Here is a 550,350-nt window from a genome sequence, read left to right on the forward strand (position 1 = left end):
TACAAGGTGAACTTGTCCTACTCAATGTCAGCTCCACAAAGACAGGGACTTGATCCGTATTCTTCACATTCTTCATTGCTTTATCACCAGTGCCTAGACCAGGGTCTGTCATAGAGTAGGCTGGTGATATGTATTTGCTGAAGTGAACTGAGTCTGCATACAGCTGGTATAACCCCACAACCAGATCCCATAGAGACAGTGTCCATACTGATGTAAACGCCATATACAGTGTGACTCTCACATGGACAGTGTAAACCCCCAATAGACAGTGTAATGCTTAAAAACAGTGTGAACCCAAATATAGGCAGCATGACCCTCATAAACCTTGTCCAGATAGGCTAGCTCTCATAAATGATCTGGGCCTCATCCAAAAGTACTTCATAAACTGTGTGGACCCATATGACAGGGCAACCCACATAAACGGTGTAAACCCCACATAGGCAGTGTAACCCTCAAAAACAGTGTGAGCCTCATATAGATGGTGAGAAAGCAAATGAACAACGTGCACCCCCCCATACAAATGGCTTGTCTCCTCTTTTTTTTTTTTTTTTTTTTTTTTTTGCGGTGCGCGGGCCTCTCACTGCTATGGTCTCTCCCGTTGCGGAGCACAGGCTCCGGACGCGCAGGCTCAGCGGCCATGGCTCACGGGCCCAGCCACTCCGCGGTATGTGGGATCTTCCCGGACCGGGACACGAACCAGTCCCCTGCATCGGCAGGAGGACTCTCAACCATTGTGCCACCAGGGAAGCACCCCCCCTCCTTTTTTTAAAATAAATTTTTTTATTTTTGGCTGCATTGGGTCTTCGTTGCTGCACGCAGTCTTTCTCTAGTCGTGGCAAGCAGGGGCTACTCTTCGTTTCCGTGCATGGGTTTCTCATTGCGGTGGCTTCTCTTGTTGCGGAGCACGGGCTCTAGGCGCGCAGGCTTCAGTAGTTGTGGCTCGCGGGCTCAGTAGTTGTGGCTCACGGGCTCTAGAGCACAGGCTCAGTAGTTGGTGGTGCACGGGCTTAGTTGCTCCGCAGCATGTGGGATCTTCCCAGACCAGGGCTCTGTGTCCCCTGCATTGGCAGGCGGATTCTTAACCACTGCACCACCAGGGAAGCCCTTGTCCCCTCCTTAGTGTGCGCTACCACAGAGGCGGCATAAGTTGTTTAACGTTGTGTTGTGTGAATTCCTCTAGCAGTAGGGTCAATTCCCACAACCGGGTAAACCTCACATGCATAGTGTAGTGCATGTGAACAGGATTACATATAGTGCATATAAACAGGATTACCTCAGTAAGCAGTGTGAGCCTTCATGGGAATAATGTAGCCCCGTAGTCAGCATGACCTCATGCAGGACATTGTGCCCCCGCGTGGACAGTGCCACCTGCCCGGGTGGACCACTCTGTGAATAGTGTAGACTCAACCAATGGGTGTAATAAACCCCAATGTCACTGTCAGTTTTATTAAGTCATGGATAATGTAGCCCTTTCCCGTAGACAGGAAGAAATTCCCTGTTCCAGTTAAACACTCTGGGCTCAAACAGAGGTGGCCAAATAACACACCTGGCAAATAAGATTTAAGAAGTACGGATTGAGTGGGGCTTCCACAGAAGCTTCCAAAAGGTAAAAGATTCAAAGTGTCAAACCCTTATGTCCCATATCGCTGCTTGGAACTTGGAGTGGGTGGCAAGAGCTCCAGCAGCCACTGAGGCAGAGGAGCTAAGTATGACTGAAAAGACCAGAAGGTGATTCAATCTCTTCAGAGGTAAGAGAAAAATACATCTCTATTTTATTTAAGCCACTGTTGTTTGGATTTCTGTTACTTTTGTCTGAAGTGAAATCTAACTGATAATAGTTATAAAAAAATTCACTAAAGTTGAAAGACTGTTAACATTAAAAAAAAAAACAAAACCCTCTGGGCTTTTGTAATTTTCATACAATTATACTAATCCCCCCCAACCCGGAAAGTCTTAACTCTCCAATAAAAAGTTACCCAACTCCCCTTCAACACACACACGTATTAGGATAGTATGACTCCCTGAAGGGTGGTGTAACCCATCATCGACACTAGGCCCCAAATAAAGGCCAAGAAATGGTGACTTCTTGAATGGCAGGGATTTCCCAGAGTCCAGTGCAGGATAGGGCATATAAAAATCACCGCTCCCATTTATTGAGCACTTACTATACGCAAGGCCCTAGATTCAGCATCTCATTTCATCCTCACCTCAACTTTATGAGATAGATATTCTAATGATCCCCATTTTTCAGATGAGGAGAGTGAGAATGAGAGAGGGTACAGGCCCAAGGCTACACAGCTAAAAACTGTTACAGCTGGGACATCAAGCAGTAGACCATAATGCCTCCTGATGGATTGATAAATGCCCCACAGATATGCTGAACCCTGGAATCCTTTCAAAAAGCACCACCACCAGCACCACTACAACACATACAAACTATACGGACAGGTTACCAGTAAGGTTGTGACAGCATAGACTCTTCAGGCAGTGATAAGCTCCTTCTGAATAATAATAATCACAGCAATAGTTAACATTTTTGAGGATTTACCCTGCTAGAGACACAGACCTAAATGCTTTGCACATCTTAACTCATTACATCTTCATAACAACCCTATTCCATAGGATTAAAAAAAAATTATCCATTACAGATGTAGAAATTGAGGCATAGAGGGATTAAGTGATTTGCCCAAGGTCACACAACTGGGAAGAAGCCCAGCTCAGTTTGACCCTGAGCAACCTGGCTAAGCCTGTGTTATTCTTCCTCCTGCAACATCACCCCCACCCCACATGAAAGTTTAATTTCAATGAACTGTGTAAGTTAACTACATTTTATGTAATTGTTCCAGGGACAGGTGAAATAGGCCTTGGACTGTGTGGACTCCCACAGATGGGTCTCCTTTATGCATGGTGTAACTCGAATAAGCAGTGGACATTAAAAACACACCACGGCCAGAGACAATCCTGAACAGACAGTAGAGACCCTCTTTTACCGCCTGTACTTCCTAGGCAGGGTGAATTCCTTCATGGAGAGTACAGATCTCCCCATTGAGTCTAATTCGCCCTCACACACGACGTGAACTGACTGTGGAACATGAAACACCATCCCAATCAATGGAAATCCTCCCCCCCCCCAACACAATGTAAGTTGTCACGGGCAATGTGAACTTTCACGCAGTATGAGCCTCCCCATGGCCAGTATAATTAATCTCTTTCATATCTGTGACAATGTTAACATGGACGGTGAACATGTCCATGCATGGGGAACTTTCTGTGGCTGCTGTGAACCCCTTGTGGGACAGCACAAACCATTCTCCAAGGGCCTACCTAAGTAGGCTGTGGGAACTCTCTGACGAACATAAACTTTGCTCACACCCAACCCCTACCCAATGAGCACAGTGTAAACAGCCCTGTAAAATTTCCCTCAACTCAGGGCCCACTCAACGTGGAAGTGCAAACTCTCTTTTAGAATGATATTAAAATAGTAGTTATAATATGACAGTATAAGATAGTATGTCATAACATAATAGCATAAGTAACAGTGTAAGATTCCTCTCCAGTGTGAACTTGTAGACAGTGAAATTTCCCCCCCTCTCAAGGCAAACCTTCTGTGGACAGTACATAATGTGAATCTCATGGATAACATGAATCTCCTTCATACTCAGCGAATCCCATTGGACAACTGATACTTCCCTTTAGCCCAGAGTGAACTGGCCACGTCACAGTATACTCTCTCACCGGTAGTGCGAATGTTACAGGCATTAAGAACCTGCAGTAGGCTGGTGGCATTTTCCTCACACCTGGTGTGAATCCCTTGTGGATACTGCGAACCCATCAGACGCAGTAGGTGAGTACGGCCCATTACCGGCTAGCCAGGGCAAATGCAACGTGCAGAGTACGGATGGAGGCACTGCCAACAGGTTCACAGCTGGTGTGAATCCCGTATCTGGGCAGGAGGAATCTACTACTGACAGGACATATTCCTCTCCTCCCAACCCCCAGTGTGATCACCCCACCTTAAAAAAAAAGAAAAAAATCTTGCTCCCGCCAGGTGTGAACACCTACAAAGTGTAGCTCTTCACGGAATGCAGTGTGACGCCCCATGAAGCACTGTACTTCCCCATCTCGTGCCTCCCCCCACCCCATGTCTAGGGGGGCTGTCAGAAAACTGCGCCGCCCTAAATGTCAAAGTCTTGGAGGAGGTGGCCTGTCCCCAAGGCCACCAAGCCCCAGGCCACGCGCGTAGACTACTCTGCAGCGCGCGCCACCCCTCAAGTGCTCGTTCTCTCCCCTCCCGGTGGCAACAGGGCTTTCCGCGGGGCCGCGCCAGACTTTCCGAGACTGTTGATTGGTTGTAGTCCCCGCCACCCGGCAGCCAATCAAGCGGGGGAAAGGTGACATCACTTATTCTGCTCCCCTCCCCCCCAACTTCCCTACTCCCGGCTACCGGCAGCAACAACCACGTGGGGGAGGGGTAAGAGAGTAGAACCCGGTGAGGTCATTGCGCCGCCCCGGCCGCTGCTGATTGGCTGCGGGCCTCGCGGGTGGCGGTTGGCTGCTCCTCGCACCTCCCCCTTGTGCCGCTACCGCCGCCACTGAGAGGAGCCAGCAGCGACGCCAGAGCCGGGAATCCGGGTGAGTCGGGGCCCTGGGTCTAAGATGCTCCTGGCGCCCAGTGAGACTCACGAGGAACTGCCCTTTCGACTTTTTCTCCTAGCACGGGTTCTTCGGAGCGCCAGGCACTCTGTCACATGGGAGTTGTAGTCTGCCATGTACTGTCGACTATGGGCCGGAGACGTAAGAAGACTACCATTCCCAGCAGGAATTGCGACTAGCCGGTCAACAAACGCTGAGGCCACGCCTTCTGAGCTTGCTCATTGGAGAGCCTGTCCCTTAGCCCCTCCTTCTTGCATTTCATTGGCTACTGTCCCTCGCAGAGGCTGGGTTCCGGCCTAGAGTGCAAGACGACAGGGTACTGTATTCGTCATGCTGCACTAAAACGGTCTGCGATTGGTCAATGCTGGTGTCCATTACTTATTGTAAGGCAGGACCCTAGGCTGATCAGGCGGTCGTAGGCTCAGGTTGGTGTCGGTCCCAGAGGGAGGCCGATCTTGGACTTTGGCCCCTCCCCCTAGCGCTGCCGGGTGGGCGCGATTGGTTGTGGCAAGCGTCGCTCGTCGTTGAGAGGCGGAGCCGACTAGGCTCCGAAAACCTATTGGTCTAGGACGGCGCCGGTCAGCGGGGTTGTGGCCGCTGATTGGCTGGCTGCTCCAGCTGTTGCAGGTCCATTCACCATTTTGTGTGTTGGAGTAAAAAAAAAGGGAGAAACGAGAGGGAGAGCCGGAGGGGGGCGGGGAGGGACCGGACCGGACCGAGCCGGGGCCACGGCCCCCCGCCCCGTAACCCCGCTGAGCCCGAGGTGAGGGGCGGGGCCAGGGTTGACACGGGCAGGGGGGATTTGGGGTGCTGGGGGCCGAGAGGGGACAGGTGGCAGGGACGGGGAGGGGGTACAGGGGAAAAGGGGTGAGCGGGGTGGTGGGAAGGGGGGACAGAGTGGAGGAAGTGGTGGGGAGGAGGAGTGACAGAAAAAGGGTGACAAGGAGGGGGTGGTGGGCAGAGAATGGGTAACAGGAATGGAGGGGTGACAGGACTAGATCAGGGTGACAGGGAGAGGGAGGGGACAGAGTTGGAGGGGGTGACAAGGAGAGGTGATGGGGAGAGAAGGTGACAGGTCCAGAGATGGCTGACATGAGAGTGACTGGGAGGAGGAGGTGACAGAGATAGATGAGGGTGACAAGGAGGGGGTGACTGAGGAGGGGGCCTAGGGCCTGTGAAGAGAGAGCTAGAGATAGAGATGGTGACAGGGTGGGAGAGAGAGTGGCAGAGAAGCTGGTGCCAGGAGGCCTGTTGGGAACAGAGGACATGAGACCCTGAAAAGCCTGGGCCAGCCTGGGCTTCAGGAGTTACTGCTCAGATCCTGAGGGAGGTGAGGGCCCACAGGGCCTTGGGTGGGAGTTATCCAAAGAGGTGTGGACAGGAAGAGAGTAGGCCCCAGGGGAAAGAAAGAGGCTTGGCTTCTGGTGTGAAGAGGCTGGGCCAGGCAGCAGGGTCCAGGGGTGCCAGGCAGTGTGGTTGTAGGCCCTGGGTGGGGTATGCCCAGGATGGTGGCCCAGCAGGTCAGTGGGGAGAAGGTGGTGGCGGCTGCCCAGCTCCCGGGTACTTGGGTGACTGCCCCAGTGTGAGAAGCCCCGGGCCCTCCAGCCTTTGCCTGTGAGGACCCCAGGATTGGCCCAGAGAAGGGGCATCCTGGGACTGCAGGATCCTGAGGAGCAGCAGGCCCCGAGTGGGAGAGGTCACTCTCCCATGAGGTCAGCGGTACCATGGGAGCCCGAAGACGGCGTCGGGGTGCCTCTGATGGTGTTTGGCTATGGTCCTGGATCCCCCAACCCTCCCAGAGGCCCATTTTTGTCCTCTCAGGTTCTCTTAGTCACTTCAGAGTAAAGTTTTTTCCCTTCTCTTAGGGCAGCTTGAAAGGGGGCGGGCAGTAATGACTGTTCAGGAAGTGGGTGAGGTTGGCCCGCTGGGCTTGTCCTGCTTTCTTTGACCTTCTCCCACTTACCCCACCTGGAGTCTGAGGGCATATTTGGGGGCCAGGGGGGCCCAGTCGGCTCAGCCACCCTGTTAGAGCCAGCCCAGTCAGGGCGGGGATGCAAGCAGACCAGAAGGGGGGTGGCTGGGCTTTTGGGTATCATGCTGGGTGCTGTGGGGGGAGGGGCAGGCTCCCATCCAGTGGGACAGTGAAACCCTGCGGTGTAGCTCTGTGTCCCACTGTGTGATGACGTGTGTGTGCCGTGTGTGTGTGCGCGCGCGCGTGTGCATGTGTGCTTATGCACGGCCCTGTCATAGCACTGGGTATGAGCTATTGCCCCAGACGTGCCCCTGCCTGTTCCCTGCCAGGATCTGGGGAGATGGCTATACCTGGCAGGCCTGGGGTGCAGAGCAGAGTGGGCAGCTGTCCCTTGGGACTCTTAGCTGCCCACTCCTTCCCACAATGCCTGGCCATGCCAGGCTGCCCGGGCAGGGGTGGGGGGTGCTAGAGAGAGGCTCACATCACAGCCCAGTCATCTCCCTTTCTGTGACTGTGTGCCTGTGCATGTGTGTGTGTGTTCTCTGGACAGTGACAGCACAAGGATCATGTGACAGGCAGCACACTGAAATGGTTAGGAGCACAGACTCTGGAGCCAGATTGCCTGGGTTCAGATCTTAGCTCTGCCATTTCCTAGCTGGATGAATTTGGACAAGTTGCTTGATCTCTCCGTGCCCCAGTTTCCTCGAGTGTAAATGGGACTGATAGTAGCATCTGCCTCTTAGGGCTGTTGTGAGGATGACATGGGTTAATAAAGGCAAGTTTAGCCCAGGGCTCGGCTCCAAGTGAGTGCTCCATAGACGTGAACCGTTAGTGCTTCTCACGTCCCCTTGGGGCAGTCAGAGTGTGTGCATGCACCTACTGTCCTCTGCAGAGGAAGCAGATCATGTGAGGGTCCCCAAGGAACCAGAGTGTATAGCTCAGGGGACACGAGTGCCAGTCTGTGTCTGGGTGCTGGCCAGAGGCCTACGTGAGTTGAAGACAGCCAGGAAGGAGAGCTTGGGGACCGTGGCGCTGAGGCAGTGACCTCAGCAAGTAGGAAGTCTTGGGGGCAGTGGGTGTGGAGGTGTTCCCGAGTCGCTCCCAGTGACCCGTGTCTGGCCTCTCACCCTGCAGGTGGACGAAAGATGAAACCAATGAAGAAGGCGTGCGCCGGCCTCCCAGGTTCTGGCAGCGGTGGCAAGTCCCCCCCAGCCACCAGGGCCAAGGCCCTGAGGCGGCGAGGGGCTGGGGAGGGTGACAAGCCAGAGGAGGAAGATGATGAGGCTCAGCAGCAGCAGCCGGGGCCAGAAGAGGCTGAGGAGGGTGAGGAGGAGACCGAGCGGGGCACAGGGGCTGAAGGGCTGCCCCCAGAGCTGCACCCCGACGACCCGGCCCCAGGCCCAGCCGAGGAACCCAAGGGGGAGGGGGAGGCAGGCCGCTGGGAGCCCTCACTCAGCCGAAAGACGGCCACGTTCAAGTCACGAGCGCCCAAGAAGAAGTATGTGGAGGAGCATGGGGCCGGCAGTGGCAGCAGTGGGGCGGCTGGTGCCCCTGAAGAGCGGGCACGGACCCCCGAGGAGGCGGGCACCCCGGGGGTGCCTCCGCAGCCACCCACCTCTGCCCGCTCCTCCTCCACCGACACAGCCAGCGAGCACTCGGCCGACCTGGAAGATGAGCCGGCCGAAGCTGGTGGTTTAGGTCCCTGGCCCCCTGGCAGCACCAGCGGTGGCTATGACCTGCGGCAGCTGCGGTCCCAGCGGGTGCTGGCTCGGCGTGGGGACGGTCTCTTCCTGCCGGCTGTGGTGCGCCAGGTGCGCCGAAGCCAGGACCTGGGTGTGCAGTTCCCTGGGGACCGGGCCCTGACTTTCTACGAGGGGGCACCTGGGAGTGGTGTGGATGTGGTTTTGGATGCCACGCCACCGCCGGCTGCGCTGGTGGTGGGCACAGCGGTCTGTACCTGTGTGGAGCCCGGTGTGGCTGCCTACCGTGCCGGGGTGGTGGTGGAGGTGGCCGCCAAGCCAGCTGCCTACAAGGTCCGCTTCAGCCCTGGCCCCAGCTCCCAGCCGGGCCCGGCGGCCACCCCGCCGCAGCCGCCACAGCGTGAGCCCGAGGACGCGGTGTGGGTGGCCCGCTCTAGCCTGCGCCTGCTGCGGCCCCCGTGGGAGCCCGAAGCCCTGCCGAGGAAGCCCCCGGCGGGTCCTGAGGAGGGACAGGCCGAGCCGGGGGCTGCCTTTCCCCCCTGCCCTGCTGCCCTGGACCTCAAGCAGCCCGAGGATGCCGAGGTCTCCAAGATCAGCTTTGGTGGCCACCTGGGGGCTTGCGAGGAGGGTGAGGAGAAGCACCCGCCAGCCCTGGGCACCCCGGCCCTGCTCCCACTGCCCCCGCCCCAGCTCCTGTCACCGCCACCCAAGTCCCCAGCCTTCGCCGGCCCAGGCCGCCCTGGCGAGCAGCCCTCGCCCTGCCAGGAGGGGAGCCAGGGTGGCAGCCGCAGCAGCAGCGTGGCCTCCCTGGAGAAGGGGGCTGCACCGGCCGCCCGGGCCCGCACGCCACTGACAGCAGCCCAGCAGAAATACAAGAAGGGAGACGTGGTCTGCACACCCAATGGAATTCGAAAGAAATTCAATGGCAAGCAGTGGCGACGGCTGTGCTCGAGAGATGGCTGCATGAAGGAGTCCCAGCGGCGGGGCTACTGCTCCCGCCACCTGTCCATGCGAACCAAGGAGATGGAGGGCCTGGCGGACAGTGGCCCAGGTGGGGCTGGGCGGCCAGCTGGTGTGGCGGCCCGTGAGGGCAGCACCGAGTTCGACTGGGGTGATGAGACGTCTCGGGACAGTGAGGCCAGCAGCGTGGCAGCCCGGGGAGACTCACGCCCACGCCTGGTGGCCCCTGCTGACCTGTCACGCTTTGAGTTCGATGAGTGTGAAGCGGCTGTGATGCTGGTGTCACTGGGCAGCTCTCGCTCGGGCACACCCTCCTTCTCCCCCGTCTCTACGCAGTCACCTTTCTCGCCGGCCCCGTCACCCTCACCCTCACCACTCTTCGGCTTCCGCCCTGCCAACTTCAGCCCCATCAACGCCTCGCCAGTCATCCAACGCACTGCTGTTCGCAGTCGCCACCTGAGCGCCAGCACCCCTAAGGCAGGCGTGCTGACGCCGCCAGACCTGGGCCCTCACCCACCCCCACCTGCCCCCCGAGAGCGCCATTCCTCTGGCATCCTACCTACCTTCCAGACCAACCTGACCTTTACTGTGCCCATCAGCCCTGGGCGACGGAAGACAGAGCTGCTGCCCCACCCAGGGGCGTTGGGGGCCCCTGGTGCAGCAGGCGGAGGAGCCGCCCCAGACTTCCCCAAGAGTGACAGCTTAGACTCTGGTGTGGATTCGGTGTCCCACACACCTACACCCTCCACACCGGCTGGCTTCCGTGCTGTGTCGCCCGCCGTGCCCTTCTCCCGCTCCCGCCAGCCCTCGCCGTTGCTGCTGTTGCCCCCACCTGCCGGCCTCACCTCGGATCCTGGGCCTTCCGTGCGCAGGGTGCCTGCCGTGCAGCGGGACTCACCCGTCATCGTCCGCAACCCCGACGTGCCGCTGCCCTCCAAATTCCCTGGGGAGGTGGGCGCTGGCAGTGAGGCACGGGCCGGGGGACCTGGGCGGGGCTGCCGAGAGACTCCGGTGCCGCCCGGGATGGCCAGTGGGAAGCCTGGCCTGCCTCCACCTCTGCCGGCCCCCGTGCCCATCACTGTGCCTCCAGCTGCGCCGACGGCCGTGGCCCAGCCGATGCCCACCTTTGGCCTGGCTTCCTCGCCCTTCCAGCCGGTGGCCTTCCACCCCTCACCTGCTGCCCTGTTGCCCGTCCTGGTGCCCAGCAGCTACACCAGCCATCCTGCCCCCAAAAAGGAAGTCATCATGGGCCGGCCTGGGACAGGTAAGAGGTTCAGGTGGATGGGCTGGGCGAGGGCTCATTTTGCACAGGGCCCCTTGCAAACTGGCTCTCAAGAGAGGTGAGCTCCCCACCTTGGGTGGGATTCAAGGGGAGGCTGGCCTCCTCTCTGCACAGATGTTCCGGTGGGAATTCACGTGTTAGGCAAGGGCGTGGAGTTTTTCTTTTTTTTTTTTTCCGGCCGCACCGTGCGGCAAGCAGGATCTTAGTTCCCCGACCAGGGATCGAACCCGTGTCCTCTGCAGTGGAAGCGCGGATTCTTAACCACTGGACTGCCAGGGAGGTCCCCGGGCGTGGACTTTGAAGGCTCAGTGCAGTGTTTCCAGAAGCCTCCTGTTGGGAATGTACTCTGAAGGGGTCCATCAGTCAGCACACCTTTCCTGAGTGCAGGCTCAAAGCCAGGCCGCCACAGAGCTGATGGGGTAACAGAGATGATAATCATGTTGACAGCTCCCACGCCTGGAGGACTGGCAGGGGTATCACTGTGATAAGCACTGCAAGTGGGTTATCGCACCTAACCCTCACACCCACCCCTTAACGTAGCACTCACAACATACTGAACCCTGCTATGATTATGCTCATTTAGAGGAAACTGGGAATTTCCTGGTGGTCCAGTGGTTGGGACTCCGTACTTCCACTGCAGGGATCCGGGTTCGATCCCCGGTTGGGGAACTAAGATCCCACAAGCCGTGCAGTGCGGCCAAAAAAAAAAAAAAAAATTAGAGGAAACTGAGGCCAGGTTAGTAACTTGCCCAGAGTCACATGGCTAGTAAATCCTGGAGCCAGCCTTCAAACCCAGGCAGGTTGGCTCGTGACCAACCTGCCTGGGTTACTGATGGGAAGACTGAGGCTCCAACAGGTCCTTCTGCCAGGTGGTGGCAGGACCAGGACTGGGGCCCTCATCTTCACCACTGCACCTGGTAAATAGCACAGGTGTGGTTAGTGCCATGGCGGGGAGCTGGGCGTGAGCTGGGCATGCTTCCAGATGTGAACCTAGTCTGGCTGCTCTCAGGAAAGGGCGTGTAAGCTGAGAGTTGAAAGATGAGTTGGAACTAGCAACCGTGGGACAGGAGAACCTCCTAGGAGGCCGTTGGGAAGGCTCCGAGGCCAGAAGGAGCACTGCTGAGCACAGCCAGAGTGGCTAGAGGGCTGAGGCCAGGGGTGGGGGGAGAGGCATTTCTGAGATGGTGCTGGAAAGCCAGCTGGCCTGGACCTTGTCAGAGCAACTTTCATGGAGGGTGACAGACCCGTCACCAGCCCCTTCCCTAGCATCTTTTTCTTATTTACTTATTAATTCACTGTTGACTGAGGCCCCCTCTCTGTGCCTGGCCCTATGCTGGCTGATGCTAAGGACACAGCTTTGTCCTCAAAGGGCTCATGGTCCCTGGAGTAAGACAGACCTGTCCCCAGATAGTAGCTGTCCAGAGTGGTCAGGGCTGGGGTGGAGGAAGCCCAGGAGGCCATGTGAAGTCAGGGAGGGCTTCTTGGAGAAGGGGCCAGTGAGACCTGCAGGGTCTAAAGTGAGACCTGCGGAGTCTAAAGTGAGACCTGAAGGGTGTGCAGAGGGGAGCCTGGCAAGGCCGGCAGGAGGACCTTCAGGCAGAGGGAAGAGTGTGCAAAGGCCTTGAGGCGAAAGCAAGAATTTGAAGGAAGTTGAATCTGCTAAGTCAGGGGCTCTAGACAGTGGGTGAGCGTTGGGATGTGTGGCTGTGTTGGTGAGCAATACATCAAGGGTCAGATCATAGAGGGTCCTTCTAAGACTTGGGAACTTTATCCTGAGAGCCATGGAAGGTTTTGAGCCGACCCAACCACGGCTGTACCATGAAGGGTGAGTTCCAGCCCCTGAGACCAGAGGCAGGGAGACCAGGGGAGAAAGAGTCTGGGCTGTGGATCTGGGTAGGAGCTGCTGTGTCTTAGGCTGGTGCAAAGACCAATGTAGGAAGGGGCCCAGACCCTGCCCTCACTGAGATCCAGCCCAGACCCGGGCAGAGGGACACAAAGACTACGCTTGCCCCTCATGCTCATATACTGAGGTTGTGAGCTGTGTTTTTTGCCCCACCCCCAACATTTTTTACATTTGTTATCGTTGTTGATATGAGCAAAATTCCACAAAGTGGGCACAGCGGGGATTCCTATCCTTAGGCAGATGAAGAAACTGAAGCAGACGGACTCCTACCATCCCCCTCAGCCCCCACCCCCGCATGCCTACAGCCCCCGACATTGCCCTCATACATAGCATCGGTCAGTCATGCCCCTCACTGCTGCCCTGTGGGGAGGGATGGCACGATGCAGGTGACCTGAGACCTACCAGGGTGGTCGGGGGTGGGGGGTGGGGTTCCTGCCACCATTTTCCAGATGAGGAAAATGAGGCCCTGACAGAAAAAGAGTCCTGATTAAGGTCACCCAGCTAGGGAGGGGCAGGACTGGGCCTTGAACCAGGTCTCTCGATCTCTAGATCACAGGACTCTTCCTACTAGAAGTAACAGTAATAATAATTTATTGAGTACCACCCATGCATGTGCTTGGCACACTGCTCAGTGAGCGCTGACTGAGCCTTTACTCACTGAATCCTCACAACAACCCAGGAGATCAGCACGATTATTAGTTCCAGTAGACAGAGGAGGAAACTGTAGCCCGAGAGGCAAAGTGACTTGCCCAAGGTCACCCAGCTAGGAAGAGGGAGAACCAGAGTGTGAATCCAGGCTGTCAGGCTCCAGAGCCCAGGCTCTTAAGCACTCTCAATTAGAATAATGAAAACAATAATAGTAGCCCACTTTATTGAGCATTTACCATGCGCCCAGCCTCATCGCAACGTCCTGATGCTATGAAACAGGGATTACCAGCCCTGTTGTCAGGGGGAGGGGGGGAACTGAGGTTCAGGGAGGGGAGGCCCCTTGCTGGAAGCCACCTGGTCGTCAGAACTTGTCCAGTGCCTGTCCTGGCGGTTCTGAGCAGCGCCTCCCTGACTACACCCATGCTGAGGTATCCAGGCTGCCCTCAGGTTCCCAGCCAGCAGGCCCTTTTGTTCTTCTCTCAGAGGCCTCCCTAAACCCTTGGGAGGTAGGCACCTTGGGGCCTTCTCCCTCTGAGGCCCAGATAGGGCAGACTGTGCCCAGTGGAAGAGTGAGGCTATAGTCCTGACCCCTTCTGCCCGCCCATGCCAGGGCCTGACCCTCAGTCAGGGCAGCAGGTGTGAGGGGGTGGCCCGGGGCAGCCTGCCTGCTTCTGCCCCCCCGCCAGGCATTTGCTTCCGCTGGGGGACTTGCCGGAGCAGGCGGGCCGGCATTCTCTACATTCTGTGCATGGCCGGGCCAGCCAGCTGCCATTGCCACCTCCCTCTGACTCTTCCCGCCTGCTCCCCAGGAGAGGAAGCCGCCCCAGGGCCTGCAGCCCTGGCCCAGGAGGCCAGATGTCTCAGCCCTGTTTCTGGCATGGCCTCCCTTCCAGCTCCCAGCTTCCGCCTGGTTTCCCCATATTGACAGGCAGTGCCCCTTCTCCTGGGCCTGTCTGCCCATCTGCCTGTTTGAGCCACTGTATGTTTATCTGTCTCTCTCTTGGGTTCCTATGTCTGTCTCTGTCTAGGGCTCTGTTTCTGGCCCCGAGTCTCTCTCTCTCTGGACTTCTGTCTGACTTTCTCTGAGTCTGGCTCTCTATGCCTTTCCAGGTTTGTACCTCCTTAGACATCAGTTCTGGTCTGAGGCTTCATTCCACCTTCTTTCTGTTGTGATTCCCCCATCTTGGAATCCTGTCTCTGGTCCAGCCTTGGCCTCTCCTCTGGCCCTCCTTCTCCCATTCTTTAGATGGACATGTTTCCCCCATCCTAGCCCCCACCCCCACTCTGTGCACATCAGGTACTCTGTTCCTTTAAGTCAGTGGATAGTTGCTAAGCACCAGGTCTCCTGCTCCTTGGGGAACAGGTGGGAGAATGGGGAGTGTTGGGAGAATGTCTAGGCCTGGGAACCCCCGCATGTCCCTTGACAAATTAAATGCCCACTAATGTCCCTGAAACCTGCTGAGAGGTGTTGGGGGCCATCCTGCAGACCCATCAACACCCAAGCACCTGTTCCCAAGACAGGCAGGAAGGCGGGGGCTTTTTGGGCCAAGCTAGGAGATCCGGCTGTGGGGGAGAAGCAGGAAAACAGCTCCTGTGCCCACCCACCTGCTCGAGGGCATGACCCAGATCACCCCTACCACCACCACCCCCATTGCCTTTCAGGAGACACTTCGGTGCCAGCCCCATTTAATTGAGTCCCACGTGCAGTCCACCCCAACCAGTAGGACCTCAGAGACCAGGCGGCATCCACCAGCTATGCTTGGGTGCGTCGGGAAGATGAGGCCCAGAGAGGAGCCAAGGGTGTCCTGACTCCCCAGATCCAGATCCAGATTCTGCCCACCAGAATTTGTTTTGTCTCAAACAGTGAACCCCTTCTCTCCCACCAGAAGTCACTCCTCATCCCTCTACGAGGTCCAGGCTGAGCAGCCCTGGGATAAGTGGGTGGGGAAGGCAGATGTGGATGCAGGCACCGGCAAGGATGAGCAGAGGGAGATACAGAGCCTGGGGAGGCCCGAGGAGAGAGAAAACTCTGTGGCTTAATGCGAGGCGGTGAGGAAGGTTCAGGTAGGCTTCTCACTGGAGGTGACATTTGACCTGAAGCAGAAATGAGTGGATTTCAGGGTAGTGAAAGAAAGGGAAGGGCCATCCAGGCTTAGCCACAGGAGCAAAGGCCAGGAGGGATGAAAGTGCATGACCTCTGAGTGGCCAGTTAAGGCTGGAGCTGACATGAGCCTAGTCTTGGCAGAAGGGTGCCAAGGAGGACAGGTCCAGCCAGGCCATGCTTGAATGTCAGCCTGTGAAGAGCCGAGAAAGGGTTTAGAGCAGAGGGCAAGGGTTGGATCAGGGTGTCAAAGATCCCTGGAAAGGAAGGAGACCCAGGCTGGGAAGAAGAGGATGATTTGCGGGAGAGAGAAGAGGCTTTTTTGAGGTAGCAGGAGTGAAGTGAGTCTTGGAAGAGCCCCCAGCGCCAGGCACTGCAAGGGGTCAGGCTGCCTCCTGCTGGCGGCGGGTGGCGGGGCTGCTGGCGCGCGCATGCGCAGCGGCAGGGTGGTGTGTGTGGCCCTCAGCCCCCGGCGCCCGGTATTAATGGCTCCATTAGTGGCCGAGAGGGAGGCGCATTAGCGGCGACGACGGCGTCTGGCTCCCATTACCACCGGCGGCAGCGGCTGCACCGCAGGCGGCTGGACCCTAGCCTGCCGCGCCGCCGCCTCCGCCCGCACCCCGTCCCCTGCCTGTTCCCGCTCCGCTTGGGGGCCTGGGACTGGGAACCCCCGTCTCCCCATTTCGGTGGAAAAGCTGATTTCTGAAGCCAGGCAGACCTGGGCTCGAATCTTGACCGTGCCACCTCCTGACTGCGAGATCCTACGCCCTTCTGAGCCTTTTTTTTTTTTGCGAAGCAGCCCGGGAAACAGGGTGTACCGGGGGCTTTGTGGATCCAGACGGGCACCTAGTCAGCGCCGCGCCCATTCTCGCGCCCCAGGGGGTAGGCCCGGGGCGTCGGGCCTCCGGCCTTCCCATTGGCCGCTGTCGCGCCCGCCGACGGCGATTGGCTGAGACTTGCTACCCTGGCCCCTGCGTCATTAACCCTTGCGCGGCCGCGTCCTTGGGCAGGGTGGGGGTACCCCCACCCCCCGCAGCAGACAGTTCGGATGCCAGCTGACCCGCGCACCGCCGCTGCCCGCGTGGGTGTCAGGCCGGCCGGGTGCCCGCCCGCTCTCCCAGCACAAAGCGGCTTTGTGGGGCCCGACGGGAGCTGGCTGGGGGCCAGGCGGCGAGTGGAAAATCTCGTGAGCTCGGGGCTGGGGAGGAGAACGCAGGGCGGCGCCCCCTCCTCCGCCCAGGCAGTGGCCCCTCCCTCAGCCCGCGGGGACCAGCCCTCGCAGCCCCGGCGCCTGTACACTCCCCCTCAACCCCCTCTTCTACCCCCAAATCCATATCCCGCCCTCCATCCTATCCCGCCCATCTTCCAATCCCTGGGGAGGCTCCCCCGCACCTCTCGCTTGCCTCTCTTTCCCTTCTGGTCCCCCTGCCTACCCCAGCCCCACTCACTGACTCACCCTGGCGCTATTTTTAGGCCCCCATCCCTCCCGAGCAGCACCAGTCCAATCCTGGGCTCGTTCCCCAGGCAACCCTGGCCGTCTCCGACGCCGCCCCGGGTGGGTGGGTGGGTGTGTATGTGGAGAGCGGGTGAGGGGAGCTGGGGACACTGGGGTGGTGAGCCGAGGCGGGGGACCCGGGCCTGGAGAGCAGGGTGGAGAGCCGCAGGCGGCGGGGCACGGTGCCTCTCGTGCTCAGTAAACGGGGGCCCGTGAGTTCAGAGCATGTCTGCCTGTCCCTCAGCTTGTCGGCATCCCTGGCTGTGCGCCCCAGGCCTTTGGGCAGGGCCTCAGCCTGTGCCACCCTGGGTGGCACTTGCTGTCTCCATCTGGGCTCCCTGTCCCCAGGCTGGGGTGGGGTGGTGCTGTGCGGGCTGTTTGGGGCCAAGCCTTTTGTGGAGTTGGCTATGGGGTCATGCAGGGGGTGGCTGCACCGTAGTTCTGCCTAGTACCTGCTCTGAGTGAAGGATGGTGATGCACCCCCTCTCTGATGGGGCTGGGGCCCTGGTTTGGGGAACCCCCCTCAGACTTTTCCAACTAGGGAGGCCCCAGTTAGGGTTGGGGGTGGCTAGAGATATGGAGCTGTCTGGGGACAGGACCTGCTCCCTCTTCTCCACTCCTAATCACCCCCACTCAGGGTTCCTCCATTCCAAACAATGGAAGCTAAGTATAGGGCTGGCCCAGTGCCCAGGGCAGGGGGGCCCTTCCCGCCCAGATTCCGGCCCCTCCCTGCTAGGCTGGGCCCCCACTTGGCTGTACCCTGCCCTGTAAGGGGCCTCTTCCCATCCCTCCTATGTGGGCACTGTCTTCTACCAGATGTGCAACCCTCCCAGATGTCTGGGGCCCTCTTTCCCTACTGTGCCAGGCTTAGCTCTTTTTCTCACCCAACAGAAGTGGGGGAGCTGGCGGCAGGGCTCCTCTGAGCTCAGTCCCTGGGCTTCATTGCAGTGGGGAAGGGGTTAACTTGCCAGTAGGTGACTCACCGGTGGGGAGAGGAGGGGGCAGCGGTAGGGAGATAGAGCAGGCCACATTGATTTCAGCCTTGATTTCTGCTTCACATTGCAGTCCCTGGGGCAGTGAGGTAATGGAGGGTCTGAGTCTGGGGCTGCATAGGGAGGAGGGGGCAGTCACCTAATAGTCCCTCTGTTGGTCTCTCCAGGCTCACAGCCAAGTGTCTGGACCTGTAGTCTCTGGAGGTCAGAGGGCTACAGACCTTACCCTTCCCTCTGGGCCCAGGTTACCCGGGTTTTGCCCCCTCTCCATGCCTTCATCTCTGTCTGTAGCTGCAGAAGGCTGGGAAAAGGGTTTGTCTGTGCCTATCACTGATCCCACCGGTGAAGGACCCTAGTCTTGGTGCATCTGAGCCTGTGCAATCTTTACCTGCCCAGGTGTGACCCCAGGCCTCTGCCTTTACTGGATGTGGCCTCAGGGCCCTTCTTGGGTGATCCAAGGCCTCTGCGTCTCTGCCTGGTGGGCCCCAGACCTTGCCCGTGTCTCCGTGTGTACCCTCTGACCTTTCTATAGTTCACCAGTCCCTCTGATATCATTGTCTGAACATATTCCCAGACCTCTGTTGGGAGTCTCTCTGCCTGTGTCCACCCTGAGGTGAAATTTTCAGTAGTGGAAAGAGCACTTGAGTTGGAGTGCTGGGCTGCTATGTCCTGGCTGCATGATCTTGCACAATTTATTCAATTTCTCTGAGCCTCGTTTTCTCATCTGAACAACAGGCATAATAAAGTGTACTTCCCTAGTGGCTGTGAGGATTCAATGCACAGGGTTATACATACAAGCGCCCAGCATGTAGCAGCCCCAGTGTTAGTTTCCTTTCTTCCTCTTTTGGAAAGGGTGGCTCCCAGCCCAGAGTGGTGGCCCCCTGCCTTACACTGTGAGGTAGAGGGTCCCAGGTGGCTGCTAAGTGTCAGGCAGGGTAGCTGAATCAATGGGAATGGCCATGGCACTTTGTTTACCTCCTGAGCCAGGGTACTGAAGTAGTTAGTGCTCACCAGGGCAAGTTTACATAGTGTTTGGGGTCAGTATGATGGCATTTGTGAGAGTTACCTGTGTTGGGGTTGGGGGTTGCCAGGAAGGCCATATGAGTGTGTGGTTGTGTTGGAGGGATGTAGGGTGTGTGCTGTGGACAAGCAGTGGCTGTGATGAGGTGTATGAGATAATTCTGCCTGTTTGATATGCTGTGTGTTTGTATGAGTCACATGGGCTGGTGGATATGTATGAGGATATGCTTGATGAAGCACATATGACAGGGCATGTATGAAATGGGTGATGTGAAAAAGATGGGTGAGAACAAGTGTGTGTGATGGTGAGTGGGGAGTGATGGACGTTTAGTGTGGGAGGTAGTACATTTGTGTGAGGTGTTCCGGGTGTGTGACTTCTGACTTCGTGTGTAAGACCGAGGGTACATGTGACCCTGGATTGTGTATGAGATAATGGGTGTGGTAGGAAAGTCTATGAGGAGTGTGTGTGTGTGCGCGTGTGTTTGTGACTGCTGTTGTGAGAGTTGGTGAGGGCTCAGGGGGTGGCTCGCCCAACCCTACACGCAGTTTGTCTGCCCTGCGGGGCCGCGCGTGCCCAGGTGGGCGTGAGGGAGGTGGGCCGAGCCGCGCGTGAGCGTGTTCCTCGCGCGGACTGGACACACAAGCACCACCCACAGCCCCGGGCCTCTGCAGCGCGGCGCCCCGAACCGCCCCCCTGGCTCAGTGCCTTTACTGCAGTGCGCCCTCCCTGCCGCCCTCCTCCCACGGTCCCGCCCCGGGCCGGCTTGGGTCCAACCGGAGCCCGCCCCGCCCTGCCCTTATTTGCATATGACTGACGTTCCCCCGGGGCGGCCAATGGGGGCGGGCGCGGCGGGGCCTGACCCGCGCGCGGCGGCGGCAGCCAATGGGCTCGCGCGCGGTGGGCCGGGCTTGCGCGGAAGGCCGCGGGGGAAGCGGGGAAGGGGCGGGGGGAGGTGCGGCGGGGGGAGGGGAGCGCGTAGTAGTGGCGGGGCGGGGAGGCGGCGGCGGTTCGGCGCGGGGCTCGCTCGGAGCGCACGGACGCACGCACGCTCGTCCGTCTGCCCGCCTGGGGCCGGAGGCCGACCCGGCGCTGAGCCGCGGGCCCCAGGCCCGGAAAGGCGGGGCGCGGCGCCGGCAACCGGGGCGCTCGGGGCCAGAGCCGTTACCCGCCAGAGCTGCGAGGGAGGGAGGGAGCGAGCCAGCGAACGGGGAAAGGGAGGGGGCCGCCCCCGCGCACGCGCGCCGCGCCCCGCCCCACCTGCCCCGCCCGCCCGGCTCCGCACGGGAGGAGGGAGAAGGAGGGGGCGGCGCCGATGGCCTGGGTGCCGCGCGCCCCGTGACGGCCCCCGCGCGCGCCGGGGGGCGGGGCGGGGCCGGCGCGCTCTGACCTCCCCCCGCCCCCCGGGCGGCGGGAGGCAGGCGGCGTTGTGCGCAGGCGCGCCCGGCTGAGACCCCCCGCGTGGGGCGGCCGGAGTGGGGGGGCGGTGGGGGGGGCATGCGGCGACGGCCTCCAGCTCCCCCCGGGCCCGAGCGGTGGCGGCCGAGGAGCCGGCGGCGGGCGGAACGGCGGCGGCCGCTGAGGAGGCGCGAGCCCCGGCCGGGCCACCCCGTGCCGGACCATGTACTCAGCCCACAGGCCCCTGGTGCCCGCGTCCGGCGCGGCCTCCCGTGGCCTCGGCATGTTCGGTCAGTAGCGCCTGGGCCCTGGGACTGCAGGGGTCAAGGTGTCGGGGTGCTGAGTGCGAAGTAATGGTGATGGGGTTATAGTAAGAGAACGGTGGAGGCAGAGTAGAGGGGAAAGTTATAGAGCTCGGCTGGTCTGAGTGGTTAGTGACGGCAGGTGGGAGTGTAGTGGAGGGATGGGAGTGCAGAGTGGGGAGTAGCTGAGGACAGCTGTGGTGTTTAGGTGTGGGGTGGGAAAGGTATGTTGTCATGGGAGGTGAGGAGGGGTGCCAGAGTTCCTGGCATGGATTAGAATAGGGGCAGCGTGAGACCTGCTGGTGCCAGGTGTGGAATAGAGGGAGAAGGGACTAGGGGCTGTGATTGAGTAGTGGGGCTAAGGACAGGTCTTGGGAAGGGAGTGAGGCACTGTTTGCTCAGAACAGAGTGACGTGTTGGTGGTTTGCTTTTCAGAGAGAGGAAGAGACCCGGGAACCTGGAGGGTAGTGCACTAGGGAGGAGTTCAGGAGGGACAGGACCAAAAGACTGTTCTCCCATTGTATACTGGGCCCCTTTTTTCCCACCCAGCAGAAGATGAGGGGGCCTGATGGGAAAGATCCTTGTGAAGAGAGGGACAGGTCCGGGTCTCTGAAGGCTGTCATGGGTTTGGAGGGCCCAGCAGGCTTTTGGGGCTCCAGTGCCTCCGTGGTAGTGGATGGGATCTTCATAGTGTTTTGAGTCCTTTTTCCAGTGTGGGCTTCTTTGTTCCTCTCCTGTTGCCTTGATATCTACTTTTTTGTTTTGTCAGCACCTCACAGAATCAGGTCTTGAGGCCAGTGCCTCACATAGGGGCTCCGCTAGGCCAGCCTTCGGAAGGCATTGGCGGGGGGAATCAGCCTAGGTCAGATTGATCCAGATCAGGGGGAGCCTGGAATGATGGGGACCAGGGCTAGGGCGTTTCCCTCTTCTCTTCTTGGTCTTCCCCTAGCAGGGGCCTCCTCTGCTGCTTCCACTTCCCCCAGGGAGCTGGCAGTGAGTAGGAAGCCCACTCCCAGCCTGGGCCAGCCCCAGGAGTCCAGCCAGGGGTGGGACTCAGCCGTAAGGGGTGGGCTGGCTCCCTTACCACCCAGCTCCTGGAGCAGAAGGTTGGACCTCTAGGACCAGCGCCCTGGTGAGGGAAGTACCTTCCTGTGCGTAGCCTTAAGGAAACACCTGGCCCCTTTGCCTTGCCTGGGCAGAGTCTTGTAATAATTCTCTCGTCTGTCCCATTGTCTGTGCCTTTTTGTTTGAAGAGTTTACCACATACTCCCATCTTTTTGGGCAAGGGGGCTGGACACTACACTGGAGATAAGCTCAGGGGTATAGAGTGAGGGAGGCTGGGAGGTCTCTTCATGGGCAGTAGGTTGTCTTTGAGGAGGAAAGAGATGCTGGAGCCACCTGTGCCCAGCCTGGGAAAGGCAGGTCTGGCTCCTTGGGGTCTGTGGTAGGGGGAGGGAGGCAAGGAGAAGGGCCTGAGACCCCATGCCCTGTGAGTAGTGGGGAGGGAGGAGAGGGTAGGGAGACTGGGCCGTCTGCCTCAGGAAAAGAGAAAGGGAGTATGAGGCCAAGGTGAGGGGCACTGTCAGACGGCAACACGGTGATGGGAATTGACTGAGGGAGGGTCTGCAGCCTTGCTAAGGTCTAGGGGCCTTGAGAGAGTGAGTTGGCAAGCAAACATGGCCTGGTTGGCGACAGGAGCCAGTCGTTTCTCTGGCCTGGTCCCTGGTGGCAAGGCTGGTAGAGGTGGGGGTGGAGGTGGGGGAGGGAGTAGGGTGTGAGGACCGTTTCCCTGCTTCTGTTTTCTTTCTTAAAAATCTAGAACTCTTTCAGGGAGGAGTTTTTCCTGAGTGATGTCGCATGCACGAGCCCAGGGGGCTCTGGGATTGAGGAAGGGGGTGTAAAGAAGGGGTGGAGCCACCTTGTCCAGGGTGGAGAAGAGTTTGAGTTGGGGGTCAAGGCCAAGCTCTCCTGCCGCACAGCTCAGCTGACTCCTTCCCACAGTGTGGACGAACGTGGAACCTCGCTCTGTGGCCGTGTTCCCCTGGCATTCCTTAGTCCCCTTCCTGGCCCCCAGCCAGCCTGACCCCTCCGTGCAGCCAAGTGAGGCCCAGCAACCTGCTAGCCACCTAGTGGCCTCCAACCAGAGCAAAGGTGAGGGCTGGGAGGCTCTGGGAAGGCATGGGGATGGGGTCGAGATGGCCCGGGAGCCCTCTGACCTGCCTGCCGCTCTGCCCCCAGAGCCTGCTGAGTCGGCAGCTGTTGCTCACGAGCAGCCACCAGGCGGGACGGGGAATGCTGACCCCGGGCGGCCCCCTGGAGCTACATGCCCTGAGAGCCCAGGGCCCGGACCCCCCCACACTTTGGGGGTGGTGGAACCTGGAAAGGGCCCCCTTCCCACGACGGAGGAGGAGGCCCCTGGTCCTCCAGGAGAGCCCCGGCTGGACAGTGAGACAGAGAGTGACCACGACGATGCGTGAGTGCCCTGAGGCTTGGGACTGGGGAGGAGGGTGGAGTGGCCAGAGACATGGCTCTCACTGCCCTGCCGCTCCCGCCACAGCTTCCTCTCCATCATGTCTCCTGAGATCCAGTTGCCTCTGCCGCCTGGGAAACGCCGGACGCAGTCCCTCAGCGCCCTGCCCAAGGAACGAGACTCATCTTCAGAGAAGGATGGACGCAGCCCCAACAAGGTGCCTCATCTCCACCTGTCCCCAGCCCACCCTGTGGCCGCCCAAGCCCGTCTCCCCAGTCCTAACCTTCCTGCTCGGGCCTGTGTCTACTGCAGAGGGAGAAGGACCATATCCGGCGGCCCATGAATGCCTTCATGATCTTCAGCAAGCGGCACCGGGCCCTGGTCCACCAGCGTCACCCCAACCAGGACAACCGGACCGTCAGTAAGATCCTGGGCGAGTGGTGGTACGCTCTGGGGCCCAAGGAGAAGCAGAAGTACCACGACCTGGCCTTCCAGGTAACTCCGCCTCCTCTCAGCTGCTCGGCTTCCTCTGGCAGGGTGGGTGAGTGAAGGGTCTCCCTGCCCTCTCCTGCCAGGTGAAAGAGGCCCACTTTAAGGCCCACCCAGACTGGAAGTGGTGCAACAAGGACCGGAAGAAGTCCAGCTCAGAGGCCAAGCCTACAAGCCTGGGGCTGGCAGGGGGGCACAAGGAGCCAAGGGAGCGGAGCATGTCGGAGACAGGCACCGCCGCTGCCCCTGGAGGTTAGTGAGCCCTTTGGCTCTTCTGCCCTGACACCGACCTCCCCTTTGCTTGCTCACCCCCTTCCCCAGAAGCTCTTCTCAGCTTTACCTCTTTTATCTGAGGACCCTTACTCACAAAGGAACTGGTACTTACCACTTGTGAAGGGGTCAGGGAGGTCCAAATAGATAAGGTTTCTGAGCAGAAGTCTTATTGTCAAGTGTCATTTGCTGAGCATTTACTATGACAGGCGGCAAGAGGGGCATAATCTTCAGTATTCAGAAGCGTGCCTAACCTTGCAGGTGTGAGGAAACGGGTTAGAGAGAAAAGAGCACTGGCGTGAAGTCGCTAAGAAACTAGAAAGTAGCAAAGGTTGAATTTAAACCCCAGCTCATCTGGCTCTCAAGACCACAGTTGGAAGCCCCTCGTTGGCTGCTTCTACTGACTGAGGGTGTTCAGTGTGCCCGGCACCATTCTGAGGCGCTTCTCTGGAGTGATCCTGTGGGTTTGGGCCCACGACTCTGTGAGGGAGGAGACGTTCCTTTTTCTCTGAGACGAGGGAGTAGAGGCTCAGATAGTCCAGCAGTTATTAGTTAGGCAACGCCACACATACCTGTCTCCAGGCTTTCACGCTCTCAGAAAGGCTGCCTCCCAGGGAGCAGTGGGCTTGCTCCTCGCAACCCAAGAGGGCAGGAACCAGGGGAAATGCTGGCCTGGTGGGTGGTATCTCTTTTCTGCCAGGTGGCCCAGGAAGTCCAACCTGCTTCTGCCTGGTATCTAGAAATATCTGTGGATGGCTTGGCCAGCCTGGGCACTGGGAGGAGGCTTCCTGACTGCGACACTTTTTTCTTTCCATCCTACAGTGTCCTCGGAGCTCCTGTCCGTCACAGCCCAGACGCTCTTGAGCTCGGACACCAAGGCTCCGGGGAGCAGCTCCTGTGGGGCAGAACGTCTGCACACAGTCGGCGGACCTGGCTCAGCCCGGCCCCGAGCCTTCTCCCACAGCGGGGTCCACAGCCTGGATGGCGGGGAAGTAGACAGCCAGGCACTACAGGAACTGACTCAGGTCTGGAGTGCAGGCCATGGGGGTAGGGGCGATGTGCAGGGAGGGCTGACCACGGTGACAGCACTGGCTGAACTCTCCCTGCACTTCTCCTGCAGATGGTGTCTGGCCCTGCATCCTACTCTGGCCCAAAGCCTTCCACCCAGTATGGGGCTCCAGGCCCCTTTGCGGCCCCCGGTGAGGGAGGCACTCTGGCAGCCAGTGGGCGGCCCCCACTGCTGCCCACCCGGGCCTCCCGTTCCCAGCGTGCAGCCAGTGAGGACATGACCAGTGACGAGGAACGCATGGTCATCTGTGAGGAGGAAGGGGATGATGATGTCATTGGTAAGCAGTTGCAGGGCCCGGAATCCTATGCAGGGAAGCAGCTGGCTAAGGTTTGGAGGGTGGGCGGAGATTTGGTCCAGGCCCTTAGGCCCCTTCCTTTTCTTCCCTTCCATGTTTGTGTGTGATTGCGGGCATGTTCAGTTCAGGCCCTACTGAGTAAGCCCAGCCCTGCCCGCAAGAAGCCCCAAGCCAGACAGGAAGCCGGGAGGACACGGGCATGGCCGGGCCATTGGACACAGTATTAGGTGCTGTTACCAGTGTGCTCTTAGGGTCTGCTGGCGGGCAGATGGGCAGAGCATTCCTGGACAACACTTGGAACAACACTTGTTCCTGGGGAGGAACAGCATTCCTGGACAGCACTTAACTGCTGACTCGGGGCAGAGCCGAGGCCAGAGCCAGGCTCCACACTGTTCCTCCTGGGCAGCCCTGCACCCAGCCCTTTACCAGCACTGTTCCCTCTGCTCTCTCAGCTGACGATGGCTTCAGCACCACTGACATTGATCTCAAGTGCAAGGAGCGGGTGACCGACAGCGAGAGCGGAGACAGCTCTGGGGAGGACCCAGAGGGCAGCAAGGTGAGAGCTTGGGACTCGCTGCTGTCTGGTCTCACGTATCCTGGGAAGTGGGGGGAATGTTAACTTCTCTGTACGTTGACAGAGGGGGAGATTAAGGCGCAGAGAGGGTGAGCTACTTGCTTCGTGGGGAACTGGGTCTCAGCCTGGATGAGTGGAGGCCTTCGGCTGGCCTGGTTGCCAGGCGGGACGGGGAGGTTGGGATGGGCAGGATGGGCAGGGTGTGGGTATCCAGGCTCCCTTGACATACTTGTGTCTCCCTTCTCCTGCCACTCAGGGATTTGGTCGGAAGGTGTTCTCGCCTGTGATCCGTTCCTCCTTTACTCACTGCCGTCCATCGCTGGACCCTGAGCCCCCAGGGCCCCCAGATCCACCTGCCGGCTTCGGCAAAGGCTACGGGCCCACCCCATCCTCCTCATCCTCGCCTGCCTCCTCCTCGGCCTCAGCAGCCACCTCCTTCCCGCTGGGCTCAGGGACCTTCAAGGCCCAGGAGTCAGGTCAGGGCAGCACAACAGGTCCCTTACGGCCCCCACCCCCTGGAACTGGGGGCCCAGCAACGCCTAAGGCCACCCGGTTTCTCCCCACGGATCCTGCCACCTTCCGGCGCAAGAGACCTGAAAGCGTGGGGGGCCTGGAGCCGCCAGGCCCCTCAGTCATTGCGGCACCTCCCAGCGGGGGAGGAAGTGTTCTGCAGACACTGGTCCTGCCCTCAAACAAGGAGGAACGGGAGGGCAGCGGAGCTCGCATGCCCTCGGCCCCAGCCCCGTCGCTGGCCTATGGGGCCCCAGCAGCCCCCCTGTCCCGCCCGGCCGCCACCATGGTCACCAATGTGGTGCGGCCTGTCAGCAGCACTCCTGTGCCCATCGCCTCTAAGCCTTTCCCCACTTCTGGCCGGGCAGAAGCGTCTCCAAATGACACGGCCGGTGCCAGGACTGAGACAGTCGCTGGGTCCCGGGCGCCTGGGGGCTCCCCACTGGGCGTCAGCTTAGTGTATTCAGACAAGAAGTCGGGAGCAGCCACCTCAACAGCCTCACATCTGGTGGCTGGACCCCTACTGGGCACTGTGGGGAAGGCGCCTGCCACTGTCACCAACCTGCTGGTGGGCGCCCCGGGCTATGGGGCCCCAGCGCCCCCAGCTGTCCAGTTCATTGCCCAGGGGGGCCCTGGCAGCGGGACGGCTGCGGGCTCAGGAGCAGGTGCTGGGAGTGGGCCCAATGGGCCAATGCCCCTGGGCATCCTGCAGCCAGGTCCCCTGGGCAAGGCTGGGGGAATCACCCAGGTGCAGTATATTCTGCCCACGCTGCCCCAGCAACTTCAAGTGGCGCCTGCCCCAGCACCAGCCCCTGGGACCAAGGCAGCGGCTCCCAGCGGCCCTGCACCCACCACCAGCATCCGTTTCACCCTCCCGCCGGGCACCTCCACCAACGGCAAAGTCCTGGCTGCCACCGCACCCACTCCTGGCATCCCCATCCTGCAGTCCGTACCCTCCGCCCCGCCCCCGAAAGGTGAGGCCTGGGCTGGGCAGCATACAGAGAGGGTCCACAGGCTTATTCAACTTCTTTGTAACCACCTGCTCCCTTGTCTCTCAACTTGCAGCCCAGTCAGTTTCTCCTGTGCAGGCCCCGCCCCCGGGTGGCTCAGCCCAGCTGCTACCTGGGAAGGTACTAGTGCCCTTGGCCACCCCTAGCATGTCAGTGCGGGGAGGAGGGGCCGGCCAGCCGCTGCCCCTGGTGAGCCCACCCTTCTCAGTACCTGTGCAGAACGGTGCTCAGCCACCCAGCAAGGTAAGGGCACCTTGGTGGTGGCCCGCCTGTTTCTTATTCTTCTCTTCCTGGGTGTTAGCCTCTATGTCCCGTGGTTTCTGCGTCTGTCGTTCAGTCTTCTCCTTTTCTCCCTTTTTGTCTCTTGGTCTCTGTCTTGCTCGACATCTGTGCATATCTTGATTCTGCCCTCCGTGTTTGTACCTTGTCCCTTCTCTGTGTTTCCTATCTGTCGCTGTCTTCTTTGCTTTCGTTTCTCCCTTCCCGTCCCCATCCCAATTTCTCTGTCCCGTGTCTCTGCTGAGGTCCAGCCTCCGAGGTCTTGGTCCTCCCCTGCCTCACTCTGGGTCCCCAGCTCACCTCAGCCTGTGGTGCCCTTGCCCACAGATCATCCAGCTAACTCCGGTGCCTGTGAGCACACCCAGCGGCCTGGTGCCGCCCCTCAGCCCGGCCACGCTCCCCGGACCCGCCTCTCAGCCTCAGAAGGTTCTGCTGCCCTCCTCCACCAGGTAATGGCAGTTGAGCCCTCATCTGGAGGTGAGTGCAGGGAAGGGGTTAGGTGGGGCCAGCTCACCTACACCTTCCTCTTTCCTCTCCCTGCGGCAGGATCACCTACGTGCAGTCAGCAGGCGGGCATGCGCTGCCCCTGGGTACCAGTCCTGCCTCCAGTCAGGCTGGAACAGTCACCTCGTACGGACCCACGAGCTCAGTAGCCCTAGGCTTCACCTCGCTGGGGCCCAGCGGCCCCGCCTTCGTGCAGCCCCTGCTTTCAGGTGAGGGGTGGCCTGGCAGGCAGCTGGGGACCAAGGGTGGGGCTGAGGCAGCTCCGGCCCTAACTCGGTCCCCTGCCTCTCCTCTGTCTTTCTCTCTGCAGGCCAAGCCCCATTGCTGGCTCCTGGCCAGGTGGGCGTGTCACCCGTGCCCAGCCCCCAGCTGCCTCCCACCTGCGCAGCCCCCAGTGGTCCCGTCATCACAGCGTTTTACCCTGGCAGCCCCGTACCCACCTCCTCAGCACCCCTGGCCCAGCCATCCCAGGCTCCCCCAGGCCTGGTCTACACCGTGGCCACCAACACCACCCCACCTGCTGCCACCATCCTGCCCAAGGGCCCACCGGCCCCCGCCACTGCCACCCCGGCCCCTACCAGCCCTTTTCCTAGTGCCACAGGTGGGTGCCGGGCCAACCGAGGGTGGGGTGAGTGGGGAGACCCAGGGGATGGGCTCTAGTCAGGCCTGGCTCAGCAAATACTCTCTTTACCAGCAGGCTCCATGACCTACAGTTTAGTGGCCCCCAAGGCCCAGCGGCCCACCCCCAAGGCCCCCCAGAAAGTGAAGGCGGCCATCGCCAGCATTCCTGTGGGCTCCTTTGAGGCAGGTGCCCCTGGGCGGCCAGGCCCTGCGTCCCGGCAGCCGTTGGAGCCCGGCCCAGCTCGTGAGCCCCCTGCATCTGAGTCAGAGCTTGAGGGGCGGCCAACAACACCAGCCCCTCCGCTGCCCCCAGAGACCTGGGCTCCCCCGACCCGGAGCAGTCCCCCGCCGCCCCCACCTGCTGAGGAGCGGACCAGTGCCAAGGGCCCTGAGACCATGGTGAGTGTCCAGCAGGCCTGGGGGTTCCCTGCTGCTGGGCTTGGCCCCTCAGTCCCCTGCCTGCCCTTCTGTTCCACCCCTCTTCCGTCCCTGTCCAAACTGTGCCCTTGTGGGTCCTCCTCTGTCCTCCTGCCTATCTGTCTGCATGACTGGGTCTTCCCCATGGCTCTGTGTCTTGGCCGTCAGCATTCATCTTTTGTATTTCTGGGTCTTGCCCAGGTGAGTCTGAACCCAGTGTCCTCCATCTCCCTGCCATCCTCACCCCAGGCCAGCAAATTCCCCAGCTCATCTTCAGACTGGCGTGTCCCCGGGCTGGGCCTGGAGAGCCGAGGGGAGCCTCCCACCCCTCCCAGCCCGGCCCCGGCTCCAGCCCCAGCCCCTGGTAGCAGCGGCAGCAGCAGTGAGGGCAGCAGTGGGAGGGCAGCTGGGGACACCCCCGAGCGCAAGGAGGCGGCTAGTGTCGGCAAGAAGGTCAAGGTGCGGCCCCCGCCCCTGAAGAAGACCTTTGACTCTGTGGACAAGTGAGCATGGGCTGGGGGACTTGGAGTGTGTGGGTTGGTGGCAGAGGGGGCAGCTGCAGGCTGGGGCAGAGGAGGTGACCCTGCCCGCTCTCCAGCAGGGTCCTGTCGGAGGTGGACTTCGAAGAGCGCTTTGCTGAGCTGCCCGAGTTTCGGCCTGAGGAGGTGTTGCCCTCGCCCACCCTGCAGTCTCTGGCCACCTCACCCCGGGCCATCCTGGGCTCCTACCGCAAGAAGAGGAAGAACTCCACTGGTAGGCGAGCGCAAGGCACCCAGGGTAGGTGGGACAGACTGGGGCCATCTCCACTGAGCCTGCTTCTGTTTGATCAGACCTGGACTCAGCCCCCGAGGACCCCACCTCGCCCAAGCGTAAGATGAGGAGACGCTCCAGTTGCAGCTCGGAGCCCAACACCCCCAAGAGTGCCAAGTGCGAGGGGGACATCTTCACTTTTGACCGTACAGGTGCCGGTGTGGTGGCAGGCAGAGCTACGGGGGTCCTAGGGCCTCCAAGGGGGGTGGGGGTCCCAGGAACGGGGTTAAAGATGGGAGAGGTGGGGTGGGTGTTGCTGAGAGGAAGGACAGCAGGTCAAGGGTGGGTTCTGATATTCAACAGGTCCCTAAGTTGGTACGTGACCTTGGGTGGGTTCCATCTCTAAACCCCACTGTGAAATAGAATTCAGTGAGGGCGGAGTGGCCCCTCGGACAGTGGTGGAGGGCCAGGCTGCTGCGGAGGCTCGACTGTGCTCCCTGCGCTGCTCCCAGGTACAGAAGCTGAGGATGTGCTCGGGGAGCTGGAATACGAGAAGGTGCCCTACTCGTCGCTGCGGCGCACCCTGGACCAGCGCCGGGCCCTCGTCATGCAGCTCTTCCAGGACCATGGCTTCTTCCCATCAGGTAAGCAGGTGCGGAGTCTTGGGGGGCACTTGGAGGGGGCCTACCCACTCATCTCACCCTGCCCTCCGCACCACCCTTCTGTCCACAGCCCAGGCCACGGCAGCCTTCCAGGCCCGCTATGCAGACATCTTCCCCTCTAAGGTCTGTCTGCAGCTGAAGATCCGTGAGGTGCGCCAGAAGATCATGCAGGCGGCCACTCCCACGGAGCAGCCCCCGGGAGCCGAGGCCCCCCTCCCTGGACCGCCCCCCACTGTCACTGCTGCTGCCCCTGTCCCCACTCCCAGCCCTGCTGGGGGCCCTGACCCCACCTCACCTGGCTCGGACTCTGGCACGGCCCCGGCTGCCCCGCCATTGCCTCCGCCCCCAGAGCCGGGGCCCGGACAGCCTGGCTGGGAGGGGCCCCCCCAACCCTCACCACCCCCCTCTGGTTCCTCCACAGCTGCCACAGGCAGGTGAGGGGCTCCTGAGAAGACCCCAGACCCACAGTACTCCCCTCAGGACACGGACAGTATGTAGGTGGCAGGAATGGGGGGGCAGGATGGTTACCTCCTCCCCAGCAAAGCCATTGCGTCCTTTCCAGTTTGGGACGGAATGAGGCCTGCTCCTCTTGTCTATCCCCCTCCCCCCACAGCTCCCTCCCTGTGATGGGGGGCAGCTGAGGGGAAGCAGGGGGCACAGTCTCCCTTCACCGAGCCCCTGTACATAACCTGGAGTGTGTTACCTTCAGACCTTTTCACTTGTACTTTATGCAAAATGGCTCGTGTGAGGGCTGCAAGCTGGAGGGTAGTGTGGGCCTAGGGCCACAGCAAGGCGCCTGTGGAGTAGGGGGAGTTCATGTACCCCTTTTTTCCCCAGAGGGGCTGGACTCAGGTTAGTTTGGGGGTGGGGGCTCCTGCACTTTGCCACAGGCACGGGGAGGGTTCTCTCTCCCCACCCCCTCTGCCCTCCCAGCTTGGGTTGTACTTTCTAAGAAGGTGATTCCCCCACCCTGTCCCCATCCCCAGAACAAAACATGTTGATCATGTGCAATATTTCTTACTGTGCTGAGAAGCCGCAATGGCCGAGATTAAAGCTGTTTAACACACCTGTGTGGCTGCCTGCTCGGAAGGGAGAAGGGATGTTGGCCGTACCAGTCCGCCCCCCAGCTGGCAGTGGAGCTGGACTTCTCCCCCTAACCACCGTGAGGTGGGGGGTGCGATTCCAGGACTGTCCCTTCCCTACATCAGGGGGACGTGGTGGGCAGAGTCAAGATGCCTGTTAAGCCGTCTAACACGCACAAGCTCGGGAAGGCCCGTGATGTGGTACTACAAGAAGAGCAGTTCACCTCTGACGTTCCAGCTGAACGAGAGAGGTCTGAGCCAGGGGTGGCACTGGGTGGGGAGGCCAGTCAGCCCAGAGTACCACGCTGTCCCCAGTGACCCCTGCTGCCCTTGTGTGGACTGAACCAGCACTGCAGCCAGGCCAGAAGGAACCTCTCCTGGTTTACGCCTCTGTCACAGCCTGTGGACAGTGCTTCTCTGGAGAGAAAAATACCCATACGCTGTGTGGAGGGATGACTGCTAGGGGTGGGAAGGTCAGGAAGCTTCCACAGGAAGTCACATTTAAGCTAGAACCAGAGCACCAGAAGTTCCAGTCAGGGGGAAGAGCATGTGCAGATTGGAGGGCAGCTCTGAGTGGGCTTTGACCGTTGGGTCACCCAGAATTCTTGCTTGACCATGATCCTATAGGGCCATGTTAGAAAAGCAGTTTCACTTCGTGTTGTACTGATTGGTCGTGCCTGCCTGGAGCACCACTGTGATGACAGAAATCTGCCTGACTCTACAAGAGCCAGAGCATCTTGATGGATTGGTGCGGCCTGCCTTGGGCAGAGATGCAGGGTCACAGACATTGGAGTTGAGATTCAGGTACCCACACGGGATTGGCCATAAAGCAGAGAATGGGAGACTGAAGAATGAAAATTTAATGTTGCAGGAAGGCAGATGCTTAGGGTGTGGGTTCTGGCAGGGGAGCACTACCCTGTCCCTGGTCTTGGGCGAGCAGACGCAGAAGCAGGGAGTGCAGGGTCCGGCAAACAGGTGTGTACCCCAGCCGGCTGAGATGCAGGTAATCATACATGTCATGGTGACTTATGGTACCATCTGAATGCACAAAGCCAGGGTCTGCATCCAGGAAGTGCGCCCGTGGGTGGCCAGCCAGTGCTGCCCGTACCAGCTCATTCACCTGTCGGTTTTTCTCGCGAAGTGGGTTGGGGTGCTGGCCCCGAGGAAGCAGGCCCTGAGGAAGGCAAGAAGAGTTGTGAGGAGGCATCCTACCAGCCTCTGGGTATCCTGTTCCCTGTGCCAAACTGTCCCCCACCCCCCATCAGTAAGTCCCCAGCTGCAGAATACACTAGGGATGGGAAGGTGATGGTCTGAGACCTTATTCTAGAAGTGAGACCTTCTAGAAGTGATGGAGGCAAGATTAACCCTGGGAATGCCTGACAACTTTTGGCTATTTAAGTGTCTTGAATTTCTCAACACCCTGAGAATCTCTAGCAGTCTCTTGGGCAAAAGGGGTTAACTGGTCCCTGAACATGTCCTTAACCACAGCCCCTCTGATGGGTGTAGCAAGCTTCAACATGAGATTCTGCCTTCAACCACTGCTCTGTGCTAAGCTGCCCAGAACCGTGCAGCTGTGGCTACACGTGAAGGGGTCCCAGAACACTGCCATTCTTCTTTCCCCACCCTCTCACTCTCTCACCAGCACCACGACCCGGGCCTGGGGCTGCCGCTGGTTCACCAGTTGCACGATGGCCTTGATGCCTCCAGCCACCTGCTCTGCGGTGTGCCCGTGGTTATTGGTACCCACCCAGACCACCACAATCTGTGGAAAGAGAGGCATGAAGCAGTGGTGAGGGGGCAGGCTAAGGGTGCTCTAGCTGCCCACCCAAGCCCTGCTCACCTTGGGCCGGATGTGTTCCAGCTCCCCGTTCTCCAGACGCCACAGCACGTGCTGCGTGCTGTCACCGCCAATGCCAAAGTTAAGTGCATGAAGAGGGGAAAAGAGCTCCCGCCAGATCTGTGGGCAAGAAGTGGTGTGGGCACAGGGGCACTGTCAGCATGGACCACCACTCTCTATCCAAAGGTTAACCAAATGTCATCATGGAAGAGCCTTGCTTTACGGAAGCAGTCTGGTTAAATCTCACCTTGAGCAAACCCCAATATGGTCAAACCTCACTTTACGCAAACCCATTATAGTCTCACTTCCACAAAACTCCATGGAAGCAGGACTCCCTTCACGGAAGCCTATTCTACTTGAGCCAGGCATCGAACCAACAGCATTCCAGTTGAACCTCACTTTGAGGAAAGCCATGGTTTAACGTCGCTTAATGGAAAGATATCATAATTGAGCCCCCTTAGTAGAGACCTATTACCGTTGACCTTCACTTTGTGGAAATAACTATAGCTCTGTGGAAATCCATTAGGGCTGGGCACTAGTTTAAGCAAACAAAGAGCCTCATCCTAGGCAGTCTCGCACGAAGCCTCATTTTAAGTCTCACTATACACAGACCCAGTACGACAAAGCCAGGACACACACTTCCTTCTCAGTAGAATGTGGCACATTATACTGAGATTCTGGGTGCCCGGCATTACCTGAGGCTATTTCGGGTACCCCATACACCGCCTGGTCTGGGCTCTGGTCCAGGTCTGTCATTGAGGGCACAGGCCTGGGTGGGGCAGGAAGAGAGGGACGGGCCTCACCTCGCACTGGTGCATTAGCTGGACTAAGGAGTCCCCGATGAAGACGACTTCGGGTTCTTTATCTTTGCTGTCGGCTACGAACCGATGGTGCTTTGGGGACGTAAAGGGGGAGTCAATGGCACGCGCGCTGCTGGGCCCGCCCCGCCCCGCTTCCTTAGGCGGCACCACGCCAACTGCCCTCAGTTTCCCAATCTCGTAATGAGAGCGGCGCAAACCAGCTACTCTCACAGAGCCTTCCCCCCCATCCCCCGCCCCCAGCCCCGGACTCCAGAGTATCGCGGGCGGGGTCGCTCACCAGGGACATCCAGCGCCCGTCGCCCTGCACGTCCTGCACCGGCGTGGGCTTGCTGGCTGGGTTCTCTTCTCCACTCATCTTGGCGCCGCGGCTCCAGCAGGACGAGCGAGCGCGGTCAGCCGGGGAGTGTTCCTGAAGGAGGCGGCGCCGCCACGCCCACCCCTACCCCTCAGGCAACAATGGACTGTCCCGAAGCCCGCACTCTAGCGGAGGGCGCGGCCGATCCCGGGCGCCGCCTCCTCTCCGGGGCGGAAACCTTCACTTAGAGGAATTGGCCTTGCTTCCCCCACGGCGGCCGCGCAGTGGGCTCGTCCGGCGCTTCCTGCCCGGGCCGCTCACTCTCCGGCAGCGGCGGCGGCACGGGGCGTGGGGGGAGGCGAGACCATCCGGCACCCGTGGAGGGGAGGAGGGAGAAACCACCCTACCGTGAAAGCAGAGTGGGGAAAATCTAGCGCCCTTCCTCGTGGGAAGAAACCATTTGCTGTAGGGCGAGAAATGTGGGGAAGGAACCACCTACTGTGTGTGGGGGTGTGTGTCTGTGTGTCTCATTCACGTGGTGGTAGGGGAGTGAGTGGACGAGTCCATGCTTGGATCTTTGAGGGGGTGGCTCAAACGCACCTGGCAAGGAAGGGACGCTCCCATTTTCTTCTGACGTGGGGGAGAGAAAAGGAGGATGGAAATGTGAAAATTAGAGGCTCAGCTGTAAGGAGACACTCACGCCAAGGCAGTGCCAGGACTTTAGTGAGCCTATCTGCTCATGAGCCTCCCCTGCTCAAATTATGCCAGTTTTTGTGGCATAATTTCTAAACTATATGTCTTTGCATTACAGACATTACCCTGCAAAGAGGGTAGTAGAAGATGCAGAAAGATAAAGGAAATTAGAGATGCTGCAAGGCCCAAGTCCAGCCTGGAGCCCCTCCCGCGCAGCTCATCTTACAGATCTGTGGCCTCTGCTCCCCTCCCTAAACCTATGGCTGACCAACAACTTCAGTTGGGTGTGTCTGAGCTCCAAAACCTACATCCACAGCCAAGGCCACCTAAGGTCGCTGCCCCCCACCTCCTGCCCCAAATTAATCTCAGTCCTCAAGTCTTCCCAATCTCCCTGTTCTGGGGGACCAGGTGGGGGTCCCACACCACCCTCAAAGTCCTGCTCATATTCCTGTAGCTCCACTCCCAGATGGGATCTTCCTATCTATTCATTCCTTCTAGGTAGGTTGATACTGAGATACAGAGATGAATCTTATTTATTGTGTTTGTGTTTTGCCTCAATCCACTTGCCTGGAACAGGGCCTGACTCACAGTATTAATACCAAGTACTATCGATGGCTGTTCACAAGTACTTGCTGAATGAGTATTAAAGGAATGGGTCAGATCCTGGCCTTGTCCCCGCGTGTTGGGGGAGGTAGATCCAGACACAAAGCTGAGGGAGCGATCAAGGTTGTGATTAAGGAATGCACGGGGGACCTCTGTGGGAGAAGAAAGAGAAGGACTCAGGGTGAGGGATTTCCTAGAAGGAGTAGTATCTAAGGAGTTCGGCTTTGAAAGATAGTGAAGGTTGGGCAAGCAACATTACCAGGTAATACAGAATATAGCTTATTAGGGTATAGGGAATACCCTGGCATACCTTGATTTTGGTGGCCTAGTGGTTAGGATTCTGGGCTTTCACTGCTGTGGGCCGGGGTCCAATCCCTGGTCAGGAAACTGAGATCCTGCAAGCCACGCGGCCAAAAAAAAAAAAAAAAAAGTCTGAGGGGACAAGTGTAGTGAGAAACAAAATTTACAGGCATCCATTCACCAAGCGCTGTTTTCAAATTGTATGTTGGCTCATTTCATACTTACAGCAGTTATAAGAAGGAGAAGATACCAACTCCATTTTACAGATTAGGAAACTGAAGCTCTGAGCAGTTACATACTTTTCCGAGGTCACAGAGCTCAAATGTGCCTGGGCATTTGAACCTAGGTAGTGTAGGTCTGGAGCCTAGCTCTAAATGACGACACTATACTGACTCTCTAGGGATAAAGCCTGTGACTGCTTGGAGCCTGGCTGTGTGTAGGGCTACCGTATCCCTTCTCCCTCTTGGCTTCGCCTATATCTCCAAGCTCCAGAGAGAAAGTCCGCGATAGATGTCTAAACCAATCAGCATTGAGGAAGGGGGCGGGCCTAGTGGACCTCACAGCCAATTGGTGGATAGGAGGTGCCTAAGGACAAATGAAAGAGGTTTCCGAATGTGAGGTCGGGAGGGGCGGGGCTATAACCTGCGCTCTGGGCAGCTGGCACGTGCCCCTGGGCCTGTGCCTCTTGGGGTGGGGGTGGGGAGCCAAAGGGCGTGGGAGGGGCACGCGCATGCGTGCTTGCACGAGGCCCTGTGTGAGACCCGGAAGAGTATCAGGCACGTTGAGAGCTAGGGTCACCGCGGAAAATAAGCCATTGTACCCCACAGCCACGTGGAGTGGGCGGGTGGGGGGGGGCGGGGTTCGTTGGGGACAGGAGAAGGTGAGGGGCCCTTCCCCTTCCCTGACCCCACCAACTGTACTCCCTTCCCTACCTCATCTGCCCCACGCAGCCTTGTTTCCTACCCCGTTCTATGACCAGGCCCCAGTCCCTGATAGCTCCTCTGTTGCCCTTTCTGTCCTCCCGAGTTATTCTCTGTTTCTCCAACTTCCATTTTCTTTCCTGCCTTTCTCTCTCTACCATCTCTCTCCACTTTCTACATTCTCCAGTACCTCCTTTACCCCTGGATTTCTCGTCTGTCCAAAGTCCCTTTCTGGTTCACCAGATCCCGCCAATATCATGATCCCTTTCCCATCCCCCATTTTTTAGCTATTTCTTCATATCCCTGTTCTCTCTAACCCTTTCTCTATCCCCTGATAAATCTTCCCGTTCAGCATGACTCCCTTGACCTCATCCTACTCCTATGACCCTGCTTTTTTTTCTGACCTTACCCTGACCAAGCCTTTTCCAGTTGCTCTCTACCAATCCCTTTGTCTCATCTTGTGTCTCTAAATAGTACTCCCAGCGCACCCCAAACCATCTCTTCTCACTACTCACTTCTAGGTCTTTGAGTTATCTGCATGCTGATGACCACCCTGTCTTTTTTTTTTTTTTTTAATTTTATTTATTTATTTATTTTTGTCTGCGTTGGGTCTTCTTTGCTACGTGCGGGCTTTCTCTAGTTGTGGCAAGCGGGGGCTACTCTTGGTTACGGTGCACAGGCTTCTCATTGCAGTGGCTTCTCTCCTTGCGGAGCACGGGCTCTAGGTGCGCGGGCTTCAGTAGTTGTGGCACACGGGCTTAGTTGCTCCACGGCATGTGGGATCTTCCCGCACCAGGGCTCGAACCCGTGTCCCCTGCATTGGCAGGCGGATTCTTAACCACTGCGCCACCAGCGAAGCCCAACCACCCTGTCTTTTATCTTCCAGGGCACCATGGACCCCAGGGGGCCAGCCCTCAAGCCTTTCCAGCAGCCTGAGAAACCTGGTCGTGTCCGCCGTCGGAAGACCAGGCGGGAGCGTAACGAGGCCCTGGTGGGCAGTCGCCGGTCATTGGCCCATCAGGATCCTGCCGTGGCCAGTCGGGATCCACATGTGGTTCTCCGGAATTCTGTGGCGCCTGCTGCCCCCAAGCTCGTGGTCATAACCCAGGGGCGCCTGAGCCGGGAGCACCGGGGTCTCTTCAGCCACGAGGTGAAATCTCTGGACGTGGCACGGCTGCTTAGCAGTGGGTCCCTAGAGTCAGGCACCCCTGTACTCCCCACCAAGTCCTCCCCAAGCCCAGGCAGGGCCCAAGAACCAGCCCCACCGTCAAGGGGCAAGGAAAACCAAGTGCCTGGAGCCTCGGGCCCAGGCCCACCCAGTCCCCCCCAGCTCCCTGGCTTGGGGCAGCTGCTGGGGGAGCTGCAATGCCAGCTGATTCTGCCACAGGCCTTCCCCAGGAGGAACCTAGTACAAGAGGCCAGGGATGCCATCGTGGGCACCTTACAGGCCTGCCATGGCTGTGTGCCTGACCTTAGTCTGGTGCTCCGGGGCTGCCAGCCACACTTGCCAGGTGAGCTCACCTCCTGCCCCCTGAGCTTCCTTTTCTTTTGTCTGCTCTATCTCAGCTGTGCCCCATGCTTCTTTCCTCTGTGCCAGGGACCAAGCCTAGGGGCCCTGAGAGACAAAGGATGACATCCTCCTGGATCAACAGCCCTGAGGAGGCCCCAGGGGAGGGGAGGCAGAGGAGGCGAGAGGGGACAAAGGAGCTCACCTTTGCCGTGCCTCACACCTCCGGCACTCCTACTGTGTACCCGGTGAACCTGGCACCACCTAAAGGTCCCTGGCCACCCGCATTGTCCTCGTTGCCTTCGCCATCTGGGGCGGCCTGCGGCCCCCCAACAGCCTTTGATCTGCTGAAAAGCATCTGGCTGGTAGACACACCTCCCCCTCCCCGGCCCTGGGGGATTGGCCCACCACAACCCCTGCCTCAGCCACCATCACCCTTGTTGTCCCGAACCTCTGCCCTGGACTGGAGCCCCAGCCCCCCTGCCCCACTGCCCAGCCTCTCCTGGGTGGTGGCCCGGAGCAGCCCAGAGGCCTGGTGCTTTCCACCCATGAGGCTGTACTGAGCAGGCTGAGGCTGGGTTGGGGGAAGGAATCCCATACTCTGATCACTTCAATAAAGTACCTTCCTCATGATCCTCTTGGTTTTTAGTGAGTGGCTGGCCCAGGAGAGCAGCTTTTCCTAGCTCTGAGTTCTGGGTCCAGGGTGGAGGGGAAGGTACTGTCACTTGTCGCCTTCCTAAGGCCCAGGGGCCTTCAGTCAGTCTAACACATCCACCCACTGAGGCCAACTATGTGTTCAACTCTGAGCTCTGATAATGCTGGGGCTCCAGAGTGAATGAGACTGAGGCTGTGTCCCCAGGGGACTCCCAGTACAGTGGTGAACACAGACAGTTTCAGCCCTAGTGGTTGCATCTGGGAGAGAGAGAGGTGCAGGGGCTGAGGGAGTCCAAGGAGGGAGTCATGACTGCCCTGCTGATGAGGGAGTTGATATAAGACCCTTGTATTTTTTAAGTTTGGTAGAAACTTGCTAGTAGAGAAGGAAAAGAATATTTCAGGCAATCTAGAAATGCTCTTCTGTGGAACAGCATGTGCAAGCCCTGGTGGAGGGCAAATAGGGGATGTGGGACCATTTTCATTCACCCTATATCCCTAGGCCATGCTGGGATCTAGAGTGAGTCATGTCTGGGCTCTGCCTATGAGAGGCTTCTGGTCTGGTGGGCACAGGAACAGTGTGTGTGCAGGATCCGGGCAGGAATGGCACATGAGGCCTGGATATGGCGACAGACTTTTTTCTTTGGGCTACAGTATATTTAACATTTTAGAATCAGTTATGTACTGTTACAAACCAGTGTGCTTGATTTGAAGAAAAAAAATTCTGGCTTCTCTCTCAAAATAAAAAAAGAAAGGAAAGAGAGAAAGAAAGGAAGGAGAAAGGAAGGAGAGAAGGAAGGAAGGAGGGAAGGAGGGAGGGAGGGAGAGAGGCGAGGAGAGGGAGGGAAGGAGGAAGGAAAGAAACCTGGCAGCAGACCTACTATCCCTCCTGTTAACAACTGGCTGAAGCCAAGTAGCAGAGGCTCCTTTTTTGTGGGGTCCACACTCTCCTTTGAAAGCATTTCACACATTTACGTTTCCTGCTTGGCCTCCTGACTTAGAAAGTTTTTTAAAATGATATTTTGAGGAGCAGCAGATTTTCTGCAGTGGAGGGGGAGGGATGAAGCTGGAAATGTGTTGGAATCTGATCAGGAAAATGAAGCTGAGGGGCTTGGACTGTACTCTGTAAAGCTTTTCCAGGGCTCCCCATTGCCCACAGGGAAACCATAAAGTCAGTACCAGGGTGTAGGGGACTGGACTGGGAGGTCACACAGCTGTGACTTGGCTGAGGTTTTATGGGAAGGAAGTGGCAATGCTGGGATTTGAGCCCAAGCAATTGATTTCAGAGTTTGCTTGTGGGTTTCTCACAATACCACCTCTTCTGCCTCACAGCAGCTGGTTTCAGACCCTGGTAAGCAGTGACAGGGCAGGGTCAGGCAGCAGGATGTAGTGGTTGTGGCTGAAGGCTCTCTGCCACCTCGGAGCTGTGTGACCCAGAACAAGTGGTTTGCCTACTCTGTGCCTCTGTGTCTCTGTAGGCACTTCACAGAGTGCATGGAATTTGTGGTGGTCACAGATGGTGATGGCTGTTATGGGGGCGGGGCTGGGCAGTCAAAGAGCAGTTTGGGGACTAAACTGGGGGGAGGTCAGGACAGAGCTGGGGCCTGGGGGTTGTGGGCCATCCTGAGATGGCAGTCTGGAGGAGGATACTTGGCTTGGGGGAATGTGAGTTCACTTTAGGACACGGGGAGCTGGAGGTACCAAGGAGATTCCCAGAGGGGAGGACTGAGGCTGCGGAGGCGTGGAGAGGACGGGAAAGGGGCGTCCCCTCCCACGGAGATTGGGAAGGGTCCAGGCCGGGTCATCCTGGAGGAGGGGGCAGGGAACGCGGTTCCCGGCGGCCCCTTTAATCGGGGGCGCGCGCCAGCCGGCCCGCGCGCTCTCGCCGCCGTCGCCGGGCCGGAGTGGGAGCCGGAGCGGAGCCCGAGCTGGGGCCGGAGCGGGTGGAATGGAGCCCCCGCGCGCGCCCGCTCTGCGCCGCCTGCTGCTGCCGCCGCTGCTACTTCTGCTGCTGCCACTGCCCCCCCGCGCCCGGGCCAAGTATGTGAGGGGCAACCTCAGCTCCAAGGAGGTGAGCGCGCCGGGCCCTCCCCTGCCACCCGCCGGGCCCCCAAGGGACGAGAGGGAAGGGAGGGGGCAGGTCCCGCCCCGCCCCCTGCCGCCTCTCCCGGGCGGTCTCTGAGTGCTGCGCGGGGGGTGGGGTGGGAGGTGGGCAGGCACAGTGCGGGACTGGGTCTAGGTTGAGGCTGAGGCGGGGGCCATTGGGTCGAGAGGAGACTCGGGGACATTGAGGTCAGAGTTGGGCGAGGAGGGGGGCCGGGTTGGGAGAGTCGGAGTTTGGGGTGGGGGTGGGGGACGCCGAGGTGGTGCTGAAGGGACAGCACTTTCACTGCGCATTGAGCCTGAGTTCACACTCCTGTTCAGGACCAGGAGAGGGCCGTTTGGAATACTCCCCAGCACCTGATGGTCTCTGGGACCACCGTGAGGGCGTGTGTGGATAATTAGAGGAAAGCCAGTGGGACGGTATCCCTGATGCAAGGTGTCCAGGATGGGGATCTGGCCCTCCAGGGTCTTTCTCAGGCACCTGGCAAATGGGAGAAGTGTTTGAAAGGAGGCGAAGAAACTTGGGGGTGGGGGCATCTGAAGGAGGAATCCTGGAACCAAGGTGAAAGGATCACAGAAGAATTTTGGAGGTGACTTGGTCCCCTTATGCTTCTTGGGAAACCAGGTGTTCCAGGGTAGGGAAGAAAAGTTGGGGGGGTGTCTGTGGAGTCGAGAGTTCTCAAGGGACTCAGAAGAGGGTCTGAGTGGGCCCCTTTTCCAGGACTGGGTGTTCCTGACGAGATTTTGCTTCCTCTCGGATTACGGCCGACTGGACTTCCGTTTCCGATACCCTGAGGTGAGCCTTCCCCAAGTACTCACCATGCTAAGGCTGGATGCTCCCTTGGCTTCCCAAGGCAAGGGTTACCCCAGCTCCCTATGCTCCCCCAACCCCCCCAATCTTTGGGTCTGCAGGCCAAGTGCTGTCAGAACATCCTCCTCTATTTCGACGACCCATCCCAGTGGCCAGCCGTGTACAAGGCAGGGGACAAGGTGAAGTCTGTGAGGAGGGTGTAGGGGAGGAGGGATAAGGTCGAAGCTAGCCAAGGAGTGACCATGGCCCTGCCTCCCCTAGGACTGCCTGGCCAAGGAGTCAGTGATCAGGCCAGAGAACAACCAGGTCATCAACCTCACCACCCAGTATGCCTGGTCAGGCTGTCAGGTATGGGCCCAGTCTGGGGGAATGGGCAGGTGCTGGAGGTCAAGGGCCAGGGGGAGGCACAGGCAGGCTTCAGCCTTCTTGCTCCTCCCCAGGTGGTGTCAGAGGAGGGAATACGCTACCTGAGCTGCTCTAGCGGCCGCAGCTTCCGCTCAGTGCGTGAAAGGTGGTGGTACATTGCACTCAGCAAGTGTGGGGTAAGGGGCTGGGCCGGCCACCGGGGCCTGCCTTCTCCTCCTTGCCTTCCTGCCGACCCCCTCCCTGCCCAGGGCCCCCCTTAGGCCTCCACACTCCCCACAGGGAGATGGGCTGCAGCTGGAGTATGAGATGGTCCTCACCAATGGCAAGTCTTTCTGGACACGGCATTTCTCTGCTGATGAGTTTGGTGAGCATATGGGGATCCAGGACCTTTTGTGGGAGCCCAGAGCTGGGAGCCTGTTGAGGGACACCCATCATGACTGCATGGTTTCCTCCTTCCACCAAATTGGCAGGGATCCTGGAGACAGATATGACTTTCCTTCTCGTCTTCATCCTCATCTTCTTCCTCTCCTGTTACTTTGGATGTGAGTCCAGCACATGGGGTGTGGGGGAGAGATGGGGGAGAGGAAACCAGGTTGGAGGAGATGAGCTGCTCTCCCTTCCTGCTGTGTACAGCCTTCCCCTACTCTCCTTCCAGATTTGCTGAAAGGTCGTCAGTTGCTCCACACGACTTATAAAATGTTCATGGCTGCAGCAGGAGTGGAGGGTGAGGTTTAGAGTATTGCAACGTTTGAGTTCTGTGGGAGGAGGGCCTTAGGGCTCACATACCTGGGCCTAAGCAAGGAGGGGCTGGGGACCTGGACTCCTGGGCCCTGGGAGAGGAGGGGCTGGGGGCCTGGACTCCTGGGTCAGAGGGAGGAGGGGTCTGGGGCCTGGACTCCAGAGTTTCCTAGGAGGTCAGTGAGAATAAAGGGTCTAGAATCCTGATGGGGGTGAAGAAAGGGTTTTGGTCATCTGGATCACAGTGTTAGGGAACAGTGATGCCCTAAAGCTGCTTTCTGTCCTTTCCTCTCTCTGCCCATCCTCCCCTCAGTCCTGAGCCTCCTGTTCTTCTGCATCTACTGGGGCCAATATGCCACTGATGGCATTAGCAATGAGAGTCTGAAGATCTTGGGTGAGAATGAAGTGGACCCGGGAGGGTGCCGGGGCTGCTCTGCAATTTGAGCCCTGTGTCTGAGCTGCCCTCTCCTCCCTCCTACCAGCCAAGCTGCTCTTCTCCTCCAGCTTCCTCATCTTCCTGCTGATGCTCATCCTTCTGGGGAAGGGATTCACGGTGACACGGTGCCCAGGCTGGGGCGGGAGGGACCACTGTCGGGGGGTGGTGGCTGGGCTAGGGAGCAGGGCAGAGATTGGGCTGGGGGGGTGGCTGCCCCCTCCTCTCTTGACGGCCCCCACCCCTGCTGTCCCCCCTCACGGCCTGCCGCCAGGGGCCGCATCAGCCACTCGGGCTCGGTGAAGTTGTCTGTCTACATGACCCTGTACACCCTCACCCACGTGGTGCTGCTCATCTATGAGGCCAAGGTGAGTCCTGCCTGCCACTGCTCAGGCTCTGCCCCATCCTCCTCGCCCTTCAAAGCTTTTGGTGGCCTCTTCCACCTGTCTGCTAGCCCTTCCCCACATCGCGCTCTTCCTGGCTCTCTCTCTCCCACTCTGTGGTTTTCCGCCTTCCCATCTGTCTAAGTGCATTCCTCCCCTCTTCACCATCTCTGAGTAGCTCTCTTCCTCCTCCCTCTGTCTCTCACTGTCTGTCACATTTAATGCTCAGTGTCGTGATTAAGTTCGGGAGTCACACAGACCTGGATTCCGCTCTGGTTCTCCCACTTCCCAGCTGGCTAACCTTGGCTGATGGCCCCCCTCTCTGGGCCTGTTTCCTCTTCTGTAAAATTAGGAGGATCTTAGCTACCCCAGGGGACTTCTCTAAGGCTTTATATCACCTTGACTTTGGCCGAAAGTCTTCCTGCTTAGCTTCAGTTTCCCCTTCAGTGAAGTGGGGTGAAAATAAGACCTATTTCATCAAGTTGATGCAAATGGAAAAGCTTACACGTGGTGCTGTTTAGCCCCCTGTGTTGGGCCCATGGTAGCAGATATATTCTCTATCTTTTCACCCTCTCTCTCTACTTCTATATGCTTTCATCTCTCTCTTTCATTCTCCTGCTGCTTCTCTCCCGACCAAGTACCTCTGCCCCTTGGGTACCTGAGGGTGGGGTCTGGGGTCCCTGTGTGGAGGGTTGGAGGCCAGGGCTATGACCAGCCTTCTCCCTTGGGTCCAGTTCTTTGACCCGGGCCAGGTACTGTACACGTATGAGTCGCCAGCGGGCTACGGGCTCATCGGGCTACAGGTGGCAGCTTACGTGTGGTTCTGCTATGCCGTGCTCATCTCCTTGCGCCACTTCCCAGAGAAGCAGCCCTTTTATGTGCCCTTCTTTGCTGCCTACACCCTCTGGTGAGACGTGCTGGGGCCCCAACCTGTCCCTGCCTTCCCTGGCTTCTCAGAAATGGCTCTTCCCAACTCAAACCCTCCTCTTGGAGGCAGACGGGCTTTCAAGTTAGGCAGCTGTCACCAGAGTCTGCCACTTACTCACTTTGTAACCTGGAAATAATTACTTTCCCATAGTGAAAAAAAGAGTGCCTCAGGTTACTTGCCCATAAAGAAAGGTTGTCAGGGGTATCTCCTGCAAAGGGTTATCTTGAGTCTGCATAGGGCAACAGATGAGGGCTTCGAGTCCGGCACATAGTAAATGTCCAATAAAAGCTAGTTGTGATATTTTTTATTCAACATAACACAGCAGTAAAGCAGATGGATTCTAAGCCAGATTGCCTGGGTTTAGACCCAGTTCTAAAGCTTGTAAACTGTGTGACCTTATACAAGTCAATTAAATTCTCTCTGCCTCGGTTTCCTCACCTGTTTAATGGGGATGGAAGTTGTACCTGCCTTATAGAGTCACTGTGAGAGTTAGATGAGCGTATATATGTGAAATGCTTAGAAACAGGTCTGGCATGCAGTAAGTCTTTAATTGTTTTTATCATATGTTAATTCATTCATCAAACATCTATAGATTTCCTATCAGGTGCCAGGATTGGGGTGGGATAGAACTGAGTTAAATTCAACCTACTCCTTGCCCCCCCCCCCAAATTTCCCATGCCAGTGGGATTCCTGTCTCCTTTTAACCTCTGGCTTCTGAAGGTCACACTGGCTTCCCTCCAGTGTGGGACCCACTTGGGACCTATGTGTGTGCATAGCAGGGTATTTGGGGCCATGGGGTGGGGTGGAAGGCAGGGCCAGTGACTCTACAGACCCAATACCTCCCCTTCAGGTTCTTTGCAGTTCCGGTCATGGCCCTGATCGCCAACTTTGGGATCCCCAAGTGGGCCCGGGAGAAGATTGTCAATGGCATCCAGCTGGGGATCCATTTGTATGCCCACGGCGTGTTCCTGGTGAGGCTGGGCATCCAGTTGGGGATGGGAAACCCATGGGTGGAGGATGCATGAGGCTCTCCACGCCTGAGCTGCCTGAACCTTCTGTTCTGAGCTCTTGATCCATTTCCTTCACTTCATCCCTTTAGTCATTCAATAGACACTTACTGAGAGCCTGCTGGGTCTGGCAGGCTATTCCACTGTATCCCCCAGAGTCCACCCTCTTCTATTCCTCTCTCCCACTTTTGTGTCCTGGCCTCTTCCCCCAACCCCACCCTCTTTCTTTGCCCCCCTCCCCATTTCCATCCTGACCCTGTGTCCCTAGACTCTCACTCTTCCCTTCTGTATCCCCACTGCCTTCCCTAAGCCCCTTGGTCTCTCCCCCCCCCATTCTTCCATCTCTGCTGCTCTATCACAGGAAGAAGCAACTGGGGTGGGTCAGGCTGGGGCTTCAGGGGGCCTAAATCTGAATGGCAGCAGAGGGTTTGAGCACCAAACCCCTTCTTTGCCTTGGTTTACATCCTATCTGGCCTTCTGGCTGACAGTTCTTCTATCCATCTATCCATCCATCCATCCATCCATCCATCCATCCATCCATCCACCATTCAACGGACACCTGTCTCAAACCAGCCTCTGTTTCATGTTGGGAACACTCACGTGCATTTATTTCGTCCTCTTGTTTAAATGGCAGAGCAACCCCAGACAGGATGGATAACCAACACTGAACCCACTATAGAGAGAGGGGAAGCTAAAGCCCAGAGAAGGGAGGTGACCTGCCAGACTCCATGGCCTTTGGTGGTGGAGGGCAGGGGGACTTTGAACCCAATCCTTCTCCAGCAGACCACAAGATCTGGCATAAGAAGGAACCACCCAGGGAAATAGGCATTGCTGAAGGCCCCGGCTCCTGACTCAAGGGGTCCACCATGTATTCTTTGCAGGGAATATACTGGGCCACTGACGGAGGGGGCCAGGTCCCGCATGTTCTACCCTAGAACCTTAGGTACAGACTCACTTTCCCAGGACAGTCCCTCTTGAGGCTCTGTTCCAGGAAGTCACAAAGAGACAGATAGAGGAGAAATGCTGAGAACCCACCATGTGCCAGGCTCTGCACCAGTGGTTTTCATTTCCACCCTCTCTTCATCTTTCCAAGTAGGCACTGTAACCCCTTTTCTGCAGTGAGGCTCTGGGAGTTTAATCAATGTGTCCCAGATCCCACACTCAGTGAGCTGTGGGGCTGGGAGGTGGGGTGCCCTTTCTGTTATACTTAACCTTCAACCAGTTTCCTTCCTAAAAATGCTCGTGTTAGCTCAGCACAGCTCCACCTCTGGCACTCTGCTGTTCTTCGGTTTCAGCTCCTTGTTCACTTATTCAGCAACTACCTTAGAGGGACTGTACTGGGCTCCCGTGTTGCAGTGCTAGGGTCACACCCGGTCCCTGCCCTCATGGCCTGCCAGCTAATTCAGGAGACATCTCCGCATTCAACCAGTATTTCTTGAGAGCTTGTATGTGTCAGGCACTGTTCTAAAGGTATTGGGGATTCAGCAGGGAAGAGAACAGTCAAGTACCTGCCCTCATGGAGCTAACGTTCTGGAGTCTGTCAGTTGCTGTCCAGTTGAACTCCCTGTGTTTATGAAAATATTCTACAATCTGTGCTGTCCCACACAATAGCTACTAACTACATGTGGCTATTGAGCGCTTAAATGTGGCTAGTGTGACTGAGAAATGAAAGTTTCAGTTTAATTTTGATTAATTTAAATTTAAATAGCCACATATAACTAGTAGCTATCATACTAGACAGAGTAGGATGCTGACGCTTAAAGTGATAACTGGCTGATCAGGGCTCTGATGGAGGAAGCATCGGCAGAGTAGCAAGAGTTGTGATGGACGGGAAAGGTTAGAGGCCAGGGTACTGCGAGAGCTCAGAGGAGGCGCCTAAGCCAGTTGAAGGGTTTCGGGGAAGCGGGGATGTCAGGTGAAGGGGAATCCTCAGGGCCTCATGTTTATGGAGGCAGCCTGAGGCCTGGACAGTCCTCCTCCAACCTGCGCCTGCCCTTCGCCCCAGATCATGACACGCCCTTCGGCGGCCAACAAGAACTTCCCGTACCACGTGCGCACGTCGCAGATCGCCTCGGCCGGAGCCCCAGGCCCCGGAGGAAGCCAATCCGCAGACAAGGCCTTCCCGGAACACGTCTACGGGAACGTGACGTTCATCAGCGACTCGGTGCCCAACTTCACGGAGCTCTTCTCCATCCCCCCGCCCACCTCCTGCGTAAGCCCCGCGGCCCCGGCGCCGGAGGAGCTGCTGGCGCCGCCCCTGGAGTACTTGACCCCGCTCCCGGCCCCTCCACCGCCCTCCACGTCCAGGCGCCTGAGCCCACCCCCTGCCTTTCGCACCCCCAGCGCCCCAACGCCGCGCCGCGACCATCCCCCGGCGCCCGCGCCCACCTTGCCAGACTGGGTCCTGGCGCTGTTGCGTACGCCCCCTCGGACACCCCGCGCGGTGCCCCCGCCGCCGGCGGCCTTCCGCGGTTCTCCCCCGCCTCCCCGGCCGCCGCCGGAGTTCGACCGGCGCACCCCGACGCCGCCCCTTGAGTACCTGGCCCCACTGTCCAGGCGCCCCTGACTGACACCTGCGCCCACACCTCGGGAGGGGGGATCATCGGGGGAAGAGGGACGGGCCTTCGGGGCCGCATCTGCCCCCCGTGGGTCCTGGACGGCCTCTGACCCTGACCCCCCTCCCAGGCCGGGAAGCAGGTGGAGGAGACAGCGGTGGCGGCGGCGGTGGCCCCGAGGGGCCGCGTGGTGACCATGGCCGAGCGGGGCACGGCTTCCCCGCCCCCTTCCTCTCGGTTCCCCAAGGCGGCCGACCCGAGCTGGGATGGCCCGACGCCACCCTACCAGCCGCTCGTGCCCCAGACAGCGGCGCCGCACACCGGCTTCACCGAATACTTCAGCATGCACACGGCCGGGGGCACCGCACCCCCGGTCTGAGTACCCCTGCCCGCGCCTGCCCCATGGGCCGCGCGCCGGGCCCCGGCCGGGCTCCGGATCCCCGCTCTATCCCGGCCCCAGGGCTCTGCCAACCCCGGCCTTCCCAAACCTCCCCACCCCGCGCGCCCAGGTAGGGGTGCATAGTGTCCCGCTCCCGACCCCTTCCCCCGACTCTTGTGCCAAACGGTCCCGCGGGAGCCGCTCTCCCCGTCCCCTCCCTCAGCCCCTGCCCCGAGCGGCACCGGATTCTGGGCTCCCGCTGTTCCGTGACCTCCGGCCCCCTGGCCCCCTCCGAGACCTCTGACCCCGCCGGACCCCGGAAAACCAGTGACGATCGCCGGGACCCTGCCTGTGACTCTCCAGGACTCCGCGACCCCGAGCCACCGCTCCCGGGACGGATGTTGTGAAGCTAGTCTCGACTCATACCTTCCCTTGGGATCTCTGTGACCTAGCACCCGTACTCTGTTCACCCTATCTCCATCCCGAAGGCCCTCCCTCAGGTCCTTGGCAGAAAGACTTTTTTCCCCTTCTTGCCAAAATAAAGAGGATTCGTTGAGTTTTTATCTTTAAGATGGGCTCTTCTACATCTTGACAGTGCTCAGAGACGGGGCTGAGCAAGAACCGTTCCAGGCTCGGGACCACAGTGCGCCCAACTGTGAAATGGTATCTTGGGAGGGGCCTGCATAACCTGACCTTTTGTTGACCCAGAATCTGGGAGCCCTGAAAATATGAATCATCATCTAGCAGAGTCCTCTTATTGTACGGCTTCTTTATTTTTACCTTCTCTTCCCCAGTTAGAGGTAGAGGCGCCCTCCAGTGGCCGACGGTTCGCTCAGCCACCTGCGCCGGGAGTTCGGGTTACGATTTTAGCACTGCGCATGTGTGATCCTCACTTCACTAGCCAAGGAGGTCACTGCTGCGCATGCGTTTAGGAACAAATGGGCGGGGAAGTTTCCGGAAGTCTCCCTCTGTGGAGGGGTGGGATTGGGTGCTTCGCAGTCCTCCCAGGGCCGCTCTGACCTGCGTCTCCGCGACTCTCGCCTCCTTTCCGTAGTCCCTCCCATCGCGGCCACTCGGCCCCCACCCTCTCGCCCTCCAAGCGGGTCTTCCCGGGGCCGCTCTGGCCCGAGCGTCCCTTCATCTTTCTCATCTGGCTCTTCCGGCTCGGAAGGGAGGCGCGGGTGGGTGAGCAAGGGAGTTCGTCTGTGGTGTCCAGGCCTGAGCCCCTGAAGACTGACTCTGCCCTGGGCACCCGCTCGCGCCCCGCCCCTGGCTGGAGGGGCGTCTCTCCCGGAGGACCTTCCGGGCCAGGCCAGGCCCGCACTCTATGTAGGCCCCCGCCGAGCTGTAGAGCCCTTCGCCCACTGGGGACCCAGTGGTCTGTAAGGTCCATTTCGGCCTGCAGCGGTCCGTTTATGGGGTCAGCCAGCGTATGGGGGCCCATGTCTATAAGGGACTCCCGTGGCCCCTAGGGGTCTGCCCCGTACGTAACGACCCCATTTACAGGTTTTTCCATGGGTCTATAAGGGCCCACCCCTCGGTTTCCAGAGCCCACCAACAGCGGCGGTTCCCTTTGCGGGGACAGCGACTCCTGGACCTCCCTGCTCTACAAGGCCATGTCCCATCTATAGAGGTCGCATTTGCAGGACTTCAAACCGGGTGGAGGGGCTTCTCCGGGTCTTTAGGACCCGTCCCTCTGTAAGGGTCAGTGCTGGAGGCAGCGATGGCCCTGGGCCGGGCTCTGGCTGCGGCGCTGGCTCTATCTTTTTCCGTGCTGTGGCCACTGTCCCCTGGGGCCCGGGCAGGGGACTGCAAGGGACAGCGGCAAGTGCTGCGGGAGGCGCCAGGCTTCGTGACAGATGGTGCGGGCAACTACAGCGTCAATGGCAATTGCGAGTGGCTCATCGAGGGTGAGTGGGGCCGTGTGGGTCACACACTGGCTGGTGCGCTAATTCATTCATTTGTGCAGTCTTGCATCCACTCACCATGTTCCCAGAACCGGTTCTGGTGCAGGCCCTTTGCTCTAAAATGCAGCCAGCCTAGGCCTTGCCTTGGAAGGCCTTGAAGTCTGATGGGGGAGTTGCACCCGGACGCAGATGGACAATTACAAGCCAGAAGCATCAGTGAGGGGTGTTCTGAGTAACTGTTAGAAACTCAGGCTCTGAGCCCAACCACCTGGCTTCACATTTGGGTTCCACTTCTTACCAGCTTTGTGAATTTGGGCAGGTGGCTTCCTTCCTCTGAGGTTCGGCTTTCCCTCCCCTCAGGCTGTGATAGTGATAGCACTCCCCTCATAGGGCTGTTGGACTTAAGTGAGAACAGGTATTTACTGTGCCTGGCACATAATAAATGCCCAGTAAATGGTCTTAGGGTTATTAGTGTTGTCCTTTTTAAAGTACTTCAACAAAAGCATTTTTTTCAGTCATTCATGTGCCAGACATTGTCTTTGCCTCTGGGACATAGCAGAGACCTCCACAGCCCCAGCAATCCTCGATGACTTGGGGCTTGGAATCCAGTGGGGGAGGCAAACATGTTAACAGACAGTCCAGTCCAGAGTGGTAGGGGCTGTGATAGAGGAACCCCACGGGCCTGGGGAGCCCAGAGGAGGTGCCTGACCTGTTGGGTGGGAGACAGCAGAGAAGGCTTCCTGGAGGAGATGTCTGAGCTGAGACCTAAAGGACCAATAGGAATCAGCCAGGAGGAGGAGAAAGTCATTCCAGGAAGCGGGAACAGCCTGTGCAAAGGCCCCATCTCTACCCTCCTGGGATCCCAGTCTAGTGGGGGAAACAAACCCACCCCCAGGGAGTGGGAATCCCAGAGATGACATCTGACTTAGCCTGGGCTATACCTGAGACCAGAGGCATGTGCAGGAGAGAGCAAAAGGGCATTCCAGGTAAGGAGAATAGCCTGTGCAAAGGCCTGGAAACAGGAGGATACGATGCTTTTGAGGAACTAGAAATCCGTATGCTAGGACACAGAATCCAAGAAGACAAACAATGAGCCAGAGGCTGGAGGGTTGGGAGGAAGCAGGTGGTATAGGACCTTGTGATTTTTTTTTTTTTCTCTTTTCTTGGTACGTGGGCCTCTCACTGTCGTGGCCTCTCCCGTTGCGGAGCACAGGCTCCGGACGCGCAGGCCCAGCGGCCATGGCTCACGGGCCCAGCCGCTCCGAGGCATGTGGGATATTCCCGGACCGGGGCACGAACCCGTGTCTCCTGCATCGGCAGGCGGACTCTCAACCACTGAGTCACCAGGGAAGCCCTGACCTTGTGGTTTTTGAGCTGTGTCCTGAGGGCAATAGGGAGGTGGAAGAGAAATCCAAGGCAGTGGCTGGAGAAGTCCAGGAAGGCTCCCATGGCAGTGGATGAGGAGCTGGCCTCCAGGGAGAGGTGGGAGTCCCCCAGAGGAGGTCCTGGGCAAAGACCAGAGGTGTGACAGGGTCTGAATCGTGCAGGGCCTCCTTTTGCAGCCTTTGGAGATTGGTCTTTGTCTGGGGACACTGGGCATCTATGGAAGGTTTTGAGCAGGGGAAAGACATGATTTAATTTACGTTTTAGAAGATCTCTATGGCTGTTGTGTGGGGTATGGATGAAGCATGTTTTTTGGGGATGAGTGTGTTTGTCCCCATCTTGGGGGCCATTCCTGTCTAGGGGGTGAGAAGAGGATGGGAAGTGTGTGTATGTGTTAAAGGTATAAATCATTCTCTGGCCTTTAAGAGCTCCAGCCTGGTTGGGGATAGACACAGACATTCTGCCCCCGGTGTGCTCAGGGCTGAGACGGAAGGAGGTGCAGCGTTGGGTAGTCGGGCCTAGGGGAGTGAGAAGACTCTGCTGGGGGTCACAGAGGAGGAGCCACCAGAGCAGTGTTCTGAAACATGCATAGGAGTTTACCGGGTGAGAAAAGGGAACAGCCTCTAGGAAGACAAAAGAGGGGCTGGTGGGTCTCCGAGCCATGTCTAGGCTTGTCTGGTCTGGCTAAACTTGTTGGCTGGGAGGAGCGGAGGGCATCAGAAGGAGGGGAAGAAGGGCCTTGAATGTCGTGCCGAGCATCTTGACTTTTCTCTTGGGATTGATGGGGAGCCAAAGGGGGATTTTGAGCAGGAGTGGGCCGTTGCTCTCAGGCTGGATGGGGGGTAGACTGGAGACTTGGTGTGCTAGTCTTGTGGGAGAGGATGAGTTCTGAACTGGGGCAGGAGCTAAGCGGGTAGAGAGGCACGGAGAACACTGAGAGATTTGTGAAGTTTCACCAGTGAGACTTGGGGGACCGATTGGCTGGATGTTGGGGAAAGAAGGAGTCCAGGAGACTACTGGACGCCTCTTGAGCTCCCATCCTTCCCAATGTCCATCACCTCTAAGAACCAACATGCTCCCCCATCTATTAAAAAATAAGCAACTGACCCACTTACTTCTGTACCGTGTTCGCACTTCATTGTGCCCAGTCCTCATAACATCCTCGTGAATAAGAGGCATCTGTCTTTGAAAAGCAGGGGCATTTAGGATCAGATCTCTGTCCAGGATGGCTTGGGGGTTAGGCCCACGTTGGGCAGAAACAGGACGACTTGAACTTAAGGTGGAACTTGGGGAAGGCAGATGGTGAGCCGGCCCCTGGTGGGCACTTGGCAAAGATGTGCTTGTTGTGATTCTAGGAACAGAGCTTTATAGTTTGGTTGAGGCTGTTAAGAGTCGGGGAGGTCTGGTTGCCTGGCCTGGCTGAATTGTTCTGCGTTCTCCAGACCACAGCTCGGGGTCTATGTGTGATGTTCTTGGGGGCTCTGGCCAGAGCCTGAGGGAGAGCTGCCAACTTCAGTATTCTGTCTTGTGCATCTCTTCCTTCCTTCATCCAGTATTTCCTGAGCCCTTGCTCAATACCAGGCCCCGTGCTGGGCAATGTCGGGGAGGGATCCCCAAGATGAGTAGGCCCAGGCCCTGTCCTGTGGGCCTCCTAGGCTGCAGGGGAGACACACCTGGACACAGGTGGTCCTGACCCAGAGGAATGAAGGTCGTATTGGAAAGTGAGAACCTAGAGGGGCACCTAACCCAGCCCGGGGGCATCAGGGAAGGCTTCTTGGAGAAGGTGGGGAAGTTTGCTGGCAGGAAGGGAGAATGTGCTCTAGACAGAGAGAGGAACTTCTGCACAGGCCCAGCTCCTGATAGAGCTGTAAGCCGTGGGGTGATGTGAGACAAGTTGAGACTCCAAACGCCAGGTTAGGGAGCTGGACTTTCTCCTGGAGATGGTAGGGAGCCATGGAGGGCTTTTGAGCAGGGGAGGGTAAGGGCCAGATGTCGAGCTGGGGAGATCCCTCAGGGACCCATGTCAGCACAGGCCACGAAAGAGGCTGGATCAGTGGTCCTGGTGAGGGAGGACAAGGCCTGGGCTGGCATGTTAGAGTCACCATCTGGGATCTTCACACCAGCCTTGACGGCTGAGGAGAATTATCCCCATTTTACATCAAGGAAACTGAGGCCCAGAGAGCCCATGGAACTGGCGCAAGATCCCACAGCTCGTGAATAGTGGACGAGCATCTCCGGTATGCAGATGGGTGTACTGAGGAGCATGGGTAGAGGGGCTGGCCTAGGGTCAGGAGCAGAGCTGGAACCCAGGTCTCCTAGTCTCCCTAGCCCACAAGCCTTCCCTGAGCCCCTAGTGGGAGATGTGGGATGAGAGAACCTTCTGCAACCAGGACCTGGCAGAGAGCAGGAAGAGCGACAGTGCTAGGAGTAGTAGTGTTATGAAGTGCTAGGCCTACCGTAAGCACTTCAGGTGCATTATCCATTACGGCCTCCCATGCGGTCGCAGTCAGACCAGTGGGGACTGCAGTCATCTGAACACTCACCTGGGCCGGGCGTCCAAGAAGGCTCCCTCACAGGGAGACGGTTGATGCCGGCTGTCAGCTGGAAGCTCAGCTGGGGATGACAGCTGGGACGCCTACGCATGGCCCCTCCATGTGACTTTTCATAGCATGACAGCTGGGTTCTGAGAAGGAGTATTCTACGAGGCCCAGGTAAAAATTGCAGGCTTCCTCTGATCTAGCCTCGGAAGTCCCAGAGCATCACTTCTGGTTTGTATTGGCCAAGCTAGTCTCTGAGGCTCTTCCAGATACAAGGGGCTGGGAGTCAGCCATCATCTCCTGATGGGATTAGGGGCCAAGAAGTATGAATCGACCATAGTGATTATATCCCTATTTTACGGATGAAGAAACAGATCCAGAGAGGTTAGCTGACTTGACAGCTAGTGGCTAGTAAGTGGCAGAGCCAAGATTGGAGCCCAGGCAGTCTGGCTCCAGAGTCTGTGGCCTTAGCTACTTACTATTCAATACAATAAACAGAGAGAAGAGACCCTGGGTGGGGGCAGAGAGGAGCTGTGGTGCTCCAAGTTTCAGTCTTTGGCCAGGGGGAAGAAAGGGACCTCTTCCCCTAGAGTTCTGTTGAGCCTGGAACAGAGGACCCTCACAGAGGCCCTTTTCCATCTGGGAGTATGCCTCTCTGCTCACGCCTGGACTGACCCTCAGGCTTGGGCATGTCTGAGGCTCAAGAATAAATGGGAAGTTCTGTGTGACCACTGGGATGGGGTTCCTCTCTCTGCACTTCAGTTTCCCCATCTGAATAGTAGGCGGTGTTCAGCCTGATCTCAGGGGTCCTTTCCAGGGATGACACTGTAATTTCTTCTTTGAGCTTCTGTCCCTCTTGCTGTCGCAGCTCTGACCTCCCTGGGCTGGGAGCCTGGGAGCCCCTTGAAGGCAAGGCCCAGGTCTGACTCATCTTTGGGCTCCCATCCCAGCGTTACGAGGAGCAGGGCTTGGTGTTTGTGGGGGGGCTGCGTGGAGGCATGGGGAGAGGGTCCGCACCTGAGCCTGGCCCACCTGTTCTCACTGCTCAGCCCCGAGCTCCCAGTACCGGATCCTGCTGGACTTCCTTTTCCTGGACACGGAATGCACGTATGACTACCTGTTCGTGTATGATGGTGACTCCCCCCGCGGGCCCCTGCTTGCCAGTCTGAGTGGGAGCACCCGGCCTCCGCCCATTGAGGCTTCTTCAGGCAAGGTTGGTGGGGCCTGGCTGCGGGGCTGTGGCTGGAGGATCTGAGTGGAGTGTGCAGGACGGGGGGTAGATACACAGAGGGAAACAAAGGGCGGGGGGACTTGACATCAGTCAGAAGGATAGAGGGACAGAGAGAGGTGGAGAGAGACAAAGAAAGGAGATGGGGACCCCAGGGTGGGGTGGGGGCAGGAGTGGACCCTCTCCCAGTCCAGCCCCAGAGCCCCACCCACCTTGTGCCTGCAGATGCTGCTGCACCTCTTCAGCGATGCCAACTACAACCTGCTGGGCTTCAATGCCTCATTCCGCTTCTCCCTGTGCCCGGGGGGCTGCTACAGCCATGGGCAGTGCCAGCCCCCAGGGGTGTGTGTCTGTGAGCCGGGCTGGGGGGGCCCTGACTGCGGCCTGCAGGAGTGCCCAGCCTACTGTGGCAGCCACGGCACCTGCGCCTCGGTGAGCCTGCCCCCAGCTGTGTTCCCCTGGGGCCCTGCCCTGTGGTCACAGCCACCACTCGCATGTCCTAGACCTGACTCTGCCCCTGCCTGAAACAACCCCTGCCATCCCATCCTCTCCCATGATGCTGACCCTGCCAGGGACCCTGCTCCCTCCTACAGTTCTCTCTCTCCTTCCAGATCCCACTCCCCCAACCTGTTACTCCACTTCCACTCCACCTTCACTGGGGGCCCCTCCTCTGCCTGAGCTCACTCCCAACCTCACCTGTAGCCCACTTCTCACCTGTGAAGCTGCATGCCTTCCTCGTGCCAGGGCTGACTCCACCCTCACACCCAGCCGCTCTGTCTGGCCTTGGGCCCCCAGCCATGACTTCTGACTTTTGACCACTGACCTTGGGCCTAAACCATGCATATCCAGCTTTGGGCCTGGGTCATGCCTTGAGCCCTCCCTGCCTTGACCTCCCCGGATCTGAGCTCTTCCAGCCCAGGCCGACGTTGACTTCATCAGTTTTTTTTCTCCAACCTGTCTTTCTGTCTTGTCCTCATTTTCCTTTCTGGATCTTTTTCTTTTTCCTTTCCCTTTTTCTGTTGGTCTGTCTTCGTTTCTCCTCTTCTCTGCCTCCCTCTGATTGTGTCTCTGTGTCCATCTCTTCCTCTGTCTGTTGGCCTGTCTCCTTCCTGTCTCTTTCTTTGCCTCTCTGTCTTTATTTTTCCATCCTCTCCTTTCCTGTCCATCTCTCTCCTCCGTTTTGCTCCATCTGTCTCACTCTGGCTCTCTCTCTGCTCCCTGTCTGTTTCTTTCTCTCTCTCTGTCCCTGCCTTTGTGCCCCCTTCCCCCCAGCCCCTGGGACCATGCCTCTGTGAGCCTGGTTTCCTGGGACGCGCCTGTGACCTGCACCTTCGGGAGAACCAGGGGGCTGGCTGGTGGCACAACGTGAGTGCCGGGGACCCTGCCTTCTCCGCCCGTATCGGGGCGGCTGGTGCCTTCCTGTCCCCACCGGGGCTGCTGGCTGTTTTCGGAGGTAAGCAGATGGGATATGAGTCTGGGGTCTAGAGGCCTGGCAGCCTGTGGCCAGGGCCTGAGACTGTCCACCTCTCCACAGGCCAGGACCTCAACAGGGCCCTGGGTGACCTCGTCCTGTACAACTTCTCTGCCAACACCTGGGAGCGCTGGGACCTGAGTCCTGCCCCGGTATGGACCCCACCTCTGTCCTGCCTGGAGGTGCCTGTCCACTCTGTCAGACCCAGCCAGGGCACCCCAGAGCGACCCCATCACCCTGCACACCCCTAACTCCCGCAGTGTGATACATGACCACCTACACCTCCCGCTTCTGCTGTTCTGTCTTTGATTTTCTTTCTTCTTCGTTTATCTGCCTTTCTGCATCTTACCTTTCTGTGTGTCTCCTGTCTCTCTTGGTCCATCTTTCGGTTTTTGTTTCTGACTCTTGGTCGTCTGGTCTCTCTCGGTCTCTGTGTCTCCTTCTCTCTGGGTTATACCTCTTACTCTCTACTGGTCTCTGTCATTTCTCCCTGACTCCGCCTTCTCTTATTGTGTTTCTCTGTCACACCTCTCTTTTTATTTGCATGTGTCTGTCTTTCTGGGTCCGTCTCTCTTCTTTTCTCTGTTTGCATGTCTCTGTCTTTATCTCTGTCCCTCTCTCACTTTCTCTTTCTCTGTATCTCTGTCTCTCCATCTTGCCCTGTCTCTGCATCTCTCTCTGCCTTTCTCTTTCTCTGTGTCACCATCTGTTTCCCTCTCCATCTCCGTCTCCTGGTCTCTTCCTCACAGGCTGCCCGTCACTCCCACGTGGCTGTGGCTTGGGCCGGCTCCCTCGTGCTGATGGGTGGTGAGTTGGCTGACGGCTCCCTCACCAGTGACGTTTGGGCCTTTAGCCCGCTGGGTGGTGGCCACTGGGAGCTTCTGGCACCAGCTGCTTCCAGTTCCTCAGGGCCGCCAGGCCTGGCAGGTCACGCAGCAGCCCTAGTGGACAGCATCTGGCTCTATGTGTCTGGTGGCCGCACCCAGCACGACCTCTTCTCCTCTGGCCTCTTCCGTTTCCGCCTCGACAGCACCAGTGGGGGCTATTGGGAGCAGGTGATTCCGGCAGGTGGGCGGCCCCCTGCCGCCACTGGCCATTCCATGGTGTTCCATGCCCCGTCGCGTGCCCTGCTGGTTCACGGTGGACACCGGCCCTCCACTGCCCGGTGAGTCACCTGCCCCACACCCCATGCCTTGCAGGGCCAGGCCTGGCCTAACACCCTGGGCCTTTATGCTTTAACGGTCTTTGCCCACTGATAGACCCCTGCAGTCATTCAGTCACCGCGTCTGTCATTCATTCACTCATTTGTTTATTCACTCATTTACTCCCCGACTCACGCATTCTCTAGTCTGTCATTCAATCTCTTGGTCACTTGCTTCCCTACGCACTCCCACTCATGCAGTCATTTAACCAACCCCTGCTTGGTGTCTAGCCCTGGCTAGATTATGCAGGGAACCCAGAGATCAATCAAACCTGGGTCCTGCCCACAAGGAGCTTCTAGTTCTGAGGGGATATAAATCCAGTAAAGCCAGTCTCAACTGTGGGCCCAGAGGAGGGAGAGAGGCCCTTCCTGCCTCAAGCTCCTCCTCTTCCCCTCCCCTACAGGTTCTCTGTGCGGGTGAACTCCACCGAGCTCTTCCACGTGGATCGGCGCGTGTGGACCAGCCTGAAGGGCCGGGATGGGCTTCAGGGCCCACGGGAGCGGGCCTTTCACACGGCCAGTGTCCTGGGCAACTACATGGTGGTCTACGGTGAGGAGGCGCCCCGATCCCACCTACCTGCCTGCCTGCCAGGGGCCCAAGGCTGAGCTGAGGCTCCCTGCAGGGGTGTCCTCACCTCCCCCAGGCTTGCCAGCTGTGCCCCTTTGCTCCTTTCCCAGGGGGCAACGTGCACACCCATTACCAGGAGGAAAAGTGCTATGAAGATGGCATCTTCTTCTACCACCTTGGCTGCCATCAGTGGGTGTCGGGGGCCGAGCTTGCCCCTCCAGGAACTCCTGAGGGTGAGTGGCCCCTCTGTTTCCATGAGGGGCTCCTGAGCGTCACGCTTGCTCCCACAGTGATCCTGGGCTTTGGGAAGGAGCCACCCCGGTCCTTGTTGGGGTGAGCCCAATATCCTATCAGAGCTGGCCTCAGGAGGCACACCTGCACTAGAGATAGGACCAGGGCATTGTTGCTATGGAAATGGGAGACATTTTCAGAAGCATCAGATCTAGGTTCCAATCCAGGTTTTGCCAATTATCAGCTGTCCCAGGGGACTGCCTACAAAGAAGCAACTTTTTCAAGGTCACACAGTGGGCAAGTGGCAGAACCAGGATGGCCATTCCTAAACAACCTTTTGTACAAAAACCATCATTTAATCTCTCTGCACCTCAACTTCCCCTCTGTAAAATGTAATAACACTTAAACCACTGGGCTGTTGTGAGAATAAATTGAGTAAAATGAAGTGAAGAAAGAAGACAGTCCAGTGAAGGGCCCAACACATTGTCCCAATAGCGCAAGGCCAGAGGGCTCACCTGGAGGGAGTGTGGAGAAGCCTTTCAAGCTCATTAGATCAGAGACTGCTTTGTGAATGGGAAGAAAGTCACAGGCCCTCTCCTCAGAAAGACACTTGTGTGCACAAACTGGGCATATCCTTTCATGGGACTGTGGACTTCCCAGAGGCCTGTCTGTTCTCCCCACCCTTCTGAACAGAAGAGTGAGGACAAAGGACAAACATAAAAGAAGGAACAGTAACATTTAAGGGGTGGGCAAGAGGAAGGGTCCCCAAGGAATCCTGTTTGACCATCAGGAATGGGGCTTCCCTGGTGGCCCAGTGGTTAAGACTCCACGCTCCCAATGCAGGGGGCCCGGGTTCGATCCCTGGTCAGAGAACTAGGTCCCACATGCATGCTGCAACTAGGAGTTTGCATGCCACAGCTAAGGAGCCGGCGAGCTGCAACTAAGGAACCGGTGAGCCGCAACTAAGGAGCCTGCTGCAGCTGAGACCCAGCACAACCAAATAAATAAATAAATAAATATTAAAAAAAAAAAAAGGAATAAAGCCTCAGCCTAGCATTGGAGGCCTCCAATCCAGGGCTCCACTGCTGCTCCTGTCCCTCCTTCAGACCCCTTCACTGGGTAGGCCAGAGTGTGAGGTTTCTGGAGGCCTCCTCCTTCTTTGTAGATTTTGATGCCCTGGGCCAAGTCCCATACACTTCCAGAGCATACGGGTCAGTAAAAGTGTGAGGGAGTCACCAATCACTGACCGCTTACCCGTCAGTCAGGACTCTTGGTTGTAAGTGACAGAAACCCCACCCGACCAGCTTAAGCAAAAGGAAGAATTTCTTGACTCACTTGAGTGAAAACTGGCTGCAGGCTGGCCTGGATCCAGGTGCTCACATAATGGCATGAGCCATTTCTCTCCCCAGTTCTCAGCTGGATTTCCTTCAGTCTGTAGCAGGTTTGCCTTTTGTAGATGGTCACCAGCAGCTCTGGGATTATATCCTACCCCTTTAAAATGCCCAGAGGGAAGACAGTACCTTTTTCCCAAGAATTGTAGCAATTGGGTCCCCTCCCTGAACTAGCCACTGACTCTGATAGGCCTGGGCTCAAGCCCTGCTGCTGCTAGAGGCAGGGACAGCTCGACTTGAGCCTTGTGGACTGGGGGTGGGAGGGGTGGTTTTCCAGAGGACAGTCAGAGGCTGTCACCAGCAGGGAGGCTGGTGTCAGACAGACAACAACAGGTGACAGCCGGGCGGCCTGCCTCACCGCTCCCCGAGGGCAAGGTTCCATGCACGGAGGAGGAAACCAAGATTCAGAGAAGTCAGGTCTCCTGCCCAAGGCCACACAGCTAGTCAGTAGTTGATCCGTTATTTGAAAGCAAGGAAATGGTAGATCCAGGATTTGACCCCAAAGGTCATGCTCTGTCTGGAAGGTGACTTGGGCAGCAGTGTGGGAGCTCCAGGAAGTGAGAGAGCTAGGACTAGAGCAGGGCCAGGCAGGCGGGGAGGGTTTCCTTGGGCAAGTGGGGTTGAGGCGTAGGAGAGTCAGGGGTGGTCCTCAAGGTGGGAGCCACGAAGGGGGGATGGGGGGTCACATGTCCTCGGGGCGTCTGTATTCTCCTAGGCCGAGCAGCACCTCCCAGTGGTCGGTACTCACATGTGGCGGCTGTGCTTGGTGGCAGCGTCCTGTTGGTGGCAGGGGGGTACAGTGGCCGGCCCCGTGGGGACTTGATGGCCTACAAGGTGCCTCCCTTTGTGTTCCAGGCGCCTGCTCCAGACGTGAGCACTGGGGTGATAGGGAGAGGGTGGCTGGGAGGAGGTAGCATGTTTCCCATGGTTAAGGGAGGAAGTTGGGGGGCGTCCCTGGGAGAAGGAGGGGAGGTCCCTAGGGCCGTGAGAGGAGGGAGGTCAGTCCCCAGGTCCAAGGGAGGAGGAATGGTGGTCCCTGGAGCTGAGGGCAGAGGGGCAGTGGTCCCTGGGGCTGGGGGAGAAGTGGACAGGGGTCCTCAAGGTTCTGAGCAGTTGGGGTTCCCTGGGCTCATCAAAGTGAGCGAGGACGTGGGAGCAGGCCCCAGGTGTGAGGCGCCCCCTCCTCCCTGCCCATCTCTCTACAGTACCACCTGGACTATTGCTCCATGTACACGGACCACAGCGTATGTTCCCGAGACCCTGAATGCAGTTGGTGTCAGGGAGCCTGCCAAGCTGCCCCACCTCCTGGGACTCCCTCGGGGGCCGTGAGTGACTGTCCTAGTACTCTGCCCCTTAGCACGGAGACCTGGTCCTCCGTGTCTTCTTCTGCCCAGACCTGCGCTTGGGAGACTCGTTTTCACACCTAAGATCGGCATTCCTGACTACTGACCCTTGAACCTTTGACCCTCTTCCCGGTCCTTTTGAACTTATGTCTCTGTCCCTGGATCCCCCACCCCTGTCCTCTTGATCTTTCTCATTCCAACCCAGCTTTCAATTCCCTTCTCCAGTCCCCTGACCTTTCCACCCCAAGCCTCCTGAATCCACAGCTTTTCCCAGGTCCCTTAAGCCCCAGTGGATAGTGACACCTGTCTTTCCCCTCTCTGCAGTGTCCGGCTGCCAGCTGCCTGGGCCTGGGCCGCCTCCTGGGTGACTGCCAGGCCTGTCTGGCGTTCAGCAGCACCGCCGCTCCTCCCCGGGGGCCCGGCGCCCTGGGCTGGTGCGTACACAACGAGAGCTGCCTCCCTCGGCCTGGTGAGTGTCCAGTGGCATTTTGGGAGGGGGCAGCATAGCACCCCACACCAACCCCCATCTCCCGACCCTCCTGTCCTCACAGAGCAGGCCCGCTGCCGAGGGGAGCAGATCTCAGGCACCGTGGGCTGGTGGGGGCCCGTACCTGTCTTCGTTACCTCCCTGGAGGCCTGTGTCACCCAGAGCTTCCTGCCTGGCCTGCACCTGCTCACCTTCCAACAGCCGCCCAATGCCTCCCAGCCTGACAAGGTGGGGAGCCAGGGGATGGGGCCCAGTGTGGAGTGCTGAAGGGCTTGGTCTTAGAGTTTTCATTTTTCAAATGGATGTTTATCACTCTTGCGTTTACCCCTTAAGTCTTTACATGCAAGGGTCTGATTTTCCTTATTGGCCTAAGAAAAGTTTTAACTGTGGTGAAATGCCCATAACATAAAACTTACCATTAGTGACATTCATTTATCACCTTCACAATACTGTGCAACTATCACCACTCTCTAGTTCAAGAACATTTTTTTTTTTTTTTGGCTGCACCGTGCAGCATTCAGGATCCTAGTTCCCCAACCAGGGATGGAACCCGCGCCCCTGTGGTGGAAGCGCGGAGCCCTAACCACTGGGCCACCAGGGAAGTCCCCAGAACTTTTTTTTTTTTTTTCTTAAGCTGCTCCGGGTCTTAATTGCGACCCACAGGATCTTCGTTGAGGCATGTTTTTTGTTTGTTTGTTTTACATTTATTTATTTTATTTTTATTTTTAAAAAGTTTTTTGGCTGCGTTGGGTCTTTGTTGCTGCACGTGGGCTTTCTCTAGTTGCGGCGAGCAGGGCTACTCTTTGTTGTGGTGCTCAGGCTTCTCACTGCGGCGGCTTCTGTTGTTGCGGAGCACGGGCTCTAGGCGCGCAGGCTTCAGTAGTTGTGGCATGCAGGCTCAGTAGTTGTGGCTCACGGGCTCTAGAGCACAGGCTCAGTAGTTGTGGCGCACGGGCTTATTTGCTCTGTGGCATGTGGGACCTTCCCGAACCAGGGCTTGAACCCATGTCCCCTGCATTGGCAGGCGGATTCTTAACCACTGCACCACCAGGGAAGCCCTGTTTTTTTGTTTTTAGTTGCGGAATGTGAACTCTTAGTTGCAGCGTTCATGTGGGATCTAGTTCCCCGACCAGGGATTGAACCCGGGCCCCCTGCACTGGGACCATGGAGTCTTACTCACCAGACCACTGGGGATGTGCCCCCCCAGAACATTTTTATAACCCCAAAAGGAGACCCCATATCCATTAAGTAATCACTCTCCATTCCCCTCTACCCTTGGCCCCTGGCAACCACTAACCTTTTTCCTTTTCTGTATCTGGATTTGTTAACACTGGATAGGTCATATAAATGGAATCATATAATATGTGGCCTTTTGTGTGTGACTCCATTCACTCAGCATAATATTTTCAAGGCTCATCTGTGTTGTGGCATGTGTCAGAACTTTGTTCATTTTTTTAAAAAAATTTTATTTATTTATTTATTTAGCTGTGTCAGGTCTTAGTTGTGGCACATGGGATCTTTAGTTGCAGCATGAGGGATCTTTAGTTGCAGCATGCAAACTCTTAGTTGCAACCTGTGGGATCTAGTTCCCTGACCAGGAGTCGAACCCGGGCTCCCTCCATTGGGAGCACAGAGCCTTAGCTACTGGACCACCAGGGAAGTCCGAGAACTTTGTTCCTTTTTATGGCTGAATGACATTCCATTGTATGGCCATGCCATGTCCATTCATCAGCTGATAACATTTGGGTTGTTTACACCTGTTGGCAAGTTTTTCCTTTTTTAAAAAATATTTTATTTATTTACTTATTTATTTATTTATTTATTGGCTCTGTCGGGTCTTAGTTGTGGCACGTGGAATCTTTCGTAGTGGCGCGGGGGCTCTTCGTTGCGGTGTGCGGGCTTCTCTCTAGTTGTGGTGTACAGGCTTCATAGCACATGGGCTCTATAGCCCACGGCACGTGGCATGAGGGCTCTCTAGTTGTGGCGCATGGGATTAGTTGCCCTGAGGCATGTGGGATCTTAGTTCCCCAGCCAGGGATTGAACTGGTGTCCCCTGCATTGCAAGACGGATTCGTAACCACTGGACCACCAGGGAAGTCCCTGTTTTTTTTTTTTTTTTTTAATTGAGGTATAATTGACAAACAACCTTATATTAGTTTTAAGTGTACAACATAATGAATTGATATTTGCAAATATTGCAATGAAAACCTATTTTCAGTATGAGTGGAATTGCTGGGGTAATCCTATGGTTAACTTATTGAGGAATCATCAAAGTGTTTTTCCACAGTGGTTCCTTATTAATTTAAAAAATAGGTATTATAGTTACATGGTTCAAAAACCATAACAATGGGGACTTCCCTGGCATCCAGTGGTTAAGACTCTGAGCTTCCAATTCAGGGGACAAGGGTTCGACCCCTGGTCGGGGAGCTAAGATCCCACGTGCCGTGCAGTGTGGCTAAAAAAAATAAAATAAAATAGAATAAATGAATCCTATATAGTTAAAAACAAAAACAACAACACAAAAAAAACCGCACAACAGTGTAAAAAGTTGTTGAGTGAAAAGTCTCTTCCATCTACCCAGTCCTCACCCCTCAGTGTGGGAAGCTGGCCTCAGCATCCCCCTAACTCAAGACCATCCTAACTCTCCCCAGAAGGTCTATTTAGATTTCTTACATATCCTTCCGCTGTTTACCTATTCAAATACAAGTAAATGTGACATTTAATTATTTTTCTTTCTTGCACCAAAAGTAATATATTATCTACACTGTACTACCACTTCCCTTTTTTTCTTTTTTCTTTTTGTCTTTTTGGTGGTGGTGTTTTCTCATTCTCCTTTTTTTTTCTTAACGTATCCCGGCAAGCTTCCCATAACAGAACTTAGGAAACACCCTCTTTTTTTTTTTTTTTTTTTTAACAGCTTCATAGTGTTCCATTTACATTCTGATGCCGTAGTGTTACAGTTTATTTAAACAGTCTCCCATGATGAACCCTTGGGTTGCTCCACTCTTTTACAATTACAAGAACACATGCTAGCAGTAAATCACGAAGTATGTGCGTCGCTTCAAACGTTGGATTTGGATCTGGGCTCTTTTTTTTTTTTTTTAACATATATACTGGTTCATTATATAACAAAGAACATGGTACATAGGATGAGGTCCAGAAGGGGCCTGAGCTTCTGTCCCTGTGGAGTTGGGGTGTGACACCCTCCTGGAACATGAATGTGTTTACTAACCTGGAAGGTCTCCAAGCCCCCTAGTTAAGGGATCTGGACTCTTAAGGGCTTAGGTGGAAAGATGGGGTGTTGAGGAAGAAGATGCTGAAAGGTCCAGGGTCTTGGAGTTTAATGAGAGGTGGAGATGAGCAGGGGCTGGGACCCTGTTGTCTGCTGTCTGAGTCGGAGTCCAACTCTTCTCCCAGAGTAACCGTGGGCGAGCGATCCCCCCTGCTTCTGGCCTCAGTCTCCCATTTAGTAAACTAGGGAAGGAGATTGGGTTGCCTGGTCTTTTCTAGCTCTGATGTGGCTGGAGAGGTGTGAGGACCATGGGGCGATGCAGAGAGGTCCTCATGCACGCCTCCCTCCTTGGCTGGCACAGGTCTTGATTGTCCGCAGTACGACCATCACCCTGACACCTAGCTCAGAGACCGACGTGTCCGTGGTCTACCGTGGCTTCATCCACCCACTGCTGCCAGGAGGGCCTGGAGGGCCAGGGGCTGAGGACGTGGCCGTGTGGGCCCGGGCCCAGCGCCTGCACGTACTGGCCCGGATGGCCCGTGGCCCTGACGCAGAAAACATGGTGAGGGTGCCTGGGACATGCAGGGGGCTGTTTATGGTAAATATGGGGGCTTGGATGTGTGGTGGGGAGGAGGAATGGGGAGAAATCAGAGGCGTGGGATCTATCCTTAGTGATGGGAGGGCCCTGGGGTTTTCAGTTGTGAACAGAACTGGGTGGGGGGCGGATTTTGAAGAAAGGGGAAGGTCTGAGTTACCAAGTCAGACTCCCCTGAGGAGGATGTGGGTTGCTGGGAGGTTTAGGGGTGCTTGGAGGTTTTGGGGGTCTAAGAAACTCTGAGGCCCTTCTGGGAAGAGGAGCGGTGGGCGCTAGGTGGGTTTGGGGCTCTTGGGGGTTTCAGGGGTCAGTGTGGGTGGAAAGTTCTGAGGCCCCTGTCTTGCCCTCACCCCTACTTCAGGAGGAGGTAGGGCGCTGGGTGGCTCAGCAGGAGAAGGAGACGAGGCGCCTGCAACGTCCAGGGTCCGCTCGCCTCTTCCCACTGCCTGGCCGGGGCCACAAGTACGCGGTAGAGATCCGGGGCCAGCTCAACGGCTCAGCGGGCCCTGGACACAGCGAGCTCACCCTGCTGTGGGACCGGACTGGCGTGCCAGGTGGCAGCGTGAGTACCCAGGTCCCCAGCTCTGACCCTGCCCCAGCCCCTGGCCTCAGATGCCCTGGGCCACAAACTAATTCCCTTGACCCTGACTTCTTACTCCTTGACTCTTGAACTCTGGGCCTCACCTTGAACCCCCCCTGGACCCCAACATCTGACCCCCAGAGTCTGACCTGATCTCGTATTCTGACCCCTGCCCGCGTCTCTGACTCCTCCTGCCCTGATCTTGCTGACCCTGACCTCTGCCCTCCATACTTTGACCTCTCATCTCTGGATTTTCTCAAACCCTGATCCCCTTTTGTCTGCTGATGTCCTAAATCCTGACTTTCTGCGGGCCTGAGTTCTCAAACTTGTCTCCAGACGCTTAAGTCTTTAGCTCCAAACTCTAATCCCTATCCCAAACCTTGACGTGGAGCGTGGAGCCCCGACCCTCATGTGACCCCCGCCCCCAGGAGATCTCCTTCTTCTTCCTGGAGCCCTACCGCTCGTCGGCCTGCGCCTCCTACCCCTCCTGCCTGGGCTGCTTGGCAGACCAGGGCTGCGGCTGGTGCCTGGCCAGCGCGACCTGCCACCTGCGCCAGAGTGGGGCCCACTGCGGGGACCGCGGGGCCGGCGGCTCCCTGCTGGTGCTGGTGCCTGCCCTCTGCCCACTCTGTGAGGAGCATCGAGACTGCCACGCCTGCACCCAGGTGCCCACCAGGCCACAGCGGGGAGGGCTCGGCACGGAGTCAGCCAAAGCAGGCGACTGAGCGAGGGGGTGGGCCCCCCAGAGCTGGCACGGGTAGCCGAGGGGCCCTGTGGGCGGCGTTGGGGTAGACAGTCGGGGCCCTTGTCGTTTGTGAGCAGTGGAGAGGGGCTGGAGAGTCAGCTCCTGGCAGGCGTGACTCTGCATGCTGCAGGGATGAGAAAACCCAGCTCAGCACCTCTGCACCAGAGGAGCATTTATCCCTTTAGACAGCAGAGTCCAGGAGTAGGTCTTTCGGCCTGCTCGCCCCAGAGGTTCAAACCGTGTAGTCAGCTGTTCACCTCCCTCCATTCCACGTTCTCGTTTTCCCTGGAGGTTCATTCCTTGGGAGTGGCAAGGGAGCCTCAGGGGCTCCAGACTTTTATCCCCCCACCCAGCCACTGGAGCCCCAAGGGGAAGGAGAGCACCTTTCTGTCCCCACCTCACTCACCCGTCAGTTCAACAGAAGTCTCAGAAGTGCCTTTCATTTGCTCTAATTGGGGCTTGTGCCAGCTCCTGGACCGATCAGTGAGGCTGGGAGGAAGGAGAGTGTCCCGCTGCCCACCTCTGGACCCCAGGGATTGAATCAGCGCCACCTGGACCACATACAGTGGTGCTACTGCCCAAAAAGGGAGTGGGTGCTGGTCAGGCAGAACCCATGGATGTCAGTGGCTGTAGGAAGGAGCTGGGCTTGGAACAGGGGTCTGTGGGCCCTGGCAGGCAAGGGAGGCAGCTGCCTGTTGAACTGGTGCTGGGAGACTGGCGCTGGGAGCCCCAGGGAGAAGGCTAAGCTGGGCTCTTATTCCTCCAACCTCCCAGGACCCCTTCTGCGAGTGGCATCAGAGCACCAGCCGCAAGGGGGACGCAGCGTGCAGCCGGCGGGGCCGGGGTCGGGGTGCCCTGAAGAGCCTGCAGGAGTGTCCCCCACTCTGCAGCCAGTGAGCCCAGCTGGGCCCAGGGAGAGGGTGTGTGAGGGTGTGTGGGGGCCAGGCTGTGGGGTGACCCTGTCCCTGCTCCCTGCCCCCAGGCGCCTGACCTGTGACGACTGCCTGGCCAACTCAAGCCAGTGTGCCTGGTGCCAGTCCACCCACACCTGCTTCATGTTCGCCGCCTACCTGGCCCGGTACCCGCACGGGGGCTGCCGAGGCTGGGACGACAGGTGCGGTCCGGGTGGCAGGGTTCCAGGAGGGGAGGGCAGAGACCAGGGTAGGGGTGGCTCTGACAGCCCCACACCCATCACCCTGCAGCGTGCACTCAGAGCCGCGGTGCCGGAGCTGTGACCGCTTCCTGACCTGCCACGAGTGTCTGCAGAGCCACGAGTGTGGCTGGTGTGGCAATGAGGACAACCCCACGCTGGGACGGTGAGGCGGGGCGGGGGCCTGGGGGCGGGGCCGGGTGGAGGCTCTCCGCCCACCCTAATTCTAACGGCCTCTGTTTCTCTGCCCCTTTGCCTTTTTCTTACCATCATCTCTGTTTTTCTCCCCCCCTTCTCCTTCTCTCTGTTTCGCGCTCTTTTCTCCCTGCCAACTCTTCCCCTGTCTCTGTGACTTGTTTTCTCTCATCTTTCCTTCTGTTTTCTTTCTTCTTGTCTGTTTCTGTTTCTCTTCTGTCTCCCTTTCACTGTATCCCTCTCTCTCTCCTGTCTTTTAAAATCCTTTTTTGTCTGGCTTCTCTGGGTTTTTCTCTGCCTCTCTTCCATCCCTCTTTCTGTCTTTCTCCGTATTCATATTTCTTTCTCTGTCTCTGATTGATCTCCCCTCTCCCTGTTACTGTTTTCCTGTCTCTGTCTCTTGTTTCTTTATCATCCCCCCGCGCCCCCCCACCCCGACCCAACCACCTTCTTCAACCTCGCCTCCCTCCCCAGTTGCCTCCAGGGGGACTTCTCCGGGCCTCTGGGTGGGGGTAACTGCTCCCTGTGGGTCGGGGAGGGCCTGGGGCTGTCTGTGGCCCTCCCTGCCCGCTGGGCATATGCCCGCTGTCCGGATGTGGATGAGTGTCGCTTGGGCCTGGCGCGGTGCCACCTGCGGGCGACCTGCCTGAACACACCCCTCAGCTATGAGTGTCACTGCCAGAGGGGCTACCAGGGTGATGGCATCACATACTGCAACCGCACGTGAGTAGGGCATGGGTTTCCATGGAGATGTCGCCCCAGGGCTGGTGCATGCGGAGATGTTGGGAGGAAGTGATCACAGTGCTGGGCTGCCTCCCATGGTGCCAGCCTCTCCAGTGAGCCTTGGGTTTTTACCTTGCAGAGCAGGCCCTCATTAGAGTGATAGGGTCCTCAACGTAACACTAGTTAACTGTGGAGACAGGTCGCCCGTGGACTGCAGGCCACAGGCTTCAGCGTTGCCGTAGAAATGGAGGAGGATCAAGTTGAAAGGGGTTTTCACAGGGAACAGATCACCAGTGGTGATATTTGGTTACTATAGAGACAGGAGTTACTACATGTGATGGGGTTGCCTTGGAGACACGGCCACCCATGGAGTCCAGGATCTGTGGAACAGGCAGTAGCTTATGATGGTGTTGCCATGGAGATAATGGGGTGGAGTGGGATGAGGGGGGATGCCTTGGGGGCTCCAGGCCTACCCAGTCCTTCCCCCACCCCTGCCACGCCCCCTCAGGTGCCTGGAGGACTGTGGCCATGGCGTGTGCAGTGGCCCCCCAGACTTCACCTGCGTGTGTGACCTGGGCTGGACATCGGACCTGCCCCCTCCCACGCCTGCCCCAGGACCCCCCGCCCCCCGCTGTTCCCGGGACTGTGGCTGCAACTTCCACAGCCACTGCCACAAGCGGGGGCCTGGCTTCTGCGATGAGTGCCAGGGTGAGCAGCCCTCATCCTGAGCTCCTCGGGGCTGCCTCAAGGGAGCCTCCTCGGGGCTTCTGTTTTCTTTTGTCTGTGTGGGGTTCTGCGTCCCCTCCCCAGCTCTGAGTCCCTCTGTCCCATTGCCTGCTCCTCACCCCAGACAGGTTTCAGTGCCACCCACCCCTCTGGCGGGCCTCAGTACTCCCTCTTGGGATTTGCAGTTGCTCCCCAGTCGGGGTTCCAGTTACCCTCCTTTGAGCCAGGTGGGGTTGGGGAGGGTCGGGCTCCTTCTCGCTCTTGCCGCTGACTCTGCATCCTGGCTGCTGGGGCCTCCACAGACTGGACGTGGGGGGAACACTGCGAACGGTGCCGGCCGGGCAGCTTTGGTAACGCCACAGGCTCAGGCGGCTGCCGGCCCTGCCAGTGCAACGGGCATGGGGACCCACGCCGAGGCCACTGCGACAACCTCAGCGGGCTCTGCTTCTGCCAGGACCACACTGAGGGCGCCCACTGTCAGCTCTGCTCTCCTGGCTACTATGGGGACCCCCGGTGAGCCAGGGGCCACCCAGGCGGGGCAGGGTGGGGTTAGGGACATGGTGGGATAGGGCAGGACTGGTCTGACACTGGCTCTCCTCCATCTCCCCAGGGCTGGTGGCTCCTGCTTCCGGGAGTGTGGGGGTCGTGCCCTCCTCACCAACGTGTCCTCCGTGGCACTGGGCTCACGCCGGGTTGGGGGGCTACTGCCTCCAGGTGGTGGGGCAGCGAAAGCTGGGCCAGGCCTGTCCTATTGTGTGTGGGTTGTCTCAGCCACCGAGGTGCTACAGCCCTGTGCCCCTGGGACCCTCTGTCCCCCACTTACCCTCACCTTCTCCCCCGACAGCAGCACCCCCTGCACGGTGAGCACCAAGGGCACTGATTACAGGCCCACGTCTCCCCCACCCAGTCTGAATCTTCAGACGAACCCTGGCCCCCACGTCCGTGTTTTTTCATCCATCAAACTCCCAGATCTGTTCCTCAGACTCCTACCCATTTGTTCCTAAGCCCACAGACCCTCCCATTTCCCAGATTGCCTCCTGTTTCCTGGACTCCAGTTTCCCATTCCCCAGTCCAGGTATGGTAAATATTGGTACCTTGTGTGCCAACTCTGATCGATTGGTGGTGGCTGCCAGGATCTGTGTGTTGAGAAAGAGCCTCCATGCAAGAGTGCCTGATTGATTAACCATGTCTGTTATGAACACAGGAGTGGGAATGGTGGCCTCCATGCCACAGTTTGACAATCTGCCCAGGTGGTTCAAGCAGCCTTTTCCCCAGTCTCAGATTGCCCTCTCTGCTTGAGCTGCACCTCCTCCCAGACCCCAAGCATTCCTCTTTCTCATCCTCATCATCCCCTGATCCTACTCTACACCTCTCCAGCTGAGCTATGTCCTGGCCTTTGATGGATTCCCACGCTTCCTGGACACTGGTGTCGTCCAGTCGGACCGTAGCCTCATTGCTGCCTTCTGCGGCCAGCGGCGGGACAGGCCTCTCACTGTGCAGGCCCTGTCTGGTATGGGGACTGGGGGAAGTGGGACCTCTGTCCTGGGCTGTCCCTTGTCCCTATACCTTGCTACCTGAGGTGGGCTCAAAACCCAGCCTGACTCTGCCAGAGACTTGCTGGCAGTCCCTTGCCACCTCTGGGTCTCAGTTTCTTCAGCTGAGAGGCGAATAGAGAGGATTGTACTGGCTGGGTTGTGTCTCTGGAAAGAAGGGCCACGTGGGACATGTTTTTGGGACACACAGAATGTAGCTGGTGCGAGGGCCCCTGAGCATCTATCTCCTCAGCCCGCTGGTTCTCAGCCAGGAGTGACTTTGCCCCTTGGGTCATTTGGCTGTGTCTGGAGACATTCTGATTGTCGTGATCGGGGCTGCTACTGGCATCTCGTGGGTGGAGGCCAGAGATGCTACTCTGCATCCTGCAGTGCATAGGCTATAGCCCCCACAACCAAGAATTCCCAGGCCCCATTACGTCAGCTGTGCTTAGCTGATGGAGATGCACTAGAAATAATTTGTTACCCATGGCAGTTAAAGGGCCTAGGTTTGGAGATGCTTCTCTTCATATTGTAAATCAGAGTGGCTCCAAGGCTGTGAGAGAGAGGGCAGAGTTGTAGTTGGCCTGACGGCGATTGCACACGAGCCCAGACCCTTCACAGTGAGCAACTAGAGCTGAGGGGCCCTCGATTTCATTTCACTCAGCAAATGTCTACCTGCAGTAAGCTGGGCCTGAGCTAAATTCTGGGCATGTGGCAGTGAACAAGGGACACAGGCACTGCCTTCACGGGCTCACAGCAGAGGTGGCGAGTGACAAACAGCAGGGAGCAAATTGTAGGCAGAATAGTGACACTTTTGGTAAGGGACAGGAGGAAATGGAAAGGAGTGGGGAGCCTGGCTTGTCTGGGGAGTTGGGGAGGGAGTCTTTGCAGCAGGGAGATTTCACGGTGTGGGGAAGGGGCAACTAGTTCAGGTGGAGGAATAGCAGATGCCCAGGCTCTGAGAACAGGAAGCGGGTTGGTGGTGCTGGAGCAGGGAGGGCTGGGAGAGAGGGAGGTGATGAGGTCAGAGGGCCTGCAGGCCACCCCTCTCTTTTTTTTTAAAATAAATTTATTTATTTTTATTTATTTTTGTCTGCGCTGGGTCTTTGTTGCTGCATGCGGGCTTTCCCTAGTTGCGGCGAGCGGGGGCTATTCTTCGTTGCGGTGCACAGGCTTCTCACTGCGGTGGCTTCTCTTGTTGCGGAGCCTGGGCTCTAGGCGCGTGGGCTTCGGTAGTTGTGGCCCGCGGGCTCCGTAGTTGTGGCCCGCGGGCTCTAGAGCGCAGGCTCAGTAGTTGTGGCGCATGGGCTTGTTTGCTCTGCGGCATGTGGGACCTTCCTGGACCAGGGCTCGAACCCGTGTTCCCTGCATTGGCAGGTGGATCCTTAACCACTGTGCCACCGGGGAAGCCCCACCACCACCCCCTTTTTAAATATCACTTTACTGAGGTCTTGTGACAAGCCTCTGGACTCTCTCCAACAGGGCTGCTGGTGCTGCACTGGGAGGCCAACGGCTCCTCGTCCTGGGGCTTCAATGCCTCTGTGGGCTCTGCCCGCTGTGGGTCAGGGGGCCCCGGGAGTTGCCCTGTCCCCCAGGAGTGTGTGCCCCAGGACGGGGCCGCAGATGCTGGACTCTGCCGATGTCCCCAGGGCTGGGCAGGCCCACACTGCCGCATGGCTCTGTGTCCTGAGAACTGTAATGCCCACAACGGGGCAGGGACCTGTAACCAGGTACAGGTGAAAGAGGGCAAGTTGGACGGGACAGGGAGCCGGGTGGGGGTAATCAGGGCTCCTCCCAAGCTTCCTTCTGCTGTTCCCCAGAGCCTGGGCGTGTGCATCTGTGCTGAGGGCTTCGGGGGACCTGACTGTGCCACAAAGCTGGACGGTGGGCAGCTGGTCTGGGAGACCCTCATGGACAGCCGCCTCTCAGCCGTGAGTTGTGGATGCCCCTTGGCGGGGAGGTGCCATGCAGCCCGCCTCCTGGATCGTTCTCCCCATTCCACTCCCGAGACTACCCACTAGGCCCAGCCTGCCACTCTGTAATGCCCTTACCTGAGCCCTCACGTCTGCACCCCACCCACAGGACACAGCTAGCCGCTTCCTGCACCGCCTGGGGCACACTATGGTGGAGGGACCTGAGGCCACCTTGTGGATGTTTGGGGGCCTGGGTCTGCCCCAGGGGCTGCTGGGAAACCTGTACAGGTGAGGACTGCCCTGGGGAGGTAGGATGCCTGAATGAGAAAAGGTTACCTCAGGGGACACTGAGACATCTCTGACATAAGAGTCCCCTCGGGGGGGTGCAGGACAACGTCTACAGGTGAAGGATACCCCAAAGGATGCTGGGACACTTGTCGCAGGAGGCTGACCTCAGGGACTGGGACACTTATTTGGGTGGTGCTACCCCAGGGGATGGTAAGGTGATTGTCATAGGAGGGTCACCTTAGGGGTTTTGGGATACCTGCCAAGTGGGGGGGGTGATCCCAGGGGTTGCTGGGATACCAGTGTGTAGGGGGGTCACCCAAAGGCATGCTGGTATGACTGTATAGTGAGGCTGCCTTTTTGCATCTTGGCCCCAGGTACTCAGTGAGCGAAAGGCGGTGGACACAGATGTTGGCAGGAGCTGAGGACGGGGGCCCAGGCCCCTCACCCCGCTCCTTCCATGCAGCTGCCTATGTGCCTGCTGGCCGTGGCGCCATGTACCTGTTGGGGGGGCTCACGGCTGGGGGCGTCGCCCGGGATTTCTGGGTCCTCAACCTCACCACCCTGCAGTGGCGGCAGGAGAAGGTGAGCATCTCTCCCCTCCCCTAGTCCCCACAACCAGGCTCTAGCAAAGGTGACCAGAGCAGCTCCTGCCAGCTTTGCCCCCAGAGGAAGAGGATTCCTCCCAGGGCTTCAGCACAAGCCCCAGAACTGAATTTCATTGGCCATTGTGGGTCACATTTCATTCCTGAGTCAGTCCCTAGCCAAGGGGACGTGAGGCTCTGGTCTCCAGGCTGGGGCACAGCCCGCTGTGGAGCCGGTACAGTCAGCCCCATGCAGCCAGAGAGCAGAGGAGCAAGGGCTTCGCAAAGGGTCCCCAGGCTACTCCTACCTGAAGAAGTGACACTGAGCAGGCAGAGACAGCAAGAGGTCTGCTGCTCACCTGCCGGGACCACGGCTGGCGGGGAGGCCTGGGGTCTGACCCGCCCCAGGCAGCTCACGACCTCCTTAGTGGTTCAAGGGGAGTTCGGGGAGCTCTGAGCCTTGCTTCTACCCACAAGATGACCCTGACCTCTGCCCCCCACCCCCATGACCTCCACCCTTCATCCCCAAGGCCCCGCAGACCGTGGAGCTGCCAGCAGTTGCTGGTCACACCCTTACTGCCCGCCGAGGCCTGTCTCTGCTCCTGGTGGGTGGTTACTCCCCTGAAAATGGCTTCAACCAGCAGCTGCTTGAGTACCAGCTGGCAACCGGCACCTGGGTGTCCGGAGCCCAGAGCGGGACACCTCCCACAGGTGGGCCTGGGGACAGGGCATGGCGGGGAGGGGGCACTATGCTTTTGACTCCCAGCCATCCTCTCTGTCCACTCCTGTAGGCTGTGGTCACTGCCCCCCCTACCTGTTGTCTCCCTGTCTACCCCCATCACCCGCCCACATTCTCAGGATGCTGCCTTTTGAGAAGTTCAGTTTCTATACCCTTCCCAGACTTCATGAGAAGCTGCCTACCTCCTGCCCAGTAGCAGTGGGTCACTGTTTCCCTCTTCTAGGTCCTAGATCAGTGCCCCTCAGGTATTTTCCTTTCTCTCTCTCTCCTTCTACATTCTTTAATCACCATCCGCAAGGTCATTCTGGTCACCCTGTCTCCCTCTCTTGTCTTTCCCAGGGTCTCTTTAATGGTTGTCCTTTAGAACCGAAGGGAGAAGGAGGGGTTGAGAAAGGCTTCCAGGTCTCTGGCATCAGGGCCTGGTAGGGTGGTAGTGTGGTCATGAGAGGGGGAGCCCAGGAAGACGGGGAGTGTTCCTGATCACCAGCCCTTCCCCCAGCCTCTGTGCTCACTAATCCTTCACCCCCAGGTCTATATGGTCATTCCGCTGTGTATCACGAGGCCACTGACTCCCTCTACGTGTTTGGGGGCTTCCGCTTCCACGTGGAGCTGGCGGCCCCATCCCCTGAGCTCTACTCCCTGCACTGTCCTGACCGCACCTGGAGCCTGCTGGCCCCTTCTCAGGGGGCAAAGGTCAGGAAAAAAGGTCCAGACAGATGAGTGTAGGGGGTAGGAGGGAGGGGGGCCCCCCCTTTCCCAGTGCCCCAGGGACTGGCTCAACCTTGGATTCCTACTCTGCCTCCTTTCTGGTACCCCAAGTCTCCCCTTTTTCTCTCTGTGACTTGGAGGTAAGAATCCTAGACCAGGAGGTCAGAGGCCTGGGTTCTGTCCCAGCTCTGCCACACTCTGGGCGTGGCCGTGACAGGTCCCTCCCCTTCCTGGCCTCTCCAGCTGTGAAACGGGACACTGAGGCTCCTTGTGCTTCTGCCTTCAAGGCCAAAGGAGACAGTGGGAGAGCAGGAAACCCCGGGTATGCTGTTTAGAGACAATTGCATTTGCCATCCACACACATATTCCCAAGCCCTTCTTGGGGCTGGACCACAAGGGAGATGGAAGTAAGAGCCCCAGCAGGATACACCCCGGTCCAGCTGGCGAGGTCACCCAAGAAATGTGGGGCTCATCTCAAGCATCTGAGGCTGGGTTCCTGAGGAACAGCATGGGGTTTGGGGGTTCTGGGAGTTCAGGGAAAGGAGATGGCTGTGGAGACAGCTCTGAGGAATGAGGGAGGCTTCCCGGAGGAAGGAGGTGAGATTTGAGGAAGGTTAGGATTGGGTGGGCTGGTAGGGGCTGGGGCATGGGGAGGTTTGGAGTGGCGGGTGGGCTGAGAGGGAGCACGAAGAGCGGGTGACCGTGGGCTCTGACAGCCCGTCCTGCCGTGTGTCTCCCCATCAGCCCCGCCCCCGACTTTTCCACGCCTCAGCCTTGCTAGGAGACACCATGGTGGTCCTTGGGGGGCGCTCGGACCCTGACGAGTTCAGCAGCGATGTCCTGCTCTACCAGGTCAACTGCAACACCTGGCTCCTGCCTGACCTCATCCGTAAGTCCACCACTCTCCCTGGGAGGCCGCGGGACAACCAGGGGGAGCGCTGGCCCTGTCCTGCGACTCTCACTCATTAGGGGTCATTTGGGTCCCTTCAGGCCCACAGGCAAAGCTCCTGTCCTCTCCACATTATCTAAGCACCCACGGAGACACCCTCCTTCTTTTTCTGTCTTAGAAAAATTTTTAATTCTGTTTATGAAGTAATGATGGTCATTGTAGATAATTTGTAAAATAGGAAGGAAAAAATCCCCCATAATCCCATTCTCTAGAGGCAACGACTGTCATATGTGAGGGTGCTTCCTTCCAGTTCATAGGCTGGAAAGGGATTGTATCTTGCCGTTTTATTTCATTTGACAGTCATTGTAAATGACTGACTGTGTGTGTGTGTCTCCGGGCCTGTCTCCTTTGCTTTTTGTTGCTTTCTCTGAGCCTCTGTCTCTAACTCTCTTTCGCTTTTAATCTATTTTTTCCACTGACTTTTTTTTTTTTGAGGATTTAAAAAAATTTAGGTGAAATTCACATAACACAATTAGTCATCATAAAACGAACAATTTAGCGACATTTAGTACCTTCACAGTGTGGTTCAGCCACCACCTTAGTCTTGTTCCACAACATTTTTTTTTTTTGGCCGCGCCACGTGGCATGTAGGATCTTAGTTCCCCGACCAGGGATTGAACCCGCGCCCCCTGCAGTGGAAGCGCAGAGTCTTAACCACTGGACTGCCAGCGAAGTCCCCGGGTTCCACAACATTTGTCTCTGTTCTTTTTTTTTTTTTTTTTTTTGCGGTACATGGGCCTCTCCCGCCGCGGAGCACAGGCTCCAGACGCACAGACTCAGCGGCCGTGGCTCATGGGCCCAGCCGCTCTGCGGCATATGGGATCCTCCCATACCGGGGCACAAACCCGCGTCCCCTGCATCAGCAGGCAGACTCCCAACCACTGCGCCACCAGGGAAGCCCATGTCTCTGTTCTTATTCCACTCTTTTCTGTTCCTTTTTTCTGTTTATGTGTCTCTCTCCCTCTCTTTTGTCTTGCTGTGTCTGATGCTCTTGTCCTATTTGGCCTTTTCTGTCTTCTCTCTGTCTTTCGTTGTCTGTCTCTGCTCTCCTTAGACTGTCTCTTCTCTCAGCATCCCTCTCTGACTGGTACCTTTGTGTGAATCTCTTCCTCGAGTCTCCTGCTCTCTCTCTCTGAACTTTCTGTCTTTCCCCAGGCCCAGCCTCTGTGGGACCACCAATGGAGGAGTCTGTGGCCCACGCTGTGGCAGCGGTAGGGGGTCGCCTGTATATCTCAGGAGGCTTTGGGGGAGTGGCCCTGGGCCGCCTGCTGGCCCTGACCCTGCCCCCTGACCCCTGCCACCTGCTGCCCTCGCCCGAAGCTTGTAACCAGTCTGGGGCCTGTACCTGGTGCCATGGGGCCTGCCTGTCCGGGGACCAGGCCCATAGGTAACCATGGAGACTGACAGCATGTGGGTGGGTGGGTGGTACTGGTGCCCTCCAAAGTGGGTTCTGTGCTAGGCCAGGCTTGTGGGGGAGGCCTCAGCAGGGTGTGGTCTGGTTAGGAGACCAGCTCACACGGGAAAATGGGCAGCTTATCACAGGCAGGGGCAGGCTAGGGGACCTCACCGAGTGGGGAGCCCTGTTTGTGGGCTGGAGTTAGCTGAGTCTGAACTGGGCCGTAAATGACCGGTCAAGTTTAGACCATGAGGGTTCAGAAGCGGGGCTGTATCTGGTGTATTTTAGAAACCATCTGAGCTGGGGAAGAATGAGATTGGAGAGGTGGGTGGGTCAGCTCAGAAAGGGCTTCCGGTGCCTGGCTGAACTGCGCTCCGTCCAGCTCCAAGACTCCTTGTCTGGAGTTTGGGAATCCAAACATATCAGGAGGCTGAAGGCGCTGTCCTAGGTTTAGCACAAACTAACTTGACTGCGCAGTTATCCTGCACTGGTATGAGGCTACTAACGTGGTATGAGGGTACTAACGGGCTTTATTTTGTCCCATTAGATGTGTCACCATGTTTACTACAGAATATTAAAGGGTTTGATTTTTAGGGTGCTCCCCCAGACTCTGCTAGGGGTATTATGTAACAGCGGGTACACCCACTGCTTTTCTGAAACCTGGAAAGTTCTGAAACAGTTGTGCCTTCAAGGATTTTGAGTGAGGGATTATGGCCCTCCACTGTGGGTGATGGGGAGCCACAGAAGGTTTAAGCAGGAGAGGGCAGGGGCAGGCTTGTGAAGGAGGGGGTGGCGAGGGGAGGCTGCAGGTGGAGGCCTGGAAGGGGGAGGCTTGAACTGGGCGGGGGCTGCAGGGCTGGAGGAGGAGGGGATGGTCAGAGAAGAATTCATGAGGCAGAGGCCTCGGTGGCTAGAGGGCCAAGAGGCCATGGGATATCGTCCAGTGTCTCTGGCCTGGGTGATAGGTGGACGTGGGACCATCACCAAGTGAGTTGGGGAGGAGCAGGTTTGGGAGGCCTGTGCTGAGAGCACTTGGGAGTGCATATGTGGGACCTGCAGGACGGTGTCCACGAGGCACCAGGAAGAGGCGAGGGTGAGGAGGAAGAGTGGGGCCTGGCTGAATGTGATGAGCCAGACCTCATGTCTCCCCAGGCTGGGCTGTGGTGGTCCCCCCTGCTCTCCAATGCCCCACTCCCCCGAGGAATGTCGACGTCTGCGGACCTGCAGTGAGTGCCTGGCCCGCCATCCCCGGACCCTGCAGCCTGGAGATGGAGAGGTGAATGATGGCGGTGGGGGTAGGAAGGGGGTGTGGCTCAGGCACCACTGAGCTCTTCAGCTGGGATTGGGTGGCAAGACCTGAGGCTGGAGGGATGCTGGGGGCCCTGACAACCCCGCTGAGCCCGTATCCCCCCGCCAGGCATCTGCCCCCCGCTGTAAGTGGTGTACCAACTGCCCTGAGGGTGCCTGCATCGGGCGCAATGGGTCCTGCACCTCGGAGAATGACTGTCGCATCAACCAGCGAGAGGTCTTCTGGGCTGGGAACTGCTCGGAGGCCGTGTGTGGGGCGGCCGACTGCAAGCAGTGCACAAGGGAGGGCAAGTGCATGTGGACGCGGCAGTTCAAGAGGACTGGTGAGCCCTGAGGCTTGCTCCCCGAGAGGAGAGTTTGGGGGCCTGGATTCCTGCTGCAAGGACGCAAGGGGCTCAGGGGCCTGGTTTGAGGGAGGAGGAGGGGAGGGGGCTGGGGGCCCGGACCTGCTTCTAATCCGTGTGCCCCCAACCCCAGGGGAGACCCGCCGCATCCTCTCGGTGCAGCCCACCTATGACTGGACGTGCTTCAGCCACTCTCTGCTGAACGTGTCCCCGATGCCGGTGGAATCATCGCCCCCCCTGCCCTGCCCCACGCCCTGTCACCTCCTGCCCAACTGCACCTCCTGCCTGGACTCCAAGGGTGCAGACGGGGGCTGGCAGCACTGCGTCTGGAGCAGCAGCCTCCAACAGGTACTGACTGCCCCCAGCGGGGTGTGCTGTGGCCCTCCTCCCTGCTGCACACTGACCTTTCTCCAACCCCGCCGCCGCTGTCCTACGTCCGCCTCCATTTCCTTAGGGCTGGTCCCACCATCACACTTTCTCTTTCTTCCCACTTTCTCTTCTCTCGCCTCTTCCAACATCTCTTTCTTCCCTCTTTGCCTTGTTCTTGTTGTTGTTTTTTTTTTGGTTTTTTTTTTTGGCTACATCGCACGGCTTGGGGGATCTTAGTTCCCTGATCAGAGATCGAACCCGCGCCCTCAGTGGAAGCGTGGAGTCTTAACCACTGGACCACCAGGGAAGTCCCTCTCCTTGCCTTGTGAGTCTCCCCGTCATGTCCCAGCACCCCCTTCCTGACTCCTCAGCCCTGGTGTCTCTCCAACTCTCAATTAAGCTCTCCTCGCCCCATCCTTCCCATGACTCAATACCATCTCCCTTCTCCCTCTCACACCTTTCCACTTTCCTCCTCCATCTCTTTCTCTCTCTACTTTTAGAAGTTTTGGTTGTAAGAAACAGAAACCCACTCGAGCTGGTGTTATTATAAGGAACCGGGGGTATTTGATGTTGTCTGAAAGGTAGGAAGTACTGTTGCTTCATCCTTCTTGGGCCGCCTGGTCTCTGATCTCAGCTGTTTTCTGCGCGTCTCCATCCTCTGGTTTCTCTCGGCTTGATCATCAGCACACACCACCTCAACTGGCAGACCTTGACCCTCAGTCTGTGTGACTTCCTTTTTTTTTTTAAATATTTATTTATTTACTTGGCTGCGTTGGGTCTTAGTTGCGGCCTGTGGGCTCTTCGTTGCGGCGTGCAGGCTTCTCTGTAGTTGTGGCACACGGGCTCAGTAATTGCGGCACGCAGGCTTAGTTGCCCCACGGCACGTGGGATCTTAGTTCCCCGACCAGGGGTCGAACCCGCGTCCCCTGCATTGGAAGGCGGATTCTTAACCACTGGACCACCAGGGGAGTCACTATGTGACTTTCTAATTCCAGAGACCACAGTCATCTCTGTGTTCTTCTGTTAGTTCACATTCTCAGGGAAGACTTCAGCTCAGCTCACGAGTTAGATGTCCAGCCGTGGTCCAGTGAGGTGTGGCCAGGGAAGGGAAGGAGCACTGCTTCTGACACAGCCATTCAGACCCACCCTTCATCTATGGCTATGGTCTAGAGAGATGATTCTTGAACATGGGCATGGTCTGGGGAGGTACAGTCCACCCCTTGGCTGCCCAGTGCGTGCTGTCTCATAAGGTCCATTCCAAAGACGCCTCTGGGGGGAATTCCCTGGTGGTCCAGTGGTTAGGACTCCGCACTTTCACTGCCGAGGGCCCGGCTTCAATTCCTGGTCAGGGAACTAAGATCCCACAAGCCGTGCGGTACGGCTGAAAAACAAAACAAAACAAAAAAACCACAGATGCCTCTGCCTGGCATGATTTAGCTGTCCCAGTGGCAGACACAGGCAGTCAGCCCCAGCCCCACCCCAGCAGGAGATAAGAAAGCTTCAGCTACTGCTGTCATATCCAGAAACAGTGTCACTGGGCCAGAGTTGTGAGTCTGTCTACTCCTCATTCATCTTTTTTTTTTTTGGCGGTATGCGGGCCTCTCACTGTTGTGGCCTCTCCCGTTGCGGAGCACAGGCTCCGGACGCGCAGGCTCAGCGGCCATGGCTCACGGGCCCAGCCGCTCCGCGGCATGTGGGATCTTCCCGGACCGGGGCACGAACCCGTGTCCCCTGCATCGGCAGGCGGACTCTCAACCACTGCGCCACCAGGGAAGCCCTACTCCTCATTCATCTTTATTGTGCAAGATTGTGCAAGACCCAACTGAGGTGTGATTACTCACCATCTCACAACCCAAGAGCCTACACGAGTCTTTGGTAAAATAGGAGTGCTGTCAACAGACCCTGTCTGGGGTGTTTTCCAACACCAACAACCAATTCTCCAGTTCTCTGCATGCCAACTATGTGTTCAACAATTCAGTTAATTTCTGACACTATCTACGTGAAATCAGAGTCACATCCCACAGGTTAAAGTGTTCAGTTCCACAAGACTGCTCCCTCTTCAGATGGCAGTCACAAATCCAGGCTAACTGGCTGTACATTGGGGGTTCCCACCATCCCCTCTGCAGGGCTGATAATGTGCTAGAATGACTCACAGAGCTCAGAGAAACGTTTACTTACTCACACTGGTTTATTATAAAGGATACAGCTCAGGAAGAGCCAAATAGAAGAGGTGAATCGGCAAGGCATGCAGTTTCCATGCCTTCACTGGACATGCCGCCCTCCCAGAGGATGCACTCATCAACCTGGAAGCTCTCTGAATCGCATTGTTGTTGTTGTTGTTGTTTTTTGGCCGTGCCGTGCGGCTTACGGGATCTTAGTCCCCCGACCAGGGATTGAACCCCAGCCCACAGCAGTGAAAGCACAGAGTCCTAACCACCGGACTGCCAGGGAAGTCCCCTGAATCTCATGGTTCACGTGTTTTTATAGAGCTCAATCTCTCCCCTGACCCCCCGGTGGGTGGGTGGGGCTCTAATCACTTGGTGTTTCGGCTGACTCCCCTAAGTCACCCCGTAAGCATAAACTCAGGTGTAAAAGGGGTCCCTTATGAACAGCAAAAGACGTCCCCACCGCTCAGGAACCCCTATGTGTTTTAGTAGCTCAGTACCAGGAACTGGGGACAAAGGCCAGATACATTTTTGTTTTATACCACACCGTCCCATAGGAAGGTCGTCCAAGTTAGATGGGAGAATGTATGTAGAGCGTGGAGCCCGGCCTGCTATTCAGTAAAAACTCAGTAACATCCCCATGTTCCACCCACTGGGAGGATTCCCAGTCTCCGCTGTCTGGGTCACACCAAGAGGGTCAGTGCAGCGGCTGGGAGTGGGGGGTGCTCCCCGTAGGGCTCTCGGCGTGGCTGCAAGGGCAGAGGTCCCCTGCGGTGGCACCTCTAACAAGCAGAGGCCTCTCGTCCTCAAGCCTGGGGTCCTTCCGGTGATACACGTCCTCCCTAAATATTATTGAGATTTCCATTATTTGTTTTTATTGGGATCCCAGGGACTGGAAGGCAACACCAGAGAGCCTGCAGGCAGCTCAGGAGGTGTGAGGCGGGAGGGGGTGGTGGGGCGGCTGAATGGAGAGCGCGGAGCTGATGCTGCGTGGGAATGTCAGAGGGCGGCTGCCAGATCTTCTGATTTCTGAGAAAATCAGTTAAAACTGTTGGCTCGGGTGTTTTAAAAACACAGATCAATCATAACAGGTGCGCAGACCAGACCTATTGTGATTTCGCTCAAGGGCAGCCTTATTTTAACAGTCAGGCATTGTTCTTCTAAACGCCTTTGGCCTCAGAGCCTGGGGCAGACAACAAGGTGCTCCCTTCCCTGGCTGGCTGGCTGGCTGGCTTCTTCCCTCCTTCCCTTTGTCCTTTTACCAAATTCTTCATAGAGCACCTTCCTTGCGCCGGGCACTTTGCTAGGCTGTGGGCATATGTCAGCAGATGAGCTAGGATCCTGCATCTCTTCCAGGAACACCGGAAATGCAGTTTATGGTATTGGGCAGCATCACGTTTGGCCACTGGGGGGGGTCCCAGCAGAAAGTGCTGAGCAGACTGGAGCCTCGGCTTCTCTTGGCCCCCTTCCAGATTGCCCCTCTTGTTTGTCAAGGGGTGCGCTAAATTCAGATCTGGAAGCCTAACCTGGAGGAGAATTTGGCTGTGGCAGTTCAGCCAGGCTCGGCTCATCACCGGCGTAACCCATAGGGACTCAGAGCTCCGGCCACAGCTATCAGGGTGTTCTATTTCAGGACTGCATGGTTGCTTTGTTTCTTCCTAAGTGCTTCCAGACAGCCAGCCTAGACTAATCTCTTTCCTCTTGTACTTTACTTAAGGCCCAAGCCGTAAATAAAATGCTCTCATACACTGAGGTAAGTTTCCAGGAGTGTGAACCTCGTTGAGCACTGTGTCTGGGTCCCAGGACACAATAAGTGATGGTGTGTGAGCTGCTGAGTCCTGACCACGGACTCCTCAACTTCCCAGCCAAGGGCGGGCGGATCCTGTTGCCCCAGCAGCTGGGTCCATGTTCTAAGAGGCTGTGGCTGGCAACCCCCCTCCTGATGCTTGTTTCTTTTTCCACCTGGGATCATTGCCTTTCTTTGATTGTAAGAAACAGCTGCATCCCAAGCCAGGTTGGTAAAGGGGCTCATTATACCAACACAGTGGTGCCTCTTGTGACCCAGGTAGAAAGTGCAGCCAGGCCCTACCAGGGACTGGAGGTGGAGCCTGGAAAGCTGCCTGTCTCCCTGTCTTTGGGGTGTGTGATTCTCATCTCTGCTTCCTTCTGTCTCTGCTCTTTTCTTGCCTCTCTCTGTTCTCTTCATTTGCTGTCATTTGTTCATCCAAACGGCCCAGCCAGCCCTAGTCTACACAATCTAGTTTCAAGGATGTCCCTAGCCTGACTTCTGGTCTGAACTTCTAGTTACAAATGCCGAGGAGGGAGAATGTGATGACCCCAGCTGATGTCCATTTTGGTCCACCCGGTTGTGGCCAGCAGGGGTGAGATCTCTGAGAAGAGGGTGCAATCCAGGAAGACACCCAGGAGGTGTTTGCTTGATCTTCTTTCTCTGCCCTTTCCCCTCCCCTGTAGTGTCTGAGCCCCTCCTACCTGCCCCTGCGATGTATGGCTGGAGGCTGTGGGCGGCTGCTCCGAGGACCCGAGAGCTGCTCCCTGGGCTGTGCTCAGGCGACACAGTGCGCCCTGTGCCTGCGGCGGCCCCACTGTGGCTGGTGTGCCTGGGGGGGCCAGGATGGGGGTGGCCGCTGCCTGGAGGGTGGACTCAGCGGCCCCCGCGATGGTGAGACGGGTTTTCGGATGGGGTGAGTGGGGCTGGCTCCTGTCTGCGTTCTGACGTGGGGTTGGTTCAGGGAACGTGGAGGGCCGCCGGGGGCTCTCACAGGTGGCGCTCAGGGGAAGGGGGAGCAAGGGCCTGGGTGGCTAGGCGAGTGGTTCAGAGGCCTCCACAGTGAAGCCCTGTATCCTCGTGCCAGGGCTGACATGTGGGCGACCTGGGGCCTCCTGGGCCTTCCTGTCCTGCCCCCCTGAGGACGAGTGTGCAAACGGGCACCACGACTGCAATGAAACACAGAACTGCCATGACCGGCCCCACGGTTACGAGTGCAGCTGCAAGACGGGCTACACCATGGACAAGTGAGGCTACAGGCCAGACGTGGGGGCTTGGGTGGGGTTGAGGGGAGCAGGGCCAGGCAGACCGTGAGGTGGGAGAGTCTGTGGGGAGCGGTAGACGACGGGGCATGGATCAAAGTGGGACGCAAGAAAACATAGTCCAAGGTGTGGAGGAGGGTGTGAGGGCGGGGGCTAGGTCGTGGAGGGCAAGGTTGGTCAGTTAGTTTAACAGGATACCCTGGGAAGGGGGTCATCGCCCCTGGAGGAGGTGCTGGGCTGGACCCGGGGCAGGGGAGTGATGCAGCGGACTGGGGGGTGGACTAGTTGCGAAGAGGGTGGGCTGGCCGGTGGTGGCCTCAGAGGCACGGTGAGGACCGTGCTGACGGCTGGGTGTGCCTTTGGGAGGGAGTGGCCTGCTACCCTGCGCTGACTCCTGCCCCACCCCTGCAGCGTGACGGGGCTGTGCCGCCCCGTGTGCGCCCAGGGCTGCGTGAACGGCTCATGCGTGGAGCCCGACCACTGCCGCTGCCACTTCGGCTTTGTCGGCCACAACTGCTCCACGGAGTGTCGCTGCAACCGCCACAGCGAGTGCGCCGGTGTGGGGGCCCGCGACCACTGCCTGCTCTGCCACAATCACACCAAGGTGTCCGTCCGGGACCTCAGGCCCTCGCCCCGGGCCTCTGTGCCTTCAGCCTACACTCAGGCATCTTGAGCCTCCTTCCAAGCCCCAGTGAGCTAGGCACAGGGAGGAGGGGGCCTAGCCCTATCCCAAGGAAGTACGAGAGGACCCTGGGGACACCATCTGGGTCTGTACCACAGAGGGCCGCCCTGGATAGCGGGACAGAATTACTACTGGACCAGGGAGGGGGATCCCGTGGAGGAGCATCTGGGATCCTGTGGGGAAGGGCTTTCTGAGCGCAACACTGGGGCTGAAGGGGAGTGAAACCCCATCACTGGAGGTGTGCAAGTGAAGGCACAGGGCTCAATGGCAGATGGGCTGGGACTGCCCAAGGCAAATGCCTGAGCTGTTGCTGCCCTCCCCTGGTGCTCTCAGAACCTTCCCCCAGCTCTCACACCCACTGTGACTCTTCACCCCCTCTGACCGCCCTGTCCCTGGTTTCCAGGGCAGCCACTGTGAGCAGTGCCTCCCCCTGTTCGTGGGTTCAGCCGTGGGGGGTGGGACCTGCCGGCCCTGCCACGCCTTTTGTCGAGGCAACAGCCAGGTCTGCGTCTCCAGGAAGGAGCTTGAAATGGCCAGGAGGGAGCCGGAGAAGTACTCGCTGGATCCAGATGAGGTGCAAGAGGCTGGAGTCCCGAGCTCCTGGGTCTGAAGGAGGAGGGGGCTGGGGGCTCCTAGTCTGAGGGAGGAGGAGGCTGCCGGGCTCTGGACTCCTGGCTCTGAGGGGGGAGGGGCTGGTCCGTGCATTTCTGTGATCACCCTGTCCTTCCTTGGCCAGATCGAAAACTGGGTGACAGAGGGGCCTAGTGAAGACGAGGCTGTGTGTGTGAACTGCCACAATAATAGCTATGGGGACAAATGTGAGAGCTGCCTCCATGGCTACTTCCTCCTCGACGGGAAGTGCACCAAGTACGTGGAAGGGGGGCCGGGAACCCTTGTCCCGCTCAGTAGGAACAGCTCTGGGAGCCAGGCTCCTCTCCCCAGTCCTCTGCCCTCAGTCAGGAAAGGCTGAGATCCCCTGAGGCACGGGTTGGGGGCAAAGGACTAGACTCAGGTGGGAGACCCTCTCCCTCAGGCCAGTGCTGAAACGCAGGCTACCGAGCAGCCCTGGTGGAGACTCTTGGGCAAAGAGAGAGCGAGGGCCCTGAGGGAGAGGCCTCAGGACAGCCTCCCCGTTCCACCCCCTTCCTTTTGCATGGTCAGTAAGCCCTGGAGTTCGTCCATCCTGGGTTCTAATCCTGACTCTGCCACTTACCAACACTGTGGCCTTGGGGTAAACGGCTTGACCTCTGTGAGCCTCAGTTTCCTCTTCTGGCCTCATGGGTTGGAGCTCACGTTTACAGCATCCAGCCTGGGCCCCTGTAGGTCGTGGGGGCTCTATAACCCCCGTCTTCTTCCCTCTCTTCAGATGTCAGTGTAATGGCCATGCAGACACATGTAACGAGCAGGACGGGACAGGCTGCCCGTGTCAGAACAACACAGAGACGGGCACGTGCCAGGGCAGCTCCCCCAGTGACCGCCGAGACTGCTACAAATACCAGGTGCGGCTGGAGAAGCAAGTTATGGGCCAAGGGCCCCGTGCCCAGAAGAGGTCGGGGCTGGGATGAGGTAGCTTGGCCCGGGCAGGACTGACAACGTGGTTCCGATATCAGTGGTCATGGGGATCAAGGTCGACTTGATAGACTGTTCCTGAGCCCTAGTCAGTTTCAGGCCCCAGGCGGTGTTGCTGGGATCCCAGAAGTGAGCCTCTTGTGGGCGGTGGAGGTGAGGAGACGGACTCCAGTACGGATAGTCACAACTTAGAGACTGCAGATGCCAGAAAACTCATCTCGTAGTAGCTTAAGCAAAAAAGAAAATGTGTTGGCTCTTAGAACTGAGGTCTGGAGTCCACTTGAGGAATGGGCAGATCCGGGTGCTCACACAGTGCAGTCAGGAGCCCTTCTTTCCCTGGGTCTTGACTCTGCTCTCCTCTGGGTTGGCTTCATTCTCAGGCAAGTTTTCGCTCAAGTGGTGGCCCTCACCTGATCACTTGGGGCCAGTAGGGGATCTCATATTATTATTAATACCCATCTGCAAACTCCCCTTGAGTCCATATCCCCTTTCTTCAGCTGGGGGGCTCCTGGAGCCCCTGTACTGACTGCCTGGTTGGTTACTGTGTTGCAGGCTCACCTCCCACAGAGGGGATAGTCCATGTTCCTTCCTTAGAGTACAGCTCCTACCACCCCTCCCACCTACCTTCTCTCTAGTTCCAGAAGGAAGAGAGAACCCCTTGCTCGCCTCAGTCTCCCTACCCGTCTACTGGCAAAGATGCGACCACGCCCAAAATGGCGACAGAGCTTCACAAGCCTTACCCCTAACATTTCCATCCAAGACCAGAATTTTGGCTTTCTTTCTTTCTTTTTTTTTTTCAGCCTTGCCGTGCGGCATGCGTTATCTTAGTTCCCCAACCAGGGATCGAATCCGTGCCCCTTGCATTGGGAGCTCAGAGTCTTAACCACTGGGCCGCCAGGGAAGTCCCCAGAATTTTTGCTTGCTTGATGCATAATCAAAAGGCCCATTGGTCTTTGTCAAAACAGACAGCTTCAGAGCTTAATTCAGACCTCCTCCTCCAGCAGCTCTGTTGGTAGCTCTGAAACAGCAGTTTCTTTACCTTCTAATGATAGCAGTAGTGGTTAGTATGTAAGGAGTGCCTGCCATAGATACAGTGGAGACAGCACAGACACGGAAGGCTCATGAAGGCTGTGCTAGGGCCTCGGTGAGCTGTGGGCATAAGAGCAAAAGGAGGCTCAGAGACTTGTCCCAGGTCAGACAGCTGGCTGGGTTTGGAGCTTGGACTGACCCTGGTCAATCCCAGAGGTTGAGTGGTTTCCACTGGACTACAGGAATCAGAATAGCTGTTATCCGGCCAACTCATTCACTCGACACCTCTTTACTGAGCACCTAATATATGCCAGGCACTGTGCAAGGCATTGGGACACAGTAGGGAACAAAACAGGCAAAATGTTCTGTCCTCAGGGAATTCATGGAGGAGTCCAGCAACCAACAAATGAATATGTCAGACATGTAGTGTGTTAGTGATGAGCAGTAAGGAGGAAAATTAAGCAGAAAGGAGGGCTAGGAAATGTTGGGAGCGGAAATGGTAGATACAGTGGCCAAGGAAGGCCTCAGTGAGAATGTGACACTTGAGTAAAGACATTCAGACATGGGGCGGGTGGTGCGGGGCAGGCAGGAGAGCGATCCAAGCAGAGGCTCAACCAGTGCAAAGGCACTGAGGCAGGACCTACCCAATACAGTCCAGAAACAGCAAGGCTAGCAGGCAAGGCTGGCTCACCTGTGCTGGGCCTGTGATTTCAGTAGTGTTTACTCTCTGTGTACCGAGGAAGAATCTCCAGTTCAGCAAGGTTAAGTCACTACTCCAAGGCCACACAGCTAGTGAGGAGGTAGAGCCAGGATTCAACAGAGCTCTTCATTGCTGTGCCTCAGAGTTCCAGAGGCCTTGCCACTAGGGCGCTCTGGTCACTGGGGTGACACCAGGAACAGCAGTGCTGGAGTGTAGGATGCTGTCAGTGTCCACACTGTGTCAGGGAAACCCAGGGGGCCACAAGGAAGCTGCTGGGACACTGTGGAAGCCAGGGCAGGGGCTGCTTAGCAGTAGGCACAAAATGCCGGCCCTCCTTGGAGGGGGGCCGGGCCCTGAGCTCAGCTCTGACGGCCGCTCCCGCCCCCACCCTGCCCGCAGTGTGCCAAGTGCCGGGAGTCATTCCACGGGAGCCCGCTGGGTGGCCAGCAGTGCTACCGCCTCATCTCCGTGGAGCAGGAGTACTGCCTGGACCCCGCGTCCCAGACCAACTGTTTCCACGAGCCGAAGCGCCGCGCTCTGGGCCCCGGCCGCACTGTCCTCTTTGGCGTGCAGCCCAAGTTCACCAATGTGGACATCCGCCTGACGCTGGATGTGACCTTTGGCGCCGTGGACCTCTACGTCTCCACCTCCTATGACACCTTCGTGGTCCGTGTGGCCCCCGACACTGGCGTCCACACCGTACACATCCAGCCGCCACCGCCTCCCCCAGCCCCTCCACCCCCTGCTGACGGTGGGCCCCGGGGGGCTGGGGATCTGGGGGGACCTGGGACCGGAGGTGGGCCGGCCACCCCAGCGGAGCCACGAGTGCGAGAGGTGTGGCCACGGGGCCTGATCACCTACGTGACGGTGACAGAGCCATCCGTGGTGCTGGTGGTCCGTGGCGTGCGGGACCGGCTGGTCATCACCTACCCGCACGAGCACCACACCCTCAAGTCCAGCCGTTTCTACCTGCTCCTGCTGGGCGTGGGAGACCCAAGTGGGCCCAGTGCTAATGGCTCGGCCGACTCGCAGGGCCTGCTCTTCTTCCGGCAGGACCAGGCCCACATCGACCTGTTTGTCTTCTTCTCCGTCTTCTTCTCCTGCTTCTTTCTCTTCCTCTCACTCTGCGTGCTGCTCTGGAAGGCCAAGCAGGCCCTGGATCAGCGGCAGGAGCAGCGCCGGCACCTGCAAGAAATGACCAAGATGGCCAGCCGCCCCTTCGCCAAGGTCACCGTCTGCTTCCCACCCGACCCTGCTGCCCCGGCCCCCGCCTGGAAGCCGGCCGGGCTCCCACCACCCGCCTTCCGCCGCTCTGAGCCCTTCTTGGCACCCTTGCTGCTGACGGGGGCTGGCGGGCCCTGGGGACCCGTGGGAGGGAGCTGCTGCCCACCAACCATCCCTGCCACCACTGCTGGCCTGCGAGCCGGGCCTATCACCCTCGAGCCCACTGAAGATGGCATGGCCGGCGTGGCCACCCTGTTGCTCCAGCTGCCTGGCGGGCCCCATGCACCCAACGGCGCCTGCCTGGGGTCAGCCCTTGTCACTCTGCGGCACAGGCTGCATGAGTACTGTGGGGGGAGCGGGGGTGCTGGGGGCGGTGGGCACGGGGCTGGTGCAGGCCGGAAGGGACTGCTGAGCCAGGACAACCTCACCAGCATGTCTCTCTGACCCGTGGTGGGACCCTCAGCCACAGCAGTCGAGTCCCCTGAGGGGGCCGCCCTGGACTTGGGGCCCCTCCACCTGGGACACTGTGTCCTCAGAGACCTCTGGTTTCCTTCCCCTGGGTGGGGTGGGGTGGGGTGGGGGGGTCCCCAGACAGGCCTTCTTTGTTCTGCATTCAACAATTATTTATTGAATACCTACTATGTGCCAGGCACTGTTGAAGGCACTGCGCAGAGCGGGAACCAAGACAGCCAAGGTTCCCTGATCTCGTGGGATTTAGGTTCTAGTGAAGGGATCCCGTCGGCATGCGCGCACATGCGCACGCACACACGGACAGATGAGTCAGGCCATTGCGAATGGGACGAGTGCCATGAGGTAGCAACGGAACGTGGCTGTGAGGAACCTTGGGGTAGTCAGTTGGTCCCTGTGCGAAGCTAGACTTTAAGAAGGAAACTGGCTGTGGGAAGAGCTGTGGGAAGCGGGATCCAGGCAGAGGGAACTGTTAGGACAAAGGACCTGAGGCGGGAACCAGCTTCTGTTATTGGAAGGATCGGAAAGCTGGCCAGTGTGACCCAGACCACGTGTGAAGAGGAGATGAGGTCAGGGTCAGGCAGGGGTGGATCACCCAGGGCCTGTGGGCCACACATAGGGTTTGGGGTTTTATTCTCAGGGCATTGGGCAGCCATCGGACAGTTTTAGGAGGGAGAATGACAGGATCCGATGTATTTAAGAGGTCACTCCGCTCTGTGGAGAGTGGACTGGGGACGGTGGAAGAGAGGCAGCAGGGGGACAAGAGATGGGCCAGATCAGGGAAGTGGCCGTGAGAAGAGGAGTCGGGAACAGATGCAGGCTGTGGGTGGAAGGATGTGATGATGGTGTGGACGTCGGAGTGAGGGAGGGAAGGAGTCCAGGCTGACCCCAACTTTGTGGCCCAAACTGTGGGTGGAAGGTGGGTTTATAAAGACGGGGCAGACTGGAGCTGTGGGGGGAAACCAGGAGTCCAGCTTTAGACCTAAGATCCCCTTTAGAGACATCTCTTCGGGTAGGTCCAAGCAGGGAAACACAGTCACCCGGAGTCTTCTCAGCAAAGGGAGCTGAGTGCGGGGATTGGCTCTACTGGTGAGGGACGCTGCCGAGAAGAGATGGGACAGTGAGGCAGCCCAGGGGCGAGCCAGAGCAGGACGCTGCTGCTGCCACCGCTAGGCTGGAGGGACGAGGCTCAGGTGGTGGTACCTGACCCCAGGATCAGGGTCACTGTGCTCAGAGGGGGCATAAGGAGACAAAGCCCCTGCCTGAGATGCCGCCCCGGGAAGGGCAGGGTTGGGTGGGGGACACCAGGGTTCGAATAGAAATGGCAGAGTTTTCAACATACAGCTCTCTTCCCAGACAATGCTGCCTTGAAGCAGCATCTGGCTTTTCCCCAGGGCCTACCCTCACCCCAGCGACCACCTTGCTGAGCCCTTCTGCCCCTTGAGGACCGCCTCTGCCCCCCATCCCCACCCCATCCTAACCATCTTGAACTTGGGACTCCTTTCCCAAGACTCCATCCCTCAGCTGTTGTTTTGGACCTTGGAGAGCTGGGCCCCGTGTCTTCCTCTCCGTCTGAGGCCATGTGTGCCCTCAGAGGCCGTCTGAAAGAGGGGGAGCGATTAAAGCAACAAATAGTGTGGGGAAGATCCAGTGTCCAAGTGCTGTCTGTGTGCAGCGGATGGGCCGTCTTGGCTTTCTGACCCAGCACCTGAGAGCTGGTTAAGTCAGATAAATGTCCTTATCTTGGTGCCCCCTCCAAGCCGCGTGGCCTGAGCCTGGCTCTTCACTGTGTCTCCTGGCGGGGGTGGTGCCACTACAGAAGCTCTTGTTCCCCAGGAGGGATGACCTGAGGGGACATGAGGGCAGTGAGGCCTTTGACCCTTGCCCAGATCCCTGTCACAAGGAGACCCCTGCTCGTCTCAGGAAGGAAAACAGACTGCCTTGCTCCCAGGTTTGGGTTTTATTCTGGCCCCTGACGTAAGAGAATTCAGGCAGCGCAAAGACTGAGGTGAGGCCCTAGCACGGTGAGCTTTCTCTAATTCAAGTAGATTCTCACAGCCCAAACCAAAAGCATCATGGGAACCTTTATCCACCAGTCCCCTGGCCAAGCAAGAGTGCTTTTGCGAGGGAAGGTGGGAGTGGGAGATCTCCATCCCGTCGGTGGGCCTCGCTCAGCGTGGGAGTCTTGCTGGGAGTGTTCCGCAGTGTACTTACAACCCAGCCCCTAGGCACAGGCCGGCTGCTTCATCTGCTTCTGAGCCAAGGACATGACGATGTGTTGGATTTAGGGGCCTGTGAATATCATGGTATTTTCAGACTTCATGAGCAACTTAAGGAGTTTTCAGGGATTGCCCTGCCCACACGTTCTGCCTTTATGAGCTGATGGTCGTACCTAACCTCCAAGACGTGACTGTGAGCTTACATTTTACTGAACACCAATGCTAGATGCTCGCTATTATGATCTTTCCAACAGTCAAATCTATGAGGTGCGGACCACGTAATCCCCATCTTGCAGATGAGAAGACAGAAGTTCATAGACACTGTTTAGCTGTTGAGCGACAGCTGCCATTTGAACCCAGACCTGACTCTCACATCCATGTTCCTGACCACCAGGCTCTTCCACTTCCCAAGGAAGAACTGCTTTATTTAGCATAAGTTGACCTAGCTGTCTCAGCACAGAGTGGACACTAGGAGTAGGTGTTCAAAATGGTCAATATCTGCTCAGGATAAGGCAGAATTTCCCAACTGGGGAGCCAACTAGCAGTGGGACACGCTGCCTCAAGGAGTCCTGAGGCCAGTGGGGTCATCCCGCATAACCAGAAAGGAGTTAAGGTGGTTATTCAGGACTCCTCCATGGGGGCTTCCCTGGTGGCGCAGTGGTTAAGAACCCGCCTGCCAATGCAGGAGACACGGGTTCGAGCCCTGGTTCGGGAGGATCCCACATGCCACAGAGCAACCAAGCCCGTGCGCCACAACTACTGAGCCTGCGCTCTAGAGCACGTGGGCCACAACTACTGAAGCCCGCGCGTCTAGAGCCCGTGCTCCACAACAAGAGAAGCCACCGCAATGAGAAGCCCGCGCACCACAACGAGGAACAGCCCACGCTCGCCATAACTAGAGGAAGCCCGCGTGCAGCAGCGAAGACCCAACACATCCAAAAATAAATTAATTAATTGTTGGCCCTCTGCCAGGTCCTGCTAAATGCTTAGGGGAAAGAAAAAAAAAACGACTCCTCCATGTTGTGTTTGGACCCTTTGGTAAGGTCTCTTATTAGCAGTCACCCTGTGACTTTGCCTTCCTGAGCAGCGCGTTTGCACTGACTGGACTTTTCCTCTGGGGCACAGAGCCACCTTCCCTTCAGCTCCTGTCACTGCTATGCAGATGCCTCTGTACCAGTGCCCCACAGCATGTGTTCCTCGTTTTCCACGTCAAACCCTCAGCAGTTGCCTCTCCCTGATACCCACACACCCGAATGCAAGGGGCTTGTGGTGAAGTGAGAGAAAGCCTGGACACGGGATGCTAGGGACCTGGATTCTAGCCCATGTGTGGCCACTGATGGCCTAGGGACTTCAGGAGAAGGGGAGAAATTTTACCAAGGGCCTACAGCACTCCAGCGCTGTGCTGGGTGCTTGGCATGAGTCTTTTAATCTTCCCAACGTCACAGCTGGGAGGTATGGACTTGTCCCCCCATTCTGCAGATTCGGAAATTAAGTCCCTTGCCCAAAACTCAGGGCAGATTAGTAGACGAGTCCAGATTCCGACACAAGCCTGTCTGACTTTCCATTGCCCCCCTGTATTACCTCTAAAATCTCTTTCCTTTTCTAAGCCAACGTCTCCCACCTGTGATCACACATTGTCTCCACCTCCACTGGGCTCCACACTGTTCTGGACATATAGCCGTCAACAAGGTCCCTGCTCTCATGGAGCTGACAAGCCAGTGGGGAGCCAAATAATAAAAGATTCGGTATGTTGGAAAATGACTGGAAAAACAAGGCAGTGAAGGAGGGGGATGGGGAGGTAGGTACTTGCTCTTTAATGTAAGGTGGGAGTGGGGGGGCTCACTTTTTTTTTAAATTTATTTTTGGCTGCATTGGGTCTTCATCAGTGCGTGCAGGCTTTCTCTAGTTGCAGCGAGCTGGGGTTACTCTTCGTTGCGGTGCAGGGGCTTCTCATTCCAGTGGCTTCTCTTGTTGCGGAGCCCTGGCTCTAGGAGCGTGGTTTTCAGTAGTTGTGGCTCACGGGCTCTAGAGTGCAGGCTCAGTAGTTGTGGCGCACGGGCTTAGTTTCCCTGCAGCATGTGGGATCTTCCCGGACCAGGGATGGAACCCATGTCCCCTGCATTGGCAGGCGGATTCTTAACCATCTGCGCCACCAGGGAAGTCCTGGGCCTCACTCTTAAGATGACATGTGAGCAGAAGTGAAAGAGTGAGCCATAGGGACATCTGAGGAGAGAGAGTTCCGAGTTGAGGGAACAACCAGTGCAAGGATCCTGACGTGGGAGCGTGCCTAACATCTTAGAGAAACAACCAAGAGACTCGTGGAGTAGAGAGAATAAAGAGGAGGTAAGGTCACAGAGGGAATAAGAGGAAGATTGTGCGGGTCCTTGAGCCACCGTGAGGACTCTGGCTTTTACTACGAGCAGGAGGAGCCAGCAGAGGGTTCTGAGCACAGGAGGCATGTGATCTATTTCAGATGTCCACAGGGCTTCTCCGTGGGGAAGAGACTAAAAGGGTGGAGTTAGGGCAGGAAGCCCAGTGAGGAGCCACTGCATTTGTTTAGGCCGAAGAGGAGGGTGGTTGGAACAAGGAGGCGCAGTAGAATGGGAAGAAGGGAGATTCTGGATCTGTTCTGAAAGTAGAACCAACAGAATTTGTTGACAGTTTGGATACTGGGTGAGAGAGAAAGTGGGCAACAGAAGGGATGGCGTTCGCTATTTCCTGAGATGAGGAAGACTGTGGGAAGAGCAGACTTGGGGCGGTGGGGAATCAGGGGTCAGGTCTTAGACACGTTAAAACTTAAGATGCCTATTAGACATTCCAAGTGAAGAATGTCACTCGATGGTTGAATACACACAGAGAGAGAAGAATAGCAAATAATATATGAATATTAGAATAGTTATACATTATTACATAATAATAATATTAACAACAGTTTGTTAAATTGACTCTGGTCTTTCCATCTGTTCCATCTCTTGCTCTCACAGTAGCCATATGACATATTAGGGATTATCCTCAGAGGGAGAAACAGACTCAGGTGTATTAATTTACTAAGAGAACACAGCTGGTAAGTGGCAAGAGTCAAGATTGAATCCCAGGTCTGTCCAACTTTGAGACCCAAACATTTCTAATCTGCTAGTCGCTTTTCAATAAAGGGGGTGGATTGAATTGTATGATCCTTGAGTATGCCTTTCAGCTCTAGAGAGTTTTAAACCTGACAGTTCTGTGCTTTGAAGACAAAGAGCCTCCGCATCTGTTAGGATTGTGTGCAGGCCAAGAGTCCACAGGTATTGAGTGAGCAGGGGGGCTCTCCTAATTTTTTCTTTGAATGGTTGGTACCCGGACAGTCCTCAGACAGCCTTTCTGGTTTGGCTAATTTTCAGGCTCTGGGCGGAGCTTCAGGTAGGCAGCTAGGGAGTTGGTGGTTTTCCTTTGTTAGTGAGGACTCCCTGGCTTAGTGAGGGAAGAGACTTGCCAGTGTCGCACACAGCAGATCCGGGTCAAGCATCTGACTCGACTCTGGAACTCCTTCCACACCTAGGCATGTTCCCTGTGTCCCCGCCTCCCTCACCAAACCTCCTTCTCCACCCAGATTCCTTCCCTGGGACAAAAAAGGATGTAGGCGGAGTTGGTTTTTAGGTTTTTTTTTTTATTGTGGGTGCATTTCTGGTAGCGGGATAGGGCGGAGGGTCAGGACCTCCCAGGAGAAGGCAGAGGAGGGCAGGCGTGACGGGTGGAAAAGGAAAAAGGTGAGGGGAACGTCTTTACTCTCGGATCTTCAGCTCCCGCGCCATCTGACAGAGGGCGCAGGGCAAACAAAAGGTGAGGGCCGCCCAGTCTTTCGCGATAGAGCCCTGGAGGGTGGGAGAAAGAGGTTAGCAGTCCTAACTTGCATCCCAGGAGGCCCGTCCCCAGCCCTCGGCTCCTGCGGTCCCGGGCCTGGCGCGTACCTGGATGTGGTAGCGCTCGCGCATGCCGGTGCGCAGGGAGTTCAGGGTTCCGGGCAGGCAGGGAGTGCCGCAGCACTCGCCGAAGTCGTCGGAGATGCGGCAGGCGAGGCACAGAGGGACGAAAGTGCCGCACAGACCTGCAGGGGACGCGGGGCAATAAGGGCGGGGCCCACCGGGTGCCACCGGCCGGCTCTGCCTCGGGGAGGGGCTAGGCGGGGTCCGCGGCGCGCGGTTGCGGGGCCCAGAGGCAGCTGAGTGTTGGTGGAAGTGAGGGTCCCAGAGGGAATTAGGGGTCCGAAGAGTGGGGTTTCAAGATTGGGAAATAAGGTTTGAAGGGGGAGTTGGGGACCCAAGGAAGACAAGTGAGGGTGCAAGGGGGACGTTGAGGGTCCCAGTGGAAGTTGGAAGGTGTGAGGCCGGGATCCTAGGGAGTGTCGGGCGTCCCAGGAAGGCATGTGGGTTAGAGACTGGGAATTCAGGGTCCAAGGAAGGAGACGGGGAGTGGGGCTAGTAGGGCGAGGAAGGGGCTGGGGGTGACCTTCGCTCCCCTCCCGCTCTTTCCCCGGGCCTGGAGAGGGAGCGGCGGGCACTCACAGATGGGCATGTCACTGCAGCAGTCCATGAGAGTGGTGTTCCAGTCACTGAGCTGGCACTGGTAGCTGCTGGCACCCTGGGGCTGGCTGGTCACTGGGTAGGACATGGCTGCGGAGGGGAGAGGCGGGGGTCAGCGGGCAGCTTCGCAGCACCTCCTGGGCCCTTGCACCTATGCAGCCCCTCCCTCTGCCGGGCAGTCCGGGCGAGGCCACCAGGCCGCCCACTGAGGGGACACCACTGTGCCTCCCGCGTTCTTTATGCCACATCTGGGCATCGACACCCCAGTCTGTCCCTGTTGTTGGTGTCTCCTGCACAACTGGTTCGGCTGGAGGTGGGGTGGGTGGGGAGCCTGCAAGTCTAGGGAAGGTTGGCACTACACGTGGGCGGGGCGGGGACCTGCCGCCGGTTCCTCCACGCCTGGGCCTGGGGACCTGGGTCCCTGCACGTCGGGGCATCTGGGGTGCAGGCAGGTGCCGTCTGTCTTCGAAGCCAGGGTGCCCAGGGGAAGGAAGTGGCCATGTTCCGGGGACTGGAAGGTTTGGGGTTCCATCCAGCGATCCCACCTTTGCCTTTCACGTTGTCATGCATCTCAAATTGCATCTTGCTGGCCCTGAGGAGGTGGCCGTTGGGGACAGCAGATGTGGCAGTGGTGACAACGTCAGAATCTGTCCAAGGGATGCTGGATACTGGGGGAGGTCAGGGCAAGGGGCAGGGGCACTGGGGGCTGGGTTCTCAGGGGTAAGGATGCTGGGGAGAAAGAGCCATATCAGCTTGCCAGCTAGGAGAGACGTGGGATAGGGTTGTATGGGGTTGGGGGCGAGAAACTCGCCCATCTCTGTACAGCTGCCCTCCTCATACCAGAGGCAGAGCTGGAGAGAAAGACCAAAAGACAGAGACAGGCAGAGTCAGAGACAAGGGGAGAAAGAGATCAGAGGTAGGTGCCTATAGAGATGCCACCAGTAACACTCACACCTGCCCAGTACTGTTTTTCTGTAAGCCCATTTCACAGACAGCACACTGAGGCTCAGTGAGCTGAAGAGAAACGCCTCACATCTGATGGCCCAGCCAAGAGGGTTAGTAAAGGGGGTACTGGCCCCCAGAACTTCCAACTTCAACTCAGTGCCATCAGGTTGAGAAAGGGGGGTGGGTCACAGGGGGCATTGAGAAAGACAGGGATGTCCAGAGAGGTAAACAGTCAGAGACATGTAAGGGGGCAGAGAGACATGAGTGGAGTTGGGTGGGGGGAGAAGAGAGCAGAGGCACCAACCTTTGAGTAGAAGGCTGTGGGCAGATGCTCCTACCTGCAGGACTGCTACAGCGACGATGGAGACAGAGTTGTGGGTGACACCTGGGAACTGAGTTGCTTATATCTGGGCGGGCCACGTGGCCCTGGGTGGGGCTCTGACAGAGATGCCCAGGGAGCCAAGCCGGTCTGGCTGACCCTCTTCCCCACATTGGGACTTCCCCTTCCTCCTTCTCCATCCCTCATTCCCCTCTCCCGCCTCCTGCCTGGCCTCAGAGGACCAAGGAAATCGTGGGGGAGGGGGTCCAAGGATGAGGAGCTGGGAGTAGAGATCTAAAGGGAAGTGGGCAGAGAGACCAAGAGAGGGAGAGAGAAGGCTGAGGGGAGGTGCAAGGGGCACAGCTGTACAGACACCAAAAGAGAGGAAGAGACAAGAGAGATAGGGAGGGAATGGGAGACAGAGACAGAAGGAGAGGCCCAGAGGGGAGAGAGAGACAAGGAGATTCAGAGAGATGGAGAGAGATAAGATGAGAAGACATGGAGAGAGAGAGAAAGAGATGCCGAGACAGAGAGGCACAAAGATCTGGGGAGAAATAAAAAGAAAGGGGGAGAAGAGATTCAGAAAAAAGACACAAAGATAGAAAGGTGGAGTGTCAGGTGAGTGGAGGTACCAGCCACTGGCCACGCCAAGGCTCAGAGGGAAGGGAAACAGGGAGAGGAGAGAGGCTGGTGGTGCAGGAGAGTGCAGAGTGGGCTCCCACTGGGCTCTCTCCCACCATCCTTAGTGAGGCCCCGACTTCCCGGGCAGAAGGGGCTTTGTGCCCCCATTCAGGGCCACTGGGCACATGGGGGGCAGTGTGTTTTGGGGGTGACCCATGCTGGAACCAAAGTAAAAAAACACACCTCACCCAAATCCAAATTGGGAAGGGAGGAGGCTGGGGACTGAGAAACTTCTGGTTCCTGAGGGAGGTGGATGTGGTCTAGGACACTTGAGTCCTAACAGAGCAGAGGACTGGGGCCCTGGACTCCTGGGTCTGAGGGAGGAGGGGGCTGGGCATCCAGACTCTTGGGGTTAAGCTAGGCTGCATCCCTGAGTGGGGTAGGGGTCCTGGGATACCCAGACTGCTGTCTTCCTGGGAGATGAAAGAGCTGGGGGCCTGGAGGCCTGAGTCACCAAAGTCTCCCCTCAACAGGTCTGGCGGGGTTGGAGGTGACTCAGTGAAGGAAGCAGAATTAGAGCTGGGTGGGGTTCCCACCACGGGTGTCACTCCAAAATTGTACGAGGCACCGGAAAACTGGGGTGTCAGCTGCAGAGAAGGTGATGCTGTCACCACACTGGGTATGAGTATGGGGTGATGAGGTGGACCACCCTGCTGGTCTGGGATCCCAGCTTTCCCCCCACAATCCTTAATTTCCTGACACCACCCAGATGGCTTGCTGTCCTTGTCCCCAGACCTAAGGGCAGCACGCAACATCTTGTCTGTCAGTGTCCATCACTTGGTCCGGGATCCTGAATGTCTGGGAAACATCTTCTCCCCGCTTCTGTTCTAGGGTCCCTGTCCCCCACCCCGCCCCCACCCCCATCTCCGCATCTTTGTCTCTCTGGCTCTGAATTGCTCCTTTCCTTCTTTCCTCATCTCTGCAGATCTGTTTCCAAATTTCTCCTGGTTCTCTGTCTCCTCATCTCTGAGTCTCTCTTCCCAAGCTCTGTGTCTCAGTGTCCTTATCCTGGAGCCTCTGCGTCCTTTCTCAGCATCTCTCCCCATCCTGAGGCTTACCCCATGGAGGCAGCCACAGAGCCCCATCCCCCAGCTGTCCAGACCATGGGCTGCAGGTGACTCAGGGTCAGACCCTAGGTCTTCCAAGACAACAACCTGAGTTGTCCTCAAGTTTCCTCTCCCAACTCTGACACAGCCTGGGGGCCCCAATTAGATAGATACAGAAACTCATGTACGTGAGGAAATCAGGACTGGGAAAGCTGTGAGGTGGCCTGCTTGGGGGTGAGGAGGAGGGAAGTGGCAGGAAGAGGAGAGCTGGGGGCTGAGGAGTGAGCATGGCAGCGTCTCCAGGCTTCTGGCCTGCATCCCCCTCAAACAGGGTTGCCAGATAAAATGCAGGATGTTGGGATTCCCTGGTGGCGCAGTGGTTGAGAGTCCGCCTGCCAATGTAGGGGACATGGGTTCGTGCCCCGGTCCGGGAAGATCCCATGTGCCGCGGAGCGGCTGGGCCTGTGAGCCATGGCCGCTGAGCCTGCGCGTCTGGAGCCTGTGCTCCGCAATGGGAGAGGCCACAACAGTGAGAGGCCCACGTACCGCAATAAATAAATAAATAAATAAAAATTTAAAAATGCAGGATGTCCAGTTCAATTAGAATTTCAGATAAACAGCAAATACTTTTTTAGTATAAGTATGTCCCAAGTATTGTACGGAACATACTTATACTTAAAAAGTATTTGCTGTTTGTCTGAAATTCCATTTTAACTTGGTGTCCAGTATTTTTATTTGCTCAATCTGGAAACTTACCTTCAAAGAGGGGAATCCAAGTCCCTGGGTCTTTTCCCAGAACCCAGGAATCCCTCCTCAGAGTCCAGGTCCCACTCCCACTCCTCTCCTCCCCTAGAATCCATGAATGAGGTACCCAGCCCCTACTCCCTCAGAACCCAGGAGTCCAGGCCTCCAGGCTCTTTCTCCCCAGAATTCAGGTGTCCAGGCCAGGTCAGGATACAGTTGCCCAACGTGGGTTTCACAAGGCGGGTGTTGCCATCTATGGCACTGGCGGAACCGGTCTGGCTGAGCAGGCAAGTGAAGGGGCCCCCTTCCCATTGTAAGCCTGCTGCGTCCTCCAGGGCCAGCCCAACGGGGCTGGGAGCGGAAGAGTAGGGACTCAGAGCTCTGGATGCGTCACCGTGTCTGGGTTTGGGTGTGTTGTATAGAGACATATCTATCTCTTTGGTGTGTGCTTCTCTAGGTGCTGTGCATCTGTGTGGGGTTTGTCACGATGTGCCTCTCTTTGCGTGTTCCTGTGTCCTGGGGTGTGACACGTGAGGACGTCTTTTCTATGTGCGCGTCTGTATTGCCCTCCTGTGATTCTCCCTACTGTGCATCTGTGTTTGGGTGTGGTCTCAGTTGTGAAAATTCCCTAATTCTGACTAGATTAAGGCAGGAATTAGTTTTTGAGTGGTTGCTTTGTATGCTGGACTCCAGAGCCAGAAAAACTTAGTTCAAATCTTGATGGCCTCTGAATGGCTATGAAACCCTGGGCAAACCACTAAACTTCTGTGGACTTCAATTTTTCCATCTACAAGATGGGTTGCTGGGAATAGAGTTGCTGAGAGGATTAAACGAGTTAATCCATGTAAAGAATTGCACCTGGACCATAGGAAACATTTTTCTGTTTATGGGGATGATGATGATGTTCTAGTTGCTGGAGATACAATAGTGAATAAAACCAAGTCTTTGCTCATGGACCTAGTAGGGATTAGATGAATGGCCTCTCTATGGCTGGGCATATAACTGCATAACTGGGGTGTCTGTTTTGCATGAGGAATGGGATATTTCTGTGTGTTGTCAGTGCGAGTGATTCCACGATTGTGTGCCTATGTGTGTCTTTGTAGGTAATTGCACATGCCGTGTGTGGATTCTCTGCTTGTGTGGGTGTAAATGCAAGATCACACCAAGCAGGTGTTGTGAGGACACATGGGGACAGAGGAAGAGCTGCACAGAGAGATGTGGATGTTTGTCCGTCCATTCCATAAGCATTTGCTGAGCCCCTGCGATGTGCCAGGACCTCTGGCAGGCATTGGTTCAAGGCCTGGGGGAAAGTAGAGAGACCTAGAGACCCACCTAGAAAACTTTGGCTGCCCCAGGCTACTCTTTGTTGTGGTGCCCGGGCTTCTCATTGCAGTGGCTTCTCTTGTTGCGAAGCACGGGCTCTAGAGCACTGGCTCAGTAGTTGTGGCGCACTGGCTTAGTTGCTCCGAGGCATGTGGGGTCTTCCCAGACCAGGGCTCGAACCCATGCCCCCTGCATTGGCAGGCGGATTCTTAACCACTGTGCCACTGGGGAAGCCCCTATTATTTTTATCGTTTTCAGCATTTTAATCTCTCATTTGGTATGTATGCTTTTCTCTTTGTTTCCACATGAGTCTCAAGTCTCCTCCTGCTCTGGGTTCCTTCTGCACACAGCACCCGCCCCTGGGTTCCCTTTCAGGGATGAGGAAAGAGCATTATCGAGGCCAGAGCTTCCCCTAAGCCTTTTCCTCTTCATCTCTACTCCAAGCCCCACCTCAGGACCCAGAATTCTGGCCTGGGGACAAGGCCTGGCTCCAGTACAATACAGAGCCACATAAAATCCCGAACCCCAAATCTGTCTTCCTTGGTCAGGCCAGTGACTCTTGGGATCCAGGAATCCCCGTCCCTACAGCATGACCCTTCAGGTTCCCAGCTCCTCCCTCCCTCAAGATGCAGGAATCCGGACGCTCAGCCTCTTCCTCCCTCAGACTCAGAAGTCTAGGCTCCTCCGTTTCTCCTCCCTCAGGACCAAGGAATCCGGACTCTCTCATCCTCCCTCAGGACAGGATCAGTCCGTCGAACAGCCCAGCTTCGTGCAGCCAGAAACCTCGTTCCTTGTCCTTCTGCAGTCGCCCACGCCCTCAGCTACCTCCCATTTCTGTCTTTCTAGAGGCGTGTCTGACACGCGAGCACTCCTCGGCAGTCGAGCTGTGATAAGCTACCCACGACGTCAGTCACTATCTTCCAGCCAATAGACACTCCGCCTCCTAACTCCCTGGGCCACTCAGGGCAGGGCGAGTTCCCTAGTAGGCGAGGCCCGCAGCTCAAGTCCGACAGCGATAGACTAGTCTCCCCGCCCGTCCTGTCGGCGTGTCAGGAGGCCGGGCCTTCGCCGGTTGGTGTTGGGGTCTGCTTCTTAGACGCTGGAGCGGCTCTTGAGTGGACACGTTCTGCGAGGCTGTCCTGGTATACCCTTCACAGCACACCCAGTATTGGGGTTCTGGACGTAGCTCGGACGGGAAACGGTGAGCCTGGGTGAGGCTTGAGGCGGAGCGGGGAGCTGGATGCACAATCTAAGAAATCCATCCATCCATTCCCTTCCTCCCACCCTAAACTTGATTCTCGTCTGCCCCTACCCGTCCTGCTCACGCATGCGTTCAGTCCTTCCTGCCCTCATTAAGTACCTCACTCATTGATTTCCTCGCATAGCCACTCACGCGCACCCGTTCATTCACACACTCAGCCACCCATTACTTAAACATTTCCTGAGGCTTCCAATGTGCTAAGCCTCGTGCTGGGCCATGGTGGTAACCAAGATGAATCAGGCCTGGGTTGTGTCCTCAAGGAGGCCTGGTCAGATGGGAGGACAGACCCACATATTGATATGCAGGGGAGGGCAGAGGCAGGGGAGTCCAAGAAAGTCTTTTTTGGGTTTAGTGGGTCAGGAAATGTTTCAGAGGAGGGAACCTCCCTCTCCTGACTCCTCCTGCCTCCTTGATGTACCCCTGGGTTGTCTCCATTACGGTTTATCATAGGATACTGAACATAGTTCTCTGTGCTATATAGTAGGACCTTGTTTATCCATTCCATATTGTAATAGATTACATCTGCTAACCCCAACCTCCCACTCCATCCCACCCCAATCTCTTCCCCCTTGGCAACCTAAGTCTCTTCTCTATGTCCCTGAGCCTGTTTGTGTTCATGAAGACCTTTTTTTTTTTTTTTTGCGGTACGCGGGCCTCTCACTGCTGTGGCCTCTCCCGACACGGAGCACAGGCTCCAGACGCGCAGGCTCAGCAGCCATGGCTCACGGGCCCAGCCGCTCCGCGGCACGTGGGATCCTCCCGGACCGGGGCACGGACTCGTGTCCCCTGCATCGGCAGGCGGACTCTCAACCACTGCGCCACCAGGGAAGCCCCATGAAGACCTTTTGATCTGTGTGCAAAACCCTCAGTACCTCACCCACCTCTCACACACCTGAGTCTCCTCCCAGTAAAGAGTCTCACTGTCCACCTGCTCCCCTGTCCAGACCTGAGTGTCCCCTCCATCCCCTTGCCTTCCTATAACCTCTGCTCCACCCTCAGTAAGTCCCACTTACCCAACCTCAGTTATGGCTCTGGGATCTGCTCTGCCCCTACTTCTACTCCCTACCTTCATGGCCTCTGCTCCAGCTCAGGGCTTGTCTTCCCTGCCCCCAGCCTCCTCTTTTGCTTTCAGGGCTCTAGTCTTGCCCTTTTCAGTCCGTTCCCCAGTTTCCCACTAGGCTCTTTCAGTGCCTGCGCTGATCCTGTTCCTCCCCTGCTCAAAGCCCTTCTGTGGCTCCCAGTGCCCTTCATTTATAGTCCAAATTGCACTCCAGGCCCTTCACGATCTGCTGCTGACCACTCCCCACTTTGCACCTGAACTTCTGGCCAGGCAGAAGCCTTGACCACTGCCTGTTGGCTCCCACGACGTTACGTGTTTCTTCTTCTTAGCAAACTTTTGCTCATCCTTGGATCACCTCCTCTGTGAAGGACTACCTGACTACCACAGATGGAGCCTGCGGGGACTGTGACAGCCTGTGTCTGGGTCTCTTCCCACACCCTCCCTGAGTCCAGGGTTGGAAATTTCTTGAAGGCTGACCCTGGATGGAAATCTCTGCTCCAAACCTAGGGCCTACAAAGGGTGAGGGACTGAGTGACTGTCACAGCTGGGCAGAGCTTGGGTTCCAGTATTTTGGGTGACCAGTTTGTTTCTGGTTTCCTGTTAGCTTTGCCCCGGTTCTCTACGGAGTTCGGGTTTTCTTTTCCTGGTGTATGCTGGGGTTGGGTCTGTAGAGAGGAGCAGCTGAGAAGCCAGAGTCCTGTGGCACTGTACCTGAATTAGGTCTGAGGGGGAGGTGGGTCTGTGTTAGTAGGGAGCGGTCCTGTCCTTCCTCACTAGAGAATCCAGGCCCGGAGACCCCTCCTTCCTCAGGACCCAGACCTTGGGCCCCCAGCCTTCTGCTCTCCGGTGCCAAGTGTCTCGGTTTCCGATGCTGCCCCCTGGTGGGCGACCCCCCACCCACTCTATTTGCGTGAGGGCAAACTAATTAAATACTTTTATTTACAAAAAGCAAACAAAGCAAACCGTCCTGCAAAGTAGGGTCAGGCTCCGCCCCTGCGGAGGTCGCGGCAGCAGAAGGCAGTGGTGGAGTGCAGGTCCAGCTGTCTCGGAGATGCTTTCTGGGCGTCCCCCTCCCGCAGGTCAGGGTGTTAGCTTTCGGGGGCCCTCGCCCCGCCCCCCCCTTGCCGCACCCTCGATTTAAGGCACAGCCCGCCCCCTTCCGCCCGGCCCGAGGGAGGGGCCGGATGGGCCGGGAGGCGTGGCAGGGGTCCCCGCCGCCCTTTCCGAGGCGCATTCACTGCGGAGCCCTGAGCAGATGGGTACGAGAGGCCTTTAGTGTAGCCCCCGGCAGCCCCCCTCTCCCCGCGTGGCCTGGCTCCGTCCCACGGCTCAGACCGGCGGGCCCGGCGGATTGAGGACGAGGCGGATGCGCTCCACACACAGCGCCGCGGCCTGCCGCGTCTCCTGGCACAGCGCCGCCAGGCTCAGGAAGCCGTGCGGCAGGTCCTCCACCACGCGCAGCGTCACGGGCTGGCTCAGGCTGCGTAGCCGCCGCGCGAACATGACTGAGTCGTCCAGAATGGGGTCCAGCGCGCACGCCTGCGGGACGGCGGGGGTGGGGCACAGGGGCAGGGTAGATGAACGCGGGGAAATACGTGGCCATGTGGGTGGATAGAGGCAGGAGACATGGGGAGGGGGGCGGAGAGTCGGAGAATGAGTTTAACTGGCCTCTGCCTAGCTTCTCCCTTCCCCCAGAGACGCACCCTCTCTTTGCCCCTTCCCTGAATCTCCAAGCCCTGCGCCTGCCCCAGGTACTCAACAAGACTCCCTTAGTCTGCCCGTTTCCGGGCCTTCCCTCCTCTTCAGTCAGGCTTAGGCAGGCTTCCTCCATTCCCCGCCCTCTGCCTTCCCTGGGGGCTCCCTTCCCCAGGTGCACCAGTGCCCCGCCCTCCCCGCTCCTTGCCAGCTCCACCTTCCCTGTCTGGCACTCACCACGATGTGCACAGGTGGCAGGGTCTGCAGCATGCTGTCAGGTGCCAGCAGCGGTGACATGAAGGGATTCTTGAGGATGGGCGACGAGTAGAGGGTCACCCGTTTGACATCGTGGCTGGAGCGCCTGGGGTGGAAACCCTCAGGGAAGGCAGCATACACTCTATCCTTGGTGCTCAGCTCATCCCCGGCCTCAGATTCTTCAGATGCATCCTCAGGCCGAAGTAAGAAGTTGACGGCTGAGGGTGTGGAGTGGCCACGTGCCTCCGCTGACAGTGACAGCTCCGGGGTGTCCGGTGTCTCAGAGCTGCCCCTTAGGCTCAGGTCATGCAGCGTCAGGCCCTTGAGGGAGTCCGTTCCCTTTGGGCTCTCAGGCTGGGCCAGTGCTGTTTCAGACACACTGCACCGCATTGGCTCTGCGAGAGGAGCAGGGTTAGGGGGCCAGCCAGGGACACAGATAATCCTGGCTCTGTTGGCTGTGTGTATGGTTGGCTGGCCGGGAAGATCGTGGGCAGAGCAGTGGCCGGTGGAGGAGTTGCACCCTAGGGCTGTGGAGGCCTAGAGTGTTCCCCCAGACTCCTTCCCTGGGGATGGGCGGGGAACTCCAGGGTGCCCCAGGCTGCAACTCCAAGGGGGAGGTGGAAGGAGTCACAGGTCTTGGAGGTGGAGCTGTGTGCTAATAGAGGGGTGTTTACTTCTGGGAACCTGTTTCCTTCTCTGTACAAAGGGGATAAAAATAGCCCTTACCTCATAGGAGGTGGTGAGAACTCAGTGGGATAATAAGATTTGGGATTAGGTAGTGCTACCCCTGGGAGGTCATAATATATCAATATTTATGTTTTATTACCAGGTGCCCTGTTCCAGCTGCCTCCCTGGCCCCAGCACGAGGCCCAGTCAACTTTGTATTGTCACTTGAGACAGAGGGTATGAATGGCTCAAAGTGGAGTAGTGAGCAGGCCCATGTGGCTTGAAAAGAGGCCCTGTTCATAGGGAGCTAAAAAGAATCTTGAGGACATACCAGGTTCCCAGAGATCCCACATCTTTAGCCACGTAGATATGCTCCCCCAAGTTCCTTCGTGTTCTTCACTTCATCTCTTCCCTTTGTTTCGTTTTTGTTTTTCGGCCACGCTGGGTGGCATGCGGGATCTTAGTTCCCAGACCAGGGATCAAACCCATGCCCCCTGCATGGGGAGTGTGGAGTCTTAACCACTGGATCCCCAGGGAATTCCCCATCTATTCCTTTTGAATGACCAGACAAGCAAGTGCCCAAATGATGCTAAAGGTGCGCTTCAGGCCTGCCTGGTATAGCCACCTTGGCCTCAGCGCCACTGATTTTATCAGACTCATGCTGCTTACCACTAGGGCCAGGACCTTACATTTTTCAGTTTTTTTTTCCACTTGCTTTTATAAATCCATAAAGGCAAAACGCAAGACGATATGAGAATAACTGCATAGGTGCCCTGTGCCCCAGAGGGTCACTGAACAGAACTGTTGACTAGAGTCACAGGGCACCAGAGGACCAGCATCTTCAAGGAGCACCTACTGTGTGCCAGGTATTGTGCTGGGTGCTTGGCACAAATAGGTGTATGCAGTCCTTACAACAACCTTATGAGGCAGGTATTCTTCTTGTACCCATTTCACAGAGGAGCAAAGTAAGGCTCACAGATACCGTGACCTGCCCACGTCAGCCAGCAACCAGCCAGTACCTGGTACAGTAGGGAGCTAGACTGGCGTGTGCGCCTCTAGGGTTTGCTCTTGTCACTTTTCTCCTACAAGGAAACCGCCTATGCCCAATGGTCCATGTGCCTAAAATTCAAAATCTCTTTCCATTGTTTTTGGGTATATTTACTTGCAACCATTGGAATATCCTAGTATTAAAAACTGAATTTAAAATAAAGCACATTCAATTGGAATGTTTTTCTGAATAACAGGAACTGTATCTACTTTTTTTTTGGCCGCGGCTTGCGGGATCCTACTTCCCCAACCAGGGATTGAACCTGCGCCCTCGGCTGTGAAAGTGCAGAGTCCTAACCCCTGGACCACCAGGGAATTCTGTGGGAATTGTATCTTTTTTTTTTTTTTAATGTATCTACTTTTGAACATGCAATTTCTATTACCCAGAAAATACTATTGAAAGTGATTTGAATTGGTTGTGCTTTAAAATCCAGGAAATGGTGGGGAAAAATGGATCCCTGGATGGAAGTGATTTTTGGCTGCCTGAGGGTCCTCCTACCCACCCAGGGCTGGGAATCTCCTCCACTTCCTGAGGTCTGTCCAATCTTCTGATCTCCCCATGCCAGGGCCAGCCCCTGGAGGGGGTATATCCCCAAGCACTTCTGTTAAAAGTCTGGAAAGAATCTAGGAGGTCTGGACTCCCACCGAGGGCCCAAGGGATTTGGGTGGGGTTCTTGGGACTGAAAATCAGGACACTCAGCAGGTCTTCTGAGTCATTCCCCAGGGTGCCTTTCTGAGAGAGGCTGTTTAGAAAGCTAAATCTTACAGTTCCTGGGATTCTGAGTTGACCCGGGGGACCAGAGTCCTGGAATTTGTAGGATGTGGGCTGTCGTGGACAATCAAGGCTTTGTGGTAGGGACTTGGCACAGATATGGGGCAGAGCCAGGAAGGCGATTGCTGCTTCCCTGAGGGCCCAGGGCACAGCCTCTTGCCTTCCCCAGGACTTCTGGTGTGCCAGGCTGTCCCTCCTGGCCACGCTGGATGGGTGTGTGAGGAAAGGGCGTCACTCACCTGCTATGGGCACCGAGTTCGGGTGGGACTTCTGCCCGCTCAGCTCCAGAAAGGAGTTGAGCCACGAGGAGGCACCCAGGCGGAGGTCTCGGAAGAGCAGGGCTGTGTCCCGCTGCACCAGCCCCACCATGCCCAGCGCCTTCTGGTCCGAGTCACAGTGGTCCTCGGTCTCCCCACCTGGGAGTGTACATGGGGGGCTGAGTTGGTCTCTTCTCTTTCTGGGCCCAGTCTGAACACCCAGAACCTCAGGCATCTGTGCCCCCAGGGACCCAGAATATCTGATGGCTTCAGCAGGAACAAGGAGTCTCAGATTCCCTCTCCTTCACACTCAACGAGACAGGGCTCTAGTCTCTGACCCCAAAGGACCCAGGTCTCCAAGCACCCGCAGGGCCCCAGTCGAGTGGGTGTGGGACTAACCAGCATAGGCATTGACACACTTGGAGAGCATGCTGAGGGGCAGCAGGGGGTCCATGAGGCTCAGAAGGCGGGAAGGAGAGGCGGTAGCCTGCAGCATTGTGGCCGGGTAGGCTGCCATGATGCCATCTGGCACCCGCACCCCATAGGCCGCTGCCCGAAGGGACACGGTGAAGCAGAGATTCCCGCCTGCGCTGTCTCCTGCGAGGCATATCCGCTCACCTGTTGAGCCTGGTTTGGAGGGGGCTTGGTCAAGCCTGGCAGGGAGGAGCTGGAGCTCTGGGCCAGGAGCACTGGACTCTCAGAGGTCGGGTGTCGGGGGCCCAACCCCAGGGTCTCGCCAACTGCAATTTTAGACACTGGCAAACTACGGCAGGGATTTGGACCCATTTGGGGGATAGTGGTCAGAGGCTAAGGCAGCCTTGGGACACGGAGAGGCTGGGGATCAGGAAGCTCTGGGGAGCTTGGGAGGCTGGAGGTCAGAAGCAAGGAGGGAGGTGGTGGAAAAGGGAGACCAAGGGCACGTTTCAGGAGGGAGGGGCATCGAGGCCAGCAGATGGAAGCCAGGGTTCAGGCTGACTGCACACAAGGGCCACGGGCCCTGTGCCCTGAGGCACGGCCTCATCCCGTGCTTCCCAAGCTGTGGGGAGTGGGAGGTCGGAGGAGCTGGGAGAATGGGCTGGAGTGAGGCCAGGTGGCTGCCAGCACAGGACAGCAGTGGGTAGACAAACAGGAGGAGGCCGTGGGGAGGTGGGGGACAGAGTGTCAGGGCTAGAGTGGGCGGAAGTAGGAGGCAGAAGGAGGAAGTGGTTGAGACGGAAGGTGGGAGCACTGGGGCAGAGCTGGGGGAGTGGGCGGGGGACAGGCGGGGTGAACAGGCGGCAGAGGGCCGGGTGGCAGGAGATGGAAGGGGAGGCGGGGCATGCAAGACTGAGGCCTGAGCAACTAATGGATCGTTCCCCCTGCAGGAGGCTGGGGCGGGCTCGGGGAGCTGGTGGCAGTGAGGGGCTCAGGCTCACCAAGGAGGGCACAGTGCTTGACGGCCCAGCAGTAGGCGTAGAAGCACTCCTCCAGCGCCCGGGGGAAGGGGGCCTCGGGGGCCAGGGAGTAGTCGATGGAGAGGATGGGGGCGCCCAGCTCCTGGGCCCAGCTCTTGAGGTAAGGCTCATGGGATTTGGAGGTCTGGGCCACGAAGCCGCCGCCATGGATGTGCACTACCAGGCACCTTGAACGGGGTGCCTGCTGGGGGCGGGACCGCAGCTCCAGGCTTCTGGGGCCCTCGGACCTCCCCAGGCTGCTGAGCTCCTCACTGTCCTGGGGGTGAGGAACGAGGAAGTGGGTCAGGCCGGTGTGGTCTTCCTGGGCCTCACCCCACCGAGGGTGTGTGCTCAGAGACAGGAGTCGGAGCAGTGTGGGCAGTGAGAGGTGGGAGGACATTTGGGGAAGGTGCTTCCATGCTCCTCAGCTCTGTACCTGTCCTGGCTGAGGCAGGGACCCTACCTGTCCTTCACGCAGGTCATAGGAGATGAGCCTGACGAGGACAGGCCCGGGGCCTGTGTGGGCCAGTGGGGGTGAGATGGTGACCATGACCTTGGGGTCAGCAGTCAGCGGCATTTCAAAGGTGATGGGTGGCAGGCTGAGCAGGCGGCTTACCCTCACGGTAGCTGATGTCATGTTTGCTAGAGACTGGTGGGAGGGAACAGAAGGGGCGCTGGGAGGGGCTGCTGGCAGGGGTTCCCCTCACACCTCCCCTCCGACCCCCAGTCTTTTTCCTCCCGTGCTATCCCTGGACCTGGAACACTGCAGAGGCCCGGGAGTGTCTCTGGGCCTCAGTTTCCCCATCATGCACCAGGTTGGGGCCCTCACCGTGCCCCATGCTCACCGATAGCACCTGGATCTCTGTGATATTCCAGAAGGTTTTCCAGAAGTGCACGTCCAGGTTCTGTACGATCCGCTCAAACTCGGCCCCACGCAGCTCTGGGTCGATGGCAAAGCGGCCACCGGTGAAGAGGGAGCTGGCTGTCACACCTGGGGGTCAGGAGGGGTGTCAGGGAGCCCCTGGCAGCCTCGCTGGGGCAGCGGTGCGGAGGAAGGACAGGAGTGGAGGGGAGGCTGCAGGCAGGTCCCTGCAGGGACTCACTCAGGCCCGTCTCGTTGCGTTTGTAGTGCTCCCCGAAGGACACCAGCCCGATGGAGATGGTCTGCAGGAATGGCCGGATGGCGGGCGTGAACTGTGGAGACATGCCTCCAAGTCAGGGACCAGGGGCGGGCAGGAGTGGGGTGGGGCAGAGACATGGGGGGTAGATGTGGTCATTCAGCAAACATTTAGTGAGCTCTGGCTGCGTGCCAGGCACTGCTCTAGGCACCTTCATGGAGCTGATGTTGTCGAAAAGACAGACAATACTCAAATAAAGGCATGCCATATAATGTGAAGTAACGATCGATGTTTGAAAAGACGGTAGGTGGAGGGGACAGAGTGATGATTAGGGGTCTGATTCCTCATACGGGTCTCCAGGAGGGGACTTGAGGAGGGATGGGAATGAAGCGAGGGAAGGCTGTTCCCTGCAGGGGGTAGGACACGTGCAAAGGGTTTGAGGTGGCCCTGTGCTTGGTGTGATGATGGGTGTGGCGGGAGCAGAGTGAGCCAGGGGAGAGGCGCAGGGGCTGAGATCAGAGAAGCAGAGGGGGCTCACGTGGGGCCTGAGGATTTGGATTTGTTCTAGATGTGGATGGAGCCATAGAGGGTGGTGAGCTGGGAGAAGGATGATGCAGGGATCCCTGAAACTCAGAGAGGACAGAGATGAGGTGACGCAGGCAGTGGGGACCAGTTAAGGGGCAGCAGGGAGACAGAAATGGGAAAGGTCAGAGACAGGGCCCGAGATCCTGAGGCAGAAAGAGTCAAATGGGGAGACCCAGCATCTGAGAGGAGCCAGGCAGCTAAGAAAAGACAATAGAGAGAAGAAGAAAGCCACAGGAGGCTGGGCAAGGGGCCAGCAGGGTTCTTCTGTTCCTTCAGCAAATACTGGCCTGGGTCCTACTGTGTGCTAGGCACTGGGCTGGAACAGGGGCTGAACGAGACCTAGACAGAGAGGGCCTCTGCCCCCTGGGGCTGGCATCTTACAGGGGGAGGCTGTCCTGCAACATGGTACAGCTGGGCCCTCAGAGAGTAGCTGTCAGGCATGGCCCTGCCCCTGGCCGGGGGCCCAGTGGGCCAGAGAGCACAGCTGGGCTCAGGTGACCCTGGGTTCTCACTCCCGAGCTTCGAGGGGACAGCCGGGACACAGGGAGGGGCAGGCTGGCCCAGCTGGGCCGATCAATATTTGTGGGTTCAGCTTAGGAGAGGGGAAGTTCCCAGGAACGCCCAGGCTGGATTGGTGAGGACGGGCTGCTCCGCATGGAAGCAGAGAAAGGTGGGGTACGGTGGGAAGAGGCTGAGAGACTGCCAAGCTCAGCTACACTGAGGGTGGGGGAGGCCCAGAGAGGGTCTGAAGGGGTACAGGGTTACACAGCTCCAGATACTCCTGTTGGGGTTCCCAGATGTGGCTGGGGACTGTGGACACAGCACTGACCCCAGATGGGGGCAAGTTGGGCCTTGGCTCTGAGCCTGGTGCCCCAAGTGCTTCCCAATTCTGAGTCCCCAAAATACTCTTCCTCTGAGTCCAAAGGCCTCAGGGCTGCTTCCCTGTCAGTTCTGAGATGAGCTGTGTCTCCCTGAGGGTGGTTTGGGGTGGGCAGAGGATAGGAGAAGGCCTGCAGCTGGGGGTCAGGGCCCTGGTTCAGGGAGGAGAGGGGCCACAGCCAGGTCTTCCTCACTGTCACCAACTTGGATATGCTCCCTGGCTCTCCCTGAAACCTCAACATCTGGATTCTACTGTGCCTTAGGTGAGTCGATATGCCCAGGCTGACCTGGGTCCAGTTGAGAAGCTTGGGGCCCCTCCCCTTGAACCTCTGTAAAATGGGGCTGGTACCCTTCCTCCCTGCCTGCCAGGCCTCCGGTGGGGATGACTAAGTGGGACGTGCTCTTACAAACTGGCCTTGAGAACAGTACTGGCTACTCTCCTAGAGGGTCTCCAATGAATTCAGGGGCCAGACAGGTCACGTAAAAGAGTGAATGAATCTCCTGAGTGTAGGACGATAGGGAGCAGTGGAGATCCTGGTGCAAGAGGCCATGCAAGTTAAAGATTTCCTTCACGGTAGATTCGGCCAAAGGGCCACAAGTTTGAGACCCTTCGTGCAGTGCTGTCTGAGCCCCAGACAGCTTCCCCTTCCTGCATCTGCTGTTTGCTGAATCCAGTAACACAGACCACTGTGGTTCCTCTACTATGCTTCTGAGCCTGGTTGGGGCCCACCATGTGCCTTCACCATGGGCCCAGAGGGGCAGGGCAGGGGGCTCACCTGGAAGCCCAGGCAGCGGCCATAGAAGCAGCCCTTGTGCAGAGTGATGTACTCATGCAGGAAGTCGGCAATGACCCTCTCATCACCCTCGAAGAAGAGCTTCCCGGGCTGGTTGGTGGCCAGCAGGTGCTGAGCGTAGTAGGCCAGAGCACGGAGCTGGGTGAGAGCGGTCAGGTAGGCCTCGAGTTCGGCCAGGTTGTGGCTGGTACGGAAGAAGACGCTGCGGCGGTTGGAGGCCACGTAGCGGGATTTGTGCAGCAGGTGCACCAGGCAGCAGCGGGCTGTGTGCACCAGGCTGCGGTACCCATTGGCCGGCGTCTCTGCATCCAGGTCAAAGAGGTGTGCCACGCTCAGCAGGCGGCCCAAGGTTGGCTCCAGCCCCAGTGCCTGTTCCCGAACACCTGCAAAGACGCCTGACAGCCGCCGTGCTGTCTCCCCAGGGCCCTGGCTGGAGAAGAAGGCCATGTTGTCCTCTGCCAGGGTCACCAGCGACTGTGTCACTGTGTGCAGGTCCATTCTGTGCGAGAGCCGTGAGGCTGCGGGCAGGTCGGGAGGCACGTTAAGGCAGGGCTGGACCAGCTGGAGCCTGGCATCCAGGAGTCCAGGCTCTACCCCCTCCTCCCACAGACTCACGTCAGACCACAGCCCCTCCTTCAGACCGAAGGATGGAGTCTAGGGCTCCAGTTCCTTCCTTCCTTGGGACCCATGAGGCCAGGTACCCACTCTCTCCCTGCTCAAGAGGCAAGTTTGATCCCTCAGTCCCAACCTTCCTAAGACGCTGGAGTCCAGGCCCCAGAACCCTCTTCTTCAGGGGCCAGGAGTCCCTGTCCTCTCTTATTTGGGACACTGATTGATTCCTTAGCTCCAGCATCTGTCCTACAGCCCAGGAGTCTATGTAACCCTTTCTCCCTTCTAGGGACCCAAGTTCAGGCATCTGTCTCCATTTACTCTCCCGGGACCCAGGACTCCCTCTAGGTTCTGAGCAGTCTGGACCCCCCGTTGGTCCCCTCTCTCAGGACCAGGAGTTCAAGCCCCCATCCTACCTCCTTCTCAGGTCCCAGGGGTCGCCCACAGGCCCTTGCCTTCTGCAATATTTGGGAGAGTTCAGCCCTCAACCCACCGATTCCCACCCACCTGGTGGTGTCCCAGGACCCTGGACCCAAGCCCAATTCTCTTCCTGAACCCAGGAGTTCATATTTCTAGCCTTACGTACAACTGAGGGGTCACTCCTGCCCCCTCCTGGTCCCTCCAGTCTGGCTGTGGAATCCCCTCCAGTCTTCTCTGGGGGTCCCCAAACCTTGGTTCCACTCCTTCCCCAGCTGGGTCCCTGGCCTTCAGGCCTGGCTTAGCTTGCACGGGCCAGCCCTGCTCCCTGCCTAGGATGGCATTCATCCCTGCCATTAACCTTGAACTCACTCTGAGTCAGACTCTGTGCTAACAGCTTTCTCTGTTTGCTCCTTTAGGTTCTCACTAACCCTCTGAGGCCCAGACCGCCTCGGTTCATGTTTCAACTGTTATTAGGAGCATTTCCGTCTTACAAGAGAGGAAACTTGAGGCTCAGAGGTATTAAGTAAGGAGATGAAAGTTTCCTTGAAAGCGGCAGAGCAGAAGTCAGACCCAAACCTCTGGGGCCAGAGCCGTTACTTTTGCTGGTCTCCATCCCAGGGCTCTGGAGACTGGGCCTCTAGCTCTGGCTCTCAAAAACTTTCCCTGGACTAGGCCTGACTCCCCACACTTCAGGGTCCCCGGTTAATCTTCCCGTCGGCATCCCCGTCCTGTCATCCAGGTCCTGGACAAGCTGTTCTTGCGCCCCTCGGTGGGGATGCTGCCCTCTGCTTCAGATACTCTTCCCTCCTGAAGCCCATCCAGCACCTTGCCTGACTCCCAAGTCGAGGGTCCCCCGATCCCCCAGAAAAAGGTGTCTCTTTTCGCCTCTAGGCCCTGGGGTTTGGCAGCGGCCACTCCTGTCTGTCAGCTGGCAGTGAACTCACCCCTCCCAGGCCTCTTCAGAGCTCCCCAGGGCTGGGACTGCTGCTGACTGCGGCTTGTGCCAGTTGCAGCCTGGGATGATAATCCCGGGGAGGGGCCCAGCCTGCCCAGGGTGTGGCCACCAGCTCCACCTCCCACCCAGAAAGGACAGTGAGAACCCAGTGCTGTAAACAGAGCCTGGGGCCCAACTCCCAGTCATTGCCCAGCCTCCTCTGCCTTTGAACCCTGGAATTTGGGCCACCAAGACCCTCCTCCCTCAGTCCCAGGAGTCCAGACCCCTAGTCCCCTCAACAGTTAGAAACTGAGGCGTGCAGGTCCCCTGTCCCCTCCTCCCTTAGACCCAGAAGTCTCACCCTGGTCCTGAACAAAGTCTGCCCTCTCACCCAGCCTGGCTGCCCTCCTTCTCCCCAGGGTGGATTCAGGGAGCAGAAGCACCATGATTGATCGCAGCTCCTGCCCCCAGACTGGCCGTGGCCCAGCTGGCCCCAGCTGGTGGGCAGAGAGAGGGCAGCCAGCCTTGCCTGTCCCTCCCAGGAGGACAACAGCCGATTAAGGGCAGTGCCAAGCTCAGCCAGGGGGCCCAAGCCGCAGGTCCTGCTGTGTGGTGTTCCCACACTGGGCACCCTGTACCTGCCACTAACCCTTCCAGCCCATCCTGCTGTGACTGTCATTCCCACCTCACACACGGGAAACTGAAGCTCAGACGCACTTCACCTCCGTTATGCCACGTGCTCCTTGCCTGGCCAGCTCTTTCTCACCCTCAGGACTCAGCTTCTCACCTCCTCCAGGAGGGCTCCCCCCATCTAAGATGCACCCCCTACCACTGCTTTCTGCCATCATCTTTAAGTTGTTCTTCCTAGAATTTTACATATTTGCAGTTTTCCATTTATTTGTTTCCATGTGTGTTGTTTGTGTCCCCCAGGGGCAAAACCAGGCTTCATGGAGCTCTGACACTTTTACAAGTGGAGGTGGGGCTCTTTAGGAAAAAGAATAGAAAACCACAAGTATGATATTAGGTACAGGCCCTTGGAAGAGGCCTGTGCAAATGAGAGGCCTCGGTGTCATGTGCTTGGCTGTAGGTGACTCCTCCCCTGTCACTCTGCCTGGGATATCATGCCCATGGGGGCATGGGATGGCCCCAGGGGCCATCATGGGGCCTAGCATGTAGCAGGTGCTCAGCAAATATTTGAAGAAGGAAAGGGAAGAGTAAGAGTGGGGGCAGGAGGGCCTGGATGGGAGTTTGGGACGGGCCCACCCCTCCCCAGGGCGCACAAACGGATGGACAGACAGAGGCCTCTGGAGGCAGCTCTGAGCTTGGTGGCTGTGACAACAGAACACTGGCCTAAGCCACTGGCCAGGTGATCCTAGATGAGCTTGGTCTCCTCATCCGGAAACTGCGCTTGGCCATCCTGCCCGCTGAGGGCCGGAAATGATCTTGGTAAGCAGGACCCCACGGCGGCATTTCTGCTCGTGGTTTGCTTTGTGGTTCTCACTCAGCCTCACTGAGATGTGTATCGGGTCAGTTTTCCATCTAACATACTGTAAATTTACTGCTTGTGCTGTTTGCTTTCTGTGTCTGACAATAGATTACAGGCTCCCTGTGGGCAGGGACTTTGTTTTGTTCACTGCCGTACCCCCAGCCCTTGCGCATGCCCGGCACAGGGCTAGCGTGGTATTTATTGCATGGCTGCGGTTTCCCATTTTATAAAGCAGCTGTCATTTACTTCCTGTCTGTGGGGTAGGGCTCCTTATCGAACATGAGGGCACAGGAGACCTGGACAGAAGAAGTAACCTGCACAAAGCAGTGAGGAAGAGGCTGGATCCCAGGCGCTGCCCTTTGCCTTGTTCCAGGCGGCTCCCTGGGGGCTGGGCCGGATGGAACAGGGAGGGTGGGATGCTGAGTTTGATAGAGGTTTGCCAAGAATCTGAGGCAGAGAGCACTGGGGCAGGGGCAGGCCATCAGGGCCTTGGGTGAGGACTGGGGCAGAGGGAAGGGTGAGGGTCCTGCTGCCTGGGCACTAGCCTTTTGCCCTAAATGGTCACAGGACAACTGGACCCGGCCTGGATTTTGATCCCTGGGGACTGAGCAGGAAGAGAAAAGGGTGGTAGGGAAGTAAGTGGGGGGAAGATCAAGGAAGGGCCAGGTATGAGGCCTGGGAGGGGCAAGGCCTTCTGAAGGGGGAGAGGCCTGGGGGCAGATGCAGGCGAGGGGTAAGTGACTGTGGCTCGATCCCTGACTGTGTCTGCATGGAAGAGCAGACACTGCTCTAAGACAGCTGTGTGCCAGGCACTGCTCTCTTCCTGTGCTTTAGGCGAGGTAACTTGTTTCATCCTTTCCACAACCCGTGAGGTAGGAACCATCATGACCCATTTCGGCAGATGAGAAAACTGAGATGCGGAGAGGTGACATACTGCCCAGGGTCACCGAGCCAGCAAGGATGCCACAGCTTCTCTGCTGTGTTTCTGTGTGTATCCGTGTTGCTCCTTCTGTCATGTCTCAGCTCTGTGCTTTCTGGGTGGGCAGGTGTGAGTATGTCTTTGAGGTTCCCATGGAGGTACATACATATGTAGGTTCCTGTCATGCCTAGCGTTGGTCCCGGTCTGTGTTTGTGGGTGAGTGTGTCCACATTTTTTCTTAGCCTGTGTGTTTTCTTTTCTCAGTATGTCTGCAAGCACATTTGTATGCATGTGTCATGGCCTATCTGTGTTGCTCAGCCTGTGAGGGTTTCTGTGTCTCTATTTCTCTTGGCCTGTGAGATTGTGTGGCCATGTGTTTGTATGTGTATGGACGTATATCTTTTGTGTGTGTGTGTGTGTGTGGTACCCATCTCTTCCTATTTGCTCCAGTTCGAACCCAGGGCATCAGCATGGCCACCTCCCAGTCCCATCCAATCCATCATGAAGTCCTGTTCCCCCTGCCTCCCCTAGAAAGCACTGGAACCTGGCCCTTCTCTCACCTCCACTAGCCCCCTTCTCTAGAGGACTGTAACAACTCTTTCTGTGTCTCTGTTTTTGCCCCCTCCATGTCTTTTCCACACAGCAGCCAGAGGATTTTTCTAAAACTTAAATCTGGTCACACACTCCCAACCCTTCAACACCTCCTCCCTTGCTCTCAGGGTAAAGACAGTCTGAGCTCTGAGCCTGTCTGAGCCTTCCTGTGTGCATCTGGAGCCAACTCCAGTTCTATGCTTGGCTAATGATGATGTCTATGGCAGGGAGGATGATGAGTCTGGGGGTCTCTGGGCCCGGCGGCTATGTCAGTTTCTTTCCTGCTCAGGAAATTCCCATAGGTCCTCACTGGGATTGACACATACTCCTAATCCAGCAAGGACTTCATGTGTGCCTCTCCCTGAGGCTTGTAGCATCTCTGTTGGTCTGTCAGTGTTTCTCCAGCCCGCTGAGATCTGTAAATAATGTGACCCCCGAGGGAACCCAGGTGACAGCACTTCCTTCTCCCAAGTGAAATTTAGTCTGTCCAAAGTGAACCCAGGGCTCCTTAGTCCTAGGAGTAGGAGTCAGGAATTTAGGTCCTAGGGCAGCCAGGCTGAAGCAGGTGGACTGACAACAAATGGATGAGTGGACTGAATGAAGGATGGTGGGACAGGGCTGTTTGGAGCTGTACTGCACCCCTCCTCCAGGCATTCCCCACTATAGGGCACCCCTTCCTCCTACCCGACTCACCCCTAAACTTCCTCTTTGGACCACAGCTTCTAAATCTCTTCTCCATTACCGTCTCAAGAGGGTCAGAGACCTGAAAATCGGCGTTTGAACCATCTCCCACGTTGAAATCACAAGGCAAGAACTGCCACGGTCACACAGCGTGTACGGAGCTAGAGCAGGAACCCTGGTTCGGGACACTAACATTCTGGACTCTACTCCCAAGATGGTACTGGGGCGTCGGAGAGTTTTTATGCTGGAGGTGATATTTCCCTCTCACATCACCCGCTTCTCACAGTGGATTATCCCCGCACCCCCGCCCCGCAGGGCAGCAATGAGCCAGTCCACGGGCCCCCCCACTTCTTGTGGCAGGAGGTCAGTCCACTCGGTCCCCAGTTTCCCACAGGATGTCTAAAGTTCCTTCCGGCTCCCGCCGGCCTCCTCCCACTCACCTTTGGCTTTGCCTTTTCGCCACCGCCCGCGCCTTTGACTTTTGGACCGCTCTTGAACCTTGTTCGAGCCCGGAGCCCCAGCGGCCACAGGGAACCTCACTTCCCTGGCCGACTCCATCAATTTTCCGCGGCCCGGGCCCCGGGGCCAATTCTACCAGCCTGGGCCAATTCCACCCGCCTGGGCCAATTCCACCCGCCAGTCACCGCCCCGAGGACCAATCCTCGCTACGTACCACCGTCGGGCCCCCACACCACCCAATCTCGGACTTGCTTCTCTCTGGGTCCCGCCCTCTGAGCAAGGAGGGCCGCCCTCCACAGTCGGGTCCCGCCCCCCGCCGCAGGCTTAAAGGGCCCGCGACCAACAAAAATGCAGCCTTGGAGGCGGCTAAAAGCGTATTGGGTCAGAACTAGTGGGGAGTCCCACGGGGGTCACCCCAGCAAGGAAGCCCCGATGTTGTCACGTGTTGGCTGTCATCCTTGTCTTCCCACTCACCTTCCCACGCAGGGATCGTCTAGAACGCACCGGGTCGGCCCGCCGAGAGGTGAGCCGGGTGCCACTTATCTTCCGCCTTGGGTCGGGGAGCGGGCCAGGTCCTCGGGCAATTCAAAGCCGAGGCCGGGCTGCAATGCAGGAGGCGTGGCTCTGCCAGGGAGCCTTTGGAGGAGGAAGCCCCGCCTTTCCCCCTGCCCTCAGTCTCCTAGTTCTCCTATTGCTCCGTTTCTTGGGGTTCTCCTCTCTGCCCTGTCCCTCCCCGCGAGAATGGAAGGGAGGGGCTGTAGGGTGCTCGGCGCCTGCGCACTAGCTCCAAGCCGTGCACTCGCCCGCAGGGAGGAGAGGCGGCCGCGGGAGCTGCGCGAACCTGAGAAAAGGCGGGAAACAGAGGAGGCTCGAGGCTCGCGCGTGCGCACACACTCAGCTGTCTTTGTGAGGGTCCCGGAGAGGCGGCTTTGGCTGTGGCGGCGCTGTGGTGAAGGCGTCCCTTGAGACTGGGTTCGGGAGGCCCAGGGAGGCCGCTGTTTAGCACCAGAAGCACCATCCCGCCCCTCCTCCCCGCCCTCCCAAAGCACACGAGCAGCCGTGGCACTGAGAGACCCGGATGACCCTCTTCTCCTCAGTCCTGAGAGAGGCGGCCCAGCCCTTCCGGGGGACACAGGCCTCTGGGCTGAGACCCCCATTACCAGCCTTCGGACTAACCGTCCTCACAGCGCCCTCAGCTTCCGGAGTGCGGCCGCCTTGTTTCCCCCCCTCTGGCTATCTCACCGAGTCTCCCCACGTTCCCCGGAGAGAACTTGCGCCCCACCTTGTGCAGGGCAGGGCTTCTGAGCGCAGAGAAGGAGCTCAGGGCCCGAGCCTGCTCCCCGGGGGCACCATGGCCGGCTTCGGAGGAGGGGCAGGGATGCTGCCGCCAGTGGAGTCTTGTGCCCACGACCCGCCCACACCGCTCCCCCAGCTCTCCCTCCCGTCAGCGCCGACCTTGCCTGGGACTTGGGCGGAGCCCCAGCGCCTCTCCCAGGCGCCCCCTTCCTGAGATCACAATCCACGAGGCCATGGGCCCGGCGGGACTGGGACTCGCTGGGGACAAGTGTCCTCCTGCCCACTGGACAACCCAGAGAGCTCAAGGGTCGCTCCTGCCCGGTTTTCGGCCTGGCCTGCGTGGACACTCGCCGAAGGTAAGGGTCCACGTTCAGCAGGGTGCCGCGGTGGCCCACTTGGTGCCCGCCCCAGAGCGGTGCTCAGAGTTGGGGGCCCAAGGGATGAATACGGGCCCCTCGCCCAGGGCCTTTTTAGTTTCTGTTTGATTTCCCCCAGATTCCCGCGGGGAGGCAGCCTGGAGCAGGGGAAGGAGTCAGAGGCTCGCTGGGGGTCCTGGCTTGGCCAGCCCCTAACTGCCCAGCCTCCTGCAGGATCCCTCTCTTCTCTAGGGCTCAGCTTCCTCCTCCGTCAAATGGGGCTGTTGATCTGTGTCTGCAGGACTGTTGCGGGGTCACCTGAGCTCACCTGACATTCTGGCAGGCCTAAGTTCTTCCTGAGCAAATGAATGACCATCCCTGGGAGGCCCCCTTCCTCCAAGCTCAACTTACCTGGGTTCCGGTAGTGTTTGGGGTTCTGGCTGCTGGTTTTCTTACTGGGTAATGACGTCCCACCAAATCCCGACATCACTTCATAACCAGGTTTCCCCTTGAAGACCAGCTTCATTCCCTGGGCCACTGTTCCACCCCTCTTGGCTGGCGAGTTGGTCTCTAACGTAAACCCTAAATCCGAATCTGCACCAGAATCTACTACCCGTTCAAGAAATGTCTTATGTTCTGAGGCCGGTTGCTGCATGGATGGTTCGTTTGGTTTTGACAGAAATTGCCACTCAGCCAAAGATCCCTCTTGGGATTTGGCTCCCTGGGCTGGAGCTGCGTGCTGGGCTGTAGGGTCTGACTGTCTCTGTCTCTCTTGGGACCTCAGTTCTGTCTGGGCAGGTGGTCCATTTTGGGGTCCAGGTCCTACCTGGGCTCCAGCTCCCTCTCTCAATACCAGCTCCTGTTGAGTTCTAGGATCTTTTCCCGGCCCAGGTCTGTGCTGTGAGGCAGCTTCCTGTTTCCTGAAGGGCAGCCTTTGGATGGGAGGTGACTGCTGTGGTGCAGGCTCCTGTGGGGCAAGACATTCCTGCTGCAAAGCAGATTTTTGCTGTGCTCGAGGTTCCTGCTGGGATTCAGCTCCATGGTGGGCAAGGGGTCTTTGCTGTGCAGTGCGCTTCTGTTGGGTATCGGGTCCCTGCTGAGCCTTAGATGCTGGCTGAGCTGTGGGTGTCTTTTCTGGCCCAGACTCTGACTGGGTGATAGGTGTCTGGTGTGGCTCAGGTTCCCAGTCAGGCCTAGAAACTAACTTAGAGCCTGGCTCCATTGTTGTTATTTCCCTGAAGGGAGCTGTTGATCTCCCAGGCTTCATCCTTCTCGGCCCTCACAGGCCTCCTTTGTCACAGATCCCTCACTGATTGCTCATGATGGCTCCTCCCTTTGGGTTCCACTCCTTCATCCTGGCATCCCTGCTCTTCCTTTTTTAAGGCAGTTGGCAGGTGGCCCCCTACTCCTGTGCCGAGTGATGTGCTCTGTTCCTCCTGCTTTGAGAGGAGGATTGGGAACAGGAGGAGGCTGTGTGCCCAGCACACTCTCCTATCAGAGGGGAGGGGCTTGCCCTGTTGTGTCATAAATAGGACCCCACCCAACTCACCACTCAGTTAAAATGCTGCTTCTCATAAGGCCAGCATCCCAACTTAGTCCTCTGTTCAACCTGGATGACAGAAGCCAGATTCTGGCTTGGTGTTTCTTTTCCTTTCTCCCCTTCTGATGTTTGAGGAAATGGTCAGAGGGGGAGGCAGGAGCTACACATTTTTTTTTTTTTTTTTTGGCTGCTGCGGTTTGCGGGATCTTAGTTCCCCAACCAGGGATTGAATCTGGGGCCACAGCAGTGAGAGTGCTGAGTCCTAACTACTGGACCGCCGGGGGATTCCCAGGATCTACACTGTTTTAATGTTTTCCTCTTTATTCATTCTTTCAAATGGTTGCCATTTTATTCCCTTATATTATCGTTCTGATCGTTTTACTCCCATGTTAAAAAAAAGACACCCTCTCATTTTTTCACTTGAAGCCCTTTTCAGGACCACACCATGTCTCTAGCTTTCAACTCTGCTTCTGCATATATATATTCTGTAGTAGATTCGAAAGTTACAGAGTCGGATGACCATTGATGATGATGATGATGATGATGATGATGATAATCATAAATACTGGAAGCATTTTACCTGCTAGGAAATTGTGCCAGGTTTTTAAAAAATCTATATTATCTTTACTAAGACAATGTCTGATTCATTGCTTTAACTTCTTTCTTTGCCCCACCTAGCTCTTAGCTCAGAAGGGTTTGTTGCATGAGTAAAGGAATAACAGGTTGGGCAGTGGAGAAAGACTGAGGGTGGTGTTGGGGAGAGGTGTGTGTAGAATCTGGATTAAGTTTGGAATTTACAGGGTAAAATGGGTCGACTGGATTGAACGTGAATTTCCGGACCCCTTTGAAACAAAATGATTTTGCTCTATTAGATTTAAATATATTAATTGACTTATGTTTATTACTTGCCTGGTTGTATTTAAGGTCAGGTGGTGCCAGCTAGGAAACCTGGATTTCCTGGTTTCGTTCAGGTAAGTGAGCTTAAGCCTGGGTAGGGAGAGGGCACAGGAAAAGACTGTCAGGAGAAGGCATTAGAGGGAGCAATAATTTTGGTGATAATGCTTTTTTTTTGAGAACACTAGAATGGTTTAGGGAGTAGAGACAGGGATGGGGAGCGTGAGGTGGGAGAAGAGCATCTTAAGGTGCGCTCACTGCCTTGTTGACTGAGAATGTTTCATCGGGAGGGTGGGCTCTCATAGCTCCTGTAAGGGCAGAGCAAGGCTTGCCAGCTGAGAAATGGCTGGCAGGCTCTGGAGGGCTTGGTTGGCTTCTTGTGGTGTCTTCAGTGTCCTAGGTTGAAAACAAAAGGGGGAGACGACTGTTAATGCATTTTTTAAATTTAATTTTTATGAGCGCTTCTAAAATGTTAAAAGTAAGACTCATCTAGTGGAAAAATTAAAATAAAACTTATTTATTTTTTACATAATAGTTTGTTCTCCATATCTTTTTGTATGTAAACATAATAGTTTACTTTTAAAAAAATGAGCTTATACTATACATATTGTTTTGCCCTGTACCTTTAACAAATCTTTTACTATTGCACAATATTTTATTTATTTATTTATTTTGGGGCTGCATTGGGTCTGCATTGCTGCGCGTGGGCTTTCCCTAGTTGCGGCGAGTGGGGGCTACTCTTTTTTAAATTAATTAATTAAATTTATTTTTTTTTCTGCTTTGGGTCTTGTTGCTGCGCAGGCTTGCTCTAGTTGCGGCGAGCGGGGGCTACTCTTTGTTGCGGTGTGTGGGCTTCTCATTGCAGTGGCTTCTCTTGTTGCGGAGCATGGGCTCTAGAGCGCAGGCTCAGTAGTTGTGGCGCACGGGCTTAATTGCTCTGAGGCATGTGGGATTCTCCCAGGGCTTGAACCCATGTCCCCTGCATTGGCAGGCGGATTCTTAACCACTGTGCCACCAGGGAAGCCCCTATTGCACAATATATATATATATATATTTTTAATTTATTTATTTATTTGGCTGTGCCGAGTCTTAACTGTGGTATGCAGGATCTTCGTTGACACGTGCGAGATCTCAGTTTCAGTGTGTGGGATTTAGTTCCCTGACCAGGAATTGAACCCAGGCCCCCTGCATTGGGAGCGTGGAGTCTTAGCCACTGGACCACCAGGGAAGTCCCTGTTGCACAATATTATACATGTATAGAAGTCCATAAAACTTATGTGTGCAGTTCAATAAATAGTTACAAAGAAGATATTCACGAAACTACTACCCAGGCGTAGAAATAGAATATTGCCAACAACCCTCCTCCTTTTCTGATTACTAACCTCTCTCCCCCTCACATTGGTAATCCCGACTTTTACAGTAAGCATTTACTTTTTTTCTTTATAGTTTTACCACCTACGTATAAATTCCTAAATAGTTTAATTTTGCCTTTATTTGAACCTTATGTATATGAAATCAGGCAATAACTATTTTGGTTTTATTTCTTTTATTCAACATTATGTTTGTAATATTCATTTATGGTTTTTTATTGTTCATTCTCATAGATATATAATATTTGAATATAGTACTATTTATTTATTCAGGGACCAGTTTTCAGTTTGGGGTAGTTATGAACACCGCCGCTATGAAATCCTTGTTCATGTCTCCCACTGTACATAAGCAAGCATTCTTTTTGAGGATACGTCTAAGAGTGGAATTGCTTGGTCACAAAGCTTAAACTTTAGTAAATAACCACCAGCACTTTTTCAAAGTGATTTAGCAATTAAACTCCCATTAGCAGGAGATGAGAGTTTCTCTGTTCTACTCTCTGCCAATACTTGGTATTGTCAGACATTAAAATTGTTGCCAGTCTGATGATATATAATGATCTCTGTTTGGGTTTAATTCATATTTTTCCAGTTACTAGAAGGGTTGAGTGCCATTTCACATGTTTATTAGCTACTTGGATTTCTTGTCTCTGAAGTGCCTATTCAAGTCTTTTTCGTATTTGTTGTGTTGCCTGCCATTGATCTACAGGAATTCCTTATATAGTCTGAATAGTAATCCTTTGTTGATCATATATGTTGCAGACATTACTCCTACTCTGTAGACTGTCGTTTTATTCTTCCTTTTGGTTTTTTTTTTTTTTTTTTTTTTTTTTTTTTGCGGTACGCGGGCCTCTCACTGCTGGGGCCCCTCCCGTTGCGGAGCACAGGCTCCGGGCGCGCAGGCTCAGCGGCCATGGCTCACAGGCCCAGCCGCTCCGCGGCATGTGGGATCCTCCCGGACCGGGGCACGAACACGTGTCGCCTGCATCGGCAGGCGGACTCTCAACCACTGCGCCACCAGGGAAGCCCCTTGGTTTTGTTTTGTTTTGTCTGTGCCACGCAGCTTGTGGGATTTTAGTTCCCTGACCAGGGAGCAAACCCGGGCCCTTGGCAGTAAGAGCGCTGAGTCCTAACCACTGGACCACCAGGAAATTCCCCATTTTATTCTTTTGATGATCAAAATTCTTAATTTCAATGAAGTCAGATTTATTAATCTTTTTCTTTATGACATATTTTTTGTATCTTGTTTGAGATATCCTTTCCTACCCCAAGGTCATGAATATATTCTCCTACATTCCCTTGTCTTTCATATTTAGATCTTTAATTCACTGAATTTTATTTTTGTGATGGGTTTAAAATAGGGGGGTCTCTGCACCTTTATTTCACTTAATGTATTGTGGATATCTTTCCAATGAATACATAATGATCTACCTAATTATTTTTGTCAACTGCAGAAGTGCCCAATTTGCTTTTGATGAGTTTTTAAACTGAGGTATAATTGACATGTAACATTATATTAGTTTCACGTGTACAATATAATGATTCGATATTTGTATACATGGTGAAATGATCACAGAATAAGTCTGTTAATGATGAACATTTAAAATTTCATTTATTTATCAATACAAATACTGGTATAATGCATATGCTTTGTACATATATCTTTGAGTATCCATGCTAATATTCTATACTAGAGATTGTGAAGTGAGATAGCTGGTTAAAAGGTACACACATTTAAGTTTTTTTTTTTTTTTTTTTTGGCCACGCCTCTCGGCTTGCAGGATCTTAGTTCCCTGACCAGGCATTGAACCGGGGCCCTGGCAGTGAAAGCGCCGAGTCCTAACCACTGGACCGCCAGGGAATTCCCTGTTTTTGATAGGCATACTACCAAATTGTATTTTACCTCCATCAACAGTGATAAGGATCTTGATTTATCTTATTCTTTTTTAAAAATTTATATTTTATATTGGAGTATAGTTGATTAACAATGTTGTGTTAGTTTCAAGTGTACAGCAGAGTGATTCAATTATACATATACATGTATCTATTCTTTTTCAAATTCTTTTTCCATTTGGGTTATTACAGTGTATTGAGCAGAGCTCCCTGTGCTATACAGTAGGTCCTTGTTGGTTATCTATTTTAAATATAGCAGTGTGTACATGTGAATCCCAAACTCCCAGTCTCTCCCTCCCCCACCCCCCTTCCCCCCCATAACCGTAAGTTCATTCACTAAGTCTGTGAGTCTGTTTCTGTTTCTGTAAATAAGTTCATTTGTATCATTTTTTTTTAAGATTCCACATATAAGTGATATCATGATATTTGTCTTTCTCTGTCTGATTTACTTCACTTAGTATGATAATCTCCAGGTGCATCCATGTTGCTGCATGGCATTATTTCATTCTTTTTAATGGCTGAGTAATATTCCATTGTATATTTGTACCATATCTTCTTTTTTTAAAAAAATTTATTTATTTAATTTATTTATTTCTGGCTGCATTGGGTCTTTGTTGCTGAGCACGGGCTTCCTCTAGTTGCGGTGAGCGGGGGCTACTCTTCCTTGCAGTGCGTGGGCTTCTCATTGCGGTGGCTTCTCTTGTTGTGGAGCACGGACTCTCGGCATGTGGGTTTCAGTAGTTGTGGCACGCAGGCTCAGTAGTTGTGGCTCACAGGCTCTAGAGCACAGGCTCCGTAGTTGTGGCACAGGGGCTTAGTTGCTCTGCGACATGTGGGATCTTCCCGGACCAGGGATCAAACCCATGTCCCCTGCATTGGCAGGCAGATTCTTAACCACTGCACCACCAGGGAAATCCCCACCATATCTTCTTTATCCTCATCTGTTGATGGACATTTAGGTTGCTTCCATGTCTTGGCTATTGTAAAGTGTTGCAATGAACACTGAGGTGCATATATCCTTTCAAACCATGTTTTTCTCCGTATATATGACCAGGAGTGGGATTGCTGGATTGTATGGTAGCTCTATTTTTAGTTTTTTAAGGAACCTCCGTACTGTTCTCCATAGTGGCTGTACCAATTTACATTCCCACCAACAGTGTAGGAGGGTTCCCATTTCTCCACACCCTCTCCAGCATTTATTATTTGTAGACTTTTGGATGATGGCCATTCTGACTGGTGTGAGGTGATACCTCATTGTAGTTTTGATTTGCACTTCTCTAATAATTAGTGATGTTGAGAATCTTTTCATGTGGTTTTTGGCTATCTGTATGTCTTCTTTGGAGAAATGTCTATTAAGATCTTCCACCCATTTTTTTTGAGTGGGTTGTTTGGTTTTCTGATATTGAGCCATATGAGCTGTTTGTATATTTTGGAGATTAACCCCTTGTCAGTCGCTTCAATCGCAAATATTTTCTCCCATTCTGTGGGTTGTCTTTTCATTTTGTTTCTGGTTTCCTTTGCTGTGCAAAAGCTTTTGAGTTTAATTAGGTCCCATTTGTTTATTTCTGTTTTTATTTCCATTACTCTAGGAGACAGATTGAAAAAGGTGTTGCTGCGATTTATGTCAAAGAGTGCTCTGCCTATATTTTCCTCTAAGAGTTTTATAGTATTTGGTTTTAGCTTTAGGTCTTTAATCCATTTTGAGTTTATTTTTGTGTATGGTGTTAAAGAATGTTCTAATTTCATTTTTTTATGTGTAGCTGTCCAGTTTTCTTAGCACCATTTATTGAAGAGACTGTCTTTTGTATACGCTTGCCTCCTTTGTCGTAGATTAATTGACCAAAGGCGCATGGGTTTATTTCTGGGCTTTCTATCCTGTTCCATTGATTCATATTTTTGTTTTTGTTCCAGTACCATACTGTTTTGATGATGGTAGCTTTGTAGTGTAGTGTGAAGTCAGGGAGCCTGATTCCTCCAATTCTGCTTTTCTTTCTCAATACTGTTTTGGCTATTTGGGGTCTTTTTTGTCTCCATACAAATTTTAAGATTTTTTTTGTTCTAGTTCTGTGAAAAATGCCATAGGTAATCATTGAATCTGTAGACTGCCTTGGGTAGTATAGTCATTTTGACAATATTGATTCTTCCAATCCAAGAACATGGTATATCTTTCCATCTGTTTGTGTTATCCTCGATTTCTTTCATCAGCATCCTGTAGTTTTCAGAGTACAGGTCTTTTGCCTCCTTAGGTAGGTTTATTCCTAGGTATTTTATGCATTGTGATGCAATGGTAAATGGGATTGTTTCTTTAATTTCTCTTCTGATCTTTTGTTGTTAGCGTATAGAAATACAACAGATTTCTGTGTGTTTATTTTGTATCCTGCAACTTTACCGAATTCATGGATGGGCTCTAGTAGTTTTCTGGTAGCATCTTTAGGATTTTCTACATGTAGTATCATGTCATCTGCAAACAATGACAGTTTTACTTCCTCTTTTCCAATTCGTATTCCCTTTATTTCTTTTTCTTCTCTGATGGCCATAGCTAGGACATCCAAAACTATGTTGAATAAAAGTGGCAAGAGTGTCTGGTTCCTGGTCTTAGAGGAAGTGCTTTCAGCTTTTCACCATTGAGTATGATGTTAGCTGTAGGCTTGTAATATATGGCCTTTATTATGTTGAGGTATTTTCCCTCTATGCCCACTTTCTGGAGAGTTTTTATTGTAAATTGGTGTTGAATTTTGTCAAAAGCTTTTTCTGAATCTATTGAGATAATCGTATGGTTTTTATTCTTCAGTTTGTTGGTGTGGTGTATCACACTGATTGATTTGCAGATATTGAAAAATCCTTGCATCCCTGGGTTAAATTGTACTTGATCATTGTTGGATTTGGATTGCTAGTATTTTGTTGAGGATTTTTGCATGTACGTTTATCAGTGATATTGGCCTGTAATTTTCTTTTTTTTGTAGTTATCTTTGTCTGGTTTTGCTGTCAGGGTGATAGTGGCCTCATGGAATGAGTTTGGGAATATTCCTTCCTCTGTGATTTTTTGGAATAGTTTCAGAAGGATAGGTGTTAACTCTTCTCTAGATGTTTGATAGATTTTGTTTGTTGGGAGTTTTTAAATCACAGATTCAATTTCAGTACTTGTGGTTTGTCTTGTTCATATTTTCTATTTCTTCCTGGTTCAGTCATGGGAGATTGTACCTTTCTAAGAATTTATCCATTTCTTCTAGGTTGTCCATTTTATTTGCATACAGCTGCTTGTAGTAGTCTCTTATGACCCTTTGTATTTCTGTGGTGTCTGTTGTAACTTCTCCCTTTTCATTTCTATTTTATTGATTTGAGCCCTCTCCCTCCTTTTTAATAAATTTATTTATTTTTGGCTGCACTGGGTCTCCATTGCGGTGCACTGGCTCTCTCTAGTTGCGGTGAGTGGGGGCTACTGTTTATTGCGGTGCACAGGCTTCTCATTGTGGTGGCTTCTTTTGTTGCAGAGCACAGGATCTAGGCGTGCAGGCTTCAGTACTTGTGGCACGTGGGCTCAGAAGTTGTGGCTCGTGAGCTCTAGAGCACAGGCTCAGTAGTTGTGGCACACGGGCTTAGTTGCTCCACAGCATGTGGGATCTTCCCAGACCAGGGCTCGAACCCATGTCCCCTGCACTGGCAGGCGGATTCCCAACCACTGTGCCACCAGGGAAGCACCCCCTTCCCTTTTCTTAATGAGTCTGGCTAAAGGTTTATCAATTTTTTTTATCTTTTCAAATAACCAGCTTTTAGTTTCATTGATCTTTTCTATTGTTTTCTTCCTATTTCACTCTTTCTGCTTTGATATTTATGATTTCCTTTCTTCTACTAACTTTGGATTTTGTTTGTTCTTCTTTCTGTAGTTGCTTTAGGTGTAAGGTTAGGTTGTTTATTTGAAATTATTCTTGTTAGGTTGTTTATTTGAGATTCTGCTTGAGGTAAGATTTTATTGCTATTAACTTCCGTCTTAGAAATGCTTTTGCTTTGTCCCATACGTTTTGGATGGTCGTGCTTTCATTTTCATTTGTCTCTATGTAAGTTTTGATTTCCTCTTTGATTTCTTCAGTGATCCATTGGTTGTTTAGTAACATATTGTTTAGCCTCCACGTGTTTGTGTTTTTTACAGTTTTTTTTCTTGTAGTTGATTTCTAAACTCATAGTGTTTGGTTGGAAAAGATGCTTGATATGATTTCAGTTTTCTTAAATTTACTGAGGCTCTCCTTGTGGCCCAGCATGTGATCAATCCTGGGGAATGTTCCATGTGCACTTGAAAAGAATGTGTAATCTGCTGCTTTTGGATGGAATGCTCTATAAATATCAATTAAGTTGGTCTGGTCTAATGTGTCATTTAAGGCCTGTGTTTCCTTATTGAGTTTCTGTCTGGATGATCTGTCCACTGATGAAAGTGGAGTGTTGAAGTCCCCCAATAGTATTGTGTTAGTGTTGATTTCTCCTTTTATGGCTGTTAGTATTTGCCTTATATACTGAGGTGCTCCTATGTGTGGTGCATATACATTTTTTGTTAACGGCGCAAATACTTTTACAATTGTTATATCTCCTTCTTGGATTGATCCCTTGTTCATTATGTAATGTCCTTCTTTGTCTCTTGTAACAGTGTTTATTTTAAATTCTATTTTGTCTGATATGAGTATTGCTACTCCAGCTTTCTCTTGATTTCCATTTGCATGGAATACATTTTTCCATCCCCTCACTTTCAGTCTGTATGTGTCCCTAGATCTGAAGTCAGTCTCTTGTAGACAGCATATAGATGGGTCTTTTTTTTTTTTTTTTTGGCTGTGTTGTGTGGCATCTGGGATCTTAGTTCCCTGACCAGGGATCAAACCTGTGGCCCCTGCTGTGGAAGCGCAGAGCCTTAACCACTGGACTGCCAGGGAAGTCCCAATACAGGTCTTGTTTTTGTATCCATTCAGTCAGTCTATGTCTTTTGGTTGGAGCATTTAATCCATTTATGTTTAAGGTAATTATCAATATGTTTGTTCTTATTTCCATTTTGTTAATAGTTTTGGATTTGTTTTTGGGGGTGTTTTTTCTTCCCTTCCTCTCTTGTTCTCTTGTGATTGATGAGTAACTTTAGTGTTGTGTTTGGATTCCTTTTTCTTTTTTGTGTGTGTATCTGTTGTAGATTTTTAGTTTGCAGTTACCATGAGGTTTTGATATATTGATAGCAGTCTATATATAAACAAGATTGTTTTAAGATGGTGGTCTTTTAATTTCAAATCCATTTCAAATATCCTGCATTTGTACCCTCCTCCTTTCCTGATTATATCATATTTGTGTGAGGATGATTTCCTACCTTTATAGTATGTTTGCCTTTACTAGTGAGCTTTTCCATTTGTAATTTTCTTGTTTCTAGTTGTGGCCTTTTCTTTTCTGCCTAGAGAAGTACCCATAGCATCTGTTGCAAAGCTGGTCTGGTGGTGCTGGATTCTCTTAGATTTTGCTTGTCTCTAAAGCTTTTGATTTCTTCAGTTTTGTTGAATCTGAATGAGAGCCTTGCTGGGTAGAGTATTCTTGGTTGTAGGTTCTTCTCTTTCATCCCTTTAAATATATCATGCCACTCCCTTCTGGCCTGCAGAGTTTCTGCTGAGAAAATGGCTGATAACTTAATGGGGGTTCTCTTGCACGTTATTTGTTGCTTTTCCCTTGTTGCTTTTACTATTTTTTCTTTATCTTTAAATTTTGTCAGTTTGATTACTATGTGTCTTGGCGTGTTCCTCCTTAGGTTTATCCTGCCTGGGACTCTGTGCTTCCTGGACTTGGGTAACTGTTTCCTTTTCCATGTTGGGGAATTTTTCAGCTATTATTTCTTCAGATATTTTCTCAGGTCCTTTCTCTTTCTCCTCTCCTTCTGGGACCCCTATAATGTGAATGTTGGTGTGTTTAATGTTGTCCTCATTTCTTTTTCTTTTTCGTTCTGTTCTGTGGCAGTGATTTCCACCATTCTGTCTTCCAGCTCACTTATCCGTTCTTCTGCCTCAATTCTTCTGCTATTGATTCCTTCTAGTGTATTTTTCAGTTATTGTATTTTTCATCTCTGTTTGTTTGTTCTTTAATTCTTCTAGATGTTTGTTAAGCATTTCTTGTATATTCTCAATCTGTGCCTGCATTCTTTTTCTGAGATCTTGGATCATCTTTACTATTATCACGCTGAATTCCTTTTCAGGTAGGTTGCCTCTCTCCACTTCACATAGTTGTTCTTCTGGGGTTTTATCTTGTTCCTTCATCTGGGATATATTCCTCTGCTGTCTCATTTTGTCTAACTTTCTGTGATTGCGGTTTCTGTTCCACAGGCTTCAGGGTTGTAGTTCTTCTTGCTTCTGCTGTCTGCCCCCTGATGGATGAGGCTGTCTAAGAGGGCTGTGCAGGTTTCCTGGTGGGGGGACTGGTGCCTGCCTACTGGTGTGTGGAGCTGCCTCTTGTCCCTCATGGGCAGGGCCGCGTCAGGGGGTGTGTTTATTGGGTAGCTGTTTATTCAGGAAGACTTTAAGCAGCCTGTCTGCTGATGGGTGGGGCTGTGTTCCTACCCTGTTGGTTGTTTGGCCTGAGGCATCCCAGCACTGGAGCTACAGGCTTTTGGGTGGGGGCAGGTCTTGGTGGGAAAATGGTGGCCTTTGAGAGGGCTCATGCCAATGAGTACTCGCCAGAACTGCCTCCACCAGTGTTCTTGTCCCCACAGTGAGCCACAGCCACCTTCTGCCTCCGCAGAAGATCCTCTAATACTAGCAGTTAAGTCTGGCCCAGTGTCTTATGAGGTCACCGCTTTTTCCCGTGTCCTGATGTGCATGAGACCCTGTTTTTACCCTCCAAGAGTTGAGTTTCTGTTTCGCCCAGTCCTTTGGAATTCCTGCAATCAATCCCCGCTGGCCCTCAAAGCCAGATTCTCTGGGGGCTTCTCTTCATGTTGCCAGATCCTCAGGCTGAGGAGCCTGACGTGGGGCTCAGAACTGTCATTCCTGTGGTAGAACTTCTGTGGTATAATTTTCCAGTTTATGAGTTGCCCACCCGAAGTGTATGGGATTTGATTTTATCGCGATTGTACCCCTCCTACCATGTTATGTGGCTTCTTCTTTTTTTTGTTTTTTTGTTTTGCGGTACGCGGGCCTCTCACTGTTGTGGCCTCTCCCATTGCGGAGCACAGGCTCCGGACGCGCAGGCTCAGCGGCCATGGCTCACGGGCCCAGCCGCTCTGCGGCACGTAGGATCTCCCCGGACCAGGACACGAACCCGTGTACCCTGCATCGGCAGGCGGACTCTCAACCACTGCGCCACCAGGGAAGCCCGTGGCTTCTTCTTTGTCTTTGGATGTAGGATATCTTTTTTGGTAGCTTCCAGCATTTTTTTATCAGTGGTTGTTCAGCAGTTAGTTGATTTTGGTGTTCCTGTAAGAAGGGGTGAGCTCATGTCCTTCTACTCTGCCATTTTGTCTCCTCCTCCTGATTTATCTTATTCTTGATAATATCATAATATCAGTCAGTTTAAGATTTGCCAATATACTTTTTATATGACATTTAATAACAGACTAGGGAGCAATCAAATTCTGTTTGTCACCAACACTGGTGTCATCTCCAAAGATCAATGGCCAGGTCCCCAACAGCCCCATCTCCCTCCACTTTGATAAGCAATGGCATTCTATCATTAAAGAATTAGGTTATACCTCTCTAGTTGTAAGAGAACTGTATTCTGCTTTTCTTTCTCTTCCTATTTCCCCACAAGTTGACACTGAGTAGAAATGGCTGAGGAGTGTGCTTATCCTGGTCTTCATTTCATCTCTCATCTCTTTGCAACCCCTGCTTCAACCCTGGTTGATTGCACAGAGTGACTCTGGTTTAAGGAAGGTCATTCTTTTGCAACTTACTGGTTTTCTTCACTCTGCCCTTGAAATGATCACAGGGACACGGCTTCCTTGGCAGCCTGGGCACTGTCATGAGTTTTCTTTTAGGGGCTCTCAGGAACCAATCTGAAATAAGGGAGTTGCTGCTTAGAAGGGTTAATATGTTTGAGGCAGGGCTTTACTTGCCATCTTCCTTGCCTCTCGATTCGTTTTCATACTGCAGTGGGTGTGGGAAAGGGTCAACCAAGCACAGTGAAGATATCCAGTTATATGAGCACCAGGGTCTCTAAGTTGTTTGCCTGACCTGTATGGGCAAGGATTTAGTGGCAGGTTTGGAGGAGGCATCAGGGTATCATTAGGGAGACTGAAAAATGAGGAATAAGACCTAGGTGTCTGCTTTTTAGTGTCTGCTTTACCTCAAGCAAGCCATGCCTCTCTGATTTCAGTCTTACCTGTGAGTAAAATAAGGTTGAGAATGGGGTCCAGGAAGGTCTTGGAAGGCAACCCTGGGTTGTGGGGAAAAGAGGGTAAGGGAGAGGGGGCAGCCAGAGATTCAGCCAGCTCCCCGCTGGACCTTGGAGGAGTCTGGTTCTTACATGAAACTCAGGAAGAAAATAAGTGTTGGTGCTGCATGTGATGGTCTTGCGGAGAGGGGAGAGGGTGAGGGCAGCTCAGATAACATCTGCTCTGGTCTCAGAGGGACTCAGCGGAGCAAGTTGGGATCTGATGGTGCATCGCTGTTGTCAATACTGGATTACTGACCTTTGCACTCACATTCTTGGGCGCCTTCTCAGAACCACTTCCCAGAAGCCTGGCGTTGGTCCCTGTGGCCTCTGGTGACCCATGTCGGAAGGAAACAGATCATTTCGTCACTGGAAAGCAAAGGCGCCAAGAGAATTGGTACCCTGCCATTGTGCTAACTAGGTCAGTACAGCTCCATTCCTCTTCCTTTGTTACTCAGGGATCTAGGGAACTTCAAGAGAGGAGTATTTTATATGTATTTTATTTATTTATTTATTTAGGCCACGCTGCACGGCTTGTAGGATCTTTGTTCCTTGACCAGGGATTGAACCCAGGACCTTGGCAGTGAAAGTGCAGAGTCCTAACCACTGGACTGCCAGGGAATTCCCTGTTATATTTTTTAAATTATATAGTTTATTTATAATGCTGTGTTAATTTCTGGTGTACAGCAAAGTTATTCAGTTTTATACACACACACATATATTCTTTTTCATATTCTTTTCCATTATGATGTATTACAGGATATTGAATATAGGTCCCTGTGCTATAGTGTAGGACCTTTTTGTTTGTCTATTTTATTTTATTTTTTTAAGTTTATTTGTCTGCATCGGGTGTTGTGGCATGCGGGAGCTTAGTTGCGGCATGTGAGATCTTTCGTTGTGGCACACAGGCTTCTCTAGTTGCGGTGTGCGGGCTCAGTAGTTGTGGCGTGTGGGCTTAGTTGCCCAGCGGTATGTGGAATCTTAGTTCCCAACCCACGTCCCTGCATTGGAAGGTGGATTCTTAACCACTGGACCACCAGGGAAGTCCTCTATTTTATATATAGTGGTTTGTATCTGCTAATCCCAAACTCCTAGTTTATCTTTCCCCTACCCCCTTTCCCCTTTGGTAGCCATAAATTTGTTTTCTATGTCTGTGAGCCTGTTTCTGTTTCTTAAATAAGTTCACTTGCGTCATATTTTAGGTTCCACATATAAGTGATATCATATGGTATTTGTCTGACTTACTTCACTTAGTATGATCATCTCTGGGTCCATCTGTGTTGCTGCAAATGGCATTTCATTCTTTTCTATGGCTGAGTAATATTCCATTGTGTATATGTACCACCTCTTCTTTATCCATTCATCTGTCAATGGACATTTACGTTGCTTCCATGTCTTGGCTATTGGAAATAATGCTGCTATGAACATTGGGGTGCATGTATCTTTTCAAATTATAGTTTTGTCCGGATATATGCCCAGGAGTGGGATTGCTAGATCATATGGCAACTCTATTTTTAGTTTTTTGAGGAACCTCCGTACTGTTTTCCATAGTGGCTGCACCAATTTACATTCCCACCACCAGGGTGGGAGGGTTCCCTTTTCTCCACACCCAAGAGAGGAGTATTTTAAATGAATAATCCAGAATTGAAGTTTAAAATCTGGCTTAGAAAAAAGCTTACCTGGAAGTAGGTCGAGAAAGAATGGCTTCTGGATGGAAAAGAGCACAAACGGTAGGGGTTAATGAAGACCTTACATCCTCCCCCCATTAAAATCCTCAAGACTTAAGGAATGAGAGCAAGGAGTAGATTATTCCATTAACCAGTCAGGAACTTCACCTGACCTCCATGTTTGGTTGTATTTGAATCCATAATCCCAATTCAACTATAAAAGGATGGTATTTACCTTTGTTCCTCTGGAACAAATCCATTCTGTTTTGGCCTCCATTCAGGTCTGTCTTATCACCTGATGCTATCTTACTCGCATTTTGTGATACCTAAAATATTTTTATGACAATCAAGTATGATGTTTTATAGAGATTCTGGGACTAGAAATGGGCCCAGATGATGCTTCCGCTGTACAGGAGCTGCTCATGTTTCCTGTCAGACTTAATTACGGTTTCACATGGTTCCCCATCACATTTGAATGCAGCTGTATCCTTGCACAATTACACTTAAAGTTTGTTGTTTGAAATGTGTTGTGGACTGAACTGTGTCCCCCTAAACTCATTGAAGCCCTAACCCTTAATAACTCAGAATGACTGTATTTGAGGATAGGGCCTTTATAGAGATGATTAAGTTAAAATGAGGCCCTGTTGGTTGGGCTCTAATCCAATCTGACTGGAGTCCTTATAAGGAGAAGAGATTTGGGCGCACAAAGAGACACCAGGCATGTACATGCACAGAGGAATGACCAGGTGAGGAAATAGCAAGGAGACGGCCATCTGTAAGGCAAGGAGAGAGCCCTCAGAAGAAACCAAAGTTGCTGACACTTTATCTTGAACTTTCTAGCCTTCAGAATTGTGATAAAATAAGTTGTTGTTTAAGTCTCCTAGCCTGTGGTATTTTGTTATGGCGGTCCTAGCAAACTGAAAATCTTTCTCCCTTACTAGACTCTGACCCAATGGCTCAGTGGTCGTTCAGCTACAGGGCTCCTGACACATGGTAGACACGTGGTAAATGTTTGTTTGATAAGCGGATGGACAGGTTGTCCAGAGAGGGCCCTTAGAGCAGCATCTGGTTCAATCCAGCTCTATTTTCCAGACTCGTGCCTTTCTGTCGCACAGACGGAGGGTGTTGCATCATTTCCCTACCTGCTGGTTGCTAAATGTTCTCACGTGCTGTTTTGAGTGGTGTTAATTTCAACAAGCATGGCCCCTGCTGTCTAAACTTTTCTAATATTTTACTCTCGCCTGACCTCTACTTCTGGTTCCAGAGAAAAGCCACAGAATATTGGAGCCAGAAGGTATCTTGGAGATGAGGTCTCTTGGAACGCCTACACTGATGAGTTTTTCTTCTTCATTTAAAAAAAATTGATCTTTATTGGAGTATAATTGCTTCACAATACTGTGTTAGTTTCTGTTGTGCAACAAAATGAATCAGCCGTATGCATACATATATCCCCATGTCCCCTCCCTCTGGAGCCTCCCTCCCACTCTCCCTATCTCACCCCTCTAGGTTGTCGCAAATCACTGAGCTGATCTCCCTGTGCTATGCCGCTGCTTCCCACCAGCAATCTTACATTCAGTAGTGTGTATATGTCGATGCTACTCTCACTTCGCCCCAGCTTCCCCCTCCCCACCCCATGTCCTAAGTCCATTCTCTATGTCTACATCTTTATTCCTGCCCTGCCACTAGGTTCATGAGTACCATTTTTTTTTCAGATTCCATATATATTCATTTTTAATGGGACATAACTATATTAGAGAAAATTTGTAAAGTCCAAAACCAATTTTACTCTTACCAAATGTTGGAATTTTAGTGTGAATACGATTTTTTAAATATAGTGGTAACCACGGTATGTGAACGAATTTCTTTCTGTTCACTTTATAAGCTTGTTCCCGTGTTGTCTTACAACATTTATAACAGACATTTTGAATGACTACATAACACTCCCAAGTATACATACTTCAGATTACTTTTAAAAAAATTATTCATTTATTTGGCTGCGCCAGGTTTTAGTTGCGGCACGTGGGATCTTCATTGCGGTGTGCGGTGTGCGGGCTCTTAGTTGCAACATGCAAGATCTAGTTCCCTGACCAGGGATCAAACCCGGGCCCCCTGCAGTGGGAGCTTAGAGTCTTAACTGCTGGGCCACCAGGGAAGTCCCCAGATTACTTAATTGTTCTCTCATTGTTGAGTATTTAGATTGTTTTATTTTTGGATATTGATAAATTTCTTTGTAACTGTTTTCTAAATGTTGGATTTCTGTCTCCGGGAAGACTTCCCAAGTGGAATTACTGGGTCAAAAGTTAAGAACAGTTTTATGTTTCTTGATATCTTTACCAAGTTGCTTTTAAAAGAGTTGTACTAATTAACTAAATCACTGTCCCTTTTATTTTCAGGTGAGGAAACTGAGACCCAGAGAGAGCAAATGAAATGCCCAAGTTCACAAAGGTAATGGTGACTCATCTGTAGCTAAAATCCAGGTCCAAGACTCCTACTCTGCTGTTCTTTCTGCAGCCCTACATGACCTAATGTCATGGTGTAACTGAAAATGAAGCCGTTACTATAGTATCATGTCCTCCAAACGTCAGGCATTTTTGGACCACCTTAATGATTTTTGCTATAGCTTATACACCTCTACTATTATTTATTTCATACTTTTTGCTTTAAATAAATTTAATTTACATAACATCTTCATTCTATGCAATATTTTTTGTGAGATTATCCATTTGATATATGCTTAGATTTTTTTCTAACATGCATTAAAATAAGCATGTAACTATTAAAGTAAAAACTAATTTATGTTCTACCTAAAATCAGTTTTGGAATATATTGATGCAATGTAATAAGCATGGACTTTATATCTAGGCAGACCTGGGGTCAACTGCTTGCTCTGTCAGTTAACTCTGTAGCCTGGGAGAAGTCACTTAGCTTCTACGATCTTTGGTTCTCTGGTTTGTAAAGAGTGGATATTAGTATCCACCTTGCAGTGTTGTTAGGAATAAAGGAGCTACTGGGGGCCTGGTGCCCAAGGAGGTGTTCAGTATATGATGGTTATTATTGTGGTTATTATTGCAGACTTCTAGTTATTTCCCAAAGGGTGTGTCTATGCTGGAATGTTTGTCTTATTGCTTTCTGCTGATTTGCATGTGTAAAGAAGTAACTTCCACCTGTTAGTTTTTGCAGTAGATCTATTATTTTTTTGACTTTCCAGTTCTACTACATATTAGCTTTGTGACTTTGGACAAGTTGCTTAACTTTTCTGTGCCTCATTTACCTAATTTATAAAATGGAGCTAAAAAAAGTACATTGGTGTGTGTATGCATACATCTGTCCACCAGAGGGCCTAGATGCAATAGCCCTTGTAGCAATGGGCAATACCTTGTGCCCAAGGTTTGTGTATATCATTTTCCCCTGAAAGGAGCCGTGGCTCCGAGGAGAAATGGCTGACTCCAAGGATAGGGAAGGAAAGTAGAAGATAAGCCTGGAACATCTAGTGGTGTCAGAAAGTCAGAAACTGCTAAAAAAAATCCCGATATGTCAAAATGATGCAGAAGCCAACTTGAAGAAGTTCTTAGTGGCCGGTTTTGGGACAATATGAATGACATTATAAATAAGGATAGTAATGGATTATAATCCACAAATATCCCTGAGAATTTACTTATATAAATAAATAATTGAATACCTGAATAAATGAGAGAGAAGGAAGAGCTCTTTCTTTTTGTTTTTCCCCTTGGCTGCACCACACAGCTTGAGGGATCCTAGTTCCCCAACCAGGGATTGAACCCTTGCCCTTGGCAGTGAAAGCACGGCGTTCTAACCACTGGGAATTCCCCGGAAGAGCTCTTTCTTACAGTAGAATCCTAATTAATACATTTAGAAGGAATGTTGGAAATAGAAAAATCACCATTTGGCTAAGACTATAGTAATACCTGTTGTAGGCGAGAATCATCAATGGATTTTAAAAATTAATAGGCAAAAGTATGACGAGAAGAAACAGGCTATTTGCATAGTTTCGAAGTATCTCTCCACAAGATACTTATTAACTACAATGAGAATATAGTACCTTTATGGACACCGCCTTAACTAGTGTTCAAACTTAACATCACCCATAAATGAGTATTGTTACCGTGGGCCTCTGATGTGCCGAGAAGGCAAACGTCACTTCTGTGGTGTTCTTGCCAAAAATGCGTAATCTGAATTTAGTCATGAGGAAACATCAGATAAGCCCAAGTTGAGGGATATTCTATAAAATAACTGACAATACTCTTCAAAAGTGTCAAGATCATGGAAGACAAGGAAGGCTGACAAAGTACTCTAGATTGGAGGAGACCAGGAGGTCCTACATTCTTCAGTGTAGGATCCTGGATTGGATTCTGGATCAGAAAAAGAATACTAGTGGGATGAATTGGGAGATTGGGATTGACATATATACACTAATATGTGTAAAATAGATAACTAATAACCTGCTGTATAAAAAAAATAAAATAAAATTCAAAAAAAAGAATACTAATGGGATGATTAGCAAAATCTAAAAATTTGTACATTAGTTAATAGTACTGTATCATTGCTAATTTTCTGGTTTTGATAATCATATTATGGTTATGTATGATGTTATTGGAAAAAAACTGCATGAAGGATATATTGGAACTCTGATTATTTTTACCATATTTTTGAAGTCTGAAGAATGAAAAGTTAAAAAAAAAAAGACATTAGGGACTTCCCTGGTGGCACAGTGGTTAAGAATCCACCTGCCAATGCAGGGGACACGGGTTCAATCCCTGGTCTGGGAAGATCCCACATGCCGTGGAGCAACTAAGCCCATGTGCCACAACTACTGAGCCTGAGCTCTAGAGCCTGTGAGCCACAACTACAGAGCCTGCGTGCCACAACTACTGAAGCCCACGTGCCCTAGAGCCCGTGATCTGCAACAAGAGAAGTCACCACAATGAGAAGCCTGTGCACTGCAACGAAGAGTAGCCCCCACTCTCCACAACTAGAGAAAGCCCGTGCACAGCAAGAAAGACCCAACACAGCCAAAAGTAAGTAAATAAATTTATTTTAAAATATCATATCAAAAACAAACAAACAAAACAAAAACCCTAGGGATAAACTTAACCAAGGAGGTGAGGTGAAAGATCTACATGCTGAAAACTATAAAACATTGATAAAGGACATTGAAGATGATTCAAAGCAACAGAAAAATATCCCATGCTCCTCGATTGGAAGAACTAATATTGTTAAAATGGCCATACTACCCAAAGAAATCTATAGATTTAATGTGATCCCTATCAAAACACCCATGACATTTTTCACAGAACTAGAACAAATAATCCTAAAATTTATATGGAACCACAGACGACCCTGAATTGCCAAAGCTGTCCTGAGGAAGAAGAACAAAGCTGGAGGCATAACCCTCCCAGACTTCAAACAATACTACAAAGCTACAGTAATCAAAACAGTGTGGTATTGGCACAGAAACAGACACATAGATCAATGGAACAGAATAGAGAGCCCAGAAATAAACCCACACACCTATGGTCAATTAATCTACAACAAAGGAAGCAAGAATATACGATTGAGAACAGTCTCTTCAACAAGTGGTGTTGGGAAGACTGGACAGTTACATGTAAATCAGTGAAATTAGACCACTCCCTCACACCATATACAAAAATAAACTCAAAGTGGCTTAAACACCTAATATAAGACATGATGCCATAGAACTCCTAAAAGAGAACATAAGCAAAACATTCTCTTACAGCAATATTTTCTTAGGTCAGTCTCCTAAGGCAAAAGAAATAAAAGCAAAAATAAACAAATGGGACCTAATCAAACTTAAAAGTTTTTGCAGAGCAAAGGAAACCATAAACAAACAAAAAGGCAATCTGTGGAATGGGAGAAAATATTTGCAAACAATGCGACTGCCAAGGGGTTAATATCCAAAATATACAAACAGCTCATACAACTCAATATCCAAAAAACAAACATTCCAATAAAAAAATGAGCAGAAGACCTAAATAGACATTGCTCCAAAGAAGGCATACAGATGGCCAACAAGGACATGAAAACATGCACAACATCGCTAATTATTAGAGAAGTGCAAACCAAAACCACAATGAGGTATCACCTCACACCAGTTAGATTGGCCACCATCAAAAAGTCTACAAGTAATAAATGCTGGAGAGGGTGTGGAGAAAAGGGAACTGCGCCACCTGGAAGCTCAGTGAGCTTTCCCCAACCCATTGCCTTTTTGCCTTAGTAGCTACTTCACTCATCTGATTGACTGAACCCTTACTAAGTTCACATTATCAATCGTTGACTCGTTACAACAGTTGTACATGCTAAGTGGTATTTTATTCATTTTAAGAAAATAAAACTGAGGCTGAAAAATGTTAAGCATCTTGTCCAGGGTTTCAAAGTAAGTGATGGAGCCAGGATTTGGATCGCGGCTCCCCTCAATTCAAGTCTGAGTCTCAAGGTCCAGGTGAGTCTAAACGTGTCGCCATGTTTGAGAATTACTGGTAGAGAGCAGTGGCCCCACTGGGCAGTGGTTCCCCCTCCAGGGGACATTTGGCAATGTCTGGAGATATTTTTGGCTGTACTAACTGGGCGGGGCAGGGTGGTAGGGGAGAGGCTGCTCTTGGCTTCTAGCAGGTGGAGGCCACGTGGATGTTGTTAAACAGGTTACAAAGCACAGAACAGCACCCCCCCCCCACAACAAGGAATTATCCAGCCCTAATGTCAGTGGGCCTGCTATGAAACGCGGGTGTTGAGTCTCCTAAGGGCAACATTTTGAGTTCAGAAACCTGAGGATTTATTCTTTCACTTTGCGAATATTTACTGAGCACCGTGCGGGGTAGTGTGAGGGATGTGGAAACAATACACCAGATTGTGCCAGAGGAGAGGTTACAGTGTAGAAGGGCAGGGGTGGAGGTGGGAGAGGCACACCAACACCTCAACTTAAGGTAGAACATGAAAAGGGCAGAGAGTCGAGTTAGGGTTAAGCTTGTTCACAGGCGGGAGGGCTCACATGTGGTCCTAGGACAAATCAAGGGAGGCTGTGGGAGGAGGGGGCTTGGGGTGGGTTTTGTGAGCGAAGCTGAGCTGGTGGGAAAGCACAGGAGCAGCTCGGGAGCAGCCCGAGGCCTAGCTGAGTGGAGCACAGAGCACTTAGTGCGAGGAGGGCTGGACTGGAAAGGCAGCTGTGGCTGCAGCTTGGAATCCAGGCTGAGGACTCTAGCCTTGGTGTCTGTCCTAGTGGTGGAAAAGCCTTCCCTTCCAGAATGGTGGTCTAGGCCCCAGGGCTGGGGGGCCCAGCAGCTTCCAGAGAGCTCTCTCTGTAAGGGAGGGAACGTTGGAAATTGGGGTGGAGTAGGGAGAACTCCTGATTTTAGGACAGAGTTGATGCTCAGTATATAACAAAGCTATTTCACCTCAAAGTAGCCCTTGGGGAGATGTTCCCCTCGAGAGCAGACATAGGTCGGGATGAGGTCTCTTCCGCACAGCTGTTCTGCTAAGGGCTAGGCCACTTCAGCTGTAGTGAAAAGTGGAGCCCATTCGGAGCCCCTAACCCAGGGTCTGCTTCCCAAAGGTGAGCTGTTCAAACAGGGCTTGGTGTGCCTACAGTTTCAATCATGGGTACTACCTGGTGGTGTGATTTTTCTAGTTTATCACCGTACCGTGAAACAGCATTAAAAATTGTTGGGGCACATCTGGTGCACCGTAAAGAATACAGTCGAGGATGACTTACTGTCTGTGGTTGTACAGTTGCCTTCAACACCCTCCCACCACTGCCTCCAAGCCTGGCCCTGGGGACATTCATTACCTCTAGAACAGGGACTGGGGGGGCAGGTGAGGCAGCAAATCTTCGTTGGGCCATTATTTTTTCTCCCCCGCCAGCTACAGTTGCAGACACTTCCATACACACAGGCTTCTTTAACTCTCACAACACTCTTTGGATTTATGTACAGTTCTTTCCTTTTTGTAAGTGAAGAAACGGGCACTGAGACAGGCTAACTTGCCCCTAATCCCTGTAACCTAAAGGGGCTACATTTTACTGCATGTGTGGTCACGTTCTTTTCTGTTTTGCCATGTTTCTCCCCCCTCTTTATCTTTCATAGAAAAAAAATTTTTTTTTACCTGGATTTGAGCTGCTGCGGACCGTGGACACCAGCATTAGTGGCAGCAACAGAAGGAGGGAAGAGATTAGAACTTTCATTTCAACTGTTGGTGCTGCTGTGCGTTGCTTGAAGAGTGTGTGGAAGGTTCCCAGTGAGAGGGTCCCGAGTTCTTGGAGTGGCTCAGGCCGTGCGTGGTACGTGGCTTGGGGGTCTGAGCCTTACTCCCAGGCCAGTGTTCCTACTAGAGGGTGAGAACGGCCAAGTGACGCTGGTCTCATTAGGTAACTGGACCATGTGATTTATGGGAATCTGGAAGGTAAAGGTGGCCAAAGAGAAGGAGTGAAGCATATTCTTAGGAACAAGGGAGGGCGACTGATAACTTGGCAGCAGTTCTCAGCCCCTCCCCTCCTCCCTCCCGCCTCCCTACCCACCAGTGTGCTATGATTTCTTCCCCAAGTCTTTTTCCTTGTTTGAATTTCCTAATACATGTGAGTGACATTTTCTAGCTTAGTATCTGGCAGGAAAGAGAGTGCTAAGGGCTAGGAAAGAGAGTGCTAAGGGCTGGCAAAGAGAGACTCACACGGCGTGTTTCCCCTCTGTCCTCCCCACTCCCGTCCTTGGATCAGCGATAGCAGTGTTGTTGTTTGGGAAGTTGCCGTGTCCCCACTGTTTACAATTTCCTCCAATTCCGTGGCCACGTAAGGAGGGAAGCAGAGAGGATCAAGGAGGAGAGGCTCTTCTCTCTTGCCCCGAACCCTGGCCTGGAGCACCGGGTCAAAGCAGGCCTCCTTGTTGGTCAGGCAGGTGGCTGTGGCCTCGTGGTTCCCGCCTAAAGGAGAGGGAACTGGGTTGTTGGAAGACCCTCAAGGCTTCATGTCCAAGAGGGTTTGAGAAACAGGAGGCACAGCGGGGAAGGTGTTTGCCCAGGCTGCTGGGGCTCTTGTTTCAGACCTTTTCTGGAAACAGCCCAAAGTGAAAGAGGGAGGTGATACTGAGGCTGGGACCTGGGACCCTTTGCTGCAGTGCTACAATGTTTGCACCTGGACACACCTCTCCTGGAGCAACAACATACAAAGAAACTGCATGGGACTAAAAATAACTGCATGCACTGGCAGTTGGGGCAAATTCTTGACAAAAGATAGAGACCAAAAAACCCAACTACCACTTTTGAAGAGCCCAGAGCAAAAGCAGGGGGTCGGGAGCAAAAGCAGGGTACTGTGAATGCCCCCTGCACACAGTACCACCTAAGGAATGGAGAAACCACCTTAGCTACCCCTGCAGCCCGACCCCTGGACACACCCCTACCCTCACCTCACATAAGGAACAAGCTCACCCCCACTCAGGGAACAAACGAGCAAGGGAACCTGTTGTTTGTTCTCGCTCCCCTCTGCTGCAGCAGGGGCCCCAATAACACCTTGCCTGAATTTCTTGTCTGGCCTCTGATCAATTTCCATTGATTAAGGAGGCCAGGAATCCTGGTGGGTAACAACATTACTTGGAGCAAACATGAAGGGCACAGAGCATCAGCACTTACTAAACTTACCAGTGCGCGACTTGATGGGAAAGTAAAGCACCCCCTCAGGCTCCATGTGTGTGAAAAAAACATTTTTTTTTTTTTCTGGTAATGGACTGCACTTTCACATGCTTTCTAACATAGCAGGCCTAGTTAAAGGGTTACAAAAATATCATTCAATTCAACAAACATTTACAGAGTACCCACAAAGTGCCACACCCCACATAAGTTCAGGAACGTAAAAATGAACGATTAACAGCCCGCGTCTCAAAAATCCCCACCCAATTAGCTGCATGCTCCTCCTCGGCCCTGCCCTCCTGTCTGCCATCCGCCAGCACAAATCCTACCCCAGCCTCCAGACCCAGCCCAAGTCCCACCGAACCCAGAGTCCGCTGAGCTACTCACAGCCCATGGTGAACTGCTGTGACTTCTGAAACTTGGTAGCACGATATCTCTAGGTTTTATGGAGTGTGTGTCATCTCCCTGGCTAAACTTGAGCTTCCTGAGGACAGAGACCATTGTTAGAATTTTCCAGGGAGGAGCCACATCAGTGGTTTACATCAGACCAAGCTCAGACCGAGCCTCCAACTCGAGGACAATCTCCACTGCCTAGCACAGTGCCTGCCGCCTGCAGATGCTTTATAAACTTTGTAGTAGCAAAGTCTACAATCAACCCTCCAACATGTCCATAGGCAGAAATAATCTGAAATTGAGAGGGTAAGAATGAGCAAACAAAAACCATGCCTGGCCTCTTCCCTCCTCTTGGCTGGAACAAAAGTCACACCATCTTTACTCACTCCTGCCTGGAGGAGCCAGGGAGGACTTCCTGCTAACCTTCCCCTCAGCTCCATAAATATCACCCAGCACTTAAGCCCAGCCTCCCGCCGTCTTCGAGCCCATTTCCTGAAGCGTCTGGAATGAGTCATATTTAATAAGTGCTGACGTTTGGGGCAAGAAGAGCCAACCCTCGCAGCTCCTTAACTGGTGAGAAAAGTAAGATGAAGTGCATTTACAGATTTTGGCCACAGGGTGGCAGCACCGCCTAAGTGCTGGTATTTCCCGAGACTACCCAGACGTGGTCAAGTCGGAGATGAAGTTAGGATCAGGAAAAGGGCGCAAGGGAAGTGACTAGGTGAACTTTTTTTTTTCTGCGAAGTGAGAGAGTTGAGATGAGTCTCAAACCATTGCATTTTAGAACTGGAAGACACTTTAGAGAAGCGTCTCAAACTTTAACGTGCTTATAGACCGATCACCAGAAAATCTTGTTCAAATACAGATTTGCTTCTTCTGGTGGAGCCTGAGATTCTGCATTTCTAATAAGCTTTCGGATGATGCCGTCGCTGCTGGTTATTGGACCCCACTCTGAATAGCAAAGCCTTAGAGGTCATGTAGATTAATTCTCCTTTCCCCCGATTTATGGATGAAGAGAGGCTGCAGTCCAGAGAGAGCAGGTGCCTTGCCTGACGTAGCCATGACTTCAGCACTTAGCTGTCTACATCTCAACCCAAGCTTCTCACTCTTAATCCACTATATCGTGTGGCCCCCCTTCCTGTTGTGGTGGCATCTCTGTAGCTTAGGAGCCAGAACTCGCGCTTTTACCACCGTTTGGTTTAATCTTTGCTCGAGGCATCACTTTGGTTGCTCCCTTATTCAAAACCTTCAGTGGCTCTTCTTTTACCACAAAATAAAGTTCAAATGTCTCAGTCTCATTTTCATGGCTGTACAGCATGTGGTCCCACTCTTGCAAGCTTACTTCAATCCATGGTTCCTTAACCCTGTGTTTCCTCTGTAGCTTTCCCTGCTCCTTCCTGTTCCCTAAACGTACTGTGTTCAGTCCTCTCTCAGTGGTAGTGGTACTGGCATGGGCTTGGAGTTAGATATACCTACTTTCTAATTCCAGATCCATCGATGACCTTGGCAAGTTACTTCACCTTTCTGAGGGCCAGCACCCTCCTCTGAAATAACCCCATACAGTGACTAAGTGGAGTAAATAAAGTAACATATGCAAACCTACTCTCATTTCTGAAATCCTTTTCAAAACTTGCATCTACAGTGGTGCCTGACACTTGGTTCTCTGTGTTTGTGTTTCTCTTTGTCTATTTCCCTGAGACTTAACCAGTCAAAGATCTAACCTGAATCCTGCCTCTTTCGTGAAACCTTCCCCAGCCATTCCTCACCTAGTTGAGCCCACGCTTCTATAAGTTATTTCATCTGTCTATTAGCATTTTATTATTTGCCAGCCCTTTCAGTGAGACCCCATAGCGAGGCTTCAGGGATAACTGGCTGTGTAAGAATTGAGGGATAATGAATGAACTCTTGTTTTAGTATTCGCTGAGCTTTAGAGTACTCCCTGCCTTTCCTTTTGTCACTTATTGCCTAGCAGCAGCTCCTCCTGTGCTAGCAGCACCAGGTCCTGGTAGTCTGGGTATTCTTTAGGGCCAGTTCTTGTCAGGCTCCTTCCAGCCTCTGCATTTTGGGTAAGTTGGTGTTTCCCTTTGTATGTTATTGAATGGCCCCTCCAAGGAAGGGGTTGATGATATCTCTTTCTGGAACCCCCCAGAAAAAAGCGATAAGGAAGTGTAGAGCCCAGTATCATTGCTTCAACAGCCTGGTGACAGGAGATGTGTACACTTTCCTATTTCATGAAATTTTTAACGAAGTCCCTCCTCTCTTATTTCAGAAGAGGTTAAGGACAAAAGACCAGGTGGGGAGGGCAAGGTCGTTTAAGGGGGGTCACGTACCTCTGACCTAGATTCTGTGAATTATTCATTCAACTGTACCCGGAAGTGTTCATCTTTGCATGTGTGGTCATATATTTACATCACGGGATCCATAATTCCCTCCCTCAGTGGCGCTTAGGAGCTCACATCAGGCTCATGACAGTACAATTATATGGTGTGTGCTTTCACTGCAGCAAAGGTTTCTGTGAGGTCTGGAGAGAAAATAGACCAGGAGAGCTGGACACTTTACCTAAGCATCCTGCCTTCTCTTTTACAGGACAGCAGTCTACTCACCTATCACTTTCTCAATCAGGCGATTTTTGGCCTTTACTTCCCCCTACCATGGGTTCATGCCAAAGTCCAGTTATTATTTGTGCCTGGAACCAGCTGTTCTTTTAAAAAGAGAGGCCCAAGGAATGGCTTCCTTGCTGATTTCCAGAATTCTAAATCTTCTTGTCTCAGCTGGTGGTTTCCAACCCTGGATGCTAATTAGAGTCACCTGCAGGACACCGAAACCTAGCAACGCCTGTGCCTTATCCTCAGAGAGGCTTTTTTGATTGGTCTGTGGTGTGGCCCAGGCACTGGTGCTTTTAAGAAGCTTCCAAGCACAACAGTAGTGATTTCAGAGTGGAGGGAGCAGGAAGGGGAGGGTATTATAGGAAGAAGGAAAAGAATTTGAATAAATGCAGATGGGGGAATGTAAAATGTGGGTTCCGATCTTACTACATAGACCAAGGGAGCAGACAGGGTCATGCTTTGGGGACTTTTGAATGGCAGCTTAAATATTTGAACTTCATCTTCACAGATGATAGGAGTCACTAAAAAGTTTTGAGCCACATTAGCCAAGTGTTCAAAGGTAACATCACCAGTAATGAGATAATATCATGGGCCTGATATGATGGGCTGAGAAGGCATAGCACTGCTTCTGTGGTACTCTTGCCAAAATTGCATAACCTAAGTCTAATCATGAAGAAATATTAGATGATCTCAAACTGAGGATCATTCTACAAAATAACTGGCTAATACTCTTAAAAATGTGAAGGTCAGGAAGGTATAAGGAATTCTGAGGAACTGGCCCAGATTAAAGGGGATTTAGGAGACAAAACAACTAAATGCAATGTGGTATCCTAGATTGGATCCTAGTTCAGAGAAAGGACATTAGTGGGAAAGATGACGAAATTTGAATAAAATCTGTAGATTTGTTGATTATATCAATAATAATTTATTGTTTTTGATAATCTCTATGGTTTTACCTACAGCATTAATATTTGGGGAAGTTGAGTGAAGGGTATATGGGAACTCGGACTATTTTTGAAACATTTTTGAATGTCTAAAAGTATGTTAAAATGAAAAGTTAAGAAAAGAAAAGCAAAATAAGAAGCTTCCAGGTAATTAATGAGTTTCCGGAGTTGAGAACCAATTTCCTAAGTCATCTTGCCTAATACTGGGAGAGTAGTCTTGCTGAAAATGCTTTTTGTCATGTTTGTGACTTCTTCAAAACTTTTTAGTGACTCCTATCATCTGTCAAGACGAAGTTCAAATTTTTAAGCTGCCATTCAAAAAATCCCCAAAGCATGACCCTGTCTGCTCCTTTGGTCTGTGTAGTAAGATCTGAACCCACATTTTACATTCCCATGTCTGCATTTATTCAAATTCTTCTCCTTCTTCCTATAATACCCTTCCATTCCTGCTCAGCCTCCTGAATTATTTTTCATCCTAAGGCCTATTTCACATCCTGTCCCTTCACTGAAGTCTTTTATGAGTATTTCTGTTAGAAGCAGTCATCTTTCCTCTCCTTGAATTCTGGTAGGTAGGATGGTGTGGAGTGAAAACATGAGCTTTAGATGCAGAAATATGTGAGTCTGAATCCTGGTTCCACTTCTACCAGTTCTTGGATAAGGGATAAGTTAACTGATCTTCTTGGAGTTTTGGTTTCTCGTTGCCAAATAGGGATAATACTAGTACCTACTTTGGAGGGTCATTGTGAGCCTTAGATGAGGTAGAAACATAAAGATCCCAGCACACAAGAGGCACCTTCCTCCTCTTGTTCGTAGCTCAGTTGTCCTGACAGAGGAGGTGTGTGGTGAAAGGCTCTTGTCAAAATTTCCTCCAGAGCCTGTAAAAGATATTTGTGTCTGGTCAGTACTAAGATGACAGACACACTTGAACTGAATTGAGTGCGTGAGTCTTCAAGCAATTCAACTGAGATTTTTTCCCCTGGAAGCCAACTCAGAAATAAGCGACCTAGGATAGAGGAATGTAACCCAACGGGGTGGGGGCAGGTAGAGAATGGGTTAGAAACATTGGGAGAAAGCTCTGATGCCTCCCACACCCACCTTTGCTCTCAGCAGGACAGCACTGAGGAAGTAGACTCCTTAGTAAGACTCCCTGAACCATGAGTCCTGCATAGCAGCCCTTCACTAAGCCATTCCTTGCCAAGTGATGTGTACACAGGTGTCAGGTCCCCTGTGAGTTGAATACTTTCACCTTTTCTGCTCCCTCTACCCACACAGCTCAGTGTTGGGTGCTGTGGTTCGGCCCCAGGCCCCAGGGCCCTACTACGGGTCTAAGAAGTCAGGGCCAGGAAGTGGGGCTGAGGAGGAATTCAGAGGCCAGCAGGCACTGAAAAGGGGCAGGTGGGGCTGCCATTGTTCAAAGGCCACAGACTGGGTGTGTTTTATGACTGTTTCTGCATTTGGAGTCTCCTCTCCTTTGTGATCATTCCAGGGACTCTCCGTCCTCTTTTTCCTTCTCATTACACATTGTTTTCTTAGTGCACCCCTTATATGGCCAGAGAATGGCTGTGCAAATGTTGCAGGAAGGGGGACAGCCACAGCCTGAGAGTGGGCTCTTGTCTAACACTCAGAAATGAATGGTCTGAGGAGACACACGTGCTGATAAAGCAAGAGACTTTACTGGGAAGGGGCACCTGGGCGGAGAGCAGCAGGGTGAGGGAACCCGGGAGGACTGCTCTGCCACGTGGCTTGCAGTCTCGGGTTTGATGGTAATGGGATTAGTTTCCAGGTTGTCTGTGGCCAGTCATCTTGCTTGGCCCATAGTCTGACTCAGGGGCCTTCCTGGTGGCTCATGCATCTCTCAGCCAAGGTGGTTTCCAGCGAGAAGGACTCTGGGAGGTTGGTCCTCTCCTCCCTCTTTTGGCCCCTCCCGAATTCTCACCCTGAGTTTTCAGAGGCAGCACCACGTTCCTTATCAGGACCTCCTGTTGTGAGACAACTCAGGCAAGCAGGCCTGGGGCGGGGGGTCTCAGTCAATGGTTTCCGTCAACAGTTTCCTAACACAAATAGCTGACGATTCAATAAAAATGACTTTTCATGGGGACTAGGAACCTGAGCCTGTTTCTTTCCCAAGGAGACTGAAATTCCTAAAAGCTAGCTCTTGTGAAGGGATGTGTAATTGTGAGTGTAATGTTAGGGAACAGATGTGTAAGTCAAGGGCAAGACAGAAAACAAAATGCTGTGTTTGTTGCATCCTGAAAACAGAGGGGGCAAAATCATTCTGAAAGGTGGGTTTCATTCAGGAGGCCTCAGAAATCTTAGAGTGTCCTTTGCCCAGATTAAATAATTGATATTTAATTGAGTGAGAGATGAAGTTAAATTATGGAGTTGAATGATGCTGGGTAAATATTAACTTCTCTGTCTCTGTTATTTTAATCTGTAAAAGCAGAGATTTTTAGTGAAGACTGTACCTACATATAAAGTCCTTAGGTGCCAGTACCTGGCACGTGGTGAGTGTGAGTGAGTGTGAGCTATAATAATTATGGGAACAGGCAAAGATGCCACCCTGGTTATCTGGGGGGGAGGCATCTTCTAGCCAGGGTCCTGGCAGGCCAGCTGGAAAAGAAATGACAGAGGGAGGTTTACCTTCCAGGAATGGAAGGATTAGGTAGCGGTAACTCATAAACAACGTTCTGGAAAATGTCTTAGAGCAATGTCAGGAATACCCAGAGGGTGTATGGCTTGGGTCACAGTTATTGTCCCTGGGGGTCTGGGAATGTGTCCTAGAGTTAAATGGTTTCACTGAAAGCCAAGCCTAGAAACAGGTTTCAGGGGTTGTCTTGCAAAATGAACTCATTTGCTTAAGGAATTCCCCGTTGTGGCCAGGCATTACTTTTGTCTGTGTACTATCCTTATTCATAAGGTGTAAGGGAAAGACTGAAAAAGGATAAAATAAAGAAATGTATGTATAAATTAACAGAGCAGAATTAGGACTGGCAGGTGTAAGTTACGAGGACGTATATAAAAGCTTCATGTGAACGTTAAAGGACTTTTTAAAAAACAGATCTCTCCGTATAAATATAGTGAGCTATCTTGAGTGATATCAGATTCCATCCAAAGAAGCACTGAAGCAGAATCACAGGAAACGGGTGTATGACCATTTTAGCTTAGACTGCGTCACTGAAGTGAAAGGAGACGAAGGAGAAAATGGACGAGGGTGAGAGAAAATGGGCTGGAAAAAGGCACAGGTTGAAAGGAATGTTTACTGAGGGCTCATCACGTACCAGGCTCAGTGTTTAATGCCTTAGATATCTCACCTACTCTTTTACTGTCATTTCCTAATGCATTAAGAGGTACCCTTGTGTTACAGGTGAGGAAGAAGAGGCTAAGGGAGGTGAAGTGACTGGTCCAGGGTCATCCAGCCAGTTAATGACAGAGCTAGTGTGTTTCACCTCGAAGCTTGTGCTCCTGCCTCTGCATCAGAAGAAAAGTTATTTCTTTCATCAGCGTCTTATAGTTTTTGGAGTACAAGTCTTTTGTCTCTTTAGGTGTGTTTATTCCTAGGTATTTTATTCTTTTTGATGCAATGGTAAATGAGATTGTTTCTTGAATTTTTTTCTGATCTTTCATTGTTAGTGTATAGAGATGAAACAGATTTCTGTGTATTAATTTTGTAAACTGCAACTTTACCAAATTCAGTGATGAGCTCTAGTAGTTTTCTGGTAGCATTTTTAGGATTTTCTATGTATAGTATCATGTAATCTGCAAACAGTTACAGTTTAACTTCTTTTCCAACTTAGATTCCTTTTATTTCTTTTTTATCTCTGATTGCCATAGCTAGGAATTCCAAAACGATGTGGAATAGAAGTGGCGAGAGTGGGCATCCTTGTCTTGTTCCTGATCTTAGAGGAAATGTTTTTAACTTTTCACCGTTGAGTATGATGTTAGCTGTAGGCTTGTTGTATGTGGCCTTTATTATGTTGAGGTAGGTTCCCTCTATGCCCACTTTCTGGAGAGTTTTTATCATAAATGGGTGTTCAATTTTGTCAAAAGCTTTTTTTGAGTCTATTGAGATGATCATATGGTTTTTATTCTTCAATTTGTTGATGTTGTGTATCACATTGATTGATTTGTGTATATTGAAAAATCCTTGTATCCCTGGGATAAATCCCACTTGATCATGGCGTATGATCCTTTTCATGTATTGTTGGATTTGGATTACTAGTATTTTGTTGAAGATTTTTGCATTTATGTTTATCAGTGATATTGGCCTGTAATTTTCTTTTTTTGTGGTATCTTGTCTGGTTTTGGTATGGTGGTGGCCTTGTAGCATGAGTTTGGTAGTTTTCCTTCCTCTGCAATTTTTTGGAACAGTTTCAGAAGGATAGGTGTTAGATCTTCTCTAAATGTTTGATAGAATTTACCTGTGAAGCCATCTGGTCCTGGACTTTTGTTTGTTGGGAGTTTTTAAATCACAGTTTCAATTTCAGTACTTGTTATTGGTCTGTTTGTATTTTCTATTTCTTCCTGGTTCAGTCTTGGGAGATTGTACCTTTCTAGGAATTTGTCCATTTTATCCAGATTGTCCATTTTATTGGCATACAGTTGCTTGTAGTAGTCTCTTATGATCCTTTGCATTTCTGTGGTGTCCGTTGTAACTTCTCCTTTTTCAAATTGAAGATGGTACAAACAGATGGAAACATATACCATATTCTTGGATTGGAAGAATCAATATTGTCAAAATGACTATACTACCCAAGGCAATCTACAGATTCAATGCAACTCTTATCAAATCACCAATGGCATTTTTCACAAAACTAGAACAAAAAGTCTTAAAATTTGTATGGAGACACAAAAGACCCTGAATAGCCAAAGCAAACTTGAGGAGGAAAAATGGAGCTGGAGGAATCAGACTCCCGACTTCAGACTATACTACAAACCTATAGTCATCAAAACAGTATGGTACTGGGACTTCCCTGGCGGTCCAGTGGTTAGGACTTCACCTTCCAATGCATGGGGTGTGGGTTCGATCCCTGGTCCAGGAACTAGGATCTCACCTGACCTTGTGGCCAAAAAACCAAGGCATAGAACAGAAGCAATATTGTAGAAAATTCAATAAAAGACTTTAAAAATGGTCCACATCAAAAAAAAAATCTTAAAAAATAAAAACAGTATGGTACTGCACAAAAATAGAAATATAGATCAATGGAACAGGATAGAAAGCCCAGAAATAAACCACACACCTATAGTGAATTAATTTGTGACAAAGCAGGCAACATTATATAATGGAGGAAAGACAGTCTCTTCAATAAATGGTGCTGGGAAAACTGGACAGCTACATGTAAAAAAATGAAATTAGGACATTCTTTAACACCATACACAAAAATAAACTCAAAATGAATTAACGACCTAAATTTGAGACTGGTCACTATAAAACTCCTAGAGGAGAACATAGGCAGAACACTCTCTGACATAAATTGCAGCAATATTTTTTTTGATCTGTCTCCCAGAATAATGGAAATGAAAACAAAATAAACAAATGGGACCTAGTTAAACTCAAAAGCTTTTTGCACAGCAAAGGAAACAAACAAAATGAAAAGACAACCCACAGAATGGGAGAAAATATTTGCAAATGATGTGACTGACAAGGGATTAATGTCCAAAATTTACAAACAGCTCATGCAGCTTAATATCATCAAAACAAAGAACCCAATCAAAAAATGGGCAGAAGACCTAAACAGACATTTCTCCAAAGAAGATATACAGATGGCCAAGAGGCACATGAAAAGATGTTCAACATCGCTAATTATTAGAGAAATGCAAATCAAAACTACAATGAGATATCACCTCGCACCAGTCAGAATGGCTATCACCAAAAAATCCACAAACAATGCTGGAGAGGGTGTGGAGAGAAGGGAACCCTCCTATACTGTTGGTGGGAATGTAAATTGGTGCAGCCACTGTGGAGAACAGTATAGAGGTTCCTTAAGAAACTAAAAATAGAGTTACCATATGATCCTGCAATCCCACTCCTGGGCATATACCCGGAGAAAAACATGGTCCAAAAGGATACGTGCACCCCAATGTTCATTGCAGCGTTGTTTACAATAGCCAAGATATGGAAGCAACCTATATGTCCATCGACAGAAGAAGGGATAAAGGAGATGTGGTACATTTATACAATGAATATTACTCAGCCATTAAAAAGAATGAAATAATGCCATTTGCAGCAGCATGGATGGACCTAGAGATTGTCATATTGAGTGAAGTAAGTCAGACAGAGAAAGAAATATCATATGATAACACTTATCTGAGGAATCTAAAAAAATGTTACAAATGAACTTATTTACAAAACAGACACAGACTCACGGGCTTAGAGAATGATCTTATGGTTACCAGGGGGGAAGGGTGGGGGGTGTATAGTTAGGAAGTTTGGATTGTCATATATACACTGCTGTATTTAAAATGGATAACCAGGGATTTCCCTGGTGGTGCAGTGATTAAGACTCCGAGCTCCCAATGCAGGGGGACTGGGTTTGATCCCTGGTCAGGGAATTAGATCTCACATGCCGCAACTAAGAGTTCGCATGCTACAACTAAGGAGCCTGCGAGCTGCAACTAAGGAGCGAGGCTGTGAGCCGCAACTAAGGAACCCGGCTGCCACAACTAAGGAACCCATTGCCGCAACTAAGGAGCCAGCGAGCCGCAACTAAGGAGCACATGTGCCACAAGTAAGGAGCCAGATAGCCACAACTAAGGAGCCTGCGAGCCACAACTAAGGAGCCTTCCTGCAGCAGCTAAGACACAGTGCAACCAAATAAATAAATTAAAAGAAGAAAAAATAATAAAATGGATAACCAACAAGTACCAACTGTATAGCACAGGGAACTCTGCTCAGTATTATGTAACAACCTAATTGGGAAAAGAATTTGAAAAAGAATAGGTACGTATATGTATAACTGAAAAAAATTTTTTTTAATTAAATTTAAGAAAAACGAAGAAAGTGAAAGAGGAGGAAGGCAAAGCAAGTTTTGGGTGTGGGTAAAGTTTAGGCAGATAATGGTCCTCCCCAAATGTCCGCATCCTAATCCCTGGAACCTGTGAATGTTACTTTATTTGGGAGAAGGGACTTTGCATATGTGATGAAGTTCAGGATCTTGAGATGGGGAGAGTATCCTGGATTATCCAGGTGGACCCGATGTCATCACAGGAATCCTCCTAAGTGACAGAGGGAGGCAGGAGAGTCAGGGTCAGAATGATGCAGCGTGAGAAAGACTCCACCAGCCATCACTGGCTTTGCAGATGAAGGGGGCTGAGCAGCAAGGAATGTGGGTGGCTTCTAGAAACTGAATCAGGTAAGGGAGTGGATTCACTCCTTGGCTCTCCAGAAGGAATGCCATCCTGCCAACACCTTGATTTTAGTCCAGTGACACTCATTTTGGAATTCTAACCTCCAGAACTGTAGGAACAGGGGAAAGAGTATATCGTCATTGCATTCCAGGAGGTTACAGTTTGCCACCCAGAGAAGGAGACTGGAAGAAATATTCCAAATTGTTAAACAATGATTAAGTCTAGATTATGGGTAGAAAATGGAATATGGGTGACGCTTTATCTTTTCATACTGTATCTTAATTTTCAAAAATAAAAAATTAAATATCATTACTTTGTGATGTTACAAATAGGGGTACATTCAACGAGCTGTGGGAGCATGGAGGGGGAACCACTACTCATCTGCCTGTGGAGCCCCTTCCCACTCTCTGAGAGAGCATGCCATTTGAGTTTGCTGAGGCCAAAGGCAGGAGAAGGAAGGATGTTACACGTAGAGGAACAGCTTGTGCCAGGGCAGGAAGGGAGGAATGATAGACTTTGCCTGGGGCTGAGCACGAGACTTTGTTCTTCAGTCTAAATGTTCAGTCACTTCAAAGGATCAGACCCAAAGGAATGAATCTCTAGGCATCAAGGAATATGGTCAGAGATGGCTTAGGGCACGAAACAAGACATTCTGGCAATTTGAAATCATATCAAGTAGCTTCAGACTTGGTGGCTGCGGAGGATGTGCTCATGAAATAGTTGTTGTTTAAGGCTCAGGCTTTTCTGCGTTTCCCTCCTCCTGTTTCTTGCACTACTGAGGTGGGCAGGTGGGCAGTTTCCAAATGAGTCCCCTGTATTTTGCAGGAGGGTGCGTTTCCTTTGTTGAGGGATAGAGTTAGTTTTTTGTTTTTCTTTTACTTGTAATTAGGGAGATGATGGAGTAGCTTTCTTCTGTGTTAAGGGTGTCATAATGGAGCCGTCAGATCTCATCCTGAGCCCTCTGCCTTCCAGGGAACCACTCCTTTTCCTGGCCCTCCTAGACCCTAGGAGACTCAGAGGCCTATGTGAGAAAAGAAAAGCAAAACACTAAAAAACAAAAACCAGGGGTAGGAACTGTTGTAATGCCCTCATTTTCTTAAAGTAAGTGTTTCTTTCTCGTTTCCCGCTTCTCCAGTCTGATATTTTCGGGCCAAGTCCTGATCTCTGGGCATAGAACTGGTTTCCTTGATCCTGCTGTGGTTTGGTTCTGCCCATGAAAACAATAGACCTATTTTTTCCCTATAGTCAAAGGCCCTTGTGTTTGTCTCCAGGAGTTCCACCCTGAACTGGTGTCACAGTTTGAACTTTCCTGTTCTGTTTCTTCCAGGTCATCTTAGAATCTGCAGGCTTGTATGGTGTGGTAGGGGGGCTTGATTCTGCATCCAGGGAATGGGGAGGGTTGTGGGGATCCCAGACAGTTGTGCTTGGGAAAGATTTCTAGGCCTGTTGGCAGAAGAAGCAGAACTGTGGGCCAGGGAACCTGCGCCCTGGGGCTGGTGACTAAGCTCTGACCTTGAATTGGTAGATTTACTCTTCTAGGCCTTACCTTTGCCTGCTGCAAAATGAGGAGATTTGACTAGATGAACTCAAGTCCTACAGCTTGAACGCCCTCCCATGCATTTTCTTTCCTCTTGCTCATTGAAATCTGTATCATCCCTTTGGGAGCCCAAGGATCTACCATCAGATAAAAAAAATTTGACTAATGCCTGTATGAGAGGGGACCCACTCACAGGTATCATGTAACCGGTTGCTGTTTTTTTAGGATAGAGTGAACGGGGTGGGTGTTTTTGGCCTGGTCTTATTTGGGGCCCTTTTTGGTGGCAGGAGGGGTAGGGTTGTAAGAAACAGTGAAAGTCTGGATGAGGAACAGCCAAGGAGTTTGTACTCTCATGAGTGAGGAGCTACCAGAGGTTTTGTTGTTGTTGTTTTTTTAAAAATTTAATTAATTTATTTTTGGCTGCATTGGGTCTTCGTTGCTGCATGCGGTCTGTCTCCAGTTGCGGTGAGCAGGGACTACTCTTTGCTGCGGTGCACTGGCCTCTCATTGCAGTGGCCTCTCCTGTTGCGGAGCAGGGGCTCTAGGTGCGAGGGCTTCAGTAGTTGTGGCACATGGGCTCAGTAGTTGTGGCTCGCGGGCTCCAGAGTGCAGGCTCAGTAGTTGTGGTGCACGGGCTTAGAAGCTCTGTGGCATGTGGGATCTTCCCGGACCAGGGATCGAACCCGTGTCCCCTGCATTGGCAAGCGGATTCTTAACCACTGCGCCACCAGGGAAGCCAGCTATCAGCGTTTTTTGTTTGTTTGTTTGTTTGTTTGTTTGTTTTGCGGTACACAGTCCTCTCACTGTTGTGGCCTCTCCCGTTGTGGAGCACAGGCTCCGGATGCGCAGGCTCAGCGGCCATGGCTCACGGGCCCAGCCGCTCCGCGGCATGTGGGATCTTCCCGGACCGGGGGCACGAACCCGTGTCCCCTGCATCGGCAGGTGGACTCTCTTTTTTTTTTTTGCCGTATGCGGGCCTCTTACTGTTGTGGCCTCTTTCGTTGCGGAGCACAGGCTCCGGATGCGCAGGCTCAACGGCCATGGCTCACGGGCCCAGCCGCTCCGCGGCATGTGGGATCTTACCGGACCGGGGCACGAACCCGTGTCCCCTGCATCGGCAAGCGGACTCTCAACCACTGCGCCACCAGGGAAGCCCGGCAGGTGGACTCTCAACCACTGCACCACCAGGGAAGCCCCCTCAGTTAACATTTTTATTACCAATTCTTTGAATTCTTTATCTGATAAATTGTTTCTTTCTGATTTATTTAGTTTTTCAGGGTTTTTCTCTTATTCTGTCAATTGAGAGTAGTTCCTCTGCCTTTTCATTTTGCTTAACTTTCTCTACCTCTATGAGTTTAGGTGAAATAGGTACCTACTGTGGTCTTGAAATGGTGTTCTTGTGTGGGAGCATCCCTCTATAGACTGCATGTACCCAGTGCCTTTGGTGGGAAAACTGGATTTGACATGGACATAAGTCATGTCTTACCTCTGAGTGTGCTGGTATCTATAACCTTGGTAGGGTGTGGGGCTGGAGATGGAGGGGCTAGAACTGGAGCCGGGTGTCTGGTGGGACTTCCCCTCTGCTCAGTGGCCATCACTGCCCTATTGGAGGTGGGGTCTGATACTAAGTTGCTGGAGAAGAAGCTGTGAGGGTTGGCCTGAACTGGCTCTGTTCCCTTTAAGTGTATGTTTTTCACTCTCCCATACTTAGACCCCTGCCTCAGAGCAGGGGAGGGCCAAAGTAAGTGGGGCTCTTGCGGGCTCTTGGCTTGCATTGGCCACAGACAGATGTCCAATGCACTGCCTGTGCAGGCGCCTGTGGTTCTGCTCTGACATAGCTTTGGTTGCAAGTTCCCTTTGTCCCTCACAGCTGGTCACTGTCCCCAGCCTCTGCTACCCCTGCTGTGTTGTAGAACCATGCTGCAAGGCAGGTGGGGCCTATGTGGGATCTCAGCATGTATCAGGGTGAGCTGTGGTGGAGTAGCTGCCCTCAGAGATCTGGGCTGCTTCTGAGGAACTATTTGAGTAAGCGTCAACAATGGCCACCACCACCCCACACAGACTCTGCCCTGGGACTAGGTTGCCTCTGTGTCCCATGGTTGATTCTTTACCAATTCTTTATCATTGAAGAGTTGATGTAAACAAATTTCTCTGTCTAATGTAAACTAACCATAAAATGCACAAAGTCTAACACTCCAGTGTAGGGTAATAAGGCCCTTCTTGGGTTTAAATGGAATTGGGAGACTTTAATGTCTGTTTCTGCCCATTTCCACTCCTACTTCACTTCATCCTGGACCACACAGAGCTGGGTGACAGTGTTACCCAGAAAAGCTTCAGCTGGGGAAGGGGGCCTATTAGCTGATTTTAGTCATAATTAACACAGTGCTTCCATCTCTGGAATTTATCGTTCCCTTTGTATTACTCTTTCCTTTGGGTCTTCTTTTTTCTTATCTACAAATCTCTGCCACCATTTACACTCCTTTTTCCCCCTAATCTTCCCTTTCTCCTTAAACTCCTAGTTGTATCAAATTGTTCTTCAGTCCTATGTTAAGACAAAGTTATGAGACTCAAGTGAGTTATAGGATTCCTTTTACAAGTATATCATATCCAAATAAGTATGGGCACCTTAAAAGTAGTTGTCCTAGTTGGCTACCTTTTTATTCCAAAAGTTCTGTCATTACTCAAAATATTTTAGTCACTTATGCAGAGCTGCTCTCAAAACTAGTCTGAGCCCTACAAGAAGACCAGTTTCATTTCCTTATAATCACACTGAGTATTTTAAGAGTCCTGCCACTCTGCTTTTTTCATTTGTCTTCCTGTTTCCAGTTCCCCTTTCCCTTGACTTCTCTAGTCCTCAAGCAAGAAGAGTTCTGGGTTCAGTGGGGTTCAAAGCACAGGGCAAGACTCATCGTCATAGAGAGCCCAGGCAGGGAAGGGAGGTTGGCACGGTTCACAAGACTTTGACCTTTAAACAAAGCATACTTAACCAGTTCTTTTTAGTCTGTCCTTTCCAGTGTCCCATATCTGCTCTGTGATCCCTCCCCAAACGTTACAAAAGAAAAGGACCATCAAATCCTAGGGCTGGAACATGGCCTTGAATTGCCCAGCTCTCAGAGGTTAACTTGGGGAGAATATGTAGGGAGAGGCCCTTCAGAGGGCTCCATTTCCTTCTGCGCTCAGATAGTTAATGTTCTACCAGCACTTCCCACTCTTGGGGAGACCAGGATCATGTTCCAGCCCCAGATTGCTGCTCAGGGCAGAGGGCACTTTGTACGGACAGTTGCGATCCAAGAGAGACCTGCCTCTGAGCTTCATACTTCATCTTTAGAGTCTATCTGTCTGTTGTCTTCTGAGTTCTCAGAATCTGGATCTTCCTCTCTAAGTCTCTGCTTTGGAGGGTAATTGAGGATGTCTACTAGTGGGGGAGAAAGAAATTATTCTGCACAGCAAAAATTAACATAAAACTGGACTCCCGGCCCATTGTGCCTCTCTCTCCTCCCCAGAAGTTTCTGAGTACCCCCAAACCCTAGTGAGGTGTTAGCTGATTATTACTAATATGTCTCTGGGTTCTCTTCAGTAGTGGGGCTATGTTGGAAGGCCTTATGTTCTGGCTACCATCTTACTTGCTTTTCTCTTTTCCAGAGGTGTCTACTTCTCACAAATAGGTGTGAGGCCAATGGTCTATAAATTCATCCTCCTTTCACCCTTTATGAGTTGCAGAATAAGTGTTGCAGTGCCTGTTTAGATAATATAGCAGTGGAGAGAGAGATAAAGGAAGCGTTGGATCACCTGCCAGGGAGTGGACCAGAGAGCACCATTAGTGAATGAACATCTCTGGAGCAGAGTAAGGGACAAGATGCAAACAAGGAAGGGAAGTGAAAGGAAGCCAAAGAACTGTAAGAATTCAGGGTCTAATCCACAGAAGAATAAATAGGGGCCTAGACAGAGCCTTTGGGTGGTCCCACCCCTGCTGCCTGAAAGAAGAGTTGACTGATTGGTGCCTGTTATGGCCATAACCTTAGGCTATGTTCTGGGCTGTAGAGATCAATAGACATAGTCCCTAATTTGCAAATATACAGTCTAATCAAAGAAGATAAGTAACAAATAGAAATTAGATGAGATTTTCAAGATGTGTGGTATTGTGGGCTGGGATACCGCATCCATCACTAACAGCTAATGTTTATTCTTCACCCATTTTTTTCTTAACTCTTTGCACATGGATTAACGCATTGACTCCTGACAACAGCCCTGTGAAGTAGGTATTGTTATAATCTGCATTTTATAGGTGAACAATCTGAGGCACAGAGACGTGACAGACGGCTTGCCTGAGGTCTCACAGTAGGGACTCAGGAGCAGGCACTCCAGCACAGCTGGTCTGGCTCTAGAACATGTGCTCTTAAGTAACATGGCCTCTAGTAAGTCATCCGAAGAGTGTGCGGAAGCTCCGTGGCTTCACATCCGCATGCCTTTGTACCCACTCGCCTGCCCTTCTGCCTGGAAGACTCTTCCTTGTAGACTCTGGTCAAGGGAGCCACTCATTTGACATCTTGTCTGACTCCTTCTGCCTATTCCAGGACAGTCACTGTACCCAGAGCTGGACTAGCAATTTGTGTATATTTTGTTAAACTACTTAGCAGTCTATTTGTTGGAATATCTGACTTTTGTGTTATAAGCTTCTGGAGAGCAAGGATTTTTTGTCTTGAAAATTTCAAATAGTTGCAAAAGTAAAGCTAATAATACAATGAATCTATGTGTACTCATCACGCAGCTTCAGCAATGATCATTTCATGGCCAATCTTTTTTAAAAAATATTTATTTATTTATTTGGCTGCGTAGGGTCTTAGTTGAGGCATGTGGGATCTTCATTGCCACATGCAGGATCTTCATTGCAGCATGTGGGATCTTTAGTTGCAGCGTGCGAACTCTTAGTTGCAGCATGTGGGATCTAGTTCCCTGACCAGGGATCGAACCCAGGCCCCCTGCACTGGGAGCACAGAATCTTAGTCACTGGACCAGCAGGGAAGTCCCCTTCATGACCAATCTTGTTGCATGTATACTCCCTTCTCCAAATCTGGATTGTTTTGAAGCAAATCCCAGATATCAAATCATATCGTCTGTAAATATTTCAGTTGTGTTACTAAAATATAAGAGCTTTTTGAAAAACATCATCACAGTACCATTGTCACACTAAAAAGTAGTACTTCCTCAGTACCATAAAATTCTCATTATTTGAATTTCTGCAATTACCTCAGAATTTTCCCCTTTCCTTCCCTTCCCATTTTTTGTTACTCCTTCATTTCTTTTTTGTCTCTCCCGTTTTTTACAGTAGAATTTTTTGAAAAACAATCCAAATAAGGGCTTTATTTATTTATTTTTCAAAATTTTTTTGTTTTGTTTTGTTTTTTGCGGTACGCGGGCCTTTCACTGTTGTGGCCTCTCCCGTTGCGGAGCACAGGCTTCGGACGCACAGGCTCAGCGGCCATGGTTCATGGGCCCAGCCGCTCCGCGGCATGTGGGATCCTCCCGGACCGGGGCACGAACCCGTGTCTCCTGCATCGGCAGGCGGACTCTCAACCGCTGCGCCACCAGGGAAGCCCCAAGGGCTTTATTTTATAATCATCATGTGTTCTCAGCAAGTGGCTTAGTGCTTGACATATAGTACATCGTCAATAAGTGATGTTGAATAAATGAATCATCGAAAGTTTATAAAATGTCCTGGTTGAACTAGTGCAGCCTTACTGTAACTTTTGGTTGGTTTATTGGGATGGCTTTTGGTTTCTGATAACTTTAGTTAGGGGTTAACTTCGGTGCTAGCTACTATCAGTGCCTGTGAACATTACTAAAGGTTTGAGGGCAATGAATGCACCTGTGACTTAGATTTACAGGCTAGCAGGAAATGGGCCATTGCTTTCTTGTCTCTGTTTTTTGTCTTTAGTCTCTTATAATATCAAATTGAGTTTGGACCGACCCCATTTGGCTTTTTTGCCATTTCTTCAGAACAGGGACCCTGAAGGAGCTCCCTGAGAGCACGAACAACTTTCATATGGTGCTGTGGTAGGCAGCATTCTAGGATGGTACCCCAAGATTTACTCCTAATTCCTGGACTGTGAATATACGATGAGTAATCATGCACATGATTGTGTTACCTTATGTGGCAAAAGGGATTTTGCAGATGTAAATGGGGTCACTAATCAGTTGACTTTAAGTTTAACAAAAAGTGTAATTACAGGAACCCCTTAAAAGTGGGCAGTTTTATCCAGCTGGTCTCAGAAGGGGAAATCAGAGAGATTAGGGATTGGATTTAAGGGATGTTCTCCATCACTGAGATAGAGGGGGCCTCATGCCTAGGACCTGAGAAGGTCCTGTAGTAGCTGAGAGTGTTTGTATCAGGACAGTGAGGACCTCAGTCTTAAAAGGAACTGAATTCTGCGAGCTAAAAAAATGGGTGTTGTTTTAAGCCACTAAATTTGTGGTAATTTGTTTTGCAAAAGTAGAAAATGAATACGGGTGCTTTGTACCTGACAGGTTGAATTAGCTGCTCCTTTGTTTATTTTATTTTTAAAAATTCAGATAAAATTAAAATCCATTAAAAAGCACACAGATCTTAAGTGTACAGTTTGATTTTTGGTAACTGTACACACCCATGTGATCACCGCCTGAATTGAGATGTAGAATCTTTCCATCAGCCCAAAAAGCTCTTGTGTGCACCTTTATAGTTAATTCTACCCCACTACGGTGAATTCTGACACCATTAATTACTATTGCTTATTTTTGAACTTCATTAAGATCATCATAGAGCATGTGCTCCTTTGTGTCTGGCTTCTTTTGCATAGCAGAATGTTTTAGAAATGCATCCATCTTATATTAGTAGTCGTTTGTGCCCCCCTCCCCTTTTTTAAAATTCCCATTTAATATTCCATTGTATGGATATACCAGTCTGCTTATCCATGCACACGTTGATGGATATTTGAGTTGTTTCCACTTTTTGGCTATTATGAATAATGCTGCTATGAATGTTCGTGTATAACTCTTTGTGTGGTTATCTATTTTCATTTCTCTTGGGTAAATACCTGGGTGTTGCATTGCTGGACTGTATAAGTACATTTGAATGTATAAGACAATGCCAAACTCTTTTCCAGAGTAGTTGTGCCATTTTATGTTTCTACCAGCAGTCTGTAAGAATACCTGTTGTTTCCCATCCTCAACAACACTTGGTAACATCAGTCTTTCATTTACTTTTTTATTTTTATTTTTAATACATCTTTATTGGAGTATAATTGCTTCACAATACCATGTTAGTTTCTGTTGCACAACAAGGCGAATCAGCCATATGCATACATATGTCCCCATATCCCCTCCCTCTTGAGCCTCCCTCCCATCCTCCCTATCCCACCCCTCTAGGTCATCGCAAAGCACCGAGACAATCTCCCTCTGCTATGCTGCTGCTTCCCACCAGCCAACTATTTTACATTCGGTAGTGTATATACATCGATGCTACTCTCACTTCGCCCCAGCTTCGCCCTCCCACCCCATGGCATCAAGTCCATTCTCTATGTCTACCTCTCTATTCCTGCCCCGCAACTAGGTTCATCAGTTGATTGATGAACCTAGTTGCGGGGCATTTTTTTCTTTTTTGGATTCCGTATATATGCGTTAGCATATGGTATTTGTTTTTCTTGTTTCTTCTTTTTGGATTCCATATATATGCGTTAGCATACGGTATTTGTTTTTCTCTTTCTGACTTACTTCACTCTGTATGACAGACTCTAGGTCCATCCACCTCACTACAAATAACTCAATTTAGTTTCTTTTTATGGCTGAGTAATATTCCATTGTATACATGTGCCACATCTTTATCCATTCATCTGTCGATGGACATTTAGGTTGCTTCCATGTCCTGGCTATTGTAAATAGTGCTGCAGTGAACATTGTGGTGCATGTCTCTTTTTGAATTATGGTTTTCTCAGGGTGTATGTCCAGTAGTGGGATTGCTGGGTCATATGGTAGTTCTATTTTTAGTTTTTTAAGGAACCTCCATGCTGTTTTCCATAGTGGTTGTAATCAATTTACATTCCCACCAACGTGTAGGAAGGTTCCCTTTTCACCACACCCTTTCCAGCATTTATTAGTTTCTAGCTTTTTTGATAATGGCCATTCTGACTGGTGTGAGGTGATACCTCATTGTAGTTTTGCTTTTCATTTCTCTAATAATTAGTGATGTTGAGCATCTTTTCATGTGCTTCTTGGCCATCTATATGTCTTCCTTGGTGAAATGTCCATTTAGGTCTTCTGCTCATTTTTTGACTGGATTTTTTTTTTTTTTTTAATATTGAGCTTCATGAGCTGTTTGTATATTTTGAAGATTAATCCTTTGTCTGTTGTTTCATTTGCAAAGATTTTCTCCCATTCTGAAGGTTGTCTTTTTGTCTTATTTATAGTTTCCTTTGCTCTGCAAAAGCTTTTGAGTTTAATTAAGTCCCATTTGTTTATTTTTGTTTTTATTTCTGTTACTTCAGGAGATGGATCAAAAAAGATCTTGCTGTGTTTTATGTCAAAGAGTGTTTTTCTTATGTTTTCCTCTAAAAGTTTTATAATGTCTGGTCTTACATTTAAGGCTTTAATCCATCTGGAGTTTATTTCTGTGTATGGTGTTAGGTAATGTTCTAATTTCATTTTTTGACATGTAGCCGTCCAGTTTTCCCAGCACCACTTATTGAAGAGGCTGTCTTTTCTTTATTGTATGTTCTTGCCTCCTTTGTCGTAAATTAGGAGCCCATATGTGTGTGGGTTTATCTCTGGGCATTCTATCCTGTACCATTGATCTGTATTTCTGTTTTTGTACCAGTACCATACTGTCTTGATTACTGTGCCTTTGTGGTATAGTTTGAAGTCAGGGAGACTGATTCCTCCAACTCCATTTTTCTTTCTCAAGATTGCTTTGGCTATTCAGGGTCTTTTGTGTTTCCATACGAATTGTAAGATTTTTTGTTCTAATTCTGTGCAGAATGCCATTGGTAGTTTGATAGGAATTGCACTGATTCTGTAGATTGCATTGGGCAGTATAGTCATTTTCACAATATCGATTCTTCCAATCTAAGAACATGGTGTATTTCTCCATCTGTTTATGTCATCTTTGATTTCTTTCATCAGTGTTTTATAGTTTTCTGAGTACAAGTCTTTTGCCTTAGGCAGGTTTATTCCTAGGTATTTTATTCTTTTTGTTGCAATGGTAAATGGGAGTGTTTCCTTAATTTCTCTTTCTGATTTTTCATTGTTGGTGTATAGGAATGCCAGAGATTTCTGTGCATTAATTTTGTATCCTGCAACCTTACCAAATTCACTGATTAGTTCTAGTAGTTTTCTGGTGGTATCTTTAGGATTTTCTATGTATAGTGTCCTGTCATCAGCAAACAGTGACAGTTTTACTTCTTCTTTTCCAATTTGTATTCCTTTTATTTCTTTTTCTTCTCTGATTGCCATGGCTAGGACTTCCAAAACTATGTTGAATAAGAGTGGTGAGAGTGGACATCCTTGTCTTGTTCCTGTTCCTAGTAGATCAGTTTTTCACCACTGAGTATGATGCTTGCTGTGGGTTTGTCATATATGGCCTTTATTATGTTGAGGTAGGTTCCCTCTGTGCCCACTTTCTGGAGAGTTTTTATCATAAATCAGTGTTGAATTTTGTCAAAAGCTTTTCTGCATGTATTGAGATGATCATATGGTTTTTATTCCTTAATTTGTTAATGTGGTGTATCACATTGATTGATTTGCATATATTGAAGAATCCTTGCATCCCTGGGTTAAATCTCACTTGATCATGGTGTATGATCCTTTAATGTGCTGTTGGATTCTGTTTGCTAGTATTTGTTCAGGATTTTTGCATCTATGTTCATCAGTGATATTGGTCTATAAGTTTCTTTTATTGTGATATCGTTTTCTGGTTTTGGTATCAGGATGATGGTGGCTTCGTAGAATGAAGTTGGGAGTATTTCTCCCTCTGCAATTTTTTGGAGGAGTTTGAGAAGGATCAGTGTTAGCTGTTCTCTAAATGTTTGATAGAATTCACCTGTGAAGCCATCTGGTCCTGAACTTTTGTTTTTTGGAAGATTTTAAATTATGGCTTCAATTTCATTACTTGTGATAGGTCTGTTTATAATTCTTCCTGGTTCAGGCTTGGAAAATTGTACGTTTCCAAGAATTTTTCCATTTCTTCATGGTTGTCCATTTTATTGGCATATAGTTGTTTGTAGTGGTCTCTTATAATCCTTTATATTTCTGCAGTGTCATTTGTGATTTCTCCTTTTTCATTTCTAATTTTATTGATTTGCATCCTCTCCCATTGATGAGTCTGGCTAAGGGTTTATCAATTTTGTTTATCTTCTCAAAGAACCAGCTTTTAGTTTTATTGATCTTTGCTATAGTTTTCTTCATTTCTATTTCATTTATTTCTATTTCATTTATGTTGTTCTTTCTCTAATTGTTTTAAGTGTAGGGTTAGATATTTTATTTGAGATTTTCTTGTTTCTTGACGTGAGATTGAGTTGCTATAAACTTCCCTCATAGAACTGCTTTTGCTGCGTCCCATAGGTTTTGGGTTGTCATGTTTTTGTTGTCATTTGTTTCTATGTATTTTTTGATTTCTTCTTTGATTTCTTCAGTGATCTCTTGGTTATTTAGTAGCACACTGTTTAGCCTCCATGTATTTGTGTTTTTTACAGTTTTTTTCCTGTAATTGATTTCCAATCTCATAGGGTTGTGGTCGGAAAAGATGCTTGACACGATTTCAATTTTCTTAAATTTTCCGAGCCTTGATTTGTGACCCAAGATATGATCTATCCTGGAGAATGTTCCATGTGCACTTGAGAAGAAAGTGTATTCTGCCACTTTTGGGTGGAATGCCCTATAAATATCAATTAAGTCCATCTGTTCTAATGTGTCATTTAAGGCTTGTGTTTCCTTATTTATTTTCTGTTTGGATGATCTGTCCATTGGTGTAAGTGGGGTGTTAAAGTCCCCTACTATTATTGTGTTACTGTCTGTTTCTCCTTTCATGGTTGTTAGCATTTGCCTTATGTATTGAGGTGCTCCTATGTTGGGTGCATAAACATTTATAATTGTTATATCTTCTTCTTGGATTGATCCTTTGATCATTATGTAGTGTCCCTCCTTGTCTCTTGTAACATTCTTTATTTTAAAGTCTATTTTATCTGATACGAGTATTGCTACTCCAGCTTTCTTTTGATTTCCATTTGCATGGAATATCTTTTTCCATCCCTTCACTTTCAGTCTGTATGTGTCCCTAGGTCTGAAGTGGGTCTCTTGTAGACAGCATATAAATGGTCATGTTTTTGTATACATTCAGCCAGTCTGTGTCTTTTGCTTGGGGCATTTAATCCATTTATATTCAAGGTTATTATCAGTATGTATGTTCCTATTACCATTTTCTTAATTGTTTTGGGTTTGTTTTTGTGGGTCTTTTTCTTCTCTTGTGTTTCCTGCTTAGAGAAGTTTCTTTAGCATTTGTTGTAAAGCTGGTTTGGTGGTGCTGAATTCTCTTAGCTTTTGTTTGTCTGAAAAGCTTTTGACTTCTCCATCGAATCTGAATGAGATCCTTGCTGGGTAGAGTAACCTTGGTCGTAGGTTTTTCTCTTTCATCACTTTAAGTATATCCTGCCACTCCCTTCTGACCTGCAGAGTTTCCACTGAAAAATCAGCTGATAACCTTATGGGGATTCCTTTGTATGTTATTTTTTGTTTTTCCCTTGCTGCTTTGAATATTTTTTCTTTGAATTTAATTTTTGTTAGTTTGATTAATATGTATCTTGATGTGTTTCTCCTAGGGTTTATCCTGTATGGGACTCTCTGTGCTTCCTGGACTTGGGTGACTATTACCTTTCCCATGTTAGGGAACTTTTCCACTATAATCTCTTCAAATATTTTCTCAGACCCTTTCTTTTACTCTTCTTTGTCTGGGACCCCTGTAATTCGAATGTTGGTGCGTTTAGTGTTGTCCCACAGGTCTCTGAGATTGTCCTCAATTCTTTTCATTCTTTTTTCTTTATTCTGCTCCTCGGCAGTTACCTCCACCGTTTTGTCTTCCAGCTCACTTATTCGTTCTTCTGCCTCCGTTATTCTGTTATTGATTCCTTCTAGTGTATTTTTCATTTCAGTTATTGTGTTGTTCATCTCTGTTTGTTCTTTAGTTCTTCTAGATCTTTGTTAAACATTTCTTTTATTTTCTCAATCCATGCTTCCATTCTATTTCCGACATTCTGGATCATCTTTATTATCATTACTCTGAATTCTTTTTCAGGTAGATTGCCTATTTCCTCTTCATTTATTTGGTCTTGTAGGTTTTTACCTTGCTCCTTCATCTGTGACGTATTTTTTTGCCATCTCTTTTTTTTTTTTTTAATGAGTGGGGTTGTGTTCTTCTCTTACTGGTTGCTTGGCCTGAGGCTTCCAACACTGGAGTTTGTAGGCTGTTGGGGAGAGCTGGGTCTTGGTGCTGAGATGAGGACCTCCATGAAACCTCACTCTGATGAATATTTCCTGGGCTCTGAGGTTCTCTGTTAGTCCAGGGCTTCTGACAGGGAGCTCCCACCACAGGAGCTTCAGCCCGACCCCCAGCTTGTGAACCAAGATCCTGCAAGCCACGGGGTGGGGTGGGGTTGGCAAAAAAAAAAAAAAGAGAGAGAGAACAATAGCAAAGTACAAAATAAAATTAGACTAGGAAAATAACAGATATGTTAGAAAGAATATAAAAATAAAAATGTAGAAATATAGATGAATCAACAACCAGAAGGTGCAACAGTACCACAATAGTAAAAAAAGAGGAGGAGGGAAAAGAAAAAAAGAAAAAACAAAGGGGGAAAAGGCCTTGGCTGTGGAGGGCGGGACCTAAGCAAGGGTGAGGTTTGGGCAGTGGGCATGGCCTATGCTTAGGACCCATAGGGCTGGAAAAGGCCCTGGGGGCTGTGGGGGGTGGGGCTTAGTCTTAACAGAACAGAAGGGGCCCAGGCGTGCCCCCCACCCCTGGGCTTGAGTGGGTGGGGCAATCACCCTCGGCTCCTCTCCTGCTCCTCCCAGAGGGCCCCTCCTGCCTGCCTCTCCTGATGTCCCCCGTCTCCCTCCTATGCCCCCAAGGACCCACGTGGCCTGAAGAGGGGTCTGGAGGGCAGGGGATACGCCTGCGAACTCAGCAGGCTCCCCAGGGCCCAAGTGGGCGGGGCAAACGGCCTCTGCTCCTCTCCCGCTCTTCCCGGAGAGTCCCTCCCACCTGCCTCTCCTGATCTCCCCGGCCTCAGGGGTGCCGATCTTGTCTGGCCTTCACTTCTCCTTCCCCGTCGGTCCCCCTACATCCTACCAGTTCACTCTGGGGTTCCTCCAGTCTCCTTGGGGGTCAGAGTTCCCCACCAGGGGCCGGCAGGCGCCCTAGTTGTGGGGGGATGCTAACTCTGCTAACTTCAGTACTGGAAGCAGTATTTCCAGCAGAGGTGTTGAGGGCCTGGGTTGTTTAGGTGTATGGGAATGGAGAGAATGACATAACTGAGAGATGTTAAACAAGGAATCAACAGGCTTCGACGATGTATTGAATGTAGAAAACGAAAGAGCAAGGGCCGAGGAAGCAGTGGCGTCACTGAGAAGAAAGAGTGACCTGTGGGGGAAAAGCCAGTTCAGATGGGGAGCAATTTCAGAAGGTATTTGGATGTGTCATGAGTTCTGGGAAGTAGACGGGCTAGAGATATAGATGAAGGAGCCCCCTGCAGAGAGGTCATGGAAGCTGTGGAAAGAGAGTGGTGTGGAGCGAGACAAGCAGGTCTGAGTAGGAAATCTGAGGTCGGGGTGCAATGCACAGGTGGGGCTGGTAGGAGGAGAGTGTCCAGAAGGAAGAAGTTGTGTGTGGTCTCAGATGTGGTAAAAGTGAGCAATGTGAGGACAGTGAAAGTACCTTTGAATTGGCCAAGAGATGGGTGCTGATTTTCTGCTGCTTCCAGTGGTCTTGGGAAGGGAGCCAGCACTGCAGAGGGCCAGGAGAAACCAGGGCATGAGGAAGGAGAAAGACAGCACACGTTTCAGTTGCTTGGAAGTGAAGGAAATGAGATAACAGGCTAATTAAGGAATGAAGGTTACCCAGGTTAGAAGAGCTCTGACCCTCTGAGGGGCAGAAAGAAAGGAACAGCGTACAAGGAAGAGAGGGTGCTAGAGATTTCTATACCCCTGAAGCCGTGGAGACTGTTGGAGTGAAAGTTGTATCGCTGCATCTGACTCACTGGAGCCACCTGCGTGGGAAGTGTGATTTGTCCCTAGTAAAGAGGCCAGGAGATCTTCTACTCATGAAGTCATCTTCTGTCCCAGAGGAAGACAGGCAGTTTCTCCCAGGCAGGTTGGAGCTGTGGCTTGTTGCTCTAGATAGACTCACTTTGTTAGCAGGTGTGCAAATGAATTGAGCGAATTCTCTGATCACTGGATCAGATACCATGTGGACTTAGAAATAGGCTCACGCTGACTCCCTATTAAGCAATTCCTGTTTCTTCTGCCTGTAAAGAAGACATTGTAGAAAATAGTACCAACTGTGAGGCAGCATGTTGATGCCTGATATATAATTTTTATTATAAATATAGAGCAAATTATACAAATAATTCAGAAGCGGCCTTAGCCAGGCAAAATTAAATTACACAGAATAGCGTGGATGAGGGGAGGTATATACAGTCTGTGTCAGGGTTAAAAAACCCTGAAAGAGGTACCTGAGTACAGAGAACTCCCAACCAACCCTCTTTGAGGGGGCCAGTTCCACACAGCATTAGATCAAGTAATGAATATGGAATAAAACCTTTCTCTCAACAGCCTCAAGGAGGTTCCATCCATGCAGAAGGAGGCTGGGTGGGAAGTAGACGTGCCTCTCCTTCTCCTGCCCGTCCTTTTTGTGCTGACACATTGGGTCTCATAGACCCCATGGGAGAAAACAAATTTCAGAGGCTTTCACGAAGCCCAGAGCTGAGCTATAATCCTCCCCTTGTGTCCTAAGGAGCATCAGCACCAGTGCAGCTTTCTAGGTTGTAAACGAGGCCAGCTGTGTGGGTGGTTGTGTCCCCTTCAGGTGCTCCTGCTTCTTAAGAACAAAACACACCTTAGCAGAGGCCAAGGTTTCCTGAGAAGGTGAGTGGGGTGGATGGAACGTACACAGGCAGAAACGTGGAATAGAATTGTGCTGATGGTTGGTGTGAGGTGCCTAGAAACTGAGCGAGATCCCTTTCTGGCCATGAATGTAGAAAACTGCTTCTTCCTATCTTCTTTTTGGAGCCCCTGACATAAAAGACTTGAGGAGCTCCTGGCCAGAGGGACTTGAGGGGTTTTGGTGGCTTCTTTCACCTAAGGCAGTCAGATTGGCTTACACAGCAAATTAAGTAAACATAACCCCTTTCACATAAACAAACAATTACAAAAATTTAAATGGCGAATGTCTCAGAAGGAAGGAAAAAACCCAATACCCCAAATTGTACATTCTTTAACCATTATTTAAATAATCTCTGCAGGGTAGCTTTCTGATTCCTTTCCCAAATCCCAGCAGACTGTCTCTGTTAAGAGCTGATTGTCCTCTAAAGCGATAATCCCTCCATCTCTGAGCATTGCCTTTAATGAAGCCCATAAAGTTATTAAAACAGTATGTGCATTTTTTGCAATTTCCATTAGGATTCACTTATGGACTTTGAGAAGTTGTTTTCTAGTTGCTTCTAGTAGTTTCTCTGAAGACAGGCTTTCAAAGGTTTAGGTGGTATTCTAGCTAAGTAGTAAGTTGTTTAGCCCTGGTCCTGCAGGTAGACAACCCTGAAAGTGGACAAAGGTATAGAATTTCCCAGTTCAGAATTGGTTATGTATGTGTTTTCCTGTGAATGGTGGGTTCACACCGGGCTTCAGAGAACAGGAGAAGTTTTTCCTTTTCCTTTCCTTTTCTGGCACATGCATTTCAGTGGATCAAGGACATAATTTCCCAGGTTATGGCAAATTCAAGTTAAACTCCAATATGAAAGGACTGGGGTGGGAAGGAATGAGCAAGTTTAAAACCAGTTTAGGTCAGGAAATGGGGAGGCGTGGAGGTTCTGGCAACTCTCTCCCAAGGTCTGCTTTGCCAAAGTTCAATGACAAGGAAGGTTGGGTTTCCTACAGACCTCCTCCTGGATGTACCTTTTCATCTACTGACACTGAAGGAAGGAACTGTGACTAGGCAGCCTGGAGGAGCCTCATTAGGGATGAAAGGGGGGGAAAGACACTATTCACATTTTCCCCGGAGGGCAAAGGGATCTCCTAGGGATGGGGACGAGAAGCTTGGAATAAGTGCAGTAAGCAGGACTGGTTGCATTACTTATTTTTCACTTCTGAATAAACTGTTTCTGTGGCTGTTGGGGATGGGAGGCTGAAGTTGGTTTCTTTGATTCCTGGGCATTGAAGTTCAGGGCAGAATATGCAACTTCGTCAATCTGAAAGGAATGAACAGCAGTCAATTAAATCAGTGTCGTAGGCCAGGCCCTCACCTTGTCCAGTGTGATTCAGCACCCCATGCTTTCACCACTTTGAAACTTTTAGTTCAGAGAAGGGCTTTTATTACCCATTTTCTCTGCTTACTAACATCCTATTGAATGTTCATTAGAAGAGATAGATTATGGAATGCTACAATGGAATATGATGATACAACAATGAGAATAAATGAACGACAAAGGCACACAACAATATGAATGAATCTCACAAGACAATTTTGAATCAAAGAAGCCAGACACATGTATACACTGTATTTTTCATTTATATAAGTGCATAACCAGGTAAAACTAACCTAATGCACTGGAAATAAGGATAGTCATTACTCTTTGGAGGGAAGTAACTGGAGCGTGTTGTGTGTGTGTTTGTTGGGGGGGTAGATTTTTTTTAAATGATTTGGGTGCTGTTTACATAGGTATGTAGAAACTTAAACATTGTTAAAATATACTTATGATTGAAGCATTTTTCAATATCAATGTATATTCTATTGAAGGTTAAGATGAGAAAAATTCAGTACAATTATCAGAAAGTAAAGGAACTAAGACCTCAGATCTATTAGATTGGAAATTATCATTTGATAGTAAGAGCAGGGTCAGATTGGAGGCAGAAGAGGGAGAATGATCTAGTGCCTTCCTTGAGCTGGGCATTGTGTCAGGTGCTTTACCTTTGTTATGTCATTTAATTCCTTGAACTTCTCTTTGAAGGAGGCAGCATGTCCATTTTACACGTGAAAAAGCCGGGAATCAAAGAGGTTAAGTTACCAGCCCAAGGTCCCAGCCAGGATTCAAGTTCACATCTTGCAATGAGGTAGACTGGTGGGGGTAATACTTCTTTGTCTGTTGCTGAAGTGAGGAACTTTGACCCAAACTTGATCTCACTTTTGTATGTTCAAGAATAACCCATTCTACATAGAGATATTTCCATGAGAAAAGGAGCCAGTGAAACTGGCTGTGCTTACCTTGTTAGGTGAATTGTCAGAGTGGCCCTGACCTAGGGAAACAAAGGAGAGTTATCAACCCATGAAAATGCAGAACTAACTTATTGCCTCAGAACGTGGTGTTCCGAAGCTGTTGTGCTTCTAGCTGAAGGAGGGGGCAGGTGGTGAGAGGGTGGGGTGGGGGGGTGGCCCATGATTAAGACTTAAGGAATTCGCTTCCCTCAGTCTGAGGTCCAGATCCCAGGGCATTAGACCAAGGAGAGGTGGGGAGAGGCCTCAGTGCACTTCCGAAGATTTCTTCCAGTTCACAAGGCATGAGTTTTGCCCAGGTGTGTGTCTCTGCAGCAGGCTTCAGCGGCAAGGAGGGGCATTGAGGCCCACAGTACCCAGAGCACCAAAGGCAGGGAAAGTCTCACCAAAGGAGATGCCTGCATCCGTAATAGAGGCAGGAGGGGAAGGAGGTAGGATGAGGAAAAGGCTCCTGGAAACATGTCCATCTCATGGCCTGCTTGGCTTGCCTGGCCTAGGAGGGACGAGTGTCTCTCCCCCAGCTGTGTCTCAGGGGAATCTTACATGGCTAGGAAGGGCGTGAGGACCTATGCCAGTTTAAGCTTGGGAAACTGAGATCCCGTCTAATAATTCAGAAGGTAGGGATTCACTTGGAAATCCGGGATTCCCTGGTAGGGCAGGGTATATAGTAGAACATACGAGCTCTCACTAGGTGAGCAGGTTTACTTACTCTGGTTGTGGTCTGAGGATTTGTGCTCTGTGAGATCGTGCTGGTCACTTGCCCTAAATAAATATCAGGCACTGTGACTGCTGTTCCCAGGCACAGGACCTTTGCTCCTTGAATTAGGAAAGACCCTGTCAGCATGACTCCTTGGGGCTCCTCAGTGTTCCTTTATACCTTGGTTGGTCCTCTTTCCTCTGAGGACCTCCTCCTTCAATCTACCCATCATCCCTTCTGGTGTTTACTCCTCTCTTTCTTACTGGCTGTTCACATTTGGGGCCATTCATGCCAACTGCTTCTGAGCTTATTTCTACCCTGACACCTTTCCCCTTTTGTAGGTAGATGCTGTTTCTTTGTCACTTTATTTATTGCCCAGGAGGCCTTTGGTTGTTTCTGCTTTTCTTAGGTTCTCTTCCTGTCCTGTCCCTCCCTCCTCCTGCTACTGTTGTCGACAGAGCGCAGGACCCCCTTCCTCCTGCTTCTTTCATTTCCTCATTAGTTTTCCTTCTTGGACCTTGGCTTCCCTGACTGGGGACAGAGGAACATAATTGGTTCTGCCCCCTCTAAACCAGGTGGGGATGGGAATAACAATGTCCAAGAGAGAGTAGGGCACAGGAAGCATGAAGACCAGGGAAGAAGAGACCCACAGGAATTAATGCCAAGAAGAAAGATTTTAGGAAGCATGAGGAGCAGATCCAGGTCCAGAGACAGAGATGAAGTCTCCTTCCCTCTCCCGAGCATGACGATTAGCCTCAGAGAAAGCAGAACAAGAGGAAAGGCATCATACCCTTCAGTCTATCTCATATACGGGAAATACACCAGAGGTTCAATCAGAGCTATGCCAGCCAGGACTCCAATCACGATGCAGGCAATAGCACCACCTGAGAGGCCAGTTGAATCAACTGTCATCGAAAGAAAAACGAAGAGTCAATGAAGGTGACATTATTTTACAGTGGGGGGTGCTCTGGGAAATAACTCTCAATATGAAATAGTCTCGACTTGTTCCTTCAAGGAATAAAATTTCTGTGGAAGGTTGCTGTGAGGTGACTAGCCGACTATATTTTTGTAATTTTTTCCTCTCTGACTGTATTTCTAGGTTGGTGGTTGGACATGCCTCAATTCCAGTGTGGCCTTTCTGCACTCAGATATTTTTGAAGGCTTTGGAAATGGAAGAAGCACTGATGGTTATTTTTCTATGTTTATAGCTTCCCATCTTTTCATGATTACATTTTTCTCTGGGTGTGGCCCAGGTGTGGCCACCATGAATATGTGCCTGTTAGGTGTCTTGGTGGGGATTTATTGATGGAAGGCCCTCTGAATTCACTGCCCCTCTGCACAGAGACCACCCTTCACACAGGTTCCCAGCAGGAATATGAAATCAATCCCAGTTCTGCAAGAAATGATTTTTTTGTGTTGGGTGACTTTAGTTCAAGGACTCCTCACCAGATTTGCAGACACTCTCTTAGAACTGCACTGCAGCCTAAAACTTCCTCCTTCCCTTTCTCCTTCCCAGGGATCCAATATGCATCATGGTCTGAGGACCCTCCCAGGCTCCTCCCACTCCTGCCCCACTTTCCTTCACAGGCATTTTTCCCAATGAATGTCTTGTATGTCTAATCCCATCTGGGCTGCATCTCACAGGATGAAAACTAACATACTAGATGTGAAACTTTGCACTCAACTCCTTTTTTTCTCTCTTCCATTATTTACTCAGTAACATGTTCCTATGGGTCTTTTGTGTTATACCTTCCTTCCCCAAATATATAATACCTTTTGCCTCTTTGTTGTTTTTTTTTTTTTTTTTTTTGCGGTACGTGGGCCTCTCACCGTTGTGGCCTCTCCCGCTGCAGAGCAAGGCTCCAGATGCACAGGCTCAGAGGCCATGGCTCACAGGCCTAGCTGCTCCGCGGCATGTGGGATCCTCCTGGACCGGGGCACAAACCCACGTCCCCTGCATCGGCAGGCGGACTCTCAACCACTGCGCCACCAGGGAAGCCCTCTTTGTTCTTTTTTATTTCAGTTCCCCTCACCATTCAACTCAAAACTGAAAATTAATGCTAATGTTAGCTATTGTTATGATGTACTTACTATGTGCCAGATTCTGTGCTATGTATAATGTTTCCCATATATCTCATTTAATTCATATAATAACCCTGTCAGATAGACATTATTTCCATTTTACAGATGGAAAATCTGAGGCTTCCAGTAGTGAAAAACCCAAAGTCATATGGCTAATAAGAGGTGGATCTAGAGTTAGGTAGTCCTTGAATCGGAGTACCCGATTTCACATAACCTACTGATAATAGTAGTAATTATAGCAGCTAACATTTTTGGAAAAATTTTCCTTTGTGTGTATTTTGCTATGGGCTTAATTGAATATTACATTAAATCTGAAACAAAACCATGAAGCAGGTACTTTTATTACAATTTTCAGCTGAGGAATCTGAGGCTCAGAGAAGTCAAGAATCCTGTGCAAGAATTTGTAATTGTAGATGCTTACATTAAAAAAGTAGATCTCAAGTCAGCAACCTAAATTTACAACTTAAGGGACACGAAAAACAAAACAAGGGAAAAAAAGCATACCAAAGCTAGCAGAATGAAGGAAACAATAGCAATTAGAATGGAGATAAATAAATTAGAGAATGGAAAAACAGTAGAGAGAATCAATAAAACCAATATTTGGTTCTTCAAAAATATTAACAAAATTGACAAATCTTTAACTAGATTGACTAAGAAAAGAAGATTCAAATTACTAAAATCAGAAATGAATGTGGGAACATTACTACCAATTCTACAAAATATGAGTACTATGAATAATCATTTGGCAACAAATTGGATAACTTCTACAAAATGGACAAATTCCTAGAAACATGAAAGCTGCCAAGATGAAATCACAAAGAAATAGAGACTATGAATAGACATAAAGTAAGGAGGTTAAACCAATAAAAAACACTTGACAAAAATCCACTAACCTTTCATGATGAAAACACTCAAACTAGGAAAAGAAGGAAACCACCTCAACATAATAAAGGACATATATAAAAAACCCACAGCTAACATCATCCTGAATGGTGAAAGATTGAAAGTTCTTCCTCTAAGGTCAGGAACAAGACAACAATGCCTGTTTTTTCCACTTCTATTCAAAATAGTATTGGATGTATTAGCCAGAGCAATTAGGCAAGAAAAAGAAATAAAGGACATCCAAATTGGAAAAGAAGAGTAAAATTATCTCTGTTTGCAGATAACATGACCTTATATGTAGAAAACCATAAAGATCCCCAAGAAAACTGTTAGAACTAATAAACAAATTAATCAAAGCTGGAGAATACTAAATCAACTTGTAAAAATCAGTTGTTTCAGGACTTCCCTGGTGGCACAGTGGTTAAGAATCCTTCTGCCAATGCAGGGGACATGGGTTCAATCCCTGGTCCGGGAAGATCCCACATGCTGCAGAGCACCTAAGCCCATGCACCACAACTACTCATCCTGTGCTTTAGAGCCCGCAAGCCACAACTACTGTGCCTGCGTGCCACAACTACTGAAGCCCACGCACATAGAGCCCGTGCTCCGCAACAAGAGAAGCCACCGCAATGAGAAGCCCGTGCACCACAATGAAGACTAGCCCCTGCTCGCCGCAACTAGAGAAAGCCCACGCACAGCAACGAAGGCCCAATGCAGCCAAAAACAAAAATAAATAAATACTATTAAAAAAATCAGTTGTTTCTATACACAATGAAACATTCAAAAAGGAAATTAAGAAAATTTTATTTACAATACTATCAAAAATAATGAAATATTCAGGAATTAACCAGGGAGGTGAAAGACTTATACACTGAGAAACTATAAATAAACACTGCTGAAAGAAATTAAAGAAGACATAAATAAATGGAAAGACATTCCATGTCCATGGATTGGAAGACTTAACATGGTTAAGATGACAGTACTACCCAAAGTGATCTAAGATTCATCGCAATCCCTATCAAAATTCCCCAATGACTTTTTTTTTTTTGCTGAAATGGAAAATCAGCCCTAAAATTCATATGGCATTTCAGGAGACCCCTAAAAGCCAAAAAAATCTGGAAAAAGAAGAACAGAGTTGGAGGACTCGCATTTCCTGATTTCAGAATTTGTTACAAAGCTACAGTAATCAAAAGTGTGGTATTACAGGGCTTCCCTGGTGGCACAGTGGTTGAGAGTCCGCCTGCAGATGCAGGGGACGCGGGTTCGTGCCCTGGTCCAGGAAGATCCCACATGCCGCGGAGCGGCTGGGCCCATGGGCCATGGCCGCTGAGCCTGCGCGTCCGGAGCCTGTGCTTCGCAACGGGAGAGGCCACAACGGTGAGAGGCCCTTGTACCGCAAAACAGTGAGAGACCCGTGTCAGCCGCTGTTGCCTCCTAGACTTGGCTCAAGGCTGGGCCTGCCCAGATTTGCCTGGGACAGGAAGTCATGGCCAGCCTGATATCCAGAGGTGAGAGTCCATGTACCTGGACCTGAGAGGGAAGGGTGTGGTCTGGCCTCCGGCAGTGGAGATTCAGTCAGGCTGCCTGGGGCACATAGGAACAGAGGCTACTCACAGATGACGTTCAGGGTGAATGGGTCACTGCGGCTGACACTCACTGGGTTCCGAGCTTCACACATATAGGGTCCTGTGTCATTCCTCGTGACATGGAATAAAGTGAGAGTCCTGTTGTCCTCAGACAGGTCCAGCCTGGTGCTGTTGGGGAGGCTCTGCTTGTTGACCCACCACGTGTGGGAGGTGTCCTGAGTCTCCGTCCCACATGTTAACACTACAGTGTCCTGCTCCATGGGGTGGGAGTTGTTGCTGGTGATGACTGGGGTGGGCAACACCGCTGTGAAGACAACAGAGAGAACATGGCCCCTTTTATACCTTGATTCCTCCAATAGCATCTTCAATCAGAGTTGGCATTTCTCACCTTTGAGCCAAACTGAGTCCTTAAAGAATAAGGCAGGTCTTTGTATCACAAGACAAATGCATGAACATCTGAACTCAGAGAGTATAAGGCCACCTGCTCTATGTCTGAGAGAAAGCACAGACTTCCTCAAGTGTCTGTCATGTATCAAGGTTTGATAGCAGTAACATAGGCCTGGAAATCAGAGACCCCTTGCTCCCTCATTTAGTTTTTTGTTTGTTTGTTTGTTTGTTTTTGTGGTACGCGGGCCCCTCACTGTTGTGGTCTCTCCCGTTGCGGAGCACAGGCTCCGGACGCGCAGGCTCAGCGGCCATGGCTCACAGGCCCAGCCGCTCCGCGGCATGTGGGACCTTCCCGGACCAGGGCACGAACCCGCGTCCCCTGCATCGGCAGGCGGACTCTCAACCACTGCGCCACCAGGGAAGCCCCCTCATTTAGTATTTTACTGACCAGGTGACTACCTGACTGACCTTGGGGTGTTCACCTGGAACGTGCAGGTCCTGAGACCCTCAAGCTGCACAGACCTACATTGCCTGGTGGAGACGTGTTTTCACTGAGTCCTCGATTTCCAAGGTTCCCTAGAGATAGGTAATGATGGGCCATCCCATAGTCCTTAAACCCCAGGAAGACTGGGCAACATGGCCTGGAACTGGGTGTTTGAGCAGAAATAACACATGGGACGACCCAGAGCAAGCCTGGTGGTCAGTCCAGTATTCTAGCTGCAGGGCCATGAGGTGGGGCAGTTCTGCCCAGGTGTTAAAGGTGATTGACAAGACAGCGACCCCGTAAAGGCTAGGCGAGTCCAAAGAATGATTAGAAAAGAGTGAGGGGGAGGGACTTCCCTGGTGGTCCAGTGGGTAAGACTCTGCGCTCCCAATGCAGAGGGCCCGGCTTTGATCCCTGGTCGGGGAACTAGATCCTGCATGTATGCCCCAACTAAGAGTTCGCATGCCACAACTAAGAAGCCCACCTGCCACAACTTAAAGATCCTGCATGCCGCAGCTAAGACCCAGCCAAAATAAATAAATAAATAAGTATTTAAAAAAAAAAAAAGAGTGAGGGGGACATGCTGGCTGGCTTTGGCAGCAGAACCAACGTCTCTGCCCTTAGTCTTGGACAGAATTGATCGGGGAGAGGTCTGAGTCTGTTTTATAAAGAGAGGAATGATTTAAATTAGTAGAAACGTTCTGTGTTATGTTAATAACTTTAGAAGAAGAGGTCCCTGTCACCAATTTCTGTGGACAGTCAGGCAAATGGGGAGGAGGCCCACCACTGGCGTGTGGCATGTTTTCTTTTCTTTTCTTTCTACCTCAGGAAACACAGGTAGAGCTGGATCAAATTTGTCTGAGTTGGGCCAAGTCTAAGTGAAAGGACAGTGGCTTGGGCACCTCATCGTCGGAGAGCCCTATGATACAGGTACCATCATGAGGATGAATGAAACAGTCAGTAAAGCAGTCAGATGGCACAGGGTCTGTCAGCCCCACCCTGGGAAGGTCTTGGGAACCACTGAGAGGAACGGGAGGCTCCCAGAAGGACAAGAATGTGAGTCACAAATCAAAGAGGTGAAGTGAGCCACTCGGGACTGCAGAACTGTCTTTCTGCCTTTGACTTCCTGGTTGAGTCATGTAGGCCTTAGATTCACCACCTGTTACGTGGTATGTTCCACTTGTTGGCATCATGGAGGGAAAGAGCCCTGGACCAGGGCAAAGTGGGAGCTCATTCTCCCGGTGACCTGGGGAAACTGGCTCGTGTTGGAGCCTCGCAGAGGCTGCTGCTCCCACTGATTTCTGCGTCCTTTACTATTGCCCGGGAGGGTGGGTCTGGCCACAGGTGTTAGCAGGACGGGAACAGGGCAGTCAGCCATTTGCGGGAGTATCTGTGGAAGGCTTAAGGGTAGGGGAGCTGTGCAGAGCAGGGCCAGTCCCGGCTGGAAAGAAGGAGGAGGAACATGAGAGACATGGAAGCAGCAGAGAGAGCAAAAAATGTCCATTTACAAGTGACTTCAAAGTGGGGGTTACAAGTGCCGTCAAAGATCAAAGATCCAAGAGCCCCACTGCTGCCCAGAGGCAGGATCCCTACAGCCCTGGAAAACCCTCCCATGGCCGAGCAGCCCCACAGTCACCGTGAGACCTGGCTCCCAACGTGCTTTAGGGGCGGGTGGTCAGAGGATGGAACATGGGTCCCATCCCTGGAGAGACAGGCAGTAGGTGTGGCCAGTACCTCCTAGGATTCTGCATCCAGATTCCAGTGCCTGAAGAGATTATAGGTCATTCACTCATTCTTATACCTTCCATCCTTCCTTCATCAAAGAAAGATTGAGAGTTTACCTGTTGGGCCCTATGCTGCTTGCAGGTGTAGGTTGGAGAGTGAGGAAACCGAGTGCTTCCCATGTTATTCCAGCGGGAGTGACACCCAGCACATTAGGAAACAAATAAATAAATGATTTCTCATCCAGTGCAAGGAGCTTGTGCATTGGCTACCTGAAGAGGGAAGGCCTGGACATTCCTGTCACTGACTGTGATCATTGATGCAGGTCATTTAGTTCTAGAGTAAGCAGGATTCATTTTCCATTTCCTTTCACTTTCCGTGCCCGAGTCTCCCTCTGAGCTGGGGATGCCCAAGAAGAAAGGATCTGAACCCACAGCTGGCTTCTGGGTCCAAAGATGTACAACAAGGCCCCCGGGATGGAGGAGAGGACAGGGCTGTTATCCTGGCATGACTCTGATTGGCCAGTCATGGTCTGTGTGACTCTGATTCAGTGAGTGTAATCCCCTTTAACTCAGTTTCTCCTCATTAAAATAGAAAAAATGGTAAAGTGTCTCAGGATTGCCATGTTGCCTGTGTATTAACCTTAAATCATTAATAATTAACTGACCTAAAGCTGAGCATAGAGGAGCTGACCATAAAAACTGCATCTATTATTAGTTGCATCCACAGGAGAGGGCTCCCTGGGCTGTGCCCGGTGGTCAAGGAGCTGCCAGGAGCATCTTCTGTCCTCTGTTCCTCCCTGAGGATGCTGACCTTCCTCTGGAGTCTCCTTAGTCCCCCAGGTGGTCGGCTAATAACCTGTCTTGCTCTCCATGCTGAGTCTCAGGTGAAGGCCCAGACTCCACCCCTGCCCAAATGTGGCTCTTGGGGCTGAGCCCTGGCTGGTGACCAGCTCTGAAGCCTTGGGACTCAGGCAGCTGGGAAGTCACTGCTCCCAGTCAACCCCGTCCAGGAGCTTAAAGCCCAACAGTGGCAAATGTTCTCCGGGGTTGTTGGAGGCGGGAGCAGAGGAGCTGGGCAGGGGCTTCCCGGGGCTGAGCTTCTCTGTGGGGGTCCCAGGGGGCCCTCAGGCCAGGCCCATACTGAGTCCTACAGGGTCTCCCTCAGCGTCATGGGCACAGGGAGGGGCCCAGGGGGTTGAACTGCGGCTGATCTTCCTCTGCTGTGTTACTCCCATCAGCCTGGTCCTTCTTCCTGCACAGAATGTCTTCAGGGTCCGGATTCTGCGAAAGAATTCTGATCCTTTGAAGTTTGTCTCCACTGTGTGTGTGTCCTGCACTAAATGTTCAAACCCCAACCTGGGATGTGATACAGAGGGGGATGGAGACACAGTCCAGGCCTGTCAGTCCTCTGTGTGTGACTAGAATTCACCCCACCCAACACCCAGAGGTCAGAGAGGAATCACTCACGGTATACGCGGAGTTGTGCAGCTAGTCTTTCCGTCTGTAAATCATTCTTTATGATGAACAGGGTGTAGTATCCTGTGTCGTGCTGGGTGACATTCTGGAACAGCAGGGATCCGTTGGGGTATATTGTCTCTCGACCGCTGTGTGCAAGCCCAGTGGTGCTTGTACTAACGTCTATTCTATGTGATGCAATTAGTTGGTTGTTCTCTACCCTTTCTCCTCTGTACCAGCTGTAGCCTAGAAGATCCCCTGTCACACTGTGGACAAGTAGAAGCACATCCGTGCCTTCTGCAGCAATGACGGGCACCGATTCAATAGCGGGTTTCACAGTGCTGAGCAGCTTCCAGAAGGTTACGAGTGCGACTAGGAGGGAAGAGAGAGAAATTAATATTCTGACCTATGTGTTGGGATGGAAAAATGGGGCCCTGGGTCCTGAGCAGGGCTCTTCATCCCTCAGCCTTGGTGTGTGTTTTTGTAGTGCGTGTGTGTGTGTGTGTGTGTGTGTGTCTGTCTGTCTGTCTGTCTGTGTCTGTGTGTGCATGTGTGTTTGCTACTGGCTCAGGGTCAGCAGCATGACCCCCATTACTTCAGCCCCTCTGAGCTTGTTATTTCCTCTGTTTCCCCAGATGTCTTCCTGGCTCACGCCCTTGCTGCCCTCACACGCTTGTTCACACTCAGGGGCCTGTTGGGAGCTGCCCTCCCTGACACCTGCTCCGAAGACCCTCAGTCTTCACTTTCTGACCTTTCCCTGCTCCGTTTCCTTCATGACACTTGTCAGCACCTGACAGCACATTCTAGATCTCTTTGCTTGTCTGTCTTCCTCCCCATAGAGTGTGAGCTCTGGGACGGCAGGGACTTGTCTGATCCTGGTTGTAACCCAGGGCCTGGACCAGGCTCCAAATACCAGGTGAGGAAGGAATGAGTGTTCCCAGGGCCTCCACCGCCTGGTGTTTATTTGTCAATCTCTAAGGGTGGTGGGTAAGGACAGTGTTTAACTTCCTGGTTGCGTTTTTTTCTGGATTGACACCCTGACATAAATTGTTATTGTCACCAGTTTTGAAAAATTACTGCTCAGTGATGAATAATTTGGAAAATGTACAGTAATTGAGGTTTTCCTGCCCCTCACCAATTCCAGTTCATTGAGATTTTCCTGTTGCTCAGTCCCTCCCCCCACCCTCCCCTGCTCCCATGTCCTCTTCCCTCAGGTCCAGACAGAAGCCCTCTGTCCACTCTCAGAGCCCTGTCTCCCCCAGAGACCTCAGCCTGTCTCTGTTCTCCCACCCCTGCCCACACCCTGAAAACTGTCCCCTCTCACCTGCCAGCAGGAGCCCATTCCAGGGGCTGCACCCTCTGTGGGCATGGGCTAAGGGGGGCTTCATGGTGTCTGCTGTCTGCTGTGTCCCTCGCTCTGTGAGAAGAGCTTCAGCTCCCGAAATGCTCACGAGCACTGCTGTCTGATGTGTGAGCTCTGCTGTCCTTCCTCCCTCTGTGCTGGGCCTCCTCCTGGGGCAGGAGCACTTCGCTGGGTCACGTGGGCCAGGGGCGGGGTCTCTGCCCAGGGCCCTCCCTCTCCCTCCTCTCTCATTTCTGCCTGCCTTCTCTCTTCTTCCACCTTCCCTTCCTGTTTACAATTCATTTCCCTGTGAACCGCTGCTCTTTCTGCCTTTTTCAGCTTGACTCCTCAGCCTAGAAACACACACACACAATTTGCCATTGGTTGGGGGGAGCACAACCCTGGGGCTCCGTGTCCTGGGCATTCCCCACAGTTCGCAGTTGGAGTGCACAGTCAGCCTCTCCCCCACAGCCTCCCCTTCCCCTTCTGGGTTTTCCCTTTAGAGCAGGAGCCCTGCGGCTACATCTCATACCCTTGTCACAGGAATGTCACCCACACTGTGCATTGGAATCACTGTGGAACTTTATAAAGACTGTGAATGCACAGATGACCCCTTAGAAATGCTGTTTCAGCAGCTGCCCAGGTAACATGTATGCCCAGCCAGGCTGAGACCCCATAATGGGCTGGGGTAGACTCTTCCCCTCTCTTGTGCACACGGAGGGTCTGCAGATCCTGTGAAAGCACAGAGTCTGCCTCAGCAGGTGTGGGGTGGACCTGAGAGTCTGCATCGAGCTAGCTCTCGGGTGACGCTGATCATACTGGCCGTGGAGCACGGTTTCAGTAGCAAGGTCTGTCAGCACCACACAGACACCTAGAGGTCCCCAAACCAGGATATTATTTCCCTTTGTGACACGGAGGGTCTTTCCAATGTTCTCAAATGCTCTGAGAAGGTTTCCTTCTGTTCCTGCCAGAAGGCTCCAGGAAAGGATTGAGGGGCTGGAAAGGGTGCAACGTGAGTGATGTCTGGTGAGAGGGACGCTCCTTCTCTCTCCATGGGGGTCTAGCTGGGCCACGGCTTCCTGGGACACACACTGATGACCTGAAGGAATAGTAGTTCCTAAAGGTGTGAAGTGGGCCAACTCCTGGCTGGATGGAGGAGCTGTCCATTGTGGGGAGCTTGGAGAGCTGTGGCCTAAGGTGACACTGGTGAGGGTCCTATTCTGCTGGGCTGAGGGGGGTCTGTAGCCCTTGGGGAGGCTCTAGCCTGTGGAGTAACTCTGCCGCCCTCTGGTGGACAAGGAGGGAAGTGCAGCAGTTACCGTGCCACGCTGCTCTGCATGTTTATTCAACGCCGTGAACTTTTTACATGGGTTACATATCATGTGAATGCTGCATCATGTTCCAGCTCTGTGAGTCACAGTCTCTGCTGCTCCAAGAACTCCAGCCCCGTTCCTTAATGAGATGTCACCAAGCTCAGATTTCCAGGAATGTAGATGAGTCTGTGTTTGTCTCCAGTAGGTTATACTGTGTGCGTCCCTGGGAGACAGTAGTGAATGTGGCTGGAGCACTAGGTGATGGGTCTATGGGAAGAAGAGGCAGGAGCAGGGAACCAGGCTTGTCAGGAGGGGAAGGTCTGGGTCAGGGGAGCAGAGGGGGAAAGGATGGACAGTCAACTTCCCCTCTCGCTCCTGGGGCCTGGGTCAGGTGAGAAGGGAGCTGGTTCCCTCTTGTTCATCAAGAGCTGGGCCTCACGGGTGCCCTATGCCCATGGCTGAACTCTCGTGTTAAGTCCACTTTTATCCAGGGTTGTCGTTGGCGCTCTCTGTACACATAGGCTATGAATGGAGAGGCCCCTGGTCTTGAGGTGGCTTCACACACACAGTCCCACCCAGGGCCTCGCGGTAGCTCCCGCAGCGCCTGTGATCCTCTGCTTCTCCCTCCCCCATTCCTGGGGTTTCTTTCCTGTACCACCTTCTCCCTGGGACTCTGTGGACAGCCTCAGCCAGTGACCTCACCTGCTTCCGTTCTAGGCAGCTATCCCTGTGATCTCTGCCCCCTCACAATCTCTGGGCCTCACTAGTCTCTCTCATTTTTTCTGACCCCTGATCCCTGTGAGGAAAGGAGGTTGAAGCTGAGATTGGTACTCTCCAGGTTCTACACTTTTTAGACAGCTTGAAAGCCAGGAACCCTGATGTGTCAGTGGAATCATTTTTGTGTCTCCCGGTGGAAGCATTCCTCCCTTTGGAACCAAGACCTCTGGGCCAGCAGAACATAAAGTCACGGGAACAGGAAGTGTAAATTTTCCTAGTGGATCATTAGAGGAGATCATTAGAGGAGCACAGGCTCCGGACGCGCAGGCTCAGCGGCCATGGCTCACGGGCCCAGCCACTCCGTGGCATGTGGGATCCTCCCGGACCGAGGCACGAACCCGTGTCCCCTGCATCGGCAGGCGGACTCTCAACCACTGCGCCACCAGGGAAGCCCAAACCCGAATATATACCTTTTGACTCCATTCACCCATTTCACACACACCCCACTCCTCATCTCTGGCAACCACCAATCTGTTCTCTGTTTTTGAGCTTGAGGTTTTTTGATTTGTTTTAAATTCCACATATAAATGAGATTATACAGCATTCGTCTTTCTCTGACATTTCACTTAACATAATCTCCTCAAGGTCCATACATGTTTGTAGTAAATGGCAAGATTTCATGTTTTTAATGGCTGAATAATATTCTGTTATATATATGTACACCACATTATCTTCATCCATTCACCCGTAGATGGCCACTTAGGTTCGTTTCATATCTTGACTAATGTAAATAATGCTGCAATAACATGAGGGCTCATAAATCTTTTCAAGTTAGTGTTTTCATTTTCTTCAGCTGAATTCCCAGAAGTGGAATTGCTAGGTCACATGGTAGTTCTATTTTTAACTTTCTGAGTAACCTCCATTCTGTCTTCCCTAGTGGCTGCACCAATTTACGCAATTTACGTTCCCACCAACAGTGCACAAGGGTTTCCTGTTCTCCACACCCTCACCAACACTCGTTATTTCTTGTCTTTTGGATAACAGCCATTCTAACAGCTGTGAGGTAATAGCTCATGCGGTTTTGATCTGCATTTCCCTGATGATTAGTGGTGTTGAGCACTGTTTCCTGTACCTGTTGGCCATCTGTATGTCTTCTTTGGAAAAACGCTTACTCAGATCCTCTGCCCATTTTTAATCAGATCGTTTGGTTATGTGCTATTGAGTTGTCTCAGTTCTTTAAACATTTGGGGTATTTACCCCTTATCAGATATATGATCTGCAAATCTTATCTCCCACTCAGTAGGTTGCCTTTTCATTTTGTTGATGGTTTGTTTCCTATACTGCGCAGAAGCCTTTTAGTTTGATGTAGTCCTACTTGTTGATTTTTGCTTTTCTTGCCTTTGCTTGTGGTGTCAAATCCGAAAACTCATCACCGAGAGCAATGTCAAGGAACTTACTGCCTATGTTTATCTTCTAGGATTTTTACGGTTTCAGGTCTTACATTCAAGTCTTTCATCCATTCTGAGTTAATTTTGCTTTATGGTGTAAGATAGTCATCCAGTTTTACTCTTTTGCATGTGGCTGTCCAGTGGCAGGATGGGACGGAAAGTTCCAACCCTCTAATCACTCCTTTGGGTCCACTAGCCACCAGCCCTCATCTTTAGATGCAGTCCAGTAGAGACCTCATTAACATAACAAAAGACACCTTCGCGGCTCTAAGCACTTAGGAAATTCCAAGGGTTTTAAGGAGCTCTGTGTCAGAAATGGGGACGAAGACCAAATGTGTGCTTCTGATTATAAACCACAATATCACACCTTCCCCACATTCTTCAATTCCTTGATGGTACTAATCTCTGTAGTCCCTCCAGGAATGTAGTATTGCTTTTGATTTATTTTCCTAGGTCGAGGCAGTTCTAGTGGCTTCCATTTGGCCTATCCCCCCAAAATAGCCCTCACTCCACAGGTCAGGGAACCAATGTGGGGATTCTTCCAGTTGCTGAATATATCTACTCCAATTATGCATTTCAAAACTGGGGAAATAGCCACAGGATGAGTTCAGGGACCCAGTGGGCCCTTGTGAGATGGACTGGAGCTAAAACTCCATTACTTGTCTGATTTCCATACGGTCCTACTCTGACTGGTGGGCTACGGTGACATTTTGGGTCACCTGCAATTAGTGTCAGTTCAGAGCCTGTGTCCATCAATCCCCCCAAAAGTCTGATTATGTCTTTTTCCCTGATGTATGGTCACTCTGGTAAAAGGTCAAAGGTCACTTTGGGGAAGAAGTCTGGGAGAAATATTAACAGTAAAACAAAAAAAACAAACAGAAAAAAACAGGGCTTGCCCTGGTGGTGCAGTGGTTGAGTCCGCCTGCCGATGCAGGGGACATGGGTTCGTGCCCCGGTCCGGGAAGATCCCACATGCCGCGGAGTGGCTGGGCCCGTGAGCCATGGCCACTGAGCCTGCGCGTCCGGAGCCTGTGCTCCGCAATGGAAGAGGCCACAGCAGTGAGAGGCCCGCGTACCGCAAAAAAAAAAAAAAAAGAATCTGCCTGCCAATGCAGGGGACACGGGTTCAATCCCTGGTCCGGCAAGATCCCACACGCTGCGGAGCAACTAAGCCTGTGTGCCACAACTACTGAAGACCTCGCGCCTAGAGCCTGTGCTCCACAACAAGAGAAGCCACCACAATGAGAAGCCCGTGCACCGCAACAAAGAGTAGCCCCCGCTCGCCGCAACTAGAGAAAGCCCGCGTGCAGCAACGAAGACCCAATGCAGCCAAAAATAAATAAATAAATAAAATAAATTTATTAGAAAAGAAAATCATATATCTGTTAAGGGGTTAATGCCTAGAATATATAAAGAAACCCTACAATTCAACAACAACGACACTAAAAAAAACCCAAATTACCTGATCAAAACATGATCAAAACACTTGAATAGACATTTCTCCAAAGAGGATATACAAGTGGCCAACTAGCTTATGAAAAGATACTCAACATCACTAATCATTAGGGGAATGTAAATCAAAATAACAGTAGGATATTACCTCACACTCATTTTATAGTGGCCATCATGCATGTACACACACACACACACACACACACACACAGGCATGCAGAAAATAACCTGTGTTGGCAGGAATGTGAAGAAATTGGAAACTTTGAGCACTGTTGGTGGAAGCATAAAATAGTGAATCTGCTGTGGAAAACAGTATATGGAGTTTCTTTCAAAAACAAGAAATAGATTTACCATATGATCCAGCAAACTCACTTCTGGTTTTATATCCCAAAGAATTGAAAGCAGGATTTTGAAGAGATATTTGCACATCCATATTCACTGCAGCATTCTTTACAATAGCCAAGGGATGGATGCAACCCAAATGTCCACAGACAGGAATGGAAAAAGAAAATGTGGTCTATACATACAATGGAGTATTATTCAGCCTTAGAAAAGAGGGTACTTCTGGACTTTATGCTAAGTGAAATAAGTCAGTCACAAAAAGACAGACACTGTGTGCTCCCCCATATAGGAGATATCTGAAGTAGTCAAAAATACATAGAAACAGAAAAAGAACAGTGGTTGCCTGTGGCTAGGGTGGGGAGGGAAAAAATGAGTTGTTAAAGTGTAGAATTTCAGTTTTGCTGATAAAAACGTGCCATAGATCTGTTGCACAACTAACAGCCTACATATAACAGCCACTGAACTGTATACTGGTTAAGGGTTATGATGGTAAACTTAATGCTCTGTGCTTTTTACGATAATTAAAGTTTTTTGAGGGAGAAATTTGGGGTTAAGAACCCTGGGGCTTTTGAGAACCTCCTGCCTTGAAGGGGAAGCTCTGGGCTCGATAAGTACAAAGTGCAGGTGGTCTGAGGGTTCATTTCCTGTTTCCAATCAGCCTGCTTCAGCCTCGGGCAGTTACTCTTGGGGCCTTTGAGATGGGGGTGGAGGCCCAAAGCTCCAGTGATTCTGGAGAGTAGAGAGGCCAAGGTGGGTTAGGGCTCACCTGGATAATCCACCATAACCTTCCCATCAATATCTTTAATGGAATCACATCAGCAAAGTCCTGCTTTATAAGGTAACATTCACAGGTTCCAGGGATTACAACAGTGATGTCTTAGTGGGTAATCATTCAGCCTACCATACTATCTCCTGTTCATCAGATCTTGGGGGTTCTCCCCCAACAGTGGCCTCCGGTGTGGGAAGAGCATATTTCAATGTCCTTAATAAGGTCCTACTTCAAAGGGCTTCACAGGTGGGTTATCACGCCAGCTCCGCCCAGTTTCCCCCGTTTCTAGTGAAGCTGCGGCAGTCTGTATTTGGCGCCATCTGGTGGACACAGCGTGCCACAGCAGGTGTGCGTCCAATAGAAATACAGTACAAGCCAGGTATGTAATTTTTCATTTTTTAATAGCCATATTGAAAAAGAGGTGAAAATTATTTCAATAGTATAGCTTATCTAACCCAATGTATCTAAAACACACTCATTTTGACATGTAATCCACAACAAAAATAGCGAGTACTTTCAAATCTTTGTTTCATACTAAGCCTTCGAAGTCTGGCGGGTATTTGACACTTAACAGCACCTCTCAGTTCACACCAGCCACATTTCAAGTGCTCAGAAGTCACACGTAGCGGTTGGCTGCCGTATTGGACAGCACAGAGCTAGAGGAAGATTGAGGGGCAGAGAGAGGGATCAGTGGAGGGAAGGTGGGGGGAGGGGACTCTGAGAAGGGATACAGCCTGGGGGAGGGGTTGGCCTGGCCATAAAGGCCAAGAGGCAGTGGCATTAACATGTCCATGTGTGTGCACACACGAGATGGGCCTTTGCACGCCTCCCATACACGCATTCAAGATGCAACAGAACCACAAATGTGATCTCCCCCCAGAATCACCCTCCTCTGTGTCCCAGTCCCCCAGTCCCGGGGATAACACCCCTCCCCACCCCAGCCCTGCCCATCGGTCTCCTGAGCCTCCCTCCCCCGGGGCTCTCCTCCCCTCCCCACAGCCCTGCCTGGTCCAGCCCCATCCTAGCCCACCAGGGTCCTCTACTGACCAACACTGTAGCTTTTTGAAATATAATTCACACATCATAAAATTCACCCTTTTAGACTTCCCTGGCCGTCCAGTGGTTAAGATTCCGCTCTTCTAATGCAGGGCTTGCAGGTTGGATCCCTGGTCGGAGAAATAAGATCCCACATGCCACATGGCATGGTCAAAAAATATATATATATATAAAAAAATAAATAAGATAAAATTCACCCTTTTAAAGTATAGAATTCAGTGCTTATAGTGTATTCATGTTGGACAACCATCACTGTAACTAACTCCAGAACATTTTCATCATCTCAAAATAGAACCTTGTGCCCATTAAGCAACATTCCTCATTCTCCCCTCCTCTCCGCCCCTGGCAGCCACTAAGCTACTTTCTCTATGGATTTGCCTCCTTTGGATATTTTGTATAAATGAAATCATACCATATGTGGCCTTGTATCTGGCTTCCTTAGTGTAGCATAATGTTTTCAAGGTTCATCCATGATGCGGTGTGTATCAGTCCTTCATTCCTTTTAATGGCTGAATAATGTACAACTGTATGGATACATGACATGTTGCTTATCCATTCATCCTTGCCTTTGCCTTAGGAGACAAATCCAAAAAAAATTATTGCTGTGATTTATACCAAAAAGTGTTCTGCCTATGTTTTCTTCTAGGTGTTTTTGACTCCAGATCTTACACTTAGGTCTTTAATCCATTTTGAGTTTACTTTTGTGTATAGTGTTAGAAAATGTCCTGATTTTATTCTTTTACATGAGTTGCCCAGTTTTCCCATTTACTGAAGAGACTGTCTTTTCCCCTTTGTATATTCTTCCCCTTTGTATATTAATTTTTAAAATTAATTAATTATTTATTTTGGCCGCACCAGGTCTTAGTTGCAGCATGTGGGATCTTCCTCGTGGCATGTGGGATCTTTTTTTTTTTTAATTGCGGCACGCAGACTTCTTAATTGTGGCACGCATGCGAGATCTAGTTCGCCGACCAGGGATCGAACCAGGGCCCCTTGCATTGGGAGCACAGAGTCTTACCCACTGGACCACCAGGGAAGTCCCCGTCATACATTATCCCCGTAGACTGCAGATTCATGTGCAAAATACATGCTGTCATTGCTTAAAATAACTGCGTTTTGGGGGTGTTTGTTATGCAGCAGTAGGTAGCTGCAGCAATGCTCATCCTGCTGGTCCATGGACCGCACTTTGAGTAACAAGAAGCTAGATCACTAGACCTTCTAGGACTTTTGCATGTGCAATTTTCCTTCTTGTTACTCTTTTCCCATTCTCTTTCTCTGCTTGGCTCTTTACTTATTCCTTAGGTTGTTTTCCAAGAACACTTTCCTGATGTTTCAGGCTGGGCCTCTTGCCTTATCTGAGTCCTCCCCCATCCTGCTCCATGCTCCCCGGTGAGGAAAAATGCACGCTTACATTTTTGCAATTCTTTTTCAAAACACTTTCTATTTGGGAGTGAGGATATTCCCAGAGAAATGAGATGTTGGAAGATGGGGGAGTCCGTGCTCCCCCATCCCGGCCCTGATCATCTTAGCTGTCTCTGTGTGTTGAGGGGTCCCCCCACCTTGCTGGGCTGGGAGCTCCAGAGGGCAGACTTGGTGCTGACTTGATCATTGCCGGATGTAGCTCAGTAAGTTGGCATTGAGAAGGACAGTACCGGGGAGGGGGAGCTGACCACATTCACCCAAGCTTCCCTTAGTGTTTGACTGAGGTGATTCCCCCATAGATGTCATTTCTATGGCCCAGAGCAACTCCCACCCAGACATCAGGGGCCACCCATCATGCTGTTCTTGAACAGTAAGCATTCCCTCCCAAGTCGCCCCCTCCAGTCTCCCGTCTGTGCCTCCCTCCCTCCCGGTCTCTTTCTCCCCAAGAGGCAGAGTACCTTGGCATTTGTGAAGCATGACCCAGACCCTGTGGCCATGGAGCCCCACCTCCCCAGCCCTGGTGACCCCCACGGACTCGATGTAGCTGCTAAGAGACCCAGACTGCCCCCAGCCTCTTTCTAGAGTGCCCAGTGTTGGAGAGGGGGCTCTGCTTTATCTTTCCCCTTCCCTGGGTACTGGGGTCTGACTTCCAGCATTCTCCCCAGCACCACCCCCTACAGGAGAACTCCCAGCAGCTGCAGACCTGGCTAAGGTAGGCAAAGGAGGACCAGTTTGAGGATGGAGCCCAAATCCCCAAACCCCTCGAGTCTTGGGTGACTCCAGTGCACAAAAAGAAGCAGAGTATTTTTAAATTTTATTTTATTTATTTTTGTCTGTGTTGGGTCTTCGTTGCAGTGCGCGGGCTTCTCACTGAAGTGGCTTCTCTTGTTCTAGGCGCGCGGGCTTCAGTAGTTGTGGCTCGCGGGCTCTAGAGTAGAAGCAGGTTTTCTGAAGACAGAAATCCCCACGGACAGGAATTCAGCACCTGCCAGCATCTCACTTCTCTGGGAATATCCTCACTCCCAACCAGAAAATTGTTTTGAAGAATCGAAGAAACGCAAGCGTGTATTTTTCCTCACTGGGAGTAATGGTTTTATGAGGAATGTCCAACTATCTTCCCAGAAGAGCTGTCTCTCCTCAGGCTGGAGCCCTACACCTGCTGTCTTGGGCATCTTTTCTACAAATGTGGACCTGGGCAGGAGTTATATTTACAGCCCTGCTTCTATCTGCCTGTCTCCTGAAGGTGGCGCTGTAACGCAATTGCAACGCGTCTGGGAATATCGAGGAAACCTCGCCGCTCATCTGCTCACACCCACATTTCTTTTTCAAACGTCTGAAATAGTGCAGTGCAAGAGAAATACAGTGGGAGCTACTTATGTAACTTTAAGCTTTCTAGCAGTCATATTTTAAGATGTAAAAAGAAATAGATGAATAAGCACAGGAAAAGATGCTCAACATCATTAGTCATTAGGGAAATGCAAATCAAAACCACAATGAGGTATCACCTCACAGACATTAGGATGGCTATCGTGAAAAAAGGAAAAAAAAAAAAGAAAACGTGTTGGCGAGGAGGTGGAAAGTTGGAACTCTTGTGCACTGTTGGTGGGAATGACAAATGGTAGAGCCAACAGTATGGTACTTCCTCAAATAATTACACAGAGACTCACCGTACAATCCAGGAATTCCACTTCTGGGGTACATACCTAAAAGAATTGAAAGCAGAGACTTGGACAGATATTTGTACACCCTTGTTCAGAGTAATGTATTTCACCACAGCCAAAAAAAGGTAGAAACAACCCAAGGGCCCATCGACAAATAAAATGTGGTTGTACATACCACATGTATGGAATATTATTCAGGCTTAAAAAGGAAGGAAATTCTGATACACACTGCAACATGGATGAACCCTGAGGACATTATGCTAAGTGACATAGGCCGGTCACGAAAAGACAAATACTATGTGATCCCACTTACATGAGGTCCCTAGAGTAGCGAAACTCATAGAGACACAAAGTAGAAGGGTGGTTGCCAGGGGCTGGGGGAGGGGGAATGGGGACTTGTTGTTTAAGGGGTACAGTTTCCGTTTTGCAAGATGAAAACACATCCACACAACAACGTGAGTATATTTCACACTACTGAATTGTACACTTAAAAATAGTTAAAATGGTAACTTTTATGTTATATGTATTTTACCACAGTAAGAGTTTACAAACAGGTGAAATTAGCTTTAGTCACATTTTTATTTATCCCAGAATATTATCATTTCAAAATGTAATTAATTTTCACGATTATTGAAGCGTTGCCTATTCTTTTTATCACACCCAACTTGGAAATTCAGCGTGTATTTTACACATACAGCACACCTCAGTCAGACCTAGCCACTTTTCAAGCACTCAATAGCCATCTGCACGCATCTCCATCATATTTGCAAAGACCCACGCCTCCCCTGCAACACACCTGCAGCGCAACTGCAAATACACCTAGAGTTTCTCTGCAAGCCTCCCACATCGCCTGCAAACATGCCCGCAGCTCAGGGGCCCACCCCTCAATCTAATCTCTGACATTTTCAGAGAAAGCACTTGCTCAAGGAGCGCGTGCCAATGCCAAATCGACGTTTGCAGGTTGATTTGACCTGCAAATCTCCCCATCTTCTTGGCATAAATTTGCATACCATTCATGGGTCCAAAAGCACAGCAGCAGGGCCTCAGATAGTCATTTCAAAGTCAGGGAGGCGGTGACCTGGGGCTGGACCGCAGGCCCCCTCCTGCTTCCCTTCCAGCTCTCTGTCCTCCTCCTCTTCCAGGAAGGTGATCAGTTCCTCCTGAATTGCCCCCATCTCCAAGCCCAGGCTGCATAGCTGGCCCAGCAGCTGGACATCCACCAGGCGGAGGTTCACCTGCGGGTGGGAAGGGGCAGTCATGGGCATCCCACCCCAGAGGGCAAGGGGTTAGTGTGCCCCTGCCATGAAACCTGCGTGGGAGCAGGTCTCAGCTCAAGTCCCAGGATCCTGAAGCTTTTCCTAGGCCCATCAGCACTTCTTTGTAAAATCCAGTTTTGGCAAGAATCCCCCCCTCCTCCTTATTTGATCGGGTTCCTCACCCTCCCCCCTCCCCCAGGTGATGGCGGCTCACCCTGACCCGCCTTCAGCAAGAATCCTGCTAGATAGCTTGAGCCAGAATCCCCCCTATACCCCTGATGTTTCCTCCTTGGAATTTTCTACCCCCTGACCCCTCTCCTGCTCCTTGGCCGTAAATTCCCCCTTGCCCATTGCTGTATTCAGAGCTGAGCCCAATCTCTCTCCTCTACTGCAAAATCCCCATCACAGCAGTCTTCATACCTAGAGCCTTGCCATCTTTAACAGGTGTCATAAATTACTTTCTCTTTAACAGTCCTGGCCCACAGCACCGCAGGTGGGATCCTCACTGTGTCCCTGGACTCTGCTGTCCTGCTTCTGTCTCTGATCTCTGCCCTGTCTCCCTTTGTCTTGGTCTCTCCATTGCATTGTCCCTCGCTGTCTCCATCTCTCTCGTTCTTTCTCTGTGTCTTGAGCCCTAGTCTCTTTGTCTCTCTTCTTGGGTCTCCCTCTCTTGTGATCTGTCTCCATCTCTCTGTCTCTACTTGGCTGTCTCTGTCTGTCTCTGTCCTTCCATATCCCTGTCTTTCTGTCTGTCTCTATTTCTCTGCCCCTGCCTTGGACTGTCTCCACCTCTCTGTCTTTCAGATTTAATGAGTCTGTCCTTGTTGCGGCTCTCAATCTCTGCTTTCCATCTCTCGTCTCTTTCTGGGTCTCTCTGTCTCTGCCTCTCTCTAGTCCTGTCTCTCACTCTTTGCGTCTTTCTGTGTCTCTGTCTGTGTCCATCGTTCTCTGGGTGTGTCTGTGTCTGCCTCTGCCTCTATTTCTCTATTCCTGTCTCTGACTTTCTGCCTTTCAATCTCTGGCCCTTTTTACTTACATTCATTCCTGTTCATTTATCCACTCCCCCCACCCCATCTCTTACCCCTCCAAACCCCTCACTCACCAGCTCCTTCCAGAGCCACAGCAGACTCTCCCTGGCACCTCCAGTGTCAGCCCCTGGGAACATGAGGGTCTGATCCACCCTCTTCACTGGGGGCACCACCCTCAGGGCCCGCGGGGGTGGGCCCAGCCCTGGGGGCACCAGTCCAGCCTGCCTCAGCTGCTTCCACAGCTCCATAGTCTCTGAGCAGTGGCAGCCAGGAGCAGGAAGTAGCAAGGTCCAGAGTGACCCAGTCCCCTGGGGAGCCAGGGGCTGGGTGGGGGGAGTAAAGGGCAGTGGCGGGTAGGAGAGGGCCAGCCCCACCCTCTCGGGCCACCCAAAGTCCATTCTCCACTGAGAATCAGCAGCTTCGTGTGTTTTTATTTTGTTTTAATCAAAGTCTAACCTTAACTCTGCTCACAAGGATCCAACCTCAGCCCCTCTGGCGGAGGTCAAACTCCACCTCTCCCGGCCTCTTCTCAGGCCTGACCCCTCCCCAGTGTGTGGGTGCCCGGCCTCACCTCGTCCCGCCCCCTCCTGGGTCCCACCCACTCCTCCTCCCCAGCCTCCCCTGCAGCCCTCTTCTCCTCTTGATCTCTGGCTTCCCCTGGCTTGGGCCTTGCCAGTCTTCTCAACTCGGGCCCTCCCAGGGCTTCCCAGACAATGTGGCTGAGGAGCCAGGAGTGGCTTCCGAGAAAACGATCCCTTGGCCAGGGTGCCTCGGTGTCCAGGCTGTTGGCCCACAGCTGAGCAGCCAGTTCCGCCGACCCTAGACTTGCCCAGAGACATCATCACTAGCAGCTTGGGCCCCGTCATGGAGAAGGTGGGGAGGCACTGCGGGCCTCCCTCCGCTAGAACCCCTCTTGCAGGGGTGTTAAAATTCCACCTATACGCCAATGGCTCCCAAGTCTCCCAAGTCTCTGACTCCAGTCCTGACCTCCAGACCACTACTCAGCATCTCCAGCTGGATGTCTCAGGCATCTCAGGGTGAATGTGGTCAAAACAGAACTCTCAGCTGGGATCTACCCCACTGTATTCGTTTCCTATTGCTGTTGTAGCAAGTGACCACAAACTTGTGGCTTAAAACAACACAGACTTATCATCTTACAGTTCTAGAGGTCAGAAGTCTAAAGTGTGTCCACAGGTCTGGGTTCCTTCTGGAGGCTGTGGGGGAGAATCCATTTCCTAGCCTTTCCCAGTTTCCAGAAGCCACCTGCATTCATTGGCTCATACGCCCTTCCCTGCATCATTCCAACCTCTTGCACCTGTCATCACGTCCTCTACTTACTGACTTTCCTGCCTCCATCTAAATAGGACTCTGGGACTTCCCTGGAGGTCCAGTGGCTAAGACCCTGCACTCCCAGCGCAGGGGGGCCCGGGGTTCGATCCCAGGTCAGGGAACTAAAATCCCACATGAGGCAACTAAGAGTTTGCATGCCACAACTAAAGATCCTGAATGCTGCAACTAAGACCTGGCGCAGACAAATAAATAAATAAATATTTTTATATAAATAAATAGGACTCTTGTGGGACTTCCCTGGCAGTCCACTGGTTAAGACTCTGCACTTCCACTTCAGGGAGCACAGGTTCGATCCCTGGTCGGGGAACTAAGATTCCCACATGCTGTGCAGCATGACCGGAAAAAAAAAAAAGTAAAATAGAACCCTTGGGACTTCCCTGGTGGCGCAGTGGTTAAGAATCCGCCTGCCAATGCAGGGGACATTGGTTCGAGCCTTGGTCTGGGAAGATCCTACATGCCGCGAAGCAACTAAGCCCGCGAGCCACAACTACTGAAGCCCGCGCGCCTAGAGCCCGTGCTTCTCAACAAAGAGAAACCACCGCAATGAGAAGCTTGTGCACCTCAACGAAGAGTAGCCCCTGCTCGCTGCAACTAGAGAAAGCCCGTGTGCAGCAACGAAGCCCCAACGCGGCCAAAAATAAATAAATAAATATAAATACATTTATAAAGAAAAATAGAACTCTTGTGATTACATTGGGCCTGTCGGGATTATCCAGGATAATCTCCCCATCTCAAGATTCTTAATCACATCTTCCCTTTACCATACAATGTAACATATTCACAAGTTCCAGGAATCAGGATGTGGACATTTGGGGGGCGGGGGAACTATTCAGCCTACCACACCTACCCTTCCATACCTGCTACTTTCCCAGTTTCCCCCTCTCCAAAAATGGCATCGCTATCCTTTTAGTTTCTCGAACTATTGGCTCTGTCTTCAAAACAGACTCATAGGGGCTTCCCTGGTGGCGCAGTGGTTGAGAGTCCGCCTGCCGATGCAGGGGACACGGGTTTGTGCCCAGGTCCGGGAAGATCCCACATGCCGCGGAGCAGCTGGGCCCGTAAGCCATGGCCGCTGAGCCTGCGCGTTCGGAGCCTGTGCTCCGCAATGGGAGAGGCCGCGTCAGTGAGAGACCCGCATACCGCAAAAAAAAAAAAAAAAGACTCATAATCTGATCACTTAGCACTTCCACTGCCCGGTCCCTGCTGCTGTCCCCATTCATCTCTTGTCTGGACGATTGCAGTAGCCTCTTTGCTGGCTCCGTGCTTCCCCCCTTGCTCTCTAAGGTCTGTTCTCCACCTGGCAGAAATGATCTTTACAAAATGTAAATCAGATCGTGGCATGCCCCGGCGAATGGAATAAAGCAGTTTCTTGCTAACCTCTCTGACCCAGTTTCCCACCTCTCTCTCTGCAAGCTGGTCCCACCTCTGGGCCTTTGCACTGGCTGTACCTCTCTGCCTGAAACACTCTTTCCCCAGATCTTTGTTTTTGTTTTTGCGGTACGCGGGCCTCTCACTGCTGCAGCCTCTCCCGCTGCGGAGCACAGACTCCGGACGCGCAGGCCCAGCGTCCATGGCTTATGGGCCCAGCTGCTCGGTGGCACGTGGGATCCTCCCGGACCAGGGCACGAACCCGTGTGCCCTGCACCGGCAGGCGGACTCTCAACCACTGCGCCACCAGGGAAGCCCTCCCCCAGATCTTTGAATGGCTGTTCCCTTGTTATCCTTTACCTCCACTTAAATGTCACCACTTCACAGAGGTCTTTGCTGATGGACCTGTGCCCCAGTCACTCCCTGTTATATTGCCTGTTTTTATTTGCCTCTTATCAAACACTGTCTGAAATTATCTTGCTTATTCATGTGTTTCTTATCTAGCCTCTTCCTGCCTGGAATGTCGACTCCCTGAGAAAGTCTTGGTCCCATGGCAACCTCACTACTGCAACAGTGCCTGCCACGTGGTAGGACTCAGTAAATATTTGTAGAAGGAATGAATGAGTAATTCTATCCACAAGACTTCATATTGAATTTTCGCATTAAGATGTAGCCTGGAACTCCAAACTGAAATTGCCAACACATCACAATACTAGTCTTGAGATCTCACCTCTGTCCTTTACCCTGAGGTCTAACCTCACCATCTACTGGACGCTTCCCTTCCCTGACCCTGCTTTAAAGAAGAGGCGGACAGTTTCTCAACGCATCATTCCCTGTTCTAAGGAGGTAGCAAGTTAGAGGTAGAAGAAGTCCTCAGGCGGACTAAGAGTGCAGTCGGAGGGAAGGATGGTATTCCGACAGGAAGAACTGCCCACGCCCTCCTAGGGAAAGGCTGCCGAGTCCCATTTTAAGGCCCATGGCAGAGGGAGCTCCAAGCGATCCCTAAACCCGAGAAGAGTAATAAGTGTGTGCTCCTTTAAGAGGAGGGCTGGAAAAATGGAGGGGCGTGGCCATAAGAGAAGACGCCCAACCCTGAACCGGGTGGGTTAAGTAAGAAAAGACCAGCCCCTTCCGGTTACGTAATCCTAGCGAGATGGCGGCCCCCGGGGCGGTAAGTGAACGGAGCTTCTGGAGCCCCCCAATTAATGTCCGCTCTGCTTTCAGGGCCTCTGTCGGCGCCCAGGGACCAAGTAGCGAGGGGGAGCAGGGGGCCTCTCCCGCTAGGCCTCGAGTTGGGCGCGGAGACGTGTAGCCGTCGGGGGCCGGGAAGGATCGGTGAGGCTCCCAGGCCGCGGAGGAGAGAAACCAGTGGTAACCAATGGGGAAGCAGCGCGTGCGGTCCGAGAAAGCGCGCCCAGCCAATCAGAGGGAGGGATCCGACTGCGAGCTCCTGGAGCCGAGGGGCTAGCGAGAGTGGGACCTGCAAGGGATGAGGGTTTGGGAGGGATTGGCAGAGAAACTGGGATTTGAGGTGCAAGGGTAGGGAACCAAAGGTGAGGGAAACTCATGGGAGAGTTAGAAATTTTGATGGAAAATCAAAGGGATGATGGGGGGTGGGGGCAGGATCCAAGAAGTGAATTTGGGAATTCTAAGGGAAGGACCTAGGGGAAATTAAGGGGAGGATTTGCCATATTGTGGAGAGAATTTAGAAGGAATTGGGCAAAATCAAGGAATGGACCTAGAAAAACTTAAAGTAAGAGGTTGGGAACTTAAGAGGAATTTTAAGGGAAAGTAAGGATTTGGGCAAAATTATCGGGAGAACTTGGTTAAAGCAAAAAGAAATTGAGGCAGACTAAGAGAAAACTTTGGAGGGGAAATTGAAGGAAGAGTTTGGGAGCTTTAAGAGATAAGCTAAGGGTGCTTTGGAGAGAAATTAAGATTATATTTGGGGGAAAGGAATGCGTTATTCAGGAAGTCTGGTGGGATTTGGATAAAATTAAGGGGAGAATTTGTGGGACATTAAGAGTTCAGATAATAGAGGTTTTGAGAGAAAGTGAGGGCTTAGGGGGAAATTAGGGGGAGAATTTAGGAAAACTAAGACCGTTTGGCCAAATCAAAGAGAATTTAAGGTTGATTAAGGGGAGGAACTTGGGGGAAACATGGGGAAATTTTATGGATCCGAAAGAATTGGAAGTTCTAAGAGAAGAATTAAGTGAGCAGGGAAGCACTGAGGAGGGGAGATTTGGGAGCAAAAGCAGGGGGACCTGGCTGTGTGTCTCACAGGAGGCTCCAGGCTCAGCCTCTCCTCCCCTCTCCTCCTCCCCAGTCCCTTCGCCTGGTGGCTCCAGTATGGAACAGGGGTACCAGCGGCATCCGTGGCCTGAGCAGGTCAGTGGACCCGGGGGGCAGTCAGAGGAAGGGGAGGACGCTGCTCCAGTTCCTGGCTGACCACTTCTATGATGTGGAGGCTGTGAGGGAGTACCTGCTCCAGAAGCAGGTGTTGAAGGTGCTCCGGAAAAATCGGTGAGAACCCCTGGCCTACACGACCCTGCTGTTCAGGCCTCCCCAGTCAGTGCCCACCCTGCCCTTGCCACTCCTGGCAGCCCTGGGGCTTCCATTGCCAGCCTTGCCCACTTTCATCTTCGTCTCCAGCCCACACACTTCCCAAGCTCTCCGGCTCACAGACGCAACCCAACACCCATCTCTTCTTGGAGGTCTAGCTGGTACTTCAGACCTAACATGGCTTACCCTTGGTTTCCCCCGTAAAAAGTCTTCTCACCCCCAAGCCTTCTCCATCCCAGTCAACGGCACCATTGCTTACCCAGTTGTTCAGACCACATTCTAAGGAATCCCTGATTCCTCTCTTTGCATCCCTTCCCTCCACATCCAATCCATCAATAAAATACCAGAATATCCCAAATTTGACCGGTGGTCGGTCACCTCCTCGCTGTTTATAGCCTGGTCTGAGCCCTTTCATTTTATGGTTCGATTACTGCAGTCATCTCCTAACTGGTCACCTTTTGCCCCCTATTATAGTCTACACAGCAGCCAGAGGACTCTTAAGAAAGGGAAACAGATAACATTACTACTTTGTTTAAAACCCTCAAATGGGGCCTTCCCTGGCAGTGCAGTGGTTAAGACTTTGCCTTCTAATACAGGGGGTGCAGGTTCAATCCCTGGTCGTGGAGCTAAGATCCCTCATGCCTCATGGCCAAAAGACCAAAACATAAAACAGAAGCATTACTATAACAAACACAATAAAGACTAAAAATGGTCCACATCAAAAAAAAAAAATCTTAAAAAAAAAACCCCTCAAATGGTTTCCAACCGCAACTAGAATAAAAGCCAAACTCTAAGGCCGAAAACCTGGGCCCTACTGAGCTCTGAGACCCCTAGCAGGGACACCCCTCACCCCCGCTAGCTCAGTGTCCTTATTGCTATTCGTTCAACCATCGTAATTGAAGCCCTGAGCCTTTGCACTAGCTGTTCCCTTAGCCTGGCAGATTCTTACCTTGGCCTCTGCATTCCTTCCCACACTCAGATCTCTGCTCAAGTGTCACCTCTTCCAAGCAGCATTTCTTAACACCCAAGTTAAATTAGCCTCCTCTATCCCTACCCCTGACCCAAGCACTCCTGGTCTGTCCCTTGGTGTTAATTTCATCACAGAATTGACACTCTGCAATTTGTTTTTACTTCTCGGTTACCTGTTTCCCCGGTGAAATAACTTCACAAGGGCAGGGACACTTATCTGCCTTTTGATTACCACTGTCCCCCGGTGCCCAGCACTTCACAGGCCCTCAGTAGATATTTGCAGTCTTTCCTGCCTGCCAGTCTCAGTCCTGTGCTGTGGACTCTGACCCTCTCAGCTGCACTGGGGCCTGGCGAGGGGTGTGGTGTTCCCAAGGCTCACCCTCGGCTACTGTTCTCCCGGCAGGTCCTCCACCTACATCAAGGAGCGATATGGCCCCTACGTCGCAGGTGCCTATTTCATCCTGAAGCAGGGAGGCGCAGTCAAGTATGATGGCAAAGGTGTCACAGTGGGGTTGGGGGAGGCGGGAGAGCGGCTGTCTAAGCCCCGGGCTCTTCAGTCAGTCAGACAGGCTTCCGTGCGTGCCCTGGTCTCTGCCCCCTCCTGGCTGTGTGGCTGGGGACTTGTTCCTGACATCTGTAAAATGGGATGGTAGTTGTGTCTAACCTACAAGGTGCGCTGTAAAGATTCAAAGATATTTTGCAATCTGGACACTTGTCACAGGTCACAGGCTGGCTTAGCACGTGGCTCAGTCGGCGTTAGTGCGTCTTCTCCTTCCTCCTTTCCCCTCCTTTTTCTTGCCTTCCTCCTCCTCCCTTTGTTTCCCCCTTTACTTTCCTTTTTTGAAAACAATTCATGTAGGCTTCATCTGTCCCTCATCTTGGTTCCAAGTAAAATTTTCACTTGGTTTGAGCACTTCCTCCAGCACCTTCCTTAGAAATGATGTACCTGTCTGAAAACACCTCAACTTTTGCCCATCTACAAGGATTCTTGTCGTATAGCTCTTTTCTCTGTTCTCAGTAATCTCTTCGACCCTCAACTTCCAGGTATGTAAAATTGGCCAGATGTTCCATCTTCGATGGGGTTGTCAGGGGATCCAGTGAGACCAGACACGTAAAGCCCTTAGTACAGGGCCTGGTGTGTAGTGCGTGTGCCATGTTCTCTTATTACGGGGCTGGGAGTGTTCTCAAGAGGTTGGTGGCCTGGGGGACCCTGCTGACACTCCCTCTCCCCCCTTCCAGGTTTCAGGACAAGGAGTGGATGCGGCCAAATGGGCGTGGTCTCTCTGGTGAGCTCTGGAAGCTCCGGGAGGTGCCTATAGAAGCTGTTGACGCCAGCGGCTGTGCCATCACCTACCAAGGCCTGGACAACCTCTGTGAGTGGGGTGTGGCGGGGACGGGTGGAGGTGGGCAAGGTCTGCGCTTTCCCTTTCGTGGTGGGCCCCAGAAGGACCCTCAGTGCCGTCTGCCCTCTGCCCCTGCAGTGGCCCTGAAGGAGCTCCAGTCCCTGTCGCTGCAGTGTTGTCCCCACGTGGATGACTGGTGTCTCAGCCGCCTCTACCAGCTAGCCAACTCGCTACGAGAGCTCTCGCTGGCCGGCTGCCCCCGCATCTCAGAACGGGGCCTCGCCTGCCTCCACCACCTCCAGTGAGACCTCAGCTCAGGCTGGGCCCCCAGCCAGGGAGGGGCGCTCTTGGGCACTTCCCACATCCCTGCCTCCACGGTGGACCTAGAGCGTTTGCGGTGGGTCAGCACAGATGAGTGGCACAGGGAGCCTCTAGGAGGATGGGAGGACTCCTAGCCTGCCTTTCTTTTTGTTTTAATGAGACCCCAAGAAATTTACACTGTTGCAGAACCACAGTAGGAGCCAGAGGTGTCTGTTTGTAATGAACACGGTGGGTCTCACGTAGTTGAACAAAGATTTTTATTAGAAAGCTAGGGGTTAACGTGGGGGTGGGTATGCTCCCATACACCCGCTGCCACAGACACCATCCTCATGCGTGTCCTCACGCCCCAACCTTGCCTCCTCAGGAACCTCCGCAGATTGGACATCTCTCACCTTCCTGCCGTGTCCAACCCAGGCCTCACTCAGATCTTGGTGGAGGAGATGCTGCCCAACTGTGAGGTTCTGGGGGCTGACTGGGCCCAGGGCCTCAAGTTGGGGCCAGAGGAGCAGTCCCGCGACACAGCCAGCAGCCCCATCCCTGCCTAGCCTTTGGCCCCGTCCGTGTGGAGCTGGGTCTCAGCTGGGCTGTGCTGAGAGGTTAACAGCTCACCCTTCTTCTAGCTTCCAGTTGGGTTCATTCAACTCGGGGGGTCGGGCTAGGATCAGAGGCACTGGCAGGTCAGAGGCAAGAGGAGTGAGGTGGCTTGTCCCCTACCGCGGGGGTGCTCTGGCTGGCTGCACCCTGGGGTGAAGCTCGCAGCTCCTGTCAGCCTGTCAGGCAGCCCTTTCCACACCATTCTCTCCTTCCCAGTCCCAGGAACCCCCGTCTCCTGCCTCTTCAGGCCTGGGGGAGGTAAGGGCTTCTGACTGTGAGTAGCCTCAGGGAGTTGCACTCTCCCTTGTGGTGCTCCCACAGCGCGCCCACCTCTATGTCAAGAAACTTCTCTTGACTTTTGTCAGAGAAACCTCGACTTTTCTCAGAAGACTCTTGTAGGATTATCTCACTTGAGTGTGCTACTGTTTCCTGCCAGGACCTGACTGATACAGAAGGTGCTATGGGCATTTTATAGGGATGGTTCTTCCCTGTGTGGGACGACTTAAGCTCACTGCAGGCTGAAGCATCCCTGGGCCACACCCACTAAATGCTGGGAGCATCCCAAGCCCCACAGTGTTCTCGCTTATTGAGTTACCGACTCAGCTCCAAATTCAGCTGGCTTGTTTGCTCTGTGAAAATTGATCTGGGCCTTTGAAATATTTTTCCTTTGCTAAGTGGCCTGATAAGGTTTGCCAGTAGAGGGCGCTCGAGAGACGTTCCTTGAGAGAGGCAAGGCTTTTGCTTTCTGGCGGCACTCAGGAGTGCCAGCTCAGCGGCCCTGCAGCACATGACTGCCCTGCGCACCTGCTTCCTGAAGCGTCAGGTGGTCAGCAGCTTCCCCGGCACCCACCACCCCTGACCTGGCAGTTCTATAGAGCCTCCACTGACGCACCTCCCTGTGAATGCCTCTCCACCACACCCCTGAAGGTGGATTTCCAGTAAATTCCAAGGCACCTTACCAATGAATCTCCCTCCTTATTTCACTTTGCTGTGAAAGTCATTAATTCTCTATATTAAACTTTTCCCTGTTCAAATTACCGTATGGTTTTTCTTCTCTCCAGACTGGATCCAAACTGCTAGAGCACTGGCGTTTGGAGTGTTCCCAGAGATAAACACACGAAGATGGGATCTGGGGCTTGGCTTCATCCCGCCTTTGGCTTGAGTGCATTGCTAAGCTCCTCGGCAGTGGGAAAGGAGACATTAGAAATCCATGGGCTAAACGTCCATCGACAGACGAATGGATAAAGAAGATGTACATATATACAATGGAATATTAGCCATTAAAAAGAATGAAATAATGCCATTTGCAGCAACATGGATGGACCTGGAGATTATCATACTAAGTGAATTAAGTCAGACAGAGAAAAACATCATACGATATCACTTATATACAGAATCTAAAAAAAAAAAAAGATACAAATGAACTTAAAAAACAGGAACAGACTCATTTAGAGAACCAAGCTTAAGGTTACCAGGGGGGAAGGGTGGGGGGGAGGGATGGACTGGGAGTTTGAGATTGACATGTACACACTGCTATATTTAAAATATCAATAGATAGGGAATTCCCTGGTGGTCCAGTGGTTAGGACTCCCGTGCTTCCGCTGCTGAGGGCGCAGGTTCAATCCCTGGTTGGGGAACTAAGACCCCACAAGCCGCGTAGTGCGGCCAAAAACATTTAAAAAATAAAAAATAGATAACCAACAAGGACCTAATGTATAACACAGGGAACTCTGCTCCATATTCTGTAATAACCTAAATGGGAAAAGAATTTGAAAAAGAACAGATACATGCACATTAATCACTTTGCTATACACCTGAAACTAACACAACATTGTTAATCAACTATACTCCAATATAAAATAAAAATTAAAAAAAACCCAAAAATCTAAGGCATGCAACCGCATCACGAAAACGCTATTGCCTGGGGTCGTGATGAGGTGCCAACTGAAGCCTTGTGCCCTGGGAGGCCCTATGGCTGCTGCACTTGATGCTGTGGCAGTAATGACAGTTCTAAAGATAGGGCCAGGCAGATTGCCTGGAGTGCCCAGCTCAAGTCACCCCTTCAGAATTGGAAAGCTCCCATGGCAGTCCCCCACCGCCCCCCAAAGTTCTTACTTGTAGATACTGCTGAAAATACAACACAACATTTGGGTTTTCGAGTTGCTGAGTTATGACAGTTGAATTCCCAGTCTTGACAAGTTTCTCATAAGAAAGTGAGGGCACTGGTAAACAGTGGGATCCAGAAATCTGGAATCGGGTCATCTGGTTGGACCCAAAGGAAAGATGATCTCGAACTCCCAAGTCACTGGGAGCCTCCCTTACCCGTGTGAGGAGACCACCAGCTATCCTGCTCACAAGCATTCCCTGCTGCCACTAGACCCACAGATGCCAGGGGTCAAGTCTCAGCACGCTCCAGAGGACAGGTGCTCACTACGACCCAGAAGGGAACTGCTCTTACACTGAAGGGCAAGACTTGCAGACAGATGTAGAGTCACCTCTGGGGAACCTGCACAGCAGTGGGTTCTCAGGGTGTTAGGCCAGTGGATCTTACACTGCATGGGGCCAAGTTCACCGCTAGGAGGGCACTTACTAGAGCTTCTGGGTATAACAAGTTAGCCAGTGCAGCTGGCGTGGTCCGGACAGCTTGCTTAGTTGGCTGGCCGGCATTGGGACTCAACAGTGACCTGCAGTTACTAAGGCGAGAAGCCAGAACCGCCCTCGCATAATCTGGAGAGGGAGATTCAAAGGCTGGGGGAGACAGGAAGGTGGGGTGCTCCGCTTTCAGCCCGCACACCCACCCGACCGCGCTCCACAAGAGGGCAGCTCTTCAGTCATTCTCGACGTTCCACTTTACCTTCCGGCTGCCCAGCGGTTTCTCTCTCCTGACTGGAGCATTTGCAGACTGAGGTACGCGGCAGCTCGGCCCCCGGTGGAGAAACCTCCGCGCCCTGGGAGAAGCTAGATGAGCCGAGTCGGGGGGGCCTGGACGGCCCCACCCCGGCCTGGGGAGAAGAGGGCTTGGAGACCCCTTCCAAGGTTTCTCAGGGCCCGGCCCCAGCCCCCTCTTGCTTTTATTCCATCAGTATTCCCCACCTTCTCCATACCCTCGTCCTCCATCTGGTCCCATGGGCTCCATTATTCAATCCTGGGGAGAGGGAATCCGCTAGACAGATGATCAGCTGCTGCTGCCCTGTCCAGGACAGGGTTCCTGAGGTGATCCGGGCAGTTCCCAACCCGGGTGGGGGTGAAGGGGGTCAGGCCGGGCTCACTGGGGGGCCCTGCGTCCCAGCCCAGGCTCCAGGAGCTCTGGTATGAGGCGGCCCCACCTGCCTGCCACCCCAGACAGCTGATGCAGCCCAAACAGCAGACGCCTCCGGAGGGCTGTGACGGAAACACCGGCAGACACCCTCTCTGGTCCCGGGGGGCCGGATGGGAGTGTCCCTGGAATCACCATGCCTGCCGCTGTCGGCAGAGCCAGGGCCTCAGGGCGTGGCAGAGCCAGGGCCTCAGGGCGTGGCAGAGTCAGGGCCTGCGTGTGGGACCAGGGAGGGAGGGAGGAGGCACAGGGGTCAGCGCAGCTCCAGGGCTCCTGGTGCCCCCCACCGCCCCGTTCACTGCCCTCTGGCTTGGCCCCCCCTCCCCCCACCCCTTCCATCTGCTCCTCCCCGGCTCCTCTCTGGGTCTGGCTGCCTCTGCCTGGCTCTGGCTCGGTTGGCAGACTCCCTGCTCTCTGCTCCCACCCCGTCGTCCCTCCACCTGCCCCTGCACATCTCTCCACCCTCCCCCACAAGGGCTTCCCTTATCTCTCGCCAGCTGTCTCCACCTTCCCGTCCTATCTCTCTCTTCTTGCAGCTCTCTCCTCTGGGCCTTCCTGAATCTCTGCCGCCTGTCTCCTCCCTGCCTGCCCCCGGGGTCTCCCTGGCTGTCTCTTCTTTCTCTGCAATGTCGGTCTCTGCCTGTATCCCCTCCTTCCCAACAGCCCCCTTCCCCATCCCCACCCTGACTCCGGGCCACACACCCCCACCTCTGGCAAGGTCACCCATGCCCTTTCAGCACAGTCACACACACACACACACACACACACACACCCTCCTCCCCCGGCCAGGCCCTGCCCCTGGCCTCCAGGCTGGCCACTTCAGGACTCTGCCTGCCCTTGGGCCATTCTGACACTTCCCAGCCCCTCGGCCTCACCCTCCCTTGGACTCTCTCCCAGGCCCCCTGGTTCTCCCCTCCCCAGCCTGTCAGCTCCCGGTCTCTGCAGCCACCCCTGCACCTTTCCCGCTGTCTCACCAGAAAACCAGCCCCAACACGCCACAGCCCCATCCCTCAGGTCTGCCTCCTGTCCTCCCCCCTCCCCTCCCTCAGCCCCGCCCCGGTCCCTCCCGGCCCCTGGGGCCCTCCCAGCCTCCCACAGACCGGCTGGGCTGGGCTGGGCTGGGCTGGGCTGGGCTGGGCTGGAGAACAACAGTGCTGGAGACACCAGCGCTGCCGGACGAGGGCAGAGGGCCGGCCCAAGGCCCAGGGCGCTGGAGCTGGCCAGAGCCAGACCCAGAGGTAAAGGGGAGGGAGCCGTGCCTGGGGTGGGGACTGTCGGGCGAGGAGGTGACCCCGGTGATACTGACTCCTGGTAAGGGGGATGAACTGGGGGGAGAGGGAGGTTGGAATGGCGGAGTCCCTGGTCTCTGGGGTGCAGATGGGGAATAGGTAGCCTCCCAGGTTTCTACGAAAGTAGAAGGAGCTAGGCTGAGTGGAAAGAACAGGGTGCTGGAATGCGAGTAGAATAGGGATTCGTACAGGGTCGTTGGTGGAGGGCTGGTTTAGGGTCTGAGATTACGAGAAGCCCTGGAGGGCTCGGCAGGGCCCGAGGGCCCGCCCCTGCACCCCAAAAGGCCTCTGTGGCTCTTTCGCAGGTCCCACAGCTGCCCTTTCCTGGGCCGGGTCATGCGCTGCCCCAAGTGCCTTCTCTGCCTGTCAGCACTGCTCACACTCTTGGGCCTCAAAGTGTACATCGAGTGGACGTCTGAGCCCCGGCTGGGTAAGGCCTACCCGGGACCCCGCAGCACCCCACCAGGCCCCACGCCAGCCAGCCCCGAGCCCACCCTGCCGGCTAACCTCTCGGCCCGTCTGGGCCAGACTGACCCGCTGCCCTCGGCCTACTGGAACCAGCAGCAGTGGCGGTTGGGGACCCTGCCCAGTGGGGACAGCACCGAGGTGGGGGGCTGCCGCGCTTGGGGAGCTGCCGCTGCGGCCGAGATCCCCGACTTCGCCTCCTACCCCGAGGACCTCCGCCACTTCCTGCTGTCGGCAGCCTGCCGGAGCTTCCCACGGTGGCTGCCCAGGGGTGGCGGTGGCCAGGTGGCCAGCTGCGAGGACCCCGACGTCCCCTACCTGCTGTTGGCCGTCAAGTCGGAACCAGGGCGCTTTGCAGAACGACAGGCCGTGAGGGAGACGTGGGGCAGGCCGGCTCCCGGGGTCCGGCTGCTCTTCCTGCTGGGGTCCCCGGCGGGCGAGGGGAGGCCTGACCTAGGCTCGCTGGTGGCCTGGGAGAGCCGCCGCTACAGCGACCTGCTGCTCTGGGACTTCCTTGACGCCCCCTTCAACCAGACGCTCAAGGACCTCCTGCTGCTGGCCTGGCTGGGCCGCCACTGCCCCAGCGTGAGCTTCATCCTGCAAGCCCTGGATGACGCCTTCGTCCGCGTCCCCGCCCTTCTGGACCACCTGCGGGCCCTGCCGCCCAGCACGGCCCGTGGCCTCTACCTGGGTGAGGTCTTCACCCAGGCCAAGCCCCTCCGGAAGCCTGGAGGACCCTTCTACGTGCCTGGGTCCTTCTTTGAAGGCAGCTACCCAGCCTACGCAAGTGGGGGCGGCTACATCATCGCGGGCCGCTTGGCACCCTGGCTGCTGCGGGCGGCGGCCCGCGTGGCCCCCTTCCCCTTCGATGATGTCTACACCGGCCTGTGCTTCCAAGCCCTGGGCCTGGCCCCCAGGACCCACAAAGGCTTCCTCACGGCCTGGCCGGCAGGCCGCACTGCTGACCCCTGTGCTTTCCGTGACCTGCTGCTGGTGCGGCCCCTCAGCCCCCAGGACAGCGTCCGGCTCTGGAAACAGCTGCGGGACCCTCAGCTCCAGTGCTGAGACTCGGAGGTGGGGCGGGGCGGGGAGGGCAGACCTGGCCTGGGCCTTGGCGCCAGCCCCTTGCTCAGCCTCTCTTTCTAGGCCTCGGTGCGAGGAAGGAGGTCCTGGAATGGAGGCTGCCCGAGCCCTCCCTGGGCCTCCCCAAGAGGCGACAGACTGTTTCCGTCTTTCAGTTTCTGAGGCCTGGAGTCGTCGTCTCTGTCTACGGGGCCTGGAGTTGTCGTCTCTGTCTATGGGGCCTTGAGGCAGTTTACGGAGCAAAGCTCAGCTGCACCCTGACCTTCACACCAGACGCTCTCCCCACCCTTACTGGGCAAGGCCGGCTCCGATGGCCTCTCGGTCACCTTGCTGGACACCAGCTTTGACCCGTTCTATGGGAGACAAGAGGCCATCTCTGGAGGACCCCACCCCCATCCTGTTTGCTGAAGCTGACCTTCCAGCTTGCAAAAGTTTCTGGAGGAAGAAGATAGCTCAACAGCCTTGGCCTTATTTATCTCAACTGGAGAAGCATGGGTGGTCCCAAACCAGTCATGCTGGCCTCTCCTCCCACATCCCCAACTCCAGGAAACAGAAACCAGAGGTAGCAAGAAGCCAAATGCAGAGACATAGTTTATTCACTACCTGCTGACCACCTCTCACTCTGAGTAAGTTCCACAGGCTGACCTGCCACGTCCACCCCCAGCCCTGAGGGGCTTCCAGTCCTGGAGGTGCCCTTGCCCAGCCCCTGGGAGAAGACCCTGTAACTAAAGGCGAAGAAGGGGCTGACCAAGGCCCCACCAACGTTAACAGCATGGAGAGGCAGGAGCCGCCCCAAGTGCTGCCCTGGCCGCCTCTGCCCTCAGAGGCAGAGTTGGCGTAGGTGGGGATGGGCCAAGTAGCCTCACTTCTCGAAGTGATCCAGGGGGTAGTGCTCCCCATAGGCCTGGAGGTGACGGGCCAAAGACTCCTGCTGCTTGCGGAGCTGGGTAGGCATCTCCTGATACACATCTGAGAAGAGCAGGCTGGGGCTGGGCTTCAGCTTCCGCTCGGCCTGCTCAAAGGCCTCCATCACCTGGGGGACAAGCGGCAGTGGGCAGGCAGCCGACCTCTCACCCAGGAACCTGCTTCCTACCTGTGGGATCCTGGCGAGGGGTTAACCCTCTGAGCTTCAAGTTCCCACGTGGACAATAGAAATAGTGGTGACGGGCTTCCCTGGTGGCACAGTGATTAAGAATCCGCCTGCCAATGCGGGGGACAAGGGTTCGAGGCCTGGTCCGGGAAGATCCCACGTGCCACGGAGCAGCTAAGCCCGTGCGCCACGACTACTGAGCCTGCGCTCTAGAGCCCACGTGCCACAACTACTGAAGCCCGCGCGTCTAGAGCCCCTGCTCTGCAACAAAGAGAAGCCACCACAATGAGAGGCCCGCACACCGCAACGAAGAGTAGCTCCCGCTCGCTGCAACTAGAGAAAGACCGCACGCAGCAACGAAGACCCAGGGCAGCCCAAAATAAATAAATTTAATAAATTAAAAAGAAAAAAAAAATAGTGGTGACAACTGATGTCCCAAATCCCAGCATCTCCATCCTTAGCAGAACCAGGCACTATACTAAGAGTATGGAATCGATTCAGCCTCTCAGCAGCCCTAAGAAGCAGGCAGCTCAGAGGTGAGGAAACCGAGGCACAGAGAAGGGACATGCCCACGATGCCGTGGTCAGGGGCAGAGCCAGGAAGCACATGCTGCCCGACACCAGGGTCTGCCCTGCCCACTGGGCCGCAGTGCTTCTGGTGTCTGATGACCAGGGCCGAGGAGGGCAGTGCACAGACTCTGGCGGACACTTACACCCCATCTGGATCAGATGCAAACCCTCAGACAAGCTCCTGAGGTGGGTACCCCAGTATCCCTCTTCAGAGGCGGAGGAGCTGAGGGCAGAACACGGCTAAGGTGCACGTGTCCTGGCATCATGACATTAGAGACATCACCAGGGTTATCCCCGAGGCTGCCAATTCAATGGCCCCCAACCCCCAGCCTCCCCATCCTTCCAGGGTTCTCCGTGACACACCATCCCGGAACACGACCCCTGGGGTGGTTTCCAACGGAGGGTGGCCCTTCCTCACCTTCTTGCGGGACTGCTTCCTCCAGGCCTTCTCCTGCTCATCGTCCCACCAGCCACAGCTCTGCAGGTAGTGCCTCAGCCGGGAGATGGGGTGGTCCTGCTTGTCCCAGTAATTGACCTCGTCCACTGAGCGGTACGCTGAGCTGTCGTCGCTGGTGCTGTGGTGCCCGATCCTACCAGCGGGAGGGGGACCCAGGGTCAGGCTGGCGCCCCTCAGGTGAGGGTCAGGAAGGAACGGGGGGGACTAGGGGAGAAGGCGGGAAATGGAATAAAGGCCGGAAGGGGCTACACGGTGCAGGGCAGTGGGGTTGTACCGCGGGGACGGTGATCCACGTGGGGGAGGTGCTGAGGACAGCAGTGGTCGAGGCTGGGGGCCGACGGGGGCGGAGGCAGGGGGCGCGGCAGGCACCTGTAGGTCATGGCCTCAATGAGGAAGGGCTGGTTCTCCGCCACGGCCCGCCGCCGGGCCTCCTTGGTGGCGTTGTACACAGCAAACACATCATTGCCATCCACGCGAATGGACAGGATGCCGTAGCCGGGGCCTCGAGCCGCTGTAGGGACAGGGAGGCAGGTCAGGCCCCAGGGCTCAGGTGAGACAGGAGCAGGGAGTGGGGCGAGAGGGGAGGAAGGAGAGGGAGCAGGCAGAGCGGGGAGCAGCCCCCAGGGCCCGTACCGATGCCATCCCCGCGGTACTGCTCAGAGGTGGGCGTGGAGATGGCATAGCCGTTGTTCCGGCAGAAGAAGATGATGGGGCACTCGAGGGTGGCGGCGAAGTTGAAGCCGGCGTGGGCGTCCCCCTCACTGGCCGCGCCCTCTCCGAAGTAACAGATGATGACCCTGTTGGCGTTGGCCCGCTTGGCCGCGTAGGCTGCCCCCACCGCTGCAGGAGCAGAGACACGCATCTCCCTGCACTCATACCCTCCCTGCGTCCACACCCTCGCACCCCAACCCGGGGCTCCGGCCCTCAGGCTAGCTGTTGCCAGGCTCTGAGGGGAAAGAAAACACCTGAGCCGCCGCCCCCCCCAGAAGCTGCCCCGCCCACAGTCTCCTCCCGTCGGCTGACGGCAGCTCCATCCTTCCATCCTTCCAACTGCTCAGGCCACGAACTTCAGCATCTTTGACTCCTGACTTTCTGTCACGCCCCCATGCCCGCTCGGCCTTCAAAGCGGAGCCAGAATCCGACCCCTTCTCCCCATTCCCTAACCTCTCCCTGGTGGTCCCAGCCCCACCTCTGGCCCGAGCTGCCTCCTCCCCAGCCCCCTGCTCCTCCCACCCAAGCTGTTACCCTCAGGGCAGCAGCCGAGCCGGCAGGTGGTTCTGCAGCGGACTCCTCCCCCTCCCCCAGCTCGGGGCCACTCTGGGTCAAAGTGTCTTCAAAAGTCGACAGCCTGAGACCCCACCTGTGCGCACCCCTCCCTCCACACCTGCCCCACTGGCTCCTCCTGGCACCTCAGACACGTCACCGAGCAGGCACCCGCCTCCACATCCCTAGTGGCTCCCTCTCTCACCTTCTGGTCTGTACTGTCACCTGGTGACAGCTGTCCCCACCTTCCCCCATCAAGAACCACTCCCTCTCAGCTTTACTTTTCCCTGTGGGCCTTGTCACCCCTGACACACTCCATGTGTTACTTCATCCTGTTTATTGTCCGTCTCTCGCACCAGTGTCAGCAGCAGGAAGGCTGAGGTTTTTGTTGCCTCTGTTCAAGGCACCTAGAATGGCACCCAGCACACAGCATGGACTCCGTACACTGGCCAACTGAGTGACTTAACTGGTCACCCAAATGGAAGATGAGGGCCAGGCCCCACCTTATGGAAAGCCTACGAAATGGAAATCAGTGAAAATGCTACCTCTTCCCAGAAAGCTGCCCTGTCTGCCTCCCACCTCAGACACAAACTGCTCCTGCTCCCAAATAGAACACACCGGGCGAACGTGCCCAGGGCCCTCTGACATGCCAGGCACTCTAAGCCCTGTACACATCAGTTCACGTGTCTGCCCTGGAGCAGACTGACCCTTGACCGAGTGCAGGCTCCACAGGGCGGGGGCGGGGGCTGTCCACATCCCTGTCTTTGCACTGTGTGTGTGGCCACAGCCCTCCCCCTGGCGGGGCTGCTTCACAAGCAGTCACCTTTAACAGAAGCCACACCAACTGCGCTAAGCATCGTGGACTTGCGGAGTAAGCTTTAGGGGAGGCACTCAGGGCAGGCAGGACAGGGCCGGGGTGGAGAACCCAGCCTCTGGAGCCACATGGTCCACGATTTGAGTGCCTCTTCTTCTTGCTACCGGCCGGGTGACCTTTAGTAAGGAAGCTGGCACACGCTCAGTCCCACGCAGCTGGCTGTGCCGGTGAACGGACACAGGCTGGGCACAAGCGTGAGAAACTGACAGCGTGATTGTGCTCAAACCTGCCGAATGGGGCGAAGATGCCACTAGAGCCCTCCTGCGAGGGTCCCAGACAAGAGGGGTCGTGTAAGTCTAGAGCCCAGGCCAGCGCTAGGACCGTGGCGCCACCAGGAAGCCCCCGGAAGGGATGGGGGAGGCTAGGGCCCGAGCAGGGTAACGACGTCAGACTGTGTGTGCGGGCCGGGGCGTGCATCCTCACCCTGAGGGATCTGCGTGGCCAGTGGAGAGGAGATGGTGACGAAATGGCGCTCCCTGCAGCCATAGTGGACGGGCATCTGGCGCCCCTTGCCCAGGTCGCTCACGTTGCCGTAGCACTGGGCCATGAACAGTTCCAGGGGGTAGTTCCGGTACATGAGCACGCCTGGTGCAGGAGAAGGCAGGGTTACCGTGGCGGGTGGTGTGCGGGACAGGCCAACCCTGTGAGGGCCCCTGGGCCAGGCCCTTCCTGCCCGGGACCCATTCCGCTGACTGTCCTACAGCAGGGAAGGCGCGTTCGGATGCTCATAGGGACCAGGCGGGTGCAGGAAGCAGGCGGGCAGAGCAGAAAGCACAGGCCTGCCTCAAGACGGAGGCTGCTGTTCAAACCAACCGACCTCTGCCCAGGGAGGCAGGTGGTCCAGCTTTTCAAAAGGAGCAATCCAGCGTGCTTTTTTTGGTAGGGGCACTAGGGGAGAGGAGGGGAAGCTACCTGATTTTTAAGAGTTTCCACTAATTCATCTACTTAAAAAAAAATCATCATATGAACCAAAAAGAAGTATGGGCCGTGCTCACGACCTGTGGACTAGAGAGGAAACATTCAAACCTGCTCATGGCAGTAAAATCCTTTCTTCAAACAAAACCCTGGTGGATGCCCACCTCATCATCAAAGGCGCCACAAGGCCGCGCCTCTCTGACGCGAGCTTCGCACTAGCTGGCTCACACAGCTGGTGGGGCTGGCGGGGGTCCCTTGCGGCCGCTCCAGTGGGAGGTGGGCAGGGGCCTCCACTCTGCTGTGAGGGGAACCGACACAGGCTCCAGGGCACTGAGGACAGCTCAGTGAGCGCTACCGTTCTCAGTGCCCTTGTTCTCCCCACTTCACAGGAGACACAGAGTCGCATGGGGAGTAGCGGCCCAGTCAGGACTGGGACAAGCAGGGCCTGCCTTTCCTCCTTGCCCCTCACAGGACGGGGACAAGCGGGGCCTGCCTTTCCTCCCTGCCCCTCACAGGACTGGGACAAGCGGGGCCTGCCTTTCCTCCCTGCCCCTCACAGGACTGGGACAAGCGGGGCCTGCCTTTCCTCCCTGCCCCTCACAGGACGGGGACAAGCGGGGCCGCCTTTCCTCCTTGCCCCTCACAGGACTGGGACAAGCGGGGCCTGCCTTTCCTCCCTGCCCCTCACAGGCGCCTCGGATGTCTGGATGCAGGGCCTTCCATGACCCTTGGCGCAGGACGGCTCACTCCTGCAGAGGCGGCTGGGGCCCAAACAGCCTCCATGTGCAGAGCCCAGCGGCCGCCTGTAACTCCAGGACCCTCGCTCCAGGCCCTGCTTGGAGCCCTCCCCAGAGAGATCCCCTCAGCAGAAACAGTGGGAAGCGCTTAGCAAACGTGGCAGGGGCCTGGCTCGCGGCCCAGTGCCCAGGCAAACCTAATGATGCGGAACCACGGACAGTATCACAGGGCATCTGCTCCCCTGGAGCATGTGTGGTGGGGGGGTCTGGTGCAGCTGAGACAGTAGATAGTCTGAGAGCAGACTGGAAGGCCGTGCTGGTCCCGGGAGCGCTCTGGGCAGCCTGCCTGGCCAGGCCACACCTCCCCACTGAAGAGCTGTCCCCGGGTGAGAGGCCTTGGTCACGACACCGCCTCTGACTCCGAGTGCTCACCCCACGCCAGGCCCTGTGCTGAGGGCTTTACGTCATCTGCCCTCTGAAACCCCTCAACAACCGTCTTGGGAGGGTTCACTGTCTCCCCCAGTAGATGAGGAAACTGAGGCAAGGAGCAGTTAAGCAACCTGCCCAAGATCGTGCAGCACCTGACAGGAAGGGTCAGATCTGGCTCCCCTGCTGGGCCCCATACCAACAACTGCTGTGGAACCCCACCCTCAGCTCCCCGGGCTCACTCCTGCACCCCCAGTCTCTCCTTAACACTCATCCGTTTTCTTCATTCCTAGTCGTCGCTCCTTCCATCCTCTCCCTCATTCACTCAGAAGTTAGCCACTCCCAGGCTGGAACACGCCCACCCATCTGCCTCGGCTGTGGCTGCGTGAAGGACACGGCACCTGGGAAGAGGCCAGCTCGGCCTGAGCTCACTGCAGGCTCGCGGCAGCCCCACAGCGCAAGGGGTTGCCATCCCATCATAATCTCTATTTCAAAGATGAGAAAACTGAGGCTCAGAGAACGGAAGTGACTTGCCCAAAATCGAACAACTGGTCACCAGCAGGGCATGGAATGGTCAGGAGCACAGGCTCTTAACTACAATACTGCCAGGCCTCCGCGGAGGGGAAGCACCCTTAGGCCTCTCTGGCAAGGTGCCGTTCCTAGAAGAGCACATTGGTAACTGATGTGGGCCTCGCCTTCGTAGCAGGAGGGACTGGGCCTGACTAGTCTCGATGGGGACCACAGACCCAGGTCCCTGGCACCTGCTCCACAGGGTCGGGCCACGGGCAGACGTACCTGCCTCCCGGTACTGGCCAAACACCAGGTCCGTGCTGTCCAGGGCTGCTGCACTCCCCACGTGCGTCCCCTCCTCACCATAGTTGGTCATGTAGAAGGATATCCGGCCCTGGGGGTGGAGGAGGGCCCAGCGGGCAGGTTCAGTTAGACTGGGCAATGCCAGAGAAACATCCGAACACTGACCGACTTCCGACCACTCTGTGGTTCAACAGATGCTTCCTGGAGGCCGGCTCTGGGCCAGGCCGCGCTGGCGTTCCTGCCTTCACAGAGGAACCGCCAGGTTGGTTACAGCCAGGGTGATGGGGCTGCGTGATGGGGGCTGAAGGGGTACCCGCCCCACTGTGGAGGGGCATCGAGGAGCGATGCCTATGCCGAGCAAAGGTAGGGAGGGTGGAGGTTTCCAGGCAGAGAGAACAAGAAAGGCCATGAGGTCAGAAGGGCTGGGACACAAAGTGGGAGGGGTGGAGAACGACGAGGAGGGAGAGAGAGGCAGGGAACGACGTATCCGGACTTTACCCTGAGGACGGTAACCGCCAACAGTTCTCAGGGGAGAGATGTTTTAAAAATGTCTCTCAGGCTACCACGTGGGAACGGATGGAGGAGACAGGAACGAGTGCCAAGCGCCAGGTGGGAGGGGGCGCGGCCTGGCCTGGTGGTGGCAGGCGGCAGGGAGAGGATGACTGAGAGTCTTGAGAAGCAGAGTGAGCGGTGCAGGGAGCGGCAGTCCCTGTTGGTTCGCTACACCGGTGCCCAGGGCAACTCCCTTCTCCTGAGCCCCCTAATCCCAGAGCCTGGAAAAATATGTTCCCAGCCTCCCTTACAGTCAGAAGTGGCCACAGGACACAAGTTCTAGGCAGAGAATTAAGCGGAATTCTGCTTTTGCTTTCTTGATAAAAGAGGTCACTGCAGCTGCTGCCGCCCCTTCCCTCCAGGTTTGCACACAGCCATGAAGCCTGGACCTGTGGCAGCCGTCTTGTGAACGTGAGGCAAGAAGCATGGGCCGAAAGCCAAGTCGCCCACGATGGTGAAGCAGAAAAGAAGTCTGGGTGCCTGACGGTGGTGCTGAGCGGCAGAATGGATTTCTAACTAAATACCTAAGGGCAGAGTGAATGAAAGGGGAAAGTGATAGTGAGGGGGTGGGAGGGGACAGGGAATACCAGTAGGTCTCCAGTTTGGGCAAATGGGTGGAGGGCGGTACCGGCACTGAGAAATGGCCTAAGGGCGGAAGAGGAGCAGGTCCGGGAGGAAGGTGCTGAGCTCAAGCCTGGATGGGCTGAATTTGGTGAGGGACACCCAGGGTGAGAAGCCAAGCAGATCGGGGGCTAAGAGGTGAAGTCTGGCTGGAGATCCGGGAGGCCTGGCACAGAGATGGAGGTAAGCAGGACTGTATGTAAGGTAAAAATGGAGCCAACCGGGTCAGCAGCTGCAGGACGCCCTGTGCCCAGGCCTCATGTGTTCCGCAGGGGCCTCCTGTCGCAGGGGGGGAACCACAGATGAACAACACTTTCTTCCAGGTGGGGAGCCAATTGAAAGCAATGAGTGGGGCGGATGCTGGGTGCTGAGGGCCTGGCAGGGCTGTCGAGGTTGGTGTGGGGAGGAGTCTGAGGGGGGGCCCCCTGAGGAAGCAGGACCTGGGCTAGGGGCAGAGGTCCCTGGTTGCCTACCCAGTATCAGATCCTCTTTTCTAGCAGATCTCATTCCACCACAGACAACACCTGCCCGGACTAAAAGACTACTTTCCCAGTCTCCCTTGCAGCTGGGAGTGACCGATGAAACGTGTGATGTTTTTTGGTGGGACTGCCTGGAAAGTTCTATAAATGTGGGTGTGGGGAGACAGCTGGGTGGTGCCACGTTTGACCTTCCACCTTCCTTCTGCCTCCTGCCTGGAGCGAGGCGTGACGGAGGGGGCTCCAGCAGCCATTTGGTTTATGAGGGGCCCTGGAGGCTAGAAGCCAGTGCTGGGTATCCAGTGACATTGTGGTACCACCACACCAGCCCTGACCACCTGTTTTCACATTTCTTTCATGCAGAAGAAAAAACCTATTAATCTGTTTAAACTACTGCTTTTATTTCTGTTGGGATGGGGCCTGCTGGGATAACCCTAGCTAAGGAAGGCTGAAACCTGATGGCTGAGCTGATCTTACTGAGTGTTCCCTGTGTCAGCCAACGGGCGAGGGGCTTTACGTGCCGGGTCTCACAGAATTCCAACCCCCACCTGGTCGGGTGGGGTGGGGTGGGTTCTGTCGTTATTTCTATGTTTTAATACACTAAAGAAACCGAGGCAAAGACAAGAAAAGTCACCTGCCTAAAGTCCCATTTCTGACTGGACCCACGTCTGCCAGGTTCCAAAGCCCCCGTCTGCGCAGACAACCCAGGGGTCAGGAAGGAGCCCGGCCATGTGAGAGAGTGTGGGAGGGGTGGCCTGGCACTGAGGCCATGCAGGGGGGAGCAGATGCCCCAGGCCACAGTGAATGGGAGACGGGGTGGACAGGAAAGGCAGGTCTTGATTCTGTGGACGGTAGGAGCCAAGGGAAGTTTCTGGGCAGATGGAGAACCCACACGTAGTGCTCCTGTGAGCAAGAGAACCAGGGAGCTGGCTGCCCGCCTGACCTGCTCGGAATTGTCCTCAGTGGGCCTTGTGCTTTCAGTGCACAGTGGGGTCACAGGGGGGTCACCTGGGGGCCTGATACAAGTGCAGACTGCCAAGCCCATCCCCACTCCTGAGGACGAGCCTGCCCAGCATTCTTCCCACTTTCCTAACAGGAACCCCATGCTCCTGCTCTCTGTCTCCGCAGCCTGGGAGGGACGGACTCCAGGCCTCTGCGCCCTTGGTTCCTGGGGATGGGCACGTGGCCCCGGCTTGGCCGGTCAATCACATGGGCTGGCTCAAGGGGGGGTCTGTGACCAAAGCCTGGCCAATAAGCATCAGCTCTGGGCCTTTTGCTGGAACATTAGGGACCAGACATTCTCTTTCCACTGCTAAACAGAAAGGATAATAATTGCAAGACTGGTATCCATGACAAATGCCAGTTTCACTGTTCCTAAGGCCACTACACAGGCCACCATCAATCCTCACAGCAACCCCATAAAGTAGCTAGAGACGAGAAAACTGAAGCACTGAACGGCTAAGCAACTTTCCCAGGGCCACAAAGCTAGAGAGTGACAGAATGTGGACTCGAACTGCAGTCTAGCTCCACAGCCCGTACCCTGAACCCCTTCTCTGCCACCTCTCCATGAATCTGGAGCTTCCAGAGACCACCGCAGCTTGAGAATGAAGGAAGCCAAGGCAAAGGAGAGCCGAAAAGACACTCAGAGAGAGAAACATGTCTGAAAACATGTTTTGAGCCCGCTGGGTCCAGCTGTGCCTGAAACAGGGCCTTATGGACCTGCAGTTAGTCGAGTCACCCAATTCCCTCTTTGCTGACACTGCTCTGACTGGGTCTCTGTCAGCTGATGCTAACACAGCTGAGTGCCCCACCGCAGCACAGTGGACACGGGCACTCCCGGAAGCACCGAGAGCCACGCTGTTTCTCAGGACTGTGAGCGCCTGACAGGAAGGGGAGTCCAGTCTTCTCCTGCCTGCCCTCTCCCAGCACAGCTAAGCCCCCAGCCCAGCGTACAGCAGGCTTTCCGTGATCTGGTCCACCCTTCTGCCCTTGGGCAGGACCCTCCCACCCTCTTCCTCCAGAGCCCCAGCAGAACCCCAAGAACTCTAAGGACCTCAAGACAAGGATCTCCACTGCACTCCCTCCTCCTTGCGAGCTGTCTTTTGGCCCAAACACAGGTAGGGGGACCTCAGGTAACCCCACGCCCCTCTCCCCAGCCCGTGCCCACGCACCTGTCTCTGGGACTCATAGAGGATGCGGTCCATGGTGTTGAGCAGCGTCATGGTCTTGTAGAACTTGAGCACCTTCTCCTGGGGCAGCTGCAGATGGAGGCACAGACATATGTGGGCCAGTTGGGACCAGAGGGGAGGAGACGGGCAAGGGGCCTGGGCGTGGAGGCACGGGGTTGGGGGGAAGCGGCCTCTCACGTGGGGATCCTCGCTGGGGTTGATGATCTGGCCCTGCCGGTCCATGACGCGGTAGATGGGGATCCCAGAGATGACATTGGGCTGGATGAACTCGAGCTTGTCTATAAACTCCGCCGAGGCCCCTGGGAACTGGGGCTTGTCATCCAGGGATGAGAAGTGCTGCTGCTGCCTCTGGGGATGCTGCGGAGAGAAGGCGGGGGAGAGGGGGGAGCAGACACCCATGTCAGGAGCAGCGGAGGCTCTGCAGGCTCAACCCCGCAGCGGCAGGCAGCACGGCCTGGTGATTAAGCCACCACAGCCGCGGTGGACTCTGGGGCCTGATGCACAGGGTCTGAATCCCGGCTCGGCCACCTTCCCAATGTGTCACACGTTGGGCAAGTTCGTACAACTGCTTCGTGTCTCAGCTCTCAGCTGTAAAATTGGGGTGAAAAATCATAGTATCTATCACACAGGGTCGCTGTAAAGGTTAAATAATCTAATAAAGTGGCAGGCAGCTCAAGAACCAGTAGCTATTATTATCAGACGCCCAAACTCCTCACCCTGGCATTCAAGGCCTCGCCAGGGCTGACCGCCGCTACCCCGTCCTCTCCATCTCCCACGGCTACCACAGACACACACACACCGCTGCACAGCGACCTCCAGTCAGCCAGAAGGGCTCTTTACTGACCCCTTTACCCACAAGGAGGCCACCCAGCTTAGAGCTATGTCTGTGAGCCCTTAAGAGTCAGCCTGCCAAGTTCAAATCCCTTGCTGAGTGACGATGGGAACGGGACTTCCCCTCTTCAAGTCTCCCCTTTCTCAACCTGTAAAATGGAGAACACCGCATGGAAACGTTGCGCGGCTCAAACAAAATCACGTGTATAGAACGGCGAGCAGAGTGCTTGCATGTATAGTAAAGGCTCAGAAAGATGCCGATCGTCGTTTCTCCCACCGCATCTCTTGCTCTCGTCTCTGCACCAGAAGCCTCTTTCCCCACCGCCTGGCAAACTGCTCCACACACTTTACCACCCTCTCCACTCCAGTTCAGGAGCCCAGACTGACTCATTCAACAAATATCTGAGCACCTGCTTCGTTCCACGGCCTGTGCTGGGTTCCGGGGACCTAAGAGAGGCAAGACACCTGTCCCTGCCGCCCAGCAAGGAAGACAGAGGTTCAACAAGTAACGCTGAGCGGATGAGGGTGATGCGTATTCTCCCAGGAGAAGCCATGGGGTGAGAGCAGAGTGGAAAGAGGGTAAGGCTCCCCTGAGGAAGTGATATGAGAGCTGGGACCTGAAGGATATCTAGGGGTCAGGGACAGAGCATTTGAAGCTGGGGTAACGGGACACACAAAAGGCAAACAGTGAGCAATGGCATGTCCCTTCTGGACCTGGGAAGGAGCCCCGTGGAAAGCATCACACCCCCCCGGCTGAGAGGAGGCCTGCTGGGGAAAGCCCGGGAGAAGCCTACACATGCACCAGGAGGGGAACCAATTCCATTTCTCAGCACTTGAGCTAGAATGCCCTGAACTAGGCTGAGCACTGCAACAGTGCCCCTGCAGTAAGCCTTTGCCGGGCACCAGGCTGAGGTCCGCGTGCAGAACCCTCACTGAGTCCTCAGAGCACATCCGTGAGGCAGAGTATGTACTGCTGCCCTTCAGACGAGGAAACCCAGGTTCAGGCAGGTAACATAACCGCCCTGCACCAGGCCCCAGGGCTAAAACAGATAAGTCAGGACTGGGCTTCCAACCTGGGCAGGGCTGACACCCAGACCCCGAAACCCAGGCCCCGAACTCCAGCTGCCACTGCTGGCCCACTTTGCACACATCTGCATCTTTACTTTCCACCGGTCGCCAGGTTCCTCTCAGCTCAGTAACTGTGGCTTCACTTCCAATAGGTGCTAAAGAAGAAAGTCTGGGCTTGTCGTGAGCTGGATCTCACACACGGGTGCTCAAATGTGTTCCCCGCCCTCCCTCCTTTAATTGCGGCAAAGAGTCCTTCCCGGGTTCCAGCAGGGGAACGTGAACCTGTGTGCGTTTATCTGCATTTGTGATTGCGAGGATATAAAGGAAATTATACTCCCAACGGCAGGGCGGGCCCAGGCCTGACAACAGCACGGCAGCGGCCCAAGCGGCCCAACTCTTGCAGACCGTGCTTCTGCCTTCTGAGCGCTCACGCGGCCGGACCCTTCCATTCACCTGGAGGATCCATTCCTCTCATGTGTATCTCCCACACACATCACAAGCTCCAGGGAGGCAAGAAGCATGTCCACAATGGTTTACAGAGCACACACTTCAACAGCCAATTACTGACCGAACGGATGAATGAGCGGTTAAGTTCACTGGCTTAGTTAGAATCAGACTGACCTGGATGACCTGGGTTCCAATTTCTCAGCTCACTGCACAGCCCTCTGCAAAACACCGTGTCTCTGAATTTCCTTATCTGCGAAAAGGCTGCAGAGGGCTGCTGCAGAAAGTTCCTAAGGCACACGAAGGGTTCAGCAAAGGCACGGGACACGTTACATGCTCAAAAATTGGTAGAAGAGGAAAAAACCCAAAATCTAGGGTCAGGAAATGGGAAAAAGGAAACTGACTGGCACCCTGGGAAGATGGGGAAAAGAGGAGCTGGGGAGAAGGGCTGACTGCATCTCAAGACTGTATTGTAATTCCAGACCGAGGCCCCAGCGGACACTCCAGAGACAGGCTGAGACACGGGAGATGCCATCTGGGGAGGGGCTCTAGGACGGAAGCCAGGGGCCAGGAAGACAGGGTCATGGGGCTCCGAACAAACCCTGGTGTCAGGGCAGGACTGTCTGCCTCCAGAGGCTGGAGAGCTACAGTCAGGGTACACTGATGCCCCCTGTACCCTGGAGTTGGGCTTTGGCCGTGCCCACTCTTCCTGGGCCTGTAGAGATGAATGTGGTACCTACCCCACGGTTACTGTGTTGATGCCTGGAGCTACCAAAGGGATCGGCACAGTGCCTGGCCCTGAGGAAACGCTCCATAATGGGAGTGGGCGGTAAAACGCCTGCAGAGGGAATGTGTGTCTCCACCCATTTTCCCTTCTTTTCGGCGGGGGAGCGGGTTTGTCCTGGTGGCAGTGACCTACAATGGCAGAAGCTGCACAGATTTACACAAAGCCTTGAAGCCACGCTCTCTCCTACCACACAGGACACAGACGCCTGTTCTGGAAGGCCAAGGTCTGCCCCACACGTACTGGGGTGGCCCCTCCTCGAGCCACTCCCTACGGGGCCACAGTTAAGGGCAGGGACTCTGAGCTGACTGCTGCCTTCGGGAGTGTAAGTACAGCTCCCGGAGCATCAGTTTCCTCATGTGTAAACCAAGGGCGGTATGAGCATCTATCTCACAGATGGTCCTGATTTTTTTTTTTTACAGTGCTTGTTTTTTTTTAAAATTTATTTATTTATTTTTGGCTGCATTTATTTATTTATTTATTTTGTTGCTGTGCGTGGTCTTTCTCTAGTTGCGGCCAACAGGGGCCACTCGTTGTGGTGCGCAGGCTTCTCATCGCGGGGGCTTCTCTTGCTGTGGAGCACGGGCTCTAGGCGCGCAGGCTTCAGTAGTTGTGGCATGAGGGCTCAGTAGTTGTGGCTTGCGGGCTCTAAAGTGCAGGCTCAGTAGTTGTGGCACACAGGCTTAGTTGCTCCACGGCATGTGGGATCTTCCCGGACCAGGGCTCGAACCCACGTCCCCTGCATTGGCAGGCGGATTCTCAACCACTGGGCTGCCAGGGAAGCCCGGTCCTGAGGATTTAAAGAGCCCCTGGGTGTACAGTGCTCAGCCCAGTGCCTGACACGTAACAAACACTCTATAACTATGACTAGCTAACAAGTGTACTTGATGACTGTAGCGGTCAAACAAGTCATCATTGAATATTTGCTCCAAGTCAGGCCCTGAACTGAGGGCTGGGGACAACGGGGAGAGACGGATGACAGACACTGAACACACAAGTCACAGTCAGGAGGGGCGATGTCGGAAGAGGCAGGATTGCAGAGAGGTTAGTTAACACACAGGCAGGGTAGGATGAGGGCTGGAGAGCCAAGCGGCCTGTGTTTGAATCCTGGCTCTGTCCCTTTCCAGCCACGTCACCTTGGGTAGGAGACTGTCTCCCTGAACCCGCGTCCCCTTGTGGAAATAAGAGTTTCTATTTCACTGGCTGGTGGTGAGGCGGGTATAAAGCACCTGCTGTAGATCGAGTAGGAAGACTTTCACTAGCTGCATCACATGCAGCAGGAGGAAAAGCTTCCTGGAGAAGGCGGAGCGAAGCCGAGGCCTGAGGGACGAGCAGGGGTGAGCCAGGCAGAGGCTGGGGGGAGAACACGTCAGTCCTTGGGAAGGACAAAGGCTCTGAGGCAAGAGGAGAGATCCTGGCACCCTGGAGACCACCTGGCTGTAGCACGGTAACCACAGCAGTTAACTACGTGCCTCGGCGCCACACCAGGCACCTGCTGTATGGTGCCTGTGACTCACTGAACCTGCACGGCACCCAGGTGAAGCAGGCGCCATGACCACACCTCCGTACCACACAGGTGGCCCCAAGGCTCAGAGGGGTTAGGTGACTTGGCCATGACCCAGGGAGATGATGCGCAGCGGTGTCAGCATCTGAAGCCAGGCAGCCTGCCCACTACAAGGCAGCTGGAGAGAAGAGCGGGGTCCAGCCCGGGAAGGCTGTGTGGATGGTGCCAGGTAACCGAGTCCTCGGAAGCTAGGACAGCTGAGGCCAGCCAAGCCTGCTCTCTCTCTGGAGTCTGAGGCGCTCTGCCTCAAAGAGTGCAAAGCTGACCCTGGCTTTACTTCCAGCTCAGGAATGTCAGTGACCTCATCAGCGGCCTTCCCTTCCAGGGGGATCCGGCTGGGGAGGCCAGGGAAGTGTGGAGATGCGTCAGGCTTTCTCTGGCCTCAGGGACCCGGCGGCTTTAGCAGCACTAAGCTCCCCAGCCACTGAAGATGGGAAGCATCCTTTCCCTGCATCAGTCAAGGCCACGACAGATTCACTGTTCCTGGGGCAAAGCAGCCGCCGCCATTTCTTGAGCCCTTACCGAGCACATGGATGTACGTGTGCTTCCTAAGAGCTGCTTCCTTTCACCCTCAGCGTATCTCTCTGAGGGAGGTACTGCTATTGTCCCTGTTTTACACATTGAGACCGGTCATGGGGTCAGGAAAGCTTCTCTGAGGAAGTGAACTCTCAGCCTGACACCTGAAGGACCATATCCCTACAAAGGCCTCCGGGTGGGAGGAGCTCATCCAAGGAAAGGGGAAAACGGCCAGTGGGGCTGAAGGGCAGTGAAGGGAGGGCATGATGGGGGCTGAGGTCGGCTCTTCCCACCAGCCCCGGGCAGACTCTGATGATACACACCATGTCTGGACTAAGCAGGATGTTGCAAGACCTGAACCGAAGCCCTACCCCTTCTCCTCCTGGCAGCCTGGTACTGTGGAAAGAGACTAGGCTTTGGAGTCCGGAGCTCCAAGTTCAGACCTCACCTCTCTGAGCTTCAGTCTCCTCCCCTGTAATAGAAGAAAACTACCAGTACCTACCTTGCAGTATGGCAGTATTAAATACAATAATGAAAAAAATAAAAAAATACAATAATGGTGTCAGTTGGCACTATAAATGATAAAGTGCTTCGTTAAGACTAGCCAAGGACTTCCCTGGTGGCGCAGTGGTTCAGAATCCGCCTGCCAATGCAGAGGACATGGGTTCGAGCTCTGGTCCGGGAAGATCCCACATGCCGCGGAGCAACTAAGCCTGTGCGCCACAAATACTGAGCCCGCTTGCCACAACTACTGAGCCCACGAGCCACAACTATTGAAGCCTGTGAGCCTAGAGCCCTGCTCCGCAACAAGAGAAGCCACGACAATGAGAAGCCCGTGCACCGCAATAAAGAGTAGCCCCCCGCTCAACGCAATTAGAAAAAGCCCAACGCAGCCATAAATAAATAAATAAATTTATTTAAAAAAATTAAATGAGAACTTCAATTCCTCTGTCACGCTAAGCCACATTTCTGGTGCTCAGCAGCCACGTGTGGCTAGTGGCTACTATACTGGACAACATAGATTCAGAACACTCCTATCATTACAAAAAGTCCTATTGACCAGATCAGGCTCAAAATCTTTGACTAAATGCTACTACTCCTTCCCTCCCCTCAAAAAAAAAAAAAAATTTCCTTTTTAAATCTTAAGAAAAAACAAGTGAGGGGCTTCTCTGGTGGCGCAGTGGTTGAGAGTCCGCCTGCCGATGCAGGGGACACGGGTTCGTGTCCCGGTCCGGGAAGATCCCACATGCTGCGGAGCGGCTGGGCCCGTGAGCCATGGCCACTGAGCCTGCGCGTCCGGAGCCTGTGTTCCACGACGGGACAGGCCACAACAGTGAGAGGCCCGCGTACCGCAAAAAAAAAAAAAAAAAAAAAGAAAAAAACAAGTGAAATACTTAAAAGTGGAGAAGAAAAAACAGGGACTCTAAAAATATAAACGCAAAACGTAGAGACTCTGAAAGACCTCCTGCTCCCAACCCAACCCGCCAAAAAAAAAAAAAAAAAAAAAGGAGGGGAAGTAAGCGTGAAGGGCAGCAAGGAGACTGAGCCAGGAAGGAAGCCAATTTAATCAGTCAGGAATGACCCTTCCCTACTCCTGCCCCAGTCCAGCCCAACCCCACCGCGCAGGCCCAACCAATGGGCTCTAGGGAGCTCAGCTGTAGGGAATCTGAGGGCTCAAAAACAAAACAAAACAAAACTGACCGAGAACAGCCCAAAGGCAGGGACTCTCCACCTCCATCTTGCTCCAGCAGCCCTTCGGAAATTACCTGCTTCAACTCCCTTCCCAGGTGTCCCCACACCTCACTCCCAGCCCATCTTCTTGCCCCCATTTCTCTCCCTAGCTAGAGCTTCTTCCCACAGATTCTATCTTCCCTTCCCAATGGTTTGGGCATCAGACGGTCAGGCCCAACCCCACAAGATCTTGATAGATTTCCCGCCAAGGCCCTCACCAATCCAGACCCTCCCAAGGTCACCTCCTTTCTTCTTCCCCCATCTCCGAGGCCAGTTTCTGTCCCTTCCCTCCACCCTCACTTTCAACAGCGGCCAACATTCTGATTGCACTCGTCATATACCAGGTCCTGTTCTTAGCACTTTACACATTTAATTTACACAACCCTAAGATGGGGCCATTGTTAGCATTTTACAGAGGGGGAAATTAGGTCCAGAGAGGAGCAGTCCCTTGCCCAAAGCTACCGAGCTGGAAAGTGGCAGATTAGGGACATGGTGCCACATGGTCTAGCTCCTGAGCCCATCTTCTTAACCACGACTCTCTTATGTGCGAAATCTTAGTTCACTGCTTTTCTCAGGCCCCGGCCTCTCTCCTAAATAGCGGCTTCTAACTAGATTTCTGCTGTGTGAGCTAGCAATTAGCAGCATCAACCTAACACTTTTGACAAGAAACAAGGCATTTCTCAAGTGTTTCTAAGAAATGTGGGCTAAGTGCTCTGTCTGGACCTCTCTCCCCCCGCCCCCGCTCCCACTCCCTCATTAATTCAACAAATATTTATTGATCATCTTCTCTGTACAGTCATCAAAACCGACAAGGCATTCTATCGGGAGCACAGGATCAAACGACTTTTTTACGCAATTCACTTTAAAATCAGAGTTGGAGCAAAGGGCACCATAAAAGTCCCTGATGGGAAACCTGATCTCTCTTTTCTCCTCCTTGAAGGGGGGGAGTCTTTACCGAGAAGAAAGTCTGTCCCTTACAAAGGCAGTTTTCTCCAACCACTGAGAGGAAAGGTCACACCTCCCCCGCCCGCGTCCTCCAAGGGGCCTCCCCTGGGGAACGGCGGCAACTAACAAGAAGCTCCCTCGCTCTCTCCAAGTTGTCTCTCTCCTTCAGGGTTACAAAGGAGCTGCCTGGCTTTTCTCCTCCTAAGGAACTGGAAGTTCTTCCCTTGGGTGTCCTCTCCAAGTGGTTCTCCCAGCCCTTGTCCCTTCTGTTAAAAGCCCTTCCTCCACTCCCTAGAGGGACCCCCACACTCTGAAGACAGCGTAAACATCCCTATACCTCCTTGCAGAAAACTCCCCGTTGTCCCAGATACTCACTGATATAGCCAGCCCACGAGCCCCTGGCCGCCGCAGGTGGAGGCCAACCCGGCCCAAGCCTCGACTTGATCCCCAGACCCTCGCCGCGGCAGCCGCCACCGCCATCTTTGCTAACAGTCCCTCGCCGATCCGCCCCTCCACGGCGAGCTTGGGGCTGCCACTTCATAAGCCTGACGCAAATGCCAGCATCACCCTGTCAAGAAACCACCTGCTACTAGTCCTGCGGTATCTAGGGCACATATGCAGATGGATAAAACAATCTAGCTTCCCCAAAATTACTCTGACCGCCTCATCGCCGTTGTTCCTGTAACAGGCAAAGAAGAGGGCAACCTGACCAGAGCCTCAGGGTTTCAGGGCCCGGGGACCTCGGGTAGGACCAAGGCCCTCCCTCTCTTCGCTTCTGTCCAATGGCTTTCCTGGACTTTCGAGGCGGGAGTGGGAGGGACCAAATTGTTAGTAAACGCGGAGCCACGTGCGGAAGCTGATCCTGGAGACGCCCCCTCCCCCGCCCCGGGTCGGCGCGTGCGCACTAGGTACGCAGTCTGTAAGCAAGCCCGCGCTTCTGGGCAGAAGCGACAATCCCGGCTGCACGTGGGCTCCGGGGCGATGGAGGGAGTGATGCAGACTGAGACTAAGATCCGCGCTGAGTCTGGAATAGAGTCCGGCCCTCGGGGTCCCGGTTGTAGCCTCCGGAACTTTGCCTGCGAACAGAATTTGTTGTCCCGGCCTGATGGCTCGGCCTCTTTCCTGCAAGGTAGGAGCTCACCCAGGTCGTATTCGTTTTAGGGCGCGGTTACAGTGTACTGTGTTAGCTGGTAAATATTCCTCCTGGACTGGTGCATTTCTTGCCGGGGTGGATACTACTGCATACATATACCTCTCCCTCCAGACTAGCCGGGAGAAGGTATTTCCACTTTGGTAAGTACTCAGAATGAGGGAGGGGCAGACTTCCTCTTAAGAACGAATACTCCAGAATAGGGGAAATCTCCTTACCCGGGTGTCTCCCTTGACTAGGTTCCTCCCCCGCCTCCCACACACGCACCCTGCGTCCATACATCCCGGGGTGAGGCAAACCCCTTTGTTCGCATAAATACCCGGTGGACTGGCAGATCACCACTAGCGGTTTAATAACTCCCTGGACCCGTGGCAGATCTTCTACCGAAGTAGATACTTATCAGATCGAGGGTGATGTCCCCAGCCCCACCCCCACCCATTGGGTAAATATCCCTTTGATTGGGATACACAACTCTTTCTATATCCCTAAGATTGGGGCAGGTCTTACCTATTAGGTAAATATCCCCTTCCCCTAGCTAAATAATTCTCAGACTAGACTCACCTCCCTGACCCCGGGAAATATTCCTCTGGAGACAGGCCTAAGGATCACCCCCATAAATGCTTCAGGCCCTGCCTTAGGGCATTACCTCAGACCCAGGTACAGAACCTGCTTTCATTCATTCCTTCATTGAACACACGTATTTTTGCTAGCACTGAGAATACATGGATAAAAAATTTTTTAAAATCCCTGCCCTAATGTAGTTTACGTTCTAGTCAAAGAGACAGACAAAAGATAACTAAGTAAAATATATAGTAAAATGCGGTGGAGAAAAATATAGTAGGGAAGAGGATTAGGGTGTGCCAGAAAGGGTTGCAGTCTTAATTAGGATGGTAAGGAAAGGCCTCACTGAGATGGTACCTTCTGAATAAAAACCTAAAGGTAAGGGAGCAAACCCTAAAGAGATCAAGAGGAAAACTTACCAAGCATTGGGAACCTCTGAGGCCAAAACTTGCTTGGTGAGGAATAGTCAGGGAACAAGTGTGGCTGCAGCAGAGACAGGAGGCGGGAGGGAGGTAAGGAGGCCTGCCCGTCATGTAAGGCCTAGTGATTGAGAATGCAGCCATGTGACATGATCTGAATATATGTTAACAGAATCTCTCTGGCTGCACTGTTGAGGTTAGAGGGGGAAAGGGGGAGGTAAGGGTGGCTCAGACCAGAGTGGAAGCAGTGCAGGGGGTGAGATTCTGAAGGGAAAACTGACAGATTTTGCAGATGGTTTGGTTTGGGGATATGAAAAAAAGGAGTCAGGGATAACGCAAAAGTTTTTTTCCCAGATCAGCTGTGCTAGGAGAAGATGAGTTCAGTTTGGAACATTAAATTTACAATGCATAGTAGACATCCCCGTGGCAGTGTGGACTGGGCAGCAGTACATACAAGTCTGGAATTTGGAATCCTTCGGCTATAAATAGTATTTCAAGCTACCGATTGGTAAATGGTATTTCAAGCTACCGATTGGATGGGATCACCAAGAAAATTAGTATAGATGGAGAAGAGAAGCAGTCCCAGGACTAAGCCCTGGGTCTTCTAGCTTGTGCAGAGCTAGGAAAAGACACTGAGAAGGAGAAGATAGTAAGGTAGGAGGAAAACCAAGAGAGGGCGGTGACCTGGAGCCCAGAGAAGAACGTGTTTGAGCTGTAAGGGCCAACCAGCTGCATCAGTCCTACTGAGAGGCTGCATCACGTGAGGATGGGCTAGACCTGTGGGTTGACAACTTGGACGTATGTCATTGGTGGCGCAGTCAAGAGCTGTTCTGGTGGAGGGATGGGGTCTAGGAGGAAAAGAAGGAGTCAGTGAGTGGAGACCGCTCTTCAGGAGCTTTGCTGTAAGAGGACCAGATAAATGGGGCAGGAGTTAGATGGATGTGGGGTCCAGAGGGGAGGGACTCTTGTGCTCACTGGAGTAACAGGAAGGAAGGCCCCAGTGTGGCTCTTGTTCTGCTTGGATAATTTCCCCCTTCGGGTGCATTCTCCTGGAGCCGGGAGAATCCCCTCCATTGTGTGGCAGCTCCTCCCCGCCAACCCCAGGGAAAAAAAGGCCTCTACCCGAGACCTCCCCAGGGCTTAGCTTTCTTGCTCAATGCAGATGCCTGGAGTTTCTTAGCGCTTAAGAAATACTGAGCCCCTTTTGTGTTCTAAAACCCCAAAGCCCAGGACCCTGGAGCAGGGTCCTTTGCAGACCTTCAAAAGTGTGTCCTACATGCTTCTGGCCTCAGAATCTCTGATGAGGTTAAAAATGCAAAGCCCCAGAACCTACCCACTCCCAACTAAGGCTGGCCTTCTCCATTTTTGAATTAATTGCTGTGGTGAGTCTGATTGCAGCCCAGTGTTTTGAAGCTTTGCTGGAGCTCCGTTTCTTCCCACTGCAGGTTGCAGGCCCAGCTACACAGTAGAATGGCCTGTGGAGCTGGTGCCTGAGCCCCAACCCCCAGCAATGGAATTAGGCTCTCTGGGGGAGGGACCTGGGCATCAGTATCTTTTAAAGCTACACAGTGAGTCCGTTGTGCAGCCAGGGTTGAGAACCACTGCGTCATTCGTGGTTATTTTTAACTGCAATAGAGTAGAAGATATCAGAGTATATCAAAGCAATAACGGTAAGAGTTGTTTTGTGAGGCTTTTGTTCCATTTACATGCACACAGATTTGGGTGAGTTTTAGGTCCTGCTCTAAAACGTATTTCTTATTGGGAGTTAGGGTCAGGAAAGTTTGCAAGCTGCTGCTGAGGTCCAGTCTCCTCATTCTGCAGATGGTGAAACTAAGGCCCAGAGAAGTGAGCAAAATCGGCTGAGGTTACAGAGCCTGGAGGAAATAAGCAGGCGTCAGGCCCCACCCCCAGATATTTATCTCTTTCTCAGGTGTCCCGACTGCTGCACAGTTTGGGGATGTGAGCCTGAGGGAAGAGAGCTGGGCTAAGGGAAGCTTTGGATGGAGAAGTTGGGACCAGCAGCAGTAAGAGGGAGAAAGTTTAGCTCTCAGGAAGAACTTCCCATTAAAGTTTCTAGTAATAGCTGAAGTCTTTTGGGCACTCAGCACTTACAGGCACAGTCGTAAGTGGTTTTCTTTTTATCTCATGTAACCCTCACAGCTGTGAGGGAGGTACTGTAGTTATCCCCATTTTACAGATGAGGAAGTGGAGGCAGAGAAATGAAGCAAGTGCTCAAAGAATCACTGCCAACAAATGGTGAGCCACGGTGAGGGTGATGTGGGCAACCCTGGCCACCTGGCTCAGGGCCCACAATGTTAAGTGCCAGGCGTTGGGCCCCAGAGGCAGGGAAGAGTTGGGTGAGGCCTCCCATGCTGTCTCCCCAGGCGATACCTCCGTCCTGGCAGGCGTGTATGGGCCAGCAGAGGTGAAAGTCAGCAAAGAGATCTTCAACAAGGCCACACTGGAGGTGACCCTGAGGCCGAAGATCGGTCTGCCTGGTAATTGGGCCTCTCACCCCGTGTCTGCCTCACTGCTGTTCCTGGTCTCCACTCCCCCCGTCCCTCTCATCACCCCTCAGCTATTTCTTTCCTTTTTTTTTTTTTTTTTGGATATTTATTTATTTTGGCTGTGCCAGGTCTTAGTTGCGTCATACGGGCTCTTAGTTGCGGCATGCATGCAGGATCTAGTTCCCCAACCAGGGATCGAACCTGGGCCCCCTGCTTTGGGTGTGCGGAATCTTACCCACTGGACCACCAGGGAAGTCCCCTGCCCTCAGCTATTTCTGTCTCTTTCTCCAACTCTCTGCTTCTGAGTCCCTGTTTCTGTCACTTTTCTCTCTTTCTCCCTGTCTCTCTCCATCTTCACTTTCCCCTCCTCTTTCCTGGCTCCATCTCTCCTCCTTTCCATTAACCTGTTTTTCCACTCTTTTACTCTGTCCCCCTCACTCCCCAGGGCTGGGCCCACTGGGATGGGAGTGGACGGCAGCACTGGACATGGGAGCTCAGAGGTTCTCTTCCCCGGGAGGCTCCTTTGGTGGGTGCTGGAAGTGGCAGGGGTCTGGTGGGTGGCAGTCAGGCCCTGCCTCCTTCCCACTGGGACTCCTCTGTTATCCATTCAGGGTCTTCCAGCAGCCTGGACTGGGACTGCAGGCCCTTTTCCAGAGGGCTTGGGTGGGGCATATGGAGGAAGGTGAGCCAGATGGAAGGGAAGAGCCTGACAACCTCACCCCACCCCTGATTTCCCCAGGCGTAGCGGAGAAGAGCCGGGAGCGGCTGATCAGAAACACGTGTGAAGCGGTGGTGCTGGGAGCTCTGCACCCCCGCACCTCCATAACCGTGGTGCTGCAGGTCGTCAGCGATGCTGGCTCTGTATCCTTTCCTCTAGGCCACCTCCTCCAGGAAGTCCTCCAGAATCCAAAGCCTGTGCCAGTGACCTCAACTCTGACCCTGAGCTTGGATTTGAGGCTCAACACCGGGGGAGCCCTGAGCAGGTAGAACCTTAGGTTCAGCAGCTCAGCCTTGAAAGATCGCTGTGGTTTGGGTAGAGGTAGAGAAAGGTAGAGGCCAAGGACCAGAAACAGGCATTTCTAGATGGCTTTGCAGGTGCATGGCCCTGCGTTGGGCAGACACTTCACAGATGAGGGAAAAGGAGGACTGTTGCGAACCCATTTCACAGAGGGGAGGCAATGGAGGGTCAGTGGCAGAGGTGGGACTGATTGATTGTGAAACTGGGCCCTGGAGAGGAAAGACTTGAGGAAACTGAGGTGGGGCCACCTGTCTGACTCAGGCCTGTGCTCACCTTGCACTATGCCAGGGCCACGCCTCTCCCCTGGACTGTGGGCTCCCTGAGGACACCGACCCCTCCCTCTGTCACCCTGCCCATCTATCGCCTGGTAGCACTGCATGCTCTAGATACCCCAGCTCCAGGCCTGGCTCTGCCACTGCCTACTTGTGTGATCTTGGAAGGCTTCTGCCCTCCGTTTCCCTGAAGGTGCATATCTGTTGAATATCATCATGATCCCTGATTGAGGCTCAGAGGGAATACATAACTTGCTCAAGGTCACACAGCTTAGAGGTGGCAAATTCAGGTCTGGAACCCAAGGATACGTGATCCCAGAACTACTCTGCCTTTCTGTGATCAATTAGTGATGTCTGCTACAGGCACTGGCAGGGTGAATGGAGGCATGGATATGTTCTGCTGACCAGCCCTCCAGTAGAAACTCTTAACCTGGGAATTCCCTGGCGGTCCAGTGGTTAGGACTCTGCTCTCTCACTGCTGAGGGCCTGGGTTTAATCCCTGATTGGGGAACTAAGATCCCACAAGCTTCACAGTGCGGCCAAAAAAAAGGAAGAAAAAAAAGAAACTCTTAACCACTGCCTGTGGCACTCAGCTCCTGGCCTGTTGCCTGAATGCCGCCTGCATGGCACTGGTGGACGCAGGTGTGCCCATGCGGGCCCTCTTCTGTGGGGTCACCTGTGCTCTGGACTCTGATGGGACCCTCCTGCTGGACCCCACAGCCAAGCAAGAAAAGGTAGGTATGAAGGGCAGGGTGGTGAAAGGCCTTGGGCAGACACTCTTCCTCTCCTCCTCTAGGCCTCACTTCTCCAAAACAGTTGGCTTGTCACCTCAGTCTCAGCTGGCAAACTCTGCCCTGTTCATCTGGGAAAGTGCTAGAAACCCAACTCTAACCTGCTGAAGCAAAAAAGGAACTGATTTTAAGAGGTTCAAAAACAAAAGCAAAGGAGGAAAGAGTTTTTTCTTCATTGGCTCAAGGTCACAGTGTGCTAGGGTTCTGGTTATTCCCAGTTATCTGCTCAGGACTGTAACAGTCACATCCAGTCGGGAAAGCAGAAACCCCTGGGGGGATTTCAGACAGAATTTAATGCAAGGAACTAGTTATAACCGTATTGGAAGAGCTGAAGGAGCAAAAGGGAAGAAGAAAGGACACCCAGAGATTAGAAGCCGGACGCCAGCTCCTGCTCTGTACTGGTGGAGGCACTGATGCAGTCAGATCTAGATGCACAGAGATGGGCTGGCTTTGCCCTGGCTGCTGAAGTCCAGAACCCACCCCATCTCCATGCCTCCTGTGGCAGGTGATATACCCCAAACTCCTGCTGCAATGAGGACCAAGGTGCTCTCTCCTCCCTCCCAGTCTCCCACCAGATTGCTGGTAGAACCTAACTGGCAGGGGAATCTGGGAAGTACAGTTTGCTGGCTTCCAGCCCCAGGGGTACAGAGCACTGCAGGGAGATGGGAGGCACCGGGGAATGACCGGCACTGTGGCTGCTGCCCCTGTGGCGCAGGATACTGTGCTCTGAACCCCCTGTCAGAACCATGTGGTGGAATTTGGCATGGGTAGTGATTACTCAAGGAAGCAGGGAAGGGGTGGTATGTAGCCCAAAAAGAAAAAAAATACACTTGATACGTGAGGGAAAAGCAAGCCTCCTCTTTGGGACCAGCTAAGATTGTGTCTGAGGAGAGAGTCCCAGGTCCCCCACCTTGTACCCCTCATCCCTAGGAGGCCCGGGCAGTCCTGACCTTTGCACTTGACAGCGTGGAACGGAAGCTGCTGATGTCCACCACTAAGGGGCTCTACTCTGATGCTGAGGTACCAGTGTGCAATTGGGGGTGAATGCCAGATCCTTCCCACCTACCTGACACGAGGTCCTGTCCCAATCCTAGGAAGCTTGAGGAGGGCCTCGTCCTTGCATCCCTTCTGTAAACAGGAGTTTTCAAACTTTGTAGCCATAGAAACCTTTGTGGGAATTTTAAAGGGAAGACCAATTTATGAGAAGAGAGGGGCACAGATTGAAATCAAGAGATGGGGGCGCCTTGAGGCCTCCCAGCTTCCAGCTCAGAGCTGTGCACCCTGGAACTCGGGGTGTCTGAAAAACAGAGTTTGGCACCTGTTGGGCCAAATGGTCTCCGAGAATATTTCCCACCTGGCCCTCCTGTGAATCCAGGTATACAAGGCAGTAAAGATTTGGGGTCTCAGGTTCCATGCTTTTAAGACTATTTGGAGTCACAGGGCCTGTGGCTCTAAAATTCCAATCTGGCCCCGGAGCTCAACAAGGTTGGGGTCATGTCCAGGGGTCAGGATGCCTGATGCCTTTGGTCTGAGGGCCTGGAGCTGCTGGAACCTGACCCCTGAGGCCTCTTCCCCTTGAAGGAGCCCATGAGGTGGGGAAGAAGGAAATGCACTGAGAGTAAATCCCGCTCCACCTGCCTCCCCTTGGGGGGCGGGGCTCCCGGTGAACTGGGAGGTGGGGCCTGTCAGGCCGTGTGGGTGCAGGCCTGGGCCCGCAGCACTAAGCCCCTCTCCCTTCCCAGCTCCAGCAGTGCCTGGCTGCAGCCCAGGCTGCCTCCCAGCACGTCTTCCGCTTCTACCGGGAATCTCTGCAGAGGCGTTACTCGAAGAGCTGAGGCACGCTGGGGCAAGCTGCCCCTCCCACCACCTCCAGCATCAAATAAACTGGTAGCCCAGCCCTGCTGAGAAAGTGGCTATAGCCAGCCCCTGGGCCCGGGGGGCACAGACTCCACCCCATCCCAGGAAAACACTAGTAGGATGGTGCGTTTATTGACTGACTCGACTCATTCTAACAGCCCGGTGAAGTGGGACTGCTGTTTGTTAGAGTGTGCAGGCCTCAGCAGTGAATGAGGCCCACGTCCCAGGTTCGAGGAGCAGTGATGTGATGGACAAATAAAATTGGTGTTTTTTGGATGGTGGATGCTATTTAAGAACAAACAGGGAAGACGGGTTTAGGTGAGTCGGGGGAGGGCAGATTTAATACATCAGTCGGGGACACCTCCGTGGAGAGGGGAACATCTGAGGGAAGCCCAGGAAGAGGCCAGGGACGAACTCGGGGACTCATGGACATGCGGGGGGAGGACCCCCTGGCAGAGACGGGCAGAGGTTCAAGGACCAGCAAGGTGGCCAGTGTGGCTGGAGCAGAGGACTAAGGAGAGCAAGGAGACGGTCAGGGAGGCAGTGGCCTTCGTGGGCCTCGGAGGGGAATCTGCCTCTGAATGTTGCTTTTACCCACACGACAACCCTGTGAGGTGTGGCTGTTGTTACAGTCTGTTTTAAGGTAAGGAAACAAGGGACTTCCCTGGTTGCGCAGTGGTTACAGATCCGCCTGCCAATGCAGGGGACACGGGTTTGAGCCCTGGTCCGGGAAGATCCCACATGCCAAGGAGCACTTAAGCCCGTGCACCACAACTACTGAACCTGTGCTCTAGAGCCCTCGAGCCACAACTACTGAGCCCACGTGCCCCAGCTGCTGAGCCCACGTGCCTAGAGCCCGTGCTCCACAAGAGTAGCCCCTACTCGCCGCAACTAGAGAGAGCCTGCGTGTAGTAATGAAGACCCAACGCAGCCAAAAAAATAAATAAAATTCAAGAAAGAGGGCTTCCCTGGTGGCGCAGTGGTTGGGGGTCTGCCTGCCGATGCAGGGGGCGCAGGTTCATGCCCCGGTCCGGGAGGATCCTGCGTGCTGAGCAACTAGGCCCGTGAGCCTGCGTATCGGGAGCCTGTGCTCCGCGGTGGGGGAGGCCACAGCAGTGAGAGGCCCGCATACCACAAAAAAAAAAAGAATAAGGTAAGGGAACAAGCTCAGAAGCCAGTTATCCACCAGAGGTCACCAGCTAGTTAAGTGGTGGAGCACGGGCCCCACTCAAGAGTCCAGACCCAGGGACTTCCCTGGCCGTCCAGCAGTTGAGATTCCACGCGTCCACTGCAGGGCGCACGGCTTCGATCCCTAGTTGGGGATCCCGCGTGCCACTTGGTGCGGCCAAAAAAAAAGGTCCAGACCCAGAGCCCTCACTGTGCAGACAAACACTGGAGGTGCCAGCGCATTCTGGACCTCGGGTCCCTGTCTGTGAAAGGAAGTGGCCAAGGCCTCTTGGTTCTCTCTCAGGGGTGATAGCACCCCCTGAGGGGCTTTTGGAAATGGGTGTATTTTCAGTTCTGATTTGACTGATCCCCACCCTCCCATTCAGAGGTCAGGAGCCAAGATCACGCTAGCATCCAGCAAGGCATAACGTCCCCACAGGTGGGCCACGTGGCTGCCAGGTCCTGTGTGCCACTGACGTGTAGGGTTTTATGACACATCTGGGGGCCCTGTGCTGCACACTTCACATGCTTAAACTGGCCCACACGGTGCCCACAATTGCCCCTTTGAGCAGGTGTCATTTTCATCCCCAGTAAACAAGAAGGAAATGCATAAATATTTTTACCTTGAAGTTACACTCCGTGAAGACACGCAGGAGAGCACAAACGGAATAGTGTTTTCTTCTAAGAAGTACGATTAAATGGCATTAAGTGGAATGAAAAAAACTAAACCCCTCTCACTTTATTACTTGGTAATATCAGGCTCCGTTTAATGTACCTCTGATAAGCTCAGAACAGGGCTGTTTTGCCTGCCAGAGTGCCAGCACTTTGAGGCCTGAAGGCCCCATCCCTCCCAATCTCAGGCTATGTGATGGGGCTGCCTCCTAGCCCGGGTGGGCCACTGAGAGGGTGCCTGGGAAAGAGGACCTTTGGGGTACCAGAGCTGCCTGCTCCATTCTCCTCCCCCACGAGGCGGAGCCTGTGCAGTGAAGCCAAGAGATGGGGAGACCAGACTATTTTATCTGAGGCCCTCAATCCAGTTCTCCCTCAGCTTCCCTTTTGTTGTGTAAGGCAGTCTGAGTTGGATTTTGCCATTTGATGGCGAAGGAGCTCTGGGGGAGGATGCTGTTTACACTGTATGACTCATTTAGTCTTCAGAACTGCTCCAGGTGTGGGAGAAATTAGTCCCATTTTGCAGATGAGGAAAAGTGAGGCTCAGAAGGTACGTGGGCAGAGGTTACACAGTGAACTTGGAGGAGGAAGGCCTTGGAACCTGGCTTTCTCTAATTCTCTACCTATCACCCACGTTGTGAAGAGAATATTCTGCAATTTGGAAGCCCGCCGAGCTTCCTCGGATTCCCTCTTCACTGGCTCTGAGGTGTCCGGAAGCACCCCGGGGGGCACCCTGTCACTCCGGCCCGTCCCTTCCGCCTTCCCACACAGACTGACACAGGTTTGGCGGCAGGAGTGTCTGGTGTTTAATCGCTGTTTGCGGCCTCCAGGAAGGGGGGTGCGGGGGAGGGGGAGAACCGACTCACTCCCCGTTTTTGGACGTTGCTGCCGCCGCAGCCGCCGCCACCTCATCCACCTGGATTCTCCACTCCGACCGCGGACGCGCTGGGCGGCCGGCCCCTGGGTTCACAGTGGGGACCGCAGGGGCAACTAGGGCGGGTCCCGGGAGGCGAGGTAAGCGGCCAGGGTAACCAGGGCGGCCGCGTACGTGCACACGCCCAGCCCGACGGCCAGGACCCCCAGCAGGAAGGCGCGGCGGGAGGCGGCCCCTGCCCCCTGGACGTCCCCCTTGGCCCAAGCCTTGTTGGTCTGTGGAGGCGTTGGGCAGCGGTGACTCAGGTATCCCCTCATCCCACCCTGCTTCCCGCAGCCCGACCCCTCCCCCACCCAACACACCCACGTATTCATTCATATGTTCCAAAAACATAGGGAGCAGCTACTGTGGGTCAGGCACAGTTGGGCACTGGGGATACTGGGTGATTAATGAAAATATGCATATATTACTATATGCCACAGTTCTAACTCGCTGAGCCTCACAATGACCCTGAGGCAGGAATTATTTGTTCCCATTTTACAGATGAGGAAAATGAGGCACCAGGAGTTTAAGTGGCTTGCCCACAACCTTACCAGAGGGTGGCAGGCCTAGGATTGGAGCTCAGGTTCTTAACCACCACTCTGGGCTGCCCTCTGTGAAAAATGCCTCATTTTACCCCTGAATGTTTCTATGTAAATCCTTTCTCCATCACTTTTTTTTCCCCCCCAAGCAGGCCTCCTCTTTTTTTCTTTTCTTTCGAATGCATTTTTCTCTTCTCTATCCAACCCCCTCCCAGCTCCACCCACAGACTGACCTTCTGGGCCAGGCAGAAGGCGGCAATGCCCACGGGCCAGAAACAGCACAGCATGGAGAAGAGAGCCAAGCCAAGGTGGTCGTGGGGTAGGAGTGGGGAGAGAAGGCCGCCCCCATCCCAGTCCGAGTCACTGTCACTGGATGACACATCCTATGGGCAGGAGACAGCCTAAGTGGTCATCTCCACCCATCCTCCTTGCCCCACTGCTCCACTCCCCGTGCCCCCAAAGACACCAAGAGAGAAAAATGTTCCAAGAGGTAGGCCCTTCACTTGCCCACATCCTGGATCCCTCTGACGGGAAGCTCTGGACCCTGTCTCCAGAGAAAAGCCTCACCCACACTCAAAAGCTCTGAGTTCAGTTTCAAGCTCACAGGTCCACTCATGGATACTACAGCCGCTTATAAGCTCTGAGTTAAAAACCGCTGAAGTGGAGACAGAAACCAATGGTGACTGGAACCTGCAAAAAGATGGCGATTAGGGGAGCCAGCTCTGGTGGCCTAAATTACTAGGACAAACCTGCCTGCTGAAACTACAGGTTCTAGGTTAAAAATATATATTTTTAAATCTTGCATCAAATAGCTCACAAGACTTTAAGGAGTTACTGTGAAGCCAACACTGAAGTGAAAATCGAGGTTAATTTAACAGAGAGGCCAAATGAGCAGAGAAGGCCCCTTCCGCCCTGCAGACATTTACCAATCCCTGAATGAAAAATTAACCTTTCGTTCAGACCTTGGACTAGATTAAAAATGATCTTTCACTGGTAGTACCCCCAGACAGCTGACAAAAGCAAACCAAATCCTCTCCTGAGGAAGGTACTTTCATTCTAGGCCTCAAAACAATTTTTCAAATACAGTGACCAGCGTGCAAAGATAACCAGGCAGACAGGAACCATGGAGGAGAGCTAGGTAATAAGGCCCTCGAGGTCTTCAACTAATGGGATTCTTTGACACAAACCATGTCAAAGTGAAGCTTACTGCCACAGTGGGGCAGACCGTGTTTCCCAAGATGGCCACACCCATCTCTCCCCTCCCACATGCTCTTCTTACTGTGTGACTGATAATCTCATCAGGGGTGAGGTCTATGTCCACTTTCCTTGAGTCTGGGAAGGCTATGATTCATTTGTAATTGATAGAATGTGGTGGAAGTAATGCAACGCGACTTGCAAGCATAAGTCAGAAAAGGTGAGGCAGCTTCTGCTTTGCTGAAACACTCCTGCCGGAGGCTGGAGGCACATAAGGAGTCTTGGCTGCCCTGAAGGCGCTGTGCTGTAAGCCCAAACCAGCCCACGTGGGGAGACTCCTGCAGAAGCCCTGAGACTACATTAAGAGAGAGTTTAGTCAACCAGACCCCAGCTGCTTCAGACCCTGACTGTTCCAGCTCTAGCCACTGGCTGACCGCAACCTCATGAAAGACCCTGAGGCAGAACCACCCAAGTCCTTCCCAAGTTCCCAACCCATGGAAACCATGAGCCATGATAATGATTGTTGTTGTTTTAAGCTACTAAGCTTTGGGGTGACTTCTTATGTGGCAATAGCAACTGGAAAACCATGTTTAGCAGATAAAAGACAAGCTTGACAAAATGCACAAGGAATAAGAAATTATAAAAAATGGCATTAATTGGAAAAGAGAGAGAGAGAGAGACCAGGGCAAACAGAGGCACAGAGATGCATTGGCTTTGGAAAGACATGGACTGATAGAGAACAGGGGGGTCAGAAATCAGAGGGAAGACAAACAGACACAAAGGGAACAAAGATGAGAGATGAATCTGGAGAGAAAAAGGTAAAGAAGCCAGGGGGGATGGAGAACAGGAAAAACCACACCTGGAAACCCAGGAAGGCCAAACGCAGTTGCGAAGTGAGACTCCAGGCCAGCAGCTGGCAGCTGGAGTTGGCCAGCAGCCTGCCGGATGTTGGCCACAGCTGGATTCACCTCCAGCCCCCTCCCCCAGCTCCCACTAAGGAGCCTACCTTAGTGGTCCTGCTCCTACCTCAAGGTCGGGGAGCCCTGGCTCCCCCAGTACAGCACTCACAGAAGGAAGAGATGGTGGCAGGAACTGCCAACCCCTCAGTGATTCTGCAAAGGCTGTCTCTCGAAAGGGAGGCCCTGGCTCAGGCTCGCCAGGCTTCTGGACAGGGGGCTCACCGCCTACACCCACCAGCAGAGGCTGTTGGAGATCTGGAAGACTGGGGTTGTCCATGGCTCGGGAGAGGCTCCCAGAGGGGCTTCCTGGGAGTAGGGGAAAGAAAAAGACAAGTTGTAGAAGTCTCACTTTTATCTTTCCCCTGAGTCCTGGCTTTGGAGAGACTCCAGGCAGAGACAAGGTAGCTGAACCATCCTCAGACCCATTTTACAGATAGTAAAACCGAGGCCCAGAGAATAACAGAGGTTGGTCCAAGTTGTGAAGAGAACTCAGGACTCTGGACATTCAGTTCCAGGCTTCTTTCTCCTCAGGCAAAAACCACACACCTGTTGCACATTTATTCCAAACCATGCCTTACACACTTACTTGGCCCATGAACTACACACCCATCCTGGGTTGACACTCTCATCCCTCTCCCCCACACCCAACCCCAATGATGCTTAGTTCACACACCGCCTGTGCCCCCAAGCCTGCACACTCTCAATAGCTGCCACACATACCCATCCAGGCAAGCCCAGTCCCCACCTCCACCTGTGCACATTCACATCCCAAGGGACTGTTTGCCTACTTGCCCCAAACAACACGAGCTCCCAACGGTCTTACTCACTCACCCTAAATAACTCCTTGCACATTCATCCTAATCCCCCCAGCATCAGATTCTCCCCAGAGGCACATATATGTACAGGCTTCCCACACATGCAGCCTGGACACTCTCCCCCGTCCGCATCACTTCCCTTGCACATCTGCCCAAACACCCGGGGCCACACACCCCTCTCTTTCTCCACCCACATCCATGGCCCACACTCACCCGCTCCGCTGACACCTCCTGTTTTACCACAATCCACCTTTGCACACTTCCCCCATAACACCACCAACCCACCACACAACTCAACCACGGAGACTATTCTCGCCCTCACAGTCCCCCTGCGGGGGTCCCCAAGTCTCCCGCCCTCAGTCCAAACCTGGCTTGAGCCGATTTCCTGGCCAAGGTTTTGCCTCCCTGTCCCCAGCGCCAGGACCCGGGAGAAGAGCGGTGCCCCCCCAGCTGCGCCTCTCACAGCCCACGGCTATAGGCCGGGACCTCCTGGGCTCTCCGCACCGACACCCTCCCCGATCCTGCCGCTCAGGGTGGGGGAACTCAGTGAGTCCCGCGCTCCTAGGGGTCTGGGCCTCGGGGTACGGGGTCTGAGAGCTCCGCTGCGCGCCCCTCTCAGCGCCCCGGGCCCGCGGCGCGCAGGGGCGGGGCGGTGGGCTCCCGGGCTCCGCCCTCAGAGGAGGCCGCGGTGGGCGGGCGGGCGGGGGGGGGGGGGAATGGGGCCTTGAAGGCCGACGTCAGCGCCAGGCGCTGGTCTTTGCCATCCCGGGTGCGGAGGAGCAGGCGGAGGTCTCCGAGGTCAGCGGGCTCTGACATCCCGAACCCAGACCCAAACGCTGCAGGACGGAGGACGGGGCGCCCCGATTCTCCAGAGCCTTCCTGGATTGGCCCTGCTTCCACCCCACTGCCCTCCCCCGTCCCCAACAGTAAAAACAGCAACCCCGGCTAACTGTGGGCACGGTTCTTAGTGCTTTACATGTACACGTACACGTTTATTCCCGAGAACGACCTAAGAGGCACTATCATTGATTGTCTTGTCGTGCCCAGGACGAAACGGGCACAGAGAGTTAGAACTTGCCTAAAAGCGTGCCGCCGGGTCACTGAGTGCAGCCTACGTCCGGCGCGGGGGTTAGATACCCTAAGTTCATCAACGCACGGACTCCTCTCAGTAGCTCTATTTCTATCCCTATTAGGCAGTTAAGGAAACTGAGGCTCAGAGATGTGTGCTCACTTGGCCAAGGTAAACGACTGGTACTAGGACCGACCCGCAGATTGTAACCCAGGGCTGTATTTCTTGCCGGCCCCAGTGGAGGGGAGAAAGCAGAGGCAGAAGGTGCGACGGGGGCTTCCAGGGAAAGGGGCGGTGCTGGGAGTGGGCCTGGGATGGCGTGCTGCTTAGCAGGTGGTACAGGTGGTGGTTATGAGTCAGTGTTTGGACCCACACAGACCTGAGTTCCTTTACAGGCTCTTCAAAGCACTCGCTGTGTGACCTCTGGAAAATGGCATCACCTCTCTGAACTCCAATTTCTTCATCTGTGAAATAGCGTAAATACCCCCTGCCTCTTAGCTGTGATAACATATATAAAGCACTTAGATTAGGTGCCATAACAAATGTCCAACATTTGCCCCAAACTAGGCACTCTGAACGTGTTTGATGGTGTTTAGGAATATAATTGTTTACATCCGTCTTCATCAGTCTAATTAAGGAACTCTTCTCGCCCAGCAGTCCTCCACCTCCTTCAGGGAGGCCACCCAGCTTGCACTGGCTTCTCTTTCTCAGAAGCCCTCCATCTCACCAGTCGCAGACAGCCAAACTGGAGGATTCCCTTCCTGATGTGGGGCAGGCCAGCGTTCCCTCGCTCCAGGGCTCTGGGGCTCCGTGCCAAGAGTCCAGACGCTGAAGCTGGTACAGGCCCCACTCCTGGGGAGAACAGACGGTGTCTGGAAGTGACCTTGGCTCAGCCAGAGTTTCTGGCAGACAACAGGCAGGGAGACCCACAGGAGCATAGATGAGAAGGAGAGGGGGCAGAACTGTTTAATGGGGAGAGACACCCTTGTTACTCTGTATCTCCTTAACCTCGCTCTTATCACTATGAAACATATTACACATTTCTGCTGGTTTGAATCCTCCCACCAGTGCCAGCTCCAGCGTGGCTGGGATTTGATCTCTTTTGTTTACTGCTGTGCCTCAGGGCCTAGAACAGTGCCTGGCCCCAAGCAGGACTTTGATACATATTTGTAGGGTGAGGGCATGAATTCTCACCAGCCTCAGTTTTTTTACCAAATCCCTGAGCAATATGGGTCCCTTCGACCCCCTAGGCCACCATAGAGATTTATTCACTTCCAACAGATCTCTCTGGCCACCATCAGCCTCGTACAGTCTCCCCACCCCTTCCAGGATGTCACTAGAGGCCCAGGCCTCTTGGGGTTTGTGATGGTCCTGGAATATTAAACACAAAATTCCAGCCAGGATCATCAACAGAAGCCTAAACCACTGAGTGAAAGTTTGATGAGGAACAGGATATTTATTTAGTCTCAAAGTACCCTCCCACAGATTACTTATTAACTACAAAGGAAAAAAAAATAGTATTAACGGACAACACCAGCAGACACCACCTAAAACCAGGTGATAGAAGTTAACATCACCAGCATCGGGACAAATGAACATCGTGTGCCTCCTGATATGCACTGAAAAGGACACAACATCATTTCTGTGGTGTTTTTCTGCCAAAAATGCATCATCCGAATTGAATCATGAGAAAACATGGGTCAAAGCCCAACTGAGGGACACTCTATAAAGTACTTGGTCTGTACACTTTAAAAATGTCAGTGTCATGAAAACCAAAACAATAACAAAAATTTAAAAGCTGGCAGCCAGTTCTAGATTAAAGGTGACTAAAGAAACATGACAGGGCTGCCCTGGTGGCGCAGTGGTTGAGAGTCGGCCTGCCGATGCAGGGGACGCGGGTTCGTGCCCCGGTCCGGGAAGATCTCACATGCCGCGGAGCGGCTAGGCCCGTGAGCCATGGCCGCTGAGCCTGCGCGTCCGGAGCCTGTGCTCCGCAACGGGAGAGGCCACAACAGTGAGAGGCCCGCGTACCGGGAAAAAAAAAAAAAAAAAAGAAACATGACAACTAAACAAAGTGTGATCCCGGATGGAAAGCAGATGGTGACAAGGTATGTTATTGGGACAATGGGAGAAATTTGAATATAAACTGTAAATTAGATTATAGTTTTCTATCAATCTTAAACTGATACTTGGGGAAATGTTAAACTGGTATTATGGTTATATAGGAGAATCCCCTTGTTCTTAGGAGAATTTTACTAATATAATGTTACGAATTATATTTACGAATATAATATATTTGCATATGTGTGTGTGTGTGTGTATGTATGCAGAAAAGCAAGCAAAAGAATTGAACAAAACTTCACAGAAAGAGGAAATCCAAGGGAGAGAGGAACATTTAAAAAGTTACTCAACTAATCATTAGGGAAATGCAAATTAAAATCACAGTGCGATACCAATATACACCCACCAGAATGGCTAAATGAAAGAAGACACCACCAGGAAGTGTTGGTGAGGATATAGAGTGGGGAAACTCTCATACACTGCTGGTGGGCATCCAAATTGGTCCAACCACTAGGCAAACTGTTGGGCAGTTTCTACTATAGCTGAATGTATCCTATGACCCAGCAATTGCAGTCCAATCAGATATGAACATATGTCCACCAAAAAACAAATTCCCATCAACAGATGGATAAAGTGTAGCATCTTCACACAGAGGAAACTATATAGCAATGAGAATGAAAGAGCTACAGCCACATGCAATAGCATGGGATGAATTTCACAAACAAAACACTAAGCAGGGATTCCCTGGTGGCGCAGTGGTTGAGAGTCCGCCTGCCGATGCAGAGGACACGGGTTTGTGCCCCGGTCCGGGAAGATCCCACATGCCGCGGAGCGGCTGGGCCATGGCCACTAAGCCTGCGCGTCCGGAGCCTGTGCTCCGCAACGGAAGAGGCCACAGCAGTGAGAGGCCCGCGTACCGCAAAAAAAAAAAAAAAAAAAAAACACACAAAAAAAAACACCGAGCAAAAGACAGCAGACACAAAACAATGCATATTGCGAGATTTCATTTATATAAAGTACAAAAACAGGCAAAATTAATCCATATTGTTAGAAGTCCAGTTAGTGGTTTCCTTTGGGGGCATCCTGGAACAGGCATGAAGGGCATCCTGGAGGGGCTGGTCATGTTCTTTTCATGAACTGAGTTCTGGTTACCAGGTGTGTTCAGTTTATGAAATTTAATTCAGCTGTTCACTTATGATTTGTGCACTTTTCTGTACACTTCAAAACATTTATTTTTGAAAAAGAGCGAGTTAGATCTAAAGATATGGATAACTTTCCAAGATGTATCACTGAGTGAAAAATGCAAGATGTGGGAATTCCCTGGTAGTCCAGTGGTTAGGACTCAGCACTTTCACTGCCGACGGCCTGGGTTCAATCCCTGTCAGGGAACTAAGATCCCACAAGCTGTGCAGCGCCGCCAAAAAAAAAAAAAGCAAGATGTAAAAGAATATGAACAGTCATTCTGTTAATCAGTACAGCACTTCCTCAAAAAAATTAAAAACAGAATTATCATATGACTCAGCAATTCCACTTCTGGGTGTATACCCAAAAGAACTGAAATCAGGGTCTTTTTTTTTAATAAATTTAATAAATTTTTAAAATAAATTTATTTATTTATTTTGGGCTGTGTTGGGTCTTCGTTGCTGTGTGTGGGCTTTCTCTAGTTGTGGTGAAGGGGGTACTACTCTTCATTGCAGTGTGCGTGCTTCTCACTGTGGTGGCTTCTCTTGTTGCGGAGATGGGCTCTAGGCGCGCAGGCTTCAGTAGTTGTGGCATGCAGGTTCAGTAGTTGTGGCACGTGGGCTTCAGTAGTTGTGGCACGTGGGCTTCAGTAGTTGTGGCACGCGGGCTCTAGAATGCAGGCTCAGTAGTTGTGGTGCATGGGCTTAGTTACTCTGCGGCATGTGGGATCTTCCCAGACCAGGGATCGAACCCACGTCCCCTGCGTTGGCAGGGCGATTCTTAACCACTGTGCCACCAGGGAAGTCCTGAAGGCATGGTCTTGAAGAGACATGTGTACACCCATGTTCATAGCAGCGTTATTCACAATAGCCAAAAGGTGGAAGCAACCCAACTGTACATCGACAGATGAATGGATAAAGCAAATGGGGTGTATATATAAAATGGGATATTATTTAGCCTTAAAAAGGAAGGAAATTCTTTGATGACCATTTTGTAGTGTATAGAAATACTGAATCATTATGTTGTGCACCTGGAACTAACATGGTGTTGTAGGTCAATCATACTTCAAAATAAATAAATAAAAATTGTCATATAATTAAAAACAACAAAAAAGGAAATTCTGACATGCACTACAGCATGGATGATCCTTGAGGACATTATGCTAAATTATTCTAAATGAAATAAGCCAGTAATAAAAGGACAAATAATGATTCTACTCAGATGGGGCACCTAGAGTAGTCAAATTCATAGAAATAGAAAGTAAATAGGTGGTTTCCAGGGGCTAGAGGAAGGGAGGGATGGGGAGTTTTTGTTTAATGGGTACAGAGTTTCAGTTTTGTAAGATGAAAGGAGTTCTAGAGATCGGTTGCACAATTATGTGAATGTACTTAATGCCACTGAATTGTACGCGTAAAGATGGTTAAAATGGTAAATTGTATGTTATGTGTATTTTATCACAATTTTAAAAACTTTAAGAATAAAAAGTACAGGGACTTCCCTGGTGGCGCAGTGGTTAAGAATCCGCCTGCCAATGCAGGGGACATGGGTTCCAGCCCTGGTCTGGGAAGATGCCACATGCTGCGGAACAACTAAGCCTGTGCGCCACAGCTACTGAGCCTGTGCTCTAGAGCCTGTGAGCCACAACTACTGAAGCCCGCGCGTCTAGAGCCCGTGCTCGGCAACAAGAGAAGCCACCACCATGAGAGGCCCGCACACTGCAACTAAGAGTAGCCCCCGCTCACCGCAACTAGAGAAAGCCCGCACGCAGCAACGAAGACCCAACACAGCCAAAAATAAATAATTAAGATCAATAAATTTTTTAAAAAAGAATAAAAAGTACATAAATATTCAGTGTGCTTCTCGTAAAAAAATGTAAAATATGCCATTTCAGTAACAACAACATAAACAATAAAAACCATCAATAATAACAAACATTTATAGTGCTTCTTATGTGCCAGGCCCTGCTCTGATTTCATTAGGCATTTGTATTCGTTATTATTGCTGCATAACAAATTATCCCCCAAAACTTAGTGGCTTAAAACAACAAACAGGGACTTCCCGGGTGGCGCAGTGGTTAAGAATCCTCCTACCAATGCAGGGGACAGGGGTTCGATCCCTGGTCCGGGAAGATCCCACATGCCGCGGAGTGACTAAGCCTGTGTGCCACAACTGCTGAGCCTGCGCTCTAGGCCTGTGCTGTAGAGCCCGCGAGCCACAGCTACTGAAGCCTGCACGCCCTAGAGCCCATGCTCCGCAACAGGAGAAGCCACCCCTCGCCGCAACTAGAGAAAGCCCACGCGCAGCAAAGAAGACCCAACACAGCCAAAATAAATAAATAAATAAATAAACAAACATTTACCATCAGACAGTTTCTGTTGGTTAGGAATCTGTTGATGGCTTACCTGGCTGGTTCTCGCTCAGGGTGTCGTGAAGCTACAGTCAGCATGTTGGCCAGGTGCAACAGTCACTGGAAGATTTGATGTGGCTGAAAGATGTCCTTCCAAGACGGGTCACTCACATGGTGCTGGTTTGTTGGCACGGGGCCTCGGTTGTTCTCCATTTGGGTCTCTCCGCTGGCTGCTTCACTGCTGTCACAAATAGTGGCTGGTCTCTCTCAAAGTGAGCCATTCAACAGAGAGGTGGATGAAGAAGCCTCAATGCCTTTTATGGCTTAGTCTAAGAAGTCACACTGCAACACTTCTACCATATTCTGCTGGTTAGAAGCAAGTTACAAAGTGCAGCCTATACTCAAGAGGAGGGAAATTAGGCTCCACCTAGTGAAAGAAGGAGTGTCAAAGAATCTGTGGACATATTTTAAAACAGCTTCATACATTCATTAAATCCTGACAATAATCTAACAAGGTGGGTACCATCACTCATTCTCACGTTACAGATGAGGAAACTAAGGTACAGAGAGGCTAAAGGTCACACAGAAGAGCTAGAGCTAAGACTTAAATCCAGTAGTTGAACTGGGAAGCATTTTCTTAATCACTAATGTCAACCAGTGGGAAAGAAACCAACTGAAGAAAAAAATATTTAAGAAGGAGCATTGTGTGAGACTTTTGTTTGTTTTTTGGCCATGCCACGTGGTATGCAGGATCTTAATTCCCCAACCAGGGATCGAACTCCATGCCCGCTGAAGTGGAAGCGCGGAGTCTTATCCACTAGACCGCCAGGGAAGTCCCATGTACGGGACTTTGATGACTGGTTGGACGTGGTAAGTGATGGAGTTGAGGATGACACCCATAACCTCCATATTCCTTTGATACTGGGAGATGTGTATCCAAGAGAGGCAGGACAGCAGGAAGTTAAAAACATAAGGTGTGGGGACGGAGTGAGACAGAGCTATAATCAATTTGGGTTTTTTAAAAATAAATTTATTTATTTTTTATTTATTTTAATTTTGGCTGCGTTGGGTCTTCGTTGCTGCGCGTGGGCTTTCTCTAATTGCGGCGAGCGGGGGCTACTCTTCGTTGCGGCGCGCCGGCTTCTCATCGCCGGTGGCTTCTCTTGCTGCCGAGCTCAGGCTCTAGGCACGTGCGGGCTTCAGTAGCTGTGTGGCTCGCGGGCTCTAGAGCGCAGGCTCAGTAGTTGTGGTGCAGGAGCTTAGTTGCTCCGCGGCATGTGGGATATTCCTGGACCAGGGCTTGAACCCGTGTCCCCTGCAGGGGGATTCTTAACCACTGCGCCACCAGGGAAGCCCATCAATTTGGTTTAGGGCAAACGATTTTGCCCTAATTTCTTCATCTGAAGTAAGGCTGATAATTACCCACCCTGTGGGATATCTGTGAGGATTAAAGGAGATCATGGATGCAAAACAATCAGTTTACAGCTGCTGGCACGGAGAAATCACTTGATAAATGGTAGCTTTCAAATATACCTATTAGTGAAATATTATTGAATTGTATACCTATTGAATTATTTTATCTATATAAATACTATCCTATTGAAACGTTGCCCTCTCCCTATAACTTTCAGCTGGTGACTCTAACTTTTGCAGTCCCCGTTTTGCAAAAAGTAGAGGAATAAGTTCCTTTTGGACTCCCGGTCTGGGCTGGAGGAATAAGGCACAAACTACGGTGGGGAAGGCACCAGCTCAGGAAATCACAATGTGTGAGTGCCTCTGACTCAGTCATTCCCCTTGTGTCCATTACATGGATGCGATAACTGAGACGTAGAGCTGTGCAAGGTCACAAGTTACTGACAGAGTCCAGTCTTCAAAAACAGGATTTTTTGCAGATAAAGAGGCCTCAGTTCCTCATTTCTCATACCCCTTCCCCCAACCCACCCCCTGCTTGCTCAGAATCAGCACTAACAGTGAAGGAAGTTGAATTTATCATTTCTTGAGGAGCTTGGAGGAATTCTAAAAAGGAACCCCCTCCCCAACTTCTCTGAGGTTTTTTTTTTCCAGTTATGAGGCAGGGGGATGCACACAATGACGTGAGGGAGATTTCCCTCCTGGCTCTGGCTCAAGTCTCTGACTTGTGGCTCCGATTGAGAGAGAGTTTTAGGGGGCACGGGACATCGATGGATTTGCTTATTCTGTTATGAGAGTATCTGGGACAAACAGTTGGTGCACAAACTTCCTCAGCCACGCTCAAGATGGCCACATAAGGCCACGCCGCAAATGGCTGAACCGTGGTTCGCGGTTGGAGAGACGCCTTTCCCAAAATGGAGAGGGGGGAGAGAAAGTGTCCATCACAGGTTAGCCCCGCCCCCACAGATTGCTAGGGCCAATTAGCGACCCGCAGGGCGGGGACAAGGCCAGGGGAGGAGGCTGCCGTTGCCCCAGCAACAACTAGGGAGCCGGGAGGCGGGCGCGGCTTCGGAGGTATTGGCGTCTCAGCAATCTTGCTGCCGGGAAGGTCCTGCGAGAGGCGCGAGCTAGGCCTGGGAAGTCAGCGCCTGCGGAGAGAGGGACAGGTCAGGTCCATGAACTCCAATCCCCGCTTTCGCCTCTCCTAACCGTTAGACGCTCTGAGGTAGGAATAACGCATGCGCGGGCTCAGAGGTGGAGCTAAGGTGCCCTGCACTTAGAACGCATGCGCCTCATGGCAGTGGGGGGCGGAAATCTGACCCGAGGAGGCGGTGCTTTTGTGTTGTGGGCGGAGCCATGTTCCCCTGGGGCGGGACTTTCTGCTGCAATGAGCGGGATGAAAAGGTTACTTTAGAGGCAGGCAGAGTTAGATGCCAGCTCCTTGGAGCGTCCGTTTCTCGCCCCTCATTTTTCTGCGGCTCTCCTGGAGAGGCAGTTAGTATCATGGTTAAGACCGCAGCCTCAGTGGTTTGACGAAACTAGCTTGGAATCCCAAGTACTGCTCCTTACTTGGTGGGCCTCAGTTTTCCCATCTATTAGGTGGAGATAATTGTACACTTTTCTCATAAGGCTGTGATTATATTTTCCCCAGGGCCATGGCTGAGGTGCACGTGATTGGGCAGATCATGGGGGCCACCGGTTTCTCGGAAAGTAGCCTCTTCTGCAAGTGGGGCATCCACACAGGTATTCCCGAGCATGGTTCATTTCCCCAGCAAGACCCCGCAGCCTAGACGCCTCCACCTACTTTCCTTGATCCCCTGACCTCAGTCCCTGATCCTCAGCTTCCATGGGCTCTCAGGACTCCTAACCCTGACCACGCTTTGTTCATGTGAGTCTCAGGCTCCCTTCTTATTATCCCTTCCCATCCCATCTCTGGGGACTCAGACTCCCACTCTCTCAACACACATTCCCTAAGGATATGAGACTATAGGCTGGACCCACCCAGCTACCCCAGCACACACTCCCTGTCCTCAAAACACTTGACAGCGGTAACGACACTGCTTGGACTTCATTCACTGTCTTAGGGCTGCTCTGGTGCCTCCCCCATCTTAACTCTTTGCTTAACCATCTCCATTTGTTGAGCTCTTAATGTAAAATGGAAGTTTCCATCTTGAAATGAAGAGGCGAGGCCACCCTCCTGTATTCATATTTCTCTGTGAGAATGTAGGAACGCTGTTCTGACAGTTATCCAAGTCCATCCACACAGGCCCAGGAGGACCTTGGAGGTCTCAATTTTCACGCCTCTCCATCAGAGGCAGTGTAGTGTGGTGGGTGGTGTGATGGCTAGGGCCACAGGCCACCAGGTGGCCACGAGGTCTGGGCTCAAATACGAACTCCCTTGCCTATTGTGAGCCTTTGGACTTAACCTCTCCGAGCCTCAGTTTCCTTGTCTGAAAATGAAGCTAATGGCAGCCGAGGCAGCAGAGTGCTGAGGTTAAGAGCACAGACTGCCTGGGTTTCAAAACCAGCTCTTGCTTATTAATTGTGTGACCCTGGCCACTTGTCTTTGCCTCAATTTCCCTGTCTATGAAATGGGAATAATAACACTACCTCATGGGGTTGCTGTGAGGACTAAATGAATATCAGTAGCACTTAGAAGAGGGCCTAGACTTGTAAGTCCTCAGTAAGTGTTTGCCTGGCTTGTGTAAAAATTGGATGGGCTCTTGTTCCTAAAGCCCTAGGTATGTTGCCTAGCACAGATAAATGCCCAAGAAATGAGTGTGGCCATTGCCATCATCATCTTTTCAGGCCTGGGGTTCTTTGCGATTTCACTGGTGGGTAGGTTGGTGGTTGAGATTCCCTGGGAAATTGGGATCCTCCAGCTGAGCAAATAAGAAGCAAGGCCTGGAATCAGACTTGGTTTCCAGTACCCTCTTCCACTCACTTGCTCTGTGACCTGGCAAGTGCTAGTCCCTCTCGCAGCCTCAGTTTTCTTATCTGTAAAGTGTGACTCTTTGTCCTTCGTAGGGGTGTCAGGAAGTCTTGTATGTGAGGATCCTGACTGAAGGCTTGGTGCTCTCCTCACCTGGCCTGCAAGGGAGCAGTAACCAACATGATTTTTATTATTTCAGGGGGCTCTTGGTCAGGGAGAAGCGGGGTAGGGGGCAGTTAATCCAATAGAGAGCCAAGGCGCGGTCAGATAAAGGGCTTGGTCTCTGCCGTCAGTCAGAGCTCCATTTGAGGGATTTCCCAGGCGGTCCAGTGGTTAAGACTCCGAGCTTCCCCTGCAGGGGACACGGGTTCAAGCCCTGGTCGGGGAACTAAGATCCCACATGTGGCGTAGCACGGCCAAAAAAAAAAAAAATAACGAAAACCTAAAAACGAAAGCAGAGCTCCATTTGAATCAGCTCCACCATGGGACCTTGGTCTGCTGTGGTCCTGCTGTAGCCCCAGCATGGAGAACAGTGCTTGGCACAGAGTAGGTGTTCAGTAAAGGTTTGTGGAATGAAAGGTAAAGATTTCTTTACCTGTAAAATGGGAATTGTATTAGCCCCCACCTCCTAGGATCATTTATTTGTCCAAAACAAACATTTATTGAACACCTTCTGTGTACCAAGATCTGGGTTTGAGGTTCTAGGGATCCAGTAGTTTACAACATCCCTGCTCTCTTGGGGCTCACAGCAGGGGAGACAGAAAAGAAATAAGCAGATAAAGACGTGAGTGCAATGATTACAGGTAGTGTACTAGGTACTAGGAAGAAATGAGATGAGAGATGATGTGAGAGGGACTGGTTAGTTTTGGGATAAGAGGGTGAGGGAGAACCCCTCTGTGAAAGTGGCACTTGAGCTGATCCCTGAAGGATGAAAAAAAGCCAGGCATAGGGACATCCAGGAGCAGAGTTTTCTGGGCAGAGGGAACAGCCAGTGCAAAGGCCCTGAGGAGGGGAAAGAAATAGGACCATTGAGGCTAGAGGGTGGTGAGGAATGGGGAAAGTGATGGGAGATGAGTTCAGGAAGGGGTTGGGGGGGGCACAGGCCAGGCCATGTAAGGCCTTGTAGACTCTCCTCCTGTGGAGGAGAGTCTGAAAACTGGGGGTGGGGTGGGGATTAAGAGTCCCAGAGGGTGGATTAAATGAATTCATTACTAAAGCGCTTAGCGCAGCGTCTGGCATTTAGTAAGCAGTCGGTGCATTTTTGCTATTATTTTCACCCTCAGTAGGATTGCTGTTACGACGCACCGTTCACGATTTGCTCTGTGCTTCTGCTTGTGAAGGAGCGCCTCAGCTCCATCTTAGTCCTTGGACTTGGCCTCTAAGCGTGGGGTGAGAATAGTAGTAAAATGATCCCCGGCACTCATCCGGCACTCACTATGCCCCAGACACTGTTCTCAGTGCCTCATGTGTATTAACTCATTTAATCTTCTCACAAGCCTGGGAGGAATGCATTATTATTACACCCACCTTACAGATGGGAAGACGGAGGCAGAGAAAGGTAACTGGCCCAAGGTTGCATGGGCAGGAAGAAATAGTGCCAGGATTTGTACCCAGACATTTGGCTCCAGGGTCCATGCTTTGCAACCCTCCGCTCCCCAATGCCAGGGAGAAATGGGGTCCTATAGCCACAGTGGGATCCCCTTCCTGATGGCTGCCTCCCACCCCGCCCTGCCTCATCCGTGTCCTGGCTCTCACTGCAGGGGCAGCATGGAAGCTCCTGTCAGGCGTGCGGGAGGGCCAAACACAGGTGGACACCCCCCAGATAGGGGACATGGCCTACTGGTCCCATCCCATCGACCTGCACTTTGCCACCAAAGGCCTACAAGGTGAGTTCCCGGCCTGGGCCCCAGGCTAGACTAAGGGGAGGTGGGTTAGAGGCACTCACTGCTGCGGGGACTGGAAACATCAAGTGCTGTTCCTGCCCCCATGCCCTTTGGGTCCCTTTCCTGACCACGCTTGGCCCTGGAGAGGGTGAGCTGAGGCCTCCCCAGGCCAGCTGTAGAGTGCATTAGGAGTGGGGCAGAGGCAGGGGTGGACGGGACAAGGTCAAGGGGAGAGCCAGGGGGAGAGGGAGGTGGCTTTCACAGAGACAAAGCAAGAGAGTCTTCAATCAGCAGGAAGCTGGGAGGGGTTATGAGAGAGAGAGGTGAGAGCTGGTAGCTATTCTGCAGGTAGGGCTCCTCAGCTGCTCAGAGGGGAGATGAATACATGGGGGAGGAGGGGTATCAGAAAACCTCTTCTGGCAGAACATTTGGGTCATTAAAGAGGGGTGGGGCTTCCCTGGTGGCACAGTGGTTGAGAGTCCGCCTGCCGATGCAGGGGAAGTGGGTTCGTGCCCTGGTCCGGGAAGATCCCACATGCCGCGGAGCAGCTGGGCCCGTGAGCCATGGCCGCTGAGCCTGCGCGTCCGGAGCCTGTGCTCGGTAACGGGAGAGGCCACAACAGTGAGAGACCCGCGTACCGCAAAAAAAAAAAAAAAAAAAAAAAAAAGAGGGGTGGATTCCAGGAAATAGCCTAGGTAAATATGCCATATATTTCTACCATATGAATAATAGTTACTGAGTGCCTGCCCTGTGTCAGGTGAAGCCAGGGAGATATCAGTGATTGAGACAGCTCCCCAGCCCTGTCCCCACACAGTTCATCATCCCTTGGGAGAGACAGAGCTGCCCTCAGACAGTGGTAACCCAGAGTGGGCAGGACTGGTATGGGGGATCTTGAAGGGCTATGGGAGGCCAGCGGAGGTGCCTGACCCTGCTGGGGGGTTCAGGGAGGGCTTCCTGGAGGAGGGGGATGTTTGAGCTTTGCTGTGAAAGGACAGTAGGAGCTATTAAAACAGAAAGATGAAAGAGGGTTCTGGGGAGAAAACCATGTGTGGATGCCTCAAGGGGGAAAGTGAGCCAGGGGCGTTTGGAGGACCGACGGAGAGCAGGAGGACTGCGGGGGGTGAGGTGGCAGGGGACAGGGGACAGGCCATTGCAAGGCCTTGAATGCCAGGCCGCAGAGTGGAGGCCATATCCTGAAGGCACTGGGGAGCCAGAGCAGGCGATTGACAAGTCAGGTTTTGCTTTTAAGAGATCCCTCTGGCTGCCTTGTGGGGGTGATGGATTGGAAAGTGAGGCAGGCAACAGTCCTTTCAGCTCTTAAGGACCCCGAGTCTCTGAATGTGGGCATCATCCTTGCCTCCTCTTTTCGCCTACCCGCCCCAATTTTGTCCATCAGGAAATCCCATTAGCCCCACCGTTGAAATGAATCCTGAATCCCACCACTCCCCCTACCCTCTTCCCAGCACCCCGATCTGTCCACCCTCACCTCTCACTGGGCTATTACAGTAGCCTCTTTACTGGTATTCCCACCTCAGCCCCATAAGTCTGTCCCCCTGTGAACACCTAAGTTAGGTAACATTCCTCCTCTGCTCAGAACCCTCTGTGGTCCCCATCTCACTCAGGGTAAAAGGCAAAACCTTACCATGGATCACAAGGCCCTGCTCAATCTGATTCTGTCACCTCCTCCCCCCCTCCCCCATCTCACTCTGCTCCAGCCACATCGGCCCCACCAGGCAGCTCCCACCTCAGGGCTTTTGCACTAGCTATTCCCTCTGTTGGGAGCGCTCTTCCCTAGATATCCACATAGCCCCCACTCCCTCTCCTCCTTTAAGCATTCACCCAGATGTCACCTTCTCAGGAAAGTTTTGCTTGATCACCCCCTTTCTAAAACTGCATGCCAGGACTTCCCTGGTGGCCCAGTGGTTAAGACTCCACGCTCCCACTGCAGGGGGCCCGGGTTCGATCCCTGGTCAGGGAACTAGATCCCACATGCATGCCGCAACTAAGAGTTCGCATGGCTCAACTAAGGAGCCTGCCTGCTGCAACTAAGACCCAGTGCAACCAAATAAATAAATATTAAAAAAACAAAAACAAAAACTGCATGCCTACCCCCGCCGTACCCAGCTTGTTTTTCTTCAGAGCAGTTATCACCATCTGACGTACCCTATAATTTGTGTATTTACTGTGTTCGTTGTTCAAGACGTCAGCTGCACAAGGGCAGGAATTTTTGTCTGCTCTGTTCACTGCTGTGTCTCCAGCTTCTAGAACAGGGCCTAGCACGGAGGGACTCAGAAAGGAGGGTGAAATGGAGCTGGGTCTCCAAGGGCTTTGCCTACAGGCTGAGGAGCTGAATTATATTCTGAGTGAGGACACTGGGAAACCTATGGAAGGGAGAGAAAGATGCTTCCAGCTGCCAGGTGAAAGTTGGATTGGAGGGAGCAGGAAAGAAGGCCCTGAGGCCAGAAAAGAGGACAGGGTGTGGCCACGGGGAGGGAAGGAGGGAGGCATCGAGGACAAGGCCCAACATACTCACCTGGGGACTGGGCTCCCCTGAGACGGGACACAGAGGAAGAGGCCACGGAGAGGGAAGTCAACAGATGCCAGACCTAAAGGGCCTTGAATGTTCAGGTCGGACTTTATACTGAGTGCACTGGGGAATCATAGAAGGGTTTTGAGCAGGGGAGGAATACGGATTCAGAAGGATCCCTTTGGCTGCTCTGTGGGGGTAGGAGTCCAGAGAGGAGGCTGGGGCAGAAACCTGGCGGGGAAGGACGGGCCTGGGATCTCCAGGAGCTCCTGCTGGGCTGTACCCATCCCACTTTGCCTCCCTCCCTCCTATGCTGCAGGTTGGCCCCGACTCCATCTCCAGGTATGGTCCCAGGACAGCTTCGGCCGCTGCCAGCTTGCAGGCTATGGCTTTTGCCATGTGCCCAGCAGTCCAGGCACCCACCAGCTGGACTGCCCCACATGGCGGCCCCTAGGCAGCTGGCGGGAGCAGCTGGCAAGGGCCTTCGTGGGTGGCGGGCCTCAGCTGCTGCACGGAGATGCCATCTACAGTGGGGCTGACCGCTATCGCCTGCACACTGCTGCCGGTGGCACCGTGCACCTTGAGCTGGGCCTGCTGCTGCGCCACTTCGATCGTTATGGCGTCGAATGCTGAAGGACCCTGTGTGGACCGCTGGCCCCCAGCCATATCTCTGGACACCCGGTGAGGGGCAGGATGGCACAGGGGTCAGAAGCATGGGCTCTGGAGACTGTCTGACCTGACCCCAGCCAAGACTGGTGTGGCTTCTATCCTGACTAGCATCTGAAGCCCAGTGGCTGCACCTCCCAGGTCCAGTTTCCCCATCTGTAAAATGGGGGCAGTAAATGTGTGGGCTCACAGGGGTTGGGTGCAGAGAAGCTGTTGGCACATGGAAGGGCTCAGTAAAGGAGAGCAGTTCTTTCAGATGTGAGTGCTTTTCTGACCTTCATCTGTTGGATGTCCAGTGCCCCATCCTCTCACTGTCACCCTCCTTCCTCAGGCCCCCTTCCCCTGTCCTCTGCCTCAACCTCTGACCCCCTCCCCACTCTGGGTGATGCTCTTATGGCCCCCACTCCTTGGGGGTCCCCCTCCTCTGTGCCCCTCTCCCCACTGGCTCCCTGTCTTCTGACTGAGCCTCTCCCCCACTGCCCCAGCTTCCCACTCTCCACTCGGGGTGGTCGTCCTCGGATTCCCTGTACCCTGCGTCCCCATCCTCTGACTGAGCCCTCCCCGCCAGGTCTTTATTCCCTCGGTGACCCTCGCACAGTCCTCAAAGCCACACGCAGCACAGCCGCCCGCTTTGGTAGCGCTCAGCCGCCAGGAGGCAGCACCCTGTTGGTGGGGCGGAGCCGGGTGCCCGCCCCCTCCCCCCAGGGCTTAAGGGACCCCCCTCGGAGCCCGCCCACGCGAGATGAGGACTGTGGACCGGCCCCCCCCATGCCCTCCCCCTGAGGGCCGCCCCCGCCCCGCGCGCTTCCTGGGTGGGGCCGGGGCGGCTTCAAAAACCCCCCGCCGCCCCAGCCGGTCGCCGCCGCCGCCGCCCTTCGCGCCCCAGGCCGTCCCACTCCCTTCCTCCCGCCGCGGATCCGCCAGACAGCGAGGCCCCCGGCCGGGGGCAGGGGGGACGCCCCCTCCGGGGCACCCCCCGGCTCGAAGCCGCCCGCGGGGCCGGCCTCAGCCGGGAACGGAGGAAGGAGCCGCCGAGGAGCAGCCCAAGGCCCCAGAGTCTGAGACGAGCCGCCGCCGCCCCCGCCGCCGCCGCCGCCGCCGCCACTGCGGGGAGGAGGGGGAGGAGGAGCGGGAGGAGGGACGAGCTGGTTGGGAGAAGAGGAAAAAAGTTTTGAGACTTTTCCGCTGCCGCTGGGAGCCAAAGGCGCGGGGACCTTCGCGCAGCGCTGCTCCGCGAGGCAGGACTGAGGGACCCCAGACCGCACCTCCGCCCTGCACTGCCTCGGACGCTTGCTCCCTTCCTTCCCCCCACACGGCGTTCCCCGGGCGCCCCCATTCCGGACCAGCCCTCAGGAGCCTCATACCCGACTCCCGCGAGGACTCGACCCCAGACATCGGTCGCACCCTCCCGCACGGCCCCCAACTCCTAGCCTCTCTCTTGAGCCCCCGCGCATCCAAGGACCCTTCTCCTCCGGGATCCAGGAGACGGGATCAATCTCAGACCTGCCTCAGCTTTCCTATTCAAGACCACCCACCTTTGGTACCAGATCTCGCTCATCTCGGTTTTTGCCGTGGGATACCGAGAACACACCCATCAGAGCCGCCCCTCCAGCTCCGCTCCGTCCTCCCTGAGGGCCTCAACTCCCTCCCTCCCCAGACCCTCCTACCTTTCCTCGGGAGACCCCCCCCCCCAGCCCCTGTAGGGGCGGGGCCTCCCTCTTCCCACCCCAGCCCGGCTTGCGCTCTCGGCTGTGCCGGGGGCGCCGCCTCCCCCATGCCGCCCTCGGGGCTGCGGCTGCTGCCGCTGCTGCTGCCGCTGCTGTGGCTACTAGTGCTGCCGCCTGGCCGGCCGGCCGCCGGACTGTCCACCTGCAAGACCATCGACATGGAGCTGGTGAAGCGAAAGCGCATCGAGGCCATCCGCGGCCAGATTCTGTCCAAGCTTCGGCTCGCCAGCCCCCCGAGCCAGGGGGAGGTGCCGCCCGGTCCGCTGCCCGAGGCCGTACTGGCTCTTTACAACAGTACCCGTGACCGGGTGGCCGGGGAAAGTGCCGAACCTGAGCCTGAGCCAGAGGCGGACTACTACGCCAAGGAGGTCACCCGCGTGCTAATGGTGGAAAACAGCAACGGTGAGCTCGGAGGGGCAGGGGAACCCTGGAGGGGAGCCCCCAGGGGGCGCCGGAGTGCAGGGGTCACGGGGAGGAAATTACCGGTAGAGGAAACTCGCTGGGGGAAGAGGACCCCCGGGGGCGCCGGGAACTTGGGAGGGGGAGTCTCAAAGAGGATAGGGCTGAGCTCCCTACCCCCCAGGTATCTGGTCTTGAAGAGGAGATAGTGAGCGGAGTGGACCGCTTTTGGAGGGCTACAGGAACATGCGAGATCGTGGGCGGGGGGAGTCCCTTAGAGGGAGAGAAGCGAAGTAGTTACGGGGTGGGGGTGTAGAAAAAGACTTCCCCTTGCAGGGTGCACTAGAGTGCGGGGGTCGTGGGTGGGGCCCGCAGAGAGGGAGCTCGCTTTGGGAGAAGCGAGGACCCTGGCATTGGGGAGAGGAGAGGTAGTGGGGAAAGCTGACCCAGAGCTCACGGGTCATGAGGCAGGAAGATTCAAGAAGGACAGAAAAACTAGGTGAAGCGAACCCCAGAGGTTCCAGAAAGTGGAGAGTGGACGCATTTGCACACGGCGCGAAGAACACGCGGGATTGGGGAAGGGCTTAGAGAGAGAGGCGGGGAGGGGGTGATCAATGCGAGGTCAAAAGGGGGCGCGAGGTCGTAGGGTGGGGGAAACTGGCGGGAGAGAAGCGGAGACCCCAGGGGGATGCCGGGGATGCGCCGGGAGGTGCTCTATTTCGCAGACGGACGTGAGAGGAGGAAGCCCAGCGGAGGAAGCGAGCCCCCAGGAAACCTAGAATACTGGGTCGTGGGAAGGGGTATACAGAGCGGAGAGACAAGCGTGGGAAAGGTGGACCTGGGAGCGGGCAGAGGAGAGATGGACGGTGCCATGCTGGGAGCAGCGAGCCTCCGCCACGCCGCGGGATGGAAGGGAGAGGGCTGAGTGAGGAGTCGAGCCGTAGAGGGAGAGGTGGGTGGGTGCGACTCTACAAGACCCGGGTGAGAAAACCGAGCTGGTAGGGGTGAGGAAGCCCCACGTGTGTGCCACGCGCGGGGGGCGGAGCCTGCGCTTCCGGAAGGGGACAGGAGAACCCCAGCAGAGCTGAATGCTGAGAGCCTGGACCCCAAACTCCTAGTTCCTCTCTAGGAGGCTGGGGAAACCCCAGCGTCCGGCCGCCTAGCCCTCCCTCCCTTCCTTTCCTTCCCGTGCCTCGGGGGGCGGGGATCGCGCGCGGAGCCTGGAGCGAGACGAGACGAGGCAGGTCCGGTCCCCGCCCTCGCGGTGGCAGCGGCGCCTCCCGCCCCCTTCACCCCCAGCTCAGGGCGGCACTACCGCTGGGCCCGCCCCATCGGCGCCCGCGGAGACCCAGGCGTTCCGCGTGGCCCCGAGGCTTGGGGGCGACCCCCCTGCTTTCACTTTCCCTCTTGGGCATTAGACTTGTGGGTCTCTGGCCCATTTGTGTACCCAGTTGCCGCTTCAGCCGAATGACACCCCTACCCTCCCACATCTCCGTCTCACCTTTTCCGTCGTAGCTTCACCTTGGTTGTAGAGATTTTTCCAACACTGATACCTTCAATCTCTCTTCATTCCTCTTCTGCCTCCATCTAGCTCCCAAACCCTATGTCTCTCTTCCCCGTGTGTCTGTCTCCCATCTCTGCCTTTCCATCTCTCCCGCATCACCGTTACTCTCTCTGTCCCAGTCTGGGTCTCCCAGTTTCTGTCTCTCCATCTCTTCCCTCTCTCTCGCTTTTTCTCCTCCATACCCTACTCTCCATCTCTCCCTCTGACCGTTCCTGCCCCTTCTATCTCTCTTCTTCCCTATCTGTCTCCCAGGCCTGGGCTCTACCCTTCCTTTGGGGTCTGCTGAGTAACTCCTGGGCCAAGATAGGGCTTTTTTTGTGCGGGGCAGGGGCTGGCCCGGCTAGAGAGGGGAGGAGTAGGGGAAGGAGGCCCACAGAAGGGGCTTCCTCTGTCCTTTCTCATCGGATGTCTCCACCATTTCCATGCCCCCACTGCAGAGGCCTAAAGCAGCTGTCCCAGTTGATCCAGGAGTTCATGGCTTGCCCCGCTCTTTCCCAACCCCCAACTTTTCCTAGACTAGAAAACTTCCTAATTTTCTCTGTTCCCCTTCCCCCACCCCCGAAGCCATTCTTACCTAGAATGAACTTTGCCTTTTCTAACCAGCTGGGGAAGGAAACAATAATAATAATAACAACAACAACAAGAGTAATGTCACATTAGCAGGAAGGCAGCATAACCTAGGGGTTAAGAGCACAGTCTCTGGAATCAGACTGGCTGAGTTTGAATCCCCACTCTGCATCTTCCTGGCTGCGTGATCTTGGGGCCAATTGTTTCATCTCTTTGCCTCAGTTTTCCCATCTATAAAACGGGTATACTAATAGTATCTTCCTCATGGGGTTGTTGAACACACACATTAGAGTAAGCATTGTATGCAGACTCTGTACGACATACTTTATCTGCATCATCTTGCTTATTTCACACTAGCAACCTGTAATCAGTCCTTGTCTTACAGGTGAGAACCTGGCACACAGAGAGGAATTCACTTGCCCAAAGTTCCCGCGCTTCAGTTAGGAGAGCCTGGGTTGGGAGGCAGAGAACTTGATGTCAGGTTGATCTTTCCCCAAAGAATAGGAAACTGAGGCTCCGAGAGGGCTTGTGACTTGCCCAGGAAAGAAGGCAGTCGAGGCACAGTCCGATTCAAATGCCTGTGATCCCTGGGCTGCGACATAACTTGCGTTTGAGGCTCCACGTGCTGGGGAGGCCTAAGCAGTTAGAGCAGTGCCCAGCCCTGTGCCAGCTTTGTCCTGAGGGGCACTTCCCAGTTGATGGGAGGGAAGGGTGGATAAGATCCCGTCTAAAGAGGTGGAAACAAACCCAGAGAGGGGAAGCCAGTCACCTAAGGTCACACAGCCAAAATGTGTTAGGGTTAGACTCCAACCCAGGGCTCTTTGACTTGGGGTGCGCCAGCTCCCCTGCCCTCGTCAAACCCTGACATCCCCCCTCTCGGCTCCTTCTGCCTAGAAATCTATGGGAAAATCAAGCGTAGTCCACACAGCATGTATATGCTCTTCAACACGTCGGAGCTCCGGGAAGCGGTGCCCGAACCTGTGTTGCTCTCTCGGGCAGAGCTGCGCCTGCTGAGGCTCAAGTTAAAAGTGGAGCAGCACGTGGAGCTGTACCAGGTGGGGGCGAGGGCCCCAGAGGTGGCCTGGGCTGGGGCGGCTGGAAGGCTGGTGGCTTCAGGGTCCATAGTGACCGATCCTGAAGGCACGGACTGTGGGATCACAGGGCTCTGAAGCTTTCAGACTCCTAGAGCCCTAGAAGGTTAAACGTTTAGAAAGCTGGAATCTTAGGAGTTGGACTCTAAGAACTCAGGACTTTTGAAAGTTTGAATCTCTGTAAGGGTTGCAGACTTTCAAAGTGCTCTGTCCCCACACAGTAGCCACTAGCCACCTATGGCCATTTAAGTTGATCAAAATTAAATAAAAGAAAAAATTCAGTTCGTCCGTCTCACTGGCCATAGTTCAAGTGGCCTGTAGTCACATGGGGTTAGCAGCCGCTATTTTGGACACCACAGATAAAGAACTTTTCCATCATCACGGAAAGGTCTCTTGGTTAGCTCTTTTCTAGAAGAGTCTCCAGGAAGATGGGAGCCTCAAGAAGTTCTGGATTCTCTTGAAGGTTGTGTGACCCAGAATCCCTGTCATGTGGAATGTTAGATTCAGTAGTAGGTGTTAGACTCTTACAACAAGGGAACTTTGGGCTTCCCTGGTGGCGCAGCGGTTGAGAGTCTGCCTGCCGATGCGGGGGACACGGGTTCGTGCCCCGGTCCGGGGGGATCCCGCGTGCCGCGGAGCGGCTGGGCCCGTGAGCCATGGCCGCTGGGCCTGCGCATGCTCCGCAGCGGGACAGGCCACAACAGTGAGAGGCCCGCGTACAGCAAAAAAAAAAAAAAAAACCAAAACAAGGGAACTTTGTCTGATGTTAACTTCTTGGAGTCTAGAGAATTCGCTTTTATCCTGCCAGCTCCCAGGGGATCATTCCACATGGATGTCAGGCGTCTGCAACGTCTAGGTTTGTGGCATGTCAGACTCGTGGGTTTGTAGAACATGAGTCCTCTGGAATGTCTCAGGCTCATTGAATGTGTAATTCTTGGGGTGCCACTGAGCACTGGCGTTATGGAATGACTTCTAACATAACTTCTAGAAAGTGATAACTCGGGGCTTCTCTGGTGGCGCAGTAGTTAAGAATCTGCCTGCCAACGCAGGGGACACGGGTTCGAGCCCTGGTCCGGGAAGATCCCACATGCTGCGGAGCAACTAAGCCCATGTGCCACAACTGCTGAGCCTGTACTCTGGAGCCCGCGAGCCACAACTACTGAGCCCATGTGCCACAACTACTGAAGCCCGTGCGCCTAGAGCCCGTGCTCCGCAACAGGAGAGGCCACCGCAATGAGAAGCCCGTGCACCGCAATAAAGAGTAGCCCCCGCTCGCCGCAACTAGAGAAAGCCCGCGCGTAGGAACGAAGACCCAAAGCAGCCAAAAATAAATAAATAAAAAATAAATACTTTTTTTTCAAAAAAGAAGGAACGTGATAGACTCTCAGAATTTGGGGGGCCAAATTTGCAGAACTGTCTATAGTCAGTGACCCCTACGATGTCAGTAGGAGAATCGGGGCATCGTGGGCTGTCCAAGCTGAAAGGGGCCGCCTGGCATTTCATCAGTGAGGAAACCAAGGACAAAAGGGGAGAGGAATTTTCCATGGCCACGCCGGGGTCAGGCATAGAGGATGAGCTGCCCAGGTGCCTTGACCCCCCAGCCTGGGGTTCTCTCTCCCCTCTGGGCTGCTGTGGGGTGGGTGGCTCCTGTGGGCCCCTCGGTTTGGGTGTCTGGGAGGGGACAGTCTGCAGGACTGTGTGGAAGCCCTTTTCGGGGAGCAGAGGGACTCAGGGGTGCAGTGTACATGAGGGGTGTGTGGCAGCATCTACCCACTGTCTCTCCCCCCAATTCGTTATCCCCCAGAAATACAGCAATGATTCCTGGCGCTACCTCAGCAACCGGCTGCTGGCCCCCAGCGACTCGCCGGAGTGGCTGTCCTTTGACGTCACTGGAGTTGTGCGGCAGTGGCTGACCCACGGAGGTGAGGACCGCTTGTCTGCCCCACCCCTATTTTTTTTGTGTTTTCTGGCCGCACTGCGTGGCATGTGGGATCTTAGCTCCCCGACCAGGGGTCGAACCTGCAGTGGAATCGCGGACTGTTAACCATTGGACCACCAGGGAAGTCCCTCCCAACCCCTATTTTGTAATGGGGTTGACCCCATTGTTTGTCCTGGGGCTCCCCTGCCTAGCACCGCCCACCCCATGTTGGTGCCAAAGAGCCCAGACCTGGGCCTCCTTCCAGGCACTCAAACCTGAGTGATTAATGGTAAATCCATTTCCTGAGCACCTGCCCTGTGCTGGGTGATGCTGGGGACAAAACAGTAACCAAAACAGCACCATACTTGCCCTCGTGAAGCTTATCATCCATTGCTCGGGTTAAGGGATTTGGGGGAAAGACCTGAAAACCAGGTAGTAATGTCCCAGAGTGGGCAGGGTTGGGAGGGGGAGCCCAGAGGAGGTGCCTGACCAAGCCTGGGAAATCAGGGAGGGCTTCCTGGAAGAGGGGACATTAGAGCGGTTGTCTGAGGGATGAGTGGAGCCAGCCTGGGAAAGACGGAGGGGCAAGAGTGTTCAAGGCAGAGGGATAGGCTGTGCAGAGCCCTTGAGTCCAGGGAGAGCCTGACACACCTGATCTGTCCAGAAGAGGACTGTCTGTCCTGTCTTATCTGAGTCCACAGTACCCACATCTCCCTTCCTAGTCTCCGTCTCGTTCATTCCTTCACTCAGTAGATGCCAGTAGATTCCTGCTATGTGCCTGGCCCTGTGCGGGTGGTGTGGGGGACACAGTGGTAACCATGACAACTTCTAGGCCTGCCCTCATGGGGCCCACAGTCACTTCTAGACACCTAGGAAATCTTGCCAAAGCCCTAGCAGGGAGCCCGCCTGACTCCCATTGTGATGGCCACAATGACCAGGGCCGGGATGGGGGAGCCGAGAGTGGGCATCCAAACCCATCTGGAGGGGTCCAGGAGGGCTTCCTGGATGAGGATGATTGTGTTGAGACTCATGAGATAAGTGATGGTTTGGCCAGAGGAAAAGATGGGGGTTAGGGAGCAGGTGAGCGCTGCGACAAGTGTCCTGGGCTGATTGCTGAGTCCAGAGCCCCCAGCACAGGGTCCAACACATAGTGGGAGCTTAGAAAGGCATTCACTCATTCATTCAAGAAAACTTTCTTCCACACCGGCCCTGGGACAAGAGCCCAGGCACTTGCATCCCAGCCCTGCCTTTTCCCACTTTGGGCAAGTCACCCCCTCTCCGTGGGCCTTGGCTTCTTCATCTGTAAAATGGGGAGCTTTGGTGAGGATTAAAGGAAATAACGCACAAAAAGTGTTTAGAACAGGGTCTGGCACCCAGTGCGAACTCAGGAGATGTTTGTTTTTACGACTGTGGGCCAGGCCCAGTGGGGAACAAGAAAACAAGGATCCCTGCCCCCACGTATCCTGCTTTGCCACTGAGAACAAAGAGGGGAATAAATAGTCAGATACAAATGTCAGGGTAAGTGCTATGGAGAAAATAAAGTGCTGTCATAGTGGGGGAGGGGCTGTGTCCTGGAGGGCTTCCAGGAGGAGGTGGCCTTTGAGCTGAGACCTGCAGGAGGAGGAGGCTGCAAGGCAAAGGACTGGAGCACGAGGGTGCAGTGAGAGGCCAGGCAGGGGAAGGGGCAGGAAGGAGGTCCCCCCACCCCCACGCCGGGGGTTTGCTACTTCCTTTCTCCTCCCCCAGGGACTGGGTGAGCCGCCCCCTCACACTGGCTTCCCTCTCCCCACTCCCACAGAGGAAATAGAGGGCTTTCGCCTCAGTGCCCACTGTTCCTGTGACAGCAAAGATAACACACTCCAAGTGGACATTAACGGTGAGGCCCACCTCCCCGGCCCGGCCCCATGCCCACCAGTGATGTGTGTGTGTGTGTGTGTGTGTGTGTGTGTGTGTGTGTGTGTGTGTTTCTTCCCCTTGACCATCTCCCATTCATCCATCTGAGAGTGTGTGTATGTCTCCCCCACCCTCCCTACCGCCTGACTCCCAAACCAAAGCAGGGTTCAGTTCCGGCCGCCGGGGTGACCTCGCCACCATTCATGGCATGAACCGGCCCTTCCTGCTCCTCATGGCCACCCCGCTGGAGAGGGCCCAGCACCTGCACAGCTCCCGGCACCGCCGAGCCCTGGACACCAACTACTGCTTCAGGTGAACCTTGCAGCCTTTCCCTGACGCCTTCTGGGCTGGGGGCCTCCTTGCCTCCTGCTGAGCAGGCACCGCAGATTGGGCACCTGGCTGGTGCTACGCTTGGGCTGGCATCTGCTTCAGCCTGGAGCATTCGGGGGATGAGGTCCGAGGCCTAGGATGCTGGGATGTGCGAACTGGGAGTCCTTGAATGCTGAGAGCAGGTGGCTCTCTGGCTGGTGGGTTGCAATCAGAGACTATTAGAACGTTGAACACTGAGAATGTGAGAATTCAATACTGGAAGGTCACCACGTTAGATTTCTGTCCTGCTGGCAGGTTGGGGTTCGAGCATGTGGGGATTCTAGGATGTGAGAATCGGTATTCATTATTGAAATCTGAGAATGTTGGACTCAAGGGATGTTGGGATCCTAGAACTTGGGAATTCAGAACTGGAAGATTGCCCGTGTTGGATTCCTATACCATTGACAGACTGGAGTCTCCCGTATCGGCAGATTGGAGTCCTTGACTGTTGGGCCCAGAATAGTGGAGTCCTGTGTTACATTATTAGCATCCACAAATGTTGGAGTTGGAGAAAGCCAGAGTCTTGGTCACCTAGAATGTTGGGACTCAGGGCTGGAATCTTGTGAGAATCTTGGAAGGCTGTGATCTTAGAACGTGGCAGCTTGGACCTCTTGAGTGATGGGCTCAGAATTGTGGAATGTTGGAATGCAGTTTTTTTTTTTTTTTTTCCCCGTACGCAGGCCTCTCACTGTTGTGGCCTCTCCCGTTGCGGAGCACAGGCTCCGTTCGCGCAGGCTCAGCGGCCATGGCTCACGGGCCCAGCCGCTCCGCGGCATGTGGGATCTTCCCGGACTGGGGCACGAACCCGTGTCCTCTGCATTGGCAGGCGGACTCCCAACCACTGCGCCACCAGGGAAGCCCTGGAATGCAGTTTTGAAATATTGGAATTCAAGAATGCCAAGATCTTGGAGAGCTGGAATGTGGGAATCCTAGAAAGCTGGAAAGCTGTTGGTGTGTTAGAATCTTGAGAGGCTGGTGTATTGCAGTCCAAGAAAACTGAAAAGTTGTAGTCCTAGAATGTTGAAGTTCAGAGTAAGAGTGTTGCGAGTTTAGAATGATAATGTGACCTTGGCCCTCCCCTGCTTAATATTTTGATGGTGCCTTTGGGCTTTGTTACATGCAGTTCTCCTGCCGGAAAGTCAGCTCTGCTCCCAAACTCCTTCACCCCCAGATCCTACCCTCTGCCCAACAATCCTGTGGATGAATGAATGGATTGAGGTCGTGAGTGCCAGCAGCTTATACTATTACAGTGAGAGAGTGCCAGCCACATGAGGGACACAGCGTCACTTAGGAAATCTTCCCAGAAAATCAAACCTGAAGCTGATCAGTGCGGTAGATCCAATTTTCCAGAAATATGAGAACAGAGAAACATGTTAGACAACACCGTGGTCGTGCGGTCAGCAACATCTAGATCGTGGGAAACCTGACCCAGTTTCTTCAACAAATACAATACAAAGTGGGGAAGCAGAGAGATGGTTCTGTAGACTTTAAAAAAGAATATTAAAATATGTATCAAATAATTGCCACGTATAGACCATATTTGGGTCTTTTTTTTTCTTTTTTGGCCCGAGCCACGCAGCATGTGGGATCTGAGTTGTTCCCTGACTGGGGATCAAACTGTTGCCCCCTGCAGTGGAAGTGCAGAGTCTTAACCACTGGACTGCCAGGCAAGTCCCCCAAGTGGGTCTCTTTTACTCGTCAGGCCCTGTTGGGTCCTGGTAGACTGGAGGGCAGAGTTGCAAGGGCCTGGACTGCGTGTATCACAGGACCTGGAAAGCAGCAGGCCCCAGGCATGCACCTCAGGGTCACCTGGAGGGCTTGTTAAATGTGGCCTGCTGTCTCCCACCTATCCCCACCCCCAGTTTCTGATTCAGTGGGTCTGGGGTGGGGCCTGAGAATTTGCATTTCCCACAATTTCCCAGGCGGTGCTGCTGCTCCAGGGACCCTACAGGGAGAAAGTTGAGTTGGATAATAGAATCACACACTTCAAGTCTTAGGACCTCAGCACCCTGGCACAGTTGGACCAGAAATGAAAGATTATTCTGGACAGTGGTTCTTCCCCTTTTGTGAGTCCGGGAACCCCTTGAGAAGTCGAAAGCCAGGAACCTTTTTTCCCCAGAATATGCCTATACATACACACGTAGGTGCCTGTGGTTTGGGGGGCTCAGACCCCTCCCTCAGCCCATCCATGGATTTCCTGACGCCTCCTGGGCCCTTAACAACATCTTATTTGATCCAACATCCCTTGCATCTTTGTACAGATGAGGGAACTGCGGCCCAGCCAGACTGGGGAGGCGCCAGGCTGAACGCACAGGAATCTAAGTTTCCTAACTTCCTTCTCAACGTCCTGTGGCTCTTGGGAGAGGCCTTGTCTTGCCCTGGGAGATCCTGTCACATTGCCTCTTCCCCCTCTGCTTAAGCTGACATGGTTGCACTGGGCAGATGAGGGCACAGACTCCAGGGCAGGACAGAGTTAACTGTGAACCTGGCCCCAAACTCTACCACATGTAGGCTACGAGCGAACAGACAACATCCCCCTTTCTCTGAGGCTCAATTTCTTCATCCTTCAAATGGGAATAATAATAAGACCTGCCTTGTAGGGAATTCTCTGTTGATATTTTTTTTTGGCCGCACCGCACACATGCGGAATCTTAGTTCCCTGACCAGGGATCGAACCCGTGCCCCCTGCAGTGGAATCATGGAGTCTTAACCAGTGGACCGCCAGGGAATTCCCGCTATTGATTTTCTTTTTCCCCTATTGATTCTTGAGTAGGAAAATGCATGCACTTGGATCAAACCCAGAAAGGATACTCGGAGGCCCTCCAGCTCCGGCCCCCAGCCCCTCTATGAGGAGGCTTTTATTGTATTTCTGTCTCCTCCCAGAGAGTCTCTGTATGAGACACTTACACATAGCCATGTATATGTTTTTTATTTTGTCCAAATGGTATAGTCTTTTTTTTGGGGGGGGGGGTACTGCATTTTCTTTCTTTAAATTTTATTTTCTGATTCTAAAAGTAACACATACCCACTATCGAGAATTTGGAAAATACAGAACGATATCCCCCATCACATTGCCACATACGAAATGTCACTGTCAACATTTTAATATATTGCCCTCCAGTCCTTCTATTCAAAACAGAATTTGGATCATGCTGTACCTGTAACTTTGCATAGTGTTTCTTTCATATGTTATGAACATGGAATTTAAAGCATTCTCAGCTGCCCATGAGTCAAGCTTTTTAGTTAAGTTCCCAGCCCATCTCAACCATGGCCCCAGGGGCCAGCACAGAAAATGCCCCATTTCCTTCCAGACATGAAGGAGCCAGGGCCGCAGACTGGGGAGGACTGACTTTTGCATCCGAGCCTGGGACAGAGATCATGAGTCCAGGGCAGTAGAGTCTTACATACCACCACTCTCCAATGTGCTTTTATTTTTTATTTTGTTTTGTTTTTTAAAAAGTATTTATTTTTTTTGGCTGCATTGGATTTTAGTTGCGGCACACGGGCTCTTTGTTGCGGTGAGCGGGCTCTTCGTTGTGGCGCGTGGGCTGGCTTCTCTCTAGTTGTGGCGCCTTAGTAGGCTCTAGAGTGTGTGGCCTCAGTAGTTGCGGCGTGCAGGCTTAGTTGCCCCGCAGGATGTGGGATCCTATTTCCCCGACCAGGGATCGGACCCACGTCCCCTGCATTGGGAGGATTCTTAACCACTGGACCACCACGGAAGTCCCTCCAATGTGCTTTTAAAAGACCTAACATATTGATCAATTATTTTATACAGCCAGTACTTGCTAAGCACCTGCTGTATGCCAGGCACTGTTGCAGGGACACATTTAGGGACAAAATAGACAAAAGGTCCTGTCCTCAGAGGAAGACAGAAAACGAACAGATAAACAAATCAGTATCTAATAAAAGAGCAGGTGGCAAGAAGGAAAACCAATCTGAGGAAGGGGAAAGAAAGAAGTCATTGTGATGATTTATTTTTCCTCTTCTGATCGAAATTTTTTTTATTAGGGGAAACTTTAAATGTATTCATAAGCAACCAAGATGGTGCAAGGAACCCCCACGAACTCTCATCCAGTATCAACAAGTATTAAGATTTGCCCCATTTCAGCTGCAGTCATTTTCATGTTTTCTCACATAACTGAATGCTGTTATTACACTGTATGGAATTAACAAACATTTGGATTGGTATTTTGGGTAGGATGGTCCAGGAAGGACTCTGAGGAGACGACATTCATTTGTTTGACTGATACTTATTGAGCACCTACTGCATGCCAGGCAGTGTTCTAGGAGTTAAGGGTCCCTGAGTGAGGGATGTTTGAGCATACATACAAATGGAGTGAAGAAACAGAGCCAGAGTGGGTATCTGTGGGAATAGCCAGCCAGGCAGAGGGAACAGCAAGTGCAAATGTCCTGAGCTGGGACTCAGGAACAGCGAGGATGGTAATGTGGCCGAAGGAGAGTGAGAGTGGGAGTGGGGAGGGAGTTGAGATCAGCCAGATCTGGTAGCGCCTTGTGGTCCATGGCGAGGGCTTGGGCATTTGCCTTGTTCAGAGCAGAGGAGCGACTGGACAGTCTCTAGTATGTGGCCCCATAAGGCAGGGATTTCTGTCTGTTTTGTTTGTACTGCGTCCCCAGTACAAACAAGACCCCCCAGACCGCAGCCCAGCACACGGTCGTAGCTCAGTGAACATTTGTTGCACACGTAGAACGTATCAGTACACGTGGCGCTGCGTTGTGTTTTTTATGTTCCAGTGTGTGGATGTGCTGTGGTCGGTGTAGCCCCCTCTGGACGTTCATTTGGCTTCTTACAGGCTTGAGCATTGCCTGAGATCATGTTTATGAGGATGCCCTTAGCGCAGTGCTGGACTAGAGGAAGTGCTTTATCAGTGTTAGTGATGATCATTACTATTACTGTTATTGCTGTTATCATCACAGGGGTTGCAAGGGAGACCAAGATGGAGACCGTGCTGGCGGGCAACCAGGGTGAAACACATGCACAGCCGGGGGAGGAGGGGCACCCCTCCGCTCTCCTGACTCGGGTTCCTCCCTCCCTCCGGCCTGCAGCTCCACGGAAAAGAACTGCTGCGTTCGGCAGCTCTACATTGACTTCCGCAAGGACCTGGGCTGGAAGTGGATTCACGAACCCAAGGGCTACCACGCCAATTTCTGCCTGGGGCCCTGCCCCTACATCTGGAGCCTGGACACGCAGTACAGCAAGGTGCGTCTGGAGCCCTGGCTGGGGGTGGGATGAGGGTAGCAGGAACCGAGGGAGGAGAAGGAGAAAAAGAGGTAATATCAGATGAATTGGCGAGATAGTAGTCAGAAAGAGAGGAGACAGGGAGATTGGCGGGGAGGTGGCAAAGGGATGGGAGAGAAACTAGAGGCAGGGTCTGAGCAGTTAGAGACACGAGGCAGAGGGAGACAGAGATATGGGGAGACCCATGGAGATGCATAACTTGGGCTTGGGAAGAGGTGGGGAGATGGAAGGAGAAAGAGAGAAACGGAGGGACACAATGAGAGAGAAAAAGGCAGGAGGATAGAGAATTAGGAAGATGGAAGGAGAAAGACAATGAGACACAAGCCAAGAGTGGAAACTGGGGAGAGGCAGAGAAACAGAAAGAAACGGAATGAGATAAGACAGAGGGAGATGGGGAGAGGCTGGCGGGGTGGGGGTACCCTCCCCATGACCCTCGACCCTGACCCCGCCCACCCGCCCCGCAGGTCCTGGCCCTGTACAACCAGCACAACCCGGGCGCGTCGGCGGCGCCGTGCTGCGTGCCGCAGGCGCTGGAGCCGCTGCCCATCGTGTACTACGTGGGCCGCAAGCCCAAGGTGGAGCAGCTGTCCAACATGATCGTGCGCTCCTGCAAGTGCAGCTGAGGCCCCGCCCCTCCCGACAGGTCCCGCCCACCCCGGCAGGCCCGGCCCCGCCCCCCACCCGCCTCATCAGAGTTGTATTTAAGGACACAGCGCCCAAGCCCACCTGGGGTCCATTAAAGGTGGAGAGAGGACTGGGTCTCTGTGTCGTTGGGCGCCTAACTAGGGTTTCTCTTCCGACGTTCCCCGACCTCCCCCCCAATGCCCCCTGCATCTCCTTACATTTACACTTACATCTGCCTCCTCCTGTCTCTGCCCATCATTCATTTGCCCCTCCTCACACAAACACTTCTTAGCGCTTGTTATGTTTCTTACTCCTGGTGAACAAGGGTTAGATTTATTTATTGAGCACCTTGGACCCTTATGTTAACTCATTTAACCACCATAACAAAGCTCTGAGATAGACTCTGATAACACCCACTTTTAATGTAAGGAAATGGAAGCCCAGAGAGGTTAAGGGAATAGTTCCTGCCTACCAGGAACCTACTTTCTGGGGAGGAGACAGACATAGTAAAGTTGTGCGAAAACAGGAAAGCAGGATGGGTAAGAGATGGCTTTGGGGAGGAGGGAGGGCTTCTTGGACGAGGTGGCATTTGGGACTTGAAGGAAGCCAAGAAGGCAGCCTGGGGGAGGGTGTTCTTGGTAGGAAGACAAAAGCAAAGGCCTGGAAGTGAAGATGAACTTGGGGTGAGCTACACAGGCAGGAAAGGGGCCAGTGCGTTTGGAAGGGAGGGGCAAGGGGAAGGGTGTTAAGATCTGAGTCAGAAAGTAACACTCACAGGCCAGAGGATAATAACAACAATTCTCCACTCCACTCTACTAGCTCACGGCATTCTCCCCACAGCCCAAGAGAGCATGGGTTGGCAAACTATTGCCTGCAGGCAAATTCTGACTTGCTGCCTGTTTCTGTAAATAAAGTTTTTTTTTTTTTCCTTTGCGGTAAGCGGGCTTCTCACCGTTGTGGCCTCTCCCGTTGTGGAGCACAGGCTCCGGACACGCAGGCCCAGCGGCCATGGCTCACGGGCCCAGCTGCTCCGCGGCATGCGGGATCCTCCCGGACCGGGGGACGAACCCGTGTCCCCTGCATTGGCAGGCAGACTCTCAACCACCGCGCCACCAGGGAAGCCCTGTCAATAAAGTTTTATTGGAGCACAGCCATGCTCACTTGGTACTGTACTGTCTGTGGCTGTTTTAGTGCTACTAGGGCAGAGTTGAGTAGAAACTGTGCAAAGTCAAAAATATTTACTATCTGACCCTTGACAGAAAATGTCTGCCAACTCCTGCTTTGGAGATCATTTGCTCCCCACTCCACAGATGGGAATGCTGAGGCACAGAGAGGTTAACTTATTTGTTATGGTCACATAGTTAGCAAACGGCACAGCTGGGATTCAAACCCAGGCAGCTAGAGTTGAGGGCTTATGCCCACAACTTCTGCACTGGTCCTGCCTTCCAGACCACATCAGGCCTGTGGGGACCTGTGATAACTTGTACTCTGAGAGAGGAAGGCACCATGACAGGGTTTGGAACAGAAGAGGGATGTGATTTGACTGAAGTGCTCAGAGGGTCCCTCTGGTTGATGGTTGAGAGTAGACTGAACGGGTGTGAGGGTGACTGCAGGGAGACCAGTTGTCCAGGAGAGAAATGACAGCACCCTGAGCTGGGGTGGGTTTCCCTCTGCTGTGTTTCTTCCCATCTGCTGGGGTCTTGCTGATGAACTCTCTCCCGCTTCCTCTTTCTCTGGCTTCTCAGTTTCCCCTCTTCCTCCCTGGTTTCAGTTCCCCGTCTCTCTCCCCGGCCCTTCTCAGGTCCGGGGCCTTGACCTGCTTTGCTCAGTGACTGCCCTGGGGGAGGATGGTGTGAGTGCTGAGCTTCCTTTGCAGGTGGGTCAGTGGCACCAGGTCTGGATGGGTGGGCCCCGGGGCCTGCCCAGCCCAGCCCAGCGGTAGAAATGTGGTCACTCCTCCTGGCCCAGGTCTGGGAGCCATAGAGGGCTGGGGGTGAGGTGGGGGCCGGAGGAGTTCCCTATCCAAGGATGTGCTGCCATTGTCACCAGCCGCCCCATCACGTGCACACAGCCCAGCCTTGGAGCTTGGCTGGGACACAACATAAGCAGAGACTTCCATAGGGACGCAGCAAGATGGAATCACACAAATACATCCTGTAGGATCCTAGGCACAACCACCACACTGCGGACACAGATACAGAGGCAGTGCCATGCACAGACACACTCCTCACTGCATCAGAGCCCCGTCAGGAAATGAAACAGAGACTCCGGCCCCGACCCACCGACAGTTATACAAACATCCTCCATGGGGTCACGGTCACAAACAGGCACCGTGTGCACGCACAGGGCCTGACACGTCACAGTCCCACCCAGACACATACCACACACGGAGATCTGACACGTCAGGATCTCGCAGACCGCCAGGCGGTCGTGCCCACTCGGCCTGACATCTGCCGGCCCCACACGCTCAGGCCTGGGGAGTCCCACACGGCCCTACGGACGGTAGCCGACCCGTCATACTTAGACTCACTGTCACACCCCGGGCCCCAGACGGAGAGTCCCGCACACCCAGACACACCCCCGGGGCCGTGGCCCTCACACGCCCAGCTCGCGCCTCGGCCCAGGACAAGTCCCGGCCGCACACCGGGCCGCGCGCTCCCGCGGTCGCCGAGCCCTGGCCACGCCCTCGGGCCGTACCCCGCCCACCCGCCCGGGCGCCGGGGACGGGGAAAGCCGCGGGCTCAGCACCTTCCCGGCCGCGGGGGCGGCTCCTGCCCCGCCCCTCCCGGCACCTGGCCCCGCGGGAAGGCCGGGCCCGGCCCCCAGCCAGACGCAGGGGCAGGCCCGGGGGTTCGGGGCGCCCCGCTCCCCTCCCCCGCCTCTGCAGGCAGGCCGGGCGGCGAGGGAAGTCGTTGGGGGGAGCCTGGGTTCCGGCTGGAGCCTCGGCTTCCCGTCCTGCCCCCAAGGGGCAGGAAGCAGGGCCGGGGAAGGCCAGCTCAGGCCTTCCTGCCCCCTCCCTCAGACAGGCCTGGGACCCGGGACGGGGTCAGCGTGAGAGGGAGAAAGGGAGGGGCGAGGTGGGGGGAGGGAGAGAAAGCCCCCTTCCCCCTAGATCTCTGGACATCCAGCGCGTTGGTGTCTTTCGTGTTTCTAATGTGAATTTGTGTGTGTCCCAGCAAGCTTTGTGGTGTGAATTTTGTGTGTCCAGCATAGGGGTCTCTAACACACGGCTGAGTGCCTGACGGCTGTGTTGGGTATGGACCAAGGGGGATTTTCAACTGGTGTCTCTCCAGCACGGGTTCAAGAGTGTGTGTGTGTGTGTGTGTGTGTGTGTGTGTGTGTGACTGTGCTGCAATTGTGTGTGTGTGTGTGACTGTGCTGCATATGTGTGTGTGTGTGTGTGTGTGAGACTGTGCTGCATTTGTTGTGCCTGCACCTGTGTTTTGTGTTTCTGCTGCACAAGCCAGTGTGCACTTTGGGTTCCGTGTCCGGACACTGTGTGACTCGGCTAGTCTGCGTGTATGAGTTGGTTGTATCCCTGGGGTGTGTTATGTGTCTGGATTTTTTCTCAGCACACTTGCTCTTCTTTTCTGGGTGTAAATTTGCACATTATTAGCATAAGTTTGATGAGAAGTGTGGGTGTTTTCCGTGTATGTTCATGGGTCTGTGAGAAGTGTTCCCAGGAGGTACTGTGTGTGCGCGTGTACATTGTGTTTCCTACTCAGGATGTTCTCACTGCCTGTGTGTGGCGGTTCCCAGTGTTTGTGTCTGCGGGTGAGCAGCTTCTGGGTTACGTTTTGTGATCAGCGTGTGCGTCGTGGGTATTCCGAGCATGTTTGTGTGTCTACGGGGTGTGTCTCCCACATGCTTGCTGTCCTCCTCCCAGTGTGTCCATCTCCGGGACTGGTGTTCTCAGCCTCTAGGGGTGTCTGTGAGCAGGTGGTGTCTGCATTTTGTGTCCCCACATGTGGGCTGATGACTTCAGTGTGTAAGCAGTCGTGTGGGTCTCTATTTTGCTCTATCACTCTCGAGTTTTCAGTGGGGTGAGTGTGTTCGTGTTCACAAGCAGCTGCACGTGTGGGGCTGCATTTGTGCTGGTGTTTCCAGGGATGGGGGGCATCCTGTGTCCCTAGTGAAGCCGCTGGCATCCCGAGTGATGCGGCCTCCATGCTGAGTGCAGGCTGTGCCTGCGGCGCGTCCCCTTGCCGGCTGGTGCCACGTTGGCTCGGGGCTGGCCGTGGCGGGCAGGGCAGGGCAGGGCAGGGGCTGTGGTGGGCACTGGACCCACGCCCGGACCTCAGTATAAATATCTTGGGCTGCCGGCGGCTGTGTTTACTTGGCCCCAGCCCGGGGGCGGCAGCAGCCGGGCAGCTCTTGGGGGCGGGGGTGACCAGGCCACAGCACAGTCACTTCCTTCTGGCCAGACAGGCCGCAGCCTCCCTGCCCCCTTTCTGGGTGGGGGCGAGGTGGTGACCCCTCATTCTGGGCTCCCAGGGGCCACCAGTGAAGCCCTGACCCCGACACCCCCGCTGGGCTTCCCAGGATCTGGGAGAGAGACCAGCAGATGGGACAAGGGCGGTGGGCCAGGAGACAGTGGAGAGAGGGGTAGGAAAAAATGAGGGTGAAGACGAGGCCGGGGGGGGGGGGGCTCTGACAGAAAGGCATGGGGACGGGGACGCAGAGACAGAGAGGGAGGGAATGACAAGGAGGGAGAGGAGAGAAGAGGAGGCAGAGGCCCGGGCACAACGAGGGGGAAGAGAAGGGGCTGAGAGAGGGGAGACGAGAAGCGATGGGAAGACGATGACAGTCAGAGAGCTGCAGAGACCGAAAGGGAAGACGGAGCTAGGGGAGAGGCAGAGGAAGGAGACAGCAGCAGCAGGGAGAAGGGACAGCGAGGCAGGCGGTTGGAGGGGATGAGGAGAGAGAGGCAGGATGCAAAGAGGTGTCAGACATGGGGGGGTGGGGTGGCAGCCAGCAGAGCCTGGCCAGGACAGACAGGAGACACGGGGTGGGGGCCGGATGCCCTCGGAGGGGCTCTCCCTTCCCTGACTCAGCTTCTCCGCCCACCCCAACCCCAGAACCAGGAGTGGAGGGCCAGGCGCCTCTCTGGGCACCTCCAGGTCTCAGCGGGTCTGAGGCCGTGATGGGGGAGTGCCTCTGGGCTCCACCTCGGTCTCTGAGACAGACGCTCCTTCTCTGCCATCTGACTAACCCTAATTCTGACTCAATTGCCGTCTCTCATCACTTAAAAAATGTATGTAACAAATTTAGGCATGGCGCAGTGTGTCACAAATTTAATGATCAAATGACAGACTGCTGGAAAATGTGCCCATCACCCAGGGCTGATGCCTGTGTTATGAAAGACCTCTCACAACTTGAGGGCAGCAATACAAGCACCCGAGACAAACATCTCTCCCAACTGAGTCTAGCTGGCTGGATCGCCTTGGGCCTCCTCTGGGAGACACCCTATCAGTACTGACAGTTTATACTGCATGGGACCTCTGTGATGGTTCAGTGACTCAGGTACTAAACACTAGATGATGCCATCCATCTGTGCATAGGAAGGACAGTGCCTAGCACGCCAGGTGGGCCCCAAAGGTGTTAGCTGCTGTTATCCTCAACAGCTAACTCTCCTTCAGTCGTTACCCCTGAAGAAGTCTGTGCGTCTGTCTACTCTGTGTGGCCTTGAGAGCGGACAGGCAGGCCAGGAGGTGGTCTCCAGGACTTACGATTCTACACCCGAGTTTCCATCTCTGATGGCCACGTGGCCTTGAGTACGTGACATCTCCTTTCTGGGCCTCCTGTGACCCACATGCAGAACGGAGCTGAGCCCCTCGTTCGCGGGGCTGTGTGGAGGATTCAGTGCGGCATTGGGCACCTTGCTGGGGCCTGGCACAGGACAGAACTGCTCAGTAACCGGAAGTTTCCTTATTTAATAGTCTGTCTGAACATCCCTTGGCCTCTGTCTAGCTCTCACTTTCTGTGTCTGGCTCTAATTCCAGTTGAGCCAGAGGGCAGAGGCGAGGCCTGGGGGTCAAAAGCTGTGGCCCCAGGAGTCCGTGGGGTCTCCCCGGCACTCTGGGCCCCATGCTGGAGAAGGCAGTTTTGAGGGTCCTTCAGGCCTGGCTCACAGGAGTGAGGGGTCCCCGGGCCCCACCTCTCCAACACATGGCCTGTGTCCTCCCCCGCTAGCAGCTGGCCCCTTCCCTGCGTATGTCTACTGGGGGAGCCTGAGCTGGGTATGGGGGCATGGGAAGGCGGGATGCCTGGGTTCCCACAGGCCAGTGGCTGAGTCACCAGGCGGCCATCTGGCTCCCATTAGCCCAGGGCGGCAGGGGGCTCGGTGGGGCCGGCTTGGGGCAGGGATGCTGGGGCCGGCTGTGTGTGTGTGTGTGTGTGTGTGTGATGACTCAGGACCCATGATAACAGCCTGTGCATATTTTGGAAGTGTAAACAGGAGAGGGAGAGGGAGGTGGAGGAAGTGAAGGAGGGAAAATTGTGGCTGGGCAGAGGGGGGCTGGTGGGGCTGGGAGGGGAAAGTCCCTCCTCTCCCTCTATACCCGACCTGGCAGGCCCACGATCCCACGCTGCCCCTGCACACCTCTCCCAAACCTGGGTCCTGAGGGAGAGGTGAGAGCCGGTGGCCACCCCCAAGGTCTCCCCACTGCCCACAGTGAGGCCCGATCACTCCGCAGTCAGGCTCTGTGGCCCACAGCAGCCAGGATGGGGGATGCTCAGGGCCTTGCGGGGGGTACTGAAACCCAGAGATAAAGGCTGAGAGACAGAGAGGGACAGAGCCAGCACAGAGGCTGCGAAAGATGGAGGCCGGCCGAAGGAGATGGAACGCAACAGAGGCAAGGAGGTGCGTGTGAGACGGAGCCTCAAGCACAGAGGGGCAGGAGGGCAGAGGCGGGGCTGGGGAGGGAGAGGCGGAGCTCCGCTCCGGGGTCAACCTGGCCAGCTCCAGCGACAAAGGGCCCCACCGGCCTAGGTCAAGGGGAGGATGTTCATCCTGGGCCCTGCTGTGGGGACAGAGGCCGAGGCACAGAGAGAGGGGGAGAAAGAGAAAGACAGAAAGGAAAAAGAGGGAGGTGGAGAAAGAGCGAGAGACACAGAAAGCGGGAGACAGAAAGGTGGTGAGAAAAAGACTGAGAGGAGAGAGGAGGGAGAGAGGCACCAGGGTTCAGGGGGAGAAGGAAATGGAGAGCAAGGGGGAGGGGGCCGTGGAGACAGGACCAGACCTAGCGAGGCTTGGTGGTATAGGGCAGCCACCCTGCTGTCGCCTAGAGAAAGTCACTGAGCCGGCCTGGCCTGTAACCAGCAGCCTCGCTGGGGCGGGGGACGGGGTGGGCGCCGCAGCCATCAGTCCCCGTCCAGCTCCGGGCTGGGTGCGTCCTCGGGCTCCTCCTCGTCGAAGTACCGCTCCTCTTCATCCCGGGCCACGATGTCCAGGTTGTCGAAGTCAGGGTTGTCGTCCACGGTGCTGCAGGGGGAGGGAGCTGTCAGGGGCTGGCTCTGCCTGCACCCCAGCCTCCCCGCTTCTGTGGAGAGGAGCTGGGGCCCGGGGCCCCCTGAAGTGAAAGGCCATACGCTGGCAGCTGTAAGTCAGAGCGAACTTACAGCTGGGTTATGTTGCCTCTCTCGGGGCTTCAAACAAAAGGCAACATTTTCCAAAGCAGAGATTTTACATGAAAACTTCTGGTTTCTCTTAAAAAGCCAGAAGACGTGGTGACACGTGGGCCCACATCTGGGCCCTGAGGCAGTGCTTCTCAACCAGGAAGATTCTGCCTCCCCCCGCAAGGAACATTTGTGATAACTGGAGACATCTTGGTGGTTACAAGTTGGGGGGCTGCTACTGGCATCCAGTGGTGGATGTCAGGGATGCTGCTCGACACCTGCCACACACAGGACAAAGGGTTATCCAGCCCCAAAGGTCCACAGTGCTGAAGTTGAGAAACCTTGCCCTCAGGCAACAAGTGATCCTAAGTTGTGAGAAGGACCCCCGGTTGTGCTCCAAACCCTACCAGGCTCCCTCACACTGTCTTTGGTGCAGGAAGCCCTGTCCAATCCAGCCCCGCCACCTCCTGATGAGACCGCCTCCCTCTCACCCCTCGCACACCGTGCTGTTCCTCTGTGCCCCTCAAGGCTCTTGCACCTGCTGCCCCCCCTGCCAGGAACGCTCTTCCCCAGGGTATTGATGTCGCCTGCCTCTCACTTCCTGCAGGTCTTTGCTCCAATGTCACCTGCTCATTCCCTGGCCACCTCATCACCCTGCTCCCACCCCCAATGCCGGGACCCTGCTCTGTCTTTCTTCCCAGCCCCATCGCCACTAGATGTTTCGCACCTCCAGCACCTCCCTTCCGCTCCTTGCTGCCTTCCTCGCCAGAGTGGGACTCCTTCAGGGCAGGGAACCCTTCCATCGGTTTTGTTCCCTGCTTCATCCCCAGTCTGGACCCAGCAGCGCTGAGCACCTGGTGGCTGAAGGCAGCTCAGCAGCTGCCCCTCGGAGAGGGGACAGGCTTCGGTCCCCACCACGCCCCATTCCTCACACCAGGGCCGACTTCCTCGTGGGCACCTGGCTTTATGACAGCAGTGGTGCCCTTACGAGGGCTCCCCACAGCCCAGGGACTCTACTCACTGCCTTGTGTGGAACACTGAGATCAGTCAATGGAAAAGTGCATCAGCCAGACTCGCCTCTGGAGCTGGGGATCCCGGACTGGACCAGCGAGGCTCTGGTACCAGGCGCTGCTGTAGCTGTGGCAGTCGCGCCACCCCCAGCGCCCCCGCCGCCATTCTACTGACGAGGCCCCGGGGCTCTGCTTGTTCATATGTCATGGGGGCTGGGTTTGAAACCAGGGCCCTCTGCTGCCACACGTGACGTTCCAGACCACAAGGCGAGGCTGCCTCCACTGACAAAACCATTTATCTTTTACTCTGATACTTCACTCGCCTGTGTCCTTTTCCCTGATGGCAAAATCCTTCCAAAGCAGGTGGCCCAGGTATCTTATCCCTGGGGTTCTACTGGAGAAATGAACAACCAGCGCTGCAGGGGCACCCACCACAGGCCCCTCCACGCCAGGCGTTACCCTGCCAGGGATTACTTCCTGCAGCATGAGGAGGTCCGGGGTCCTGGGGACACTTAGGAAGCTTGGAGTACTGGCATCCTACCAGGCCACCACCACCACCTACCCAAATGGGAATGTTCCAGTGTTTTATCAATACGGAGCTGAATGTCAGCCCTGCTCACTCCCCTCCTTCAGGTGAGGGGACAGGCTCGGACAGGGACAAAGCTACTCCAAGGTCACCCACTGATCTCTGATCTGAACCCCTTAGGCTGTGTGACCCCAGAGCCCATGTCCTGTGGGGTGCCGGGCTGGGGGGCTGGTGGGGGGTGCGGGGAGGGCATGGGAGCACCTGTAGTCAAAGTCCCCATCCTTGCCGTCCAGGAAGTGCTGGTGCATCCGGCTGGTGAACTCTTCCCGCAGGATCAGCCTCTCTTCCGAGTCGGGGACCCAGGCCTCCAAGTCTTTGTCAGGCCTCTGGTCTGTAGGGGAGACACCCAGGGTGGGGTGTGTGAGGACTGTGCTGAACACACCTCCACAGAGAGCTGCATCCTTCGTGCTGGGTGGCACTGGGAACACAGCAGTGACCAAGACGGCCCCGTCCCTACCTTCCCGGGGCACACACTGAACACGTGACAACACAGTGCTCTGGAGGCCACAGAGCAGGGTTAGGACCTGACGCCTGAAGGGTGGCAAAGGGAAGGCACTCCTGGCAGAGGGAACGGCATGAGCAAAGGCCTGGAGGTGAGGGACTGCTTGGTATCTTCGAGGACCAGGGACAGGGATGCTGGAGAGGACGGGAAGGGCCAGGGCACTCAGGCCAGGTAGGGCAGGGCCGTGATCTGCTCCCGCAAGCGGGCCCGGCCTAGTGCTGTGGAGCTGAGACACACCAGCCTGGGGCCGGGCTGTGCGACACTGGGGCCTCCCCACCGCCGGGCCTCACCTTCCTCGTCGCTGTCCTCCTCCTCCTCCTCCTCCTCCAAGCAGGCCTCCTCCTCCTCCTGCTGCTGGAGCAGCCGCTGCTGCAGCTCCCGCTCCTGGTAGGACTGGAGCAGCAGGTCAGACAGCGGGCAGGCGGGAGTGCCAGGGGGGCCGGGCTTGGGTGGCCGCTGGGCCGGGGTGCGGGCGCTGAGCTCCTCTAGGGTCAGGTACTGCCCGATGTACTGCTCATACAGCAGCGGGGCCCGAAACCGCATCTGCTCGTCGCTGAAGTACTCGCCCTCTGCACGGAGGAGACAGGGTGGGCGTGGAGGCAAGGGCCTGCGGGCCAGGCGAGGGGCTGGGCGGAGGGTGAGTGGGCCTGCGCAGACCTGTGTCCACCCAGGCATGGGACTGCGCTGACAGGAAGCCGTAGACACACAAGTGTGAGTGTGATTGTCCACATTCAGCAATGTATACAAACACACACAGATGCCTGAGGTCGTGACCACGAGAACTCATGCACGTGTCTAAGCATGTGTGCGCGATCAGGCCTGTATCTACGTGTGGACTCATGTGTCCAAACATGTAGGGTACACAGTCAGGTTGCTGGACATCCTGGCCTGAGGCACTGCTGGCCTAGGGCCCGTGTACGACTGTGCCTGGGCAGGATTCGTGTGTGTGTGTGTGTGTGTGTGTGTGTGTGTGTGTGTACACACTGCCTGGGCAGGATTCGTGTGTGTGTGTGTGTGTGTGTGTGTGTGTGTGTGTGTGTGTGTGTGTGTGTGTACACACTGCTGTGGGTCCCTGCATCTGGGAGCTGGTGTGCAGGACGTTGCGGGCAGGTATACTGTGCATGGAAGCCAGTATGTAGACTGTGTGTGCCTGTCTGCTGAGCCCCGTTCTGGCTGTTGGTGCACACACCTGGACACGCCTGCACTGCTGGGCACATAAGTGTACATCTTCATGGAGCAAACGTGTGTGTGTGCGCAGCGTCAGGTCTAGCAGGGCATCTGCCCAGGTGTGGGTGTCCCTGTTGGTCTTCCAGACCCCCGATCTCACCTCTCCCCAGAGCGTTCCTCTCTGCAACCACCCCTTCTGAGGCCCTGGCTTCCCCACTCCCCAAACCCAGGGCCTTCATACGTCTCCTGATGTCTCTCAGCATAGGCAGCTCTGTCCCTCAGATAACAGCTAAGCCTGCCCAGTCCCTCCCGCTGCTGGTCCTAGCCCCGCCCTCAGAGCCCAGGAATCCTGGGACCATCCCTGTCCTGCCCTCCATCTTGCCTTCTCTCTCTTACCCACCTCTCTGTTCCCCATGTTTCCCACCACATTCTGTTTCTCTCCCTCCTTCTCCCTATCTTTCACTGTCACTCTCTCTCTCTGGGTCTCAGTTTCTCCCTCCCCTCCTCTGCCCCTCTGTCTCCACCCATCTCTGTCTCTCTCAGTTTCTGTCACCTAACCCCACTTCTTTCATTCACTCATCCTCCCTCCTCTCTTCATCCCTGCTCCTCATCGGTCACTGTGCTCCACTCTTTCCGGATCCCTTTCTCTACAGCCTGTGCCTTCTCCCTAACTAGAATCTTAACTCACTCTCTCCTTCATTTGCTCTCATCTTTTTTTTTTTTTTTTTTTGCGGTACGCGGGCCTCTCACTGTGGTGGCCTCTCCCATTGCGAAGCACAGGCTCCGGACGCGCAGGCTCAGCGGCCATGGCTCACGGGCCCAGCTGCTCCGTGGCATGTGGGATCTTCCTGGACCGGGGCACGAACCCGTGTCCCCTGCATCGGCAGGCGGACTCTCAACCACTGCGCCACCAGGGAAGCCCCTGCTCTCATCTTTTAACTTTAGTTCTGGTGTCTTTGATCACAAAGCTGCTTGTAACTACATCATGGTCAAAAAGGTACCAATCTTACAAAAATAATAAATAAGTAAATAAATAAAAAAGAGAAATGTACCAATGTTTTCCTTCATGCTTTTCACATGTGTTTTTTTTTCAAGAGGACTTTGCCTCTCCTGGGTCAGGAACATATTCCCCTAGGTTTCTGTCAATGCCTCTGTGTACAGTGTGAGGTAGGGATCTGGTTTCCCTGAGGGGTAACCAGTTCTCACGGTGCTGGATACTGTGTGTCCTCGGCCTGCTGGTCTGAAACGGCACTTCTGTTATCTACTAAATTCTGACCCTTCTCACTGCCTGTCCCATTCTCTTCCCTTGGGGCCCTGTTTGTCTCTCCCTATCTCACCCTGTCACCTCACATTTCTGTCTCCGTCTCTCCCCGGGTCCCTGTCTTAAAACTTATCTCCCAGGATCTCTGTCTGCGTTTCTGTTCCTGCATCCTTGTTTCTTACTTCCTCTGCTTCAGTCTCCCCTCCCACCCAACCTGTCCGCCCCCACACCTTGGATGAGCTCACGCAGGGCAGCGTAGCGGCGGTTACGCAGGCGGGTGCGCAAGGTGCGGGGTCGGGTGCTGCCTTGCCGGGCCACTTCGGCACAGTAGAAGTCCGCACGGTGGTCACCGCGCAAGTGGCCAAAGCAGGCCAGGTGCTCCTCCCGGAGGCCCGTGCGGAAGCGCTCCAGGAACACCAGTGGCTTCTCATGGTACAGCTGGCCCAAGATGGCCACCTTCTCCTGCTCGGTCAGGTCGGGCTCACCCTGCTGCTGGCTGCACACGGGCAGGCGGCTGGCCGCCACGGCGTGCAGCATAGCACTCACTGCCGCGTCCTCGACCTCTGAGAGGTCAGTGTCTAGGGCCCTTGGCGCTCCTTCTGCTGCTTCTGCCTTGTCCTGGGGTCTGGATGGGACCGGCGTCCAGCTCAGCTCCCCCCAGTGCCCAGGACTGGGCTCCGTGCAGCCTGTGGGGAGAGGGAAGATCAGTCAGTCCGGGGATGGGAAAGCGGATGGGGCAGTGGGTGAAAGGGACTGGGTGCTCACTCACTCACTCATTTCACATTTATTGAGCACCTCCTATATTCTGGGCACCCTTCTAGGCCCTAGAGATACCACAGTAAGCAAGAGATTGACAGTTTAGTGGGGAACGCAGGCATGTGAAAACATAGTTAGTGAAAACATATAGTGCGTTAGGTGGTTCCAAGAGCTGTGTAGGAAAATAAAAAGGGAAGAAGGAGGGAATGGGGGTGAGGCTGCAATTTTGAATGGACAGTCAGAGAAGGCCTTGCCAAAAAGGTGACATTTCAGTAGAGACCTGAGGTGGTGAGGGACTGAGCCACGAGATTTCTGTGGGAACTGGCAGAGGGAACAGCCAGTGCAAAGGCCCTGAGACAGTGTGCTTGGTGTATTTACTTGGTCCTTGACCACTTCATTCATTGATTCACTCAATTTTGCCTTTTCCCTTGCTCACGAAATCATCAATACATTCACTAACGCGTTCACTCACCCACTCATTCATTCTCTCCTACTCATTTGCATATCCATCCAACCACTCTTCAGCAACTCTACATCTATGCCGGGCCCTGAGCTGGGCAATGCTGAGGATCCCCGGGGGGATCCAGTTCAGCTCCCAGGGAGCACCCTGTCTGATGGGGGAAGACAGGCAAGGTCAAAGACAGCACAGGCACTGGGAACAGAAAAGCTGAGCGCTGGGCAAACCCTGGTGCAAGCTGCTTCTCAAAAGTGGTGGCAACTGGAGCAAGGCTACAGCAAGCAGGAAATAAGTGAAGACAGGAGGTACAGACAACTCCTTCAGCTTGGCTGGGGTGGGGAAGAGAAAGAGGGTGGTGGTTATTAGGCACAACGGGTTTCAGGGAGGGTTTTTTTTTTTTTTTTCGGTACGCGGGCCTCTCTCTGTTGTGGCCTCTCCCGTTGCGGAGCACAGGCTCCGGACGCGCAGGCTCAGCGGCCATGGCTCACGGGCCCAGCCGCTCCGCGGCATGTGGGATCTTCCCGGATCGGGGCACGAACCCGTGTCCCCTGCATCGGCAGGCGGACTCTCAACCACTGCGCCACCAGGATAGAATTTTAAGATGAACAAAACAAAAGCATTTTAGGTACTGATGGGGAGGCACCAGGAGAAATAAAGAGACTGGCAAAAGAGATGGGGGAGCACAGAAATGGATTAACGACCCCGAGGAAGCAGATGGGACTGTGGACTTTCGGAGAACGGGAATTAGAATGAAATGGGGGGAACCGTTAGTATGGTCTAAGTAGAGTTTGCATGGGACAGGAGGAAGCAAGGGAAGGAGGGAACTTAAGAAGCACGGTTGGCTGGGACAATGGGAGAGCCCAGGACAGAGACGTTTATGCTAGCCTGAGAGCTTGGTAAGGAACTAGATTAGCCTAGGACACGGAAAGAGCCGGCTGGAACTTGGAAGAGGTTAATTTCGGGGGAGGGGATGGGGTAAAGGAGATCAGCCTGCAACGAAAGGGGTTAATCTGACAAAGTGGTGAAGGGAACAGTTAGGGCCGAGGGCAGATGTCCCCCTTTTTTTGGTTGTTTTTTTGTTTTTTTTTGCGGTACGCGGGCCTCTCACTGTTGTGGCCTCTCCCGTTGCGGAGCACAGGCTCCGGACGCGCAGGCTCAGCGGCCATGGCTCACGGGCCCAGCCACTCCACGGCATGTGGGATCTTCCCGGACCGGGGCACGAGCCCGTGTCCTCTGCATCGGAAGGCGGACTCTCAACCACTGCGCCACCAGAGAAGCCCAAGTGTCCCCTTTTAAAGAGTCCTCCTTCGCCTTCACGGGGAATCATTTCCTAGTGACACCGCAACTCCACCCTCCCGCCGCCTCCGCGTGGCCAGGACCTCACCTTCACCGGGTTCCGTCGCCGCCGTCGCAGTCGCAGTCGCTACGGCCTCCATCCCGATTCTCTACGACTTGTTACCTGCTGTGGCAGGCTCCGCACACCATACCCACCCCAGGTCCTCAGCGGCCACTTCCGGCCGAGCACACTCCCGGGGCCGGGTGCCCCGCAGCACCAGGAACCAAAGTTCCGGGACGAAGTTGGATTTTCCTATGCGCATGCGTGCTTCCGCCCGGCCCCGCCCACCCCAGGCAGGAAAAGGGCACCAGGGTCAGATAGATTCTTCCGGCACGCCGCATCCCCGCAATTTGAACCGCTGCGAAACTGGACTATCAAGAGGGAAGGCCTTGTTCACCCTGTGACTGCTGTGACTCCAGAGCCCAGCATGCTTAATTTGGGGATGAATGTTTTGAATGACCACCCTCCAGGGCCTCTGAGGGCTTGGGCTCTGGTTTAGACCCCAGGCTATCATATTTCCTCACCACCTCAAGAATATTTACTAAGCCTTGTCGCTTGCTTCTGTCATCACACCCAGTCCCTGCTTAGCATGAGATAGGTGGTGAGATCAGACTCAACTTCCCACTTTGTGCTCCCAGGACCTGAAGAATCTTCAGGTGTGGAGAGACCTTGGTCCTGATTTGCCCTACGTGACGGGTAGGGACTCACATTCAAGTGTTACCAGTGCCCTGAGTGGGCCGGGCTGATGGACCCAGAGGTCCAGCTAAGGGAGCTGCCCACCCCAGCCTGGAGGGCCATGGGAAGGTTCTTTTCTGAGAGTAAAGGACACCCAAAATGAGACCGGAAAAATAATCAGGAATCAGGATAAGAGGGAGGTAGAGAAGGGTCTCATGTAGGAGGATGGGCAAGGCAAACCCCTGGAGAGGAAGGCAGGCATCAGTAGTTCTGGTTGCTTCTGTATGGCCAGGTAATAGGAAAGGAGTTCTAACTTGAAGGTCATGATCGGGCTGCAAGGATTGGAAAACCTCACAAATCTTTATGCAAAATTCAACCAACCTCTCAACCGTACACATGTATTTCCAAGGCAGAAGTTCATGGCATTTAGATTCTAAAAGGGATTTGTGATTCCCCTAGAACAGACTAGTGATCTTAAGTTTGAAAGGGGAGTGGTAAAAGGTAATGCCAGTGAGGTCACCAGGGGCCAGGCATGTGGAGCCTGTAAGCCATATTAAGTAGCTTGAGCTCCTTTATCCTGTGGGGAGTGAGCAGGGGGGTATCAGGGTAAGGGACTGGAGGTCAGAGAGATCTGTGAGGAGGCTGATGCAGTAACCCAGATATTAAGGCCAAAGGCAGAGGAATAACTTCCCATTTGCATTCCCAGGATAAGGGATCTGGAAGAAAGTGGCTCATTTGTCACTTGGGATAGATGGAGACTGACTACACTTAAGACATATTGCCAGGAGAGGCCAGCAGAGGGCACTATTGCCCAACACATGGACCTGCAGGGAAGGGGACTTCCCAGCCTAGAGGACCTGAGGCCCTCCCTAGGGAGAGGCCACTCTAGGATTCCCTTTAGCCCAACTAGCCATCAACCTTGGCTCCGCCTCATGTTCAGATGCCTTGCATCTGACCTCAAAAGTAGTCAACCTTCCTCCCTGTTTTGTAGCCTGTGTTCCCTTCACAAGGCTCTGAGACAGTTCCTGTGAGGGAAGAGATGGAGCTGAACTGGCTGCTCCTGTGCCCCAGCCTTGTCCCTCACAAGGGGCCAGGAGTACAGCATGCCTAAGGGGATTGAAGAAATGACTCAAGTTGCTGGGGAAGGAGGATAGGCTGTGGGGATGCAATCAGAAAGTCTTTTTTTTTTTTTGCAGTACGTGGGCCTCTCACTGTTGTGGCCTCTCCTGTTGCGGAGCACGGGCTCCGGACGCGCAGGCTCAGCGGCCATGGCTCACGGGCCCAGCCGCTCCGCGGCATGTGGGATCCTCCCAGACCGGGCACGAACCCGTGTCCCCTGCATCGGCAGGCGGACTCCCAACCACTGCGCCACCAGGGAAGCCCCAGAAAGTCTTTTGTCGCAGCTCATTCCTCTTTAAAAAAGTTCCCTTCTCCACGAAGGCCTCACCTCACCACCCCCCTCCACCCCAAGCTCTCACAGCTGACCTTGGCGCTGTCACCATTCCATGACAGGTCCGTGTTACCTCTGGACTGAGAGCCCCATGAGGTCAGGGTCCAGGACTGCCTTGGTCATGCTGTGTCCTCAGCACTGTCCAGAGTGGGTGTGGGTAAGGAACAGAGCAAGTACCTAACACTGGCTGGATAAAGAAGCTCCTGGAATCCCCACTAGCCTGGATCCAGGAGCACAGTCAAGAACCATCCTAAGTCCAACACAGAGGCCAGGCCTAATGTGGATGGGCAGTCACACCAAGGGATGACCCCAACAGTCCAGCCCTAGTTTCCAACCATCACCCTACCTTGCTCTCTGCCTAGGGACTTGTTCCATCCTTTTCTACTCACAAATTCCGGGAGGGATTTGGGACTGTGGGTGAACTGGAAAGGGCAGAGACCAGAAAACCACGTTAAAAATGAACTAGTGGATTTTAAACTGAGGGCCCCAGGTTTAAGGGGGCATCCCCAGCACCAAAAATGGGGACAGGCACACAAATCCCACAATAAGTGTTTAATGAGTGAGTAAATAATGTCCCCTTGAAAAGGCCCCCGCCCCAATTAAAGGCCAACTGCAGTAACACTTCAGGGTTGAAACCTTGCTTCCTTCCTGCTAGGAGGTGCCATGTCATTTATTGAAACAAAACAAAAACAAAACAAAACAGGGCAAACACATTTCTTAATAAGTGCAGTTTGTTAAAGTCCTATTAAAACATATGGGTCAAGGGGAAGTAAAAATAATCAGAAGATCACTGTAGGAAAAACCTTTAGGTCTGGCACCTGGGAGACCTTTGGAGAGGAGGCAGTGGGAGAAACTTCATGTTCTGAAAGGAAGGAGCCCCCCAACTCCCTTCTTCCCTCTCACCCGATTAATCCCACCAGAAACTACCAAGACGCCCAGAATAAAATGTTTCAAGTTCAATAGTCACACTCTCTCCAAATACAAAAGGCAGGTACAATTCAACTCAACACAGAAGCTTGTGTGCAAAGTTACCGGAAACTGAGACATTGTATAAAAAGTTAGGTTAAAGATGATTCTGTGGTTTTGTTTTGTGTGTGTTTTGTTTTGAGGGTGTGGCTCTTCCTCGGTCACCTGAACTCAGCAAAGAAATGGTTATCCTGATGAAATATCAACAGCCGACCCACAGTAAAAAGGGACAAATTCTAAAAATTAAAAAAAAAAGCATAATTACCAAAAAAATATGTCACTTCTTCCTCCCTCTGCGTTTTGCTTTTTTAAACTTGTGTGTGTTTTTAAGTTTTTGATTTTTTTTTTTTAAATTCTGAAAAGTAGACAGTAAAACAGCTCCTGGAAGAATTTACAACCAACTGCATGAGAATCTGGGAAGCTGAGGGGCTGGAGTAGGGCTGGGACCAGAGGACAGGAAGGGGCCCTCCCCACAGCCCTGTAGCCTCACTGTACGACCAAGGGGGGGGGGGTCTTTAGTCAAAAAGGAGGAAGGGAGGAAGAGGAAGAGGAGCGGGGTGGGGGGACAAACAAAATAAATGGTCATTGTTGCCTGTTTGAATCCGGAGGAAAATGCCCGGCCCTGTGTGGGGGAAGAGCCCCTTGGAGGAGAGGCAGCCCTGGGAGGACCCGTCCCCCAGCACCACGTGACCCGGAGGGGGTGGACAAGGGGGGCCAAGGTGGGCGCTGGTGGAGGAAGCCGGCAGGGGCCTCCAGGACACACTGGCTACTGTGTGCTTGTGCCCCCCTGTGTGTTCCCGGAGTAGCTCCCGTAGTCATAGTTCCCGTAGTACGGTGGCCACTGGCCCTGGTTCTGATAGTACTGGTTCCACTGCTGGGCATACTGGGGAGAGAGAAACCAAGAGCACCAGGTTGTCGTTCATCCAGACCCACATCTGGCTTCTCCCCTGACCCCACCCTCACCCATGGTGGAGATGGGTACGGTGATGACAGTCAACACATAGGTCTGACAGAGAAATCAAGGTACCTTGGGAGGATAAGTGAATGACCTAATGTCACATGGGTGGGCAGTTAGAGACTGAAGCCCCGGTCTCCCGGCTTGCCAACCTAATGCCCTTTCAGGTACAGCTAGATACCATGTTCAAAATACTCAAAAGCAGGTATGGGGCCTAGCATGAACCAATCAGAATGGACACTGGCCATGGTACTGAATCAGGGTTTGAGGCCCCTGCTAAGCCCTCTGCTTGCTGCACTGGGGAGAGGAACTAGGATGGCAGCTACTTAGCAGCCAGTGTAGAAGTGTTCAACAAACGGGCATGGCTGTACTGTACTAGATGGACACCAGCCCAAGGCCAGAGAGCTGCCCATCTTTTTAGGGATAAGCAGGGACACAGGTCTGGGAATACACACCCCTGTGGGGCCCCTAGAAGTCTCCCCATTCTCCCCCCTCTGCTTGTGGCACTTACCTGTTGGTACTGGTTATAGCTGGGCTGAGGGTAGGTCTGTGCGGTAGGGGGCGGCGGAGGGGTGTAAGGGGCTGGGTTGTAGCCGCCGTAGCTCCCATAGTTGTAGGCAGGTGGTGGCGGAGGTGGAGGTGGTGGAGCTGTGTAGCCCTGGCTGTAACCTCCCTGGTTGTAGGGAGGTGGCTGGCTGTAACTCGGCTGGGAAGTGGAGGGAAAAAAACAAGTCTCTGTGAAATAGCCAGCTCAGCTGGGATGGAGGAAGGGCCTTTGTAAGCAGTGGGTCCACAAAGGAACTTCCCTGGTGGACGCTGTTTCAGGGCTGAGAAGGAGATGGGTCAGCTCTGTGACATGGCAGGACAGGGTAGGATCAAGAGCTAAATTCTGGACTCTAATCCCAGCTATGAGACCCTGGGGGAGCAAGGCACACAGCAGCTCTTGAAATCCCAGTGTTTTTCTTTTTCTCTGTAAAATGAGAATTACAACAGAACCACCCCTTTGGATTGCCTTGCGTATTCACTAAGCTTACGTGCACCATCCATTGGGCACAATAAATGGTGGTATTTGTTATTGGAAGACCTGCTAAGAAAAACAGTAGTGGCAATTTCCTAAGTGCTTCCCATGTCCAGGCTGGATCCTCAACTCCTCTAATCCCCCCATCAACTCTCTGAGGCAGGCTCCATTGGCTTCGTTTTACAGAGAAGGAAGGTGAGGCTCAGGGAGGTGAAATCATTAGGCCCAAGCCACACAGGTAAGAAGTGGCAGAGCTGTGACTTGCCCCCAGGTCCGCCTAGTTCCAGAGCCTTACCTGCAAAGCTATGATGTCATCTTCCCCTCACAACAAACCTTGGAAGTAAGTTCTACTACTAACTCTAGTCCTTTATGAGGAAAACGAGGTCCCAAGAGGTGACGCTGTTTGTCCAAGGTCACAAAACCAGAACACTGTGGGGCTGGGGTTTGAATTTGTGTCTGCCCAACTCCTGTTCTAGGAAATATTCTGGTTAGACCAGGACTAGAACCATTCATCTGTGTCTCCTGGCAGCTGCCTCCAGGCCTGAAGTGTGGAAGGTGCACAGTAAATGGGGACTGCTCTGGTTAAGGGGCCTGTGTGTACCAGAGCTGAGCACTGGCTCTCTGAGAACTCAAACTAAGCCTGGAGCTGCTCCGCAGTGAAGCTCTCAGGGCAGAGGTCAAGTCCTCACCAACCTTAGAGTCTGTCCCTACATCCTGAAGACAAGGGGATTAGCCCCTTCAAGCCTAGGTTGAAGGGGTAACTCCAATTGAGTGCTTTCTTGGGGATTCAGTGAGGCCAGTGACACAGCCAAGAGAACGCAGCCAAGAGAAATGTACTTGCTTGTGGGACCAACACATACAGCCCGCCCTGAGAGAGATGACAGAACAGGTAGGTTCCCCGATTTACTCTGGGTCTGGAAGGCATCTGGGAATATCTAGCGTCTGTCTCAGCTAAAAGCACTGGCAGGGAAGGGAGAAAGGGCAGGGCTGGAGGTAAGAGTGAAGACCTGTGGCTGGAGCACATGTTGGTGATTTCCCTGGACCCACCTCCTCTCACCTGTTCACACACACACACACGCTTATCCTCTCACCTGTGGAGGGCTGTAGCTGCTGACAGTAGGGGTGCTGGTATTGGCGCTCGAGCCAGGGATGTTGCTGTTCTTAGCGTAGCTGCCGGCCCCTGGGGGGTTCCGAGCAGGGCTGTAGCTGGGTGGTGGTGGAGGCTGCTGTGGCGGTGGCTGCGGTGGCGGTGGCTGCTGTGGTGGCGGCTGTTGCTGGGGAGCCCGGTTGTAGCTGCCTCGGGTGTTGGAGTTGTTGTTATCCCGGCTGTTGTTACCCCAGCGGTTCTGATTGTAGCCACCACCTCCACTGCGGTTGAAACCTGCATTGGAGAATCAGGTGAGAGGCCCCACTGTTCTCAATTTGGGACCCTCAGGAGCTGGGCTGTCTTGAAGACTACTGTAGCTCCAGTGTGACCAGGCACAGAGCAGGAGTCCAGTCCCAGTGAACAAGTAAAGCACTCCCTCCGGCCTTCCCCAGAGCCCTGGGAGCACCCCCCCATGCCGCCTTGGTAACACTCAGTTGTTAGGGCCTGCTGACAGGTCTGTCTTGCCCAATGGACTGTAAGCCTGGGACCAGGGCTGTCTTAGTTTCTACTGTGTCCCCAACATCTAAGCACTGGGACAGTCCTTTTCAGGCTTGGCCAAATGGGCTGGCCTCTTCTGAGCCTTTGTGCAGTTTTCATGAGCCCAGAACCCTTCCCCCAGCCAATTCCTACAGGCTTCTGGATCTCAGCTTAGATATCAGCATTTCAAGAGGCCTTTCCTGAGCCCTGCTCCCCTGCAGGCTGGATCAGATATCACTGGAGCTCAAAGTACCCCCGGGCTGTGCCATTCAGCCCAGAATCCTTCTGGACTGTCACTACAGGGTGATATAGTGTCTGGGTCAAGGCTCTGTCTCTAAAACCACCCAGCACAAGACTGAAACAGAGTAGGGCATGCTTACTAAATCATGATCATACACTTCAGAGACAGCATAACTTAATAAGAACCTGGGCTCTGGATCCATCTTCACTTGATCCCAACTATGGATTCAGCTGGGTGAATCTTGGGCAAATTAATCTCTCCAAGCCTGTTTCTCCATGTGTTTCAGAAGCAAAACCAGTCCTAATATTTGCCCTGTGCCAGGTCCTGAGGTGGGACCCAGGACTGGCAGTAAACTCGGTCTGGCCGCTCTTCTCAAGAAGCTCATGGTCAGATGAGGGGTGGGAAAGATTCATAAAAATAATAGCAATGCGACATACAAATGGGCAAGGGCTTCAGGAGCAATGTCCAGGGGGAGCATGACAGTGGGAGAGTTTCCCTGAGGCCCCAGACTCTGATTTATCTTAGTTCTCTACCAGAGTTCAGCCCACTGCGGGTGACAGGGAAATGTCATCTGCTGACTGAGGAAGCATTCACAAAATGCAACCCTGAACCAGGAACCAAAAGCAGGGATAGCTCAGTGTGAGATGCCTCACCTCCTCGGTAGCTGCCTCCTCCGCTGCCTCCTCCCCGATTCTGGAAGCCTCCTCGGTTGCCCCCAGGGGGACCTCGGTTGTCATAGCGCTGGAAACCGCCGCCACCTCCACGGCCCCGGAAGCCGCCACCGCCTCGGTTGTCAAAGCGCTTTTCAGGGGGTGGCCCAGCCTTGCGGCCTTCCTCATTGTATTGCCTCACCAGCTTGTCTGCTTCCTCTCGCTGCAGCTCAATGAACAGCACCTCGTCCAGGAAGTCCCCAACATCTGGCAACGTGAAGTTGGCTAGGAGGAAGGGAGGGCCCCAGAGGGAACAAGAAGAGGCGGTCAGCACCTTCTGAGGTCTGGTCTCCTTCACCCCCAGGACACTGGCCTGCCAGAAGGGAGGAGGAGGAGGGGTCTGCAGTGTGAGCGACAGATGAGAGACAGGGTCCCAAGCTCGGCCTCCCTGACAACAGTAAGGGGCTAACAAAGACCCTCTCCTCCCTTTCCTGAAGAGGTGGCTAAGCCCCACCAAACCAATGTTTTATAACCCAGGGAGTGAGCCTGGCAGGTGGAATCATCTTCCTTATTTTTACAGAGAAGCAAACTGAGGCTTGCTCAGCTAGCCCACCCAGTGGGTGCCAGAGGCAGATGGCCAACCGTGCAGGTCTCTCAGCACCTGTTCCCACACATCCTCTCCCTCATCCTGCCCCAACCCCATCTAGTCTGAAAACCCTGCCCCAGGAGGGATACAGGCAGCTTTTCCATTCACAGCTTTACTAGACGGGGAAGGGACAAAGCAGAAGCACAGAAAGAACAAGATAAAAAAAAGAATAAACAAGAAGCTGGGAAGGGAAAAACTGTGCAAAGCCCTTTTTCTCTTAAGGACCCTGCTGCGATGTCCCTCGGGGAACTGCTCATTTCCTACCTTTCATTTCTAAGACCGCGTGATCGGGGACATCCTTCCCTTCTTCGTCGGTTCGCTTTATTGTTCGGTCTTTTAGGTCCTCATCAGTGGGACAAATTACAATAGCTTTGCGCTGGAAGCCTTCAAATGGTCTCATTTTTCGTCTCTGGGCTGACCCATAAACATTTGTCTAGGGGTAGGTAACAGAAGAGGCAAGAGATGGTCATTACAAGTTGGTCTTTTCCTCTGTGGGGTATTATGTAGGCCAGGGACTGAGAAAGGGATACTAGTTCTCCTAAGCAGAGAAACTCAGGAAACTGCTCTTCACTTTTAAGATTCTTGAGACTACCCTCAGAAAATGAACTGACTTGGGAAAGTGGCTGCTGACAGTAACAGGACAAGGGATTCCTAAAGTTTGGGCTTTCCTTTTTTAATCCAATTTGTTCGTGGTACTGTGCATTACAGCCCCCTCAGCCCCCATTCTAAAAGTAACACATGCTCACAGTAAAAAAATTCAGAGTACAAGCTATAAAGTTTAGAGTAAGAATCCTTTCATCCACTTACTGCCATTCCTACCTCCCAGAGATGACCTGTATTGAATTTCTTATGTATTTCTAGAAATATCTGTGTGATTTTTTTTTTCTTCTTCTTTTTTTCTTTTTGCGGTACATGGGCCTCTCACTGTTGTGGCCTCTCCCGTTGCGGAGCACAGGCTCCGGACGCGCAGGCTCAGCGGCCATGGCTCACGGGCCCAGCCGTTCCGCGGCATGCGGGATCTTCCTGGACCAGGGCACGAACCTGTGTCCCTTGCATCGGCAGGCGGACTCTCAACCACTGCACCACCAGGGTGATTTTTAACACTAATGGAATCAAACAACACACACTCTTCTGAAGTCTTTTTTTCACTTAATGTTTCTCTGTCATTTTTCTGTGCTGGTGTTCTCCTTTTTTTCCTTTTGGGCCACACCACGCAGCTTGCGGGATCTTAGTTCCGACCAGGGATTGAACCTGTGCCCTCGGCAGTGAAAGTGCGGAGTCTTAACCACTGGACCTTTACGGAATTCCGTGGTATTCTCCTTTAATAATATTTATAGAATGGATGCCATAATTAACCAGCCCCTTTGACAGTTGTATAGATCATTTTCATCAACACTGTGGTTCTTTTATTCCCTTAGTCCTGCTCTAAAACACCAGACTCACCCACAAGCTTCTAACCAGGGAGCTTGACAAGGCGATAACTTGTGCTTTTAGCAAGTGCAGTTTTGCTACTAACTTTCTCTTCCCTTCTTCTAGATGATGCTTAGGTGCTTCCTGGGCTGGTGCTGGCATAGAGCGGTGCTCTATGACACATCTGATTGAGAGCCGTAGTAAAGACAGCTTCCGTTCATTGAATACCTCCCACATGCTGGGCCCTCTGGGACTGGCGCCCAGATCTGTCAAACCCCAGTGCTCCACGGACTCAGCCTGTGTACCTGAATCACTCGGACACTACTGAAAAAGAGAGTGGCTCAAACCCCACCAGAGTATTCCCCAACCCGTCTCTGGAGGTGGGACCCAGGCACCTGTATGGGTATCTTTTCCCATTCAGACACTCAACAGAACTGGAGTAATAAGTAATGTTGCATTTAAACAACTTTTAGTAGCTCTGAAAGGTACTCAAGGGAGAAGCCACAGAGGGGAAGAGATCTGTAAAGGGGCATGCACAAACAGACAAAAAAATGTTGTATTTTGAAGATGCAGCCTGGCAGGGTGGAAAAAGCCCAGCATCAAGTCCTAGTGTGGCCAGTCCTTGTAGTTGCTTCATCTGTTAAAATGGAGGGAAAAAAGCCTCCCTCCTGGGCCTGGTGAGGACTGAGCAGGAAAAGGACCACAAAGCAACTGACCAAGTGTGAGGAACTCCTGGAGTGGGGGCTACATTGTGGCCTCCAGGGTGGAAGCTGCCTTGACAGAGGCAGGTAGCGCAGGGGGGATGGCTCAGCACACCCTGGCTCTAAGGTGACTTGGTCAAGTCACACTGTGTGGCCCTGAGTGAGTGACTTCCACTCAGAGCCTCAGTCTGCATACCTACTAAGTCTCAAGCCCTGAAAAGGGAAAACAATAGGAAGATCATATGGTCACTATTAACACTGAAGGAGCTCATGTGAGTAAAAGCCCTTGGTTAGCCCAGGGTCTGGCTCACAGCCAACACTCAACAAATGGAGGTAATGGTTGATATGATGTGGCCGTCACTGGGTGGGGTGCACTGGATCTTCTTACTGTAAGGTTAAGTTGAAGCAACTCAGACCAAGGAACGTCAAGCTATAGTGACTTCCCATCAGAAAGGCAGGGATGGTGAGACAGGGTGGAAGGAACACAGGCTCTGGGGAACAGGCTTGAGGTTGAAATCGCAGCTGTGGCCTCTATTTGTGAGGCTGTAGACAAGTCCCCTAATTAGTCTGAGTCTCAAATTTCTACATCTATAAGACAGAGATCCTATCACCCTCCTCCTGGCTCTGGTGAGGATTTATAGATGTGAAAATGGCAGGGAAAGAAGTCTGCAAATATGACCAACAGGACTGACACTGTCCTAGGAGAGGCTTCCCAATGGAAAGGACCAAGGAAAGTTAAGTTTGAGGAAAAGATGAGGCACAAGAGAGCCTATTCCAAAACACAAGGAACAGGAAGCTGGGTTATGGGTCAGCTAGAGGCCAGGGACGCCAGTGCACACCTGTTGGGAGATGTGGGCTGTGGGTACAGCTGTTTTCTAAACCAACCCAACTCTGTGGCCCTGACACACACAGCAGGCAAAGATGGTCTTCCCTGTTCCCCAGGGAAAACGTCTCAACATTAACTGGGGGTGGGGGCCCTCAAAGTGGGTGTGTGGTGGGCATACACGTGTTATAATCTGTGCCTTGAGCACTGGCCCAAGGAGAGGCATTGAGCCACAAATGGTTAAAAAGCACACAGGTTACAAAGGAAAAGTCAAGTCCTTCTCCTCACCGCTCTTCCTAGACTCCATTCCTAAAAGCAAATCAGGTGGCATCTGGTCACAGAAAGACAGAATTTGCTTTCCTCTAGCTAAATAATGAGGTTTTCTCCTGGCACAAAACCCAGAGTAGGCAGGTGCCAGGGGTGACTGTGGCCCCAGCCACTCTGTGGACAATCCATTCCACTGTTTGCTTGCCCGTAAGAAGTGATCCTATTTTGATTCCTTTGAACCCCAAGGGCATGGATAAACACCTCTTGGTGGTTTTCTATGGATGAGACCTACCCCGTCAACGTCCTGATGAGGGGATAGAGACGAGAAGCATCACTGCCAAGAGGGCTAGTCCCTGCAGCTTCACAGTGGGCGGAATGGGGGCAGAGCAGACAGGACTCATAAACAGCTGGTCTCTGTCCTGGGAAGTGGCTAGACTCTGAGGAATGGCTCCTCAGACATTCTGGAACTGAGGTGCTGAGAACCCTCTTGGTGACAATTTTCAAGACCGCGCCTCCCTCCCCTCCCTCCTCGGCTTGAGGAAGGAAAGAAGAGCAACTAGGCCAGCCAGCAGAAATGCAAGTGCTTGGCTTCCCTGGAGGAAAGGGAGTTAGCTGTTGGTGCCGTTGCCACAGCAAACACAGTGAGGTCAGAGACCCTGGGCTGGCCCGGCACTGCTGTGGTCACTGGGGGCTGCTGCTAAGAGACCAGCACAACGGCAGGTCAGCTTTTCCCGCTGTGCAGGCTCCCTCAGCCTAGTTCCTGCTTCTCCCAGCCCCACCCTGCTTGAAGATGCTGACTCTGAGGAGGTTGGGGGCCGCCTGTGTTCCCTGGCCCCGGGCTACTTCCATTGCCCCTGTGATGTGGGCCGAAGGACAGGGGCTGGGTTTCTCAGAGCAGCTGCGGGGGTAGTTTTGGTGTGTGACAGTCTGGGGGAGTAGGGAGGAACACAGCAGGCCGCTCACAGCCTGAGGTCTCTAAGAGCCCCTCTGTCCCCTGTCAACTCTTGTCCCCCACCCACAACTCAACAAGGTCAGGCTGGCAGCAGGAGACAGGGTTGGATCCCAGGGGAGCAAACTTAAAGCTGGTGACGTAAGAGTTCACTCTAGCCTCAGCGTGAGGTGAACCCAGTAGAACGAACCACTTGTGAGGTAAGAGACTTGGCCAGAGTGTCAACAATGGAATGGGCTGAGGCTCTGGGGGTGGGGAGGAGAGAGGAAAGAAACATCCTCTTCTCCAACGCCTGCCAACAAGAGGCAGTTTACTTTGGGTCTCCACTGTAGCCCTGGGTTTCTGTTTCAGGCAAAGGCGTGGCTCTTGCCAACGCCTGCAAAGCAGGACTACAATCACTCGTTCTGAGGGCTGAGGCAAGGTCAGCGACGTTGTCATATCCAGCCCTGCCTCTGATCACTGCCTGGCCTAGCTCTGGGCTGTCAGAATCCTAAGAGAACTCCTAGCCTGCAGACCTCAACCCTGGGGGTGGTTTGGGCCCTCACATATGGCCCTGCAGGGGCTTTCTCAGAAGCCTCCAGGAAGGCAAGTTTGCTGCCTCACAGAGGCCAGCTCCTACTCTGCACCTTGGTAGGCAAGGGACAGGCCAGGCAGCGTTTCATTCCAGAGGATTTCCACTGGCAGCAGAGCCACCTGAAGCAATGTGGCCCACCTCTTCTTTCTTTTCTTTTTCTCCTCGGCTGTTCCACTGCTCTAACACCCACATAATCTGAAGGGAGTACTCAGGTCACCATGGAATGTAGGTAAAAGCCCCAACTACACGGTTCACTTGGCCTAGCTTGGCTTCTGTAGCTGCGTTCTCCTCCCCTCTCAAGGAGGGGCATTTCTGAGGTCAAACTACCAACAGGAGACCCAGAAGAGCCAAATGTGAGGAGGTCTGACCACTCAGGAAAAACGAGAGAAGAAAAAAGATGGTGCTGGGCTGAGATCCAGGGACCGCAGGGACTTTGCCTGTAGTACCAGTTTCTGCTCTGGGAATCCCATCTAACTCAGGAGACAGCTAAGCATCAACTTACCCCTCACTGCCAAGGCTGGTGGGGTAGGAAATGCCAGGGTCTGGCCTGGGGCCTGCTCTGTATCTCCTACACACACGCTCACCCACCCAGGGTTTTCTGGAACACACTTTTTGGGGTTTAAGCCAAAACAGGTCGAACCACTGGCTTCAGACCTCTTCCCATGCCTCAGTAATCTCTAGTTTCGGGCCCCAAGTCAATCCTCCAATCTGTGGCCAACCAGAGAACCCTGCTCCCCCACCTTCAGAGTTCACGTTCTTTGGCCTCACTATTGGCCTAGAACACTTGGCCTGATCTGCATGTTCCTCCACCAGGAGGCCAGCAGCCCTGAAGACCACAGGTGCATCTGGAACAGCCCTGGACCCTGTCCCTGAACAAGGCAGCATAAGCTGAGAGGGCCAACGGCAAGTCTTTACTGTGCCCAACTGTTCTGTGCCTGGCTGAGGGGCTGGGGCCCTGACCTCTAGAGAAAGCCCACTTTGAAATGCTGGACAGAGATGTTAAGACAATTATAACCTCTAGGATTAAAAACTTTCTCCATGGGCCACATATTTGAAATGGGTTTCACAGCTGATTTAACTAGTAAACTGAGAAAAAGACAGGCAGGGAATACTTGCTGGGGTATCCAAAAAAGGAATTCTCAAGGTATTAAAACACCACTGCTCTATCTTTCAGGACAGAATCCCACTGAGGCCAAGCTGGACTACAGCTCCAAAATGCCCTGACAAGAAAAACGGGGCAAAGTGAGGCTAGGGTTAACAAACAAACAAACAAACAAAGTCTTCAACGGGGGAGAAGGCTGGCTGTACGCATTATTGATGGGGCTGAGCTGGGGCAGCAACCCTGAGTAGCTCTTGGACTACCCTGTGCCCAACTGTCCCCTTCCCCCATAAATATATTCTAAACATTAGCCCAATTAGTAGTTTTTTATCAAAATTTACTATTATGGGATCATGTCCTGTCTTCTTCACAAATGTGTCTTCAGGGCTCAATCCCATGGTTGCGGCATTGGTCACTGGATAAAAGTAGTACACCTTTTCATGTCTACTTTCCAGAAAAGCAGAACCCAGAGTAAATCTCACATCTCCACCATCACAGAAGAATGCCAATTGTATTGCATAGCCTTGGCCAACTGAGCATAACTGTTTCATCAGCAGACCAGATTTCTACTCTCAGTACCTAACTGCTTGGCAAGATCATTTAATTTTTCTGTCATAAAGAACTATCACCAGCCAGTAGCCATTTTTTTTGTCTTTAAGAATAAGTTCTTTGTACTCCTTTCAAAGGTTGGATATCGAGGCATCAATTTTTCAACTCTAAACACTAGATTACCAATATATTATAAAAGAATATAATGCAGGAACAGCCAGATGGAACAAACACAAAGGGCAAGCTATGTGGGAAGGGGCACAGAACTTCCATGCTCTTCTGAAGAGCACTTGTCCACTTGTTCACCAACCCAGAAGCTCCTGCTTAATTGTTTTGTGTAAGATGCTCACTCCTATGCAAAAGCACCTTGATCCCCTGGAGTTTCCAACCACGTTTCCTTCTTCCTTTTTTTTTTTAAAAAAAGGTTGGAAGTTGGCTTTAATTTAACGTATTTATTTTTGGCCTCTCCATGCAGCTTGTGGGATCCCAGTTCCCTGACCAGGGATTGAACCTGGGCCCCCTGCAGTGGGAGCATGGAGTCCTAACCACTGGACCGCCAGGGAAGTCCCTCCAACCACCTTTCTGATCAACCACTAAAACCAGCTCCACCCTCATCAGAAGCCCTTTGAACTCATGGTAACCAAGTACTCAGGACTACACATACGGAAGGCACTCCAGTTAAGGCTGCCAGGCTGGGGGTGCTACTTAGTTTACATATTTGCACACTTACAGGTTTTTAAGAAAACACAAATACAAGGCTGAGGGGGAACAGAGGCTTGTTTGTACATCCTCAAATACAAAATCTGCTACTTGAGAAAGCCTTCAGGACAAACGTCAAGGAGGTCTCACAGGTGGTAAACAAGAAGCACTCGTTGCTCTGAGACAGGGATCTTTAACCACGTTTGGGTCACTCATACTTTTGAGAATGCCAAAAGCCACAGACGATCTTCCTATCCCAACTCAAAACATTTTAGTTAAAAAAAGATCATATCTGGGACTTCCCTGGCAGTTCAGTGGTTAAAACTCCACGCTTCCAACGCAGGGGGGCATGGGATCCCTGGTCAGGGAACTAAGATCCCACACGCCATGCAGTGAGGCCAAAAAACAAAACAAACAAACAAACAAACATATCTGCATCTTCATACAAAATTCTGTGTTTAATTTCAAAAGTTCCCAAATTGCCTAATGTTAAGAACTTTGCTCTTCATTGAAATGCAGGTAAAAAATATGTAACATATAGGTACCTGACAGTCATACAAACATGCTAAGAGAAGCTGGGACACACCTATCCTGTAGGTTAACAACCACCTCCAGCTACTATGTGCCAGTTCCCGTGTTAGGTGTGCGGGCACCATTTTGAGCTGTGTTTTACAGACCAGGAGACTCAGAGGATAAAGTCAGCTGCCCACAGGCACGCAGCTAGGAGGCAGCAGAGCTGGGATTCAAGCCCAGGTTTGTCTGGCTCAGAAATCCATGCCTTTCCATTTCACAAAATTTGCTCTCACAAAATGTTCTTTTGTGCTGCTTATGGCCTGAGCTAGGCCTGGATTGCTGCTCCAGACCCCTGCTTGCAGACCAGACTCAGAAAGCTGTGTTAAGAGTCTGGGACTGTGCCATCATGTATGGTTGACCTCTAACCAGTACTGCAGTCTAAGAGCATTACGGGGAAAAAAATACAAGGACCAGAGAGGACTTCCCAGGCACCCAATGGCCCCTTCCCTCTCCTGGGGCGTGACAGTCACCAGTTAAGTACCTGATCTAGGATATAGTTGCGTTTCTTTCGGGCAGCGATCTGGATGAGGCGGTTGAGGCACTGGGTGGCCTGCTGGATCAGGACGTCCCAGCGGCCGGCGTAGTTCCTCTGACGGCGTAGGCCCATCACCTGTGGGCAGGGGGTGGTGAGGGGTGGTTGGTCCTGTTTGCTGAGCAGTATTCAGGGAGTGGGAGGTGGAAGAGGAGAGACCAGGGGCTATCCTTACCCGCATCTTATCCATGATGGCATTGGTACCCAGGATGTTGTACTTCTTGGAGGGGTTGGAGGCTGCATGTTTGATGGCCCATGTGGTCTTACCGGCGGCAGGCAGGCCCACCATCATCAGAATCTATAAGAACAGGACCAGGAGGGACACTGTGAACCAGAAACAGTGTATGGCATGGCAGCCTGGCATCACCCTGACTTGATGGTGACCGTGAGGGTGACTCTAAACCTCATGGCCACCTCTGGGAAATGGAAGCAGTAACAGCGTCTACCTCATAGTACTGTTGTTGGGATTCAAAGAGATGAGGGTTGTCAGACTCTCAGCAGAGGGCCTGCTCTTATGAGTATTTACATTTTTGTTTAGGCGGGATTCAGGGGCCTCTGAAAGGGAAAGGTCCACGGAATAGGCACAAGGAGTGGTATAACCTTCCCGGAGTCTCAGATGGGGACAGACTGTATGCATAAGGACGAGCATCATTTCTAATCAGTACGTTTACAATTTGGCAAACACTGGATGTAACCAAAATGCCCAAAAAGAGGAAAATAGTGAGGCTAATAACAATGAGTTTCAAAAGAGGTGTTCATGTGGTGGGACAAAGCTCACAAAATAACACTAAGTGAAAGGGCATGATATCAAAATGCTTACACCCTAAGATCTCAACTGTAAGTGTGTGTGTATAAATGGCACCTAGCACAGCAAAAGGCATAGGATAAGCTCCAAAACTTTCAAAGAAAACTTATTTGTGGCTGGTGGAATTAAAGGGAACTTTAATTTTCTTTATGTTTCTTAATTTTCTAGAATAAACACAAAATCACTTGTATATCAGAAAGAAACATTATTTGAGGACAAAGACCACCAGTACAGCTTCTGCAACCAAATCAGCTCTAAGTCCAGTTGCTGTTTTTGTTCTCGGAGAGCCTTGGATGGGAGCATGGAGCTACACAACCTCCTCCAAGGACTCGCTCACCAGGAAGTGCCTTCACACCCTCTTCCGCTGGGAGGAAAGCCTCCTTTTCCAAGATTCTGACCACACCCAAGGAGCAGTGTGGCAACTTCCTTTTGGAATCTTTCTGACATTTAGGTGTCTTACCTTGGCCCCTCCCTCCTTGGACTAAGTCACACACGCACAGCCCTCACCTCACTCTCACAGCAGCTTTCACCACACTCAGCTACTGAATGTCTCCCCTCTGTCTTGGCAGCAACGTGGCTCTGGAGAGGCGGCCACCAATTCAGGCTTCCAGGCCCACTCACCTCACACTCTGCCTTGCTCTTTGGTCCGACAGTGCCCCGGATTCGCTCACTCAGGGGAAGGTGCTGGATGAAGGTGAAGCCTGGCAGGACAGAACAGTAGGGCTCTGCCCTCTGCCCGAAGTTGAACTCCACTGCACAATTCTTCACCAGGACATGAGGGTAGAGGGCCTGACCCCCTAAGGCTTCCTTCTGGATTCGGAAGGCAATGCCCATCCACTTCCCATTTTTGGTGAAGGAAAGTTCCACGTCATTTCCACATTCAAAGTCCTAGGAAATAAAGCCAGAGAAAGATAACTGCCAATGTTCTGCTTAAGGCACTGGGAGGCACAAGTCAGAGCAGACGCAGGGAATGGAAACAGAGCTGGCCTCCCAGATTCAAGTGCGTCCCTCCTCAATGTACAGATGCATCGGGAAGCACCAGGGAACAGCTCAGACAACATGCAGCCCAAAGTCCTCCTTGCCCAAGACCCAAAAAGCTGGTGGATGTGAAGTGTGTAATTTTAGGAAGCTCCAAGTATTTGAGTCTTGTGCCTAGCCTGAGACAGAGGAAGGCAAAAGCAGTCCTGTCCATTCTCATCCCCAGCAGGTAACAGATGGAAAGAAAGCCACAGCAGGGCCTTTTAAGTCAGGCCCTGCTCTACACGTGCATTCATTTATATGCTCTTCTTGATGCTTATGTCTACAGTGATCTGGGCCTGACACAGCTCAGAGCCTAGTGGGGAATTAGACAAGGACACCATCCTAATTCAGTTAAGAGCACCTACACAGGAGCAAGATTCTCTGAGGAGGAAGTCAAGTCCTGAACAATAAACGGGAAGGAGCCAAGTCTGGGGTGAGAGGAGAGAGTCCTAAAGAGAAGTGTTGTTTGTGTACAAATCTGGCAGTGAGCGAACATAGGGTCAGACTGGCTGAAGCATAAAGGATTGGGGGTTGGGGGTTGGGGAGTGATTTCAGGTACAGCTGGAGAGCCAGGAAGGGACCATATTCTTTAATTCAACAGTTTATTGAGTCCTTACTGATCAGTTGAAGTTTAGTGGTTAAGATCCTGTTTTGGAAGGCAGGCTGCTTCAGCTCTACCATTTACTCCATCTTCAGTTTCCTTATCAAAGAAGAGGGGCCAGGAACTTCCCTGGTGGTCCAGTGGATAAGACTCTGAGCTCCCAATGCAGGGGGCCTGGGTTCGATCCCTGGTCAGGGAACTAGATTCCCACACACTCCAACTAAGAGCCCTCGCGCAGCAACAAAGATCCCGTGTGCCACAACTAAGACCCAGCATAAATAAATAAATAATTTTTAGTTATTAAAAAAAAAGAGGGGCCATGATAAGATTCCACACTGTATAGAGTTGTTCTGAGGATCTAACAGGTGAATGTGCTGACTACAGAGTGAGTGCATAATGAATGCGTGCTCTCATTCCAAGATGCCAGGCACTGCTCTGGGCTAAAGTGGTGGGGAGGAGACATGGTCCCTGTTCTCAGCGAGGGAGGGGCTCTCTGTTACCTCAGAAGTTCGAATTCGTGCTGACAGCAGCAGAGCAGAGCTCCTGACTTCTTTTGAATAGGGGAATGGCCTGGTCAAAACTGTGTTTCAGAAAGATCACTCTGGCTGCAGGGTAAAGGTTTACAATTAAGGGAGACTCAAAACTTGGGATCATACGGAAGACGGAAGCACAGGTCGGGTTCCTGACAGAAAAGTACAAGACGTGGTATTTCCTCCCTTTTGCATGCGGAGACCACCTTGGGACTTGCCCTTTGAGAAGCTGTGAAAGCCCCTTTCCCTAAGGAGCCTCCTCACTACCCTCCTCAGTGCTCACAGGGCACAGTTCTACACAGTCCTTTATATCTGTAAGTATCCGTAAGCACCCACACAGGTCGAGACCACGCAGGGCAGACATGCAAACATCTGTTGGACTAAATCCTGCCTCGATCCTCACAGCACAGTCCCTGCCATGTCTTCTCACCTGAGCAAGAGTGGCCCAGGTCACCTTTGCTCTACCGCGGAAATGAACAGCGTGGGGGTTAGCCTTCCTTACGTCCACCAGCTTCACTAAAGGAACTTACCATGTTGTACACAAACCAGCACCCTCAACTGACAAACCCACCACCGACGGCACCAACTGTCAAAGACGCAAGGGTAGCTGTGTCACTTCTGCAAAACCATTCCCGAGTGCCACACCAGGGCCTAAGGACCCAAAGTCCTTAAGCCTCGCATTATTCAAAGTGTGCCATTTTTGCAGCCTGAGGCTCCAAGTATTTTACTCCTTACGGTTTGCTGAAGTGAGTTACACTGTTCTCTCTACCTGGAAGGCCATTTTGTCCTTTCTGTTTTGTGAATGTTGAGAACTCAAGTTCTGACACAAATGTCCTCCCCACCAGTTCCTTCAGGTCATTGATTTTTCACACCCCTTCTAACCCTTCACTCTGAGTCTTTTAAAGTGATGGCATTCTTTAAACAAAGGAAACTGAACATAAAATCTTAAAAGTAGAAGTAAAAATGAACAGGCTGAAGCAAGAGTCAGGCCTAAAGTTCCAAACTGCCACACACTCACAGAACCTCACGCTCAGATGGGACAGTCTGGGGAACCCAGTCACACGCTGATGAAACATTAAATTGTTACAACCTCCCTGGAGTACAGTCTTGATGGTAGCTATCAAAAATTAAAAATACGGGCTTCCCTGGTGGCGCAGTGGTTGGGATTCCGCCTGCCGACGCAGGGGACGCGGGTTCGTGCCCCGGTCTGGGAAGATCCCATATGCCGCGGAGCGGCTGGGCCCGTGAGCCATGGCCGCTGAGCCTGCGCGTCTGGATGACTGTGCTCTGCAACTGGAGAGGCCACAACAGTGAAAGGCCCGCATACCGCAAAAAAAAAAAAAAAAAAAAAAAAAAAATTAAAAATACACCTTTGACTCAGAAGTTATACTTTCAGAGGTAAATATTACAACCATATTCCCACAAGAACGCAAAGATGTGCAAATTGCTCACACCAGCACTGCTAAATGTGCTCCAAAGGGAAAGTGGGAGAGACTAAATCACACAGGATATCCATGTATGGGAACACGAAAAGCCCTCCAAGATACTCTGATAAGTGGGAAAAAGATAAGCTGTCACTGCAGCACTGACTTCCAGCAAATAATTTTCAGGTCCACCGGGGAAACTGACACCTGCATCAGAATACTAGGCAGCTACTAAGTAAAAAGGTGAGAACTAACCAAATGTCCATTAATAGAGGATTGATTATATAAATATGGTAGATCAACACAATGACTATGGACTATATAAAAGAACAAAGAAATCCTCTGTGAAGCGATATATTAAAAAAAATAACTCTAAGATACATAGTTAAACAAAAAAAGATACAAAATAACATGTATAACATGCTACCTTTTGTGTAAAAGAAGAAAAATAACAATCATCTTTCTTGTATTTTTATAAAGAAATCCTGAATACCAGTGGGCTTATGTGTAGGGGAGGGCATATGTGAACCATGGGTGGAGTGGGAAGGTCTCAAGAAGACTTTATACCTTTCTGTATTTCTGGATATTTTTGGAAACCACAGGAATTTATTAACTATTCAACAATGTTTTAAATTGAGCTAGATCTAGACTATCTGTGCATACAGGGAAAGATAGCTGAGATTTACTTTTTTTTTTTTTAAGAGATTTACTTTTAAATGGAAAAAAAATGCAAGGTTTGGAACAATGTGCAGAATATAAACATGGTTAATTTTTAAGAAAACATGCTTTTTATTAAAAAGATAATGAGGTTGTGAAAGACAAAGGAAGATTGAGAAACTGTTTCAGACTAAAAAAGACATGACAACAGAATGCAATTTGTGATCCTGAACTAGAAACCAAATTGCTCTAAAGGATGTTGTTGGGACAGCTGACAAAATTTAAATGTGGACTATGGAGTGGGCAATAGCATTAAATCAATGTTAAATTTGATAACTGTACTGTGGTTAAGATAATAGCTCTATTCTTAAGAAATGTATGCTAAAGTATTAAGGAATAAAGACACAATGTAGGCAACCTACTCTCAAACAGGTCAGATAAAAATCATATACATATATGTACATATATTTGGGAAAAATGGTAAAGCAAATGTTAGAATCTGGACAGGGCTCTATGAGAATTCCATGGCTTTTCCTTAAGTTTGAAATTATTTCAAAGAGGGGAAAGGGCTTCCCTGGTGGCGCAGTGGTTGAGAGTCCGCCTGCCGATGCAGGGGACACGGGTTCGTGCCCCGGTCTCGGAAGATCCCACATGCCGCGGCGCGGCTGGGCCCGTGAGCTATGGCCGCTGAGCCTGCGCTATGCCCGGAGCCTGTGCTCCGCAACGGGAGAGGCCACAACAGTGAGAGGCCCGCGCACCGCAAAAAAAAAGAGGGGAAAAAAAAGAAAGAAAGAAAAAAAAAAAGTACCTGTGTACAAACATGAGGATGCAGAGGGAACAAAACCAAGAAGAAGCATCCACCTGGGTAGTCACTCCTCCCTGGGGCTTCACGGCACATTTTACAAACATTTAACTTCTAGTGATAATAGTGTTAAGTAGTATTTACTGAGCATTTATTATGTGCCAGACGTTGTTGTAAGTGCTTCTAATGGGTTAACTTAATGACTCCACATGAAATTCTAGAGTAGATGCAAACATTCTCATCGAGAAGAAACTGAAATACAGGGAGGGTAGTCCAGGGCTGTGAGAGGAAGAGCAGGGACTGGGTCTGGGTCTAGGGATTCTGGACCCAGAGGCAACAGCCACACTCCACAGCACTGTGAGTGCTGGTCACTGTTCTTGGGGACTGAAGTTCAGTAGCAGTTCAGGCATCCTCTATCTTGTTCTGCTTTGCATCCATCCCCACCGTCCTCAAAGGCAACGCACTATTGGAAGCCTGGCTTAACCAATGTGAGGTGAAGGAAGGAAGAAGTTTTGGGATGAGATGATGCTAAAGTGGGAAAAGAGCCAACATCACTGCCTTTGAGAATGGATAGGCTATTCTGTAGCAAAGGAAGATAAGAAATTCCTGAGTCTGTTTAGAAAATGTAACTCTGGTATGTAGGAAGGGAGGAAGGTTGTGCACACCTGACATCCCCAAACTTCTTCAGGGTTGCCACCTGACGGCTTTGCACAAAAGACCTGAAGGGGTAGAATGGGAGAATTTTGCACAAAATGACTGCAAACATTCCAGTGCGTCAAAGAGAGACAAAGAGGTATGGCGAGAGTGGCTGGACACAGGGCAGACAATGGACAGAGGTATTCTGAAAAAGAAAAGTCTGCAGGTTGACCTGACAGGACCAACATTTGGTTCTGCCAACTCCCACAGGCTGCCAGCACTCACCGCAAAGCAGCCAATCACATCATTCTCTGCAAACTTGTCTCCGTAGTTTTCAAACCGGCTACTGGTGGACTTCTTCCCAGTGCCTCCATAGCCATAGGAGAAAGGCTCTTCGCCTGATGGAAGAAACAGGCAAAGGCAGGTTAAACCTGCGATGGTCACAACAGCCTTTATGGCTGTCATGTAGTTTTAAATTAAAAAATCATTTTCTTTACTAGTTTTACTAATCAGATGCTTTTGGCGGGGAAGGTAAGAAAGGTTCCGTTGAAAGGAAGCCCCTCATTATGCAGAACTTCTGAGGGCTTGATGGCTTTAGATGTTAAGTCTGGGAGTAGGAGCTGAACTGAACTGCTTTGCACAGAAGGGAGAATTTGGAAAAATAAAGGGAGGAGGGAAGAGAGGAGCTGGGATAGAGGAAGGTTGTATGCTGAGATGCATCCCTTTGCTGTGACATTCAATATTCAGTTAAGTCTCCTAATGGCGTCAATTTTTGGTGCCAATGAGTTTTGGTCAGAAATCAGTAAAAGGATTTTGCTTCTGCAGACCATAAGGTCTAATACCTAGGAAAGGTACTGGATTGTCTTAGGCTACAGAACTGGGTGCTGATGCAATATGACTGAGACCCCAGGGGCCCTGGCTGACATCTGGGTTATAGAGAGATCCTAGGCCAGGAACCCAAGGCGCATCCTGCCAGTAAAGCAGGAGCCAACAGCATGAACTCCAGGCCCAGTTCTAGTATGAATCAGCTGTGTAACCTTGGACATCTGCTCCACTGTTCTGGGCTTTGTATCTTTATCTCTATCAACTACTTTCCACTTATACCTCAAAAGTGAAAGAAAGATAAAAGGAGATGACACATGAGTCTTAAATAAAAACTGCTAATACGTATCAAAATGAAAAGTGTTCACTGTTTTTAACCTAGCACTTCTACTTTTAAAGATCAGACTAATTACACACAAGGGCAGCTCAAGTGTTTAACAGCAAAAATTTGCAATCAACTTAAATGACCTACAAAACATTGATAAATAAGTGATACAACTGTAAAGTGAAAAATTATGCAGTGGTCAAAAAAGCTATGCTTATTTACAAAAATATACCCATGGATATTAAGTGGGAAAAAGCAATCAGGTTACAGTAGTCCGTATAATGTGCCCCATCTGAGAAACACAAAGGACAAAACACAAACTGTCTGGAAGGCTACAGATGAAAATGTTAACACTGGTTGTTATCTCACAGGTTTAGAAGGATTTTCATTTTTCTCCTCTGTAATGGCCTGAATTTTCACAAGGAGCACACATTATTTTCATTTTTTTCTTTACACATTATTTTCATAATCAGAATGTTTTTATGACCAAGGAAGAAGGTTCTCAGCATTGGTCACTGAAATCAGTCACTTGGGGTCAGAAGGTCACTGAGGCCTGGGGTTCTGTGAAAATTCAAAACCTCTCAAGGCAGCCCCTGCCCCTCTCCACCAGCCAGCCCTGGCCCCATTGGTCTCTGCTTTCTCTTTTACTCTGGGTTAAGCTCTGGACAGAAAATTCCAGATAGGACTTAATGGGACTTGAGGAACTTATTACTTTCAGCTTGGTTTGAGAACAGGAGACAACTGGTCTTTTTTTTAAGAAAGGGAACAGTTTTCTAAAGAGGACTTTGGACCCTCTCCTTAAAGATGCAGGATAAATTTTTGTAGAAAAGTTGTTATCACTGTGGTCCTGCCAACTGAATCCTGTATGTCTGAAGATGGGAGGCGGCACAAGCCTAATCCTTGTTGTCTGTTCCATCCCAGGGTGGTTCTGTTCTGGGTCCAATGCGGGAAAGAGAAACTTAGGAAGCTTGAGAATCCAGGGACAGAGGCACCCGCTCTACTCTCTGGATTGCTTGGCTGACCTCCTCTTACCTAGCTGAGTGCTGCAGGAGTCCAGGGACCAACCAATACGGACAACGTGTGGGTCGGGCTCTGTAGATGGAAGGTGCTTCACAGAGATTTCCTCATTGATCTGGGAACAGAGAACAAGAGGGCTCAGAAGTGATTCTCTGGAGGCTGATGGGTTACGAGGCAATACAGGAGGGAAGTGCACAGATGTTAAAAAAAACAAACAAGCAAACAAACAAACAAACAAACAAAGCAGCAGGCTTTTGCTGCTGGGGAAAAGGTATCTACACTGCTCTGAAGGGCCTGTTGTACTGAAACCAGGGCCTCTAAAGGGCTTAGGAGAGTTCAGGGCCACAGAGAAGGGAATTTCAGAACCAGTTATGTTTTAGTTTTAACACTTGCTGCAGGGGAAACAGGGACTCTCATAACATTTGGTGTAGAAACATAAACTGGTACAATGTCTTTGGAGGGCAACTTAGCAGTCTTTATTAACTATAAATGCACATGCTCTATAACCAAGCAATTCAACTTCCAGTTTATCCTATAGATACATACACCCAAAAATATTCAGTGAGGCAGTGTTTATGTTGAAAAGGGAGGGAGGCAGGGAGGGAGAAAGCAAGTAGAAACCACCTATAAGGCACTGGTCACATTATGGCACATTCCTGCCACAGAATATGATGCAGCGGTTAAAAAGAATGAGGCAGGGCTGATACAATGGGGTATGGGAAAATGTCCAAGACACAGTATTAAGTAAAAGCAGCAGAAAGAATAAAAGGTGCCTTCTGGGGACTTCGCTGGTGGCGCAGTCTGCCTGCCAATGCAGGGGACACAGGTTCGATCCCTGGTCCGGGAAGGTCTCACATGCCGCGGAGCAACTAAGCCCGTGCGCCACAACTACTGAGCCTGCACTCTAGAGCCCGCGAGTCACAACTACGGGAGCCCACGTGCCACAACTACTGGAGCCCACGTGCCTAGAGCCCCTGCTCTGCAACAAGGGAAGCCACCGCAATGAGAAGCCCGTGCACCGCAACTAAGAGTAGCCCCTGCTCGCCGCAACAAGAGAAAGCCTGCATGCAGCAATGAAGACCCAATGCAGCCAAAAATAAATAAAAATTAAAAAGAAAAAAAAAGGTATCTTCTGACTTAAACTTTAATTAAATCAGAGGTTAGACTGTCTAATAACCAATATCTATCTGCATTAGATTGTGGCTTTCAGAAAGTTACCCTATGTCACTGACTTTTGCACACACATCTTTCACATTTTAACATCTCCAAAGTCAGGATATATCTTACAATTGATGTGTGAAAGCCCCGTCAGTATAATTGGCAGTGTTTCTCTACGAGCAGCACAAAACAATGCACAACTTAGAATCAACGTCTTAGCCAAGCAAATACGATAACCCTTGGTCTTAGCTTCCACCTCTAAAAACAGTATGTATTTCATGATGATACTGTGAGGATTAATAGAGATATCCATGAAAAGAACTTGGCACTGTATCTAACACATGCAATGTGTTTTGTAAGTATTACCTATCATAAATAAGTTTGGATATGCAAAGGATACACAAGAAATTGTTAACACATAAGGTATCTTTGGAGGGTAGGACGGGGATTGGGAGGATGTGAGTATAACTCTGGTTTTCACCCTATAGTCTTTTATGCTTTCTGAACTTTATTAAACACGAGCACATATTATTTTCATAAACATAACCGGACGTGGAACTGTGGAGAGATGATGGTAGAGGATGACCTGATGGCAGAACCTTTCTTTTTCTTGCTCTTCCCTGTCCTCCCTTTAATTGGTGATGAGCAATTCTTTCTAGCTCACTGTTTTTCCAAACAACTCCTTTTCCTAGTTCTACAAGTATGTCATCCTTAGAATGGTTGGCTATACAATACCTGGGTCAAACCCCATCAAGGGAAAATCTGTTTGAAGAAGCAATGTATGGTCAGCCTGCTTTCCCCATATATTATTTAGCAATGACATAGTTCTTCTCAGTTCATTTTACTTTTTTTTTTTTTTTTTTTTGCTGGGACACAGTCTATGCTCAATCAAATCTCTTTTGCAATCATGGCTCTGACCAAGGTGGTTGGTGACAGGTTATTCCAAAGGATGGACCTATTTTCTGTCCCTATCCCGTCTGGTTGCTCCCACTCACCTTCATCTCAAAGCACACACGGCCCCTTCTGACCCCATAGCTGGCGCGGGCTCCTGACCACAGGTATGCAAAACCTTCAATTGTGAGTGGGTAGCCACTACTCCGGTCTCGGGCCACCTTGAAGTGGAGGTCGCAGTTATCTGTGGAGGAAAAAGCCTGTATTTGGCTGATGTTTTAATGGTCCCGAGAGGGACAGGCACAGGCAGAGGTAAGTTCCCCAAGAGTGTTAACCAGGAGTACACAAGCTGACACATCACGGGGGCAGGTTCATGAGAAGCCAGCCGCATCGCCTAACCAGTCTCCCTTTTAGCACAAAGGCCCTGGACTACTGCAAACTGGCCTGCACAGGATGAAAACAGCCACTTTACATAGGAACGAGGGTTTTTCACCTGGCTGAGGTCCCAGGATGGCTGTCGGGGGCGCCCCTGGAAATAATACACACATGCTTCTGATGGGGATGTACACTTGCTAGGGAGAGGGTCCATATTCTTACCAGTTTCAAGGGATTTTAGAATTTAAAAAGGTTAATCCCCACTGCCATACACTTCAACCATCTCCCATGCTACCTCTATTAGTGTGGAAGCCAGACTCCTGCTGCCAACAGCTGCACAAACATCTGACCCTGATCCACACCCACCACCCAGGACCACTGTCAGGTGCACCACAGACTCCCACCTCCTCAAGTGGGCCTAGGACTCTGCTGCTCGGACTCTCCCCCGTCTTCAAGTCTTTTCTGACCATCTCGTCCAGTAGGCTCTCTCCTTTCTCTAAAGGCTGAGTGCCATGGTCTGTACAACTGGCATTTGATCAGATGCTGCTTCAGGGACCACCGCCACCCAATACTTTAAAAAATGTTTAGCTTTACTCTGGGTATATGTCTTTGAGATCTTGCGATAGAAGGGACTGTGTACGAGATGTCTTTATCTCTTCCAAAGCATGTAGCCACTGGTCTATAAACATGAGCTTCGTAAAGAAGTACACGAATGAACTTCTGTTAACTTTCCGCTCTGTTGAAAAGTGCAGCCCTCAGACTTGATTGGGCTTCTGGGTGTGTTTAAAAATTCGGATTCACAGGCTCTACCACTTAGAATTTGTCTTAGGAGGTCTGAGGAGGGACAGGACCTTTATATTCATTCCCCCAAGTGTTTAGATGCACAGTCAAGGGGAAAACCACTTATCCAGAGGAAAGAAAACTGAACTGGAGGACAGACCAGGTTAATGCCTGAGAAGACAAAACGGCATTGGTTTCACCAGGAACGTGAGCAGCTGATGGAAACTGGGGAAACGGCCGTCAAAGAGTTAAGTTTCCCCAGCAGCACTCAGGTTCCCTTCCCGCTTAAATGACAACCCTCCGTGTTTACAGGGTGCTAGGGTTTTCCAACTTGCTCTGGTATCCACTCTCTGATGAATGTCACTCAAAGTCCTCTGAGGTATTAGGGCAGGATTATTCCTCCCTGAAGAGAAGCTCAGAGAAGTAGAATGACTTGCCCAGAATCTCACAGTTAGAGCTGAGAGCAGATCTTCTGTCTCCAAACCAGCACCCTCATTCTAGAGCTCTGCTGTTTCTCACATCTGAACTAACACTGGCTCTGGATGGTGCCGGGCAGGAATTCTGTGAAGGTTAAGGCAACCTCCCAATACTGAGTGGAAGGCAGTATCAAACAGGCATTCCAAAGACTCACATGTGTCGATGGCAACAAGGGTGTCATCAAAGTCATCTTCATCCTCTTCAGCGGGAGGCTGAGGAGAGCGGCCCCTGTGTCATAAAGAGGTATTACGTTACATGAAAACGGACAGACAAGGGAAGAAGGGAACTGAAGGTTCTGCTTGAATTTACAAGTGGCCTCCAAGCTGCTTCCTGGATTTCAAGTTCTTGCCACAGAGGTTAGCAAAAGAACTCTGGAACCTTATATCCTTGCAGTAAGAGCAATGACTGTTAACTCCTAGGGCAGGGTCAGGGACTGAAGAGGGCCGGCTCTGCTAACGAGGGCCATCGGCATCATTTAGGAAGCTTTTCCAAGAAGACTCTTCTCTCACACCCCCAGATTCTGATCCACCCCTTTACACGCTGAGAATTACCTCCATGCTGAACTCTGGGAGCCTATGGTAGCCCAAAGAGTACTGGGCCAGGAGTGGGAATCTGTAAGAATTTAGATAAACCTTTTATTACAATTTGTCCATATTCCAGGCTTCCTAAAACTCCACATCTGAAAGGATTTGAAATGAACCATTTTTTTCAGTCTCTTTCTCTCTAAAAGTGTCCTAGGGCTTCCCTGGTGGCGCAGTGGTTGAGAGTCCGCCTGCTAGTGCAGGGGACGCGGGTTCGTGCCCCGGTCCGGGAAGATCCCACATGTCGCGGAACGGCTGGGCCCACGAGCCATGGCCGCTGAGCCTGCGCGTCCGGAGCCCGTGCTCCGCAATGGGAGAGGCCACGACAGTGAGAGGCCCGCGTACAGAAAAAAAAAAAAAAAAAAGTGTCCTAAATTATGAACAAGAGTCCCTCCTACCAAAATACTAAAAGGGACTATGTGAAAATACTGGTGGTTTCCAACATATGGGAATAAGGGAAAGGGGTGGAAGTGTGGAGTCTAATGTTCAGCGTCCTGCCTGAGCCAGGCTGGATGACCTCAGTCCACCATATGCTCAGACCAGGTACACTGTGCCCATCTAGTTCCTGGCACTCCCCCAGCAGCAGGCTTGCCTCTGGTGGAGTGCCCTTCTTACCCTGCCAGTCCAAGGCTAGCACAGAGCCTGGTAGGAAGAAAGAGATCATCACATGGTAGGTCTATCCTAGGAAGCTTTCTCTGTCACCCCTGGATGAAAGCAAGTGCTCTTCCTCTGCCCTCCATCAGCAAGTAGCTCTAGGCCTCTGTTCTATGGGGGGTAGTAGGAGAAACTCATAAGAGGTGGGTTCCATCTCTTGACTTCAGTCACAGTCATGAGACCCAGGCCCTGTCTTAAACAGTCACAAGCTAATTAGAGGATGGACTCCACCAGATAGGAAATAAAATGTGTCAGATGACCAGCCAAGATGAATAGAGAAGGAGTGATCATTCCTAGTTTCCCTGATCGGAAAAGGCTTCACACAGGAGCTGAAGGAGGGAAGGAGGAAGGGGTAGGTCTGGGCCTGGGGATGAAGGGAGGGGGAAGGCTTGTCAGGGAAGGGAAAAGGAAATGACCAGGGGGAGGCCACTCCCACCCATGAGCTCCTGACCCTCACACAAAACCCACTGTCCAAATCACCTGTGCCTCCACGGACTATCCCAACGGCGGGCACGTGTGAAAGCACTACGAGGGCTGATAATGAATGAATGAACAGATGGATGGAAGGGGTGTGTTTCGGAGTAGGTCAGGAAATAAATCTTTCTTTCAACTGAGGGATATCAAGCAACCATTAAGAACAGAACACTGTGCTGGACTGCAGGGCAGTGGGGCAAAGGACTGAAAAGGCAGGCTGGCATCTCACATGTGTTTGAACTTTACCCTGAAAGTAATGGGAAGGGAAGAACTGAGGGAAGAACCAAATATTTAGGAAAGTTGAATCTGGTAGTGAGTGCAGGAAGAACTGGGGGAGAGTGTGAGGGAGGGAGAACTCTGCTCTGCCCCTCCGGGCTAGTACGAAGGTCCCAGTGGGCACCAGGCTACAGACATAGAAACCTACCGGAAAAAGGGTGACCACTGCCTCACAGACCCACCTCCTATCCTCTCGGTGCTCGAAATACCCCCGTCCCCGGTTTTCTTCGTAAGGCCTCTTGCGACTCTGGAACTGCTGTCTGTCTGGTTTGAGTTGAGATGCTTCGGGCGGGAGGAAGCTGGTGGGTGCTTCTTGCTTCATCTCTGTCTTCACTTCTACTGTCAGGACAAATCCAGATGGTCAAGACACTCAGAAACTCCTCAGCTATCACTTTTCTTGTCCCCTTTACCTCAGGAGATACTGGAAGGATCCTGACTATGGTGATGAGGTCTGGGCACAGGCAGCTTGCTGAGTTCAACAGAAGCCTGCTGAGGGAGCCAAGACGGCTGTCCTGGAGAACAGGGCTAGAATAAAGGGAGGCTGGGGATGGCCATCCAGGCACATCAGCACCAGCAGTTGATGGGGTAACAGATGTCAGTCAGATAACTCTCAGGCTTCGTGGGGAGGGAGAGGGGACTTCAGCACTAAACAAGGACAAGCTCGCTAAGGGCCTACCTAAAGGCGAATGACTGCCTTGGCTATCTTGCCAAAGGCCCCATGAAAGTTGGCAGCTACCTTGGCCTGCACCAAGTGGGAGGGAGCCCCCAAAACTTCTAAGATTCCACAGTTCCACATTCTCTAATTTCTCCTCCCTAAGAATCTCTTCACTTCAATTCTTACAAAGTTTCTTCAGTCTAACAATGGAGGGGAGAAAGTCAATTCAACAGCGTTGTGGTCCCACAGCTAACTCTACCGGCTTTAATCACTCTATGACAAAGCCCAGAATCATTCCAGAAGGGAGGGTCTGCAGTTAAGCCAGCCCACAGGTGTGATGGCCTCATTAAGTCACACCACAAATAGGAAGTCAGGATGGGATGACATGCTGTGGACCACAGGAAATCCCAGTCTCGGGCAGACTTCAAGAATCCGTGCCTACCAAGAGAAACCCGTGGACTCAGTCTAGTCTCATCTAGAGAAACCCGTGGATTCAGTCTGGCCTCATCTAGAGAAACCCGTGGACTCAGTCTAGCCTCGCCTCTCTCACAGCATCTACGGATGCCGTGGATCACTCACATCTACACACTTCAGCATTCAACTCAAGACCACCTTGGGTCACTCCCTGGCTTTGGCATGCAGACCAAACCTCTCAGAGAAGGCTCCTCGCTTGCTAGGGCAGAGATGGTGCTCACTCACCTGAAGAGAACTTCCATGGTTCCCAGCACAGAGCTGGGCTCACAGGAGGCCTTGATAAATGTCTGCACGGAAAATACTCTCCTTGGGCCAAATGATCCCACAAGTCTCACAGAGCCTGACACAAATCTACGGTTTAACCTACATTCATTAAAATCCTGAGCCACCCACAAGAAATGTCTGCGGATTTCACTTTGTGGATGAACCAGAATGGAATCAGAACCAGCTAGATTCACTAAGAAAAGGCACTGGGGCCACAGCACAGTGAAAGGAGCACAAGAGTGGGAGCCAGTCCTGGCTCTGTCATTACTCAACGGTAGGACTCTGCTTCCCCAATACTAGGACACTACTGGTGAGGAGTGCTGCTTACTGACCAAGAGCAATGGCCCAGAAGCCAGTTTCCTGGTTCCAGCCCCGGCCCTGCCACCTCCCCCATCTGTAAAATTGGGAGACAGCTACATTACAATTGTGTTTCCCAAACTGGCACTACAGGGAACTTTTTTCTACAAAGACACATTTACATGTTTGGGAAATCCTGGGTTTAAACAATGTGACACAGAGCTTTCCCCAATCCAGGACTTCTCAGCATCTTTAATGCTCTAATGAGCACAGTGACTCTCCCAGAGGCGGTATAGAATACGCTCCATTTTTCAGATGTGTTTGTCCAAGGAACCTTTTCCTGAGAAGTCCCTAATAATATCTCCTGGAAAGATATTCTTCAGAACATGGGAAACACTGGACTAGATTTAGAAGGTCCTTTCTGGCTTCCACATTCTAAGATTCTAAGTAAGACTCAAATACTGGCCTCTAGGTCTCAACTCTCTAGGATGTTGGTACTAACATCTGAAAACATACCTTGAAGACTCCCCTCTCCTAACACTTGGGAGTGGGACTAAGTTCTTTCCTTCAAAAAGACCTTGCCAGAGTGACAAAGCCCAAGTGGAATGCCCAAGAGAAAGATGCAAAGTCTCTGGGAAGATAGGCACTAGGCAGAAGGTAAGGGCTACCCACACATAGATTCTATTTCCTTCAAGAGAGAGAGATCATGTGCGTTTTCCTACCTGGGCGATAGGCCTGCTGCTGCTGGTCCATTTCCAGCGTTCTCCTCTCGTAGCCTGACTCGTTCTCTTTCTTGATGACCTGTGTCTCATAGAATTGGTTCTGCATGGTAATATTGTCCATGACATCTTAAAACAAAAAATGGCCAGTTAGAAGGGTGTTTCTTGGGACTAGAGGTAGCTTTTTAATGCAAAACGACACCATCCCCACTGGGGACAATTAGTCTGCCAGAGGCTAAAAGGTGTGATAACACCCTCAGATGGAAACCCACCTGGGAAATCAGGGGCCCCAGCTGCCTGAGGACATGCTTTCTTACCCCTCAAAAGGTTGGAGATCTATCTGTGATTGGGTTCTACAGAATCCCAACATACAAAACCAAATGAAGCAGAACTGCTCTGGTTGAAGCAAGGAGATGGGAGAGTCAGAGAAGGGGTCCAGCTTGACCTCACCCTCTAAGTCCCCACTAGGGTGGGGGGTAACTCCACAGACACCTGGGATTCCATGGAGCACAGTTTAAAAATTACCAGCCTAGCTGTTCTCTGATGTGGTATAATGCTTAGAGAGTTACCTTTAGGGTACAACCTTAAAAACTGTTCAGAGCACAAACCAGTCCTCTGTCCGACCCAATTCACTATTCCCACCTGCATAGCCAACCCTCTTTAAGAATCACTTCCACCCTGCAATAACTGTAAAGACCAGGGGTAACCATCTCAGTTGAAGAGGAAATGGGGGAGGAAGGAAAGGAACTGTTAAGAAAACAGGAGTCATGATAATAGTGGCCTTCAGACTCATTAGGGATAAATCCTAAAATATTTGGAGTTAGGTGGGAAGGGTTCCAGGAAGGTGTCTTGTGGGTCCAGGACCAACTCAACTGAAGGGTGGCAAGAATAACAATATCAGGGAATTCCCTGGAGGTCCAGTGTTTAGGACTCGGCACTTTCACTGCCAGGGCCAGGGTTCAATCCCTGGTTGGGGAACTAAGATCCCGCAAACTATGCGGCACAGCCAAAAAAACAAGAAAGAAAGAAAGAAAGAAAGAAAGGAAGGAAGAAAGAAAGAAAGAAAGGAAAGAAAGGAAAGAAAGAAAGGAAGGAAGAGAGGAAGGAAGAAAGGAAGGAAGAAAGAAAGGAAAGAAAGAAAGGAAGGAAGAGAGGAAGGAAGAAAGGAAGGAAGAAAGAAAGGAAGGAAGGAAGAAAGAAAAGAAGAAAGGAAGAAAGGAAGAAAGAAAGAAAGAAAGAAAGGAAAAAGAATAATAACATCAACTATTTATGGAGTACATACTACATACCAGATGCTGGGATACAGCTGAGAATAAGCTTGCCCCACTAAAACCTTCAGTTTAGTAAGACAGACACACGTTAAACAAATACGTAAGCACAAAAATTATGATTGGGTTAAGGGCTATGAAGAAGTACCAGGGGCTAAGATCAGGGACCCGGAAAGTAAGAGATAAGCCTTGACTCAAAGGATACATAGGTGATGATAATTCAGTGACGAGAACGGAGAAAACATTCCTGGGGTTGGGATGACACATGTGAGAGCTCAGAGGTGGAACTAAAACCTGAAACTCCCTCAAGAACCTTGTAGGCAAATCCAGAGGGAACTCTGGAAACCTAGGGTTAGTAGTAAGCAGGTTCTCCACCCCAGGGGCAAGCTTTGCTAGGTGCCTCCAGAGCCCTACTAGTGGCTGTGCCAGGACTAGTGAGGCAGAACCACAGGGAAGGGCAGACTACTCTGCTGCTTGCTAACTGATTGGATCCTTTCTCAGAGGACAAATATATCTGGGCACAAACCAGGTGCGGCCAAAGGGAGGAAAGTCACAGATCACGTGGTCTGCTACAGGTCTGTTTACCAGGGTTGAAGGAAGGGTTGGAGGGGGGCATAAAAAGGGACCCAAAGGATTTTGTTGTAAGGGGTAGGGGAGAAAGGAAGACACAGAATAACTCCTTAATTAGAACACAAGGGACCCTTTCAAACCACTTTCTTTCTTCCAGGCTCCAAGCACAGTGTTCTTCTCGCCACGGAAGCCTCACATCTCTCTTTCTGAGAATCTCCTGTGCTCACAGAGGAAGCCTTGCTCAGAGAAGCTATGGTTCTGGGGCCCTTCTCCGCTCTCTAAAACATCCACCTCCTAATAATAGACAGGTCCAGTGCTAAGCCCCTTATGAACGTAATCACATTCATAACAACCCTGGGGGGTGGGGACACTATTATTATCCCAATTTTACACACAAGGGAACCAGGGCTCACAGAGGTGAAGTGACTTGCCCAAGACAAAATCTGAGTCTAGAGTCTATGCTCCAAAGCACAGCACTTTTCTTTGGAACCACCTCCAGCCATTGGCCCTTCTTCCTAGCATTCCTGCCAGGGTCTCGCCTGCCCTAGGCAGGCACACTGGGCCACTCCTTCCTTCCTTCACAGGTCTCTGCAATGGGAAGTACTTTTCCCAGCATCTGAGTCCTAGACAATCGCTCTCCACCCCAAATCTACCCTCAGATTGCCCTGCTCCAGGAGATTCCATCTCTCTTCAACAAGTAAATACCCAATGCCAACCCCAAATCCAGTCTCTTCTCTGACCCCCTTGCTCTCCCCATTTCCTTAGCCCTATGGCTGAGAATACCCTCTTTTCAGAGAAATAACACAAACTCTGAACGCCAGAGTCCTTTCTACTTACTCTTCAACCTCTCCGATCCCTGTCCTGCTAGAAAGCCACCCTTTTCTAACTCCAGATTTAGTCCCTCCCATACCGGGGTCACCTCCCTTCAGAAAGTAACAGATCTACTCCATCCCCTCTCCTTCAGAGTCACACCTTCTGGCTGATGCACAGGTTCCCAGCTACCCCTTGAGGCCCCTCCAATCCCTGGGCACAAAAATAACTGCTTCTGGGGACCAAGGAGCCCTCCTGTGGAGATGCTCAGCCCCAGAAACACTCCCCCCTACTCCACCCTGAGGTCCCCAGCCAAGTCAACAGGTTTTCTTTCACCCTCCACGTGCTACACACTCTCTCCTCCCCTATATTTGACAGACCAGCTACACACTCCTGTGCTGGACACAAGGATCCTCTATCCCCTAGATACTCCATCGAGTATCTACTTGTTATCTACCCCACCCACCCCCAGCTACCCTTGTTCTCCAAACATCCCATACTGTTAATCTAAGACCATTCAGCAGTAGCCACTGCGTTATTTGTTCTCAGAGCCTTCCCAGCTCTAGCCCTCCAGGTCCCTCACCCAGTGAAGCATCCTTCTCTCCTCCACCAGCTTCTGGACACCAAGGTTCCATATACCTCCTCTATAAGTCAACCAGAAGGCCCCCAGATTGCCAGCATCAAATGCCCAGGTTCCCCATGCCTCAAGGTTGGCCTTTCAGCCCCGGATCTGAGTCCCCTAGGCCATCCTCAGCCAGATGGAAGTCCCCCCTAGTACAATCACGTGGTGGTCTCCCACATCCCCTAAGTGCTCCCCAGTCAAACACCAGAACACACAGTCCATCAGACCCTCCCCGGTCAGACACCAGCACTCCATTTTAAGCAACCCATAAGAATTCTCGGTACCCCATCCAGCAGCAAACTCCAGGACCCTCCATCCTCAAAACTCTCCCAGCCCTGAAAACACGGCCCCCAACGCCCAGCCCATAGACTGGGCTAGCATGGCTCCCAAGCCTACCCAGCTGTAAACCCTAAGATCACCATTTCCAAGATCCTCCTCAGCCCGCCGACAGAAAACCTCCTGTTCTTCCGACTGTCTCCGGCTCCAGAAACCACGGCTTCCGGTTTCCGAGCCCTAGGCTCCGGAATCCTCTACACCCCCGGACCTTCCTCATCTCCGAAACCGAGAGCCCCCACTCCAGTATCTCCCCTGCACCGAACGCCAGGATCCACCCTCCGGTCGTCCCAAGGGCCTTGTCCCCAGATCCTTTTCAGCGGCGGATGGCGCGATCCCCCGATCCTCAGATCGTCTCCCCGACCTCAGGCGCCGGGATCCCGCGTCCCACAGCCCTTCCTCGGCCCGGACTCCGGGCTCCCCGGCCCTCGCCCCGCGCACTCTCACAATGTCCGTCCGGCCCCGAGTAGCCGCCGGGCTCCGGGTGCGGCTGCAGCCCGGGCGGCGGTGGCTGCGCGGTCCCCTCCAGGTCGGAGCCCCCCTCGGTCTCGACCTCCTCGTTGTTGTGCCCGGTTCGCCCCGGTTCGTCGTCGGCCTCGAGCTCCCGCTCGTCGTCGGGCTCCTCGGCCTCCAGCGCCGCCTGCAGCCGCTCAGCAAGCTCGGCCTTGAGGCCGCGAGTGTCCAGGCCGCGGCGCTGCAGTTCCTCGCGAAGTTCGTTCACCTTCAGACGGCGTACATCCATGGCCCGGGCCCCCGGGGCGGCCCCCGAGCCCGGCCCGGCCTCCCAGGGCTCAGTCCCCCTTAAACCTTTCCTGTCAGGAGGCGAAGGGGGAAAGGGGGGGGCCCCCACTCCAATGGCGGCGGCGGCGGCTCAAAATGGCCGCCGCCACCGCCTCCCCCCTCCTCCGTGGCCCCGTGCGATGCAACACGGGTGCCAATTGGCCATCGCATGAGGGCAATGGGCGCGGGCCCAGGAGCTCAGCCAATTAGAGCGCGTCTTTCAAAAGAACGTCAATGAAAGGGCTTAGGAGTTGCCGGGGAGGAAGCGTTGGCCTACGTCGGTACTGGGACCGAAGCGGGAGGGCGGGAAAAGGAGGGAGGAGGAGCGCGCGGTGATTGGGTAGTGCCCGCGCGCCCGCTCCCGTAGGGTCAAATGAGGGAAAGGGAGTAAAGATTTGGACCAATCAGTGATGAGATCTCAGAATGAGCGGGGCCACCCCCCCCCACGGCCTTTCCTGTGCGGTCCTTTCATCAGACTACTGTCTCTGTAACACATATCTTGATTGGTCTAAATCTCCCGCCCCTAGAGGAGTCCAAGCGGGTAAAACCACTAGAAACCAATCAAATGGAGGGTCGGCAGACACCCCCGCCCCCCTTTCACGATTGCCTTTAGGAAACCGGAAAGAGATGAATTCATTAAGGACCTGCCCCTTGCCGTTAGGGCGGTTTCAAAACAGTCTGTCCACCAATCTCAGTTACTGTCTTATCTCACTAAAGCTAGTACAGTTGCATCGTTTTAGGAAAACCTACCCAGATTGGCCATTCTGGTTACTGTCGGCCTTACGGATATTGCTGTAGAGGGAAGTATACGAAATCGAGATTAAGTAAATAAATTATTCTTAATCTGGAAGAAACTCGGTTGCCTTTATGAAAAGCAACCCTTTGACTTCAGAGAATCCTGAAGGTTTGAAAATAGAGGCTAGACTAACAGCGGGAGAAAAGTTGTAAAGGGAATCACACTCTCTCCCCTTTGATAGTACATCTCACGGGGCGCCTCTTTATAGCTGCGCTACCGTCTTTCTCTATGGTTGGTATCTTACGTGGAATGGGCACTCTGCACGCGATCATAGAGCCTTCCCCTCCGGAAAGACCTCCACAATTTCAAGGGTCTCTACTCCACATCCTCTAAACTGCTGTTCAGTAGATCCGCCTTTTCGGTATCTATATTGACAAGCTCAAACACACAGGTCCGTAGTTAAGCCTCACTCTACTAAACTCCACAGAGTTTCACAATGTCTAACACTACACCACCTGTCGCCTCTAACTCAAAAGACACAAAGCTTCTGTAAGGTACACTATCGAGATACACAATGCAAACGTCCGCTGCCCACTGAGCCATACCTAAAGCCCACAAAAGCCACACAAAACCTCTACTTAGACAAAGGCGCACACACAATACAGATAAACAAATGGCGTGTGTGGGATCAGAAGCATCAATTCAGGGGATAATACACCAAACTTCGGTGTAGATGAGCCCACTAAGGTCGCCAGAGGCAGGGGGCTTCAAATGATAAAGACACACAGGACAGTTACACTACAAGCTTACACCACGGCAAAACCTAGACACACAGCACCCACTCAGAAGCGGGACAGACACTCACGTGGGCCCGTAGGTTCCAGTCCAGACACCCCGCCCCTCGCCCACGTCCGACTTCCTCTTTCCTCCCAGCTTCCCACAATGATTTGTTCTAAAAAAGTTTGTGGCCCGGATTGAACTGTTTTCGGTTCGCAGGAGCCACCACCGGGGGGCGTCCGGGCGCTGCCAAGGATTTCTCCATCTGCTGCTGGACACACCCAGGAACTTATGCCTGCGATGCTTGCAAAACACAGTGGGCTTGCCTTGGCAGGAGTCCATTTGTGGGCTCGTGATTATCGGAGGTGCTCTGTGCCTGTGTTTCTATGTGAATCTGAACGTTTGGGTCTGTGAGTGCCCTATACGGACTCTATATGTCTGAGTATTTGTGTCTGTATCTGTTACTCTAGTTTCTTCCTATTCCTGGTGACTGCCTGCCTGTGCATGTTTGTAAACGTGTTTGTATCTGAGTAATTTTGTGTTTCTCTGTGTCTGAATTTGTGTCTCTGTATTTGTGACCAGGTGTGCTTGAGTATGTCCATTAATTCATGGGTCTGTTACTTTGGAGAGGGGTAGGGTCTCTGTGTGACCCTGTGAATATCTATGTGCCTATTCCTCACTAGGGGTTTCAGTGATTCTGCTTTTGTTTGCCTGTCTTTTTGTCTATGTATATGTTCATTTCTATCCTCTTTAGTGAGGGGAGAACTCCAAGACCCCACCAAACCCTCCTTTTTACTGAGGAAACTGAGTTGCCAGGGAGAGGGGCCATATGACAACTAAGTGGAGACAAGAGGAGACAAGCATGGTTACAAAGTTTTATGTGATCTGAGCCCCTCTGGAGGTTTCAGAGTCCACACTCTGTTCAGGGGCATAAGGGACTGGCTCAGGGGGGCAGCATGGCCCCAAAGGAGGGAGTTTGTCCTTTGGGGAAAGGAGGCATCCTTAATGCATTGCACAGGCTTGAGGGGGCACACCCCACATGAGGGGAAGAGGAAGCAGAGGTGGCTAAGAAGGGAAGGATAAAACTATTCCCAAAAGGATAAAACTATAAGTTTAAAACCTTGGAATTGTATCTTAGAATTCTAGACCTGTAGACTTTTAGAATCTTACAACATGTGAATCTTAGAATATAGTGCCTAGAATCTTAAGACTTAGAACTGTGAATTCTTGGCTCCTTAACTAAAATCCTAGAAAGACAGAATGCAGCATAGAACTTAAAGGTGTCTAACGTTAAAAATGATTAAAACTTTGGCATCTGGTTAGTCACCACCAACTGTAGAATCTTATACCATAGATGCTGAGGATCCGGAATCTTGGACCAATAGGATCTAGAGTGCCTTGGAACACAGAACAGAACAACATTAGAATCTTAGAGTTTAATAATCTAGAATCTTGAAGCATATGATCCGGAATCTTAGACACAGAGAATCTAGGTTCTTAGACTAGGTCTTGGAACATTGCATCTTAGAACATTAGACCTTAGAACCTCCATCTTTAGACTCTTAGAACTTTCTAATTGCAGATTCTAGCATTTTAGATCTTTAGGATTCAGAATCTCATAACAAAAGTTTCGAGGATCATAAAGCCTTAGAACCTATAACTGACCAGCATTAGAATCTTAGAACTTGAGAAGATCAAATCTTGAAGCTTTATGATCTAGAGTTTTACAACCAGAGAAATTATGCTCTATGAGGCTCGGAACATCAAATTTTAGAACATCAGACCTTAGAACCTCCATGTCTAGAACTGTAGAATTTTTACAATTGTAGAATCTTACACCCTAGGGGTTCAGAACCCTAGAAAAATAAAATCTAGAATCATAGAGCCTTAGATCCTAGAATTAGAATCTTAGGGCTTTTGAACCTAAAATCTTGTGGGCTTTATCAAGACTCTTAGAACCAGAAAAGTCTAGAGCCATAGAGTCTCACAGCCTTAGAATATAGGCCTTAGAACTTCCATGTCTAGACCCTTAGCACTTTAGAATTAGAGACTTTGGAATTTCAGGTCCTTAGAATCAGACTCATCTTTGAAACTTAGAACCTCTGAATCTAGACTCTTTAAACCTTAGAATCTAGAATCTTGGAATGTTAGACCTGGGAGGACCCTCAGGGATTGCAGCCCAATCCCTTCCTTTTACACATGGGGACACTAAGGTGTGGAAAAGGGAGAGGATCTGTCTGGGATGGAAGTGGAATGGGTAGGAGGAGAGGGCTAAGGTTGGGGGTAAAGCCTGGAGTGGGAAAGTGAGGGGGGGGTCCCCCAGTGGCAGTGCCTAGCTTGGGTCCTGAGAGGGAGTCCCGAGTGGAGGGTTGTCTCAGGCACCATCCTCCTGCCCTGGGGGTGCTGGGGAGCTCCTGTCAGCAGGCAGGGCGGGGCCAGGAGCTGTAGAAGGGCAGAGGACGTAGCGTCCAGCAGGATGGACTTCAGCGGCAGTGAGGCAGCTGCAGGAATCCTTGGGGTCAGGCTGAGTTGGGGGCTCAGCTCCTCCAGCAGCTCCAAGTGGTTCAGGATGACCCCCACCCTCATCCATGTTGACATAGAGGATTTCGTCTGGCTCCTGGGCAGGAGGGAGGGCCTTCAGCGTATTCTCCAGATCTTCCCGAAGCTCTGCAAAACTCGGCCTGTCTCGGGGGTTTAGCTCCCAGCACCGGGACATCAGGGCATACCTAGGGTAGCAAAATGAGGAGTGGGAGACTGAACAGGGGAGCATTCTGGGAGTTTGGGGGCATTTTAGGACACTCAGAGGACTGAGGGTATTACAAGGAAGGGGAGGGAACTGTAGCAGTTCGGGGGGATCCATGGGGACTTGGGAATTCTCAAGAGTTTCTGAGGTGGGTCCTGGGACAGACACTCAGGAAATGGAAAAAGTCTTGGGAAATCTCTCTGGGTAGGGGGTGATGTTCTAGTGAGGGTTTGCTAGAGTAAAGCTTCCCAGTGTGGTTCCCCAGAACAGACCATAGCATCAAAGCTCTGAAAGCTGTATTGGTTTAAAATATGTACTCAGGGACTTCCCTGGCGGTCCAGTGGTTAAGACTCTGCGCTCTCACTACAGGGGGCACGGGTTCGGCCCCTGGTCTGGGAACTAAGATCCCGCATGCCACACGGCGTGGCCAAAAACAAAAAAACAAACAAACAAATAAATAAATAAAATACGTACTCAAATTCTGTGCCATTCCTCCCTTCAAAAGATGGAGGCTACCCTCCCTCCCCTTGAGCGTGGGTTGGATTTAGTCACTGGATTCTGACTCGGCAGCAGTGATAGTGTGTGTGATTCTGAGACTAGGTTGGAAAGGTATTGTGGATTCCTCCTTGTTCTTTCTCTTGGAACGCTCATCTGGGGGAGGCCAGCCGCCATGTCATGAGAAAACTCAAGCAGCGCTATAGAGGGGTCCGCGTGGCAAGGAACCGAGGCCTTCTGCCACAGCCATGTGAGTGAGCCACCTTGCAAGAGATCTTCCAGTCTCAAACTTCAGATGGCTTCAGCCCCAGCTGACATCTTGACTGTAACCTCATTAGAAACCCTGATCCAGAATTACCCTGCTAAGCAGTTCCCAGACTCCTGACCTTCAGAAACCATGCGAGGTAATAAATGCTTGTTGTTTTAAGCTACTGGATTTGGGGGATATAGATAACTAATACACCAGCTATGCAACCTTTGGCAAATGATTTTCCCTTGACGTGGGCCTCATCTGCATATGGGAATAATAAGGGTGCCAACCCACTTCGTATGGCTGTAGTAAGGACCAAATGACTTAATGCACGCAAAGCACTTAAAACCATACCTTCTAGTAAGTTCTATAGAAATGTTAGCTATTCTTACTGCCCTCAGCTCTTGGAGCACCCAAGGAGGACCTGGAGAGTCTGAAGCCCCGGGCTCTCCCCTCCCGATCCAAGCAACATCTTCTCTTTACCCCCAAGGTGCTCTCCTCTGTGTGTTCCATGGGATGGCAAAATTTGATAAGCACCACCCTAAAGGATTCTGGGAACGTCTCAGAGGAGCCTGGAGAGTTTGGAGAAGCTCATTATAAGGGTTTGGCGGAGGGCTCGTGTTGAAGAGCACGTGGGGGGAGTGTGGGTACCCAGGAGTCTGGGAGGAATTAGAATTCTTTGTGAGTGGGGGCGTGTCATTATTCATCGCCCACGGATACCTGGCCAGGGTAGGGGTGCTGCTCTAGCCTCTATTCCACACACAAAGCAAAGGAGGAAAGGGCACCTTTTGCTAATTCATACCTCATGGGCTAATGGTGGTTCTGTGGAGCATGGGTGAGGGGGCAGGTGGGTTCCTCAACAGTCTGAGGGATTCTGTGGTTTTAGGGGGTCCTGGAGATGTCAGGGCCATGTGGGGTGCTCAGAGTTTGGGTGTAAAATCTGAGGTGGGGGGAGGGGATCCTGTGGGTTCTCACAATCCATCCAGACAGTCCACAGGCTGCTTCAGGCGGTTTCCCTGGCGCAGGTAGTCGTAAATCTCGCTGTTCTCCACTCCTGGATATGGGGTTTGGCCTCGAGTGGCAATCTCCCACATTGTCACCCCGAAGGACCACTGTGGTGGGGTAGAAGGGGGAGAACTTAGGGGGTCTCTCCTGCACAGATGCCCTCACCCAACATACAGATTCATGGGTGTCCCCACACTTATGTGTTCACAGCTATCTTTGTGGGTGCATCACAGCTATTCACAGAAACACTTTGGTACAGGTACACACTTACGGAGGCAACTTGTGGGCACACATAGACCTGCCCACCCGTGCAAACAATTATACGCTTCACGGACACGTGGTCTCGGGTCACCCTCCACACCCTGGCTATACACATGTATATACTTACCACTGCCTCTCCCAACCTAAACTGTCTACATATCCCATGTAGCAACCTGTCACCATGCACCCATGGGCCTATGCATACCCCCAGCATGTCCACACCACCGTTCACAGATGCCCACCACACGTGGTCCCTGCGGCGGACCCCTGCGCAGGGAAGCCCTCACGTCCCTGTGAGCCCAGGTCTGGTGTGAGATGATCAGGCCACGCCCTCCCCCTGCTCCCTACTCCTGCCAGGGTTGCACGTACCACATCGCTCTTGCTGGTGTAGACGCGGTCAGCCAGGCTCTCGATGGCGATCCACTTGACCGGCATCTTGGCGATGCGTCCCTGGCGGTAGTAGTCCCCGTTGTAGATCTTCTTGGAGAGCCCAAAGTCCGCCACACACACCGACATGTTCTCGTTCAGCCTACCAGATTGGGGAGAGGAATGGGGTCACAGCATCAGCCCCCTCCACCAGGAAGCCTGCCCTTACTCTCAGACACGTCTCCATCTCTTGCCCTGGCTGTCCTGCTTGGGGCTGGGGATCAGTTTCCCCGCCTTGCCCCAGACTGGGAGGGAACCGTGTTACTTCTTATACCCTCTGTAAAAGGTGGGTGGGAAAAGGGCTGCTATGGGCCTTCCCAGATCTGGCTTTTTGCCAGATTCTAAGGTCCTTCCTAGACTCCTTGGGTTGGAGTCTCTGATTTTTTTTTAACTGTGTTTTTGAAGTATACTATATACACAGAAACATGCACAAATCTTAAATGAAGAGCTCACTGAATTTTTTTTTTAATAAATGTATTTATTTATTTTTGGCTGAGTTAGATCTTTGTTGCTGCACGCGGGCTTTCTCTAGCTGCAGTGAGCGGGGGCTACTCTTTGTTGTGGTGCACGGGCTTCTGATTGCAGTGGCTTCTCTTGTTGCTGAGCACGGGCTCTAGGCGCACGGGCTTCAGCAGTTTGGCTTGTGGGCTCCAGAGTGCAGGCTCAGTAGTTGTGGCGCACGGGCTCAGTAGTTGTGGCACACAGGCTCAGTAGTTGTGGCTTGCGGGCTCTAGAGCACAGGCTCAGTGGTTGTGGCGCACGGGCTTAGTTGTTCTGCGGCATGTGGGATCTTCCTGGACCAGGGCTTGAACCCGTGTCCCCTGCATTGGCAGGCGGATCCTTAACCACTGCGTCACCAGGGAAGCCCGAGCTCACTGAATTTTCATAAACACATCCAGGTAACCAGAAACTAGATTAAGAAACAGAACATCGTGGGGCATCTGTGCAATGCAATACCACACAGCAAAGAAAAAGAACTACTGATACGTACAATGACATGGACTAATCTCAAAACTTCATGCTGAGCAAAATAAGCTAGACACAAAGGAGTCAAAATTGCGATTCCACTTACATGACATTTAAGAAGAGGTGACAGAAGTTGATGGGGACAAAAGTACAGAATAGTGGTTACCCCTTGGGGGCAGTGACTGGGAAGGGCAGGTGACAGCCTGCCAAGGGCCTAGAAATGTTCTTTATCTTGATCTAGTGGTGGTTGTTTCCATGGGTCTATAGACACGTAAACATTCATTGAACTGCATGCAGAAAATGTGCATATTTCAGTGTATGTAGAATAGACATCGATTTTTTAAAATGAGAAAGAAAGGTTACCGGTCCTTCCTTCCTAGCGTATAACTACCCCTCCTAGGTGATCAAGATCTTCACTTCTAGCAGCATGGATTACTTGTGCTTGTTTTTGTGCTTTATATAAATAGAAGATTCCCTGATTCTTGCATCTGAGTATCTGGGATTCTGTTTTTTTAAGAATTGATGGGCTTCCCTGGTGGCGCAGTGGTTGAGAGTCCGCCTGCTGATGCAGGGGACATGGGTTCGTGCCCCGGTCCGGGAAGATCCCACATGCCGCGGAGTGGCTGGGCCCGTGAGCCATGGCCGCTGAGCCTGCGCGTCCGCAGCCTGTGCTCCGCAACGGGAGAGGCCACAGCAGTGAGAGGCCTGCGTACCGCAAAAAAAAAAAAAAGAATTGATGATTTCGGGGACTTCCCTGGTGGCTCTGGTTAAGAATCCACCTGCCAATACAGGAGACACGGGTTCGAGCCCTGGTCTGGGAAGATCCCACATGCCGCGGAGCAACTAAGCCCATGCACCACAACTACTGAGCCTGCACCCTAGAGCCCGCAAGCCACAACTACTGAAGCCCACGTGACTAGAGCCCGTGCTCCAGAATGAGAGAGGCCACCGCAATGAGAGGCTCACGTGCAGCAACGAAGACCCAACGCAGCCAAAAATAAATATTAATTAATTAATTTTTAAAAAAAGAATTGATTATTTCTACCCAGGGTGATGGACTTGGGTAATGACCAACCAGAACAGACCCCGGAGGCCCCTAATATGCTAGGAGTTAACCTTTAACTGCTGTGTCTGGGGGGTGGGGGGTGGAGATGGGTGATACTCAGGCATCTAAGCTGGTGGCTGTGGAGCACATGGGAAGCTTGGGGAAGTGGCCAGTTGCCAACTGGTAAGGAAGTATTTTAATATTTTAACAACTTAACAGAAAATGTGACGGGTGCATAACAATTGATTGTCCGCCCTGATTTTTGGTGTCACTGTTACATTGTGGGCTTAACGAGGATCAGCCCACGTTACAGAAATAAAAGAACTTCCATTTTGACTGAGTCTATTCATGCCTTTAGACCTCCTTTCCAGTTTATAGGAAATAAAGGGAACACAGGAACAAGGCAAATGCCACCACAAGGAAACAGACACATCTTATACATGGGACATCCTACAAGACAACTGGCCTGATCTCTTCCAAAAGAATATGCCACAAAACTATACACAGGGCTTCCCTGGTGGCGCAGTGGTTGAGAGTCTGCCTGCCGATGCGGGGGACACTGGTTCGTGTCCTGGTCCGGAAAGATCCCACATGCCGCTGAGCGGCTGGGCCCATGAGCCGTGGCCGCTAAGCCTGCGTGTCCGGAGCCTGTGCTCCGCAACGGGAGAGGCCACAGCAGTGAGAGGCCCGCGTACCGCAAAAAAAAAAACCAACTATACACAGGTAATGGTGGTGGAGGGTAATTCTAGATTAAAAGGGACCAAGGGGTACAACAACCAAACGCAATCTGGGAACTTTGCATAGATCCTGGTTTTGGGGGAAAAAATATCCCGAAAAGACATTTTGAAGGACAATCGGAGGAACTGGAACATGGATTGGATAGTAGGTTGTGTTACAGAATTATTGTTAATCTTCTTACGTGTGATAACAGAATTGTGGTTGTTTAGGCATAAGTCCTGATTTTAGGAGATACCTACTGAAGATTTAGGGGTGGAGTGTCACCATCTTGGCAACTTACTTTCAAATGGTTGAGGGGAGAGAGAGAAAGAGAAGAGAGGACAAATGTGGCAACATCTCAACAAGGAGGAGATATGGGTGTTCATTGCACAATTCTTTCAACTTTTCTGCAGATTTGGAATTTTTCAAAGTAAAAAGTTGGGGGGGGTGGAATTCCCTGGCAGTCCAGTGGTTAGGACTCCGCACTTCCACTGCAGGGGGCACGGGTTCGATCCCTGGTCCGGGAACTAAGATCCCGCATGCCCTCGCAGTATGGCCAAAAAAAAAAAAAAAAACTGGGGGTGGCGGGAATAAAGACATTTGTGAAAATTTGCATGTCTTATAGAAGATTCTCTGATTCTCTTTTTTGGGGGGCCGTGCTGCGTGGTTTGTGGGATCTTAGCTCCCCGACCAGGGATCGAACCTGGGTCCTCAGCACTGATAGTGCAGAGTCCTAACTACTGGACCACCAGGGAATTCCCAAAGATTCTCTGATTCTCCAGCTCCTATTTCTGAGTCCAAGAGTGTAATGAGACTAATATTCTAAGCCTGTGTGTACACACACACATACACACACCTCACCCTCACTTTAGCCCTGGTTCTGACCTATTTTCTGCTTGTCCCTTGGCAGGGGGTGTGGTCTCTTTACCCAGTGTGGCCCCTCCCCAAGGGTAGCCCCAGGTAAGACACTCAGCATGGAGGGGGACAAAGATGAAGCTTAAATGTCACCACCCTCATCGGTCACCTCTGCCCTTTTGCTCACCACATGCTACCCACCGAGCCCTCACTCTTGTCACTTTTCTTCACATCTCAGTACTCCTTCAGGATCTCGGTTCAGGGCCCACCTCCTCCAGAAAGCCGGCCCCAGCCTCCCTGCTCACCTCTCTATTCCACTCCTGAGCTCTGACCTGCCTGAAGGCTGTGTGTTTCTAGCGCCCTCTTCCATCCTGGGAAGGAGGGTGGGGCGGGGGGCAGTGTCCCGGAAGGAGGGGGGATTCCTGGAAGGGTGGAAACTCACATGCAGTTCCTGGCGGCCAAGTCCCGGTGTATGAATCTCTTGGTACTCAGATACTCCATGCCACTGGCAATGTCTGCCATGAATTTCACCAGCATCTGAGTGGGCAAGAACTGGGGGGGCCGGGGCAGGAGGGAGTAGAGGGTCAGAAGAGTCCCCGAGATCTATCCCTCCTCCCTTCCTCTCTCCTAGCTCTGCCCTGCGATGCTCTCCCAGGGCCCCAAGAATTAAATCCCACCCCTTTCTAATACGGCCCTATGTCATCCCCTCCTGCCTTCCTCTGTCTTGATCTCCTATTGTTCTTGTCCTTGATGTATGCTCCAGCAGGGAGCCCCCTTTCTGGTCTTTAAACAAGCCATGCTTGTTCCCACCTCTGAGCCTTTGCACATGCTGTGCCCTCTGCTGGGACTGCTTTCTCCCAGATCTCCCCACCTCCTCCTTCAAGTTCCCCTCCTCAGCGAGACCTTCCCTGTTCACCCAAATTAACTGCCTGGCCTCCCTGTCACTCATCCTGCTCTATTTCCTTCCTAGCACTTAAATTATCTTGCTTATTTGTTTAACTTATTTATTGTCTGGTCCCCCCACTGGCAGACAGCTCCATGCAAGCAGGCTCCTGGTCACCTTGGCCTTCCCAGTGTCTGAGCGGCTCTGGGTACCTGGTAGGTGCTCAATTAACACTTGTGGGCCAGACAATAAAATGCTCTCACCACTGGCTGGTCCCCAAGCCGGGAATAGAGAAGGAAACTGTGTAGGTCTCCGTGTTTCATGAAAGGTAAGATGACCACGGGTGCCGGGAAGCCCTCTCGTTCGGAACCCTGGAAACAGACGCCTGAGTGCCCCCAGGCAGCCCTGTCACTGGAGTTGGGCAGAAGGGGAAGCCACCCCATCTCTCAGCTCTGTCTCTCCCTCCCCCTCAAGTCTGGCCTCCAAATTGTTGAGGAGGGGGGTGACGGACCAAGCTTCAGAGAAGCCATTTCCAGCACTGTTCCCAGGGTTGTTTCTCCAGCCCTCCTGGGGACCTCAGCTATTTCTGGGAAAGGTCAGATGTCACATTCCAAGCTGAGGGAGAGAGGAAGGGGGGAACTTGCTGACTCTCAGGGAGCAGGGAGGAGGAAGCCTGGAGGTTTGATTTTTCTCAGTGCCCAAGGGAGGGGTCTTCCCTCTGCTGCGGCCTAGACGGGGCCTGTCGACCCCCTAAATCTGCCCTCCCTCACCGATGAGCCTCATGACGTTGGGGTGGTCGAATTCTTTCATGCAGACGGCTTCACTCAGGAAATCCTCCAGCTCTGACCTTGTGCAGATGGCAACTTGGGGGAGAGAGGAAGGTGTATGAGGAGGAGGGGTGGGGAGGGAGGACTCTTTCCCTCCTCCTCCTCGGCCTCATCACCATCATCATCCTCTTCTTTATCAAACGTGATTTGTAAGTACCAGGTGCTGTATTCAGCACTCTACATCTATTAACTCATTTAATCCTCTGAGGAGTTTCTATTACTTTCCCCATTTTTTTTTTTTTTTTGCGGTACGCGGGCCTCTCATCGTTGTGGCCTCTCCCGTTGCGGAGCACAGGCTCCAGACGCGCAGGCTCAGCGGCCATGGCTCACGGGCCCAGCCGCTCCGCCGCATGTGGGATCTTCCTGGACCGGGGCACGAACCCGCGTCCCCTGCATCGGCAGGCGGACTCTCAACCACTGCGCCACCAGGGAAGCCCTACTTTCCCCATTTTAAAGATGGGGAGGGGCTTCCCTGGTGGCGCAGCGGATCTGCCTGCCAGTGCAGGGGACGTGGGTTCAAGCCCTGGTCCGGGAAGATCTCACTTGCTGCGGAGCAACTAGGGCCGTGCACCACAACTACTGAGCCTGCGCTCTAGAGCCCGAGAGGCACAACTACTGAGTCAGCGTGCCGCAACTACTGAAGCCCGTGTGTCTAGAGCCCGTGCTCTGCCACAAGAGTAGCCACCGCAATGAGAAGCCCGCGCACTACTACGAAGAGTAGCCCCCGCTCGCCACAACTAGAGAAAGCCCGCGTGCAGCAACGAAGACCCAGCGCAGCTAAAAATAAATAAAATAAAAATAAATAAATTAAAAAAAAAAAGATGGGGGAGACCAATGCACAGAATGGTTAAGAAACCTGCTTAAGGGCACACACAGCTAGCAAGAGGACTAGACAGAGCTCAAACGCAGGCAGTCTGGCTCCGGGGTCCATGTGCAGCTCTGTGCTAGGCTGCTTCCCAGCACAGTCGCAGCCGCCCTGGGATCCCTACCATTGTCCCCATTGTTTTGCAACTCAGGACACTGGCTCATAGAGGCAAAGTGACTTGCTCAGCGTCACACAGCTGGGATTCAAACCCAGGTCAGGAACATAACCTGGTATGCAAGAGGCACTCAGTAATGAATGAGGGAATGAGTTATAACTCCATAACCCAAGCTTTTAGCCGCTGTGACTTTGAAAGGATCATTTCTCCCTTACCTCCAGCCTGACCCTCTAAGCTTCATCCCTATGTGGAAAGGACTTGGCCCTGGACTTCCTGTGCTGTGTGAACCTGGACTGGCTCCCACCCTCTCTGATGATGTAAATAATAGGGTTTTAGTCCACATTAATTGTGAGTTCAATGTGCCAACCCCAGCATTAAGTGCTTTGCCACACAACACCCTAGGAGGTAGAGACGTTATGATCCTTTTCTCCAGATGAGGAATGGGAGGCTCGGAGAGGGATAGTCACTAACCTGAGATCACACAGCGGGTAAATGATGAAGCCAGGTGTGCCTCATTCTCGACCTTACCCTGCTCTGCTATGCATCACAGGGGGCTGGGCCCTTTGAAAACTACATTTCCCAGGCTCCCTTTCCGGCTGTTTCCTGTTGGAGCCTGCCAATGGGAAGCACCGATGGGAGATTGACAGGTGGGCGAGTGGAGGGGAGAAGTCAGGGCATTTCATCCTCTCTCTTTCTGCTTCCAGTATTGCCTTGGCGGTGGCTGTGTCTCCTCTGTGTTTCGAGCTCCCACGAGGTAGCCCCTAACTCTGTGATTCCTAAATCCCATCAGGGAGCTCTGGCTGTGGGCTCTGGTAACACCACTTCCTGCCTCTGCCCTTCGGGCCTGGGGGTGGAAGTGACATAGTGCTGTTGCTAATTGTCTCACTGCTCCCAGCTGTTCCTTCAGTTTTCCCTATACCTTTGAGTAATCTCCCTGTATTAAGTTCCCTCTGTTGAAGGACCTGGCAGGGACTCCATTTCCTGTCCGGAAACACTGAGGTTCTGTGGTTGGGCTAAATTGCTGTTACCTTTCCTGTTCTTCTGCTTCCTTAGGGGAACAGGGAAGGGACCTGAGATTAAGGGATGGGGATCCCACATGTGTGCACATGCATGTACAGACTCACTCTTCATCGTCTTCACAGCCACCTTGAGGATGGAGTCATCCTGGTTGAGCTGGCCTTCCATCACAGCTCCAAACTCTCCTGTGGGGGACCAGAGAGAGATGCTGACCTCAGGGGGGCGTCGTAGAGACTGCATTTCCTGTGGCTGGGCGGGGGTGGGGAGAACTTCATGGTTCAGGGAGATGTGTGTGTGTGTAAAGGGGGGACTCACCTTCTCCCAGGGTCTTCCCCAGGGCCACCTTATGCCGGTCCACCATCACATCCCGCAGCTTCTCCTTCAGCTCTTCACTGATGCCCAGGCTGTTCACTGCATGGGAGGTAGGGGTAGACAGAGCCATGGAGCGGGGCTGACACCCAGACGACGCTCGCCCATAGGGATACAGGCGTGCTCATTTTATTGCACTTTGCAGATATTGTGTTTTTTACACACTGAAGACCCGTGGCAACCTTGTGTCGAGCGAGTCTATCGGCGCCATTTTCCCAATAGCATTTGCTTGCCCCGTGTCTCCGTGTCACATTTTGGTCATTCTGGCAATATTTCAAAACTTTTCATTATTTTTATATTTGTTATGATGACCCGTGATCAGTGATCTTTGATGTTACTACTACAATTCACTGAAGGCTCGGATGGTGGTTGGCATTTTTCAGGAATAAAGCAACTTAAAATTAAGGTATGTACATCGTTTTTAAAGATATAATGCTATTGCACACTTAGTAGACTGCAGTATAGTGTAAACATAACTTTTCTATGCGCTGGAAAAGCCAAAAATGCGTGTGACTTGCTTTATTGCATTATTTGCTTTATCGTGGTGGTCTGGAATCAAACCCACCACATCTCTGAGGTATGCCTGTATACCCATCGTTAAAATGCTGAAATACTTCTGCATTCATTCAAAATTAGCTAATGGCCCAGAGCACCCCCCCAGCCCCACCCTAGCTTCTCCTCTAACCCCCCTGAATCTTCCCCCAGAGCAGCAACTAAAGGGTTAGAGCCTGGCACATAATCTTGCACTAGTGGGCACCCTGATTGGTTAGCGTCCTGCCGTACCAGTTGTTAGAAATATTTCTTAACTGTTTATTGAAGTATAAACTGCAAAAATCATAAGTGAGCAGCTCAGTGGATTTTCACAAACCAAACACTACAGTGTAACTAGCACCCAGGTGAAGAACAGACCATGACCTGCCCTCTCAGGGGAGTCCACTTCCCTGACTTTTCCTACCCCAGATGAGTCTTTTCTGTTTGGGGATGTTATAAACGTGGAATCACATCATATGTTCTCTTTTGTGTCTGGCTTCTTTCACTCAACACAATGTCTATGAGATCATTGTAATGTAGTTGTCGTGTGTAGTCGGATCCATTATTTTCACTGCTGTGTAGCAATCGTTTTCCAACTTATTGGCCTCAGGACCCCTTCACATTCTTAAAATTATTGAGGCCTGAAAAGAGCTTTCTTTTATGTAGGTCATCTATACACCAGTATTTATTGTGTTCAAAATGAAAACGGAAAGATTTTCTTTTTCTTTTTCTTTTTTTTTTGGCCTCGTGGCACAGCATACAGGATCTTAGTTCCCCGTCCAGGAATCAAACCCGCACCCCCTGCAGTGGAAGCAACGGAGTCTTAACCACTGGACCGCCACTGCCAGGGAAGTCCCACGGGTAGATTTCCCAAACACAAGCATACATAAGCACATGTTCAATCAATCAACAGAACGATGACATCATCACATATTAGGAAGCCTCTGGGAAACTCCATGGAGTGCTTGCGAGAGAATGAGAGTGCCAAAGGGCAAAAGATGTCTTGGTGTTAATATGAAAATAATTTTGACCTCGTGGACCTCCTGCGAAGGTCTCGGGTACTCCCGGGGACTCAGGTCACACTTTGAGAACTGCCGCCGCACGTTATTCCGTTAGATTGCTGTGACCCCGTCACTTCCTCTTCCTTCTCCTTTTCAATAAATGTCTTTCCCAGCCCCTTCTGGTGTCTCCCTGGGGCCCTGGCGGTCTTCTCACTGTGTGCTAGGAAGATACCTAACTCTGTCCCTTTTCTTTCTGGATCTGTTTCTCCAAATGGAGAGATTAAGAGATTGGACTGGATGGCCTCTGAGGTCCCTGCTTAGCTGGGACCCTCCATAACGCTACAATCCTCTGAGTGTCTATAGTTCTAAGATTCTATGATTTTTAAGATCCTAAGGGTCTATAGTCCTGGATTATAATTCTTTCGGCCAAGATCTATTCTACCTCTCTCACATTCTTTAATTCCAAGAGGCAGGTAAGAGGATGGACTTGAGAGCAAAACGGCCTGGGTTTGAATCCCAACTCTCCAGCTTACAAGCTGTGTGGCCTCCAGCAAGTTACTTAACCTCTCTATGCTGCAGCCTCCTCATCTTTGAAGTGGGGCGGGGGGATAACGTACCTAACTCATTGGGTTGTTGTGAGGATTAAATGAAGGGACCTGTGTAGAGCACTTAGAACAGCACCTGTCACAGAGGCAGTGCTAGGGTTGGCTGTTATCATCAGCGTCATAATCATCTCATCAGCAGCGTCTTCTTCATGGTCATCATCATCATCTTTATCATCATCATCATGATTACGTTGTTCTGAGATCCTGTGGCTCTAAGCTTGGTCTTTCTAAGATCTACTATGTCTAAGATTCAGTTATTCTAAGGTTGATTCTAAGGTGGTGTGTGGTTCCACGATTCTGTTGCTCTTAGGGTCTGTGGTTCCAACATCCTAGTATTCCAAGGCCTTCAGACACTTTTGGTTCATGCATCTGCAGAAGCCCAACAGGCCCAAAGCTCTATACTTCTTATCCCAAACCCAGGCAGGGAGGCATGGGGTTCACTTACAGGTGGCTTCAGTGGTCCGACGGCTGTAGGACTTGCGAACACGGTACCTGACCACCAGCTCGCCCCTCTCCATTGTTGGTTCGAACACCTCTCTGGGGGGAATAGAGAGGAGATGAGGGCAGGGCAGAACAATGTGGAACCTCCTCCTTCCACCAACAGTGAAAGCGAACGCCATCCCCACCCCCAGGCCTGCCTGCCCTCTCCTCCAGTGTTTGCTGAGCACTTCTTGGATGGCTTTCTGCCTTCCATTCACTCCCCAGAGGCTTGCCCTCATTCTGATTCTCGGTAACCTCTCCTCCTGCACCAGCCTCCTCATGGTCTCCCCACCTCCGGCCCCTCCATCCCAGTCCATGTTGGCCTTCCAACCCACGTGACTCCCACTCACCCATAGCGGGTCTCTTTCTTCCGCCGGTGGACGAGGAACAGGGCCAGGATGAGGACACAGGCGGCAGCCACCACTGCTCCCAGCAGTACATACCACCAGGGCCATGAGAAGGCAGGGACTGGGGGTTCACTCACTGTCAGGGGGTACGCAGGACAGGTCATGGTTGAGGTCTTGGTTCCAGCTCCCTGAGCCCCAAGGGGGTGATGTTGAAAGGAGGCAGGTGTGGATATATTTGATGAGGCATGTGACAGGTGCGTTCCCCTATCTGGGGAGACTGGGCTGGGCTGGACAGGGCATGCAGTGGATACGATAGATAGGAGTGGATGTTCAAGGAAGAGTGTGAAACTTGTAGGATGAGTATGGTAAGTTAAGAGTGGGATGGATAGGGACTTCCCTGGTGGTGCAGTGGACGATAAGACTCCACGCTCCCAATGCAGGGCGCCCGGGTTCGGTCCCTGGTCAGGGAACTAGATCCCACATGCGTGCCACAACTAAGAGAGTCCGCATGCCGCAACTAAAAAGCCCGCACGCCTCAACTAAAGATCCTGCATGCCGCAACTAAGACCTGGCGCAGCCAAGATAAAAAAATAAATAATAATAAATAAATAAATATTAACAAAAAGAATGGGATGGACACTGGGGGACTGTGTGATGTGTGTGGAAGGAGTGTGGGACGAGAGTGAGAGACCTGTGCAAGGTGGGCTGTGCAATGTAATGTGAGCACGGGATGGTTGTGAGTAAATCTCAAGTGGTCTATGGGTGTGTGATATGTGTGATGATCGTGCAAGGAGGGGGGACTTGGGTGTGGAAGACAGATGAGTGGGGAGAGAACGCATACCGTGTAGGACAGGTGCACGAGGCATGTGCAATGAACATGCAAGGAGTTTGAGGCTCCAGGGACCAATGGCCAAGGAATATTTTTGAGGAGGAGTGTGTGATGGCTATGGACGGGTTTTATTTTTATTTTTATTTTTGGCCTCCCTGCGCCTTCTGAGATCTTAGTTTCCGACCAAGGATCGAACCCAGGCCCTTGGGAGTGAAAGTGCTGAGTCTTAACCACTGGACCGCCAGGGAATTCCCTGGAAGGGTTTTCGTAAAGCAAGGGATGAGAGTAAAATAAACGTGTAAAGGGCCATAGTGTGCAAAGGAGTGTGTAAAGAGTGTCAGATAAGTACTGGAGGAACTGGGATATGTGAGGATTCAGGGAGTATTCAAGGAGTTTTAGATACAAGGAAGAGCAGTATTCGTAAGGATGTAACTTGGATGTGAGGTGAGTGTGCAACAAGTGCGCAAAGGACATGGGAAGGGAAGATGAGAAGCACGGGATGAATGGAAGGGGTGTGCAAAAAGGTGGGAGTGAGTGTGTAAGGAACGGAGGATGGGTATGTGCTGAGTGTACCAGGAGTTTGGTGTGGGTGTGTGCAGAAAGCGGACATGGGTTAGGATCGGCTTGGGGTGAGGGAATAACGTGTAAGGAGTGTCGAGTGAGTGTGCAAGGAGAGTTGCAGAATGTGGGATCGTGTGGACTGAAAGTTTTACAGTGCTTGCAATGTTGGAGGTACGGTGAGTGTGTAAAAAGTATGCAGAGTGTGTGAATGAGAAGTGTGGGTGTGCATTGGGTTTGGGAGGCACGTGTGACGAATGAAGGGTTATAATGGGATGAACGTGAAAGGAGGGTGGGATTAGTGTGGAAAGGTATGCAAAGAAATGCAGGAAGGCATGTAAGGAACGTGGGTTGAGTTACAAGAGGGGCTGTAATAGTGCTAGGAGGGTACAATGGGTGTAGGAGGAATGTTTGAGAATTGTTGGAGAAATATTTGAGAAGGATGGATATGAGGGGGATAACTCACCTGTCTGTTCATTTATCCATCCATCCACCCACCCACCTACTAATTGATTCATCTACCCAACTACCGATCCATTCATCCATCCATCCATCCATCCATCCATCCATCCATCCATCCACCATTCACTGAGTACCTACAATGCACTGGGTCATTCCAGCCACCTCCACCAAGGACCACACAAACCCAAGAAGCAGAGGATTAGAGTGATGAGTTTGAGAAATACGAAAGGGATGTGCAAAGAGTGTGTGTGGTGATGGGGTCCTCACTCGACAATGAGGGAAGGGAGGGAGAAGAGGCGGAAGTCCTTACCCAGCTGGTGGATTGGCTGTCCTTGTCCTGTGAGGAGAAAGGACAGAGGGAGGACATGCTCAGAGAGGGCAAGACTGGTGAGACACAGCTGAGGGAGTGAGGCTCTCAGTAAGGTTCCAGGTAGGAACAGAGCCTAGACTGGGGTAATGCTCAAAGGTACAGCAAGCAAGTCACGGGCATCTGGGAGAGACGAGGTCCCTGTGGGCAGGTTGAAGGGGGCTGAGCACGGCTTTGGAGTTACCTGGGCGCCAGAGCACCAGGGGCACAGGGAGGCTCCAGGGTCCGTCCCCAGCGGCGGTGTAGGCTGCCACGCACACCGTCAGGTTGGGAACAGACCTGTCTCCCCGCAGCTCCAAGGTCACTTCTCGCCTTAGCCCTACATCCATTAGCACCTAGGACGTCCAGACGTGGCATCAGAGTAGAGCTCCAGCCCCTAACGCTTGAGCCTTCACCCTCAGCCTCAACTCCCCATCGTTCTCAAAGCCCTCTCCTCTCTCCTCATCTGCAGTCCCTCATCCCCTACCTCTTCCTACCCTTCATTTCTCATCCCCCATCCCGTCCTCTCCTTTCCATTCTCCATCTCTACACCCACTAAAATAACAGCTCCACCAGGACTGGGACTTTGTCTCATTCACTCCCACGTCTTCAAGTCCTAGCATGATGCGTGGAACACGGTACTTGTGTTGAAGAACTGAATTCTCATCTTTTCACCCTCATCGCTCCATCCCCTTCTAACTCCCCACCCCCTCTCTCCACCCCAGGGTGCTGCTTGCTCAGATAGTACCTTGATGCCAATTAGGAAGAGGCACCCCTTCCTCAAGATGTTATGCCACTATCTGCTGGAAAACTGTCCTGGTACATATAGGTCTACTGAAACGCTTTGTACGTGATTCAGAAATAGCCATCCCTAACCCTCTCCCGGACCCCTTTAACCGTCCCACAATGTGCCCTCCTAGCACAGTGTGATGGTGTCCTACCCAACCCGCTCAACTGTCCATGTCTGTCCTGTCATCTTCTCCCCACCACTCCTCGCTCCTCCACAGCCACTCCGCCCCAACCTAGCCAGCAGCACCCACCTCGGGGGTATCCTGACCTCGATAGGCCAGTCGGTACCCTAACAGGGTGCCCTGCAGGGGCGCCCTTGGTTCCTGCCAATGCACGAGGGCTTGGCTTCCATTCCGCATGGCGCTAACGTTCTCAGGAGGGCCCAGGGGCACTGGAGGACAGGGAAGAGGGGAAGCTGGCATCCCCACCTCTTCCTGACCCCCACCCCTGTTCCCAGGAAGTAGGGCCAGGGTACAGAGGGCATGCACGTGGGCACCTCGTGCAGGCCTCCCGTGAGCAGAAGCACGGGGGAGAGATGCCAGTGTGCCATGCTGAGGAGTCGGGGACGAGGCAGGAAGGGGTTAAACGGGCGAGAGGAGATGCCGGGGATCATACTGATGTACGCGAGGGTCAGTGGGGCAGTGAGCGACGTCTCCTGGCCACAAGCCCCTTCTTACCTCCCTCCGGTGTCTCCACAGGAAGCCAGTGGGTCCAGGGTGAGGGGCCCTGGCTACTGACACACGCCACCCGGATGTGGTAAGGGGTGTGAGGATGGAGGTTGCCCAGCCGCAGTTGGTGAGGCGGAACAGATGCTTGTAAGGTGAGGGGTTCCTCTGGGGGGTCTGGCTCTCCCAGCCAGGTGCCCACCCCATCGTCTGACAGCACAGCCTGGGGAGAGAGGGGCGCGTGAGGACAGGGTGGCCACGCAATCACTGGAGGTGCTCACACAACTCTCAGTGGTGGTGATCCTGCTGTGATGACACAGTTTTGCAAGGATGTGTGTGTGTGTCACAACTCCATGTTAGTGCAACACGGGCACCTGAGTTTGCAAAGCGAGGAGACCACCCAGCTGCGCAATGTGGCTCTGCCATCACTTGCAAATGTCACTTCTGACAAGACTTTCCCTCTCTGAGCCTCAGTTTCCTCATCTGGAAAATGGGGGCTTAGAGGAGCAAATGCCTTCCAGGGCTGCTTAAAGATTCAATGTAGGACAGTTGCACAGTGCATGGCAGGTGGTCAGCATCAACAATAATGACAGTGATGGTCAACCACAGGCAAAAGCAATGTCCCACAATAGAAGTCAGAAGAGGGAATTCCCTGGTGGTCCAGTGGTTAGGACTCTGTGCTTTCGCTGCCGTGGGCCCGCGGTTCAATCCCTGGTGAGGGAACTAAGATCCTGCGAGCCGAGCGGCTCAGCCAAAAAAACAAAAGAAGTCAGAAGAGTGGGCATCTCTGGGGGCTGAGGGAGCCTTCAAGGGAGCTGAGGAGTGTCTGCATCTTGATTCAGAGGGAGGTCACATAGGTTAAGCAATCTGGGTGTACACCAAAGATTACGCACATTATGTATGTTATACCTTAATTTAAAAAAACAAAAGCCTTGGGACTTCCCTGGTGGCACTGTGGTTAAGACTCCACGCTCCCAATGCAGGGGGCCTGGATTCGATCCCTGGTCAGGGAACTAGATCCCACACGCATGCCGCAACTAAGAGTTCACATGCCACCATTAAGGAGCCAGCGAGCCGCAACGAACACCCGGTGTAACCAAATGACTAACTAAATAAATAAGAAAAGCCTTTTACAAATCTGAACTCGTTTGATCCTCACCTCCGCTTTGCGCTGTAAGTACGTGCTGTGTTTGTGCCCGTTATACGGATGAGGACACTGAGGCTCAGAGAGATGAAATCACTGGCCCAAGGACGCCAGCTTGTCACTGATGAAGTTGGGACCTGAACCCCATCCTGTCTTCAAAACCTTTGCCCTACTGACAACAAGAACGTCCATTTAAGAGCATCAGTAATAGTAATAATACTTCTCTTCTGTTCAGAGAGGCAATGCAGCTTAGTGCCGAAGAGCACGGATACCGCATCTGGTATTCAAATCCAGCCTCTCCCACTCCCTAGCTCTGCACCTCAGTTTCCTCATCTGTAAAATGGGATCACAACAGTGTTTCCCTACTTCGCAGGGTTAACTGAATTGACTCTCGTAAGTGTGTAGAAGAGTGTTTGTGCGTGTCGAGAGTTTGTCATTATCGTTTTGTGTGTGTGAGGTTGTCTGGCCATGAGTGTCAACCTCTGCACACCCTGCACAGAGGCACAGGCTGCTACACCCACCTGGTTGCCAGGAGTGGCACCATCAGGATGGCAGGGGCCACGGCTGGGGAAGACGTCTGTACAGCCCTTCCCCACAGAACCACAACCCGCCACAGCCACACAACCCACAGCCACACAGCTCAGGGGTGCTGCCTTCACCCTGGGGAGCAATCAGGCGATGTAACCACACCACACAGTGTGTTGGGAAGTTTATTGCTTAAGGCTCTAAAGCCAGATTCCTTTGGGTCCAAATCTTGGCTTGGATATTATTTGCTGTGTGATTTAGAGTGAGTGTCTTAACCTCCCTGGGTCTCAGTTCCTGTCTCTGGAAAATGGGCTTCCAAGAGTCCCTCCCTGTCAAGGTGCGAGGTTTAAAGAAATGATGCACGTGAACTGGCTTGCCATCCTGTCAACAGCTAACATTTTCTGAGTGCCAGCTGTGTCCCAAGCACCTTGCCAAGCACATTCCTGGATGAGCAAATTGCCTTCTTACCACCACCCTATGGGGTCAATTTCTTTTTTCATTCCCATTTTACAGATGAGGAAACAGAGGCCCAGATTCAGCAGCTTGCCCAAAGTCACACAGCCCCCATGTGGGGAGACAACAGCATTGCAAGGCCTGGGGAGGAAATGAGCAGATGGTGGGTAGCAGGATGGGGGGAGTAGGTCTCCATGCCTGATCTCTGACCCACAGTGACTGACCAGAAGGGGAACCTCTTCTGGGACAAAGGGGACGTGGGTGCAGACAGTCAGGCTCCCCCTGCCCACTCCACTTCTCTTTTCCCTGGGACGGCTGTGACCTCCCACTTGAACCCTTAGCCCAGGCACAGCAGGAAGTGAGACCTGGAGAGGGAAGAGGGCACACTTCTGCTTTCTTCGGGACACTGGATGGATGTGGGTTGTGGGTACAGTCGGTGCCTGACCTGGCATTTGAGGTCTTCCCAAATCAGCCTGGCCTCTGGGATTGAAATGGTTTTATCCTTTCTAGCCATTGGGGAAGGCAGGTCACTTCCCCTCTCTGGGCCTCAGTTTCTTATCTTGAAAATGGGAAGATGAACAGCCACTCCTTTCTGGGGTTAAAATGTCAATTCAATGTGAGGTTGTCTCCAGGGCCAGAGTCTGTCTTATAAGAAAGGCAGCTCCCGTTCAATCAAGCACTGGCTCTAAATGGTCTTTAGGAGGTCAGGAGTGCCCTTTGGGTTTGGCGAGACAAGGGTTCGAATCCCACATCTGCCACTTCCTGTCTGTGACGTTGGGCAAGTTGCTTAACTACCCTGAGCCTTAGTTACTTCATCTGGAAAATGAGTGTATCCATAGACCCTGCTCCACAAACACTTGAGAGGCTGTGTGAAAAGCTGTAACGCAAGGCACAGCACATAGGTGACATTCAATAAAAGTTGGTCATTTTCCATTATTGTCATCTCCCATCACAGACACTGTCCCATCCTCACTTAAACTCTCAAATCTCAGAGAACTTCAGGCCAGAACTGGATCTCATATTCAGAGATGTGTGTCGCTTTGTTTTTCTTATTCTAGAGTAGGAACAACTTCAGGGCCGCAGGCTGGGTCTAGCTCATCTCAATTGTTAGGTATTCTTCCAGCAAACATTCCCTAGTCGATGTCTGGCCTTGTGCTGGGCAATAAATAATAGGGACCCAGTGGTGGCTAAACCAGGCCAGCCCTGCCCTCCCAGAGCTCACAGTCCAGGGGGAGACAGACTCACCCCCAGACAGTGACAACCCAGGGTGGTCAGGGCTGGGACAGGAGAAGTACAGGGCTGTGGGTACCCGGTGATGACTCTGGGCCCTGCTGTCTCAGGGCTCCCATTCCAGCTAGAGTCAATATCACTAACACTAAATAAATGAAAACAGCCAATAGTGGTTTTTTTTGTTTGTTTTTTTTTTGGCAGTGCCACATGACTTGCGGGATCTTAGTTCCCCAACCAGGGGCTGAACGCACGCCCTCGGCAGTGAAAGCACAGAGTCCTAACCACTGGACCACCAGGGAATTCCCAAAAGCAGCCAATAGTTTATTACACATTTCCAAAGGTCCAGATACTATTTTGTTAATTGCATTCACTCATTGAATCCCCACAGCCAGCCTATCAGGTAGGTACCACCATTATGCCCATTTTATAGATGAGAGAACTGAGACCCAGGGAGGTTGTGTCACCTGCCCAAGCTCATGCGGCCAGCAGCTGGTGGAGTCAGGATTTGAACCCAGGACATCTGGCTTAACCCAAGGCTCTACTGCTTCTCAACACACGAATGGGTGGGAAGGGCTTGTTTCCCAGGGAGAGGATGAGGGCCTGTGGCTGTGGATGGAAGGAGGGCTGAGACGGAGGTGAGGAAAGCCTGAGGTCTCACCTGCAGGGTGCAGTGGGTGAGGGGATAAATGCCACTCAGGCCTGGGGTCCAAGCCACCTCCAGCTCCGTCGGCTGGCTGGAAACCAAGTGGAGGTCGCGGGGCCGCTGGGGGAGCACTGTGGACAGAAGAGGGGAGAAGCTGACCCCTTGCCCAAAGCTCCCCACCCTGCCCTCAACTCCAGCTCTGACCTTTGACCCCAATGCCCCACCCTCTGACACCCAGCTCTCCATCTCCCTTTCCTGTCACCTGTGATGGTGGCTGTGCGGGACGTGGTGACCCCCTTGGCGTTATGGGCTTCACAGGAGAAAGAAGCAGTCTTGTTCAGGCCTGGGGAGTCATAAGAGGGAGGGGTCCAGTCAGAAAGGGGAAGGAGGGGCTCCCGGGCCACGCTGAGCATCCCTTCCACCACGCCCTACCCGGCAGGGTCAGTCTGGCACCCAGGGGCACCTGCTTGAAGGGAGATTGTGGGAAAGGGAGATAATACACTGGGAACACAGGTCTCCATCCCCAAACACAAGGCCAGCTAACACCCCACCCCACAGACACCCACACAGACAGAGACACATGCACACGCACACACACAGACATATACACTCAGAACCACATACGTAGACGCACACAGGCACACACACTCACACACACGCTTATGCACAGAGATACACATACATACACAGATATACAGATGCACAGGAACACTCATACTCACACACAGACACACCAGACGCATGCACCAGCACACACAGTTATACACACAGACGCACACAGAAACACACACTCACATACAGAGACGCACATACTCGGGGACTTCCCTGGTGGCGCAGCGGTTGAGAATCCGCCTGCCAATGCAGGGGACATGGGTTCCATCCCTGGTCCGGGAAGATCCCACATGCCGCGGAGCAACTAAGCTCGGGCGCCGCCACATTTACTGAGCCTGTGCTCTAGAGCCCGCGAGCCACAACTACGAAAGCCTGCACGCCATAACTACTGAACCCTACGCACCTAGAGCCTGTGCTCCGCAACAAGAGAAGCCACCGCAGTGAGAAGCCCGCTCACCGCATCGAAGAGTAGCCCCCACTCGCTGCAACTAGAGAAAGCCTGCGCACAACAATGAAGACCCAACGCAGCCAAAAATAAATAACCAAACAATAAATTAATTTAAAAAAAACACAAGGTAATCAAAAAAAGAAACGCACATACTCACACCTAGACAAACACACAGACGTACACACACTCACATATACACACAAGAATAGACACAATCACACTGAGCCACACAGACACCTGTCTCGAGGCATACACATCTAATAGACACACACTTAAGAAACAGGCCCTCATGGGGGTGTGGAAATGTAGAGGTGTTTGCTCATTGACAAGCTTAGCTGCTACCAATCCCTCTCCCCCGCACTCACTCACTCTAGCTCCACTGGCCTCCTGATGTTTCTAGAAGGTACTATGCATGCTCCCACCTCGGGAAATCTGCACTTCCGTTCCCTCTGCTTGGAACAGCATTCCCACAGACATCCACGTGGCTCCCTCCTGCCCACCTTCACATTTGTCACTCAGATTCCACCTTCCAGTCGCCTCTGTCCCCAACCACCTTGTTGAAAATTGGAACCTCCCCTCCACAACTAGCCTCTTCCCGGCTTTACTTTCTCTCTGATTCTTCTCATCACAGCACCCTTCCCACAGTCCTACGTATCCTGTTCACTGTGCGTTGACCCCACTAGCACGTCAGCCCAGGAGGGTAGGGGTTTCTGTCTGTTTTGCCCCCTGCTGTATCCCCCCAGGGGCCTAAGACGGCCTGGCGCACAGTAGGTTCTCCACAAATGTTTGTTGAATGAGTGGATGAATTTATGTACTTATGAGCACTTCCGGGTGTGTACGTAGCAACGTGAGCATGTGTAATTCCGTGGGTGAGTTCGTGTGTTTTTGCGTGTCTGGGGGTGGATTGCCTCCCCTTTCTCAGTGTGGTGGTGGTGGGAACACAGACAGATACACACACATGCACGCACACAGAGGCACGTACAAGTACACAGACAAACACAAGAGACGCAGACACACAAACACAGAGAGATACACAACACACAGAGCTATACAACATACACAGATTCACACACACGGCAACAGAGACATGCACACCCGTAATGTCTGGGTGATAGGATGTAAGGAGGACCAAGTCTTCGATCTATGTGTGACTGCAGATCTGTATCTGCCTGTGTTTCTCTGCGTGTCTGTGGATGCTAAACGCGTGCGTCTCCTGCGTTTGTTCTGCGCTGTGCTGTGTTCCCACCACCACCAGCTACCCGCACACACAAAGTTTCCTTTTCTCAGTTAGCAGAGGGAGTAGAAGGAGGGAAAGGCGGCGAGGCCGGAAGGGGGGTGGGCAGGGAAGTTCCCCAGCTCCGCTGCCCAGGCCGCAGTTCCCAGCCAAGGTCAGGTGCCCGGCCCGCAGCCCCCGCTGCCCCGGGGAGGGACAGGACAGCCCCGGGCGAGCTGCCCGAGGGGGCGGGGAACCTGGGTCCCGTCCAGCCACCTGGCACGTGGGGGTCCGCCAGGGTCACCGCGCGGGAGACCGCGCTGCCCGCCGCCGTTGGAGCCCTGGGGCGGGATGGGGGTCTGGAGCCCGGTCCAGTTCCGACCGCAGCATTCCTGCCCCCGCGTGAGTCACCGGGGCGCCCCCCCCACCCGGCACTTCCGGCCGGACTGGGATCCCCCTTCCCGGGGCCCCAGCGGCCCGCACCTCGAGGGAGGGGGAGACAGGGGCGAAAGGGCCTAGGACCCCCTCCCCTCCGGCGGGCTCTCCCTCTACGACCAGCTCCAGATGTGCTTTCCAGATGTACCGTCCCTCTCCCCCTCGGCGCCCGGCGCCACCCTCCCCCACGCCAGAGCGCAGTTTGCTTTTTCCGAGGGAATTGGAGGGATGGAAGGAGAGAGGGGGCACGCCCTGAGTCAGATCCAGGGACAGACACACACAAACGGACGAAATTCCTTGAGGCAGCACACACCACGAATTCCTACACACACAGTGAATCACACTTAACGTACAGGGGCCTACAGGGCACGTCGCTGGCCCTAAAACAGAAAACTGGTTAACTACACAGGAGGACGCTGTTGCCAACACGCAGTGACACAAAAACATTCCCTATGACTGACATGTATACACAAGGGGCTGACACTGACGCACATACACAAAGAGAGACGCACACACACACGAACACAAACACGCAATCGAACGAGCACACGCTGACTACAAACACCTAGCAGCACAATACACACCTAGGCTGAAGCTGACAGACACACAAACCTCCCCGCAGCGCGAGATACACCCACCAAGCAACACACGTACGTTGAGGTTGAAGTGGACAAACGGATACACAACAGGACACAAATCAGGTTGATGTTAACTGGCTCACACAGAAACACACCCAAGCCTTCAAAACACATCTGGACACACTCAGGTTGCTTCAGACACATTCCTCAAGATGCAGGCTGATACGGAAACACACACTTGCATCGACACACGGGGTTGCTGCAGACACACAAACGTGGAGACGCTGCCTTGTGCATATAGGTGGCACAGACACATATATACACACTGGCTGGTGAGTACCTCAAGTTCGTCCACCAAGAGGCAGTCAGGGCTGGGACCGGCATAGCAGGAGAGCGGACAGAAGCAGAAGGGTGTTGTTACTACCTGCTGTGAATCACACACACACACACACACACACACACACACACGTCTATAGGGGTCCACGGGACAGAGTCACATACCAACATGCTCACCCTGTGACATACACACAGATATCACAGAGCCATCCATACACAGCCACAGGCAGTGGAACCACACCAAGAAACACACCAGGTTGTCCAATGACACATCCTGAGTCCACAAAGAAACAGAAGGTCCCACTAAGACACACTGACACCTAGAGGCACACGCCTGTAAGCTGGCATCGTCTCTATACAGGGAGGTATGGAAAATAGCCACAAGGCACACTGCCGTCCATCACTCTGCCATCTCTCCTCACACACACATGTGCACTCCACCCTCTCACAGAGAGTCACAGCTGTGAACACACAAACACAAAGAGGGACAGATAGCTGGCTGACACTGGAGTACTTAGTCACACACACCCACACACACCCACACACACACACACACACTGACAGCCCCTGAGAAACTTACAGAAACATGCCATAAAGACCCAAACACAGTGGGACAGACACCTAAGGCGACAGTAACATACCTAGTCTCACACACACACGCACGCGCGCGCACACACACACACACACACTCTGAGACATACACAGAAGCCAGCCCTCACTAAGGTACACCCTCGTACAAACAGGTAGTTGCACTGAGACACAGATCGAGAGGGACAGGGACACACCCAGACCCCCCACCCCGCCCCACACACAGAGACACACACACAGATCCCCACCTGGCAGCTCCCTCACACGCTGATACACACACAGATCCTCACACCTGCGTCCCCCTGCGTCCCCCATTTCTCCCTCTTCCTGGGATGGGGTGGGGGAACCATCCCCCTCTCCCTCCCCTTTGCCCGGGTCCTGCCAGGCTGACTCAGGCCCCAGAGCTGTGGGCCTGAGTCACCCCTCTGGAGGCCGTCATGCTCACCCCTGCTTCCTCCTACACTCAGGGCCCCCGGAATGCTGGGAATGTGAGCACCTCCTTCCACCCTAAGAGACTCTCCGTCAGGAGTCCCCTCCCCATGCCAGCAGATGGAAGCAGCAGGTTGGGGATGCTGGAAGCCGATGCCCTCCAAGGTCCAGCCGCCTCCCTCTGACTGACTCAGCCTCCCCCATCTGTGTTCCTCTGCCTCTCCTTCCTCAGTGAGGGGAACCCCCCGTGCTCAGGGTCCCCCAACTCTGGCTGACCGCTGTGTGACCCCAAACTAGGTCCTGCCTCATCTGTGAGGTGTGGAAGGGGATGGTCACCCTGAGGCTGGGAGGGTTTCTCCTGTCACTCAGACCTGTCGTGTCTCTCTCCATCTTGGGTTACTTCTGTAAGGAGCTAGGGGAGAGGAGGGCCCAGTTGATTCCTGTGCCCTGCTTAGGGTCAAGGGCTGACACAAGGGGCATCAGACCTCCACACACTTGGCCATGGAGCAGCTCAGAGGAAACCCAGGACAAAGAATTCTCTGCAGAGAGGCTGGCATGAATGGAGGGGGAAAGAGCAGAGAGACGGGGAGACACACAGAGCAACAGAGAGAGATGGAGAACAGAGACAGAAAGAAAACATACAGAGGGAAACGAGATAGATGAGGGCAGAAATGCAGAGACAGAGATACTCAGAGACAAAGAGAAAAAACTAGAGGGAGAGTCAGAGACAGAGACAGACAGAGAAGGACAGCGGGACGAGCAGACCCTCACACAGAGGCATGAAGGGCTCCCCACTTCCATCCTGTCTGGCCCTCTACACTGAGCTGACCACATCCCTGGACTCACCTGGAACACGGAGTGTGTGCTGGGCACTGTGGTCCACGGTTGCAGCTAGGGAGACGGCATCCTGGAGCCAGAGTAGGTCCACGGGCTCTGGGGGTCCCTGGGCCCGGCAGCTCAGGTTGAAGGGAGTGTTGGCAGCCACAGTCCTGTCCTCAGGCTCCTCCAGGAAGTAAGGCAGACCTGGGTGGGGGGCAGTGTGAAGGCTGGGGTCCCTCTGAGCCCCCAGGTGTCTGACTCACCACTAGGATGTTGTAGGGTGCAGGGTCTTTGACCCCTATGTCTGACCCCTCAGGACACCTCTACCCCCAGGAAACATGATCCCAATATCCGACTCTCCCCACCCATGTCTGAGCTCCAGGACATCTGAGCCTCTCATGTCTCTTTTCCAGAATGTCTTACTCCTTCCTGCTCTTCATGCCACCTTATCTATGAGGAAAGTGAGGCCCCTGGGGGGTGAGGTCAGACCCTTGATCTGACCCCCGAATGTCCTGCCCCAACCATGTGTGACCTCAGGACAGCTGACAGACCCAAAGATATCTCCCCCCCCCGCCCAAAACATATAATCTTGTGCAGGCCTGCTCCCAATAATTTATAGACCCCTCCAGCTGCCTGACCCTCCAAGATCTCTGACATTCTTAGGTTGTACGTCCCCAACGCACGCCGTGAATCCTCCAGCACCCTCTGACCCCTCAGGATTCTTGGTCTCCCAAGACCTCTGAGCCCAGGGCTCACCCTCCAGCCCGACGTAGCCAGGCTGGGACACGAAGGTCTTTCTGCCCAGGACCACGGCACACTGGTACCATCCAGCGTCTGAGAGCTGCAGGGACGAGATTCTGACAGGGCAAGAGGAGGGACAGAGAGGTTCAGGGTCAAAGCTGCACCCGGGAAGGGGGTCCTCAGAACTGAAAGAGGAGAGTCTGGGCTGGAAACTCGTAAGACCGAATAAGTGGGTACTATTATTAACTCATTTTACAGAAGAGGAAAGTGAAAGCCAGGGTTAGTTATGTCACATGCTCAAAGCCATGCAGCTAGCGAGTGGCCACACTGGGGTCCAGCCCAGGTGGGCTCCTGCGAGTGACTCTGCAGCCAGCATGTGGTGGAGGTGGGGACACAGGGGTCAGGAGGGATGCGGGTCGCGTCTGGTTAGCGGAGGCCGGGCACCTGAGTTGGCTGACCACTTTCCAGTCATCCTGCCCGTCTTCGCCCAGGGGCACCTGGGTCTGGGTGCTGTCTGCCAGCTCTAGGACTTGTCCATCCCGAAGCCAGGTCACCTCGGGGGGCTCCCCCTGAACCTGGAGCTCACACCGAAGGGCCCCCATGAGTCCTCGGGCACCAGTGATGTTCCCTGGACTCCCCACAAAGGGGTGCCCCTCAGCCTGTGGGCCTGCAGGGAGATGGGGAAGAATTCACTCAGGAAACCCTGCTCCCCTCCGACTCCTTGGTTCCACCCGTGCCGGCCTGCCTACTGCCAGGACCCCGCCAGGCCCTTAGGCCCACATAGTTGCAGAGTGACCTCAGCAGGGGGTGTGGAGGGTAGAGGCTTTGAGGGGAAGATGGGAGCCTTCCCAGGGGACTGGGGTCCGGCCTCCAGCCTCCGTCCGTTGGGAGTAGGCCCGGGGTCTGGCAGCCTCCCACGCCCTGACTGCCCGGCAGGCCTGCCCTCCCTTAGCGTCTCTAGAGACTTGACAGATTAGTCTGGTGGATGGTGGGGAAGAAAAGGGAATGGGAGGGAGAGGAGAGAGAGAGAAACAGGGAAGGAGAGTCAGAGAGAGGAACCAGAGAAAGTCAGGCAGACAGAGAGGGACAGACACCCGGAGCGACAGAGGATAAGAGATGGAGAGAGACACCCCAGAGGGGAAAAAGTGGTAGGAGAGACACACAGAGGGAAATGGACAGAAAGAGACAAAAACAGACTGACAGAGACAGTGATAGAGACACTTAGGGCACAGGGAGAGATAAAGACAGAGACTGGAGAGAGAGAGAGAAATGGAGACCCACAGAGATGGTAGGATTGGAGGCAGAGCCCCTGGCCCCAGAGGTGGAACGCGCAGACAAACAGCCCTGGGGTAAGGAGAAGTGGGGGTGACAGTGACGAGGGACTTCCCCTAGGGCTCTGGCGCCTCCTCATCCCGCTGCCTGACTTAGGGGTCCTTTCTGGAAGATTCCTTTCCGGGAAGGCCCCAGCTCAGCCCCTCTCCCCAAGGCCCCCAACTCAAGTCCAGCCCCTACCCTTGCCCTCAGCTTCTCCTGTCTGTCTGTCTGTGTCCATCTCTTCCCATCTCTGACCCTCTTAGTTTCTGTTTCTTGCCCTTCTGCTCTCTCAAGAGTCCCTTTTTCCTTCCCTCTCTTGGTCTGTCTCTGTGTATACCCTCCCCCTCTGTTGTCCCAAGAAAACTCCCTGAGCCAGACCAGGACTCCCGACTCACCCCCCTCAAACACCTGCCATCCATCCCTCTCCTCTCCCTCCTCCCCCAGCGCCCCCCATCACTCACCCTTGGGAGCCACGCACCCCCAGTAGCACAGCGCCCAGCACCAGGCCAGCAGGACCCTGCCCATCCTCGGGGCACCACGCAATCAATGTCAAACTTTCCTCAGAAGTTGCTGGGCACCCCGTGGGGGAGGGGGCAGGGCCGGGTTGTGCCCGGCCCTCCCCCCAGCTCCGGGCTCCCCGGATTTGGCACTGCCCGCCTGGCACAGCGGAGCGGGGGGTGCCCTCACCCGGCTCTGCTCAGCGGCGCCTTCCCAGCTCCCCTGCCTCCTTCTCTCCCTCCCAGATTTCGGGCAAGGCTTTCCCCGCCCCTGGCTTCCCCCCCCACTCCCCGCCTCCGCCCACCGGCCGGAGCCCAAGGGGCCACCTGGACTTCAAGGGGTTAACGCGGAGAGAAGAGGACCAGCTCTGTCTTAAAGGGGCCCTGGAGGGAGGCTGAGGAGGGGGAAGGGGGCCCCAGGTGGCTACGCCCCTAATCGTGGGCCAGCGAGGCAGGGAAGCTGTGCGTCTCCCTATCCCGGCTCTGGGCGCTGTCCCTCTGGGCTCTCTCAGTGTCTGGTAAACATTCCTCCAGAACTCCTCTCCCCTCTGCGACGCCCCCCTCCCCTGCCTCCACCCCCAGCCCAGCCCAGCCAGGCACTCCCCCTCTCACTCACAGCTCCTCAGACAAGGACACACACACACACACACACACACACACACACACACACACACTCACACACACTCACAAATGTCATCTACACACAGAGGCTGGGACAGGAGGAGACACGCAGGGGCACGCCACCGGCTCACACTCAGACAAACCAGGTCAGGAGCTCCTCCATTTGTGGAGAAACCAGAAACGGGAGGACACTGCTGCGTGGGCATCCCTGGGGGAGGACTTGGGGAGACGTGGATCCTCATACAAAAGAGATCCACATGGGCACGGAAACAGGACATCAGTGGATGGGCACTCACAGGGGTGCCCAAAGACCTGGGTGGGAATCCCGCCTCTACCACTAACCCTGTGACCTTACAAGTGACTGGCCTCCCTGAGCCTCGCTTTGTCCATCTGTAAGGTGGGAACAGCAATAGAACCCACTTAGCAGGCTACGGAGAAGCTGTCCTGGGACAGTGCACGTGCAGTTTTTTGCACGTGGTGACGACAGCTGACAAGGTGCCCTTGATTTTTTGCATCTCATCTGTATGTCTCTCTGTGCACTTGCATGGCTGTCTCCCTCTGGTGGATTGTGTATCCTGATCCTTGTAGATCCAGGGCCTGTGTGCTGGTTCTCCTGCTTGTCCGTTTACTTCCCACCATGTGTTTTGCACGTGGTGGAGGTGGGGGGGGGGGTCTCTGCAAGCCTGAGTGTCTGTGTAGGAGGGGGCTGGCCACCCATCTCTCTGCTCTTGGCTGTTCTGTTTGTGTATTGGCATCCCTACAGCTCCTTATAAACTCCTCTTTTAGCCTCCCGATGTCTCTCCCACCTGCCTCTTCTCACTCCGAGGAGTCCAGCCCCATCCTTTCCCACCAGGACCCTGCCTTGGCCTCCTCCCTGGCCTCCCCCCAGGCCTCCTTGCCTCCACTCTTACTCCCTCCAACCCATCTCCCATTCATAAGCAGAGGGATGTTTCTGAAACTCAAATCTGACCCTGTCCCCTCCCTGCTTAACCTTGGCTCCCCACTGCCCTCAGGGCGAGCTCCCGGCTCCACAACCTGGCACTCAGGGCTCTTCCCCATCAGCTTTCCTGAGCTGTGTCATTTGTGTCCCATTTCAGTGACAGCCTCAGCATCTATTCTGCCACCCAAGCCCGACCCTCAGGGTCCTCTTGGACAGCCCCCACCCTCAATAAGTTTCCAAGTGCCAAGGAGGATTCGATTTAGCTCCTGCCTGGCCTTGCTGTCCTTCCCATGGTCTCACCCTGGTCCAGCCCCATCTTCTCCCACCTGGACCCCTGATCTGGCCTCCTCCCTGGTCTCCTGGCCTCCACTCTCTCTCCCTCTAACCTGTCAACAGCAAGAAGAATGTCTCTCAATCCCAAATCAAACCCTTTTCCACCTTTGCCCCAAACCTTCCAAGATAAACCCCGAAACTGCTTGCCTTGACCCCTCAGGTCCACCTGGCTCCTTTCTCTTGTTCACAAGCTTTAGGGCCTCCTCCTGCAGCTCTATGCCCCCAACTCCTACACACCCTCAGCCCCATCTCAATTGTCCCTTCTCCTTGGCATCACTGCCTGGTCCTTCCCAGTCAACTCTAGGTCCCCGTGTTGTTCACTCCTAACACTTTGTCCTTTTCTTTGGCTTGGGTTGTCACAATATATTTATTGGTGTGACTGTGTGTCTCATGGTCTGCGGGCTCTGGGAGTGTAGGCACTGGGTATATCTTGGATACCACTGTGTCCGCACCACCATGTAAAAGACCTTTCCTAAAGGGGCCAATTCATTATTGTGGCATTTTGGGGGACGCAAATATGTGCAAAGATCTGCCCACTTGTTTGAATACGCTGGGTGGCCCTACACACCTAGGACACAGTGGACCCAGCTGTGTGCGTGGCCAACTTGAATCTGTGTTCGTTCTTTCAAGAACTATTTGCTGAGTATCTAATATGTGTTTGCAATTGGCTTTCAAATGCATTTTATTTATTTTTTTTTATACATAGTATTTTTATTTTATTTTTTATTTTATTATGGTCCCGCTGTGCGGCATGTGGGATCTTAATTCCCCCACCAGGGATGGAACCCTAACCCTAGCCCTACAGTGGAAGCACGGAGTCTTTTAAACGACTGGACCCCCAGGGAAGTCCCTCAAATGCATTTTAAAAATGAGATGGGGGAATTCCCTGGCGGTCCAGTGGTTAGGACTCGGTGCTTTCATTGCTGAACTGCTGAAGGTGCAGGTTCCGATCCCTGGTCGGGGAACTAAGATCCTGAAAGTCGTGAGGCGCGGCCAAAAAAAGAAAGGTGAGATGGACAGGTGGATAGAAATGTTCCCTGTGCCAGAGGCGGGGATTCCACAGTGAGCAAGACTGCCCTCATGGAGCTCATATTCCAAGTGGAAGAGGGAGAAAAGCCAGAGAAATGTTTATCAGATTGCAACACGGGAAGCGAAGAAAAATAAAGTTGGGGAAGGGATATCAAGGGGAGCGGGGGCAGTGCCATTTTAGAGAAAGTAGTCAGGGAAGTGCTCTCTGAGGTTATGATCAAGTTCTGAAGTAAATTAGCAAGTGAGTCATATAGGAAAGGGCATTCCAGGCAGAGGGAACAGCCGGTGCAAAGGCCTGGGGGCAGGCCTGCAGGGAACTTCAAGGAGAAGACCCGCGTGGCTGGAATGGATGGGGGTCAGGGAGTAGGTGAGATCAGGGAGGGCATTGGCCTGGGGAGGAGGACTTTGGCTTTTATCCTAAATATGACAGAATGCACTAAGGGGCTATTCCCCCCACCCAGCTTTACTGAGGGATAATTGGTCAAAATGTATAAATTTAATGGGGAATTCCCCGGCGGTCCAGTGGTTAGGACTTGGCCCTTTCACTGCTGAGGGCCCAGGTTTGATCCCTGGTTGGGGAACTGGGGAACTAAGATCCCACAAGCCATGCAGCATGCCAAAATAAATAAATAAATAGATAGATAAATAAATAAATAATAAATTTAAGGTGTACACCATGATTTACTACATGTATATATTGCAAAGGGATTACCACAATAAAGTTAATTAACCCATCCATAACCTCACATAGTTACCATTTTTTGGCATGTATAGTGAGAACATTTAAGATCTACTCTCTTAGTAAATTTCAAGTATACAGTACAGTATTAGCTATAGTCACCATGCTGTACATTAGGTCCCCAGAACTTATTCATCTTGTAACTGAAGATCTGTACCCTTTGATCAACATCTCCCCATTTCTCCCCCACCCCCAGCCTCTGGCAACAACAATTCTTTTACTTAATTAAGTAATTATTAATTAATTTTTATTGCGAGACAATTGACCTATAACACTATATTAGTTTCAGATGTACACAGTGATTTTCTATTTGTATATGTTGTGAAATGATCACCACAGTAAGTCTACTTAACATCCATCACTACGCAGTTACAATTTTTTTTCGTTATGAAACTTTTAAGATTTACTCTCTTAGCAACTTTCAAATGTATAATACAGTTTTATTAACTATAGTCACCATGCTACATGACATCTCTCTGTTTCTATGAATTCAGCTTTTTTAGATTCCACATATAAGTGAGATCACACAGTATTTGTCTTTCTCTGTCTGACTTAGGATAATGACTTCAAGGTCCATCCATGTTTGTCACAAATGGCAGGGTTTCCTTTTTTTTATGGCTGAATAATATTCTGTTATATATCTATATCACATTTTCTTTTTTTTTAATTTTTTTTTTTTTTTAAATTTTGGCTGCGTTGGGTCTTCGTTGCTGCACGTGGGCTTTCCCTAGTTGCGGCGAGCGGGGGCTACTCTTTGTTGTGGTGCACGGGCTTCTCCTTGCAGTGGCTTCTCTTGTTGGGCGGAGCATGGGCACGTGGGCTTCAGTAGCTGAGGCTCGTGGGCTCTAGAGCGCAGGCTCAGTACTTGTGGCACACAGGCTTAGCTGCTCCATGGCATGTGGGATCCTCCCGGACCAGGGCTTGAACCCATGTCACCTGCGTTGGCAGGCAGATTCCTAATCACTGTACCACCAGGGAAGCCTGTCACACTTTCTTTATCCACTCATCTGCTGACACTTAGATTGCTTCTGTATCTTGGCTATCGTGAATAATGCTGCCATGGACACAGGGGTGCAGATATCTCTTTTGGGACACTGATTTTGTTTCCTTTGGATATATACCAAGGAGAGGGACTGTTGGATCCTATGACAATTCTATTTTTAATTTTTTGAGGAACCTCCATATTGTTTTCCATAGTGGCTGCACCAATTTACATTCCCACCAACGGTGCACAAGGGTTCCCCACTGGGAGGCAGAGCAGGGGAGAGACCTGATTTGATTTGGGTTTTTTTTGTTTTTTTTTTTTGCGGTACGCGGGCCTCTCACTGTTGTGGCCTCTCCCGTTGTGGAGCACAGGCTCCGTACGTGCAGGCTCAGCGGCCATGGCTCACGGGCCCAGCCGCTCCGCGACACGTGGGATCTTCCTGGACCGTGGCACGAACCCGTGTCCCCTGCATCGGCAGGCGGACTCTCAACCACTGCGCCACCAGGGAAGCCCTGATTTGGTTTTAAAGGCCAGTAAGTGAAAAGTTGATGGGAAACTTTCTAACAGAGGGATCAGGACCTGGACACACTATATGGGAACATTTATTATTGAGATATGATGAGCCTGGAAGGGGCCTAGCCCACCCAGTGAGGAGCTCTTGGGCCAGAATGAGCCCAAATCTGATCTAACTTCCAGTTTACAGAGAATTCCTGGCAATGGAAAGACATCTTGAGTAGCACCCCAAAGATGCCATCAGCCAAATCTGGGATGTGAAAAATGACACAGGGCAAACGACCTGTGTGACTAGTTTCTTGAAGAAATTAGTGGCATTACCAAAGGGGAAAGGCAGGGAGGGATAAATTAGCAGTTTGGACTTAAAATATACACCCTACTATATATAAAATAGATAACCAGCAAGGATCTACTGTATAGCACAGGGAACTACTCAATATCTTGTAATAACCTATAATGGAAGAGAATATAAAAAAAAGAATTATATATATTTATGTATATGTATAATTGAATCCCTGTGCTGTACATCTGAAACTAACACAACATTGTAAATCAACTATATTTCAACAAAAATTAAAAAAATAAGTGGCATAAAAAAGGTTGGGAATGGTTACAGCTTTAGAAGACCTAAGCATCCAAATGAGGCACTGAATGATGAGCCTTTGGATATAGATTTGAACAAACACGCCTATGAAGTACATTTCTGCAACCATCAGGGAAACGTGAACACTAACACAGCAAAATTGCTAACTGTGATAGGTGTGAAAATGGTATCTCGGTTGTGACTCTTCTTGTTTTTTTCCTTGCGGTACGCGGGCCTCTCACTGCTGTGGCCTCTCTCGTTGCGGAGCAGAGGCTCCGGACGCGCAGGCTCAGCAGCCATGGCTCACGGGCCCAGCCGCTCTGCGGCATGTGGGATCTTCCCGGACCGGGGCACGAACCCGCGTCCCCTGCATCGGCAGGCGGACTCTCAACCACGGCGCTACCAGGGAAACCCAGTTGTGACTCTTAAAAAGTGGATTTTAGGGAATTCCCTGGTGGTCCAGTGGTTAGGACTATGCTTTCACTGCTCTGGGCCTGGGTTCAGTCAGGGAACTAAGATCCTGCAAGCCATGTGGCCAAAAAAAAAAAAAAACAACAAAAGAGTGGATTTTAAAGGGGAGTTATTTTCTTAATAAGTTAGGAGTCTTTGTTGGGCGTAATGAAAGTTTTGGGTGTAGATAGTGTGAAGGTTATACATTGTGAATATATTTAATGCCACTGAATCGTACACTTACAAGTGGTGAAAATGATAAATATTATGTTATATATATTTTACACCCCCCCAAAAAAAACAAACTGAACCCCACACTGATTGTAAAGACTTTTACTTTGGGGTCCAATAATTATTGTTTAAGACATTTTGAGTTTTTGTTTTTCTTTTGCCTGCTCCTGGAATCATCCTAATTCATGTCAACTTTCATATTGATGCAGTGCAAGGTCCATCCTTCCTCAAATAAATGAATTTGCTGGTATTTCTGATCCCAAGATTCCCTGAATGTGAATTTTGAGTGCAAAGGAAAGCAAGTCATTGCCTTAATTTAAAAGGAGGAAACATCAAACCTCATTCATTCCTTTTCATATCACACTGACATAAAAAGTAGTAATAATAAATCCAAGAACTTAGCACGTATTTTGTTCCTATTAAGTTCCAGAATTTTTCACGTCTCTTCTTTTAAGTTTGGCAAGTCTTTTAGATGCTAAATCTTCAGTGAAGGTGTCATCAACTAGAAAGTGGCAAAGTTAAGATCTGATCCCCATCACATCTTTCTATTTTCCATCATATCACTGTTTTGTGCTACCTCTGTAGAATTTAAGCCAAAAAATAAAGTGATAACATCATGGAAAATTAAAAAAAAAAAAAAGGAAACTTTAGCTAACGATCTATGCATTGCTGAAGCATTCAGAGGTCGATGTCTGCAATTTATTTTTTGGTTTGTTTTCGGCCGTGCGGCGTGGCACGCGGGATCTTAGTTCCCTGATCAGAGATCGAACCTGCGCCTCCACAGTGGAAATGTGGAGTCCTAACCACTGGACCGCCAGGGAATTCCCTGCAATTTATTCTGAAATGCCTAAAAAAATGAGCTGGCTGGGCAGGTGGAAAGAAGTGTGCTAATGCAGCATGGCAACCAAAGTGGGAGAGCCTAGGCGGTAGCCCATGGGTATTTCCGTATAATCCCCTTAACTTTGCTGCATGTTTGAAAATTGTCATAATAAAATGTTGGGGGGGAAAATGTCCTTTACTATGAGAAATGTGTATTCAATTATTTTCTGAGATTTGCTTTAAAATCACTGTAAGAGAGTGATAGATGAAATAAAATTAGCCGAAAGTTGATGATTATCGAATGAGGCCCGGTCATGGGCCCACGGGTTCATTGTACTATTCTCTCTACTGGTGTGTGTTTGAAAACTTCCTTATTAGATAATTGACAAAGAAAAAGATACTTCTGGCTCTCTAGTGAAGAGAAGGGAGGAGGGAACGGGTGGCAGGAGAGGCCAGAGTGAGGGTAGGGTTTGTGTTTCGGCGTGTGCTTTCAGTTTGGGAGGGCGCCCAGGGTGGGAAGCGGTCACCTTCGGGTTTTCCCTAACTGAGGCCCCCAACTCTCCTACCCGCAAGCCTCCCACCCCCTGCCCTAGGCCTGCAGTTCTGCCCACCCCCCAACATCAGCTTCACCGGAAGTGAGGCCCAGGACAGCTCCCCCCGCCCCGCACGCCCCCCCCCCCCGCCCCGCCACCTCCACATCTGCTACTGATGTCAACAGCCAGGGTAGGCGGGGGCCATGTTTTTCGGTTCCCGCCTAGCCTCCAGGGAGGGGTGGACCCCCTCCATCCCCACTCCTTACTCACAATGATGGACACTGTCACACACATACTAGGCCCTGCCCTGGGCCAGAGACAAACTTTTATTGCAAAACGGGGACCTTCGAGTCACAAGGACGTCAGACCTGGCCTCTTCCCTGCAACGGGGAGTTGGAATCTGGCTCCATCCACTGGGTCTAACTGGAGGCGGGTGGGGGGAGCAGGGGAGGTTTTCAACATGGTTATATAAGCTGGAGTGTGTGTGTGTGTGTGCGTGTGCGTGTGCGTGTGTGTGTGTGTGTGGTGTGTTCCCCTGATCTGAGTTTCCACGTATGTCCAAGTTTACTTTGTCCCCAGGCTTGTGCACAATTGCACACTGGGGTGTGTCTGTATTTGGGAGCATTTGGGGGATCAGGCTGCCTGGAAAGGGGTGCCCTTGAGGGCTGAAGGTGCGGAGGAGGCCAGGGCTGGGCCTCCGCAGGAGTCGTATATCTTAGCGGGAAGATACCCCGGAGGCGGGCGGGTGTCCCACATGGGCTGGCTGTGTGGTTCAGTGGTTGGGGGCATGTGGATGACGACAGTCTTATGCCTGGAGAGCGGTACGGTCACCTGAGGGCTGAGGACAGAGATGGTCTTTGTGTGGTGACATGAGGTGGCATGGGGCATGTTCTCTGCTCTAGGCTCCCAGAGATGGTGGCCCTGGTAAGTCTGATGAGTTAAGAGGGCACGTGGGCTGCACACACTGTGGCTGTTTCCGTGGCTTGTGAAGGCGGCAGCTGAATCCCCACGCGTGGGTTGTGGGTCCGGGGGAGCTGTGCTGTGTATGAGTTGGTGGGTTATCCGGGCATGTGGTTGTGATTCCAGATGGACTAAATTTGTCAGTAGAAAGCTGCGTGGCCGAGTTGCCTTGTGGCCCTCATGGGTGTGTCTGGGTGTGTGGTTGCGTGGTCTGATGACCCTGTGGATGTGTAGGCTGAATATATGTGTGACCGACTCTAGAAAACAGCTACAGGTGTGCGAAGGTGGCTGCCTGTGGTGTAGGCGTGTGGCTCAGGAGACACAGCCATGTCCATGGCAACCGCCAAGGCTACTACCTCCCAAGTTTCCCTTCTTCATCCGGTCCACACGGTGGGGTGGGGTGGAGGTCAGCGGGGCCGGAATTGCAGCTGGAAGGCTTGGGGGATGTTGAAAAGGCCACTGACGGCTGGCTGGAGGCTCAGGGCACCCGGTGGGCACGGGTTCCCCAGCGAGAAGGCCTGCAGGATGGCGGTGAACAGGAGGAAGAGCTCGGTCCGAGCCAGGCCCTCCCCGAGGCAGACACGCTTACCTGGAGGGGAGACAGATGGCGCTGTGCCAACCATCCTCACACCCAGGCCTGTGGGAGGACCAGTGGGTAGACAGGGGCGGACCCAGCAGATACCTAAGGAGAAGGGCAGGAAGGCCTCGTGCTTTTTGAACTTTCCGTCTGCATCCAGGAATCGTCCTGGGTTGAACTCCTCGGGCTGTTTGAAGACCTCAGGGTCATGCAGGATGGAACCAAGGAGGGGGAAGACCTCCGTGCCCTGAGGGGAGATCATAACAAAACTACAAACATCCCTCACCCCGCAGGCCTTCAGTCCTCGAGGGCAGAGCACGAGAGTCTGGTGTGTTGGGGAAACGGGTTCACGAAACATAGCGGCATCAATGTTTATCGAGGGCTTGTTACGTGTCAGGCACTTTATTAAGCCTACATACGTATCGCCTCATATGTAATAGGTACATGTATTATACTCACACACACACACTCACAAACGTCCACACAAACTCACTAAATCTTTTTAACAAGTCTAGGGAACAGTTAGTAATATGATCCCATTTTAAAGATGGGGGAGGGACTTCCCTGGTGGTCCAGTGGCCTAAGACTCCGCGCTCCCAATGCAGGGGACTCAGGGTTCGATCCCTGGCCGGGGAACTAGATCCCACATGCATGCCACAACTAAGAGTTCGCATGCCACAACTAAGGAGCCCTCTTGCCGCAACTAAGACCCGGCACAACCAAATAAATAAATAAATTAAATATTTAAAAAACCAAACCAACGAAAGATAATGTCTTAGAGGCTGCTTATAAGGCGGGGAAAATAACTGTCCACGGGTTAAACAGGGTGCTAGGAACAGTCAGGTCTGTAACTCGGTAGTACAAATGGATTAAAGGATAGGGCTAACACGGATGCAACAGTGTGGAATATTAAAAAAAAAAAAAAAAAAAAAAAGATGGAGGACTTCCCTGGTGGTCCAGTGGTTAAGACTCCGTGCTCCCACTATAAGGGACACGGGTTCGATCCCTGGTCAGGGAACTAAGATCCTGCAAGTCGCGTGGTACAGCCAAAACAAACAAAAAGTGGGAAAACAGAGGCCCAGAGAACGTAAGCAACTTGCCCAAAGCAACATTTGGACGTGGCAGAGCTTGTTATTTTTATGTTTGTTTTTAAACTTTGGGGCTATGTTGTGATTCAGCTGTGGCTGTCCTAAGGCACTTGGCTAAGAGTCCAGCTTTCTGCCACTATGATCTTCTGGAGGTGAAGGGTGGATGGATGGGGGCTGCCCGTGAAGGCTTCCCCCGCACAGGTTTGGGGAGAGGGGCAGCCCCTTCCGCTGAGATCAGAGTCCCCATGTTCCCAGGGCTGTGGTGGAGGGTGAAGGAAGGTAGGGAGTACGAGGAGAGGGCGAGGGGTCTCCTTTGTTAGGGATTCTGGCTAACGGGGCTTCGAGTTGGGAAGGTGAGTGAGGCTTCAGGAAAAGGTCAGGCTAATGTTGTTAAAATAAGAGAAAGGCAGATAGCAGTGTTTAACCACTGCTAAAGCATAGGCTCTGGGTTCAAATCCTGCCCCTACCGCTTGTAGGCTGGGAGAGCTTGCCAAGTCTTCTAACCTTTCAAGGCCTCAGTTTCCTCATTTGTAAAATGGGTGTGATAATGACGATAATGATGTGATAATGATGTAGTGCTGCTCTGAAGATTAAATAAGGTAATACATGTAAAGCATTTAGAATAATACCTGGCACAGAGCAGATCCTCGATCACAGATGCCTGTTATTGCTATGATCGTTATCAGTAGTTGCTGTAGTTGCAAGAGTCATTGCTTTAGCAATAGTCGCTGCTGTGGTGTACATAGGAGCCCCACCCCCGGCACAAAGAGTTCATTCGGTGTTTTACAAGCATCATTTCACAGATTCCTTACAATCCCAAGATGATACTATTATTACTCCCAATTTAGAAGAGGAGGGACTTCTCCGGTGGCACAGTGGTTAAGAATCCACCTGTTTGGGGCTTCCCTGGTGGCGCAGTGGTTGAGAGTCCGCCTGCCGATGCAGGCGACACGGGATCGTGCCCCGGTCCGGGAAGATCCCACATGCCGCGGAGCAACTAAGCCCGTGCACCACAACTACTGAGTCTGCGCTCTAGAGCCCGTGAGCCACAACTACTGAGCCTGCGTGCCACAACTACTGAAGCCCGTGCGCCTAGAGCCCGGGCTCCACAACAAGAGAAGCCACCGCAATGAGAAGCCCGCGCACCGCAACAAAGTGTAGCCCGCGCTCGCCGCAACTAGAGAAAGCCTGTGTGCAACGGAGACCCAACGCAGCCAAAAATATATAAATTAATTAATTAATTTAAAAGAAAAAAAAAAAGAAGAGGAGTAGATGGAGGTTCAGAGGGTGAAGTGATTTGCCCAAGGTCTCAGCTAGAAAACAGCAGGACTGTATTCTAACTGCTATGAACTGGATTCTACAATGAAGCTCAAGGAGGGAGCAGGTTGCCCGGAAGGCACCTTCGGTTTCCAGGGAGAGGTCGCCCCCTGGTGGTGCTGGTTCTGAGTTGCTCTGGAATGAAGGGGCAGGAACTGAGAGAGAGAGAGAGAGAGAGAGAGAGAGAGAGAGAGAGAAAGAGTGTGTGTGAGTGTGTGTGTGTGTGTGTGTGTGTGTGTGTGTGTGTGTGTGTTGGGAAGGAGGGAGAGCCTGATCGTGTTTGCAGCCGGGTGGAGGGTGAGGGCCTCCGTCGGCCCTCAGTTCTCATATTGCTTCCCTGCCTGTCACGTTATCTGATTGTCCCCACCACGATTGGAAGGAGGTAGAATTAGGATCCATCGGACACATGGGGGAAACCGAGGCTCAGAGACAGAGTCAAAAGGCAAGAAAAATGTACACAGAAAGAAACAAAGAGAGATGCAGAGACGGGCACAGAAAAAGAAAGGAAGATGTCAGCCAGAGAGGAGAGAGAAAGAGGAAGAAGATGCAGAGACAAACTGACCAAGATTCAGAAAAAGAGACAAAGATAGCAACGGACTCAGCCCTCAGGCCCGAGACAGAGACAGCTGCTGGGCCTGGCTGACCCGCACACCCACCTGGGGCAGGGTGTACCCCCGGAAGCGGGTGGTCTTGACGAGGGCTCGGGGCACTCCCATGGGTACAAGCGCCAGCAGCCGCTGCGCCTCATGCAGAACCGCGTCCGTGTAGGGGAGGCGGGCTCGGTCCCCCAGGCTTGGCACCTGGCCGGGCCCCAGCTCCCGCATCAGCTCCGCCTGCACTCGCTCTGCACCCAAGAAGAGGAGAGTTGGAGGTCAAAGGTGGGGCGGGGCCCTACGATTCTCCCCTCCGACGCCCCATCTTCTTTATTTTTTAAGGTTTATTTATTTATTTATTTGGCCGTGCCACACGGATCTTAGTTCCCCAAGCAGGGATTGAACCCGGGCCCTCGGCAGTGAAAGTGCGGAGTCCCAGCCACTGGACCGCCAGGGAGTTCCCAGACGCTCCATCTTCCTGAGCAGCTGTGGTTAGGGGTGAGGCTGGCGGGCAGGGAGGAAGAGTCCTCCAGCCCTCTGCAGACCGGGTCCCACACATCCCGTGTGGTGGGCATCACATCTCTCCTCTTTTTTTTTTTTAATGGTACGCGGGCCTCTCACTATTGCGGCCTCTCCTGTTGCGGAGCACAGGCTCCGGATGCGCAGGCCCAGCGGCCATGGCTCATGGGGCCAGCCGCTCCACGGCATGTGGGATCTTCCCGGACCGGGGCACGAACCCGTGTCCCCTGCATCGGCAGGCGGACTCTCAACCACTGCGCCACCAGGGAAGCCCACATCTCTCCTCTTTCAATTCCCATAGCAATCCTGTGAGGTGGGGGAACATAATCTAGCCCCATGTCCCAGATAAGGACAGAGGCCTAGTGAGCTGAAATAGCAGCTGACTCCTTGATTCCACAAAGGCACCCAGGTCCCATCTTCCAGGTCAGCCCACCCCACTGGCTCGACAGCACTGGACGCAGCTGCGTGACCCTGAAATGCTGGAGTTCCTTGGGGCACATTCCCAGCCCTGCCTCACCCACTTACCCTCCCTCACTAACACAGCTTCAGGTCTTGCCTGTGCCCTGATAACCCCAATTTGTTTCTTATCTCCAGTCCTGATGCAGGTGTCTCGTGGCCTTCTGGATGTCCCCCCCAGTGGTTCCAGGTCCCTCACACTCAAATTGTCCCCAAATGGCTTCAGCATCTCCCCTGAAATAGCTCCTTATCCCTTCTGTCCCCATCTCAGGATGGCCTCATGGTCCCCCGGTCCCCTGGCCAGAGCCCCGGGCCTGTCCCTGGATGCCTCCCTCCCTTGTCATTCTCCACCACCTGCCTACTTGGACCCCTCTCTCCTCCCCACAGCTTGGCCCAGCCCTGTTTGTTCTCTCCGGCCTAGGTCCCTACCTTGTCCTCTGCCCTGGGCTCCTGGCATCCTCTTTCAGACCCTACAACTTACCTCTTCATGACAGACCAAAGGATTTTTCTAAAATGCTCATTTGTCCCTGCCCTCCCCTGCTCAACGACCTTCCATGGCTCCCCACGGCTCAGGATTAGGTGCACAATGTACCACCAAGGCGGCAAGGCCGGAGACGCCTCCTGCCTCATTTCTCATTTTACTAGACCTCTCACTGCAGCCGGCAGTCCGCACGCTTCTTGCTTTTCAGACGCACTGGATGCCCGCTCATTCTCGCCTCCAGGCTCTGGCTCAGGCTGTCCACTCCCCTAAACATCCTTCCTCTCGAGCCCTCCCTCCTGTTCCCAGGGCCTGGCTGGTAGAGAAGCTTCCTACCTTGGACCTGAGGATATTTCAGCAGGAGCAGGAGAGTGTAGCGAATCGTGTTGCTGACTGTCACCGTCCCGGCGAACAACAGATAAATGACCGTCATCAGCAAGTTCTTGTCCGTGAATTCTGTGTTAGGGTCTTGCTTCTCCTGGGGGAAACCAGGCAGAGGGGCTCAGAGAACACAGGCTGCTGGGAGTAGAGACCCAGCACAGCCAGGTTTGGGGTGCAGCACAGCAAGTTATAACTTTGTCAGGGAGTTTAAATAAATGTGTGAGAAAGTTGGGAAGTGGGCTTTTGATATTAGTTCTCTCGGGGTGAAATGTTTTAAAAATAAAAGAGAGGGGCTTCCCTGGTGGCGCAGTGGTTGAGAGTCCGCCTGCCGATGCAGGGGACACGGGTTCGTGCCCCGGTCTGGGAAGATCCCACATGCCGTGGAGCGGCTGGGCCCGTGAGCCATGGCCGCTGAGCCTGCGCGTCCAGAGCCTGTGCTCCGCAGCGGGAGAGGCCACAACAGTGAGAGGCCCGCGTACCGCAAAACAAAAACAAAAACAAAACAAAACAAAAAATAAAAATGAAAGAGAGTGGCCATTATAAAACGAACAAACAAACAGAAAATGACAAGTGTTGGTGGAGACACGGAGAAACCGGAACCCCTGTCACCAAGGGGGTATATAAAAGGGTGCAGCTGTTACGGCAAATGGTACAGCGATTCCTCAAAAAAGTAAAATAGATTTACCATGTGATCCAGCAGTTCCACTTCTGGGGATTTATCCAGAAGCGTAGAAAGCAGGATCTTGAAGAACATTTGTACACCTATGTTCATAGCAGCATTATTCATAATAGCCAAAATGTGAAAGCAACCCCAGGTGTCCACTGATAGATGAATGCGCTATATCCACACAGTGGAAAATGATTCAGCCTTAAAAAGGAAGGAAATCTTGTCACATTCTTCAGTGTGAATGAAACTTGACCACATTATGCTAAGTGAGATAAGCCACAAAAGGACAAATACTGTGTGATCCCACTTATATGAGGTCCCTAGAGTAGGCAAATTCATGGATTAAGGAAGTAGGAGGGTGGGGGCTGAGGGCTGGGGGAGGGAAGGATGGGGATCTGTTGTTTAATGGGTATAGAATTTCAGTTTTGCAAGTTGAAAGTGTTCTGGACATGGATGGTGGTCATGTGAATATCTAACACCACTGAACTGGACACTTGAAAATGGCTAAGTTGGTAAATTTTGTGTTATGTGTATTTTACTATAATTAAATTAAAAAAAAATTTTTTTTTGGCCATGCCACACGGCTTGTGGGATCCTAATTTCCTGACCAGGGATCGAACCCGGGCCTCCTGCAGTGGAAGTACAGAGTCCTAACCACTGGACCGCCAGGGAATTCCCATTCCCTTTCATTTCTTTTTTTTTTTTTTTTTTTTTTTAACCGGTATATGCCCCTCTCACCGTTGTGGCCTCTCCCGTTGCGGAGCACAGGCTCCGGACATGCAGGCTCAGCGGCCATGGCTCATGGGCCCAGCCCCTCCACGGCATGTGGGATCTTCCCGGACCAGGGCACGAACCCGTGTCCCCTGCATCGGCAGGCGGACTCTCAACCACTGCGCCACCAGGGAAGCCCCCCTTTCATTTCTTAAATTAAAAAGATTTAATTATATTTGAGATTAACAGATACACACTACTATATATAAAATAGATAAACAAGGACCTACTGTATAGCACAGGGAACTATATTTAATGTCTTACAATAACCTATAATTGAAAAGAATCTGAAAAAGAATATATATATGATTCAGTTTCGTATAAATATATATAAATAAATATATATATATATGTAAAACCGAATCACTCTGCTGTATATTTGAAACATTATAAATCAACTATACTTCAGTAAAAAAATAAAAATTAAAAAAATTCAGGGGACTTCCCTGGTGGCACAGTGGTTAAGAATCCGCCTGCCAATGCAGGGGACACAGGTTCGAGCCCTGGTCCGGGAAGATCCCACGTGCCATGGAGCAACTAAGCCCATGCGCCACAACTACTGAGCCTGCTCTCTAGAGCCCGCGAGCCACAACTACTGAGCCCGTGTGCCACAACTAATGAAGCCCACATGCAGCAACGAAGACCCAACGCAGCCAAAAATAAATAAATAAAAATAAATAAGTGTATAAAAAAAAATTCGGGAATTCTCTGGCTATCCAGTGGTAGGTCTCTGTGCTCTCACTGCTGAGGGCCCAGGTTCAATCTCTGGTTGGGAACTGAGATCCCACAAGCCACATGGCAGCCCCCCCCCAAAAAAAGGGCCACAGAGTTAAGAAAAAAAATCTCTCTCTCCGTGAACATTTATTCAAAGGATGTGGCCCTGAATATCTCCCATAATTGCGAAGTATGTACAATTCAAAACGAGTTATTTCCACAGGGATCATCTTAATTCTAATTTTCTCATATGATAATTGTTCTCACATAACTAATAAAGGGGACTTTATTAGTCTAATTAGACATTGCAAGGTTTCATAAGTAAACAATTGCAATTCATAGGAACTTCCCTGTGTGGGTTGGGGGAAGTCATGGTGGGGATTGCCGGTGGCAGGTCACTGGGCATCAGGCCTGGGCGGGGGTGCTGAGGTTGGAGGGAGGAGAAAAAGGAGAGATGCAAGTGACTCAGACACACATTCACAGAGCGACGTGCAGAGAGAAAGAAGGAGGGTGACAGAGTGTCCCAGCTATACCCGGGTGTAGGGGCTGGCCAGGAGGCCCCCAACCCTAAGCTTCCCCCACCTTTGCCACCTTCAGCAAGAAGGCATCCACAACGTCGCGTGCGGGGCCTGAGGCGTCCAGGGTCCTCTGGTGCCGCTGTATCTGCTGGGTGGCGAAGGCAGCCACAGTGCACACTTGGCCGAGGAGCTGTGTGTAGGGGCCCGGGAGGTGCTGCAGGAGCCGTGAGAACATCTCGTAGGTCTGCGGGGGGACGGGCAGCCGTTTTCACGGGGGCCTGGCCTTGCACCAAGGCAGAGGGGTGGGTGGACAGGGCGCTCTGGGGTTACCTGAAAGAGGTGGGCAGGAGCCTTTGGAGAGAGAGGGATCCCACCCCTTTACCTGGGCCCACGGGGAGCTGACCCCCACGACGATGCCACTAGCTGCCTGGACCAACGCCTGGAACTCCTCGTCGTCATAGGGGAAGCGGAGGCGGAAGACGAGGGAGCAGATGATGTTGGAGGTGGCCTGGGCCAGCAGCAGTGAGGGGTCAAAAGGCCATCCTGGGAAGGAGGGGACAGGGAGGGGGGTCGTGATGGAGACGGGCAGAGGGGCGCTGACGTAGGGCGAAGCCTGTCCACGAAGATGGAGTGGGGGCCAGACCCGAAAGGAAAGAGACAGGCAGAAAGAGTGAGACAGAGACAGACAGGGAAAGAGAGAGTTAGACACGGAGCGAGACAGAGAAAGACAGAGGCAGACTTACAGGAGAGAAAAACAGAAAAATAGGGACTTCCCTGGTGGTCCAGTGGTTAAGACTCCGCACTTCCAATGCAGGGGGCGCGGGTTTGATCCCTGGTGGGGGAACTAAGATCCCACATGCTGCACAGTCAAAAAAAAAAAGGAAGAGAGGCAGAAAGAGTGACGTGACAGTACGAGGGACACAGAGACCTTCAGGGAGACAGCAGGATAGAGGCAGAAGGTGGAGGAGGAGAGAGGTGGAATGATTGGAGTCCCCAGCCCAGTCCGCGAGGGAAGGCCCTACCACACTCGGGCACCCTGCTGACCTTTGGTCCTCCGGAGCGCCTCCACCAGACACCGGGCCTCCGCCTGGATCAGCTCCTCACCTTCTCGTTTCCCCATGCCCAAGTCCCGCAGGGCCAGCGTGGTGAACTTCCTCAGCTGCCTCCACCGCTCCCCATTAGAGAAGAAAACCCCTGCACAGAAGGCTAGACTCAAGGAGGGACCAGCCCTCCCCCGTTCCCCAGGATTCCTCCCTTCCTCCCAGTGAGGTGCCCTGTCCTGAGTCCACACGAGCCTAGCGCAAGAAGGAGGGTCCACGAGGTGCTCAAGAATTGCCTAACCTTGCATCAGAGGGTGACCTCCTCCTGAGGAGTTGGTACCTGGGATTATCCAGGCTCCTTGTGTTCTGTGATTCACCAGCGTGAGTGAAGATTTCTTCCTTCCCGCTGGCTATCCATCTTTTTATTCCTCTATTCACCCACCCATCCATTTACCATTCCTCCCTCTTTCCTCTTTCTCCCTCCCTCCCACCCTTCTATCCATCCATCCATCCATCGATAACAACATTTATGGAGTATTATTGGGTCCCATGCCGCATGCCAACTGGAGGTTGAAAAGGGAGGGAGGAGGATGGAATTGCACTCTTTTCCTCCTTATCCAAGAGGCCTGGACAGTCCCTTCCCTGGTCTGAGCTGTTTCCACTTGTAGAATGCCAGTCTATAACGGCCTTCTGGGCGCCTCCTCCTGGATGTCCCCTGCCCACCCATCCCTCCACTGTGTCCCAAACTGGCCTCAGCATCTCTCTTTCTCATCAACATCCCATCCCCTGGCTAGAGCCCTGCATTCCTCTCCCAATCACCTCCCCTCCCCCACTCAACAGCCCCAGCCCTGGTCCAGCCCAGTCCCCTTGCTGGGCTCCCACACAGCAACCAGAGGACCTTTCTAACTCTGACTCTACCCTTTCCCAGAAAAACCCAAAGTCCAAACTCTGGCTTGACGCGGGCCCTGCGCGATCAGGCTCTGAAGACGTCTCCAGCTTTGCTGCTAATTCAATGGCACTGGGCTTTTCTCACTTCCTCCAAAGTGCCAGGATGCCCCCTCTAGGCCTTTGCCCCGGCTGTTCCCTCTTCCTGGATCACGCACCTCTTCATCCTCACTGAACTGACTGCACTCAGCCTTCAGGTCTCAGTTCAAATGTCACCTCCGCCAGGAAGCCTTCTCTGATTCCTCCCATTCTCCTCTCCAAATCCCTCTGCCCCCCTGGCCAGTAAAGGTCCCCTGTGTCCTGCTCTTAAGGCTGTACCTCTCACTTTAGAAATCTAGTCTCTCCCTCCATTGTCTTATTGCAAAGCCCACATGTCCCACAGTAAGACACGTCACCACATCTGTCACCTCTGTGTCCCCAGTACCAAGCCAGGTGTAATGAAAATTTGTCAGTTGATGAGTGAATGCTTCTTCCCTCACCTCCATGCTTTTGTACGTGCTGGTCTCTCTGCCTGGAACACCCTTCCCACTCATCCTATGAGTCTCAGCTCAGACACCCCGTCTTTTAGGAAGACGTCCTGGACAACCTCCACCCGACAGGCTGGGCCAGGCGCCTCCTCCAATTCCTCTCTGGACTGTCACTGTCTAGTGACAGGTCTGTTTCTTCCTGGCCCATGCGCTCTGGGAGCAGGACTGAGGCTGTTTATTCAAGGCTGTGTTCCCTGGAGCGCCCAGCACCGGCTTCCAGCTTTCAGTCTTAACAGAGAATAGTTTGTACATTTTGAGTGTTTGCCCACTGATTCCCAGTGCCTCACATGCTCTCCCTCTTCCTCCCAGCCCTGGGGCTTCGCCTGGAACATTAATAACACTACTACAACCAGGTAACTAATGAGTGCTTACTTCGTGCTATCCTCAGTACGATCCTATGCAATAGGCACTGTCATCATCCCATTTTAGATGAGAAAACAGAGGCCCAGAGACACTGAACTGCATGGAAGGTCACGTACGAGTAAGTGGTGGCAGGCTCTGAGTGAAGGACCCAGCAGCCTCCAGCTCCCCTTTTGACTCACCATGGCCATCAAAGGTTCCGTCCAGTGTTGCCACCAAACCCCGTCCGCTGAACGCCTCGGCCTGACCTCTCAGGGCCTCCTGCACAGCCTCACGCCCAACCAGGACCACCACGCGCCGCCAGGGTCCCAGGTACACAGTGAACACCGGTCCATACTTCTTACTCAGCTGGGAGCAGGGACCGAGAAGGGGTGAGTGACGTGAGGAAGTCTACTGCCTTTTAAAGTCTCGTGTCCATCCTGGCCCCTGTCGCTGGATGAGACACCTAAGAGAAGCCCTTCCTGCCTCGCCCCAAACTGAAGCAGTCCCTTTGGAAGATTCAGTTCTTGTTTTGCACCAAGCTCCCAGCATGTCACCCCCCTCCCCCACAAGAGTCCTCCTTCCTCAAACTCCCTCACCCAACACACTCTCTGGTCCCCATTCCCTTACCCCCTGCAGAGCCCTAACTTCTGACACTGGGACAACCCAGAACCCACCCCTGCTCCCACAGCACAGGCCTATAGCAGCAAAAATGGGCAGCTGCAGCTGTGGACTCCCATAATCCCTCATCTCCCCATCCCCGAAAAAAAAAACCCAACTACCCCTTTCAACCACTGCTAAATCCTCAAATGCTGGAGCAGCTTCCACGGAGCACTCGTGCCATGCTCGCTACCCCCTCCTTGCCATGTCTGGAAGACACCGGAATGGGGAACCTCTGGCCTCTTTTCACTACCCCCCCGCCCCCACCCCACCCCACCCCACCCCGCCAAAAGTTTGGAGACTGCCTCAGCCTCCTGTCTCTCCTTCCTTTCTCTGTGCCACGAACTTCCAGCTCCCTCCCTCCCAGCTGAGCTCCGCTTATCCCCCCCTCCCCCAGCCCCCCAGCCCCATCGGTCTCCGCAGACAAATTCCTGGAATCCTCCAGCCTCTGCCTCCAACTCCCCCGGGGACACCCTCTCTTTTTTATTCTCTGCCCCCTCCTCAGGATACTCACGTGTATCTCCCCTCTACCTCTCCCTCTGGGTCAAGCCACCACCATCACACCATCAGTTTCTCCTCCGCTTGACGACTCGTCTCTCTCACCTTTGGTTCCCTGCCCCCCTCCCCCCTCCCAACCTTCCCAGGATTCTGCCAGTCTCTCTAACCCGGGACCCCTGGCCCCTGCTTTCCAGTTCTCACGCCGTCTCCAGGATTCGGGGGGCAGGATTCTGCTCCTCCTAGCCCGGGTGCCCCACCCCCTCTCCCTGCGACTCCCCCAACTCTCTCAGCTCTGCCCTGGGACCCTTCATCCGCAGCCCCTAGGATACCTAAGGGCCTCGCTGCGTGGTTCGTCTTCCTGGGGTCCCCTCCCTCTCCTGGCCCTGGTACCCTCCCACCCCCTCCTAGCCAGGGCGTCGGCGCGCCCCCTCACCCGTAAGAGCCCCAAGTACAGCGCCCCAGGCCGGAGCTGCAGGAGGTTCCCCAGCAGCGGCAGCGGCGTGGGCCCAGGGGGCAGGTGGCCTCGCATCCGGGTCCCGGGCAGCGCCAGCGCCAGCAGCAGCAGCGCCAGCAGCAGCAGCAGCGCCCAGGTGCCCGCCGCCTCCATCTCGGCAGGTAGGCTGCTTCTCGGGCTCCCAGACGCTCCACGCGGCTGGGCCAGTTGGGGGCGGGTGCCGGGCGGCTCCTTCCCCGAAGAAATCTGGCGGAGGGAGGCGGGGCAGCTAGCCTTTCCCCCTGCCTCCGGGCAGGATTGTCTCCCCGCCGCCGGATTTCTTTCTCCCAGACCACCGCCGCCGCCTGGTGTCCAGGACACACTCGAACGCTAGTCTCCCTGGTCACCCAGGTTCGAGGGGGCGGAGACAGCTCTTTGCGCCACAGGTAGGGCGTGGGCAGGCGGGGAGATCCTAGGAACCAGAGACTTTGGCCGCCACCAGGAGGCCACACCCCGTGCCTGGCGGTGACCCCGCACCGCCCTCCCCGACTCCTACCTCCCTCCTCACTGTTATTCGGTGTGCATTCGCGTGTGTGTGCGTGCGTGTGTGGGGACTTTAAGCCAATTTCCTCCAACACCTTACATCTTCACCACGAACTAGGAGGGACGTGACCTTGAACCATACCATAAAATAGCGAACCCACAAGGACTTACTGTACAGCCCAGGGAACTATACTTGATAGCTTGTAATAACCTGTAATGGAAAAGAATCTGAAAAGGAATATATATCTGGGACTTCCCTGCTGGTGCAGTGGTTAAGAATCCGCCTGCCAATGCAGGGGACACAGTTGGAGCCCTGGTGTGGGAAGATCCCACATGCCACGCAGCAACAAAGCCCGTGGGCCACCCGGCGCTCTGGGGCCCACGAGCCGCAACTACTGAACCCGCGTGCCACAACTGCTGAAGCCCGCCCGCCTATAGCCCGTGCTCCGCAACAAGAGAAGCCACCGCAATGAGAAGCCCGCGCACCACAACGAAGAGTAGCTCCCGCTCGCCACAACTAAGGAAAGCCCCGGCACAGCAATGAAGACCCAGCGCAGCCAAAAATAAATTAATTTAAAAAAAGAATATATATATGTATGTATAGCTGACTCACTGTGCTGTACCTGAAACTAACACGACATTGTAAATCAACGATACTTCAATAACAATTAATTAATTAATTAACAAACAGAAAACCAATAAAGGATCTGAGGTTCAGAGAGTCTTAGGCCACACAGCTAACAAAGCGGCACAGTTGGGGTTTGAATTCAGACCGGTCTGAATGATTGACTAAATCATTCATTCACTTAGCAGTATAGTATAGTGGTTAGAAACATGATGTCTGAAGCCAGACCACTTGAGTTCACAGCCTAGCTTCTCTGTTAATTCTTCTTTAAGAATGGGGATCTGTTTCAGAATTAAATAGTTATGTGTGGGAATTCCTTGGCTGTCCAGTTGTTAGGACTCCGGGCTCTAACTGCCGAGGACCCGGGTTCAATCCCTGGTCCGGGAATTAAAATCCCACAAGCCGTGCGGCCAAAAAAAAGATAGGTACGTGTGTACATAACTTAAAACAGGGCCAGGTGCATATATAACAAGCATTAAATAAATGCAAAGCTAATATTCTTCCAATTAATTGTTATTGAGGTCTAGTTGTAATAGAGAGAAGGACCTTGCCCTCTCAGAGCACTTGTCCCCATGCAAATGAACTTGTAAGTTAAGATAATTTCAGGAAGTGCAAAGGCCTGCCAGGGGAATGGGCTTGTTGAGGCAGAAGATGATTACAATGTCAGATCCATGCTGTAGCCCCAGCATCTAGAGCAGTGCCTGGCACACAGTAGATGCTCAATAAATATCTGTTGCATCAAAGATTGAATGCAGGCGATGATGCTATCGAGGTCAGCAGGGACGTTGTGGAAAAGATTTGGCATTTTATCTCTAGTGCAAGGGGAAGCAGTTGAAGGGTTTCTAGCAGGAAGTTACGTGGTTTGCTTTGCATTTTCATTTAACATTTTATTAGGAAACCTTTAAAACATACCAGACACCTATATATTCACCATCTAGCTTCCACCAATAACATTTGAACTATCCTTGCTTTGTTATGTATCTATTAATCTTGTCTCAATTCATCTTTTTTTTTTTTTTTTTTGATACGTTTCAAAGACAGTTGCAGGGCTCTCCTGGTGGGGCAGTGGTTAAGAATTTGCCTGCCAATGCAGGGGACACGGGTTCGAGCACTGATCCAGGAAGAGCCCACGTGCTGCAGAGTGGCTGGGCCCGTGCGCCACAACTACTGAGCCTGCCAGTATAGAGCCCGTGCTCTGCAACAAGGGAAGCCACCGCAATGAGAAGCCCGCGCACTGCAACAAAGAGTAGCCCCTGCTCACCGCAACTAGAGAGAGCCCATGCGCAGCAATGAAGACCCAGCGCAGCCAAGAAAAACCTAAAAATAAACAGACAGTTGCAGACACCAGTACCCTTCACTCCTAAACACATCAGCATGCATATCATTTGCTAGAGTTAACATTGGTGTACAGGTCATTCCTTGCCACCTCCCGGGTAAATTTACACACGATGAAATGCACAAATTTCGACACATAGGTACATCCTCCGTGTGACCCAAACTCCTATAAGGATACAGAGAGTTACCATCATCCCAGAAACCTCCCTCCTGACCTCTCCCGTCAATTCCCCCACTCCCACCACTGTACTGATCAATGCCGCCCCGCCCCCCACCAAAGATTCGTTTTCTCTTTGCTTTTTTTTTTTTTCAGCCGCGCAGCTTGTGGGATCTTCGTTCCCCTGAGCAGGCATCAAACCTGGGCCCTTGGCAGTGAAGAGTGCCGAGTCATAACCACTAGACCTCCAGGGAACTCCCCTCTCTTTACATTTAAAAAGATCCTTCTGGCTGCCTTCTGAAGAAGGAACTGTGGGGAATGGGGAGCAGGGGAAGAAAAAGCTGGGAGCCTAGTGCAAGCAAGGTCCAGGCAAGTGATGACGATGGCTAGGAGCAGAGTGGGTAGCAGTGGGGAGAGAAAGAAATGGATACATCTGGGATTTATTTGGAGGTAGAGCCAGTAGGATTTGCTGACAAATTGAGTTTGAAGGCAAAGGAAGGAACCCGGGTTTTTTTCTGTCGAATACAAGTAATTCTGGTATGAGGTAAGGAGAGACTGTATTACAAAAGACTATTGCAGGGGCTTCCCTGGTGGCGCAGTGGTTAAGAATCTGCCTGCCAGTGAAGGGGTCATGGTTCGATCCCTGGTCCGGGAAGATCCCACATGCCGTGGAACAACTAAGCCCGTGGGCCACAACTACTGAGCCTGTGCTCTAGAGCCCGCGAGCCACAATTGCTGAAGCCCGCAGGCCTAGAGCCCATGCTGTGAAACAAGAGAAGCCACTGCAATGAGAAGCCCGCGCACCACAACGAAGAGTAGCCCCTGCTCACTCGCCACAACTAGAGAAAACCTGTGCGCAGCAAAGAAGACCCAACACAGCCAAAAATAAAATAAATAAATAAATGTATGAGAAAAACAAAACAAAAGACTATTGCAGTAGAGGGACAGAGACTATTGCAAAGACAATACCCAGAAGGATGTATTTTCTAGTGAAACAAATGTTTTCCCTAATCCTAGATTGCTTTTGTCCTCGGCAAGTGGAAAGGAGATGGGGACCAACAGAGGTGAAAAACTGGTGAAGCAGTTTTTCAGGAAGTTTTACAGGAGGGAGCGGAATCAGGAATTCTCTTTTGGCCCCAAGAAGTTTGAGATGCCTGTTAGCTATCCCAGGAGAAGAGCTGAGAGCACAGACAGGTTAGAGGTTGGACTTGGGACCTCCCAAGACCCTCCAAAACAATGCAAAGGAGAAACTAAGAACTGGCACCCACTTCACGGCAACAAACTGTAGGTCAGCCTCCCCCCATCTCTCTCCGGTTTCAGGAGACGCCCCTGGGATGTCAGAGGCTAGAATCAAGGCCCGAGGAGACTGCAGAGAACATTCTGGCCATGTTTTGAGAGAAAGGGTTTTGGCTTAGAATAGAAATTTCAAGATTGCAAAGGTCTAAGAGTCTACTGTTTTAAGATGAACTTGATTGCAAAATCCTACAGATAAGAAAATGTAGAAGTTCCCAAGATTCTAAAGATTCCAAGACGAGACTACCCAATACCATGGTAATAAAATTCAAGTCCCTCATGGAGGCCTACAGGGCCCTTTTTGGGGATCTGTCCACTGGCTGCTGAGTTTGACATCATCTTGACCCACTCACTCTATTCTCTGCTCATGCTAGCCCTCTTTCAGTGTTTTGAACACCAAGCTGGCCTCAGGGCCTTTTCACCAGCTCTCTGCCTGAAATGCTTGGCCTGGAGATTGAGATGGGCTCATTTTCTGTGCTCAGCTTAAAGGCTGGTCCCCTCCAGAAGAGACTTTTCCAGATGAAACAAGCTGAATTAGCTCCCTCCCCAATCCCAGACCCTGCTTTAATTTATTAAATAAAGTATTTAATAAATATTAAATGAATTAATATTTTCTAAGCACTTACAATAATAGTGCCTGACATATAGTCAGCTTTGAATGTGTTTGTTAAATACATAGAGAATTTTCTTCATAGCCTCTTATCACTACCTTGAACGCATCTTATATATTGATTTACATTTTCATTCTGCCTTCCCCTACCAAAATATTCTCTCCACGATGGCAGGGACTTCTGTCTGGTTTACTGATGTGTCCCCAGAGCCTGGCATACAGTAGGTACTCAATAAATATTTTGTTGAATGAGTGATTTGAATACAGTTTGCTAGTCTCTCAAATTCATCTAAAGAGCAATAAAGGTTCCCAAATTCTGAGTCTAAAGGGCAAAGATGCAGAGATTCCTATCATAGATTTTGCAGTAACTGAGTTATCTGTGGTGGATCCTGGCCTCTCCTCCCCTGGACTGGGAGATGCCCATACCTCTTGTTCTGTGGCTGACAGCTGACCCCTCACCTGCTACTTCCCATCAGACCCCCTCTGATCTGGACTGGGTGAGGACCTGGGTGACTTTTAATTTATTTATTTTATTAATAATTTGGCCATGCTGTGTGGCTTGTGGGATCTTAGTTCCTAGACCAGGGATCAAACCTGGGTCCTGGCAGTGAAAGTGCAGAGTCCTAACCACTGGACTGCCAGGGAATTCTGGGTGACTTTAAATTTAGCCTCTTATGATGGATTTTTTTTTTTAAGATTAAAAAATTTATTTATTTATTTGGCTGCATTGGGTCTTCGTTGCTGTGCGTGGGCTTTCTCTAGTTGTGGCGAGTGGGGGCTACTCTTCGTTGTGGTGCGCGGGCTTCTCCTTGTGGTGGCTTCTCTTGTTGCGGAGCATGGGCTCTAGGCACGTGGGCTTCAGTAGTCGCAGCATGCAGGCTCAGTAGTTGTGGCACATGGGCTTTGGAATGCAGGCTCAATGGTTGTGGCCGACGGGCTTAGTTGCTCCGCAGCATGTGGGATCTTCCCGGACCAGGGCTTGAACCCACGTGCCCTGCATTGGCAGGCGGATTCTTATCCACCTGTTTTCCCCGGGCGCTACCAGGGAAGTCCTATGATGAATTTTTTAAGACCGCTCTGGGGGCTGCCAACCCCAGGGTTCCAGCAGGCTGAGTGGTGGGTGTGTTCTGGAAATTGCTGGGCGTTTATTTTGCTTGAGATCCTCCTAACCTTACAGTTCTAGAACCTGACTTGCTATCTGGGGAGGAGCCATGGCCATCTGCTCTCTGGCCTATGCCTTCCTGCTAATGTTCTTTTCCCAGCTCTGCTTATCTTAGTTTCTTTGCCTTCCCTCCTGCAAATCTACCCCACCCAGCACCCAGAACTGGGCAAAGGGGAAGTTTCAGTTGAGTCTTGTTTCCTTCCTGCTACCCTGGGCTTAGAGCTTCCCCAGATTCCAAGAGCATCCTTGGCTGTGAGTAATATGAGGGACTTGACTATGTCACAGACCACAGGCAGCAATGTTGTTTGGTCTTCTACTGCTGTCCCCCATCCCATCCCTTATCCCATCTCTCATCCATCCCCTCATCCACACCCTCATATAACCTCTCACTCACCACTTCATCCCATGCTCTTGAAACCAAATCGCCCTAAAACCACATTCCCCTGCTGAGTCTATGATTAACTTCTCTATCCAAAACTGTATTCCCTTTCTTGTCCCAGCCCTGTTCCCCTCAGCAGGAGGGAGCAGGATCCTGTGGGGCCTTCTTGGGTACAAAAACCCCTTTGTGTCCCCATTTTCTTGTTTTTAGAAAAAGGCTTTTGTCTCCTGGGCCTTCTCTGAGTTCCAAAGAACAGACTTATACAGTTACTAATTAGGGAAGTGAGGGAATGCAGAAGCAAAGGAGGAGAAGTTGAGCAAGAAAAGTAATGATGGCTTAAACAATGGTTCATTGGTTTCACTGATAAAACAGAGCCCTAATTCCTCTTCAACTGGTATACACAGCAATCTGATACAATCTTTGAGCTGTTCTGCAGAAACTAAGATCCTCCACCCCACCCAGGTGGAGGATGGTGACTACATGGACCACAAGCAAGTAGATCCCAGACTGGTTGGAACCACAAGGTTGACGATTAAGATTCCTGAAACATCATCCTGTTACCTCCCCATCAACCAATCAGAAGAAAGTCCACAAACTGCAACCTCACCCAAATGTTACCTTTAAAAAGCCTTCCCTGAACGTCATTGGGAAGTTTGGGTCTTTTGAGCATGAGCTGCCCATTCTCCCTGCTTGGCACCCTACAATAAATGCTGTACTTTCCTTCACCACAACCTGGTATCAGTAGACTGGCTTTGCTACATGGTGGGCGAGTGAACCCAAGTTGGGCTCAGTAACGCTCTCACTCCATCCTCTCTTTTCCTGATACCTTCTGTGTATCATACTGTAGTGGGGGAGGGGAGTTAAAAAAAAAAGTAAGGCACTGCCCCCATAAATTCACATCAGGAAGGCAGCCATAGGCTGAGAAAAATAAAATTGCAGGTCTTTCCTGTGAAGATTCTTGCTCCCTCCCCTCCATTTACAACTGTATCTGATTATTATCTGGTTCCACCTACCCTCCCTTTCTGTTTTAGAAATAATTATTTCAAATACAGAGACAGGACAGGTTTTGAGGAATTGTCATAATTAGTTGTGTCTGCACACTTACCTTTATTATATCTTAGCATTTATTACCATTTATTTATTTAGAGAAAGAAAATATTCCGGACTGAGTTGGGGTCTCCTGTGTCCCCTCCCAGATGTCATATTCCTCCCCCCGCCCCGCCCCACTCCCTCCCTTCCCCAGGGAAGCCACTCTCTTACTGTTAATATTCTGACATATCTTTTTATTCTTTTACTACATATGTGTGCATCCAACACAATTTTTGGGAAAGTATTCTTTTGCAGGTTTAAGAACTTGATACACAAGGTGGCACATAGCATACATATATCTTTTTGCAACTGGCCTTTTTTCTTGGTTTTCGGGATCATTCATATCCAGTACATGCAGCTCTGGTTCATTTGTTTCAACTTCTGGGAGGTATTTCGTGGAATGGCTCTGACACAATGTCTCCATTTCTCTTACAGAAAGCACCCGTATCTTTCTCTTGGTTAAGAATTTCCTCATTTCAAATGCCTGAGTCATGGGGGTCTGGTTTCTTCTGCCTGCAACATTTGGTTTCAGTCTGCCCCCTCCTATCTTCCCTTTGGGTCCAACCTAGTTTCCTCCTAGAGCTCCTGGCATCCAGGCCTGCAGACTCCCATCCACCTTCCACTTGAAGCCAGAGGGTCTTTAAATTGCCCATCTTTGATCATTTCTGATGCTGGTTGAGCCCCAAGCCCAGAGCTGTACAGCATCCAGGGCAGGGACAGGGTCCATCTTCCTCACCCTGCAACACCTGGCCAGTAAGACACAGATGTTAAGTGGGATGGAAGTGTACAGTCTCAGCATCTGACTTTGGAATTCTCTTAGGGGAAGAACTGCCTCGTTGATGAAAGTATGTGGTTTAGCCAGTTGGTGGAGGTGAGGTGGGGATGGGGGTGGTGGGGCTGTGTGGGGGGTTGCCGGCGGGAGATTGTGGGGTGGGAGGGTGTGGAGTGGAAAGCTGAATGGTTTAGCGTTCAAAAGGAACAGGAAAAGTTTGGGGAGATGGGCTGGAGGCCCAAGTGTGAGCTTTGAAGGGCTGGAGCCTGCAGTTTGGAAACTTTTGAGAACAGGAATTATCTGAATTCAAGTCTCTGCCTTGCCACTGCCGCAGCTCTCTGTGTAACTCTAGCAAGTTATTTCAACCTCTCAGTTTTCCCTATCTGTAAATCGGGCTCGTAATTTACCTACCTCCCAGGGATATAGTCACCATCAAATGTGATAATGGGGCTACTCTTCTCCTTGGCCTGCACAGAACATTTTGGTGAGCCCTAAAAGCAGGGGCTGGGTTTTTGGTTCACCTCTGAATCCTTGGGCTTTAAAGCCTAAGTAAATAGTCAGCCCAGACCCCTCATCTCCCACCCCAGGCTGGGTTAAAGAATCTCCCTGGGATCCTCCTAGAAAAGGCATGAATCCTATTATCCCCTATTAATGCTTTGAGGGAGGAGCTGGTATACCATCTACATCAGATGAAGAATTGGGGCAGAAGAAAGCCAAGGTTACCTGCTCAGGGTCACATAAATATCTATTGCTTTGGATTGTTTCTTTCCCCTCCTACCTCAGTTCAGGAGGACTGTTTTGCTCCAACCCTACCCGGCAACTTGCCTGTTACAGAGTGGTTGCTCTGGGCTGTGATGAAGAAATGAAGGAGTGGGACTTCCCTGTCAGTCCAGTGGTTAAGACTCCACACTTCCATTGAAGGGGGCAAGGGTTCCATCCCTGGCTGGGGAACTAAGATCCCGCATGCTGCTCAGTGGGGCCAAAAAAAATAAAAAGTGTTTAAGAAATGAAGGAGTGAGCCCCACTATGATGCCCACCCTTCCATATCCTGGTAGGACCCCGGAAGGGCCTCACCCCCATTCGCTCCCACGCTCCAACCCTCCAGCTCCCTCCGTGGCTCACACGCGACTTCCACCTGGGGGCGCCCTCCGCCCCACAGGTCACTGGACTTCAGCCTTGAGGGGTAGAGAAGGGAGATGACCAGAGAGGGGGAGAAAACCTTAGACTGGAGGGAGCGAGAACCTGAGAGGGACGGAGGATAAACTTCCCCCTCCCTTCCCTCCTTCGCCTTTTCCACCTGCCAAGTGTGGCCACCTGGGTTCAAATCCTGCGCTGACCTCGAGAAGCTGTGTGACCTTGGTCAGGCGAGTTACTAACCTCCCTCTATCACAGTTTCTCATCCGTAAAATGGGGACGTTATATCAGCATACCTTCCCGGAAGGATTAAAGACATCGCATGACTAATGGCAAATCCTGACAGGCCGTGTGAGTGCTACAGTTCACTGTTGTGTCATTCTGGGTGTGCGTAATGTGTCAGACGTGGCGCTCTGATCTCACAGCAGCCCAAAGTCAGTGCCATTGTCTCCATGATCGTTTTCCATAGAAATTCAGTTACACAAGTAGTAGATGATTATGAGCTCATTAAAAATCTCAAAGACTAGGGGTTCCCTGGCGGTCCAGTGGTTAGGACCCCGTGCTTTCACTGTGGAAGGCGCGGGTTTGATCCCTGGTTGGGGAAATAGGATCCCGCAAGTGATGCGGCCAAAAAAGAAAAAAGAAAAATCTCAAAGGCTGCACGGAAAGAATCCCTTCAACTCCTCACACCCTGGACCTGCCCATTTCAGCCCCCAGGCCCAGCCCTCAATCTGGGGGAACACCTAAGTTTTCTCACGTTCTCAGTTCTGCTGCCCGAACAGGTCTGGACTGGTTCCATTATTTTCTATCTTTTTGCCAAAGGAGACCCACCCTTGGACAGCTGACAGAAGGCCCTGCCCAGGGTCAGGAGGTCACTGGCTCCTGGTGTCACTTTGGGAATTTCGCATTCCCCCTTTGTCTCCACATCTAAAGTAAATTCCACCTGCATTTAATTCCACCTGTGTTATTTCAACATACCCTAGCTTCCCGAATAAGAAGTGGCTGGAGGAGATCCAGAGGGCGAGGATGCAGAAGGTCCCTCTGTCTGTTCTTAGTGCTGGAGGCCCCAGGAAACCCTGGCCTCAGCTTTTTACATCCAGAGTTGATGCCAGCTGCCTCCATGGCCAAGCTCAGCTGGGCGATGCTGGGGTCACAGTGGTGACAGAGACAGCTTTGCCTCTGGTGGGGTAGTCAGATCAGTCACATTGACTGCCCAGTGTGGTCTGGGCTGGGACGGGGAAAGCACAGGCAGAGGGGTCATGTCCTGGAAAGGGGAGGCACAGGGGACTGTGGGAACGCAGAGTACGTGCCTACCCCAGCCTGGGAGTAGTGCGTATCAGGGAGGTCTTCCTGGAGGAGAGCATATGTGCTTCTGAAGAATGAGTAGAGGGAGATCTTGGGGAAGAGTGTTCCCTGCAGTGGGAACAGCATGTTGGGAGGTTCAGAGTAGAGGAACTCAGGGCTGTGGATGATGATTCCAGCACAGAGTGTTGGGGGGCAAGTGTGGGAGTTGGTGTCTCACCTCAAGGAGGGGCAGGACTTGGGAGGAAAGAGGGGAGCAAACATTCCAGGTGGGGAATCAGCCTGTCCTGAGACCTGAGAGGTAGCATGGACACCCAGCAAGGGCCTTGTGGCTGGATGGGAAGGGGGCAGACAGGGGCCAGAAGATGCCAGATCTGCGCAGCAGGCATAGGTGTGGGGTCCTTAGCAGACAGAAGCCCTGTGCCTTTGAAGTCCTGGGAAGGGCTGGGTTCACCCAGGAGAGAGAGCAAGGAGAAGACCTGGGTCCTAGCCCCTGGAATCCTTACTTTTGGAGGTGAGTAGAGGGGGGATCAAGAAGATTGAGGGTGAGGGGCTCCAGAGAGAGGAAGATAGCACCACCAGGCAGGTGGAGGAGAGGTACTCAACCAACTCCCTGCCAGAGTTTGTATACTTTTCAAAAACGATGTGTAGCTAATATTTATTTTGCATTAACATTTATCTTTTTGGAATTCTGTGTCAGTCTTGGAGATCACGGGAGATACTGCTACTCTCACTTACTATTTTCTTTTTAAAAAATTTTTATTAAAACAATTTTTTTAACTTTTATTTTGGCTGCACTGTGTGGGCCACAGCAGTGAAAGTGCAGAGTCCTAACCACTGGAGCACCGGGGAACTCCCCCCAGCTTACTATTTTCTAGGAAGTTTTCACCAATATTGTAAAATTTATGACCAGAGTTGAGTGTTTTTAAAAATCATAGCTTTGGGGATCCTCCTCTGTGAACCCTTGAATTTGGTACCACAATTTGACTGAGTTCCTTCTCAGTTACCTGAAGAGCAGTAGTCTTTTTTTGTTTGTTTTAATTTTTAAAAAATTTATTTTATTTTATTTATTTAGTTTTCACTGCATTGGGTCTTCTCTAGTTGCGGTGAGCGGGGGGCTACTCTTCATTGCGGTGCCCGGGCTTCTCACTGTGGTGGCTTCTCTTGTTGTGGAGCATGGGCTCTAGCTGCACGGGCTTCAGTCGTTGTGGCTCATGGGCTCTAGAGCGCAGGCTCAGTAGTTGTGCACGGACTCAGTTGCTCCATAGCATGTGGGAACTTCCCCGACCAGGGATCGAACCCATGTCCCTGAATTGGCAGGCGGATTCTTAACCACTGTGCCGCCACGGAAGTCCCAGCTCCACCAGGGAAGTCCCAGTAGTCCTCTAACTCCTTTGCTTACGTAGCACATAAAACATTTTGAAAAAGTTTATGTCTGAACATTTTTAAATTGATGGCAAACTTTTTTTCATAAGTTTAAATTGTTGCAATTTCTGGTGTACTGTAAATATTGGCATTTAAAAATAAAAGGTATGCCACTCTTTTTAAAATATATATATTTATTTATTGTTTTATTTTGTATGTATTTGGCTGGGCCGGGTCTTAGTTGCCACACTCAGGATATTTCTTGCTGTGTGAGGGATCTTTTTTTTTTTTTTTTCCTGTACGTGGGCCTCTCACTGTTGTGGCCTCTCCCGTTGTGGAGCACAGGCTCCGGACGCACAGGCTCAGCAGCCATGGCTCACGGGCCCAGCTGCTCCGCGGCATGTGGGATCTTCCTGGACCGGGGCACGAACCCGTGTCCCCTGCATTGGCAGGTGGACTCTCAACCACTGCGCCACCAGGGAAGCCCCGTGTGAGGGATCTTTACTGGATTAACCTTAGCCCCCTGCATTGGGAGTGAGGAGTCTTAACCACTGGACCACCAGGGATGTCCCTGCCACTCTTTTAAATATGTGCAGTGGAATCTTTGAGACCTGTGATCCACTATTAACCATTTAAAGAAAAGAAATAAGAAAAATAAAGACATAAACATCTTTTTCTTTAATTTAACATTTTCCTTTTTATCTCTGAAGTTCTATTTCATTCCACTGCCACCACACAATTTTATCCTAATATATTTTTGTGCTTAAATGACTTTTAGTGGCATATTATCATATTTATGCCCAACAAATATATGTAAATAAATAGAAATTAAATAATTGTTTTTCTTGTGACCATTAGGCTCTAAGCAATTAACATTTTCCCTCCTGAATTGTGTTTTTAATACAACTCATTTGTACACAAGTGATCAAAACAGAAATCTTTTCATAAGTTGATATGCAATTGTTAAATATAAAAAGCAAAATTATATTTCTTAAGATGAATGAGTTTTTTCCTAATTAGTTCTTGTATCTGTGAATAAATATGACTCATTTTACTAACAGAATTCTGCTCAGTATGTATGACGCCAGAGTCAGGGAGTGGCAGATACACAAAGCATCCAGGCTTAACAGGTGCAGGGTGTGATGGGAGAAGCCAGAGGCATTGGTGGGAACCTCTCCCTGTTGACATTCTGATATCTAAACCTTTGGCACAATTTCTTTCTTCTTCTTTTTTTTTTTTTTTAAAACAAATGAGTTTATTTTAAAACAAATCTAGCAGTAGAGGAGACTTGATACCAACCTTAATTCCGTAGGTAACTAGTTGTACAAAAGAAGCATTCCTATGGAGAACTCTGTCCCAAGGAACTTTGTCTGCTAACTCATCTGGGATAACCATAAATGGGCTGTTTGAAAATAATGCCCAAGGGTCTCAGGAATATAATAAAATTGCACACCCACAAAGCACTCTTGATATTATCTACTAAGGTTTTCCTAATCTGGGCTTTTTTCTTTTTGGCAACATTGTATCAAACGGAAAACTCACACCTTTGAAGATATTTCTTAAGTACTCACCTGCATACTACGGTTTCTCTGTCCTTCTCTGAAATTGTGAAAAATTCAAGTGTGTTCCTTCACACTTCCTTTTTCTTAAATGACATTTATCAAAATAAGGGTAAGTAAAAAGACACTCGTTTTAAAAGCTATCCATTCTTAGGGAAGGTTGGAATGTGTGTACATCATAGTACCGAATATACATAGGAAAATCGGAAAGCATTTCATTTCTGGGAGCCTTATTTAAGCACTGGAAATAACTGGTTTGGTACCTATAGAAAGCAACTCGATTTTTCTTTGTAATCAAACTCAGTCTCTCACTTGAACCTACCTTAAAAGCATGTAAATTTTAATAAACACTATATCTGACAGATATTAAATACCTGAATGAAATGGGTAGCCTTCATTCAATTATACATTTTTTTTCTGAAATTTATTTACTTATTTATTGGCTGCATTGGGTCTTCATTGCTGCGCGCGGGCTTTCTCTAGCTGTGGCGAGCGGGGGCTACTCTTCGCTGCGGTGCACGGGCTTCTCAGTGCGGTGGCTTCTCTTGTTGCGGAGCGCGGGCTCTAGGCACGCAGGCTTCGGTAGTTGTGGCGCACGGGCTTAGTTGCTCCGTGGCGTGTGGGATCTTCCTGGACCAGGGATCGAACCGGTGTCCCCTGCATTGACAGGTGGATTCTTAACCACTGCGCCACAGGGAAGTCCTCAATCACACATTTTTAATATGTAGTAAAAATTTGATGGATTGACCTGTCCACATGTTTCATCCAGATGTTTTGAAGTCAGATAAAATGTTTCTTCTATAATCTTTTCCCACACTTAACTTTAAAATCACTGTAAATATAAATAAAATACTGTGTAATGAAAATTATGTATAAAGTGATACACTGGAATGAAAAATGTTAGTAGAGAGACAAAGGGCTTTAAACCTTCACAGATAAATAGATCCCCATATGGTTAAACAGTGATGGAAACTCACTAGAGGTAGATTAAAAATTGGATTAAAAAGTCATGGTATCCGAGAGTTAAAAGTAATGAAATATCATGAGAATCATATGGAAAAGATTAGAGATCTAGGATAGAATTATAGTGCTTAAATATACATCTTTGGAACCTTGAAATCTGGATTTATTCTCCCACTATCTCTCTACCTCAATGAAGGAATTGATTGCCTTTTGATCTTAGAACCTCCCTAGTTATTAGCATACAATAGGGATGAATAATAACAATATCTTAAAATACGTATACTAAAATTTCCGTTGTTATAGGGTTTGGGGATAGGTAAATGATGTAATGGATGTGAAATGCTTCCTGTAGTGCCTGGCACACAGGGCTCATTAAGGTGGCACGATTTCTTTTGAAGATAAACACCTAAGGCAATAGCTGGGTTCCTTAATCTTTTGAGAAATTTCTCCCTGAGGCAGGGGCAGGGCTGAGATGACTTCAGGGAAGCCCAAAAGAGGTGCAATAAGAGCCTAGATTCTCTTCCAGGACCTCAATGAACAGGGGCTGGCCAATCTTACACTATCAGGGGACATTCCAGGAGAGTCCACATCAGCGGAGCCCTGACCCCAGGTAAAAACTGACTGCTAATCCAGGCCCCAGAATGAATCTTAACCCTGGATCTACACTGAACCCTAAATCCATCCATGGAGGGAAATCCAGGGAGAGGGGAGAGCCTGGGCAAAGAGCAGGAGGTGAGACATAGGTGGTCTGATTGGGGGCACCAGGAGGCTGTTTAAGCCAGAGGAACTCCCCAATCCTTTGTTGCCACAAAAGCCACTGCAGGGATATGGAAGGGAGGAGGTTGAGGTCGGGGATCATTCAGGTATGGGGCCCCCTTTTCATCCCATTTCAGAGGGATTTGATACTTGGGTGTATTAATTTCCTATTGGTGCAAATTAGAACAAATTTAGCAGCTTAAACCAACACAATTTTGTTCTCTTAGAGTTCTGAAAGTCAGACATCTGAAATGAGTCTTAGGGAATTCCCTGACGGTCCAGTGGTTAGGACTCTGTTCTTCCACTGAAGGGGGCACAGGTTCAATCCCTGGTCAGGGAACTAGGATCCCACAAGCCACGCGGTGTGCCCCGCCCCACCCCCCACCCCCAGAAAAAATAATAACTATAAAAGAATTAAAAAAGAAAAAGATTGGGCTTCCCTGGTGGCACAGTGGTTGAGAGTCCGCCCGCCGATGCAGGGGACACGGGTTCGTGCCCCAGTCTGGGAAGATCCCACATGCTGCGGAGCGGCTGGGCCCGTGAGCCATGGCCGCTGAGCCTGCGCGTCCGGAGCCTGTGCTCCGCGGCGGGAGAGGCCACAACAGTGAGAGGCCCGCGTACCGCAAAAAAAAAAAAAAAAAATTGATAGATTAAAAAAAATAAAATGGGGATAATGATCGTGCTTTAAAAAAAATGCAATGAGGGACTTCCCTGGTGGCGCAGCAGTTAAGAATCTGCCTGCCAATACAGGGGACATTGGTTCGAGCGCTGGTCTGGAAAGATCCCACATGCCGCGGAGCAACTAAGCCTGCGCGCCACAACTACTGAGCCTGCGTTCTACAGCCAGTGAGCCACAACTACTGAGCTTGCGCACCTAGAGCCTGTGCTCCGCAACAAGAGAAGCCATCACAACGAGAAGCCCGCGCACCACAACGAAGAGTAGCCCCCACTCACCGCAACTAGAGCGTGTTGCACCACGCTCAGCAACGAAGATCCAACGTGGCCAAAAATAAATAAATAAACAAATTTATATTAAAAAAATACAATGAGTCTTAGGGGGTTAAAATCAAGGTGTCTTGATTTTAACCAGCAAAGCTGGTTCTTTCTGGAAACTCTAGCGGAGGCTCTAGGGGAGAATCTGTTCCCTGCGTCTTCCAGAATCTAGAGGCTGCGCACATTCCTTGGCTCATGGCTGCATCGTGCGATCCATTGTCGCAGTCTCCTTCTCTGACTCCGACCCTTCTGTCTCCTAAGGACCCGTGTGATTACAATGGGTCACCAGGATAATCCAGAATAATCTACCCATCTCAAGATCCTCAATTTAATCACACCTGCAAGGTCTTTTTCACCAGGTAAGGGAGCATGTTCTGAGTGTGAGGGCCTAGGCATCTTTTGGGAAGGGGGCCATTATTCAGCCTCCCATTCTGGAACACAGCTGATCCAGGGACCTCAGTCTCTTACAGAATTCCTTCAGGAACCAGATCCTGGGATGCCTTTGGTGAGAATTCCCCTCTGCACTCACCCTCTTCCCCTCTCCTCAGTTCCTCAATTGAATTTATCGCCATTTCTGCTTAAATCAACATTGAGTGTTTACATTATTATGACTGTAATAAAGTTTCTAGCTGGGCCATGTAGTGACCTATAGCTACTTGTTCTTTCTCCTACAGGCATGTTTTTGCTAAAGATGATAACTGCTTTGTCTTTTGTGTGTGTGTGTGTGTGTACGCGGGCCTCTCACTGCTGTGGCCTCTCCTGTTGTGGAAAACAGGCTCTGGACGCGCAGGTTCAGTGGCCATGGCTCACGGGCCCAGCCGCTCCGCGGCATGTGGGATCTTCCCGGACTGGGGCATGAACCCGGGACCCCTGCATCGGCAGGCGGACTCTCAACCACTGCGCCACCAGGGAAGCCCACTGCTTTGTCTTTTATTTGCTTACTTTTCTAGGCGCTTGTCAGTATTTCATCTCTAGATTCTGACATAACCAGGAAACTCTCACTGTGATCAAGCATATCAGGCAATCATCACGAGACTAAAAAGAACCTCATGGGTCACTTTTGAAGGATGCTGAGGAACAAATTCATTTTTTGGAAAACTGATAAATAAAAGAAAGAATCAAGCATTTCTTTTGCTTTTTTTTTTTTTTTTAATAAAACTGTACTTTGGGAACCCCTGCCCCACTTTCTCTTAAGCTGAAGATCTGGATTCTTAATACCTTATTTTTTTTCTTTCCTTTTTTTTTAAATTTGTCCAAGGCAGACGTGATATAAGGGATATGCACCACCAGAATAACTGTCTGGGCCACAGAAACCATGCTGCAAGCCCACCTGGGTGCTGACTGCCTCTTGACACTTTTAAAAATTGTCATTGCAGCGGTCGTATGGATCCTGTCAATTAAGCGGAGAACAGGGAAGCAAAGGTTTTTCCCCAAACCTCTAAGGTGGGTTTTTGTTTGGGGGGGTTTTCTTTCCCCCCCTCTGGGTTTTTACTTTTAAATCTTAAAAGGATATACAGCAGGCCTCAGGCATGACAGGCAGTGAGCAGGTGAACGAACAATGGAAAAGTGTTCCAAAACTCCAGTGTTAGCTAACAGGCTTCTGAACGTATTGCTGTGGTCCACAGAGAAGGCTGGAGAAGGTAGCAAGGAGATGCTGTATCAGCTACTGATCAAAATCATATGGCTATACCATATTTCATATTTGCTGGTACTTTCAGGTCTTTGATCCATTTCAAGTTAATTTTGGCTATCACGTGAAGTAAAAGGCAGGATTCATTTTTTTTTAATTAATTAATTTATTTATTTTTGCCGTACGCGGGCCTCTCACTGTTGTGGACTCTCCCGTTGCAGAGCACAGGCTCCGGACACACAGGCTCAGCGGCCATGGCTCACAGGCCCAGCCGCTCCGCGGCATGTGGGATCTTCCCGGACCGGAGCACAAACCCGTGTCCCCTGCATCGGCAGGCGGACTCTCAACCACTGCGCCCAGGGAAACCCAATTTATTTATTTTTTTACTGAAGTATAGTTGATTTACAATGTTGTGTTAATTTCTGTTATACAGCAAAGTGATTCAGTTATATATATATATACATTGTTTTTCATATTCTTTTCCATTATGGTTTATCACAGGATAGCGAATATAGTTCCCTGTGCTCTACAGTAAGACCTTGTTGTTTATCCATTCTATATATAATAGTTTGCATCTGCTAATCCCACGCTCCCAGTCCTCCCTTCCCCCACCCCCCTCCCCCTTGACAACCACAAATCTGTTCTTGAAGTCTGTGAGTCTGTTTCTGTTTCCTAGATAGGTTCATTTGTGTCATATTTTAGATTCCACATGTAAGTGATATCATATGGTATTTGTCTTTCTGTTTCTGACTTACTTCACTTAGTATGTTAATCTCTAGCTCCATCCATGTTGCTGTGAATGGCATTATTTAACATTTTATTTTTTTTAAGTTTTTTACTTTTTGGCCGCATGACATGTGAGATCTTAGTTTTCTGATCAGGGATCAAACCCATGCCCCCTGCATTGGAAGCACAGAGTCTTAACCCTTGGACTGCCAGGGAAGTCCCCAAATGGCATTATTTCATTCTTTTTCATGGCTGAGTAATATTCCATTGTTTATATGAACCACATCTTCTCTATCCATTCGTCTGGACATTTAGGTTGTTTCCATGTCTTGGTTATTGTAAATAGTGCTGCTATGAACATAGGGGTGCATGTATCTTTTCGAATTATACTTTTCTCCAGATATATGCCCAGGAGTGGGATTGCTGGATCATATGGTAACTCTATTTTTAGGGGTTTATTTTGAGGAACCTCTGTACTATTTTCCATAGTGGCTGCACCAATTTACATTCCCACCAACAGTGTAGGAGGGGTCCCCGTTCTCCACACCCCCTCCAGCATTTGTTATTTGTAGACTTCTTTTGTTTTTTGATTATGTCAAACGTCACTTGGGATCTTAGTTCCCCCACCAGGGGTCAAAGCTGCGGCCCCTGTGGTGGAAGCGTGGAGTCTTAACCACTTAACCACCGCCAGGGAAGTCCTTTTTTTGTTTTGTTTTGTAGACTTTAAAAAAATTAATTAATTTATTTTTGACTGCGTTGGGTGCTGCGTGTAGGCTTTCTCTAGTTGCGGAGAGCGGGGGCTACTCTTTGTTGCAGTGTGTGGGCTTCTCATTGCAGTGGCTTCTCTCGTTATGGAGCTCGGGCTCTAGGCACGCAGGCTTCAGTAGCTGTGGCATGCAGGCTCAGTAGCTGTGGCTCGCGAGCTCTAGAGCATAGGCTCAGTAGTTGTGGCACATAGGGCTTATTTGCTCCACGGCCTGTGGGATCTTCCCGGACCAGAGTCGAACCAGTGTCCCCTGCATTGGCAGGAGGATTCTTAACCACTGTGCCACCAGGGAAGTCCCTCAACAGTCTTGACTCATCTGATTCTTGATCATGGTGTATCTTTCATTTATTGTCTTACTCAGTTTCCTTGAGTAATGTTTTGTGGTTTTCAGGGTATGGATCTTACCCATATTTTATCAAATTTGTCCCTTAGTATCTCATGATTTAGTTGCGATGGAAAATTATGTATATTTTGTTTCAGTATATATGAGAAGTACACACAACAAGTATCTGCTCAATGAATTGTTACAAAGTGAAACCCAGGTTAAGAGACAGAACGCAGGGCTTCCCTGGTGGCGTAGTGGTTGAGAGTCCGCCTGCCGATGCAGGGGACACGGGTTCGTGCCCCGGTCCGGGAAGATCCCACGTGCCGCGGAGCGGCTGGGCCCATGAGCCATGGCCGCTGAGCCTGCGCGTCCGGAGCCTGTGCTCCGCAACGGGAGAGGCCACAACAGTGAGAGGCCCGCGTACCGCAAAAAAAAAAAAAAAAAAGAGACAGAATGTAGCCTGCATCCCTGAAGCCCCTCTACCCCTCCTCCCCATGAATGGTACCTCTCTCCTCTCAAAGAAAAGCACTTTCCTGACTTTCATAGAGTTTTAGGGTGTTTAGCATTTTACCTCCTAAGTATGCAAACTTAAATGCCTGTTTTTATGGACTTTGCATAAGTGCAACATGTAATACATATTGTTTTGTGTCTGGTTCCTTTGCTCAAAGTTATGTTTTTGAGATTCTTTTTTTTTTTTTTGTCAGAGAGAACACATTTTACATTTTATTTTATTCTATTTTATTTTTAAACTTTTTGGCCGCGTCACACGGCTTGTGGGATCTTAGTTCCCCAACCAGGAATTGAACCTGGGCCCTTGGCGGTGAGAGCTTGGAGTCCTAACCACGGGACCGCCAGGGAATTTCCTCATCCTTTTTATTGTATAAAACTGTAGTTCATTCATTTTCCTTGCTTTATAGTAATTGACTTTATGACTATGACGATGTGTCTGTTCTGGTCCTTTGACTTTTTTTTTTTTTTGCTTTCATTTTTTTGTAGGTATAATTTACATACAGTAAAGCACAAAGGTTTTAAGCATACAGCTTAATGAGCCATGCTCATAATAGATATAGAATTTTTTATATACAGAGGGCGGCTCTGTCCTGCCCTTTTCCAGCTGATACTCACCAAATGGAACCACTATTCTGACGTCTGTCATCTAGAGTACTTTTGCCTATTTTAAAACTTCACTTAAAAGTATCTGTTCAGGGCTTCCCCGGTGGCGCAGTGGTTGAGAGTCCGCCTGCTGCTGTAGGGGACACGGGTTCGTGCCCCGGTCCAGGAGGATCCCACATGCCGCGGAGCTGCTGGGCCCGTGAGCCATGGCCGCTGGGCCTGCGCATCCGGAGCCTGTGCTCCGCAACGGGAGAGGCCATAACAGTGAGAGGCCCACGTACCGCAAAAAAAAAAAAGTATCTGTTCAAATTGTTTGCCCATTTTTAAATTGGTTTGTAAGTTTTCTCATTACTGAGCTTTGAGAGTTCTTTATAAATTCTGAATAAAAGTCCTTTTATAAGATTTAAAAAAATCGTTCACCTAAAGGGAATCATATGCTATGTATAGTAAGCATTCTTTTTCTAAATTTTTTAATTTTTTGGCCACACCACATGGCGTGTGGGAGCTTAGTTCCCTGACCAGGGATTGAACCTGTGCCCCCTGCAGTGGAAGCCTGGAGTCTTAGTCACTGGACCTCCAGGGAAGTCCCTCTTTTTCTAAATTTTAAAACTTTTGGGGCAAAGTAATTTCAAACCTAAAAACGTTTCAAAAATAAATATAGCATAAAAACATCCATTTGGTGCGCTTTACCCAGATTAACATGGGGTTAACATTTTATTTCATTCCCAGTATCATTTTTCTCCCATGCCCAATATCTATCTAATGCTTTTCCTGAATCATTTAGCGTACATTATTACACACAACGTGGTCTTTACCCCTGAATATTTCAGTGTGCATTTCCTAAGAACAGAGATATTCTCTGGTACAGCTGCAGTCTGGTTATCAAGTTTAGTAACGTTAACGCTGATAACAGTACTTTCACCTCCTACTCTTTATATTCCAACTTCGTCAATTTGAGAAGCAAATTGACAACTTGGAAAAGGAGTGGCTGAGTAGTACTGTTGTCTGAGTGATGCCACACTCCAGAGGTATCACAATAGCCAATGGCAAAAACCCTGCAACCAGACCACTGGGGTCAATCCAGCCTCTGCACCCCATCAGCACAGTGACCTTGATCAGGTATTTGACTTCTTCATGCCTCAGTTTCCCCAACAGCAAAAGGGGGATACTTTTAGGGGTATATAAGTGAAAGTATTTACAGGTGAAAATTGATACACCTGGGCTTTGCTTCAAAAGAGTCCTGATTTTGGGGGGTTGTGGAGGGAGGGGACGTTGAGAGTATGGTTGAAACAAGATTGGCCATGAGTTGATCATTGTTGAACGATGATGGATACATCACTATATTTACTTTTGTATATGCCTGAAATCTTCCACAATAAAAATTTTTTTTTTCAAAGCAAGAAGAGTAAAATAACAATGGAGAGGGGTGGAGATGATTAATTATTAATTAACTGCCTTAAAGCGTTGTTAGGAGGAGGTATTAAAGACGTTAATTTAAGTTAAATCTAAGTAAAGCATTGAAATCAGTGCCCGGCACATTGTAAGTGCCCTGTGTTAGCTATTCCCTTTTTATCTTGTTTCCTCTGCTCCTCCAGAAGCAGCTCAGACAAGACACCACCAGGTGACGCTGTACCCCCAGCTCCATAGGGAGTCGGCGCAGGAGATGATTAGCCCTGAGTATGAATCCAGCTCTTTTGCTTCCTAGGTGAGACCTTGGACATTTACTATCTCTGCATTTTATTTTATTCATTTCTAAAGTGGGGACAATTATAGGATGGTTCAGTGACAATGATGTAAAGTGCCTGACGCATTACCTGGTGCGTGCATACCTTTCGGGACACCTGTTTCTGGGGTTGGATCTGCCTCTGGGCAGTGTTTCCTGTCTTTACTAAGGGAATTCTCCATCTGCCCAAGTGACTGTGAGAATCTGGAAGGGTTACAAACAGGTTGAGAGCTTTGTCCCCTAGCCCTGCCGCATGCATTCCTTATTTATTTATTTATTTTTGGCCGCATAGCTCGGCATGTGAGATCTTATTTCCCAGACCAGGGATCTAACCTGCAGTGGAACTATGTAGTCCTAACAACTGGACCACCAGGAAATTCCCTGGCCTTTACATTAATTAATAGAGACAGTCTCTGGACCTTCTTCTTGGAGATGCTCTGACGGATACCCTTGCTCCCACCTGCCATTAGTAACGTGGCCAACATCTGTCTGTAAGTCCAGCTCTGTTGACTCCCCTCAGGGGTCTAGAGCTCTGATAACTGTTGCTGAGAGGCAAACTCTCGAGGATGGGTTCCAAACAGTGAACGGCTGTGCAGTTGTGCAGGCTGTTCACTGCACAAGGAGTGAGCAGCAAATGCAACCTGTTCACACTTCACCTGCCAAGTCACCCACCTCGGTGCAGAGCTACATCCGACCACAGGAGGACACATTTTTTTCCAAGAAAGTATCGATAACACTCATCAAACTGCACTTTGACTAATGGCTCTGCCCAGATGAAATCATTGTTTCCATCTAGAGGGAGAATCTTTTTCTAATTAACACAAAGGCACCCCATTGGCCCTGAGTTGAACCAGGGCCCCTGGCACAGAAAGCTCTGAATCCTAACCACTAGACCACAGGGAACTCCTTAACTTCTATGCATATAGACAGCTGGCTTTGCGCAGTCATGGCCATTGCAGGTTGGATTCTTTGGGAAGCAGACTTTGAGATGATGTTTGGTGGGTAGGATATTTATTAAGGAGTGCGGTTGGGATCAACAAACACCTGTGGAAGGAAACAGAAGGCGAGGCAGTGGGCAGAGGAAGAAGTTAAGCTGCGGTGTACATACAGGAAAAGTTGGCATACGCTGCTGCTGCAGAAACAAGCAACATACTGGAAAAGGATGAACAATGAATGTGATTTGCTGATTCTATTTTCCCACACTCAAAACTAGACATGCAACTGGCATTAGCTCCAAAGTGAAAGAAAATGAGTCTGGGGCTGAAATAAAAGTACACACACTGAATGGCAACATCTGTGAAATTCACCTGTGGACCTACCCAACAGAAAGTAACTGCAAAGGAGTACAATTGTACAGGTTTATTCATTAAACATGCTATTTCATTTTTTCCCATTTTTTCCTTTTCTCTTTTACAAAAACAAAACAAAACGAAATGAAACAAAAAAACTTTTTTCTCCCTAAAGTCAACAGCTTACCGAGCACTGGTGAGTGTGCCCTCCTTGCTAAAAGGCTCTTTTTGTGAGCTGAGGTGAATGCACTCTGAAAGAGGCTAATGACCACCCTGTGGGGGTGAGGGCGATGCATCTTGTTCAGCACGATCGGTCACATCTAGGGGGTAAATATTATTATGCAGCATGTTTCCTCCTCATTGGCTTAGATGTTTCTGATCCTAAATAAGTCTTCGGCTTTCCTTTTACACAGCTGAAGGCCCCACTGAGGCTTTTTTTTCCCCTAAAGGGAAGAGAGAGAGGAAGGGAGGGAGAGAGGGCTGGGGAAGGCGGGAGGCCCAAAGAAGAGAGAGAGAGCCTGACAGTAAGAGTCTGAGGTCGAGTACAGATCTTCTAGAACATTACAGATCAGCAAGATGTTAGCCTCTCTTCAGGGCAAATCGTGACAGCCGCAGAGACGCAGAAAGTCTGGGCTGCAGAGTCTGGGGCCCCTCCCTCCCTCACCTGCTGGCAGCCGGCATTCTCACCTCTCAACCGGCCTTGCAGTTGCAGCCCTTGTCCTGCAAGGAGGGAGCACTAGCCCCATGGTGACCAGCTGGGTGCTACTCGCACGGTTGGCCAGTCTGAGCCTGCAGGGGTCACTGGCCAGAGCTGTCCGGCCCAACACCTGGCCCAGACACCTGCTGAGAATCAGCTCTCCTGCCAGGGCCAGATATGTGCGTGGAAGGGACTAGTATCACCAAGGTTAGTGTTTGTTTTGTTTCTTTTTTTTTCTTCCCTTTTTAAAAAAATTATTCATTTATCAATTTTTGGCTGTGTTGGGTCTTCGTTGCTGCACACAGGCTTTCTCTAGCTGTGGCGAGCGGGGGCTACTCTTCGTTGCGGTGCGCGGGCTTCTCACTGCGGTGGCTTCTCTTGTTGCAGAGCACGGGCTCTAGGCGCGCGGGCTTCAGTAGTTGTGGCGCGTGGACTCAGTAGTGTGGCTCGCAGGCTCTAGAGCGCAGGCTCAGTAGTTGTGGCACACAGGCTTAGCTGCTCCGTGGCATGTGGGATCTTCCAGGACCAGGGCACGAACCCGTGTCCCCTGCATTGGCAGGCGGATTCTTAACCACTGTGCCACCAGGGAAATCCCTTGTTTTGTTTCCAAAAGAAGAAGTTTCAGCAGCAGGAGCCAGAACAGAGGTTATGCAATCAGAGGATAAGGCCAAGTGGGGAATGGGTGGGGTGAAGGTGGTGGGGATGAGGAGAGGGAGGAGGAGGGGAGGGGAGGGAGGGAGAGGGGAGGGAGGGGAGAGGGGAGGGGAGGGGAGAGGGAGGGGGAGGAGAGGGGAGGGGAGAGGGAGGGGGAGGGGAGGGAGAGGGGAGGGGAGGGGAGAGGGAAGAGGGGGAGGGGAGAGGGAGGAGGGGGAGGGAGAGAGGAGGTGAGGGGAGAGGGAGGGGGAGGTGAGGGGAGAGGGAGGGGGGAGGGGAGAGGGAGGGGAGGGGAGGGGAGGGGGAGGGAGGGGGCGGGAGGGGGAGGGGAGGGGGACGGGAGGGGGAGGGGAGGAGAGGGGAGGGGAGGGGAGGGCGAGGGGGGATACTTCCTGGAATACTTCCGTAGCCTGTTGTCTTTTTATTAAATTGTCTTTTAGTGAACATTTATTGAGTAGCCTCTCAGGGGGTGGGGACACAGCAAAGACTGAGACAAGTCCAGTGGGAGAGGCACTTACGCTGGAACAGTGACAGGCAAGCCAATATTTTTCCAGTACTAAATCAACCCAAGGGCCAGGTACCAGACGACTAGGACAGCCCCTATGCTCCAGAGCCCACTTGGAGAATGAATCAGATTAGCCAGTCCTATGCTGCTGCCTCTGCCCTGCCTTTCCAGTGAAGGCTGTGGCCTGTGTCTTCCTCTTATTCCTTTCTGCCTCTTGACCAATGCTGCTGGCGGCCTTTTCCTGTGGCCCTGCGTGCTGTGCCTCTCATTCCTGGGGGGAATGTGGCCAACATTAGACTTTTCTTGAATGGCATTGACCTCTCCATGTTATCACTCAGTCACCTCCATCAGTTAGAATCCCATGGGCACAAATGAGACAGCCCTAGAGGCTGCAGAATCTGACCTTGTCAAGGTGCTGAGCCTGGTCCCATCACTCCAGGGCTGGGGGTGGAGGGACAGAATGCACGGGCTCAGGTGACCCGCCAGGCAGAGTGGTGAAGAGCAGGGACTGAGCCACAGCGCTGAGTCTGGATCATGACCCTGCCATTGCCCAGCGCTGTGAGTCTGAGTGAGTTTCTTAAGCTCTCTGTCCCGCTTTCCCACATAGAATCCCTTCCTCCAAGGGTCACCGGGAGATTAACTGAGTTAATACTTGTAAGAAGCATGGAGCGTCTAGTGGCCCGTGGGAACGTGATACATGAGTTAGTTGTCATTACTGATCGACAAGGGTTTAGTCAGCATATGTGACATATTAATGTAGGCATAGGGACTCTAGCAAATAACAAGAAACTCAAAGCCCCTCGCCTCGTGGAATTGGTAACTTTTAGCAGACGAGACAGTCTTAAAGCAAACAGCGTATTGAATAAATAAGATGACCTCAGCTAGTGATAAATGCCACGAAGCAAATTAAAGAAGGAAATATGATGGATACTGACTGGTGAGGGCTGCTTCAGATTGGGTAGTCAGAGAGGGCTTCTTGGAGGCGGTGACTTCTGAGAGTCGATCATGGGAAGGTGTGTGGAGGCATGTTCCTGGCAGAGGGAGCAGCAAGGGCATTGTCCTTAAGGTGAGAGCCAGCTTGACAAACTCTAGGAGCCATCAGAGGTGGCCTCTGACAATGACTCCTCCTACCCAAGTGACAGCTCCATGAGGACAGGGATTCTTACCGATTTTTTCATTATTGTGATTATTTGCTTTGCTCCTGTGGACCCCTCATCCTCCAGAATAGTGCCTGGCACATAATAGGGGTTCATAATAACCATGTGCGGCATACATAAGAGCTGTATCTTCCAGGGATCCAAAATACTTGTGCACAATTTCTCCAGGTGGGCACGACAGTCACATTGCACAATCATTTCGGGGCATTTGTGGGCTCCTGCTATCAATCTTTGGATTCCAGGCAAAGAACCCTCACTTCTCCAAATTTGGGGGTTGGGGGGCATATCCTTAAAGTCCTCAGTCGTTCCTCTCTTGGGAGGGTACGTGTTGAAATGATGGACTGGAGACAGATTGCCTGGGTGTTGCATCTGACCACTAGCTGGTGACCTTGAGAAGTGATTTTTCTTTTTTTTTTTGCGGTACGCGGGCCTCTCATCGTTGTGGCCTCTCCCGTTGCGGAGCACAGGCTCCGGACGCGCAGGCTCAGCGGCCATGGCTCACGGGCCCAGCCGCTCCGCAGCATGTGGGATCTTCCCGGACAGGGGCACGAACCCGTGTCCCCTGCATCGGCAGGCGGACTCCAACCACTGCGCCACCAGGGAAGCCCAGATAAGTGATTTTGAGGCAGGAGATAGATGGGCCCCAGGCTGAGCAGCTGGAGTTCGTTCCCTGTGGACAGAAACTCCAAAATATCAATAGCAGGACAGTCGAGAGAGGAGGCCGGGCCCTGCCCAGATAATAGATAAAAGGCTCTTTATTCCTCGTTCTTGAAATCAAGGAGACCTCCCTGACTATACACGCACAGAAAGGCTCCCTGGAGGTCAAAAAGGGATGGGGCGCCACCCCATAGTAAGTGATGCTAGCTACCCGTAGGCCTCTTTGCTAGAATCCATCTCGGCTAAGAGATGTACACACACACAGAGGAGGACCCTAAGTTATAGCAAATACGGACGCAGAACCAGGCAAAGCAAGATGATTGACCAAAGGAAACCCAGACGAAGCGCTCCATAAAAGTGATTCAAACTACCACGAGGGCAGGACTCTCTCTCTGAGCCCGCCCGTGTGTCTGTCCACACATACTGTACTTTTTTCTCCTAATAAATACTTCATTTGCTTCACTACTTTCCATTTCGATGTGGAAATTCATTTCTACGCAGCTGACGGGCCAGGGCCTTTCACTGGTCACTGGCCCCTAGTGGTGTAGTGGCCAGGATTCAGCACTTTCACTGCCGTGGCCCGACCTCAGTCTCTGGCGGGGAACCAAAATCCTGCTTCAAGCCGCTGCAGGCCAAGGCCACCGGGGATCAACTTCATCCTCTGCATGGCTTCATCTCTCCCTTTGTAAAATGGAGATAATAGTTGCACTTACCATGTAGGGTTGCTGTGGGACCAGGTGAGATCTGTGCAAAGGACTTAGAACGTGCCTGGGACATAGTGCCAAGTGTTAGCCTCAATTATCATCACTGAGGCTTGTTGCTGGGATTAAGAGATCAAGTCTGTCGGGGCCTGGCACGCAAGACACGTAAGACACACTAGAAAAAATACTGACTGAGTTGGCTGCTCACGAGGCCTGGCCAGGTCGCCAACCCCTTTGATTGGATTATATATCTCCTCCCTGCTGCCGCCTCTGTTTCTGCCTCAGGCAGGTCTCTGTGTCCTTCCCCGGACTGTTCTCTTCTCTGTGTCTCTTTGCCCCTCTCTCTGACTTTCTGTCCCAGTCCTTTTGTGTTTCTCTGGCTCTCTACTCTGAATCTCTATTTCTTGCTTCTCTAGATCTCTCCAGGTCTCTCTCAGTCTTTATCTGTGTCTACACATCTCTGAGCGTGTGTCTCTCTAGCTCTAGCTCTCCCTTTCTCTGTATGTGTCTCTCTCCATCTCTGGCTCTGTCTCTCCCTCTGTCTGCAATTTTTGTCCTTCTCTGATGCCTTCTCCCTGTTTCTCTGGGTCCTAGTTAATCATTCCCTGCCTCCTCCCTCCCCCTCATCCTCTCCGCACTTCTCTCTTTTCATCTCTTTGACACTTTGTCTCTTTCTCTCTCTCCTTGGCTCTCTTACTCTCCCTCTTCCTCCTTCTCCTTCCCTCTCCCTCTCCCTCCCTCTCCCTCTCCCTCCTTCTCTCCCTCTCCCTCTCCCTCCCTCTCTCCCTCTCCCTCTCTCTTTCTCCCTTTCCTCTCCCTTTCCCTCTCTCCCTCTCCCTCTCTTCCTCTCTCTCCTTCTCTCTCTACCTCTCTCTCTCCCTCTCTCTCTCTCCCTCGCTCTCTCTCTCTCTCCCCCCCTCTGTCTCCCTCCCTCTCCCTCCCTCTCCCCCTCTCTCTCTCTCTCCCTCTCCCTCTCCCTCTCTCCCTCTCCCTCTCTTCCTCTCTCTCCTTCTCTCTCTCCCTCTCTCTCTCCCTCTCTCTCCCCACTGCCACTCTTCCTCTCTCTTGATTTTGGTCACTCTGAAATCGCTTTCTCTTGCTCTCTTCTTACTTAACACACATTGCTTGTTGTTGTTGTTGTTTTTGCCCCATACGTACCCATCTGGCTCGCTGCCCACGGAGGGAGTAATAGGGAGCTGATTATGTAACTTTGTTAGGAGTTCAAGGTGGTGAGGGACGTGGAGGAGGCCAGGAAGGAACATTTTCTCCCTTCTCACCCTCTTAACCTCTCCTTTTTCCTCAGTCCGTCAGCCTGGCCTCAGACACGCCTCTCCAGCTCCCTTCTTCCTGGATTGGGTGGAGAGATCTGATAACCGGCCCCCTCACCTGGAGAGGGTAGAGACTAAATAGCACAGGACCTGAGGGGGTTGGGGTGCTTAGAAGAGGAGGCAGAGGCTGCAGGCAGGGAGAGCTTCCCCCAGGAGAATGGATCTGTAAATGGATCTGTAAAGCTGAGGAGAGAAGGGGGTGAATGTTTATTAGATGGAGATCCTCCTGTGTCAGGAGAAACTGGGCATGGGGACTGACTATGTGAACGTACTGAAAGGAGAATAGCTGTAGTAAGAGAGAGGGGGTCTCTGATCATTGATGTGTGAGGGGACATCCAGGAAATACATAGATTCAATATTTTCCCCTCAGGAGGAGCATGTTTAGAAATCTGTGATTCAGAGAATACAGATCTAAGTTTAAATTTTAGCTGTGTCATTGTATAGCCATGTTGTTTTTTCATTTTAATAAAGATTTCCGAACCTAAAACCCAAAAACACTTCTTGTGAAATTGGTTTCATGGTGCTGAACTCTTTTAACTTTTGCTTGTCTGTGAAACTTCTGATCTCTCCATCAAATCTGAACGAAAGCCTTGCTGGGTAGAGTAGTCTCAGTTGTAGCTTTTCCCCTTTCATCACTTTAAATATATCATGCCTCTCCCTTCTGGTCTGCAGAGTTTCTGCCGAAAAGTCAGCTGATAGCCTGATGAGTGTTCCTTTTTATGTAATTTGTTGCTTTTCCTTTGCTGGTTTTAATAGTCTCTCTTTATCTTTAATTTTTGCCGTTTTAATTAGTTATGTGTCTTGGTGTGGTCTTATTTGGTCTTGATCCTGTTTAGGACTCTCCATGTTTCCTGGACCTGGATGTCGTTTCCTTACCCAGGTTAGGGAAGTTTTCAGTTATTCTGTTTTCAGATATGTTCTCTGCTCCGTTCTCTCTTCCTTCTCCTTCTGGGGCCCGTGTATTGCAAATATTAGTATCCTTGATGTTTTCCTAGAGATCTCTTAAACTGTCTTCAATTTTTTTTTTTTTTGCGGTACGCGGGCCTCTCACTGTTGTGGCCTCTCCCGTCGCGGAGCACAGGCTCCGGACGCGCAGGCTCAGCGGCCATGGCTCACGGGCCCAGCCACTCCGCGGCACGTGGGATCTTCCCGGACCGGGGCACGAACCCGTGTCCCCCGCATCGGCAGGCGGACTCTCAACCGCTGCGCCACCAGGGAAGCCCTGTCTTCAATTTTTAAAATTCTTTTTTCTTTTCTCTGATCAGCTTCCATGATTTCCACTACTCTGTCTTCCACCTTGCTGATCTGTTCCTCTGTATCATCTAATCGACTGGTGATTCCTTTGAGTATATTTTTAATTTCAGTTATTGTACTCTTCAGCCCTGTTTGGTTCTTCTCTATTAACTCTTTGTTAAACATTTCTAACTTCTCACTCTGTCCGTTCAGTCTTCTCCTGAGTTCTTTGACCATCTTTATGACCATCTTTATGACCATCTTTGACCATGAACTCTTTATTGGGAAGATTGCTTATCTCCACTTCACTTAGTTCTTCTTCTGGGGCTTTATCTTGTTCCTTCATTGGGAACATATTCCTGTCGCCTCATTTTGCCTAATACACTGTTTTTATTTCAATGTACTTGGTAGGTAGGTTATGTTTCCCGACCTTGGAGAAGTGGTCTTTTGTGGGAGACGTCCTATGCAACCCAGTAGGATACTCCCCTCTGGTCACCAGTACTGTGTGATCTAGGGGTGCCCCTTATGTGTGCTGCATGAGCCCTCTGGTAGTAGTGGGCTGTGGTCTGGTAGATGTGGCTAGCCCCAGTCTGGTTGGTTGCCAGGTCCTGCCTTGTGTAGAGGTGGCCAGCCACTAGTGGTTGGGGCTGAGACACAAGATGGTGGCTGGTTGTGGAGCTCCAGGGGGTCCTGGTGCTAGTGCTGGCTCCCTGGTGGGCAGGGCTAGGGCTCAGGGGGTGCTGGTGGGTGTGCTGGGTTCTGACAGGGCAGGCTGCGGGATTGCTGTGGTCCTAGGGCTGCTGTCCTCCAGTTGGTAGGTGGAGCCAGGCCCAGGGGGTCCTGGGGCTAGTGTCAGCCACTGATGGGTCTTGGGGTCACTGACTGCAAGGCCCTGGGCGCCTCAGAGTTAGTGTCAGTCTGCTGGTGGTTGGGGCTGGGTCCGAATGGCTGGCTGTGAGGCCTCAGGGGTCCTGGCACTAGTGCTGGTGCACTGATGAGTGGGGCTGGGTCCTGGGGTGGCTGGGGGCTCTGGGGGTCCTACAGCAGCTGGCCTGCTGATGGGTGGGGCTGTGTCCCCACCCAATTAGTTGCTTGGCCTGAGAAGTCCCAGCAATGGTGTGTAAAGTCTGGTGGGTGGGGGGCAGTGTTGGATCCTGAGGCTAATAAGCTAAAGAGAGGATTTAAAAATCGTATTTGCCAACACCAAAGTCCTCACGGTAGAACGAGCCCCTCAGAATGGCTGCCCCAGTGTCTACGTCTCCAAGGTGAGCTCCAGTTGCCTCCTGCCTCTCCAGGACCCCCTGGGCCTGGCTCCACCTACCAACTGGAGGCTGCCCTGTCAGACTCTCCAAGGTCAGCAGGTGGGTCTGACCTATACTCCTTTCATAGTACTGCTTCTGCCCCGGCCTCAGAGCATGAGGTTTTGTGTGCCCTTTAAGAGTGGAGTCTCTGACCTCTTCCCCGGTGGCGCAGTGGTTAAGAATCCACCTGCCAATGCAGGGGACACGGGTTCGAGCCCTGGTCCAGGAAGATCCCACATGCCTCAGAGCAACTAAGCCCGCGAACCACAACTACTATAGAAACCCACTGCATCTTTATAATAACCCTAAAGAGTGGGTGTTATCATGACCCCAGAGATGCTGAGGAGGCAGCTGAGGCGGAGGGGCGGAGGGGTGGTGGGACCGGAACACTCTCCCTGCTCCCATTATCCCGTGCAGCTCTGGCCCTCCCTCCCGCCCTCCTCTATGCCCACAGGAAAGCACGTCTGCCTGGGCGAGGCCATGGCCCGCATGGAAATCTTTCTCTACTTCACCTCCATCCTTCAGAACTTCTCCCTACGCTCGCTGGTGCCACCCGCTGACATCCATGTCACGCCCAAGGTCTCCGGCTTTGGCAACATCCCTCCGACCTATGAGCTCTGCCTCACGGCCCGCTGAGCGCCCCCTGTTGGATGTGGCAGGAACCGTCCGAGAACAGAGCCCTGCCCACGTGTCCACGCGCGCCCAACCTCTTCATCTTCCTAAATTCTCACAACAGTCCTAAGATAAGGCACTATTACACTGTCAAGGGACACAGGTCAGCGAGGTTCACCCAGAAATAAGGAGCTGTGTGTCTTCTACATCCAGCAGAAAAGCAATGCTCTGTCCAAGACTTTGGCAACGGCGTGCAGATTTTAAGTTCATTTGTTCACCTCCAGCTAGGTTTCCGACTGTGCCAAATTCTTGTTGTAGACTCCATACCTTTATGCTGTTCCTTTGACTTTTCCCTGATAAAGACCAAAGGCGGCCAATGAAGAATAAGCATAATAAAATTTTTAAATGGTATAGTGCATTAGAAAAGCAAAGCAGGGAAATGGCCTAGGGAACTCCAGAATTGGAATTTTCAGTTGGTGGCATGGGTGGTTTCACAAGACAGTGAGGAGCAAGCTGTGCAGATATCTGGGAAGGGAGCGCTCCTGGCAGAACAATTAAGAAGAGCAGAGTCCTAAGGCAGAAGACTATGTGTGTGTGCGTGAATCCACAAGGAGACACGTGGCTGGAGCAGAGGAGGAAATGAGAGAGTAGGAGTGAATGAGATGAGGCAAAGTGTTAAAGGGCTGGACTGTGTGGGGCCTTGTGGCCTTTGGTGAGGACCTGAGCGAGATGGAGGTCTTTGGGAAGGTTGGGGAACATAGGGTGACATGTATCGACATGTTCTGAATGGCTCGCTCTAGCTATTATACAATGAATAAACTGAGGGAGGGAGGGAGGACAAAATCAGGGACCAATTGGGAAGCTACTATAAGCAGTGATGTTGGCTCAGACACAGCAGAACCAGTGGAGGTGGGGAGAATATGATGGGTTTGGGATTTATTATGATGCATGAGATCGCAGGGTTTGCTAATGTATTGAACACAGGGCGTGAGTGAAAGAGGGGTTTCAGGTATCACTCTAGGGATAACAGCTCATCCTTTATAACTTCTTTCTCAACAGGATACCTCCCAGAGACTCCCACGTCCCCTAACAGTCAAGGTTCCTATTTTTAATCAACATAAAATGTCTTTGGCTAATTTAAGTAGAAAAGTCTGCCAGCTACTGGAAGGTGATTGGTTAGCCCACAAAATCAATAGGAATTCTGGAAAGCTAGGCTAAGAATATGAGTAGGAAGAAAAAGAGCTGTGTCAGGAGGACATCAGCCAAGGTAATGACCAGAACCATCCAGCTAGGGGCTGCTGCTGCCACTGCCACCCCACCCAGTCCCCAGGCACTGAACACTACTGCTTTGGGACTCTTGACCCATTGAAGCCACTGTGGACAACTTCCTAATCGTGTCTGTGTTTTTGTGTCACTTCCTCCAGCAAGAGTCAAAGTTCCCAGTAGGATGATCCAGTTAGCCAAGCCACAGTCAGAATGTGGTGAGGAAGAATTAATGGTTACCCCTTCAGCTGCTGTGGTGGGAGACAAAGACTTTCCCCTGATGAAGCGTCACACAATATGGGATTTTCTAAAATTGGAAGAGTTTTGAGACTGGGTATGGGATAAAGAACAAATGCCATGATGGACAGTATGTAAATTGAGTCCTTCAGGAAACAGAGGTTCAGACAGAGCTGGGAGTGCATCATTTTATTGGGGGGTAATGTGTGGGAAAGACAAAAGAGGAAGAAAGCAGAGTGGGTCAGGAAAAGTCTTCAGACAAGGATACAGATCTGACAGCCATGAAAGGAAAGAAGGGAGGGAGAAGAGTTGGGCAGTGAGAGACTAGGACCACCATGGAGAGTCACCTAATGGGTACCTCTGTAGTGAAGATTGCTGTCAGGGGTATCTCATGTTGGACAAGAAATTGTCATGCCTTGTACCCACCTTCACTTTTATTGATGAGGAGAGTCAATTAGAAACTTCCTAGAAATTCTGAGAGCTATAAGGCACTGTAGTCATTCAACAAACATCCCTATTCTAAATGGGGCCCTGTGGAAGGAACTGAAGCCATAATGGTGACCAGGATAGATTCATTCAGTGACCACATGGGGCTCACAGTGAAGTGAAAGACTAACATCTCTGGACAGTGACAGCAAGAGTAGCCAGGGCTCTGATGGAAGGACAGGATAATGTCGAAGGCTATGATGCAAGAAGAGGAGCCCAAGGGTTTGGGGTGACACCAGATGGTATGAGAAAGTTTTGAGAGAGTCGATATCCCTTTTATTTCCTTGGAGTAAATTCTTCTCAGAAATTAGGTGAATCGATTGTCTTTATACTTTCGCTGGTAGGAAGAACACATCAGGATATATGAGTCAGAGAGGACATTTTCTTTATTTTTTTTTTTTGGCTTTTAAAAAGGTTTTATTGGGATATAACTCACATGTCAAAAAATCCACCCACTTAAAGTGTATAATTAAATGTTTTCTGATACATTCATAGATAGGTGCAATCATCACTGCAGTCGATTTTGGAACATTTTCATCACCTCAAAAATAAACCTCATACCTTCTAGGTGTCACTCCCCTACTCTGTCACCCCACCCCCCACCCTAAGCAACAACTAATCTACTTTCTATCTCTATAGCTTCTCTGTTCTTGACTTTCATATAAACGGAATCATGCAATATGTGGTCTTTTGTGACTGGCTTCTTTTGCCTAGCATAATGTTTTCAAGGTTCCTGCTAGTGACAGTATGTATCAGTACTTTATTCCTTTTTATGGCTGAATACAATTCAATTGTATGGTTATACCATATTTTGCTTATCCATTTTTCTGTTAATGGATGTATTAGTTTGCTAAGACAGGTAGTTTCCTAGGTACCATATCAAAGTATCACAAACTGAGTGGCTTTAAAAAAAAAAAAACCAGATGGGCTTCCCTGGTGGCACAGTGGTTGAGAGTCCGCCTGCCGATGCAGGGGACACGGGTTCGTGCCCCGGTCTGGGAAGATCCCACATGCCGCGGAGCGGCTGGGCCCGTGAGCCATGGCCGCTGAGCCTGCGCGCCCGGAGCCTGTGCTCCGCAACGGGAGAGGCCACGACAGTGAGAGGCCCGCGTACCGCAAAAAAAAAAAAAAGCCAGAAACTTTGGCCATGGCTCAAGACTTGGCTCCTGAAAATAACCCCCACTGGCCTTCAAAGTCAAATGTTCTGGGGGCTCATCTTCCTGCGGCAGGACTCCCTGGCTGGGGAGCCCAATGTGGGGTTTGGAGCCCCTCGGCCCTTGGCAGGAATCTCTACAATTGTAGTTGTCCTCCTGTTTGTGGGTTGACCACCTGGGGGTATAGGTCTTGACTATGCTGCATCTCTGACCTTCCTACCCATGTCATTGTGGTTCCTTCTTTATACCTTTAGCTGTAGAAGATCTTTTCTGCTAGTTTTCAGGTCTTTCTCATCAACAGTTGCTCTGTAAATAGTTGTAATTTTGGTGGGCCTGTGGGATGAGGTGCGCTCAGGGTCTTCCTGCTCTGCCATCTTGGCCACTTTAACAGGTGTTCTATTAATAGCTGCTAAATAAATGAACCACGTGTCCAAATTTTTTTTCCATTTCCCGGTCCTACTCTGAATAGTCTCTCCTCTTAATAGCACAGCTTTTCTAACACTCTCTCCAATGAAAGTTACTCATTCAACCACCTCCAGTGAGTCTCAGGGTCAGAATTAGGGTCAATACCTCTTATGGCTCAATACCATTTTGACACCCTTGAGCACAGACATAACAGGTGTTTTTAAAATTTTGTCTGCTAAATTCCAACATTAGGGTCATGCTAGGGTTGTTCTCCATCAATTTCCTTTTCTCAAGTATGGTTATATTTTCCTGTATCTTCATATGCCTAGTAATTTTGGATTTTATCCTGGATATTGCAAGTGGTACATTGTAAAGACTCTGGATTCTGTCATGTTCTGCTGAAGAATATTGATTTATTTTGTTTTGTTTTCAGGGAGCAGTTAATTTGACTGAGCTCAAAGGCTCAGCTCTGAAATCTTATTTCAGTTCTGTTAGCCTTGGTTGACACCACGTGGAGTTTTCCAGCACATAAATAGTTCAACAATCAGTCCGAAATTTGGACAGAGTTTATACATAGAATTTGGGGCTCCCCCTCTCTGTCTCTCTCCTTTTTTGAGATTCTACCACCACTACCACCAGGTGTTACAATCACCCTAAACTCTGTCCTCTGGTTCTTCAAGTCAGAAAAATTCCAATGTTTCTATCTGTGTTTTAGCCACCTCTACGGCACCTTCCAGGGCTTGTCTTCAGGCCAAAATATATAATAAACAGGAAATTCTCTTCCTCTAGCTCCCTTCAGTATCTGCCTGCTTTATTCACTTTTTAGCAATTTCAGGGAATTGGGGTTTATTTTAATGTTTTATTCTGAGTTTATAGTTGTTATTTTCAGGATACTTGTCCCTATAGAAGCTACTCAACCATAACTGGAATCAGAAACTCCTCAGAGCACGTCTAGAGTATGACCACTCCATCCACTTATAAAAATTCTTTCTTTTTTGAGTCTGCCTCCTTCATCTCTGTCATCTAGCAAACTTTCCCCCCTCTCTCTACTCCAAGACCTGACATTCTTCTGAGAAGGAGCCTCTTCAGTGGCCATGGCTGTCCAAACAATCAGACAAAAGGAAACTTGGCTGTGTTCTCTTCTTTGGCTTCACTAATTCCAGCCAACACTCCCACCAGCCCTACCCTAATCCTTGTCATCACTGAAATCTGAAACACAAACATCTCACTCCCTGACCAAACCCCTTGTTCTCCAGGCTCACTCACCATTTCACTGCCAATAGCCTGGATGGTAACACTGGTTGAGCAGGTCTTTGGTTAATGTTCCAAAGAATACAAAAACAATAGAAGGTCAAGTCTCCTCCCTATTAAGAGACCTTTTAAATATACATTTGTAACATTTTGGAATGTTTTGTTTCAGGCTTACAAGGAAGTTTATCAAAAACCACAGGCTATCAAGGACAGTTTTCTGATGGTTCATCAAGAAGAAAAGGTGGAGCTTGGCAGTCTAGAGCGGTGGTGAAGAGCATGAAATTTAGAGCCAGCCACACGAGACCATGTTCAGCCTCTACCTTTATTGCCTGTGAAACCCAAAGCAACGCACTTCCAACTCTTCGGACCGTACTTAACTCATTTGCAAAATGGGGATGACAAAACCAAGACCATAGGCTTGCTATGAGGACTTTAATAAGATCACACTCATTAAAAATTTCACACAGTAAGATGCTAAGTTCAATGAATGATATCACTATTGCAGTACTAGTATTTAAATTTAAAACAAGAAGGCTAACTTAAGATTCTCATTTGGGGAATTCCCTGGCAGTATAATGGTTAGGACTCCATGCTTTCACTGCCAAGGGTGCGGGTTCAGTTCCTGGTCAGAGAACTAAGATCCCACAAGCCGCACGGTGTGGCCAAAAAAAAAAAAAAAGATTCTCATCTGGAAATTTGTTGGAACTAGTTAGAGGTGGTGGTTTCCCAACACGGTGAATGTACCAAACACCGCTGAACATTTTATGGTGTATAAATTTCACTTCAATTTTTAAAAAAAGATTCTCATTTGGACAGCATCATACATTTCAGGCACACTTGTGGGCATGAGCCAGGTTTTTCCTAAGAGTTTTGGGTCAGGCTAGGGGGTAGAGGATAGAGAGTTAATTGATAAGGTTGGGACAGGGAACGGTGAGGTGTTACTGTGAAATATACCTGCTCTGTTCCATCCATCTCACATATCCAAGACCTGGCTTGGACCGCCCTGCTCTCTTCCCTTACCTGTGAACTCATCCCACAAGACCCAGTTCAAATGACACCTCCCCTACCAGGCCTTCCCAATTCTCAACCCTAAGTAGTAATTTATTACTAATAATTACTAATTAAAACTAATGGCATCACTGAGGACTTTAATTTATCCAGATCTGCTCTCCCACTAGCCTAAGAAATCCCTAAGAGCAGGGACTATGCCATGGTTCAACATGTCCAAAGTCGAGCTCGTTTTCTCTTGCCTCAGACCTGCTCTTGACCTGTGTCCCCAAACCAATAAACAACACTACCATCTCTCCCCAACACTAGCCTCCTCCCTCACCACAGCAAAGTCAACATAGAACCAAGTAAGAATTAGTTCTTCCTTCCATATCTTTCTCCAATCCGCACTCTCTCCCCATCTCCATGGTCCTGTCCTCTCTCACCTGTAGAAGTCACTTCCTCATCTCTCCGCTTATGATCTCATCTCCAAAACTCTGAAGAATCTTTCTGAAACACAAAGCTGACCATTTTGTTCCCCTGCTTAAAAGCCTTCTGTGACTCCCCGTAGCTTCAGGACAGAGTCCAAACTCCCTCAACCCAGTTGCATATGGTCCACCAGATCGGACACCTGCTCATGGCTCCAGACTCACCAGTGAACATGGCCCCAGATCTCTGTGCTCTAACAAGCTCTCAACCATGCTCCACGGGCCTCTGGCCTTTATACAGGCTGATTCCTCTGCCTGGAACTCTCCCTCCCAACTCTCCTTATCCTTCCACGGAAAAATTCCTACTGAGCCCCCTAGTGGTTTACCCAGAAACTACAAGGTTGAATCAGGTGTCCCAGCCCTGAGCCCCGCCATCTTGACCTTGACCTTTCTGCCTGTGCCCCCATCTTGACCTTGACCCCTCTGCCTGTGCCTCCTCATCCCAGCACTATCCATTCTGAGCTGTCATTGCCTGGTGACTGATCTGTCTCCCCCTGTGGAGTGAGAGCTCCATGAGGGCAGGTCCCAGGGCTGTCTTGGTCACCCCTGTGCCCTCAACATCACCCAGCACAAACTGGCATGAAGTAGTGGGTTCAGTAAACACTGGTTGAATGCCTCTATTAAAAGGCTTAAGAGCCTGGGGATAATATTGTGGGAAAGAGAATTTTCTGAGAAGTTGATCCAATGGGAGTGACCTTCCTCAGAATGTTCTCAGGACACATCTGTCCTATGGAAGTTTTTCTACTTAGTATGACGCTTGAAGACTGAAGGAGGTAATATCCTGAAAAATAAGGGAACTATTTGTTTTTTTTTTTTAAGAAGGGAAATGGAGGGACTTCCCTGGCTGTCCAGTGGTTAAGTGTTCACCTTCCAATGCAGGGGGTGCGGGTTCGATCCCTGGTGGGGGAGGTAAGATTCCACATGCCTCACCGGCTAAAAAGCCAAAACATAAAACAGAAGCAATATTGTAACAAATTCAATAAAGACTTAGGGAAATGGATCTGGGCCAGGTCTCTTGGAATCCAAACACAGACAGGAACAAGCAGATCTCAGAAATTCCCATGTTCACAACATGGCCCGCATGCCTACATACCACACCAGAATACACACACAAAAACACCCACCCACTTATGTATAGTCACAAGTTGTACATGCGCACACACGGATGTGAATGCACAGTCTACGTGTTGGACCCAGAGACACACATGTAAATATCCCCCAACAGACATATATGCCAAAGCATGTACTCATGTTACCCACAGGCAGATTGGCATGCATTCAGGCACACTGGCATCCTGTAAGGCACTCACACAGATGTGCACATATGGCCATAAAGAGGTGTGGATACTCACTTATGCACCAACACACACAGCACAAAGATGCATAAGTGATAGGGGTCCTGTAACTCTTTGTTCCGGCAATGTTGGCCCTTTGAGTTTATCTTGTTCTTTGTTCTTGGATCACACCACACGTACCTGGGCTTAATCTTCACAGTTGGTGTTTACCAGGGGTAACCAACATTATTAAGGAAAAATGTCAGTGAGGGAGAAACAGCAGGACCACTCCTCTTTTCTCTACTCCCGCTTTCAGCATCCTAGGGTCCCTCTCTGTTCCCGACACTGGAGTTTACCCAAATCTCTCCTGACATAGTTCTCTCTGCCTGCTAATAACAGCCCTGACACACCAGGAATCACGCCTAATGGGGACTTCACACACCCTCAAATACAACCTTCGCTTCCCAAATACTCCCTTTCCACTGGTGGGGAAACCCAATCGCAGGAAGGGGAAGTGAGTGCAGAGCAGGAGAGAAAGGGTTCACACGTGTGCCCCTTGCCCACTCTCTGTTTTCTGTCCTCAGTATACCCACATGTAAAACGGGAAACATCAATAATAATAACGGAAATGATACAATCAATGTAGAGGGCTTCCCTAAGGATCTGGGTAGGGAACCATTGGGGCTCTCTGTGAATTCTAATCCTTGAGACAGCTGGGATTTTTCAGTATCATATTGGTGTTTATTACTATTTCCAAGCTCTGGCCAGTCCCTCTGCCAGCTGAGACCGTGAGTTACTCTTCTCCAGTTCTGTGGGAAGTTCCATGGAAGTGCAGCTATGGTCTTCTACCTCTTGCCCAACCACAGATAGTCAGTTCCATGACCCCTATCCTGACCTCACTTTGAGGTCCCAATGAGAATTCTGGGAATCAAGAGGCAGCATTGTGTCCAAAGTAAAGGCAGATCAACATCTGGGGTCAGATTCCATGATCCAGCTGGACTCTCCTCCCAGGAACACCACATCCGCAGCCCGGGGTCCTTTCTCACCTCAAGACCCTCAAAGCCATTCCCTGGAATCTCCCCCCACTATGAGACCCTTCAACCTACATCTCTCCTCACCAAAAGACCCCCCAATCCACAGCCACACATCCTGTTTCATTCTAATACCCTTATATCCAGATCTTTGAATGCTTCTTTCCCAAGACCCCAAAATCCACCACTTTGGGGTCCCTTCTCCCTCTGAGATCCCAAATCCAAAGCTTAGGGGCTCCCCCAAGCAAATATTCCACAATCTTCAACTCTGGAACTTATCAGCTGCCCTCCACAGCCTAGGGTCGTGCCTCCCGAGGGAACCACAAATTCCATATTGGGGCCCACTCTCTGTTACTCTGATCTGAGGTCCCCCTCCTCCTTCCTTGCTGGCTCTGTCCCAAGCTAGGTGGGGAGCATAGTGGGGGGTATAGCTGGGAGGTGAAATGAGACAAGTATGCAATCAGGACCAAAGTCAGCCCTTCTCTCCCAGGTAGTATAAAAGCAAACCATCCCAGACATCACCAACTGACTGTCACCCCCAGTGCCACCATGCTGGCCTCAGGGCTGCTTCCTGCGGCTTTGCTGGCCTGTCTGACTATACTGGTCTTGATGTCTGTCTGGCGGTAGAGGAAGCTCGAGGGGACACTTCCTCCTGGACCCACCCCTTTGCCCTTCGTCGGGAACTACCTGCACCTGAACACCAAGCAGATGTACAACTCCATCATGAAGGTGTCCCAAGGCAGAAAGATGGGTGGGATGGGACAGGGGTGGTGGCCTGCCCAGTTTGGTTGGGGCTTTGTGGCTGGGAATTGACAATGTTGGACCAGAGTCATAGGAAAGGAAAGGGGAGTTTTAAAGATTCAGTGTCAGGGTCCTGGCCAGGAAAGGCCACATCTTGGGATGTCCAGCTCCTTGACCGTCAGAACCTGTAGGGAAATGCATCTCGGGATGTGAGATCTGGGTACAGGGCCAGTTCAGAGTAGAGGTGCTCTAACCACTCGCACTCACCTCCATCAGGTCAGCGAGCGCTATGGCCCTGTGTCCACAGTTCACCTGGGGCCCTGGCGGGTTGTGGTGCTGTGTGGATATGACACTGTGACGGAGGCTCTGGTGGACCAGGCTGAGGAACTCAGTGGACGAGGCAAGCAGGCTAACTTCAACTGGCTCTTCAAAGGCTATGGGGAGGGGGACCTCAGAGCGAGGGTGGGGCAGGGGGGTGTGGTCAGGCAGACTTGATGGCTTCAGTGTCCCCAGCCTTCTCGTCCTGACTTCCTCTGGCATTCTCTGTCCCCATTCCTGTTCGTGGTTGCCGCCCCCTCTGTCTCTCATTTGTCTTAGCATTTCTGCATCTCTGCTTCTCCCTGCCTCTCTCTCCCCTATCTCCCTGTTCTCTTTCACTAGATGTCTCTTCTTTCTCTGCATCTCTTAGGAGCTCTTGGAACTTCTGCTTTGGAACCCTGGTCCTCTATCTCCTTATGCCTTTTTGTCTTTTTCTCCTTTTCAACTTCTGTGCTTCCCCAGGCTTCTCTCTCCTTCCCTCTCTCTCTTCTTTCTTAGTCTTAGAATCTCACATTATTTCTGTTTCAAAATCCCCGTGCCTCCATCTCCTGGTAACAGTCTCTCCTCCTCCCAGACCCTCTCTGTTTCTCTCTTCTTATTTTTCTCTCTTCTCCAGCTCAGTTTTAGAATCCTTCACAATTGTTATATCCGCCTCCCAGATCTCCAAGTATCTCACTTCCCCTCCTTCCCTCCTCTGTCTCTTTCTCTTCCTGTGAGTATCTCTGTATCTCTTTTCTCAGTGTATCTTTCCTGCCTCTCTCCTTCTGATTCTGTTCTTGCAACTTGGTCTCTACCTCTTTCTGCATTTCTCTGAGTTGTATGTCTCTCTCTGTCTCTGTCTCTCTCTTTCTCCCCCGCCCACCCCCTCCCTCCCTCCCTTGCTTCCTCCCACCCTCTTTCCCTCCCTCCCCACCCCTCCCCTCCCCGCTCAATCTCCCACTCGCTCTCTCTGCCCACCTTTCTCTCGCTCTCCGGGCCAGGCGGCTGGTCTGGGCCTGCCCCGCCCCGACTCCTACGCCCCCTCTGCAGGCTTGGCGTTCGGCAGCTGGGAGCGCGCCGAGCAACTCCGGCGCTTCTCCATCACCGCACTGCGGGACTTGGGCGTGGGCAAGCGCGGCATCGAGGAGCGCATCCAGGGGGAGGCGGACTTCCTCATCGAGGCCTGCCGGGGCACGCACGGTGAGTGGGGGGACCCCGGAGAGTGCGAGGGGGAGGAGGAGGAAGACAGCCCGCACCGACACACGCATCCTGGCCCCGGAAGGGGTCCAGGTTGGGCGAAGGCGTCCGGCCTCCCAGCTCTGGGGTCTGAGGCTGGAAGTCTGGCTCAGCACTTCCGCGCCCTCCTCAAATTCGCAGACTGGCATCAGACCGCCAAGCTGACTCTCCCCCAAATCCCTGTCTCTCCCTAACCCCACCCCATCCCCCAGGCGCCTTCCTCGATCCCACCTTCTTCCTGAGCCGAACCGTCTCCTGTGTCATCAGCTCCATCGTCTTCGGGGGCCGCTTTGACTGCGAGAACAAAGAGTTCCTGTCACTGCTGCGTATGATGCTGGGAAGCTTCCAGTTCACAGCTACGTCTACCGGCCAGGTAACCTGTCCCAGCCTGGCTCTACCATGCCTCTACCTCAACCTGCCAACTGCCCCTCCACACCAAGACAGGTGCCCCAAACTCCCATCCTCCAACAGACAGGATCCCCTCAAAACCAGCCCTTGGACAACTGAACTTGGACAACTGAACAGTTGCACCAGAACCCGGGACAGGTGGCCAATACTCAGTCTCCAAACACACCTGGATATCTCAAAAGATGCTCCCCCCACCAAAAAAAAAAAAGAATGAAAAAAAATAGACACTGCAGGCAAGATACATGTGCTCAACCCAGCTCTCTCTTCTCACCAGCGCAGGTGTCCTCACCCCAACTTACCTTAATATCTAACAGATGCTCCCTTTTAAGATATTCTATCTTTCCATCTGAATTTCTTAACACCTGGACAAGAGATCACCTCAGCCCACATCCTGACTACCTGAACACCTGGTGCAGGAAAATTCAGCCCACCAAAATCATTTGTTATCTACACAGGTGTCCCAAACCAGCCCACTAGAATATCTAGACAGTGCCCCCTACCCAGCTCGCTTAAATATCTCAACATTTAGACAGGTACCCCAAACCAAGACCCCTAAACACGTAAACACCTGGACAGATTGTTCCCCAAACACCCAAATAAGTGTCTTCCAGCCCAGCTCACTCAAATACCTACAGAAGTGCCCCCTATTGGCCCATTTGAATATATGAACACCTGAACAGGTATCTCCCCGCTTGAACACCTGCACAGCAGCCCCACTTGAATACCTTAACACCTGTACAGAAGCCCCCAATCCAGATTCCCTAAGTATCCACACAGTTGTTTCCAACTGAGACCACCTGAATGCCTAAACACTTAGGTGACCCCCCCCTTCCAAGTCCCACCTAAATAGCTAAGCACCTGGACAGGTGTCTCCCAACCCAACCTCACCTGAATATACGAACACCAGATGTATGCTCCAATCCAGCATCACCTGAACGTCTGAAACCTGGTTATGTGTCCCAGTCCATCTCACTTTAATTCTTGGACAGGGTCCCTCACACTTAACTCATGTGAAAACTTAGATCTCTATTCCCATCCAGCCCCATCGAAATACCTAAACATCTGTGTAGGTGCCTTTAACCCAGTGCCTTCCTTGCCCTGCGAAGGTCCGACTCCCACTGGGTCCTGAGCACTGACAGCTGTCCTTCCCTTCCCTTCTTCTCTCCCCACCCTCAGCTCTGTGAGATGTTCTACTCAGTGACGAAATTCCTGCCAGGGCCCACACTGAACCAGCCAAGTGCCCACTGCCTGCTCCACCAGACCATCCCCCAAGACCCTCCCCTTGCACCTCCCAGGTGACTTTGGCAGGACCAGGTGAGCAAGACCCTGCACCAGCAGCGCCTACGGCCTGAATGTTTTATGTCCGTGCCACACGTGGATGTCATGCATGTTGTACCTACTTGGACGGTCATCCCTGCCCTGAGTCCTCCCAATAGCTAAACACGTTCCCCCTCCTCCCCAAGCCGAAACCCATGAGGAGATTGACAAGAACCATCAGCCCAAGTTCAAGGACGGAGCTAAGATGCCTTACACAGAGGCGGTGACCCACGAGATCCAGAGATTCTGAGACATGATCCCCATGGGCCCGGCCCGCAGAATCACCCAGGATACCGCGAGACTTCCTCCTCTCCAAGGTGCTGCCCCACCCAGCCTAAAGGGATCTCCAGCCCACTCCCTGTGACCCCACACTCCGTTCCCCTTAGAAGCTTCCTAGCCCCTGTCCCACTCCCTCAAAGACTTTCCCAACGACTGTGTCCCTTCCACCTTCCCACTCAGCACTCCTGAATCCCATATCTCCCCAGACCTCTTGCCTCAGGGAATATGAACCCTATGTCCCCCCCAAAATTCTTGTCTCAAGAGACATAACCTCCTTGTTCCCCCAACCTCCTGCCTTGGCAGACATGAACTGCATGTCTGTGAAAACTTCTGCCCCAGGAGACACAGAGCCCATGTTCCTCAAACTTCCCTTCTCAGGGGACATGAATCCCATGGCTGCCAAACTTCCTGCCTCGGGACCATGAATCTCATGTCCCCCAAAGCTCCTCCCTCAGAGGACCCCAACTCCCATGCCTCCCACTTCCCTTCACCTAGGTCACACAAATTCCCCCTCCACCCCCGGGTGCTTTCAGCACACCCATCCCCCACTCCACCTTATCAAAGTCCCCTCCCTCCTCCCAGCCAGGGCGCCGAAGTGTTCCCTATGCTGGGCTCCATGCTGAGAGACCCCAAGCTCTTCTCCAACCCGCGAGATTTCAACCCCCAGCACTTCCTGGATGAGAAGGGGCAGTTTAAGAGGAGTGATGCTTTTGTGCCCTTCTTCATCGGTAAGACACACTGCCAGGCCAACACCAACAGGGGCCTCCTTCATCTCTAAGGTGTAACCTAGTATCTTTCTCCAACCTGGAAGTCCCTCTTACCAGATACCTTGGAGCCAACCAGCTGCAACCCCCATAACTACCAAGAACCTGGGCCCAGGCAAAAGAAAAGGGATGATCATACCCATTTCAGAGATGGGGAATATCATGGCCCAGAGTGAGTCAGAGATTTGTCCAAGGTCACTTAGATTCTTCAGATTCCTAGAAAGGCGATGGCACAGCAGCCATATTTGAGTGTGTATTTGAGGAGAAGGGGCACCTAGAGTTCCCATTGCTACAGCCTGTTTTGCTTCACCCCACCCCATGTTCTAGGGAAACAGGCTCAGAGAGGAGTAGCAACTTCTTTGAAAGTCTCTCAGGCCTCGATATTCCAGCCCATCCTCCCTGGGAGAATACAGCCGGGGGTCGGTAGTGGGGTGCAGGTAGCAATGAAAACAAGACTCACCTCCATGCCTCCCCCCTGTTCCTTCAGGAAAGCGGTACTGTTTCGGAGAAGGCCTGGCTAGCATGGAGCTCTTTCTCTTCCTCACCACCATCATGCAGAACTTCCACTTCAAGTCCCCACAGTCGCCCCAGGACATCGACGTGTCCCCCAAACACGTGGGCTTTGTCACCATCCCACAAAACTACACCATGAGCTTCCTGCCCCGGTGAGCCAGGGCTGTGCCAGGGTGGGGCTGGTGGGAGGAGCAAATGGGGGAGGGAAGGGCGGGGCTAAGGATGGGGGGATGATGGACGGGGGTCAGGGGAAGGAAGGGGCAAGGTGGATAGGAGAGGAAGAAACAAACGGACTCTGTTCACCTTGCTAGAGGTGGGTTGAGAGGAAAAGAAACCTTATACTATACATTGAATAGTAACAATAACAGATATTATTTATTGAGCAAGTACACTGTGTCAGCTCTATGCTAAAAGCGTCATATACTCACCTAACGCTCACAAACCTATGTCACGGGGAACAGTATTCATGCCCATTTTACAGGTAACGAAGATGAGGTCCAGAGAGTTTAAGTCTCTATCTGAGGTCCCACAGAACACAAGTAAGTACTCAGCAAGTACATGAACACATATCTGTATAGGGATGGCCGTACTTAGCACACAGTCATTTAGGGAGATTCTTAAAAAGCACCCCTTCCTCAAGTGAAAAAGCAACAACTTATCATACTGTTACACAATCTGAACAGCTCTGTCCAGGAGATTTTTTCCAGAGCCCTGACAGGCAGCTGACCTGGCTTCACTACATACTTGCCCACTCATGCACACTTCGGATGCCAGAGCATATTTCGTGCCCAACACGAGATAAGGCGACTGTGTCCGATCAGAGTCAGACCTGGGGACAGGAGTCAGACTTCTTAATGAAATGGGTGGGAGAGAGAAACACTTTCAGAGAAAATGCCAGGAGAAGTTTGGTAGCAGCACAGCCATGTCTGTGTGTGTGCGTGTGTGTGCGCATGTGTGCGTGCAGGCATTCGAGTATATGATTGCATGTTCTCCTGAGTGTATACAGGAAGTCACATTTCCTCTGAGCTTCTGAAGGTGGGGCTCTCTCTGGTGGATCTGGGATCTGTGAGGGTCTGAATCACCTGCTTACTCTCAGATAAGTTAGCATATGTTCCCTTAGAAGTGGCATCCTTCAGCATTGCACAATCTGAACATTCATACACATCAGCTGTAGATCTTTGTGTTAGATCTAGAGTTAGATCTAACCTTAGATCTAAATGCTACACAGATCCTCGCATCCACAAAACTTGCCACACTTGAAGGACCAGTGATTGAGGTCAAGTGAGAGGAAATCTGGTCCTTTGAACCCTGCAAGTTTCATAACAGGCTATGATTCTCAAGTTTCTCAATTTCCATGATCTGTGTCTGGCAACTCGGTTTCCACAAATTGGCTGCTTCCTACTCATTGGAGGGAAATAAGGATCCACAGGGTCACACTCTTTATTATGACAAACACACTATTCAACAATTCAGAGTCAGAATCAAACTTTATCCATTCCTGTGCATGTCACTTTAAGAGGTTTCTAGAAACCTCACCTGGGGGAATCTTAGAATTGTGGCATAACTCGACGGTCGAATCTTGGAACTGCAGAGTCCACAATTCATAATCTTGGAATCTCGGATTCCCAGAACCTTAGACTCCGAACATTTGAATTACTGATGCTTGGAACTCTTGATGCTTAGAGTTTTAGCATCAGAGTTTCCTTTAGCCACATCCTTGGGAACTGCGTTCCCAGCCCCTCTGGTGGCAAACGTCAGATCTCCAAGCTGAAAGTTCCTTCTGAGGAAGAGTCAAGAGAGGAAAGGAGGGGCTGGAACTAGCTGGGTTCTGCCAATGAGGCATATCTCCAGGGGAAGGTAGAGTGGCTAGTAAGTCTTTGCCCAGCAAGAAGGGAGACGAGAGGGAAGCGAGAACAAGTATTAATCTCCAGAGTCCTCAAACTTACAGCTGAAAAGGGAAAAAAAGCAGGAGTCCATCAAGGCATTACCAAAGGTGCCAAGAGAAGTCACCTTCTAGCTACCAATGCCTCGATCTCATCTGTCCAGATAGGGCAGTCTCAGCTCTGTTGCTCTGGAAGAGCCAGTGACCCAGCCCAGCAAAGAGACAGTGCTGGGGCGGAGATGTTAACAGGAGCCCTGGATTCTGGTCCAGGCTTTGCTGCTAACTCTTTGGACCTTCCTGAGTCTCTCATCTGTCTCCTTCCTCACAGGAATCATTTGAAGATTGAAACATAGCCTGATGTTGAGCTTTAAAACTCAGTGGCTGCAGGAATGGGAGGATGACAGTGGTGATGTTTCTGGGTAGCTTGTTTTTCACTACTCTCTTCTACCAAAACAAGAATCCTGCTCTTGCCGTAATGACAGGCACAAGTAGCATGTGTGGAGTGCCCGCTATGTGCCAGACACTGTGCTGAGCCCCTTGTATGATGTTTCCTAGAACTGCCAGACCAAAGTATCACAAGCTGAGTGGCTTACACCAACAGAAATGTATTGTCTCAGAGTTCTGCGAGCTAGGTCCAACATCAAGGTGTCAGCAGGGCCGTGCTCCCTCTGAAAGCTGTAGGGGAATCCTTTCTTGCCTCTTCTTAGCTTCCGGTGGTTTGCAGCTCTTGGTCCTTGGAGTTGCTTGGCTTGCAGCTGTGTCATTCCCAACTCTGTCTTTGTCATCACACGGTGTCGTCCCTGTGTTTGTCTCTCTTCACATGGCCATCTTTTTTTTTTTTTAACTTTATGGGAGTAGAGTTGATTTACAATGTTGTGTTAGTTTCAAGCGTAGAAAAAAGTGGATCCGTTATGCATATATATATATCCACTCTTTTTTAGAGTCTTTCCCCATATAGGTCAATACAGAGTATTGAGTAGAGTTCCCTGTGCTATACAGTAGGTCCTGATTAGTTATCTATTTTACATATAGTAGTGTGTATATGTCAGTCCCAATCTCCCAATTTTTCCCTCTCCCCTTTGCCCCCTGGTAACCATAAGTTTCTTTTCTACCTCTGTGACTCTATTTCTGTTTTGTAAATAAGTTCATTTGTACCATTTTTTTTAGATTCCACATATAAGCGATACCATATGGTATTTGTCTTTCTCTGTCTGACTTACTTCACTTAGTATGATCATCTCTAGGTCCATCCATGTTGCTGCAAAGGACATTATTTTGTTCTTTGTTACTGGCCATCTTTTTATAAGCATACCAGTCATACTCCAAGATGACTTCATCTTAACTAATTATATCTTCAGTGATTCTTTTTCCAAATAAGATCACATTCTGAGGTACTGGGAGTTCCGACTTTAGAGTACCTTCCTGACAGTTCAATCCATAACACCACTTAGGCATGCACTCATTCAACCAAATAAAGTGTCTGCGAGGTGAGTCTGTGATGATCCTTGTTACAAATGAGCACACGGACTCAGAGGAAGGTTAAAGAATCTGCCTAGGGCTTCCCTGGTGGCGCAGTGGTTAAGAATCCACCTCCCAATGCAGGGGACACGGGTTCGAGCCCTGGTCCGGGAAGATCCCACCTGCCGTGGAGCAACTAAGCCCGTGCGCCACAACTACTGAGCCTGTGCTCTAGATCCTGCGCTCCGCAACAAGAGAAGACACTGCAAGGAGAAGCCCGCGCACACCAACGAAGAGTAGCCCCCGCTCGCCTCAGCTACAGAAAGCCCGTGCGCAGCAACAAAGACCCAACACAGCCAAAAATAAAATAAATAAATTTATTTTTTTAAAAAAGAAGAAGACATTCTTGTCTACAAAAAAAAAAAAAAAGAATCTGCTCAAAGTAACACCGTTAGGACATGACAAAGGCAGATTTGGATGAAAGACAGTTGGATTCCAGTGTGCCTCTCTTGAGGTTCCAGAGATGATTCAGATGGAGCCCCTACCCCCAGAGGAACTCTGGAGGAAGGGGGTGATTCTCAGAAGAAATGTTTTGGAGAAAGGAGGTAGAAGGATGGGCATTTAGATGTCACATCACCCCTGACTCAAATTCAGGATGTTCCACGTGTGGCTGCTCCCAGGACGCGTGCAAACCTGTACGCACACGTGCACACGGATATCTGTATAGCTGGAGCAGCGCTTTTTTACTCATGAGAGGCATTCTGATAGAGAGAGTCTTCTCTTCTCTTTTGTTTTATTATTTTTTAAATGCTTGTTGCAGCCCTTCGAGCTGCTCATGAATCATTAATGGGTTATGACCTGCAGTTTGAAGAACAAAAGCTTAAAGGAGAAATTCCAAACTCCCTGGGCTAGTCTCCAAGACCCTTTCTAGCCTGGGCTCTGCCCTCCTCTCCCAATCTCGTTTCTCATCACATGTCACTACACAGATCCTATTCCCCAAGCTCACCAAACTTCTATTACTGTGCATGGATTACTTATGTCTCCAGGCATTTGCACTGACGGTTCCCTCTGCCTAGAATGCTTTTTCTGCCCTTTCCGCTGAAGTGAAGGACTGTTGCTGTGGTAATATTCACAGAGTAACAAGCAAACAGGAAGGAAAGAACCCCTTGTTCCTCTACCAAGATTCCATTCTCCCCCTAATGGTCCAGCAGGATCCAGCAGGAAATGGAGAAAAAATGGTTCACAGGGTTCCCAAAAAGTTACCACAAAACAAGTATTAAAATGTGGCTTTTACGTTAAAAGTGATTTTATTTTTTTTTTAGTTCTCATTACAAGAAAAAAATTCTACGTATATGACAGATGTTAACTAGACTTACTGTGGTGATCATTTCACAAAATATACAAATCATTATGTTGTACACCTGAATCTAATATCATGTATGTCAATTATACCTCAGTTTTAAAAAATTTTTTTGCTATTGAAAAGATCAGTTCCAGTTATATGGAAAATCCATCTATTTGTAATACCTACATTCTCTGACAATGCCAGGAGGGCAAAAACAAAAAAAAACCCATGAGGCTTTGGGACTTCCCTCGTGGTCCAGTGGTTAAGAATCTGCCTTCCAATGCAGGGCACGCATGTTCGATCCCTGGTCGGGGAACTAAGATCCCACATACCGAGGGGCAACTAAGCCGGCGCATCCCAACTACGGAGCCCGTGCACTCTGGAGCCCGCACGTTGCAACGAAGAGCCCACTCACTGCAACGAAAGATCCCGAGTGCCGCAACTAAGACCCAACACAGCCAAATAAATAAATGAAAAACGAGGCTTTGACGTGTAATATCCAACACAGTGTATATTAGCTACATAGCATCCTTCTCCACAATCTGTTCCAGAAAACAGAAAATAAGGAAACACTTCTCAACTTATTCTATGAAGCCAGTATTTCCCCGATGCCAAAACAAGACAATGATAGTACAGAAAAGAAAGTTACAGACCAATATCCCTCATGAATATAGATACAAAAATTCTCAACAAAATATTAGCAAATTAAATCCATCAATATATAAAAAGAGTAATACACCAACTTATCATACTATTACACAACCTGAAGAACCTATGGGCAGGACAGGAGTAAAGACGCAGACCTACTAGAGAATGGACTTGAGGACACGGGGAGGGGGAAGGGTAAGCTGGGACAAAGTGAGAGAGTGGCATGGACATATATATACTACCAAACGTAAAATAGATAGCTAGTGGGAAGCAGCCGCATAGCACAGGGAGATCAGCTCGGTGCTTTGTGACCACCTAGAGGGGTGGGATAGGGAGGGAGACGCAAGAGGGAGGAGATATGGGGATATGTGTATATGTATAGCTGATTTACTTTGTTATACAGCAGAAACTAACACACCATTGTAAAGCAATTATACTCCAATAAAGATGTTTTTAAAAAAAAGCATGTATATATGTGTATAACGGAATCACTTTGCTGCACAGCAGAAATTAACACAACATCGTAAATCAACTATACTTCGATATTTTTGTTTGTTTGGCCTTGCGGCGCAGCATGCAGAATCTTAGTTACTCCAACCAGGAATTGAACTCATGTCCCCTGCAGTGGAAGCACGGAGTCTTAACCATTGGACCTCCAGGGAAGTCCCTATGCTTCCATTTTAAAAATTAAATCTAAAAAATAATAATAAGTAAAACCAGACCATACTCAGCAATTAATAACCCCCCCATGACCCACACTCATAGACTGAATAAAAAATAAATCACACAAGACACAGTAAGGATGAAGATAAATAAATAGGAGAGGGTATACCAGCCTAATGTCTCCTGAAAAAAAGACAATGTGGCTTATACATACTTATATGAAACAAGATTGACACTATGGCAAAAAGAAATTATTAGGAATTACAGGAATATTGTGAAAAAAGGACCTATGCACCTGGAAAATATAAAAATCCTGACACATAACAATATAGCCCTAAATTACAAGACTTTAACTTATCCCCATGAGTAACTGACAAATCAGATTTTTTAAAATAGTAAAAGTATAGAATATTTGAAAAAGATGCTTAATTAAGTAGACCCATTTAACAGCTAGAGGACCCTAAACTCTTAGAGAACCCTCACTATTTTCAAACACACATGGAAATTTTACAAATACTAGCCACATACCAGGCCAGGATACAAACCTTAATAAATGTTAATGGAATAATAGTATAGACAATACAATCTGTCCACAATGTAAAAAAAAAAAAATAGGGGCTTCCCTGGTGGCGCAGTGGTTGAGAGTCCGCCTGCCGATGCAGGGGACGCGGGTTCGTGCCCCGGTCCGGGAAGATCCCACATGCTGTGGAGCGGCTGGGCCCGTGAGCCATGGCCGCTGAGCCTGTGGGTCCGGAGCCTGTGCTCCGCAACGGAAGACGCCACAACAGTGAGAGGCCCCCGTACCGCAAAAAAAAAAAAAAAAAAAAGGGACTGGCCCTTCCAACAAAGGATTAGTGATCAGACTAAACTCCTATAAACCAACAAGAAAAAAACCAAAAGGTATCAAAAGGCAGTTCACAGAGGAGGAAAGGGAGTGGCCGATACACACATGAAATGCCCAACCCGGTAATCATTTGGAGAAAAGTAAATTAAAACGAGATATTTCACACTCATCAGATTAGCAAAAGTTTATAATTGATAGGAACAAATATTGAAGGGCAACACAGGAATCTTTATGTACTGTGGGTGGGAGTATAAATTAGTTAAGCTAACTTTGCAGAGCAATTTGGCAATGCCTACCCTAGTTCAAGTTCACATATACTGCAACCCAGCAATTCCACTTCCGGCAATCGACCCTAGAAAAATTCTCATAGCTGTACACAGGAGACAGCCCGACTACAGTGTCAGCTCCGTGAGAACAGGGCTTTCTTTTTTTTCTTTTCTGTTTTCTTTGCTGTATTCCCAGTAACTACAGTTGACCCTTGAACAATGCAGCGTTTGGAGGAGCTGTCTCCTGGCAATGGAAAATCCACCTGTCACTTTACAGCCGGCCCTCCGAATCCTCAGTTCCACATCTGCAGATTCAACTAACCCTGATCATGTACATATGGTACATAGTTCCTGAAAAAAAAATCCAAGTCAAGTGGACCTGCGACACAATTCAAACCCGTGTTGTTCAAGGGTCAACTGTAGTTAGTTGGTCCTCGATTAATACTTGTTCACTTGATTAATGAGTGACATGGTCGTATTGAGGAAGATTCTTCTGGTTCCACCTAGGAGCTGGGGACTAGAGGCAGAAGAGGAGGTAAGTAGTGATTTGGGTAGAAATTGACAGGGTCCGTGATGGTGGAGACCGGGTCACAGAGAGAAGTCATCCCTCCCCTGTTGCACCACTCCCTAATTCCCCAGTAGACTCATCTCCTTCATCCTCTGAGTATGCACATCGTGAGGGTCCCCTCTGCCTCCGCTCTCAGCCAGGAGATCCCTAGGCTCGTCTTGACTAGTCAACCAAGAGTTAAACACTGTGTACAGTGAGATCCCTCAGCATCCTTGCTTAGGGACCTAGGAAAAAAAGTCTGGGCTCCTCAGCCCAGCATTCAAAGCCCTTGAATACCCAAATCCTTCCCCCTACATTTATTTTATTTTATTTTATTTTTTAATTAATTTTTATTGGCGTATAGTTGCTTTACAATGTTGTGTTAGTTTTTACTGTACTGCAAAGTGAATCAACTATACATATACATATATCCCCTCTTTTTTGGATTTCCTTCCCATTTAGATCACCACAGAGCACTGAGTTGAGTTCCCTGTGCTCTACAGAAGGATCTCATCAGTTATCTATTCTATACATAATATCAGTAGGGTATATATGTCAATCCCAATCTCTCAATTCATCCCACCCCCCCTTTCCCCCTTGGTATCCATGCGTTTGTTCTCTACATCTGTGTCTCTATCTCTGCTCTGCAAATAATATTATCTATACCATTTTTCTAGATTCCACACATATGCGCTAACATACGGTATTTTTTCTCTTTCTGACTTAACGTCACGCTGTATGACAGTCTCTAGGTCCATTACCCCCTACATTTAAATCTGCCTAGGGACCTGAGAGACGACCAGCAATTGATTTGGGCTGCTTCATCAGGCCCCCTTCTCCATCTGTCTTTCACTCTCACCTCTGGGGCCTTCCACCTCCCGGAGTGTGCCTTTGACTGTCAGCTTGTGTGATAACTCCCTTCCTGATGTCTTCCTGTGTTTTTCTGATTTGTGCCCCTTCCCCCGCTTCTTCCCCCTTCTTTGAAGCTCCTGCACGTGTAGCCTTTCCTCGCAGTCCTTCAGGAATATTCACCTGTCATCTGTTCTGCTGAGATGGAACATCTGTGGTTGTTTGATTTCTTCCAAGTGGGCGCTCCTCTCGATTTCTCCTTTGCATATTCTTCTGCAATCCAGCCACCATTGCTCTACGTAGTGGAACCGCTTAATGGGTAGTTCTCACCCGCACTGATATGCTCCCAGAAGGAGGGGGGAGTTCCTCTCCGTCTGCCCCACTCAAATCCCCAGTTCCTTAAGTCTGTCTTCACTTCATCAGCTCCCCTATCTCTGCTTTCAACCCCAGGCCAACTCTCCAAGTCTATGACTGAATAAGGAAGCCACATTCCCACGGCCCTTGACCCTTTACATGCCAAAGGGAGGCTGGAGGAACAATGAGGGGGAGTGTCTCTGAGTCCCCAGGGTTGTAATGGGGGGATGTGAGTGTTCTTCTCTTCAGGGAGCTCCCTGTGCCCAGGAGCAGAGGGGAAAGAGATAGCACCACCTTGCATTCCCACAGGCAGATGTAGGAAAGGACGTAGGCTCAGGAAAGGATTTGGTGGACATGGGGGCAATCTATTCTCGCTCCCTTCTGTAAGAATCCAGGTATTAATGTCAGTGGGGTGGGTTGGGGATTCTCAGGTTCTAGAATGCAATGATTCAAACCCTTTCTAAAGCTTTCCTGGGGTGGCAAGGGGGTCTCAGAGCTGGGCTGTGCTTGGTGGGACTGGAACTCTCATTTCTCTCCACCCCTTCTCTCACCCTCACCTGCCGCTGACATAGAGGAAAGGTTCAGGACTGGGGCAGAACTCAGCCTCAGGGCTGTAAACTGACACTGAACAAAGCACCTCAGCCTCTTTGGAATTCTCCCTCCCTTTTCATCCGTGCCTCACCCAGGGAGAGAATATCAGGGTACCTTTACCTGGGCTTTGGGAGGCCCAGGAAAGATTAAGAACAGTTCTCAGGTACCAGCTGTTCACACTGTCAGGTGCTTTGCTAAGCTTGTGGCATGCTTGAGTTCACTGAGTTCCCTCAACAACCCTTTGGTGCAGAGACCAACATCCCCATTTGTCAGACAAGGTCACTGAGGCTCAGAAAGGAGTAGTCCCTTATCTAGGACACCCAGAAAGGGTGAGGCAGAGCTGGGATTCATGCCCAGGTCTGCCTCACTCCAGAGTCCACACCTGCATAACATCTACTGATTCACTAAACATTCCTCGAGCACTTATGTGTCAAGCACCGTGGGCATAGTAGCAAACAGACATAAGTCCTGCTCTCTCGGGGTTTACTTTCTAGGAGGGCAGAGAGGCTGTAACTAGATAAACACGTGTCTATTCTAATGTCAGGGAGTAGTGAGTGCCTCAGGGAATACAGCAGGTAACAGCTGCAGAGGAATGGAGGTGGCTCTTTCTGATAAAATGGTCAGAGCAGGCTTCTGTGAGGAGACTTTGAGCAAACACCTTAAGGAAGTGAGGGAGTGAGGCAAGCAGATGAGCCGGGAGAACAGAGAATACAGTCTGTGGAGCTAAACCCAGCTTGCAGATTTTTTAAACTGTGTCTCACGTGGTATTAGAAGAGTACTTTGAGTCAACCGAGTTCTGGTTCCATCACCAAATCCTCCCAATTTCTTCATTTACAATGTTGTGTTAGTTTCAGGCGTATAGCAAAGTGATTCGGCTATACATATTATATATATATTTATATGTAAGGTATATATACTTTTTCAGATTCTTTTCCATTATAGGTTATTACAAAATATTGAATATAGTTCCTTGTTGTTTGTCTATTTTATATATAGTTTGTGTGAATATGTTAATCCCAAACTCCTAATTTATCCCCCCGCCACTTTCCCCTTTGGTAACCGTAAGTTTGATTTCTATGTGTGTGAGTCTATTTCTGGTTTGTGAATAAGTTCATTTGTATCATTTTTTTAGATTCCACATATAAATGATATCATATGGTATTTGTCTTTCTCTGTCTGACTTACTTCACTTAATGTGATAATCTTTAAGTCCACCTATGTTGCTGCAAATGGTATTATTTCAATCTTTTTTATGACTGAGTAATCGTCCACTGTATATATATGTATATCACAATTTCTTTATCCATTCATCTCTCGATGGACATTTAGGTTGCTTCCACGTCTTGGGTATTGTCAATAGCGCTGCTATGAACATTGGGGTACACGTATCTGTTCGAATTAGAGTTTTCTCCATATATATCCCCAGGAGTGGGATTGCTGGATCATATGGTAAGTCTACTTTTAGGGTTTTTTTTTTGCATTACACGGGCCTCTCACTGTTGTGGCCTCTCCCGTTGTGGAGCACAGGCTCCGGACGCGCAGGCTCAGCGGCCATGGCTCACGGGCCTAGCCGCTCCGCGCCATGTGGGATCTTCCCGGACTGGGGCACGAACTCGTGTCCCCTGCATCGGCAGGCAGACTCTCAACCACTGCGCCACCAGGGAAGCCCTCTACTTTTAGGTTTTTAAGGAATCCCCATACTGTTTTTCATAGTGGCTGCACCAATTTACATTCCCACCAACAGTGTAGGAGGGTTCCTTTTTCCCCCCACCCATACCAGTCCTTGTTATTTGTAGACTTTTTGACAGTGGCCATTCTGACTGGTGTGTTAACTACTCCCAATTTCTGATTCGTTTGAAAACCCGGAGCTGTGTCCTTTGGGGCTACTCCATCCTCCCTCCCCAGGCACAGCATCTAGTATGGCCCCTGTGCACAGCCCACCTACCCAGGTGCAGAGTGGTGCTGTCCAGGTACCAGGTTCTGAAGAAAAGTTCTCATGGAAGAAAACATTCTCACGGACAGTGCAGAGGAGCTTGGAGCCTTCAGAGAGTTCCCTTCCACTGTGGGATGGTGAAGCCAGCACTGGGACGTCTATCCCCAAACTCCCCCTATTCCTTGATACCCAACCTAGAGGAGCACTTGGGTGCTTAGAGAGCATGTAACCAAAACAAACAAATGAAAAACATAGTTCATTCATTTATTCAATATGCAGCTCATTTATTCAACAAGCAGCTCTAGTGCTCGGAATCACCCAGTAGACTCTGGCCGTCATACTCTTGTCAAAGGCTGGCAACCATTCTGACTGGTCAGTGCCCATGCCAAACACTTGCAAAAACTTTTCCCACTGAAACGACTATTCAGGCCCATCCTTTACCCCTCAGCGTCTCCCTCACTCTGCCCTTCAGTCTCCCTTCCCTGCAGCTCATGACACTGTAGACCTGAGACTCCTCAACAATTCTCCGAACTCTTCCTGCAACCTCTCCAGTGCCTCTTCTGCGGCAGGAGATCTTGCATTCAGAACACAAGAAAGAGAAAAACTGCTAAAAACTCTATTCTTTCATGGGATCCAGGATTTGGGCTAACATCTGATCACAGTTCTGGGGTCAGCAAAATTATTATATATTATAGAATTAGAAAGGGATAATGGGACTCAGGGTCCCTCAAACGCCTCCTTCACTGTGAGTATGTAGGATTATGACTCTATGCATCTGCTGAAACCCATAGAACTGTACAGCACAAAGAGTGAATTTTATCATATGTAAATTTTTAAAATCCACCAGGATGTAGGGGAACTCAAAATGGAATACAAACTGTAACAACTGAACCTAACTGTATTACCAATTATATACTGTATTTACCTAACTGTTTTACTTAGAAAGGGTGGGGATGAAAAGAACTAACTGAAGTAATTTTGGGAAAAAGAAACTTGACTGTATATTGTATGTCTAAAGACAAAAAAAACTGTACACAAATACTACACTCTAGTTAGTAAATTTATTTCTTACTGGGTATGGGTGAGCAATTGTGAGACTATTTTATGTACATATGAAAGTTGAACAGATAAGTAAATATATTGTAAAAAAAAAAATGAGAGTCAAATTCTTGCTAGAAAGGAAAGAATTTTCATGGGACTTCCCTGGTGGTGCAGTGGTTAAGAATCTGCCTGCCAATGCAGGGGACATGGGTTCGAGGCCTGGTCTGGGAACATTCCACATGCTGTGGAGCAACTAAGCCCATGCGCCACAACTACTGAGCCTGCGTGCCACAACTACTGAAGCCTGCATGCCTAGAGCCCGTGCTCTGCAACAAGAGAAGCCACCACTATGAGAAGCCTGTACACTGCTACAAAGAGTAGCCCCAGCTCGCCTCAACTAGAGAAATCCCTCGCACAGCAATGAAGACCCAACACAGCCAAAAAATAATTAATTAATTTTTTTAAAAAAAGAATTTTCAAATAGGGAAAGCTAGAATGGACCCTGTGTGTTAGATCGAAATCAGAGATATCAATATGAATTGTTTTTGAGAGAGAATTCTCCAAGTTTTGTCCACTGAGAGGGCCAAAAAGCAAGGATATCCCACTAGCAATAAGCCCAGCTAATACCCAGATCTTGGTTTCTAAATACCACCTTCCAATACAAGGAATCAGGACTCTTTAGAGAAGTGGTTGATTCCAGGGCTGGGACAGGGAAAATATAAAAACATTTATGGAAATTCCCTGGCGGTCCAGTGGTTAGGACTCTGTGCTTCCATTGCAGGGGCCATGGGTTTGATCCTTGGTTGGGGAACTAAGATCCCGCAAGCCGGAAGGCGCATATGTGGCTCAGATTCTGGTAGGTGAGTGAGCGTAGTGATGGAGATAGTGGCTAATTCTCTTCCGATTGCTATTTTCTCTATGGGATAAGAAATGGGACCACCAGCAGAGTGATGTGGAAGGAAAGGGTCATGGAGGTTTGAGGGAGCAGGAAAAAGTGTAACAGTTGGGGCTCAAGGAGAGGCTAATTAGAGATGAGGAAGGTGCAGCTGCCCTTGGTGTGTTTCAGTTTCTCCACCAGCGTTTCCCAACTGGGTTGGACTTTGCCCCCAAGTGGACATTAGATAATGACTGGAGTCATTTTTGATTTTTTTACAGCTGGGCGGAGGTCTGCTACTGACATCTAGTGGGTAGAGACCAGAGATACTGCTAAACATCCTACCGCTCATAGGACAGCCCCCCCACCCAAAAAGAATGATTTAGCCCCAATGTCAGTAGTGCCAAGGTTAAGGAAACTCACAATACATCCCTCCCTACCCCATGTTCCCTCTGTAGCAGGAGAACAAGTCACACCACCAGAAGAACTCAAAGCCCCTTAAAACTCCCCTTCTCGTGAATCCCAAGTTCCCCAGTAAGGCAGTCCCATCAGGCCCCTCTCAACCCAGTTCTAGCGTCAGGGAAATGTCACTTATGGGGTTCAGGTAGATCCAGTACTGCTCCTTTCCCCCAGAAGTTTGGGTAGATGCTGAGGGAAACTAGAAATACATAATGCCGTAATCAAGCCTTCACCCCTCTTCCAGGACCTGCCCCAACCTGCCTTTCTGGGACTTAAATAATAGCATGGGCCCCACCTCCATCCCAACATATGCCTGGGACTGGGGTGTCAAATCCCCCAGAACCTCCAAGCACTTCCTCCTCCACCCCCATGGGAAAACTACCATCGTGTCCACCAACGGACCTGGGGGGTCACCAACACCTCCACCTGGCCTCCCAGACCCTTGACCTCTGGGGTTCTCTCCCCAACCCTAACCTCCAGGAACTGGAGTCCTAGCCCAACTCCAGGTTTTTGCAATCTGCCCTTCTGACCTAGCAAGGAGTTGAGTAACTGCGGCCAGTTTCTGGGGTGGGACCCAAGAGCAGACAGAGCTGGTGGGGAGCTTAAGAGAGCCTCGGAGGTGGAGGTGAGGCAGGAGGTAAATGCCCCCCCCCACCCCAGGGTAAAGCAATTGGAGATTTGTTCCCTGTGGACCAATACTCCAAGACAAGCATAGCAGGACAACCGAGGGAGGAGGCTGGGCCCTACCCAGATAGAAGATAAGAGACCACTTATTTCTCATTCTCTAAGTCAGGAGACCTCCCCGACTACACATGCACAGAAAAGCTCCTTCGAGGTCAAAATGGGAAGGGGCGCCACCCCGTAGTAAGTGAGGCTAACTGCCCACGGACCTCTTCGGTAGAATCCAGCTTAGCTAAGAGATGCACACGCACACATGGCAAGGCCCTGAGATAAACTGAATACGGACTCTGAGCCAGGCAAATCAAAATGATTGGCCAAAGGAAACTGGAAGAAATAAGTGATTTAAACTGCCATAAGGGCATGACTCTCTCTCTGAGTCTGCCCGTGTGTCTATCCACACGTACTGTACTTTTTTCTCCTAATAACTACTTTACTTGTTTCACTACTTTCCGTCTTTGTGGGAATTCTTTTCTGCAAAGCCGAAGGGCCAGGGGCCTTGTCACTGACCAGTGGTCTATGGCTAGGATTCGGTGCTCTCACCACCGCGAACTGACCACAATCACTGGCCGGGAACTGAAACCCTGCTTCAAGCTTCTGCAAGGCCAAGGCCACCAGAGATCAGAGGTGTACGTGGGCAGTAGCAGGGGTACCATTCACATCTGAGATCCTTTCTCCTGAGGCTTCTGCCTGCCCCATCCTTCTCCCAAATCCTCCTTCAACCTTAGCCTGGCTTCAGTCCTGTCCACTGCAGTCCAGCTCTTGGAGGTGTGAGAGACAGAAAGAAAAAGAGGCAGGGAGACACCCAGACAGTCAGGAGAAGATGGTGACTGAGAAGGATTACAGGGAGAAAGAAGCAGAGAGAAAGAGAAAGGGCGCAAAGAGAATTAGAGATAGAATAGAGGGTGAAAGATAGAGACCCAGAGACACAAAGGGAGAGAGAATGAGAGAGACAGAGACATAAAAAGAGACAAAAAGTTTCAGAAGCAGAAGCAAAGAGAGACACATACAGAATTTCAGAGACAAGCTGCAAGAGACAGAAAAGGGTGAGAAGAGTTGTGAAAATGGGCCCCCAGAGAATGAGAAAACTTCTGCCCAGGACAGAGATCCTGCCCCCATCCTTGCCCCTTCATTTTGCCAGAGCTCTGTAACCCCAAACCAGACCCAGAACCAGATCCAGGGTCCCCAGTGGCAAAAAAATGGAGAAGATTTCACCCCAATCCAGGGCAAATGGACACCACTGGCCACAGTGAGAAGAGCTGAGGTGAGCTCAGCTCCCTCCCAAGGAACCCACTCAGGGCATCACTGCAGCTGGCTGTGAGCCCCGGACGCATGCAAATAATGCAGGAAGATGGGAGGGATTAAAAGTCACTGGGAGAACTAGGAAAAAGGGGGACAAGGTGGTGTGGACGGAGATGATTTCAGAGCAGCCCCTCTACCCCCAGACACATTCAGAGCTCCTGAGCACACATCTGGAGCAGCCACTGCCAGTCGGACCAGACCCTCCAGAACACACCCATTTTACAGATGAGAAACCTGAGGCTCAGAGAAGGGAAGTCGGTTCGCCTAGGTCATGCCTAGACTAAGAGTCCAAGCCAAGATCCAAACTATGTCTGTTTAACTCCAGGTTCAGTTTGCTGGGCCGAGCTATCATGTAATGGCTAATGCAGGAATGTGTTGTTTTCGTGTTGTTTTCCGTGATCTGTTGGGTCGTCGGATCATTGGGTGTTAGGTTGTGCTGCTGTGTGTCATTGCCAAGTGAGGTTGTAGTACTGTCAGACACTGTGTGTAATATTGTGTTGTATGCTGTGTGTATGGTGTATTGTGTGTGCTGTGAGCTGTGTTGCCGAGAATATCCTGTACGGCAGCTTGGTATTGCCAGACACTGTATTGTCAGACACTGTGTGTAATATTGTCAGACACTGTGTGTAATATTGTGTTGTCAGATACTTTTGGGGTGCTGTTATGCTGCATGTTAGGTGGCCAGGAGCCTGTGTTCTCTGCTGCTAGTGGTGTTACCGCCTGGGGTCTGGTGTGTTGCACACTGCGTCTCCCCGACCCGTTAGCCCCTCACCCTCAGGCGAGCCCTTCGACCCCAAGTTTGTGCTGAGCCGCTCGGTGTCCAACATTATCTGCTCCGTGATCTTCGGCACCCGTTTCGACTACGACGATAAGCGTCTGCTCACCCTTATCCACCCCATCAATGACAAGTTCCAAATCATGAGCAGCCCCTGGGGAGAGGTCAGGAGGCCTAGTTCCACGGGCGAGAGGGTTGGGGGTCCAGCCCTTCCAGGGATATAGGGGAAGCAGTGGGCAGGGAAGGAATTGCGATTGGCCCTGCAAGGCCCCGCCCCTTTCTGTCTGACCCCGCCCCCGAGGTATGCGGCCCTGCCCACTCCACAGGGGCTCCACCTACACATAGCCCCCGCCCCACGCTACACACACACACACACACACACACACACACACACACACACACACACACGCACCCTACCTCCCTGCCTGTCTGTTCCTCCTAATCCCTACAGCTCTGCTCCATCCTCAGCGGTACAATATCTTTCCGAGCCTCCTGGACTGGGTGCCCGGGCTGCACCAACACCTTTTCCAGAACTTTGGACGCATGAAGGACCTCATCGCCCGCAGTGTCTGTGACCACCAGGCCTCCCTCGACCCAAACTCTCCCCGGGACGTCATTGATTGCTCCTTACCAAGATGGCACAGGTAAGCCCTGCCTGGAAGTCTCATCTCTGGTCTGACCTGCTATCCTGCCTCAAACCAACAAGGATCCCGAGTTGAGCGCGTTTGGGTTTAATCTCCCCACATCCGGGATGTGAAGCTGGAACACCTGGCCCTGCTGGGGCCACTCGGGGCCTCCCCCAATTAACAGCTCTTTAAGAAATCCTTAAGGATTTGTTATTGTGGGACCCGCGTCTGAGATTCTCCCTACCCTGCCCTTCCGCGCTCCCCAGCTCCCCCAAGGAAAGAAAGTTAAAGAGAGGAGGGGCTGAAGTGGCACCCCGTAGCAGTTGTGCAGGTCTGTGGGGAACGGGTCGCACAGGATCCGAGCCCGCAGGATCTCCCCGCGGCCTTGGTCACATCCCCACCTCTTATCCCCCGCAGGAGAAGCAGGACCCACTGAGCCACTTCCACATGGATACTCTGCTGATGACCACACACAATCTGCTCTTTGGAGGCTCCGAGACCGTGGGTACCACGCTGCGCCACGCTTTCCTCGCGCTCATGAAGTATCCAAAAGTGCAAGGTGCGAGCGCCGGGAGCCTGGTGGGGAGACCCGCCCACACGGCGCGATAGAGCACACCCGCTCCTCCCGCCTCGAAGCCCCGCCCACAAACAATGAGCTCCAGCCCAGTGTGTCTGGAGTGAGAGCCTCCAGCTCGCGCCTGGGTCGCACAGCCAAACCCGCAAGCCCACCGGAGGCTGACCCCACCCACATGGTCCCCGCGGTCCACACAGCCTGCCGGGTCTGCCGGGACGCAGACCCCGCCCGCATGATCTTGCTTTGCCGCCCACCTCTGACCCTGCCCACACAACTCGCGCAGCCCGCCCAGAGCCCGGCCCCAGAGCCCGGCCCCAGAGCCTCAGCCACCGGGCCTCCCCAGGAACCCATCTCCTCCCACACAGTCTGAACGGCCCACACCTCACAGTCTGCGACCCCGCCTCCCCAAACCCCACCTCTGGGTCTTTCGCGGAACCTTGGCCTCCAGGACGCTGTGCGGAGACCGACTGGGTCTTTGCCGCCTGCTTCACCCCCGATTTCTCAGCTCTCCCGCACACCCCACTCACTCCATCCATCCTCGTGCAGCCCTGGTCCTCGAAGTCCCGCCGGCAATCCCATCAGGGGCCTGGACCCTAAGCAGCCCCGAACCCCCTCCGCACAACCCCGCCCCTAGGAGCCCTGGCACGAACGAAACTTACGCCCTCACCTACATCTCTGAACTCAATGCCTCCCTCCGAAGCTCCGGCTAACCTTCACATGCGTCCCTGCAGCGCGCCCCGCCCCCCGACTGGAAAGCATTGACTGGACCCCTTCCACACGCAGTCACACACCTCTTCTCAGCACAGTCAAGCCTGCTGATACCCTCAACAACGCTCCCCCCTCCACCTGCAGCCCGCGTACAGGAGGAGATCGACCGCGTGTTGGGACGCGCGTGGCTGCCTGCGCTGGAGGACCGAGCGGCCATGCCTTACACAGATGCGGTGATCCACTAGGTGCAGCGCTTCGCAGACGTCATCCCATGAGCTTTCCACACCACGTCACTCGGGACACGACTTTTCAAGGCTTCCTGCTACCCAAGGTGCTCTGGACACCTGGCAAACGACACCTGAAACCTTAGGAAGAGGCATCCCAGGCTCTTGCAACGGGCATCTGCGGCTCTAGCAAGGAATATCCCAGGCCCTAGCAATCAGCACCCCGGACCTTAGCAACTGGCAACCCAAGCCCTAGCAACAGACATCTGAGGCCCTTAAATCCAGAAACTCAGCCGTACGCCGCAGCATAGTGGACTAGACCACGTCCTGAACCCCAGACCTCTTCCCTATGACAGGCTCCTTTCCTAAGACCCTCTCTGAAATCCCCAAGGTCTGAGACCTCATCCTGGGGAGCCGCTGTACCTAAATACTGTTCTCAGAGACTGCACTCCCACCCCAGGAACCCCAAATCTGTTCCTACAAGGGGGGTATCCTGCATCCCTGGCTCAGACCCCAACAAAACCATTTCCAGCACCCATCACGCGGAACCCTAGACTCCCACACCCTAGACTTCCTGGACCCCTGTGGAGTCCTATGCTCCACCACCCCTTATCATGTCCCCAGGGCTCCCAGCTCTGCACAGTGGAAATCCTAGTTTGGGAACCTCCCAGCCCTTCTAACACCACTGATTCTGCCTCTCCACCCACATGGGGCACGGATATCATCACCCTCCTTAATACAGTCCACTACGACCCCAGCCAATTTCTGACGCCCTGGGAATTCAACCCTGAGCATTTTCTGGTTGCCAATCAGTCCTTCAAGAAGAGCCCTGCCTTCATGCCTTTCTCAGCCGGTGAGAGTGGTCAGGGACAAGATCCAGTCTTTCTGGCCCCGTATTCCACCTGCATTCCCCAGGCCTAGTTCCACTCCCCTAACCCTCTCACTTCTTCGTCCCATCCCATCTTCAGCTTTGGATATGCAAAGACATTTCCTTCTCCTTCCCAACTCTGCTCCTATAGGCCGATAGCAACTGAAATCCCCACGGAGGGAGGCAGGGAGTCAGGATAATATTGTAATTTAACTTGGACTTGGTCACTGTCAGTCTCTCCACTGGGTGGCGCAGTTGAAGTGGTCCTGGTTTTTCTTGGCTTTGGTCTTTACCCGGCTGAAAAAAATCTTTCCTGTTTAACTCAGTATTAGAAAATGGGGTGGGGTGAATAATAATAGGTAACTTACCATATTGCCTACTGTGCACCAGGTGCTACCTCTGAGAGTGGTGGCTAAGAGCTGGGCTTTGCTGCCAGAGCCCAGCTTTGTCATCTTCTAGCTGTGTGGCCTTGGATATGTTCCTTCACCTCTCTGTGCCTCGGTTTTGTTTGTTTTTTTAATATTTACTTATTTATGTATTTATTTATATATTTGGCTGCACCAGGTCTTAGTTGCAGCATGCGGAATCTTTAGTTGCGGCATGCGAACTCTTAGCTGCGGCATGTGGGATCTAGTTCCCTGACCAGGGATCAAACCGGGGCCCCCTGCATTGGGAGTGCGGAGTCTTAGCCACTGGACCACGAGGGACGTCCCTGTGCCTCGGTTTTTACATCTATAAAATGAAGATCATAAAAAGGTCCACCTCTTGGAGTTATTAAGGGGATTAAATTAATAGCAGTATAGTGCTTAGAGCATTATATATGTTCACAACAACAAAATGAGGCACTATTACCCTCCCCACTTCAGGTACCTACCCAGAAACTGTGGCTTGCCCAAGATCAGGAAACTAGTACTGTCAGAGTTGGGACTCGAACCCCTGCAATGTTGCACTTCCAGCAGGTCCACGATTTACTTAAACTGTCTTTTCCAGACTTTTAGATGGATGGGTCCGTGAGTACCCAGCCATTATTCTCATGTTTTCCTTTGAAAGTTGAGGGCGCCCCTCACCCCATCTTGTCTCATTGCTCCTGCCCACCCTTTCTCCCTGTGGGAGGCCGGCTGTGCCTGGGCGAGTCGCTGCGGCGCGGGGAGCTCTTCCTCTTCCTCACCGCCATCCTGCAGCTTCTTGCTGGAGCCGCTGGGGGCGCCCGAGGACGCCGACCTGACCCCGCTCAGCTCCGGCCTCTGCAATTTGCCGCGGCCTTTCCAGCTGTGCCTGCGCTCGCGCTGACGCCTCATCCCTTCCAGGTTCGCCAGTGAGCGTTGAGGACCGCCCGTTCCCCTGCGCCCCATCCCTCTCGCTGTCACACTCGCTTCCCCTCACCTGCCGCATGTCCATCCCCCTTCGCTCCTGCCTTTACCTTCTGAGCCCCCAGAGGCAGAGAAAGCCAAGGGGAAGGGGAAGTGCATGCCTTGTTTTATCCACAGAACTCGTTCTATTGCGCACACTTTGGGGGATTTTGTATCAATTTATAATAATTTATAATAGATTCGAACCTGCCTTGGCTGAATTAAAGGGAGGAGGATAGTCCTCTAGGATGGGGAGAAGGAAGGTCTGGCTGCAGAGAGGGGAGACACCTGGCTGTGATGAGTTCAACCCTCACCCTTAGGGCGGTTAAAAACTGGGAGAAATTGTTTCCTGGAGACAGGCTGGAAGGTAAAGGCTGTGAGGGCTCGAATGAAGACAGAGGCAGAGAAGCCAAGGCCAAGAAAGAGACAGCAGCCTAGAGAGATATGGAAAAGGTCTGCAAGAGATGCCGGGCACTGTACAAAGATGGAGATGCAAGCAGGGAGAAAGTGAGAGACCCGGAGAAATAAACAGACCCAGAGGCTGAGAAATCACAATTACTAACACTTACCTAGTGCTTCCTATTCACACACTGGTCCAAATGCCTCATTTAAATATCCCTATGAGACAAAGCAATTTTATTATACATTTTTACAGATGAGCAAACTGAGGTTGCTCAGAGAGGTGAAGTGACTTGCCCAATATTACACAGCCAGAAACGTGCAGAGCTGGGTTTGGAACGCAGATCACCTGGCTCCAACACTGCTCTTCAAAATCTTATGAGTCAGAGACACAGAGGAAAGCAGAGAGATATGGAGACTGAGACCTAGGGATGCAAAGAGAATAGAAGAGGGCTTCCCTGGTGGCGCAGTGGTTGGGAGTCTGCCTGCCGATGCAGGGGACACGGGTTCGTGCCCCGGTCCGGGAAGATCCCACAGGCCGCGGAGCGGCTGGGCCCGTGAGCCATGGCCGCTGGGCCTGTGCGTCTGGAGCCTGTGCTCCGCAACGGGAGAGGCCACCACAGTGAGAGGCCCGCGTACTGAAAAAAAAAAAAAAGAGAGAGAATAGAAGACAGAGACAAAGAAAGAAATAAAAATGACCAGAGAAAGAGCGGAAGGGCAATGAATGGGGAAGTGAGGCACTGGAAGACCGAAACTCTCCCCCATTTCTCATCCCTCTCATTGGACTGTTTCTTTGTCTTGCATTTCCTCCCTCTGGGGTGGGGATAGCGGTCCCAGGCATGGGGCCTCGCAGCTTGGGACTGGACTTGACAAGCTGACATCTGCTGACAGTAGCTCTTCTCAAGGAGCAGGCATCTCACGTTTCATTGAGCTGGAGTCAGACAGAAGGAGGCTGGCCCCGCTAGCCATGCGCAGAGGTGACCTGGAAGGCCCTAGCCTGAGTGGAGTCTCCCCAAGGTCACCCAGAAGCTGGGACATGCTCTGCTGAGTATGGGCCTGGCTGGAGGGAGGCTTATAGGTGGCCCCCACATGGGGTGGTGGCTCCCTAATCCCCACACTGTTCCCACCACAGGCCAAGCACAGAGTCTGCCCCAGGGCCCAGGCAGGGACGCAGAGGGGGAGGGGGAAAAGGAGAGATTCAGAGGTCCTGAGAAAGAAAGATGGAGAGATGCGAAAGAGAAACACATGACGAAGAGAAAGAGACAGACAGAGATAGAGAGATACATAGAGATCCTGAAAACCAAAGATTGGGAGTGAGAGAGACAGAGAGACAGAGGAGGAGAAAGAGAGGAACTGAGAAAAGGGGAGAGATAAGAGATGCCCAAAGAGAAGGAAGACAAGGAGATGCTAAAGTCAAGATGGAAATTAAGAGAGGCACAGAGCTGAAGAGAGACAGAGATCTGAAAGGACAAAAAGAGAACCAGAGAGAAGCCGCAAGAGAAGAAACAGAGACAGGCAGGAAGGGAGACAGTCACAAGGATTCAGCCAAAGACAGAGATTGAGAGAAATAGAGTCCGAATTATAGAGCAACAGAGAGAAACAGAGACAAGAATTTATATTGTCTAAGAGTAAATGACAAACTTGAGATTAGATTTGTAATGTGGAACCAAATGAATTAAAAGGGAAGTATAGGGCTTCCCTGGTGGCACAGCGGTTGAGAGTCCGCCTGCCGATGCAGGGGACACGGGTTCGTGCCCCGGTCTGGGACACGCGGAGCGGCTGGGCCCGTGAGCCATGGCCGCTGAGCCTGTGCGTCCGGAGCCTGTGCTCCCCAACGGGAGAGGCCACAACGGTGAGAGGCCCGCGTACCGCAAAAAAAAAAAAAAAAAAAAAAAAAAGGGAAGTATAATATTTTAACCATAAGCACCCCAATGTTTACTGCAGCACTATTTACAATAGCCAGGTCATGGAAGCAACCTAAATGTCCATCAACAGAAGAATGGATAAAGAAGATGTGGTACATATATACAATGGAATATTACTCAGCCACAAAATTGGGTCATTTGTAGAGACATGGATGGACCTAGAGACTGTCATACAGAGTGAAGTAAGTCAGAAAGGGAAAAACATCTTATATTAACGCATATATGTAGAATCTAGAAAAATGGTACTGATGAACCTGTTTGCAAGGCAGAAGTAGAGACACGGATGTAGAGAACACACGTATGGACACCAAGGAGGGAAAGGGGGGTGGGATGAATTGGGAGATTGGGATTGACATATATACACGTATATGTATAAAATAGATAACTAATGAGAACCTGCTGTATAGCACAGGGAACTCTACTCAATGCACTGTGGTGACCCAAATGGGAAGGAAATCCAAAAAAGAGGGGATACATGTACACACATAGCTGACTCACCTCGCTGTACAGCAGAAACTAACACACATTGTAAAGCAACTATACTCCAATTAAAAGAGAGAGAGAGAGAAACAGAGACAGAAATAGGGATGAAGAAAGCCATGCATTCGTTCAGCAACATTTACTGAGTGCCAACTGTGTGCTGAGCACTATTTTATATGCTGGGGATACAGAAGTGAACAAGACAAAATGTCTGCTCTTGAAAAGAGCCTGAGAAAGAGGATCCATTGGAGAGGCTGCGGTGGGAGTTGGGGGAGGGGTGGCGAGGGCATGCTTGCTGCAGCCCTGCTGTCTGCAGAGTCAGTGCCTCTGAGCAGTGCCCTGCCCCTCAGCCCCTGCCAGTCACCAGGCAGACAAAGGCTGACAGGGAGACGTGCTACACAAACAGGCAGGAAGACGGGAAAGCAGAGACAGAGGGAGATTGAGGTAAAGACAAACTGGAAGAGGCAGGGAGAGAAAAAGACAGACATTGGAAAGAGAGAGCACACAAGAGAGAAGACAAACATGAACAGAGGTAGGCACTGAGAGTGAAACAGAGAGAGAGAGAGAGAAATGGGAAGAGAGAGAAAGAGAGAGAGATGAACAGAGAAACACAGAGACTGAGAGTGAGAGAGACACTCCCAGAAACAAGCCCTGTCCCAGACTCTGCACAGCTCCCCCACCGTCTCCCCAGGTCTGGGCCCTGTGCCAGGTACCTGGCGGAAGGCTGGATCCGGCACGGCAGGGTGGGCGGCAGGGTGGGCCGCATTCCTGAACAGTCTGTTCCAAGTACAGACTCAGCCACAACCCCCGCCCCTGGTCCATCGTGGCCTGGCATCAGGCGGGGGTGCCCACTGAGGAGTCTAGGGGACTGGAGACCAGGGGTGTAGCAGCATAGGCATAGGACATTTGGGGCATCTGGGAGCCAGAGCATTGGGAATAGAGATGGCAGGAGTTCAGGGCAGGGCCTAAGTGTGGAAATACAAGGGTGTCAACCGTGGGAAGGCAGCCAGGAGTCATAGGATAGGCATGGAAGTGCCAAGCTGATGGGCACCAGGACGCTAGGGGACTTGAGTGAGCATCTGGGAGACATGTATGGCATACAGAGCTCCAAGAGCAATGGGTGTGGAAGTGACAAGGGCTCAGGTGCGAGTCCCCAGGAATCACAGGCACAGGGCATAGGAGTGCCAGGCGAATGGACACATCACCAGGAGTGCTCTAAGAAGTGTATTTAGCAGTCAGGATGTTTTGAGTTATCAGAAGTACAAGGTACAGTGTTCAGTGGTCGTGGGCCCAGAGGTGGCCAGGGGATTAGGAAGGCACAGCTACAGGCCAAGTGAGACGGACCCACAGGTGCTGGGGGTTCAAGAGGGTGCACCTGTTGACCAGGTATGCTGACATGAAAATGCTAGTGCATGAAGGCTACCAAATAGGACAGGCTGAGGCAGGCACACACACACACAAAAGGCCAGGAGGAGCCAAGGCCAGCAGTGATAGGGCTGGGGGCGGGGTGCAGACTTTGGGTTGGGGAATTACAGAATGAGCATCCCAAAGGCGGCCACCCCTCCCACTTTCAGTCTCCATCCCTGCTCCACCCAAGACCCCAAGGGAATCAAAGAGGCGAAGAGGTGCAGGCAGCCAGGCGAGGTTGGGGTGCACCCGGCGCTCAGACGCAGGCGGCCCTACCCCTGGGCCCGTACCACTCCCACTTCGGCGGAACTTGCTGCAGCTCGAGTCTGGACACCTGGACCGTGCACTCACAGAGGTAGCCCCGACAGTGGGTGGGGTAACAGGATTCTGGATTCCTAGAGCTGGGGCTGGGGGCTAGAACTCCTGGTTCTCCGAATGAAGACAGAGCTGAGGGCTCGGACCCCGACTCCTGACAGAGGGTGAGGGACCTGGAGTCCTGCCTTCTGGGAAAGGAGACTGGGAGTGGGAAGTTAGATCTGGAGGGAAAAGGGGCAGTGGCCCTGAGCTCCTGGTTCAGGGCGGAGTCTCGCTGCCACCCCCCACCCCACCCCAACCCCCCCCCCCCCCCCGACTCCCGGGTCCCAAGGGAGGGGGAGCCTGGGGCGGGTAGTCTGGTCCCAGGGGACGGGGAGCAGAGAGGTCTGTTCTGGCTCAAGGCTGGGGAGGTGCTGAGGGCCCAGATACCTAGTTCTGAGGGTGCAGGGGGCTGGGGACCTGGACTTCTAGATTTTGAGGGAAGGCGGTGGGGCTGGACTCCTGGGTCTGAAGGAGAAGGGAGCTGGGGTCCGGGCTCTGGGGTCTCGATGGCGGAGGGGTCAGGAGCCCAGACCCGGGCCCGCTGAGCACCGGCTCCGTGTAGCTCCCTGGACGCTGGGGTCCGGTGTTCACCGTGTGGCTGGGCCCGCGCCCTGCAGTGGTGCCGTGCAGCTACGCAGCGCAGCGGGACGCATTAGTGCTGCAAGCGGATGCCTTCTCCGGCCACGGGGCCAGGGCAGCCTTCGAACGCTTCACATGCGGAAACGGTGAGGCCTGGGCGGCGGAAGTGCGGACCGGGAACGTCCAGTTTGCGATACGGAGCGAGGCCGGGGGAAATGGAGCGGGGCCTAATAGAGTCAAGGGTTCTGAGGAGAGGTTGGGTAGGAGCCACAGTGTAGGGGTCGAATGGCGGTGGGGGAGGCTGGATCCTTGTGCAGCCAGTAGAAGAGAAGAGCCTAAGAGTCAAGGCCAAAGAGAGCCAGCACGTGGATGAGGAATCGGGACCAGCAGAGGTGCGGCCAATGTGCGGATAGGCCCGAGAAGGCTGGGGTAGCAACCAAAAGACCAGGAAATGAAGCAGAGCGAAGAGTTGCGAGGAAGTCGACTCCACTACGGGATGCTTCCGGGATGGGGCGTGGCTAACTCCCCGGCCCGTCCCCTTCTTTGTTCCACTCCCCCAGGCATCGCGGCTTCTAACGGGCAGCGCTGGCGGACGCTGCGCAATTTTGCACTTGGAGCACTTAAGGAGTTCGGCTTGGGTACGCGGACCATCGAGGACCGTGTCCTGGAAGAGGCGCCTTGTCTGCTTGGCGAATTTCAAGACAGCGTTGGTACGGCCTGGTCGGAAAAGGATAGGGACCTGTTGTGGGTGTGCCCTAGGGAAGGCGTTTGGGTGGAATGAAGCCAGTAAACCCAAGAGCTGGGTGGGGGCCGAGACACAGCGTATGACCTCGTCATGTTCCCACTCCCGGGAGCTCCGTTCGACCCCCGGCGGCTACTAGATAATGCTGTATTTAAGGTTATGTGTTCCGTGGTCTTTGAGAACCGCTATGGCTACGAGGACCCAGAGTTCCTGAGGCTCCTGGACCTCTTCAGTGACAACTTCTGCATCATGAGTTCCAGACAGGGTGAGGTGAGAGGGTCGGCCCCCATCCCTCCCTCGTGTGCCCAGTCTATGCCAAATTCCAAGTACATGGACCTACCTACATTGGATCATTAGAATGGGGCAGTCTTAGAATCTTGGAATGGAAGAGTTTTAGAACCTACATCAAAGTCCTGGTCCAGTCTCCCCATAGGGACACGAATGGTCTTGTTCAAGGTCCTATTGATTTCCTGTCCCCCCAGATGTACATTTTCCCCTCCCTCCTAAAATGGCTCCCAGGCCCACACCACGGAATCTTCTGAAACTTTAAAGAGCTTAGAGTTTTCACCTCTCAGCAAACCCAGCAGCAACCGGCAGCCCGGGGAACCCCGCAATTTCGATTGCTTCCTGATCAAACGGGTAAGGTACAGGGCCCTGCTGCCCACCAGCAGATGCCTGGCTCCTCTACCCACAGAAGGACCCGGAGAGCCATTTCCAGGAGACATTGGTGATGACGACGCATAACCACTTCCTTGGCAGTACTGAGACAACAAGCACCACCCTGCGCTACGGACTCCTCATTCTGCTCAAATACCCAGAGGTGGTAGGCTTCTGAGCTGGACAGCTAGGGATGAGGCGGCTAGGGTTGTGGGTTGCCTGGAGGCTGGGGTAGTTCACATCTCTGCCGGCCCCAGCCAAAGCGCAGGTGGAGTTGGATCCCGTGGTAGGTCGAATGTGCGCCCCAAGCCTGGAGGACTAAGAACGCCTGCCCTACACCGACGCCACGCTGCAGGAGATCCAAAGCGTCTTTAGCGTGCTGCCGCTGGAGCTGCCGGGTGCCCTCACCTGTGAGGCCCACCTGCGCAGTCACTTCCTGCCCAAGGTGGCCACCAAGACTGGGGATCCCGCGCAGGGGCGGGGGAGGGCCTGTTAACAGAGATGAGCAGGCCTAAGCGTCCAGAGCACTGACTCTGGGAGCAAGAAAGCAGGCGGCCTTCCTTGCCGCTGACTTCGAAATGGGGTCTTGGATGGATGTGTGGAATAGTCACTTGCATATTTTTCAAGTAACCCTTGCACATCTCCCCAGGGCACCTTCATGATTCCTCTCCTTGTGTCTGCACACCAGGATCTCACCCAATTTAAGGACGCAGACTGTTTCAATCCCACCAACTTCCTGAATGACAAGGGTGAGTTCCAGAGCAACAACTCCTTCATGCCCTTTGCCCCAGGTCTGGGCTGGGCAGAGAGGGGACCAGCCTGGACGTGCCGTGGGGTGCATGGGTTTCTCATTCCACACCCCCACGTCCCCAGGAAAGCAATGTGCCTGGGTGCAGGCCTGGCCCGATCCGAGGTCTTCCTCACCTCCATTCTACAGCAGTTCTGCCTGCTCCCTGTGGGGAGCCCCGCCAACATCGACCTCACCCCACAGTGCCCCCAGCCTTCCAACTCTGTCTGGTGGCCCGCTGAAGTCAGGTTCAGCCACCCTCTGCTCACTGGCTCTCAGACCTCCTTACCCTCTTTGGTCAATAAAGGCCCTGAATTGCAGACGGAGGCGTCTTCTTACCAACAGGGAGTGAGTCAGTCAGATGTGTGCAGCTCTGAGGTAAACTTTTATTTCTTGGCTGACAGGACTTGCAGGCCCATGCTCCTCCCAGCACCTTTCATCCTGCCCAGCAGCGGCAGCCTAGTCCAAAAGGTGCCGTGGCCAAAGGGGCTGGGGAGTCACTTCCTGTTCCAGGCTGGAGGAGTGGGGGGCTTGGGGATACTCCCCCACAACCTTTGCCAGCAAGAGGCCATGACTCACCCCAACCCCAAATCCTGCATTCTGGTGGGAGGTGGCAACGCCTCCTTCCAGCTCTCCAAACCTGAGAGGGACATGCATGACCAGACAGGGCAGGACACAGGCCCCCAGCTCCAGTAATGGCAGTCCCCAACACCGGCCTCTGCCCAGGTCACAACCCCAGCCCCCAGCCCAGGGCAGCAGAGGTCTCTCCTCCTCCTTGGTCCTCAGCGATGGATGGAGCCCTCCACACCAGGCAAAACAGAGGCAAAGTCAGAAGCAGCGGCAGTGGCGGGGCAGGAGCAGGCACCGTGACTGGCGGCACCGGGCCCAGGGCTCTCCCGAAGTCAGGCAAGCTGTCTGTCCGTGCAGCTCTGGGGCTAGCCACTAGGTGGGCGTAGTCGGCTGTGATACAGGTACTTGGACACCCTTCTGTCCTGATGCTGGGGGTGAAGGGGGACAGAAGACTGAGTCATCAGGGACGGAACTAAGAGACCAAGGAAACCTGGGAAGAAGGGGAGATGACCAGAAGAGATGGGGCTCATGCTGGGGATACCAGGAGAGTGAACTGTCTAGGGATGGTAGGCAAAGATGGGGAAAAATGAGTGACAGGATCCAGTGAGACTGATGAGGCGCCTTGAGGCCCAGGGAGGTACACGGAAGAGGAAGGCCCTGAGGGAGGGGACACTGGGAGGCCGGTACCTAGCTGATACTTGTCTTTGGCTGCTGCTCGCTCCTTGGCATCAAAATACCAGACGGTGATGGCGTACCTGGAGACCAGAGCAGCCCCAGAGGGTGGTTAGAGATCACTTTTCTTCAATTCCAGCCACTATATCCACCCCGAGCCGCCCCCTCTTGGCACTCCATCACTTCCTAGTCACTTCAGGGGTCTGACAAGACTTTGCTGGCACAGGGGGAGCACCTGGGCACATTCCCGGAAGTGTGGACCATACCTGGTGGCATAGGCTGGTTTCACCTCATGGGGGTTCCGCCGATCAGACCAGAAAATGAGCAGCCGGTCAAAGAGTGGCTCAATGTTGGCTACCACGGGACGGCCCTCAGGGAATATCTGCAGCAGGCCGCCATGCACCTGAAGGCAGGCCAGAGGATGAGGCAGGCTGGGAGTCCTGCCTAGAGCCCCTGCCTTGCACTGCCGGCCCCCAGAAGCCCACCAGGGGGCATAATAACTTCACACATCACTCCCTCCCACCACTCAGGCTCTCAAAATGAATGACAACGCAGAGTCTGCATCACCATGGAGATGGGCAGGAAGCTACTTAAGAAGACAGGAAATGGGGCGGGGGAAGTGCTGGTTAGGCTGGGGGCTGGGCAGACAGCACCATTCCCCAAAGAGGGGGAACTGCCGCCGCACAGTCAGCTGAAGAGGAGGTCCCATTTCCCAGAAAGAGCCATTGGGCACATTCCACCGCCCCCCTCCCGTGGGTTGGGAAGAGGAAGGGGACAATGCTAGAAGCTGAGCTGGGAAAGGAAAATGCAACGGATGCACGCCACCCCACCCTCAACATCCTACCTTGACATCCCAGTTCTGATTCAGGTAATAGATGCAGGTGATGCAGCGCCCATCGCCATGGGGATTGTCAACGTGTCTCACGTACCCCAGCCCGTTACCTGGGTAACATGCCACCATGGCCTGGCAGAGACGGATGGAGAGCGTTTACTGAGGCTAAGTGGCAGGGACGTTAGATAAGCAGCCTTCACCTCCTCTTTCCCACCCCTCTCAGCCCCTCATCTTTCCTCAGGTGTCCTGGGCTCCAAGGGTTCCAGCACCCAGACTTTCTCCTTTTCTCCTTTTTCAGCCAAGCCTCCATCCACAAGAAACCTCAGCCCCTGGGCCTCAACAGCCCAACACACACACACACCTCACGCCCCTACCCCCCGCGTCTGGTGCCAACATGCAGCGCAGTGAGCAACTGAGGGCTTGGTTTTTTTAAAGATAACCTGACCCCACGTCAGACATTTCACTAGGATAAAAGCAATTTAAACATTTCCTGGTGTGCAGGGATGTGGCTTCACAGCCCCACACCAGGAGTTCTCTCCTTGAGCTGTAGAGTTGGAATGACCTGGGACACTGATACCGAGGCCCACCTCAGAGGTTCTGATGTACTTGGTCTCAGGTGGAGCCTGGAATTTTTAAAGGTTCCCCAGGTAATCCTAATGTGCAGCAATGTTGAGAACCACTAACCTTACTATAAAGAATACCCGCTAAATAATCTGTCTCCTACACAACTGAACAGGTACCAAAACCCAGAATGTGACCAGAACCTGAGATCTAATCCCAACTCCAAGGAAAACCTGCCAAGTAGCCTTGGACAGTCTCATCACCTGAATGGGCCTCAAAACGCCTCATCTGTAAAATAGGGCTAATGAAGACCTTCCGTTTACAGCAGTAGCATGAACCCCTCCGAGAACATGACTTTGGAGGCTCCTGACCCCCACAGATCTGAGTCAGACCTTGTTCCAGGTCTCGGCCTCTGTGTGCACAGGTCTAGCCCCAGGGTTCTCGCCTCCTCTCCTGGATAGCCGCCACTGCCCTAGGCAGCCCTGGCCATTCTGAGTCCTGGGCCTAGCCAGTCCGGGCCTGTTTCTCATCAGGTACCCAGCAAAGTGATGGATGTGATGTGAGGAAAAGGGCCCAGGTGTTCCTGCAGACCTATCTCCTGGGTTCAAGTCTCAGTGCTGCAACATAAGCTGTGATGTTCGGCAGATGACGGAACTTCCCCATCTCCAGTTCCTCATCCACGAAATGGAGCTAACACTACTTCTTTGGAGATTTTGCCAGTTTTGCTCGAGGGTGGGGTGGGGAAAGGGGTCCAGTGCTGCAACCTCTTCCCGCACAACCCACCCCCACAGCAGCCAGAGGCCCTTTACTCCAGCTCACCACTGCTCAAACCCCTTCAAGCTCCTCGCTGCATCCCAAAAAAACACAAACTCCTGACCACAGCCTCCAAGGCCACTAGCCTCACACTATCTCCAGCCTCGAAATCCTCCTCACTCTTCTCTGACCAGGCCAACCTCATCCTCAAGGCCTCTGCACCTGCCTGAACGCTCTTCCACTCGTCCCCCTTGTTATTCAGGTCTCAGGGCCAGGAGCACCTCGAGTCCTCTAGCTGAAGGCACCTGGGCTGACTTCCCATTCCATCCCTCTCAGTGCAAAATCAGCACAGGTACCTGTTTACCTAGTACTGGCCGCCAGGGCCAGGCCTGTCTCCCTAGTGCCAAGGAGGGAGCTGCTAATTAAAAGCGCTCCTCTGGGTCTCAGGGCCTCCATTCCATCCTTCCCGTGCACCCTCACAGGGTCTCCCACCATGCAGGCAGGGACACACTCTGTAGTCTGTCAGGGAATGGGACTCCTGTGTGTGTGAAGGTAGGCACAGGAACAGGCCCTTTAAGGCCCCCCTCCCCCCACACATACTCACCTGGGAGTGGGGCTGGGGGTGGCATCCTCCGGCCCCCGAGAAGCATCTACTTCCTGCCCCCACAAGGGAAGGGACAACAACCAGAGTAACACGGAAACTTGCTCCTCACACTTCCATCTCCAGGAAGGGGCAGCTAGGACCACTGTGCATGCACACCCCACCCCCAATCAGAACCCCAGGTCTCAGCCCACAGCAGCAGGCCCCACCTCCAAACTGCTCCTAAAGGGGCCTCCCGGGGTCACCTATGGTAGCCCTTGATGCCAATGGGAGCCAGTTCCCTCCCACCTGCAGGCCCGCTGAGCAGAGGATCTAGGGAGAGGAGGAAGGCAAGAGCACAGGAGCGGCACTCGGGACCGAGAGGCAGGTTGTTACCAGCCCAAACCACACTGGTGATCTGAGGCCCCCCCGCTGCCGTGACCACCCCACACTGTCTTACTCCAGAGCTTGGGGAGGGAGCCCAGATGTTGCCCTCTGAAGGCGAGGAAGCCTGCAGTTGCTGCCTCACGGGGGCAGGGAGGGTCTGAGAGGAACTCCAGTGGCTGGGTTGGCTCTTCCCCTCCCTTCTTAGTCCAGCCAGGCTTGTTCTTACCTCCCAAGGCTAAAAAGTCTCAACACCCACCCCACCACCCCTCCAGGGCCTGCTCCCAACCACATCCAAGGCACCAAAGGAAAAGAGATCTGCGCCCTCTCCCCTCCCCTCCTGAAATGGCCACAGCCTAGCTGGGGAGTTAACCTGGTTTTCCTATCCTGTGGATGAGCAGAGGCTCAGAGAAGCATCCTGCCCTTGGCCACTCAACTCTTGTGGTCTCCCCACCAACCTCCCTCCTGTGAGGATGGGTGACCCTGGGGAGATGGGGCTCAACACCTTGTGGCTAGGGAGATTCCCACTGATCTCTCCTGCCACTGGGAGGGGCCGCCTCTGGCCCTCCAGCTACCGAAGTAACAGGAGGGAGAGGGAAGCAGGACAAGTTCCAGCTGGGGCGGGGAAGCCAGTGGCTTCGGCCCGGGGGAGCCCTAGTCCCCGAGCCAGCTCCAGCCTGAGACGGAAGCTGCAGAGACAGAACCCAAGACAGGATCTGAGGGAGGAGGGAGAGAACATCAGGAGCACAGCCTCATGCCTGCAGGGCAAAACACAGTCTGTGCCATCAGCCAGGTATCACTGGTGCTGTGCAGTGGGCACTCCCTACCGGGCCTTGTCCTAACACCGCCAAACCCTGGACTCAAGGCCAGGATCCTCACACCCCTCCATGAGGAGAATTAACATGTCAGCAGGCCAAAAGGCCCTACGGACTACTGTCTTGTGCAGGCTCCTAACCCCAGGTTCCTGAATGGGCAGCGGCAGGCCCAAAAGGCCCTGATCACTGACCATAAACTCCAATCAAATGAGCATTTTTTTAAGACAGGGTCTGTGGTTTCTGGCAGATTCTCAAACAGGCCCAGGTTCCAAAAAAAAAGATAACTGCTACTCTAAAACAAGAGAAAGAGACCAAGAAAAGATACAACGGCAGAGGATCAAGGAAACAGACCAGAGCCAGACAAGTATAAAGTGATGGAGAGACAGAACAGACAGGATGGAGGACAGGGTCTAAGATGGGGAGGGATGGGAAAGATGGGGACATAACCTCCACCTGGGCCGGCACACAGACACCCCCAGAAAGCCGTCCACGATGCAAATGCCACAGTATGGCATGCAGTGCACAATGCAGCCCAGCACCAAGCACAGTGGGCAGTGCCTCCTCCCTCAGCCTGGCATTGGCCTCACCACTGCCCCCCTCCCCGTTCCACCTTCTGGTTCTCCTACCCGGGAGACAGAACAGACAGACCAAAGACAGGCAATGGACAGGATAGACTAGACATACCCAAGTACATGAAAAAATAAGGGAACAGGGAAGAACAAAGACAGGGGCAGACAGACAGGTACAGACGGCAGAGGCAGAAACCCGTGCCTGTCTACACTGAACATTCTTGGTCTAGGATCCAGGAACAGACATCAGGTGGCTGTGAACCCCACCATGGCCCATGCACAGATGTGGGACTACGACTGTCGGCACCTCTCCTCAGGTTCTTCAAGAGGATCCCTGGCAAGGTCAAGAACCATGGTGACTACGGGCCAAACCCATGGTTTACAGGTACACAAACTAAGGCCACAGGGAGTGAGAGCCCGAAGTGAGCTCCAACAGTCCCTGCGCCAGAGCTGCCTGAACTCTTTTGTGACCCCAGAAGCCTATCTCCAAACCCACTGGTGCTCAGAACACTAGGCATCCAACAAGTGCTGGGCAGCCCCCCACCCCACCACCCGGTCCCTGCAGCCTCACCTTGGTGCGCCCATTGATGACGTAGCTGCCCAGCCTCCCAGCACAGTGGCGGATTACAGCATCCACGTGGGCCATGAGGGCACCGATGCTTCGGCAGCCTGGCTCATGGCCTTCCACCCAGGCAATCTGGTCCCCACGGATGCTGCGTGGCGGGATAGCCCGCTGGCTCACTAGCTGCCCATCACGCAGGCGCCCGCCCCGCTTCAGGGCCTCCACCTCTGCCAGCACTCGGCCACCCAGCGCCGCCCCCAGGAAGCTGTCCTTGACGCAGATGCCATAGTACCGCATGCAGGGCACAATATAGTCCAGGGCCAGGCGCTCAGGTGCAGCGGGCAGCACCTCCTCCCTCAGCCCGGCGCTGGCCTCACCACTGCCACTGCTGCAGCCCTCCCCCTCTGTCTCTGCCTCCTGGTTCTCCTGCCTGGCCCAGGGCCGCTTGCTGGGGGCGGGGGCATCCCCACCATCCTCTGCCCATTTCCGTTTGGGGGCCTCGGGTCGGGCGCCCTGGGCTGCCAGTCGCTGGCACCCCTTGGTGACCAGTGCTGCAGCACCCTCACTCTGCAGCGGCCGCAGCTCGCCGCCATCCTGCCCACCGAAGCCCTCCCGCAGGGGGCTGGCTGTGGTGGAAGTAGCTGTAGCTCTGGGGGTCCCACTCCCCGCCGAGGCCTCACCAGGCCCTCCTGGACGGTGGTAGGAGGACAGCAGGGGACAGGGCAGGTAACTCTCCACCCCCATCCTGGCCCTGCTAGGCTCCAAGGGCTCTGACACCGAACCCGGCAACTGAGGGAGAGCCTGACTCAGGGGCTGCGGCTGGCACGGGCTGTCCATGGCAGCAGTGTCTTCATCCCCCGGGCATGGAGGGCACGGCCCAGGCCCATGGTGCCACCCTCCTCCACCTCCTCCTCCTCCACTTGATGCAGCCGGGGGCCGGGGCGGCTGGGCCTGGCGTGGGGCAGGATGAGGCAGGGCAGATGGCAGGGGCTTTTCTCGTGCCCTGGGGGTGCTTGCTGGTCCCCAAGTCCTCTGCTGTCCCTAGGGGCTTGGGAAGGGACCTGTCACGGTGGCTGGAGAAACAGAGAGAGAGAGAGAGAGACAGAGACAGAGAGAGAAAAAGGAATGTGAGAAGAGCTACAGGGAAGAGGGCTGGGCGAGGGTGGGGAGTGGCAGGGGCAATAGATAGTTAGACTTAGCTATAAAGACCCCAAAACCTGAGGCCACGTGGGGAAAAAGACTCTGGGACTTGGGTGGAATCACTAAGAGACAAGGGGCAATAAGGGGGCAGCTGGAGGGGTGAGACTGGGTAGCTGATCCACAGGCAGAGGACTGCAGTGGGAGCTGTGGGCGAGAGACACCCCCAGACAGACACAGACCCACAGACAGAAAAGAAGGAGCGGACTTTAAGTAGAAAAGGATGGCGGTGTGGGAAGTAGGAGAGTTAGAAACAAACAGACTGGGGGTGGGGGCGAGAGGGGGGCTCTGCCTGGAAGACACAGAGGGAATGTGGGGATCTACAGACCGTGGAAACTGGGGGATCCAGAGACAGAAACACACACCGGAGAAGAGCAGGGAGGGTGGGCCTGAGACAGCCGGGCAGAACCCAGCCCAACAGGAGGAAGCCCGTTAGGGGCTGACACACACCCAGACGGAAGGGAGGTCCTGAGACAGACAGACGGAAGGGACCCGTGGGAGCAGGGTCCACAGCGACAGAGGGAAGGGTGGAGGAGGGCTCATGCACTCGGGGAAAGGACGAAGGAAAAAGCGCCCCCCTCCCAAGTCCCTTCGGTGCGGGTCCCGGGGCCCCTCGGGGCACAGCAGGAGACGAAGACAAGGCCTAAGGGCCGCTGGAACCCCGTGTCCCCACCCCTCCCCTCCCCCTCCGCCCGCTCCCTGCTCCCCCCCCAACCCCCCCAACGGCCGGCGCTTAACATGCCCGGCGCGCGTTCCCTCCCCCACGCCCCACCCCCACCCTCCCCTCCCCAGGGTCGCCAGGCTTCGCCACAGAGTGCTGGGCGCGCGCCCCCGCACCCCGCCCGGCTCGCGCCGGCGCCCGGCCTCAAGCGCCTTCTCCGCCCCGCTCCATGCCCTCCCCGCGGTCTCCTCACCGAGGTTTTTCCTCCGGCCCCGGCGCCGCCGTTTGTGCCAGCCGCCCTGCGCCGCACAGCGCGCCATACCCCGCCCCCACCACCCGCGACGCTCCGCCCCCGCCTCGCCCGGTGGGCACGTGACCGCATCCGGGCGTAGGAGACCGGGCTTGCGCAGGCGCGAGCCGCGCGGGGCGGGGCGAGGAAATTCAGAACACCCTCTCCCTCGAGAAAGGGGAAACGGATCAGTCGCCGACACAAGGTTTTTATGCACTCTCCGCTCCGCCCCTTCTGCGCGAGAGGAGGAACGCAGTTAGGAAGGGCTGGATCCGGTGGGGGAGTTTCGGCACATATTATGCCAAGCGAGTGGGAGGGGCATGCAAATAATTCTATTTACATAGACAGGACCGCCCCCTTGGAGCCGAGAACGCGGCGGAACGATGAGTAGCAGGGTAGGGGAGGCATACAGATCATCGGTATTATTTACATGGACAGCTCCGCCTTCTCACAGCCCAAGAATAGGAATATTGAGAAACGTCTGAGCAATTAGTTGGGAAATGTATGTAAATTTGCACGACAGTAAGTAATTTACATAAGGACTTTTTATAACGGAGGAAAAGAAGAGCGGAACGTCCTTGAGAGAAGGGAAGAAGAACAAGAAGGGACGTGCAAACATTCTGACTCGCTCCACCCTGCCCCATCGGGACAACTGTGTGGCACCCGAATAAAACAACCTAGGAAAGCTACTCAGAGAAGACATTTGCATGACAGCCTCGAGTCTCTGGACGACCTGACCTGGGAGGACTATGCAGATGAGGTCATTTAAATGCCCCACCCCCTCCGCCAGCACCCAGGCTGAGCAGGGACTCAGGCCTCCCGTGAGGGTGGTTTAAGGCCAAACTGGGGTTGGGAGAGCAGTTGGGAGTGTCCTCAGTGGGCTGCACCTGTCCCTGGCAGAGCATGTGCGGGTGTCAGAGGTTCACCTGGACACAGGAGGCAACACACTGATCTCAAATATGCACAGGAGTCCCGGTGACACAAAAGCCCACACAGTCTTCAGGGGCACACACAGGGTTCATGGTCACACACAAGTGTATCAAAGGAGTCAAATTCACAGCAAAACACACACAGACCTCAGGGGCACACAAACACAGTTACACACCAAATAGACACTGCCTCAGACTTTCAGGCATCAGACATGCATAGCTATCACCCACTGGGCCCAGACCCAGGGCTCAACTACAGGCCTGAATTCTCATTCCCTAGCTTTGGTGTCCCAAGCAACGCCAGTCTTACAGACACAATCACCAAGGACACAGAGTAGTCATAAGCAACAGTGTCACACACACAAGCAGCACACATTCCTACGGATCCCATGACACCCATTGCAAACACAGGGACATTAGTGTTACGTTACGTATGTGGGCAAACTCCCTCTACAACATACATCTGAGCCATGGAGTCATGGTGGACCCCCGTACCATGCCCAACCCAAAAACATGGCCCCCAAACACCGTCAGTGACCTCTTCCCCCCCTCCCCACCACCCCAAAATGACAGAGGCTATGACACAGGTGTAAACAATGCTTTATGGGGGTGGGGTGGGGACGGGACAGGCCTCCAGGTAAGGTAATAAATAACACGTACTCGCAGTGGCAGGGCCAGGGGAGCTGAGGCCAAATGGCCCTAGTCTCGGGCTTTGGAAACTCTTTGAGTATAGTTAGGGGTTCAGGGGGAAGAGGGGTTAGCCAAGACAGAGGAAGCAGCAGCAGGTACGGATTCCCCCTTCCCCCATGGCTCAGTCTTGCCCCTCAGCCAGGCCCCACCAGGCCAGGGAAGGGGGACAGGTGGCGGGGCAGCTTCTCTGGGGCCAGGTCAAGGTAAGGGGCTCAGTCTCCCAGGGCCTGGGTCTGGGCCCCAGCCAGAAGGACAGGGCTGGTCCTGGAGAACGGGTGAGCTGAAAGAAAAGTGTGCCGTGAACTGGAGGGATCTTGGGTCTGTCGGCTGGTGTCTCTGTCTCATTTCTGGGTATCTTCCTGCCCGCCTAACTGTGCCTGTCTGTCCATATTTTTCTCTTTCTCCCAAAGTTTCTACATTGTCTGACTTTCTGTTTCTTGTCTGCAGGTACTGTGGGGCTCTAGAGCTGAGGGCACGTGCAACTCCCTGTTTACTTGCCTCAGAGAGCTGTCTCCTTGAGTCTGTAGAGGGGCATCTCAGTGTCTACATTCTGTGTCCCCACCTTTGCACCTCTGTGTTCCTCTATGTTCCTGGATCATCCAGGCTCTAGGTCTCATTCCCGTGTTTTCCAAACCGAGGAGACACATCACTTCCTGTTTTGTAGTTATCTGCAGATAGCATTACCTGGGAGCTTCTAGAAATCCCCAGATCACTTCAGAATCTCTGGGGTAAGGCCTGGGCATCAGTATCTTTTAAAGCTCTCCAGGTGATTCCAATGTGTACAACTGCATTAGTGGGTTGGGAAATCAGTTTGGTGGGCCTTGAGCAATTGTTGTAACAGAATAAAATAGAAAATACCATAAAAATTAAAATGTTAACATATTAAAAAAAAAAGAAAAGAAAGAAAATTTCAGAGTGCTTCAAATGTTGGTCCATAGAGACAGAAAGCAGATGGGTGGGGGCCAGACTCTGGGGAGAATGGAGAATGAATGCTTAAAGGGTATGGGGTTTCCTTTTAAGGGTGATGAAAATGCTTTGAAACTCGACAGAGGTGGTGGTTGCATAACCTTGAGAATGTACTAAATGCCACTGAATTGTACGCTTTAAAATGGCTAAATTTGTTGTGTGAATTTCACCTCAATCTTAAGAGAAAGAATATTAATACAAGAACGTGTTTTAGTTTTATACGTGTGTGACTGTATTAGATCAACAAATAAAGTATATTTCCTCCTGTAGAGTGCAGTCAACAGAGTTTGAAAATGCAGTCTTACTACATCTGATTCACTGAGGGAACACCCTGAAACAGACTCAAAACTAAGCTCTGAGGCGAAGAGTACACACCCATCTGATTCTACATAGCCCAGAGTCTTTAAAATGGACACGAAGAAGAAAAATAATAAACAGGCCTCGTTTATCAAGTCTTAGTTTACTGACTGTCAGGCCCTGTTCTAAGCATTTTAGTTTACTGACTGTCAGGCCCTGTTCTAAGCACTTTACATGAATTAACTTAATCTTCTCCACACTCACATTGAGGTGGGTACTATCATTAGCCCCATTTACAGATGAGGAAACCAAGGCCCAGAGAGGTTAAATAATTTGCCCAGAGCTATGAAGTGACAGAGTTGGAGTATACATGCAGGCAGCCCAGCTCTGGAGTCTGTGATCTATCACCTTCTCAGATGGGTTAGACAAACACCATACAGATAACAATGATCAGCTCTGTCAGTTGAACGCTTTGAAAAGGAGGGGCAGTTGTGAGACTGCCCATCTAGAGGGAGTGGCCCCACTTGGGAAGCCTATGAAGGTTCCCTGCAGGAAGAGGCATTTTAGTAGAGACCTGCTGATGAATGGGAGTTGGTGCCAGAAGGGAGCACAGGCACAGCAGATGCAAAGGCCTGGAAGGAAAAGAGCCCTGCCCAAAGAGCTCATCCTTGACTCCTCTCTCACATTCCATATCCATTGGGTCTGCTCTCTAAGTACATATATCCAAAGTCTAAACACTTTGCTCCACAGCCATCCTGGAGCTGCCAGTGGCTGTGGGGTGGAGGGTTGGGTGGGCATGAAGCACAGAGACAAGAATTGTCAAGACACACACACCCGCGAGAGGTGGGGCTAGGACCAAATCCTGTAGGAACTTTCAAGCCTGTCAAGGACTTTGGACCAAGCACAGGGGAACAAGCATGGCTTCCTGGAGGAGGGGGAGAGGTTACCCGAAAAGAGAGGGAAGGAATCAGATTTGTGCTTTAGGAAGACCCAGTGACTACATGAGGAGGGGACAAGCCTGGAGACAGATCAGGGAGGGTACAAATCTATTCACTTCGCAACCCCTCCTCCGCCCCCACTTTGATCCTGTCCACCATCGTCTCTCACCTTGACTTTGGAGTGGCCTACTCACTGGTCTCCAGGCAACCACCCCTGCCCCCTTCAGTCTGTCCTCTATATGCAGCCAGAGGGGCCCTGTGAACACCTGAATCAGATCTTGTCCCTTCTCTGCTCGGAGCCCTCCTATAGCTCTCATCCCACCCAGCGTATAGCCAGAGTCCTTCCTGTGGCTCACAAGGCCCTAATTCATTGCTTCCTCCCACCCCAACCTCATCTCCAGCTCACCTATTCCCCGGCACGCACGTGCGCGCACGCACGCACACATACTCCACTCCAGCCACACTGGCCTCCTTGGACTTCCTCACCCAGGGGAGGAGGCAGGGCCCTACCTCAGGGCTTTGTACTGGCTGTTCTCTCTGCTTAGAACACTCTTCCCCCAGGTCCCCACATGACCCCTCCCTCAGCTCCTTCAGGTCTTTGCTCAAATGTCACCTTCTCAGTGAGGCCTCCGCTCATCATCCTATTTAACACTCCACTCCTCCGCCGCCCCTCCCTCCTTGATTCTTCTCCATAGCTCTTATCGCCCTACCTACTATACAATTTGCTTGTGTATCTTGTTTATTGTCCATCTCCTCCACGAAGGCAGGGATTTTTGTCTGTTTTCCCCACTGTTATAGCCCCAGTGCTGGGAACAGGGCCTGGCGCTGAGGAGGCACTCAACCAACATTTGATGAATTATGAATGGGAGGGTCAGAGATGCAGGGCAGAGAGCTGGCGGTGGGATGGGAAGGACGGGTGGTTTCCCAGGGCCGGGAAGATGGCCCCTTTAACTCAAGTGTTCTTGTGTCTTTCTTCCTCACTCTGTTTGTCTTGTCATCTCTCCTTTTCTGTGTCTCTGTCTCTGCTCCGTACTCCCCTTTGTCAGGAGACCAGCCCTGCAGCCCGAGTTCCCAGTATCCCACCTGGCTCTGCAGGTCTCAGCAGCCGCAGGGCTGAGGGGCCACGGCCTGGGCACTCCGAGGCTGCCGCAGCTGGCGAAGGGAGGCGTCACCATATTGAATGCCGGAGCCCATCCTCTCGGGGTCAAGCTCACCTGGGGGGAGCAGAGAGGTGAGGACTGGTCCCTTGGAGTCCTCTGGACCCTGCCTTCCACTCCCACTCCGGGCAGTTGGGGGCCTCACCGGAGTCGATCTTGTTCAGAATGGTGCGGGCACACTTCAGGAAAGCCTCCTCCACGTTCTCACCCGTGAGAGCACTAGTTTCCAGGAACATTAGCTCTGGGGGGGCAGACACTCGGAAGGTCAGGGTCTCAGTCAGTCCCCATCCTCCACTCCGACTCTGACCTGCTGCCTCTCGTTCTGTTCCTCAAACGTTCCACCTTTGCCTTCAATCTGGGCCTCCGTACATGCTGTTCCTCTGCCATGAATGCCCCCTTCCCCAGGTACCCACCGAGCTCTTCCTTTAGAGCTCAGCTCACATCTCCTCCTCCAGAGTGTCCTCCTGACCTCCCAGGATGAGTCAGGTTCCTCCTCTGGGCTCCCACAGACCCCTGTGCCTCCCCACTCCCAGCCCTGACCTCTTCGGGCTGTCACTATCTGGAAATGGTCCTCCCCCTGCCCCCCGGACTGTGAGGCCATGACAGCTGGCTCCAGGGCTCTCTTCATCACTGTGTCCCCAGCACCATCTAGCACAGGCCCATCACAGACCACCCACCAGTCATGTGACAGCCATCTCACAGTAAGTAAGAGCCAGGATTCAAATCCACATCTTTCTGATGGCAAATCCTCTAAACCTGCAGGTTACAAACTGAAGGAACAGGGACAGACCCTAGGCCGGCAGATTTTGGCCAACATGATGTTTTCAAATGAGTTTAGACCTGCTTACCTTTTGTTGTTGTTATATTCACTAGTTTGTTTTATTTTTTAGATTCCACATATAAGTGATACCAAACAGTATTTGTCTTTCTCTGTCTGACTTATTTCACCTAGCATAATGCCCTCCAAGTCCATCTATGTTGCTGCAAATGGCATTATTTCATTCTTTTTTACAGCTGACTAGTATTCCATTGTGTGTATATATATATATTATATAATATATATATTATATAATATATATATATATATAATATATATACCACATCTTGTTTATCCATTCCTCTGTTGATGGACACTTAGGTTGCTTCCATATCTTGGCAATTGTAACTAATGCTGCTATGAACATTGGGGTACGTGTACCTTTTCGAATTAGTGTTTTTGTTTTTTTCAGATCTATACTCAGGATTGGGATTGCTGGGTCACATGGTAGTTCAATTTTAGTTTTTTGAGAAACCTCCATACTGTTCTCCATAGTAGCTGCACCAATTTACATTCCCACCAACAGTGTAGGAGGGTTCCCTTTTCTCCACATCCTTGCCAACATTTGTTATTTGTAGTCTTTTTGATGATAGTATCCTTGCATACCTTTCGATGTGGCTGTCAGTCTCGTCTACTCCCCTAATGCCAGTGCCTGCTAACCTGGGATCTACCCTGTGCCCTCTCCTTTGCTCACAAAATGTACCTGTCCCCTAGGGCCATCAGAGTTTGCAGTCTCCACCTTATACCAATACCCTGTGCTGCCTCCCCACAGTGGTCAAAACCTTCTTAGCAGCCACCGTGAGTCAAGCACCCATCCATCCAGGCAGTGCTGAGAAGTCCCCATGGACCACATCCCTTACCCGTCATGCACTATGTGAAGCAGAAACGCCGTGATCCCAGCTTTCCAGATGAGGAGACTGAGGACCAGCGTGGTCACACAGCTCGCAATGTGACCACACCCAGATTTGAACCCAGACCTCTAAATCTCCACATCCCCCTGCTGGGCAGAGCTACAGAGAGCCAGCAGGCCCATGGGCCCCACTGTATAGCCCCCCCGCCCAGCCCTCACCGTTCTCCTGGGCAAAGCGGGAGGCCTCCAGGAAAGTGACCTCACGTTCCAGGTCCAGGTCCTTCTTGTTGCCACAGAGAATGACCACGATATTGGGGCTGGCCAGCGTGCGGGCATCCGTCAGCCAGGCGGCCAGCGAGTTGTAGGTCTCCCGGCTGTGGAGAAGGGAGCCAGGAGGGAGGCGGACGTGGGTGGGGGGCAGCCCAGGCCCCACCCCGCCCCACTCCGTGCACCCACCTGGTGATGTCATACACCAGCAGGGCTCCAGCCGCCCCTCGGTAGTAACTCCGTGTCACCGACCTGTGGGGCCAGGGGGACCCAGTCACCCCCGAGGCTGGGGTGTGCCCCAGGACTGCCCCCCTCTGCGGAGAGAGACTGGTGGTTCGGAGGCCCCCCTTCACTGCTGGCCCATCCCCCTAAACCTGGCCATGGTCTACAGTTTCTCCCACTTGCGGTCTCTCTGTTTCCCTCAATCTCTATCGCACTTAGCTGCCAGCCTCCGCCTCAGTCTCCCTACCTTTTTTCATTTCTTAAAACTTTTTCTGTTTCCCTGGTGGCACAGTGGTTGAGAGTCCGCCTGCCGATGCAGGGGACACAGGTTCGTGCCCCGGTCTGGGAAGATCCCACATGCTGCGGAGCGGTTGGGCCCGTGAGCCGTGGCCGCTTAGCCTGCGCGTCCGGAGCCTGTGCTCCGCAAGGGGAGAGGCCACAACAGTGAGAGGCCCGTGTACCACAAAAAAAAAAACAACAACTTTTTGGCCGTGCCATTTGGCCTGTGGGATCTTAGTTCCCTGACCAGGGATTGAACCTGGGGCCCCGGCAGTGAAAGCACTGAGTCCTAACTACTGGACGGCCAGGGAATTCCCTCTTCCTACCTTTGACTCTCTCTGTGTCCCTGTCTTTCTGCATCTCTTCATTGGTCTGTGCCTTTCTGTCTCTTGTGTGCATGTGTATCTTTAATTCTCTATTTCTCTCCATCTCTGTTGCTCTGGCTCTGTCATCGTCACCCTTTCCCATTCATTCAACATTTTCTGTCATCCCCCTTTCACCCAGTCCTAGCCAAGCACTACACAACTACAACCGCTTGGCCCTCTCCCGCTCTGGTTGGGGGAGGCCCCCTTCCCAGAGTGGCCGACTGTCTGCTTCTCCCTGGAACAGGCTGGGTCCCTCTGGAACTCATGCAGTCATGCTGCAAGCATTTATGGAGCACTTACTGCCAGCCCCGTGCACGTCGTACACCTGTCTCCCCTCCACCCTCTCGGTCTCTACCTCTGTGCACCTCAAGCAGAGAACTCACACACAAATATTAACTCAGCAGCTACCCAGTGCTGCCCAGGAACCACGCTTCCCCATGGACTGGATTCCCTTGCTCTCTCGCTGCTGTCTGTTTCTCAGGCTCAGGGTTTCCATGTGTCTGTCACCTTTTCTGCAGAGACGTCCTGAAGACATACTGTGTGCTGAGTCCTACACATTTCCCTCTCCCCACAAAACATCCATTTCTCCATCTCTCTGGCCACCCCGGCCCACTCTCCCTGTCTCTCACCTGTTTCTCTTTGAGTCTCCTTATCTCCCTTCTCCTTCTCTTCTCTCTCAGTCTGTCTCTCTTTCTCTCTCCCTTCCTGAGTGTTTGTATCTCTCTTTCAAGTTTCCTTTTCTGTTTTAGTCATTATCTGTCATTCTCTACCCCTCGCCCCACCCCAAGCATCTCCTTGTCTCCAGGCCTCGTTTCTCCCTGGGGAAAAGTCTCCGTCCCTCCAGCCACATGGGTCTATCCCACAGAGTCTCGTCTCGCTAGGGTCTGCCGTCCCTCCCCGGCCCTCGCACTCTTCATTATGCTTCCTTCTCAATCTCTTTTTCTCATTGTCTCTGCCGTCCTCTCTCCAAGGCGCCTTCTTTCTTTGACTAAATGGACCTGCTCATCACAGTCTCTTTCTCTCTCTCCCTCTACCTTGCCTGCCCTCTCAGCGCCTCCTTGCTCCTGTCATTGTATTTCCAGGTAGCTCTGCACACCTCTACCCCTCCTCTCTCCTCCCCTCTCCCCTGCCTTCTCTCCATGGGGGCCCAGCCCACCTACCGAAACCGCTCCTGGCCGGCTGTGTCCCAAATCTGTAGCTTCACGGTCTTCCCACCCACGCTGACCACCCGAGATCCAAACTCCACGCCGATCGTGTGGTTGGAGTCCTGTTTGACTGGGAGTGGGAGGGGGAGAAGAGGCAGTGTGGGGGCTCAGAGGATTCCCTGTCCTCCAAGGCCTCCTCAGCCGGTACAAACCCATTCTCATTGCTGGGGTGACTGAGGCTCAAGGAGGACCTAGCAAAGAGCGTATACCAAGGTAAGGACCAGGCAGCCAGCTCTGGCGTTGTACCTCTGGCCAGCCCTGCCCCTGCCCACCCCGGCAGCTGCCTACTTGCCCACACCATGGCCATGCCCACAGTTTAGTGCTCCCAGGACCACTGTCAGAAACTCACACTTATTCTCAATGAACTGATGAAGGAGACATGATTTGCCCGTTCCTGCACTGCCAATCACCAGGAATTTGAAGAGGAAGTCTGAGCAGATGGAGCCAAATTCAAGGAAACCCATGCAGAGAGAAAGATAGACATGAAAAGATGGAATCCAAAGAACATCACAATTATGGGGAGAGAACAGACACAGACAGATACAGAACAGTGGGTAACAACGGTAATGGATAATTCTTATATAGTGCTTACCACATATCAGGCACAGTTCTAAAGGTCTTTACCTACATCAACAACTCAACCCTCAGGAAAACTCTGTGAGGGAGATATACTAATAATTATCCCCATTTTCCAGATGAGGAAACTGAGGCCAGAAAGGTTAACTGACTTGTCCAAGATCCTACTGCCAGGTAGAGCTGGGATTCACCATTTCATCAAGGACTACAATCTTGCCCTTGACCCCCACAACTCAGCTCCTACCACTTTCTGATTCATTCACTCCACTCCAGCCTCTGGCCTTTAGTCTACTCCCTAAAGATGACAAGCTGGTTCCTACCTCAGGGTCTTTGCATAGTTCCCTCTGCTTTTCTCTGTTTGTTGAATGAATGCAGCTCCCTCTGACCCCTAAACCAGTGCTCCTTTTACCGCACCCTGTTCTCCTACTTCCTATCTATCCATCCATCCAGATTTTCCAATTCTCAGTCCCTCCATCCCTCCCTCAGCCCAAGGCCCTACCCCTATTCTCAAGCTTAAACCCCACCCCTTGCCATTAGCCCCACCGCCTAAAGGACAACTCACCCCCAACCGCATTCCAGACCTCTCCCTGAGTAATCCCAGGGCCCAGAGCATCCCTTCAGCGTCCCCCCAGCCCATCAAGGTTGATCCCTGCCATTCACGCAATCAGCCCCGCCCCATCCACTCAGGCTCCGCCCAGACACATTAAGGCTCACCCTTTCCCTCAAGACCTAACCATGATCCATCAGGACTGTTTCCCTCAAATCCCGCCCCAGATCTATTTCGCCCAGACACCAGACCCTCAGGCTCCGCCCAAACTGATTAAGCTCAGCCTCAGACCCACTAAGCCCCTCCCAGCATCAACTAGGCCCTGCCCCATAATAGCTGACCCCGCCCCCTGATATATAAAGCCCCGCCCCATACCCACAGGCCGCATCCTTTCTGGGCCCAGACCCCAGACCCCAGCTTCCGCCCACCACCCTCACCGTAGGTCTCAGCCATGACTCGGTCGCGGCCGCTTAGGGCCGCAATATGGCGACACGGCCGCGCCTGCTCCTCGGCTGGCAGCCGCTCCACTCGGGCTGCAGCCCCGGCTTCTTCCTACTCCCCGGGCCGGCGCCGCCACTTCCGCCTCCACCCCCCTCCGGCGCGACCCGCTAATGCTGCGGGACACCAGGCCACGCTTTCCAAGACAAGGATTGGCGGACTCTGCAGGCAGGGGGCGGGACAAAAGCGCAGACTGGTGGGGAGAGAGGGGCAGGGCCTAAAGGGGCGGGACCAACACGAGCGATTGGCGGTGCCAGAGACGCTTCGCCGAGCAAAGAAACGGATTTGGTCAGGAGTCCGTGGGCAGAGTCGAGATTCCAGATTGGGTAGAAGCGGACTTGGGGGCGGGGATACGAATGCAAAGAAGGGAGCGGGGGTAGGAGCCGATCCAGAGCTGAGGCGTACTGATCTCTAAGGCAAGGAGGATGAAAACTGGGATGGTACGCATGATACGCACAGATTAACCTCCTACCTCCCTTTGCGGATAATCTTCCAAGAAATCCTAGAAAACCTCTGCTCTGTGATTTATGTCTTCCTCATGGTTCAACTGGCTCATTCCCAATAGTTCAATAGTTCTCTTATTAGTCAAGAGAAGACACTATAATCCCCCAGTTTGGCTGTTTAGTTGTTCCATCTTCTCATCTGTTTGTAATATCTAAGCTTACGAGCCCACCTCTGGTACCCAGCTTGGAGCAAAGAGCTCTTAGTCCGTGAAATTCTGCCTAGCAACCACTGACGTTACCACAGTCAGTGGGTTGATTGGCTAGATTCAGAAGCCTGGGGAAACACTTCCTTTCTAGAGACCCACCACAAAGACCACCGACACCCATAGTTTGCACTTGGCTGATGTATTTGCATAAAGTCAGCGAGAAACAACAGCAGAGACAGCGGTAGACTGAGCTCACTGGCAGTAGAAATCCCATTTCTGAAAAAGAGAAAGGGGAAACAGTGGGGAGAAAACTAGCGGTCACACCACAAAGGATCTAGTGGTTTTAGCAAATGCTGCAGCCACAGGCGCCAGGTTTGGCTGCACAAATGCTATGCAAATTAGCCTAGAGCCCTCTACCCTTTGCACCTCTCAATCGGACTAGGACTTAGAAATCACTCCTCATTTTTCAGATAAGAAAAGGCAGGGGATTTGCTCCAGCGCATACAGCTAGGATGCCAGGGAGCCAAGGGTAGGGGCATCTTTGCCCAAGGGCCCTCCCTCCAAGTCCCTGCCAGCCCCCAAGACACTCACATCTGTCTTCACATCAGTTTTGCCAGGCTTCAGGGTCTGGTCTTCGCGTACAATGCTACTGGGGAAATAGCCCAGGCGAGCAGCTACGTCTCCATAGTAATCTCCCTGAACCTGGGGAAGAGGAGTTAAAAGCCGGGGTCTGGGAAGATGGCAAGCTCACTCCTGCTGAAGATCTTTGCACTCTCTTCTCCCTGATCTCGACTTGGCTTGCTCCATCCTTGTCATTCCAATCCCAGCTTAAAGTCACATGCTCGAAGGTCCTCCCTGACCACCCCATGTGAATTAGTCACCCAGTCACTTTATATTAATTCTCAAAGCAGCACATACTTGCTGGTATTTTTGATGGGGTGGCACCTACCTCCTTGTCTCCCTCCATTAGAATAAAAGGGGTCGTTCTTTATTGTACCCACCATAGTAGGTGCCCTAATAATTGCTAAACAAAGTAAAGTAGACCACAATAGCCTCCCCTCCAAAACTATATTTCAGCTCACTCCCTCAGATTTTCCCTTCAGGTGAAAAATCAGGGTGCACGCCCACCCCAGCCACCCTACCCTTGCCTCCTCTGTTCTCCCAAGACTCACGCTGCCTCCCCAGAAGAGCCGCCCTCGGCCCTTCAGCTTGGAGAAGACATACACCACTTGGCCCTGGCGTATGGTCAGGAAACGGCAGTCGGGGGCCACGTAGTCCTGAAGGGCCACGGCCATGGAGATGGGGTCTGGGGAAGGAACAGAAGGGAGTAACAGCACCCTCCCCACAGGCTAGCAATCCAAGCCCCCAATGCCCCGAACCCCCAACTCTTACGGCTGCATTCCTCGTCAGCACACAGCTTCCAGTCAGCCAGCCTGGGCATCAGGTGGCCCCCGACACTAGGACCTGGGAAGGCAGACAGCAAGACAACACCAAGGAGCACCGAGGACCAAGCCATCGTGGACTGTAAGCAAGAGAGTGCCTAAGGGAGGAACGGGGTCTCCAGTTCCCTCCTGCTCTCCCTCTCCAGCAGCACAAGGAAGCCTGTGTTCTGGGTCTTGTCCCCGCCTTAAACCAGTCCCAAATTTCACCCACACCACCTATAGTCTGCTACCCAGCCAGAACCATTTCAAGGACAGGGTGAGGGCTGCCAGCACAAGGAAATACCCAGATAGGCTCAAGGCAGCCCAGGCCACTCCAAGTAACAGCCACCCCCTCAACAGAGACGGGGTTAAGACAGGCAAGTTGATATTCAATTCCATCTTTTATGAGTTGGCTTGGGGACCTGGGCCCCTCTGCTCTCCCCCGCAGGGACAGAACCAGAGAAGCCAGTATGGAAAAACCACCTTGGAATTTCCTGTGCTGAGGGGCAGCAGAACAAGGCAGCCCTTTGATTGCCAGGAATAGCCGCAGCTCCCAAGTATGGAGTGAATATCATATGTTGGACCTTAAGCTAGGCGATGCCCTACCACGATCACTATTTATCCTCATAAGCCACTTCCTGACTGGGTGACCTGGGCTAAGCTATTCCTCCTCCCAGAGCCTCATCTTTCTCATCTGAAATAGAAATAATAAAAACTAGTAGTTATTTATAGAGCATTCACCATGCATATTTTTATTAACTCAAATGTATACTCTGCACCACCTTTAAGAGGAGTGATCATAACCCCATTTTACGTAGAAATGGAAGCACAGAGCCTTAAAGAACTTGTCCAAGGTTACAGAGTTGGGAAGTGGAGGGGCTAGATCTGGCTCCAGGCCCACACCCATCACTACTGATCTTGGAGCTCAGTCAGTTGCCCAGGGTCAGAATGAGAAAGTGGCAGAGGATTTGAACTCAAGTCTCATTTCTAAAACTGTGCTTCAAACAGAGATCTACATGCCTGAAGACCCATCTCTTTCCTCAGGTATTCTCACCCCTGGTCAGCAAGCAAGTCCGAACTTTAGTTTTAGGGGAAGCAGGTGGACACACACAGGCTTGGGGTGGGGAAGAATTCATCAGGGGCAAAGACTGGGCCTAAGCCATCTCCACATACCCAACACCCAGCACCAAGTACCATGAGAGCATCAAACAGCTCTACTCAAATATCACCTACTCAGAGGGGCTCCCCTTGGTCACCTGTTACTGCTCCCCAGCTCCACCGACACGTCACCCCATTATGTCAGTTGTTTCTATCAGAACCCAGCATTTGAAATTAGCTTGTCTATTTCATTTGCCACCGCACAACCTGTGCCAAGAACAGTACTTAGTGTGTAATAGGTACTCAGCAAGTTATTTGCTGAATTTATTCAGTGCTTGCTACGTGCCCGGTGGGGTAGCAGTGGTGGGGGGAGAGGGGGGCGGGCGGTGCACCACAGAAAGAGTCCTCTTTGCACAGGAAGAAAATGAAGCTCAGAGTGCAGACATCAACTGCCCATGGAGGAAACAGCCAGGGAGCCCCCCCAGCAGGTGGACAGTAGAAACCAGGATCCACGGTCCACAGACCCCGGGTTCCCACGAGCCATCTGCAATAACACTGCGCCATTTAGTGAAGACGGCAATCACCTTCCCCTTTTCATCTTTCAGATCCTACAAGGTGAAAGTGTGCCTCTGGTGCCACAAACCCTGATGTTCAAATGCTTCAAACACTGATGTTCCTCTTTAACGGAAGGAGTGCAGCAGGAGGAGGCTGGGGCTCAGAGCCTTGACAGGACAAAAATCTCCAGGGAGAATTTAGCACTATGTCTTATTGTATTTATCTTTGTGGTTAATTTTCTACTCTGGCAAGTGATCACACTTTCCCATCTACATGGTGTGAGAAAAGGTTTTAAGCTATATATATACATATATACATATAATATACTTCAGTCGATTTAAAAATTGCCAGGTCAGGTGTATGACAGACTGCGAAGAAAGGTCCCCCATTCAATCTCCCCTTCTTATCCATAGCTTCAGCTGGGTACGTGACCGTCCAGCCAGGAACCACATTTCCCAGCCTCCCCTGCAGTTGGGGCACTGGAGGGAAGATTGGCTCAGCCATCTGCCCGAAGCTCCTGGCTGGCACCTGGCCAGCGGGGGGAGCAGCTGTGTGTGAACTGGCCACGCTCCTGGTACCAGCATCTGATCAGGAGCTTCCCAAGTGTGAAGTTTAGGGACTCCCAACAGCAGCACTGACATCTTCCTGAACTCTAGAGACTGCAGCTCAATCGAGGGCTGCAAACTTGAATTCAAATGTCTCCAACCCAGATTGCCACCACTAACATCCTCCCGACGATTTCATGAATACCCAATTCCCTTCCCTTTCTTCCTGAAGTACCCAGAATGGTTTCTGTGGGACTCTTGCTATGACAGAAGGCATTTTTGTCCAGAAAAAGATGAAGAAAAACCTCTTTCTTAACAATCTATCACGTTAGAAAATTACTGGAATCAACATACAAGTCTACGAAGTGAATGGTGTGCCATTGAAAGTGGCATCCTTGCACAGTACAGAACCTGCCCAACTGTACCTGGCAGCATGGGTTTTAATTTCCTGCCCTGAATGCTGATTGAGACAAAATAAAAATCTACCAAAGTGGTAAAAGTGACTTTAATTTAGACAATGTTGCTACACTATTCTGGGTTTTCCCAAGGTTGCAATCCCCAACGTGCTGAGAGGCCCAAACGCTCAGAATAATCTGATGTGCAGGGAAGGGAAACACACAGGACAAGAAAATAAAAACAACAAACGGTTGTGAAAAAAACAAACCTCAAAAAAAAACACTTTAATTCCAGCCTAACAGCGCCAGGTGCAATGTCTGGGGACAGACTCTGGGTACAATGCTGTGTGGCGACCATTCACTCACACACGGCTCCAAGAAGGCCCCCGAGGGGGACTTACCTTCAGGGGGCTGAGCCAAGAGGGGGAGGGGGTGGCCCCAGAACAGGGGACAGAGACATGGGGAAAGGGTGCTACTTCTTGGCAAAGGAGATCTTCATGGCGTTGTTCTGGGTGATCTTGAAACCCTGCAGGGCGTCGCGTGCGGCCCCTGCCTGCACCTCATTGTCAAACTCCACGAAGGCGATGTCGTGCCGCCCTGGGACCAGCCGGACCTCCTTGAAGCCAGGGAACCTGAGAGATGGTCAGAGACCTCAGGAATCCAGACTCAGCACCTCCCCCCAACTTTCTGGCATCCCCGGGGTAGGGGCCAGGAATGTTGCTAAACATCCCACAATGCAGAGGACAGCCCCAATAACAAAGAATTATCCAGCCCCAAATGTGTACGACGCTAAGTTGATAAACCCTAATATAAAAAAGTGTGCACAAAGGAAACATACCATTTAAATAAAACTGTTAACATGAACACCTGTGCAACCATGACCTCCGTCAAGACAAAGAACACTGCCTCCTCCCCACCCTCCACGTCCTCTCCCAATCTAAGGAACCGTACAAATAACCACTCCGGAAATTACCACCATCCCGACTTTCAGGTCTGCTGTTTCTTTCATTTCCCTCTTCTCATTCCTTCCTTCCTTCCCCATTAGGCAACCATCCTCATGTTTACTGGTTATCCCTTCTCCATGAGTATCCTTAGAAAATATGCATTGCTCTGTGGACATGGTATATGAATGCATGGCATTCTTTTCCCGTTTTATTCAGCTTCTCAAAATTGCCCCTCGGCGTTAGCATAAGGAACCAGGCACGCTGCTCTTCCTGTTCCCTCTAGCTGCCACGTGGCGTGCAGTCGCGAGCACCTGCACTTGACCTCTCCCTTCTCCCAGGCTGCCTCTGGCTCCCTGCCACACTGTGAGGAATGCCCTACCCACAGCCCCTGGGACCTCGTGTTAGAATTTCTGTAGGATATACAGTTAGAAACAGGTACGGATGAAAACGGTATAGGTGAACCTATCTGCAGGGCAGGAAGAGAAACGCAGACGTAGAGAACAGACATGTGAACACAGGGGTGCCAGGGGAGGGGGGGATGAACTGGAGATTAGGTTTGACATGAACACACTACCATGTGTAAAATGGCTAGCTAGTGGGAACCTGCTGTATAGCACAGGGAGCTCAGCTCGGTGCTCTGTGATGACCTAGATGGGTGGGATGGCGGGGGGGAGGGAGGTCCAAGAGGGATGGGATATATATACACATATAGCTGATTCACTTCACTGTACAGCAGGAACTAACACAACATTGTAAAGCAATTATACTCCAATTAAAAAAAAAATGTGGGGGGAAAAAAGAAAGCAGCAAAGCCACCAGGTGAGCATGACTAAACGGTGGCCAGTTACCCTACACAACGCCCGCAGTGGTCTGCATCCCATCTGCAGGGCACGCGGGGTCAAGCATCCCCACCTCCCATACTTGCAGTCTAAACAGGCTGACTCCTACCAGTCTAGCCAGTGTTCAGTGACATCTCACTCTTGTTTGACTTGCCTATGTCCAATTTAGAGACTGCAAAGATGATACACAGAGCCTGGAGCCCCACTGCAGCCCCATGAAGGCAGAGGACGGCCCACCCGCCCTGGCCACTGCTGCCCTCCACACCCCGCCACTGCAGGCCCGACTTCACCCTCCTCCTTTTAACCTCTAGCCGTTGTCCCGCCTGTACAGCCTAAGCAGGCTTGGGGCTCCACCAGCAGAACTGTGAAGCTCATCCATCCCCATGGTGCCACCTCCTGGCCATCACCCTCTGGCCCCCAGCCAGCCACAGGCCCCACTTACTGGTTGAAAAGCATGGAAAGCATGAGCTCGTTGGTCTCTTCAGGCAGGTTTGTGAGGAACAAGATGTGATTTGGTGGATTTTCTGAAAGCTGCAAGAGAGCGATGGGAGCCCATTGAGTCTGGTCGGGGATCTACAGCCCTCCTGCTCTCCAGCCCCTGCCCCACCCCACCTCACCCCCGCCCCTTCCTGAATTCTTTCTAGTCCTGCACCTGACATTCCCTGTGTTGTTGCCTGTCTTGCCCACCCTAGACTGTAAGCCACTAGACAGCACTGCTGTACCCGTAAGCAGGTGGTCAGAAGTTCACTGAATGAAACTAGGTGCAGCCTACCCCCACTCCAGCCTCACCGTGACCTTCCAAAGCTGCTCCAACGAACACACCAATTTCTGTCCCAGGACCTGACACCATTGCTACATCCTCATCCTCCAGTATCACCTTCTCAGGGAGGCCTGCCCAGACCACCCAACCTAAAACAGTGCTCCCACCAGCCCCTTGCCATTCCTGTCTTCTGACTATAGCAGACCCCAGGAGAACCAGACACTTACAGGCTGTGCAGGTGGCATCTGTCCCGGCATAAGCTGCTGTGGAGGCATGGCCCCTGGTGGGATCTGGCCGGGTGCGAGGCCCGGAGGTGGGATCATGCCAGGGGGCGGCATGTAGGGAGGCTGGCCCGGCATGTGGTGCATGATGCGGGGCGCCTGAGTCATCGGCGGCATGCCCTGCAGGGAGAGAAGGGCAGGACTGAGAGGGGCGCCAGCAGGTGGGAGGAGGTGTGCTTTCAGTGCCGACAGGAAACAGAGAGAAGAAAAGGTTGTTACAGGAAACCCAGGGTGTGAGAGACACAGGGAGAAAGATCCGGTCTTGGAAAAGGCAAAAAAGGCACCCAAAGAGGGACGGATGGAGCAAAACAGACCCAAGGGCACAGCAGACATTAAATCAAAGAGTTTCAAAAAAAACTTTTTCTTAACATATAAAGATCAGTCGGGGGGGGCTTCCCTGGTGGCGCAGTGGTTGAGAGTCCGCCTGCCGATGCAGGGGACACGGGTTCGTGCCCCGGTCCGGGAAGATCCCACATGCTGCGGAGCGGCTGGGCCCGTGAGCCATGGCCGCTGAGCCTGCGCGTCCAGAGCCTGTGCTCCGCAACGGGAGAGGCCACAACAGTGAGAGGCCCGCGTACCTCAAAAAAAAAAAAATTGGTCAGGGGGACTTCCCTGGTGGTCCAGTGGTTAGGACTGTGAGCTTCCACTGCATGGGGCATGGATTCAATCCCTGGTCAGGGAGCTAAGATCCCACATGCCATGTGGCGTGGCCAAAGGAAAAAAAAAAAAAATCGCCAGAAGGGCCTAACTTTGTTTAGAGACATATGAGTAGAAAAATAGCCTAGGAAAAAAAATAAAAACATTATTAACTAAAAGGGGTGGAAATAAACACTGTAAGCAGCATGCTGTACTCCTGCTTCTAAAAATAAACTTCATGGAAAAAGAAACAGACCCAGAGAACAGACAGTGGAAGGCAGAGGTAGCTAGGAATGGTCAAGGCAGGTGCATGAAGAAGTGGGAGTGCTGGTGGCAAGGGGAAGGGAGACAGCCTGAAGGCCAAGAGCGTGTGCACCCAGGGGAGACAGGAGCTGGAATCCCATCTAAGAGTCAAAGGTGGACAGAAAGCTGGGCACAGAAGAGTGGAGACGGTAAGAGTGGCGAAGCTCGATGGTAAGCCAGACACCATCACCGACACAAGACACAATAGAGCACAACCCATCAGAAAAGCTGACGTGGAGGCTCGGAGACCTGAGTAGGTCCAATTCATCCATCTTTTCTTTAATACTTTGTGCTTTCTGTATCCTGTTTAGAAAACAGGATGTTTCCACTCTTCATGCCCTCACCAAGGTCGTAGACACTTTCCTGTTTTCTTCTAGAACGTTTATTGTTGTAGCTGTCACATTCAGGTCTATGATTCACCTCAAAGTAACTTATACATTGTTAAGGCAGGGCTAACTCTTCCCCTTACAGATATCCAATTGGCCCAGTATCATTTACTAGGGGAAAAACCCCTTTTACCACTGGACTGCATGTGGTACCTTGACATACATGGAGTGACTACATACACGTGTGGATGTTTCAGGACTCTATTCTGCCCCACTAGTCCGTCTTTCTACCCTTATGCCAATACCATACCATCTTGATTACTATATAGCAGGCCCCCAGCTTTGTTCTCCTCGTCTGCCTTGCTTTGCCTTTCCAGACATTTACAGACAGCCTGTCTGTCCCCACAAGTCCCTGCTGGGATTTTGATTGGAATTGTGTTGAATTTTAAATTAATTTGCAGAGAACTGAAGTCTTAATAGCAGTGAGTCTTCCTATCCATTTGATGAGGTCATCTCCAATTTCACTCAGCCATGTTCTATAGTTTCAGTGGGTGGCTTTGCACACTTTTTGTTGAATTTACTCCTCGGAGCTATCTTTCAATTTGAAGTCTACTTGTTTGTGGCCAATGTGTAGAAATAAAACTGACTTTTTCCATACTGACCTTATATCTGGTGACCTTGTTAAATTAAATTCTTTTAAATCCTAACAGTTGATTAGTAGTTTTCTCTGGATTTTCTACACAGACATTGACTTAGAAGACACAGACAGCAAAATCAAGGTCAAGGAAAAAGAGAAAACAAAACAGTGAGACACAAAGAAAGAAAGATCCTGAGAAACAGGCAGGCAGGCACAGACATTTCCAAGTGGAGATACCGTCACTCACACGCTCAACTCCTCCCTAGAGACAGGCACACAATCTCTCTGAGAAAAATGGGAGGGGGGAGTCTGAATCCACAAGGGGAGACCCCTCCCCAACCCACCCTCCCCACCCCACCCCCAAGCCAGCCCACGTGGCTGAGGAAGACCTGGTGGTGAGAAGGCCGTGTCTCTGGGCCCCAGCTTACCGGGACAGGCCCCTGGACAGCGCCCACCACAGGGGCGGCCGCCCCACCCTGCACGGCCTTCTTGGCAGCCGGGGTCTCCTGGCTCTTGGGCTTCCTCTTCTCCCGCTTGCGGTCCCGCTCCACAAAGGTGCCCTTCATCTTGGCAATGATATCCGAGTCAGTCTTGGCGTACTGGATGCGCTGCCGAACCGAGAGCAGAAGGGTTAAGGAGACTGGTCTGGGGCCAGAGCACCCGGACGCCCAATCAGACCTTGCCAGGAGCTTGGTGAGTAATGTCACAGAAATCACTCAGCCTCAACATCCTCATCTGTCAAATAGCGACTGCGGAATTTCCCACTTCAAAGGACAATCGTGAAGACCATGAGTGAAAGTGCTCCAAACGATGCCTGGCGCACAGCAAGTGCCCAGTCAGAGGTTGCTGAGATTCTGAAGGGAAGATGGGACAGCCCCAAGCATCAGGCCCAAGGCAGAAGGAGGGAAACAAGGTCAGGACAGGAGCACTGTGCAGGGGGGTTTCCATCACACAGGACGAGAACTGAGTCTCCAGGCTAAATCTCATTCATTCAGCGGTTTATGGAGCACCTATATCTGCTCTGGCGGTACAGCAATGAGCAAATCACACAAAAGCCCCCGCTCTCATGGAGTCTGTTCGCTGGGAAAGATATGACAGAGATTAAAAAGTGAACTGGAGAAGGGGATGTGAGGAGTTGAGGAGAACTGAAATTTTCAGTGTGGCCAGGAAAGACCTCAGTGAGAAAACACTGGTGTAGAGACAGAGGGAGGGAGGGAGCCACGCAGACATCTAGGGAAAAGAGCATCCTAGCAAAGGAACAGCCATCAAAGAGCTAAGGAGTGGAGGGTGTGTTCAAGGAAAAGCAAGGAGGCCAACACAGATGAGGAGGGAAAAAGCCAGGAGCCATGGAGTGTTATAAGCAGGGGAGTGACGAGCTCTCACTTGTGACTTCCAAGGAGCGCTGTGGCCACGGGATGGAGAGTGGCCTGTGAGGACCAGGTGTCGAACCAGGGAGAAGGGTGGCGGCTGGGACCAGCTGGGTGGCAGGGGGGGAGTGAGAAGAACAGGTGGAGGGTTTTGTTTGGTTGGGGGACTTTTTGGTTTTTTTCTTTTATTTTTTTGGTAGAGGTTTTGAAGGTAGAGTTGACGGGACTCACTGACAGAACTCACCGTGGCTCAGTGCTTCATATGGTCCAAGCAATGATTTCAGAGAAAAGCAGGGGAGGAGGGTCTACACAAAACGATTTACTGGTTTTAGTCCTCAAAAGTGAATTCCTGGCCGCTCCAGAGAAGCAACGGAAGATGTGGCAACTGTGGGCTCACATAGCCAGAGGCGATGACAAGCGGCGCACTCCAGAAGGAGGTGAGGGCTCCAGGCGGCCCCACTAAACCCGGGGCCAGTGTCTTCCACATGAAGTGACCTGCCTGGGACCTGCAGGCACTGACACTTCTCTCACCTCCCCAAGGGAACTGGTTCAGGGAAGCATATTACAATCAGGTGAAACTGGAAAACTGACTGAGGAACAAAGGAAAAAGCCCGAAGAACCAAAAACATCTCCCACTGATAACGGCAGGAATTCTAGTTCAGGGCAGGGACTTTAAGCCACTCCTCACCTCCTGGACGGCAGTCCCCAAGGCTGCCCACTTGGCCTCCTGAACATCCGTAACCCACTTCTTCCCATCCCACGGCCCCTGCCCTGGTCCCGGCCCAACCCCACCACCTGGGAGCCAACCCAGCCTCACCTTCACAACGGAACCCCATCTCCCTCCTAACCCCCCTACCCAACAGCCACAGGCAGTCCCCAAAAAGCTTCCCTTGCTTCCCCAGCACCCTCGAAATCAAGTCCACTTTCAGGACCAACTCCAGCTCCTTAGCCTGACTTCTGACTGGCTCTCCAGGCCAGTCCCTCCCACCACATCCCACCCTTCACTCCAGCTAAGGGAACTTGACTCACTTCCTCAACTACACGTGCTCTTGGTTATCTCCAGGCCTTAGTCCACTGTCTTTCTCCCTCTCCTCCCCCAGCGACTCTTCTCCAAGTCTTACTCATCCAGAAAGGCTTCCCGGCAAACTCCCAGAGTGGGTGAGAGGCCGCGCCTAAGCTCCCCCAGCTCTGTGCACTTGCCCGGTCCCAGCCCCGACCCCTCCGGGTCATCGCCATCTGGAGGCAGGCGTGTCTCTCCAACTGCACTGTGGGCCCGAGAGGGCGGAGCTGGGCCTTCCCTTGATCACGGTGTTTCCACAGCCCCAGTGCAGTGAACAGTGGATGCTGAGGACTAGCAAGAGAAATTCCCGTCCTCAATGGTCTGGACTACAGGTGACATAAGTCCAGACCCATCCAGCCTGCAACAGCCTTGCACGGGCATACACCCACACCCTCCACACCCAGTGCTCACCATGGGCTTGTCGTAGAAGGGGAAACCCTGCATGGAGCGCAGGGCATTGGTGGCGCTGCTGACCTCCTTGAAGATGACAAAGGCCTGGCCCCTCATCTTCAGGCTTCGTGATACCAGGATATCCAGGATCTGGCCAAACTGGGAGAAGATAGCGTACAGGGACTTCTTCAGCTCTGCGGTGGGGGGAGGAAAGACCCATAGGTGACTGGAGGCCTTGGTATCATGTCCTGCGTCTCGAGCTCCCCTTTGCAGAGAAGACGCAGCCCAGGAGGGAAACCATCAGTCCACTGACAACGAGTACAGAGCAATACCAGCAGCAGCCTAGAACCACTCAAGTGGTCGCGTGCACTCCTCTGGAAGAGATCGACAGTAACAGTACCTACCCCACAACATCGCTGTACGAGGAACGTGAGTCACACATACACAGGACACACGGTAAACGCTCGATAAATGCGAGCACTTCTTCTCATTGTCTCCAGCACCTTGACACACGCCCCTGATGTGGCCCAGGCTGACTTCTACCACCTCATCTCTCCCCACACTCCACCTTCACTCCTGTAGCTCCAGCCACACTGGCTTTCCTGCCCTTTCTCAGGCCCATCACAGCAACTCTGCCTCAGGACCTTTGCACTGGCTGCTCCCTCTACTAGGAGCATCCTTCTGATGTGTACATGGCCTCCTTCCATTCAACCAGGGCTCAGCAGATATGCTGCCACCTGAGGCACTCCCTGACCACCCTGTGGTAAGTGCCCTCTCATGTCACTCTCCCCCACTCCTGGGACCCTACCTGCTCTTCCTTCATGGCATTTCCCACCTCTTGACATCATGTTTGTTTACTTTTTGTTTAGCTCTCCTTCTGAAGAGCTACAAGCCTTCTTATTTATCACCTTATCCCCATGAGCAGTACGGTCACCAGCACACAAACCTCCAAAAGCATTTGCATGAATAAAGGTACCATTAAACGATTTATGGAAATAACTTCACTAAATTCTTACAACTACTCTATGAAGCAGCAGTTATAACTGTCTCAATTTTACTAACATGGATAGAAGCTCTCAGAGGATCTGTCACTGGCCCAGGAGGAGTGTCCCAAGGGTGCTGGGAAGACCCTGAAGAGCCAGGACCAGGACAGGGACAAGGAGCCTAGCCCATCCGAACCCAGTACCACCATACCTCACTAGCAAACGGCCACACCTGACAGCAAGAAAAGGGTACCAGTCTTATGCAAAGAAGGTATCTGAGCTTAAGATGTTTGGTCAAAGAAACAAGGAGAGGAAAGAAAAGGCGGGGCAGGGCAAAGAGGGAAGCAAATAGCCAAAAATTCTGATGACATTTCTGGGCTTTGTCTCCACTCCCCATCCCCATGAACCCAGTTTGGGCTTTAGTCATTCCGCTGGCCTCTGGGCCTCTCCCCAGTCTCCTTTCTTGCCCCCTCAAGTTCACCCTCCACAGCTGGAAAGATCTTTCACAATTAATTGCATCCCTTGCCTGGCTCCCCAAAGCCCTCAGGACAAAGTCCAACACCTCACCCAGCCCACAAGGCCCCATGAGCCAGAGTGCACCGTTTTCCATGAGTCATAGGCCTCTAAGTCTCAGACACACAAAACTATAGTACATGTAGTTCCCAGAATGCCCTGGGCTCTCTTTTGCCCCTGGATATTTGCATGTGCTGGTCCAGGTTAAGAACTCTCTTCCCCCACATCATAACATAAATAATAACATAAATACTGCTTCTTCTACCTGTTAGGCTTTTCCAAAATGTCTCCTTTTCTATGAAACTGAATGAATACCTCTTTCTAGATGCCCCATCTCAACCCTGACAACTCTGCCTGTGCTTCCCCAATCATGGCCCTAGCTACTCTGGGATATCACTGTCTGGTAGCAGGTCTGTCATCCTTATTGGACTGTGGCTCCATGAAGCTAGGACCAGGACTGTCTCAGTCACCAGTGTGTCCCCAGCTCCACAAAGCACTGGCTGGGCACAACGTTCTAAAAGTATATGAGGGATTTACGGGGCTCGTTTTATCACCTTCAACAGCAACTTTATTGGTAACGTCAAACTTAATCCCAGCGAGCTCCTTTGGTTCTCCTAATAATTTTCTTGAGGCAATAATAAGAGCTAACACTTATCCAACACTTACTAACCGCTGAGCACCATAAAAAGAAGCTGAATGGAAGTTTATCTACTATAATCCCCATAACACCCACACAGAGAAGATATGACTTTGCCCAGTCTTCCTATATAGAAAATGAGTGTCAACAAAAAGTGGTAGCTTGCTCAAGAAAATGGAAAAGTATGTCTGATGTCAAGAATTGAGTTCTTAAGCAGAATTCCATACTGGTGGCGTCAACCACTTTTCAGTGCTGTGTGACCCTGGGCAAATCATATCACCCCTGAGTCTCAGTTTCCTAATCCGAGAAATGGGAAGAATAGGTCCTTCCTGCAGGGTTGCTGTGAAAGTTAAAAGTAACCAAGATTTGTATTTACGTCAGCACCTGGTACCGAGTGTTAGCCATCATTATTGTTCATTTCATTTTCCTTTTGAAATGAAACATTTCATTGTGGGCTAATCACTGACCAAGACAGTTGCAGTTCTTACCCTCCTGTAACTCACAGGCCAGGAAAGAGACAGCCCCATGACAGCCCAGAACAATCAGGGCTTGAAGGGGGATGTCCAGGGTTATAGGAAGTCAGAGGCAGGCACGTGGGTGGAAAAGGGAGGGGGAACGCATCCTGGAGGAGGGGTCCTGTGAGGTGAAACCTTGAAGCATGAGTAAGCGACCAGGTTAATGGGCAGAGCGTAAGATGAACTGAGGAAATGTTAAAGGCAGAGGAAGCGGCATGGGCAAAGGCCGAGGGGTTAACTCTAACAGTTTGAGTGGACAAGGCTGAGGAAGAGACATGGATGCTAGGGACAGAAGAGGGAGCCGGCTCTTGCGGGATAGCCTGGAGTCCGGACTATCCCAAGAACTCACCATCCTTCTTGATCTTCTCGTTGAGATTGTTGATATAAATAGTGTGGTTGGGGCGGGTCTCGGGAACTGCCATGGAGTGAGTTGCTGAGGTAGGGCTGAAAGAATTAAAAAGTCCCACTCAGCCCTGGGTTTCTGCAAATCCTTCGTCCCAACGCGGGCTGTTTAGGGCTCTTCCTCTCAAGAGGAAGTCAGGTAAAGCAGAGAGAAGGGAAGAGGGAAGAACAGCTCGGAAAACAAAGCAAACGCAGGACACCGCTTCTCCTCCCCGCGTGGTGAGGGAACTCTCGTGAGGTTTACTACGAGTCCCAGGATGCTCTACGCGACTCAGTAGGCGAGTGTCCTAGGTGGCGATTCCCACTGGCCCACGACCTCAAAGGCGGTCCAGGAGAAAAAGCCCGGATGTAGAGGCAGTTAAGGAGGGAGGGACGACTTTGCAGAGCCCTGGCCTCGAGCAGCAGGAAAAGAATTCCCCAACACGAGGCGCGGGAAGACCCGGGCGCCAAGCCCTCCACCCGCCAGGCGCCCATGGCCGCCTGCGCCCAAGGATACTCACCGAAAGAGTCTCAGCTCCCGCAAGTGGCTTCTGCTACGTTGCTGAGCGCCGACCACAAAACTTCCTCTCCTGGTCCCGCCTTTGTTTTTCTACAAGCCAATCCCTGCGCGGAAACCTGGTAGCTTGGCCAATCAGAATCCTGGGTCAAGATTTTGCCAATCAAAACGACACTTGGGTTCCCGCCTCGGCAGGAAAACTCCGCCCACCGCCTGCAAGCCCTCCTCCTTTTGCGGCACACGGGGCTACGGACCAATCAGTGAAGGCCGCGCCCCCTCTCGCGCTTCTTGCCAATCGGAACGCGGTTCTTGCGGCCGTCTCTTCGGAGGCCTTTCTTTGGAAGCCCCACCTCTCCCCAGCCGCTACGCGTTCTCTGTCACGTGATTGTTAAAGGGGCGGACACGAGTTGCGAGTTTTACCTCCGGGTTTGGGAGCGGTTGTGCGCTGCGGCCGCCATTTTGCTGGAAGGGGAGGCGCGTCTTACTTCCCGACTCCGTACCCTATCCCAGCGGCATCGCGGCTCCCCACGACCTCTGATCTATGAGCCTTCCCCTACCCACAAGACTCTTCCTGTTGCGCTCTGATTTCAGGACTTTCTCCACAACTAGGCTGTTTTCCCTGCCCAGGTGTCCTTTTGACCTCTTGACCTCTGACTCAAAGGTCAGCTCTAAGGTTCCAAACTCGGGTCTGGGATGCGAAGGGGCGATGTATTCTAAATTCCCCAAGTCTTTAGCACTGGGGCCGTAAATCCGACGCTTTTGGTGCCTCGTCCCAGGTCTGCGCTTTCATGTCCTGAAATTGAACACCAGGTTTCCAAATCTAGCCAGGGATAAGAAGTTAACTCCTACTGTCACTCCTTGAGCCCTGCATCCCAACTTATACCGCAAATCTGGTTGTACATTAAAGGACCCCGTTAACCCTCAGATTCCTTGTGGTTTAAGTCAGCCTCAATCCCAGCTCCCAAGGTTCCAGATTTTAGCCCTGGTGTTTTCAGTCCCACTGCTTAGGCCCCCAAATCTGGAACTCAGTTCTAAAACCTTCAAAATCTCCATCCCTGCGACCAGCACCTTTTGGAGGATCCTTCCCTCTCGCATTCTCCATCTTCCAACCCAAGTCACAGACCCCAAAATGATTTCTCCATGCTCTCCTTCTTTAGAGCCACCAATTCCTGCTCCTCAAACCCCTGCATCCCAGGCCCCCATAATTCCACCTCCTCCCCTACCCCCAAACCTCCCGGAATTAGCTTTTCCACCCTCTCCCTCAAGTCTCCAGACCCCTATTCCCCCACCACCCCCACTGCCGCCTCCACCCACTACCACCAGGTTTTCTCCCCCTCACGTCTTCGGCTTGGAGAAGAGCCAGCTCCTGAAGGAGGCCTTGGAGAGGGCCGGCCCAGTCCCCAGGAGCAGAGAGGACGTGAAGAGGCTCCTGAAGCTGCACAAGAGCCGGTAGGGTCCCCATGCCCCTTCCCACCCACCCACCCAGGGTCTCACCCAACCACCTGTCCCCAGATCACTGCTGCCATCTCCTCTTGGGGTTTCCCATTTCCTCAAGGTCAAACAGTCTGACTGCCTCAGCCCCCTTCCTTAGACCCCTTCAGTGGTGGTGTGTCTTCAGCAGTGAGGAAAGGGGCCCTCACAAGAGCACGTCGTCCAGTGGGAGAGACAGATCCCTCCCTCCACCAGTGACAGCCCAGAGTGGTCAGAGCCGTGAGGAGGGAGCCCAGAGGGAGTGCCCGACCGAGGCTGGTGGGTCAGTGGGGCCTGCCTGAAGGAGGGGATCCCTGAGTGCTGTGGAGCAAGTTATGCCAGGGCACGTGATGAGGAGAGTAAACAGCTTGTGCCCAGGCCCAGAGTGACATGAAAAGATGTTCTTTTCAAGGACCTGCAAATATTTATTGGGACAGAGGAGGTGGCACATGTGGGGTTTCCCAGGTGGGCAGGAGCAGACCACACAGGGCATGGGGGGGCAGGCGTGTGAAGGAAGGTGGACTGTCCTGAGGGCGCTGGGGAGCTGTGGAATGGATCTGTGCCCTTCCAGGGAGGGAGAGAGACTGCCTTCGAGGAGTAGAGTGGTGAGATTGGAGTCTTGGGGCCCAGGAGGAAGCTGGAGCACCAGGAGATCAGGCAGGAGGGGAGGGGGCTAGACTTGGGCCGGGGCTGAAGGGAAGAGAGACAAGTGACCTGCCCAGACTCACCGAAGAAACTTCCAGCTCTCTAGACAAGTTTATAATCTGCACTAAACGCCCCAACCATAGTGAGGCAAATTTTTTGTTTTTTGTTTTGGCTGTGCTGCACAGCTTGCAGGATCTTAATTCCCTGACCAGAGATCGAACCTGTGCCCCTTGCAATGGAAGTGCAGAGTCCTAACCACTGGACCGCTGGGGAATTCCCCCATAATGAGGCAAATTTAATGCAAGTAACAACTACCTGTTGTATGCCAGGTGCTGTTCTAAGTGTTTTTACTTATTAATTTAACCTCAGCAATTCCATGAGACAGGAACTGTTTTTATTTTAATTGAAGTATAATCGATTTACAATGTCATGTTAGTTTCAGGTGTACAGCACAGTGATTCAGATATATATATATGTAAAAACATACATATATACATCTGTATATATTCTTTTTCAGATTCTTTTCCCTCATAGGTTATTACAAAATATTGACTATATAGTTCCCTGTGCTGTACAGTAGATCCTTGTTGTCCAGTAGGTCTTATTTTGTAGACAGTAGTGTGCACCTGTTAACTCCAGACTCCTAATTTATCCCTCCCCCTGCAAGATAGGAACTATTATTATCCCATTTTTCTACATGAGGAAACTGAGGCTCATAGAGGTGAAGTCACTTAGCCACGGTGCTTAGGAAAGGAAGGGCATGGCACTGGGGCTCCCTGCTTTGAACCACTGTGCGGATAATCATCTCCTTTCATCAGGACGGTGCCCCCCTCAACCTTACTCTTTCACTGGCTTTGGGATAGAAATATAAGTGCATTGCCCGGCACCTCCTGAGCCCTGGTGGGGGAGAGGGGGGAGGGGCTGGGATCACCAAAATATTCTGAGTGGCCTCCCCAAGAATGGGGCTGGTGAAGCCTGTGAGGAGTCTATCAAGGTGATCTCTTAGGCCTGGAGCAATTGTTACCTGGTTTTGCTCAAGGCTGAGTGGAAGGGATTCCCACCTTATCTAACTGCCTGAAAAACAGGTTTGAGAGGGGAAAAACATTCAGAGTTTGGATATTGATAAAATAAAATTCATATTTTATGGCAAGACAAGAGAATTTTAAACATGAAATTTTTCTTTGCCCACTGGGGCCTCCTCCCTCCCATTTAGCGTGTATTGTGCATTTGCATTAACCAGACCTCCTTAGGGGATAACATTTCTTCTTGATCTCATCAAGGGTCACAACTCCTTAGGAGACGGCTTTCCTTCTTAACTTTGTTAAGGGATCGCAATGACCCATGACCCATAACTTGCTTTGTACTTGTAGATCTGGATTGAGTAAACTGTCAATAATATGTCATTTGACATATAACCAACCCTTTGTCTCAAAAAAACATATATAACTGTGTTTTGATCTCTCACAGGCGGAACAGTCCTCAGAGCATTCTGAGAGACTCTCCCAGGTTATAATCCTCAGGTTGGCTCGAATAAAATTTTCTCTTTCTTTCTTAGATTGACTATCGACTAATTTTTTCATCCATGGTGTAGAGACACCCCTTCTAATAATTTAATCCCTCTGGCTCCTAGTTGCAAAGCTTTTGCACATCTGCTCTTTGCCCCTTCAGTAACTGAGAGGAAGAGCAGGGAGCAGCAGGCAGAAGGAGGATTCCCACTGAGCAGATGAGGCTGGGGAGGGGAGGAGTCTCAACAGGGATGAAGGAAGTCGGACCCAGCCAAGAGCGGCCCTCGGGCCTCAGGACAGCTGAGCCCATGCTCCTCCCCTTCACCATCCCTGACACCCCACTCCCAGCCAGCCCTCGATGGGGGGACCCTAGGAGCTGGTTGCCGCGTGACCTGAATGCGACTGTCATTCAGTTTCAGAAGTGACCTGCAGTGGATCCTCTTCTGTGCTGACCTGCCCTCCCTCATCCAAGAAGGCCCTCAGTACGTGCCCTAATCCGGGACCCCAACCCCTTGGCCGGCCGTGAGTTCTGAGCCTCTGCCCTCGCCAGGCTTTGTGAGGATTGACCCAGGAGTGTGGGAAGAGTGGGTTCACGCCAGGCAGCCTGGGGAGAAGGAGGAGGCCGAGAAGGGGAGGGAGAGGGGGAACCTACCAGGTGAGGGTCCTGGGTGCACGCGCAGTAAACAGTTGGAACGAATAAGCAAGTGAACAAACGAACCTGGTCCATTATCTCTGACTCCACCTTGGCACCTGCTCCTCCTAGAAGCCCAGGTGACATCTCTCGCTACCCTCCCACCCACACCCCCAGCCCTCCAGCCCTGGTTCAGGCTTTGGCCAGCCTCTGTCCCAGGAGGGGGAGTCAGGTCTCCCTACTTGGCCTGGGGGAGGAGAAGGGAGTTCCCCCAGGGCGGCAAACCTGTTCCCCACACTCCAGTTTCCAGGTGAGAGGGGGCCCAGGAAAGACACGAGTTAGGGGTTGGGGGGCTGGGCCTGTGTCTCCCCAGGTGCGGGCTGGTGGCCTTGTGGATGGCAGGCACTCTCCTGGCACCCCTCAGCAGCACCCCCCTGGAGAGACTGGTGCAGGTGGCCATGGAGAGAGGTTACACGGCCCAGGGGGAGATGTTCTCAGGTAGGTTGGGTGTGGAAGGGATTCAAGCCAGGTGTTCTGCAGGAGGGGACTGGAGAGCTTGGCTAGGACACACCGGGCACATAAGGGAGCTTTGTTCCATTCTTTGGGCCCTTGTCCCCCCACAGTAGAGCAGAGTGTCACAGGGTGGACTCTGGAGCCAGGCCACCTGGGGTTTCCATCCCAGCTCTGCCATTTTCTACTGTGTGGCCATGGACAAGCAGCTGACCCTCTCTGTCCCTCATTTTCTGCATTTGTTCAAAGAGGTGATGGTCAAGGCGAAAGTTATAGGCGTTGATTCCCGAAAGCCTTTGGCATGGTGCCAGGCACACAGCGATCGCTCTTTCTGTGTCTGCTCTGTCCCTGCAGTGACTGACATGGGCAGGCTGGCCCAAGAGGCACTGGGCTGCCAGGCAGAGGTGCTCTATGGCGGCCTGGGTGGTCCCAACAGAGACCACGTCCTGCAGCACCTTGTCGCCGGACATCCCCTGCTTATCCCGTATCCCAGGGCCAGGAAGGGAGCAGCAGGGCAGGGGTGGAGACGGGTGGGTCCCACAGCCACACCACAGCTTTGGCCTTAACCCCAGTGCCAGCTATGACGAGGACTTCAACCACGAGCCGTGTCAGAGGAAGGGCCACAAGGCCCACTGGGCAGTGAGTGCAGGTGGGTCCCCCCTCCCATGCCCTGTGCCCTCACCCTGGATCTCCCCAGCCCCGTCTCCCCTCCTCACATTCTTACCCTCGCACTGGCACCTCCCCACTACCCAAGGCAGGAACCAGGATTGGGCCATCCCTGTCCCTACAGGGTACTTAGCAGGGACCTGGCCAGCAACAGGTACTTCAGTGTCCGCCAATCAGGGTTTTCCACAAACAGAAACTCAGAGCGCAGACAAGGATCAGACAGTCTGGGCTGCAGACTTGGTCCAGCCACTTCCAGGCTCTGTGACTCTGGGCCTTCATTGCCCTATATCTGGAGATCAAGGCAAAAGTAGCACCCACATCTTAGGCAGAGGACGTAACTCTTTGAATGGTGCCTGGTATGTTACATGTCTCGGTAAGTGTTAGCTACAGTCAGCATCCTCGTCTTTGCACCTGCCTGAGAGGCCAGAGTTGCACGTCAGGTGGCCTGGACGGAGGCTCCCTTGTGTGCGTGCCTCTCTGAGCAGTGCTCTTCCGGACAGCTGGTGACAACTAGTTGACGATGTTTGCACTGTTCAGTGCCGCCTCGGCACCTCCCTGTGCTGACAGGCTGTTGGAGGCCGGACTTAAAATGCCTGCAGCTCTAGAGCCCAACACCATGGGTCTAAATCCCGGCCCAGCTGTCTGCCTGCTGGCCCGTGCTGACCTCTCTGTGACAGTGGGGATGGAGGCAGCACCTACCCTGGAGGGCTGTAGTGGGACTCAGGGAGCCCCCGCCCCTCGTCAGGGCTCAGCTCCCACTCACAGCCTCCCTCTCTCCTCCCAGGAGTCCTGCTGGGTGTGCAGGGTACGCCCAGCCTCGGCTACGAGGAGGACCCTGAGCTGCCAGGCCTGTTCCACCCAGCACCCGGCACGCCCCGCCAGCCACCATCCCTGCCAGAGGAAGGCTCCCCAGGAGCCGTCTACCTTCTCGCCAAGCAGGGCAAGAGTTGGCACTACCAGCTGTGGGACTACGACCAAGTCCGGGACAGCAACCTGCAGCTGACGGACTTCTCGCCCTCTCGGGCCGCCGATGGCCGGGAGTACGTGGTGCCCGTCGGTGGGGTGCGGGCCGGCCTCTGCGGCCAGGCCCTGCTCCTCCGACCACAGGACTCCGGCCACTAGCCTGCTGCAGCCCCGAGCCGGGGTGACGGGGCGCAGCCACAGCTCAGCTGTGTCACCATTCACAGAGTGCCCCATCTTCTCCTCTGTACGACAGCCTGGGGGCTTGGGCTGGATCTCTGAGGACCTCCAACCAGAGATCTTTCATGCAGGGTCCCCCCCGACTCCATCCAGTCCCAATCCTGGGCCTCAGCTCCCCCAAGCCCGTCCCCCAGTACTGAGCACCTACTCTGGGCTGGGGTTATAGCCAGGAGCCCCACAGACAAGCTCCTTCTCTGCAAGGGAGAGACCGGCAACCGCTCAGACCCCAGGGCTTGTCCACCCCACCTCGGTGTTGCAGCCACCCGTTTCTGGCTGCTGCCCGCCGTCTCTCTGGACCCCTTGCTGCTTCCCAGCGTCTGTCCATGTGGAGCCAGGGAAGCCTTTTAAAACGCAAACCAGGGACTTCCCTGGCGGTCCAGTGTTTAGGACTCCACGCTTCCACTGCAGGGGGTACAGTTCGATCCCTGGTCGGGGGGAACTTGAGACCCTGCATGCCACGCAGCGCAGCGCGGCATACTTCTTGCAGGGCAGGGACTAAACTCACTCCGCCCCAGGTCACCTCCCTTACCCCAGGCTGTTCTTCCTCACGCTTTCTGCCACCAGCCAGGCATAGTGGCCTCTCAGGTGCCTAGGTGTCCTGTCTCCCCCACCCCCCAGCCCTGTGCCACAGACAATTCTGGAACTGCTCTACCCTGGCTCCTTGTCACTTCCTCTGGGAAGACTCCCTCTGGCTGAGCACCTCCTCCACCTATGTGTTCTGATTTAAAAACAAAAGCAAAAGCCTCTAAGACTAGTTATTTGTGGCAACCCCTTTACCCCGTTAACTCATCAAATCCTCCAACCCTGTAAGGAAGGTACTAGATCCTCCCTGTTTGACAGACGGAGAGACTGAGGCCTGAAGAAGTGCAGTCACTGGCCTAAGGTCACATGGCTGGCAGGCGGCAGGGCCGGGATTCAAACCGGCAGATGGGGGAGGGGGGACGGGGAACGAGAGAGAGCATTTAAGGAATACCTATTGCATCCATTCCGAAAGGGGAGGAACAGATCTGTCTTGGTCACTGCTGTGTCCCCCATGCCCAACAAAGGGTTTTATTAGAAACTACAGTGTAGTGTTTCTTACCCACCCCAGCCCTGACACCCTGGGTGGCACTATATCTGGTGCACTGTCCTGGGAGCCCTGGAGGACAGGGCTTGGAGTTGTCTTGGTCACTCCTGTGTCCCCTGCACACAGCCAGGCACAAGAGTAGCAACTCGGTGAAGCGGATGAATGAACCCGCCCACTCTGAGCCTGCCTCTACACCGGACCATCACTATCCCATCACCCCACCCAGCGCTACTGCTCCAATTACGAGCTTTGAGCCCACAGACCCCAGATGCAAAAGACAAAGGTGACTGTAAATGTGCTGTTTATTGGGGTGTCGTCATGGGAAGGCAGTGAAGCAGTTTTGCCTCCTGTTCCCCAGCGCTGCCCCCTCTTAACAACTACCTCTCATATAAATAAGTATAAAGATGGTCAGTAGAAAAGGAGCACACATCAGCCGGAAGACCACGTTAGAGCTTTGGCTAAGGGAGAGGGGGGGCACCTGTCCTCCCCAAGCCCAGCCTTGTAGGCCAGGAACCCAAAGTTAGGAGCAGGAGGAGGACAGAGGGGCACCACCCACACCTCAGAGTGCTGGGGTCTTTGGTTTGGACCAGGCTGCAGGCCCACCTACCCTGCACCACAGGCCCAAGCGGGGCCTCTTCACAGCAGAGGCCAGGGATGGGGGCCCTCCCGAGGAAGGCAGCTGGTTCCCAAGCCTGCTTTTCCCTTTTCCTTCTGAATGCCCTTCCTGCTGCCACAGTCCGCTAGGAGGGAGGAGACAGAAAAGGGTAAAGGGCAGAAGGAGGACGTCCCGAGGCTGAGGCCTGAGGAACAAGGTTGTGCTGGTCACAGTGCTGGCATGGGACATGGCTGTGGTTTCAGCCTGCAGGGGGGTCAGCAGAGTTCTCCCAGGAGCAGGGCAGGAGCCCATGGGGCCAAGGGCGGGTAGGACAGGGTGAACTGGGCCCTGCCCAGCGGTGGCAGCTCTCAAGCCAGTCCCAGGGTGCCACACCCTCAAAGCCTCTGTCAGCACTTGGAGGGACCCCAGATGAAGAGACTGGGCTATAACTCCCCCGGGCGGGCCAACCAAGGGCTGCTACATTTGCTCACAAATGAGGTCTGGTTCTCGGGCCTGCGAGGGGCCAGCTCGTAGAGGGAGGGGCTGACGAGGAGGCCGAGGTTACAGTCATCCATGTGGTGACAGGCCTGAGGTCACGCCCGTGCCCTGCAGTACATGCACTGTGTTCTCTCAGGGCGTGTGGTTTAGTTGTGGCCTCTGCAGCCCCTCAGAAGCCTTCCTGGCTGGTCAGGGGACCCAGTCTGGTTCTGACTCACCGCAGGACCCAGCCAGGCACGCACCTCTTGGGCTCTTAACAACCTCCCCGCCCCCGAGGGTGCGGTGCCACCTGATCGCCAAGGCCCTCTGCATCTTCTGCACTGGTCCTGCGTGGTGTGCAGTGCAACTTTTCCCATCCCTGGGCTTCAGGCCCCCATGCATCTCGGGGCCCCTCCGGCCACACGGGCACCATCCAATAAATAAACGTGATGGTGGGCGAGCAGGTCAGCTATGGGCCAGGCCCTGGAGGAGGTGAATCACGTTGTCCAGGCCCCAGAGGTAGCCGTCCTCGCGGTTGCCCTCGGCCCAGGGCAGCCGGTGGCTGAGCGTCTGGTGGTCAGGCAGGGCCACTGTCTTGCCAAAGTCGATCATCCAGACCTTGGCCAGGCCGGTGTGGTCATGCACAAAGAGGAGGGAGCTGCCTACCACCTGCAGAGGGAGAGGCAGGAGGTTAGAGGGAGGGGCAGGCACTGGCCAAGGCCCCGGCCCCACAGACTGCTGGGCAGGGTGGCTGACGGCATGAACTTTGGAGCCAGGCCGCCTGGGTTCAAACCCTAGCTCTGCCACTTACGGCTGTGTGGCCTTGGGCAGGGGACTTAACTTCTCCTTATCTCTGTGTCCTCATGTACAAAGTGGGAATAACGGAATAAGAGTACCATTTACCTCAAAGGTTGCTGTGCATATTATATGTGTGAATTAATCCACAGAAAGCTCTTAGAAGAGTTGCCCGTATAAACAAACCAAAACAGTGTTAACTGTTATCCTTTGTCAAGCTGGGGTACAAACTCAAATGCCCGCAGGATGCTGAAGCCGTCAGAGGGGTCTGGCGGGGACTGAGGGAGTGGATAATGCCCCCCCGCGGGAAGGGGCAGCAACCACTCAGCCCCAGCGGACTGCTGCTGGTGACGCCAGGCAAGTGGCTTCCTTTGTCCAGCTCAGTTTCCTCATCTGTAGAATGGGGGTGATGGTAACTGCCCCACCTCCTGGGGTCACTGCAGCATTCCACGTTCCACAGCTCACAAGCTGCCTCGTGGAGCTGGCCACACAGCCCTCCAGAGACACTGGGTACCGTGTCTCTCGTGGTGCCAAGGGAAACTGGAAATCCCGATTTTGGTGTGAACTCTACATCTTTATCAGTTTTCAATGTTGGCAACTAATTTTTTTAAATGTTTAGTCACCGGGCAGGTGAAACCAAACCTGAGGACATGAGAGGTGGGGTCCCCAGGCCTCTTCTTTGTGACTTGCGTGTAAAGCTCAAAGGCAGTAACAAGGGTGATGAGGGTGATGTTTGGTGATAACAAGCGTGACCATAAAAGCTGGCACATACTGCAGGGTTCTTATGGGCTGGGCTTTAACTATATTAACCCACTTAACCTTCGTTACACCCAGGCGGCAGGTGCTACCGTTACCCTGTCCTACAGGTCAGGAGACAGGCCTGCGGAGCTGCTGCCCAGGCTCAGGTGGCTGGGATTCGAACACAGGCTGGCCTGACGCCCAGATGGGTGCTCTTTCAGAAGTCAGTGATATCAGGAAAAAGAGGAGAGAGGGGCTTGAGCGGGGAGGCGGAAGAACTTGGAGATAGACACAGTGACGTCACCACAGACTTTCTGAGACAGCCTCAGAGAGATGAATGTTTCCAAAGAGACACAGGCTGCGGAACGGAGAGAGAGGAAAGGGGAGTGGGGACAGCCACCAGAGGAGGAAGGCAGGTAACAAGAACTGTAAATAATCACGGGTATAAAATAACCACAAGAGCCAGGAGTCGAGAGCCCCTCTGTGCTCCTCACGGCGCTCTGCATTTGCTCATCTCCCACCTCAGCAGCTCTGTAAGGAAGGTACTATTGTTCCTCCCCACGGCAGGAGGAAACTGAGGCCTGAGAGGGTAGGTCATATGCCCAGGGTCACGCGGCAGAGCCAGCCTCATCCCAAGGCCACCTGGCTGGGGTCCGTGCTCCTAACTGTCCCACCTCCCTGCAATCCCTCGTGCTGCCTACCCTAAAGAAGCAAACCCCAAAACTCGGGGCTTCCTTTTATAGCTTTGGCCTGTGACCCTGTTGGTGGTTTCTGCCGAGTACCACCCGGACCCCGACACTCCCCCTCACACAGGGCCCTCTGTTCCCATGGCGGCCGGGGCTCGCACCTCGTGGGTCTTGAAGAAGGGGGAGTTCTCCAGAGCTTCACGGAGTTCCTCTAGGCGTGCCACGTACTTTTTCTGTGCATGAGAGGGAGGATTTCTTGGTTAGCTTATGGACTTTGTGGGTCCTTGCCCACCTTGAGATCTGACCTCATCCCATACCCCCAAAGGAGTAGGCATACCCCAGCCAGAATGAGGTAAAGGGGGCCATGGGGAAATGGGAGGTGGGGGGGGCAGGGGTTGGATGCATCAGGGTGGCACAGACAAGACTGTGGTTGGGGACTTCCCTGGTGGTGCAGTGGTTAAGAATCCGCCTGCCAATGCAGGGGACACGGGTTCGAGCCCTGGTCCGGGAAGATCCCACATGCCACGGAGCAACTAAGCCCGTGCACCACAACTACTGAGCCTGTGAGCCACAACTACTGAGCCCATGTGCCACAACTACTGAAGCCCACGTTCCTAGAGCCTGTGCTCCACCACAAGTGAAGCCACCGCAATGAGAAGCCCGCACACCGCAACAGAGTAGCCCCTGCTCACTGCAACTAGAGAAAGCCCATGTGCAGCAACAGAGAGCCAATGCGTCCAAAAATAAATAAATGAACACAATAAATAAAAATTAAAAAAAAAAAAAGAGTGTGGTTGGTAGATTACATGAATACCCACAATTCCTAGCAGCTCCTCCCACCAAGAGGTGGAGTCTTTCCCTTGTAATCTAGTCTTGGTCTTATGACTTGCTTTGGCCAATAGAACATGGCGAGAATGATGGTGGCCATTCTGAGCCTAGCCACCGATAGGCTTTGCTTTTTCACTTGTTTTCTTGGCCCGCTGTTTCCACCGTGAGAACAAGCCCAGGCTGGTCTGCTGGATTGAGCCAGGAGCCGAGACAGTAAGGCAGCCACCAGACATGAGAGCAGGGCCCTCCCATCAGCTGGCGTGATGGTGAGCAATGCCAGCCAGTGTCAGCCAACCTCGGCCCAAGGCAAGAGACTGTTGACGTGGGAGGAACAATGATGGTGGTGGTCCTAAGCTGCTAAATTTGGGGGCATATGTGTCCCGCTCACCAGGATTGCGCGGTTCCCATCCACAAAGTCCTCCAACATCTTTGTCACCTCCTCCAGTTTCCGCATCTTCTTGAAGTTAGTGTTGCAGGTCCCATCGGCTTTCTACAGGATGAGGGGTGTCATACCTTTTCCTTCCCACGCCCAACACCAAGCAGCCTCAGGCACTTCCAGGGGCCACCTACCCACCTCCAGGCTCACTTGCTGTTCAGGGGAAGCTAGCCCACCTGCCTAGCCCCAAGTCATACTCCTGAGCAACCAGTCCTTCAAGTCTAACCTTGAACCCCCTGGTTGAGCCAATCTAGCCAGGTGGGCTTTGGAGCTGGGTGGATCTGGCTTTGAATCATGGCTCTGCTAATTCCTAGCTAGGTGGCGTTAAGCAAGTCACTTCACCTGCCTCAGCCTTGAGTTCCTCATCTGGAAAATGAGAATTGTGTTAGTATCTACCTCCTAAAGCTGGTATAAGGAGGAGGAGAGATTGAGTGTGTAGGATACACTGCACAGTGCCTGGCACATAGTAAGTAAGCACTCAGTAGAAGAGACTAATGTTATTTTTTGTCTGCGAGGGGCACAGAGAGCCCCCTGAGTCATTCTGCCATGCTGTGCCAGGTGCCCTGTGGGCAATGGTAACATGGAGGTAAAAGCACAGGTAACAGCACAGATGAGGGATGCAAATACTGAATAAGATCATCACAAAGGGAGATAAGAATAATGGAGTATAGGGAGTTATAAGGAGGTAAAGACCCTGAACTAGTCGGATGGAACTCAAAGAGGGCTTCCCAGAGGAAGTGAAATTTGGAAGGAGTCAGGAAAATGACTAGGAGTCAGTCAACCAGGGGAACAGGGGAAAAGTACTCCTGGCACAGGAAACAGCACGTGCAGAGGGCCTGTGGCAGGAGAGAACAGGACCCTTTCAAAGAAATGAAAGTGCTTCACTGTGCCATCTATAGGGGACTGTGGCACATCCACAAAGAGCTATTATAGAAGGAATAGGAAGGAAGGGAGGGAGGGAGGGAGGAAGAGGATCTCCTATCTCTCTACGAAATGATATGGGAAACTCTCCAGGACTATGCCACCTTTTGTAAAAACGAAAAAGGGAGGAGGGACTTCCCCCGTGGTCCAGTGGCTAAGATTCCACACTCCCAATGCAGGGGGCCCGGATTCAATCCCTGGTCAGGGAACTAGACCCCACATGCCACAACTAGGAGTTCACATGCCGCAACTAAAAAGATCCTGCATACTGCAACTAAGACCCAGCACAGCCAAATAAATAAATTAAAAAATGGGAGGAAAAGGTAGTATATACAACTGCATTTGTTTGTATATACAGGAAGAAATATAAGAAACTGATAAAGTGGTTCCCCACGAGGAGGGGGTGGTAGAGGGACAGAATGGGAAGGACGGCAACAGGGTTGGGAGAGAGATTTCTCCTATATACCCTTTTATAATATTATTTTGACTTTCGAGCTGTGTGAATAGCTATTCAAACGATTAGATTTAATTTACAAAAAAAAGAAAGAAAGGGGCTACCCTAGTGGCACAGTGGTTAAGAATCTGCCTGCCAATGCAGGGGACATGGGTTCGAGCCCTGGTCCGGGAAGATCCCACATGCTGCAGAGCAACTAAGCCCGTGCGCCACAACTACTGAGCCTGTGCTCTAGAGCCCATAAGCCACAACTACTGAGCCTGTGTTCTAGAGCCCATGCTCCGCAACAAGAGAAACCACTGTAATGAGAATCCCGCATACCGCAACGAAAAGTAGCCCCCGCTCTCCGCAACTAGAGAAAGCCCGCGCACAGCAACGAAGACCCAATACAGCCAAAAATAAATAAATAAAATAAACAGCTTTTGAAAAAAGAAATAAAGAAGAAAAGAGAACATTTTTCTCCATAAGGAGGAAAAAGCCCCTCCAGCTGCCGTGTTGGATGATGGATCAGAGGAGGTGAGACCAGCATCTGGGAGGCCAGGGAAGCTGAGTCAGGAGAAGATGTGGCTGGACTAGGACAGGGTCTTGGTCTTGGGGAGGGGAAAGAAGATGGAATCAAGAGACCTTCAGACAGATGGGTGAACAAAACTTGGTCTGTGATAGACACAGGGGTAAGAGGGAAGCAGGAACCCTCCTAGTGCATCTTTCCATCCTCTGCAGTCTCCTGCTCTCTCTCCAGATCTTGCTTCTTTCCTGCTTTCTCTGACACCCTGGTTCCTTGGGAAGCCCTGCCTCAGATCTAGCTCTTAGCCCTCTACAAACAGGCTAGCAGCTCCTGGCCCTCACCTTGATGCCCTCGATCCGGAAACCCAGGGTGGAGGTCGAGCTCACGGTCTCCCTCCACTGCATGTAGCGGGGCTTGGTGACTGCACCCTGGGCATGTTCCTCGGGGGTGGGGGCCCCAGGGTCCACAGCCACCATCTTCTCATACATGTCCTTCCGGGGCCGGGGCCGTTCTCGCGCCTTCACCAGCTCCTCCTCCAGGTAGGTCCTGGGACACAGAGGATATAACAAGGGAAATTACGAAGAACAAAGCTGGAGGACTTACACTCTCTGATATCAAGGCATGTTACAAAACTACAGTGTGGCACAAGAATAGACAAATAGATCAATGGACCAGAACAGAGTCCACAAACAGACACACACGTACGTTCACCCAATTTATGAAAAAGAAGGTACCACAATTCAGTGGGGAAAGGGCAGTCTTTTCAATAAATGGTGCTAGGTCAATAGGATATCCATATGGCGGTGGGGAGAGGGGAATGAACCTCGATCCCTGCCTCAGACCATATACAAAAATTAAATCTAGGTGGATTGCAGATCTAAATGTGATAATTAAAACAAAGCTTGTAGAAGAAAACATAGGAGAAGATCTTTGTGACCTTACAGTAGGCAGATTTCTTAAACACAAAGCTACTAACCATAATGAAAAAAATTGACAACCTGTACTAAATTAAAAGTCCTTCTCGGGACTTCCTTGGTGGCGCAGTGGTTAAGAATCTGCCTGCCGGTGCAGGGGACACGGGTTCAATCCCTGGTCCAGGAGGATCCCACATGCCGTGGAGCAACTAATCCCGTGCACCACAGCTACTGAGCCTGCGCTCTAGAGCCTGCGAGCCACAACTACTGAAGCCCGCATACCTAGAGCCCGTGCTCCGCAGCAAAAGAAGCCACCGCAAGGAGAGGTCCGTGCACTGCAACCGCAACAAAGAGTAGCCCCAGCTCGCTGCAACTAGAGAAAGCCCACGTGCAGCAACAAAGACCCAACGCAGCCAAAACTAACTAAATAATTAATTAAAAAAAAAAACTTCTGTTTATCAAAAGACGTTAAGAGAGTGAAATGGGAGAGTTGGAGTGTGTGTGTGTGTGTGTGTGTGTGTGTGTGTGTGTATCTCCAGCAAAGGACTTGTATCCAGAATATATAAAGAATTATACATCTTTATAATAAAAAGAAAAAGAGAGACCAGTAGAAAAATGGGCACTTTTCAAAAGAGGATATCCAAATGGCCAATCAATGCTCAAGTTGTTTGGTCATCAGAGAAATCGAAATTAAAACCATAACTATTCACCAGAATAGTTAAAAGTAATAAAACAGGTAATACAAAGTGTTGATGAGAAGATAGAACAGAACTCTCATACACGGATGGCAGGAAAGGATGCTGAAGACTGGCTTGGCGCTATCTTCAAAAATGTCCCCCTGACCCTTCACCTCTGCCCCATGGCTGCCCCTGAACCTACCTGCTGCCCATCTTGCAGTCCATGATGGAGGGGTTCTCAAAGTCTGCCAGGAGATCTTCCATCTGGTTGAAGGCCTGGCCATCCTGCTGCACCATGCCATAGTAGGCTGGCACGAAAGGTCGCAGGGGGTCGCGCATCAGCTGCTCCAGGCTGCGCTGCTCATACTGACAGAAACGCTTTAGAATCCAACCATCCTCTCCTGCCTGGAAGTTCCCTACGAGCAGCAGTCAATGAGAGGGTCAAAAACTGAATGAGCAAGGGCTTCCCTGGTGGCGCAGTGGTTGAGAGTCCGCCTGCCGATGCAGGGAACGCGGGTTCATGCCCCGGTCCGGGAGGATCCCACGTGCCACCGAGCAGCTGGGCCCGTGAGCTATGGACGCTGGGCCTGCACGTCTGGAGCCTGTGCTCCACAATGGGAGAGGCCACAACAGTGAGAGGCCCGCGTACCACAAAAAAAAAAAAAAAAAAATACTGAATGAGCAAGAGAATTCCCCCACCTCCTGTAGGTATCAGGTCCTGCCCACCATCATCTTGCCTGACCCTTCCGCAATACCTTCTCTCCCTACCAGCAATTCCCAAATCTTGGCCAGAGGTGGTGAAAGAAGGACCTAGTTCTGCATTCTGTTTAAACAGAGGCCTGTTCACAGCACACTGTGTCCTCATTTGTTTTGTAATTTGGGATTATGAGCTCTTGATCAGCAATGGGAATTTTTGTGAGATCTGAGTCAAGAGCATGACTCTCCCAAGCAGATCTGCATTTGCTTCTGCCTGGAGTCCCAGAGTGCTAACAATCAGGGCCTTGTTAATTTACAAATCTGGCATTTTGTGGGCCATGCAGATAAAGTAGATCAGAATTACAAATTCTTATTGAGGCAGATAGTATTTTCAGATTATATTTTCCAAAGATGGCTGCAACAGTAGCTCATGTCCCACATGCTCTTCTAGAATTTTGCCACTCCCATCAAGAAGTGGAATCTAATTCTTTTCCTCTTGAATCTGAGAGGGCTTATGGCAGAAGCAACACTGTGACTTCAGATCTAAGTCATAAAAGGGGATGCAGCTTCCACTTTGTTGGCAGAGACACTTGCCTTTCAAGTCCTGAGCTACCATGTAAGAAATCTGATTATTCTGAGGCTACCATACTGTGAGGAAGCCCAAGCAGCTACACATAGAAGTCACATATAGGCTTTCCAGCCGGCAGCCCCAACTGAGAACCAGCCAACAACCAGCATCAACTAACAGGTGTGTGAATGAATGAACCTCCAAAGGTCTCCAGCTTGCAGCCTTCGAGTTGTTCTAGCTGAATTCCCAGACATCACGGCGCAGCAACAAGTCAGCCCTGCCATGCTCTGTCTGAATTCCTGACCCAAAACTTATGAGTGTAATCAAATGGTTGTTTTATTCCACTAAGTTGTTTGTTTGTTTTTTTAAACCACCACTAAGTTTTGAGTTTTTCATTTTTGGTATTTTTTAAACTCAGCGATAGTAACTAGGATACATACAGATGGCAGGCCTGTGTTTACAGTTTTAGGGGGGCCTTGCCTTTCTCTGACTCAGTTCTAAGGATGAACAGGCAGATAAGTTCCCTTCCTGCCTCCCTTTGCTGGTGGGTACAGTTGGTCTAGTCCAGCCCACAGCCTGTTTTTGTAAAAAAAAGCTTACTGGAACACAGACACACTCACAAATTTATATATTAACTATGGTGGCTTTTGTGCTGCAACAACGGAGTTGAGTAGTTTATAGCTATTATCTAGCCCTTTACCAAAAATGCTAGATTCTAGGCCTTGTGCTATTATGTGCTAAAGAGATTGTGCTAGGTCCTGGGGAAAAAACATTATAGCTGTTGTTTATTGGCGGCCTACTCTGCTCTGGCCACAGGGTGAGGACAGGGACTGGTAATTGCCATTTATGAGGGGTCTGTCTCTCAATCTCAATATACATTGCGGTACGCGGGCCTCTCACTGTTGTGGCCTCTCTCGTTGCGGAACACAGGCTCTGGACGCGCAGGCTCAGCGGTCATGGCTCACGGGCCCAGCCGCTCCGCGGCATGTGGGATCTTCCCGGAACAGGGCACGAACCCGTGTCCCCTGCATCGGCAGGCGGACTCTCAACCACTGCACCAGGGAAGCCCTCAATATACATTTTGATTTTAACCCTTTAGTTTACCCTGCAAGGGAGGGACGATTATCTCACACTACAGATGAGGACACTGAGCCCCAGTGAGGGAGAGTAACTTGCCCAGGGTTGTCCACAAATAGAGAGCAGAACTCGGATTTGAGCCCAGGCCCATCTGTCCCCATGGTCGAAGATTTGCCCCCTGCCACCGGGATAACAGGAAACAGCCCTCCATCCTGATGTATGAATGGCCCAGCCCGGGCCTAAGCACTTTCCATAAAAGCCCCATGAGCTGGAGACTGTCACCAAGCCCATTTTACAGATGGGGGAACTAAAGTACAAACGGCAGCTCCTTCCCCACCCAGGCGTCTCTGCCCAGCCCTGCCTGTCCCCCACCCGCCCTTCTCCCCCCCGCGCTCACCGGAGTGTCCAGACAGCTGGACCCAAGGGTAGTGTTTTCGGAAGGAGACCATGAAGGGCGAATACTTCAGCACTGTCTTCAGCTTCTTCCACGGTTTGTTCTGTGTGGGGCAGAAAGGGTGGGGTCAGGGCTAAGGCCGGGGATGGAGGGGGATGGCGCTGCTGCCATGAGAGGGAACCAAGGTGGACCGGGGGTCCTTAGGGGGGCTTCCTGGGATCCCTGGGCCCAAGCTGGTTGTGGTGAGCAAAGCTCACTGACTTGTGCAATCACAAACTCCCCAGGGGCCTCAGCAAAGGCAGAGAAGAGTCTCTGTCCATTTGTCTCGGTGTCATCACTTTGTATCTGTGTCTCTCTGTCCTTCTTGAAGGAGCAGAGATAGGCTAGGTTGTGTTGCAGTCACCAGCAACTCCCAAATCGTCCCCCGACATATATACATCAAGAAGGTGGTTCCAGGGAAAATGATAAAGGCAGGAGTTGATGAATGGAGGCCGAACCACAGAGAGAGACAGAAACAGAGACAGATGACAAAGTGATGACAAAGACAGACAGGGACAAAGATGGAGACTGCAGCAGTCATGACAGCTGCTTACCAAATAGCTCCAGCCTGTCCCCCTACCAGGGATATCCCCGCCCTCTTGAACTCAGCTTTGGCCAATGAAATGTGAGCAGAAGTGTCACTTTTGGGTGGAAGCCTTAAAGCCAACGAGTGACTCTCCATGTACTTTTCCCTAGTGTAGAAAGGGGTGGGGGACTGTAGGAAGACAAACAGAGGCTGAGAGAAGACAGCATGGAGCAGGGCCGCCTCAGCCACCACTGACCCACAGTCAGTGTGCAGTAGGAACGAAAATAATCCTTTGTTGGGAATTCCCTAGTGGTCCAGTGGTTAGGACTCCGTGCTTTCACTGCCAAGTGCCTCGGTTCAATCCCTCGTTGGGGAACTAAGATCCTGCAAGCCTCGGGGCCAAAAAGAAAAAGAAATCCTTTGTTGTTCCAGGTCACTGAGTTTGGGGTCTGTCTGTCACTATAGCAAACCCTGACCTCTTCCAACTGACACAGAGATAGGCACAGAGTTACTAGAAGAGAAAGAAATATAGAAAGACAGAATGGGAGACACAAAGTAATGACAGAGAAAGAAAAAGAAACATAGATGCAGAGAAAGACAGAGAGAGAGCAACAAAAAACCAGAGAAGCAAACAGCAAACAAGGATTTAGTTGTATCATGTGGACTCAAGCAAGAGCTTCTTGAGACCTGGTTACTGCCTGATTCATTGCATTTGCATATGCACGCACACGCACGTGTGCACACGCGCACACACATGAAGATCTTCTCTGCTCCAAGCACACAGCCGGCCCTTAGCAAGGATTGGGAGAATGAGTCCTCTCCAGAGAAAAAAGCTATGTGGCTCATCTCCCCCCACCCCGGGGTCAAGGCCATGTTCTCTCCTATCCCCCAGAGCCCAGCTACCTAGCAGACATCTAATGGATGGTGGGAAGGTCAAACACAGGCAGGGGTTGGACTGAAGGATTCAGGAAGGGCTATTCCCTCCCCTGTCCAGCTGCCAGCCGTGAAGAGGAGGTGATGAATAAAGGTTCCTGTTTACTAAGCACCTGGAACATTCCAGGCACAATGACAAAGGCTCAGTGTGCCATAACCTACTTAATCCTAAAAACACAACCCCAGGAAGACTGCTGACTGTGTTACAGAGGCGGAAACAGAGACTCAGACGGGTGAAGTCACCTGCCTAAATCACACAGCATAGTGCTGGGGTTCTACCTCTGGTCTGACTCCACTGCCCTGGGCTTATCCATTACAGCCCTGCTAGATTACAAGTCTTGAGGGCAGGGACTGGGGTTGTCATGGTTACAACTGTGTCCCCAGCCATGGCCTGACACACAATAGGTGCTCCAAAAATGTAGCTTGGGTTGAAGGAGGTTGATTAAATGTCTTTTTTTTTTTTTTTTTTTTTATCATAAGCAGGTTCAGTATCTTCTCTTTTTTCTTAGATCTGATGGTTAATCTGGGCTTTCTCAGATGGCTTCATCATGGCCTCAGCTCACATCTCCTCCTCCTCCAAGAAGCCCTCTCTGATACCCCAGGTCTGGCCAGTCACCTTCTCTAGATTCCCACAACCCTCTGGGCTTCCCCCATCCCAGCCCTGAGCACTCTGAGCTGTCACTGCCTGGTGACGGGTCTGTCTCCTCCACCGGCCTGGGAGCTCCATGCGGGCAGTGTCTGGGTCACTACTGTGTTCCCAGCAAAGCCAACATGGGGCCAAACACAAATTAGGGACCCTGGGACTGTCTGTTGTCTGATTAGGAGGACAGGATGGATGTGAGAAGGAAGGAAGGTGGGGGAGGGGGGAGAAAGTAGCTGGGCCTTTAAGGTCAGATGGGATTTCAAAATGAAGCAAGAAGGAAGCGAGGGGTATTCTGGGTGGTGGGAACAGCTTGAGCAATGAGCGGAGGCAGGATGGCTGCAACATGTTCAGGGAACAGTGTGTACTTCGGCTCCCTTGCAGCAGCAGAAGGGATCAGGACGGGAAAAGGGAAGCTGAACGTAGAAAGGAGCCTGGAGACAGGAAGCTGTGAACACAGGACTGAACTCCTGATCGCTATCAGGCAGGCCCTGGGGAGCCATGGAAGACTCTGGAGCCAGGAACATTGAAAAGTTAGTCAGAGCTGGGTTTTGGAGGCAGATTCTAGGGGATGAGGAAACACTGGAGACAGGGAGGCCTGGGAGGAAGGCAAGTTAGGGACAGATCCACAAAGTGCAGGGGTGGAAATGACTGGGTTTTCAACTAAGCCAGCACTGAGTTAGAATCCAAGCTCCGACCAGATGTGGCCAACTCTAAGCAAGTGACCTCACTTCTCTAGGCCTTAGTTTCCCCTCTGTAAAATGCAGATAATAATAATCCCAATCTTATAGTGCTTTTATAAGGATTCAAAGAGTTAACACGCATACAGCACTTGGAAAAGTGCCTGGTATTCAGTAAGGGTTTGAATCTCAGCTCTGTGCCTTCCAAGGTCTGTGACCTTGGATGAGTCTCTGTGCCTCAGTTTCTTCGTCTATGAAAATGGGGATCATAGTATCTACCTCATAGGGCTGCTGTGAAGATTAAGATGAGTTAATATAAGCAAAGAGCTTAGCACAGGGAATTCCCCGGAGGTCCAGTGGTTAGGACTCTGTGCTCCCAATGCAGGGGGCGTGGGTTCGATCCCTGGTCAGGGAGCTAAGATCCTGCATGCCTCGGAGTGTGGCCGAAAAAATTAAAATAAAAAAGAAAGCTTAGCACAGGGCTGGGCATGAGCGAGTGATAGCTGCTATTTTTGTTTCTTCATTCACTCCAGCTCAGCTGCTCTGAGATGCCAAGGAGATGAGGGAGTAGGCAGAGGGAACAGCAATGGCAGAGAGCCCCAGAGGGTCAGCGCCTTGGCTCCGGCACAGGCAGGCTGGGGCAGGTCTACCTCATATATCTGTGGCCACATGTGTGAGCACGTTCCTAAAGGGAAGCATGTGGGGTGAGGGGGACTCAGGGCAGATTCCAGCCAGGGGCCCCAGGACAATGGGAGGACCCAGCAGGCAGACCCACCAGAGGCTCTCACACCTGCCTATGCGCTGACCCTCCCTCCCTGAACCTGCCCTGACGGCCTTCCTGATTCCCCAGAGAACCGCACCCAAGCTGTGGATGAGGGTGGAGGATGTAAACAAGAGTGTGCAGGAGCACCCTGGGGAGCTGGGGGGCAATGCAATGGGGAAATGGGAGAGACCCTGGCCCGGCTGGGGGTCCCTTAGCATTTTGGCTTCACACAGCTCTTTGAGAATCTGATAAAAGCTGGGAGCTCACTCCCTACAAAAGTGAATGAGCTAAGGGGTGGTGAAGGCTGATGACCCTTTAAGGTAGCTACAGGCCCCAGACTTAGAAAAGTCGGTAGCAAGTCCACCCTTCCTGTCTGCCTGAACTAGTGTTCTTAGAGTTTGGGGTCACAGACTGTGATCCAACAGAAGTCACAGGCCCTTGCTGCAAAAACATGTGTATACACACAATTTCAGGGATTCCTGGGTACCATGAAGTTGGCCAGCAGCCATCCATTTTAGACCCCAGGACTGGAGGCAGTGGGTGAGGGGAAATGAAGAGAATTAGCAAGAGGCTGCCTGGAGGGGGTTAGTAACCCTGCTGTCGGATGGAAGAGGTGCCTGGAGATGAAATTGCTGGTGGAGTTCTAAAGAACTTCTCAAAGGAAAGGCGGGGGCGGAAGCGGGGGATACGGGATCTGTGGGGATGTGGCTCAAGGGCAGGATGGGTCCCACTCACCCCAGACCTGTCCTCGGGGTCGCTGGAACCTCCACCCCCGGCCACCACGTCATCCTCAGACTCGTCGAAAGAGGAGGCAGAGGAGAAGCCTCCACTGCCCCCTTCAATCTGGGAGGGGGGTCCCACTGGCTGAGCCTCAGGCTCGGGGGTTTCAGGAGTGATGATGAGGCGGGGCACAGGGGTCAGGGGGCAACACTCCTGGTGAGAGTACAGATGAGTCACCAACTCCCCGTGTTCTGGTTCCTCTAACGAACCATCTTGGTTGGGCTCCCCCAAAAGGCAGTCTGTCCCAGGCTCTGTCTGGGGTCCATGAGTATCTTGTGTCTGGGGTCCATCAGTGCCAGGCTGTGGCCAGAAGCCATCAGTATCTTGTTGTGCTGGGAAACCATCGATGTCAAGCTGTTTCCAGGTTGTTTCCGTATCCTGTTGTATCTGGGAGCCATCAATGTGCTGCTCTATCCAGGGGTCTTTGGTATCCGGTTGTGTCCTGGAGCCATCAGTGTACAATTCTTTCCGAGAGCCATCAGCATTTGGCTCTGTTGAGAGAGAGGCCCCTTCTGGCTGAGTCCGGATGCTGGACCTGTTCTGGTGGGTCCAGAGGTTATCAGCCCTGGGCTTGGCCCTCTCTGGCTGGGTCTGTGACCCATGTATTTCTAGCTCTGCCCAGGGCCCATCAACCCCTTGCTGTGCCCAGAGGTTAGCCCTCTCTGGCTGACACTGGAGGTCAGACCTGTGTGGATCAGTCCAAAAGCCATCTGTCCTAGTCTCCGTCCAGTCACCGGCTGTCTCCAGTTCTGACCAGTGGCTGCTCTTTTCTGGATGTGTCCGGAGGATGGACCTGCCTGGCTCCGTCTTTTGGCTGGGCCGCTCCGTCCCCGCCCCGGAGCCAGCTGCTTCAGGCTCAGCCTGTCCGTCGGTCCCCGACTCAGGCCCGAGGCCGGCCCTCTCGGGCTCGGTGTGGAGGTTGGACTCCTCGGTCCGGGCCCGGGGCCCGCCCCTCTCCGGCCGCCCCGCCGGGCCCCCTGCGCCGGGCCCAGGTCGTTGCTGCCCCGGCTGCCGCCGCCGCCCCCCTCGCGTCGCCGCCAGTCCCATGCGGGCTGTCCCCGGCAGCGCCCCAGCCTCCGCCTCGCTCAGGTTTCCCCGGCACGGGCAGCGCCTCATGCCCGCTCCCTAGGTTCGGGATTCGACCGGACCCAGCCCCTCCTGCCCCTTTAAATCCCGCGAGGGGTGTGGCTGGGGAGCCCCGACTCGCGGGTTCCGGCCCGCGGAGCTCCAGCCAGCCCAGCCAAGCAGGGGTTAACCGATACTTTCCCCCACCCCCACTCCCGCCCACAACTCCCGGGAAAGGCCCCGAAGCCCCGCCTCGCCGGACGTGACGTAAAGGGGTATGGGCCTTGTCTGGCTCCTCCCCTCTCCATTCGCGCGGTGAACCGCGAGCGCCTGGAGCTAGTCCAGGTTAGGTGTGGGGCGCCGGGATCGTGGTCCCGATCAGTGGGGCCCCTCGCAGCACCCTCGCAATTACCCCTACGTCCCCACACCCTCGAGTGACTAGTTTAGTCTCCCTATAACCCCCGGCGACGAGTCCGGCAGCGCGCCCATTCTTCACGCAGCGCCGGGAAGGACTTTCGAAGAGTTGGGAATTCTACTTGCGTGAGTTCGAGACCCGCCTCTGCTAGTTCCTAGCCGTGTTACCTTGAACGACTGACTTCCTCTCCCAACCCCCTGCCCCAGCCCCAGACTCAGTTTTCTCACCTGTAAAATGAGGATACATTATATTACTTTACTGTTTTGAAAAATGTGTGTTCAATGCCACAAGAGCCAGTCACTTTTACCAACTGGGAAACTGAGGCCCAGAGCAGTGAAAGAATTTGCCTAGGGTTCAATGACGGGCAAAACCAGGGTCTTAATCTCTGAAGCTAGAACGCCTGGTTTCAAAGCTTGGCTCCAGCACTTACTTCCTGGATGACCTCTCCCAACAGACTTGTCTCTTCAGAGCCTCCATTCCCCCATCTGTAAAAAGGGTTGTTATGGGGATATTTATTTATTTACAACAGCATTTACATTTGTATACTTGCTTTGTGCCAGGCGCTGTACTTACCGCTTTGTACCCAAAATCTTGTAAGGTAGGGTTGATCATCATCCCCATTGCACCGCCAAGGAAACAGAGGCACAGAAAGGCAAAGCGGTGAGTCAAGATCACACATCTAGGGAATTCTGACAGTCCAATGGTTAGGACTCTGTGCTTCCACTGCAGGGGGGCTGGGTTCGATCTCTTGACGGGGAACTAAGATCCCGCAAGCCGCGTGGAGAGGCCAAAAAAAGGGGCAAAAAAGATCACACATCTCAATTGTGTAGATTTGAACTTTGGCCCATCTAATCCAAAATTTAGGTCTTTGGTCACTATTTTTTTTTAAATATTTATTATTTTATTTATTTTGGCCGAGCCAGGTCTTAGTTGCAGCATGCATGCGGGATCTATTTCCCTGACCAGGGATCAAACCCCGGCCCCCTGCATTGGGAGTGCCTTACCCACTGGACCACCAGGGAAGTCCCTTTGGTCACTATCGAGTGATACAACTTGATTTTGAGGCTGGGGGTGTTGGAAGAAGAGCCGGAAGTAAGAATATTTTCTGTAAATCAGTCCCGCCTCTGCTCAGAATCCTCAGTGGTTGCCATTCTACTCGGGGGAAAAAAGCCACAGTCTTCACCATACCTGAGCTGGCTCTGCTTACCTCCCAGACCTCATCTAATCCTTTTCCCCTCACTCACTCTGCCCATTGGCATCTTTGCTATTTCTCTGAGATACCTTCAGCACAGGGACTTTACACTGGTTGTTCCCTCTGCCTGGAACATTCTTTCCTCAGCTATTTCAATCGCTCCTTCCCTCACCTCCTTCAGGTCTTTACTCAAACGATGTCTCCTCAGTGAGGCCTTTCCTTTCCACCCTATTTAAACGCACACTCTTCCCTCCTCTCCCTGCCCTTCCCTGGTTTGTTTTTCTCTTTAACAAGTGTCACCTTATTACATATACTTATGTATTTTATTGTGCCTCTCACCAGAAGCCAGCACCAAGAGGGCAAAGATTTTTGCCTGTATTGTTCCTTGCTGTGTCCCCAGTGCCTAGAAAAGCAAATGGTAAGCGCTCAATAGAAATTTTGAAAAGAATAGTTTTTCTATAAGAAATTTCTCTCATGTATAGAGCTCTTGTTCTGTACCAGCTCCGTGCCAACCTCTCTACAGACACCGTTTCACTGCATCCCTTTCTCACCAACACTGAGCAGGAGGGGATGCCATGGCCCCACTTTATAAATGGGGACACCGAGGCTCAGAGCTCTGCCAGCCTGTAGTCTTTGCTTGTAGCCACCAGGCTATTTGATATGATCTCATGTATCTGATACCAGGCTTGGTACCATGAGTCACAGCCCTGTAGGATAAGTTATTGTCATAGGTACTTTTTGTATATTTTGCCCCCAAGAGTGAGCTGCCACCTCGCTCCTGAGTCAGACCCTTGTGTCTGGAAGAGCACAGGGGGTGGTTTCTGTTTTGAAACAGTCACCTGGAAAGGGGCATTGGGCACAGACCCAGGGCTCTAAAATGAATCATCTCTTTACAGACCAATGGGAAGTCATAGCAGGGTCCCCCTAATGCATCATACAGGCTGGGAAGCTGAGATCCAGAAAGTGTTGAGGCTCTTCTGAGGTCACGTAGCACAGGGACAGAGACTTCTGTCCTGGAGCTAGTCCAGGTTAGGTGTGGGGCGGTCTGATTCCTGACAAAGGAAGGTCAGGGAGGTCTGATTCCTGACAAAGGGGGTTAGACAGGGTTTGGGGGAGGCAGTTCTGTGTGGGGAGTGTCATATCCTCTCTCCTCCCAGCCAGCTGCTTCTATTCCAGACTGTGAAAAGAGGGGTGAGTCAGTTTATGGGGGGGGGGGCGGGGAAGCAGGCTTTAAGCCCGTCCTCCCTCCCCCATCAACAACACACACACCCAGATGGGCCGGGAGCCGGTTTTCGGGATGCCAAGGCTCCTGAGTCAGCACGGGGAATCTTGGCCGAGTGTGTTCTGGAAAATGTCAGGCCTACGGGAAACAAAGGGCTCCCACTCACCATCCTGCAGGTGGGCGGGGAGCTGAGAGAGCAGGGTGTAGGAGGGAACAGGGGCCCAGCGTGCAAAGGGCTAGGTGTGAGGGGGTGCATGCACACCGAGGGAAACAGCTGGTGAGCAAGGCAGGGGGGTTATATGTGCAAGGGAGGAGGTTGGGTACTAGGATATGGGTATTTGAAGCAGAGGGTGAGTGTGCAAAGTGGAAGGGCTCCATGTGAAAGGGAAATGTTTGCTGGGAAGATGTGTGTTCAAAGGAGAGATGTTGAGCCTACTAGGGGTACAAATAAGGAAAACGGAGGCTGACAAAATGTTCGCGCAAAGGAGAGGTGTGGAGTTTGTAAAGGAGAGGAATGTTTGTAAAATAGACGGGTAGAAAACTAAAAGGTCCGCCGCGGACAAGGCACTTTGAAGTGAGTGGAAGGGCACAAAATAGCACGTGAGCGCTTCGGCTGTGGCCCAGCCCACCCTACCTTACCCTTAGGCCGTGGCCCAGCCCACCCTGAGGCCCCTGATCTGCTCCTCCGTCATTCGCTAGCTGACCGGAGGGGGCGGGCATGAGAAGCCTTCCAGAAATGCAGGAGCCGCCCCCCCGCCCCCCCCCACCCCCCCACCCCGCGCGCATAGCTGACCCAGAGCCGGGGAGTGGGTGCTTAGCAACCGGGGGAAGTACCCAGTAACGGGGTTGGTAGGGGGGAACACCGGAAGAGTTGTGGGTGCCTAGCAACCGAGGGGAAGGCGGTGCCTAGCAACGATGGGGGTGCTCAGAGGAGTGGAGAGGTAGCCCTGGAGGATCTGTGGGTGTCTAGCAACAGGGGAGGACCTTAGCAACGGCGCGGAGTGGGACCAGGGGAAAGTGGTTTGAAGAGGTGTTCGGGAAGAGCTATGGGATCTTAGCAACGAGAGAGGGAACCAGGCGAAACTGGGGGCCTGTTAACAGGGGAGGAAGTCTTTGGTGGTGGGAGTCTTAGGGTGGACACGGAGGAATGTGAGGCAAAGATGGGCAAAGCAGGGAGGTCAGTCCCACAATTCCTACCCGAATAATCCCTCCTCTTCTCCCCCAGACAATGTGGCTGGAGGTGGGGGGCCTACTACGGGGGACCTGTGGACAGTGGGGCCGGACTACTGGTCGGCCTTGTGGGGCCCTGGGGCCTGGGCCCCTCTGCTGGGTAAGAGGCTGGGGAGGGGTCTCCAAGGGGAGGAGGCTGAGGGAGGCTACAGGGAGGGGTCTAAAGGGGCCAGGCTGATGGTACGTTCTCCACTCGTTACCGGTGTTCACGTCTCTTGCAGGGGCCATGTGGGGGTCCTTGGACCCAAAAGCTTCACCAGGATGGGCCTGGCAGGGGCCTGGGTAAGGAGGACATTCGCAAGGCACGGGAGGCCCGGATCAGGAAGACAGCCCGGCCCCAGGTATCATTGACCCACACCCAGCAACACCCATGAAGGCAGCTGGCCTCCCGAGCTTGGGGAAGGGTGTGGTGGCAGGTTGGTTGGACTTCCTGGGTGCTGTGTCCACCTTTTCCCGCTCAGACCTTCTCTCCGTTTCCCAGCTGAGTGACCGTTCTCGAGAGCGCAAGGTGCCCACCTCCCGCATCAGCCGCTTGGCCAACTTTGGGGGTAGGTATGACTGTGGGAGATTGTGACCTAGATCAGAGGAGGTGACATTTACACAATGAAGCAAGGGAGAGAGTGGATCAGAGACAGAGAGAGGAGGGAGAGATGGGAAAAGAATGAAGGCAAAGTCCTATAGAACCAAGAGAAATAGAGAGGAATGTTGTGTTTATTGAGAACTTGAATGTGCAGGGCCCCATACACATGTGGTCTCTGCACTGAATCAATGAGTGTTTGTTTCCGTTCTGTAGATGAGGAAGTGGAGGCTAAGGGAGGTGAAGTGACTTGACCCTGGGTCATGCAGCAGGATTATTCAAACTTCAAGTCACAACCTGCATGAACTAATTTTCTTTTATTTATTTATTTATGGCTGTGTTGGGTCTGCTGCGTGCAGGCTTTCTCTAGTTGCGGCAAGTGGGGGCTACTCTTCATTGCAGTGTGTGGGCTTCTCACTGCAGTGGCATCTCTTGTGGAGCACGGCTCTAGGCGCATGAGCTTCAGTAGTTGTGGCACGTGGGCTCAGTAGTTGTGGCGCACGGGCTTAGTTTCTCCACAGCATGTGGGATCTTCCCGGACCAGGGCTTGAACCCGTGTCCGCTGCACTGGCAGGTGGATTCTTAACCACTGCACCACCAGGGAAGCCCTGCATGAAATAATTTAGCAGGTTGCAACCAGCATTAAAAAGAAGAATGGAGGACTTCCCTGGTGGTGCAGTGGTTAAGAATCCACCTGCCAGTGCAGCGGACACGGGTTCAAGCCCTGGTCCGGGAAGATCCCACATGCCGCGGAGAAACTAAGCCCGTGCGCCACAACTACTGAGCCTGCTCTCTAGAGCCCGCGAGCCACAACTACTGAACCCACGTGCCACAACTACTGAAGCCCGCACACCTAGAGCTCGTGCTCCCCAACAAGAGAAGACACCGCAATGAGAAGCCCACGCACTGCAACGAAGAGCATCCCCCGCTCGCCACAGCTAGAGAAAGCCCGCGCGCAGCAACGAAGACCCAACACAGCTAAAAAAAAAGAAGAAAAGAAGAAGAATGGAAAATATGTGTACATGTAGAGTAAGGGAAGGTCTTGTTTCATGAAACATTATGTATATATCGGTCTCTACTGGTTATAATGCGAACGTCTTCTTTACTGTGGATCATGGTTCAGGTTTTAAAGATACCGATTGAAGGAGTCAAATACACTGGTTAGACCTTTGGCACCAGGCTGCGTGGGGTTCAACAGGTGATTCTGCCGCATCCTCACTTTGTGACTCTGGATAAGTTACTTAACTTCTCTGAGCCTCGATTTCCTTTTCTGTAAAATGGAAGCTTTTCTGTAAAATTTCTCTCATGAGGGTGTGAGGACAAGATGAGTCAATGCATAAAAGGCACTGGGAATGGTTCCTGGCATGGAGAAAAGTGCTCCGAAAATGCCAACTACAATTATTTACAGAGATGGTGACAGTGAAAGAGGCAGAGTGACTCGAGATGTCTTTAAGGACAAGGAGACAGAGGAGGCAGAGGAAATCAGAGCCGGAGAGCTAACATCCAAAGGAGGAACTGAGGGAAAGAGGCCTAGACAGACATGCCAGGTGGACGGAAGGGCAGAGGTGGAGAAATAACTGACTTAGAAAAGGAGAGGTGAGCATGAAGAAGAGGAGATGTGGACAGAGAAACAGGAGTCATAGGAAGACAGAGAGTCCTGGGGGGATCATTTTGGGGCCTTCTTACCCATGGCTGCACACTAGAATCATCTGGGATGCTTAAAAGAAAAAGAATTCTGAGGCCTCATCTCAGGCCACTTCAACCAGAACCTCAGTGGTAGGGCCTGGGCATTGTATTTACAAAAGCTCCTCACATGACTCTGTGTGCAGCCAGGGGTGAGAACCACTAACCTGGGAGACAGAGACAAGGAGAGAAGGATGGAGAAAGAGGTAGTCTCACCTCCAAGGGAACCTCAAGCAGGGAGAAAGTGAGTAAGAGACTGATTTGGAGACAGAGGGATGCAAAGAGCTGACTACAAAGAGTTGGGAGACAGGTATACATAAAGAGAGACAGAGAGGAGAGAGGGTCAGTGGGGTGGGGAGGGGGTGGGGGAGGAGATCTCCCCAGGGCAAGTGGGCACTCAGGCTCCTCTCTCACTCCCCAGGACTGGCTGTGAGCTTGGGGCTGGGAGCACTAGCTGAGATGGCCAAGAAGTCCCTGCCCGGAGGACGTGTACAATCAGGTACGTGAACCATGCTGCCTGGGTCCACACCCTGGCCTTGCTGTGTGACCTGGGGTAAGTGGCTTCACCTCTCTGAGCCCCGGTTTCCTCAACTGGAGAATGGAGCTGATGATAACATAGCCACCTCTTAGGGTCATGGTGGAGTGCTCAGAACAGGGTGAAGCTGCTGTCAGGATGGTGTTGAGTAGAAGCAGGTCATGAGAGAAAAAGATGTAAGCCATCCAGAGTTGAGTGCTTAACTGTGACCAGGAGAGGAAGTGTGAAAACGGGAGTGCCGGTGAGGATCTGTGGACAACAGAGACAGACTGGGCTGTGTAGAGATCAGCATTTGTGGGTACGATTCCACAACATGTCGATGTCTTGAAACAAAAACGGGTGGATATTCTAGATGAAAAAGAGACTAGAGAGATAATAACTGACAAATGGAACGTGTGAGCCATGGTTGGATGTTCGAAAAGAAAATAACTATGAAAGACTTCTGGGTGGGCTTCCCTGGTGGTGCAGTGGTTGAGAATCTGCCTGCCAGTGCAGGGGACACGGGTTCGAGCCCTGGTCCGGGAGAATCCCACATGCCACGGAGCAACTAAGCCCGTGAGCCACAACTACTGAGCCTGCGCATCTGGAGCCTGTGCTCCGCAATGGGAGAGGCCACGACAGTGAGAGGCCCGCGCACCGCGATGAGGAGTGGCCCCCGGTCGCCGCAACTGGAGAAAGCCCTCGCACAGAAACCCAACACAGCCCAAAAAATAAATAAATAATAAATTAATTAAAATTAAAGAAAAAAAGAGAGATAGAAATCTAAACACTTTCAAAAGAAAAGACTTCTGGGGACGATTGGGAAAATCTGAATATGACTGGGTATTCAAGAATTAGCGTTAATTTTCTTGGGTGCGATGTTGGCACGGTGATTGTGTAGGGGATTATTATTATTCACACAAGTGGAGTGCAAATCAGTCAGCAAAAGTATTGGTCAGTGTCTGGGTACACACGCACAGATAAAGTGGGTGAGGCAGCATGTTAGAACATTGAATCAGGTATTCACGGTGCTACGAATGCAGTCTTTCTGTCTATTTGGATCTTTTTCAAAATAAAAAGTTGCGAGTAGGACTTGCCTGGTGGCGCAGTGGTTGAGAGTCTGCCTGCTGATGCAGGGGACACGGGTTCGTGCCCCGGTCCGGGAAGACTAGAGAAAGAACTAGAGAACTAGAGAAAGAACTAGAGAAAGCCCTCGCACAGAAACAAAGACCCAACACAGCCAAAAATAAATAAATAAAAATAAATAAATTTATTAAAAAAAAAAGGAATGTAGGACTGATCCATGCTATCGTGTGGTTGAATCTTGAAACACTATCCTAAGTGAAAGAAGGCAGAGACAAGAGGCCACATTTTTTTTTTTAAGGCCACATATCGTATGATTCCATTTATCTGAAATGTACAGAAGAGGCAAGTCTACAGAGATAGAAAGTAGATTAATGGTTTCCAGGGACTCAAGGGGAGGCAGATGCGGGAAATGGGAGGGGGTAACTGCTAACAGGTTAGCAGTGATGAAAATGTTCTGAAATTGATTGTGGTAATAGTTGCACAACTGAATATACTAGAAGCCATTGAACTGTGCACCTTAAAATGGGTGAATTATATCTTATATGAATTATATCTCAATAAAGCTATTAAAAAATAGAATGAGAACCCCAAGAACTTGTTTATGTGGGGTTGTATTTATGGATATTTGCCGTATTAGAGATTAAAACTGAAAAAAATTTTAAACACAAGAATACACACACACACATACACACACTCTCTCTCTCCATCAGCTGTCAGAGAAATGACGGCATCACAGGTCACAGCTTCTGGAAAACTCTACTGAACATTTGTGGGTGAATGAGAGTAAAAAAGGGCAAATAACATATTAATATTATTATGAAAATAGTTCTGATCTCACAGACCCTCCTAAAGGGTCTCAGGGGCCCCCAGAACACACTTAGAGAATTGCTGCCCTCGTTCTCCAGAAGCTCTTCTCGTGCTGTATTCTGGTACCTCCCCCCTCATTAAGGGTCTCCACTGTCTTGGCTTCTGACCCCCTGAGATTAGTTTTGTCTGTTTTTGCTCCTTTATACGCACGTAATCAGACAGTGTATTCTCGTATGTGTCTGGTTTTTTTGCTCAGCATTCTATCTGAGAGATGCATCCATGTTGCTGTGAGCGGTTGTATGTTGTTTATTCAACACTGTAATAGTCACCCTGTGACTATTCCACAATTCCTCTGTTCATTCTACTGATGGTCATTTGGGTTGTTTCCAGCTTGGGACTGTTATGAATAATGCTACTGTGAGCCTTCTTGGAGTATCTGTTGGTGGACACATTTATGCCTTTCTCTTGGGGATATACCTAGGAGGCAAATTGCATCAGGTATAGGTGTGTGCTTTACTGGAAACTTCCCAGCTGCTTTCCAAAGGGCTTGGGCCATGGCAGTCTCATCGGCAGTGTCGAGGTGCTCCACATCTTTGTCAACACTTGGTATTGTCTTTTTTGCCTTAGCCGTTCTGGTAGGTGTGCAGTGGTGTCATACTGATTATTTTTGTGGTTGCCATACTAATGATTATTCTCTCCACCCCAGAGGGAGGCTCCCGGCCGGGCTCCAGCATTTTCCTTTCGGAGGCCAATGCCGAGCGGATTGTGCAGACCTTGTGTACGGTTCGGGGGGCTGCCCTCAAGGTTGGCCAAATGCTCAGCATCCAGGGTACAGCATAACCCTTGACTCCTGACCCCTGACCTCAGTTCCACCCTACCCCACCTACCACCAAGCCCCAACTTCAGACTCCCACAGGGGCCCCTCCTGGCCTCTCCCCTCACTGCTTCCCTCTTCCCGATGTCTCCCAAGACAACAGCTTCATCAGCCCCCAGCTGCAGCGCATCTTCGAGCGGGTTCGCCAGAGCGCCGACTTCATGCCCCGCTGGCAGATGCAGGTGAGCGCCCAGAGGGGGAAAGGCTGGCGAGGGAGGCGTGCCTCACCTGCCTGGCCCTCCTGCCTTCATGGCTGTGCTCCCCGTCTCACTCTGAGCCTGTGTCCCCATCTGTTAAATGGGGACCACTAAAGCACACGTCTCATAGGATTGTTGTGATGAGTAAATGAGAGAATGGTGTAGAGCACTTAGTCGAGTTCCTGGCAGGCTCAGGGCTCTGTCAGGGCTGTTAAAGAGGCGGTGAATGGGCTTCCCTGGTGGCGCAGTGGTTGAGAGTCCACCTGCCAGTGCAGGGGACACGTGTCCGTGCCCCGGCCCAGGAAGATCCCACATGCCGCGGAGCGGCTGGGCCTGTGAGCCATGGCTGCTGAGCCTGGGCATCTGGAGCCTGTGCTCCGCAACGGGAGAGGCCGCAACGATGAGAGGCCTGCGTACTGCAAAAAAAAAAAAAAAGCGGTGAAGTGCTGTGGTCAGGGACCAGACTTCGGGAGTTCAAACCCTGGCTCTGCCACTTACTACCTGTGCGGTTAGACGTGTGGCCTGCCCTCTCTGTGCTTCAGTTACCTCATCTGTGATTGGTGGTAGTGATAGCAACGGCCACATCATGGGGCTATGGAAATCAGTGTATGTGTAAAGCACTTTGAAGGGTCCCTGACACCCCGTAAGTGACATGCAGGTGTTACCTGTTCTTATTACCGGTCTTTTAATTAAAGGAGAGAGTGTCTGTAAATAGACGGGCACAGCGCCAGGCACTGAGTAAATGCCTGGGCGAGGGTGTGGAATCCGGAATCCGGATCCCTTGCCATGTGACCCTGGACAACTACTGCCCTTCTCTGAACCACTTTATATAGGGCCCAGCCCACAGGAAGCTCTCTGTAAATTTTAGTTCTTCTTTATCACATTAACTTTTGAGTTAATAATACAATATATGGGTATAACGAAGGATTATTGTCAATCTTAACCTTACATAATAGCAATCCACACATCAGTCTGCACAGCCTTGGGAGTATGGGCTCAAGCTGGGCCTCCCAGTCTGCCAGCGCCTGGCTCATCACCTTGGTCAAGAGGTCTCTCTGAGCCTCAGTTTCCTCATCTGTAAAGTGGGGTAGCGGCCAAGAGCTTGGCCCAGGGCCCCACGTGTGGTGAGCGGGGTTATTAACGTGCAAAGCGCTCAGCACAGAATGTGAACCCGGCTGCCTGAAACCATGGTGATGATTGTCATGACCACTATCCCCAGAGAGTTCTGGAAGAGGAGCTCGGCAGGGACTGGCAGGCCAAGGTGGCCTCTCTGGAGGAGGTGCCCTTTGCTGCTGCCTCAATCGGGCAGGTGCACCAGGGCGTGCTGAGGGATGGGACAGAGGTGGCCGTGAAGATCCAGGTGAGAGGGGAGGTGGGGCGGGGGTGGGCTGGGCACCCGGCCGCCCCAGAGGGGTGACTCCCATCCTCCTCCCCTTCTCCCCTCCCAGTACCCAGGCGTCGCCCAGAGCATCCAGAGCGACATCCAGAACCTGCTGGCGGTGCTCAAGATGAGCGTGGCCGTGCCGGAGGGTGAGGCGCCCGATCCACCCTGACTGTGGGAGGGTCGCCCTGAAGAGGGAGAGCGGGGCTAGATGGGGGGGGCCGGGGAGGTGGAGGGCCAGCTCGGGGCAGGGTGTGCCCTTGTGTGTGGGAGCCTGAGTGAACGCCTCAGTCTGCGTGTTTGAGACAGAACAAAGGGACACCGCGGCGGGGAAAGCCCAGAGTAGTATGGGCGTGTGAGAAAAAGACAAACTCAGAGATGCCAACAGGAGCCCAGACAGAAATCCAGAAACAGACACACAGGGGGTGTGTGGAGAGGGACTGGAGGCCTGAGAAAGAACCACAGAAACAGGAAGGGAGCGTAAGTGGGACCTCGGGTGTGTGTCACAGCATGTGAGACAGCGCCTGGGGGAGATGGAGCAGAGGTGTGTGTGTGTGCGCGCACGCACGAGAGAGCGAGCGAGGGAGAGAGAGAGGAGAGAGGGAGGGAGTCAGGCCCAGAAGTAAGCTTCAGAGACACTGAGAGCAGTGTGAGAGAGTATGAAAAAAAGGACAGAGAGGGACTTCCCTGGCGGTCCAGTGGTTAGGACTCCACGCTGCCAGTGCAGGGAGCCCAGGTTCGATCCCTGGTCAGGGAACTAAGATGGGACCTAAGATCCCACATGCCACAAGGTGCGGCCAAAATATTTTTTAAAAAGAAAAATGGACAGAGAATAGGCGGCAGATGTGACTATGATGGGGGCCTAAGGACCGCTGTGTGTGCCTGAGAAAGAGACCCGAGCAGAGAGGCTTCCGTGGAGCCCGCAGTTGTGTGAAGGACAGAGGGGGAGTACGTGGCCAGACAGTGCGGGTAAAAGGCATGAAGTGGACGGGGTGAGGGACGGTGAGACAGGGACAGAGTGAGAGGCACGACTGGCAAGAGAAGACATCCCTGAGTGGGAGCCTGAGGGGTCGGGCAGGGGGCGAGGGGCAGGCTGTGGCCTTCCCTGTCTGACACGGCTGCCGCCCCTCAGGCCTGTTTGCAGAGCAGAGCCTGCAGGCCTTGCAGCGGGAGCTGGCTTTGGAATGCGACTACCGTCGTGAGGCGGCTTGTGCCCAGAACTTCAGGTGAGCCGAGGCCCCTACAGGCCCCTGGAGGCCCCCTTCCTCCCTCCAGCTTCCCTCCCGGGCTGAGAGAGAGGTGGATGCCCTCACAGCCTCCGGCAGCTGGAGCCCTGGGGTAGGGCTGACAGACTCTTTCTCTTCATTTGTTCATCCATCCATGCCTTCACTCATTACTTCGTTCACACCCTGTGTCCTCTGTGAGCTTAGGCAGGTCACTTCCTCTCTCTAAATGTCTCTACTTTCTCATCTGTCAAATGGGACGCAGAACCACTGCAGTCTGATGGGGGAGACAGACTTGTCAACAGGCACTCCGTCACACGAGATACCGTTACACCCACCAGACTAACAGAGATGAAGCAGTCTGTCTGTGTCAAGAGTTGGAGAGAACGGGGCTCCAGGGCATCCTTTGTACACTGTGGACAGAGGGAGAAATTGACACAAGCATTTTGGAGAACGGTTGGGCATCATCAAGCCTCAGTGTTCACATCCAACCCAACAGTTGCGCTCCTGGCTAAATACTCTAGTGACCCTTAATGCCAGTACACGCCATCAGACTTCGAGAATACTCAGAGCCGCAACAGCCCCAAACTGGAAACAACCCAAATCTATCAAATTCATCCAACAGGGTGGATAAATAAGTTACGGTATGTTCATCGGCACAATTCGTACAGCATCAAAAATGAATGAACTACAGCTACACGGAACAGTGGTTGTATCTTAGCGGCGTCATGATAAGCGGCAATTAATTACACCTCGGTGAGACCTTCCACAGCGTGGAGCATGGCCCACACGTTTACTGAGCCCAGCTCCGTAGATACGAAGCCAGAGAAAGGGCAGTAGAAGGCAATGGTTAGGGGCATGATCTCAGATGTGGGATCCAGTCAGGATCCAGTCCTGGGTCAGCCCTTAACAGGCTGGGTGGCCTTAATCTGCCCAGCGGCCTTAGGAGAGCATCCTCCTCAGGGGGAGTGAGGATAAAAGGGAATTGTGCTGACTGAATGCTCAGCAGAGTCCTGCCCTGTGAGGAGCAGATCAAACGTCAGAGATCTGATAAACAAGGACAAAAATACAAGCCCCCAAAGCAGGACCTGGAGATGGAGAGTGTCAGCTGGGCTGGGCCAGAGCACTCCAGTGTGGGATCTGGGGAGACCCCCACCTCACGGGATTTCCCAGTGCTCTTAGGATAAAACCCACATCATTGGGCTTCCCTGGTGGCGCAGTGGTTGAGAGTCCACCTGCCGATGCGGAGGACGCGGGTTCGTGCCCCGGTCCGGGAAGATCCCACGTGCCGCGGAGCGGCTGGGCCCGTGAGCCATGGCCGCTGGGCCTGCGTGTCCGGAGCCTGTGCTCCGCAACGGGAGAGGCCACAACAGTGAGAGGCCCACGTACCGCAAAAAAAAAAAAAAAAAAAAAAACCCCACATCATTTCTCATTTCCCGGCTCCTCCCCATCTCCCTGTCCGCCCACCCCCCAACTCCAGCCATCCCACAGGTCCCCAACCAGAGGCCTCGCTCATATTCTTTGCCTCCCAGATATTGCGTTGACACACCTATCTCAATCTATCATTGGTCTGTTTGTTAGAGTGTGGTCTCTGCTGTGTGTGGGGGGGGTCGCGCCTGGGGCTCATCTACTGCTCTGTCACCCAGCATCATCCAGCCCAGGGATGGACACCGAGAAAGGTTCTTTCCCTTTATTAGCCAGTGTTCAGAGTAATGACTCCAAGGAGTGGCCAGTGAGCATCACTGTGGACTCGGAGATTTGTATGCGAGTGAGTGTTTTTTGGATGGATTCATTGATAAGTTGATCAGAAAGTCATGCTCACCAAGCTTAATGAATACACTGAGTTCATCCCGGGGCGACCAACAGAGAAGTGTTTCCGGAAGGGAGATGGTTATTGGGTCTCCAGCAGCACCCAGCTTAGGCGCAGACACAGAGTGGGTGCCATGGAGATATTTGGTGAATGAGTGAATGAGTGAAATGTCTGAATGAATGTCCATCCAACCAGGTATTGGCCATCACTCCAGACAGACAGGAAAGAGAAGGGCAGGAGGAAAGGCAAGACCAAGACTGTTCATGGAAGACTCCTCAGAGGAGGGGGAGGCCTCGAGCAGGGCCACAGGGGCCTGAAGTGTGAAGTCCCATCCCCGCCCCTCCCATCTGCCCCAGGCAGCTGTTGGCAGACGACCCCTTCTTTCGGGTGCCAGCCGTTATTCAGGAGCTGTGCACGACGCGGGTGCTGGGCATGGAGCTGGCTGGAGGGGTCCCGCTGGACCAGTGCCAGGGCTTGAGCCAGGACATCCGGAACCAGGTATGTGGGGCTCATGGGACAGTAGGGAGGGTGCTGCTCTGGGGCACAGCTGACAGGGCAACCCAGACCCATGGTCCTTCTCCAGGCCTGAGAGGGCTTTACAGGGGCACATGGCTCTGAGATGTCTGTTGCTCCTCCTTCCCACCCCAGATCTGCTTCCAGCTCCTGAGGCTTTGTCTTCGGGAGCTGTTTGAGTTCCGATTCATGCAGACGGACCCCAACTGGGCCAACTTCCTGTATGATGCCTCCAGCCACCAGGTTGGTTCCTTGTGTTGTGTGTCAGGGTACATTAGCTGCTGTAACAGATATTTCCCAATATGGCAGTAGCTCAACACAGTAGTAGTTGATTACCCAGGTAACAGGCTGGAGTGGCCCTCCTCCATGCAGTGAGTCAGGGACCCAGGCTCCTTCCCTTTTGTGAGTGTGCTATCCCCTAGGACTTGAAAGGCTCTCCTTCCAGTGCAAGGGGAAAGCGAGGTTGAGAGGGTAACCCACTGTCTAACTGCTTTGGCTGGAAGTGACCCATCGTTCCCTTCACCATTCCACCGATAAGAACTGGTCATGGGGCTAGTCTAGATGCAGGGGCTGCTGGGAAATGGAGTCCCTGGCTGGGCAGTGGCTCCCTGGTGGCAGTGGAGAAGAGGGAGCACCACTTTTGCAAGACAGTCATCATTACCACACCCATCATTCATTTAGAACACACCAAGCACCTACTGCCTCTTGAAAGTGATGCCAGGACAACCTGATCCTTGCCTTCCCAGAGTTCTCAGTCCAGTGCAGGGACCCATCACCAGAGAGTGTGACCTGGAGTTAATCCCTTGATGAGGAAGCACAGGCGAGGGCCCAGTGATGGGGGAGGCACAGGGGGCGGTGGGAAGCCAGGAAAAGTGGCTGACCCTGCCTGGAGTGGGTGGGGCCAAGGAAGGTGAAAGCAGAAAGACAAGAGGAGGACGGCCATCCAAGGAGCAGGGAGGAGCATACTTGGCAAAGGACACAGGCTGTCCAAAGGCCTGGGGGTGACAGTTGGGACTGAAAAACTCTCAGCGTGCATGGTTGCTAAGTGGCTCTCCAAAGTGGTCCGTGCCATTCTGTCCCCAGAGGGGTCTTTCTAAAACACAAATCTGGCCAAGCTGTCCCTTCTACAGCTTCCAACACCCTCAGGATCAAGTGAGCCCTGTGCTGGGTGTGACATGACCCCACTTAGTCCAGCCTCAGTCCCTTGACACCCTCTTCCCCCCAAGTGCACAGACAGCCTGCATCCCTCCAAGGCTCACACCCCAGGGGGGGTGTTTTCCTTCCTCGGGTGTGGTGATAAGAGGCCTGACGTCAATTTACTGGGTCTGAACAGCAGTTTTTGTTTTAAAAGGATAGAATGTGTTGCAGATGGGAGGGATGCATATTATTTCAGGACACTTTTGTTTTATGTTTATATGTGCATGTGCACTGGTGCCCAGGACAATCTGCATTTCTTTTTTTTTTTTATAACTTTATTTTATTTATTTATTTATTTTTGGCCGCATTGGGTCTTCGTTGCTGTGCGCGAGGTTTCTCTAGTTGTGGCGAGCGGGGGCTACTCTTCGTTGGGGTGGGTGGGCTTCTCACTGCGGTGGCTTCTCTTGTTGCAGAGCATGGACACCAGACACGTGGGCTTCAGTAGTTGCAGCACGTGGGCTCTAGAGCGCAGGCTCAGTAGTTGTGGCACACGGGCTTAGTTGCTCCGCAGCATGTGGGATCTTCCTGGCCCAGGGCTTGAACCTGTGTCCCCTGCATTGGTAGGTGGATTCTTAACCACTGCACCACCAGGGAAGCCCCTAATCTTCATTTCTTGCTGTGGGTTATGATAAACAGTTTGAACTCCACTGTTGTAGAGAAACTTACACACATGTTCATGGGGTACTGCTTTTTTTTTTGCCGTTTTTTAAACATTTCAACTTTATTTGGTTCATTTTATCTACATTATTTTATTTACTTATTTTAAATTTTTAAAATTAATTAATTAATTTTTGGCTGCGTTGGGTCTTTGTTGTGGTACGCGGGCTTCTCCTGTTGCGGAGCACGGGTTCTAGGCGCATGGGCTTCAACAGTTGTGGTGTATGGGCTCAGTAGTTGTGTCTCACGGGCTCTAGAGCGCAGGCTCAGTAGTTGTGGCACACGGGCTTAGTTGCTCCGTGGCATGTGGGATCTTCCCGGACCAGGGATCGAACCCGTGTCCCCTGCATTGGCAGGCGGATTCTTAACCACTGCATGACCAGGGAAGTCCCTTTTTTTTGAATTTTATGTTATTTATTTTTTTATATAGCAGGTTCTTATTAGTTATCTGTTGTGTACATATTAGTGTATAGATGTCAATCCCAATCTCCCAGTTCATCCCACCACCACCTCCCCACCCCATCCCACCCCGCCCCTTTCCCCCCTTGGTATCCATACGTTTGTTCTCTACATCTGCGAGCACTGCTTCTAACAGCAAAACCTAGAAATAACCACAGTGCCCATCAAGCAGATAACTATGATATATTCACGCAACAAAATCTTACACGGCGGTGAAGGAATGAATGAGCTAGAGCGATGGGGATGCATTGCAAAACCATGTCGAACACAAAGAACTTGCAGCATAACTATTATAAATACCATTTAAATGACGTTTTAAAATATGCAAAACATTAGTACGTTTTGTTCATGGATCCACATATGTATAGAAAACATAGCAACACGTGCATGGGAATTTCAGGAAACAATTTAATAATAAAAATAATTTCAGGAAAGTGGTGACCCTGGAAGAGAGGGTGGGGATGGGGGGAGGTAGGATCAGGCCCCACTTAGATTGGTAGTATTTCATATTTTAAACTGGGTGGTAGGATTTGTGGATGTTGGTTTTACTTTCCCATATATTTTATTATTCTCCAGATTTTTTTTTCTGAGCCTAAAACATGTTATTATAAAAACAACTAGGACCCCAAAAATAAAAACCACGTCCCTTCAGCTTCACGTGGGGGTGGATTGATGTGTGGAGATCGGAAGCCAGGAGCCCAGGGGAGGCAGCTGGGCGGGGACTTGGGCTGGAGGGGCAGCGTGTGGGGAGAGAGGGACAGACCCTGGCACCCCCATAGACAATGGGGAGCACTGGTGGACTCCCAGTGTCCCTTTCACCATCCTTCATTTCCAGGTGATCTTGCTGGACTTCGGTGCAAGCCGGGAATTTGGGACTGAATTCACAGACCATTATATCGAGGTGAGTTCCCCCAATCCTGGAGTCTCTGAAGGGTCGAGCCTCAAGCCAGATAGTAAGGCTTGTAGAGAAGGAGAAACACAGTATCTGGAATGAAGAAATAAATAATAGTGATATTAATAGCAGCTAACAAATACCAAGCACTTAATATTATGTCAGGCACCGTTTTAAGTGCTGTACATGTGGTAGCTGATCTGAACCAGAAGCAACTCTATGAGGTGAGGACCATTTTTAACCCCATTTTACAGAGGAAGTAACTGGGGCTCTGAGACGTTAAGTCACTTGCCCAAGGTCACAGCAGCCCTGGGATTCAAACTCAGGGAGTCTGGTTACACAGCCCATGTTCCCAACCCCTCACTAGCTGCCTCTTAAGAGAAAGGCCCACGATGGCCAGCCTGTCACCCCCCCACACCCGATGCTGTCCAGGGCCTTGGTGTCCAGCCTTGTGCTCACACACCTCCCCTCCAGCTGCTCCCTAGTGAGCAGTTCTCTCTTTGAGAAGTGTTTCCTCACTTTATGTTGCCCGTCCTTCCCACCCACAGAGGTTGATTTGTCTCAGAGCCCACAGAAAACACCATCTCATTAATTTGTTGAGATTGGACATTCGACCTGGGTCTTCCTTTTTTTTTGGTTGCATTGAGTTCATTGCTGCATGAGGGCTTTCTCTAGTTGTGGCGAGCAGGGGCTACTCTTTGTTGCGGAGCACGGGCTCTAGGTGCGTGGGCTTCAGTAGTTGTGGTGCACAGGCTCAGTAGTTGTGGCCCACGGGTTTAGTTGCTCCGTGGCATGTGGGATCTTCCTGGACCAGGGCTTGAACCCGTGTCCCCTGCATTGGCAGGCGGATTCTTAACCACTGCGCCACCAGGGAAGCCCCTCAACCTGGGTCTTCTAATAACTGGGTCATCAATTCAAACGTTCTCTGACCCCCCTCTGTGCCTAGTCCTATTCTAGACGATACTGGGGACAACAGTGACCAATGCAGTCCAGGTCTCTGCCTTCACAAAACTCACAGTCCAGTAGGGGGACAGAAAGGACCAGAGTGGTCAGGGCTGGGATGGGAGAATCACGGGGGACTGAGGGAGACCGGATGAGGAGCCTGGCCTGACCTAGGGGGTCAGGGAGGGCTTCCTGGAGGAGAAGACATCAGAGTTGAGACCTGAGGGATGAGGAGACCAATCAGGAAGAAACTAGGAGGGTACTCCAGACAGATAACATGGGCAAAGGCCAAGGGGTGGAAAAGGATATTCCGACTAGAGCAGCACTTCTCAAACTTTAATGTGCATGAGAACCCCACCACCACCATGATCATGTCAAAATGCAGATTCTGGTCTGGAGTTAGGCTTAAGGTGCTGCCTTTCTAACACGCTCCCAGGTGATGCCAAAGCTACTTGTACAGGGACCGCACTCCGAGTAGTAAGATCCCAGAGGACCAAAGGGAAGTTCACGTTTGGAGTGGGCAGGCAGGTGGGGACAGAGCAGGAGGCAGCAGTGAGGCTGCAGCCCAGTCACGCTGGGTCTCTGAAGCCATGCTTTGCACCTTGTACTTTATTCGGGTGCCCTGGGGAGCCGTGGAAGGGATTGGAGCAGGGGAGGGACAGAGAATTTGGAAATTCCTGAATAACGAGTGGTCTTTTAAGACAGGCCGGGAGCCTGGGCGGGTGGGGACTGGAGGGGATTCTGACCTGAGGACTGGGGGATGGTGGGGCCACCCTTTAGATGGGGACGAGAAGGAATTGGCAACCCCCCCCCCACACACACACACAGGCTCCTTGGGGCCCTCTCTGCAGGCCACTCGGGGCACAAAGCCGAGGCCTCTCTGGGTAGTTGGGACATCCCCTGCCCCTCCCCACCACAGGCCTGTTCAGCACGGCCCTCCTGCCGCCTCCCCAGCCTTCTCCAGTTTAAGAAAGGCCTGTCACACGGACCCCCCAAGGACCACAGGCGTGACAGATGGCCAGACAGGCTGGGGCAGGGGGAGCTGGGACGGAACAGGACTGCCAGCTTTAATCCTGTATTCCCCTTCCTCCCAAGAAGGGGCAGCTCAGTGGTGAAGGGTTCGTCCCAGTTCCCCTCCTCTCCTTGCTGTTCCCCACTCGGAGCCTGTTTCCTCGTCTGTGAAGTAGGGACCCTCCTCTTTACCTCTTAATAGTAATAGTAGCTCGTAATATTTATGGCCTTTCCTACACGCGGGCACCGTGCGAAGCACTCCACAGATAGACCTCCTTCATCCTCCAAGAACCTGGCAAGGAGGATGCTTTCATCATCCCCACTTCACAGATGAGAAAGCAGAGGCCCAAAAAGCAAAGCGACTTGCCCCAGAGTCAGCCAGCAAGTGGCAGAGCTGGGATGGAGCCCAAGCAGGCTGGCTCCCACTTCTGTCTGTCCGTGTGCCCTCAACTCCTGCCCATCCTGTGTGGCTGGAGAGCTGCTTAGCTCCAAACACTGATTTGCTAACAAGGGGTTTTCACCAAAGGCCTCCTGAGTGAGCGCCACTTGGGACTAAACCCAGCCGGGATCCCTGCCTTCCTGGGGCTCCAAGTCCAGGGCAGGAACCAGGCATCAACAGACATCAAGCAGGTGATCACAGAGATGGCAACCTCAGAGGCAGTTCTGGGTCATGATCACATACTTGCCCAATTAAGTGTTTGGACCCATGGGTACCACTTGACATCTGCTTTCCTCTGTGCTGTTTCACTGTGGTAGTTTCCAGGCAGGCTCTGCCTTCCCAGCCAGGTGGGCAGAACACCTGACCACTGCAGCCCCAGGCTCTGGAACAGTCTTGAGAGAGACACAGACAGGGGTAAGGTGGGGAAGGAGAGGCTTCTAGGTGAGAGGGCTTAGGTAGATGAGAACAGAAGGGGGTACTGGCAGGGCCCAGCTTCTAGCTCCCACCTCCAGACCCCTCCTTGAGTCCCTCTGACCCTGTGCCCACATCCGTCTCCCCAGGTGGTGATGGCTGCAGCCAACGGAGACAGAGACCGGGTCCTGCAGAAATCCCGAGACCTCAAATTTCTCACAGGCTTTGAGACCAAGGTTGGGAGAGTAGGGGCTGGTGTCTCGGGGGGAGTGGGGAGCTGCTTCTCTCTACTGGGGAAACTGTGGATGAGTGAGGAACTCTAAGGGGGCTGCTTATCTGTACTGGGGGTTCTGGGGAGCGTGAGGGAATGGGGGCTGCTTGGCTACTCAGGAATCCTGAGAAAATGGGCACCACTTATCTGTTCTAGAGGGAGGAATGGGGGACTGCTGGTGGATATGGGGAGGGGGGTCGGGGAACAGAGGCTGCTTCTCTGTTCTAGAGAGAGTGAGGGCTATTTGTCTACTGGAGGCCCTGAGAGGACAGGAAGGGACCTTGCTTTTGGGAGGAGTAGGGGGCTGCTTGTCACTTAGGAGGTCTGGAAGGGGTGGAGGCTGCCTATTACTCTCTGGGGAGTTGGGGGCTTGTGTTTATACTTGAGACCCTGGGGGAATGGAGGGCTGTATGTCCACACTGGTTGCCTCTGGTTTCCCCAACCCCTAGGCATTCTCGGACGCCCACGTGGAGGCCGTGATGATCCTGGGGGAGCCCTTCGCCACCCAGGGCCCCTACGACTTTGGAGCGGGTGATACTGCCCGCCGTGTGCAGGGCCTCATCCCTGTACTGCTGCAGCACCGGCTTCGCCCACCGCCTGAAGAGACCTATGCCCTGCACAGAAAGCTGGCGGGGGCTTTCCTGGCCTGTGCCCGCCTCCATGCCCACATCGCCTGCCGGGACCTCTTCCAGGACACCTACCACCGCTACTGGGCCAGTCGTCAGGCATAGCCACTGCCCGAAGCCTCCTAACCAGAGGGATGTCTGCTCCGACCCCTCAGAGACTCCATCTCGGGATTCCAGCCCCATAGCAGGCCATCCCCTGCTCTGAGGCCTCCTTCCCTCTCTGCTGCAGGTCTGGGGACCCACCTTGGGCTTGGGACTAGGGAACTCCAGCTTCATAGCCCCGTATCCTGCTCTCCCCACTCCAAAGGGAGCATCCAGGAACTCCACCCAGCTATTAATTTATGTCTGCCAACATGTGAGAGAGCCTTAGGCCCCTCCGCACTGCCATTGTGGAGATCAGACTCACCTAGACGGGGAGCCCCAGACCTCTGCGTCAGGTCTCCCCCAGATGTGGCCGGTGTTTGAATCTTCGGTCCTAATAAAAGTGGCCCTCCCCTTCCCCCAGCTCTTTTCTCTGCGCTGAGGCGGGAGGGAGAGGAGCTCGCAGGCTGCCTCCAGGTGCAGATGGCCAGCCCCCCTCCTACCCTGTTGTCTGAAAGCCCCAGTCCTGCCTGGGCCATCTGTTGCGGGGACCCTCCTTCTCCCCTTTCCCTACCCCCCACCCTGCCCCTTCCGCACGTGCTGACCACCTGCTCCGAAGGCTGTGGCAGCTGAGAAGGCCTCCCACCCCCACCCCCACCCCCACTCCCCGGCTCCACCACAACACACACACCACCTCCCAGCCTCCTGGCTCCCTCCACTCGGCTCCCAGCAACCTCGCTTTTGCTAATGGGCCTTAATGCCCCTGCCAGCTGCTTTGCCAAACCCACAGGATTGGGCGGGTGCGGGGGCACTTGGGCGGCCAGAACCGCTCGCCGGTCCCAGCCTGGCGCCCCCGCCCCCAAAGCTGAACCGATCGCGCACCAGGACGCCGGGGTCTGTTCATTCCCCCTCTCCTGGCAAAAGTGCCTCGTCACCGCTTCTGCCCGCCCCCGCTGGGCTGGGAGAACCGTGGGGTTAGCTGGAAGATTTGGGGATGAGAGACCTCGAGGCGCCTCCCGAAGCAAATCTTTCGGACGCGGAACTTAAAGGGATCTGAGGTCAGGGGTCACGGAGGGGAAGGGAGCCCACGCCTGGATGGACCTAGGGGAAAGTGTCAGCGAGATTCACGTGCGTGCTCAGCCCAGGACTGGCCAGTGGGCGTGGCGGGGCGGTGGCCACACCGGAGGAGGCGGAGTCGTGATTGCGTATAGGCGTGGCCTGCTGGTCAAGGGGCGGGGTCTCTTTGCATATCCAGCAGGCGGCGGGGCTGGGGCGGGGAGCCGAAGCGGGAGGGGCGCTCCCCCGCCCCTGGAACGGAATCCTCCCGGGAGCGGAGCAGGCTAGCGAGCTTGCATCCCGCACCATACCCCTGCCCCCGGCCCCGGCCCGCGTCAGACCGAGCTGCCGCCGCCGCCACAGCAGCAGCAGCACTCGGGGATCCGGGCCCAGCCGGGGCCGCGGGAGGCGGGGGCGCCGGAGCCCTGGATGTCCCGCAGCGCGGCGGCCAGCGTGAGAAGGGCGGGAGAAGGGGGCTCGGGTCGGGGGCGGCGCCGCTGCTGATGTGGCGGAGGGTGGGAGGCGGCCGCGGCGCCCGGATGGAGAGAGGGTGCCAAGGCTGGGGAGGGTGGTCCTGGGTGGGGGTCCAGGAATCGGCTCCCCTCCAAGCCAGATCTTGGGAGACGGGGGTCTCGGGCACAGGCCTTGTCTTGTCAAGGCTCTGGAGATACGGATCCCAGACACAGACCTCCCCCTCAAAAAAATCAAGGACGGGGGACAGATTCTAGGTACAACCCCCTAAGCAAGATTTTGGGGATGGGGTCTGGGACGCAACCTCCTTATGAAGTCAAGGCCTCTAAGAGGGGATTCCAGACCAGACGCAATCCTTAACCCCTACCGGCCTGAGGGGCTCTCTCACAGCAACCCTCTAGGCAAGGTCTTGAGGATGGGGTCCCCGGGCCCCCGCAGTTTCCCCACCAAGCCAAGGCCCGGGGGGATTCCTGGCACAGTGCGTCCCCAGGCCTCAGAGGCGTCCGGGGCACAGCATCTCCCCATGCTTGGGCGGCGTCCCAGGAACAGACCCTTCTCAAAACAAGGTCTCTGTGCCTGGGACTCTATCCCCCCCAAGCCTGAATAAAATAAGGGGAATTTCAGGCAACCCCACACACAAAAAGACTTGGTCAAGGGTCCCAGGGCACAGGTCTCCTGGGCCACCCTCTTTGTCCCTGGGGCTGCCCAGCTGTCTGGGAGGGGCCCCACGCACAGACAATGCACCTCCTCCCCATCCGGTTCTGGCCCCCCAGGCTCCAGGATTCAGGCTGGGCCAGGGGGCGGCTCCCCAGGGACCTGGTGCAGCCCTGTCTGTCTGCAGCGTCTGCGGTGATGACGGCTTTGTGTGTGGTACCTGGGTGGAAGCGGGGAAGCAAGCGATGGGGAGGTGGCTAAGAGTGTGACCCTGTGTTTTTGTGACTGTGGTTGCCTGTGTGTGTATGTGTGTGAGCTGCAGCTGGTGACTCTGAGGAATCGTGTGTTTCGTGCTCGTGGTTGTGTCCGATAGCATCTGTGATTGTGTCTCTGTATGTGACCCCAGCATTTGTGTGGCTGTGTATGTGTATATGACAGCTGCTCACTCACTGTGCAGAACCCTATACTTTTCAGTCTGTCTGTGTTTGAGTGTGTGCATGGTTGTGACTATGTGGTTGTGTCTTTATGTCTTTTGTGACCCCATGTATGTACCTTGGTAACTCTAACTGGGTATGTGACACTGTATCTGTTGAGTACGGGGTTGGGCATGTGTGTGGCTGACTGAAGATGTGGGTGGAGTTGTGACTATAAGTGGAGTTGTGTCTATGACTCTGTGTCCATGTGCAACTGTCCTAATGACTTCGAATGTTTGTGACTGTGTCTCTGATTTTATATGTGTGTCACACATGTGCTTGCATGACACACAACTGTGCCTGCAACTTTAGGTGTATGACTGCCATTGTATGTGAAGTCACACTGTGCTTATGTGACAGGTTGTGTGCTGGCACTGTGACTTGTATGTTTGCGGTTGTGTGTTCAAAGCCACATCTGTGTGTGTGGCCGGGATTGTATAAATGACTACATCTAGGTCTGTGTGTTGATACTGATTCTGTGCAGTTATAGTTGTGTACCTGTGATTTGGGTTATGTATTTGACTTGGAGTCTGAAACCCTGACAGACTATTAATAGTGGGTTATTTCATTGCATGTGACTCAAACTATAGGTGTGTCTGTGTGTGGTGGCACCAGTGATTGTGTGTGTGTGGGGGGGGGATGTGTATGTGACTGTGGCTTCTGTATTTGTGTGTGACCTGCATGTCTGTGACGCTGGGTGACTCTATATACTTGTGTCTGTGTCATGGTCTGTAAGAGTGTGTGTCTGTAGCCGTGTGGCTGTTTGGGGTGGGTGGGTGGGTGTCCCTGTATACGTGCTGGGCGGCTTATGTTTGAATCTGTGTGATTTGGTGACAGAGTGACTGTCTCCTGATTCCACACATGACTCTATCCGGAACTGTGTCTTCTGTGTAAACGCAGCTATAAATGCTCTGTCTGGGTCACTGTATTTCTAAGCACATACCTGACTGTTTGCTTGTGTGTGTGTAATGGAAATTGTGTGCTGATGCCTCTGTGTGTGAGATATTATGTGTCTCTCCACATGGGGCTGTGATCGTATGTGGCCCCATACTTGTCGGTGTGACTTACATGTTTGCAGGAAGAGAGACCGTGTGTTTCTCTGTGATGGTCTGACATGGTACAGCTGGGTGTGGGATGGCGGGTAACTGTGAAATAGGTACCATGACCGTGATATATGGCTGGGTAACGTGGACACTCATGCTGTGGGACTTTGCCTACATGACCGTTTCTGAAATGCGTATGGCTGTGACTCTGAGCCGCTGACTGTCTGGCTGTGTCTGAGTGTGTCCGTCCCTGGGGAGAACTGTCTCTGGATGGTTGTATGCATGTCCCGAGTTTGTGTGCCCATTTCTTTCTAATGCCTGGGCCGTGGCCATCGGGGTCTGTGTGTGTGCTTGGGTATGGAGAACCATCCATGTACGTGTGGCTGATACCGTGACCAGATGTGTGCCTCTACGCCTGGGACGTATGGCTGTGTGACAGTGTGTGACCAGAAAGGTGTGTTGGTGTGACTGACACAGTTGGGGTCGAGTGTCCTTGTGCAGCTGTGTGCCGGTCGACGATTAAACACATGTGGCTGTGGCTGGGTGTGACTCGGTATGACCAAATGTGTGTCGGTGTGTCTGCATGCACCCCTGAGCAGATGTCAGCAGGCAGCAGGAGAGCTGTATGTGACAAGCGTGTGTGCCTCAGAGCTCATAGGTGACCTCCTGCGGGGTGTCATTCTACATGGGTGGGTCTGTAATGTGAGTATCTTGGTTGGGTGCCCGAGGAAACAACTGTCATTGGTTGGCCATGGGCTGCCCCATGCCCGGACCCAGCTCTTTGTAGGTGGCAGAGAAAAGAGAAGTGACAAAATACCAGTTACTGATATGACCAGACGTTTGTGGCAGTGCCTGGGCAGCCTGGGACTCTACATACCTGTGGACAAATGGTCCGTAGCAGAGACTGTATGTCTGTGAACTTGGATATGTAGCTGGGTATTCACAGTGGCTGTGACTGTTGACGTGTTTCTGCGTGATCCAGTGTGTGTCCCTATGGTTGTCTCTGTGTGTAATTGTGCAGAGCTGTGACCAGGTTCTAGGGACAACTGGGGACCAGAGTTGCATGTACACATGTGACTGTATGTGTGTGTGCAGCCCTGGACATGTGTCTAGAGGGCAGGCCACCCCCTTCACATCATCCCCTTGGGTACAGACAGCCTCCTGAGGCCAGGACATCCCCAGCAGATGCTCCCGAAACACACCTACTCGTTCCTGGGCCCTTGCAACCAGGTGGCTGATTGCCTTAGTAACAGTTGCTATGACAACCAGGGCTCTCATCAGAGATCCTGAGATGAAGGGGGGTTGGCTGATGTCCAAAGAGGGGGTGAGGTAGGGGACTGTGCCCTATCCCAAGCCAGCTTCTCAACTTTTCCTCCCTCCCCTGGGCAGGGCGGACCCAGGAGGCCAGAGCAGCATCTGCCCCCTGCCCCCTGTGGGGCCCTGGGGCCCCCTGAAACCTCCAGGACGGAGCCAGGTGAGTGGCCAGCTGGGGACAGGGCGAAGGCTGAGTGACTGGGTGGGTCTGCCTCGCATAGCCAAAGGAACTGTCCCTGCGGTCACACAGGCTTAATCACACTCACAAGCGGACACCCCCAAATGACTTCCCGGCACACTCAGTGACCTCGTTCACAGACACACCCACCTAGACTAGGTCTCACACACACACACACACACACACACACACACACACACACACACATACTTGGACACTCAGACACACACCAACATCCCCACACCCACAGGTTCACAGTCACACAAACATACAGACACAATCCTAGACAACAGCCGGACTCCCTCACAGGTGAGCACAGACACTCACCAGATACAGACTCAGGGACTCTCAAGGGATGCAAAAAACAGCTATACTTTTGCACACAGACACAGTCTCACAAATAACACTCAGCACTCTCATAGACAACAGCCACATTCTCACACCACCACACCCTCACAAATAACACTCACAAACACACTCTCAAAGATGACAACCTCATGTCCTCACACAGCCTCACAGATGCACGGTTGCATACAGACACACCCCCAGAACAACACTCACGGACCCACATTCTCTGCAACAACACCCACCTTATCTGACCCAGACACACCCTCACAAACAACAGCCACAGACACACAGCCTCACCACCAACAGCTGCACTCTTGGACAGATGTGGTATCTTGGGTAACTCTCACAGACACACATTGTCATGGGCAGTGGTCATCAAAGACAATAGCCACATCTTCACACAGACACACAGCTTCAAAGACAACAGTCACGGACACACCCTTTCAAAGACAGCACCTTCATGCTCAAACACAGACCCATCCTCACAGGCAACATTCCCTGACACACACTCACCACCACTCTCACACATAGCTTACTCTTCAGCCATAAGCTTCAGGGACTTACACTCACAGATGACAGCCACACTCTTGGACACAGACAGCATTCACAGACACATACTCTCATCAACAACCATTCTCAGACCTGTGTCCTTCCATACAGCCTTCACAGACAATAGGTGCATGCGCAGAACTAGACACCCTCACACACAACACTCAGGGACACACCAGGGAATTCCCTAGTGGTCCAGTGGTTGGGACTCCGCGCTTTCACTACCGAGGGCGCGGGTTCGATCCCTGGTCGGGGAACTAAGATCCTGCGAGCCGCACAGTGAGGCCAAAAAAAAAAAAAAGGAACACACCAGCTGCACACTTGCTTGCACACACAGGCGGAGTCTCATCTGTTGGTGCTCTGTCCTAGGTGTCCCCTCACACTCCTCCTGGGACTCAGTATGGCTTCTCAGTCAGCAAAGGCTGTCTTAGTGACTGGCCACCACCTCCATCCCTACCTCTGACATCGCAGGTGCACGCCTCCCCAGGGGCCTCTGCCTTAGGACAGACACATTTGTCAGAGGGGCTGTATCTCAGAGTTGCAGAGACCCACCCCTGTCCCCAGCACCCTCTGACCTGGGCTCTGAACCGCAATCCCTGGACCTTCTGAGTCCCCCACATCGGACCCATGCAAGTCTCAACTCCTGTGCCCTCTGACCACCTCATCCCCTGACCTCGTACCCCTAAAACCCCTGACCTCGTGACCCCTGACTGCTATGCCCTCTAACCCCAATGTCCTCCACTGCCTTAACTTCCCATTACTTTGGATCATCATGCCTCTTGACTGTCACACCCCGAATCTCCAGACCCCTAAAAGCTGTGACTCACGACGCACACATCCCAGACCTCCCTGCCTCTTAGCCCCATGTCTTCTGAATCCCCACTGCCGACTCTCCCACTCCCCTGCCTTCCAGTTGCCCCCTTTGTCGGTATCCCCTAACTGCTGCTAGTCTATGTTCCCTGGATGTCATGTCCTCTGACCCAGTGACCCCCTAACCCTGTAGCCCTACTGCCATGTTATCTGACCCCTTGCTCCCTGAGCCCTATTTCCCCCCACCTTGAGCCCCATGCCTCTGACCCTTGACTCGCACTCCTGTCAGCAGACGGGGCGGGCACCATGAACAAGCTACGCCAGAGCCTGCGGCGGCGGAAACCAGC

The 550,350-nt window shown here is 52.4% G+C and overlaps 32 protein-coding genes, 6 long non-coding RNA genes and 1 other non-coding gene across 113 annotated transcripts in view; 19 read left to right on the forward strand and 20 right to left on the reverse strand.

Moving 5' to 3' along the window:
* Positions 1-4,492: 4,492 nt before the first annotated feature.
* Positions 4,493-31,410, forward strand: CIC (capicua transcriptional repressor). 11 transcript variants are annotated; one of them, XM_067720469.1, is made up of 22 exons: positions 4,493-4,632; positions 4,715-4,969; positions 7,760-10,549; positions 22,426-22,575; positions 22,663-22,897; positions 22,982-23,111; positions 23,207-23,389; positions 23,470-23,635; positions 24,476-24,678; positions 24,774-24,999; positions 25,470-25,573; positions 25,848-27,075; positions 27,167-27,354; positions 27,718-27,839; positions 27,937-28,103; positions 28,205-28,495; positions 28,589-28,914; positions 29,134-29,435; positions 29,531-29,685; positions 29,763-29,894; positions 30,195-30,326; positions 30,415-31,410. In XM_067720469.1, the coding sequence occupies exons 3-22, from the start codon at positions 7,771-7,773 to the stop codon at positions 30,780-30,782; spliced, it is 7,587 nt and encodes a 2,528-aa protein (XP_067576570.1). In that variant the 5' UTR covers positions 4,493-4,632; positions 4,715-4,969; positions 7,760-7,770; the 3' UTR covers positions 30,783-31,410. The 11 variants fall into 11 exon arrangements, with proteins under 11 accessions (XP_067576570.1, XP_067576571.1, XP_067576577.1 ...); XM_067720470.1 differs by lacking the exon at positions 4,715-4,969 and having other exon boundaries at positions 4,525-4,632; XM_067720476.1 differs by lacking the exons at positions 4,493-4,632; positions 4,715-4,969 and adding an exon at positions 5,050-5,416 and having other exon boundaries at positions 30,106-30,326; positions 30,415-30,629.
* An 858-nt stretch (positions 31,411-32,268) lies between these two features.
* Positions 32,269-34,856, reverse strand: PAFAH1B3 (platelet activating factor acetylhydrolase 1b catalytic subunit 3). 2 transcript variants are annotated; one of them, XM_067720480.1, is made up of 5 exons: positions 34,362-34,849; positions 34,067-34,156; positions 33,267-33,383; positions 33,066-33,188; positions 32,269-32,600 (listed from the first exon to the last, which is right to left on the reverse strand). In XM_067720480.1, exons 1-5 carry the CDS (start codon positions 34,437-34,439, stop codon positions 32,310-32,312), a joined length of 699 nt encoding a protein of 232 aa, XP_067576581.1. In that variant the 5' UTR covers positions 34,440-34,849; the 3' UTR covers positions 32,269-32,309. The 2 variants fall into 2 exon arrangements, with proteins under 2 accessions (XP_067576581.1, XP_067576582.1); XM_067720481.1 differs by lacking the exon at positions 33,066-33,188 and having other exon boundaries at positions 34,362-34,856.
* Positions 34,857-37,787: 2,931 nt separating this feature from the next.
* On the forward strand, positions 37,788-39,016 carry PRR19 (proline rich 19). The gene is made up of 2 exons (XM_067719380.1): positions 37,788-38,406; positions 38,493-39,016. The coding sequence occupies exons 1-2, from the start codon at positions 37,788-37,790 to the stop codon at positions 38,963-38,965; spliced, it is 1,092 nt and encodes a 363-aa protein (XP_067575481.1). The 3' UTR covers positions 38,966-39,016.
* Positions 39,017-40,917: 1,901 nt separating this feature from the next.
* TMEM145 (transmembrane protein 145) lies at positions 40,918-49,326 on the forward strand. Of its 5 annotated transcripts, none has more exons than XM_067718102.1 (15): positions 40,920-41,124; positions 41,878-41,952; positions 42,069-42,146; positions 42,229-42,315; positions 42,408-42,509; positions 42,613-42,697; positions 42,804-42,875; positions 42,989-43,057; positions 43,385-43,465; positions 43,554-43,632; positions 43,779-43,872; positions 44,622-44,794; positions 45,666-45,786; positions 47,828-48,034; positions 48,508-49,326. In XM_067718102.1, exons 1-15 carry the CDS (start codon positions 41,002-41,004, stop codon positions 48,754-48,756), a joined length of 1,695 nt encoding a protein of 564 aa, XP_067574203.1. In that variant the 5' UTR covers positions 40,920-41,001; the 3' UTR covers positions 48,757-49,326. The 5 variants fall into 5 exon arrangements, with proteins under 5 accessions (XP_067574202.1, XP_067574203.1, XP_067574204.1 ...); XM_067718103.1 differs by having other exon boundaries at positions 48,980-49,326; XM_067718105.1 differs by lacking the exon at positions 40,920-41,124 and adding an exon at positions 41,446-41,781 and having other exon boundaries at positions 42,389-42,509.
* A 388-nt stretch (positions 49,327-49,714) lies between these two features.
* MEGF8 (multiple EGF like domains 8) lies at positions 49,715-96,625 on the forward strand. Of its 2 annotated transcripts, XM_067719756.1 has the most exons (41): positions 49,715-50,666; positions 55,633-55,796; positions 56,037-56,243; positions 57,084-57,264; positions 57,346-57,434; positions 58,032-58,447; positions 58,888-59,033; positions 59,162-59,284; positions 61,389-61,543; positions 61,879-61,998; positions 62,341-62,485; positions 62,568-62,731; positions 66,097-66,297; positions 66,692-66,892; positions 67,339-67,575; positions 68,430-68,548; positions 68,638-68,769; positions 68,858-68,971; positions 69,475-69,723; positions 70,232-70,431; positions 70,752-70,962; positions 71,060-71,309; positions 71,827-71,959; positions 73,464-73,711; positions 73,802-73,912; positions 74,064-74,182; positions 74,557-74,764; positions 75,294-75,474; positions 76,032-76,195; positions 76,955-77,099; positions 78,315-78,546; positions 79,708-79,831; positions 79,973-80,186; positions 80,341-80,555; positions 85,214-85,421; positions 85,615-85,774; positions 86,201-86,393; positions 86,875-87,045; positions 87,208-87,338; positions 87,838-87,970; positions 90,169-96,625. In XM_067719756.1, exons 1-41 carry the CDS (start codon positions 50,480-50,482, stop codon positions 91,435-91,437), a joined length of 8,370 nt encoding a protein of 2,789 aa, XP_067575857.1. In that variant the 5' UTR covers positions 49,715-50,479; the 3' UTR covers positions 91,438-96,625. The 2 variants fall into 2 exon arrangements, with proteins under 2 accessions (XP_067575857.1, XP_067575858.1); XM_067719757.1 differs by lacking the exons at positions 70,752-70,962; positions 71,060-71,309; positions 71,827-71,959.
* LOC137215105 (uncharacterized) lies at positions 80,566-81,338 on the forward strand. The gene is made up of 2 exons (XR_010939158.1): positions 80,566-80,901; positions 81,077-81,338. It is a non-coding gene; the product is annotated as an uncharacterized lncRNA (long non-coding RNA).
* Positions 96,626-97,305: 680 nt separating the features above from the next.
* On the reverse strand, positions 97,306-99,640 carry CNFN (cornifelin). 3 transcript variants are annotated; one of them, XM_067719779.1, is made up of 5 exons: positions 99,489-99,509; positions 98,785-98,968; positions 98,222-98,329; positions 97,628-97,764; positions 97,306-97,531 (listed from the first exon to the last, which is right to left on the reverse strand). In XM_067719779.1, exons 2-5 carry the CDS (start codon positions 98,819-98,821, stop codon positions 97,442-97,444), a joined length of 372 nt encoding a protein of 123 aa, XP_067575880.1. In that variant the 5' UTR covers positions 98,822-98,968; positions 99,489-99,509; the 3' UTR covers positions 97,306-97,441. The 3 variants fall into 3 exon arrangements, with proteins under 3 accessions (XP_067575880.1, XP_067575881.1, XP_067575879.1); XM_067719780.1 differs by lacking the exon at positions 98,785-98,968 and having other exon boundaries at positions 99,489-99,640; XM_067719778.1 differs by lacking the exons at positions 98,785-98,968; positions 99,489-99,509 and adding an exon at positions 99,523-99,550.
* A 6,900-nt stretch (positions 99,641-106,540) lies between these two features.
* LIPE (lipase E, hormone sensitive type) lies at positions 106,541-124,283 on the reverse strand. 8 transcript variants are annotated; one of them, XM_067719766.1, is made up of 10 exons: positions 123,282-124,283; positions 115,102-115,637; positions 112,847-112,937; positions 112,589-112,734; positions 112,207-112,392; positions 111,726-112,020; positions 110,710-110,937; positions 110,293-110,469; positions 107,551-107,963; positions 106,541-107,157 (listed from the first exon to the last, which is right to left on the reverse strand). In XM_067719766.1, exons 1-10 carry the CDS (start codon positions 124,135-124,137, stop codon positions 106,948-106,950), a joined length of 3,138 nt encoding a protein of 1,045 aa, XP_067575867.1. In that variant the 5' UTR covers positions 124,138-124,283; the 3' UTR covers positions 106,541-106,947. The 8 variants fall into 8 exon arrangements, with proteins under 8 accessions (XP_067575867.1, XP_067575863.1, XP_067575861.1 ...); XM_067719762.1 differs by lacking the exon at positions 123,282-124,283 and adding an exon at positions 122,501-122,599 and having other exon boundaries at positions 112,180-112,392; XM_067719760.1 differs by lacking the exon at positions 123,282-124,283 and adding an exon at positions 121,693-121,847 and having other exon boundaries at positions 112,180-112,392.
* Positions 110,464-113,133, forward strand: LOC137215102 (uncharacterized). Its single transcript, XR_010939155.1, has 2 exons — positions 110,464-110,662; positions 111,675-113,133. It is a non-coding gene; the product is annotated as an uncharacterized lncRNA (long non-coding RNA).
* On the forward strand, positions 121,952-203,703 carry LOC137215103 (uncharacterized). Its single transcript, XR_010939156.1, has 5 exons — positions 121,952-122,870; positions 137,232-137,361; positions 141,001-141,052; positions 185,523-201,869; positions 202,073-203,703. It is a non-coding gene; the product is annotated as an uncharacterized lncRNA (long non-coding RNA).
* Positions 175,665-189,411, reverse strand: LOC137215097 (carcinoembryonic antigen-related cell adhesion molecule 7-like). Of its 7 annotated transcripts, none has more exons than XR_010939153.1 (7): positions 189,198-189,411; positions 187,886-188,245; positions 183,895-184,127; positions 180,064-180,178; positions 179,286-179,338; positions 178,568-178,599; positions 175,665-177,554 (listed from the first exon to the last, which is right to left on the reverse strand). XR_010939153.1 is itself a non-coding variant. In XM_067719775.1 (6 exons), exons 1-4 carry the CDS (start codon positions 189,259-189,261, stop codon positions 180,072-180,074), a joined length of 807 nt encoding a protein of 268 aa, XP_067575876.1. In that variant the 5' UTR covers positions 189,262-189,409; the 3' UTR covers positions 175,665-177,554; positions 178,568-178,599; positions 180,064-180,071. The 7 variants fall into 7 exon arrangements, 3 of the variants coding, with proteins under 3 accessions (XP_067575876.1, XP_067575874.1, XP_067575873.1); XR_010939151.1 differs by having other exon boundaries at positions 183,852-184,127; XR_010939152.1 differs by lacking the exon at positions 179,286-179,338.
* On the reverse strand, positions 198,803-202,116 carry ERICH4 (glutamate rich 4). The gene is made up of 3 exons (XM_067719781.1): positions 201,754-202,116; positions 200,406-200,630; positions 198,803-199,437 (listed from the first exon to the last, which is right to left on the reverse strand). Exons 1-2 carry the CDS (start codon positions 202,075-202,077, stop codon positions 200,439-200,441), a joined length of 516 nt encoding a protein of 171 aa, XP_067575882.1. The 5' UTR covers positions 202,078-202,116; the 3' UTR covers positions 198,803-199,437; positions 200,406-200,438.
* A 1,228-nt stretch (positions 203,704-204,931) lies between the features above and the next one.
* Positions 204,932-211,220, forward strand: DMAC2 (distal membrane arm assembly component 2). The gene is made up of 6 exons (XM_067719776.1): positions 204,932-205,568; positions 206,724-206,920; positions 208,332-208,412; positions 209,168-209,301; positions 209,410-209,572; positions 209,957-211,220. The coding sequence occupies exons 1-6, from the start codon at positions 205,551-205,553 to the stop codon at positions 210,135-210,137; spliced, it is 774 nt and encodes a 257-aa protein (XP_067575877.1). The 5' UTR covers positions 204,932-205,550; the 3' UTR covers positions 210,138-211,220.
* Positions 209,833-214,509, reverse strand: LOC137215104 (uncharacterized). The gene is made up of 2 exons (XR_010939157.1): positions 214,477-214,509; positions 209,833-213,715 (listed from the first exon to the last, which is right to left on the reverse strand). It is a non-coding gene; the product is annotated as an uncharacterized lncRNA (long non-coding RNA).
* B3GNT8 (UDP-GlcNAc:betaGal beta-1,3-N-acetylglucosaminyltransferase 8) lies at positions 213,781-217,101 on the forward strand. Of its 2 annotated transcripts, none has more exons than XM_067719771.1 (2): positions 213,781-214,740; positions 215,097-217,101. In XM_067719771.1, the coding sequence occupies exon 2, from the start codon at positions 215,128-215,130 to the stop codon at positions 216,319-216,321; it is 1,194 nt and encodes a 397-aa protein (XP_067575872.1). In that variant the 5' UTR covers positions 213,781-214,740; positions 215,097-215,127; the 3' UTR covers positions 216,322-217,101. The 2 variants fall into 2 exon arrangements, with proteins under 2 accessions (XP_067575872.1, XP_067575871.1); XM_067719770.1 differs by having other exon boundaries at positions 213,784-214,813.
* BCKDHA (branched chain keto acid dehydrogenase E1 subunit alpha) lies at positions 216,913-235,857 on the reverse strand. 3 transcript variants are annotated; one of them, XM_067719767.1, is made up of 9 exons: positions 235,580-235,853; positions 227,499-227,678; positions 227,304-227,390; positions 223,466-223,574; positions 221,016-221,177; positions 219,089-219,295; positions 218,825-218,966; positions 218,417-218,588; positions 216,913-217,372 (listed from the first exon to the last, which is right to left on the reverse strand). In XM_067719767.1, exons 1-9 carry the CDS (start codon positions 235,682-235,684, stop codon positions 217,202-217,204), a joined length of 1,335 nt encoding a protein of 444 aa, XP_067575868.1. In that variant the 5' UTR covers positions 235,685-235,853; the 3' UTR covers positions 216,913-217,201. The 3 variants fall into 3 exon arrangements, with proteins under 3 accessions (XP_067575868.1, XP_067575870.1, XP_067575869.1); XM_067719769.1 differs by lacking the exon at positions 219,089-219,295 and having other exon boundaries at positions 235,580-235,857; XM_067719768.1 differs by lacking the exon at positions 221,016-221,177 and having other exon boundaries at positions 235,580-235,855.
* A 312-nt stretch (positions 235,858-236,169) lies between these two features.
* On the forward strand, positions 236,170-244,055 carry EXOSC5 (exosome component 5). The gene is made up of 6 exons (XM_067718205.1): positions 236,170-236,333; positions 239,719-239,832; positions 240,581-240,702; positions 241,725-241,865; positions 242,853-242,942; positions 243,665-244,055. Exons 1-6 carry the CDS (start codon positions 236,186-236,188, stop codon positions 243,755-243,757), a joined length of 708 nt encoding a protein of 235 aa, XP_067574306.1. The 5' UTR covers positions 236,170-236,185; the 3' UTR covers positions 243,758-244,055.
* Positions 244,056-246,397: 2,342 nt separating this feature from the next.
* Positions 246,398-250,685, reverse strand: TMEM91 (transmembrane protein 91). The gene is made up of 4 exons (XM_067719777.1): positions 250,406-250,685; positions 249,291-249,529; positions 247,304-247,453; positions 246,398-246,764 (listed from the first exon to the last, which is right to left on the reverse strand). The coding sequence occupies exons 2-4, from the start codon at positions 249,498-249,500 to the stop codon at positions 246,606-246,608; spliced, it is 519 nt and encodes a 172-aa protein (XP_067575878.1). The 5' UTR covers positions 249,501-249,529; positions 250,406-250,685; the 3' UTR covers positions 246,398-246,605.
* An 8,417-nt stretch (positions 250,686-259,102) lies between these two features.
* On the forward strand, positions 259,103-266,370 carry B9D2 (B9 domain containing 2). 2 transcript variants are annotated; one of them, XM_067718363.1, is made up of 4 exons: positions 259,103-259,332; positions 259,759-259,850; positions 262,800-262,925; positions 265,769-266,370. In XM_067718363.1, exons 2-4 carry the CDS (start codon positions 259,763-259,765, stop codon positions 266,080-266,082), a joined length of 528 nt encoding a protein of 175 aa, XP_067574464.1. In that variant the 5' UTR covers positions 259,103-259,332; positions 259,759-259,762; the 3' UTR covers positions 266,083-266,370. The 2 variants fall into 2 exon arrangements, with proteins under 2 accessions (XP_067574464.1, XP_067574463.1); XM_067718362.1 differs by having other exon boundaries at positions 259,103-259,273.
* Positions 266,371-266,756: 386 nt separating this feature from the next.
* LOC137215498 (uncharacterized) lies at positions 266,757-267,673 on the reverse strand. The gene is made up of 2 exons (XM_067720778.1): positions 267,651-267,673; positions 266,757-267,219 (listed from the first exon to the last, which is right to left on the reverse strand). Exons 1-2 carry the CDS (start codon positions 267,671-267,673, stop codon positions 266,757-266,759), a joined length of 486 nt encoding a protein of 161 aa, XP_067576879.1.
* TGFB1 (transforming growth factor beta 1) lies at positions 266,965-282,691 on the forward strand. 2 transcript variants are annotated; one of them, XM_067721291.1, is made up of 7 exons: positions 266,965-268,244; positions 271,267-271,427; positions 273,268-273,385; positions 275,180-275,257; positions 275,436-275,586; positions 280,708-280,861; positions 281,365-282,691. In XM_067721291.1, exons 1-7 carry the CDS (start codon positions 267,890-267,892, stop codon positions 281,521-281,523), a joined length of 1,176 nt encoding a protein of 391 aa, XP_067577392.1. In that variant the 5' UTR covers positions 266,965-267,889; the 3' UTR covers positions 281,524-282,691. The 2 variants fall into 2 exon arrangements, with proteins under 2 accessions (XP_067577392.1, XP_067577393.1); XM_067721292.1 differs by having other exon boundaries at positions 266,966-268,244; positions 275,439-275,586.
* A 4,112-nt stretch (positions 282,692-286,803) lies between these two features.
* On the reverse strand, positions 286,804-296,473 carry CCDC97 (coiled-coil domain containing 97). Its single transcript, XM_067721293.1, has 5 exons — positions 296,265-296,473; positions 293,898-294,353; positions 291,530-291,808; positions 290,939-291,068; positions 286,804-289,007 (listed from the first exon to the last, which is right to left on the reverse strand). The coding sequence occupies exons 1-5, from the start codon at positions 296,314-296,316 to the stop codon at positions 288,887-288,889; spliced, it is 1,038 nt and encodes a 345-aa protein (XP_067577394.1). The 5' UTR covers positions 296,317-296,473; the 3' UTR covers positions 286,804-288,886.
* A 2,490-nt stretch (positions 296,474-298,963) lies between these two features.
* On the reverse strand, positions 298,964-335,466 carry HNRNPUL1 (heterogeneous nuclear ribonucleoprotein U like 1). Of its 10 annotated transcripts, none has more exons than XM_067721282.1 (15): positions 335,316-335,466; positions 329,335-329,460; positions 327,105-327,261; positions 325,092-325,165; positions 323,410-323,549; positions 321,272-321,371; positions 319,378-319,490; positions 314,044-314,310; positions 312,793-312,915; positions 312,567-312,695; positions 304,706-304,874; positions 303,799-304,080; positions 302,372-302,661; positions 300,774-300,968; positions 298,964-300,190 (listed from the first exon to the last, which is right to left on the reverse strand). In XM_067721282.1, exons 2-15 carry the CDS (start codon positions 329,453-329,455, stop codon positions 300,074-300,076), a joined length of 2,277 nt encoding a protein of 758 aa, XP_067577383.1. In that variant the 5' UTR covers positions 329,456-329,460; positions 335,316-335,466; the 3' UTR covers positions 298,964-300,073. The 10 variants fall into 10 exon arrangements, with proteins under 10 accessions (XP_067577383.1, XP_067577387.1, XP_067577381.1 ...); XM_067721286.1 differs by having other exon boundaries at positions 327,105-327,258; positions 335,316-335,465; XM_067721280.1 differs by lacking the exon at positions 335,316-335,466 and adding an exon at positions 333,382-333,834.
* A 622-nt stretch (positions 335,467-336,088) lies between these two features.
* Positions 336,089-366,943, reverse strand: AXL (AXL receptor tyrosine kinase). 5 transcript variants are annotated; one of them, XM_067721275.1, is made up of 20 exons: positions 366,649-366,939; positions 365,318-365,540; positions 364,889-364,989; positions 364,160-364,336; positions 358,937-359,017; positions 358,690-358,805; positions 354,692-354,902; positions 354,266-354,405; positions 353,431-353,581; positions 353,190-353,216; positions 351,034-351,166; positions 350,649-350,740; positions 348,013-348,108; positions 347,805-347,882; positions 345,644-345,736; positions 345,137-345,258; positions 344,433-344,542; positions 340,351-340,510; positions 339,691-339,827; positions 336,089-337,953 (listed from the first exon to the last, which is right to left on the reverse strand). In XM_067721275.1, exons 1-20 carry the CDS (start codon positions 366,710-366,712, stop codon positions 337,602-337,604), a joined length of 2,664 nt encoding a protein of 887 aa, XP_067577376.1. In that variant the 5' UTR covers positions 366,713-366,939; the 3' UTR covers positions 336,089-337,601. The 5 variants fall into 5 exon arrangements, with proteins under 5 accessions (XP_067577376.1, XP_067577378.1, XP_067577377.1 ...); XM_067721277.1 differs by lacking the exons at positions 364,889-364,989; positions 365,318-365,540; XM_067721276.1 differs by lacking the exons at positions 353,431-353,581; positions 354,266-354,405 and having other exon boundaries at positions 366,649-366,938.
* On the reverse strand, positions 343,818-343,890 carry TRNAD-AUC (transfer RNA aspartic acid (anticodon AUC)). The gene has a single exon. It is a non-coding gene; the product is annotated as a tRNA-Asp (tRNA).
* Positions 366,944-375,431: 8,488 nt separating the features above from the next.
* Positions 375,432-388,312, reverse strand: LOC137215752 (cytochrome P450 2S1-like). The gene is made up of 9 exons (XM_067721399.1): positions 387,942-388,312; positions 386,554-386,719; positions 384,544-384,693; positions 383,882-384,042; positions 383,564-383,743; positions 380,785-380,926; positions 379,059-379,246; positions 376,103-376,244; positions 375,432-376,009 (listed from the first exon to the last, which is right to left on the reverse strand). The coding sequence occupies exons 1-9, from the start codon at positions 388,113-388,115 to the stop codon at positions 375,828-375,830; spliced, it is 1,485 nt and encodes a 494-aa protein (XP_067577500.1). The 5' UTR covers positions 388,116-388,312; the 3' UTR covers positions 375,432-375,827.
* LOC137215755 (uncharacterized) lies at positions 387,438-425,951 on the forward strand. The gene is made up of 3 exons (XR_010939397.1): positions 387,438-388,123; positions 410,134-410,243; positions 425,361-425,951. It is a non-coding gene; the product is annotated as an uncharacterized lncRNA (long non-coding RNA).
* Positions 425,952-429,520: 3,569 nt separating this feature from the next.
* Positions 429,521-455,809, forward strand: LOC137215754 (cytochrome P450 2F5-like). The gene is given in 12 exon segments (XM_067721405.1): positions 429,521-429,700; positions 429,989-430,148; positions 431,057-431,209; positions 451,039-451,199; positions 451,504-451,657; positions 451,660-451,679; positions 452,079-452,220; positions 453,088-453,207; positions 453,210-453,272; positions 453,877-454,026; positions 455,149-455,215; positions 455,217-455,809. Coding segments are annotated over 12 exon segments (1,479 nt in total). The 3' UTR covers positions 455,326-455,809.
* Positions 432,841-440,197, forward strand: LOC137215753 (cytochrome P450 2A13-like). 4 transcript variants are annotated; one of them, XM_067721403.1, is made up of 5 exons: positions 432,841-432,967; positions 433,117-433,287; positions 433,832-433,977; positions 434,501-434,678; positions 439,498-440,197. In XM_067721403.1, the coding sequence occupies exons 3-5, from the start codon at positions 433,854-433,856 to the stop codon at positions 439,529-439,531; spliced, it is 336 nt and encodes a 111-aa protein (XP_067577504.1). In that variant the 5' UTR covers positions 432,841-432,967; positions 433,117-433,287; positions 433,832-433,853; the 3' UTR covers positions 439,532-440,197. The 4 variants fall into 4 exon arrangements, with proteins under 4 accessions (XP_067577504.1, XP_067577505.1, XP_067577501.1 ...); XM_067721404.1 differs by lacking the exon at positions 439,498-440,197 and adding an exon at positions 436,737-438,298; XM_067721400.1 differs by lacking the exon at positions 439,498-440,197 and adding an exon at positions 438,011-438,298.
* A 4,857-nt stretch (positions 455,810-460,666) lies between the features above and the next one.
* On the forward strand, positions 460,667-463,069 carry LOC137215499 (uncharacterized). Its single transcript, XM_067720779.1, has 5 exons — positions 460,667-461,241; positions 461,430-461,543; positions 461,968-462,096; positions 462,580-462,679; positions 462,804-463,069. The coding sequence occupies exons 2-5, from the start codon at positions 461,433-461,435 to the stop codon at positions 463,067-463,069; spliced, it is 606 nt and encodes a 201-aa protein (XP_067576880.1). The 5' UTR covers positions 460,667-461,241; positions 461,430-461,432.
* Positions 463,070-463,083: 14 nt separating this feature from the next.
* Positions 463,084-471,281, reverse strand: EGLN2 (egl-9 family hypoxia inducible factor 2). 2 transcript variants are annotated; one of them, XM_067718860.1, is made up of 6 exons: positions 471,127-471,281; positions 469,025-470,088; positions 464,804-464,923; positions 464,226-464,362; positions 463,975-464,042; positions 463,526-463,715 (listed from the first exon to the last, which is right to left on the reverse strand). In XM_067718860.1, exons 2-6 carry the CDS (start codon positions 469,850-469,852, stop codon positions 463,660-463,662), a joined length of 1,209 nt encoding a protein of 402 aa, XP_067574961.1. In that variant the 5' UTR covers positions 469,853-470,088; positions 471,127-471,281; the 3' UTR covers positions 463,526-463,659. The 2 variants fall into 2 exon arrangements, with proteins under 2 accessions (XP_067574960.1, XP_067574961.1); XM_067718859.1 differs by lacking the exon at positions 463,975-464,042 and having other exon boundaries at positions 463,084-463,715.
* Positions 471,282-472,674: 1,393 nt separating this feature from the next.
* On the reverse strand, positions 472,675-481,875 carry RAB4B (RAB4B, member RAS oncogene family). Of its 2 annotated transcripts, XM_067718862.1 has the most exons (8): positions 481,705-481,872; positions 480,494-480,574; positions 480,100-480,214; positions 478,263-478,325; positions 478,026-478,180; positions 476,285-476,380; positions 476,066-476,196; positions 472,675-473,061 (listed from the first exon to the last, which is right to left on the reverse strand). In XM_067718862.1, the coding sequence occupies exons 1-7, from the start codon at positions 481,718-481,720 to the stop codon at positions 476,081-476,083; spliced, it is 642 nt and encodes a 213-aa protein (XP_067574963.1). In that variant the 5' UTR covers positions 481,721-481,872; the 3' UTR covers positions 472,675-473,061; positions 476,066-476,080. The 2 variants fall into 2 exon arrangements, with proteins under 2 accessions (XP_067574963.1, XP_067574964.1); XM_067718863.1 differs by lacking the exon at positions 478,263-478,325 and having other exon boundaries at positions 481,705-481,875.
* Positions 481,876-482,597: 722 nt separating this feature from the next.
* On the reverse strand, positions 482,598-486,558 carry MIA (MIA SH3 domain containing). 2 transcript variants are annotated; one of them, XM_067718867.1, is made up of 5 exons: positions 484,140-486,558; positions 483,807-483,936; positions 483,587-483,720; positions 483,006-483,116; positions 482,598-482,690 (listed from the first exon to the last, which is right to left on the reverse strand). In XM_067718867.1, the coding sequence occupies exons 2-5, from the start codon at positions 483,928-483,930 to the stop codon at positions 482,667-482,669; spliced, it is 393 nt and encodes a 130-aa protein (XP_067574968.1). In that variant the 5' UTR covers positions 483,931-483,936; positions 484,140-486,558; the 3' UTR covers positions 482,598-482,666. The 2 variants fall into 2 exon arrangements, with proteins under 2 accessions (XP_067574968.1, XP_067574967.1); XM_067718866.1 differs by lacking the exon at positions 484,140-486,558 and having other exon boundaries at positions 483,807-484,133.
* Positions 486,559-486,701: 143 nt separating this feature from the next.
* SNRPA (small nuclear ribonucleoprotein polypeptide A) lies at positions 486,702-497,636 on the reverse strand. Its single transcript, XM_067718861.1, has 7 exons — positions 497,522-497,636; positions 496,969-497,063; positions 493,993-494,165; positions 491,583-491,762; positions 489,199-489,372; positions 488,654-488,742; positions 486,702-487,060 (listed from the first exon to the last, which is right to left on the reverse strand). The coding sequence occupies exons 2-7, from the start codon at positions 497,039-497,041 to the stop codon at positions 486,901-486,903; spliced, it is 849 nt and encodes a 282-aa protein (XP_067574962.1). The 5' UTR covers positions 497,042-497,063; positions 497,522-497,636; the 3' UTR covers positions 486,702-486,900.
* A 159-nt stretch (positions 497,637-497,795) lies between these two features.
* On the forward strand, positions 497,796-504,888 carry ACTMAP (actin maturation protease). 5 transcript variants are annotated; one of them, XM_067721222.1, is made up of 7 exons: positions 497,796-498,966; positions 501,100-501,152; positions 501,551-501,619; positions 502,142-502,266; positions 502,633-502,762; positions 502,857-502,927; positions 503,729-504,888. In XM_067721222.1, exons 1-7 carry the CDS (start codon positions 498,658-498,660, stop codon positions 504,064-504,066), a joined length of 1,095 nt encoding a protein of 364 aa, XP_067577323.1. In that variant the 5' UTR covers positions 497,796-498,657; the 3' UTR covers positions 504,067-504,888. The 5 variants fall into 5 exon arrangements, with proteins under 5 accessions (XP_067577323.1, XP_067577324.1, XP_067577325.1 ...); XM_067721223.1 differs by lacking the exon at positions 501,100-501,152; XM_067721224.1 differs by lacking the exon at positions 501,100-501,152 and having other exon boundaries at positions 501,557-501,619.
* Positions 504,889-505,494: 606 nt separating this feature from the next.
* On the reverse strand, positions 505,495-521,601 carry ITPKC (inositol-trisphosphate 3-kinase C). 2 transcript variants are annotated; one of them, XM_067721203.1, is made up of 8 exons: positions 520,751-521,601; positions 520,288-520,696; positions 515,975-516,074; positions 513,439-513,652; positions 511,987-512,191; positions 509,718-509,819; positions 508,663-508,734; positions 505,495-506,951 (listed from the first exon to the last, which is right to left on the reverse strand). In XM_067721203.1, exons 1-8 carry the CDS (start codon positions 521,446-521,448, stop codon positions 506,748-506,750), a joined length of 2,004 nt encoding a protein of 667 aa, XP_067577304.1. In that variant the 5' UTR covers positions 521,449-521,601; the 3' UTR covers positions 505,495-506,747. The 2 variants fall into 2 exon arrangements, with proteins under 2 accessions (XP_067577304.1, XP_067577303.1); XM_067721202.1 differs by having other exon boundaries at positions 520,288-521,600.
* A 75-nt stretch (positions 521,602-521,676) lies between these two features.
* COQ8B (coenzyme Q8B) lies at positions 521,677-543,525 on the forward strand. 11 transcript variants are annotated; one of them, XM_067721207.1, is made up of 18 exons: positions 521,677-521,937; positions 522,373-522,472; positions 522,779-522,904; positions 523,347-523,422; positions 525,452-525,556; positions 525,678-525,797; positions 525,938-526,004; positions 528,138-528,215; positions 530,830-530,952; positions 531,094-531,179; positions 532,414-532,554; positions 532,643-532,724; positions 533,708-533,801; positions 535,965-536,106; positions 536,257-536,364; positions 539,270-539,335; positions 542,279-542,365; positions 542,850-543,525. In XM_067721207.1, the coding sequence occupies exons 4-18, from the start codon at positions 523,420-523,422 to the stop codon at positions 543,129-543,131; spliced, it is 1,584 nt and encodes a 527-aa protein (XP_067577308.1). In that variant the 5' UTR covers positions 521,677-521,937; positions 522,373-522,472; positions 522,779-522,904; positions 523,347-523,419; the 3' UTR covers positions 543,132-543,525. The 11 variants fall into 11 exon arrangements, with proteins under 11 accessions (XP_067577308.1, XP_067577311.1, XP_067577306.1 ...); XM_067721210.1 differs by having other exon boundaries at positions 522,415-522,472; XM_067721205.1 differs by lacking the exon at positions 522,779-522,904.
* LOC137215685 (uncharacterized) lies at positions 538,825-544,243 on the reverse strand. Of its 2 annotated transcripts, none has more exons than XR_010939379.1 (3): positions 543,990-544,243; positions 541,962-542,110; positions 538,825-539,419 (listed from the first exon to the last, which is right to left on the reverse strand). It is a non-coding gene; the product is annotated as an uncharacterized lncRNA (long non-coding RNA). The 2 variants fall into 2 exon arrangements; XR_010939378.1 differs by lacking the exon at positions 543,990-544,243 and adding an exon at positions 543,433-543,575.
* Positions 544,244-544,356: 113 nt separating this feature from the next.
* NUMBL (NUMB like endocytic adaptor protein) overlaps positions 544,357-550,350 on the forward strand; it is a 23,615-nt gene continuing 17,621 nt past the window's right edge. For 2 of the 4 annotated variants that reach the window (XM_067721216.1, XM_067721220.1), the window contains exons 1-3: positions 544,357-544,616; positions 548,194-548,278; positions 550,293-550,350. The exon at positions 550,293-550,350 is cut by the window's right edge and continues 85 nt beyond it. In XM_067721216.1, the coding sequence (XP_067577317.1) occupies positions 544,593-544,616; positions 548,194-548,278; positions 550,293-550,350 (167 nt within the window). In that variant the 5' untranslated portion in view covers positions 544,357-544,592. The remainder of the gene's footprint in view (positions 544,617-548,193; positions 548,279-550,292) is intronic. The other 2 variants (XM_067721221.1, XM_067721219.1) reach the window with 2 other exon arrangements.

Source organism: Pseudorca crassidens, chromosome 20 (assembly GCF_039906515.1).
Source record: "Pseudorca crassidens isolate mPseCra1 chromosome 20, mPseCra1.hap1, whole genome shotgun sequence".
NCBI classification, from domain to species: Eukaryota; Metazoa; Chordata; class Mammalia; order Artiodactyla; family Delphinidae; genus Pseudorca; species Pseudorca crassidens.

Excerpts from the sequence above, each read along its gene's own strand:
- CIC (XM_067720469.1), top strand. The coding sequence starts at position 7,771 with ATGAAACCAATGAAGAAGGCGTGCGCCGGCCTCCCAGGTTCTGGCAGC. Across the intron at positions 24,679-24,773 it reads CACTACAGGAACTGACTCAG|ATGGTGTCTGGCCCTGCATC; the intron begins GTCTGGAGTGCA and ends CTTCTCCTGCAG. Across the intron at positions 29,686-29,762 it reads GAAGAGGAAGAACTCCACTG|ACCTGGACTCAGCCCCCGAG; the intron begins GTAGGCGAGCGC and ends CTGTTTGATCAG.
- PAFAH1B3 (XM_067720480.1), bottom strand. The coding sequence starts at position 34,439 with ATGAGTGGAGAAGAGAACCCAGCCAGCAAGCCCACGCCGGTGCAGGAC. Across the intron at positions 34,157-34,361 it reads ACGGGCGCTGGATGTCCCTG|CACCATCGGTTCGTAGCCGA; the intron begins GTGAGCGACCCC and ends ACGTCCCCAAAG. Across the intron at positions 33,189-33,266 it reads TGGAACACATCCGGCCCAAG|ATTGTGGTGGTCTGGGTGGG; the intron begins GTGAGCAGGGCT and ends CTCTTTCCACAG.
- PRR19 (XM_067719380.1), top strand. The coding sequence starts at position 37,788 with ATGGACCCCAGGGGGCCAGCCCTCAAGCCTTTCCAGCAGCCTGAGAAA. Across the intron at positions 38,407-38,492 it reads CTGCCAGCCACACTTGCCAG|GGACCAAGCCTAGGGGCCCT; the intron begins GTGAGCTCACCT and ends CCTCTGTGCCAG.
- TMEM145 (XM_067718101.1), top strand. The coding sequence starts at position 41,002 with ATGGAGCCCCCGCGCGCGCCCGCTCTGCGCCGCCTGCTGCTGCCGCCG. Across the intron at positions 41,953-42,068 it reads TCCGTTTCCGATACCCTGAG|GCCAAGTGCTGTCAGAACAT; the intron begins GTGAGCCTTCCC and ends TTGGGTCTGCAG. Across the intron at positions 42,316-42,407 it reads ATGCCTGGTCAGGCTGTCAG|GTGGTGTCAGAGGAGGGAAT; the intron begins GTATGGGCCCAG and ends GCTCCTCCCCAG.
- MEGF8 (XM_067719756.1), top strand. The coding sequence starts at position 50,480 with ATGGCCCTGGGCCGGGCTCTGGCTGCGGCGCTGGCTCTATCTTTTTCC. Across the intron at positions 62,732-66,096 it reads ATGCCTCCCAGCCTGACAAG|GTCTTGATTGTCCGCAGTAC; the intron begins GTGGGGAGCCAG and ends TGGCTGGCACAG. Across the intron at positions 85,775-86,200 it reads ACGGGCTACACCATGGACAA|CGTGACGGGGCTGTGCCGCC; the intron begins GTGAGGCTACAG and ends CCACCCCTGCAG.
- CNFN (XM_067719779.1), bottom strand. The coding sequence starts at position 98,821 with ATGCAATTTGAGATGCATGACAACGTGAAAGGCAAAG. Across the intron at positions 98,330-98,784 it reads TGACAACGTGAAAGGCAAAG|CCATGTCCTACCCAGTGACC; the intron begins GTGGGATCGCTG and ends TCCCCTCCGCAG. Across the intron at positions 97,532-97,627 it reads GCGAGCGCTACCACATCCAG|GGCTCTATCGCGAAAGACTG; the intron begins GTACGCGCCAGG and ends CCCACCCTCCAG.
- LIPE (XM_067719766.1), bottom strand. The coding sequence starts at position 124,137 with ATGAAGCCTGGGAGATCAACAGCTCCCTTCAGGGAAATAACAACAATG. Across the intron at positions 112,938-115,101 it reads GCCGCTGCCTGGGCTTCCAG|TTCACGCCCGCCATCCGGCC; the intron begins GTGAGCCCCCTG and ends ATGTCTCCACAG. Across the intron at positions 112,393-112,588 it reads CAGAGATCCAGGTGCTATCG|TCTCTAGCAAACATGACATC; the intron begins GTGAGCATGGGG and ends CCCTCCCACCAG.
- LOC137215097 (XM_067719772.1), bottom strand. The coding sequence starts at position 189,261 with ATGAAGCCCCCCTTAGCCCATGCCCACAGAGGGTGCAGCCCCTGGAAT. Across the intron at positions 184,128-187,885 it reads TGCACAACTCCGCGTATACC|CGGTGTTGCCCACCCCAGTC; the intron begins GTGAGTGATTCC and ends TTGTCTTCACAG. Across the intron at positions 180,179-183,851 it reads ATTCACCCTGAACGTCATCT|TTGATTCAACTGGCCTCTCA; the intron begins GTGAGTAGCCTC and ends TTTCGATGACAG.
- ERICH4 (XM_067719781.1), bottom strand. The coding sequence starts at position 202,077 with ATGGACTTTGGGTGGCCCGAGAGGGTGGGGCTGGCCCTCTCCTACCCG. Across the intron at positions 200,631-201,753 it reads TGTGGCTCTGGAAGGAGCTG|GTGAACCTCCGCCTGGTGGA; the intron begins GTGAGTGAGGGG and ends TCCCACCCGCAG.
- DMAC2 (XM_067719776.1), top strand. Across the intron at positions 209,302-209,409 it reads CCAAGGCCTGGACAACCTCT|TGGCCCTGAAGGAGCTCCAG; the intron begins GTGAGTGGGGTG and ends CTGCCCCTGCAG. Across the intron at positions 209,573-209,956 it reads GCCTGCCTCCACCACCTCCA|GAACCTCCGCAGATTGGACA; the intron begins GTGAGACCTCAG and ends TTGCCTCCTCAG.
- B3GNT8 (XM_067719771.1), top strand. The coding sequence starts at position 215,128 with ATGCGCTGCCCCAAGTGCCTTCTCTGCCTGTCAGCACTGCTCACACTC.
- BCKDHA (XM_067719767.1), bottom strand. The coding sequence starts at position 235,684 with ATGGCGGTGGCGGCTGCCGCGGCGAGGGTCTGGGGATCAAGTCGAGGC. Across the intron at positions 221,178-223,465 it reads TGGCCAGTACCGGGAGGCAG|GCGTGCTCATGTACCGGAAC; the intron begins GTACGTCTGCCC and ends CTCCTGCACCAG. Across the intron at positions 218,589-218,824 it reads ATTGAGGCCATGACCTACAG|GATCGGGCACCACAGCACCA; the intron begins GTGCCTGCCGCG and ends TCCCGCTGGTAG.
- EXOSC5 (XM_067718205.1), top strand. The coding sequence starts at position 236,186 with ATGGAGGGAGTGATGCAGACTGAGACTAAGATCCGCGCTGAGTCTGGA. Across the intron at positions 236,334-239,718 it reads CTCGGCCTCTTTCCTGCAAG|GCGATACCTCCGTCCTGGCA; the intron begins GTAGGAGCTCAC and ends CTGTCTCCCCAG. Across the intron at positions 239,833-240,580 it reads GCCGAAGATCGGTCTGCCTG|GCGTAGCGGAGAAGAGCCGG; the intron begins GTAATTGGGCCT and ends TGATTTCCCCAG.
- TMEM91 (XM_067719777.1), bottom strand. The coding sequence starts at position 249,500 with ATGGACAACCCCAGTCTTCCAGATCTCCAACAGCCTCTGCTGGTGGGT. Across the intron at positions 247,454-249,290 it reads CAGGGCTCCCCGACCTTGAG|GATGTGTCATCCAGTGACAG; the intron begins GTAGGAGCAGGA and ends TCCTGCCCATAG. Across the intron at positions 246,765-247,303 it reads CCTTCTGCCTGGCCCAGAAG|ACCAACAAGGCTTGGGCCAA; the intron begins GTCAGTCTGTGG and ends ACGCCTCCACAG.
- B9D2 (XM_067718363.1), top strand. The coding sequence starts at position 259,763 with ATGGCTGAGGTGCACGTGATTGGGCAGATCATGGGGGCCACCGGTTTC. Across the intron at positions 259,851-262,799 it reads CAAGTGGGGCATCCACACAG|GGGCAGCATGGAAGCTCCTG; the intron begins GTATTCCCGAGC and ends CTCTCACTGCAG. Across the intron at positions 262,926-265,768 it reads TGCCACCAAAGGCCTACAAG|GTTGGCCCCGACTCCATCTC; the intron begins GTGAGTTCCCGG and ends CCTATGCTGCAG.
- LOC137215498 (XM_067720778.1), bottom strand. The coding sequence starts at position 267,673 with ATGAGCGAGATCTGGTACCAAAG. Across the intron at positions 267,220-267,650 it reads AGCGAGATCTGGTACCAAAG|TGGCGGCGGCGGCGGCGGCG; the intron begins GTGGGTGGTCTT and ends TCCTCCCCGCAG.
- TGFB1 (XM_067721291.1), top strand. The coding sequence starts at position 267,890 with ATGCCGCCCTCGGGGCTGCGGCTGCTGCCGCTGCTGCTGCCGCTGCTG. Across the intron at positions 268,245-271,266 it reads AATGGTGGAAAACAGCAACG|AAATCTATGGGAAAATCAAG; the intron begins GTGAGCTCGGAG and ends CCTTCTGCCTAG. Across the intron at positions 280,862-281,364 it reads TGGACACGCAGTACAGCAAG|GTCCTGGCCCTGTACAACCA; the intron begins GTGCGTCTGGAG and ends CCCGCCCCGCAG.
- CCDC97 (XM_067721293.1), bottom strand. The coding sequence starts at position 296,316 with ATGGAGGCCGTAGCGACTGCGACTGCGACGGCGGCGACGGAACCCGGT. Across the intron at positions 294,354-296,264 it reads GGCGACGGAACCCGGTGAAG|GCTGCACGGAGCCCAGTCCT; the intron begins GTGAGGTCCTGG and ends CTCTCCCCACAG. Across the intron at positions 291,809-293,897 it reads CCTGCGTGAGCTCATCCAAG|AGGGCGAGTACTTCAGCGAC; the intron begins GTGTGGGGGCGG and ends TCCTCCGTGCAG.
- HNRNPUL1 (XM_067721280.1), bottom strand. The coding sequence starts at position 333,676 with ATGGATGTACGCCGTCTGAAGGTGAACGAACTTCGCGAGGAACTGCAG. Across the intron at positions 319,491-321,271 it reads CTCCTGCAGCACTCAGCTAG|GCGAAGAGCCTTTCTCCTAT; the intron begins GTAAGAGGAGGT and ends TTCTTCCATCAG. Across the intron at positions 300,191-300,773 it reads GCTATAACCAGTACCAACAG|TATGCCCAGCAGTGGAACCA; the intron begins GTAAGTGCCACA and ends CTCTCTCCCCAG.
- AXL (XM_067721275.1), bottom strand. The coding sequence starts at position 366,712 with ATGGGCAGGGTCCTGCTGGCCTGGTGCTGGGCGCTGTGCTACTGGGGG. Across the intron at positions 347,883-348,012 it reads GGGGAAGACCCTGGGAGAAG|GAGAGTTTGGAGCTGTGATG; the intron begins GTGAGTCCCCCC and ends GGTCCCCCACAG. Across the intron at positions 337,954-339,690 it reads GTGGACTGTCTGGATGGATT|GTATGCCCTGATGTCCCGGT; the intron begins GTGAGAACCCAC and ends TTGCTACCCTAG.
- LOC137215752 (XM_067721399.1), bottom strand. The coding sequence starts at position 388,115 with ATGGAGGCGGCGGGCACCTGGGCGCTGCTGCTGCTGCTGGCGCTGCTG. Across the intron at positions 384,694-386,553 it reads CGGAACCTTTGATGGCCATG|GGGTTTTCTTCTCTAATGGG; the intron begins GTGAGTCAAAAG and ends CCTTCTGTGCAG. Across the intron at positions 384,043-384,543 it reads GGCGCTCCGGAGGACCAAAG|GATGGCCTTTTGACCCCTCA; the intron begins GTCAGCAGGGTG and ends CCTCCTTCCCAG.
- LOC137215753 (XM_067721400.1), top strand. The coding sequence starts at position 433,854 with ATGCTGGGCTCCATGCTGAGAGACCCCAAGCTCTTCTCCAACCCGCGA. Across the intron at positions 433,978-434,500 it reads TTTTGTGCCCTTCTTCATCG|GAAAGCGGTACTGTTTCGGA; the intron begins GTAAGACACACT and ends CTGTTCCTTCAG. Across the intron at positions 434,679-438,010 it reads ACCATGAGCTTCCTGCCCCG|GGGACACGGGTTCGAGCCCT; the intron begins GTGAGCCAGGGC and ends CTCCCAATGCAG.
- LOC137215499 (XM_067720779.1), top strand. The coding sequence starts at position 461,433 with ATGTGTTCCGTGGTCTTTGAGAACCGCTATGGCTACGAGGACCCAGAG. Across the intron at positions 461,544-461,967 it reads TGAGTTCCAGACAGGGTGAG|AAGGACCCGGAGAGCCATTT; the intron begins GTGAGAGGGTCG and ends CTCTACCCACAG. Across the intron at positions 462,680-462,803 it reads CAACTTCCTGAATGACAAGG|GAAAGCAATGTGCCTGGGTG; the intron begins GTGAGTTCCAGA and ends CCACGTCCCCAG.
- EGLN2 (XM_067718859.1), bottom strand. The coding sequence starts at position 469,852 with ATGGACAGCCCGTGCCAGCCGCAGCCCCTGAGTCAGGCTCTCCCTCAG. Across the intron at positions 464,924-469,024 it reads TCATCAATGGGCGCACCAAG|GCCATGGTGGCATGTTACCC; the intron begins GTGAGGCTGCAG and ends CGTCTCTGCCAG. Across the intron at positions 464,363-464,803 it reads ATCAGAACTGGGATGTCAAG|GTGCATGGCGGCCTGCTGCA; the intron begins GTAGGATGTTGA and ends GCCTGCCTTCAG.
- RAB4B (XM_067718862.1), bottom strand. Across the intron at positions 480,215-480,493 it reads TCAGTTCATTGAGAATAAGT|TCAAACAGGACTCCAACCAC; the intron begins GTGAGTTTCTGA and ends TCCCACTCCCAG. Across the intron at positions 476,381-478,025 it reads CCGCTTTGCCCAGGAGAACG|AGCTAATGTTCCTGGAAACT; the intron begins GTGAGGGCTGGG and ends CTGCCCCCCCAG.
- MIA (XM_067718867.1), bottom strand. The coding sequence starts at position 483,930 with ATGGCTTGGTCCTCGGTGCTCCTTGGTGTTGTCTTGCTGTCTGCCTTC. Across the intron at positions 483,721-483,806 it reads TGCTGACGAGGAATGCAGCC|ACCCCATCTCCATGGCCGTG; the intron begins GTAAGAGTTGGG and ends TTCCTTCCCCAG. Across the intron at positions 482,691-483,005 it reads AAACTGATGTGAAGACAGAT|AAATGGGATTTCTACTGCCA; the intron begins GTGAGTGTCTTG and ends TCTCTTTTTCAG.
- SNRPA (XM_067718861.1), bottom strand. The coding sequence starts at position 497,041 with ATGGCAGTTCCCGAGACCCGCCCCAACCACACTATTTATATCAACAAT. Across the intron at positions 491,763-493,992 it reads CCTTCTACGACAAGCCCATG|CGCATCCAGTACGCCAAGAC; the intron begins GTGAGCACTGGG and ends TCGGTTCGGCAG. Across the intron at positions 488,743-489,198 it reads AGATGCCACCTGCACAGCCT|CTTTCAGAAAATCCACCAAA; the intron begins GTAAGTGTCTGG and ends GCTCTCTTGCAG.
- ACTMAP (XM_067721222.1), top strand. The coding sequence starts at position 498,658 with ATGCTCTCCTTCTTTAGAGCCACCAATTCCTGCTCCTCAAACCCCTGC. Across the intron at positions 498,967-501,099 it reads CTGAAGCTGCACAAGAGCCG|GCGGAACAGTCCTCAGAGCA; the intron begins GTAGGGTCCCCA and ends GATCTCTCACAG. Across the intron at positions 502,267-502,632 it reads CCAGGGGGAGATGTTCTCAG|TGACTGACATGGGCAGGCTG; the intron begins GTAGGTTGGGTG and ends CTGTCCCTGCAG.
- ITPKC (XM_067721202.1), bottom strand. The coding sequence starts at position 521,448 with ATGAGGCGCTGCCCGTGCCGGGGAAACCTGAGCGAGGCGGAGGCTGGG. Across the intron at positions 513,653-515,974 it reads CCAGCTGTCTGGACACTCCG|GGAACTTCCAGGCAGGAGAG; the intron begins GTGAGCGCGGGG and ends TGCTGCTCGTAG. Across the intron at positions 508,735-509,717 it reads ATGGGAACCGCGCAATCCTG|AAAAAGTACGTGGCACGCCT; the intron begins GTGAGCGGGACA and ends TCTCATGCACAG.
- COQ8B (XM_067721204.1), top strand. The coding sequence starts at position 524,208 with ATGGGGGGGGGGGCGGGGAAGCAGGCTTTAAGCCCGTCCTCCCTCCCC. Across the intron at positions 531,180-532,413 it reads TGCCCCGCTGGCAGATGCAG|AGAGTTCTGGAAGAGGAGCT; the intron begins GTGAGCGCCCAG and ends CACTATCCCCAG. Across the intron at positions 533,802-535,964 it reads GCTTGTGCCCAGAACTTCAG|GCAGCTGTTGGCAGACGACC; the intron begins GTGAGCCGAGGC and ends CATCTGCCCCAG.